General features: G+C 44.9%; 1 protein-coding gene across 16 annotated transcripts; it reads left to right on the forward strand.

The window, feature by feature from the left end:
- The first annotated feature begins 162,648 nt into the window (after nucleotides 1-162,648).
- Nucleotides 162,649-422,371, forward strand: COBL (cordon-bleu WH2 repeat protein). 16 transcript variants are annotated; one of them, XM_089917916.1, is made up of 15 exons: nucleotides 162,649-163,093; nucleotides 249,349-249,552; nucleotides 260,744-260,954; nucleotides 263,208-263,433; nucleotides 270,331-270,428; nucleotides 274,447-274,521; nucleotides 310,478-310,660; nucleotides 358,439-358,577; nucleotides 361,478-361,648; nucleotides 393,149-393,458; nucleotides 406,146-406,243; nucleotides 407,472-409,321; nucleotides 410,212-410,331; nucleotides 411,032-411,304; nucleotides 421,083-422,371. In XM_089917916.1, the coding sequence occupies exons 1-15, from the start codon at nucleotides 162,972-162,974 to the stop codon at nucleotides 421,098-421,100; spliced, it is 4,098 nt and encodes a 1,365-aa protein (XP_089774042.1). In that variant the 5' UTR covers nucleotides 162,649-162,971; the 3' UTR covers nucleotides 421,101-422,371. The 16 variants fall into 16 exon arrangements, with proteins under 16 accessions (XP_089774042.1, XP_089774046.1, XP_022448888.2 ...); XM_022593180.3 differs by having other exon boundaries at nucleotides 162,653-163,093; nucleotides 263,205-263,433; XM_022593179.3 differs by lacking the exon at nucleotides 162,649-163,093 and adding an exon at nucleotides 163,278-163,586 and having other exon boundaries at nucleotides 263,205-263,433.
- The last annotated feature ends 154,345 nt before the right edge of the window (nucleotides 422,372-576,716 follow it).

Raw genomic sequence — 576,716 nt, forward strand, 5'->3', positions numbered from 1 at the left:
GGAAAAGTCTACCCACCTGTGACTTTCTTTTTTTGTTTTTCCAACTGATACGGTTCATGATTGCTGAGGTTCTTTTCTAGAATCATGAATAACACACCAAGGATAACGGACTGCTCTCTATTTTTTATTTATGAATCTTGGATTTTTGGCAGGAAAAAGCAGCGCTCAGTTTTTCTGTAGAAGGAGTATCACTAACAGTATGCCTCCTCTGTACCCAGGCACACGTGCCGTTCACCAGGAATGCCAGATGCAGGGCCATAGCCTTTGTGCCCCATCCAGGAAGGGCCGAGTAGCACTGCATTCTGGGAAAATCCCCAGAGACTGGTCCTCACCAGAAAGGATCTTTGTGCAAATTTTGGACACAAAGAAAAATAGGTATTTCCACATTTCATCACCTTAATTTTTTAGAATAAACATGCTAGCCTTCTATTCGAATCCACCAGCATGACCATCACAAATGAAGTCAGGCTTTAAAAATAAAAATGAAGGGTTTCCCTGGTGGCACAGTGGTTGAGAGTCTGCCTGCTGATGCAGGGGACACAGGTTTGTGCCCTGGTCCGGGAAGATCCCACATGCTGTGGAGCGGCTGGGCCCGTGAGCCATGGCCGCTGGGCCTGCGCGTCCGGAGCCTGTGCTCCGCAACGGGAGAGGCCACAGCAGTGAAAGGCCCGCGTACCGCAAAAATAAATAAATAAATATAATAAAAAAATTAAAATGAAGCAAAACGCAAGCTGTAATGCTGCTCCATGCATAAAGATTTTCTGAGCTATGCTTCAGCCGTCCAACAATGTCTCAGAAAGGACTAGACAATCCATGATGAACCAAAAACCCAGTCCACACTTATTAGCTGAGATGATCATGTCCCAGATTTGGAAGCCAACCCAGGTAAATTGCATAAGTCTTTGTGCCTTAATTATTGTGATAAGCGGACAATCCTTGGTTTCCCTTCAACTGGCTCAAGGATACTGAGCTGGGGAGATTGATTCTTCTGGAAGTGTATAAACAAACTGAGAAGGGTCTGTCTCCCTGGGCTTCAGCTCTCTTTGTGAGTGGTTCCCTGGGACCAGAAAACAAGGTGCTATGCCAGGCTCTGAACCATAGCTATGTGTCACTCGGCTCACCAGCACTGACAAATGTTTACTCTGATTTTCAGAATTCATCATGATGGAAGTGGTCTTAGGCTAGAGGAGTGAAGGAGCTCGTGAAGACCCACTGATCATCTGGTCCAGACTTCCTCTGTAGATGGCCACTAGGTTATCCAGAAGAATATGAAATGCAGGGAAGTACTCATTTTAATTCCTCCTAATTCACCCACAATAGCCGATAGAATTCAACACGCACAACACCAGACTCTTAGAGCAGACATGCTTGGTTATGAAGTGGACGGATTTATGCGATAGTACAAACCACCAGTACTTGCCAGGGTCCCACTCCCTGCTCTGCACGTGGATCCTGGTGGCTCTTCTGATCAGGATTCCCCTGGAGTGATGACAACAGATGCTAGGCCACCAAGCTCGGGCTGCTTCGCAAGAGGAAAAGTCAAGAAAGTTAGCCAAGGGACTTCCCTGGCAGTCCAGTGGTTATGAGTCTGCACTTCCAATGCAGGGGGTGTGGGTTCGATCCCTGGTCAGGGAACTAAGATCTCACAGGCCCCACGGCATGGCCAAAAATAAAAAAGACAAAAAAATTTTTAAAAAAACAAAGTTAGCCAGGTATCAAAGCAAGATAGCTGCATGCCCAGTGTTGTCAAGACACAGGAAAGAGCCTTAGGAAGAAATGATAGGAAAGCAAAACTCTGAGAGATGTAAAAAAGATAATTTTTTCTTTAACAGTGTCTGTTTCACATCCTCCCTCCCTCCCTCACTGATTATACAACACCTTGTCTATCCCACCTCTAACCTTGACCCCAGGCTGCTCCTCCTACAAATTCAAAGCTGAGGTTTCCTCCCAATGGATATTTTCTCAACTAACACTAACTGGATAGAAGCAGGTTCCCGTTTCTTATTGATTTATCTGTTTTACCTGACACAGAGAAGCAATATTTAGTAACTCTAAAACCAAAGAAGGAGGCGTATCTCAACCGCACATAGACGAGACAGCACCTCCAAGTGGTCACAGAATCTCCCCTTCTCTTTTTCTCTTTGTTATGTTTTTGCAGATGAGGTTCTGTGAGCATCCTAGGAAATTCTTCCAAGACCAGATAATGCAGTCCTCACCAGAAAGGAGCTTGGTGACAATCTTGAAGAAAAAATTCATTTCCCCTTAGATATGACTTGTCTGAGGCTACTTGGCTACAAAGTGCCAGAGCCTGGCCTTCAACTCATAGCTCTAGCATCCAACTTCAATGTCATTCCCCACTATACCATATTGTCTCCTCAACTCTGATATTTCGGCAAGAGTTTATTGAGTGCGTACTATGTGCCAATCCCTGACATATGTGCTGGAATCCAAAGATAAGTGAGAGTTTCCTCCCTGTCCCGGGAGCTCACAGACGCTAATACAATGTGGTGAGGGGGCTACAGCAGCACTGGGAGTTAGGCACAAACATATGTAAGGTAATATGCAAAGCATCCACAAATGGAAAGTAGCCCATATATTTATCTGCATTAATATAGATAAATAAATTGTGCTATATTCATACAATGAAATAATAGAGAGCAATGACAATAAATAAACAACACACAATACCATGAATTAATCTAACAGAAGTAACTTCGAGAAGAAAAGAATCTACAAGACAATTCTGCTTCTGCAGTGTAAAATCACTGAGAACAGTGCATGGTTAGGGGCCTGCATGGGCCCCTATTTACAGCTGATGAGCTGTAAATAAAACCAGGTATTGATGAACATGAATGTTAAGATGGTGATGATCTCCAGCAAGGAGAAGGCTATTGTGATGAAGAAGTGTAGGCAAGGGCATCTGTACTGCATCCCCATCACCATCCTGTGGAGTTAGAAGGGCTCAGGGCTCTGCTTCCACCAACCATTCAGACAGAGCCGTAGAAGCTCGGCTCCTGGGGAGCTCAGCGCCCACTCCGGGGCTCCTTCTAGCAAACCAGCAGGGCTGCCTGCTTCCATTTCCAGGCCAAGGTCTTATGTCTCCCACTCTGGTTTGCACTTGGCCTTCATAGCATCATTTCCTAATTTCATTTTTAGTTCCTCTTCTTTGTGAAAACTGTCCTAAGTTCACCCTGGAACAAACTAGGGAGGAAGCACAAATAGATAACTAATTGACCAAATGGAAGTCATGAGGTGCCCCAGAGAAGAGAGAGATTGGAAATGTGCAGACTACTCTAGTTACCATTAACTAAGTTAGCTATTTGACCTTGGAAGTTTCAGGAAGAATGGCTCTGAGGAAGTAAGTCACTGAGCAGATAGCTGTCACAAAGAGTCAAAGAAGATCCCACTGTAGTAGGAGGCTCTAGGTGATGGAGGGATACTCACAAGGCCTTCTGCAGATGGGCTGCCCTGGGAAGATCCTGAAGGCAGCAGCAGAACTTAATCTAGCACCTCAGGCCACGGCCATGGCATCCCAGCCCAAAGGACATGGATGTGAGAGGCAGCCCGCGCAGACTTCTGAATTCACCACCAACCTTCCTAGCTTCCCATTAGTGGCTATGACCACATCGCCTTCACTTTCAAGGTTGGTCTCAGCTTGAGCTTAGGCCTCTGGAATTCACACTCGGCCAAGTCTCGAGGCAGAGTGGGGGTAGAGTCACCCTTACACCTGTTGGGTGGGCTACCCTGAATGGGACAGGGCTCCCTGACCTCCCCTTCGCACCTCCGCCGTGTGGGCTGTCCAGGAACACACACCTTCCACTTGGTTTGTTTGAGCATCCTCTGGGTGATCTTCCACAAGGCTGGTTCCCAGCATCTTAAAGTAGAAAAGTGTCAGGAAATTGCATATGCAGATCTCTGCCTCTTAAAAGCTCTCCCTTGCTAGGCTATAAACCCTTAGAGAGCTGCATTTCTTTTTACCTCAAACCTCTAGACCAGTGCCTGGGACATGGCAGCCCCTAATAAAGACAAACAGGGAAGGAGGAAGGTGGATCAGAGCACGGGTGCAAATGCAGCACTGGTGGCCACGCACGACACGCGTCCTTCAACCATCTGCTGGGTGATAGGAATCAACTAGCCACCCCTGAGTCCCTCCTATGCTGGACCTTGAGACCAAATGTTTCCCAGATCCACTTTTCTACAAACGCCGGTGAATACTTGAAGAGGGCAATGGTTCACACCTACATGCGGTCAAAGAAGTGAAAGAAGCAAAAAAATGTGTGTGTGTGTGTGTGTGTGTGTGTGGAAAAGTCTGCCCAGATGGAAGGGACTGGAACTCAGATGCTTGAAGCTGCGATCCTTTTAAGTTCCATGCGGAGGTGAGGTCACGTAAGGAGTGAAGCAGCGGGAGTTCTGCGTAGGAGGGAAACAAACTAAAACAGGGAACTCTGTTAGTTTGGCAGTTTATAAAATGTCTGCTTTAAAATCTTTTGTGACCCTAAAATCAATGTCTGAGGAATGAGGCTCCTTAGCGAGCTGAGGGCCAGAAGACCTTGCTCCCCAGCCCTTAAAGTGGACCTCCTAGGCTCTGAGGATAGGCCTGGGTTAAAAGGAGTAAATTATTTTTATTGGAATAGAGTTGATGTACCATGTTGTGTTAGTTTCAGGCGTGCAGCCCAGTGATTCAGTTATGCGTACATATGCACATGTAGCCGTTCTTGTTCAGATTCTTTTCCCATATAGGTTGTTACTGAGTACTGGGTACAGTTCCCTGTGCTTCACAGCAAGGCCTTTTGGTTACATCTATCTTACACATAGCAGTGTGTACATGTTAACCCCAAACTTAAAAGGAGTCATCTTGGGCTTCCCTGGTGGCGCAGTGGTTGAGACTCTGCCCGCTGATGCAGGGGACACGGGTTCGTGCCCCGGTCCGGGAAGATCCCACATGCCCTGGAGCGGCTGGGCCCGTGCGCCACGGCCGCTGAGCCTGCGCGTCCGGAGCCTGTGCTCCGCAACGGGAGAGGCCACGACAGGGAGAGGCCCGCGTACCGCAAAAAAGAAAAAAAAAAGGAGTCATCTTAATTGTAATAATATCACCAAAAATCAAATAGGAGGCACCAAATATCACAATGTGGCTCAGGGTTACATTCAGGATGTGCCAGACTGCAGTGTCTCCTGCCTTGACCACCTGCCGCTAAGGGCATCCAGCCAGGTAAGCGGGAGAGAGCCGCCTGTTTGCACACTCGGCTGCTCACCGATTTATGACTTGGGCGACTTCACCATGTCGCTTGAGTTTGGTCAACAGTAAAATGGAGATAAGGGTCCATTCCTTCCAGGGTTTTACAAGGATTGTGTCAACACTCATAAGATGCTTAAAATGGGGCATAGCATGCAGAAAGCCCTCAGCAGAGTTAGCCCTCTGCCAGCCGTGCATCTTAGGCCAAAGTTCACAAACTCTGACCCCCATGTCCCACATTTGTAAACTGAGGTCAGTTCCAGCTCGGGGTCCCAGCCAAGATCCACTCCCGCCTTCTAGCCCCACTCACCACCACCCGCCGGACACGGCTGCTCCACTATCCCATCCAAGGCAAACTCACCCACACAGGCAGCAGTCCCCACAGTGACTTAGCTCATTTCTTTTCCATTTTTGGTGGAATCTAAAAAGGAAACTCAGAAATGCAAACCAAAACTACAATGAGGTATCACCTCACATCAGTCTGAATGGCCATCAGTAAAAAATCTACAAATAACAAAAGCTGGCGAGGGTGTGGAGAAAAGGGCACCCTCCTACACTTCTGGTGGGAATGTAAATTGGTGCAGCCACTATGGAGAACAGCATGGAGGTTCCTTAAAAAAACTAAACATAGAGCTACTGTATGATCCAACAATTCCACTCCTGGGCGTATATCCAGAGGAAACCATACTTCAAAAAGATACATGCACCCTAATGTTCATAGCAGCATTATTCACAATAGCCAGAACATGGAAGCAACCTAAATGTCCGTCGACAGATGAATGGGTAAAGAAGATGTGGTACATATGGACAATGGAATATTACTCAGCCATAAAAAAGAATGAAATAATGCCATTTGTAGCAACATGGATGGAACTAGAGATTATCATACTAAGTGAAGTTAAGTCAGAAAGAGAAAGACAAATACCATATGATATCGCTTATATGTGGAATCTAAAATATGACACAAATGAAATTTTCTGCAAAACAGAAACAGACTCACAGACATAGAGAACAGACTTGTGGTTGCCAAGGGAGAGGAGAGGTGGGGGAGGGATGGATTGGGAGTGTGGGGTCAGCAGATGCAAACTATTATACATAGAATGGATAAACAACTAGGTCCTACTGTATAGCTCAGGGAAGTATATTCAATATCCTGGGATAAACTATAATGGAAAACAATATGAAAAAGACTATGTATATATATGTGTGTGTGTATAACTGAGTCAATTTGCTTTACAGCAGAAATTAACACAATATTGTAAATCAACTATACTTCAATAAAATTAATTTTTAATTAAAAAACATATTTTAAAAAAGGAAACTCGGAAGCCTATCCCCTCCAAAATTAAAAGAACAGATGTTAAGATTTTAAATCAAGTCCAAACTCTCAAGTCCATTTACTCAGGCTCAATTTCCTCATCTTGTATATGGGATCAGTCATCATATGTGCTGCTCAGGGGTGGTCGTAGAGATCGAGACTGGCGTGTCAGGGGCGCAGTGGCTGACACACGGCTCACGTTTGTTGGAATGTGTTTCTGTCATCATCGTGGTGCAGTGTGGTCATTGAATGACTCTCCTATCTCTTGCTACCACACTGTTAGCTTTTCAAGGACGAGGACTGTGTCTTCCTCATTTTGGTATCTATCATCCAACCTAGTTTAATGTAGTAATTGGTGAAAATGAGGCAATCATATAATTAAATCGAATAGTATATGTATATAATCTGTCTCATCAGTTCTCAGTTCCAACTGTACATCTGAATCACTCGAGCAGCTTATAAAAGTCCCTGTGACAGCTCTTCTCCCTGAGCCAATTAAAGCAGAACATCCAGGGGAAACTTGCAGGCATCAGTACGATATAACAGCTCCCCAGAGAAGTCTGGAGTGCAGCCAGAGCGGAGAAGCTCTGTTTCCTCTTTTACATCTACCTACTATGTGCCAGGCTCCGCTGAGACTGACAGTGACACAGACATCGGCAAGGGGAGTCTTGCCTCACCATCTACAGAGAACGATGCATAAATAAATCATTAATAAATCAGGGGACCACCCACGCGTAAGGAGATAGGAAGTTCATCCAGAGGAGGAGATGTTTTCAAATGAGGGAGGGAATTAGGAAAAATGACCTTCAACGAATTGAATTTCATTGTCATGCCTTCAGTGTTTATTCAGGACCATTGCTATGAGACAGGATTCTATTTATGAAATAAACATCTTCCCCAGTATGACTCAATAACCCTGCTAAAGGAGTCTTGTAAGAAACTTCTTTCAGTTTCCTCTTTGCTCGGCAGAACAAAAGTAGCATTTTTATCCTTCCTCTAACTCTGGTTTCTTAAGACATTTCTTAGGCATTTCCCTACTCACCTTGAACTCCAAAAATTTTATAGACCGGCTTCTGTGCATTGGTGAGTTTTGTGCCTACAGCTATGGATGAACTACTTATCTTTTTTTTTTCTTTTGGACCAAGACTCATATTTTAAATTACTTCAAATTCTTTTTAGAAAAGAGGGACAGAAATTATTAAATGTCAATGTCATGGATCTGTATTCCCTGCAAACAAAGCATCTATGATTTGTAATTCTCAGTTCAGCTGCGTTAGAACGGGGACAGGGAAACATATTTACTTAGCATTTAGCATGTGTCAATCTGTTATGTGCTTTGCACACATTATGTGAAGTATGTCTCCTGTTAATGTCTTAACTTTGGCACTAATCTCCCATTTTACAAATGCATGGGAAATGGGATTCAGTGCAGATGGGGCCAGAGGACCAGTAAGCAGCCCTTTGAGGGGTTGAAAGATTCTCTGTTAGTGTCAGGTCCTTTATATTTCTAATTAGTGCCTTTTCCTGTCCCAAACTTTACTGTTTGATTGTCACAGATCTCAGTAACTTTTCAAGGCAAATCCCAAGCCTCAGCCATTCCACATCATGTACCTGCTCTTGTTAATTTAATAAATTAAATCTGCTCACCGAGGACCATCCAGGGGATGAATCAGAAAGAGATGAAAAAAAAAAAAAAGAAAGAAAGAGATGAATCAGAAATGCACTCTGCTCTTAAGGGAATTTATAAATTATTAGAGGGAGTGAAACACACGCATCATAATTAAAACCAATACATCAGGGCATCCCTATCAGAGGAGGAGCTGCTGAGAAGTTCTCTGCCCATCATTGCTGGTGAAGGCCATTGTCCAATAATCCCCAGTGGGAGTCTGGGCGGGGGTGAGGCAGGGGGGCGGGAGTGGGGAGAGAATCAGGACCTGGAGCCAAGGAGAGAGGAACAGCCAGGGGCCCAGGCAGGTGGTCAGAGCTGCGATGTGCACAGACCCTCTGGGGAGGGATCTCCTTAAAGGCTGGTTATGGAGCCTGAGGGTCTGCATTTCTCAAACTCATAGGTCATGCCAAACCACATTTTAAGTAGCAAGGGTCTAGCAAGGATCAAACGTGTAAGGTACACAGTACGTGTGAGGTGCCTAGAACGGGAGGAAAGCCTAAAGGTCAGGGGGCAGGACACGCAATTGAACAAAGACGGCAACGAAGCAGGGAGGGTCAAGAGGGTGCCCTGTTCACGGCACGTGAACTGTGACGTCATTCCTCTCTGAGCTGAGAGGTGGGCAGGTCAGTCAGATTAAAGTATCGTTTAAGGATGGGGTGGACGGCCACTCAGTGCTCTCAGTTAAAACAATTAACCCACAAAAAACGGGGATGGAGCCACTACTGGAAAGTCAGTGATTCAAGCCTCATCAAGAAACCCAAACTATTAGGACCACATGAACACACTTCACTTCCAGTACAACTGGGAGTCGGTTTGTCCACTTCCGTAGCCTGTTGGCCATCTGTCTCCATGGCTGGTGCTGTTTAGGTTTGTGTAGGTTTACTGTCAACCACAGAGGGCTTTGGACATGTCAATTAGCACATTGTGGTTGATGTTGTTTAAGGGTTAATAGAAATCTATTTCAACTGAAAGAGTTGATACGAAAGTGCTGTGTAAATACAAGTCATTTGGATTTTTCAGAAGATAGAGAGTTTATGCTATCGGTCACATAGAAGAGAAAAATTACCCTCTAAAGTACAAACTTACCCAGCACCCAAAATGTCATTATTTATTTAGCATTTATGCAAATATGACTTATTTCTGGTGTACATCCTACTGAGGATTTGGAATTTTTAATTCCAGTTTGGAATTTTTTTCCCTTACTGTTTGACTTACATATGAGCAAATAGGTTGACTAATTTTCAAAAGGAATCTGACTTTTCTGTTTTGAATCTTAATAGGAAAATGACAGCCCGGATACTTTGACACAATAGGCCCTTGCCTACACTTCACAGCTGTCATCTGAAGTAGACGTCCAAAAGCTCAGGCATTTCCTCCAGAGAGCTCTAAAAGTAGATGGGCACTTAGATCAAAAAAGAGAAACCCCAGCTGTCCTGGACCAGCGGCGCCTCCTGGGTGAGTACTGGGCTTGTGAAAGAAAACAGTCATTCTGGGGAAGCAAGTTTGGTTATCAAGCCTAGCCCTTTGCTCTAAGTAAAATAAAAGAACAAGATGCTTGAGCGAACAAAGAAAAGTTGCCTTATTCCAGAAACATGGGCCATTGGAATCCGTGATAATAGAGATTGCCTGCAGAAAAGGTGCAAGAATTCATGGCAAAATGCAAGTGTTGAGCACTCTGTTGGTGGATGCCTTGGAGTCCTGGCAACTTGGTTAGTGAGAATACCATACTTGGAGTCACAAAGCATTTTCACTCCCCTCAAATAGACAATGTAACAGGGTGTGTGCATTGGAGGGGGACCCAAGTCGATGAGAACATCATTGTTTGGTTTTGCGATGCTGTGTGGGTGGGGATGATCCATGCTGACCATGGGTTGAGCTGGCCAAACAAACCAGCCTGGAATCTTACATAATCCCTTCTGCATCATGCACCAAGACAAGAGCAGGGCACGGAACAGGAGAACATGGATATTTTTAGTCCCATTTCTCAGTTCGACCAGGGGCTATCACTCCAGACCCAGCAGATGGCAGACCAGACAGTTTTGTCTGATGAGCTAATTAGTTTTCAGCACCTCATTATCACCTCACAATGGAATCTAGAATAAAAGCTTAGAGTGCAGAATGTTTAAGGGACTTATTTGAATGCAGTAAAGTACATTCTTTAAGTTAAATTCTTTCCTCAGAAATAGGCTTTATCTGTGCAGGAAATATTTGAAGAGAATGAAGATGGAGGAGAAAAAGTTTCATAAAGTAGCATGTCTCTAACATTGAAACGTTGTCAAAAATGTGATGTGCATTCCAGACAAAACACAGGTAAGCCACAGTTTGTAGTAAAAAAGAAACAAAGAACAAATTTATGGTAACCGGGGGGGAAGCATCAGGGGGAGAGATAGTTAGGGAGTTTGGGATGGACATGTACCCACTGCTATATTTTAAATGGATAACCAACAAGGACCTACTGTAGAGCACAGGGAGCTCTGCTCAATATTATGTAACAACCTAAACGGGAAAAGAATTTGAAAAAGAATAGATATATGTATACGTATAACTGAATCACTTTGCTGTACCTGAAACTAACAGAACATTGTTAATCAACTGTACTCCAGTATAAAATAAAAAGTTAAAAAATAAGTTATTGTTGGTTTGACAGGAAAAAAACCCTAGGAACCAGAGACTTGAATTTTAGTATCACCTCTGCCGCTAATTAACTGAGTGGCTGGAGGCAAGTCACTTTCTCTGAGCTCTGTTCTCTTATCTACAAAGTGAAATCTCTGGAGGAGGTGGATGAACTCTGCAGTCTCTTCCAGTTGGAAAATTCTCCTGTTTTACTAACACTAACTTAGGGTCAACTCTGCAGCCTTCTAAGGCACATTTATGAGATTTAATTTGGGGGGATAAAATAATTTTCAAAATTGCTAAGCATTAAGAAGTTTTTTTTTTTTCTTTTAATCATTGCTTTGGCAGATCCAACTGTTTCCAGCAACAGAGTCTGACATGCCATGAGCATCTAACCGCTGAGCATCTCACCCCTGAGCTTGATCGACAGAAAGCTGGGGGCTGTGGGGCTCAGATGGTAGCCAAGCTTAAACCCCTTTTTGCTGGAAACCACATTGAAGAGGGATTCCCAGGTCACGTGACATGCCTGCCAAACATGTGAGAACCCAGGGGCAGGTGCTGTGTCTTCCACCTTCACTGTCTAGCTCCCACTTGGTGCTGGATAATTGTTGCAAAGAGACATGATACAAAGTGTTATAGTGTTTAAAATGCACTGAGATGTACAATTTGTCTCTGCTGGAGTCAGTTCTTTTCTGACATAACATAGAAGCTATTAATTAACACAGCCGGTGTGTCTCACACATTCATACTGTCAACACTCTACATATGGCAGTGACCGATTTAGCCACTAGTCATGTGTGCTTATTTAAGTTTAAATGTGAATTGATTAATATTAGATGGAATTTTAAATTCATTTCCTCAGTAGCACCAGCCACATTTCAAGCATCCAATAGCCACGTGTGATCGGTGGATACCATAAGGAACAGTAGGGGTCTAGACCATTTCCATCATCATAAAAAGTTCCATTGGACAGCGCTGGTCCAGACTGACCATTCCTGACACCATGAAATTTCTTTTCAGTTTCAGCTTAGAGAGCAAAGCCAACATTGAAACGTTCTTTGTGTGTTAACAACGCTATCAGAATTCTATTGTAGGTCATGGAGGGCTGGGAAGATTATAACTCATGGCATACTTGAGCAATGCCTTATTGCCTTTGGAGGAGCACCAAGTACTCTCACCAAAAAAGCTCTAAGATCAACTAAAATTGGGAAAGGGTAGGTCAGAGTTAGACTCGGTAAAGCAAAAAATCCAGTGAAGAATTTGTACCCTTATCGATATTTCCTAACTTGAAGCATTAGGCTTATTTATGTGCTTACATTTACATCTTCTATAAGTAGGTTTGTAAACTGTGGAGGAAGAATCCCCATCACAGTTCATCCTCTATTTTCCTGGAATTCACTTTTATTTCTTATTTCAGTCTCTTACAGTCCCTTTTTTTAAATGTGATTCAATTGAAAATATTGTTTTTTGTAAGCCTTTTTAGCTTTCTCATTAAGGAGATTTTTTTTTCCTTTTGACCCCTCTTTCTAGAAAAGGTTAATTCACAAAGAAAAAGAATGACCAGATGATTATTTCTCCATGACCACCAGTACTATTTCTGCTTGGTTTTATTCCTTTGAAAGATGCCCTTCCTACTCCTTTAATTGAGGTTTTCTTTTTAGTTTTTTTTCACTGAAGTATAGTTGCTGTAAAATATTATATGTTACAGATGTACAATAGAGTGATTCACAAATTTAAACATTGTGCTCTATTTACAGTTATTGTAAAATATTCGCTATATTCCCTGCTGTACAGTATATCCTTGTAGCTTATTTTATACATAATAGTTTGTACCTCTTAGTCACCTACCCTATATTGCCCCTACCCCCTTCCCTCTCCTAACTGGTAACCACTAGTATGTTTTCTATATCTGTGAGTCTGTTTCTTCTTTGTTATATTCAGTACTTTGCTTTATTTTTTAGATTCCACATGTATTTCCACATATAAGTGATATCATACAGTACTTGTCTTTCTCTGTCTGACTTATTTCACTTAGCATAATAACCTCCAAGTCCATCTATGCTGTTGCAAATGGCAACATTTCATTATTTTTTATGGCTGAGTAGTATTCCACTGTATGTGTGTGTGTGTGTGTGTGTGTGTGTGTATATGTGTGTGTGTGTGTGTGTGTGTGTGTGTGTGTGTGTACACCACATCTCCTTTATCCATTCATCTGTGGATAGACATTTAGGGTACTTCCATACCTTGACAATTGTAAATGATGCTGCTATGAACATTGGGGTGCATGTAACTTTTCAAGTTGGTGTTTTTGTTTTTTTTCGGATATATACTCAGGAATGGAATTGCTGGTCATATGGTAGTTGAATTTTTTTGTTTCTAGAGAAAATATCATACCATTTTCCACAGTGACTGCACCAGACATTTGTTTTTGGGTTTTGGTTTTGGTTTTGTTTTTTTTTATAAATTTATTTATTTTTGGCTGCCTTGGGTCTTCATTGCTGCACGCAGGCTTTCTCTAGTTGTGGTGAACAGGGGTTACTCTTCAATGCGGTGTGCAGTTTTCTCATTGCGGTGGCTTCTCTTGTTGCGGAGCACAGGCTCTAGGTGCGTTGGATTCAGTAGTTGTGGCACACAAGCTCAGTAGTTGTGACGCATGGGCTTAGTTGCTCTGCGGCATGTGGGATCTTCCTGGGCCAGGGCTCGAACCCATGTCCCCTGCATTGGCAGGCGGATTCTTAACCACTGTGCCACCAGGGAAGCCCCACCTACATTTGTTATTTGTAGTGTTTTTGGATGATGGCCATTCTGACAGGCATGAGATGATACCTCATTGTGTTTTTAATTTGCATTTCTCCAATGATTAACAATGTTGCACATTTTTTCATGTACCTGTTGGCCACCTGTATGTCTTCTTTGGAAAAATGTCTATTCAGGTCTTCTGCCCATTTTTTAATTGGGTTGTTTATTTTTTTTCTATATTGAGTTGTTGAGCTGTTTATATATGTTGGATAGTAAACCCTTATCAGTCATATCACTTGCAGATATTTTCTCCCATTCAGTAGGTTGCCTTTTCATTTTACAGATGGTTTCCTTTCCTGTGCAAAAGCTTTTAAGTTTAATTAGGTCCCATATGTTTATTTGTGCTTTTATTTCCTTTGCTTTAAGAGACAGATCCAAAAACATATTGCTACGATTTACGTCAAAGAGTGTTCTGCCTATGTTTTCCTCTAGGAGTTTTACAGTATCCAGTCTTATATTTAGGCCTTTAATCATTTTAAGTTTATTTTTATATATGATGTTAGAGAATGTTGTAATTTCATTCTTTTACATGTAGCTGTCCAGTTTTCCCACCCCCACTTATTAAAGAGACTGTCTTTTATCCATTGTCTATTCTTGCCTCCTTTGTCATAGATTAATTGACCATAGGTGCATTGGTTTATTTCTGGGATTTCTATCCTGTTCCACTGATCTATGTGTCTGTTTTTGTGCCAGCATCATACTGTTTTAATTACTGTAGCTTTAGAGTATAGTCTGAAGTCAGAAAGCCTGATTCCCCCAGTTTCATTCTTCTTTCTCAAGACTGCTGTGGCTATTGAGGGTCTTTTGTACTTCCATAAAAAATTTTTAATTATTTTTTCTAGTTCTGTGAAAAATGCCATTGGTAATTTGATAGGAATTGCCTGAATCTGTAGATTGCCTTGGGTAGTATGTTCATTTGAGCAATATTGATTCTTCCAATCCAAGAACACAGTACATCTTTCCATCTGTGTTGTCTTCTATTTCTATCAACAGCGTCCTATAGTTTTCCAAGCACAGGTCTTTTGCCTCCTTAGGTAGGTTTATTCCTAGCTGTTTTAGTTGAGGTTTCTATTTGGAGCATAATATGGTACATCTTAGTAACCTAGGTTATATGTAGGAATTCTTAAAATTTCTACAAACACTTTCTTTTCCAAAACATGGAATTGGAGAATACTGGTTTTTATCAGAAATTATTTCAACTCTGTGACTGGTTGTCATCCTGCTCAGAATAAATAGTGGATATGTGTGGGTTTTGTCATCAGCTTCTATTCCCTTCTTCCGGTACCAATTTCCTGGTCTTCTCCTGGGGGGAAGACCTCCTGTCCTCTGGGAGGCCAATCAGAAGATCCCATTCAGCTGACACAGGGGTGCTTTCAAAGATGGCCCATCTGATGATCAGAACCAATTGAGGTCACTGACAACTTCAGTCTAACCCTTCAACTTGCCCTTGGAAGGACTCAGGCCGAGTCTGCAGCTGCATGCTGTGTCCATGAGGACAAATAAAGCCTGACGGAGAACAGGAGCATAAGAGAGAGAGATAGGAGATAGAAACTGAGAAACTGCAGGCTGAGGACATCTTCTGAGCCCTGAATTCAGTCAGCCTGGCAACTGGTCTCTTTACCCCAGCATCCTTTCCAATCCAGAAGCCAAACTATGTATAGTATTTCAATGGAGCTTACGTCCTATGGATTATACATTTCTTCATAGAGTGTAAATTGTGGAAATCTTTTGAAAAAATCTTAATTTGGTAATAATGCCAAGCAAGTTATTTCTGAAAACGGGCAAGCATTTTAGCAAAGGAAAACTTTCCTCAAACGATCCAATTTGTAGCAGCACAAAAAGATGATGGTGAGATTCTGCTATAATTAATAGGCACATTGTTAAGTGAATTACGCAATATTAAAATATCACCGAGGGGACAGAACTAGAGATAAATGTCTTCATCTGGGCTAGATGGAGCTCTTCTGGGGAACCACATTATAAAGTTCTTTAATTTAAAAAATTACATTTCCAGGGCCTAATATTGTCAGAAAGACAAATAATCTGGCTCAGTAAGAAATATAGATATAGAGGATTGTACTTAAGGGCCTCGCACAGTGGTTGTACATCATTGTCAAGTGGAAAGTAATTAGGACAAGGAAGCTGCATACCTGGTTCCATGGGCTGAGTGTTGAGAGAAACGCATCCTTGAGCATCTCTAAATCTGAGATGCCTGAGTCCAGCCTCCTGCTGATACATTGCCAGGCACGCTCGATGTTTTAATACAGGTTTTATGATTATTTAGGGTTGGTGGGGTCAGCAAATCAGGAAATGACATCTATTGGTAAGATCGTTTGTTACTCACAAATCCCAAGAGAAGGGGGCATGCCACACCACGGGGGGCCACCCAGGGAAGCACCAGGGTTGGTCAGGACACAGAGGAAGTGAGGACAACTGGGGGCAACTGTGGCTTCTCCAAGAAAGAATGGGGCAAGGCAGGGTGAGCAAGCTTAGGATTGTCTAGTTCAAATCATTTCAGCGGGTTCTAAGGCATGGGGCTTGTCCCTAGTTGTCTGGTACTTGGCCCTGGGGTGATTAAGGCAGGGGATGGTGGCCCAGAGGGTGAGATCCCAGGGGAAAAGTTGGTGGGGGTGTGGGTTCTGCAATGGTTGATTTGCATATGAAAGTCTTGTATCTCTAGGGCTCCCATATCCCTGGGGTGTGGGGATGGAGCAGTCCCTCCAGGGTCAGCAAGGCCCCAAATGCCAAAGCAACAGAATTTTGAAAATAAAAGACATGATTGATTCTCACAGGATGGCTGGCCCACATTTAACACCTGCAAGCGTGACTGGCGAGTGTCACCCGGGGCCCTTCTACCAGGTGAGGAGGGAGGACCGGTGCTGATGGTAGTGACCAAGCTCTGCAAAGAGCTGATGACCAAAGCAGGACCAGCCTGTTCATCTAAGGTACCCAGGGAAGAACCTGTGCTCCTCACCACCAACATGTTTCGTTTCCCATTCTTGGTACCTGAAATGCACCAAGGGTGTTCTCTTTAAAAACAATAATGTTGGGCTTCCCTGGTGGCACAGTGGTTGAGAGTCCGCCTGCCGATGCAGGGGACACAGGTTCGTGCCCCAGTCCGGGAAGATCCCACATGCCGCGGAGCGGCTGGGCCCGTGAGCCATGGCCGCTGAGCCTGCGCGTCCGGAGCCTGTGCTCCGCAACGGGAGAGGCCACAACAGTGAGAGGCCTGCGTACCGCAAAAAAAATAAAAGTAAAATAAAAAAAAATTTTTTTAATAAAAAAATAAAAATAATGTTGTGTGGATTCTGGAAGGTGTACCCACACATAGACCCTCGCTCTCTCTCCCAAACCCCTCCCGAGAGGACTCTCACAGTGTCATAAACTGGAGAGGTGGCTGGAGCCCTCCCCTTCAAGGATCTCCAGCATTTTGAAGCTTAAGGTTCTTGTGAAGACTTGTAGGGCAGGGAAGGAGGCTGCCTTCCCCGTTGTCACAGGGTCTGGAGAGACCAAGGGCTCAGCACCCAGGAGGAAGCTGCTCAGCAGAGCCGGTCTAGGATCAGCCCCAGGCTTCCTGAACATCCCAGTAAATGTCCTCTCTTATACTGCACAGACCAGGAGAAACTTGACGCCAACCACAGCCTCTGCCACTGCGCCACTGCAGGGTATTTCTGAAATAGGTCCTGCCCCTGCTCCTGCCACTGGGAAAGGACTCTCCCCTGCCATCAGTCACACCTGGAGGACCCCCAAACCTCTGAATCAGAAAGCAAAAATGAACCAAAAAGGCAGCCAATCAGCCCATAAGAGGCTTCCATTTTCCTTCCAACCTAGGAAGAAAACAAACAAAAATTATCTTTTCTTCCCCCTTGAACCCACCCCTGCCCCAAAGGTCCCAGTAGCCTGAGCAAAGATGCAGAAGGAAAGGAGAAAACCCACATCATATGAGGCTCACTAAACTGAAGGGAGGCAGACACCCAAGAGATTGAAGCAGGTCACAGGGAGGATGCTGCCACCAGAGATGCAGAGCCCCACCCACTCCCACCCCTGTCCCGTGAAGCATCTGAGAACACAGGATGCCAGGTCACACCCTCAAGGGTTCTGACTCAGTGGTATGACTGCAGCCTGAGTGTCCCCCCAGGACTCCAATGTTTAGACCAAGTCGAGAAGCAAATATATAGGAAGATATTGCAAAACATTATTTCTGATTTTTTAATGTAATAAAGGAACTGGAAAACGGAATCAACAGCAGTAAATCAGAAATTTGTAATCAGGAGGGCCAAAGGGGTTACTCCCTCACAACAGAACAAAGCATATTGAGAACAACAAATCATTTTCACTTATTTAGTAAACGCTTATCTAGCATTTAACGTGTAAGGCACTGTTATGAGTGCTTCACAAATATTCACTTGATCACACTCGAAATGAGCCTATGGAGGTTGGTCCTACTATTCCGCCTTTGATAGACTAGTGAACGGCTGTTGGTATTAGGTAAAGGACATCTAAATAGTTCAACCTAATTTAAACATCCAAGCAACGTGAAGGAAAAGCTGATACCGCGGAGAGCCGCACCTCAATCTTTAATGTGCACCCGGGGCCCTGGGGTCTTGTTATAAAGCAGATTCTGATTCAGGAGGTGGGGCTGGGGCCTGGGATTCATCGTCTCTCACAAGCTCCCTGGTGCTGCTCCAGAGGGAACAAAGAGAAGCATAATTTGTGAATAACACTGGTTCAGAGAACAGAACAGAAAAGAGACAAAGAATAGTAAAAGAAACAATAGAAGGAAATGTCCCCGAGCTGAAAAAAGACTTGAATTTTTAATTGAGAAGACTCATTTTCAATTAATCCAAGGATTAAGGAAAATGAGTGTCCCCCACCAGCATCCAGAGTGACTGGACTGCTTACAAAGTAAAAAGCAAGAGGCTGGCATGGAATGCTGACGGGCCACCAAAGCTGACACTGTCATCACAGAGCTGGTGGAACACACCTGGGAAGAAACCTTCATTATCCAAACATCCTCCTTCAAGAGAAATGCTGCAGCCTGGCAAGGATTCAGAAAGAAGGGGCTGCTCACTTTCTATGGAAACTTCCTTTGGAAGTACTCAGCCCAGGGAATAATATTCATTCAGTACAAGAACCTCAAAGCAAAAGAAACCAGAAAAAGCAACGAGCTTTAAAAAATAATGAATTTTAAACAGAAAGTCATAATGACCTGGCTTATTGTAGGCAGTCAATAGTTAAATGAAGAAAATTACCTTCGTATTTCAGCGAGAAGGTGAAACAAAGGGGGTAGGTGAAGATGGGAAGGGGTGTCAGGTTTTTATTTTATTTTATTTCATTTTTAATTAATTTTTATTGGAGTATAGTTGATCTACAATGTTGTGTTAGTTTCAGGAGTACAGCAAAGTGAATCAGTTATACATATACATATATCCACTCATTTTTAGATTCCTTTCCCATATAGGCCATTACAGAGTATTGAGTGGAGTTCCCTATTATCTATTATCTATTTTATATACAATAGTGTGTATATGTCAATCCCAATCTCCCAATTTATCCCTTCCCCCCTTTTCTCCCCTTGGTAACCATAAGTTTGTTTTCTACATCTGTGACTCTACTTCTGTTTTGTAGATAAGTTCATTTGTACCATTTTTTTTAGATTCTACATATAAGTGATAGGTTTTCAATTGGCACCTTGAGGAGAAGCAGTGTGGTTCACTCAGTGACAGAGGGAAGTCCGTGGTCAGGCCCAGAAAATCAGAGGGCTTGTCTCTTTAGGAGTTTGATGCTGACTCTTTCAGAGGCTCACCCCATGATGCAGCATGACCTTCCACCCTCTGCTTTATCATCTCAATAGACGCAGAAAAAGCTTTCAATAAAATTCAACATCCACTTATGATAAAAAAAAACTCTCCAGAAAATGGGCATAGATGGAACCTACCTCAATATAATAAAGCCCACATATGATCAACCCACAGCTAACATCATACTCAACAGTGAAAAGCTGAAAACATTCCCTCTAAGATCAGGAACAAGACAAGGATGTCCACTCTTGCCACGTTTATTCCACATAGTTTTGGAAGTCCTAGCCACAGCAATCAGAGAAGAAAAAGAAATAAAATGAATCCAAATTGAAAAACAAAGTAAAACTGTCACTGTTTGCAAAGGACATGATACTATACATAGAAAATCCTAAAGATGCTACCAGAAAACTACTAGAGCTCATCAAAGAATTTGGTAAAGTTGCAGGATACAAAATTAATACACAGAAGTATGTTGTATTTCTATACACTAATACCTTGTCTTCAGTTTAACTGAGTATGATGGTGAAGGACAGCTGAGGTCCCTTCACAACGTGGGTTCCCAGCAACCTTCACCTTGCTTTGGAGGAAAGCAATCTTAAGAAGCGTTCAGCTAATAATGGGCCTGACCCCAGTTTTCTGACTGATTCTGGGAATCTGATTTGGTGCTTTGGGAGCTGGGTCCATCCTCATGATACAAAGCATCTCTGTGGCTGGACAAATAGAGCCAGCAGGAAAGGAGTGGACAGACAGCCTAGGTCACAATATTGTGTCAGTGACACTAAACAAGAATGAACAGAACTCTATTACCCACAATAATTTTCTTTCTCATACTTTTTCTAATCATAATATTAGAAAATGAAATTTAGTTCACCTGTAGTTCCACTGCTTAGCACAAGAAATAATTTTTATACTTGCCTTTAAGTGTCTCCACATGTACACGTAGTTTCTCCTTAAGGCATACTCAATTACTTTTGTTTTATTTCACCCCTTTTCAGGTTCTGACCTAGTTATTACATTTAGCATTTTAATGACTATATAATGCGCTATAATTTACTTATCTAAACCCAGGTTACTGAATATTTATACTATTTTCGAAATGGAGTTTTGCTCAGTTGAGAAATGCAGTGACAGAATAAAATGCTTTAACTGGAGGATTTTGTTGGTCCTGGGAACAAAGCTAGCACATAGCTGGGAAGCCAGTGTAAGAACACTGAACATGAGGGAGCCAGGACCTGGCTGAGGCCCTGTTACAAGAGGTCACATCCAGATGTGGCCAGGTCCTGAGGCCATTGTCAGAGAAAAGCGTGGGTGAGGGAAGGTGTCAGGAACTGGCTTGGGAAAGTTAGAGCAGGGCCCTGAGAGAGTTGGCTGGGCTACGGGGTTGGGTACTTATGAAAATTGATGGTCAGGACGGTAAGCAGTTTAGGCTGGACCAAGTGCCCGGGCCCAGCTGGGCCTTCAACAACACTGTACTTCCTTTGCACCCTGGAGGGCAGGCTGCAAGCCAGACACACAGACACCTGCGCAGACAGCACCCATCAGCAGAGGCGCCCGTGTGTCCACCCTGCAGCAGACGTGAGCACGGCCAGCCCACCCCCCGTAGCCCTTACACCAGCCCTGAGGGAGCCCTTTAACTCGGGATTTACCACGATACAGGAGGATTTGTTGAAAATTGCTAAACACACACAATTGGATAAGAAAACCAGGCAGTTCAGGGTATGTTAACTTCTCTGTGACTATGATAATTCTTTGACATTCACAAAGGTTAGGTCCCAAGACTTATAGAAATCCCCAAGTTTATGAACCCATCAATGCTTGGACTGTCTTCTGGTTTCTCTGGAAACTGATTTCCGTGAAGAGCCATTTATTTCCTGGGAATTGTCTCACACTGCATGCTAGCCATCTGTCAACTCTTGTTAAGTTTTATCTCTCACTTAATGAGCACGGGGCAGAGTTGGCTGGAGATCTTCTTCGACAGTTTCACCAATCAGTTGGCTGTCACTCGTGGGCTGGTGGCCAGAGTGAGGCTGGGTCCTGAGTCCTCCCAGCCCCCAAGGCTGGGGCCATGGGGGTCCTGGCCATTCTGGCAAATGCTTGTGTTGTAGCCCCGATTAGATGAGAGATCCCCACCGCCCAGGCTGAACCCCAGAGAGCGGTCAGACAGGAAATACTGAGTCTGTGGGTGAACAGGAGCTCCCCTAGGACCACAGAGCAGAAAAACATAGTCTACAACGGGATGAAATCTAAGAAGCCGCTTCAGTTCCAGCCAGTACCAAACCCATTCACACAGTTGTTCTTCTTCCCAAATAAGCACAATTCGTGTGTTTTAAATCTGCCAACCCACTTTGAACTTTCTTTTCCTTTTTCACATTGCTTGGAGTGAGGAAGATGGGTAAATTTTGGGAAAATAGCTCCTTACCCATGACTGCTGAATTCTTTGCTGAAACACAGGGCTGCCCTCCAGCCAAGATGTGTTCACTGTGTGTATGTAACCACACCCACCAGCCAAGACACATCACCTGAGGGCGTTGGAGACATTGCAAGTGTTCTTGACATGAGACAAAAAGCTTCAAAAGAGAGGAACACCACTCTGCTAAAGGCAGAACGCCCACACACCAGGATGTGGTGTCATACTCTGGGAAACCAGCACCCACTTAGAGAGCCAGAGCTGACCCCAGGTAAGCAAAATACCCAATGTCTGGTCCATCCAAACAGGCCTCCTTGAGAAGGATTACACATCACTACCCTTGCCATTTCCTGGGAAGCCTTAGCCCTGCAACTCTGCAACGTGACCCTCACCCCATGACCCCTCAGACCCTGCAGTGGTCCCTCGGTTGGGTCTGTTGGCCCATTTTGTGCTTGACAGGGAAACACAAGCCGTGGGTGTTTCAGCAGAAGAGGCAGAGTGTGCAGTAACCCCATAACATCATGACACCCAAACTCTCTGCTTCTCAAGGCTTAGCGAGCCTCTGCTATATAATAGCAGATACAATGATAAAATAGTTACTGTTTATTAACTGCTACTTTGGTGTAGTTACTGTTCCTAATATTTTTCATACTTTCATTTATACCTTGAGTGTTTATTATGTGGCACATATATATACAATGGAATATTACTCAGCCATAAAAAGAAACGAAATTGAGTTATTTGTAGTGAGGTGGATGGACCTAGAGTCTGTCATACAGACTGAAGTAAGTCAGAAAGAGAAAAACAAATACCATATGCTAACACATGTATATGGAATCTAAAATATATATATATATTGTACTGATGAACCTAGTGGCAGGGCAGGAATAAAGACGTAGACATAGAGATGGACTTGAGGATACAGGGCAGGGGAAGGGGAAGCTGGGGCAAAATGAGAGAGGCATCGACATACATACACTACCAAATGTAAAATAGTGGGAAGGAGCCGCACCGCACAGGGAGATCAGCTCTGTGCTTTGTGATGACCTAGAGGGATGGGATAGGGAGGGCGGGAGGGATGCTCAAGAGGGAGGGGATATGGGGATATATGTATACTTATGGCTGATTCACTTTGTTGTACAACAGAAACTAACACAGTATTGTGAAGCAATTATACTCCAGTAAAGATCTATTAAAAATAAATAAATAAATAAACAAATAAATAAATAGGAAAAAAAACAGTAGGAATTAGATTAAGATTACTTAAACATAAAATTACTAAACGTTATTCCTGGGGAGATGGGGGAGGGGTAAATCTTAAAGGACCCTAAAGAGGATTCCTAAAGGTGGAAAAGATACTGATTCCAGGCCTAGGCTGGTGTGGTCAATAGTCCCAATTTTAGGAGGGCGGAGGGACATTGTATTAATTTCAAAACAATATTACGTTACTAAATATGTGTTTAAATAACAGCCACAATGCATATTCCAAGAGTTTCTAGGCCATTTAATCCAGAACATCTGTTAAAAACAAGAGTTTGGGACTTCCCTGGTGATACAGTGGTTAAGAATCCGCCTGCCAATGCAGGGGACACAGGTTCAGGCCCTGATCCGGGAAGATCCCACATACCGTGGAGCAACTATGTCCGTGCACCACAACTACCGAGCCTGCGCTCTAGAGCCCGTGAGCCACTGCTACTGAGCCTGTGTGCCACAACTACTGAAGCCCACTTGCCTAGAGACCATGCTCCATAACAAGAGAAGCCACCGCAACGAGAAGCCCGTACACTGCAACAAAAAGTAACCCCTGCTCGCCGCAACTAGAGGAAGCCCATGCACAGCAACAAAGACCCAACGCAGCCAAAAATAAATAAATAATAAACAAACAAACAAACAAATAAATAAGTGTTTTTAAAAAAGAGAAGAGTTTGATTCCAAACACTGCAGCAGCTGTCCTGGGATTTAATGAGCTCCTGTGGGCCCTCGTTGGACAGTGATGACCAGCACAACATTGTATTGTACTTGTCCTGTGCTGCACAGCCAGAGGGGAAAGCAGAGGTACCTCTACTGATTGTGATTTTGCAGGGTCCTTCTTGGGTTTCCTTCCTCTGCCTTGTTTCAAATACTGTTTTTCCACCAAAGCTATCTCCCAGACACACTTTATTCTCCATTTAGATGCTCTCCCTAGCTAATCTCATGTCTTCCATGACTTCATATACCAATACTTTGTATGAAAGTACATCCTAAATAAAGAGACACACTCCAGAGCTGTCTCTTGAGCTCCCAACCCTAACATGCAACAACTTAGCGGACATCTCTCTTTGGGTGCTCCATAGGCTTTGCAGTCTCATCACTTTCCCTTGAAAAGCCATGACCTGGTTTCTGTCGGGTCCACCTTATTGAATTGTACCCACTTTACTAAAGGTGGAAATCTGGAGTCATTGTTCTCTCCTCCTTTTCTCTACCTCCCACGGTTACCAAAATCTTGCAAATTATACATCTCTCAAAGCTCTGCACTTCTTTGGTCTACTTAAACTGCCCTAGGTCAACTTTTCATCATTTCTCCTTTGTTAACTCCAACAGACTTTTGACATTTCTGCTCTTTTACAACCTTGAGCTCTCCAAATTGCCAGAATGGTGCATTTACTATATTGCAGATCTACTAGTACACACTTATTTAAAATCCTCCTCTGGAGCCCCAGAGCCTTCAGGATAAAATCTGACATCCTTTGTCTGACATCTTAGAACCTTCAAGATCTTGTCCTGAGATTCTCTGTAGCCTCATCTTTATTGTAGCCCTCCTCCTAAGGGGTTAAGCTCTTTTCATCTTTCAAGACTCAGTTCCTCTCTCTTCCCCCACATCTGCACTGGCTTTTCCTCTAATAAGGTGTGGTTATGTCTACTGATGAGCAGTTGAAAGTAATTATGAGCTATGTGGAGCAGAGAAGGGCAGGAAGCAAGTATCCCTAGACCTGAATTACGTTTCCCTCTGACTGCCTGACCTGGGCTGCAGAGGATAACAGGGTCAATCCATCAGTTAGACATAAGGATTTTAAACATATATGCACCTAACTACATATCTTCAAAATACATGCAACAAAACTGACAGAAAAGAAGGGAGAAATAAACAATTCATCAATAATTGGAGATGCCAATACTCTGCTTTCAATAATATATACAACAACTAGGTAGAAGGTTAACAAGGCAATAAATATTTGAACAACACAAACTAGCCCAACAGATATCTATAGAACAACAGCAAAATACATGTTCCTCTCAAGTGTACATACAACATACTCCTGGATAGACCATATGTTAGGACATAAAACAACCCTCCATAGATTTAAAATGATTGAACCCATAAAATGCATATCCTCTGATGACAGTGGAATTAATTAAAAATTAACAACATAAGAAAACATGGGAAATTTAAAAACATATGAAAATCAATGAGTCAAAGAAGAAACCACAAGGAAAATTAGGAAATACTTTGAAATAAGTGAAAACAAAATAAAACATAGGAATATTTATGGGACTCAACTAAAGCTGTCCTTAAAGGGAAACTTATGGCTGTAAACACTAGTATTAAAAAAGAAGAAAGATCTCAAGTCAATCTCACCACCTATCTTAAGAAAACAGAAAATGAAAAACAAATTAAACTCAAAGCAAGCAGAGAAAGAAAATAATGAAGGTTAGAGAGGAAATAAATAAAACAGATAGTAGTAAACAAGGAGTTATTGAAACCAAAATTGTTTTTGAAATGATCAACAAAATTAAACAACTTTTAGCTAGACTAGAACTAAAGAGAAGACATGTATTTCTAATGTCATAAATGAAATACGAGCCATCACTACTGACCATACATGAATAAAAAGGATCATAAGAGAATACTGTGAGCAGTTGTATGCCAACAAATTAGATAATCTAGATGAAACAAATTCCTTAAAAGACACAAACTACTGAAACAGCCTGAAAAAGAAGATGTGGTTCATATAAAAAATGGAATATTACTCAGCCATATAAAAGAACATAATAATGCCATTTGCAGTGACATAGATGGACTTACAGATTCTCATACTGAGTCAAATAAGTCAGACGGAGAAAGACAAATATCATATGATATCACTTATATGTGGAATCTAAAAAAGGGTACAAATGAACTTATCTACAAAAGAGAAGTAGAGTTACAGATGTAGAAAACAAACTTATGGTTACCAGGGAGGTGGGGGGAAGGATAAAATTGGGAGATTGGGATTGACATATACACACACACACACACACACACACTCACACACATATATATATATATTTTTTATATATAAAACAGGTAAAATTGGGAGATTGAGATTGACATATACACATACATATATATATACACAGATATATACATTTTATACATAAAATAGGTAACTAATAAGGACCTGCTCTATAGCACAGGGAACACTGCTCAATACTCTGTAATGACCTATATGGGAAAATAATTTTAAAAAGAGTGGATATATGTATATGTATAACTGATTCACTTTGCTGTACACCTGAAACTAACACAATCTTGTAAATCAACTATACTCCAATAAAAATTAATTTAATTTTAAAAAAAAAAATAAAAAGGAAATTTGAAGAGATCTACAATAAGTAAAGCGATTAAATTAGTAATTGGAAAAACTAACCACAAAGGTCCAGAACAAAATGTCTTTACTGGTGAATTCTACTAGATGTTTAAAGAATTAACATCATTCTTTTCACAAATTCTTCCCCCAAAAATAGAAGAGGCAGAAGCAATTCTCCACTCATTTTATGAGGTCATTATTGTTGATACAAAAACCAGGCAAAGACATCACAAGAAAAGAAAACTGCAGAACAATATTCTTTATGAATATAAACACAAATATCTTCACCAAAATACTATCCACTTGCATCCAGCAATATACAAAAAGGATTTTACAACATAACTAACTGGGATCTATCCCAGAAATCCAAGAAAATTTAACATCCAAAAATCCAACATAGTAATTAATGTAAAAAAGAACAGAAGCATTATGTCAACAGACACAGAAACAGCCTTTGAAAAATTACGACACCGTTCCATAATAAAAGGTTTCAACAAGTTAGGAATAAAGGAATTTTTTCAACCCAATAAGTTCATCTATCTATTAAAAATTAATATCACAATTAGTGGTGAAAGGCTGAATGCTTTCCCCTAAGATTTCACCACTTCTATTCAAGACTGTACCAGACAGGAAAATTAGGCAAGAAAAAGAAATAAAAGGCATTCAGATTACAAAGGAAGTCAAACTCTCTCTATTCACAGTCGGCATAATCTTGTACTCAGAAAACCCTAAGAAATCCACATTTACAGAATTAAAAAAACTATATAACTAATAAATGTGTTCAGCGTGATTGTCAGATAGATCAGTATACAAAAATAGAATACAAGAATATGCAAAAGCCGATTCTATTTTTATGCACTATAAAAGAATAACCTGAAAAGAGTTAAGAAAATTGTACTTATAATAGCATAAAAAAGAATAAAATTAGAAATAAATATTTTTAAGTGCAAAACTTGTACCCTGAAAATTACAAACATTGTTGAAAAAATTAAAGATTTAAGTAAAAGGGAAGACTTCCAGTTAAATCAGTGAGTCTTGCTGTATCCTGGTTACCTTGGAGCTCACATCTGCCATCAGCCACTGCCAAGGTTTGCTCTGCGGAGCTGTCGCAGCACAGTCAGGTTTGTACCTGCACCTGCGTGTGGACAGCGGGGTTTGAACGTGGGACTGGAGTCAGAGCCTTGGCCTTGGCCGTCTCAGTACATGAGGGCTTTGAGTAGAAGTTTTAAGGAAGGTCATGTCACGGCTACTGAGTATTTATCATTCAAACAATGAGCAGGTATAATTTTTGAGCGTGGGAATGCCAATAGGTATAACACCACAGCCACTTTAGTGCTGTGAGCATGTGTGGATGAGAATATGCAGGAGGACCAGGCCGATTATGTGGTGTCAAATTAGACTTGGCAGGTCTTTCTAGCCTGACAAGGAGACCATTATATTACCTGAAAGGGTGTGTGTTTACTCAGCAGTTCAGATAATGCAGAATGAACCAGAAGCTGGCAGTTAGTAAACAACACAGTGCTTTCTGCAAGGAAGCTGGCATCATACTAGGATCTAAAAATAGAAATATAATATGCAAAACAAATGCCCTGGATCCCAACTCAGAAGCATCTCTGCCTCCCACTCTGCTTCCCTGGACCACTTACTGCCTCAGCCTGGCCCTCCGTCAGCCCTCACCCAGACTGTGGAAGCCTGGTAATTGATCCTCCGCCTGCATTTGTAACCCTGACGCTGGTCTTCTTGAGACAGGCTGGGACCTGGGACCCTTTGCTGCAGTGCTTGCACCTGGGAAAACCTTGAGCAACAAAATAAGGGACTAAAAATAACTGTGTGCATATGCAGTTGGGGCAAATTCTGGACAACAAGATACAAAGAGACCAAAAAGCCACTTCTGAAGAGCCAAGAGCAAAAACAGCACGTCGGGAGCAAAAGCAGGGCACTGCGCACGCCCCCTGCACACAGCACCACTAAAGAAGCGGGGCAAAACACATAAGCCACCCCTCTGGCCAGAACCCTGGGCACACCCCTACCCTCACCCCATGTAAGGAACCAGCTTGAGCCCCTCAGCAAGCAAGCAAGCAAGGGAACCTGTTATTTGTTCTCGCTCCCCGCTGCTGCAGCAGCGGCCCCAATAAAGCCTTGCCTGAATTTCTTGTCTGGCCTCTGATCAATTTCTATTGCTTAAGGAGGCCAAGAGTGCTGGCAGGTAACATTCTTACAACCTCTAGAGACATCTGCCTAAAAGGAATGGTGTCCATAATCCACAAGATTATGTCTACACCACAGGTGAAGCTCTTGCTCTTGGCATCCCCGTTGGGCCCCCTCGAGATGCTGTCTTGATGACGTCTCTTGCAGCTCTGCAGCTGGCCATTCATTCACTGACCACCGCCAGGCACCATGCGAAAGGGCTTTCATCTTCCCATACTGTCCCACATGACAGGCAGGTTCATGTATATAGAAGGAGTGGGGCTGTCCCATCCTGTAGCCACACCTGTGCCCTTGGCAGCCATCACACCATCCGTCACCTGTGCTCTCTGGGACCCGAGTGCCATTGAGCACCCTTGCTCCCCTCCAGATGCATCCAGGCTCCTTCTCTGCCCAGAAAACTCCTTTTGAGGCCCAGGTCAAACTTGAGCTTTCCTGTGACCCCTCCAAAGCTGCAGCTGACCTTCTCCCATGCTTGGCTCATGTCCCGCCACAATCGGGACCACCTCTGTCACCTTGGGTTACATGGGATCAGAACCTCTGGACCTAGGCCATTTCTTTTTCATCAAAGTATGACGTGTAGTGGAAATAGAGTAATATTTTTGGAAGAAGTGAATGAAGAGATCATTCCAACCTCTTATCACTGATGAGATCTTCTTGGAACAGTAGCATTACCTTGAAATTTATAATTTGGAATATGACTTATTCAGATGAAGGAATTCATGAGTCTTAAAATTGAAATGTACTGTACAGGCCCTATGTATAAATTCCTTTATAAAACCTCTCAATCTGTTTGAGGATTTCCAAGGATGGGCTACTCTCCATCCCACAGGGCAACTCATTCTATTTTTTAAGTAACTTTGGCTTTTTTCAGTTCTTAGAATGCCCTGCACACCTTCCTACTTTGCAGAGATGCCTCCTAGGCCCGAGACCTCCTTCTCCCCATGACTCCTCTCAAAGATGACTTGTTCAGGGAAGACCTTCCTGACCTTGTACGCAGGTCAGGAGTCTCCATCACAAACTCTCAGAGCTCTCTGTGCTCCCACTTCACAGATTTACCATAGAAGCAAACCAATAAAACATGTAAACTTGGTTGATCATTTTGGTTTCACTTAGACTGTAAGCAGGCCCAGGTCGATCTTAACCACCACTGTGTGCCCAGGTCTGAGCACAATGCTTTGCATCCTGTGTTCACTTAATATCAGTTGAATGAAATGAATGACTAGGTAATGTCATCTTTTGAAAGTTGATTCTTATATTGAGCTGGAAACTACTTCCTCTTCAATTCTTACTGTTATGGACTGCATGTCTGTGTCCCCCCAAATCCATGCGTTAAAGCCCCAACCCCCAAGGAGATGGTACTAGGAGGTGGGGCCTTTTGGAGGTGATTAGATTTAGACGAGGTCATGAGGGTGGAGCCCCCACGATGGGATTAGTGACCTCGGAAGGTGAGAGACAGATTGGAGCTCTCTCTCTCTCTTTCTCAGTCAAGTGAGGACACAGCCAGAAGCCCGCAGTCTGCAAACAAGCCCACAGTCTGCAAACAAGGAAGAGAGTCTCACCAGGAACTGAATTGACCTGCACCCTTGATCTTGGACTTGAAGCCTCCAGAGCTGTGAGAACTAAGTTCCTGTTCCTTAAGACACCCAGGTTATGGTATCTTGCTATACAGCCTGAACGGACAAGGACACTTACCATTGGTCCTATTTGTCAAATTATCCTCCAACAACAAAGACACCATTACTGGGGAGCTGGCCCTGTTGATTCAGTTTATGGTGGGGTCAAATCTGGGAGGGAAAATGTGTCTTGTTCTGATTGGAGGGTATGTCACATATTTGATATGATCTGAGTTCCCACTTGCTTTAATCTGCAGGAATCAGTGTTCCGCCAGGATGTGCTTAACTCAGGATGGCACCTCCAGGCCAAACAGCCCAGATGACCACACCTCAAACCACTGGCTTTGCCAAGGGAACCAGAGCCAGCTCCATTGTTCCTGGATACGTAGGCTCATGGAGAGAGGTTCTGAGTGCTGGATCTGTCTCTGATAAAATGGCCCTCATTTAAGGACTGGAGGAGTTTTTCTGGTCAGAAACCAGCAAGATGGAGTTTTCTAGAATGTGTGCAGGCTCTCATTTTTCTCCCAGGATTCTAAAGGCATTGTGGTCAGGTAATAAGTCCTGAAAGAATCCTTACACTAGCATTGCACAGAAACAATACAAGTTTATGCTCAACATCGCTGATTATTAGAGAAATCAAAACTAAAATGAGATACCACCTCACGTCAGTCAGAATGGCCATCATTAAAATGTCTGCAAATAGCAAACTCTGGAGAGGGTGTGGAGAAAAGGGAACCCCTTGCACAGCTGGTGAGAATGTAAGTTGGTGCAGCCACTATGGAAAACTGTATGGATGTTCCTCAGAAAACTAAAAAACTAAAAATAGAACTACCAAATGATCCAACAATCCCACTCCTAGGCATATATCCAGAAAAAACTATAATTCAAAAAGACACATGTGCCCCCAATGTATACTCACCAAGGGCTCTGCCCCCCTCTCCTCTCTCCCGAGATGCCCTTCTCTGATCATGCAGTGTGCAGCATTTTGGATTTCCTTAACAAGCTCACCACACTGTTACTTCTCAATGTACTACAAACCGTGGCTTTTTATACATTCTTCTGTGTTGCTCCATCTTCCAACTGTAAGTCACAGGCACCTCTCTCAAGCCAGCTTTTCCATGATTAGCTGTGTGATCTTGGGGGAATGTCTTGAAGTCTCTGACCTTAACTTTTCTCATCTGTAGAATGGGAATTAGGATACCTCCTTTTCAGGATCCCTGTAAAGATTATGTACATTGATGTTAAATCACTCAGTCCCATGTGTGGCACGTAGTAGACCCTCAATATCTCGACTGGACATGATATTCCTCAGTTCCTATTTCAAAACATAAGTTAACACCATGGTCACCCCTGTCCTGATGTCAGTTTTATACTCAGGAGCCTCTCAAAATGATTTAAGGTTTTAAATTCTTAAAAGAATCAAAAGATGAAAAATTCCTGTTTTTAAGATGTTAAAAACCCTAAGGACACACCTGGGAACTCATGTGACTGTCAGCTTCCCTGCAGGTTCCAAGGATCTGGTGGGAATCCAGGCCAGGCTGGCGACGCCAGATGGGGAGAGCTGGGTATCTCCAGGAGGATGGTTAGAAGGATCGTTCACACTTGCGATTTAAGTCCTATATTCAGCTTTTGTGTGTTCTGAGCAGATGTGGCTTTGTCATTAGGATCTTAGCCTTTTTGTGGTGTCTCATTCTGAAGGACCTTGGGCAGCAGCCATCCTGAAGCTCACATCTCTCTTTGCTGAGCTTTAGGCTGGAAGATGACCCAGCGCCAGGAGCATTCCTGGGGGAGGTAGGACAGCGCAGCATCCTGGTGGGTCTCAGAATCTGAGGTTGTGGGTGCCCCGTGACAGGGTGCAGGGTCGCAAGGAGGAGCAGGAAACTGGGTTTAGGGTTCAAAGCAGCACATCCACAAAGGGGGTTCTGGAGGTCTATGGAGGCTATCCGAATACCATTTCAAATTTGCATTTCTTAGGAGTATGAAAGTAACATACAACTTTTTAGTACCTGTGGAAAATACAGAAAAATGTTTTTAAAAATGCAAAGACCAGGGCTTCCCTGGTGGTGCAGTGGTTGAGAGTCCGCTTGCTGATGCATGGGACACGGGTTCGTGCCCCGGTCCGGGAAGATCCCACATGCCGCGGAGCGGCTGGGCCCGTGAGCCATGGCCGCTGGGCCTGCACGTCCAGAGCCTGTGCTCCGCAACAGGAGAGGCCACAGCAGTGAGAGGCCTGCGTACTGCAAAAAAATAAAAGATAAAAAATAAAAATGCAAAGACCAAATGAGACGCACCACCTGGAAACAACCACTGTTAAATTCTACATTTCTTCCCAGTGTGTTTCCTCCTCCCCCCCATCTCCCTCTCCCCACCCTGTTCCCCATCCCCTCCATCCTCCCCCTCCCTCTCCCCCTCCCTCTCTTTCTTCTTCTCTGTGAGGGAAAAGGTTTTCCACTGGACTGCTGCTTCTGCTAGGAAGTTTCTGGTGGCAGTTTTACCTGTCTTGGGGACACTTGTCATGGCTGGAGAGATTTGGGGATGTCAGGGTTGTTGCTGTCATTCACTGGGTAGAGGCCAGGGATGCAGCTGAACATCCTACAGAGCACACACGTGCACATACACACATGCGTGTGCATGCATACAGACCAAGGGTTTATCTGGGCCAAATATCAACGGTGCCAATGTTGAGACCCTCTGTCCTAGACTGTGCATTGGGTTCACCTGGCAGGACTATTAAAGCAAGGCTGCTGGACCCCATCCTAGAATTTCTGGTTCAGTAGGTCTGGCTGGGACAGTTTTGCATTTCTGACCAGCTCCCAAGGGATGCTGGCACTGCTGGTACACACTGACTAGTGAGGAAGAACCCAGGAGTGTAAGTTTAGGCTCGTCCTTCAGTTCCCTACTCACCCTCCCCAAAGACAGGAGGATAGAACTGCCCTGTGAACAAGTGCGGCATCCAAACATCCACCTTTCTCTACTGGGTGGGGCTGGTGGGTTAGAATCCGCCAGCTTCTGAGACCGGCCTCCCTCTGCTGCTTCCTGGTCTCCATGGTGTAAGGCATCAGCTCTCCTCTGGCCCAAGTGGAGGTGATGCCATGCTCTGCAGGTGCCACCCATCCAGAGGGTTTTTGTTCCCCCCACCTCTGTCAACCTGAGTGCAACAAGGAGAAACCCACCTGACCCACAGCCCAGCTCGGCTCCCGTCGGCCCAGTCCTCCCACCGTGAGCTCACGTCCCCACCTCTTCCAATGTCATCAGATCTCCCCTGAGTTTCTGAACTCAGGCAGGAACAGGGGCAAGAGGGGTAGGGTTCCCTGTAAGCTTCAACCCAGGGGTTTTTGACTGGAAACTGGTAAGTATCCATGCCCATTTCCCGAGTTGGATGAGGACATAGGTGGGGAGGTACAGGCCTGATTCTTCAGGGACCTGAAAGGACAGGCTTCACATGGAGCTCAGGGAGCTTTGCCCTCCTGCAGGGGCTCCAGCAGCCTGTGGGACAAGAAGCCCAGGTCCCTGGGTATGCCTGTAAGAGGCACCTGCCTCTTTTTAAAAGGTACAAACTTTTAAAACACTGGACAAGCAATTTCTACCGAGACTGAGCCTATGAGGTAAGACAAAAATTAGATTAAAGCTGGACTCAAAACAGACAACAGGCTTTTGAGCCATTGGCACGGGAACTATTTTTGCTCTCTTGAATGTGTTTTTCAGCCAGGGCTGCAGACTCAGACTTTAAACAGCAGTGGTGGTTCATTGTCAGAAGGTCTGCAGAGACCCAGCTCTGGCCTTCAAATCGCCACATCCCCAGTGCCAATTCCACAGGTGAGCCCCAAACGCCTTCATCACTTCTAAAATGTCTTTGTGTCTAGGGAGGATGCAGCCTCCCCTACACGCACCCATCCTTGGGTTTGTCCACAGACACTTAAAGTCATGCTGGCCTACAAGAGCTCAGCAGGATTGGATTGTTTTTTAAAGAAAAAAACAAATAAATAATATTCTTTGGACCAGTCTTTGGGTTTTAAGGACTCAGACAGCTCAGCCATCAAGGAGTGATAAATGTTGTCATGGGGCAGATAATGACACAAAGCCTGGATTGTACAGGAGTGTGATTTTTTTTTTTTTAATAAAGTGAAGTAATCACCAAAAGCTAAAGGAGCTCTGGGGAGAGAGAGTGTAACTCACACATCTTCTCCAGGAATCCTGCTTCCCCAGGAAACCATGAGAGGCTGGGTTGGGTTGAAACTTGATTTTGTCATTAGAGTCAGGAAAGAAGCATTCACGGATGAAAGGAAAGGGTCTAATTAAACTGTAGAAAAAAGAGGAGCCCCATGGAGAGAAGGGCTATGAATTCAGGGCAGGCTCCAGGCCCCCAGAGAAGGAGGAAGCAGGACCCCTCCAACCTGACGGCCATGCTGTTTAAGAACAAGAGATGGGCAGGATGTGGCTAACTGAGGGCCATCAACAGGAATCCAGCAGAAAAGAGAGATCAGGTCCCAAGGTGAATGAGAATTAAGCCCTCCATGGGACCCTAGGAGGTGGAGTGACTGCCAGTGAGTGTTTCTGTCTCAGGAAAGTCAGGGCAGAGGTGACGGGATTGGTTTGGATGGTGATTGTTTTTGGTAGACCCAGAAATTAATGACTTCATATTTTTTCATCTTGGGGTATCCATAACATAAAGCCTAGAAGGGAAACAAATATCTAGACCTGAAAGCAAAAGGAGGATTTAAGGGAAGAATAGCACTGCAAGAAACCCACCACCACCATAGCCCTGCAGGAGGGATGGAGTTGGCATGCAGGTGAGGTGGAGAGAGGGCAGGTGACCTCATGGTTTGGCTCCTATGACAGTTTTCCTCCTTAACAGCAGGCTTGAAGGACTGCCCCCACCCCCAGCAGAAGGGCTGCTCTCCAGGGAGGGACTCAGAGGCCCAGCAATCACCAGAGCTGGAGAGGGGTGTGGAGACAGGATGCCCTGGAGAAGACCACCACTGTTGGGTGATATGACCTCATCCAGGCCACTTCCTCTCCCCACACCGAGTCCCTTAGAACTCACCCAGTACTGCAAGGGAAGGAAATAATTCAGGATTATGTTGGATCTGCAATTCAAGTTTTTAAATGGGTAAGATTAGACTGAGGTGCCTGGAAAGCAGGAAGACCTGCCTGGATGAGCAGGGGAGGGTGGTGGCAACTCTAACAGCAAAGACAAAGGGTTTTCATATGTCACCCTGCCAGGTTCTGCTTGTTCAATATGCAGGTGATTCTGGATCAGGAACTACGAAGTGTCCTCACCACCTTTCTCACGACATCTTTGGCTGAATGCAGAAGGAAAAGAGGCTAAGACAACACATTAGAAAAGTGCCAGAAGCTTGGAATAGTACCTCAGGGAAAAGGAAAGGTAGTGCTTTGTGCTCCGAGAGAATTTGTGCTAACATCAATCAGCGTGGAGACCAAGGTCAACCTGGGCAGGAGTGGAGAGGACAGGGCAGCAGGAGGGAGCTTGGAAGAGCACTCATAACCCAGCCGGTTCTGTCTCAAAGAAGAGCTAGTTGAAAGGGCTCCTTGAGATTAAGTTTGTTGACCCGGAGCAATTCTAGACCATGATCTGGTCAAAGGTAACCATGGTCCTGCAGGCAGAAGTAAAACAGAGGTGAAAATTGCTGAGTTTAAGTAGGTAAAGAACATGCATTCCCATAGACATTAATGGTGCAGGGTGAGAAGAAAGGGGTCCTTTCAGACTCCTTAATAAATGTAGGCAAGTGACTTTAAGGGTGTTTGGTGGCAGGGAGGAGGGAGGGATGCCAGAGTCCCTGAAATGGGAAGAAAGGGTCTTTTCAGAGGCAGGAAGCACCCTAGAGATTGAAAGGGGAAGCTAGGAGGACACCATGATTCCTACCAGGCTGTGTGTAGATGGGGTGTAGAGAAATGGTCAGGCATCTCCAAAGGACCACCAAGGAAGTGGGGTCCTCAAAAGCAGTGCAGTTTCCATCAAGACAAGTACTGGGAGAAGCACGCAGGTGTAACCCAGCAGGACCCTGTGGGGGCCCTTCCAGAGATAGACTGCCCCCCCACACACCATGCCATCATCTTCCACCTGCAACTTGTTTGTAGAAAAACTTTAGCCTCCTAGACCTTCCCTGGGTCCAGAGAATAAATTTAATCAAAGTGAGAAAATGCAGAAACAAAGGAAAACAATCAAGCAAGACATAATAATAAGATTTTAGACATTAAACAAAGTCAAGGACTTTTAGTTCCTCCTCAAAGGCTATAGATAATATCCTGAGCCATATCCTTCGAGTTGTTTTTCAGCTACTGAAACCCCTACCGGGTGGGAAATGTTAACTGCATGCTGCCCACAAGCACATAGACCCCAGACCGGTTGGAACCAGAAGGTTGATGATGTTGACTCCTGATTACCTTACCACCAACCAATCAGAAGAATGTCCATGAGCTTATCATGCACCCACAACCCTCCTTGTCCATCCTATCTTTAAAAACCTTTCCCAGAAATCCAGCAGGGAGTTCAGGTCTTTTGAGCACCAGCCACCTGGACTCCTTACTTGGTACCTGCAATAAATGTTGCACTTTCCTTCACCACAACCCAGGGTCAGTAGATTGGCTTTACTGCTCAGCAGTGAGCTGACCCAAGTTTGGTTCAGTAATGCAGGGACCGAGATGAAGAGAGAAGAGCATTGTTGTCATGCACAGTAGCAAGGTCAGCTGTGACAGCGTGCATCACATGGAAGAAGTCTGGAAGTGTATGGAAATAAGGGGACAAAGAGGATTGTAGAGCAAAGGAAATTTCATGTGTGGAATCTTCCAAAGATCTGAGGGCTGAAGGGCTAACATGTTATCCACAGGCTCTGAGCTCCACCCCAGACAGGTAGGGCTGGGACACATCACAGGGAATTGTAACCACAGCACCCTGTCTACTGCCATGGGGTAGAAGGGCTCAGGGCCTATTTTAAGTTCACTCCAAGTTTAAATGGTGGAGGTCCTTTTGGCTGGAAGAGTCAGGACATGTTACTTCTCAGTCTGACAGCTCCTTTCTCCCTGGGCTTCTCCCCTTGCAGAGATGGCTGAGCAACATCTTACAGCAGAGTTGAGCAGTTGATGAGTGAAGGTTCATGTTATAAAGGAAACTTCCAGAGTTCAAACTTAGTATGGACAGCAATCATAATAATCACAACTTTTCCCTGCCTTTTACCATAGAGACATAGATACAACCACCTTATACACAGCCTATGAATACAAACACCTTTATGCTTTTTCCTAGGACAGTCTGCCTTTCAGAATTGCTAAAATTGGCAGTACCTTTATATCAATAGAACAGTGACAGCCCCCATTTACCGAACCTCACAATTATGTCTCAACACTTCACTGTTCAGATGACCCCACAATAACCCCATGAGGTGGGTCTGAGTCTCCCCATTTTACAGGTAAGAAAACTGTCTTATTTTCCACAATCATACAGCTGATGAGTGTCTCCTAACTCAAAACTCTATTACTCCTCTGTTATTTTTCCTCTATATTTCTAAAATGTATTGCCAAGGAACTCTTCCAACTGTAATTTGAAATAAGGAGAAAAAAGTCTTTTTCATTTGAAATATAGTCTAAGTCCTTGAATGGGTTATGAAAGACATTAACCTTAGGGACAAAGAAATTGATATTCCCCATCTGTTGAATCACCGTCTGGAGGCTGAGTGCACCTTGCCTCCACCTCTTTGTGCCAAGTGTGAGCACAGAATTATGCTTGCAGAGAAGAAGAGCCATTCTCCTCCCCTCCCATTAGAAGACATTCACATTCACATTCTCTGCCGATCTGCTCATTTGCAAAAAGTGTCTTTTCAAACCATTGCAGATAGAAGTATCTGTTTCTTTCACAGCCAAGCAATAAAGCCAGATGATATATCTGGGAAAGGCATTTCATTGAAAAGAGAAACAAAGACATTCAGATAGCCCTCAAGCAAGAGGCTCATTTCTAGAATATCTAAGGTTGTGTTTATCCTTCTGGGGTCTATGTGGAAATCACTGAGGCAGAAAAAGCGCTACAAAGAAACGCTCTTGGCTTTCTCCTCTGCTTTCCTCTGGCTGGATGACCACAATCGGGGCCTGGTTTCAACTGTGAAATTTGGTAAAGCCCATTTCACCCTCCTTCATCCTGATTTTCCTGGGATTCCATCCTAATTCTCCAACGTTGTAATTATATACAAGTGCGCTGGCCTGGTAAATTCACTCAATATTTCAGTTAGTGTCACCCTTAGCACAAATCCCTCAGGGACTAAGGTGCAGACCCCCAGCTGACACGCCTGCATGGACCAGGGAGCCAAAGCCGAGGGAAAGGAGTCAGCAGGCAGCTGTGGGGTGTGCATTACTGTGAGACCATCTATTCAACCTCCTGTTTCTACTGTGAATGATTTGATTTGGGGGCTCCATCTCCATGGCCCCTGGGGGAGCTCCTATGTGCTCCCCACATGGTTGGCTCTTAATAAATATGAATTAAGGATGAACAATGAACAAAAGAACAAAATGTCCACAGTTAATAAAAGGGAGAATTTTTTTCTCTAATGCGACCTTGTGTGGCACAGGCCAGGCCCGGGAGAGGATTGTCCTTCACCTCTGACCCCTGCACCACTGCCCTCCCAGATCTGCTCTGTGGGGCTCAGAGTCCTCCCCACCAAGCAGTCATCAGGCCCAGCCAATCGCTGGCGAATGTCCTGTCCCTGGCTTTCAGCCATCGATCTTCATTTCAGGAGAACTCGTGCATCTCTCAGTAAATGCACCAGTCATAGTCGCCTTGGCCAGACCATGGGCTGATCTAGGGAGTGGACCGGCCATTCACCTCTGTTTTTTTGAGACATAAAACACGATCTTTAGACTAAATCCTGGTGGTCCTTCTGGCTCTTAATTAAACTAATCCTGATAAAATGGAAATAATCCTGATAAAATGGAAATTTCCCAATACTCATGAGTATTTGTATTTAAAACAGTACAATATAAGGTCCCAGGTGCTGGGAAGTGGCAGTCTTTGGGTGTCTCATGGGCTGGTGACAGTCACACCTGAGTCACAGGTGGAGGTGGCACTTTTCCAGCATGAATCATCCTCTCCTCAATGTGGCCAGCAAATCCCTGGGACCCTCATCTCACCTCTTTCAACTGTGAAATACAAAGTGAACGAGAACAACCAATAGGGACTTCGTGCTTGCCCGCTCGGAAAGGACTCTGAGGCAGAGATGACAGAAGCTCTGAAGGAGCTACAGCTGGAAATGGGATTGCGGCTGCCAGGTCTGTCCCCTCCCCTCCCTCCCCTCCTCTCCCCACCTCTCTTCTCTGATTTTCTCTGCGTGGTGCCATTCCATAAAAAAAATTCTCTCTCCATGTGGTGGTCAAATGGTCCCTAGCAGCTTCTGCATCATTTTATTCCATATTAGCAGCCCCTTCTAATCATCCTTCAATATCTGTATCCATTTATTTAACAAACAGTCACTGAAAACCTCTGTTCCAGGTGCTTGGACTATGTCAGTAAAGAAAAAAAGGGCAAAAAATAAAACTAAATTTCATGGGATGAGACACATTGGCCTTGTTAGTTTTATTTTTAATTTTTATGTCCTTAGCTTTATTGAATCTTTTTAACAGCTCCAAGAATTAAAAACATTGCACCAAGAAGGACAAAAAAGAAAGTTAAAGCAAAGCCAGTGAAGGACCTTGGGGCCAAACACAGTATGTGTTAGATTAGGATTCTGGGGAGTGTTTCATATGCTCCCTGGCCAATGGACCAGTCCCTTGCTAAGGATGCTGTGATTGGCCAGTCCTGGGACTTATGTCCATCCTTGAGGTGTAAGAATAGAGAGAGTTACTAAGACTCAAAGCCCTACCAGGCACAAGGAATTTGAAAAAGGGAAGTAAAAAATCGAATGTGCCCAGGACATCACATTGTTTCCTAACCCCTCCCCTCCTCCGGGCACCGTGCATCCCTTCCTTGTGTAATTGCACTCACCTTTCCTAGGGCTTGAGCTCCTATCCCCCCTCCCTCCCCCCAACCCTGTGTAACTCCTGCACCCACACAGTTGACGGATGACGCTTGTCTTCAGGACTGCTGGACATCCTTAGACCTGGTCGCCCTTCAGCAGCACTGTACCCCCGTCACTGGACTTGGTTGCAATGCAGAATTGCCTGCTTCACAAGCAGAAAACTGGAAAGCCCAGCCTCTGGCTTCCATCTCCTATCATTTGCATACATCATTCCTATCAGCCTCGTTCTGGGAACTCCACAAAACTTTATCCTAGTTTCCTAATCTCGATAATAGGCCTGGGCTCAGTTGTCAGTGCTATCCAGGCTAAACCTGAGGCATCACTGCTGCTATGCCCAAGAGCATCCATTATGGGCCCAGGTCACCCACCTGTCCTCTGTGTCTCCCCAAGACTTCTTGGGCATCATGGAGAGATTCTGGGACACCCCCTACTTCTTCTCTGCTGTCTCCTGCTCCTTCCCTTCCCCTTCCTTTCCTTCTCCCTCCTCCCTCCCTGTCCCCCCTCCCCCCTCCTCTTCCTTTCCCCTCCCCCTCTTCCCCTCCTCCCTCCTTCCTCACTAGGCACTGTGGAAGCCTCACCACGGCCAGTTTTCCAGGCCTGGTGTCCCTCTATCCTCAGTGCCCGCCCTGGGACGGCACTGGACATGACACGCCCCTTAGATAGTTGTCTGCCTGGTGAACCGAGCGCAAAGGTAGTGCCCCTCGATTTGTTGTTGTTGTTGTTGTTGTTGCTTTTTCACAATAACTTGTATTTTATCAGGAAAAGCCACGTACAGTCACAGGTATTTCAGAGACTGAAGCAAAGTGTCAAGACAAACACAACAGACCCCCGGGATGCCAGCAGCTGACTTCGGCCTCCCAGACACTGGGGAGCCCCCCATAGCTGACTGGGTTTGCTTGGCATGGGGAAGTCAGGTCTGGGGCCACCTCTAGCACCCCTGTCATTTCAGTGGGCATTCACCTGATCTCTCTCTCCCTCTCTGGTCATCTCAGCAGAAGCAGCTGAGTCCTCAGCAAGATAATTCCTTTTTGCAAAAGTTCCACTTGTCATGAAAGCCTGATTTCAAAGGAAAGCCACATGCCAGTCCCTGATGAGACAATATTTACAGGCACAAACCTTCAATAAACACATGAGAGGGAAAAGTATACCTCTCTGGCATGACCAAATCAAGCTCACCTGGTTTATAAGTGGAGTCAAAGGAAAAGAGAAGCTGTTCTCATTCCTGTACTAGGTCTCAGATGCCAGGAAAAGACTGCATCTCATGAGTCCAAGAAGGGAGGTGGGCGGGAGGCGGAGAGGGCAGAGCCAGGACCACGGAGGAGCCATGTCCAAGGAGGCACTGGACAGCCACAGCTCCACTAAGCTCTGGCACAAAGATATAGGATGAGAGATAATTGGGACTCAAATTTCAGTATTTAATTATTTGCATTTTGCATCACAACATTATCAGTCTCCCAGGTGCCCTTGACTTCAAGTATGTTTCCATGGAAGAGTCCGTCAGAAGAGAAACAAGGCAATGAGCCTTCTTCCTCTCTTGATGCAGGATGACCAACCCAGTTAGACCTGGACGTAGACCAGCCCTGCTGCCTTGGCCACCAGCTGCCCCCAACCCTCGCCTCCATCTCCAATCATCCACATCCATGTTTGCTTTCTAAGGCATTTTTTTGGCAAATCTCATGTTCTCTAGACATTTTTAATTGGGTGTAGCAGTGTTGGGATTTCCATACATGCTGGATGAGTTTAAGAACATCACTTCCCCATCTTTAAATAACTTTACCTTCAACGTCTACATCAGCTGTTCTGAATCTGTGTTCCTAGGAATATTAGCGTCAGTAGATGCTTTAAGAGAAAGACAGGGAGGGAGGAAACAGGAGGAGGACTGTTTTATAAAAAGGGATTTTATTGTTAACTAAAGACCCTGTCTCTTAGAGACTAGAGATTCACACTTCTACGTTTGCAAGGTAGAGGCACTAAAAACCCTGTGCTAAAGAAACCTGTTAAGAGTTTACAAGCTGCATAGCACAGGGAGATCAGCTCGGTGCTTTGTGACCACCTAGAGGGGTGGGATAGGGAGGATGGGCGGGAGATGCAAGAGGGAGGAGATATGGGAACATATGTATACGTATAGCTGATTCACTTTGCTATACAGCAGAAACTAACACACCGTTGTAAAGCAATTATACTCCAACAAAGATGTTAAAAAAATTCTTTATTAAAAAAAAAAGATACCACTTTCTGCTCGCATAACACTTACAAACAGAGGAACAATCACAGACCAATTAAAACCAAGAGGTCACTGGCATTTGAGGGTAATATGCACTCACCTATCCTTACACAGAGGAGAGAACCATCAGAATTTTGCAGATACTGAGCTGAAAATACTAAAAAGAACAAAACTTCTGCTGGGTCTTTATAGCTCTATGTGGGTACCAAAGAGATTCTCTAATGAGTCTGTTGCTTCTGTACAGCTAGACCCAGGACACAGTCTGAAAATCAGATGAATGTAAGAGATCATCTCTTTTTTGAGTGTTGCAGTTAGGAAAATGATATAATGGTTCCACTCAAACCCTACATATAGTTGTCCCTGCGTGAGGGGTGTGTATATGTGTGTTTGGGGTAGGGGTGTTTGATTCAAAAGTTAGCCATCAGGTGATTTGGAAGGTTGGGGAGCCATATATGCACCTCCTAAAGTCAGGGAACCTCAAAAATGCCCACCTTGAACAAGGTACCAACACCCATGTAGTGCATTATTGTCAACTGGGGCTCAGCAAACTGTTTAAACAAAGAACCAATTAGTACACATGGCTTTGCAAGCCATGTGATTTCTGTTGCAACTACTCAACTTTGATGGTGTAGCACTAAAGAACATCATACACAAATGAATGGGCATGGTTTTGTTTCAATAAAACTTTATTTACAAAACAGATAATGGATCAGATTTGGTCTGCTGGCCATCGTTTGCCCCCCACCTGTGGTAGACCAGAGTGGTCCACTAAAATTTTCTGTAATGATGGAAATATTTTCTGTCTGCCCTGTCCAATGTGGTAGTCACTAGCGACCTTAACTATTGATCAGCTGAGGAGCTGAATTTTTAATTTTATTTACTTTTAATTAATTGAAATTCAAATAGTTACATGTAGCTACTGACTTCACTCTTCAATGGCCAGTGCAATTTGGGACTGAATAATGTGGTATAAATACTTCCTGTGATCTCTGGTCCCACCAAGGTCTGGACGTGAGAAGACTGGATACTTAGGTTAGAATATCCCCGATAATTACGAGGAAGGTTGTTCAGCACAGGCCTCTGAAGAAGGAAAGGATCTCTAGGAAGAACCTAGACCTTCAAATAGAGGAGCAAGAATTAAGGTGTTCAGTCAAGTTTCCTTTTAAGGGTTTAACTTGGAACCCATATGAAGAAACAATTCAACTGCTTGTTTTTTCTTTTACGCTATCATTCCTTTTACTCAAACTCTTCTCTCCCGGGAATCCATATACCCATCACGTCAAACCGTATGATGGTGCTGTGAAGGCCGTAGGGTAGGAAGGTAAAGTGGGGCAGGACCTGCCGCAGTTTACCCCTTCTGATGGTCACATAAGGGAACAACCTCTGAGAGGGGGAGATCAGAACCCAGGAGCTCTGGCCCGGGGGCCATGCCGTGTGGACTCTGGGCCAGTTGGGGCTGAAAGCAAGTGAAGACGTCACAGTGAGGAGTGACTGGGGAGGTAAGGAGGAGTTAGTTGACAAAGAGCCCAGAGCCTCATGGAGGCTGATGCTTGGTTTACATGTCAGGTAACATCCCAAGGTACTGGAGTTCCGAGGAAAATGCTTTGGGAAACACCTCACAGACTCACCTATTACACACTTAGAGTTAGCACCAGGGTCCTTAGGGAGGTGGGAGAGGATATAAAGATCATTTTCCTCTACTTAGTCTTAAAAACTCAAGGTCATTACAAGGACACAAGTGGCCCCACAATACTCCCTTCCACCCTTCTCAAACACTCTCTCTTTTTTCCCCTGGCTTCTCCCCTCTGGCAAAAAAAAAAAAAAAAAAAAATGGCAGTGATCACCTCATCTCTGCCAATTACAAAGCCAGTGGAATGTCCAGCGCCTGGAGATGACACATTTACATCGTAAGCCTGGCACTGCTGTCATCATGTTGGCCTCCCCACAGGGTTCTGGCTTGAAGCTACCCCCTGGGGCCTCTCCCTCTCAGCCCTGCAGAATCCTGAGATCAGTGTGATGCTTGTGGCCTCAGCCCTGGAGCATCCTGTCTTCAGTGAATACTCCTCATGTCCTGCTCTCCTTCCACCCTGGTCTCTCTTGCCCCTGGGTATCAGACTTTGACTCTGCCTCTCAACAGTAAAGACACGTCACCTCCACCCCTAGATGGCTCTGCCATGTAAGAAGAAACACACAAACACACAAACAAAATGCCTCCTTCTTCCCTCAAAAAGTGGAACACAGGTTCCCCGTGAACTGACCCCACGGGCACCCCACATGCATGGACCAAAGACACTACAGCACACAGTAGTAGTAGGAAGCCCATGTCTGGAGTGAGATTAGACCAAAACCCTCGTCCAATTTGGTAGGAAGACTTTCCCATGAGCTGGAATTTAATGTTATGCATTTTCACTGCTTTAGTTTTGTTTTTGTTGTTGTTGTTTGTTATTGTTTTTGTTGTTTGGCCAGGCCGCACAGCTTGCAGGATCTTAGTTCCCCAACAAGGTATTAAACCTGGGGCCCCCGCAGTGAAAGCACCAAGTCCTACCACTGAACTGCCAGGGAATTCCCTGCCTTAGCTTCTTAAAAGCTTTCTACTGGGCTGCATTTAAAGAGAAAAGTTGACTTCAAACCAAAGTTGACCCATTCAATTTATGCAGTGAATACTTATTCCGTGCCTACTGGCAGCAGACTCTGGGCACCCAGCAGTGAGAATGACTCCGAGCTGCCCCACAAGCAAATGGTAAGAGTGTGAAGTGTGTTCACGTCTTAGGCCACCAAAGCTAAACTCTATGGTGGTCCATCCGGTGATAACTTATTGAACAAAGAAGCCTAAAGCCAAAGGTAAAATAAAGTGTCACAGTTATAATTAATTACAAATAACCTCTGTAGAGTGAGAGGTATAGCTCATTTTGGTTAAAAGTCCTAAATTCAAAGGCTGGCTTCTCCACTAATGGCTATGACTACCATGTTATGTCTCAGAATGGACAATAATAACTCCTAATTCTCAAAGCTGCCATAAACAGTCAATAAGTCCTGACAATAGAATCTCAAGTTATGCAAAAGGAAAGAAAATCACCATATTTTTTTTTTGGCTGCACCATGCAGCATGCAGGATCTTAGTTCTCCTACCAGGGATCGAAGCTGTGCCCCCTGCAGTGGAAGTGCAGAGTCCCCACCAGGGAATTCCTGAAAATCACCATATTTTAATCATCATGGTAATAATTGATTTAGGCAAATACTGTGATTGAAAACTAAAATAAGATTAGTGGGTGCAAGTTCAATAAAGGAACAGGGAATTTATATAGCCTCAAAATATTTTTAACAAATTACTTAAACAAAAAACAATAAGTAGTACCTTTGAGTGGAGAAACAGGATCAAAATTAACATCACCAATGTTGGGACAAACCGACGTCATGAGCCCTGTGATATGATACACCGAGAAGGATACAACATCACTTGTGAGATAATCCCGCCCAAGCACACACTATCTAAATACCAGGCAAACACACACTGAGAGGGTATTCTAGAAATAACTGGCCTGTATCCAAAAATGTCAGTGACGTAAAAGACAAAGGCTGATGGCCTTTTCCAGGTTACAGGAGTCTAAAGAGACACGGCAACTCACGGCACTGCATGCATCTGGTGGGTCCTGGGCCAGCAGTTAAATTGCTGTAAAAGACATTTTGGAACAATTGCAAAACTGGAACATGGGTTATACTTTTGATAGTAACATTGTGTCAGTGTTAAAATCCCTAAATTTAATAACTGTACTGTGGTCATGTTAGAAAATGTCCTTGTTCTCGGGAAACACACTGAAGTATTAAAGGATAAATGATGTGATACATGCAACTTACGCTCAAATGGCTTAGGAAAATTAGATAGAGAGATAAACAGACAGATAGACAGACGATAGATAGGAAAATACATAGATAGATGATAGACAGGTAGATAGATAAATAGATAGATATAGATACATAGATAATAGATACATAGATAATAGATATATAGATAGATGATAGATACATAGAGGATATATAGATATAGATAGATAGATAGATAGATAGATAGAGATAGATGAAAGATAGATAATGCAAAATACTTACAATGGTGAATCTGTATAAAAGGCACACAGGTGTTCATTCTTCTACTATTGTCACTTGTCTATAGGTGAAATTCTTCTATAATTTAAAAGGGAAGGAAAGTGGGACTTCCCTGATGGCACAGTGGTTAAGAATCCACCTGCCAGTGCAGGGGACCCGGGTTTGAGCCCTGGTCCGGGAACATCCCACACGCCGAGGAGCAACTAAGTCTGTGCGCCACAACTACTGAGCCTGCGCACCTAAAGCCCATGCTCCACAACGAGAGAAACCACTGCAATGAGAAGCCCACACGCTGTAAAGAAGAGTACCCCCTGCTTGCCGCAACTAGAGAAAGTCAACGTGCAGCAACAAAGACCCAACACAGCCAAAAATAAATTAATTAATTAATAAAAAGTAAGAAAAGGGAAGGAATGAAAAACTACATGTCAAACATCATAGAACTTGTTCTTATGAAACTGAGTATTTTTTTCTCTCTCTGATTCTCCGTTGCTCCCATGAGCCCAGTGGGAAAATAATAGCACGCCTCTCCTGGGCTGGTGAGGGGCTTTAGCTGCAACGTGAGAACAAAAATTGCAGGGTCTCACACATAATAATGAGCGTTCAGCAGGTGCAAGTTGACTGTAAAATGTCGAGTAATTACCCCCACAACATAAATAAAGGAAAACTGGAGGATTACATGCAGCTCAACCTTTGTTACTAAAAAAAAAAAAGAGTACTGTACACTCTGACTGTGCTGGTCCAGGTGAGAGAGGTTGTCTTTGCTTTCCCTTGGCTAAGATGTTTCCTATCTTGGCTCAGTTTTATTCTATGTACAAATATGTGTTCGTGCCTAATGCTCACTTCAAGAAGTGTTCAACATGTGAGCAGACTCTAAATTAAAATAATAACAACAAAACACAGATGTGCCGAGCTTGACGTCGAATCACAGCTGTGTAGAAGACGCAACATCAATCCACACGCCCATGTCCTTGCCAGAAACAGTACCGATGTTTGGAGAATGCATTCTACCTGGGAGGTTTTAGACAATTAAATAGAGAACAAGATATATTTCTCAAATATGAAGGAGATAAAATGCAACAAGGACCAGCATTACTGGGAGCCAAGATAGGCAGGCAGAAAAGCAAAAGTGACAATTACATAGAGATTTCTGAGTCCAGCACTCGGAAAGGAAAGACCATTCTGAGCCTGATACCTGGGAGGTGCGTGGCACACCCACCATATGAGGTGATGCCACTTCCTCATTTTCTAGGTGAGGAAATTATATTCAGTGTTACATCTTTGCTCAAGCCACGATGTTCACTTAAGCAGAGGTCTCCTAACTTGCAGGGCAGATTTCTTTTTCTGATGTCAAGGTGAGGTCGCTGAAATCCATGTGCACTCTAGTTTGAGCTCTGAGCTCACTTCCCCCAGCATCCCTTACCCCTCCTCAGTACTGTATTGCTGATCTGTTTCTGCTCCCAAACAGAAGGTGGCGCTTGGGAACAATTAGGGACCTATCTCATCCAGGTTGCTTTATTTGCCTCCAACAAGTATTCCTGGAGGTAAGAACCAAATATAGAGAGAATAAGACTTCGATGGATTGGGGAGATTTGAGTTATTGGCTCCAGCTTATGTACCACTGCTGACTTTGTTATCCTACAATGTTGAAGAACTCTGTCATGTAGTCATTTAACACTTGTATCTCAGAACTGCTAAGGGGTGACGTCACTCCAAGTTTTCCCCAAATACCTGGCCCTGAGAAACCCTCTGAGAGCTAAGGAAAAGCAAAAACAAGGTAGTTCTGGACCACATGACCATGAGACAGACCAGAATTCTAGAGCCCAACGTCAAGCCACTGAAGGTTTCCCAGTCACCTGAGTGACACTTTCTCATGAGATGGTAGAGTTCTCAGCAGTGGAGAATGAGGGCTGGTGGGTAAAAGAGATGAAGAACCGGAAGTTATCCAATTGGAAATGTGACTTGGAAGAGTTTTACCGTTCTAATATGCAATGTTAATTCCTTTTGAGAGTCGCAAAAAAATCTTCCGAAACGTTCAGGAAGGCTAAGAACATAGTCAATGCACAGCTGTTTTTCAGGACAGAATTAATCCACACGGTGTTCTGCAGGATTCCAAGAGTTTGATTAAACATCAGCTCACTTGTTACTCCCACAGGTAGAAATGACTGCCTTTTATGAGAAAACTCGGGTTAGTAGATCAGGCTCAGAGGCGCTCAGCTGGCCAGCCAAAGCCAGTGTTCTGTGTCCATTTCTTTCTCCACTCTTCCTTACTTCCTGGTTCTCTTGAAAGAAACTTTGACTAAGTAAAACTTCAGCTTTGTTCCAAGATAATTTGCCCCAATTGCTGTCTTTATGTTAAATCAAAACATACCTTGGTTGCATTTTCGACACTCAGGGCAGGATGCTGTCACCCTGTGCCTCCCAGTCTGTCCCTTCTGGAAGAGGTTGGCCACTTCTGCTTGAGAAATCTTGTCGTACCTCGGCCCCATGACAGCCGCATGTAGAAAAATGGATTACTCCTGTTCCCCCCATTCATTTAAACCCTCTGTGGCATCAAATATTTTTTAACTGACAATAATTGGCCTTTTCAGAATAAAGTAGCCGCCAGTGATGGGCTAGGAGGGCAGCAGCTCCCATTCGCTCATTCATCTTGACTAATTAGCCACGAGCAGGAGAAAACAGCCCCATGCAAAAGACTGAGTTTAATGTGTTTCTCAAATTTGATTGAACGCAGAAGCGCAACTTTGAAGTATCCATCTTGTTGTCAAAATGGTAATCATGACACAGGGCTGTCTTATTACACAGAGGCAGTGCCAGGCGGTTACAGACATGCAAATGACGGACTCTACGGATCTTCTCTAAAAATAAGCAATCAACAATCCACCTGCTGGTGCCACTTAGGGTCTGTTTCTCAATGTTCCTGCAGTCTTCTCAAGATAAGCAAAATAAAGTTTCTGAAGCAGTTAGGTGACCCTGATTCCCAAATACAGGTTCAAAATTCCAGATCCAGTGGTAAATTAGACTGTCAGTTCTAAGGTCTGGGTGGATGTGTTGCAAGGCAATAGACAACCAGCCCCTGGGAAGGTGTGCTCACAGCTCTGCCCATGGAAATGTCCCCCTGAGGTTGGCAGGGGGTCAGGCAAGTAGATGCAGTGCATCTTAAAGGTGTTCCCTATGGGGCCGGAGGGGCCCATGTAAGGGGATGATGCCTCGTGGGTCAGCTCCCTGGGGCTGCAGTAACAAAGCAGAACGGAGTGGGCGGCTTAGACCACAGGGATGCACTGTCTCATGGTCTGGAGGCCAGAAGTTCAAGATTGAGGCCTGAGCAGGGTTGATCCCTCTGGAGACTGAAAGAAGAGCCTCTCTCCTTGGTATGTAGATGGCTTTCCTGTCCCCTGTCCTCATGCCGTCTTCCCTCTGTGCCACCTGTGTCCAAGTTTTCCTAGAAGTCATCTTAGATTAAGCCCCCCTAGTGACCTCATTTAATTTGATCTCCAAAGACAGTCACATCCTCAAGTTCTGGGGTGAGTGGGTCTTGGACACAGGAGTTTGAGGGGACACAATTCGACCCCTATCCTGTACCCCTGATGTGCCTGCCTCACTGGTGAGGGATGGGCGGCCCAGTGAGCAGGCAGCATATTGCGGGAGAGAACCCCCAGCCAGTGTCTTAACATCCAGCTACAAGTCCCCTCGGGGACAGGACTGCTCTCTGTGACTTTGCCCAGTGAGGGAGAGAGCCTAGGAAGGGACGACAGTCTCTCCATCCCTGTCCTTACAAGCTGGCTTTTGAAACTGATGCCGCCATCATACAGGGGTGACATTCACACCTGGAGTCAGAGCCGTGGGTGAGCTGTCTGTGGATGAAGCCCTTTTCCTGTGGTTGGTTGGGTTAAAATCTGCAATACCCTTTCTTCTGTCACCACTGCCCTTCTTGTGAACCCAGAGGCTGTCCTGTGATGACCACCTGCAAAATTTAGAACAAATGTGTGTCTGTGGCTATAGCAATTATTCAAGTGATTAAAAAAAATACACGCTTTGCTGAAAGATCAAACTTGGAGGGAGATCTTTTATTTTTCTTTTATTCACAATTTGCCTTTGAACAGATATAAAGGATTCCAGTCTTTCCCTAATGTCTAAGGGAAGTGAGGGCGCTTGAACATCCGACGTGATTAGATTGCCTTGCAGCTCGCCTGCAACTTGGGAGTGTGTGCTTTCCTGCTGGTGGTCAGGGGCCTGTTTCCACCAATACTTGAGATTTAAGATGCAGAGCTGGAGATGGTGTAAGAAAAGTGGGTCCTCTGTCCCTTGGCTGCCACCTTCTTCTCGATGGGACTGGAGGTGGAGGACAGCAAGACAGGTTCAAGCATCCACGAGGAGTACAAGAACTATTTCTTTATAAGAGAATATGATAATTCACATAAGCTCAGAGAAAATACTGCAGACCCTAGAAATAGTACAGGATTCGAATACAATTGTAGTCAAACTTTAGTCTAAATCACAAACAGGTACTCATAAGGAAAGTGACATAATGGAAATGTAGCTTATCCTGGTTGGGTTTCTAAAAACTGGACTGAAACTTGGGGAGAAGTGAGGACCGTGATTCCCGTCTAGTTCTGGTACCTACTAGAGGTGGGGGCCGGAGCCTCACCCAGCATCCCTGGGCCCCGACGTCCTCCCCAGTAGCACAGACGTGGCACTTTGTATGTGACAGGTGTGTGCCAGGAACCAAAAATGCCTTCAAGGAAATCAGTGATCAAAGAAGGGAAACAGTATTCAATCATACATGTAATCAATATCACTGAGTCAAATATTGCTGTAGGCATTGGAATACATGAGGGCACAAAATAAAGATCTTGGGAAGCTTTATAATGCAGTGGCAAAGGTGATGGACAGCAAAGCATGGGCCTGAAAAGGACACTGGGTGTTGGAGAGCTGGGGCCCTTCATTCATTCAACAGGCTTCAGCCGGAGCCTGGGAGCCCTCCAAGCCAACTCAGCCCCGTACCGGGGACACAGTGAACGGAGGAAAGACCCTGCTTCTGCCTTGTGGGCCTTAGACTCTAGTCGAGAAGGTAGACAATTAAATAAACAATAAAAACTAAGTATGAGGGAAGGGATAGTTAGGGAGTTTGGGACTGACATGTACACACTGCTATACGTAAAATGGATAACCAACAAGGACCTACTGTATAGCACAGGGAACTCTGCCCAATATTATGTAACAACCTAAATGGGAAAAGAGTTGAAAAAAGAATAGATACATGTATATGTATAACTGAATCACTTTGCTGTACACCTGAAACTATCACAACATTTTTAATCAACTATACTCCAATATAAAATAAAAAGTTAAAAAAATTAAAAAAACAAAGTATGAATCACAATTCAACTTAATTTTGATGTCAGAAATCATGATACTTAAATGACATGACAAAGCACCTAGCACAGAGGAGGCACTCAGAAAATGCTTGTTATTTTTAATAAACTAAACAGCTTCCCATGTGTGTGGAGAGAACTAATAAACAACAGCAAGTTGTAACGATTTCAGGAGCAAAGCAGGTTAATGCGGGAAGTCGTGATGGATCACGTAACCTTGAGTTAAGTACACGATACTTCATTCCCATCTCTGTGGACTCCTATTCGTCCAGCCCAGACTCACTTTTCTCTCCTAATTTCACTGTCTAGGAGAGCTCATTACGAGATTTACCAGATCAGACTAAATGTTTCTTTCCTGAATCCATCTCATTACGCTTCCAGCACCCCGGGTACTGGCCTAAACATTTGAATTTCATCACTTCCATTAATGCAAATAGAATCTCATCAAGGTCTAAAGAGTCGTAGGAGAGCTGAGATGGAATGTCTTCATGTGAATGCAGAAGACGGCAGCATCCCCTTGGATATTTCCCTGTTTACAATGTTTCCTTCTGTCAGAGATGAAATCATCAGTGCCGTGCAAAATGAATGAATCCCTTTCAGATTCTCTAAGCGCCTGAAGGAGCCCAGCTCCCTTAATTCAACTTCAGCCCCGTCCGATGAGATGTTCATGATGAGATGAGGAAGGCGTGGGTAGCAACCTACAGAATTTCTAACTTTCAAATGTAACTGATACTCAAGCCAAAATGAAAAATCATGAAAGAGAAAAGAGTAATAAACAGGGAGAGATCCCTGTCAAAAACACAGGATGAGTAAGAAGCCTCCGCTACTCCATAAAGGGGCTGCAGGGTCCAGATTAGAAAGAGTAAATGTGGGTTTGAATACTCGTCTCAGTTTTTACCAGCTGAGAGACCTTGATCAGCATCTCTTCATCTCTGTTCTCCATCTGAAGAACAGGGTTAGGAATCCTGTTAAGAGATGCAGGAGGAATAGATTAATGCTTTGCACAGGACGTGGAGAATGGATAAAGTATTATACAAAGAACCAGAGACACCACAGGGTTTACATTTGTATTAGAATACACGATGAAACCTTCTGCTAATGAATTCTAAAACTTAAGTGTGATGGACAATTTTTGTAGTAATGTAAGTCAGTACAACTTATCTGAGAAAAAGCAGACGGACAAAATAAGTTAATTATTAAAGAAATTGAAAAGATATTCACCAGCCTATATATACATTCATATACACTCATACAAACACATACAAGGATTCAGGGAAGTGTTGATTCGTTTCTTATACAAACTGAAATGAGAATTTTAAAAGGCTAAAAAACACCCAACTCAGCTATTATTATTATTCAGCTATTATCATTATTCAGCTATTATGAGCTTAATACAGAATTTAAAAAGATAGTGCAAGAGAACATAATTAGACGTCAATCTCATTAGGAGCAAATAGGCAAAAACCCTAAAATAAAATTCACAAATTAGTTTCAGCAATACAATTAATTATATTAAAAAAACATGCTGACCAAGTAGGGTCTCTCTCAAGAACACAAAGATGCTTCAACATCCAAAATCAATTTCAACAATACTCTCTAATTGCAGATCAGGGGAGAAAAATCTATGATTGTTTCAAATGATGCAAAAACTGGTGACATTTAATGTTTATTTATGATTCAAAATGCACTTTGCAAGCAAGCTGGAAATAAAAGAGATTTCCTTAGCCTGGTAAATGATAGCTAACAGAAACCCAGAGCAAATACTAATGGGAAAACATTAGATGTATTCTATTTAGAGACTAAACAAAAAAAGGATGCAAATTCTCACCACTTCTATTCAACATTGTAGTGGAGATCCTAGCCAATGCAATGACAATTTTTTTAAATAAAAGAAGAATTAGAGACAAATCAAACTGTCTTTATTTGCAAATAACGTATCCTTATTTGTAAATAATATGGCATCTCCAAGAGAGTCAACAAAGAATGTATTAAAACTAGTTAAAAATAAAATAGCAAGATACATGGATTTGACAAAGATTCTCTCCTTGACCAAACTCTTTGTAGTGTCCCTGAACTTTTTCAACTAGGTCTATTTCCAATTTCCTCTTCGTGTTGTCCAATTTTAACAAGAGTCCTGATAAGTCCCATTAACCACCATCCCTCATCCTCCACATCTGACCAACCTCCATGTCTGTTGAATCCCAACCTTCCACTTTACTCCAGGGGACGTCTGATCACCCTCGCCTGTCTTCAGCAAGAATTCTATTAGGTCGTTTTAACCAGAATCCCGCTTGCCCTGGTGTTTCCTTTTAGTAATTTTCTGTCCACTGACCCCCCACACTGTTCCTTGGCTATAAATTCCGGTTTGCCAATGCTGTATTCAGAGTGGAGTCCAATTTCTTTCTCCCACTTCAATACCCTATTTTGGTGGTCCCTACACCCATCGTGATAACTGCCCTTTGAATCAAATCTGCCTTGCCATGCATTAACAACAAGTGGCATCAAATATTTTTTTCTTTAGCCAATATAAGATCAACATACAAGCATTAGTAGTAGCCCAGTACACCAAACAAAAGTTAAAACACAATAAAATTCTAAAATACAACTTCATTCACAGGAGCAACAGGAAGTATAAGGCATTTGGAATAAATATTTTAAAGATATTTAGAAATTTAACTTAATAATTATAAATCTTTTCTGAACAAAAAAGAAAACTTGTAAAAATATACTTATATCTTTATAACTGTCAGTATAATTATAGAGGTAGACACAGAGGTGGATACAGACACAGAGCAGACACAGGACAGAGGCAGTACAGATGTGTAGAGAGATAGATACAGATGCAGATGTGGGTATAGATACAGATGTATATGTAGTTATACGTGTAGATAGATATAATTAAGGGAAACACTAAAAACAATAAAGATATCAATTCTTCCCCCAATTTATCTATACATTAATTACCATTGTGGCCAAAATCCAATAAGTTAATTTATGGAATTTGACAAACTAAAATATATAGTAAGTAAAGAGCCAGGATTAGCTAAGATGATTTGAAGAAGAAGCATAAGGCTGTAGGACTTTCCTTATAAACTATCATCTCATTATTACAGTAAAAAAAAAATGTAGAATAAATCGACAGAAAAACAACACCACCAGACACACCATAGATATAAACTATTGAGTCATGGTAAAGGTGACCTTACAAGTAAATTGGATAAGGATAATTCAAGAAATTATGCTGGGAAATTGATATTCAAATAAGAAAATATATAGAGTAACTCACAACATACAGAAAGAAAATTCCATAAAGTCCTACACATGACAAAAAAAACCTCCAAATTGTCAGGAGAAAACAATACCATTGTGACTTCAAGCAGAGAACAATTTCTTTAAAAAGATGCAAAAGGCACAAACCACAAAGAAAAGATGAGTAAATATGATTACACTAAATTTTAAAATCTCTGTTCAGCAAAAGACAAAGTAAGCAAAGTTTTAAAAATAAGTTGCAAACAAGGTTAAAAAGTTTAAAAATCATATATATTGAGAAGATCTAATGTACAAAATATGTAAATAACTACATGTTACATACAAATTATATCCAAAAGACAGACAACCCAATGAAAAATTGAACAAATGATATTAATCAACAAAAGAAGAAATCCAAATAGCTAATAAACATGAAAAGATGCAGGTAATATAAATAATAAGTAAAATAATAATGTACCATTTTACACCCACGAATTTGGCAAAAATTCAAAAAGCCTGGTAATATCTTGGAGAGGATGTGAAGAAAGGATGCTGGTGGGAAAGTAAATCAATGTATCATTTTGGAGCCAGTTTGGAGTGATATAACAAAGGTGAATATGCATATGACTTTTACTTTATAATTCCACTTCCAGTATTTATTCCCAAATAACTTTTACCTGTATGCCCAAGGCAGTATGAAGAATACTATTTTATTTTTTTAATCCAAGTATAGTTTATTTACAATCTTATATTAGTTTCAGGTATACAACATACTAGTCATTTTTTATAGAGTATGCTCCATTTAAAGTTATTACAATATAATGGCTATATTTCCCTGTGCTGCACAATATATCCTGGTTGTTTAATTATCTTATACATACTAGTTTGTATCTCTTAACCCCCTACTCCCATCTTGCCTCTCCCCACTTTCCTCTCCCCACTGGTAATCACCAGTTTGTTCTTTATATCTGAGACTCTGTTTTGTTTTATTCATTCATTTATTTTATTTTCTAGATTCCACATAGAAGTGATAACATAGAGTATTTGTCTTTCTCTGTTTGACTTACTTCACTTAGCCTAATATCTTCCAAGTCCATCCATGTTGCTGCAAATGGCAAAATTTCACTCTTTTTTATGGTTGAGTCATATTCCTTTGTATATATACGCACCACATCTTCTTTACCCGTTAATCTGTCAATGAACATTTAGGTTGCCTTCATATCTTGGGTATTATAAATAATGCTGCATTGAACATTGGGGTGGATGTATCTTTTTGAATTAGTGTTTTTATTTTCTTTGGATATATACCCAGGAGTGGAATTGCTGGGTCATATGGTAGTCCTATTTTTAGTTTTCTGAGAAACCTCTATATTGTTTTCCACAGTGACAGCAATAATTTACATTCCCACCAACAGTGTCCAAGTGTTCCCTTTCTCCACATCCTTGCCAGCATGTGTCATTTGTAGACATTTCGATGATGGACATTCTGTCTGGTGTGAGGTGATATCTCACTTGTCGTTTTGATTTGCATTTCTCTGATGATTAGTGATTTTTTGTTTGTTTTTTGATATTGAGTTGTATGAGCTCTTTGTATATTTTGGATATTAACACCTTATCAGTCATATCATTTGAAAATATTTTCTCCCATTCCATAGGTTGTCTTTTCATTTTGTCAGTGGTTTCCTTTGCTGTACAAAAGGTTTTTATTATTTATTTATTTATTTATTGTTGGCTGCATTGGGTCTTCACTGCTGCACGTGGGCTTTCTCTAGTTGCAGCGAGTGGGGGCTACTCTTTTTTGCGATGCACAGGCTTCTCATTGCAGTGGCTTCTCTTGTTGCAGAGCACGGGCTTTATGTGCAGACTTCAGTAGTTGTGGCACATGGGCTCAGTAGTTGTGGCTCATGGGCACTAGAGCACAGGCTCAGTAGCTGTGGCACATGGGTTTAGTTGCTCTGCAGCATGTGGGATCTTCCCGGACCAGGGCTCGAACCCATGTCCCCTGCATTGGTCAACGGATTCTTAACCACTGCACCACCAGGGAAGCCCCTGTGCAAAAGCTTTTAAGTTTAGTTAGGGCCCATTTGCTTATTTTTGCTTTTGTTTCTTTTTCCTTGGGGGACAGATCCAAAACATATTTGTATAGTTTATGTCAAGGAGTGTTCTGCCTATGTTCTCTTCTAGGAGCTTTATGGTTTCAGGTCTTAGATTTATAGCTTTAGTCAGCTTTGAGTTTATTTTTGTATATGGTGTGAGGAAATGTTCTAATCTTATTGTTTTACATGTAGCTGTCCAGTTTTCCCAGCACCAGTATTGAAGAGACTGTCTTTTCCCCATTGTACATTCTTGCCTCCTTTGTAGTAGATTAACTGACCATAGATGTCTGGGTTTATTTCTGGGCTCTCTATTCTTTTCTTATTGATCTATGTGTTTGTTTTTGTGCCAGTACCATGCTGGTTTGATTACTGTAGCTTTATGGTATAGTCTGAAGTCAGGGAGCATGATACTTCCAGCTCTGTTCTCTTTCTCAAGAAAGACAAATGCAAGACAGCAACAATGATCAAAGGGAGAATCTCCAGTGCAGCAGGAGGGAAATGCACCATGATTGTTAATAGAAGCAAAATAAGTTATTAGTAAATTAAGGAGAAAAAAAGCACATATCAGCCAGACCTGTATATGATGAGAGGAGGAAAAACAAATAAACAAGGAGATTGATGGATGAATAAAGAAATGGATTATGACAAAGCCAGTGGGGTAAAATGCTAATTGAGGAAAATAAGTACTGGACGTGTGAGTGTGCTGTACAATTATTTCATCTTTTCTGTATGTTTAAACTTCCTTATAATAAAATTTTGAAAATAAAACAAAAAGAGAAATAGGAACAACATCTAGAATATTTATACTTTCCTGGTAACAAAAATGAGGGCAGCAAAAACAAAATGCTTTTACAATGAGTTGAAGTTGTCAGGAGAGAATCCCAGGTCTCCCCTGCCACTGTTCTTACCTGGATAGAAGTGATCTATGCAGCTTCACTGCCTGTTTTCCCAGAGCATGATGTTCACCTGTGGCTCAGTTACGAGCAGAGACTCTTTTGCTGCCACTATTACCTCTTCATGTCTCTCACCCTTTGGTACCTTAGCCCAGTCAGAGGGCACCAACTGGAGCCCAAGAGGACCTGTCCCTGGAAGGTGCTGAGAATGAATGAGGACATAAGTCAGTGAGAGAGATGATGTCTGACTTTACCATATACCCTGGGAGCCAGGAGCCACAGAGTGGATCTCAGAACAGAGCTAAGCAGGGTATTCAAATCATGGAGATCTGCATGAAACCAGCTGCCTTGGGTGACGATAGATCTCAGACATGACAGATTCTGTAACAGGGAGAGTGGTTTCATGGATCTGGAAGCTACCATCACCTCGTTTAGACCTACCTTCCTAAGCTGAATTTTTTTCCTTCCTGGGTATTTTGTTTTTCCTTCCACGCCTCTCCTCCTGCTCCTCCCTGTTTCTCCTCCTCCCTCTTCTCCCTCCTGCTCCCTCATCCTCCTTGGGCATCATCTCCTCACTCTCTCCCTCCTCCTTTGTCCTCACCCCTCACAGTCAGCCCCCTAGCCTGCTCTGCTGCACAGCCCCTTCTTTTCACCGTGTTCATAAAATAATAATGAGAATCACAAACCGAGAAGAGGGAAGGTCTCAAAAGTATTCACAATTCACCGAGAACACAAACACACCAGCAGGTTTGAAGTACGGATGGCAAGACCTTGCATGTTAGTTTGATAGAAAACTCCTATTAACCAAATCCAAGGACAGGGCAGGAGCCCGGAAGGTAACTTTTAATTAAAGGAACTTTATCAAACCTCTCTTCCCAGATAACAGATCCTGAGCCAGAAGGAATTAAACGATCAGGGGAGGAAAAGCACAGTCCCATAGGAACCCTAGTTTCCTTTCAGAAAAAGGGGTCAGTGTGGTGCATTTGCAATAGGCTGACGCCCTCATAACCATCAGAGGTTGGCTGCCCCACCCCTGGGCCCCAAAGAAACAAAGACTCACACCCCTCTCCTGAAGGCAGCTCTGAGCCTGGTGGACAACATGACATCCACAGGGTACGTTTTATGTTGTACGTGGGGATCCTGAGGAGAAGGAGACTCACTACAAGCCTCCGTCACAGGCTTCCCCGATGTAAACACTGTGATTCTGGATGCACTTCTGGCATCTGCAAGAATTTCTGTTCCAGTAAATGTGAACTACCTGTTACTATTTGGGGAGGATAGTTATAAATTAAAGGGTGAATGAGTTTGAAGTTTGATACTAGCCCCCTCCCCTCCCTAGTCTGGTCCTTGTCATCACACAGGGTGGGGGTAACATAGAGGGCACTATCGGAAGGTCAAAGGCAATGACAAGGGGGCAGAGGGACGGCACCTGTAGTGAGAGACACTGGCCATTCCTTTTATGACTGTTCGTTCACCTATTTTTTTTTTTCTTTAACTGAAGTATAGTTGATTTAAAATATTTCAGGTGTACAGCAAAGTGATTCAGTTATACATATATATCTATATCTATCCTTTTTCAGATTCTTTTCCCTTATAGGTTATCACAGAATATTGAGCGCAGTTCCCTGTGCTATACAGTAGGTTCTTGTTGTTTATCTACTTTATACATAGTAGTGTATATATGTTAATCCCAAATTCCCAATATATCCCTCCCTCCCCCGTTCCCCTTTGGTAACCATAAGGTTTTTTTTGGTTTTTTTAATGTCTGTGAGTCTGTTTCTGTTTTGTAAATAAGTTCATTTGTATCATATTTTAAATTCCACATGTAACGATATCATATGATATTTGTCTTTCTCTGTCTAACTTACTTCACTTAGTATGGTAATCTCTAGGTCCATCCATGTCGCTGCAAATGGCATTATTTCATTCTTTTTTATGGCTGAGTAATTTTCCATTGTATGTATGTATATATCTTTATTCATTCAACTGTCAATGGATATTTATGTTGCTTCCTCATCTTGGCTATTGTAAATAGTGCTGCAATGAGCATTGGAGTTCATGTATCTTTTCAAATTAAAGTTTTCATCTTTTTCGGATCACTTACTTTTAACAAAGGAGTGTGTGGGTGTGTGTGTATGTATTTATATGTCAAACAGGCTCCTGCCCCTATTGTTGAAGTCCAAAGGCAATCACTTACATTTTTTGGTGTTGTTACAATTATAATTCAGAGTTCTTTAAATGTATTGGGTTGGCCAAATGTTTGTCCATAAGATGTTACAGAAAACCCTGAACGAACTTTTTGGCCAATATATACTGTTATTTTTGATGCTTCTGTTTTAAATATTATTCTACTGTGAAGAAGAGGATTTAAATCCCTATTTTTCTGCCCCAGAAACACTCACAGAGCTCTCCTTCCACTAGTCCCCCAATGTAGTTATAGCAAAAATTGTGGTTAGCCCAGTACCTGTTTACTTTTTAATGGATATGTCATTAGTCACAGCTGACATGGAGTAAGAGTATGATTATGTGCCTTTTCCAGTACAACTTGTGTCTCCCAAGAGTAATTCTCTCTCTTTCTTCTACTCTAATCCTCTGCTTCTTTCTCTCCTTTTCTCTCACTTGAGAAAAGGAAATTTCTTAGTCTTCTTTGTCCATCATTAAGGTATCCCCCAACTCCACACAGGAGGACTAGTCCCTTCTCAGTATCCAAGCATCCTTCTATGTGCATCATCCCTGGGAATCCCTCACAGTCACTTTGAGGATTCCCTTCACCTTCCCTGTGAGGGGTCCCCATGTGTTTCTTGGAGCCTCTTCTGCCCTCATTACTGCTTATGTCCTCGATAATGTGGTAGAACACATCTCCACCAGCTTCCTGAGAAGACATGAAAGCTAACATTTTTGAGATTTATATGCCTGGATATATCTTTAATCTCCTCCCACACCTGTCTGAACACCTGTATCTAAAATTTCTGATTTGGAAGACATTTCTTTCAGAATTTATATGTCATTTCTCACTGTTTCCAACGAATACTTCTGCTAGTTTCCAAGCATTGTTGGGAAGTCTGGTCCCACATTTACCTGAATCTGTGAACGTGAGCTGTATGTGGGCTAGTGAGGGTGTGGATGTGTGTGCCTGGGACTTTCCACAGTCACTTTTCTCCAGTGCTCTGAACTGTCACCACCCTGTGACTTGGTGCAGGTCTATCTTCACCCTTTTTGCTGGGCATTCAACCTGAAGACCTATGTCTTTCAGTCTGGAAAGTGCATTGAATCATTTCTTTAAAATGAGTTCTTTCCATTTTCTCTCCACTTTCTCTTTGGAACATCTATTGTTTGGATATTGGACCTCCAGAACTTAAGCTCCAGTTGTTCTTACCTTTTCTGTTTTAGTTCTACTTTTGGGGACAAAAGTCTACCTTTGACTCTATCTTCCAACTCTTCTACTTAATTTTTCATTACTGATACATTTTTTCATTTCCTGGAGATTCTTTTGTTGTTCTCTGAATTTTTTAATGACCTCCTGTTTGTATGTCAGAGATGTCATATTTTCTCCTCTCTGAGAATATTATAGATTTTTTTCAGGTTTTCAATTTCCTACATATTTTTTGTTTACTCCAAATTGTCTTTTGTTTGCTATTTGTCTTTTTTTTATGTCTTTCAAGTTAGAGGTTTTCTGCAAATATCTGTATCTTCTTGAATGGCTGTTCATATTTATTGGTGAGGGTAAATATCTCATCCAAACTGCCCTCTTTGTGGATGGCATTTATCTTTTGATGGGTTCACCAAAGAAGACCTGACTTGACCGTTTTGGTGGTTGACCTCCATGTGTCAGTGTCTGAAGGATTTTCTCATTGGTTGATCAGTTTTTCAGGAGAGGAGTTCTTTAATCTCTACAGGGAAATGGGAGTGGTAGAGAGTTCGGTTCTTTGTAACCCTAGGCACTGATGGTTTTCACATTCTGGGAATATCACATTGTTTCCTACAGATTTTCACTTCGCTCCTTCTCCTGCAGTTTCCAGAGCAGTACCTCTGCCTTCAGCAGAGCCTGGGGACCCTGTCCAGAGTCCCCATGATTTATTCTTTTTTTTTTTTGAATTTTATTTTATTTTTTATACAGCAGACCTCTGATTTATCCTTTACAGAGCAGCCAAGTCCCACATTCTATAAGGTTAGGGAGAGGTATTTGCCAGGCTCCTTGAGGTGGGAGAAGGGTTCTGGGAGTCTAAGTGCCTTTTATACACATTAAAAATTGTCATTTTACCCCCACCTCCAGTCCTCAGTTTTGCAAGTGCTTATATTCTGCAAATCCTGAACTCCTGGGATTGTAAAAATGAACTCACTTTTGCTGGGCTTCACCCACTGCTAACTCAGGGTCCAAAGTCTGCAGTCTTGCTAAACTTGTTTCCTCTCATCCTTTACATAAATGCTTTATGCTACTTCTAGTATCTTCTCATCCATTCTCTTTGACCTTGTGGGCATGTGCCTTTTAAAACTCAGTTTACCACTACTATGTATAAAATAAATAATTAATAAGGACCTACTTATAGCACAGAGAACTCCACTCAATACTCTGTAATGGCCTATATGGGAAAAGAATCTAAAAAAAAAGAGTGGATATATGTGTATATATAACAGATTCACTTTCCTGTACACCTGAAGCTAACAGAACATTGTAAATCAACTATACCCCAATAAAAGTTTTTAAAAATTAAAATTAAAAGAAAGAAAGAAAATAAAAATCAATTCACCATATTGATGGTATAATTTTAGGAGGAAACAGGTAAACCCATGTGTTCACTCACTGTTCAGGAACTACTTACTTGATCTGTGTACTTAGTAAATATTTTTAATCTTTCTGTAACTCAGTTTCCTTATTTCTAAAATGGAGATAATAATAGTATTAAACTCTATACAGTGGTTTTAAGGATTAGGTGAAGAATACTTATAAAGTACTTGAATAGGAAATTACATAATCTCAATCACTAGGGCAGAAATGTGGGTCAAACCTTCTGAGCCAATCCAGGTGGTTAAAAGACTTCTCAACGCATTTTCCTTCCAATACAAAGGAGGAGGAAGTTTCCAACATTTTTTTTTTTATTTATGGAAGTTCAGAAGCCTGTGCATGTAAATAGAGGAATAAATACAGAAAAGTATCTCACTTAATATGCACTCTATCTACAACCTGGAGACACATACAAATATTTTATTTTAAATGTGGATGGGAGTCCTAATGTTTCTAGTAACCAAGGGTTATCAAGTGAAATTTAATGGTGTCACACTCCAGACTTCTAATTGAGCATATATTTTATGTCACCACTGGTCTCTTTATTGGCAAGAGAATAACAAAAAGTTCCAGAGCATGGCTCACAACCTAGGTTCAAATCCTTGTTCAGCCATTTACTAGCTCTGTGAGTTTTGGTAAATTACTTCCCTATCTATGCCTCCACTTCACCACACATAAAACAGCAAGCACTGTATCCCCTGCCTGTAGCCCCTGTGGGGTTACATGAGACAGTCCTCAAAGTTCTCAGAACTCAGCACACAGGAAGCTCTCAAGAGCAATCAAGCTGCAGTGTCATTTCAGTTTAATGACCATAAGCAGAATTCTAAAAACATGTATAATTTTCACACAAAACTTTGATTTTCTTAAGTTTATCTGTTCTAGAATGTTCACAGTGTGTCACAAGCAGAAGTTCAGGACAATTTATCAATAGGTGGTTTGGAAGGAAATGTGGCATTTTCAGAGGACAGAAATGTGTTCTCTGGTCCTGCAGATGTGGCATGCAGCGGTCAAGGTGGTGATGGAGAAAGTGGATAAATGTGATAAACGTCCCACGGCAAACACCCGGCCAAGCGAGATGTCTGGGACTTGGGAATTGTTTCTAAGTTTGTCTTCGTCATAGGAGTAAGTTTATAAAGTTGGACAAGCAGGTGCAGAAGACTCCAAAAAAGCCTTTGGACTCAAAAACACCGAGAGGAATCCATGCTTCTAATTGAGAAAAATGAGACAGAGATTTAGGAAGGATAGATGGAGAACACATGGCACAACATCTTAAATGTTCAGAAAACAACCAATTATAAAAGTGGTTGTCAAACTCTACTCCCAGGGGCACAGGGTCTCTGAGCTGCTCTGAAGCATCCTGCCCCCAGAAGGCAGTAGTAACATTCTTGTCGCTGAGCACCATCACCAGGTTGACCAAATTGTCTTTAAGTTTTCTTCTACTAATATACTAAAACTTTCTGTGACTCTTCCTGTTTCTCAATTCCAGCCTTCCTGGATGTACCCCCAGAGCCAAAATTAAGCCAAAATTCCACTGAGCACCGGACACAGTCACTAAGCACCGGACACAGTCACTAAGCAGCCCTGTCTCAAGGCATAGCTTCCCCCTTCTGCCCACGGCTAGAATCTCATTTCCAGGGCATCTTCACTTTTGTTGCACCTGGGTGGGGAACCCTGCCTTGTTCAAACATCTCTTAATTGACTGACCAAATTTCAAGCTAAAGCTTTCATTTTAACATTTTTGCTTATTTCTTATTATAAAAGTAACACATTGTCATTTTTGAAAAACTGCCAAGTATAGAGAAACACAAAGAAGATTTTCAATCCCCTCCAGAGATAGCCACAGTTAATATTACCTAACTTTCCAGTAATTATTATCTATGTTTTAATTAACTTGGGGTCCTGCTGTGTGTACTTACCATATAATGAACATTTCCTGTGTTTTTTCTCCTACCACACAGCTTCTACTGACCATATAGATCCCATCTTCTGTATATGCCAAAACGTATTTAACGAATCCCTCTACATGGAAATTTATTATGTTTCAGATATTTCATCATGATGAATAAGGCTGAAATATTTCAATGTCTCCTTTCATGAAAGCAACATCTCCTAGGATTACCCAACACTCCACACCACAGCACACCAAAACACTGTCAATGTGCTCCACAGTGGGCGGCATGGAATTGGTTCTTTGGAAAGGGTTTATGAAAGAATTAGAATGGTTATGTTTTAAATGGCTAATACTTTTAAAGATTGAAGTAGGGTGAACTCTATTCATTTACTTGGAAATGTCATTTAGATGAACTTCCTCATTCACAAAAAATGTCAAGGAGTGTTAGGAACATTTTACTGCACAGTATCCAGTATAAATGAAATTAGTAACGACTAACAAATAAGTTTTTTTGTTTTTTGGGTTTTTTAAATTTATTTATTTATTTTGGGCTGTGTTGGGTCTTCGTTTCTGTGAGAGAGCTTTCTCTACTTGCGGCAAGCGGGAGCCACTCTTCATCGAGGTGCGTGGGCCTCTCACTTTTGCAGCCTCTCTTGTGGAGCACAGGCTCCAGACGTGCAGGCTCAGTGGTTGTGGTTCACGGGCCTAGTTGCTCCACGGCATGTGGGATCTTCCCAGACCAGGGCTCGAACCTGTGTACCCCTGCATTGGCAGGCAGATTCTCAACCACTATGCTATCAGGGAAGCCCCAACAAATAAGTTTTTTTCTTTCTATATTTGTTATTACTTTTACTCTCCAGAAAAAAAAAAAATTGGGAACAAAAGAAGGCCAACACAGGCATAAGTACATATGGACAGTTGGAGGGCAAAAGTAGTTTATTTCAACCTCTCTCATTAGTCATACAATGAAATTGAGGTTAAAAGAGCAAATGACTTACCCAGGGTCATAGGCAGAAGCACAGCCGAAGTTAGAGCTTCAGACTCCAGTATTTTGAACACAATTTTTATTCTCTATAATGCTGGCTTTGTCAAAACCATGTGCACAGCTGACTCCCCAAAAAGTCCACCAGAATTAGTACTCATTCATCAAGCAAAGGAAAGTTTATTAGCTCCGTTAAGGTGAGGGAGGATACCACTTTTCCAGAACTTAAAGGTATCTGAGAAGGAAGTGATCAGGAGAGGATACTTACAGGGTTTGGGGTAGGTCTTTCAAAGTGAGGAATTAACTGTAAAGGGATGTGGTTCATGCTTTAGGATTTTTTTTTTCACTTTTTTCCAAACTTTTATTTTGAACATTTCCAAACATACATAAAAGTAGAAAGAATAATACAATTAATATCCACATAGCCTTTATGTAAATACATGGGTTGTTATATGCTAGGATTGGTGAATACAGAGAGGGAGGATCTTCAGCCCATCTTGATAAGTAAACTATTAGGTGATAAGTAAACTGCTTGCTGAATAGTCTTGAGAGAATAGCTTTTTGCCCAGATGAGCAAGTTCTTTTCCCATAAGAATTGGTTTACAGGAAATTCTCAAGGCAATCTGAATTATTGATTGGCTTACAACCTTATCTTTCCAACATTCCCAAGAATTTCCTGGTGCAAATTGTTAAGTCCTGTGGTCACATGTGGTGGTCATGGTGCTCAGTCCTGAGAGTTAAATTATGTGAATGCAGGTGCTTCCAATTCTCAGTCACTTCAGGAAGGAGCATGTAGTGGAGACTCAGTCTGGTTACTTGGCCATCTTAGGAGAAGGGGTTGCGTCGAATGGAGGAATCTGTCCTAGACAAATATGTAAGTGTCAGAAGAAACTTGTACAGTTTCTGCTACCCCAGCAATTCCTACAGAATCAAAGACTTGGAAGAATACAAAACATGGGAAGGCCCTTTCCTGGAACTGACCTGCCCTTCAGCGATTGTTCGAATCTAGAGGGCAGGATCGAGGCAGCTAAAATGAGTCACAGTCAGTCATGTACATCTAACCCCTTTCCTCTTGTCTCCATTAGTTAAAAAAAAATTTTTTAAGTGTCCATTGAATTTCAAGCACTTAGGTAAGCATTAGGATGTGCCTTACGAGGCTGTGATGTAGTAAAGTGGACAGAAAGATACGTAAATAACTCCATCTCATGGAGGGAAGTCATTAGAAAATGTCTCACAAAGGAGATGACAGTGTTATGAACTGAGTGTCTGTGTCCACTCAAAATTCATAACTGAAGTCCTAACACTCAAGATGCTGGTATTTGGAGGTGGGCCTTTGAGAAGAGATTAGGGTTAGATGAGGTCATGAGGGTCAGACCTTCATGATGGGATTGGTGCCCTTATAAGAAGAGGAATATTCTCTCTTTCTCCTCCTTTCCCTTCCCCTCCCCTCCCTCCTTCTTCTCGTCTCTTCTCTTCTCTTCTCTTCTACCTCTCCTCTCCTCTCCTCTCTTCCCTTCCCTTCCTTTCCCTCCCCTCCCCTGTTCTCCTCTCCTCTCTCTTCCTCTTTCTCTTCTTTTTCCTCCTCCCCCTCCTTCTCCTTCTTCCTCTTCTTCTCCTTCTTATTTTTTTCCTTCTCCTTTTTCTTCTTCTTCTTCTTCTCCTTCTCCTTCTCCTTCTCCTTCTCCTTCTCCTTCTCCTTCTCCTTCTTCTTCTTCTTCTTCTTCTTCTTCTTCTTCTTCTTCTTCTCCTTCTTCTTCTTCTTCATCTCCTTCTTCTTCTCTCCCTGTCTCCCACCCTCCCTCCCCTCTCCCCATGGGCATACACTGAGGAAAGGCAGTGTGAATACACAGCAAGAAGGCCACCATCTACAAGCCAGGAAGTAGTCCCTCACCAGACCCTTAATCTGCTGATCCCTGATCTGGACTCCCCAGCCTTCAGACCTGTGAGAAATGAATTTCTGCCTTTTAAGCCACCCAGTCTATGGTACTCTGTTATAGCAGCTTGAGCTGACTAAGATAACATTCAAACTAGGTCATAAAGGATGATGGATTTTGCCTGGTGAAGATGGAAGGGAAGGTCATTTCACAAAAAGCATATGCAAGTGATCTCCACAAATGATGAATTCTGAGAACACTGTGGAGGATAAAACATGTGATGAGTAGCAGAGCAAGATGAGGTGGGAAAGGTAAGTCTGGACTGTGTCTTTGAGGGGCTTCTATGCCCTCCTAATGAATTTACTCCTTAAGCAGAAGTGAGATAGTGTCTTTATTGGCATATAATTGCTTTACAATGATGTGTTAGTTTATGCTTTATAACAAACAAAAAAGAGATAGTGAAGATTTTTAAATCAAGATTTGATCTGAGTTTTATTCTGATGTACCTGGCACCTTGGTGGAGGATTAAATAAAGCAGGGGACAGAAAAATTGCCATTGGCCAGGGGACAGAAAAACTGCCATTGACCAGAAAACCCAGATGCTTCACAAACGAGGGAATGGGCTGAAATCGACCTCTGATGGATAAAAGAAACAGAGGGGACACCTCAGTCCTCTGAACCTCAGTCGTTTGGCTGCATTTTGCTGGCACCACATGAAAAGTACGTTAAAACGTCAGTTTCTGACTCAGACATAGGGGGAAATTTGGTCTTTTAAAAATGCCCTTCAGCATGGTAAATGAGAAAATTAAGAATCAAAACAAATTCTTCTTATGCAACTTGCTTTGATCCTCAGTGACCTAATGAATTGTTTGTCATTCCTTGCGGAATCACTCATTACATTACTGTTTAGGTCAACCTGACCTTGGATAACAATGTTTCAAGAGTGGGTTCTCATCTTGACAATAAGCAATAGTCCTTTTTATTTAGAACAAGGCACCATTAGTAGTCACTGAGGTTTAGATCTGGAAATGGGTTAGACTTTTCTGAACCCCGGATTCAAGATTGGCATCTTCCAATAAGCCTGGGATCCACTCAGACTCCTGCCAGTGGAGTGCAGGGTAGTGAGAAACACCAGGAAATCCTGAAGTGAGAGACTCAAATGCAATCAAGAGAAGCTGTTCTAGGCAGTTGACTTAAAGGAGAGAGTCTTCAGTCATCCCTTGTTGAACTATATTCTTGCCTTTGGGTCTCCTGGCTCTTGTAATTTTGCTTCCCATATTCTGCTTGTGAAGACTCACTAATGAGTCTTCAGTGGATGCTTAAGATTGATGTCATCTTGAAGACATGTTGGATATTCACAAAGACTCGTTGTGGATGTGTCACCACAGAGATCTCCTCAAGTGAGTTTAACGTGTACTACTGATTAGAAATCTCACCTAATCAATAGCCTTCAAAGGAAGACTTATAGGAAACCCAGACACTGCAGACAGCCCCAGTGTTAACGGGCAGCTGCTATGTCTTACCTACTGTAAGATGTCAAGGACCCACAAGATAACCCACTGAGATTCCTGAGGACGTATAAATTTCCAGTGAATGCAGGGTCATATTTTAGTCATAGACTTCCCATTTCTCATAAAAGTGGCCGGCCACTCATGACAGGCTGAGTGCTATCAGAGTAATGGGAGACTCGCTGAACTGGAACTAGGATGTTAAATAATGGGATGGGGGATTCAGCTCTATAAACTGTTGTGCAATTTTAGCTCTTCTAGACTGGTCTTGAGAAGTTCATAGCTTCACTCTGCTGCTTCTGGGCATTATAAGGTCAAGAGTTGTCCAGCTGTCTATCTTCAGTACATTGCCTAAGACCTGGAACAGAGCAGGCTACTAAGCAGAGATGCTGAATGGTTCTGGGGCTGGTATACAACTTTGAGTTTGGACAGCCCTTGATTTGAACTCTTTCTGAAAGATGAACTAATTTTTTTTTTTTTTTTTTTGCGGTACGCAGGCCTCTCACTGTTGTGGCCTCTCCCGTTGCAACGCACAGGTTCCGCACGCGCAGGCTCAGCGGCCATGGCTCACGGGCCCAGCCGCTCCACAGCATGTGGGATCCTCCCGGACCTGGGCACGAACCCGTGTCCCCTGCATTGGCAGGCGGAATCTCAACCACTGCACCACCAGGGAAGCCCAAGATAAACTAATTTTAACTCTGGGTATTTGACCTAAGGCATGCCGGTCTCAGTTTACCCACCTATAAAATGGGAATGATATTTTCTACAGAAGTCTTACGAAAGTTACGTATAATGCATGTCAAGTACTTTGAAAATAGTTAGAATGATTATTTATTGTATTCATTCTAGGCCAGAGAATTTAGCTGAACAACCTGGAGAAACCAATTCATTAAAAGTGAGGTAGTTTCTGTTTTACAAAATGACTTTTTTTAAAAAAATTTTTTTTAAGTTATTCTTCATAACTCTCAATCAGGCACTCAAAAACAATGCAATTAATTTCAATATATGTAAGAGGTTTCTTTGCAGACGGCTCTGTGGTCATCACCCCACCAATATGACTCATATTTTTCTCTGGCAAGCATGTGGTCCAAAATAAAGTCAAATGGACACAAATGTGTCTGGCAACAGAGTGGCCACTGCAGTTTCCAGGATGCAAGGCACTGTAAATACGCTGAATGACCAAGCTAGAATTGCTATCAAGTGTCGTTCAGAATACATGAGCTTATGACTGTTACAAGTCAGAAACAAAAGAAATAAATGATAAATCAAAGCCCTTGGGGTAATTTTTTTGGACTTGCTGAGCCCTCAGCACTTGGGGAATGGTCAGCCATTGGGATAATGCATGGGTTTACCTAAAATTCCAAAGTAGGAGGTTTTACCTCATAGGAATAGATTCGCTCCAGTCTCCTGCATTTCCAAATAGCATGCTATTGGAAAGATGCAAATAAACTTTTAGAAATTAGGCCCTTGATGACTGAATTTAAATTGAGATAGAGTGACAAGATTCTTATCCATTAGCTTCAATTTATCTTGAGAAACCTGGCTTAGAAATGCATAGCTGCAGCCTCCTCTGGCATACAAATAATTCATCTTTTTCTCACCACTAGAGCTGTATATATTATCTGCCTATCATCAAGGAGAAGAGAGAGCTGCAGCTGAAGGGCAATTACTTCTAATGCTGGCACTGGACTTCAGAGGTCAGAACTTCCCACAGCTACTGTGGAGCCTGTGTTCTAAACTCCACCAAGCATGTGCATGTCTTAGTGTGTGAAGTAGGTGGAGCCTTCACCTCTATTGCACAGATGAGCAAAATGTGTCTCTAGGAAGTTAAACAGTTCATCCAAGGTTACTAGAAGCAGTGAACCAAGGAATGCAGACCTGGAGCAAGCTGAATCCTGTTGTTTGGAAGAAGAGCTGCTTGAGACTCAGTGATGAGATGAGAATAAAAGAGCCCAGATGTTGACAGAGCCCTTTGCAACTACAGCTGATGTCAGCATTCTCTCTCCACACATGGGATTGGCTGCTAGTAGGAAACCTCCCAGACGGATCTCAAGTCTAGGACTGGAAATGGATCCAACAGCAAGCCCACCCTTTCTATCTCCTGTGCCCCTAGGAGAACACGTCCTCCACCACACTCTCTCATTTTGGTGGAAGAACAGGATGGAAAATTGTACCCTCCTTTTAACAGTATCCATATTGAGCAGTGCTAGTAGCTGTTTTAGAAATGACTGTATTAATTGGGCTTAGTTAATCCCCCTCTGGGTTCTCTGCAGATGGCAGAAAAGAGCTTCCCTCTGAGGTCACAGAGTGTCAGACGTTTAGAGATTTTGCCAAGAAAAAAAAACACCAGAATATTTTTCCCCTAATTACCAAAATTACTGTAATTCACAAAATAATCTGAAACAGCTGGTCATCTCTTCAGAAGACAATGTCACATCATCACATAAAATCAATGTGTGCCAGGATCCCTGCATTTGCCTCTTCTTGCCTGCATTAACTCACAGTTGGAACAAATAATAGAAATAATGGATTGTCATCTATGTATGGACCACAGCCTTTATTTGTCATTTGGTATATTTTACAGCTGGAAATGTTCACAAACTTTTAGCTGGTAAAAGAGAAAAGGCATTTGAAGACTTTCTATATGAAAATATCCACTTCCTCCTGTAACTATGAGAAGACAATTGGTAATTTTTCTCAATTTCTTTAGATCAAGATGATTTGAAAATCTTGAATTGGAGGGATTGTGAGTTTGGGGGAAACGAATCCTGGATCCTGCCCCTTCTGAGGCTCTGGGATATTTCTCATACCTGGATAAAGGTAAGATGGGGGTGCAACGTAGGCAGCAAGAGAGAAGTGAAGTCCGTTGAACAGAGACCTTCATTCTGGTGTCCTGCAGTAGTTAGCTGAGGATTATAAGATGCTATCTGGACAGACATCTCCATTATAGTCAAAAGTTTTGTTCATGACACCGATAGAAAATGTCAAGAAATAGACTAGAAACTTCTGCCAGCATCACGGGTGCAGTTAGCACTAGCTCAGTCTAGGGAGGCAGAGCTGCAGGACTGCAATTGTAAATATCTCACCAGAAAGATGAAAATCAAACATGCCATGTGAAGCCTCTGCACACAAGTCTTGGGAGAGGGTACAGGTGAGGGCAAAGCAGGGAGGTGGAGCTGCAATAAACTAAGGGTTTGAAACTCAAGGGAGGTTGGAGGGCCCAGAGGTGAACATATGCTCAGTGTGGTCACACGCTGATGGGACAGGATCATCTGTTGTGGTCACCGGTACCACTGCCCTTGGGATGAAGCTCAGAACTGCCTGAGCACTCACCTTCCCCATCCAGGACAGTCACCCCCTCCTGGTCCTGGGCAGGTCACTTCTTACATGCTGCCTGCCCACTGAAGATCAAAGGATTGTTTAATCAAAACCTTTCTCTTGTATGGGTGTCTGAATGGCTATGTTGATCACTTTGGGTTTATACTTGGCCTCACTGAATAACAAAGAAATATATTTATACTGCAAACACACATTCATGGAAAGGCATACTTCTGCCTCTTGGTTGATCTGTCCACTGAGGTCACTGCCTGGCTGCTGCAGAAGGTGGCCCTTACTTAGTTGCCACAAATAGGGCAGCACCCAACAAAATTGTAGAGAGAATTCACAGGATCCATTATTCCTAGAAGTCTAAACTTTTAAGAATCACGGAAACAGCCTACAGGGTTCCCAGGGAATCAGAGTTAGGATGGTTCCAAGGTAAAGTTGTCAGATGTAGCAAATAAAAACACGGGATGTCCAGATAAAATTTTTTTGAGAATCTAAAATTATCCCTTATTTTATCTTCAATTGATTTTTATTGAAGTATAGTTGGTTTACAATATTGTGTTAGTTTTAGGTGTACAGTAAAGTGATTCAGTTCTATATTTATATGTATATATCTATATTCTCTTTTATATTCTTTTCCATTATAGTTTGTTACAAGGTATTGAATATAGTTCCCTGTGCTATACAGTAAATCCTTGTTGTTTGTTTTATATATGGTAATGTGCATCTGTTAATCCCATATTTATCCCTCCCCCACTTCCCCTTGGTAACTATGTTTGTTTTCTATGTATGTCTGTTTCTGTTTTGTATATAAATTCATTTGTACTCTTTTTTAGATTCCACATATAAATAATATCATATAACATCTGTCTTTCTCTGTCTGACTTACTTCACTTAGCATGATAATCTCTAGGTCCATCCATGTTGCTGCAAATGGCATTATTTAATTTTTTATAGCTGAGTAATATTCCATTGTATATATATATACCACATCTTCTCAAACAAATCATCTGTTGATGGGTGCTTGAGTTATTTCCATGTCTTTTCTATTGTAAATAGTGCTGCTATGAACATGGGGGTGCATGTATCTTTTCAAATTAGAGTTTTCTTCTTTTCCAGACATATGCCCAGGAGTGGGATTGCTGAATCATATGGTAACTCCATTTTTAGTTTTTTAAAGAACCGCCATACTGTTTTCCAGGTAAATGTTAATTTCTGTACACACAATTTGCCAGTATAAGTTTGCACTAAATATTCATGAAGCTAAGTGTAAACACACAGTGGTGGGCAGCAGCATTGCACACTGTTTTTCATGTGGGAAGCCTATTCCATGGTGACGATTTTGGACACAAAGAACACACACCTCCCCCACACACCTGGAGACCTAGTTCCCTCATCACTAACCTGGCCATGGCAGCTCTGCCATCTACCTGTCAGGAGCTACACCAGCGTATCTTCAAACGTGAGCCATGCATAGCTAGCCGTCATGGTGATGCATCTTCAGATGTGATCTTCACCAACTTTTTCAGATTTGACACCCAACTGGAGGGCCCCAAAACGTTCCTGTTGATGGCTGCCAGCCTCAGGTGCCTGATGCGCTGGGATGATGCCTGAAGGACTTGCAAATCGCAAGCACACCCCTATCTATCTTTTGTCCCCTTCATATTCAAGCCAAAGAGCTCCGTTTCAAACATCAAATCTTAAATTCTCTCTTAAAATAAAAAAAAAGAAAGCTTAGCAGAGACAACAGATTCTGAGGGAAAGGCTAAGCTAACCAACCATTCCATTCTGAAAATCCTCTGTGCTTTGTGTTTGAACCACTGAGGGCAACAGAAAGCTGCAAATTCTGTGTGAACTGGCTCCTGTTCCTTCCAGAGCAAACACACGCATGCACATGCGCACAAACACACACACACACACACACACAGGATTATCCTTGTAGTATCACGACGTAGACAGCATTGGGTCCTCAACTCCATTTTTTTTAATTAATGACCTTTCTATTTTAGAGAAGTTTCAGGTTCACAGCAAGACTGAGCAGGAAGTACGGAAAGTTCTTATACATGACCAGTCCCAGCAAAGCCTCCCTATACTACCAACATCCCCACTAGAATGGTACATTTGTTACAATGGATGAACCTACACTGACATGCCTTTGTCACCCAGAGTTTATAGTTTGCACCATCCCTTCCTCCTAACTCCTGGCAACCACTGATTTTTTTTTTTTTTTTTTTTACTGTCTCCATCATTTTCCTTTTACAGCATATTGTATACTTGAAACCATAGAGTATGTAGCCTTTTCACACTGGCTTCTTTCACTTAGAAATATGCATTTAAGGTTAAGTCTTTTCGTGACTTGACAGCTCATTTCTTTTGGATGCTGAATAATATTATTGTCTGGATCAACTACAGTTTATTTATCCATTCACCTACTGAAGGGCATCTTGGTGGCTTCCAAGTTTTAGCAACCACTGATAAAGCTGTTACAAAAATCCATGTGCAGGTTTTAGGGTGGACATAGTTTTCGATTCATTTGGGCAAATACAAAGGTGCATGATTGCTGGATTGTATGGTAAGAATATATTTCGTTTTGTAAGAATCTGTCAAATTTTCTTGCAAAGTGGCTGCACTATTTGGAACTCCTGCCAGCAATGAACGAGGGTTCCTGCTGTCCTGTATGCTTGTCAGCATCTGGTGTTGTCAGTGTTTTAGATTTTGGCCATTCTTTTAGTGGTATTTCATTTTTTATTGACGTATAGTTGCTGTACAATATTATATAAGTTACAGGTTACAGGTGTACAATATGGTGATTCATAATTTTACTCCATTTATAATTATTATATATAATAATTATGCTCCATTATACTTATACTCCATTTATAAAAATATTGGCTTTTTTCCTAGTGTTGTGTAATATATCCTTGTTGCTTATTTTATACTTAACAGTTTGTACCTCTTACTTGCCTACCCTATATTTCCCTTCCCCTCTTCCCCCTCCCCACTGGTAACCACCAGTTTGCTCTCTATATCTGTGAGTCTGCTTCTTTTTCATTATATTCACTAGTTTGTTGTATTTTTTAGATTCCACGTATAAGTGATATCACACAGTATTAGTCTCTCTGTGTCTGACTTATTTCACTTAGCATAATGCCCTCCAAGTCCATCCATGTTGCTGCAAATAGCAAAATGCCATTCTTTTTTATGGCTGAATAATATTCCATTGTATATTTGTACCATACCTTCTTTATCCATTCATCTGTTGATGGACACTTAGGTTGCTTCCATATCTTGGCTATTGTGAATAGTGCTGCTCTGAACATTGGGATGCATGTATCTTTTAGAATTAGTGTTTTTGGTTTTTTTGGATATATACCCAGGAGTGGAATTGCTGGGTCATATGGTGGTTCTATTTTTAGTTTTTTAAGAAACCTCTATACTGATTTCCACAGTGGCTGCACCAATTTACATTCCCACCAACAGTGAACGAGAGTTCCCTTTTCTCCGACATTTGTTATTTATATTCTTTTTGATGACAAACATTCTGACAGGTGTAAGGTGATGTCTCATTGTAGTTTTGATTTGCATTTCCCTGATGGTTAGCAATGTTGAGCATCTTTCCATTTGCTTATTGGCCATCTGTGTCTCCTCTTTGGAAAAATGTCTATTCAGTTCTTCTGCCCATTTTTTAACTGAGCTGTTTGCTTTTTGATGTTGAGTTGTAAATCTGTTGTATTTCTATACACTAACAACAAACTAGCAGAAAGAGAAATTAAGGAAACAATCCCATTGACCATCACATCAAAAAGAATAAAATACCTAGGAATAAACCTACCAAAGGAGGCAAGAGACCTGTACTCAGAAAACTATAAGACACTGATGAAAGAAATTGAAGAAGACACAAACAGATGGAAAGATATACCTTGTTCTTGGATTGGAAGAGTCAGTATTGTTCAAATGCCCATACTACCCAAGGCAATCTACAAATTCAATGCAATCCATATCAAAATACCATGGGCATTTTTCACAGAATTAAAGCAAATAATTAAAAAATTTGTATGGAAACACAAAAGACCCTAAATAGCTAAAACAATCTTGAGAAAGAAGAACTGAGCTGGAGGAATCATGCTCCCTGATTTCAGACTGTACTACAAAGCTACAGTAATCAAAACAATATGGCAATGGCACAAAAACTAATAGATCAATGGAACAGGCTAGAGAGCTCAGAAATAAACCTATGCACTTATGGTCAATTAATCTATGACAAAGGAGGCGAGATTATACAATGGAGAAAAGACAGTCTCTTCAGTAAGTGGTGCTGGAAAACTGGATAGCTACATGGAAGAGAATGAAATTAGAACATTCTCTAACCCTAGACACAAAAATGAACTCAAAATGGATTGAAGACCTAAATGTAAGATCAGATACTATTTAAGCGTCCTAGAGAAAAACATAGGCAGAACACTCTTTGACATAAATCAAAGCAATAGTTTTTGGATCTGTTTCCTAAAGTAAAGGAAATAAAAGCAAAAGTAAACAAACTGGACCTAATTAAACTTAAAAGCTTTGCACAGCAAAGGAAACCTTTGACAAAACAAGAAGACGACCTACTGAATGGGAGAAAACATTTGCAAATGATATGACTGATAAGGGATTAGTATCTAACATACATAAACAGCTCATTTTAAAATTTATTTGCAATTCCCTAATGACATCTGTTGTTGCACATCTTTTCATGTGCTTATTTGCCATTTCCATATCTTCTTCAATGAAGTGTCTTTTGCCCATTTTTAAAAATGGTTCTTCGTTTTCTTATTGTTGAATTTTTAAAAGTTCTTTGTATATTTTAGGTAACAGTCCTTTATCAGATTTGTCTTTTGCAAATTTTTTTAACATCTTTATTGGAGTATAATTGCTTTACAATGTTGTGTTAGTTTCTGCTGTATAACGAAATGAATCAGCAATATGTATACATATATCCCTATATCCCCTCCCTCTTGCATCTCCCTCCCACCCTTCCTATCCCACCCCTTTAGGTAGTCACAAAGCACCAAGATGATCTCCCTGTGCTATGCAGCTGCTTCCACTAGCTATCTATTTTACATTTGGTAGTGTATATATGTCAATGCTACTCTGTCATTTTCTCCCAGTCTGTGCCTTGTATTTTCATTCTCTTCACGTCATCTTTCACAGGGCAAAAGTTTTTAATTATAATGAAGTCCAACTTATCAATTCTTTCTTTCATTAATATTGCCTTCAGTGTTGTATCTGAAAAGTCATTGCCATATATAACCAAGTTCATCTAGGTTTTCTCCTGTGCTATCTTCTAAGAGTTTTATATTTTTGAGTTATATATTTAGGTCTATAAACAATTTTGAGTTAATTTTTGTAAAGGGTGTAAAGTCTGTGTCTGGATTCATGCTTTTGCATGTGGATGTTCAGTTGTTCCAGCACCATTTGCTGAAAAGATTATCTTTGTTCCTTTGTGAAAGATCAGTTGACTATAAATAAGTTCATTTGTATCATTTCTTTTTAGATTCCACATATAAGCGATATCATACGATATTTCTCTTTCTCTGTCTTCACTGAAACTATCACAACATTGTTAATCAACTCTACTCCAATATAAAATAAATTTTTTTAAATAAATAAAACACAATCACAAACATCAGTTGACTATATTTATGGGGCTCTATTTCTCAGCTCTCTCTTCTGTTCCATTCATCTGTTTATCTCTGCTTTCCCCAACATCACATTGTCTTAATTACTGTAACTTTATAGTAATTCTTGAAATCAGGTAGTGTCAGTCCTCCAACTTTGTTCTTCTCCTTCAATACTGTGTTCACTTTTCTGGGTCTTTTGCCTCTCCATATAAATTTAGAGTCAGTTTGTTAATATCCACAAAATAATTTGCTGGGATTTTAATAAGGATAGTGTTGAATCTATAGATCAAGTTGGGGAAAACTGACATCTTAATAATATCCAGTCTTCCTATCAATGAACATGGGATAGCTAGCTTTCCATTAATTTAGTTCTTGTGTAATATCTTTCATCGGAGTTCTATAATTTCCCTTATGTAGATCTGTAGATCTTGTATATGTTCTGTTAGGTTTATACAGAAGTATTTCCCTTCTTTTTTTTTTTTTTTTTTGCTTACTAATGTAAATGGTAGTGTGCTTTTTACAATTACAAATTCCACATGTTCATTCATGACATATAAAAAAGGCAATTGACTTTTGTGTATTAACCCTGTATCCTGCAACCTTCTATAACTGCTGATTACTTCCAAGAGTTTGTCTATTCTTACAGATTTTCTACATAGATGATTATGTCATCTGTGAACAAAGACAGTGTTATTTCTTCCTTCCCAACACATATACACTTTATTTACTTTTCTTGTCTTATTGCATTAATTAAAACTTTTAGTATGTTGTTCAAAATCAGTGGTGAGAGGACTCATTCTTGCCTTGTTCCTAGTATTTATAGGAAAGCTTTGAGTTTATCACCATTAAGTAAGATGTTAGATGTACATTTTTTGTAGATGTTCTTTAACAAATTGAGGAAGTTCCTCTTTATTCCTAGTCTGCTGAGAATTTTTATCATGAATAGGTGTTGGATTTAGCCAAATGCTTTTTCTATTGTGTTGGCCAAAAGCGCCTTCACTTTTTTGGTTATTTTTTTAAATTTATTTATTTTATTTATTTATTTTTGGCTGCATTGTGTCTTCATTGCTTTGCATAGGCTTTCTCTAGTTGTGACAAACGGGGGCTAGTCTTTGTTGCGGTGCATGGGCTTCTCATTGCAGTGACTTCTCTTGTCGTGGAGCACAGACTCTAGGCACAAGGGCTTCAGTAGTTGTGGCTCACTGGCTCTAGAGCACAGACTCAGTAGTTGTGGTGCACAGGCTTTGTTGCTCCACAGTATGTGGGATTTTCCCAGACCAGGGCTCGAACTAATGTCCCCTGCACTGGCAGGTTGATTCTTAACAACTATGCCACCAGGGAAGCCCTACCTTCAGTATTTAAGGAAAAATAAGAGACACATTTTTCATTTTCACCAAGAATTATATTGAACAATGAATTCACCCTTTTTTTCCACTACCTTCTGCCAGTTTTCAGGCAACTTCATAATTCCATCTTCCAAAACGTTTTATCTTTTTGAGCAAAGAACTGTTCCATGTACTTTTTACAGTCTTCCAGGGAATTGAAATTTTTTCCATTAAGAAAATTTTATAAAAACCTTTAGGTCTTTATAAAAAAAGACCTTCAGGTGGAAACCTGAAGGTACAATGTCTGGTGAATATAGCAGATGAATCAGAACTTCCCAGCCAAGCTGTAACAGTTTTTGCCTGGTCATCAAAAACATGTGGTCTTGCATTATCCTGATGGAAGAATATGCATTTTCTGTTGACTAACTCCGGACACTTTTGTCGAGTGCTGCTTTCAGCTGGTCTATTTGGGAGCAGTACTTGTTGGAATTAATTGTTTGGTTTTCTGAAAGGAGCTCGTAATAGAGGACTCCCTTCCAATCCCACCATATACACAACACCACCTTCTTTGGATGAAGACTGGCCTTTGGTGTTGGTGGTGGTGGTTCATTTCGCTTGCCCCAGAATCCCTTCTGTCCCACGTTACATACAGTATCCACTTTTCATCGCCTGTCACAATTTGTTTTAAAAACAAACATTTTCTTTACATTTAAGTAGAGAATCGCATGCAGAAATATGGTCAAGAAGGTTTTTTTTTGCTTAACTTATGTGGAACTCAAACATCAAAGCGATTCACATAAGCAAGCTGATGCAAAAGATTTTCAATACTTGATTTGGATATTTTGAGTATGTCAGCTATCTCTCACATAGTATAATGTTGATTGTTCTCAATTAATGTCTTGATTTGATTGCTATCAACTTCAACTGGTCTACCTGACTGTGGAGCATCATCCAGCAAATCTCCAGCATGAAACTTCCCAAACCACTTTTGACATGTTCAGTCAGTCACAGCACCTTCTCCATAAACTGCACAAATCTTTTTTGCATTTCAGTCGCTTTTTTATCTTTCTTGAAATAATAAAGCATAATACGCCAGAAATGTTGCTTTTTTTCTTCCATCTTCAGTATTAAAATGGCTACACAAAAACTCACCAATTTTGATGTCTTTTTTTTAAATGCACACTGATATGACAGCTGTCACATACAATCTAACAAAATTGTTTCGAATGACGTTAAAGACAGCTAAGTGCTACTAAAGCCATCTTATGGAAAAAAATGGACAAAACTTTTGGCCAACCCAATACATCTACTGATAGAATCATGTGATTTTTACTCTTTAGACTGTTGATATCATGGATTACATTAACTGATTTTCAAATGTTGAAACAACCTTGCATATTTGGGATAATTTCTACTTGGTCTTGGAGTATAATTCTATTTCTACATTTATTGGATTTGATTTCCTAATATTTTGTTGAAGATTTTTGCATCTGTGTTCATGAGAAATATTGGTCTGTAGTTTTCTTGTAATGTCTTTGTCTGATTCTAGTATTAAGGTAATGCTGGCCTCAGAATGAGTTAAAAGTAGTCTTTCTGTTTCTATTTTCTGGAAGATATTATAGAGAATTAACATTGTTTTTTCCTTAAATCTTTGGTAGAATTCACCAGTTAACTCACCTGTCTGGTGCTTTCTGATTTGGAAGGTTATTAATATTAATAAAGTGCCTATTCAGATTTTTTATTTCTTCTTGTGTGACTTTTTGCAGATTGTGTCTTTCAAAAAGTCCATTTCATCTAGCTTATCAAATTTGCGAGCATACAGTTGTTCAGTATAATTTTATTGTCCTTTTAATGTCTGTGAGATCCATAGTGATGTTCCCTCTTTCATTTTTGGCATTAGTAATTTGTATCATTTCCGTATTATTCATAGTTTTTCGTATGGCTAGAGGCTTATTTCATTGACTATTTCAAAGATCAGCTTTTGGTTTCATTGATTTTCTTTATTGTGCTCTGATTTTCAAATTCATTGTTTTCTGTTCTGATTTTTATTATTTCTTTTGTTCTGCTTATTTTGGTTTAATTTGCTCTTCTTTTTCTAGTTTCCTATGGTGGAAGCTTAGATTATTGATTTTAGATTATTCTTTCCTTCTAATACAGGCAGTCAATTCTGTAAATTTTCCTCTAAGCAGTGCTTCCTCTGCATCCCACAAATGATATGCTGTATTTTCATTTTTATTGATATTTTCGTTTTGTTCAAAATATTTTAAAATTTCTCTTGCAATTTCTTTTTTGACCCATTTAGAAATGTGCTGTTTAATCTCTAAGTATTTTGGAATTTTCCAGGTATTTTTCTGTTATTGATTTTCTAGTTTAATTACACTGTGGTCTGAGAGCAGACATTGTATGATTTCTATTCTTTTTAATTTGTTACGGTGTGTTTTTTGGCCCAGAATGCAATCTACCTTGGTGATTGTTCCACGTGACTTGACAAAAATGTGTAATCTTCTTTAGTTGGTTGAAGTAGTCAATAGGTGTAAATTATAACCAGTTGATTGATGGTGCTGTTGAGATCAACTATGTCCTTACTGATTTTCTGTCAGCTAGGTCTGTCCATTTCTGTTAAAGGAGTGTGGAACATTCCAACTGTAATAGTGGAGTCATCTTTTTCTCCTTGCAGTTCTATTAGTTTTTGCCTCACATGTTTTGACACTATGCTATTAAAAGCATACACATTAAGGGTTACTATGTCTTCTTCGAGTGCTGATCCCTTTATTATTATGTAATGCCTCTCCTTATCCTTGATAACTTTCCTTGCTCTGAAATCTGCTCTGTCTGATATTAATATTGCTACACTCACTTTCTTTTAGCTAGAGTTAGCATGGTATATCTTTCTGCATACCTTTACTTTTAATCTATCAATATAAGTATCTTAGTATTTATATTGGATTTCTTGTAGACAGCATATAGTTGGATCTTGTTTTTGATCCACTCTGACAATCTCTGTCTTTTAATTGGTGATTGAGACCACTGATGTTTAAAGTGATCATTGGTATTGTTGGGTTAATAGTCACCATGTTTGTTACTGTTTTCTATTGTAACCCTTGTTCTCTGTTCTTTTTTTTTCTTCCACCTTCTTCCTTTTATGGTTTTAATTGAATATTTTCTATAATTTTTATTTTCTCTCCTTTTTTAACATATCATTTATACTTCTTGTTTTTATTTTTTGTAGTAGTTGCCCTAGATTTTCCAGTATATATTTATGGTTAATACAAGTCCACTTTCAAATATTAATCATAAATATATACTTGTATTATATAAACCAAACTTGTATTAATACTGCTTCATTAGTAGTGCAAGTACCTTATAATAACAGAATATTCCTAGTTCCTCCCTCCTATGCCTTGTATAATTGCTGTCATTCATTTAACTTATATACACGCATACATAAGTAAATGTCTATATGCTTATGTGTATATATATGTATGTGTATATGAATGTATGTATCTATATGTGTGTGTATGCATATATATATATATACACATAGCCTACATAATTAAATACGTTGTTACTATAATTTTGATCTGTTAAAATAAGAAAAATAAAAGTGTTTATTTTACTTTCACTTGTTCATTCTCTGATGCTTTTCCTTTATTTAAGTAGATCCAAGTTTCTGACCTATTCATTTCCCTTCAGAGTTGAAGTTCCCTTCAGAACTGCTTTTAACATTTCTTGTAAGGAAATTCTACTACAAACAAATTTCCCCAGTTTTTGTTTTTCTTAGATAGTCTTCATTTCCCTCAATATTTGAAGCATAATTTCACAAGATACAGAATTCTACATTGTTGAGGTTATTTTCTCTCAACACATTAAATATTTCACACTGCTCTCTTCATGCTGCATCGTTTCTGGGGAGACATCAGATGTAATTCTTATCTTTCTCTTCTATAAGTAAGGTGTGTTTTTCCCTCTGGCTTCTGTCAAGATTTTTTCTTTATCATTGATTTTCTGAAGCTTAAATATGATATGCCTAGGTGCAGTTTTGGGGTTTTTGTTTTGTTTTGTTTTGTTTTGTTGTATGTATCCTGTTGGGTATTTTCTGAGTTTCCTGGGTCTGTGGTTTGATGTCTGATATTAACTGGGGGAAATTCTCAATCATTATGGCTTCTGTTTGCTTCTCTCTTCTCCCTCCAAGATATTCCTATTATGATTTTCTTACACTTTTTGTAATTGTCCCACAGTACTTAGACATTCTATTCTTGTTGTTGTTGTTGTCTTCCAGTCTTTTTTCTCCTTGCTTTTCAGTTTTGGATGTTTCTATTGTCATTACCCTCAAACTCAGAGATTCTTTCTTTAGCCATTTCCAGTTCACTAATGAGTCCACTAATTTCCAGTCCATGAAAGGCATTTTTCATTTCTATTCCAGTGTTTTTGGTCTCTACCTTTTCTTTTTTATTGTTTCTTAGAAGTCCTATCTCTCTGCTTACATTACCCATTTATTCCTGTATGCTGTCTTATTTTTCCATTAAATCCCTTAACATATTAATCATAGTGTTTTTAAATTGTGCTCTGATCATTCCAACACTCCTGCCATATCTGTCTCCGGTTCTGATGTTTGCTTTGTCTCTTCAAACTGTAGAGACTGTGTGTGTATCCTGCCTTTTAGTATGCTTTGTCATTTTCTGTTGAAAAGGGGATATGACATACCAGGTAAAAGCAACTGCAGTAAATAGGCCTTCAGTAATCTGATTAAGTCTCAGTCTCTTGGTGACCCTTAGTCCCTGGACTGTGAAATTCACCAGGGCTTCTCAGGTCTTTTGTTTTCCCCCTTAGGTGGGACAGATTGGGGACTGGAGTTGGGTGTTTCCCTTCTCCCAGGTAAGCTAAGCTCTAATAAAACCCCAGAACCTTAGGTTATGATAAAATAGTTTCTTTTGAGGGCAGACCTTGTTCAGGAAATCAGAATGCTCTGATGTATTTCAGAATGATTCCTTTCCCTCTTTCTCTGCTGGGAGCACAAGAGAATTTTTCTCCAGTAATTTACTATGAGGACGTGGTAGAGATCCTGGCAGTAACAATCATACGATCGTGGGAGCCCCCGTGACTGGGGCCTCCTGGAGCTTTGAACTCTCAGTTTGCCCCCACTGGTCCTCCAGCAATTCATCACTTACAGTTCACATGTTCCTGCCCCATCCCTGGTGTCCGTGGAGGTTTTAGCTTTGGTAAGTTGTGATTCTCTGTCCCCATGATAGGGACAGAGTAAAGGGATTAAATAGTGATTAAATAGTTAATCCCACTAGGGGATTGTAAGTAGAGAGGAAAGTATGGGAGACTCCTGTAGGTTAATGATCACTCAAGAAAGCAGGCTTGGGAACTTCCCTGGCAGTCCAGTGGTTAAGACTCCATGGTTCTACTGCATGGGGCATGGGTTCAATCCTTGATCAGGGAACTAAGATCTCACATGCTGCATGACACGGCCAAAAATACAGAAAAAATAAAAAAAGAAAGCAGGCTTGGTTGGCAATAAAACCAAGCAACAGAAGCATGAGACATGCCCCAAAACAATAAAACCATGATGGCATGAGACCTACATCCTGCCCAGTGAGGTCAGTAAGTTAATGATTCCTAGGACACACTCTTCTGCACGCACTAAAAACAAAAATATAGGGAATAGGTGACATGATACTGAAACCTGAGATGATTTACCATATTTTAGTATATGTTACTGCCTTTTGCTCATTTCCACAGCACCGTGAGAGTCCCAGCTGGGCCATATAAAGTCAAAAACTCCCCCGCCCAACGTGTAGGAGGAGTTAATGATGGAAGACCTGAAGAACGAGGAAGAAGGTAGTCTTCTCCCCCTCCCCACTTTTCCTTTGATTATAAAAATGTAGCCCACTAAGTTCTCGGGGCGGCACCCCCCTTGTATGCCCACTTATACCTCTCACAAACCTCCTATGCTAATAAACTCTTCCCTTACCTGTCACTCTGCCTCTTGCTGAATATTTTCTGTGCCAAGACAGAAGAACCCATGCTCTACTGAGTCCTGAAACATGTCCTGCGGTTTCACCCATCTGTAAGGTCTCTCCAGCTTTGGGGGCAGCCGTTTGCCCTGTGACCTCACTTCTCTGACAGATCTAAGAAGAGTTGTTACTTTTTCTATTTGCTCAGCTTTTTATTTGCTATTGAAATGGAGTGGTGACTTCTAAGCCGCTTACATGCCAGACCATAAAACAGAAGTCAATTCTTTTTAAGGTTTAAAGACTATGTGAAAAAAACTTGTATTAAAAAAAAATTCTCTTAAAATATTGATTACTCTGAGGCTCAGTGTGGCCTGTCTAAAGTCTTTAAGAGAGAAAAACTGCTTTGAGCTCAAGCAGGGAAAATTGACTCTTCTGACATCCTTTAGAGGTTCGTTTAATAAAACATGAGAGCTGCCCCATCCTTATGTCTCCATCTTTACATAAACTGCAGGAAACGTAGAGTTAAGTGTCCATTGCATCAAGTAGCTCTTCCTAGGGTGGAATTTCAGGCAGAGGTCTCTCTCCCAGGGTCTCCTTTCAAATGCACTCTTACTTCTTTTCTCCCTGAGGCAATGATTTCCTTCTTATAATTTGCCTCAAGAGTTTTGCTCAAATTGGTCTGGTATAAATACTCATAAGCTTTGAAAAAGCCAGTTCTCTTTTTAAGATATTCTCTGGATAAGCTAAGAGTTCTTCAAGAAGATACTTAAATAAACCAGTGGTGCTTCCGGAGACACCAACAGAGAGAGTTTTCTCTGCTAGTAAGAACCATCAGAAGGCAAGCGTTTCATCCCAGAAATTAAAGTCCACCTAGCTGAGGCTGGGCCACCAATGAGAATATACAGAAAGGAGGGCAAACTCCTTTAGTGCCAAAGCGCTAAGCTGAAAATTTGTATTAACTGACCTTTAAAGAAGAACCTAGCTAACTAAGAGCACTCTTCACTAAAAGCCTCGGTGCAGCACCACTAAATTCCATGATCTGGTTCAATCCTCGGCAGGCGCGCTGGGGCCTGAGTACTAATGGACCCTGACAGTGGTGTGAATGTCAATTCTGGTCTCTGGAGAAGCATTTCAGAAAGGGCCCCTCACGAGTCAGGGCTTAAAATAAGCACGGGGAAAGTCAGAGGGCCCCTGTTCTTCTGGGGGCTCCAGAAGGACACACACACAGATTCTAGGCCCCGTGGAGACCTCAACCTGGTTCTAGCTCCTGAGAGAGGCCAGCAGACATGTGGCCTCTGGCTGCCAGCACTGCCTGACACAAGCACCCTCAGCCAACCTCAAGCCGGGATTCTACCCAAGACGTGGCCTCTGGCCTGGCCGAAACACACACGGTCTTTGGAGTTTTAAAGTATAACAGGATAAATGAGAAAGACACCCCGTTACAGTCACCTTTACAGGAATATCCCTGGATTTTCATGAGTCGCTAAGTTAAATGTTAACACCATCTCTCTAACCTTTTGACCTCTTGAGTAGAAACTTTTTTCCTACTTTTCTCCTTGGGGCGTTGAGACCGTGTGTCTTCCCTGTTCTCCTGCTTCTCTCTGGGGGGATCGTTCTCCGTGTGCAGTTCCCAGACCACCACCTGTTAGAAACGCAAATTCTCCAGCCTCATCCCAGACCTACTGAATCAGGAACACTGGGGGCTGGCACGGAAACTGATGTTCTAACTGCCCTCCAGGCGGTTCAGAGCATCTGCCTGGGAAGCCCTGCTCCAGGAAAACCCGCTCTCACCCCTCCATCCTGGGTCTCCCCACCACACCCCGAACGCAGAATGCTCCCCCTCCAGAATTTAGCTGCTCCCCAGAGGGGCAGTTCACTGTGGAGACAACTTGTGAGTCTTCCCCCAGATGGCGGCTCCCCCACTTCCTGGTCAGGGACTTTGGGGTGAGTGTCTCCCCTCTCTGATAGCCAGTTCCTCTGCTGCAAAAGTCAATCCCTAGTGGGGTTACATGGACAGTCATCAAACTAATATAGGCAAAGCTCACTGCATGTAACAGAGGCTCACCTAATGGTCATTATTTCCTTGCATCTGAAAGAACTACACAGACCCTGTTCTATTCTGACTTACTATGCATCGTTCAACACCCATCACAAATGCGATTATTTTTTCCCCATGAAGATTTCCTAATGCTCCAACCAGAATTTATTGCTTCCCTTTGGGAGACCCCGCCCGCCAGAAGATTTTTTCACTTCTACTAGATCCTACTTGATCTATTGTCCTGAATGTGGCTCTCCACTTTTGCTCCTCAATGAAAGCACAGCAGAAATGGGAGCCCACCACCCACAGCCCTGTGGGACCCCGGGGCCTTGACCAGAGCACTCAGCCCAGAGCGCAGAGGTGTTCTCTAACACCTGCTAGTTTGCGATATTTGCAGTACAATGCAAAGCCCAGGGAGACACCCGGTTTCTGCTTCAGTCACCTTCCTTCTGGTTGGTAGTAAGGAAAACACGGAGTGTTTGCATACAACTCCTCAGGCACAAATATCTTCCACGTCCCTCTCTGGAATGGGGACTGTTGTCTAGCGAACATGAACCTCTCAACCGAGTACATCACTGCTGTGGGCCCGATGTGTCCCCAGATTCATAGGTTAAAGTCCTACCCCCTGTATCTCAAAATGCGGCTGTGGATTTAGGACCTTTAACGAGGTAATTCAGTTAGACTGAGCTTTTTACGTTGGGCCCTAGTCCAATCTGTCTGGTGATTCTATAAGAAGAGAAGCTGAGGACACAGACACACAGAGAGGGACAACCACGTGGAGACACCGGGAGGAGATGGCCATCTACACGTTGAGGAGAGAGGCCTAGGGAGAAACCAGCCCTGCCCACACCTGGATCTCAGGCTTCAGCCCCAGGACTGTGAGGAAGTGTGCCTCTGTTTTTCAAGCCGCCCCATCTGTGCTATTTTCTTATGGCAGCCTCAGGACACTAGTGCAGCTCTGTCTAGGGGCCCAGTGACACTCTGACCAACACAAAAAGCAGGGCCCAGGGACAAAGAGACAAGCCCAAGTCTCCCAGGAGGGAGGATGGAAGTGAAGGAGGTGGGTCTTCCTGATCTGATGAGAGGGAAGAGGGGACTCAGGGAAGAAACCACCTCTGGGAGGGGCTGCCAGCTGCCAGCAGGACGTGGGACCATATCACAAAGGAGCTGGGAAAGAGTGAAAGCTCTGGAGGCTGCTCCTGCCAGCCCCCGAATGGCCTCCCAACACTTCCCAAATTCTTATGGTGAAGCCCTAACCCCAGTGTGACAGCATTTGCAGGTGGGGTCTTTGGGAGGTGATCAGGTTTAGGTGAGGTCGTGAGGGTGGGCCCCACGTTGGGATATGTGCCCTTAGAAGGAGATGAAGAGACTGGAGCTCTTTCTCCCTGCCCCGTAAGGATACAGAGAACCAGGAGGCAGGGCTTCACCAGGCCGGATCTGTCAGCACCTTGATCTTGGACTTGCAGCCTCCAGAACCACAAGGATGTCTGAGGTTTAAGCCCCCATCTGTGGGGTTGTTATCACAGCCGAGCTGATGGATGGATTTCTCACCCAGGTCATCACACAGCCCTACCTGTCCTCTCCTGGAGGTTTTACCACACATCTTGTTCAGGGTTTCCTCGAGCTTCAGCGGCCTGCTCTGGATTCAGGCCTGTGCACTGGCACTGGGGAGAAGGACTGTCTATGCTCAGAGTCGCCCTATTCTCTGGTCTCCAAACCAGTGTCCACCCTGTGTCCCCCGAGCTCTGATCAGGAAGCCTCTTTGGTTCCTTGCTGGAGCCCATCCTCATCGCCTGCCTTTTGGACAAATCTTGACACATACAAGGACAGGATGAAAAAGCGGCGAGAAGTAAGAACACCCCACTGCATTCCTGTTAGATTCTGTATGCTTTTCTGTGGACTGGTGACAAGGTTACTTAGGACATGGTGGGGGAGGGGTGCATGGCGGGGGGTGGGATACATTTAACCAATGCTAAGGGAGAAGACAACTTCTTAGATAATCCCACCAGTGAGGCCCAGCATGGTCGCTCTGGATTACCCAAGAAGAGGGATGTTGGTACGAGGCTGAAGGGGACAATGAGGCCTTATCTCAGAATCAAAGACTGACCCAAATTTAGCAATATTTTAATCCCTATTATTTCTGTTATCAGAATGGGAGAAAAAGTTAAAACCAAGACTACACAGATGGACCTAGAGATTATCATACTAAGTGAAGTAAGTCAGACAGAGAAAGACAAATACCATATGATATCACTTATATGTGGAATTTAAAATACAGCACAAATGCACTTCTATGAAACAGAAACACACTGACAGACATAGTGAACAGGCTTGTGCTTGCCAAGGGGGAAGGGTGTGTAGTAGAGGGGTGGATTGGGAGTTTGGGGTTAGAAGATGCAAACTATTATATACAGGATGGATAAACAAGGTCCTACTGTATAGCACAGGGTACTATATTCAGTATCTTGTAATAACCTATAATGGAAAAGAATCTGAAAAAGAATGTATATATATATATATACACATACATATATGTATGTATATATATAATCACTTTGCTGTACACCTGAAACAAATACAACATTGTAAATGAACTATACTTCAATTTTAAAAAAAGATTTGATTGTCACGTTCTTGACCTTCCTCATTAAGAAAACAAGCGTCACAAGTGTTCAAACTGAGCCCAAGTGCCTGTCTAATTAGGGCACAATCACCAGGCTATATACAGGGAGATTTTATATATATATATATATATATATACACATACATACAGGTACGTATATGTTACATATAGGGTATGAATGCACATATCGTAAAAATGGAATATACACTTGCTTAAAAACAATGGAAAGATAAACTTACAGCCTAAGAAGCCTCCTGGGAAGAGCTCCCCAACAGAAGGAAGGAGACGCCGTGGGCTGGGCTGACGCATAGGTGACAGGCCCCACAGCAGCACAATGTCACAGGCATCCACCTTGGACCTGGCCACCCTCCGCTAGGGAGATTACCTCAGTCACATGGGAGCAGAGGGTGATGGGAGAGTGCACATGGCTCGGATGACAGCAGTCAGCATCAGGGGCCCGAGAGGATGGCCTGGGTCCGGCCCAAGGATGCGGCGCACCCACCAAAGGAAGAGTCCCTCTGGATGTGCAGTGTCTGCCCAGGATGGTCATCAAGTCAAAGAATCACACCCTTTTGTGTGAGAGAGGGGTGTGAACACCCACACATACATGTGTACACACACTAGGCATTGTACATTACAGGGACACAGCCACACGCATGCTGCACTTACTCAAAAGCAATGGAAGGGAAGCCAAACTCAGGTCCAGCACAGAGCATCATTAAGGGAAGGGGGAGCACAGAAGACAGATTCTGAGCACGTCTCCTTTGAGTTTTAACTTTGGAATCATGCAAATATTTTACAAAACCAAAAAACAAAACTAAATATAAAGAAAGCAATCTCTGAAAATTGGAAAACCACCCCAAACAAATGGAACCTAACTGTAATTGTGATTGGTGGCATAACTATACTGAGAAGAATTATTTCAAATGACTAGAAAACGCATTATTTTTGCAGCCTCGATGGGTTAGAGCATAAGAATAAGAACTACAAAAAACAGCTTAAACAACATTCACCAACTTTACTGTTAGTAGAAATGTTGATATTTTTATATTTTATATTCATAACTGTATATATTACGTAGTAGGAAAAAACTATTAAGAAATTGTATCAATATCATTAAAAACCAAAATTCAAGTGAAACAGATTCAATTATAATATCAAAGAAGTAAAATAAAATCCTTGTGATGTTGGGTTTGAGTTAGAAATATTAGGAAGAACTCCTGAGGTTTTCTTCTCCTTCTTCGTGTATTTCCTGGCTCTGTGTGAAAAGCCTGGAAGCAGTGACAACCCAGCATTCATGAGTCCCTCGGGTGCCCAGATGGTCATCTAGAAATACATTTCTCACTCACAGGAAACCCAGGGGCCTGGGAGAGAGAAATGGGTGGTGCAGGAAATGTATGAAAAAAGGCTGAATGATCTCACTGCATCAGAAAACAAAGATGTTATCAGATAAGTAGGGCCATGTCAAAGGACAGAGACATTTTCTTGGAGGGGCTCCACTAAGAGACAATGTGAACCATCAAAAGGGATAATAACTGCAATGAATTGGAACACATCAATTAGGTAAAACTCAACACACACACACACACACACACACACACACGCACACATGCTTATATATACACCTCGCTTGTTTCTGACCGGAGGCTGCTAGGGCAACAGTTCATCATTACAAAACTGGTAAAGAGAGTCAAGCAAGTATATTGTCTGTCCCAGGCAAATTGTAGTTCAGGGTAACCAGATAATTGTGGAGGAAAAGTCATTCTGTATGGAAGGATGCTACATGATCATCCAGGATGAAATTTAGAATTTGAAACCCCTAGTGGTGTAAACGACCTGGGGCCACTGTCATCCAGAGCTGCTCAAGTCTGATGGAGAGGATGGTCAGGACCCTCGTACTATAAATCAGAATGACACCTGAACCCACTGACCCTTCCCAACATCACCAAAGGGACAAGCAGAGCCTGTGCCTCCAGTGCAACGAGGACACAGCCCTGCCGATGACTCCGTCGCTAGAAGAATCAGCATCTACACACACCTGTAACCGTCACCACACCTTTATGGGAAACAAGGCTCCAAAGGGCATTTTGCCTAAGATGGGGGGGACCTGGGCTGGATCCTGGCCCAAGCAAACCAAATGCACAGAGACTGTTGTGACATGAGAGAAAACTGAACATGGTGTGAATGTAAAATTCTATTAAGAAATTGCCATGACGAGCATTAGGAGGTGCTGAGAATACACTGAAAGAAAGAAACTTTCTGTCTACTACAGATTTCCAGTAAGATATTGATTGATGAGATTGGTGAGATACCTCTGGGATTTTCTAGCCAAAAAAAAAAAAAAATTGAGGATATCTGAAACAGAAATGGTAATGGTTGCTGCTGGGTATCATTAAAACTCTGCCAAAAATTAAAAAATAAAAAAACAGAAAAGACAGCCTCAGAGGGAAATGTGTCTCTCACTAACATTGTCTTCTGGCCGAGACCCTGGACTTCTGGCCAAGGCCTTCAAGGCAGGGGCTTAAGATAAAGGGCAAAATCACACGTGGGCACTTTTCTTACCATCTCAGACACTGGGAGGTGCCCACATTGGTTAGGAGGGGCAGGTCACTGTGCCACTTGGACATTCCTTCTCTTGGGACACTGGATAAAAACAGTGTGTTCTCACCAGCACACTGGACAGGTGGACATCCGGGGCTACACAAAGTGGGCCAGAGGAGACCACACAAGACTTGGGCGGTAAGAGACCCTTGGCAGATGTCAGACACCCTCTGTGACAGCACGGAGTTCGTGGTGACCACGGTGCTGTGGCATTGAGCCTGTCTATGTTGCTGGGAAATCAGAGGAAGGTTTCTGAAAGGGTGACGTGTAATATAACACCTGAAAGATGAACAAGAGTTCAACAGGACAGGAATGAGGGAGGGGGATCTGGAGAGATGTGCCCGATGCAAAGCAGCTCGGGGTAGCTGGGTCATCTATTTTGAGGTGGAAAGTGACAAAAATCAAGGTTGAATATAAACTATAAAAGGTTTTCCATGTCATTCCTCCAAAATGTGAATTTTATAGAGACAACATTGCACAGGCAAGGAAGGTTTGTCATCAGGGGGATAGCAAAGAATCACACCTAAGAAAGATCATTTTTGCTGAAGTGTGGGCAACGGACAGCCTGGGGTGACGGCTGGGGCCAGGGGAGAGCACGGAAGCCGTGCAAGTGAGTGACCTTGGCAGGCGGTGACGGTGGCCAGGTCACAGGAGGAAGATGCAGCTAAGCGGACACACGGGAGCCACAGGAATGCTGTACAGCTCACAGGTGTTCATCCCTTGAATCAGCTCTACGATAACGGATGAATTAGAGAAGAGAATTAATGTTACACGGATAGCTGCCGGTTACAGCATCAATGAACAAGAGGAGGCAACTCTGTAAGAAACACAAGGTGACACTCTAAGAAAAAGCCTTCTGCACCAGCCCCATGCTGCTTTTTTGAGTGGCGTTGTTCTTCTTTCATCCTGATGAGCGTGAGTTAAGAAGTCTATGCTGACGATGATGCTGGTGGTGTCAGGAAAACAGAAGCCGTCCTCTTGCTCAAAACTAGATGTATAGTCATTTTCACAATGTGGATTCTTCCAATCCAAGAACATGGTATATCTCTCCATCTGTTTGTATCATCTTTAATTTCTTTCATCAGTGTCTTATAGTTTTCTGCCTACAGGTCTTTTGTCTCCTTAGGTAGGTTTATTCCTAGGCATTTTATTCTTTTTGTTGCAATGGTAAATGGGAGTGTTTCCTTAATTTCTCTTTCAGATTTTTCATCATTAGTGTATAGGAATGCAAGAGATTTCTGTGCAATAATTTTGCATCCTGCTACTTTACCAAATTCATTGATTAGCTCTAGTAGTTTTCTGGTAGTGTCTTTAGGATTCTCTATGTATAGTATCATGTCATCTGCAAACAGTGACAGCTTTACTTCTTCTTTTCTGATTTGGATTCCTTTTCTTTCTTTCTCTTCTCTGATTGCTGTGGCTAAAACTTCCAAAAGTTTACTGGGAAAGGTTAGTTAGTATGGCAGTAAAAAAGGGATTTCTCAGTCAAAAATTTGAGAAACGCCAGAGATGAAACCCCCATCGTGAAAATTCAAAAAGCACATTAGCCGATGACAGTGTCTAGGGAGCCAAAGCAGAGAAAGATATAAGCCTTTTGAACTTTGTTTGACACAGACTCTCCCAGGCTTCTTTGATGTTCAAAACCATTTTTCACAAACCATCTATTAGCAACCAGCAGACCCATTTTTTCACAGAACATCAAAAATGCTACCCTGAGATGGAGGAGATTAAGCCATCCATATGCCCATTTTACAGATGAGAAAACTAAGGCTCAGAGAAGCCACTTGACCAAACTCAATGTCACCTAAGAAATGCTGCTTGGATTCAAGGTTGGAACTCAGGATTTCTGCATCCAAAAATTCTCCCTTCTCTCTACCACAGTGTTTTCATGGCCCATGAGTCAATTTTGCAAATTTTTCATACATGAGAATTTGCCACAGAACCATGCAGTACCAGATCAGGCCTGGTTCCTGGGCCCTCAATCCTTCCACTCACAAAACCGGGACCTCTGGATAGCATCTTGGCCACCCCATAAATAACAGGCTCACTTTTGGCTCATTTGAACCCCCCCTAAGACATACCAGAGAACCAGGAAACACTAGAGTCACACAAGGGCTCATCACCAAGTTGGGGATGCTGGCCTGGCCTTGGACTTGCTTCCCAGTTGTGACAACTGGGCTTCTGTACTCAGGTACCAGGGACAAGGCTCTGGCCTCAGAGCCTGGAGTGGATCCTGTACTGATGGCTGGTCCAGAACCCCAAATTCTTATGGAGAGGGTGCTCAGTCTTGCCCTTTCCAGGAACCCTGCCCAGGCATCAGAGCTGAGACCCAGCTTGAGGACTTCACACCAGTGACCAGCCTGCAATCGCTCACCCCAGATTTCTTCAGCCATACTCTCCTATCAGCTGGACCAACCATCATGGACTCTAGGATGTCAGAGATCAAGAGCTTGTCCATGTAGTTAATCGCTACGCCCTCCAGTTATTGTGTTCTCCTGCCCAACTAAATATTCTTTCCACTTCCTCCAGGATAAATTGTTTCCCTATGTCCTGACTCAACTGCAAAAACAAACCTGGCTCCTGCCAATAAAAAATCCACTCATCTGTTCAGTGAACAAGGTACCCAGAGCGAGTCTCTCCTTTAACAAGGGCTGAGCAGAGTTCCTCTGTCTCAGCACCGATCATTAGAGTGGGGCGGGGGGGCAGAGGCCAGGACCAAGTGCCTGCTCTTATGAATTAACATATAACATGAGCTGGAAAGGAAAACCATGCAGGGTGAGGGCAGAGAGAGTGACCAGGATGGATGGGCTGCTTTACAGAGCCAGCGTTTTGAGCAGTGAAAAGATGTGATGTTTCTGAAAGGTCACTTTTTCTGGTATGGACAGAAGGCCTGAGTGACGAGAGGCCTTCGGATCCAGGAAAACCACGAGGGTCCTGGCGTCAGAACTTACGATGGGGAAGGATAAATGGCTGGGTGATGCTGCCACACCTCAACCCAGGAAAGTCCAGCCAGGAGGGGTTGGGGATCCAGGGTTCAGAGAGGACTAGACGTCCAGGAGAAAATGCGGGGCACACTCAAGCTGTTAAAAGATAACCTGAGGCATATTCAAAATTTTAAGAGTTTATTTGAGCAAAAGTGGATTCGAATCAGACAGCACCCAATCTAGCAGATAGGAGGGAGGTCCAAGCTGCTGTTGATTTTATAGACAGAAGGGGGCAGGGACAAGGAATTATACTTGGCAAAAAGCTGGGTGGGTTCTGGCAAGGGGATGGTTCTTCCTTTAGGGGATGGCAGGGGCCTGTAAAGCAGGTGACCTCACCTGTGCTGATGAGGTGATTCCTGATTGGCCGGTTTAAGCTTCCATTTCTGGATAAGTCTCAGTCTGGTGACTTGGGGCTTAGCATAAGTGACTCCATTTGGGGCCCGCTGTCTCGTTTTTAATAATCCCAGTTCAGAAGAGAAATTAAGTCAGGGCTAGAGACAGAATTTGGAGGTTCCATGGGAAAGGCATCCTGGGGACTGGCCACTGTGATTCAGGGAGAGATTGAGGATGAAGAAGAGAGCTGACAGGTGAGACGTAAACCTGAGAAGTGTGAGTTCTCAGCAATTACAGGCGATGGGAGAATAAGGAGCCACTCCAGGAGCCTGAGACGGAGCGGTCGAGATGCCAGGAGAGAGCTCGGGGGAATCCAGGGGCGGGGAATGAGCAGTGCTGAGCGGGTCCTCAGACCCCTCGTCCATAGTGACGGGACAAAGCAGGAGCCCAGTGGAGGCAAGAGAGAATGGGCGTTGAGGAGGAAAATAGAGAAAAAGTTTTCCTGGGAACTGCCGAAACTGAAGGGAAACAGAAAGGCAGGGAGTTCACAGCTGTCTGTGCGCCTTTTGGGGGTGGGGGGCGGGCATGTGTCCATGCAGGAGCCAGAGTGGGGTCATTAGCAGACTCATGCTCTCATAGGCCAGGAATTTGGTACCCAGAGCATCGGGGCAGTGGTGGGCTTTCCATAGGGAGGGGACCCACGTGGTCACTGTTGAGACAGGCTGGAGCCTGGGACCTGGGACCCTTTGCTGCAGTGCTTGCTCCTGAACAGACATCTCCTTGAGCAACAAAATACAAAGAAACTCTAAGGGATTAAAAATAACTGCATGCATGCACAGCTGGGGCAAATTATGGAGAAAAGATACAAAAAGACCAACAAAACTTAACTGCTGCTTCTGAAAAGCTGGGAGCAAAATCACGGTGTCGGGAGCAAAAGCAGGGTAATGCACGTGCCCCCTTCACACAACATCACCTAAGGGGTGAGCAAACAACCTAAGCCACCCCTCTGGCCCGACCCCTGGACACACCCCTACCCTCACCCCTATATAAGGAACAATTGGGAACCTGTTACTTGTTCTCACACCCCCCTGCGGCAGCAGGGGCCCCAATAAAGCCTTGCCTGAGTTTCTTGTCTGGCCTCTGATCAATTTCTATTGCTTAAGGAGGCCCAGAGCCCTGGTTGGTAACACTGTGACCAGAGGGAAAAGGGGCCAGAGGCAGAGGGACAGACTCCATGGTGAGCACATGAAGAGCCCTCTTCCAGCTGATTTTATTTTCTTGTTGAGTGAGGACTGGCTGGAGGTTGGACACAGAAGAGGCTTGAAGCCCTCCCCTCAAGGCTGAATGGGGAGTGGGTAACCCGCCTAGGGAGATGGAGGGGGTGACCGCAGGTGCTGAGCCCACCAACCCTTTTGGAACAAGGCACAGGTCTCTCCGTGACCTCAAGAGCATTTTTACCCTAAATGCAAAAAAATACACAAAAGCAACAAGGAAAGATCTTAAGGCCAAAACATTCGAATCTGTGACAGTGACGATAAACTCTCTCTGGGTACATTTCCAATAGATGCCAACTGAGCAAATAGAAAGGAAACAAAAACAGCAAACATTTGGCAAATCAAAAGACAACCTAGTCCTGTTTCAGTCTTAATAGCCACCCATTCCTTCTGCGTTCCTTTATCTTTTTCAAAGATTTTGAAATAGAAGACCCTATATCCGGCGTTTTGTTACGTTATGACCACAGCTATCCAAGGTGACATGCAAGATAGCAAGGCATTACAAACACTTAAAAATATGCATCTGTAGCAGATGAAAGGAAGTCATTTCATTCTTTTCCAGCCTCACAAGAAAGGAGGCACTTGGTTAAAAGGGTCATTCTATCACCAAGGAAACAATAACCTCAGACTTTCTAACGTGTACCTGCCTCTCTTCCCAGAGCTCGGAGCACTTGCCCACGTGATCTAATTTATCAGTGAAATAAGGCAGGAAGGGAAGTTTCAAGTCTGTTTTGCAGATGGAAAATGCATAATGCGAAAGGGCTGGTATCATTAAACGGCCTCTAACTCAGCAACACAGGACGTAAATGTCTGCAGAAGTGGGATTTTGAATCCAAAATAAACAAAATGAAACGGCCTTTAGTTGGAAACCAATCTTTCACTAGCCATTTAAAATACATATTTCTAAGACAGGAATAAAGACACAGACCTACTGGAGAACGGGCTTGAGGATATGGGGAGGGGGAAGGGTGAGCTGTGACAGGGCGAGAGAGAGGCATGGACATATACACACTAACAAACGTAAGGTAGATAGCTAGTGGGAAGCAGCTGCATGGCACAGGGATATCGGCTCGGTGCTTTGTGACCGCCTGGAGGGGTGGGATAGGGAGGGTGGGAGGGAGGGAGATGCAAGAGGGAAGAGATATGGGAACATGTGTATATGTATAACTGATTCAATTTGTTATGGGGCAGAAACTAACACACCATTGTAAAGCAATTGTACCCCAATAAAGATGTTAAAAAAATAAAATAAAATAAAATACATATTTCTGTTTTCTTCCTATCTAGATAAGTATTCATATTTTATATTAATCAGGTTTTATTTCCTTATTAATCACTGTTCTCTACATTCCAGAATTTCCTTGAAGTGACAGACCAACACCATAGAGAAACACTGATTGTGATATGCCTGAAAGAAGTAGGTCCCCAATTCAAAAAGCAATTATTCTCATTGACATCTTATTTGGCAGGAAGCCAGGAGATGGGCTCTTGTCTGCATTAAGAGTCCCTGGTAATGACAGGGCCGAGGGAGAGAGGATGGGCCCCCCCGGAGGCACCAGCAGCCTGGCCCGGGCAAGACAGCCGGCTGCGACTTCAGCCCAACCTTGGCTCTCAAGTCCCAGGCTCCAGACTATAAACTGAACGTGTGCCTCCAGATCCAGTGTGGTCAGATCTGCCCATTTTTTGAGAGAGAAAAAAGGGAGGAATTTAGGATGACTACATGAAATCTCTAAGTTTGTAAATACTGTCAACAATTTCAATTTCTTTTCAGTTCACTAAAAAGTTCAGTTCGGGCTAAATGGAACACGTCTGCAGGCGGAATCTCATGGGGCGCCCAGCTTGCAGACTCTGTGTTAGATCTATGTCCAGATCCAACACTGATGCTCGTCGAGGTGGTGGTTTTCTTCTAGAATCAGACTCTGGTAAAGGGGGCGATGGGGCCCCCTCATGTGGAGAGCTGGCTCCACGGCGAGGCCATGTCACCTGCCACACTGCCACCTGGATTTCAGTGGGCATCACCATCCCGGGTGGTCTCTGCCCTGAGTGCTGGGGTGGGAAAACGATGCAGAAAAGGAGCCTTGATGGCTCAGATGAATATACTTCCTTTACCTGGTGCTTTAGTTCAGTCCCCTGGCTCGGGCCAAGCTGGCTCCAGCTCAGTAGTTTACTACGAACATCTCATCAACTCTGCTCCACTATAGAAATGCAAGGGGCACGGGAGGCAAAAGTATCCGAAGCCAGATGGGACCCCTGCAGCCCCAGCCTACAAGAATGGTCCACCTCATATTGTCACACGGACGAAAACGTAGACTCAGAGCAGACCCACCCTCTTGGATTCAGTTTTGCTGACCACCTCCTGGGCGTGGCTCCACCCATGTCTGAGGGTCATTAATTCCTTCCTTCATTCATTTACACAGCCTGGGCCAGCCTCACGGCCGGCGCTCAGAAGGGCTCACGCTCTGTTTAATGTTCTGCTGGCACCACCTTGAAACTGAATAATTTTACCTTCGAACCTGTTTTTTGTAGGTGAAATCCGCTGGGGGATTAAACAAGCTCGTGAGCAGAGAAGATATGAGAAAGGAACAGGCTTCTATGTCTGACCGTTTCACTGCACTTAGCCCTTCCTTTTGAGCAGGACCCACATTTACATTCTGCACTGGCCCAAAAATTAGGGACCAGGTTCCGCCTGCAGAAACTGTCTTGTGACGTTGGTCTCTCTTTATAAACACCTACACAGCCTTTGGGCAGTGCCCACCATCAACTGTAATTTTATATCCTCCTCCTTGAAAGTGTACATCTCTCTAAAAGACCATTTTAAACCTGAGTTCCCTTACAGCTTTGCTCCGTTCAGGCTCAGAAGGTCTCCGTTCTCCCTCTCCCCCACCCACCACTGTGTTCTTCACCTGTCCCCGCCCTGGTCAGCAAGACGCATCAGGGAGTGAAATAGGAGGGGCGGGAGACACAGGGATCCTCGCCACCGGGCAGGATTCAGCCGTCTCTAAAGTTCCTTTTCTTTTCAGAGCTCAGTTCAGAGTGAGTCACAGCAAACTTTTATTCCACGGGCTTCTCAGGTTCCTCCTAGGGCACCTCCACGTGGGTGTGCGGACTTCACAGGGTACCCTTGTTTCCTCCAGACTCCCCTGTGCTGTGTTCTCTGTGTCCAGAGCGGCCTGCTCTATTTCTGTTTCCTTTGCATCTCTCAGGAGTCCTGTCCAGGAGCCTGAGCTGTGCGGACAGCCCTCCACATGGCCCAGTCCTCACTCTCGCCATCCATGGTTGAGACAGACACACTGATGGTGAAGAGCCCAATTCAACTCTTGTGTAAGCCAGTAAGTAGATAGATAGATAGATAGATAGATATAGAGAGATAGATTAGATAGATAGATCGATAAAGTTAAATGGGAGAAGAAATGTTTTTTTAAAAAGCCCTGGGCTTCCCTGGTGGGGGAAAAAAAAAAAGCCCTGAGGTGACCCCTGCCACCACAGGCCCAGCCATTTCAGTAAGGAGCACTGATCCTACAGCACGTGGACCCAGGAGGTGCTCTACCAAAGAACCTCGGGGAGCTTGGGACCCTGAAGGTGTGTACAACCTCTGGTATGTATGTGTGTGTGTGTGTGCACGCACATACACATTTTTCTAGAATCTGATATTACTGAATACCAGGAACGTTCCAGGCCCTGGGCTGTGCACTGTCCATATGCAGAAAATAAAGGGTGAGCACAAGCCTCAATAAACATGTGCTGACCCAGCCAAGAGGTAGAGAAATCTGGGGACAGAGCCCTGGTTTTATTGTGGTACGCAGGCCTCTCACCGCTGTGGCCTCTCCCGTTGCGGAGCACAGGCTCCGGATGCGCAGGCTCAGCGGCCGTGGCTCACGGACCCAGCCGCTCTGCGGCATGCTACGATCCTCCCAGACCGGGGCACGAGCCCGTGTCTTCTGCATCGGCAGGCGGACTCTCAACCACTGCGCCACCTGGGAAGCCCAGGGAAGCCCAGGGAAGCCCTCAAGAAGACTCTTATCAGCAGCTCCATTGTTGCGGAAAAGAAAGCTCCATAACTTCTCTCAGGCTGTTTCCCGTTGGTTAAACCAGATATTAACAAGCATCATAGCCCCTTTGCCTTCCTCCTAGTGAGCTAGCTTCACGCCTGTGATCTCCTGAGACCTGCAGTCTCCAGCCGTCCTAGTGGTGACCTTCCTAGGAAAGCGCTGAGGGATAAAATCCTCTAGCCAAGTCCAGCTGCATTTCAGCCAGGAGTGTAGGTGCCTTGTAAGCAGGGCTGCTTCCCCAGAGCCACGCACGGCTCCTCCCTCGGTCAGAATCCCTGGGTCCTACCTGCACCTCCGAGACCGCCTGGCATCACCTGGAAACTTGCCAGAAACACTAATTCCAGGGGCCCAGATCCAACCAACAGAAACAGAAGCCTGGGGGCTGGGCATAGAAGCCTTGATTTGAGCCAATTCTTTCTGCAGTGCTGACATTTGAGGCTCAAACCACAGTTCTGATAAATCTCCTCGCCTCACCCCTGCACATTCTTTGTCTTCCCTCGGGGCTCAGTCAGTACCGCCTTGTTGGAGGCGATCTAGGCCTCCCCAGCCCTGTCGACACTCAGGAAAATTAACCTCTCCCCAAAGCTGCCACTTGGCTCTGAGACCTGAGGACGAGAAAACACTCAGCGCTTCTGAACTGCTTTGTGCCGACCACACCCCTCGTTCTCAGGGATCCTGTTTCATTTATTCACCTCACCTTGGTTCAGGAAGGATCTGACACAGCTTACAACGATTTCCATAATAAACGAGAAAATACAGGGTAGCAATTAGGTGCAAAGAGTAGGATAGAAGGAAGAGTAAGACAGCAGGCTGGAGTTGAAGCAGTTTCACACCCAGCGGTATCTGTGGCTGTGGGCAGCCAAGTACCTGGCCCTCATCGTCCTGCAAGTGCCTGGCCTGGAGAGGGGTACCACAATAGGATTGCCAGGGCCTGTCACATGCTGACCTCAGACCCTGGAGAATCTCCTCTGTGGCTCTGGTGAGAGAACACCGTGCAAAATACTTCATCCCTCCTGCCTGTCCTGTGCCCTCACCGCCCAGTTACTGATTTATGCTCTTTCACACTCTTATCTGAAAGTATTAGAATGAGAATAATAAAGTGAGTGGATTTTCTTTTCTCTGCTCCCTGCATAATTCCATACTCTTTTGATAAATTTCCAGGTTTTAACCTGAAAGTAGATTTTTCAAAATGTACTTCCCGGGACATATCTTTTCAGGCTGAGCCTAGGTTCAGTCTAGACAACGAATGCATTGGGCTTTTAATGAGGAGGCTTTCAGGATTTACGCTTTGTAAGCAAGATGTTCTCTTATTTATAATGCATGTGGGCATTTTTCTCATACATTATTTCAGTGAAATACACTGTAAAGGAGAAATAATGGAATCCAAGAGATAAAATATGTCCTCTAAGAACCTGCAGGTTAAATGTGGATCTATACATGTTTGGGTCTTTATTTAAGTGGATTCTTTCAGGATAATGCATCTCCAAAGCTTCAGTGCTATTTTCTTCTCTCTAATTCCCTCATTCTTCCTTTGGGGTAACTCAACCCCCATGTTGTAATACATATACACAATCCACACCTGGAACGGGGTTACGGTACTCATGGGAGGTTTCCACAAACCAGATAATAAATAATTGAAGGAATTCATGAATTAAAGATTATTAGTAGGTATCACTTAGAATCATCTTCCTTTATTTTTTGCTTCTTATGTACATTAACTTTTTAGCCCCCAGAGTTAAGTAGTTCCAATAGGGCGTCTACTAAAGAGAATAAGCCTGAAAAATAGAGAAGCAGAAATCACTTTAATTCCCAATCTGTTTACCCACTCCAGAGAAGGAAAGAAAATAAAATACTAATCGTTTTTAAGGCTATGTCTGAATAACAGCCTCCGTGTGAAGACCTGCAGCCCCATGGAGCCTCACCCAGGGACGTACACAAATTTCACCAAACATCCTTCATACAATCAGACTTTCAATCCTTGTGGTTTAGGAAAAGATATTTTTGTTGAACAAGTGATTAAGTATTTCCAAGTGAAACGCTCCTTGAAAACATAATTGTGCTGTGCCCAGGTTTGGGGAAGCCTTTTCAGGATTTCTGTGGTTCAGCAGTGACACCCGGTGGCTAGAGGCACATGTAGGCTGCAGGAATCTCTCCTTTACCCCATATTAGTGAGAGGAATCACGAAGGGTGAGGATCGAAGACTCCATGGGAAAGAAGGTGACAACTGCAGGCTGGGTAGCAACGTGGGGGGCATAGGGACACTCTGGCCCGAGGACACCGGCACGGGCTTGGTCCATCCCATTGTCAACTTCCCCAGCAAGATCCGGAGAGCGTGGGGCCACAGGAATGATGCCTGCCAACTGGGTATAGATGGGACCGTGGCAGGTTGTCAGTCCTGGGCCAAACCGCAGCGGTCACCAAGGCAAAGTGAGGTCACGTGACACACACACTGAATCAATCAATGATTCCATGGAGCTGGCACAGAAACACAGGTCTCCTAGGCCAGCCGTGTCTCTCCGTGACATCAAACACATGACAATCAATTGGAGGGAAGATGAAGGAGTGTGTGGGAAGACGTCAGAGCATGCGCCGATCTTTCTGAGGTTTTTAAACTAATATTGAAATACTTCACACTGAGAACTAGCGCAATCCTCCCTGTAACTCGCAACAACTTGGAGATAAAATCAAGCGCAAGGAATGGTCTGTTCCTACACTAAAGTGAGGGTAGAGGCCTGACATTTGGGGCAAGTGCTCGGGGGGGCTCTGGAAGTTCTCAACAGTAGCTGCTATTTGAGGGTAAGCTGTTCTTCCTAAGGAAGATTGACCCCTGACTCAGAGTCAGGGGCGCGGAGTCTCGGCTCCAGCCCCAGGACATGTTCACCGCTCCACACCTCCTCTTAACTTTCAAAAGATGGCCTGGGGCTTCCCTGGTGGTGCAGTGGTTGAGAGTCCGCCTGCCGATGCAGGGGACACGGATTCGAGCCCCGGTCCGGGAAGATCCCATATGCCGTGGAGCGGCTGGGCCCGTGAGCCATGGACGCTGGACCCGCCCGTCTGGAGCCTGTGCTCCGCAACGGGAGAGGCCACAACAGTGAGAGGCCCGTGTACTGCAAAAAAAAAAAAAAGATGGCCTGATTTTTTAATCTGTAAAAGGCGAGGCATTGCAGGGGGTGTCGATGTGAGTTCTACTGCCTATTAATTGTGTAAGTTTAGTCAACTTCCTCAAACTTTCTGAAACCCAGTTTCCTAATATATATTTTAAGATAATAATAATACTTACCTCAAAAAGTGATGCTACACCTAATGATATAAGCAAATTTAAAGTGCCCAGCACTTAATACAGAATTATTTTTATTCAGACATTTTATTAAAAAACTTTTCAAACATACGGAAAAGCTGAAAGCGTTTCACAGTGAACACCCGTATTGATCGTCATCTAGAGTCTGCAGTTCACATTTCACTGTGCTTGCTTTATCACTTACCTCTCCATTGATCACTCCCCTACCCACACACCAATCCATCTTATTATTTTCTGATGCATTTAAAAGAAGCAGACTTCAGTCCATTTCCAAATGTCATTCATTAGAGTGCAATATTTATCTGTGGCCCCATTTTATTCTTTGGAGGTAAAGTTCACACACAATGAAATGCACAAATCCTAAGTATATCATTTAATGGGTTCTAATAAATGCTCACCCCCTACTAAGCCCAAGCCCCAATCATGACATGGAATATTACCATCACCCCAGAAGATTCCCTCATGACGCATTCCAGTAAACCCCTGACCTGCCTTCAAGATGCAGCCATTCATCTCATTTTCTTGGCCATACATTAGTCTTTCTCCCATCCAAAACTGACCCAAAGTGATCCAGAACCTGTGTCACATAACTAAAGATCTCGTTTCCAGGTGACTTTCATATAATAACAAAGAGTCAAGGGGTTTTATCCCCAAATCTATGCATTTTTCATTATTGTTTGCACCTTGGTTTCTGAGAAATGTCACATCAATAAAATGACAAGATACATTTGGAACGATCGACCCAAGAATCATTTTGCACCAGCAGTGAAAATTCTCACCACAAGATGGCAGCAGCAGCCCATCATGTTGCTCCACACCCGCCACTGTGACCCACCAGCTTCAGGATTATCAGGCTTGCACTCCGTACTCACAAAGCACACTTCTGTTAGGAGCAAGGGGCCAACAATGATGAATAGCACCTGTATTTAGGGACGGCATTTCTATACAGGTAAATTAAGGGGAACCAAGAAATCCACAAATGAGGCTGATTAACATATTAGACACCCCTGAGACCAGGCCTCTGGTTACCCCCGGGGTCTCTTTGGTCAGCTTCAGGTGGGGCGTAGATGTGTTGATCGAAGCTGCCGACGACACAAATCCAAGCGCTGATTATAGAGCCCCAGTTACAGAATCAGTTGCCAAAAGCTGTTGATGTTTAACGGGGATGAAAGAAAAGATCTTCACCGAAGCATCACAGCTAACTGCCGGCATCCGTACGAGGTGGTGGCCTGCAAACCACCTCTTCATCCTGGCTCTCAAATTCCAATTTGAACTGACAAAGGGATGCGAAGAGCTGAGAAACTGCTTCTGGACTAGAGAGCCAGGAATGGTAGGATCCACCTCCAAAAAACACTGAAGAATAATTTAGAGCAGGAAGGTCCTAGGGGCCAATGCAACACTCCCTAAATTTGTAATAAAGTTTGCAGTGTTTTGGAAACCAAGTAAAGGTCATGTCAGTAGCCGACGGCATGACTGCAGAGGAAAGAACTTGAAGAACTAGAGCAAAGGGAATCTACGGAGCGGCCAATTCTGGCTCGGATGTAGAAGGCCTGTCGATGGTTAGAGATAGTGACCAGTGTGAGGGGCATCTGTTCCCCTTTAGTCTGTTGCATCCCCTTTCCCTGATATGTTCACAGCAGAGACATCCACATGCGGGAGGCAATGTTAAGGAGGAGAATCCAGGCGACAGACGATGGTGAGAACTTTGCAAAGTGCAGGACTAGTCACACTCGAGGCTCGCACCACGACTGGGGTAATAAAAAGAGACGACCCAGCAATCCCACTACTGGACATATACCCTGAGAAAACCGTAATTCAAAAAGAGACACGCACCTCAATGTTCATCGCAGCTCTATTTACAATAGCCAGGTCATGGAAGCAACCTAAGTGTCCATCAACAGATGAATGGGTAAAGACGATGTGGCACATATATACAATGGAATATTACTCAGCCATAAAAAGAAACGAAATTGAGTTATTTGTAGTGAGGTGGATGGACCTAGAGTCTGTCATACAGAGTGAAGTAAGTCAGAAAGAGAAAGACAAATACCATATGCTAACACATATATATGGAATTTAAGAAAAAAAATGTCATGAAGAACCTAGGGGTAAGAGAGAAATAAAGGCACAGACCTACTAAGAATGGACTTGAGGATATGGGGAGGGGGAAGGGTAAGCTGTGACAAAGTGAGAGAGTGGCATGGACATATATACACTACCAAACGTAAAATAGATAGCTAGTGGGAAGCAGCCGCACAGCACAGGGAGATCAGCTCGGTGCTTTGTGACCACCTAGAGGGGTGGGCTAGGGAGGGTGGGAGGGAGGGAGACGCAAGAGGGAGGAGATATGGGGATATATGTATACGTATACCTGATTCACTTTGTTATAAAGCAGAAACTAACACACCATTGTAAAGCAATTATACTCCAATAAAGATGTAAAAAAAAAAAAAAGAGAGAGATGATTTCCCAAGGTGCTTAGACACGTAACAGTAACACACAGGAACGAGGTTCTTATATTCTTCTACTTTTAAAATCCATCAGACGAGGATGTAATTGCGTATTGGAATCGTCTTGCCCAAGCCTTCTTAGAGAGCAAGTCTGTTGAAACCGAAGTCCATTCAAGCTAGTTTGTTCATCCAAAGGCCTGGGGGAGACATATCTCAGCACAAGTCCCCTCTCACTGATGGATAAAAACCCTAACTGCTTGCAGCAAGCAATAGCCAACAATGTTAAAATTACTTTGATTCCTTGGGCTGACAAGATGCACATATTAAAGATCTCCGTAATTAAATATACAACGTCAAGTCAAATCATCATTTGAACGAACAGGGAGCAGTGAGGACCGCTGGCCCTCATCAAACCCTTCCAATTCCGACAGTTCATTAATGAAGACAAGAGACAAACAGATTCAGGGGGAGACAAATGGAATATGTCAGGTTTAGGGTAGAAATCTTTGTAAAGGTGAGGGTTTCCTTCTGCTTTTGTGGAAACCCTCTCTCACTGTGATTTTCACTGCAGCTCGTGATGGTGTGGATTCCTCTGGGAAGTTGGCCGGATTTCCTGGTCTCTCCTCAGCAAGGACCAGCACCGGGGTGGCGTCTCATGGTACCTGCAGCCCAGGAGGGGGGTCAGCGCCCACCTCACAGATGAGGAAACAGAGCCCCAGGAGGCTCCTCCTGCCAGGGGTCCTGAGGCCTCCTGATGCCTGACACCGGGCTGGGGACACATCTGCAGCCCCAACCCCCCGACAATAAGAAAGCCCAGGCTGAATGGGAACAGATCTCTCTAAACCACACAGCCCGCAGAAGGGCCCCAGGCATCTCTTAACATCAGCTCCCAACCGTGCTGTATTTTTCCCATGAGGTTTTACCATCCTTAAACATACTTTGTTCCACCTTTTCCTCTGTACATCGTATTTTTCACATGCAAAGTATTCTGCAACTATTATAATAAAATAACCTCCTTTGTTAGGGCTCCAAGTCCCTGCTTTCTCCCTGAAAGTGTCTTGATCATTTTATCCACTCTCCCTTTTCTTCAGCTCTAGGAGGGGTTCCTTGTGAGCCCGACCCCTGCCGGCCAGCACACTGCACCCCCCTCCTCCCCCCGGGTTCCCATCAGCTCCCTTCAGCACCACTCCACCCAGCACCCTGCCATCTCTCTGTCCTGCTTGCCCACCGCGCCCTAAGTTCTGCCCATCTCTGCCTCGGCAGGCTGGCCCCACGAATCTGCTTCCTCCCCCTGGACCTCACCTAGGCTACATTTGTCTCCCCCTTTGCATCTAGGGGGCGTGGGCCTGTCTTCAGCTGTCAAAGAGCGGGATGCCATAGGATTTGCTGTGAAGACGTGCGTGGCCTCCCCAGCCTCGACTTGCCCTCCTGGGGCGGGCGCAGGGTAAGACTTCAAGCATCTCCCGATGGCTCTAGGGGGATGAGGGATGCTTCCAACCCCTCCTGGAAGGGACACTGCACTTCCCTCTGTCTCCTCTTTCCCCTTCCGATTGGCTCTTCCTCGTGACACACAAACTTACCAACATCTTTGCATCCTAAGGAGAAAAAAACCTCCTCTGGATCCTTATTTTCCCTGAAGTTTCTGACTCGCTTTTCTTCATCGTCAGCATGAATAAGTTATGAGAAATACCCTCCGAGCAGCTACTTCTGTCTGTTCCCTCCTTAACCCTTTGCTGTCTGGCTTCCATCCAGCCCCTTGATGAAGACCCCATAACTGCTCTTTCAAGGGTCTTCCGTGGCCAGGAGGGCCTTGCAGTCCTGATCTTTCTGACCTGCCTGTCACGTCGCACAAGGTCCACCAACCCTTCCCTGAAACGCATGAGGTTCTTCACACCTCACCCGCTCTTGAAATCTATTCTCTGCGACAGCTTTCTTCTCATTTTTTTCTCCCTCCTCTAAGACTTGAAACTTTGAATTCAGATAGACACGGCTCAAGTCCTGGATCCTCCCGGATGTGTTTGACCTTCAGCAAGGTACTTAAATTCTCTGAGCCTCTGTTTCTTTGCCTGTGAACTGGGAAAGATAAGGGAACAGGTATAAAGCCTTCAAGGAGAAAACAAGGAAAATGTGTAGCGGAAGGTATGCGTAGTAAGAAGTTAATTTCCTGCCCATCCATTCCACCTCCATCTCTGTGCCCCACAGACACCCCGGGACAGTGACATTTAGTAAATATGTGTGAACCCACATAGAATCAGGGCTCCTGCATGATGATCAGCTTCTGGCTAAAAGTGGAGAGAACAAAGTACCACTATGGGAGCCAAGTTTCTCACCAGGCAAATTCCTTGCAGATTTCTCATCTCTAACCCTTCTTCCTTTGCACCACCCTGCCATACCCCCAGACAGTGTCTGCAATCCTATGTGTTAGCAGGCGATGGAATCCACAGACATGGGAGCTTAAATGAGCTTTTCAAAAACAGCAGACAGCTCAGATGCACCTGCCAGGGCTAAAGAGGGAAAATCTTGTTGGTCCTGCTTGCAAAAAACAAACAACAACAAGGAACAGTTTTAATGAACATTGTATTCTTGTATAAACGGTATAAAGTTGATAATGTTACCGTATTCAGAATTTATAAGTTGTTTCCCTTTGACACAGAATTTACATCCTTGTGTTTAAACCACTGAATTGCCTTCATATTTTGTTCTGGCTTGTAGTACAGTCTTAGCATTAAGACAGCATCGCAAATTCTTAGAAATCAGGACCACGAACGAGATTGTTCTTAAAAGCTAATTCTGGAAGGAGAAATGACTCACCTTTCATGTTTCTCAAAGTTCAAAACTTGTTTAGTAGCGCTTTTAACACAAGGAAAATTGTGTTCATTTCCAATAAATGTCAATACTCTCCATTGAAGAAGAACTTGTCCATCTTTTAAAGCCTTTTTGAGTTTTATTACACAACAGATGGAAAAGCACCCTGGAGCACTAATAAAAATAACTTTTAACAGCTTTATTGATATATAATTCACATGTAATAAACGTCCCCATTTAAAGTGTACAGTTCAGCTGTCACTGTTTGCAGATGACATGATACTATACATAGAGAATCCTAAAGACACTACCAGAAAACTACTAGAGCTAATCAATGAATTTGGTAAAGTAGCAGGATACAAAATTAATGCACAGAAATCTCTGGCATTCCTATATACTAATGATGAAAAATCTGAAAGTGAAATCAAGAAAACACTCTCATTTACCATTGCAACAAAAAGAATAAAATATCTAGGAATAAACCTACCTAAGGAGACAAAAGACCTATATGCAGAAAATTATAAGACACTGATGAAAGAAATTAAAGATGATACAAATAGATGGAGAGATATACCATGTTCTTGGATGGGAAGAATCAACATTGTGAAAATGACTCTACTACCCAAAGCAATCTACAGATTCAATGCAATCCCTATCAAACTACCACTGGCATTTTTCACAGAACTAGAACAAAAAATTTCGCAATTTGTATGGAAACACAAAAGACCCCGAATAGCCAAAGCAATCTTGAGAACGAAAAAAGGAGCTGGAGGAGTCAGGCTCCCTGACTTCAGACTATACTACAAAGCTACAGTAATCTAGACAGTATGGTACTGGCACAAAAACAGAAAGATAGATCAATGGAACAGGATAGAAAGCCCAGAGATAAACCCAGGCACATATGGACACCTTATCTTTGATAAAGGTGGCAGGAAAGTACAGTGGAGAAAGGACAGCCTCTTCAGTAAATGGTGCTGGGAAAACTGGACAGGTACATGTAAAAGTATGAGATTAGATCACTCCCTAACACCATACACAAAAATAAGCTCAAAATGGATTAAAGACCTAAATGTAAGGCCAGAAACTATCAAACTCTTAGAGGAAAACATAGGCAGAACACTCTATGACATAAATCACAGCAAGATCCTTTCTGACCCACCTCCTAGAGAAATGGAAATAAAAATAAAAATAAACAAATGGGACCTAATGAAACTTAAAAGTTTTTGCACAACAAAGGAAACCATAAACAAGGTGAAAAGACAACCCTCAGAATGGAAGAAAATATTTGCAAATGAAGCAACTGACAAAGGATTAATTTCCAAAATTTACAAACAGCTCATGCAGCTCAATAACAAAAAAACAAACAACCCAATCCAAAAATGGGCAGAAGACCTAAATAGACATTTCTCCAAAGAAGATATACAGAATGCCAACAAACACATGAAAGAATGCTCAACATCATTAATCATTAGAGAAATGCAGATCAAAACTACAATGAGATATCATCTCACACCAGTCAGAATGGCCATCATCAAAAAATCTAGAAACAATAAATGCTGGAGAGGGTGTGGAGAAAAGGGAACACTCTTGTACTGCTGGTGGGAATGTGAATTGGTTCAGCCACTATGGAGAACAGTATTGAGGTTCCTTAAAAAACTACAAATAGAATTACCATATGACCTAGCAATCCCAGTACTGGGCATATACCCTGAGAAAACCAAAATTCAAAAAGAGTCATGTACCAAAATGTTCATTGCAGCTCTATTTACAATAGCCTGGAGATGGAAACAACCTAAGTGTCCATTGACAAATGAATGGGTAAAGAAGATGTAGCACATATATACAATGGAATATTACTCAGCCTTAAAAAGAAACGAAATTGAGTTATTTGTAATGAGAGGGATAGACCTAGAGTCTGTCATACAGAGTGAAGTAAGTCAGAAAGAAAAAGACAAATACCGTATGCTAACACATATATATGGAATTTAAGAAAAAAAAATGTCATGAAGAACCTAGGGATAAGACAGGAATAAAGACGCAGACCTACTGGAGAACGGACTTGAGGATATGGGGAGGGGGAAGGGTGAGCTTTGACAGGGCGAGAGAGAGTCATGGACATCTACACACTAACAAACGTAGTAAGGTAGATAGCTAGTGGGAAGCAGCCGCATGGCACAGGGATATTAGCTCGGTGCTTTGTGACAGCCTGGAGGGGTGGGATAGGGAGAGTGGGAGGGAGGGAGACGTAAGAGGGAAGACATATGGGAACATATGTATATGTATAACTGATTCACTTTGTTATAAAGCAGAAACTGGCACACCATTGTAAAGCAATTATACCCCAATAAAGATGTTAAAAAAATAAAATAAAATAAAATAAAGTGTACAGTTCAATGGTCCTTAGTATATCCACAGTTGTGCAACCATCACCACAATCTGATTTTAGAACATTTCATTCACCTCAAAATGAGACCCATTAGCATTCACTCCCTGTTATAGGTTAAACTGTGTCCCCCCAAAATCATGTGTGGAAGCCCTAATCCCCAGTACTTCAGAACGTGACCTTATTCGGAAATAGGGTCTTTGCGGTGGTAATTAATTAAACTGAGATATTGTCGTATGTCTGAGCCCTAATCCAACATGACAGGTGGTCTTATACAAAGGGGATATTTGGACCCGGACACACACACACAGAATCATGTGAAGAGGAAGGTAGAGATGGCCGTGATGCTTCCACAGGCAAAGGGAAACCAAAGATGGCCAGCAAACCACCAGAGACCAGGTCAAGAGCATGAGACAGACGTTCCCGCACAGCCCTCAGAAGGCAGTGACTCTGCCAACAACTTGAAGTCGGACTTCTAGCCTCCAGAACCATGAGACAATAAATTTCTGTTTCTTTTAAGACACTCAGTTTCTGGTACTTTGTTATAGCAGCAAACTAATACCGTCCTCATTCTGCCTGTACCCCATCCCCACACCAACCCCCGGCAACCCCTAATCTACTTTCTGTCTGTAGATTTGCCTATTCTGGACATTTTGTATAAATGGAACTACATAATATGTCGCCTTTTGGGACTGGCCTCTTTAGCACAATGTTTTATATTGTTTAGCATAATGTTTTCAATCATCATGAACGCTGCAGCACTCCTGTCTTTCTCACTGCCAGATTACATTACATTGTATGGATAGGCTCACTTTGTTTATGCCTTTATCAGTTGATAGACATTAAGTTGTTTTCACATTTTGGCTATTATGAATCAGACTGCTATGATCATTCATGAACAAGTTTTTTGTGTGGACATGTGTGTTCATTTCCCTTGAGTATATATCTAGGAGTGGAATTTCTGGGCCATATGCTAACTCTTAATATTTTGATGAGCTGCCTAAGTATTTTCCAAAGTAGCTGCACAAAGTTTCCAATTTTTTTCACACCCTCGTCAACATTTCTTATTATCTGTCTTTTGTATTTTATCCATCCTAGTGCATGTGAAGTGGGATCATTGTAGGTTTTTTTGGTTTGTTTTTTGTTTTGCGGTACGCGGGCCTCTCATTGCTGTGGCCTCTCCTGTTGCAGAGCACAGGCTCTGGACGTGCAGGCTCAGTGGCCATGGCTCACGGGCCCAGCCGCTCCGTGGCATGTGGGATGTTCCCAGACCAGGGCACGAACCCACGTCCCCTGCATCGGCAGGCAGACTCTCAACCACTGCGCCACCAGGGAAGCCCTCATTGTAGTTTTGATTTGCATTTTCCAAATGACTAATGCTGTTGATCATCTTTTCATGTGATTATTGGCCGTCTGAATATCTATCTTCTTGGAGAAATGTCTATTCAAACTCTCTACACAATTTTTATCTGGGTAATTTTATTATTGAGTTTTAAGGTCTCTTTATATATTCTGGACATAGATACTTTATCATTTATGTTCTTCAAATATTTTCGCCTAGTCCTGGTGTTGTCTTTTCACTTTCTTGATGGTGTTTTTCGAAGCACAAAAGTTTTAAATTTTTATAAAGTGTAATTGCTCTATATTTTCTTTTGTTACTTGTTTTTCATATTGTATCCTAGAAACTTTTGTCTAGCCCAAAGTCATGAAGATTTGCTCCTGTGTTTCTTTTAGGAGTTTTATACTTCAAGGAGCTTTTAATGTAAGATGAAAGTTCTTACATTTTGCTCCATAAATCACCTACAGTTAATTTTTGTGTATGGTGTAGGGAAAGAGTTGAAATTCAGTCTTTTGCATATGGATAACCAGTTGTCTCAACACCATTTTTTGAAACAATTGTTCTTTCTCTGATGAGTTTCTTGACATCATGCTAGAATTCAATTGACCATGAATGGTTGTAAATGGTTTGTTTCTGGACTCTCAGTTCTATTCTATGCCAGCACTACACAGTCTTAGTTACTATAGCTCTATAGTAAGTTTTAAAATTGAGAGACCTCCCTGGTGGTCCAATGGGTAAGACTTCATGCCCCCAATGCAGGGAACCTGGGTTCGATCCCTGGTCGAGGAACTAGATTCCACACGCATGCCACAACTAAGGGTCTACATGCCATAACAAAGATCCCACATGCCGCAACTAAGACCCAGCATGGCCAAAATAAATAAATTGTTTTTTAAAAAAACTAGTAACTGTGAGACCTCTATCATTATTCTTCTTTTCAAGATTGTTTTGGTTATTGTGGGTCCCCTGCCTTTTTTTAAGAATTTTAGCATCATTTTCTCATTTTCTGCAGAAAAGCCAGCTGGAATTTTGATACAGATTGCATTGAATCAGCATATCAACTTAAGGATCATTGCCATCTTAAAAATATAAAGTCTTCTGATTCATGTTTTGTAGTTTTTGATGTACAAGTTTTACACGTTTTGTTAGATTTATATATAAGTAATTTTTGATGCTACTTTAAATGGAATTTTCTTAATTTCATTTTCAGATTGTTCTCTGCCAGTAAGTAGGAATATAATTGATTTTTTTTTTTAATTTATTTATTATTTATTTATTTTTGGCTGTGTTGGGTCTTCGTTGCTGCATGCGGGCTTCTCATTGCGGTGGCCTCTCTTGCTGCGGTGCACGGCCTCCAGGTGCGCGGGCTCAGTAGTTGTGGCGCATGGGCTTAGTTGCTCCGTGGCATGTGGGATCTTCCCGGGCCAGGGACCGAACCCATGTCCCCTGCATTGGCAGGTGGATTCCCAACCACTGCGCCACCAGGGAAGCCCTATAATTGATTTTTTATATTGATCTTGTATCCTGCTATTATGTGGAACTTGTTTATCGGTTCTAATTGTTTTATATTGGATTCCTTAGGATTTTCCATATACAAGACCATGTCATCTGATGTGTAAAAATATAGTTGTTTTTTTTTTCCTTTCCAATGTGAATACTTTTTATTTCTTTTTCTTGCCTAATTGGCTGGGCTAGAACCTCCAGTACAATGTTTTACAGAAGTGGTAAGACAACATTATTGTTATGTTCATGATCTTAGGCAAAAAGCCTTCAGTCTTTCACCATTAAGTATGATGTTAGCTGTGAATTTTTTATAGGTGCCTTTTATCCGGTTGAGGAAATATCTTTCTATTCCTAGTTTGTTGAGTATGTTTAGCAATCAGGAATAGGTGATAGATTTTTTCAGATGCTTTTTCTTCATCTGGTGAGGCGATCCTGTGTTTTTTCTCCTTTATTCTGTTAATATCGTGTGTGACACTGACTAATTTTCCATGTTAAACTAACTATGTGGACACATCAAATTAACCAGCATTGATAATATGCTCTACCTTGTGTGTATTTTACCATAATTAAAATTTTTTTAGAGTTAAAAAGTATCAGAGTCTCCAGAGGGGATAGAAAACAACTGAAAGATAAGTGAGGAAAAGTCTATTCCAAGAAGGGAGGAATCAAAGACAAAATGAAATTGTATTTAATGTTTTTCGCTGTAACCCAAGACCATACACACTATACTGTAGTTCCATTCCTCCATGATATACCCATGCCTTTCATTGCTTGTTTAATATTCTTTGAATGGGAAATACAAATTTATGCCACAAGGTTCAAAAGAGGCAGGTGAGTGCAAGGGAAAAACCAAGTCTCCTGCCGGCCTGCTCCCCCAGCCCAGCCACAGATACCTGTCCTCTCAGAGTTCACTTCCCCAGTTTAGAATCTCGTGGTCAATGCATTTCTCGGTGTGGTGGTCTTCATTCCACTCCCAGGACACTCCTTACCTTTCCTGGAAGATTTTAGTTCCTGGTCCATTGTCCCTCCTTCTGAAAAGATCCTTGGTGACTTTGATATCCACATAGATGCTCTTTCTGTAGGCTCATCTCTCAGCCCCTAGACCTCCTTCCCTCCAGGGGTCCTGTCTTGCACCCCACATAGCACTCACACCCAGGCTGCACTCCTCTGTTCCTGCTGTAGCTGCGGTCCCTCCATAAACTCCATCGTGGGTGCCGTCATCACCACCTCTTCCTGCTCAGTCCCTCTGTTTCCTCTCCTGCTGCCCTTGAATGGAGTCCAATGTTCGTTCCAAATCAGAAGCACATGTATACATGAGACACAAAGCACTTGATTCTAATATTGTCTTTCTCCCCACATTGGGTAAGACCATGCACCAGGGACCAGATACTCCCTTAGAAAGGGCGATTGTGGTTTTATTTCTGGAGCTAGCATGTGTGTGCATGTGTGTGTGTGTGTGTGATTTTCTGTGACTCTCTTCGGTGATGCAAGGTGCTGAATGAAGGCATCCATGTCGCCATCCCCTTTCCCCATGCCCATGCATCTGTATTTAAAGTCTTGGTTTCTCTTTCTGGAAGGTGTAGCGACTCTTTCAGAGGGAGGGCAGCCTTCCCGCATGCAAACTGAAGACTTAGCAGCAGTAGCAACAATAAAAACAAACAAGAAAATGAACAAAAGCACACAGTCATATAACAGACTGCCCTGCATTTTAGGAGTTACAGCAAATATGTGATGAACAGGCTCAGACCCACTTGAAGGACATCTGAGCTACCGCAAAGAACCACACAGCTTCATCACCCCTTCCACTAAGTCTAATTGGACCCCACCCTACACGGGCCAAAACACCCCATTTCCCCACCCCCGTTACCCAGAAGGACCAAGTTTCCCCAAATCCTTATTTTGTACCGTACACCTATATTACATATATCACCTTGTTCATTTGCATAATTAAAAAGTCTGTTTTCAGCCTGCCAGCACTGTCTGATCCCCTGCAATCCCAGAGCCGCCTAAACCTGTCAGTCCCTTGATTCAAACCAGCTGTATCTTCCTAGTATGCCTGGAATTGTGTGTATTGCTTCCGGGAGTTTGGATTTCATCTGAGAGCCTTACGTGGGTCTGTAAGGCCGGCATGACCCAAACTCCGAGACTCCCAAGAGGTCTCCCACCTCTCTACCTTCACTCACTCAATACCAGCCCAGCTGGCCCTTTTCCTGATCTCAAAAGCACCAGCCACATCCCATTTTGAGATGGACACCCATAGCAGAAAACTGCAGCCAGCTCTTCTGTCCCTTGGCTTTCTCTCCAGTCAAGTTCTCACTCTGATCTCAGACTAAATTAGCAGACACCCTCCAGCCACCTTCTATAGCAGTCTCTTGCTTGGTTTCCTTTGAGCACCTAGCAGTGTTTAAAGTTATCCTCTTTGCTTATTTATCTGCTAATTTCCATTCTCCCCTCTAGGAGTTCCATGAGATAAGAGATCTCAGCTATCTTTGATTCCCAAGCATAAAACAGTAGCTTGCATATAGTAATTGTTTAACAAACATTATAGGATGAATGAATGAATGAATGAATGAATCAGTGAATGAAAATGGTAATTTCCAAAGGGAATGAATTGGGAATTTAATTTTTCATGTGAAGAACTACATAAAACTTTGAAATTTACTTTGTTTTTCTGGTGTCTTTCTTCCTTATCAAGGAGTCAAAGATTCTAGAACTTTGCGTGATTCACTTATATTTTGCTCTAACAAAGTAGGACTTTGGTAACTACAGCTATAGAAACACAGGTAATAAAAACTTTGAATTTGGGATCTGAACTTCACCCATTGGTGAACTAAGTGACCAAGGATGACCTGCAAGTGATATAAAAATCCGGACATAAAGAGGTGTGGTGACCAGAGCTCTGAACTGGTCCCCAGTGATCACACCCCTCTGGAATTTCCTCCCTCGGATCATGGGCAGGACTTGGAACCGCTTTCTAATCATAGAATACAGCACACAGAGGTCACTCCTGGGATTACGTCTTGTGGCAAAGGTGAAGGTATTTTGCAGGTGTAATTAAGGTCCCTAATCAGATGGCTTTGAGTTAATCAAGAGGTCACCTTGGGGGTCAGAGACTGAGCAGTTGGACTCCCTCTCCTGGTGGACTTGAAGAAGCAAGCCCCCGGGAGTGTCACAGTGGCAAGGAAACGATTCTGTCAACCACCAGTGAGCTTGGAGGAGAAGCCCAGCCTCAGACGAGACCCCAGCCCTGCCAACACCTTGGTCATAGCTTCTGAGGTCCTGAGTGGAAGAGCAGCTAAGCCACCTCCACATCAGTAGCAACAATAAACAAAATATAAACAAAAGCATGGACACTTCCGATCCATGGACACTACCAGCTAGTCAACTTGTGTGGTTGAAGCTGTTACCCTGTGGTAATTTGTCAGCTAACAACAGAGAACTAATGCAAGAGTGGTGAGCGACTCTGTGCCATTACAGCGAGAACAACATTTTAACATCACAAACTCACGTGTGCATCAGTACACCATTCACAATTCAGCCCCTCCTTCAAGCACCCATCTTGCCCGATGAAGGGAAATGAATATCTGGACTTTCTTCATCATTTTCAAAGGAAAACTCGGGCACGCTAGATCCCCCAATTTCACCCCAGAGCACCCTGATATTTTCAGGGACTGAGGAAGCGTAATAGATGGAGGTGGACAATGGGGAGGGGGGGGGATGTCCTGTATGAGTCTGGTCCTGATATCCAATCACATGTGGACCTAGGTGTACCCACCTCCCCCTGATGGCATCCCCTGGGAGTGTCCTCTTTGTGCGACGTCTAGGCACACCGCCCACCCTGCCTCTCTGAAAGCACCCCTGCATCTCTGCGCCAAGGCTCACACATGGGAAGAGTGGACCTTCATCTGCGGCCACAGAGCACCGTCCAGGTCTGCTCTGCCTGCCACACCATCAACCACCCATGCCCCCTGCCCCCGGGCATTGCAGGCCCCTTAGGTCCCCTCCCCAGGCACACTGCACAGCTACCCATGCCTCCTTTGGGAATGAACATCCTGTGAATAGGAGATAAAGCCTTTCTTGACCTGCTAATCTTCTCTGTTCCTCTTCAGGTCTCTTGTCTTCCTCAGTCAAGAGAGTAATGTTGATCCCTTTATAAGTACAGAAGGGAAAAAATAACTTACTCAAAAAGTGTAGTTTTACACCAGACCATAACATTGGAACTTTAAGGACAAAGAATGTGATGTGGGGCTTCCCTGGTGGTGCGGTGGTTGAGAGTCTGCCTGCCAATGCAGGGGACGTGGGTTCGTGCCCTGGTCCGGGAAGATCCCACATGCCGCGGAGCGGCTGGGCCCGTGAGCCATGGCCGCTGAGCCTGCGCGTCCGGAGCCTGCGCTCCGCAACGGGAGAGGCCACAGCAGTGAGAGGCCCGCGTACCGCAGAAAAAAAAAAAATAATAAAGAATGTGATGTATATATTGTTTGGTCCACCAACTTCAACAGCAAACAAAATGCAGCGGCTCAGACACAGCGTGTCTCTCACTGATGTAACATCTGCTGTTAGACATTAATCCAATCGTCCTGGTTGTTCACTGTGCTGACTCAGCGTACAGGCAGCCCCACCATCCCCAGCGCCTCACAGGAGCTAGCTCGCACCAGCTTACAAAAGCCAACGATTAGCATCTCCTCCCAGCTCCATATTCAGAGACAACTCATGAGTAGCTTGAGACTGGCCTTGCTGCGAGTGTTGACATCATGAAATTAGCAAATGAACCCATCATTTTGATTGTGTTCCCCAGAGGGCAGGCTGTTCAACATTTACCAGCACACCACTGACCATCAATTTTCAACACATAGCCTCTGAAGTCACCAGCTCAGAGGAAGATGGATCCAGGGAGAAACACACCAGCCCTTAAAGGATTTGACCTGGAAAAGACACACCGTTCTGGTAACAGCCCACTGGCCACAACTAGTCACATGGCCCCGCCTGACTGCCCAGGATCTGGGGGGCATGGAGGAATATGTGGATATTCGGTGAGAAGCAGGAGTCTCCATCACCCTGTGGAAGAGCAGAGCACAGAGAAAGACCACCAGCTCCGAACAAGAAATTCCATTCCCTCACACCATGGGCAGGTCTGCAGGGACTTCTATGGAAGCACAGAGGAAGATGCAAATTATCAAGAGACTTAGAAGCTACATCAGCTATTTAAAAGTATAGACAAAAATGGAGGTTGTTTGTGACAGTTGTTTTAAGAGTTTTAAAGAAATCTCATCTGTATGAAGCATTCGACTTATTATAGAAGACTGATTACAGAGTGAACGAAGGGGGTGTTCAGAGTTGAATTAACTGTTGGATACAGCTCAGTGCTGGATGGAGAAAGAATAGAAGCAGGGCACAATAGTGGGCAGTGACCAGAGGAAACTAAGGTAGGTCAGCAGGTCAAAGAAGGCCTCACCATGCTAACCCTTTGTGGGGGAAGCTAGTAAAATAGTCTTGTTTAGACTTCAGAGGCAACAGTAGGCCTTTGACTAAACAAAGACCCTGAAAGAGCTACATGCCAAACCGCTAGGCTACATGCAGTTCAGCAGAAATGGTGCAAGCAAGTCTTGGGAACCAAAAGATAAAGAAGGGAGTAAGTCATGAAGCTTCCTGGGCCTTGGGAATCTGGCCAGTTCCCAGGGATCAGCCATTCTGAGACTTAGAACTAAAGTGTCAAAGTGTTTACGATAATAGCCAGAGCTGCATATTTGCACACAAGCTGATAATTATCAGTTTGCGGCTTGGCATTAAAAGCAGGACTCCTTTGGGCGGCACTCTGAAGTGTCACCCGTGGGGTGGACGCACCGCCCGGGACCTTGCCAGCTGGGGCTCCAGATTGCTGTTCCAGGGACTTCCCAGCTGCTGCTTGGATCTGGAAGTAGGTGTCGGCCCAACTTGGTGATGTATGCTCTGTTATATATTCTGTTAATATTCTTATTCCTTTCCCTCTAATAATTGTATATTGAAATTTATATACTCTATTAATATCCTTATTCCTTTCCTTTTAATGATTGTATGTTGAAATTAAGTTAAATCACCTTCTAGTAAAGATTTGATTAAAACTGTTTATTTGTGTGAGATGAGCGGTTATTTTGCCGGCGAATCCCACGAACCTTAAAACAGAAAGCAGGCTTTCGGAAAAACACCCTCGAGTGGTAGGAAAGAGCTAATAGAAAGAAGTTTCATAAACATGAGTGGATGGGTGTTCTACCACAAGTCATGTCTCTATAGAGTAAATAACGTTATAATAGTTAAAACCATGGGTCTAGCTGGGGGTGTCTCCTGTGGTGAGGTTGCAAAGGGGATTCATTGTTTTGTTCAGAGTAGGGACCTGCATCCACAGAGGAGTGGATAAGGAAGAGGTGGTACATATACCCGATGGCATATTACTCAGCCATAAAAAGGAATGAAATCATGCCATTTGCAGCAACGTGGACGGACCTAGAGATGATCATACTAAGTGAAGTAAGTCAGACAAAGACAAATACCGTACGATATCACTTACATGTGGAATCTAAAAAAAATGAACTTATCTACAAAACAGAAACAGACTCACAGACATAGGGAACAGACTTGTGGTTGCCCAGGGGGAGAGGAGGTGGGGGAGGGATGGAGTGGGAGTTTGGTATTAGCAGGTGCAAACTGTTAATATATAGAACTGTACAGCACAGGGAACTATAGTCAATATTCTGTGATAAAACCATAATGGAAAAGAATATGAAAAAGAATATATTTATATATATATGTATGTATAACTGACTCACTTTATGTATAACTGACTCACTTTGCTGTACAGTAGTAATTAACACAACATTGTAAATCAACTATACTTCAATAAAATAAATTAAAGAAAAGAAAGAGTAGGGACCCAGATATACGGGAGGCTCCAGGCTACCGTGGTCTGCAAAATGGCCATTGTAATTGGGGATAACTGGGGAGGGGGATAGATTTTGGAGACTGGAAAATGGGAAGTTCAGAAAAGAGAAGGGAAAGTGGAGAACGTATGGTCGTAGGAGAGATAAAGAGGCAAAAGAAAATCAAGTGTTCAGCCCACAGCCCTGCCCTGCAGTGCACGGAAGGGGATGGGGGCACCCTGAAGTATCGCTGAGTGTAGCTGAGGATGTCCCGGCAGCCTCATGAGGCCGGGCCGGGAAAGAGGGTGAGAAATAAACTGCTGGTGCTTGGGAATCTTCCCGTCATCAATACCAAGGTGGTAGAACGACTTCTACTCAAATACACAAACTACTGAAACCTCCTCCTGAAAGACTGAGGTTAAGACTGATCGTGTAATCAAATAGGTTTAGTTGTATTATTTATGACTCGCTTATTGCGTCATCCAAAATAGATTGAAAGTCTCTCACGGTCTATTTGTCCATTGTTTGCTATTGCTTATCCACCACTCCACTGGTGATTAATGTGTCTTCACGATCCTGGGAACATTAGGTGCTTCCTCTCTCCCAGGGCCCAGAACCACGCGCTTCTGTGACCGGGAGGGAACCCAGCGTCCACGTTGCCCTCCAGGGTTTTCATGCTCAGACGCTGGTGGCCACCCTCACCGGGCCCTTGATCTGGAAGACCGTTAACCCATGGGAGGACACGGGGAGATTTGCCCTAAGGACCAGGTCCTGGTCCCCCTTCGACAAGTGAGATATGACTCCTGGAGAATAAACAGCTAAAGAAAGCAAAGTTAAATAATCATGTAAGAGACAGGAACTCTCTCCATCTGCCAAAGAGATGAAAATCAAACAATCTGAAGATATTTGAACTTATCCCCCCTTGATGGAGTGTTTATTGTCATCTCAGCCAGCTCTAAGCACTGGGGATGCAGTGCTGATCTAAAGCAACTCGGTCTCTGCCATCTTCGAGCTTACATTTTACGAGGGAGAGAAAAACAATAAATAAGTGTATTAGTTTGCTAAGGGCTGGCATAGCAAAGTTTCACAGAGTGGGAGGCTTAAACAACCGAGATTGATTGTCTCAGAATTCTGGACAGCAAAAGTCAGAAATCAACGTATGGGCAGGGCTGGTTTCTCCTGAGGCCTCTCTCAGCTTACAGGGGACCATCCTCTCCCTGTGCCCTCTGCGTGTGTCAAATGTCATCTTCTTATAAGGACACCAGTCATATTGGATTAGGGCCCAGCCTTGAGACCTGATTTTTAACCTAATATCTCTGTAAAGACCCTATCTCCGTATACAATCACCTTCTGACTTCAACATATGAATTTGAGGGGAAGGTGGACACAGTCCATAAGGATGAGTAAATGTATTCATAATATATCAGATGACGATAAATATCAAGCAAAAAGTAAAACTGGGGAAGGAGATTAAAGTGCAATTTTAAATACGCTAGCAAGAGAAGATCTCTCCGATAAGGCAACTGGAAAAAAGAACAGGAACACACCATAGAATTGCAGAAGGACTAGCCATGCAAAGGCAGGAGGTGAGAGTCCCCCTGCTGCTTTCAGGGAAGAGAGAGGACCCCTGTGGCCGAGCTGAGTTCTTGGAGTAGGTGACAGTCACGGGCTGCAGTCTGCCTGCACCAGCCAGCGAGAGCCCACCAGTAAATGTTTTAGGAATTTTGTGTGCAACTTGACACGCCTTGGTAGCTGGGATCCCCACCCCCCTACCTGGGGAACCAGGTGTAAAACATTCACAGCACAACTGTGGATAAGGTGAGCCTGGTGAGAAGTGATGCCAGAGAAAGGGCTGGAAGGAGGTGCTGAGGGCTGAAAAGCATTGCAAGGATGTGGGCTTTTATTCTGCGTGAGATGAAGGATTTCTGGAAGGATTTGAGGGGAAAGGGGACAGGACTGGCTTTAGTCTGGAGCTACCAGCAGTAGCATATGGGAACCCTCTCTGGGGATGAGCAGGTTCCTGGGGGTAATGGGAGGTGTGAGATGGGCGTTTGGATAAATACTCCCGAATTTTAGAAGAGAGGTCCGGATACACTCTGTATCAATCACAAGATGCATTGCCTTTAAATGCAGAATAAAGCAATGGGACTTTTAATATAAATCAAGATCAGGACATGCTTTGGTGGTTGTGTTTGCGACCATCTATCACTAGAGGGCAGTAGAAAGCAATATTTTCCTATTTGAAGCAAATCTGATAAAATAATGAAGAATATTAGGCTACAGGGCTTCCATCAGTGGCCTGCCAGTGCAGGGGACACGGGTTTGAGCCCTGGTCCAGGAGGATCCCACATGCCGCAGAGCAACTAAGCCTGTGCACCACAACTACTGAGCCTGCACTCTAGAGCCTGCGAGCCACAACTACTGAAGCCCATGTGCCACAACTACTGAAGCCCGTGCACCTAGAGCCCGTGCTCCGCAACAAGAGAAGCCACCGCAGTGAGAAGCCCACGCACCGCAACGACGAGTAGCCCCCGCTCGCTGTAACTAGAGAGAGCCCGCACACAGCAACGAAGACCCAACACAGCCAAAAATAAATAAATAAAATAAAATTTAAAAAAAAAAGAATATTAGGCTACAGAGTCAGGTGTTCTAATGCAGACCGGCTTTTCCCATCAGAGCCTGTGTCAGGTGACCCCGGGACTCTCCATCATGGGGTCATTGATGTCCAGCCACCACAAGGAGGGAGATTTGAAAACCGACATGTTTAAGATAAGAGGAAAGGTCATTCTTTACTTGAGTTAGACCCACTGTTTACTCACTGTATTTGCCTAAATGGTAAGCAAAATAGTGCCTATTTCTCCGTGAGTTAATGTGCGTGTCTGTAAATGCTAAGGAGCTCAAGGCAAGTACTGTCCCTGTGTCCTTGACATGGGGCGGGGTGAGGTCCCGGCATTACTGAGGCCCTAACTCACCTTTGGAGCTCTTCCCGCCTGGTTACAGGTTTCTGGAAAGGACAGAAGGGGCGGAAGAGAGGTGACTTTTTTCCAGGAGAGCTGTCAGCTCAGAGGCCACATGGAGGGGGCGAATACCAGGTCACATCACCAAAGGGGAGAGGGATGGCGGGGGGGACAAGTTAGGGGTGTAGGATCAACAGATACAAGCTCCTAGGTATAAATAGATAAGCAACAAGGATTTATTGTACAGCACAGGGAATTACAGCCACTATCTTGCCATAACTTATAATGGAGTATAATCTGCAAAAATACTGAATCACTATGCTGTACACCTGAAATTATCGCAATATTGTAAATCAACTGTACTTCAATCAAAAAAAAGAATTTTCAGCATGAGTGAGGAAAGGAAGCAATGACGGGAGGAAGTCTTACAATTACAGCGTGATTATCATGTGTGGGAGAACTAAAGGATGAGATTGATTTGGCCAAGATCCGGGGTGAGGGCCAATGTCCTGGAAGAGAGAAACCCTGAAAGGCAGGCCCTGCCACCTCCCACTGCAAGCAGCAACCACAGGCATCACCACGCCCCCTGGTGCCCTGGGACCACCCTCGTGATGAAGGGGAAAGAGAATTGGTTCTCCCAGCCGTGCAGCCCAGACACTAGCACACCCCCTTGGTGACCTGGGAGGGATGTTTTCTCGGGGAACAAGGGAGAAAAACACACAGTGATGTCCTCCATCCAATCTGGGGGTCTCTGTGCCTGGGACCCAATGCCTGTGCTTACACAATGGTATTTAGTTATTCCTCATAGAAGATGCTAACAGCAAAAGATATATGCATTTTTATAGAAAGAAGATATGTATCTTCATTTTTCTCAAATCCTTGAAAGGTCCCAGCAATACTATTAGACAAACACAATGTTTGTTCGCTTTTTACAAACAATCAAAGACACTGACGCTTCTGTTGTGCTCTGGAAGAAACAAAACTTTGTATGGTTGAATATTTTTTCTTAAGATAGAAAAAGGTACAGATTGCTGTAAGTAAAACATTTAAAAGGTGGTGAATGTGGTATCTATGTGCAGGCATATACAGCAGATTGGAAGGAGCAGAAAAGCATAGTATTCATTGTTTTAGGGTTTACAGCTTGTGTAATAACAAACTAGTCTAATTGTTTAAAACCTTTTTCGTAGCAGAAAAATATATTCTCAAGTGAAATCTTGCCCGGAAGCCCCATGTATGAATTCATAAAAGGTGATGTTGCTTGGACAGGATCAGGGAGGGGCCCGAGTCTCTTGGGTTCAGCTGGTTGTCACCCATCCCCCATCCCACCTGGCTGTTGCTGAGGCTCCAGCTTGCAAACTTTTTTTTCCTTAGACACAACATGTATACTTTGGCTAAAAAACAAATTTTCTTAATGCCTGCATAATTTTTTTAAGTTTAATCTTGAAAAATATACAGATTATTTCATAGTCCAAACCATCAGAGCCTGGCAGTAAATGAGAAGTGTTTCTGTTCCCATAAACAGACAGGGATGTCAAGAATTCTACTTCATAGCTGTGGCTCAGCCAACAGTATTGCAAGCTAGCACCTAAAAGCCACACCCTACTAGAGAATGGACTTGAGGACACGGGGAGGGGGAAGGGTAAGCTGGGACAAAGTGAGAGAGTGGCATGGACATATATACACTACCAAACGTAAAATAGATAGCTAGTGGGAAGCAGCCACATAGCACAGGGAGATCAGCTCGGTGCTTTGTGACCACCTAGAGGGGTGGGCTAGGGAGGGTGGGAGGGAGATGCAAGAGGGAGGGGATATGGGGATATATGTATACATACACCTGATTCACTTTGTTATAAAGCAGAAACTAATGCACCATTGTAAAGCAGTTATACTCCAGTAGAGATGTTAAAAAAAATAAAAATAAAAGCCACACCCAGCATTCCACTGAGATTCCTCATTTCATTTCTGCATACCAGTCACTAAGGTTGTAAATGAACAACCCATTCTTCTTTCCCAAATCTGTTCACTTCCCGCCAGCATCAGCCTGCCTGCCCTTCTATAGCCCCTCACAATGGGGCTCAGCTGCCCCCTCGCTGGGTTCATCCTACCCACATCCCCAACAATCCTGAAACGTGATCCCTATCAAGATGCTCCCTTGCCCAGACGCCTTCAGAGTGCCTGCCTTCTCCAGGGTAGGGTCCAAACTCCTCTGTCCGTGGACCAGGCTGTCAATCATATTGCCCGGCCACTCTGAGGTCTCACTAAGGGTCCTCCTGTTTATTTAGACACATCAGCCCAGGTGGAAGGTCAGCAATGTTTCAAAGCCAGAGAAAAGGAGGAGGGGTGTCCCCAGGCTGGGCTGGACCAAGAGAAGTGTTACTCAGCCATATGGGAATGCAGGAAGGAACATGGGTCTCTGAAAGTCTTCTCAAGGGGCCAAGGTCACTGAGGGCAAAAAAGCACAGGGGACCAGCTCCAAGGGCAGACAATGGAAACTGAAGAAGGAGGCCAGAGAGGGGAAGGGAGGAGAGGGGCTTAGCACTGAGCCTGCACCTCAGAGCTGGTGTGGCAGGCTGGTACTAAGAATAGAAATGAGGAACCTAAGCAGAATTCAGCCACTATGGGAGGAAACGGGTCCAGAAAGAAGGTGATGGAGCACGGGAAAGTGTCCATACAATGCAGCGCATTGCTGGAGCCTGCCTGGAGGGATCTGTTGAGAGGGACCGGGGTGCCCTCAGGCCTCAGAAAAATGTGAGCTGCTCCCACCACCCGGGGGACGTGGCTCTCTAATTGTCGCTCGGCTTCAGATCTTCCCCTGGTACCAAATTTCCATCAGCTTCCTCAGTGTCTAGACCCAATTAGAACCCTCCAGCCTGCATGGAACCACACCAAAGCATCCCTTCTAAGGGCAGAAACTTCCAGCATTCCACAAGCCAGAGAGATACATGACATATGACATGCATCACATCAAAGAAGTTAAATTTTATCTCATCAGATGGGATGTTTGCAGAACCATCCTGGATCTAAGCTAAAGCACAGAGCTCAGGGTTTATCAACCCAAACACGAGCGCTCAGCTCCTGTGAGTATAGGTGTGGAGTAAACGGGGCCAAAGACTGAACCCTGGGGTCCACGGTCAGAGAACCAGCAGTGAATCAAAGGCCTGTGAGGAAACTAATGAAGAGGGGGCTGGAGAGCGGGGAGATGCGGGACCCAGTTCCATAGACGGTGGGAGCAGAGCACAGGGCAAGAAGCGTCCTCACTGTCCGATGGCCAGGGAGCTGAAGGACACTGAGAATTGGAAACAAAAGCCCAAGGGCCACATGGCTTTCCAGTTTTTGTTTCACGTGTGAATTTTCAGTAGAACAGAGAGGGCTACGTGGTAGGGAGGGCTCGGAGAAGGGAAGGATGCACAGAGATAACTAGTCAGTGTCTGGGGACCACATGTTAAAGATGTCAAGCAACAACAGGAAGGCGCTCGGAGGATGGATGTCCAATGGCCATGCATTGTCCGGGAAGAGAGAGTGTTACACTAGCACGGCAGTGCATGGCTGGCCACTTGTGAGCAGCCTCTCTGGGTTACCTTGCTATCAGAGTGTCTTCTCATTCTGGGTTTCAGCCTCAGCTTTTCAAGTAGAAGCTCAATGTTTTCTGGGAGCCCAGCACCGATTTGATCAAGGACAATTTCAAATTCACTAAATTCTCAAGAGCCAGATGTAGAAATCAAGATATCCACTCATGCAGTTATGATGAGCGTGAATCATCAGGAAAGGGCAACTAAACCCACAGTGAGATTCCTCTATAAACACATCGGGATGGTTGAAATTTAGAAGACTAACAGTACGGTGTACGGGCGAGAATGTGGATCTCTCAGATTCTGCGGGTGGGAAGGTAAATTGGTACTGCTTCTTGGAAAACTGTCAGCATCATAGCTGAACATACGCCTCCTCTGTGACCCAGCAGTTCTGTTCCCAGATGTAACACTGAGATAAATGCAAGCTCATGTCTCCCCAAACACATGCCCTGGACTGGGCACAGCAGCTTCATTCATAGTAGCCAAAAACTAAAGTCAAGTCAAATGTGAATCAAGGGACTTCCCTGGTGGCGCAGTGGTTGAGAGTCCGCCTGCCGATGCAGGGGACATGGGTTCGTGCCCCGGTCCGGGAAGATCCCACATGCCGCGGAGCAGCTGGGCCCGTGAGCCATGGCCGCTGAGCCTGCGCGTCCGGAGCCTGTGCTCCACAACGGGAGAGGCCACAACAGTGAGAGGCCCGCGTAAAGCAAAAAAAAAAAAAAAAAATGTGAATCAAGAATAGACTAGATAAGCAAACTGTGGTGTATTCACAGATCTGAATACTGCAGAGCAGTACAAAGAATAAATGACTGTTACTTACAACTCTGTGGATGAGACACGCGATTCCGTGGTTGAATCTCACAGCAGGAAGAAGCCACACACAAAGAATATATAGTGTTTCCTCTGGAATATTGATAGAGAAGGAACACGGAGAGATTTCCACAATTCTAGAAATGTATCTGTCCTATATCTTGGCCTAGAGTATGCTACCATAGGTACACACATTTACAAAAACTCACGAAGCTATATATTTAAGAATTGTGCACTTGACAACATGCATGCCGCATAATAAAAATTAAAAGAAAAAAGAAAAGCACTTAATCAGATGGTGAGTAGAATTTGTAGAGTGAAACAAAGATTTTATTAAATGAATGAGATGGATATTCTCTTTGGAAACAGAATAACAGAGCACTGAAGAGAGGAAGGTGAAAACTCTCTACCACATCAGAAGCTCCTTTTTGGAGAAGCTATTTCTGATCTAGTCTGATGTTCCCAGTGCCCAGAAGGGTTTCTGGAACACAGCAGGCACTCAGTAAATATGTCGGTAATTAATAAACAGAATTAATAAACCAAAGCTGATAGAAAGGAATAACTCAAAGCAGCAGCACTTCGAGATGAAGACGTTAGTTGAAACCAACAGTGGAAACAGCAGCAAAATAGTGCCTTGGTAGCGGTCTCTCACTCTCCCCTTCTCTCTTTATATATTTCTTTACATTTGTAATATTTTAATTTTATTGGAGTATGGTTGATTTACAATGCTGTGTTAGTTTCAGGTGTACAGCAAAGTGATTCAGTTATACACATACACATATTCATACTTTTTTTAGATTCTTTTCTCATATAGGTTATCACAGAATATTGGGTAGAGTTCCCTGTGCTATACAGTAGTAGGTCCTTCTTGGTTATCTATCTTATATATAGCAATATATGTATGTTCATACCAAGCTTCTGATTTATCCCTCCCCCCTATTTTTTAATGCCTCTACTCTTCGTGGTAGAATTGAAGCTCATACAATTTGTTTTAATTTTTATAAATCTGATACATTTGGGAAACCTTATAAACTAAGTTTTAATTCAATTAGGAAATCCTGGACTTTTGCCAAAATTGGCAATTCCACAATGAACACTGGTAAACTGAAACTACAGCAGCTGACGGATAAAGGCTGCTTTGTCAAACATCTCCACCTTAGTGAAACCTGCCTAACAGGTAAAGGGTGGAAACTTGGATGGCAAACACTTGCAAGTTGCCAGTTTCAGGCTGTTACAGAAAATGGTTATTGAAGCCAGTAGAGGTGGAACAGATTCCAAAATGAGTTTTCCCACATGCTGCTGCTTGGGGAAAAAACATCTCATCCAATCCAATAGGCTGTGAAGTGTTGCTTTATGAACTGAACTATTGCCCTGCCATATGCGAAAGCCATTTCTAAATTTTACCTTCATTTTTTATCTTATTTGGCTTCAGATTCCAATTGTAAAAACTTAGGGAGCACACCTCTCCAGTCCACTCAGGAATAACAGGGACACCATCACATAAGGCAGGGAACTAGGGTTACAATTGGGTCTTTTCTCACGGGACTAGCACAAGAGAAGCATGAGCATCCTTTAGTGGCTGCCTGAAGTGGACACACCGAGGCTCGGAGCAAATCTTTGCACAGTGGATGGGTGCTCGCCACAGGAGCAGCAGGGCTAAGGAAACCGTCGCTAGTGCAAAGAGGACCCGCCTAGACTCAGGTAGCATCATGGCTCAGATGAGGGAGATGGGTAGGCAGGTGTGTGGCCTCACCAGCTTCTTTCTCCACCCTAGACTCATCTCAGTTCAGGGTCATATGATCACCCTTTGAGCGGAAAGTTGTATGTGTGTGAACTCAGCACTGATTTGTTTCAGGAAATCGTTCCTTAAACGATGCAGTATTTCGCTCCTGTTAGAAAGCTTCCGTACAAAACAAACCACACCCAGAAAAATGGAGTCAGAGGCAGTCGATGGTTCTGTGAGCGAGGCCACCATTTCTCCTGGAATCTTGAGCCCACTGGTCAGGACCCTTGCCATCTCCACGTGGAGCTGGAGAAATCTGGCCAAATCTGCCCTGTGGCGTTCCTTTTCTAGACCCTATGAAGTGCACGCATGCTGCTTGTATTAACCCTTTCCACACAGGTGGGAGAGGCCCCAGAGTGTGGCGCATTCAGACGTGTCCAGTCCTACGGGCAGCTTCTGCAGACACTTGGGTTCACCGTTATGTGTTGGTTTTACTTGCTGAACCATCAAGATCTAATTTGCATGCTCTCAGGAGCGTCTTGCAGACAGCACCTTCTTTCCTACCCACTATTTCTGGTCTAGGCTGCCACTAACTTGCTAGGGGACCACGGACAAGTCGATTTACTTTTGGACCAAAGCTATGGAATCTATAAGATTTTAGCATATAGGCGAGATTTGGACACCATGCTTTCTGAGCTTACCTGCGATCAGTGATTTCAAGAAGAAAGGAGCCTAAACCTGGTGCATTCTGGTACACAGTGGAGCTGAGGTCTGCACGGAGACCCCTGGAATTGTGCCCGATCCTCTTCTTCAGACAATTCCCTGTGAGCGTTCCACTCAGACTCACCTCAGCTCAGGTGCACATGAGGACATATATGTCTTGCCCCACAAAGGTTCCTTAGAGTAGTTTGGCAATTCACAGTTCACAAAACTTACTACTTCATAACGGTTGTATATGGAATTCATTAGTATTGATTTCCATTTCATAGACTGGGAGAAAAAGGAACCTCAGAAGTTGGAGTGATGTGCCCTACTTTCTGTCTCTGATAATTACAATCTGTGTGTCAAACCAGGAGAATTCAGACTTCCAGCCAGTGCTTTTGCCTGGTAAACAGAGTGCCTGTCCTTAAGTTCTAGTTGCCTGGTCACAATTTACAGGCAACGAAGCCCAAGTCATTCAGGTACAAGTCTGCCTTAAATCGTATTAATGATATGTACAGCAAACACAATTTAAACACCAAAAGATACGAATTGCAGCTTAGTGTATATTCTGCATGTGTAACACACAAGTGGGGCTGCCCTGTCCTCGGGAGAGATTTGCTCCTGAACAAGGAATTCCTGCCCAGGTCTCCAAGCATCGCAAGTTTCCGGAAGGGAAAGATGCCAGGGCAAACCTAACACCAGGGATCCCATCCGTTCTTCCTCGTGAATTGAAACCCAACGCCTGTCTCACCACCCACACCCCATGATCCTTTTCCTTATTTGGGAGGCGCTATCACTGCTCAGGCTGAAACGTGAGCACGTGGCCACTGGACAGGCTGTATTGTGTGTCATGGGAACATCAGATCCAGAAAGCGACCCTCAGTGCTGTATGCCCGCTGTTCTGTGGGCTCAATGGGAAACTCTGACTGGAGGCTGCCGACCTGGTGGAGTTTCAGGGTCCACATTTGTGGTCGTGGGAACAGGGAACAGGTGGTGTTGTTGCAAAGCAGTTATAGCTGAATCATTCAAGAAGCACGAGACGATGTGTTTTTCTCTTTTTCCTTTTAACATCAATGTAAACCAACTGGTTAATTAATAACTACCTCCATCCAATCAAATCTATTCCTCTTTTCTTTGGAAACGTGCCTAAACGCACATGCGTAAGAGGAATGGAGTTTAATGACCATATCTTTGACCAGAGAAGCCAGAGATCCTATGTCCCCTTATCGTCTCCAGTTGCCTTCCACCAAAGGAAGAGGGAGACAACTTCTAAATGTGCCCATTCACAAATATGTGTCTAAAATAAAAACTGAATGTAAAGATTCGTGATGAAGCATCCTTTTAGTGAAATAACTGCAAGAAACACACATTTCCTTAAGACTATACTTTGAAAAGGATATGCAATCACAAGACCCCACTGGTATCAACCAAAAGATACAACTTCTTATTCTGTAATGGGAAGTGATTGCCCACGTCAGGAATTAGTGGGGTTGAAGTGGGAAAATCTTCCAACATCTATAAAGAGCTGAGGACAGAAGCTGGGAAACGAGGCAGACGTCAATGACTGTCACCTGTATGACTTTTTACCTTTTGCTTCCAAGTCAAGATATCTGCTAATATTTTCAGTTATTCATATTTCTTAGGAAAACATTATATTCACATAGTAATTCATGTATAGGTGTACAAAGAATACAAGTGTTCTAACCACGTCTCTATTATAACTTTATTTTTCAAATTATGCCGCCCACCAAGAGTCTTTGCATCTGATTGACCAGCTATGTGAAGGAAGCCAAAATGTCTGTCTCTGATATATTTAGCATAAAACAAGGAATTTTTTGTGTCTTTTACTGCAGGTTCCTTAATCTACCAACATAATCATCAGTATGAACAATACATGTAATCCAGGGTGAGTCCCTGAGAGCAATGGTTTTATTAGCCCATTTTACAGATGGGACCTGAAGCCACGTGAGTACCTTGCTCAGGCATCCAGGTGATGGGAGCCTTTTATTCACACTCACCACCTGCACACACGTGCCCCCGGCTGGGTACAGCCTCACCCTGGAAGTTACACTCAACTGTGCAATCGTTCTAAGATTAATATTTTAGAGGAAAACTATTAATTTGGGGATTCTGTGTCATTGACAAGTATCTCCAGCTACAGTCACCTTCTCTGCCGTGAAGCATGCACCCCATGTGAACGATGGAATGAATGAACTTCCAAATAATTGAAGCAGAGATGGGAAAGGAATCATGCTTGTTTCTTCAATGTGATCACTGGAAAATGTCTCTAAATTACACTCACCACCTTTGTTCCTTCACTGAGAAATGAAGAAGGTTGAATCTTCGTTGATATTTTCAAGTAATTTTTAAATAACTTTAATTTTGTAAAAAAAAAAAAAGATACCTAGGCATAATATAGATATCCAACAGTACAATAATTTTTAAAAGTTTAAAATCACCACAAATCTCGCTGTCAGAAGTAAGCACTCTCAACATTAACTCTTTTAAATCTCTCCGTGTGTGTGTGTGTGTGTGTGTGTATACACACGTAGGTAGGTAGGTAAATGTATATATAAAGTTACACACATAGGATCATGCTGTCAACTATAAAGTAGCACTTTCCATCTACCTCTATAAGGATTAAATCCTGTGTTGCTTCAGCTGCTGACTTCCAACACCCCCTGAAAGGAGTTCAGGGTGGAGAGCAGAACTGAGGCACTGTGCTCTGGGGAAAACTGGCAGAACACATCTTCAGATAGCTAGATTAGTTTCAGGAGAAGATTTTATGAACCTAATTCTTGCACCTCCTCATGTCTAGAAAAGCACTGAAATCCCTCATGGTGATGTGTACTCCTCACGACTAGCAGAAACCTTCTGCAGAAAGTATGTGCTTGATTGCAGGTACTCCCCCTTCACCAAAATCACATGTTTACTGACCTTCTCCCCTGCCTCCCTGGAGCAGTTTCTCAGAGCTATCTGAGCTGCTATCTCCCAGGCTATAGTCCTCATTTTGTCCCAAATAAAACTTAACTCACAACTCTCACCTTGTACATTTTTTTAAGGCGACAATGCTCTTCCAAGTTATTAGAGAGGCATAATAGATATAATATTATAGTATAATATCATTAAAATAATTCAATGAAAGAATTCTGTATGCAAAAAGCCTTATTAAATGGCCAGGTAGTGATCATATTTCAAAGCTAACAAATTATTTCACCTTGGATTCTAAGGCATGTGCAAATTCTCTAATGGAAATCTAGTGCTAAGGCCATAATAACATAATACAACCATTTCTATCTGCAGCGGCCTGTTTGAAGTCGGTTAGAAGTTATATGAGATATTAAAGGTTTATCAAAGTGCAGATGTTAAACTAAAAAGGAATAACCTAATATTCTTTAAAAACATCCAAATAGCATAACTGACTAGTGTTAATGAGCTTAAAATACCAGCCTTCTCTGTTTATGAAAGGTCTACATCAGGCTCCAAGTATGCCTTGTTTCATCCATACTGATATTTCATAGCAAGAAAGCTTTCTTTTAGAAGTAGAAGCAGCCTAAGTCCTACATGAAGCCTCCTGACTCCCTTTTCTAGTTTTTCTCTCCTTTTATTAAGAGTAGGAAAACCTTGTTTTTATTTTAATTAATTTCCACTCTTTTCAGTGGAGATTATATGGAGAGGGAAACTGGCACATTGTTTTTTTTGCATTCTTCCAACTCAGGAGGTCAGGAAGAGGGAGGGCTGGAGGTTGCAAACTATGGAATTATTGCAAACTATGGAATTATTGCAAACTATGAAAATGCAAATTATGGACAGCTCCTTTGTCAACCTAATGACAGTTGGCACCTTTTTTGTATTTGCATCTAAATAGATCGAAACTTGGGGAATGGGCTTTACATGTGAAACAGATACAAGAGGACCGTGGGTTCTGAGCACCTCAGGTGCACAGCACGGGGACCACTGCTTTAGCCCTGGGGTTGGAGCCCCGCCCCCTCACTTGAAGCTCTTTTCCCTTGAGACAGTACTGATCCCCATACCACCCGGTGAACGGCACCGAGGATAGTAACCAGCTTGCAGGTCTGGAGTCCCCTGGACCATCAACACCTGTCAGATGGCAGCGTACCTGGAAACAAGTAGCTTTTGTAGGTGGGCCCTGCCCCACAGCTGCCATCCACATTCTGTCATTTCCTCCAACAGAGAGCAGGAGAGAAGAGGGCTCTCAGATGTAATCATACAACCAGGCAAAGGGGTTCTATTCAAGGTGAGAAGGCAGCATCTCCATGGCCAGCAAGGGCAGGACACGGCACCAGATGGCGAGCCCAGGGCAGAGGCTTGGGGAGGAAGACCATCAGAGAGGTTTCTTTCTTTCACCTGGTTTACTGGAGCTGGACAGCCGCTCCCTCTGCCCCGTCAGTGGGAGCGGTGATGTTTAGCATCAGGCCCTTTTGTACCAACTGGTTTCCAGATGACGTCTGAGAGCTCTGACCTCAGACACTGCTGTTCAGTGAAGTACAGCGAAGTCAGCTGCTGATTTGACTATACCGTCAGACTCTGAGAAAACATTTACATTTTACACTGGCCCAGAAAGCTAAGGACGCTTTGTTTTCCTGCTTCTGGATTGTTCTTCTCTACGAGTTTACATGGGTCAGCGTTACACCTTCAGAGAACTGACAACAGAACCAAATCACACACACACGAGGCCTACAATCTTAGGGTATAATCTTAGGGCTATGTCAGACCACATTTCTGCCTTGCCAGAAAGATCAGAATTGATCTTCATTTCAAAAGGCTTTCTGGGGGAAACTTCATTCCCTGCGTTAGCAACTTTTTTTTTTTAATTTTATTTTATTTGTTGTTTTATACAGCAGGTTTTTATTAGTTATCTATTTTATACACATCAGTGTATACATGTCAGTCCCAATCTCCCAATTCATCACACCACCACCACCCACCACGGCTTTTCCCCCTTGGTGTCCATACGTTTGTTCTCTACATCTGTGTCTGTATTTCTGCCCTGAAAACCGGTTCATCTGTACCATTTTTCTAGGTTCCACATATATGCATTAATATATGATATTTGATTTTCTCTTTCTGACTTACTTCACTATGTATGACAGTCTCTAGATCCATCCACGTCTCTACAAATGACCCAATTTCGTTGCTTTTTATGGCTGAGTAATATTCCATTGTATATATGTACCACATCTTCTTTATCCATTCATCTGTCAATGGGCATTTAGGTTGCTTCCATCACCTAGCTATTGTAAATAGTGTTGCAATGAACTTTGGGGTGCATGTGTCTTTTGGAATTATGGTATCCTCAGGGTATATGCCCAGTAATGGGATTGCTGGGTCATATGGTAGTTCTATGTTTAGGTTTTTAAGGAACCTCCATACTGTTCTCCATAGTGGCTGTATCAATTTACATTCCCACCAACAGTGTAAGAGGGTTCCCTTTTCTCCACACCCTCTCCAGCATTTGTTGTTTGTAGATTTTCTGATGATGGTCATTCTAACTGGTGTGAGGTGATACCTCATTGTAGTTTTGATTTGCATTTCTCTAATAATTAGTGATGTTGAGCAGCTTTTCACGTGCTTCCTGGCCATCTGTCTGTCTTCTTTGGAGAAATGTCTCTTTAGCTCTTCTACCCATTTTTGGATTGGGTTGTTTGTTTTTTTAATATTGAGTTGCATGAGCTGTTTATATATTTTGGAGATTAATCCTTTGCCCATTGATTCGTTTGCAAATATTTTCTCCCATTCTGAGGGCCGTCTTTTCATCTTGTTTGTAGTTTCCTGTGCTTTGCAAAAGCTTTTAAGTTTCATTAGGTCCCATTTGTTTATTTTTGTTTTTATTTCCATTACTCTAGGAAGTAGGTCAAAAAAGATCTTGCTGCGATTTATGTCAAAGAGTGTTCTTCCTGTGTTTTCCTCTAAGAGTTTTATAGTCTCCGGTCTTACATTTAGGTCTCTAATCCATTTTGAGTTTGTTTTTGTGTATTGTGCTAGGGAGTGTTCTAATTTCATTCTTTTACATGTAGCTGTCCCATTTTCCCAGCAACATTTATTGAAGAGACTGTCTTTCCTCCATTGTATATCCTTGCCTCCTTTGTCATAGATTAGTTGACCATAGGTGCGTGGGTTTATCTCTGAGCTTTCTATCCTGTTCCATTGATCTATATTTCTGTTTTTGTGCCAGTACCATATTGTCTTGATTACTGTAGCTTTGTAGTATAGTCTGAAGTCAGGGAGTCTGAATCTTACAGCTCTGTTTTTTTTCCCTCAGGACTGCTTTGGCTATTCAGGGTCTTTTGTATCTCCATATAAATTTTAAGACTTTTTGTTCTAGTTCTGCAAAAAATGTCACTGGTAATTTGATAGGGATTGCATTGAATCTGTAGATTGCTTTGGGTGGTATAGATAGTTTCACAATATTGATTCTTCCTAGCAACTTTTACAGTTGGGAAATAAGTTGTTCCACAATGCAAATTCTCCACTGTGTTCTGAGTCAAAGCTTTTCTGGTCTCTAAGCTAACCAAATCCAGTTGGTTAATGATTTTGGTGGTTTTCTGCTACCTCATTCATAGGCTAAGAAGTGCTTTAGTCTAACCATTGGCTAAGAAGGATTTTTGAAAGGGTGAACTTTGTGCTCTGTGAATTAGAGCACAATAAAAAAGTACAGAAGAGGAATCCCCCCTGTACACACACCTAATTAATACATAGGAAAATATGTATTTATATAAATATGTAAATATATAAAATCTCCTCTATACACACACACTACTTATTTACTTCCCTGTTTTCTAGTTTATTTGGCTTTCAAAGGAAATATAATGAATATAATGAACATGGCCTCATAGCCATGACAAGACTTTTTGTTCTCTTACATGTCATAACTCCCATCTGTAGCTCTCTCTACTTACCCTGCCTGAGTTCTGCATGTTCTATATTTATAATTCACTTTTTATTTATATTGTCATTTACTTTCCATGACCCTAAAGAATTCACTGATTTATTTTGCTCACTTCTGGTATTTATCTTCCACGGTATTGTTATCCAAACACACTTGGGTCTGCTTGCCTGCATGCATTAAAGCCAAGATACTGACCCCGGGTTGTGGTGAAGGGAAGTGCAGGGTTCACTGCAGGCGCCCAGCAAAGAGTCCAGGGCGGCTAGTGCTTCAAAGGCCCGAACTCCCTGATTAGTTTCAGGGAGGCATTTTAAAGGCCAGGTGAGGGAGGGAAGTAAGTGATCAGCTTGGGCACAATTCTCTGACTGGTGGAAGGTGGGGTAACAGGGCAGGGTCACAGGAGTTAACGTTATCAGTCCTCAGTCTCTGGTAGGTCTAGGGCTACACCTTCATGGTCATCAAGTAGTTGGTTTCTTCCATTTGCTGGGGGTTCTAGTGTCTGTACAAGAACTCAAAGATATTGTCATGTATGTCCCTTGAGGAGGAACCAGGGCCCTGCTTTAATCACTGCATGATTGTTTCTCCTCTGTCTTTCCTTTGTTTCTACATCCCCTCCCTTCCCTGATTAGCAACTGTTTGAATCTGCCCTTTGGAATTCAGGGAAGGTCTAGGAGGCCAAAGCCTTTTTCCTGCAAACAAAAAACAGGGGACACAGAAAGTCTCTTGCACCCAGGAGGGCCTCACAGGATCCTGCTCTGTGTCAGTATTATTGATGCAAAATGGAGCCCTCGTGCTCAGTACCTCTTGGTTATGTAACCACTCACAAGAAGGGCAGCTCAGTCTGTACCCCTCCTGGACCAATCTTGAGAGGCATGCTGTCCTCTGTCAAGTCGCCACACCTTGCCCCATCCCCCTCCATTCAGCCCCATCACGTCCCAAAGTCCCGAGCACCTGGGCACAGCTGTGAAGAACCGTCACGTCTGGGATGCTGGGCACACAGCACCAGCTCTCCTGGGCTCCCATCTTTGCTCTGCTCTTGTCTTTGTCCCAGTCAGTTGACAAACTGCTGAAGAACAGGTTGTATTTTGTACATTCTTCGTATTTCTCTCTTTCTCTAAGACTCTCCTCAACCCATGGAATCTAATCAATGAACGTGGCCACAATTTGCCAAGGTCAGTTTAAATTATAACGCTCTCTTCTGGGGCCCCGTTTGTCCCCGCCAGCTCTGTATCAGCTACACAGGTACAAAGCATGTTTTTCCATTCCATCTCACCCGGTTCATTGATAAAGATGTTAAACAATACTGGACCCAGACCCAACCACGGAAGAACAGCCGTTCTGTGCTCCAGGCGTCACTGATCCATTGATAGCCACTCTGGGTACACTGCAACCAGTTGCACCATGATGCTTGCAATGCACTTTTCCCCCTTGCAACCCGACATGCCTATCTGGAAAGAACTGCTTGTTCAAGGGATTTCAGAAATAAGATACAAGCACGAGTGTGATATAGGTCAATATTTAACAGAACATTCAATAATTTTCCACGTGAAAGAAAAGAACCATAAGCTTTCATTCACGTGTCTTGCACATAAGAGAAAATATGGCCATTAATTGCCCAGCAAGGGTGGAGTGCCAAACAGCCCAGTCTTTCCTCTGCGCTATGAACAATCCCAGGCTTAGTCACCAGCTCCTTGCGACACGCACATTGTGACTTTGAAGGACAGGGCAGAACTGACAGCTTTCACTCACAGATCCTTCACCTTACAGCAGTTTTTGTAGTTGGTACTGCTCACCATCAAGCCGCTCATAATTCAAATTGCCTGGCTCAGTGGCATCTTTCCCATTTTAACTCCACCTTAAAATAAAACCAGATGCCGACAGGACACAAGGCTCGGTGGAGAGAGTTAGGTCCTGGAAGTAAGGATCTTCTGAACAATGTCAGCCAGAGTTTGACTTTTACTTTACGGTTGACTCTGAGTCGCACAGTGGGATGAGGTCTGCCAGTGGTCGATTCACCCTTTCTCGGAGACGTCCAGTCCCGAGAAGGCTCACACACTCCCCAGGAGCCCTCCCCATGGAAAAGCCCATCATCAGTGCCACCTCCTTCACCCAGAGCTGCCCAGTTGGCCAGGCGTGGGCTCGGGTCCCAACAGCATCCCTGCTGACTGTGTGAACTCTGACAATGATTCAACACCCCGATTTTCTCATCTGTAAAAAGCGAGTAAATCATTACTTCCTGGAAGGGAGTTGAGGATCTTGAGTAAAGTTAATATGATTTCAAAAATGCTTAGAATGTCATCTGTCACGTATTCATCAGTCAGCTTAAAAATTCCAGAAGTGTATGGTATTCTTGCGAAAAATGCCTTCATCTAGTTATGAGAAAACATCAGACAAACCTGAACGGAGAAACATTCTACCAAAAAAAAATTATAATGGTACTGAGGAGCTGTCCCATTGGAGGAGGCTACAGTGACAGATGCAGTGTGGGAAGCAGATTGGCTCCTGCGATAGGAAAAGGACATCAGGGCTTCCCTGGTGGCGCAGTGGTTGAGCGTCCGCCTGCCGATGCAGGGGACGCGGGTTCGTGCCCCAGTCCGGGAAGATCCCACATGCTGCGGAGCGGCTGGGCCCGTGAGCCATGGCCGCTGAGCCTGCGCGTCTGGAGCCTGTGCTCCACAATGGGAGAGGCCACAACAGTGAGAGGCCCGCGTACCACACACACACAAAAAAAACCCAAAACAAAACAGAAAAAGGACATCAGTGGAAGAATGGTGAATTTCAACTAAAGTCTGTAGTTGAGTTGATAGATTGCGCCAGTGTCAGTTTCCCGGTTTTGATAATGGTGCCATTTTTATATTACACGTTAACCACACGAAACTCTCTGTGCTGTTTTTGTTTTGTTCTTCTAAGTTTTAAATTATTTGAAAACATTTCAAAATGTTATTTTTCAATGTAAAATAATCTTAAAGTTCTAATCAGTTTTTGTAATCTGCATTTGTTCTTGAGACCTTCTTTTACATTTTCATCTTTTTTATTTATTTTTTTTTTTTGCGGTACGCGAGCCTCTCACTGTTGTGGCCTCTTCCGTTGCAGAGCACAGGCTCCGGACGCACAGTCTCAGCGGCCATGGCTCACGGGCCCAGCTGCTCCACGGCATGTGGGATCTTCCCGGACCGGGGCACGAACCCGTGTCCCCTGCATCGGCAGGAGGACTCTCAACCACTGCGCCACCAGGGAAGCCCCTACATTTTCATCATTTTAAACACAAACATTTTTAGAGAGGGCTGCATGGGAGAGGAGGCCTGAGTGCTGAGCTCGCTTTGCCCAGAGCAGGTCACTGTGCCCTGGGCGGGGGCAGCTGTCTTGGAGGCCGAGAGCTGCGTGGGGAAGAAGGGTGAGTGTCTGGGGCAGCCAGCGGCGACGACTCGTTCAAGGAGAGTGGCTCCAAGGGAGAGCCGAGCGAAAGGGCCGAAGCAGGATGGGTGCAGTGCTGCATGGACCACATCCTGGCCTGTAGGCCTACTGATTGGAATGGTACAGGACAAGAGAAAATGTGATGATAGAGGGAGAAAGCAGGCAGGAGCAGAGCCCTGGGCAGGAGAGAGGTAGGCCTTGGGAGCCCCAGTGTCCTCTTTAACAGGCTCGTAGATACAGAGGCAGCCCATTGAGAGACTGCAGGAGATGAGAAAATGCTTTTCTGATTTCGCATGTTTCCTCATGAAATGATGAGCAAGGTCATCAGCGAGGACAGGAGCGGGGGGGGGGGGTTGGGGGAGTCTCGGGAGATTCAAAAGGATGCGAAATGGTCCACAGAGGGTGAAATGGTCCACATCGGGTGGGCAGCACATCCATCAGGCAGACACAGCATCAGCACCAGGGCTCCCCTGCAGTGTGTGGCCCTAAATTCAAAGGAGTCCATTCTCCCTGGTGGAGGGTTTTCTCCAGCCACTCTCCATTTCTTGAGTGGAGGAGACACAGAGCCAGGGCCCCTGAGGTGGGCGGGCAAGGCCAGGGATAAAGCCCAGAGCAGGAATGACTCCGGCGCCTATGGAGTTAGCTGAGCGCAAAAGGGAGGCTGGCCAGGGTGTCCAGGGTTCAGAGGACACGCGGCCTGGAGCAGCGAGCCTGCTACTTTTTAACTGCAGACATGGGGCTTGCTTTCCCGTCCCACCCCCCACCCCCGACTTCTGATTGGCCATGTGAGTTACACCGAGCATCCTACACCTGCAAGTCTCAGAACAGGGAGACCAGGTAGATGGAGACGAGGCAGCACCGAGGCATCAGGTGGGTCATCGGGGGATGGGGGTGGGGCGGCCAGCCCACTTTTCTCCCATCTCTTCACTCACTCCCCGCCTCGGGCTTCGTTCCCCCTCTTCTACCTCATCCCTGGCTCTGGAGACGTGGCTTTTTAGCTCCATCATCTTGGGCACCTCTACCCTACTCCTCTGCCAGTTCCTTGGCCTCACAATTCCATTTCCCAGAGGTTTACACAACTTGGGCTTTTTCCTCTAGAAACCAGCTTCCAGAACCTACTTTTGGCTCCACTGGTGGGTCCGGGGGGGCTCTGATATGCTGGGTGACTCACCCACTGCCCCGGGCCCTGCCCCCCTCCCCGCCCCTGTCCACCTTGGGCAGCCCCGCCCCCTTCGCAGCCCTCGGAGCCCAGCTCTTCCAGAGCATCTTCCATTTCTTAGGGAGGCCAGACAGAAGCTTACTTTCTTCTGTCCTCTGTGGCAAAATTAAACAGGAACTTTTAGATTTGCCCTGCAAGGCAGCGTGGACCCCTAAGGTTGCACTGAGCTCCAGATCTAAAATCCGTGGTGAGCGTGTGCCTCAGTGTGAGACTAACCATTGGTCAAGAAACGATCCAGTCAAGATGCCCCAGGCTGGTTTGGGGCCTGTAGCCCTACATGACCATTAGAACTCCTAAAAAGGACTTTCTTTGTGTCAGGGCAGCAGGATGAGGATACTTTCCTTTGTCTCCCCTTGCTTTCCACAGTCCCTGACATGTAATGGTATTTGTGGTACATTTTTAACGAATAAGCAGAGAAGATGCCAAAAAAGAGCTCATGAATGTATTGTTTGAGCCCATGGCTGGTTCCTACAAAGGGCAGTGAACATGGGATGTCTCTGGCCGATTAAGTCAGGTATAAAGCCTGGGGCTTCTGCAAAGAAAATGTGAAGGAGTGCCAGAGCAGGACACAGATTTAAGGAATTCCAGAAGGAGGCCGTGGTAAAAGCCAAATGAGTCCCCTGAGTTGGAGTGGAAACATTTTCCCCCAAGTGTCCTCTTGCTTAGCTCCGTCCATCAGAGACGGCTGGGACAATCACAGGGCAGAGAGCGTGGCCACCGTTTCTATGTCCCTGCACCAGAATCACCCCCGGACCTCAAGCTCACAGGCCCCCTCCCTTGGCAGGTTGGAGTTAGGGTTAGGGTTGAACGCTTCCACTTCTGTCTCTCCAGCCTCCACGTTGCCACTAAGGTCCACTCAGAGCCACTAGAGTGGGTGTCACTGTCAGCCTGGGGCTCCCCACGGCTGTGTTACTCCATGCACAGATTCTGAGCCCCGACTTCTACAGCCACTTGGGATAAACTCTCTGCGGAACAAGGCCCGAGTTCTCAGAGGCAACAACAGGCATCCCGCAGAAAAGCAGGCACACCCCCTCAGTTTATGTCCGAAGCATTTCATGTCTCTCCTCCTTAAAGCACTTTCACTGTGTTCCCATGGAAACACAGAGGTCAGTGGCGATGCCTCCATCCTCTTAATTCAGAACCTTCATTCTGGTGTCTCCAGACCTGACTGCCTCCAAATGCCTTCCCTATCTCCCGGGGAAGACCAGGGATGCAGGGAATCTGAAGGCATGTGTAGGGTGGCCTCCTTCCCTCTGGGCCCCATGCTTGCACAGCCGCCCTCAGCTAGACTTCGATGGGACATAGGGAGTGTACCAACACCCCACTGGGCTGAGGGCTGAGGCACAAGGCACACCAAAGGGCCATGTGTCTGTAGTAAGGACACACCCAGGGGGAGACCTAAGACACTTCAGCCATGAGCATCACCCACAAATCATCCTCCTGAGACCAGGAGAAGGGCACGTCATGTAAGCCTCCTCAAAGAAACCTGCCAGGTGTTTCCTCGAGGGACGCATGGGTTGATGTCGCCTAGCTTGCTGCCATCCTTATGGAGACACAGATAGGCAGGTGATCCCCAGATATCACAGGGAGAGCAGCTGGGAGGGGGCAGCCCATGGAGCGAGCCGTCACGCTGTTGGGAACGGGCACACGCGGTCCTGAGTTGAGGTTGAGCCCCAGCTGCACAGGGCGACAGGAGCAGAGGGGTGGGAAGCTGTGGCAGGCTGGCTGAGACCCTCCAGGGAAGGAGGCGGGCCGCACGTGAGCTAAGCCAGACCACCAAGTTGCTGTCTTCCCTGGGCGCCAAGGCGCAGGAACTTGGTTCTCATTTTTCCTTAAATACGTGTGGAAACTGTGACCATGTCAGGATTCGAAAATGCCGGCAGGCACCTCACACCCACCCTGGGGCCCCTTGCCCACGTCGCATTTCGTGTGCAGTACGTGGACCCCATCCTCATTTATCCACCAGGAGGCTGAAGCTCTGGACCACTAAGACACTCACCTGGATAGAGCCCCAGGCCTGTCTGTTCTCAGTCCAGCAAACAACAAGAAAAGCAGAGCCTGAGAATATGTTAAGCAAAGTACACATGAAATATCAAAAGTGAGTATGAGATTTGGTGCCAACTCAGAGATAAAGGCAGGAAATCTTTGAGCTCTCAGGAGTTGTGAGGGCCCAGGAGGGCTCTCTGGACTTTGATAAGAATCTCCTTTTTCTTTCCTTGGTAACAGCAGATTTTCTTTTAGAAGTAGTTTAAACCTACATTTATAATTAGCTGGATATCAGCCCTTTAAAGGGAGTCGTTGCTCAAGTGAGTCTCAGAACTTGAAGGAAGGGGTGGATGGCGTGTTTGCTTAGTACCTGGCTTCCTGGGTGCTCTTTCACCGGGGCCACGTGATTTCCCTTGACTTAGGCATGGTCACAGGAACCTCTAAAGGGGAACACTTTTGTCTACAGCATTCTGCTGTCTCAGAGATGAAAACCGGCAGCTTGGGATATATTTCACCTTACAGGTGGGTTTGGTTCAGTCCATAGAATGTTTTCTTAAACAGCTTTACTGGAGGGTAATTGACACACAATAAACGCATGTGTCTCAAATGTACACTTTGACAAGTTTGATGTATATATATACCCATGAAACCGTCACTGTGATCAAGGTGAGGATCGAGCCCATCACCCCTAAAGGTTTCCTCCGGCCCCTTCCCCTTTACCTCTCCCACCTCACCTGCTATGTCCAGGCTACCACTCTTCTTTCTAACAGTACAGATTGATTTGCATTTTCTAGATTTCTATGTAAATGGGTTCATTCAACGTGTGCTGAGTTTTTTTTTTGCGGGGGGTGGTTCTGTCTTCCTTCGCCCAGCATAATTATGTGGAGAGCTTTTTCCATGCTGTTGCATATATAAACAGTAAGTTCCTTCTAACTGATAAGTAGCACTCCATTGTGTGAATATACTGTAATCTGTTTTTCCATTTATCTGTGGTGCACTTGGGTTGTTTCCAGGTTGGGGCTGTTACACATAAGGCAGTTTCTTTTTTTTTTAACATCTTTATCGGAATATAATTGCTTTACAACGGTGTGTTAGTTTCTGCTTTATAGCAAAGTGAATCAGTTATACATATACATATGTTCCCATATCTCTTCCCTCTTGCGTCTCCCTCCCTCCCACCCTCCGTATCCCACCCCTCTAGGTGGTCACAAAGCACCGAGCTGATCTCCCTGTGCTGTGCGGCTGCTTCCCACTAGCGATCTATTTTACGTTTGGTAGTGTATATATGTCCATGCCACTCTCTCACTTTGTCCCAGCTTACCCTTCCCACTCCCCGTGTCCTCAAGTCCATTCTCTACATCTGCATCTTTATTCCTGTCCTGCCCCTAGGTTTTTGAGAACCTTTTTTTTTTCTTTTTAGATTCCATATATATGTGTCAGCATATGGTATTTGTTTTTCTCTTTCTGACTTCACTCTGCATGACAGACTCTAGGTCCATCTACCTCACTACAAATAACTCAATTTCATTTCTTTTCATGGCTGAGTAATATTCCATTGTATATATGTGCCACATCTTCTTTATCCATTCATCTGTCAGTGGACACTTAGGTTGCTTCCATGTCCTGACTATTGTAAATAGAGCTGCAGTGAACATTGTGGCACATATGGTCACCTTATCTTTGATAAAGGAGGCAAGAATATACAATGGGGAAAAGACAGCCTCTTCAATAAGTGGTGCTGGGAAAACTGGACAGCTACATGTAAAAGAATGAAATTAGAACACTCCCTAACACCATACACAAAAATAAACTCAAAATGGATTAAAGACCTAAATGTAAGGCCAGACACTATAAAACTCTTAGAGGAAAACATAGGCAGAACACTCTGACATAAATCACAGCAAGATCCTTTTTGACCCACCTCCTAGAGAAATGGAAATAAAAACAAAAATAAACAAATAGGACCTAATGAAACTTAAAAGCTTTTGCACAGCAAAGGAAACCATAAACAAGACCAAAAGACAACCTCAGAATGGAGAAAATATTTGCAAGTGAAACAACTGACAAAGGATTAATCTCCAAAATTTACAAGCAGCTCATGCAGCTCAATAACAAAAAAACAAATAACCCAATCCAAAAATGGACAGAAGACCTAAATAGACATTTCTCCAGAGAAGATATACAGATTGCCAACAAACACATGAAAGGATGTTCAACATCACTAATCATTAGAGAAATGCAAATCAAACCTGCAATGAGGTATCATCTCACACCAGTGAGAATGGCCGTCATCAAAAAGTCTACAAACAATAAATGCTGGAGAGGGTATGGAGAACAGGGAACCCTCTTGCATAGTTGGTGGGAATGTGAATTGATACAGCCACTGTGGAGAACAGTATGGAGGTTCCTTAAAAACCTAAAAATAGAACTACCATATGACCCAGCAATCCCACTACTGGGCATATACCTTGAGAAAACTATAAGGCAGTTTTAAACACTGGTCTGTAAGTCTTTGTGTCGGCATATGCTTTTATTTCTCTTGGGTAAATACCTAGGTGTGGAAAGCCTGGATCATACAGACCTTTAACTTATAAGTAACTTCCAAACTGCCGTTCTGGTAACTGTATCATTTTACATTCCCACAGGAAGTGAATGAACCTTCTAGTTTCTCCACATCCTTCCCAATACTTGGTATGGTCAGTCTGTCTAAGCTTTGCTGTTCTAATAATAGGAGTGTAATGGCATTTCATGGTGATTTTAATTTGTATTGTGGTTCTAATGACTAACATGGATTTTGAGCATCTTTTCATTGCTTAATGTCAATCCATGTATCTTCTTTTGTGAAATGTCTTTTCGAATCTTTTGACTATATTTTAATGGGATTGTTTATTTTTCCTATTAATGTGTTTTGATATACATATATATAAAATATACTGCATATCAGCTTTTTTTTTTATCAGATATGTCCATTGCCAGTTTTTTGTCCCAGTCTGCGGTGTGCCATTTCATTCTCCAATGTCTTTGAATAAGCAGACGTTTCTTGAAAAGTCCAATTTATATATCTGTCTTCTATGGATTGTGCTTTTGGTGTCATATCTACAAAATCTTTGTCTAACTCAAGGTCGCAAAGATTTTTTTTCTATGTATTCTTTCAGAAGTTATGATTTTGGGCCTATGATCTCCTTTGAGTTAACTTTTATATATTGCACACGTTTGAATCAAAGTCAACCCTTTTGCATATGCATATCCACTTGCTCTAGCACATGTGTTGAAAAATCTATCCTTTCTGTACTGAATTGCCCAGTTGTTGAAAATCAGTCGTCCATATACGTGTGGGTATATTTCTGAGTTCTTTATTCTCATCTATTGGTTTGTTTGTCTAGCTTTATACTAATGCAAATGTTTGAGCAGTGTGTCAACTAGAATGTCTTGATGAAATCGGATAGCGTTAGTTCTTCAACTGTGTTCTTATTTTTCAAAGGTTTTTTGGGTATACTGGGCTCTGGACATTTCCATATGAATTTTAGAACCGGCTTGTCAAATTCTACAAGAAAGCCATTGGAATTTTCATTGGGATTTCACTGAACTTATAGATCAGTTTGGGGAAAACTGACATCTTAAAATCCTAGTCTTCTGATCTCTAACCATGGTATGTAGAGCTCTCCATTTATTTAGTTCTTCCTTAAATTCTCTAACTTTTTTTAGATTTCAGTGTTCGGATCTTGTACCTCTTTTGTCAGATTTCTCCCTAAATATTTCTTATTTTATGCTATTTTAAATGATATTGTTTTACTAATTTCAATTTTTTATATTGTTTGTTGCTAGAATATAGAAAGACATTTAACTTTTATATTAATCTTGTATCCTGCAACCTTGCTAAGACCACTTTACTAGTGGCTTTTCTTATATAGGGTCCATCAGATTTTTTTAACATAATCATGTCTATGAATAAAGACAGTTTTCTTTTTTCCTTTTCAATCTGGATAGCTCTTTTTTCCTTTTCTGCCTTATTAGAGTGTTATAGTCTCCAGTACGCCATTGCGTGGAGGAGGATAGAGCAAATGTTCTTGCTTCACTCATGATTTTAGGAGGAAAGTATTCATTCTTTCATGATTAAGTGTAATGTCACTGCATGTTTTTCACAGACGCCTTTTATCAGTTAAGTTCTCATCTATTGCTCATTTACTGAGTAGCTTTCTTTTTTTAATCTCTAAATGAATGGATGTTTGAATGTGACCACATGCTGTACTAAATGAGATGATCATATGGCTTTTATTTTTTATTTTATTAATTACAGTGAAATGCACTGATTGATTTTTTTTAAATTAAACCAACTTTTCATTCCTAGGACAAATCTCTTTGGTAGCTATGTTTTATCATATTACATAGTTTTTTACATATTATTGAATCCAACTTGCTAAAATTTGGCTATGACTTTTTTTTTTTTTTTTTTTTTCTGGTACGTGGGCCTCTCACTATTGTGGCCTCTCCCGTTGCGGAGCACAGGCTCCGGACGCGCAGGCTCAACGGCCATGGCTCACGGGCCCAGCTGCTCCGCAGCATGTGGGATCTTCCCGGACCGGGGCATGAACCCATGTCCCCTGCAACGGCAGGCAGATTCCCAACCACTGCGCCACCAGGGAAGCCCTGGCTATGACTTTTTACATCTGTGTTCATGAAGGGTAATGGTTGTAGTTTTCTTTCTTTCTTCTAAATTCCCTTGTAATATCTTTCTCTAGTTTTGTATTAGGCTCATGCTGGCCTCAGTGAATGAGTTGGGAAATATTTCCTCCTCTTCAATTTTCCAGAGGAGTTTCTGCAGAATTGATATTATTTCTTTCTTAAATGTTTTCTGAAACTCGCCAGTGAAACCATCTGGGCCTGGAATTTTCTTTGTGGTAAAATTTTTAGCTGCAAATTGAATGTCTTTCATAGAAGGAGTTTTAGGCTGTTTCTTTCTGAATGTGCTTTGGCAATTTGTATCTTTCGTGAAATTTGCCCACTTTATCTAAGTTGTCAATTCTATTAGGGTAAAGTTGTCCTTAGTGTTTATCTCTTAGTATCTGTAGAATCTGTATTGATGTGACCTCTCTCACTCCTGATATCAATAATTTGTATCTTTTCTGTTCTTTTCTTTTTTTTTTTTCCTGATTGGCCTGTCTAGAGGTTGCCAATTTTATTGACCTCAAAGAACCAGCATTTGATCTCATTGATTTTTCTCTAGTTTTGTCTGTGTTCTCTTTTGTTAATTTCTACTTTGATCATTATTATTTCAACTGCTGAGTTTACATTTGATTTGATTTCCTTTTCCTAGTTTCTCAAGGTGGAAACTGAGGTCACTATTTCGAGACTTTGTTTCTTATCTGACCCAGGTCTTTGCTGCTCTTGTCCTGAAGACTGAGTTAACAGCACCCCACAGAACCTATACAGTGTTTCCTTATTCTCATTCAATTCAAAACAGTTTCCCATTTCCCTTTTGGCTTATTTAGATGTGTGGCATTTCGTTTCCAAAATTTGGGGTTTCCCAGATACTGACTTTGTCATTGATTTCCAATTGACTTCTATGTACTCAGAGAACATACTTTGTATGACTGAAAGCTTTTATGTCTTTTGAGACTTCTTTTATGACCCAGACTATTTTTCATCTTGATAAATATCTCATGTCCACTTGGAAAGAATGTGATCCTACTGTTTTGGGGGAGAGTCCTGTCTTTGACTTGTGATGAGAAGAAAGATAAAGTAGCACATTTTTATCCCCTCCTGGGTGAAAACTGGCCATCTATCATCTGGCCTGCCAATGTGTTTGGTATAGTCCAGGCAGTGCTTTAAAATATCTAAATCATTTTAATATTTAAAAATTAGAGTGGATTCTCTGCCAAAATTCTAGCTCCTGGGATTCCAACCCTGAGACACCATGTTAGCAGAATCCCCTGTCTGGCATATCCAATCCCAATGAAAAGCAAAAGGGAAAAGTGGAGGCCAGGTTTATAATATAATGGGCCTTGCGTGTTACACACAATGTTTAGACTTGGCATTTTTTAGGCACTGAAGAGTAGTAAGGGAGAGTGATGTTGGTCGGTAACTTGAGGTAGGACATGTGTCTGGTCAGATCATTCGAAGGGAGGTAGAGAGGTTATTGGAGAAATTTTGAGTCCTAAAGCCTTGGTCTGAACATCACGAAATGCCTGGGTCATTTTCTGGCCTGGCTCATGGAAGGAGTGGGGGACACATCATGTCAGCTGCCTCTTAGGTGTTAGACAGATCTGGCAGGTTAAACTGGGCTGATTCCCAATGGCTTCTGGGTTTTTTATTTGCCTCTAAAAGCATCATTCCTCTGTTTATTCTTATCAACTAGAGTGCTAAGTGAACAAAGCGATGAAGAGAGAATAAAGATTAAATTCCAAATTTAGGGGCGGACTACACTGATGCTCTTCTCTCAACTTATAGGACCAAGAAACACAAGTGAACCACCTCCAGAAAGGTTCACAACTGATCACTCACTGCTGGGAGTTTAGGATTTTCCCAGTTATTGGTTCTCTTTTCTTTATATAGTAACCACCATGAAATATGCCAATGTATTTCCTAAACATATACTCTGAGATGACAAACATTTAAACATACATGTTGTGTGTATGCGTGTGTGTTGGTAGTGGTTCCAGACCAGTCATTTAGAGTCCCCACAGCCAGTGGCTTTGTTCTTAGCCACTTAGAGCCTAGATTACAGACAGAGAGGCCATTTCTCCATCTGAGAAATGTGCTTGCATTCCTCCTGGTTCTAGAACTCAAGACATTGCCTAGGGAGCTTTCCTTGCAATCCCTTAAAACTACAGAGCAGTTATATTTTGGAAAGGGGTAATTCATCTCTCATTCTTCTTTCAACTCAACTACATACACTCTTGTGCAATACACACACACACACACACACACACACACACACACTCCCTGCCAGAAACTGCACGGATCCAAAAGGTCCAACACTCCTTTGATGAGTAGAAGAGTCATGAGCTCTTTTCTGAAGCATTTGCTGATTTACACGTGCTGGTTAGCTATGTCCCAGCCAGCCACTTCCACTGAAAATTATGTCATAGAAGGAAATAGAAAAATAGGACAACCATAGTTTCTTTTCCATTGGGCCCTTCCTTACTCATCTATTGGTAGAAAGTGTGTGTGTCAGGAAGCAAAATAAAAACAGCAACATTAGTTTTGTTCAACATTTCCATGGCTCTCATATGAAAGAAATACATATGCCTGTACAGTTATGGAATACAGACTGTGCCACTGGACCTGCATATGAGCTAAGCTCTCTTATACTCCCGTTTAAAACTGGCATTGCACAATATAAAGATGAATGGTCAGATCCATGCTAATGCTTTAAAATTTATCGTTTTTCTTTATTTAGAATGACAGTAAATAACAAGTGAAAAACACCATGACAAGTTGAGAAAGAGATCCCAGAAAAGGAAAAAGCTTTCAATTTTAGTACCTTTAAGCACATTTTCCCCTGGACTTTATACAAAAGGCCTGGCACTCTGACTTTCCACTGGGCGGCGTGCTGCTGGCCCCTGGGGGCGGGGCGATGCTTTCTGGTGGAAGTCACCGTGTTCTCACCCGCACTGCCTCTCCGCTCAGGTTTTGGTGGCTTGTGGCCCAGCTTTCTCCCATCGCCCCGGTGAAGCTCATCAGACCAGGAGGCCCCCAAGCTGCTTGCACGCATCTCTACCAGTGTCAGGGCAGTAGGTCGCCCGGCTTGGTGTGGCCAAGCATGCTGGGCTGCCTCCACCCCGAGTGGGTGTGTGGTTTTCTCCTCTTTAGAGAAGAATGACTGTAGCAATGTTGGCGGTGGCACAGAGCACCTCAGAGCCAGATCCCCTCACTCCACGCAGAGCCACTCGGTGCTTTCATTCCTTATGCAAATGTGGGACAAGCTGGTCCCTTCGCGCCCAGAAGGGTGACCGCAGTGGAACGGCTGTTCTTCCTGTGTCTTCAATCCATTGTCCTGCCGTGGTTGGAATGGAGCTGAGGATGCGTGGAGCCCCTTTGCCCTAGAATCCAGGACTCCACGCAGCTCCCCCCATGCGCTGGGGTCTGGGACGTGCCTGAGAAGAGGCCCTGAAGGTTACTAGAAAGAGCTGCAACCTGGGAAGTACAAATGCCAACATTGTGATCACGCATCTTTCAGAGAATCCTTGCAGCCCAGCGGGAATCAGCCTGGATCAGAGGCCCGGTATCCATGTGCCGCAGAGCCCCCCAACGTGTACAGGTTGGCAGCAACCAATCACGGCACGGGTGGGCTCCAGCTTTCTTTGAGGTTGATGCTAAGGAGCACTGATCACCCACCCCTGTTTATCCCAAGGGATTCCTGGATGATTCAACAGAGGTGGCGGCCTGAAGATGGAGAAGGTTGACTTACTGCCACAGGGGCATGTGATGCTCAAGTGATGGATAGGAAAAAATGAAAGTAATGTGTACAGAGTAGGAAACATTCCAGAGGTGACCCGCAGGTGAGAGATTCGTTAAGTCAGACAAATTTCTATTTCTGCACAATTTCAGCCTGTTTTGTGTTGGCACCTGGCCTCTCTGAGAGCCCTCCCCCATCTTTGCTTTTCTTTCAAGGAGTGAAACAAAAGAAAAAATGGGGTTGTAAAATGGAACACAATAGCCCTGCAGCATTCACTGGTCTGATACTCCATTCTGCCTTTTCATTTTCAAAAAGCCCAGAGGTGTGATTGTGCTGTGCACAAGTGAGAAGCACACAAGAGAATCCCTTAGCAGACAAGGATGCCCCTAAGGCTGCTGCACCCCAAATGAGCTATGGTAATCTGACTCAGTAGGCAGTACGCAGCTGTTCTCGGGAGTGATGAAAGTTTGGTTCATATCTGTTTGTGTGTGAAAAATTGCCGGTTAAATAGTGAACTTCTGTTGTGAAGACAGGCACAGGAAGCAGAGGCCCCTTTCCTGAAATGTCATTCTGTAGAAAGCCAGAACCCCGTACCAACATCTTCATCATTATGAATCTCAAGATTTGTTATTTAATTGAGGTTTCTTTTTTTTTTTTTGATACAAATAATGGTAGCATACTTTATTGAGTGCTTATTTATGGGTGAGGTAATCTTTTATTTTTTTCTTTTTCTACTTTTTTTAAATTGAAGTATAGTTGATTTACAATGTCATGTTAGTTTCAGGGGTACAGCAGAGTGATTCATATATATATATATGGACAGATATAGATATATGTAGATATATTCCTTTTCAGATTCTTTTCCCTTATAGATAGGTTAGTATAAAATATTTAGTAGGGGCTTCCCTGGTGGCGCAGTGGTTGAGAGTCTGCCTACCGATGCAGGGGACACGGGTTCGTACCCAGGTCCGGGAAGATCCCACATGCCGCGGAGCAGCTGGGCCCGTGAGCCATGGCCACTGAGCCTGCGCGTCCGGAGCCTGTGCTCCGCAGCAGGAGAGGCCACAGCAGTGAGAGGCCCGCGTACCGCAAAAACAAACAAACAAACAAACAAAAAGAATACAGAATGCATTCCATTCTCTTTCTTCTCCTTGATAAATGTAGCCCATAGACACACGAAAAAGATGAAGCTATCCCTTTGGGAAGGAGGCTATGGGTTGGCCCAACAAACTGCTAATATTTGAAACCAAAAATCAGAAATTTAGAAATGTCATTATATTTCTTTGGCTGGATCCCTCCACTCTCGAACTATGTTAGGTAACAGAGTTTTTAATACGCAGAAAAGTATGAAAGAATATGGAATGCTGTTCATCCCAGCTTTGGTTTTTGGAATGACATCAGAATGAATGATACTGACCAAATGTGAAGGATATAGTCTTACTTGTAAACTAGTATGTTCTGAACCTTCAGCTGTGTTAAAACCAGGCAAGTTCTTGAAGGCAAAATCATGTTTAATGACAGAACAGACATCGGCCTAGGTCAGAAAATCCTCTTTAGTCAAAACTCCAAAGATGTGTGTCCCGAAGAGGCTCATATTTCTAGAAAACACTGCAAGGAATCCTAAACCCAAATGCATAATCCTTGTGTGGGTTGCGGGTGTAGGTGTGATGTTACATAAATTCAGGGGCTGAATATCTCATCCAAGAGACTCAGAGACGCTTCCTCTTGACAAGGCACGAGGGGAAAGCACAGCTCTTAGTATGATCTCACCAGGAGAAAAATTACGACAGCTGGCAGCTAAAATAAAAGCTTCGTGACAAAGTGGCAGGAGAGCCAGACCTACACATTCTCTCCATTTGCTGCTTGGCAGTGAGTTCTGAACACATTTGCTGACAAACATGAAGGGCGGCAACTGCTTCTGTGTTGAATGGGTCACAGGGCAATTGGGTGTTGGGCATAGATTAGAAGAATTGTCTTCGCATAACAGCAGAGGAAACAGGGTCTTTGGTAAAGTTTCCTGGGCTTGAATCCTTGCTCTGTGCGACCTTCGGCAACTTAGTTAACTCCCCCAATTCTTAGTTTTTTCATCCCTAAAATGGGGACAACAATAGTACCTATCTTTCGGGTCACTTTAAACATTATATAATTAGTGTTGTTAATGAATTGAACAGTGCTTTGCCCCTAGTAGCTGTCCTTAAATGTTAACTATGAATATGGTTCATAATTCAGTCAATACATACGTGTTGTCTAACTATTATTAGAAGAGAGAGAAGACAGAAAGATGTGTGTCTTCTGGTAGGTGCCGGAGTCTGGTCCAAGAGAAACAAACCAGGGATGAGTCAGCTCCCAGACTTGTGATTTTGGGGCTCAGTGTATATGAACCTCTCCCAGAGACCTCAACCAAGAACAGCCCAGGACCAACCTCCTTATGCCTAATCCAATCGTGGGCCCATCCCACCTCTCTCGGTTCCTATTCCGGCTCCTATTCCACCAAGGGACTCGCGGTTCAGAGGCAGTATGACCCCCAAATCCCGTCCATCCCTTGAGGGTGGTTTCAGGATTCCTGGGAATCAGAGCCCTGCCCTGCATGAACTCCTTAATTGCTAATACCTGACAGCACTTTGTGGATTCCATGCCTTAGATGAATGTCCGGTAGCTATTCAGATGGAATTAGCCCTGACAAGGAACAGCAGACTAGGCTCCAAAGAGCTATTATCAAGAGCTCCTAATTAAAGAACAGGCTGCAGAAGGAGAGGACCCAAGTCTCTGAAGACACACTAGAGCTACTTCCCAATCTTTCCTGTGCTTGGCCTTACCCATAAACTACTACTTTGGAAAAAATATACTGCCATTTTTTTTTTTTTTTTTTTTTTGCGGTACGCGGGCCTCTCACTGTCGTGGCCTCTCCCGTTGTGGAGCACAGGCTCCGGATGCGCAGGCTCAGCGGCCATGGCTCACGGGCCCAGCCGCTCCACGGCACGTGGGATCTTCCCGGACCAGGGCACGAACCCATGTCCCCTGCATCAGCAGGTGGACTCTCAACCACTGCGCCACCAGGGAAGCCCTATACTGCCATTTTTTTAAAGGAGGATTAATACTCTTCAAACAGAACTTAGATTAGGCAATGATTTCTTAGATATGGCACAAGCAACAAGAGAAAAAAGTAAATTAATTGAACTTCATCAAAAATAAAATATTCTGTGCTTCAAAAAACGCCATCAAGTGTGTGAAAGAACAGACATAGAAAACAAACTTACAGTTACCAAAGGGGAAAGCGGGTGGAAGAGAGATAAATTAGGAGTTTGAGATTAGCAGATACAAACTATTAGATATAAAATAAACAACAAGGTCCTTCCTACTGAACAGCACAGGGAACTATATTCAATATCCTGTGATAAACCATAATGGAAGAGAATATAAAAAAAGAATGTGTATATATGTATAACTGAGTCACTTTGCTGTACAGCAGTAGTTAACACAATGCTGTAAACCAAGTATACTTCAATTTAAAAAGAAAAGAGTGTGAAAGAATAACCCACAAAAGGATAAACTACTTGCAAATCATATATGATAGGGATTTGTATGTAGAATATAAAAAGAACTCTCACAACTTGAAAATATAAACAATCTAATTTTCAAAACGCACAAAGAACTTGAATCACATTTCTCCAAAGGAGACACACAAATAGCCACAAAGCACATGAAAAGTTGCTTAACATCATGTCATTAGGGAAACATAAATCAAAACCACAATGAGAGGGACTTCCCTGGTGGCACAGTGGTTAAGAATCTGCCTGCCAATGCAGGGGACACAGGTTCAAGCCCTGGTCTGGGAAAATCCCACATGCCGCGGAGCAACTAAGCCCGTGCACCACAACTACTGAGCCTGCACTCTAGAGCCCATGGGCCACAACCACTGAGCCTGTGTGCCACAACTACTGAAGCCCACGTGCCTAGAGCCCGTGCTCCGCAACAAGAGAAGCCTCCACTTGCCACAACTAGAGAAAGCCCATGCACAGCAATGAAGACCCAACACAGCCAAAAATAAATAAATAAATAAATAAATAAATTTATTTTAAAAACCCCAACACAATGAGATACCACTTCATACCCACTAGGATGGCTATGATCAAAGACAGACATTAACAAGTGTTTCCGAGGGCGTGGAGAAACTGGAACCCTCATTCATTGCTGGCGGGGCTGGAAAATGGTGCAGCCACTTGGTAAAAACAGTTTGGAAGTTTCTCATAGGGTTAAACACAGAGTTACCATATGACCCAACAATTCTACTCTTAGGAATATACAAAAGGGGAATGAAAACATGTTCACACAACAACTTGTACAGCTGACCTCTGAACAACACGAATTTGAACTCTTTGGGATTTTTTTCAATGGTAAATGCTACAGTACTACATGATCCACAGTTGGTTGAATCCACATATGCAGAGACTCAGATACAGAGCAACCTTGTGGAAGGTCAACTATAAATTTTACTCAGACTTTCCACCGTAGGAAGGGTTGGTGCCCCTAAGCCCCACATCATGTGTTGTTCAAGAGTCAACTCTATGTGAATGTTTTATTCATAACAGGTAAAATTTGAAAACCACTTAACATGTTCATCAGTTGATGAATCTGTAAACAAAATGTGGTCTATCCATGCAAGGGAATGTTATTTGGCCATAAGAAGGAATTAAGTCCTGTCATACGCTACAACATGGGTGAACCTTGAAAACATTGTCCGTCAAAGACTCCAGACACAAAAATCCACATTATTGTATGAGTGCATTTCTATGAAATGCCCTGAACAAGGTGGATCCATGGAGACCTAAAGGTGAATGATCCTGAGGGGGTGGGGAGATGGAGGAATAGGGAGAAAATGCTTACAGACGTAAGGTTTATTTTGGAGGTGATAACCACGCTCTGAATTTAGACAGTGGTGATGGCTGGCCACCTCTATGTATAATCAGACAACTGGATGGCCACTGGAGTGTACACTTGGAAGAGGGGACTCTTATGGCATGTGGATATCTCAATAAAAATCAAGGACTCTACATGAATTTTTTTTTGGTTACTATTGTCAATTAATAATCTCACATGAAATGCAGTCTAGTTTTAGTAATTTACCAACCTAAAAAAAGTTATTAAATCCTAGCCTAAAGCAAACTTGAAAACTTATGCGGAGAGAGTGAGCTCTGGTGTCTTGTCTTCTTATAAGGACCCTAGTCCTGTAGAGCTGGGACCCCACCCTTATGACCTCATGGAACCTAAATTACCCTCTGAAAGGTTCTATTTCCAAATACAGTCCCACTGGAGGTTAAGGCTTCAACTTAGGAATTTGGTGCGGTGGGGGGTGGGGACACACACAATTCAGTCCATAGTACATTCAAAATAAATATCCATTTTGGTATCTAAATTGATATTGATCATATGGTACACTTTTTATTTTTTTTTTAGTATTTATTACCCTAATTTTTAACGTAATTTACCTAATTGTAAGTTTATATAATTTAATTTTATATTGAAGTTTAGTTGATTTACAGTGTTTCGGGTGTACAGCAAAGTGATTCAGTTATACATGTTTTATATATATATATATATATATATATATATTTTTTTTGGCCATGCTGCATGGCTTGTGGGATCTTAGTTCCCTCGACCAGGGATTGAACCCGTGCCCTCAGCAGTGAAAGCACAGAGTCCTAACCACTGGACCGCCAGGGAATTCCCTATATATAGTCTTATATATTTTTATCAGATTCATTATAGGTTATTACAAGATATTGAATATAGCTCCCTGTGATGGTATTTTTTTTTTTTTTTAGGTAATTAAAATTGCATAATCAGGCCCTGGAAAAACCTGGATTTGCCTCTGATGATTCTTATATTTCAGAGGAGGAAACTAAATCTTAGAAAGGAGAAGAACTCCCTCTTAGTAATTCTGTTAGTGAGTGGAGAATCAGGCCTGAGGCTAGTGTGTTTGAGCCTAAACCCTAGCTTCCCTCCCTCACTGGGAGCTTGTTAGAAATGCAGGCTCTCAGGTCCCACAGCCCTGGAGCCACTGGACCAAGAGCTGCATTTTAACAAGATCCCCAGAGTGTCTTGTGTGTATTCAAGTTTGGGAAGCCCTGCTCTAAGCTGATCTGCCTGGGGGGGGTGGGTGCGTGTCATGTACATTCCTCCCCTCCTTTTCCCCGGATGCATGCTGGGTAGCTGGAGGGACTCTGGGCATTGCAGGGACCCCACCTGGAGGCGGGGGCTGAGTGCGCAGGCTGAGTGGGGTGCTGAGGGCCTTTGCTGCCCAGCAGAAAGGGGAGGTCTGGGCAGAGAGGGGGCAGCAAAGCAGGGCGTTGGGGTCAGGGCAAGGGAAGGGAGCCCCTGAGATGGCCTCACACTCTGCTTCTCAGCAGCAGTGACAGCACCCACTCCTTCGGTCAAGAGCTGCATCACGGCCGTCCAGAGCCGTAGCCAGGGCGGGCCAGTGACAGTCGGCACAGGGACACCAAGCATGGTGCCCATGCCTCAGAGCGGGTGCTGAAAAGGCGCAAAGCTTCAGCTTTCCTGCAACACTTAGGAAGGTGAGACAGGCAGCTGCCAGTGTGTGTGGGAGCCTGGCCCCCGCCCTGCCATCAGTGACCTCGAGATGGGTGATGGTCGCTTGAGACGGGCCAGGGTGGGAGCATTCACACAATAAAAGTTGACAAAGTCTGCAAACGGGGGCTTTTTTTTTTTTTTGAGCCATTTTAAAAGATGTATCAGCACATCCCTGGGTATTTACAACACCCCATATAGAGCATTTAATGATAGTTAATATCCACAGAGGTGCTAGTTTAGTCAGGGACACTTAAAAGAGTGTGCCGGTAAGGAGCAGCTGGGAACCCCTGTCCCCCAGGATTCAGGTCTCTGCATGCAGGTGTGCATTTGCTGTAGAAGGTCGGTAAGCAAACCCAGGAGAGCATCCCGCTCAGGACTCCACAAGGGGCAGAGCCCCCGCCCTCAGGCTCTCAGCTATCTATTGCGGGCTCCCTATTGCTGGTACCCTGTGGCTGGAAACGCTAAACCCCTGCCTGGTACTTCTGTTTCCCTGATGTGGCTCCATCTGGGAGGTGGTCAGCTGTTTCCAGCCTGCACACAATGGCTGGCACATAGCAGACACTGGAAAGTATCCATCTAACTGCACAGTTTTGGACCACACCTCTACACGGGTGGGTCTGCAGGGATCCTCACAGTAAGGGAAGTTTGGGTTGCAAACAGAGAAACTGGTTTCCTGCCTCCCAGGCTCTGTGCCCCTCCTTCACAGCTGACCCAGGAGACTGCCAGGCCTGCCACTGGAACTCTCCCCTGAGGGCCTTGGGAGCTCCACCCACCATTCCGGTGGCAGGTCTGATCCTACCCCCTGCCTCCTTGTGACCTTTTTTTCTGGTCCTTGCCCTCCACCCCACTCCTGGACAGAGGTGCCTGTTGGGTTTCGGGGTCTGAGGTGCCTGGTGGCCCTCCTGGAGTCAGAGGTGTCCAGGCTAAGGGTCCTTCCGGGCCTCTATCCCATGAGAGCAACTTGAACCTCAGCTTGGAGGTGGGAGACTGCCTCCACCTATTAATTTTTCTAGGACGTCGGCTGTCTGGCCAAGCAACAGCTACCTGCTCTGATCCCCTTCTCCACGGGGACACTGGGCTATTCCTCACCCCCACTCCTTCTGCCACAGTCCCAGGCCCTCCAGTCACCTGTGAACCATGAGTGGCACTTCCTCCTGTATCCTCAGCAGGCTCCAGGCCACAATCCTTGGTCCACTTCCCGGCTCTGGCCCCTCCCAGGCTGCGCTTTCCCATGTGGTGTCCAGAGCAAGGAGGGACTCCTGAGACCCTGGGGAGGAGCCCCTGACCCCCAAACCTAGAGGGGGAAGGAGTCGTGGAGACTCATTCAGTGCACTGGTTATTTTATGGAGCGCCCCCTCCACCTGCCAGGCACTGTCCTAGATGCTGGGGGTCCAGTGATGCATGAAACAGACAAAGGCGCAACACTCACTGAGATCAAATTCTAGGGGAGGAGACAGATGGCCAGAAACATGCTGAATATGAGATGTACTTATATATTTATATTGCATTGATTTATAATGTATGCACCCATAATTGTTTATATACTTATATAAATATGAACAAAATTTATAAATACATTAATATATAAGCAACATTCTGTTTATAATGCAAGCATAAACAGTTCTTTATAAATATAAACAAACATTTAAATACATGCAAACAACAAATATATACTAAAATATGTATACTATTGATATATATACAAACAGAATGATAAATGCGTGGAAGAAAAATAACTCAGGACAAGCAGAGCAATACTAAGTCTGTGCTTTCACACAGAGGGCTCCGGGAGGGCTTCCCTGGGGAGGTGGTATGGTATCTGAGCAGGCACCGCAGGGTGGGACGGTGCAGGGGGGCAATCCCGTGGCAGAGCATCCCATGCAGAGACCTGAGGTGGGCAGAGCCGCAGGGCGCTGGGCTCCGAGGCCGAGAGCCGAGGTAGGAAGAGGCCTCTGGGTGGGCGCCCCGGCCTCAGCACTTAAGGCCTTTCAGGTCCGAGCAAGGACTTCGCATTCTGTGTCTAGACCGCCCCCCGCCCCCGCTTCGTTAATGGGAAAGCTGGAGGGTAGCGGGAGGACGACTCAGGCTGCCTCGGGATTCTTCATCCAAGTTTAAGGTCCGAAGCAGCACCTCCTCCGACACCGATCCCTGCAGGCTCACTTACTCGCCTTTTAGTCTAGTCGTTGGAACCACAGCAAAGAGTCATTTCTGTTAGTCAGACTTTCGCACTAGCCCAGATCCCTTTTGTGGCCTTGGGGTGGGTTAGGAGGCGTGTGGGGTGAAGCTCGCCAGATCGGGGGCCTCTGGCTGGCTTGCTCTGGGCCCCCCGCGGGCTACCTCTGCTGGCATTTCGGCCCGCGGCCAGCACTCGGGCCCACCGCGGGGCAGCGCGACCGCGGCGCCTCGAGAACAACTAGGCAGAGTCGAGCGCGCGTCCACCCGAGCTCCGGGAGCACCTCCCGGCCGGCTCCAGCGCCCGCAGCTTCCGGCTCAGGACGCCGGGGCGGGGCCCGAATCTGCATTTCTAGCCGGCTCCCAGATGCTGCAGGTCAGGCACCCACTTTGAGACCCACCGCACCAGAGCTCCGTTGCCCGGATGGAGGTTCTGTTGGGTTCCAGGGCAGCGAGCCTGGCACCGCTCACTCACTCCTCGATCGCCAACCTCAGTCCTCCCGCCGGTCCGCCCACCTCGCCCTCGCCGGGCCCCGCCGCTGCCAGGTGCTTCCCCCTCCGCAGCTCCTCCCCGCCGCGGCGCTGCGCGCTCCCGGGGCCCAGAAGTCCGGGAGAAGCGGGCGGCAGCGCGGCGGCCGGCCGGGAATCGCCCCCGGGCGCCGGTGCCGCCGGGCCCCTGTCCCGGACGCGCGCCGCGGGCCGGGTCCGCCGCTCGGGAGGCGCGCGGCGGCGGCGGGGGCGGCGCTCCCGGGGGCGCGGCGCACCTTACTCCCGGCGCCCCCGCCCCGCGCCGGCCCCTCCCCGCGCGGCCCGCGCTCCCGCCCGCGCGGGTCGGTTCCAGCCCCTTCCGTCGTCCCGGCCCCGCCGCTGTCCTCCGCCGGCCCGCGAGGGAGGACGATGGGTCGGCGCGGAAAAAGTGAATGAGGGCGGCGGCGGCGGCTTCGAGCGCCTGACTCGCGGGGCCAGAGCGCCGCCCGCGCCCCCCGCCCGCCGGCTCCATGGACGCGCCGCGCGCCTCGGCGGCCAAGCCCCCGACCGGGTAAGCGGCTCCGGGCTCCGCTCGGCTCGGACGCCCGCGCCCGCACGGCGGGCACTCGGGACGGGGGCGCCTCTCTCCGGCCCGCGGGCCCGCGCCCCGCGAAGGAAGGGGTTTGTGTACTTTGTGCTCCCGGGTCGTTGCCCGGGTAACAGTGTCAGGCCGAGGCCCGGGCGCTTTTCGCGTGGGTGCGTTTGTGGGCGCGATCCCTTTGGGGGGTCCCCGCGGGCAGAGCCCCACCGAGCCCCGAGCCTTCCTCTGCCACCCGCGAGGGCTCTCCGGGGTGGGGGGGTGGGGTTGGAAGGCAGTGGAGACTCGGCCCCGGCCCCCAGCCCTGTCGCTGACTTGCCCGGTTCCCGCCCGCGTCCCAGTCTGGTCACCCCGCACCCGGCACGGCACCCCGCCCCACCGTCCACTCTACCTTCCCCCCAAAAGGAAGGGGAACAGGTTCCGGGCCCCCGGAGGCGCCTGGGTGCCGCGGTCTCAGGAGGGCTGTGTAGAGGGCACTGCCCTGGAGGTTCTCCTGACCGCTGCTCCCCCGCCCCGGCAGGCTTTTCGGGGCTCCCCTGCACAGGGCACAGGCGGGGCGGGCCGGGCCCGCGTCAGGGACCCTAGCATCGGAGTATAGTCGGGGCTCCCATCCCGGCTGGCGTGGTCTTGCCCCTGCCCAAACTTTCGCGGGGTCTGTTTTCCATCCCCACACCTCGCGTGTGTGGATTGCATGTCACGTTCACATTTTACTCGCAGAAAGAGTGACTTCCTTAATACAAGAAAAACAAGCCTGCTCTTTAACCGGATCCTGAGGCGGAATCTGAACCTTGCACGACCCCACGGGGCCTGGCGGCCGCTGCGCTGCAACGTTGCGCGCTCTGCTTGCGGCTGCCTTGCTTCTCCGCGGGGCGCACCCAGGACCTGCGAACTGTCTTACTGGGCCTGGAGCAAATGTGTGATGAGTCCTGCAAATGGAATGAGTGCCTGGGGTGGGCCCTGCACCTGCTTACCGAAAGGGCCCACGTTCCCCTCTAGCAACTGGTCTCCAGCGAGGCAGCTTTGGGGACAACTAATCTCATTTCTTTGCAGTGTATCCCACTGACTCATCCTGCCCGCGTGTGCCCATAGGCCGCGGTGCTGCCCAAGTGCGCAAAAGGTTTTCAAAAACTGGCTTTTTTTTTTTTTTTTTAACTCTCCCTTTAATGCCAGGAAAAAGTGAGCCAGGTTAGCAAATCAAATAATCCTGAGGCTGAGGAATGTTAAAAAGAACTTTTTTCTTTTGCAGGGCGCTTAGTGGTTATGTAATTACGTTTGAATAAATAAATCTCCCGCAAAGAAAATACACGTGGGAAATCCTTTTTCATGGCAGGGGTCATTGCAAAATGACTTAGAGAAATGTGAAACATAATTGCCTCTAAATCTGCCGTCTTTGGAGCTTATTTAATGAGCCTGTTTAAGGAGACGGAATCGTTTTTTGGCAAAACTACCTTAGAAATATATTTGAAGCAGAGAACATTTAAGAGGCCAGTGAAACGGTATCCAAAAACTATCTGTGAGATCCTTTAAAGGAATCTGATTGTAGAAGTGAAACGGGGAGCCCTCTTTCCAGGCTGGTACTGCGTAAGCAAGAGGGCAGTCACCCTGGGTCTGGTTCACAGTGCTTTGCAGAGCTCTGGTTGGCCTTCATGTCCAAGTCCCCCAGGGAGACTAAGGACTTTTGCTGTGGATATGGTAACAAAAGTGAGATTGTTATTATTGATGCATTTGGTTCTGTCCCCACACTCACATCCAGAACCTCTGATCTGCTTGTTTGAACATCTTTGTCCGAGAAATGTAGACATAGTGCTTTTAAGTCTATTATTCCCAATTACTGTATCATTTTTCATTTGTTTTAGTACATTTTAGTGAAGTCAAGCAATATCAACGTGCTTAAAATCAGAGGAAAGAAATGGTCTTGGGTTCTTTTGAATGTTTTATATGATTTAGGTGTATCGGTTGCCTACCAGAAAGGAAAGATACAGATGTGAAAATTTTGGCTTTGGTACATTATTGGTGGTAGTCAGCTTCTGTTGGTTCTTCACCGAAATTACAGTCTCGTCTCTCTGACTGGTTCCTATGTTGCCTAAGAATAAGGCAGTGCTTGCCACGTACTCCGGGGAATTTGTTTTTCTCTGATACTGCCATGATTGGTTATCCAATCCCACTTTCGGTAAGTTATCACTTCTCTGCACGATAGCAGATAACTGATGTAACGAATTTGTTGTCGTTCACTGAAACTGGCACTTTTCCTTGTAATGGGCTGGATGGGGGACAATGAATTAAGGAGATTTCACATTGTAAAATACGGTGTATGACAGCCCTTCTTGAGGATTACTGAAGGGCCAGAGGACTTAGTGAATGTAAACTCACCCATCGTATGTCTGCCTAAATTATTAATGCAGTTATTTGTTATCTTTGTTGAGAACACAAGTATACATTTTAGTTAGATTGAAGTTATAGGTTTTTACTAGTAATTTCATTAAAATCATAACTTAAGATGAACTTAAAACTGTCTGGGGAAAGTATTCTTTTAGGAAAGAAGACATGCAAAAACTAAGAGTCAGACTTGATGTGACGTTTTAGGAATTTCAGAGCTCAGTTGAGGTATAATAATGGATGGAATATTCTAGAATGCAAGTAAAGGTAAATTACCTTTGGATGAGGTTCTAAAATATCTTTAAGTCCATTTAAGACAAAGTTTATTGGCTTACTTTTAGTTTGAGTATGTGTAAGATCCATCCCAGTAGTTGGTGATGGACACGGGGTTAACTGTCCCACTGGACCCTATATGAATAAGAGACAGAACGTTGGTGAGTTTGGTAGGATACTGGTTAATTTTTTTTTTTCTATGGCGGAAACACGTATTTCTGTAGAATAAAATAGTCTCCAGTGACATGAAATGTCTAAACAGCTGGTGCCTTTGACCATTGACTGCATTCAGGCAGTGTGCTGATATAAAAATCAGTGGAAGTTTTCTAGTCAGTCTCATCAAAAAGTGTGCTTCCTGGAGACATAGATGGTAATCCTTTTTCTGCATAAATTCATCTTTATTTAATCAAGTTATTAGAACAAGAAATAATTTTTTTTTTGCCTTTTTTTTTTGTTTTTTTTTTGCTGTACACGGGGCTCTCACTGTTGTGGCCTCTCCCGTTGCGGAGCACAGACTCTGGATGTGCAGGCTCAGCAGCCATGGCTCACGGGCCCAGCCGCTCCGCGGCATGTGGGATCTTCCCGGACCGGGGCACGAACCCGTGTCCCCTGCATCGGCAGGCAGACTCTCAACCACTGCACCACCAGGGAAGCCCAAGAAATAAATTTTAAAATATTAATTCAAGTGGGTAACTTGAGCTACTTGAGTCCTTTCAACACCCAACCTAGCGTTCAGTATAGGAGGCCGCTACTCCCGACCGTAAACTTGGGTGGCCAACTCAGCATTTCCTACCTCACCTCTCACGAGCATACAGAGATAATAAAATATTAACAGGTGTGCCCCATAATAACAGGTTTAGGCTTCTAGGCCTTTTTTTTTTTTTTTTAAGGTTTCTAGGCTTTTGGCCAATGTGTTAGAAAATGTATTTACATCCTTAAAAATGACAGTGTGTCTAATTATTGGCTTCATTAAACTTTTCCCATTTAATTTGAGCTGCATTTTTTAAATGTTATGTTGGCAGTTCATTTAAGAATGTCAAAGTTATTGTTTGATATAAAGTGTAAAGGAAGCCTAGGAATTTTATCCTTTTGTAATTATAGTTTTTCTTAAAATTTTCTTGACACGTAAGAGGAGTTGGACATTTCCCTGTTACAATAGCAAATAACCTCAGAGCACTGTAAGTATTTCTCAGTGGTTGTATAATGAAGGTGAAGCTAATATACGATTAAATTTGCTGTAATGACGTTTGTACTGTGCTGGGTTCTCCTGACTCTGGGCACGGCGGCCTGCAGGCCCTCCTCTCTCCCTCCCTGCCTGACTTTTCTGGCACCAGCGGAGTGGATTATTATTGGGTAGGTGCAGGCAAGTGACACCCCCACGTGCATGCAGGTCTGGGTCCAGCGGCCGCTTTAATTTGGGACCTGGGAAGTGAAGTAATTTCTGAACACCCGAGAATGCTTCCATAATTATTAAGAAAAGAGTGATTATAGGCTGTCTGCACAGCAAGGAGCAGTTTAGGTTTCTAGGCCTTTTGTGCTTTGTTATTAAATTTATCATTAAATTTAAATTTTTAATTGACCATCAGTTTTAAAAAGTGAGCCGAGATATTTGACATCAAAGTAATGTTTAGACTGAGGATGTGCAAATTTAAAACATAGGAGCAGTTGGTTGTGATTTGGACTTGAACTAAATAAAAACATTTAGTGGAGAGGTCGTGTATTTATTATGTGTTTCCCGCACCCCTTTATTCTCTCCCCATCCTCATATAATTGTGGGGTCTGTGGATTGTACGTTTCGGGTAATTTTAGTTGTACATTTTTTTCAGTTGCTTTATACTATAACAGAATATAGATTTGATATTTCCTGATCCACTGAAGGCTTTTATATATCTTCATCTTTGCATTTTTTTCATGATTTAAGCCATTTAATTTTGATGTATGTTATTGACATAGTGATAATCTGCCTTTTTACTCTTTTATGGTTTTCTTTTAAGCGAATTTTAAATCTCTCCCCTACCCCCTACCACTTTATACCTTTGCTTCCACTTTCACCTTGTCCTGCAGTGTTCACTGTTCAGGACCACTTGCTGGCTTTCAGCCCCTGAGTTGATGGCAGCGTCTTTTATCACTTTTCCTTCATGTTCCCATAGTTCCTTATTTTTTACCTGTCTCTTCCAGTCGTAGTATTCAACTTTTTTTCTGACTTATATCAATACTTTATATGGTTTCATTTGCTTTTATACACAGCTAATGATGGTAATTGTTTTCAAGACCTAATGGTGTTTATTCTAAAGTAGATTTTGCTACGTACTCTGGTGGGTCTCCGGCAGCATCTGTGTTTCCTCCCGTCCATCTCCGGGATGGTCCCCCGCTTCAGAAATGAGGACGCTCACTTCCCCGGCTGGGGGCACACTGCAGCCTTGAGGGTTTTCACAGGCTTCCATTTGTCCCCTAATTAGGCGCTGAGCTGTTGCTTGCCAGGACCGTGTCTTCTACAGGTCAAGTTCAATGAGAATAAATTCCACAGCCAAAATCATTTCTATTTAAAAATTAAAGGAAAAGCTTTTCAAGCAACGGCTAAGATGTATTTTGTTGAGGTACATTTGATGAGACAGGTTCCCAGACCACAAACACTTTTCTCACAAACCCTGTTGTAGATCCAGTCCCCACCTCTGCCAAACCAAATGCTACCTTTTTAAGAGACACTGATTGCTTTAGAAAGATCATTGAAGTCCTTATCCTTTTTGAAAAAAACTGACACAAATTCCCAAAGTTGAGCCAGATAGACCAGGAGTCCTGGTTCATTGCTCTCCCCCTTCCTTCTCACTGTGTTGTCCAAGATCTCAGACGAGGAACCATTGTCTTAGGGACACTCTCCCCTCCCTCCAGACGAGGACAGCAGGCTGTCTTTCTCCCTGGACACACGTGGATACACGTGGACATGCTCACACCCCGACTGGGCGAGACGGGTATCTCCCTAATCTAGAATGCCTTGTGCTTGGTCATTAATCCTGTTTGACTTTCTCCTATCAAAGGCAGACAGGCAGGCTTGGTGGAAGGGAAACGGGCTCAGGAATAAGAAGACTTGGGTCCCAGTGTCAGTTGTGCAGGATTAAACTGACCTTCTGAGCCGAGCCTGCTGGCCTGTCCTGGGGTAGCTCCTGCCTGTTTCCCAGCCCGGTGCTGTCCCACGAAATTCTGTGAGGGTTAATGATGCTCTGTATCTGTGTCCAGTCCAGGAGCCACTGAGCACTTGAAATGTGGAGCTGAATTTTTCACTTTCTTCAATTTTCATTCATTTAAATGTCAACAGCCAGGTGTGGCCAGTGGCGCCCTAGAGGGCATGCAGTTCCAGTCTCTTCTATTTTCCCTGCCCCCTTATCCCTCCCGAACCAGACTGTGCCCTGCTTTCTCAGACTTTCTCTCTCCCCGAGGCCCGTGGGCTTTTCTTCTCCTTTCCTAGGTGGTTGCTGCCCCCTCACCCAGCTGCAGCTGGGGACTCCATCGAAGGCCCTCGAGACCCTCCCCTCCAGTCTCGGATGAGAGCCCTGACCTTCGCCTCTTGTGGCAGTGGTGATTCCCCTGTAGGAAACCCTCATGTGGGTTTCCATTTACTCGTCTCTGACCATCTGACTTACGAGCTCCTGGCGGGCAGGGATGCTACCTGGTGATAAATTGTGTCATAACTTTGTGGCACGGGACACGATGCACAGCTGCAATTCTGTAAATGAGCCCTGCTTCCCCGTGATTCGTGGAGGGTATTGGATAAGATGAGCTCAAGACTCACATGAGATCTAAAATCATAGGATCAGAAGGGTTCCCAGAAATTACAGACCCTTCTTTTGTCAAAACTGACTTTTTAAAAACTGGCTGCTTCATCTGGCTTTTGCCGGACTATAGGACAACAGAAAGGTCAGTTGTTACTACACCATTCAGCCCGATCCACTCCGACTGGGCTTGCCAGCTGTGCCATCCTGCCTCTGCAGACTTGAGATGTGTTGGACGTCTGATTTTGTGGAACTAGAGTGACAGTATCAGACGATGCAAAGTGATGGTGGCTGAGAGAGGAGATGAAAGTCTGTGGAAGTCCTGCTGTGGTCTGAATGTCTGTGTCCCTCCCAATTGAACATGTTGAATCCCTAACCTCCAAGGTGGTGATATTAGGAGGTGGGCTTCTGGGGTGGGGCCCTCATAATTGGGATTAGGATTAGTGCCCTTATAAAGGACACCCTGAGCGCTCCCTTGGCCCTTACACCGTGTGGAGGTACAGTGAGGAGTCTGCAACCCGGAATAGGGCCCCCCCCGGACCACGCCAGCACCCCGACTTCGGCCTTCCATCCTCCAGAACTGCGAGCAATACATACTGTTGCTTAGAAGCCACCCAGCCTGTGGGGTTTTGTCATAGCAGCCCGAACAGGCTAAGACAAGATGCCAAGTCACAGGGGACCTGCTTCTCCCTGTCTGGGGGCTCTGCCGGGGCCATCTGCCCCAACGCAGCCTGAGGTGGGGGAAGGAAGGGGACGTGCCCTTTCCTTTGAGGTGCCCTTTCCCTTCGCTCATGTCTGTTGACCCAGGCTTTGTTTTTATCGTTGTAAAATTTACATGATACAGCGTTTACCATTGGTACAGCTCAGTGGCATTAAGTCCGTTAACACTGTTGTGCAGGTGTCACCACCTCCAGCTCCACGATTTTTTTCTGCCCGAACCGAAACTCTGTATCCATTAAACACTCACTCCCCACCCACTTCCTCCAGCTCCTGGCGCCCACCATCCTACTTTCTGTCTCCGTGGATTTGACTCCTCTAGGGACCTCATATAGGTGGACTCATACAGTATGTCTCTTTCTGTAACTGGCCTATGTAACCTAGCAGAATGTCCTCAAGGTTCATCCATGTGGTAGCAGGTGTCGGAATTTCCTTCCTTTTTAAGGCTGAAAGTGTAATCACAGCACTTGTCAGTGGACACTTTGGCCTCCACCACTGGCTGCTGTGAAGTATGCTCCTCTGGACGTGAGACTGCAGATACCCGTCTCTGCTTTGACTCCCTCCCCCATATCCTCCCAGGAGTGGGATTGCTGGACTGTAGACAGTTCTGTGTTTAACTTTTCGGGAATCGCCGTCCTGCTTTACACAACAGCTGCGCCGTGTGGCATTCCCACCAGCAGCGCCCAGGAGCTCCTGTTTCCAGCATGCTGTCCGCTGGCTGTGTCCTCATCACCTGGTCCTTTACAGTCTTGGAGGGAGAGGGGACGGGACCAGGGAGCTTCCCGGCATCGTTGCTAGTGTGCTCGAGCCTCTGACTCTCTGTGGGGAGTGGGGGGAGCTGAGGTGAAAGTGGGCAGACCAGGCAGGTGTCCCTGCTTCTCCCCCTCCTCCAGGGTCCTGGGGGACCCCCAGTTTCTTCAGACTGGGGGCCCCTGGCGGCTCCTGGGCCTCTGCTGGAAACGTGGCCTTAGTTTGCTCTGAGCATCCCTCACGGCCATGGTGCAGGGTTTCCTCCACAGTGTGGCTGTGGGTCTGTGACAGCACCTGCTGGGCAGCTGGCATCTCTGGATAGCAGCGGCACCACCCCCAGGGCCTTCCAGGAGAGCCCCATGCACCAGCCTGGCCCTGACCCCATGGCTTCATTTGGAACAGATCAGGGCACCAACAGTTTGCTTTTTACGATGTCTCTGTTCCTGTTACGGGTGCCCTGCCCACTGTGTCTTGTTCAGAATGGGCACCAGCCTGAAAAGGGGGTGGGGTGGGGGAGGCAGGAGGATTTCCAAGCCTGGGCCCCCGGGGTGGCCGTAGCAGGAGAATCAGGGTTCCCGCCTGGGAAGTTGGGTGGGTTGGGAAGGGGATGGCAGACAGGACGAGGAACCCCTGCGAAGCATTTGTCTCAGCATCTGTGCTCCATTCGGCCTTCAGCTCAGGGAGTGGACCAGATGTGTTGACCCTTCGGTTACGTGGAAGCGGCTTGAATGATTCAATGCTTAGGTAGCAAACTAAGTTAGGAGACTTGGGAAAACGGGCTGTGGGCACGAGTGCGTGTGCACGCGCGTGTGTGTGTGCAGGTGGCGGGGACGTGATGTTTAAGCTCAGTCCCAGCCCTGGGCACAGTAGCAGGCTCCCAAATCAGATTCTGGCAGTTCTTGCAAACCTGATGTTTAGGGAGTTGAATTTAAAAATAGCTCAGGTGGGAGTGATAATACAGCAAAAGTGTAGACTTGTGTTCCCATGGCCAATTCCTGAGACTTCAAACAGTGATCGTTGTGTTGGCTGGAGCCCTATTAATTAAGAGCAAAATCCACTAATGTTCAATAAACAAGCCATTAGGTTGGAAAGAGACTGATTCACTGTGGCCAGAATCTAGACATTTGCCACTGAGAGTAGCTCCCTGCCAGAATTCCCCACCCGTCTGCCCGCCCGTCTGTCTTGCTGCCTATAATTATCACATGGAGTTGGCTTGAAAACTTTCTCCCTCTGATGCTGTGTCTAAACCCCTTCTTACATCTCAGTGGTTAACAGTGTCTGGACAGCGTCACACACAGGAGGAGTGGTCTGCAGACCTGTCAGTGGATTTAAAAAGTGGTGGTTGCCAAGGGGGAGGGGGGTGGGGGAGGGAAGGATTGGGAGGTTGAGGTTAGCAGATACAAACGATTATATATAGGTTGGATAAACAGCAAGGTCCTACTGTAGAGCACAGGGAACTATATTCAATACCCTGTGATAAACCATCATGGAAAAGAAGATGAAACAGAACGTGTATATATATGTGTATAACTGAGTCACTTTGCTGTACAGCAGAAACTAACACAACATTGAAAATCAACTATACTTCAATTAAAAAAAAAAAAAGCTTTTAAAGAGAGGTGTTCCTGGGGGTCATGAAGCCAAGTGTCTTTCGTGCCCTAGCCGCCCTACATCACTCCCCCTGCCCTCCCCCACCGCTTCTCAGGTGCCGATGCCTGGTTTCCATGCAGTGATCCACAGATGTAGAGTTGTCCCCAACGAGGTTAGGGGGGGAATTTTACCACATTCAGAAGAGTAATGAAAACTAGTTTGGGAACGAGATGAATTTAAATTGAAAAAGATTTCAGTGTAAAGTATTTCCTTGTTATTCGTCAATTCTTTTTTCACTGACCATCATGTTTCACGTTTTTGGAATGCTGCCTTTGGGGTTGGACATTTTTCTCAAAGGAGGAGACAAATGCTTTTCGCGAGGACCTGCCTCATTTCAGCCTTTTAGTCATCTGTGATACTAATGGTTTCCAGCTGACGGGACAGGCGTCACCAGCCCCGCCCCAGGAGGCTGGAACCCCATCGGTGCTCCAAAGTTGGTGGATGTAATTCTCTCTACAGCTTACGGGTGCGATTGTCACATGGCTGAAGACTCCAGGCTGGTGTCCTGCCCCTCACCCTGAGGTCACCCACCACACAGAATAGAGGCCTGGGACATAGCTTCCAAAGTCCCGTTGGCTAAAGCTACCATCTGGTTTCCGCAGGTGATGCCCCTGGACTGTTTCCGAACCACCTGCGTTTCTCAAGGGCATTTTTCTGAAGAAACAGTCCCCTTGTCAGCATCCGAGTGGCTTCTTGCTTGTGTGTGGGACCCATGATGTTACCCACCTGATGGTAGCGGTGTTGATAGGTCTCCAGATGTGCAACCCTGAGTCGCCCGGGTGGGGTGTTGTTTTGGGAGAGGTAAGTGGGGTGGGATCCCAGCTCTTGTGGAGCACAGACAACGTGTTTGTGAATTAACGTGACGCCTCGAATGCAGACTTCTCCCCCAGCAAGACATTCTGCCGATCCTGGCTTAGGAATTAATAGACGTTTCAGCACCTCCCTTGGCCCAGGGTGTTGACTCAGCTCACTGCGTCTTGTGCCCGTAGGTTTTGGGAAAGCGCAGGGCTCTGCCCTGCCCCACAGACGGGCTGCCCTCAAAGTAGAAGCTACGCAGACTCAGACTCACAGGGCTGGGGGTGTGATTTTTTTGTGGGCGGCCTTGGCCGGACCATGGGTCATGCTGTGAGTGTCACAGTAAGCCTGGCAGCTTTCACCGCCCACCTCCTGCAGGTGGGTGGGCGTCAGAGATGGGGGCTCCTGGGGTTAATGTCCCCCATCTCTGGCCTCCCAGCATGGAGGAGCTAGGAGGCAGGATATTCCGGGTGGTCCTCAGGGCAGCGCTGTTGCTGCTCTGTCCTGCAGCTGACGCCAAGTGGCCTCATAGGTGGAAAGGATCGCCATCATCACCAGGTGGAATTGACTGAGCGCCCACCTGGGGGCACCTTAGTGTCGTGAAGGTCCCTATACAGGTGCTCTTAGCCCCCCAGGGTCTGTGCCAGCCCATCATTCCTCGGTGTGTTTTCTTCTTCTTTTTAAGCTTGTTTTTAGTCACACTCACGAAAATAACTTATCATGCTTTATGAAGCTTTACTTAACCTGTGTGGAATCCTTTCCATCTGTCAGTTATAACTGATAAATGACACACCCGGAGTTGGAAGAATATGTCCTTTCTCTCTTTATTTTCACTGTCGGTCAGTGGAAAACATTGCTTTTTAGACAAGACATCTGAATGGCAACCCCAGGGGGAAATTATATGTTTGGAATGTTTTCTTGCTGTTTACTTCTCATTTTCTGAGTTGAAAATGATAGGTATTCGTATGTCAGCGTTTAGACTTTACCTGGCAAGGTTAATGGGAAGTAATGGATGACTTGTTTTTAAACTGGGCTGGTTTTAATAATACACTTGTGTGCGGGAGGGGTGCACACTTCATTCTCATAACATTGTTATATAGGTAGGGAGTGTTTTTTTTTTTTAATCGAAGTATAGTTGATTTACAATGTTGTGTTAGTTTCAGGTGTACAGCAAAGTGATTCAGTTATACATATACATATTTTTTTCAGATTCTTTTCCCTTATAGGTTATTATAAAATATTGAGTAGAGTTCCCTGTGCTATCCAGTGGGTCTTTGTTTTTTCCATATTTTATATATAATAGTGTGTGTATGTTAATCCCATACTCCTAATTTATCCCTCCCCACCACTTCCCCTAGGGTAACCCTAAGTTTGTTTTCTATGTCTGTGGGTCTCATTTTGTTTTGCAAATAAGTTCATTTGCATCTTGTTTTTTTGTTTTTTTTTTTTTTTAGGTTCCACATATAAACGATATCATGACATTTGTCTTTGTCTGACTTACTTCACTTAGCATGATCATCTCTAGGTCCATCCACATTGCTGCAAATGGCATCATTTCATTCTTTTTTATGGCTGAGTAATATTCCATTGTATGTATGTACCACATCTTCTTTATCCATTCCTCTGTTGATGGACATTTAAGTTGCTTCAATGTCCTGGCTATTGTAAATAGTGCTGCAATGAACACGGGGGTGCATGTATCTTTTCGAATTAGAGCTTTCTCCAAATACATGTCCAGGAGTGGGATTGCTGGATCATATGTTAGCTCTATTTTTAATTTTTTAAGGAATCTCCAGACTGTTTTCCATAGTGGCTGCACCAATTTACATTCCCACCAACAGTGCAGGAGGGTTCCCTTTTTCCCACGCCCTCTCCAGCATTTATTATAGGTAGACTAGGTAGGGAGTGTTTTTATAATGCTGAATAGGCATTGGCATTGAAACATGTTTTCATTTATTTTCTACGTGCAGAAGTGATATATCGTTGGGAGAAAAAGCTTTGCACCAGGTTTCACTTATGTCCCTTTTCTTTTGTCCACGTGTGGTAGTGACCACCTGTTGCTCTGCAGGAGGTCCTGATGTTGCAGGCTGGGGATTTTGAGGGAGGAGCCAGTGGCTTGCTGCTGTCTGGTCACCTCCATGATGAGGGTGTGGATGTAAAGAATGGCAGGTGGGACAAAAAGGTCTTCAAATGCACCCTCTTGGTGCCACTTGGACCTGGGCATCCCTTCATCCTTGGTCTTGTCTTGACTGATATGGAGATGGTGGAGCAGCCTGTGATTGGATTGGGGTCTCCCGACTGTTGGTCCAGTGAAGGATTTTGGAGGAGGTCTTTGCTCCAAACCTAAGCTGTGTCCAACATCATTGCATGACATCCTTTACCCATTAAAGAGAATATAAAATAAATAATCTAGGTTCAGCGTGGAACGCAGTCAGCGATGTCTCACATGTGTTTGATCAGCTGCTCTGTAGACTCCTCTCTGCGAGATAACACCATAGGATGATTTCCTGAAAAACATATGTTTGGAAGCGAGGTAAAATACTGAGCAAGTCTGTAGATCCACTGGGGAAAGTGTCGGGAAATGAAGACACTTGGCTGATCCAAACGGAAAAACCCAGAGGATTTACACATGCCCCGGTAGAGTCAGATTCCGTAGACAACCTAAATTCTGATACGTCTGTCTATGTTTGTCACAGGAAACATCTCAGAGCTTGGTCAACCGCCACTCCAAGCTCATTAGCTTGAGATAAATAGGTGTTCAACAATATTTGTTGTTTTGACAAACTTCCTCTTGACTCTCTGTTTTTGCTACAGTAAAGTAGTGGTAATTGGGAGGTCAAACCGGCCTCTGTGTCTGCTGCTTCTCCAGTCCGGGGTGAGGGGGCTGCCGCACCACCACCTCCCACGGCCCACGGGGCCCTCGCTGTGTACACAAAAGCAGATGTGCACCTTGACCTCCCTGTTGGGTTTGGATGATGGCCTTTCCAGCCCACGTTCAGCCGCATGTCCTGTCTCCAGATTCTATAAAAGGGCATAAAAGGTTTTTACATCTCTGCTCCCTGCAAGTGAACGTAAAAGCCTGAACCTGAAATTATGGTCCGTTGTGTTAACTGTGTAATGAGGCTTGGGAAAACATCCACCTATGACTGTAGTGTCAAACGCGCTCGTTTGTGAAGTACAGGGTTGTATCACAGCAGTGGAAACAGTAGCTTATTTCGAAGAACGCAGCCTCTGAGTGGTGTATTGTTGTCATAGGTTCGGCACTGCGTTGGGAGCATCGAGCCAATGCTTAGGCACATGCCAGAAAATGAGTCACCGTGATGGCCTCAGCTGTCTGTGACCCCCTCTGACAGCCGCGCTCTGGCTCCTGTGACAGGTCTTCACTTAAAATAGTAGTAAGAACAGTAGCAGCAGTTCATGACCAGTGAACTGGAGTGAAAATGAACTCAGTTAGGTTCCTAGTTTTGAAAGCACGGTGATCACCAGAATTGGGGCTCTTCAGGAAAAAAAAAGAATGGTCTTCTCATTTCACATTAGCAGTAGAACATCTTAGAGTAGCATTTCTCATCCCAGTTGACGGCTGGAAATCACGGCATCCTTGTTTTATTTATATAACCCCTCCTTGTTCATTATGCTGGCGGCGAGGCCAGATCTTGGCCCTTCTACGTAGCAAACTGCCCACAGTTATTTCATAAACATCTCTGAGCACAGGGAAGAGGACTCAGAGGGGACCAGGCCAAGCCAAGACATTGGAGGGCAGCTAAAACCAACATAAAGGAAGGTCTTGCAGCCCTGACTGTAGGAGGGCCCCTGTTTGAAGCCAGGAGGTGAGGAAAAGCCGGTCAGATTTGGAGCTGGGTGGAAAAGTGGATCAAGTGTGTCTGGGTGGTGGAAGATGAGGGCCGTGTGCCAGGGGAGGGGCTGCCAGGAGTGAGTGAGGGGCCCGTTCCCACCCCCATGGGGTTAACTGGCAGGCGGACACACCCCGGAGGACGGAAGGGAACAGAGGATGGCACGTTGAGATGCCTGAACCATGGGTTGGGACCACAGCGTGTGGTCTGCAGGGCCAGCCCGGGGGTCTGGACTTCATCTTGAAGAACTGGGGGATCGGTCAAAGGGATTTGAGAAGAAGAGCTCCATCCCCATGGACAGAGCTTCTTCTTAGAAGATTCCACCGAGGCCAGCGTGGCAGAGAAGCCAGAGAGGAAAGGGGAGTGTCTGGGAACTGGCTGAGTCAGCCAGAGGGACCATGGACCTGGCCGAGGGACCAGGTTGACCTCGCCTCCAGCCCTGTGAGTGGAAAGCAAGGCTCGACTCTGGGTGCCCCGGGCTCCGGGTGGCGAGGCTCTGAACCCCGAGACCTGGGGCGCCGGACCTGGGCGGAGGCGGCAGAGCTGGGCAGAAAGTCACTCCCCCCTCCCTCAGACGCTAGTATTGCCTGTGGGTGAGGCTAGTGGGTGGGGGCTGCATGGAGAGTGACAACAGCTCAGGGAGGGCACGGGCGGCGGGGCGCTCACCAGGCACCGTTTACAGTGCCGCTGTGTGCCACCCCACTTCACCCTTCCAACAGCCCGGAAGAGGGGCTGCTCTTTCCCCTGGTTTTCATGAGGAAGGTGAGACACAGAGAGGTTAAGGAGTGTGACCAGCTAGGTGACATGGGTAACCCAGATCTGAACCCAGGGACACAGGGCCTAGTGTAGTTCTTTACCCCGCAGTGCATGGTTCAGATATTTGTGGGAAGGTCGCTGTGGGCCCTGAAGAAAGTTCTAGGTCTCAGGGGAAGATGTGGGGCGGTGTGAGCAGCTGGGTGACGTCAGGCCCGCTGAGAAGACGCAGCTGCTTCAGGAGAAAGGGAGCCTTGGCCGAGGGTGGGCTGGAGCCGGGGCCTCTGGGGGTGCTATGCTGGCAGGTTGCACTTCACTTCATTTCCAGGGCCTCTGGGAGAAGGCGAGCACCCATTTCATCCTCGAGGCAGTGGCCCCAGCCTGCATCCCGCATCACACAGGGGGTGGTAACGGGATTCGGGGAGTCAGGCCCAGACCTGCCGAGCACGTGCTGCTCTGTCTGGCTTAGCATCAGGACCAGGCCAGCGTGTCGGCTGTCTGTGCCTCGGTATCCACGCCTTTAAGTCTCGAAGGCAAATATGAACACTTGTAATAACAAAGGAAGAAAGAAGCAAGGCCAGGGAACCGGGGTTTGAGGGCCAGAGATACATATCCTGTGTTTGCAGCAGGCCTGAGGCCACTGCTACTCAGAGCGTGGTCTGTGGAGCTGTCTGCAGTGAGAGAAGCATGCAGCCAGGATGGTGTCCAGAAGCTCTCACAGCAGTTTGACCTGCTGGGACATCAAAGAAGTGGCCTGGCCAAACCTGGCCACAGACTGGCAGCTCTGGTCTGTGGATGTGGTGTGAGGGTGCCTGCAGGCTTTCTGCTGTGCATTGTGTCATTTACTCCTCTCAATAGACACGTACGTAGGTACCATTATTGTCATCATTTCGGGGATGAGGACCCTGAATCCCAGAGAGGTTAACCCACCTGCTCAGGGTTACAGACCCCAGGCCTGTGGCCAGGAAGCAATGCAATGTCCCCTCCCTGGGCACTTGCAGCCGTGGACATGTCCTGTCATTCTCGGAGCAGTTCTGCCAGCCTCCTGCTGTCCCCACGCCATCACCCCACCATCAGCAGGGCCCAGGCCCATAGGCTGGTGTTCCTTGAGACCCTCCAGCTGGGTTGGAGAGGTACCAGGCATGCTGCTGGCCAGTGCCCCCTGGAACCTGGGCCCATGGGCAGGGGGGTTATTCCTCCTGCACCCAGTTGGAAACTTGTGACCTTAGGAAGAAAGAGAGGAGAAAATCAGCAAAATCTGAATTCCTGTAATTCTCACTGACTTACCTCTTTCCTGCCTCACTGCATTGTCAAGGCTAGGGATTTGCAAAAGTTCTCTGGAATATAGGACTTTCTTAACTGCCAACTCTGCCCCTGCCCCAGGCAGCCAGGCTCCTGGCTCAATCAGTAGGTTTTGAAGGAGCTCCCAGATGGCTGAGGTGTCCAATCCTGGGTAAAGATTATCCGTCCCTTCATCCATCGCATTGTTCATCCTCCCGTCCAGTGTGAAAGTGAATGGCCTGAATAAAGACACTGTTTCAAGCTCTCAAGGAGCTAAAGTTTTGTTTAGTCTGAAAGAACCACATACATTAGCACGATTAGCACAATTGTTCTAATTGTTGTTACATAATTTCCTCTTCAGAGGCCTTTCTGTCTACGTTTCAATACACTTCACATGGTTTAACCCAGTTGCCTTGGAAAACGCCACTCAGGCCCAGATTGCAGGCAAGCACTCCTGCTATACTTAGCCTCTAGCTGTGAGTCATCGGCAACATCGCAACATGGAAATGGTTATAAAGCCTTCGCAAGCATCCCCCATGAAACAGAAGGCTCTGTAAAACCCTTGCGGGGTCATTTGTCTAGTTGTTTTCCTGCAGAATTACTTGTCTTGAAACATAAATTGTTGATCAAAAAAGACATGAAATATTTAAATGGCGTAAAAAGATTCTTTGGTACAAAACCAAAAACGAAGTAAAGACAAGCTTCATTTAAAAAATGTTTTTCATCAAACATCTTTTTCATCAAACATCTTCCAGCATCTTAGGACAAACTCTTGTTTTTCTTGTCGACTGAAGAAAAACGTAAGACCTAAAAGTTGTGTGTTACGTTTTATTCGGGGATCTTACTGAGGACTATAGCCCAGGAGATAGCCTCTCAGTTCACTCTGAGGAACTGCTCCAGAGAAGCTGGGATATATTGGAGCTTTGGCTGGAAAGAAAACATGTAGTCAAACATCAACAGACTAATGGTAATCACAAAAACCAGATGTCTCAAGTTAATGATTTTAGTGTTTTTCCATGTATGGGAAGATGCAAGAGTTTGGGCTCATTGAAATTATTCCTTAGATTCACATCTTTACTATCTAGGAGCCAGTATCTTGTTTTTCTCCATCCAGAATCCCCTCAGGGTGGACCATGGGGGCTGCTTCAGTGGCCTGATCCCCGTGGAACTGGAATGGCAGACAGCATTCCCTGCCCACACACTGGGTGAAAATCATATATGTATGATCTACTCTGTTAAGTTTGTGTTCTGTTTCCCTCCTACAATGGGTGTTTAAAATGAAATGGTCCATTTTTACTGATATAGGACCTTTTTTTTTTTTTTTTTTTTTTTTTGCGGTATGCGGGCCTCTCCCGTTGCGGAGCACAGGCTCCGGACGCGCAGGCTCAGCGGCCATGGCTCACGGGCCCAGCCGCTCCGCGGCATGTGGGATCTTCCCGGACCGGGGCACGAACCCGTGTCCCCCACATCGGCAGGCGGACTCTCAACCACTGCGCCACCAGGGAAGCCCTATAGGACCCTTTTAAAGATTTATTCATTTAATCAGCTATGATTTTCTAAGAACAAGAATTCATGAAAATTCATTCATCCGTGGGCTGGCCTCTTGGGTGTGGACAGTTTGTCCCTGACCTGACAGAGCCCACAGAGTAGAAGGAAGGACAGGCCTCTAAATGAGTCATGATGACAAACGCTGTGACAGGGGTGTGTATGTACAGAGTGCTGCAGGAACACCCAGAAAAGAAGGAGCAATTAGTCCCGCTTGTAGGGCGGGGCAGAGATCAGGCAGGTTTATTTTTATGAAAGGCCTTCTCAGAAAATGGTTCTGCTGAAGCAGTTCTTAAATATAACACGCCTCTAGACGCCGCAGCAGCCAGGAGGGAGGAGCTGTAAATATCACACCGAGATTAGCTCACGTAAATAGACACCCAGAGGTTTATTCAATGGGGAGTTCTCTGTTCCTCATGATCAAAAAGGAGGATAAAGAGGGGTGGAGAAGTGCAGACATCTGGGAGGCTGTCAGGACCGGACACTATTCAGAAAAGTCAACACCAGAGTCGAGGATATCAGTTTGAACTGCAAATTACCTGGCTTTGGTGGCAGTTCTTGGACACGTCGTCCGAGCGGCCCTGCAGGAAGCACGTGGCACGTGGTAGCCGAGGAGGACCCCGACCTGAGGACCCCGGGAGCGTGCAGGCACCTTGCCACCAAGCTGTCATGTTTGTTTTTCTGGGTGGGCCCTGACCTTGCACAGAAGCCGCCGGGAGTCATGTGGTGACAGGGCAGACCTGCGTCAGCGCTGCCTGCGAGGGCGGGCGCTCATCAGAGTATTTCTCTGGTCCCATTTACTTGGGGCTGTTATTTTTTTTAAAAGGGACAATTTTGATAACTTTAATTGAATAAGTGATACAGGTGAAACTTAATTCTACAGAAATTGAGCACAGACCACGTGCAAGGACAGTGCTAGGTCTGCAGGGGATATAAGAGTATGCATATATCCTGGGCTAGTAAGATCAGATACAGAAAAGATAGCAAACCTTTGTTTAGACAAAGTTAGGACTAAGGTAGATCCTCACTGATGGCAAACGTAGGCAAATTGCTCCAGGTGGAGGAGGTGTATTTTATATGCTGAGAGCGCTGTCCTGACCTCAGGATCTGAACTCAGTAGGGAGTAACTAGTGCTGGAGCCAGTGGCCTCTGGACCTCAGTTATGCATTATCTCACTCACGCTATTCTTCTCAGTATTTTGAAGATGAGGTTCTTTTTCGGGAATTTATTTTTTCCTCTGTGCGGTTGAGAAGATGTACTGAATTTTATAACTACTGGTTGAGGTATATTTATGTACAGTCAACTGCACGTAATTAAAGCATATGGTTTGATGAATTTTGGTATATGTTTACACCCTGGAAAACCATCACCACAATCCAGATGCAGGGTTTTTCTTTCACTTTCAAAAGTTTCCTTCTGCCTCTTTGCAACCCATCTCTCCCTCTACCCGTACCTGGTCGGCTTTCTGTCACTATAGGTTAGTTTGCATTTTCTAGAATCTTCTTTACATGGCACTGCGTGGAACATACTCTTTTTTGTCTAGTTTTTTCACTCAGCATAATGGTTTTGATGTTCATTTATAATCTTGGTATTTCTGTGGTTTGTTCCTCTGTTGACAGGAGGGTTGTTTCCACTTATTAATTTACAACAATTTGCATGTCCGTTCTCCTGTTGATGGACATTTGGGTTGTTTCCAAGTTTTGGCCACTACAGATAAAGCTGCTCTGAGCACTCATTTATGGTCTTGGTGTGGACATAGGTCCCTTTTCTGTTGAGTAACAACCTAGGGGTGGAACGGCTGGGTCGAGTGGTAGGTGTGTGGTTACCATTTAAGAAGCCCCCAGCTGTTTTCCAAGCTGCTGAACTGTTTTGTGCTCCACCCGCAGTGGAGGAGAATTACAGTCGCTGGGTCCGTCTTCAGTTTTCACTGTTCTAGTGTGTGCGAAGTTCATTAAATTTTAAATGTAAATTTTTTCCTGGGAGCATCAAATGTGTTAGCAGCTATTTCTTCAGTAATTGTCCTAACTCAGCGGGAAATGGAATCCGTCCAGCCAGGATCACTAGCCTCACCTGCAGGGGTGCCCTGGGCCTGGGGTACGAGGCATCCCTGGGGTACGAGGCATCCCTGGGGTCCAGGCCCTCTTTACGGCGGTGCAGGTGGAGTGGCTTGCAGGGAGTGTGACTGGTTGGCCCTGAGCAAACCACAGGGTGCAGGGAAGTAGCTGAATAATGCTTTCCTAGCTTCTGATTCAGCAGTGTTTTCACATGATCGTCATTCCTTTTTAAATAGTATCCACCTTAAAAATAGAAAAAGAGAGGGCTTCCCTGGTGGCGCAGCGGTTGAGAGTCCGCCTGCCGATGCAGGGGACGCGGGTTCGTGCCCCGGTCCGGGAAGATCCCACATGCCGCGGAGCGGCTGGGCCTGTGAGCCATGGCCGCTGAGCCTGCGCGTCCGGAGCCTGTGCTCCGCAACGGGAGAAGCCACAACAGTGAGAGGCCCGCGTACCGCAAAAAAAAAAAAGAAAAAGAGAATTTTAGACTAGATCACTTTTCAGGGGACTGCCCTAAATTCAGTAATGAACAGCAATCGATTTGAAGATTCAGCTAACTCCATTCAGTGGATGACTTGGAATGACAAAAATGGAGTATTTCTCTTTTTAAAAAATTTGATGGCAGATTTCAAACATGCATAAAGGCAGAGAACAACATAACGGGTGGGTGCAGGGGGCGGGCCCTACTCAGGTGCCCATTTGTGCCCATTATCATGCGTTAAAAACTTTAAACTTCTGTATTATTTGGCTCGATTGTTTTATGGACAAAGCCCTCACGCTGCCCTTTCGTTTGCAAATCCTTCTGCGGGCATCACTGACTAATAGACTGGGTGACTTGTTCATGGCCATTATCTCATTATCATGTCTAACAAAACTAACAGTGATTCCCTACTAGCAGTGAATTTCCTGTCCTTACTTCAACTGCCCAGATTGTCTTCGAGGTAACTTGGAACAGTTACAAAAGTGATTCTTAAGCTAAACCTACTGGTTAGGACAACAGGTCAAACAAAGAGTTCGGCTGCAACTGTGTTCATTCTAGCTCATTTCCCCTGGTTCCTTCACGGCAGCATCTTCCTGTCCTTCCTGCCTCTTCTTGTCCCTCCAGCTCCCTCTGCGTGTGTCAGGGTCCCAGCCTCGCAGCTTTCATCAGGGGGTATGTGCTGTGTGCCCACCTGTGCAGGTGAGGGACCCCGGCCTGGCAGAGAGCAGCAAGGGGTGATGGAGCATGTGCTCCAGGGCGCATGGAAGGGAGGCCAGGTGTTCACGTGGACGGAGGGGTGCGGAACGGCTGAACGGGAGCTGCCAGGCAGCTTCGGGGAAGTGTGGTCTGGCATTTGGTGTTATCATTTGAATCATTAATCTGAGAGATGGGGGGAAGCTGAGGTTGCCAGGGAAGAAGTAGTAGGGACGGCTGCACACCCAGGGCTGTGACGTCTGACCCGTCACCTCGGAGTTTTAGAAAAGGTGACGCCCATGCTTCCAGGATTTGGGGTGCGCTGGCTGCTGGGCTGAGGCAGGCTGGGAGGACAGGCCCAGGTCACTCTGTGACCGACCCAGGCACGGTTTTCTCCAGATGACGGCCCGAGCTGGGCCCTCTCGGGTTTCAGGGAACCTCTGCCGGAAGGACTCTGGCCATCAATCTGTCTGCTTTTTTTTTTTTTTTTTTGCGGTACGCGGGCCTCTCACCGCCGTGGCCTCTCCCGTTGCGGAGCACAGGCTCCAGACGCGCAGGCCCAGCGGCCATGGCTCACAGGCCCAGCCGCTCCGCGGCATGTGAGATCTTTCCGGACCGGGGCACGAACCCAGGCCCCCTGCATCGGCAGGCGGGCTCTCAACCACTGCGCCACCAGGGAAGCCCAATCCGTCTGCCTTGCCTGTCGCTTCACAACCCACATTCCCCATCGACTAACAACCAAGAAAGGTCAGTGAGCCGTGCTGGTGGCCCTCGGTGTCCTGGCACGACTCGGAGTAGGGCACTGGCCAGTGCCACCACCGCTCCTGGATGCCGTTGTGCGATCCCGTCGTGTCTGCTCAGGTGCAGGAGTTGGCCTGGCACAAATGCTGCCCCTCTGGTTCGGCTTGAAAACGTGGTCCGTCCCGGTTCCAGCTGCTGCTCGCTGGGACGATCACTTCCCCGCACTTTCTACGGTTGCTCTGACCATCTTCCTGCCCTGCCATGTGCATTTCCTCTGTGTCTCATCAGTTTCCCTGCAGCCTTGGCCTAGGGCCTGTATGCAGGAAGGTTAATGAAAACCGAAAGAGAAAACCAGGCCAGGGAATGCAGAGGGGGGCAGGGGATGCCAGCCATGAAAGCAAGTCTACGTGCAGTGAGGGGGCACTGGCTTTGTCTTTGTGTTTCTGACAAGCTGGGCAGAAAGGGAAGCCCTGATTGCCATAGTTCTCATCACTGAAAGGAAGACAAGCTCTGTTCCTCAGAGGAGGCATCATTTTTCCTGGCACCGAGAGATCATTAATTACTCGCAGGGGTTAGTTGTGGTCACTGCTGCCCACCTACCTTCCGTGGCTTGCCGGAGATGCTCGCTTCTACCTGACACACGTTGTTAGCACACCTACTGTGTGTGGAGTGTGAGGTCAGTTGCTGGCAGAGTGGAGGAGCCTGTCATGGAGCCGGGTCACTGTGGGTGCCATGTCGTGGGTACCACGTTCCAGGCACGCGCTGACGGGGCTGTGTCTGTGCGCCTGGGAGGCCATGGGTAGGAAATGGACGATCGACCCTTCCGTGCCAGGGGACAGCAGATGGCAGGAGCGAGGCACGGAGGTGTCTGAGAACACGGCCTGTTTCTGGAAGGACGAGAGACCTGGTTCTCCAGGGAGGAAGGATGATGGGCTTCGTGCTGCCCATTAGAGCCCGTCCATCTGCTAGGCTGCTGAGGGGGGATGGAAGCTCATCAGCTCTGTCAGCAGACAGCCCTGGTGCCATGGGGAGGGAGAGGCTGGGGCAGGAGGCTGAGGTGGGACCTGCCGTGGAGGCCCAGGTAGAAGAAGAGGTTGTGATCGGAGCCCGTGGACAGGCTGTTGGTGCGGATGGAGACGCATGTCACAGATAGAATGGAGGGACTGGTGAGCAGGTGGGGTGACCTGTCAACAATGAGGAAGAGAGCAGTGGACATTTGAGGGGCCCTTTGCCGATCCCTCCGGCCGGCACCGAGTTTCCATTGTCCACGGAGGCCCGTGGGGAGGGCAGGACGGGTCCTACTGGCCTCGTTTACGTGTGGCTCAGGGAGACGCAGAGAGTCGTTCAGAGTCACACAGCCTCAGGCTGGGTGTCTGGCCGTGAGCCCGGGGTGGTGGGCAAAGCACGGTCTGGAGCCATCGCTTTGGAGCAGGACACAAAACAGCAGCTCTCCCTTGGGGTAGGGGTGAGATGAAGGGGCCGAGGAGGCCTGGGCTCCGCACCTGGCGGGGAGGCTGCCTGTAGAGCCCACCTCTGTGGCCTGATCCTGCTGAGGCCAAGCAAGGGGGGCGTCCCCACGGGCCAGCTGCTTCACTTCATACCCACCCGCCTGGGCGGTCCCAAGGATGCCACGGCCCGAGGGCACCGAGAACCTCTGCGACCTAGGGTTGCCAAATTAAATACGGGATGCCCGTGGTGTGATTTTTCAGATAAACAAGGGATGTATTTTAGTGTGAGTGAGTCCCACATCAGCACCGTTTATCTGACGCCCACCTGGAACAGGGAGCTGGCATTTTTCCCTCTTATCCTCCCAGCATCACAGAACCGGGATTACAGTCTGTAAAACCAAACCGATTGGTTTTCTGCTGTCACGTGGTACTGCTGTCACCAGGGCCCTGAGAGTGAGTGAGCGTGTGTGTGTGTGTGTGTGTGTGTGTGTGTGTGAAGTGAGGGCAGATGGGGCACCGACACCTGACGCTGGCCTGGAAGGTTCTGGGGGCAGGGTGGGGGAAGAAGGATTTTCCATGGACATCTATCGTGAAGACTGGCACCTGAATCCAGCTCTTATTTTCTCTTTGTGTTTTCTAAATTTTATTTTTTAAATTCATGCAGAGTCAGCTTGACTTCTTTGGTGTCCAGTTCCTTGAATTTTAACCACACGTATAGATCTGCTCAACCAGCCAGCCCTGCAACGAGGATACACAGAACAGTCCCATCACCCCCAAGACTCCCCCAGCCTCCCTCGTAGTCTCGCAACCACTGATCTGTTGTCCATCACTACCATTCTGTCTTTTGAGGATGCCGTCTAAATGTCCTCATGCAGTGAGTGTCCTTTCAAGAGTAACTTCTCTCAGCGACCGCCTCTGAGATTCGACTTCTTGCGTGACTCAGCGGCTCATTTAACTTTCATCGCTGAGTCGTGGCCCATTGTGTGGATCCAGCCCAGTTCGTTTACCCGTCCATCCATTGAAGGACATCAGGGTTGTTTCCACTGCCTTGTGATTGTGTATTGAGCTGCAATAAACGTTCCTGGACTGGGTCAGATGGGGTTGCCAAACTGTTTTCCAGGGTGGTTGTACCATTTTGCATTCCCACCAGCAAGATATGAGACATCCAGTTGCTTTGTATTCGTACCATCTCTTGGTATTTTCAAGACTTTTTTCCTGTAGCCACTCTCATAGGTGTGGAGTGGCACTACATCATGGTTTTAACTCCCATTTGCCGAATGGCTAATGACGTTGAGCACTTTTCATGTGTTTATTTGCCATCCATATATCTTCTTTGGTGAAATCTCTGTTCCGGTCTTTTGACTATTTTTAATTGGATTATTCATTTTCTTTTACCATGTTTTGAAGAGTCGTCATTTAAGGTGATACAAATCCTTGCTCAAATATGTGATTTGCAGGTATTTTTCTCCCAGTCTGTGGTTTGTTTTTCTGTTCTTTTAGCAGTGTTTTAGAAGATTAGATGTTTTAAATTGTGAGGAAAACCATTTTTTTGTTTTTTGGGTTTTTTTTTTACACTTCATGCTTTAGACATGCTTTGGGTGCCATGTCTGAGAACTGTTGCCTAACCCCAGGTCATGAAGATTTCCTCCCGTGTTTTTACTTTTCCATTTAGCTCTGTGATTCATTTTGAGTTAATTTTTATATAAGGCGTTAGATTTAGATGAGTTCTTCTTCCCCTCCTTGTCGTGCTCTCTTCTTTCTCTGGCATAGGGCATCCAGTTTTTCCAACAAAGTTCTTGAAAAGACTGTCATTTGCTCCTTCTTCAAAAATCAGTTGCCCTGGGCTTCCCTGGTGGTGCAGTGGCTGAGAGTCCGCCTGCCGATGCAGGGGACACGGGTTCGTGCCCCGGTCCGGGAAGATCCCACATGCCGCAGAGTGGCTGGGCCCGTGAGCCATGGCCGCTGAGCCTGCGCGTCTGGAGCCTGCGCGTCCAGAGCCTGTGCTCCGGAACGGGAGAGGCCACAACAGTGAGAGGCCCGCGTACCGCAAAAACAAAAAAAAAATGAAAACAAAAACAAAACAAAACAAAAATCAGTTGCCCATATTTGGGTGGATCCATTTCTTTTTTAAAATTTTTTATTGAAATATAGTTGATTTACAATGTTGTGTTAGTTTCAGGTATACAGCAAAGTGATTCAATTATACTATATATATATGTACATATATACATATATGTGTGTATATATATCGTTTTTCAGATTCTTTTCCATTATAGTTTATTTTAAGATACTGAGTATAGTGTCCTGTGCTATACAGTAGGTCCTTGTTGGTTATCTATTTTATATATAGTAGTGTGTATCTGTTAATCCCAAACTCCTAATTTATCCCTCTCCCCTCCTTTCCCCTTTGGTAACCATAAGTTTGTTTTCTAAGTCTGTGAGTCTGTTTCTGTTTTGTAAATAAGTTCATTTGTATCATTGTGGATCTATTTCTTGATTCTTTATCTTTTTTAATTGATTTATACCTGTTCCTTCACCAGTACCATTGAATATTGTAGCTTTATATTTAGCCTTAAAACAGGGTAATGTGATTCTTCCAACTTTCTTCTCTTTCAAAACTATTTGGGCTAGTCTCATTTCTTTGCCTTTCCATAAAAATTCTGGAATCAGTTTATCTATGTCTACAAAATAAATCCTGCCTGAAATGTTGTTAAATCCATAAGTCAATTTGAGTCTTCTGCTCCATGAACATGATATATCTCTAAATTTGTCTAGGTCTTTTTAAATTTCTTTGATGAGTTTCTTGTCATTTTCAGCATATATTGATAGATCTCATCTATGTTGGCTCAATTTATACCTACATATTTTCCATTTCTGGAGCCATCATAAGTGGAATTTGAAACTTCAGTTTCCAATTTTCATTGTTGTGTAGAAATAGAATTGATTTGTGTGTTGACCTTGTCTCCTGTGACCTTGCTGAACTCATTTATTAATTGTATGAGGTTTCTGTTTTGGTTTGATTTTTTGCAGATTCTTCAGGATTGACTATGTATGCCTAGAAAATACATATATTTTTATTCCTTTCTTTCCAGTCTTTATGGCTTTCGTTTGTTTATTTTTTCTCTTCTTATTGCACAGTGTAGACTTCTGGTTTGAGGTTGACTAGGAGGACTGAGAGTCTACATCCTTGCCTTGCTCCTGATCGTAGGGAGAAAGCATTCAGCCTTTAGTATTATTTAGTATGATACAACTGGAGGCTTTTTGTAGAGGAAGCTCCCTTTACTCCTAGTTCGCTGAGACTTGTTGATGTTGAGTTAGGCCAAATGCTTTTCTTTTTTTTAATTGATATGTTAATGTGGTTTCTCTTCTGTAGATGGTCAATATGGTGAGTTACATTTATTGATTTTAAAATAGTGAACCAGCCTTGTATTCCTGAGATAAAATCCACTTCGTTGTGCTGTATTCTTCTTCTTATATATCCCTGATTCTGTTTGCTAATACTTTTTGAGGATTTTTGCATCTGTGTTCATGAGGGGTATTGGTACTTAGTTTTCTTTTCTTGTGATGTATATGTCTGGTTTGGGCATTAGTGTAATATTGGCCTCATACAACGATTTGAGATGTGTTTCCTCCTTTTCCATTTTCTGGGAAAGATTTGGTAGAATTGGTATATTTTTTTTTTCTTTAAATGTTTAGTAGAATTTGCCAGTGAAGCAATACGGGCCTGAAGATTCCTTTTACATGTTCTTAACTACAAATTCAAATTTTTAAATAAGTATATTTGAATCATCTATTTTATCTTCCATGAGATTTTGGTACTTTGTGGTTTTGAGGAACTGGTCCATTTCACGTAAGTTGTTTAATTGTGTGCATGGATCTGTGAAGGGCATTCCCTTACTATTCTTTTTAATGTCTGTGGTTTCTATAGTGATATCTTCTTTATAATTCTTCATATTACTAAGTGGTATCTTCTCTCTTTTCTATCACTCTTGTGATATATTTATCAACTTTGTTTGCTTTACAAATTTATTTTATTTTATTTACAAAGAACCAACTTTGGTGGCATTTTCTCTATTGCTTTGGGTTTTCTCTGCTCTAATCTTTATTGTTATCTGACTTCTGCGTGATTCCGTTTATTTTCTCTTTTTTAAATTTAATTAGGTGGAACTCAGATTATTGATTTCAGACATTTCTTTTCTAAAATAAGCATTTTATACTATAATACATTTTCTTCTGAGCACTTCCTTGTTATCATCCCATCAATTTTAATTTATTTATTCATTTATGTTCAAGTCCTTGAAACTTCCTTTTTATCCCATGGATTATTTAGAAGTATATTATTTATAATACAAGCAGTTTCCAAGTGCTTAGAAATGTTATGGTTATCTTTCTGTTATTGATTTCTAGTCAGATTCCAGTATGGTTAGAGAACATATTTTACATGCCTTCAATTCTTTTTGCATCTGGTGAGGTTTGTTTTGTGACCCAGGAGATGTTTTATCTTGGTGAGTGTTCTATGTGCACTAGACAGCTGTTTTCTGCTACAGTTGAATGGAGTTGTAGAAATGTCAATTGGATCTGGTTGGTTGATAGTGTCATTCAGTTCTTCTGTATCCTGTTGACTGTGTATTAGTTATATTGATTACCAAGAGAGGACCGTTGTCTCAAAATTTAGTTGTGGATTTGTCTATCTCTCTGATGAGTTTTGTTAGTTTTTGTTTCATGTATTTCAAAGCATCTTTGTTTGGTGCGTTGAAGTTTAGGATTATTATGTCTTCTTGATGAATTGATCCCTTTATTATTATGTAATATCCCTTTTTATCCCTGGTAATTTTCTTGAATTTTCTGACATATTATCTCTATCTCATATTGACATAACCCTTCCAGCTTTTTTTTGGTTAACATTTGCATGGTATATTTTTTCCATAATACTACTTTAGCTACCTATTTCATTATATTTAAAGTAAGTTTCTTGAAGACAGTATATATTTGAATAATCCATCTTTCAGTTGAAGTGTTTAGACCATTCACATTAAATCATAATATCAAACCATTAAATTCCATTAAACTATTTATATGAATGAAAAACATTGATCTGTAGTTTTTATTGATTTTTTTAAATTTAGGTCAACAATTTAGTTATTTTTTTTCCTTTCTTGCCTGTTTTGCATTCCTGTTTCCCCTTTCCTGACTTCTTTTGAGTTACTTGAAAAAACTTAGTGTCTCATTCTAATTTTTCTACTGTGGTTTTTAAGTAACTTTTGTTTAATTGTAGGGGATTGAAATTGTATGGATTGAAATATGCAAACGTTTCACAGTCTCCCTAGAATCAGTCCTGTATCATTTCATGTGGAATATAGGCATTCTCCATGGTTATGTGTTACATCTGTATTGTAAAAAACTCAAGAAGAGAAGAACCACCTCTTAATGTTTGCCTACATGTTTATCATTTCTGTTGCCCCTCATGTTCCAAGTTTCCTCCTCGTTGTTTTCATTTAATCTGAAGAACTTACTTTAGCCATTTTTTTAGACCAGTTCTGCTGGCAGTGAATTCTCTTTGCCTTCATTTGAGAATGTCTTTATTTCACCTTCATGCGAGAAGCATATATTTGCTAGATATAGAAATCTGGGCTTATAATTCTTTTCTTTCAGTACTTTAAAGCGCTTTTCCCCACTTCTTTCTAGCTATTATAGTTTCTGTAGTTGTTCAGATCATTCTCATATAAGAAATGAGGATCTGTCTTGTTGCTCTCATGATTTTTTTCCTTATCCTTAAATAGTTTGGTTATAACATCCTCATGGGTAGCTTTGTTTATATTTCTCCTATATGGGGTTTACTGAACTTCTTGAATCTGTAGGCTGTGTCTTTTACCAAATTTGGGTAGTTTTCTGCCATTATTTCTTGAAATATTTTCTTCTGCAATGCATTATTCCCTCCTAGGAGTCTGTTGACACGCATATTAGACCTTTTGGTGTTGTCTAATCGGTTCCTGAGTCTGTGTATACTTTTTGTCAATCATTTCTCTTTATGTTATTCAGATTGGAGAATTTATATGGACAGATACTCAAAATCAGTGAATCTGCTCTTGAGCCCATCCAAGGTGTTTTTAATTTCAGTTATTGTATTTTCAAAGCTAAAATTTCCTTTTGGTTTTCTTTGTATCTTCTGTTCCTTTGCTGAGACGTCCTATGTTTCCATTGGTTTCAAGTGTATTTGCTCTTACTTCTTGGAGTGCTTTTGTAACGTTTGCTTTAAGGTCTCTGTGAAACAGCTCCACTCTATGGATCATCTTGCCGTGGCGTCTGATGGTTGTCTTTCCCCATGTGAACTGAGATGAGTAAATTGGGATAGACTTGTCGAATATTACGTTATGATATTCTGGCTTTTAGTTAAGTCTTATGAGAATGTTGATATTTTTGTTTTATCAGGCAGTTGACTCAATTGAGTTCAGTTTAAATTTCTGCCAAGCTTTCCGTGGTTATTGTTTCAGTGTCAGTTCTGCTTACAAAGCCTTTACGGTGCTTTCAGATTTTCCCCACGTTTGTGCCAACAGTGGCCAGTCTGGGACCCAGGGGATGGTCTGTCTTACAGTGCAGTTCTCAAAGGCTGTGATTGCTGCTAAGGGTCAGATCCACGTTGGTGCGGTTTGGAGATGCCACGGGGAGTTCATACAACTTCATGGAGTTTCTTGAGCTCCTCCTTTTCTGCAGTCTCTCCAGGGCTGTCTGCTTCTCTGGGCTTCCCCTTTTGGTGCTCCAGCCAGAAAACTGGGGCTTTATTTACCTGGATCCGAGGTGCAGTTCCTTGGACTGCCCACTTCTGGAGCAAAGCAGCACAAGAACAGAGAGTGGAAAAAGCAGTGGGGTTTACTCTACCCTCTTAGAAGCACAGCTACTCAGAGTTCCAGGGTCCTTTGGCCCCCACTGTGCCAGCAGCCCTGCCACCACGAGACTGCTTGGGACTGGGCTCGCGAGAGCAGGGGTGAGTGTACAGGGGCCTTCCGCATTCTCTCTGAGCACTAGGGCCCCCTCCCCTGCCCTGGGAGCAGGCACTCTGTCCATGCCTTTGTCCTCTGTACGGTTCATGCTGCATTGAGTCAGGACTGGAAAAAATGGTAAACTGAGCACCAGTTTGGTGGTATTGTGAATTCCAGCCTTCATCCCCAGTTCGCCTGTTACAGTTTATGTCTCAGAGTTCTCAAATCGCTGCTCCATGCCTTCCGGCCAGGTGTTACAGCTGCACTGAGTGGGAGAGACAGGGCACATAGAGTGTTTATTCCTTCGGAGCCATTTCCTTTTTCTTTGAAAATGTATGTGCCTGGTACATCCAGACAGTGTAATCCTGTTCAGCACTAAAAGGAAATGAGCTATGAGGCCATGAAAAGACATGGAAGAACCTTACATGCATTTCTAAGGGAAAGAAGTTAATTTGAAAAGGCTACACACTGTATGATGCTAAATATGTGACATTCTGGAAAAGACAAAACTATGGAGAAAATGAAAAGATCAGTGGTTGCCTAGTTAGGGAGTCGGGGAGGAGAGGAGGGATGAATAGGTGGAGCTCAAAGGATTTTTAGTGCAGAGTCACTCCTCTGTATGATACTACAACAGTGGATACTTCATTATACATTTGTCTAAACCCATAAAATCTATAACACCAAGAGTGAACCCTAGTGTAAACTAGGGTTTCTCGGTGATAATGATGCTAACGCAGGTTCATCAGTTATAGCAAAGGTACCACTCTGTTGTGGGCTGTTGATAGTGGGGGAGACTAGGCATGTGTGGGGACAGGGTTACTTGGGAAATCTCTGTACCTTCTGCCGAATTTTGCTGCGAAACTAAAAACAAAGTCTATTGAAAAAGTCATGTGTCAAAGCATCTCCTATCAAAATAATAATTGCAGGGCCTAGTAAATGTAGTTGAAATTTCAGGCAGTTTATTTGAAAACAGAGAGGAAATAAAATTATCAAAGAAAGTATAATGCACCCTCGGAAGTACACCCAGTAACGCCACACATTTCATTTCGTTTTTTGTAGTTAGGGCACGGCTGTTCATTCGTTTCTCCCGTACGGTTTCTGGGCTCTATCCCTTATTAGAATTACCTGGGTTTTAGTAAGTAATTTTTAAAACACTAAAACTTTATGATTTCACTAAGAATGTAAAACGCGTGCAGTGCCTTTCACATAAATTTGTTGTGCGGCCTCGCAGTAAATGACTGGGATTTTAAAAAGCTAAGCCCTGTGATCATTAGCCTCCGGGTGCTGGGCTGGTACGCAGGGTGGGGTGTGCTGGTAACTTGAGAGTGACAACAGCTGTACCGTTGCTCACAGGCCCGAGTGTCTGGGAAAGGAGTGTTCCCGCAAGCGGCATGCTGCGTGGGCGCAGGGCTTGGTGCAGGGAAGCATATGAAGAGTCAGCAGCCCAGCCGACGCTGAAATCGCCAATCATCCCCACGCTGAAATCGGCAAGGAAAACACATCCCCTGTGGAGGCATCCTCCCACCCCCAGTTCTACAGATTATAGCTGTCGTTTTATTATTTTCGTGGTCACTTGGCTTTTGGAAGAGGAGTGCTTGGAAGAGGCTGAGCCGTGCTCCCTGGCTTCGGTGTCTGGAATCACGGACCCGTCTAAATATAGCACCGTTGTCTCCTGTGGAGCTGAAGGAGGGGACGGGTGGCCATAAATGGGAGTGCTCTCCCTGGGGCTGGTTCTCAGGTTGGCTAAGCTCTGGATCAAGTTCACCCTGTTCAGTGTGTGTGTGTGCGCGCGCGCGTGTGTGTGTGAGAGTTTCTGTGAATGTGGAGCTTCTAAATTTATTTATCATTTGATATGGGTATTTACGTGCTAGTGTTTGCGGCCACTGTGTTTTTGGTCCAGAGATAGGATTGTCCTTTAGGCGTCCCCAGGGGCTGCGCTTCTTGTTTTGTACATGCCTAGCATGTAGGCGCAGGAAGGAGGTCAGTAAATAACATGAAACTGATCTGCTCTGGTGTGTGGCCAGGGGTTCAAAAAGCATGTCGGAGAAGGGAGATGGCCCATCCGCGATCCTCTCCTGATGGCTTCTTACATGGCAGCTCTGTGCTGTGTGTGTTCGCAGGACATGAGCACACTGAGTTCTTGTGGCCGCCTGGGAGGGTGGCCTTGTTGTCACCTGCGTTTGATGGCACTGGAACTGCAGTGCAGAAAGAATGATGCATCTTCTCTCTGTCCAGCAGTCCATCTGTCCATCCACCTGTCCATTGTCTGTCTGTCCATCTGTTATTTGTTATTAGTTATATCCACATAGGTCCCAGAGGCAAATTAGGATCACAGAAACTTTTTTTAAAATTAAGGATGACTGACCCATAGGGAGAACAAAAGACTATATAGAGAGTAAAAAAAATAATTACGTTTTTTTATCCAGAGAGAAAAATTTAAAAATACTCTTTACTCATTATACTTCTAAAATTTAGAAAGTGACCAAAACTGTTATTTAAGAAGAAAATAATAAATCATTATAAAGTTTCTCAAATTCTTTGTAAATGTTTATATCTTATACATCCTAAATTATAAAAGATACACTCTAACTCCTTTTGGAATTGAGTTCTCTATTGGGTAGGTGGGGAGGGAGCAGGAAGGAGAAGGAAAGAAAGAGGGTCAGTCTGTGGAAGGCAGGAAAAAGGAGCAGAGGAGTCTGGAGAAACACGGAGCAGCAGAGACAGAAAAACCAGGGGCCAAGAGACGGGGGGAGGGAGTGGGAGGTCGGGGTGTTGGAGAGACTGAGATAGGAGGGGCGGGTGCTGGCTCTTGTGCTGGCTGAAGAATCAGATGGAAATTACCCCCAGTATCCTTGTGCGGTTCGATAGTCCTTTCTCCATTTTCTACCAGTATATTTTTTAATCGGCTATTTTGGAAGGATGTCAAGTTTATAGGAAAGTTGCGCACTTACTACAAAGAATCCCCTTCAGCACTCATCCCAGTTCCCCGGTTATCGATGCTTGCATTTGCTCTGACGCGCTCCCTGTTACCCTCCTCCTACCCACGGGCACATCTTCATACACGCACACGCTGTACCTCCCAGGCTCCCACTCGCCACAGGACTGACTCCCAGCTCTGACACCAAGAGCCTGGTTTCCAGAACCATCCGTAGATGGACGTACTTACCCCTTTAATGCCCTGCATATGTCCCACTCCTTCCCCACACCAGCTGCCTCCTAGGCCATCTAAATCAATACCTTTTCAAGAAAATAAAAGCAAGGAAAGGAAGGGAACAGCACTTTTTTTTTTTTTTTTTTTTGCGGTACGTGGTCCTCTCACTGTTGTGGCCTCTCCTGTTGCGGAGCACAGGCTCTGGACATGCAGGCTCAGCGGCCATGGCTCACGGGCCCAGCCGCTCCGCGGGCATGCGGAATCTTCCCGGACCGGGGCACGAACCCGTGTCCCCTGCATCGGCAGGCGGACTCAACCACTGTGCCACCAGGGAAGCCCAGGAAGAACACCTTTTAAAAAGTCTTATTTTCCAGTGAAACGATGAAGGTTGGACACATCAACGAAGGTTCAGGAGATTTTAGAAATTTACTTTGGGACTTTAGAGTTTTAGTGGGTAGAGACTTTACGTTGAAATAAACATTCTGTTTCCATAATTTAAAAAATAACAGCTTTATTGAGGTATAATTTACATACCATACAGTTCACCCATTTATTTCTGTGAATTGTTGCCGTCCAAGAAGCCCCAGCGATTTCAGGCAGAGGCACGACTTTATGAGCTCAGTTACTGGCTCACTTCCTGCATCAGCGTCCTTGCGGGGGAGAGGGTTCAATATGCACTTCTTGTGGGGGTCTTATTAGGGACCTTGTCCTGGGAAACCAGTCCAGGTAAGCGTGCGTGGACCTGAACGCCGCCTACCTGCTGACAATGAACCTGGCCAGCGAGGCGCAGAGGCCCAGCTGCGGACTTCAGGTGCAGTCGCACCCTTCAGGCTGTGGGCAGGGGTCACGGCCTTTCTCAGGCTGAATGACTGGCCCAGACCTTCGCAAGCGCAGACCTGGCAGTTCTTGACTCAGCGCAACGTTTGCTTGGACCAGAGCATCCATGGTTGTCATGGCAGCAGGGAAGCCTCACCCAGGGATCCCCATCCTGCTGGGCCTGTGGTGCGGCCCCACTGCTGCCTTTGCAGAGGTTGGTGATGGGGCCCTGCTGGAGCCATCTGAGGGGCGGGGTCAGCGCTTCTAGACGTGTCCCTGACTCAGCACCAGCCATTCTCCCTCCGCAGCACCCTCTGCTCCACTTTACCGTTCTTATCTGGCCCATCTTCCTCTTTACTCCTGAGTCTCTGATGACCCCCTCTGCCCTGTGTGCTGGAGGCCACACTCTTTCTAGGGCTGGAGACCTCCACCCCTGCTTTGGCCCCGGGCACCTCAGGGAATGGTCCATACCGCGTCCAGCCCCTGCTTCCCTGCAGACTCACAGAAGGCAGGGGGGTGAGGCCTGAGGGGCAAGGGCAGGCCACTCCCACTGGGACCCCCTTCCCGCAGGTGCCCTTTCCCGTGGACACTACTGCGGGGGACACTCCAGCCTGCCTATCACAGTGACCCGAGTGAGTAAAGGACATCTTATCACAGGTTTGAATGTGCTGCTCCCGGCTGTTGGCTGTCCAGCCCAGATCCTGAGTTCTAATTCAGACGGATTCCTTAGAATTCCCGCTTTCTTGTCACCAAAACGAGGCGCTGTCCCAGAGTCTGAGTGCACGTCCTCCATTATGAGCTTCACCAGCTGAGCTGCTGGGCGTTTGCTTCTTCGCAGGACACTTCCTCCTGTGTTTATCCCAGTGTCTTATTTGTAGAAACAAAGAGCGTTTCCTAGGAAAAGGAAGGGAGCTTACTGCCGTTGAAGAGTACATAAGAAGGTGATAAGGGCTTCTTTGTTAAAACAGAGAAACCCACAAATCCCTCTGCCATGGGGCAGGGACAGATGAGAGGAAAAAGAAAATACAACTGGGGGGTGGGGGCATGTTGGGCTCCAGCAGGTCATCAGGGTCCATGAACATTCTCGGAAGACAAGGAGACAGTTGCTTTTATTTTCCACAGTGAGGTGACAGCTGGAATTTCTAACCGCTGGATGACTGTTTTTGAATAACTTTGTCCTGGCCTGGCGTTGGAGTAGTGGGGGAGATGCCTGCGGGGCTGGCGGGGAGGGATGCATGCAGAATTCAGGGAGCTCCCAGCTGACTAGGTGCGTCGCAGCTGGACAAGGGCCCCCTCCCAAAGGGACTTGGGTCCCGGCAGCCTGGGCCCCTGGAGTTTTGCAAGTTTCCCACGTGACTCCCATGGGCCCCTCTGCCTGTGCCCTTGCATCTCCCAGGTCTCTGCTTGCCAATCTACTCCCGGATGGTGGGGTACGGGTTTGTTTTTCTCTGACCTTTCCTCGAGAAGAGGCTCGACTCCTTTTCTCTGGTGGAGCCTCACTCCCCAGCCCTCCCTCCCCACAGATCTGCTCTGCAAAGTGGGGAGGCCGATGGACGTGGGAGCCACACGGGCCAGGACCCCGGGGGGCAGCCCAGTCCTGTTGGATGTGGCTCCGTCAGCTAGATCGGGAAGTGGGGGTAGGTCCCCCGACAGTCTAAACATTCTCGTTGTTCAAAGGGAGTCCTGTACCTAGATGTTGAGAATGTCCTTTAGCTTCACACAGTGTTACTGCAGAGGCAAATAAACAGAGTTGGTACAAATGCAGCCTTGTTCTGGCATCTCCCGGATGTGCCACCAGGCCTTTCCTGCAGCTGGGCATGTCCTGGGTCCTGGGGTGGACCTGCCTCCCTGGCCCCTCCCGTGGCCAAGGACTGGCAGTGCCCAGTTGCTGTTATCAATGAAAAAGACAACATTGCTGCCGTATCAGTACACAAAGTGTGTTGCAGCCATCAAGCCGTCACATTACAGCTTCCTCGTCACTGAAGAGGCTCAGGTTGGGAAGAGACGGGACACTGGCCCCAGGTAGCTGAGGTGCATGTCAAAGGGATGATTTCAGTGAGCCCAGACTCTTGCATCTTCCCATCGATGCATAGAAAAGCGCTAAATTCCTTAACCTGAGATGTCTGGTTTTCTTTAATTAACGGTAATCTTTTGATGTTCCTACTACCTGGTCTTTGTTGCAAAAACTCCTGTATATCCTGGCTCCCCCCTTGTCTCTTCAGAGCAGTCCCTCAGTGCTACCCGAGAGCCTGTGTGCCAGGCTTAAGTGCTCAGTGCTGTCCCCTGAATAAAAGATAACTCAGCTTTTAGGTTGTGCAGGTTCTTTCGGTCGATGCCGCCATGCACCTGGAGGGGAACACACACTTAGCCTCCACTCTCCCCCTGCCCTGGACCCCCTGCCCGCATCACTCCTCACTGTTCTGTCGCTCGGGAATCAAAGGTTCAGGCATTAAAGAGTTGAAGTGCGGCCAGATGATTTTTATTTAATTTGTTAGTATTGGTGTTTCCCATATCAGACAAAACCAGTGCATACAAAAATACAGACCTGAAAATCAAGTCCAGTTGTCTGCATCAGAGAAGAATTCTTTTCAATACAGTTATCTCAGAGGTCCCTTAAAAACCGGACTTTAGAGAGGCAGCAGTGACCATGGACAAGAAGGGGACCGCTGGACGTTCTTGTGAAGGTGTGCCCAGCAGGAGAGGGGGCCCTAAACAGGAGGGGCACAGGCTGGGGGTAACTGTGAAGGAGGCAGTGTTGAGGCCGGGACATGATGTGACACACAGAGTGGACAGGTGAGGGAGGAGAAGAGGATCCAGCCAGAATCACTGTCTGGTTAAGATGGCACTTCATGGTGATGGACGTCCAGTTGCTACAGGTGGAGCTGGTGTCCTAGAGACAAGAGGGCTGGGTCCACGAACTGGGGTGATTCAGTGACCCTTTAAATAGAAATACCTAAAATAGGTTTTGTGAGGTGTTGGAATTCCAGAACCACTGAAGTGTTTAAGTATTTTTGGATTTGGATTTGATTATTTTTTTAAACTTCACCTATTTATTTATTTATTTTTGGCTGCACTGTGCGGCTTGCAGGATCTCAGTTCCCTGACCAGGGATTGAACCCTGGCCGTGGCAGTGAAAGCCTGGAATCCTAACCACTAGACCACCAGGGAACTCCCTGTATTTGGTTATTGAATTAAGTGAGTGAACTATTTTCCAATAGGTAAAATTAGTTTGCCTCTCTGCTGAAACTTCTCATTTTGATGTTAGATGCCAGGTGAATCCATTCACTATAGCTATGCCCATTTGCTTCGGATGCAAGAGCTGCCTGTGGGTGGTAATTTCCCTTCTAAAAGCAGAAGTGAGTGTTGGAAGGTAAGTCGGCCTCAGTACCTGGTTAGGGCTGTCACTGCAGACATGGGCTTATCGTTTTGGTAAAGAGGGGATTTTAAATAGTGGTGCCTGCCAGTATTGCCCCAAACACTTTTGTGACAAGCTAGAATATACATTAAAAATTCACAACATAGGTTAGCTTTATGTTTTGAGGTTGCTTTACAGTTGCGTATGATTTGACTTTTGTCCCCAGAAAAGAGAATGCTGTTGTTGGTGGTGGCGTTTGCTGTGTGTCCCATAGATGCGTGCTCAGACGCAGAGGTACAGAGAGGGCGCTCCCCGACTGCCAGACCGAGTTGTGCGGTTTCTTCCTCTAACTGCAGGCAGTGGGGCCACTGAGACCCCTGTTAGCACCCTGCCCACCTGCTTGCCCTGTGGAGACTCCCAAAGTGCAGGCCCTGGGCTTGAGCGTTCAGATGTCTGAGCACACTTTCACTGACGTGTAGCATCTGGAATGGAACTCTGATAAATCCCTTTCCTGAGTGTGTTAATTGTCCCTAATCTGAATTTTCCTTTTCAAACTTCCAAATTTAAGTGAATCTTTTTTTTTTTCATAGCCCATGGTGGAGTGTTAGATAGCAAAAATATTTATAAATCTTATAATTTAGAATATATTTTAGCCCTGGCTTCTCTGGAGTCGGAATCACGGAGTGGTTGAGGATGCTATTTCCCAGAGTCGGGCTGTCTGGGGCTGGACATAAACGTGCCACGTCTCAGCTATGAGACCCGGGCAAGCGACCGAAAGCCAAGCACAGCTCCCTTAGCCGTAGGACGGGGACAGAATTGACCCTGTTGGGAGAAGTGGTCCATGAAACAGCGGGGAGTGTAGGGAACTGCCGGCCTGTGATAGTGGAAACCAGTGATCTGACCGGAGTGGGATTATGATGGATCTCTTAAATGAATGAGTGAGTTGAAACTATGAAATGTTCTAAAAATATGCATTTACATGTATTTTGCAATCTTTAGATAGAGGGTCACGCCCAGAACTCATTGCTTATGGTTTTCAGCTTCGGATTCTCTAAAATCAGCTAAGAACTTAAAAAGAATTTCGATCAAATCTGAGTGCAGTTTACAAAACAGACATAGATCTGCAGACATAGAAAACATACTTATGGTTACCAAAGAGGAAAGTGGGGAGGAGGGATAAATTAGGAATTTGGCATTAGTAGATACAAACTACTATATATAAAATAGGTAAGCAACAAGATCCTACTGTATAACACAGGGAATTATATTCAATATCCTGTGATAAACCATAATGGAAAAGAATATGAAAAAGAATATATATATATGTTTTGCTGTACACTGGAAACTAACAATATATTAGAAATCAACTTCAATTAAAAAATAAATCTGAGTGCAGAACCCTCCTGGGACTGACACATTTTTTTTTCCTCCTTAGTCCTTAGACTTTCCGTCACCTAAGTAAACCAGTCATTCATTCATTCACAGCAACTTAACTTTGTTTTCCTTAAACATCTATCTTAGGTTACACGAAAATAATCATATTTTGTCTCTTTACACTCATTATGTTCTGTAACGTATTCTTTAAACAACGTGATCAAAATAGTTAGGTCCTGCTGGGATAAGCAGTTTGGGGATAACAGAATCACCTCTTGGGTAGAGTATTCCCCAACTGGCAGAACCGCAGTGAGCTGCTCACCAGAGGGCAGCCCACCAGCTCCAAGGACAGTCGTGTGTTTCCGAGAAAGTGCTGAAGAAACTGGATGAAGAGGCACCGGGAGAGTGAGGTTATAAAGCTGGCACGTCCAGATCCCGAGGGCTGTGTGCCCTTGAAAGGCTTTTGGATTGTATCCTACAGGTTGGGAGTTGGCACACTTTTCTGTAAAAGGGCCAGATAGCACATGTTTTCAGACTGTGTGTCTCTGCGGAGCCCACTCAGCACTGAGCTTACATACATAAGCGTTTAGTATGTAAAAAAACAGGTGTGGCTGGGATCCACTAAAGACTTATTATCCGGTAAATAATGGACACTGAAATTTGAATTTCATGTAATTTCTCATGCCATGGAATATTATTCTTATCTTGCTTTTTTCCCTCAACCATTTAAAAATTGTAGAAAATATTCTTAGCTTGCTGACCACAGGAAAACACAGGGGACAGGAATTTGCCGACCCCTGAGATGGGCTGTCCCTGCCATCTGCGGCTGGACTTGAACCAGAGGAAGCCAGGTCAAGTCCACTGTTTACGCCCATTGTTAGTGTACCTGTTCCTGGACGTCTTCATCGTAGTCCATCCTTTTTAAGGACCTGGATATAAGTCTCACAGAAGGTAGGCTGAGGTTCACGAAGTTGATCGGGTCACAATACAGAGCTGTCTTTCCATCTTCTTGCCGCTTGCTTCGCCATTGTTGGCTCATGCAAGAGGTTCTCAAAGTCTGCTCAGCGCCAGCCAGGGTGCTTTTTAAATATTCAGGAATCAGACTCTACTAGGGAATCCACATTTATCAGATGCCCTCTAGGTGGTTCATAATTTATACACCAAAGCTTGTGGACCAATGCACTGAACTCCCTGCACGGCCATGAACCAGATCTGATGGGTCATCCCATGAGGATTTCTGGGACAAGGACGTCGCATGGACCATAAAGATAAATGGGATTTAGGTTGGTGCCAAGGAGGCCTGTCTATAGCTAATGAGCTCCCATAGTATCTCTACTGAAATAATTAAATTTTACCAAAAATTAATGACTTAAATTTTGGGATCACACATATACACACTTACAGATTTCTCAAATCTGCTAGTCTTCTGTTTTGGGTTTTTTTGTTTTTTTTTGTTTTTTTTTTGTTTTTTTTGTGGTACGCAGGCCTCTCACTGTTGTGGCCTCTCCCGTTGCGGAGCACAGGCTCCGGAAGCGCAGGCTCAGCGGCCATGGCTCACGGGCCCAGCCGCTCCGCAGCATGTGGGATCTTCCCGGACCTGGGCACGAACCCGCGCCCTCTGCATCGGCAGGCGGACTCTCAACCACTGCGCCACCAGGGAAGCCCCTGTTTTTTTTTTTTTAAGTTGAACAGTAAAATGCATGGTAGGCACGTAGTAAGTATTGAGTAAATTGCCATCAGTTAATACTGAGGAAGACCTTTGGGGCTCAGATCTCCGTTTGTGTATCTTTCTTTTCTCTTTATATTTTCCCCTTTCAGCACCCTACTTTCTCTAAAAATACTCTCCCAGTAAACTCCAGTCTCATGACAGGATCTGACAACCGTTATTAACTTTACATCAGTATGTAATATTTGTAATTCCCGGAATATTTGCATTTGCATTATCTCTATTTATCCAACGACAAACACTGTCTCTTTTAGAAGTAAGCCAAGTGCAAGCAAGCCACATGTTTCTGTCCGCTGCCAAAAATGCACCCTGCGTTCCCTGACCCCCTTTTCCCCACGAGACTCTGCAGAACAGTACTGGCACATAGTAGGCACATCATACATGTGTGAATGAATGAGCATATTGAGGAAATTCAGTACTCTAACCAAGAATGTGCGTCTTTGGAGGAGATCTTGTTTTGAAGTCTTTCTGGAACGGAACCACTGCTATTCACCACCTCAGGGCCAGTGCTGGCTCTGAGCTTTGCCACACTGGGGCTGTATAAAGAAGCCTTTCTAGAGAAAATGTTTTCTCTTCCTCTCTTCTTAAAAGGGTGCATTTTATTTTGCTCCAAGGGAGCCGCATGTGCTCAGACGGGTGTCCAGGGGCAGCTACCATCCACAGGTTATGCTTGGCAACAGTGTTTCTAAGACAACACAGGTGCTTCCAAAGCTAAGTCCATCTCGGAGGGCGTATAAATAGACTTCAGATGGAAGTGTGCGTGTTGGAGATATTTTGGTTCCTGTCTATTTTCCTGATTCGCTGACTTCATTAAATCCAGATGGGGGAAAAGAGAAGCTGCACACCAAGGGGGCTTCTGAGGAACTCCTTCTGTCCTGTGTGGGTACGTACAGCTGTCCACTAGCTTAGGGTTTTCTCTGGGGCTTTTTCCTACCACATCTTCATTCAGGGGCGACAGAGCATACCTTGTTTCTTGACCCAAGATTCTTTGATGGGATGGGCTGGTAGAGCTGTGAACATCTATTTTCTAACTGCATCTCGAAACAAACTAATAGACAGTGTCTATAAAGAAACTATAAAATACTCTCCCTTTTCTGACTCTGGCTTTCACAAAGTCAAGGATTATTATGGCGAACCAGAGTCACAATTGCATTTACTGTGGTTTAAGTGAAGTCTTATCTGTTCGCCTGGAGGAAACCATGAAACAGAGGCGCATGGAGCTCTGGGGAAGGTCTAGCCAGGTCTCCTGACACTGAACTCCCATCCTTCCCTGCACGGCGAGCTGCCTGGACAGGTCCTGACCCCCTCCAGATCTACATGCCTGCTCCCCTTCCTGACCCAACTGCTCAGACAAGGGACTCTGTGTGTGACAGCATCTTGTCCCCCATGTCACGAGCACATGACAAGCCCTGGCCTCCCTCCCATACTGAGCATCTCTCTCCTCCTTCCCTGGGGTCACTGATGTAGGACGTGACTTAGGATCCACTTGCTGTGAGGATAAAACTTCCTTCCTCCTGCCCCCTGGGTTGCTTGGAGACACAGGACCAGCCTGAAGTGACACTGAGCAATTAGCTTGTCACCAAGCCACGGGCAGCCAGGTACCCCCTGCTATCTCGTGTCTGTGCCCCTACCCCCAGCTCACTCCGATCCCCCCTCACTCTTGCTTCCTTGGGATATGCACCTAAAGTCAAGCTCTGTTTCAAGGGGAACCTAAGACACCGCGTGTTCTTACTTCCTCATCTGGAAAAAGGGGTTACGATACACCTGCTTCTAGAGTTGTGAAGAGCCCGTAAATTTTTTTTTTTTTTTTGAGAGTTATGTTTTATTCAGCAGGGACTTTTAGGACTTCAGGCCGGGGAGGCAGAATCTCAAGTAACCCTGAGAGAACTTCTCTGAGGAGGTGAGGGGGGAGCAAGGATATATAGGAGTTTTGCAACAAAGAAGAGCCCGTAATTTAAATGTATACAGCACCTCACACACAGTGAATGCTTAACTTGGAGCAATTATTATTAATATTATCACTTTGTGAAAGTGTGATAGGAAAGGCTATTTTTGAGGAAGACTGAAAGTTCTGTGTACCCTCTGCTATTATTGGTAAATTCAGAGGACACTGCTTGGGCAGAGATGCTGTTTCCTACAGGGAATGGTTACCATGCTGTAGGCTGTACTTGGTGAATCCTCCTTTTGGACAGACTGCTAGGGATGTTGGTGCTGCTTTCCTCCATTCCTGGCTCTGTACCCCCTGACTGGAGTAAAACCCCTGGTTGCATCCTGGGGGGATGAAGGAAAAGTTTCCTTATTGAGGATGGGCAGGAATGATGTCCCAGATGCCACACAGTAGACACCCTGCCCTCTGTGGAGGGAAGCGAGCTGTCCAGGTCATCGTGTCGCTACCACTGATATCACTTGCTCATTCTTAGAGGAGCAGTCTGCAGAGGGTGGGTGTATGTCCCAGTGGGCCTGCCTCATGATCCATTGGGTTTGGGGAAGGAAGTATTTAATTTTTGTCTTATCCTTTCCAAAGTTTTATTTCCGGGCAACTTCTGTAATGTTCACAGTACACGAGTAATGTGTCTCTGTTTATAATAAATACATATAGAAAAATGGAGCCCCTGCTCCCAGCCTGAGTGGCTTCACCCCTGTGGTTGTCTTGCGCCCACCTTGCATGTGCACATCAGGAGAGGCCGGATGGACACCCAGACAGGGGCCGGGAGAAGGTCTTTTATGCAGTGATTTACAGCAGGGGACTGGGAAAGTGTACCAGTGTTGGCATCGTTAAAGAGGTAGAAATAGGGGCTTCCCTGGTGGCGCAGTGGTTGAGAGTCCGCCTGCCGATGCAGAGGGTGCGGGTTCGTGCCCCGGTCCGGGAAGATCCCACATGCCGCGGAGCGGCTGGGCCCGTGAGCCATGGCCGCTGAGCCTGCGCATCTGGAGCCTATGCTATGCAACGGGAGAGGTCACAACAGTGAGAGGCCCATGTACCGCCAGAAAAAAAGTGAGAAACAGAAGGGGCCCTGATGTTGAGATGTGAGTTAATGGGGAAGATAAAAAAGGGGCTCATTATACAAATTTGCCTTGTGATACTCCTCCCGTGACAGCTAAGCTGTGGATCCAAGTAGAAAGGGTATGTCTTTTGGTCTAAGTGTCCGTAAAACTGCAAGTTAGAAAATACATGTATGCTGCCGCTGTCCTAAAACCTCGTCATTTTTTTCTTCCCTGGGGAGTAGGGACTGTCCTTACACATACTGCACTGTTTGTGCAGAGCGCTTGCAAGTTGCAGCCGAAAAGCCATTTCTCCCTTTGTCATTTAAAATAAGAGCCATTTGATCTTAAGGGAAAATGTCAAACATCCAGTTCACAAGAGCAGTTTTGCCCAGAATACACAGTTAAGTCTCAGTCTGCATTTTATCGTACATTTCGTTTCCACGCAGAGAATGAAATCGTCAATCACTTGCTAACTCATTTGCCCACATCTAAGTTGTTTCCCGCAAAAGGAAAACAGGCAACAGTATGCACCACTAGTTACATAACAAGTCAAGATTTATCTTTATGTGTAATGAATATTTGTTAAGTATCATTTTAAATGGTCCCCAAGGGAACTTGTCATATTGTATATGACTGTGAAAGAGGGTTGTGACTCAAATAAAATGCTGGGAAACGTGCATCCTTTGGGTCACATCTGGCCCTAAGTTTTGTTATGAGTTCAGAGCTGTGTCCTCACATGGAGAGGACATCACGGGGATGGCTGCTTCTTTGGGGTGTGTGGGTGTACATACACCTGCGAATCCACACTCCTGTGAATCCACGTGGACCGTCGACCCATGTGACTCTGAACTCCTGGTTGGAAGCAGGGAGCCTGGGCCATGGAGGGAGGGTCACAGGCAGGCTGCCCGGCATAGCCAGCTGTCAGGGAGCCCTGCACCCTCCTCCTTTCCGGGGCACTCCAAGGATGCCAGGGTTCTGCACGTGCATTTTTGGTCTTTGCACTGAGATGAGTCCTGTTCCCAGGGCTGGCAAGCAGGACGTCTCCCTTCCACCTGCAAGGAGCCCAGAGGCTCTGCCTGGACCTCGCTGTCCAGCCACCACCTGGGGTTCCTCCTGCCTTCACCTCTCGGCCGCCCTGCCTGCCCTTTCCCTGTTGGGCCGGCCCAGGGTTTGGGAGAGTGGCCCTGCTCTCCAAGCGCCAATCCCTTAGGTCTCCTCTGCCTTCACAGGGCTGCCTAATCTTTGACCCCTTGTGCCTTGTCTTTGAAGTGGGGGTGGGATTGCAGACGCTGCTGGCGTCGGAAGCTGGCACGGGAGCCTGTGACTGTCAGACCCAGGAAAGTAAAGGGAAGGGTAAGAGGCTCCTCTGAGGTATCCTGCTGTAGATGAACTGCACCTGGGTTTCCTGGGTGCTGCCCGCGGTTGTTAGGCACCTGACCAATGTCATGTGCCTTTCCAGGCAACTTCAAGTTAGACACAAAAGCTGGGATGACCAGCTAGTGACGGAGAGCCCTTCCGTGCACCCCGGGCTTGGAAGGAGATAGGAGAGGCCTCAGGCCATTCCAGCCCCACCGTTGGAAAACAACGTCTGTCTGCCTATCTATTTATCTATCTATAGATCTAATATATTTTTCTATCATCTATCTATGTCTGTCTATCCTTCTGTCTGTCTGTCTATCAGAGGGAACAGTTAATGGGCCCATCACTTCCCCTTCAACACAGCGTATTTTGTTTCATCCTATGCCCCATGCACCCCATCTGCAGTGTTTTGATGTTACCAACCCAATGTACAGTTAAAAAAAAGCATTTGGTTCATTTTGCTTCAAGTTTTAGGAACAGCTTTTTTAAACTGTATTTTCTTTCACAATTATGTGAAACAACAGCCTTCACAGAGAGTGCCCTTGGCCTTGGTCCGGCTGCAGAGTTCCTCCACTGTGAGACCCTATCATGGTTTGTTTAAACTGCCTCCTAGGGATGGACACTGAGTTGTTCCTGCTGTCACTGTGATGAGCAGGTCCCCACAGAGCTGCCTTGTGTGCACGTCCCCTCCTGCCCTGCACTTTGATTCTGAGAATCTGAGAACCTGGGGAAGCTGTCATTTAGACCCACAGAGCATCTTAGGGCGGTTGGGCTCAGACAGCCCCGCATGGGAACCCCAGCTCCATCCTTGACTAGTCACGTTGTCGCTGGACAGCAGTTCACCTCAGTCTCATCTTTTATAAAAATGGGAGTAATGCACCTCCCTGTGGGCTGCTGCGAGGGTGAAACGTGGAGCTGGGTTCCGGGGCCCATGTCACATGGCTCAGCATCCTCTAAACACGGCTTCTCCCCTGGTTCGGAACAGGACAGCGCTTGCTGTGTCAGAGGGCTTCTGCGTAGGGAATCCTTACAGAATGTCTGATGGTTGCCAAAAAGGCACTCAGTGACACTGGGACTGTGTCACCAGCCGCAGTGCGATCCGGCCAAACTGGTCTGCCCGGTCCTCTCCTGGCCCTTAAACCTTCAGGCAGGTCAGGAGCTGAGACCTGTTACCACACCTGGGGATGTCTTCATCCTCACCGTGCTGGGGTTTCACCTGAACACACAATTTACCGGGAAAGCGGGGACCTCCGTCTGCTGTGTGGAAAGACACTTAGACCAGTTTACCTTAAAAAAAAAAAAAAGTTTCTTCTTGCCATTATGAACAATTTTTCCCGACTCATTTCCAGCATCAAGCCCGTTACCCTTAATCCTTAAACCTCCAAGTAGTTGGAAAACATGCCGAAGTCTTGACTGCATGACTCGTTCAAGATGCTCTTGGGGTGGTGACGTGGGCCTGTCTCATGGGGACGGGTCCCCCGTGCAGTGTAGACCTGCAGCAGACAGGAATCTAAGCCGGGGTCTAGGGATGGGGGTGTGGAGATCAACTCTGCCCGCTTCTTCTGTGGCCCAGATATAGAGTGGTGTGTATATATTAATCCCAAACTACTAATTTATCCCTCCCAACCTTTCCCCATTGTTAACCATAAGTTTGTTTTCTCTGTCTGTGAGTCTGTTTCTGTTCTGTAAATGAGTTCATTTCTATGATTTTTTTTAGATTCCACATATAAGTGATATCATATGGTACATGTCTTTCTCTTTGTCTCACTTCACTTAGTATGATCATCTCTAGGTCCATCCATGTTGCTGCAGGTGGTATCATTTCATTCCTTTTAATGGCTGAGCAGTATTCCTTTGTCTATATGTACCACCTCTTCTTTATCCATTCATCTGTCTGTGGACACTTAGGTTGCTTTCATGTCTTCGCTATTGTGAATAGTGCTGCAATGAACATTGGGGTGCATGTATCTGTTCGAATTATAGTTTTGTCTGAATATATGCCCAGGAGTGGGATTGCTGGATCATATGTAGCTCTACTGTTAGTTTTTTGAGGAACCTCCAGACTGTTCTCCATAGTGGCTGCACCAAAGTTACATCTTGAGCTCCAAGGGCACTTGGTGTGACCCTTGGTCATGGCACAAGCCTGTTGTTCTAGTAAGCGTCTGTCTGTCTGTTTCCCGTTAGCAGGGAACTTGCACCAAGAAGGGACCACATCATCCTCGGTTGGCATTACCCAGATTCTACCCCAGAGACTGACCCATGGAAGAGAAGTAGTGAATGTCATTGGAGTAAAGGAATGAAGAAAAATCAGGCGCTCTCTCTCCCTTTTCATTTTTTTTTTTTTTTTTGCGGTACGCGGGCCTCTCACTATTGTGGCCTCTCACTGTTGTGGCCTCTCCCGTTGCGGAGCACAGGCTCCAGACGCGCAGGCTCAGCGGCCATGGCTCACAGACCCAGCCACTCCGCGGCATGTGGGATCCTCCCGGACCGGGGCACGAACCTGCGTCCCCTGCATCGGCAGGCGGACTCTCAACCACTGCGTCACCAGGGAAGCCCTTCATTTTTCATGCAAATTTTAGATGTTGCACAGTTCCATAAATAAGATATACAAGAGCCATTTCTTTTAGTTTCTTTTAGATGTTTGAAAATACTATATTGGTTTTTAACTGTTAAAGAATTATACTCTTTAAAATATAACATACTCTCTTCATTTATTTAGGATAATAAATTCTAACTATTTTTATTGAGTAAAAGCAGTGACTGAAAGTGTTGTTTCTAGTTATAAAAATACATTTCGAAGAGAGCAATCTTATTTCCAGGAAAAGGAGTTTCAAAATTAGCAAATAAGTACATTATATTACAGGTAAATAAATAATGCATTTCCTTTGTTATGTCAAATACACAGTGTCCTGAAGGATTAGTTTTAAAGTTTAATTTCATTAATCAACATGTTTCTCATTGATTATTGAGACGTAACTGAAAAGCTTTTCTTATAGGAATAGAGAGGGGGAGATTTGATCAGATATGAGTGGATTCTTAGTACTTTTGTTAATGTATGTATTTTTCTTTAGATCAAGTTATTTTGCTAAACACTAAAATGGCTTCCGTTCCTTTGCTTTCATATTTTGTATAATTAATGCCAAATATTAGCAACATTTTTAGAAAACATAATTTTAACTGAAATATGTGTTATCTATACGTTTTATACGTGTGTGTACATTATAGATTTATCTATAGTAATCCCAGAATAAATAATCGGTTGAAAGCATATTCAACCAAAATATCAAGTTTATAAGCCTGCCTTTCTTGTAAGGAATAAACCTTTGCATATTGCTTAGAAGTATTCTGGATTTACCAAATGAATTCCCCATTTCAGGAAACATTGGTGGTGCTTTAGATGTGCCATATTTTATCCTCGATCAAGCCAACCCAGGAGATAGGTGCATATGAGACTGCCTTGTTTGGACTCTGAATGGAATTGGACCTTGCTTGGTGTCAAGGTATATATGCTTTAGTGAGGGAAGGAACAGCTGTTGGAAAACTGTTAGGGTGTTTATTCAGCGTGTTGTTAGGGACACAGTTCACTTTCAGCACTGTATTCTCACCATGAGGTCCTGCAGACAAGTGGTCTTCCAGGTCCACCTGATTTGGGACATGGAACTTTCAATCTGGCTGTGCTTGCCATCTTTACTACGCCCACGGGGAAGCTCAGAGCCTTGGCTGGCTACTGTAGAGAGCTGAAAGGGACATGGCATCCTCAGCCTTGTTTAGGTTCTGTTTTTCTGGCCTTCCTCATCCCCTCTTAAAATCCTGTGTGTGTTATGTACAATATAGTGAGTGAACCAGGAGAGTCAGTGAAGGAAACCTTATCTCTGCTAAGGTCCTGTATGTGGAGTCCCAGGTTGATGGAAAGCAGTGATCCTTCACTTTACACAATAATGCAGGGAAGCAGGATGTCAGGAAGGAAATATTTCTGAGTTAAACAAGGCAGCGAAGTAATACAGCTGCTCATTAGAGCACCTGTTGTCTTTTTAGCAGTTGGGCACCTTCCTCCAGTCCCATGACGCCTCTGAGCTTTTCCTTTCCCTGCTAGTCTGTGGGGATGGTCCCCACTCCTCCTGGGATCGTCCTGAGCACAGAACACACTGGAAACCATCTGTGTGCTGGAGAAGGTGCACACAGAAGGGCTCCCTGGGGAGATGAAAGTGAGTCTGATCCAGGTGATGCTGCTGCTAGGGGGCCAGCTCCCCTGCTTCCTATTCCGTGGGATTCTATCTTCTCCAGAAACACGCAGAACCATGTTGGTGTGGTCACTGCCTTTCCATCATGCTCTAAAATTGGCTGCTGCCTGCGAGACATTGTGTGTGCTGAAAGGCCCAAAGAGTGGGCTTTTCTGACACACAAAGCCTTGCTTGTGGCACAGAGAGCTGGCTTTCAGAGGTCCTGAGGAAAGCATGGCTGGAGGGGGCTCCTGCAGGGAATTTCATGGCAAGACCTTTTGTGCCTCAGCGTCAGCCCTTTGGTTCCCTCCAGTAGATACAGATCGAGAATGCTCGTTTGTTCTGAGTCCTGGAAAGCCATACCCAGGGCGATCTGGAGAGGGAATCAGTTTGAATGGCTGGAGTCCTGGGTGCGCTGCCTGGGAACACTCCCGCCTTTGTGCTTGGACCCGCTGGACCGCTGCCATGAAATCCCGGGGTCTCAGCTAAGCCGTGCAGCCTTCCAGAGTGCATTTCAGAGATCCTTTTCGCTGCCGGTGTGTCAGAACAAGGAGTAAAGATAGCTGCCAGACCCTGGGGGCGGAGATGGCTACGCGCCGGCGCTGGGGTCCAGGCCACTGGCCGCCTTGATGCTGCAGTGTCTACACAGCATGGGCCGTCCTGCTCTGCAGGAGCTCAGGGGACTGGGCCGTGATCGGGGCTGGCCAGCTGAGTGACCCTGGCTGAGTGAGGAAACCTCCCAGGCCAACACTGTTCCCCAGTTGGTGTAGGGACAATCGTGCCCACCTTCACACGGGGTAAATTTCACCAGATGACATCCGCCGAGTGCCCGGCTCCCAGCTGCCAGGTGTGCTGTGAGCCCCTCCGGTCCACCCTGGAACCTGCGGGCCATTTGTCCTTGCAGCAGGGAGGAGGCCTCAGCGGGGGTGAGGTTCCCTGGTCCAGCCCCCACCATCGCCAGAACAGGCTCAGAATTCTTGTTTGTTCTCTTCCATGGCTGAGCCCGGGCCCCACCAAAGCTCTGGCATGTCACTCCATGGGTCAACCTCGCACGAGGGTGACAGGCAACTGGTCTACCCTCACATCAGTGCGTCCCTGGACAGTGCCACTTATTACTGTTTTCTGTTGTCTGTCTGGCCGGTAATCACTTGGTGAAGAGGAGATGCAGGAAAGGCCACAGCATGGCTGTGTGACTCTTTTCCCGGAGAATGATGTGTAGAACTCCACTCGAACTGGCTGAATGTTTGCTGTACACCCAGCGGTGTCCCGGGCGATCTTACAGACATGTTCTCCCCTAGCCCTGACTGCAGTACGAGGTAGCTACGATGGTTCCTCTTTTAATTACATCTTGCATCTTAAACATTTATTTTAAAGCAAAAGAATCTGGCATATGCTAAATAGCAGGGTCAGAAATAGAATAAAATATTCAGATTGATTCAGGCTTCACATGTAGGCAGCACTTTAGTTTCTTATTCATTTTAAGAAATATATGTTTAGCTAACAGCTAGAACTATCCACAGGTGCTTTTTAATTTGGGGCGGGGGGAGAGGTATGTAGAGAGATTGAAGTCAGTTACAAGTAGTAGCCTTTTAAATATGGTTAGAGGGCTTCCCTGGTGGCACAGTGGTTGAGAGTCCTCCTGCCGATGCAGGGGATACGGGTTCGTGCCCCGGTCCGGGAAGATCCCACATGCCGTGGAGCGGCTGGGCCCGTGAGCCATGGCCGCTGAACCTGCGTGTCCGGAGCCTGTGCTCCGCAGCGGGAGAGGCCACAACAGGGAGAGGCCCGCATACCGCAAAAAAAAAAAAAAAAAAAAAAAAATATGGTTAGAGCTTTTAAACATTACTCAAAGGCAGAGAAAGTATTAGACCAGCCACCTTTACCGAGGTCTGAGGACAGTCATTAGAAAGTGTAAAACAAATTGAGGTCAACCTCCCAAGGGCTGGTTGGTGTTTTCGCCTTACATACACCACCCACCCCCCCATGAGGTCAGATGGTGGCTTTGATGTTTGTGAATGGAACAGGGTCACAGAGATGACTCCGTCTGGCTGACAGACTCATGAGAAGTCGGTAGTACTTTCTGGAGAATTCTAGGCAATCGGAGTTTCTAGCATCTAATGTGGAAGAGTCATGGAGAGGATAATTTCCACTTGATTCCTCAAAGAAGGGAAAAGGGGGATGGAGGGAAAATGGAAGGAGACCCGGGGTTACACGTGGTATTATTAGCATTCTATTTGAAGCTTGGACAGTTAGTTTGTTTTGATTTGACTTAATTCAAGTTGCACATTAGATGTTGAAGTTATTGTTTTGTTTGTGTCTCCATTTACATAAATTAACAGTGTATTTTCTCTTATATACAAGTTTGCGTTTAGTTCCCAATTTAACACAAATGGTACTTAATTCCACAATGGAAGGATTACAGTTTAATCTCCAGAAATGATATGCCTCCCATCCTGCCCTTTTGTACAAAAAAGTTATTCACAGTCTCACATCATCTATTGAAATTACTTTGCCTCAGCACCCGCCCACCCCAAAGAAAAGGAAAGGGAAAAATCATTATGAACTGACATGGAGCAATTCCCAGTAATCATAGTGAAATGAAAAAAACCCATGGAAACCATTCATGGTGTCCTACCTTTTGTGTAAGAAATAAGGGGAAATGAGGGTACACATACATTTGCTTTCTTTGCAAAAAATTAAAATAGCAGGAAGGATGGAGGTATGTGGGGATGAAGTGGGTAACATAAAAGCAGGAGTGAGACTTTGTGAATGTTCCTTTTTATCTGGTTTTGATTATGAACCACAGAGTGTTTTATGTATTCAGAGAACAAACTAGTATCAAAGAGGAAAGAAGGACATCATAAAGTCAAATGCAAACAGAAACGAATGAGCCTAACTCCATAAATTTGATAACACAACCACCCAGAATAAAGACTTTATTCTGATAATTTTTGAACAGAGTTTTCTGACTATACGTCTTTAGTGAAATATATATTAAGAACAAAAGAAGTGGCAGAAAACTTGGGGCTTTAGCTAGTTCAGTTATAGTTGATAGTGGTGTTGCTTTTGCAATTCTGAAATGATTTTGTAGCTATTGCAGGACAGCGCAGAAAAATCAAATGTATTGATGTTATTGGGCACTGAGTTTGTAAGTGAAGGAGGAGAGGGCTACATGCGGTATGAATATTCTCTCTCTCTCTCTCTCTCTCTCTCTATATATATATATATATATAGAGAGAGAGAGAGAGAGAGAATATATATGTATATACATACATACATGTATACATCACTGTTTTTACAAATACATATGTATTTATATGCATAGGTATATGTAACAGTTACAATAACTATACTTTCCAACAGTTACACTGTACTTTCCTGCAGAGATCCGTGGAGCAACAAATTATTACCGTTGTTAAACAGGGTAATCTTGTGCCAGAAAGCAAGAAAGTAGTCAAAGACGTATGGAACTATGGCAAAAAAGACCCCAGAGTTGGCTTGATGGACCTTCTACTGACAAGAATAATTATAGTAATAGATTACAGGGTATGCAATTAAATTCCTAAGTTCACAGTGTTACTCGAGGAAGAGAGAAGGGAGAAATGTCAGCTGAATAAATTCAGAAGAAACAATGCATTTAAACCATCTCCGTTTTGCCACTTTGAAGCAGGTAAGGATCCCGAGGGGATGCTAAAATTGCTGGGTGAAAGTTTGTGGGACAGTTGGGTGTGCACACCTCCTCCGCCTGGCCCCGCAAATTGCCTGCTACTTACAAAGGGAAAAGCGTCACTTTGCAGTGGAGCAATCTGGGGACGAGGCCCTTAACCTGGTGCTCGTAACGCAACGGCTCCAGTACTGGGACAATCTGACATCCTGTGCCTCTCGTGTAATGCCATGGGAAATGATCAGTACTCCTCTGGAGCGTTTTTGCCAGGACAGTTTTTCATCTGAATCTCATGAGGAGGAAACAATAGGACATACTGAGAACATTCTTCAAACAACTGCAGCGAAGTCCTCCTCAGAATTCAATGTCATAATTCTAAAAGTCATGTGGAAATGCAAGGGACCCAGAATAGACAAAACAATCTTGAGAAAGAAGAACAAAGTTGGAGGACTCACACTTTCCAATTTCAAAACCTACCACAAAGCTCCAGTAATCAAGCCAGCATAGTCAGACACGCGGATAGACTTAGAGCAATGGAACAGAATTCAGAGTGCAGAAGTAAACCCTTACATTTATGGTCAGTTGATTTTTGAAAAGGGTACCAGGTCCATTCAATGAGGAAAGAATAGTTTTTCAACAAGTGGTATTGGAATAACTGGATAACATGCAAAAAGAACAAAGGGGGATCCCTTACTTACATGACACACAAAAATTAACTCTAAGTGGATCATACACCCAAAAGAAAGAGCTAAAACTATTAAACTCTTAGAAGAAAACATAGGAGTAAATCGTTATTGGTCTTGGGTTAGGTAAAGCCTTTTTAGAAATGACACCAAAAGCACAAGCAAAAAAAATAAAATTAGATAAATTAGGTTTCATAAAAATTTTAAAAATCTGTGCTTCAAAGACTACCATCAAGAAAGTGAGATGACAACCCACAGAATAGGGGAAAATATTTGCAGATCATATAGTTGAGAAGGACTTGAATCCAAAATATATGGAGAAATCTTACAACTCAACTATAAAAAGATGAATAACCCAGTTGAAAAATGGCCAGAGAATATCTGCAGACATTTCTCCAGAAAAGATGTCCAAATGGCCAATAGGCACATGAAAAGATGCTCAGTGTCATGAGCTATTAGGAAAATGCAAACCCAAACCACAATGAGATACCACTTCGCATTCCCTGGGATGGTTGTGATAAAGACAGACAACAGCAAGTGTTAAAGACATGGAGAAACTGGAACCTTCAGACATTGCTGATAGGGGTGTAAAATGTTGCAGCCACATCGAAAAATGTTTTGGCAGTTCTTCAAAATGTTAAACATGGATTGAGCATCTGACACAGCAATTCCAATCCTAGGTGGGAACATAGGAAACCATACGTCCACACGAAAAAATGTACGCAAATGTTCATGGCGGCATTCTTCATCGTAATCAAAAAGCAGCAGTGATAAATTTGTAGGCACAAGCTGCTTTGCTCCGGTCATCGTTAAAGCTACCTGGGGCGAGAAGTTCTCTGAGTGTGTATCCCCCTGTCACCTGCTGGCTGGATACAGGCTGGTGCTCTTTGGAAGGGGACAGCTTTGTGCATCAACCTGCCAGTCCGTGGAGGCTTATGAAGGGAGTGTCGACTCTGCATTTCATTTTATTTTAATTTAATTTTGTTTTGTTTTCCTCTATTCTATTCTATTTTACTTTATATTACTTTACTATTTTATTTTAATTAAAAATTTTAATGTAATGACTTACTTTGTGTTATTTTATTTGAGCTATGATTGACATGCAACATTGTATTAGTTTTAGGTGTACAACATAATGGTTTGATATATGTACACATATTGTGAAATGATCACAATAATGAGTCTAGTTAACGTCCGTCACTGCACGTCAGTTTTCATTTTTTTTCTTGTGATGAGAATGTTTACGATCTACTGTCTTAGCAGCAGTTCTGCATTTTACCTGATGGATGTGTTCCTCTCCTGGCTGGTGGAGGGCAAGGTGCAGGTCTGGTGACCGGGCAGTGATGCCTTGGAGCCCCATCGTTGGCTTTCTGATGAGTGGAGGAACCTCATCAGGGCAGCGACAAGGGGACAATAAATTAAAGTTCTTACTGAGGGCAAAAGTCAGAGCATAGAAAGGGAGAATCAGAGCAAATAAGGTGGTGAAGAAATGTGCTCTGCTTTCAGCAGGAAGTTACCAACTTTATTACTTTAGGAAAACAGTGTAAAAAGAGTGGCATTGGAATCCTGTATGATGTAATTCAGATGATCTGCCGTTGAAGAATTTAAGAAAAATTCATCTCAGGAGCCCTCACTCCACCCTCTGTTAAAGCATGATTCTTTGTGTAAAAATGCATTTGCATTGTTGCCCACACCTAAGTTGAGACTATTTCTGAAATAAAGATAATAACCTTTATCAAATTTGTCTGCAATATTTTACAGAGTTTGCATGGGAACATCAACTATTTTTGTTGTCAAACTTAAATTTCAGGAATTTACATAATATTTACACTGAATTCACATTCAGCTTTTTGGGCATCTGTCCTGCTGGAAGGGTGATGACGGAATTTCCAGGATGCCTTGTACGTTTCTTGTTTGCTGTTTTCACCTCACTCCCTTCCCGGTCAAAGGCTAGGGCTTCCCTGGCGGCGCAGTGGTTGAGAGTCCGCCTGCCGATTCAGGGGACGCGGGTTCGTGCCCCGGTCCGGGAAGATCCCACATGCCGCGGAGCGGCTGGGCCCGTGAGCCATGGCCGCTGAGCCTGCGCGTCTAGAGCCTGTGCCCCGCAACAGGAGAGGCCACAACAGTGAGAGGCCCGCGTACCACAAAAAACAAAACAAAACAAAAAACCCAAGCTCCTTTGGTTTTGGCCCAATATACTCAGCAAATGAATTCACACAGTTCAAGCTTCTTTGTCATCTGTATACATCTTATATAGAACATGGGTTGCAGCTCGCTCTGTTGGGAGGTGGTATTTTTGGCGTCGTCAATTAAAGACAGCATCCGGAACCATGCCATGGTGGTGTTTTTTGGTGGTGTTTCGCTTGGTGTTGAGGACCCTGTCTGGGAGGTGGATGGTGTTTGAAGAAAGCCCAGCTTCCCGTGACTTTGGAGGTGCGTGCATGTATCCTGGTCGCCCTCCTGGGCCGGGCAGGCCCAGCTCTCCGGACGGTTAGCTGTCCACTGGGGAAGAGGAACCAAGGAAGGTGCCCGGCCAGGAAGGGACCAGGCCTGCAGCAGCCTCGCCGGGTGCCGGGTGCAGGAGTGGGGAACACGAGGTCCCCTGGGCCAGTGAACTGGCGGTCGGAGGAGGGAGGGGAACGTTTCCTTTACCAGTGGGAGTGTCAGTGCTTGGTTGCTGTGCTGGGATTAAAATGATTCCCAAAGAAACTGGTGCGTCTGCCGGGAAATAAGCAAAAGCTGTGTGTGAAACGTGCGCTGAGCTTTGAACAAGCCCGTGAATCACTCACACAAATGATGGAGTGTCTTTAGGCCCGTGCTGTGGCCCTGCTTCCAACGTGTCAGCTCCCCCTAGAAGGGAGCCTGGGGGGCTGGGCGTCCAGCAGAGGCTGCCCTGTGCCCAGCCCTGGGAGAGTTTGGTTCAGCAGCCCTTTCCGGGGGTGTGTCCTGTCACACTGTGGAAACACACCCACGCGCGTGCACGCACACACTCACACGGGTAGAGTCCTAGGGAAAAGGCTAGAAGGAGGGCAAACGTCTGGTTATTTCTAAGGAAGTGGGTTGGGGACGGTGAGAGTGGGACAGTTTTGGTGTGTGTGCTGCGCTCTCTGTCATACTGTTTACATTTGTACGACGAGCACATAGTTAAACTTCCAAGAGATCCCGATGATTGCAGCCCCCACGCATTCTGGGTGGTTTGCAGCTCACGTGTGTAATGCTCCCGACCCTGGGAGAGGGGTGACTCCCGCCACCCCCGTCACCCCTACATAGCCTCTGTGAACCCGAGGCCCAGGGTGGTGGAGGTGGAGTGACTCCCAGGCCACCGAGCCAGTGGGCGGGGCAAAACCAGAGACGTTGGCTCCAGGGCCCCCATCACTCTGCTGCTTCTCAGGGTTTGTACCACAAAGGGTCAAAACCATTCACCTTGGGGACAGCTTCCCGCTGGCTCCTCTGCACTCTGCTGGCCTTGCGCCTACATCAGTTTCAGCCATGCTTTGCCCATCTGTCCTCAGTGGGACCAAGCGAACTGTCCGTGCATCCTGGCAGCATCTCCCCGGGCACAGCTGTCCGCACTTGACCTGGGCAGCCCTGGTCCCGTGCTTTCCTGTCGCTCACTCCTGGGGCCTGGTGAACTTGGGCTGCTTCCTGGGCTCTGGACTCCCCTTTGTAGCCGTCACCAGGGCATCCTCTGTGCTGGGCGTCCTGTTGGATGAATCGGTCCACGCAGAGGTGTTAATGTTGGCCTCAGACAAGGCCTTCTGGAGAGGAGGTGCCTCGGAAAGACCCCGGGTGCAGGGTCAGGGCCCAGGGTCGGGGCACAGCCCTCTCCCTGCCGTCAAGGGGGTCAACTGCGGGTGTCACCTCTGTGCACCTGTGCCATGAAGTCCAGTCATCAGTATCTACAAAACGCACTGGCTTAGGTCCTGGCAGGGTTTCAGCCATGTTCAAACCCCAAGTTGATGTTTTTGGTTTGTTTCTGGATCTCAGGAACCTTAAGATCATAAAATTAAAGAGCAGCAAGAGGGTGGCTCTGAAATGTCATTGTGTGATTTCACAGGAGGTGCAGAGGGGGCGTGGCCAGCCTGCACCAGCCTGCACGTGAACGCAGCTGCCCAGTTCACGGCCACTCTAGAACTTTCTGGCACCTTCTCTATACTGTTCATTGTGGAGGGGAATTCATCCAGGGCAGCCTGCGGTATCCCATGAGAGGGAGTCAGGCCCTGAAGGACTACAGGACATGACAGGGAAACCTCATGAGAACCAGCAAATGAGGGCAGTGAGGCTTCAGGGCCTCATTGTTATCTTTCCGAAATGTGTGGAATGAGGAAATATTTATTTTATACGTGACGGTGTGACTGCCAGACTATTGAACCTCTTTCTTTCTCTCCTTGTCATAATGTTACTTTGTCAGGTGTCCAGACTTCCATTTCAGAAGACGTCTAATTTCATACTTATTTTTATGCAACATTATTATTTTTTAAATAGGAAATTAGCTTATTTCTCTGCGTCCTTGAGCAGGAACCAATTACTTAAAATGCCAATCAGAAGTTATGGAAATAGAGCCAAGAAGCTGTGCACCTAAAGTCACTCGGTGATCACAGATGCTTTTGTTCTTTTGTTAATTTGTGGAACCCTTGAACCCACACGGGCACTCCGTGGTTGCGTTGATGGACAAGTGTAGTTCTGAGTGAATGTTGATGGACATTTTCATTTCCAACAAGAAAGACAAAGATGAAACAATGAATGCTGGAATTTCACACTTGCCTCAGTGGTGTGAGACTTCCTTGCTGAATTGGATGGAGTGTGTGAATTCTACCAGAAACTTCCCTTGAACTGTTATGCTATCCACAGTGTAAAGGCTACACACAGAACACCCTTTTGTCTAATAGGCATCATGAAGATTTTCTCCATCATTTTCTTAGTAAGTTTAGACTAGAGGTTGGCAAACTATGGCCAAGGGGCTGGATCCTCTTTTGGGACAGCCTGCAATCTAAGGATGTCTTTGAAATTTTTTAACGAGTTCTGAAAAAAACAAAAGGAGAGTGATATTTTGTGACCCACGAAAGTTATATGAAGTTCTGAGTTCAGTGTCCATAAAGGAAGTTTTATGGGAACACAAGTTATTCATTTCCATGTGGTTCTCAAGCCGGGAGAGCCGTGGAGTAAAGCAATTGCAGCAAAGACCAAACGGCCCGCAGAGACTCAAATATTTACTATCTGGCTGTTTCTGGAGAATGTTTGCTGACCCTGGGTCTGGACCGTCAACAGAGCAGCAAAGGGCACCCCTATCTGTAGCATTTGCCCATTTCCGTGGTGAAGACAAGATAGCATGGCTGTTTCTGAACGCACAGCTGGAGGAGAGGCAGCAGCCACCATCCGCAGTGGCTGCAATTCTGTAAACAACCTCAAGGGCAGAGATGACAGTAAAACAATTAGGGAGCCATAAGGGCTGAGTGTTTCTTGCCCTTGTTTCTAATATAGTTTATTTAATCATAAGCGATAAAATTTAATGTCTAATAGTGAGTGACTGCTGGAGGCAGCCCCCGGGCACCCCTGGGGAGGGGCGCCCCCAGGATGGAGGGAGGCCGGGTGGAGGTGTGGCTCCCTCTGCCTGGGATCCTTCATGGGAGAAGGATTTCCCGGACTGAGGTGGATCTTTAGGGACAAGGCAGAGATGCCCGGGGATGAGAGGGGAGAGTTCTCTGCAGAGGAAAGCGTGGTGGTAAGTGATGGTCCACGGATTCAGGGTCCTGGACTGGAGCCTGGCGGCTGGGGGGCTGGGGGCTGCTGGATGCTCCCCAAACTGGATCCTTGAGTAGGAAACACAGAAAAGACTGGCTGGTGTGTATTTAAAGCCGACATATTCTTTTCCTTTGCTTTAACTTAACAAGATAGCGCATTTCAGTTTGCAGAGAGATATGGCGTGAGTGTGACCCCAGATGGGTGCCCTGGTCCTCTCGCTCTGTCTCTGCAGCTGAGGGTCAGGGCTGATGGATTCTTATCCTCTGGCCGTGTCCGCCTGCCAGCCTCCAGCATTTGCTGGTGTCCTGCTCTTAGGAAAATTGGAAGAAACCGAGCGTTTTTCACCCACCCCCCCACCACCCCGCCCCCCGCAAGGATAAGAAAGCTCCTGGAAAGCTGAGTTGGATGCTGTGCTTTTTTCAGAGCTGGAGGGCAAAGAATGACCCCTGTGTAGGTTACAGCTGTCTGCCCTGGGATGCTGCTTTGAGACTGAAAAGGGACTTTGACATGGAAAGTGAGAAATCCGCCCCCTCTTGTTAGAGGGGCTTTCCCGGGAAGGTGCATGTGCTGAGGGCCTCTTAGAGAAACCCCAGCAAGGGCAGGGTCTTGCCCAGATGGGGACGGGCTTGGGAGGGTGCTGAAGGGAAAGGCCCACGGAGAGGTCCAGCTGTCCCTGCTCCAGAGGAAGGACCCTCACTGCCCGAAACTTGCCAAACGTGAACGTTAGTCACAGGGCTTTCATGTGAGTAAATGTTAGGTGACCTACCTGGGGAGCCAGGGAGGCTCTCAAAGCCGGCTAGTCATGGCTATGTGGACTCTGCCCTCACGGGGGAGGCTGACCCCCGACCTGGGCAGGGAACAGGGCCTGGAGTCCGTCCACTGTCAGCTTCGTGACCACCTGGGTGGGTGGAATTTCTTCCTCCTGCCTCACTCCCATGTGTCTGTGGTCCTGGAGGGGAGTCAGGCAGGAGTCCTGGCAGCCTGAGGTGTCAACAAAGGCACCTGTGACATCAGCCATCCTTTCCTGGGCTGCGCGTTGGGGTCTCAGCAGACTACCCACAGCTTTGAAACAGAAGATGACCCTCAAGCTTCTAGGACTTAAATCCTCCTTGGGGACCATTACCTAAAGCACCCTGTAAATATTGCCCTATTCTAATACATCTTTTGTTTTCTTTGCTAACATGTTAATGTTTCTGAAAGAACGGCAGCTCTTGAAAGTTAATTCTTTTTCCCTAGGTGTCCCGGAATGGGCAAAATACAATGATAATTCTATATGTTTTGGTAATACCACATTCAGATTTCAGAAGCTAGTGACAGAATTGAGGGGATGTACAGCATAATTTGTTACTACAGCCTTTTCTATTCTATAAGTGACAACAATGATAAAGGGACTTAATTGATCTCCATATAGTTTACATGTATTGACATCAGCAAAGCTTAACTGTGAATTCAGCTGAAACATCTTAGCTGAGTTCATTTTTCAGCATTATTGCTAGCTGCATTTTAAGTGGTTTTTGTAAATTTTCAGTGTAACTTTCTGTTGAACATAGTGGGGAACACTGTGGACAGATCGTTGTGAGGATGTAGAGGAGGGTGTAGCTTTGTTCGAAAGCTTTATTTTTCCTATTAACAGGTTAGAATCAAGCTGAAAAGCATATTAAGTTTTAACTTTTAAGAGTCATTAACGAGTGCCAAGCGGCTTCGCTGAGATCTGGGTAAACACTGACGAGGCTGTGGGGATTGGATGGGGGACTCTGGACCCCAGGGAAGGAGAGCTCCGCCGAGCTTTAGGTTACAAAAGACTTCAGGCTCCAGGCACCCAGCTGGACCTTTTGCTTCTTCATTTCGGTTTTGATTTGAAAGGAGCAAAGGGCAAGGAATAGCGGTTGTCGGAACTGGGGGAAGGGGCTCCTCCCTGGACCAGCTCGGAGGCCAGGTGGGCAGCCAGGTATAGCGTTGGTGCCGACCCAGCGTGCGGGACAGGATGAGGTGGTCCCCAGCCCAGCGCATCCCTGGCGGGCTCAGACTTCAAGAGGGAGCCGCTGCCACCCTGAGTCAGGAAGTGAGTCCAGGCTGGGAAGGGGCTTGGGGTTGGGGGGCGGGACTGGTTGCCATGGGGCTGGAGGACGAGACAGGTGCGAGGTGGGCTTGTATCCCCGAGTGCGTCCGTGTGCCAGATGCCTCCGTCACTTTATTTTACGTGCTGTGCCCCTCACTGCGGGGCGTGGGGGGAGGGGAGCTGCCCCTGGTCCTCTTCCCAGGAGAGGCATCTGAGCTGCAGGGGGACAGCTGGTGTGGATCCGACCGGGGACCCAAGCGGCACCCCGCCCCCCACCCCCAGTGCCCACACTGCTTTGTGTGGCGCTGTCTGAACTGAGGCTCGTCTGAGGGGCTGCGAGCTTGCATCTGCTACACGACACGGTGTCAGCTGTCAGTCCCGAGCTGCTTTGTTCGGAAGGGGACAGGTGTCTAGCTTCTTTCAAAGCTTGCTCGCCGGGAGGGCAGTCCCCACCCAGCACCACTGCTCCCCTCCCTGGGGGGGCCCCCTCCAGTCCTCCCCATAAGCCTGCCGACTGCAGCCACTGGCTGAGGTTCTCTGTGCTGCAAGAATTCATCGTCTCTTCCTCTGCACATCTCATAAGATCCTGCTTTCTCTGTCTGTAATCCCCCCACGTCTGAATCCCCCGTTGTATTTTGAGTCCTTTGCAAACAGGAACCGGGTTTTCTCATTTGTAGACCTTCCCACACTCCCTGTGAGGCCTCTGCACCCCACTGGGCAGGAGGGTGAGTCCTGACTGGTCTCTGTGGACGGCCTGGCAGGTTGGAAGTTTGGATTTCAGGAAGCACCCCTTTTCTTCTCTCGGAAGACAAACCGAGCAGACTAGGCCCCGCTTACTTGAAAGAGGTCCTCGCCTGCTGGAGAGGGCAGTTCCTAGTTTGGGGAGACACCCGAGTTTCTGCTAAGTTTCTCCTGTGATGCTTAGAAAGTCAAAGGCTTTTTGTTCAGCCAGACTGACGTGTTCTGGCTTTGGGGTGGGCCTGGGTGGGGAATGGTGGCCGGAAGAGCCCAGAGCAGGGGTAGCTGGGTTGGGGAGGCTGGCCGGCCCCCTACCCTGGCAGGCTCCAGGGGCTGGACCGTCAGGCCTGCCCGTGTTTGGCCGTGACCGACTTCTGTAGTGTGTTCTCCGGTCTCTCTCTTAAAGAGGGGCTCCCACACTGTGGCCCCTCCAACCAGGCTCTGCCCCAGGCCCGTGGTTTGGGAGGCTGGGAGCTGTCCTAGGTGGTGGGCAGAGGGACAGCTTTTCGAGGTCAGACATCAAAGACTCCCTTTCAGGTGCTTGGCTTTGAGTTGAGGGGATGTGATTGCTCCCTGGAAAACACGGACTTGCAGTAAAAATTCTGGTGTCCACCCCAGCTTTTCGATCTGGTGTTTGAGGTGGATGGAGGCTAAAGGTGGGACCAAGACAGATCCCCTCAGAGGTGGGAGGAGGGCGGTGGGCTAGTTCAGCGACGCAAAGGAGGACCTGCCTCCCCACTTCCTTTCCACAAGGGGACGAGACCCCAGAGGCCCCCGTCCAGCGCTGGGTGGATGGGCCATTAGCCCTGGGTTCCACAAGCATGGCGTTTCCCCACCGTCTCTGCTTTGGACCCTGGGTGTCAGGGGGCAGGCCTGGCCCCTCAGCTCTGCACCCGCCAGCGGGTGGTGCAGGCCTGAAGGTGCCAGTTGTGGGGCCTGGGAGGGGCTGATCCAGCAGAGCGTGGAGGCTCCCAGCTCAGCTTTCCCAGCGCAGGGATCGGCCGCGGGGCCCAGGCCCTATTTTGAGAAACAGTTCACAAGGAGGTTATCAAGTGTCACACTTTCAAAGGAGAATTAAAGGCACCCAGCGCTTAGCTCTGAACCCAGGAAAGGTCCCTGTAAGAAACAAACTGACCCCTGACCTCTATTTCTTTTTAAACTTTATCAAAAGTATTTTATTTTTTTACTGTAAGTTAACAGTTTTTGTGGTAATATCTACCCCCTAAATTTCCAAATTTAAGACCAGTCTTAATTGATATGAGCATGATGCCCTTATGTCACTGACATGGGTAATGCCCAGTGGACCTTCTTGGCTTTGTACTGCTCTCTTTCTCACAGTTAAAAATCAAGAAGCTGGCCTCCATTTCTGCCTGTGCTTTCCTGTCTTCATTCTCTGCTGTCTTTACTGAAGGTGTCTTTGAAAATAAAATAATGTCAGCCTAAAGAAAGTGCCATTTCCTTGTATTGTGGGCAGTGAAAATTCTATTTATAACAGCGGCAGACGTAAGATCGCGAGGTGATTACAGTTGAGGTAGCAGGTACACACTTTAGGCGTTTTTATAGCAAATCTGCAGTTTGTCTGCAGGAACCTCCCAATGATAATGAAGGGGTGAAGACTCAGGCCCAGAGATCAGAGCTTCTCTGGGAGACAGACATCAGGCGAGGGGCATCGGGGACCATGGTTGGGTGAGTTAGTGGACTCCAGTGAAGGGAGTCGGGTTCGTTTTCCCGAGAAATTCTCAGGGCTCTATTCCGTCCCAATCAGTTAGTAGCTGTGCTGAAAGCTGGCTCATCGGATTTCACTGCTTTTCAGTTATTTACAAAAGTAAGTAGAAACGGAGCAGTCGTATCAGCAAGCCAAGGGATGCATTTCAGAGCGTGTGGCGTCCCAGCTAGCTTCTTGCTCTGCCTTTTTTATCTCGGGATTCCTACTCAGTTTCGCTCTTTTTTTTTTTCACACTTTGCCGGGAGGAACTTAATACCGACCTGCTCCTTTTTTTTTCCCACTGAAGGGAAAAAACATAGCCGTATGGCTTGTTGAAAGCCAATCACTGTCTACTTGTGACAGGTGGCGTATTGGTATTTCTTGCCCCTTGCCAGCTCTGTCAGTGAATCGGGAGGAAAACTATAGGTTTTGCCATAGGTCTTTTGAGCTAAAATCAGTGCTAATTTGGCCAGCGTGTGCTTTTGGAGGCTGGTGTGAAACCAAGGGGTTTTCTGTCACGACAGATAATTAGATGTCTGTTGTAACCCCCAAATGTGCTTAAACCATAAAGAGTTTTTTTGTTTTTTGTGGTACGCGGGCCTCTCACTGTTGTGGCCCCTCCCGTTGGGGAGCACAGGCTCCGGACGCGCAGGCTCAGTGGCCATGGCTCACGGGCCCAGCCGCTCCGCGGCATGTGGGATCTTCCCAGACCGGGGCACGAACCCGTGTCCCCTGCATCGGCAGGCGGACTCTCAACCACTGCGCCACCAGGGAAGCCCAAGAGTTTTGTTTTAATTAATGTTTGTCATCGTTTATCCTGCATATCCAGTAACAGAATTGCTGTTTGTATTTATATTCTCAGATAGCTCTTGTGTCATAGACTATTTGCCGTTTCCATAGTGATGTGTTGTATAATTTATCCTGATCATCTCTGTAATTACCTGTTACGTATCACCTTGATCACTGAACTTGCACGCAGCCTACCTGGTAGTTTCACGGGATATGGCTTATAATGGCCAGACAGCCCAGGAAGAAATTTAATAAATATGTAGGAGAAAGTCATAAAAATCTCTGCTGGTTTTATCCTTTGGGAAATAAGAATAGCCGTGCTACCAGACCTCAGGGACACGCTGGGTGGTGCCGGGTTGCTGCTGGGCTCAGCTGTCCAGACCCTCAGTATGGCTCCTCTCCGATCCTTCCAGAACCACATTCAGGTGGGTGTTGGCAAATTCCAAATTCTGCTCTCCAGGAAGAAAATAGGTCTTCATGACGGTCCTTTACTTTCTTTCATTTTTTTTACTGCTCTCCTTCCTTCTCATTTTTGGCCCATTCCCATTTTTGTACGAAGAAAACGATGATGGGGCTTCCCTGGTGGCGCAGTGGTTGAGAGTCCGCCTGCCGATGCAGGAAACACGGGTGCCCCGGTCCGGGAGGATCCCACGTGCCGCAGAGCGGCTGGGCCCGTGAGCCATGGCCGCTGAGCCTGCACGTCCGGAGCCTGTGCTCCGCAACAGGAGAGGCCACAGCAGTGAGAGGCCCGCATACCGCAAAAAAAAAAAAAACGATGATGAGGATGAGGGTGTGCAGCCCGTTTGTGGAACAGGTCGGACCCATGGACATCGTTTGGAATCCATCAGTCAGTGCGTGTCAGGCCTCTGCCATCCTCTCCTCCTGGACTATGTCTCGGGCAGGTCCCATAGCCTCTAGTCTTGTCACCCACCAGAACGGTCTCATTTGTCAGATGTTAAGAAATGCAGTTCCGTAGCCCCTCACCCTGGCCTCCCCACTCACCATGGCACCACTGGGGAGGCCGCTGCCCCGTCCACTGTCAGGCTCCTCTTCGGGCCCCTGGGTGCTGCCCCATGGCCTGGGTGCGGGGCAGACAGTAGAGGAAGAAGCCGGCACTTGTCCCTCCTGGGTGCTCTGTGCTCTTCCCTTGCTGCCCGGTCAGTGCACCCTTGGGTGCAGCAGGCACCCTGCTGCCCTGTCCTCCTGTGGGGTTCATCTGTGAGTGTCCAGGAACTTTGGCCCTTCAGCTCCTGCTTCGTGGGCCCCGCAGCCTTTTCAGCCTCAGCCCTGGTGGGCAGCCTCCACGTCCAGGTTCCTCCCAGGCCTCTGGGGGGTCGAGCCCTGCAGCATCCACCTGCCTCAGGAACTGGGAGTCCAGTCCGTAGGCTCCGACCAGTGGGCCGGCAGATTGCCCATCATTGACCCTCTCTGTCACCTGCTGACCTGGCAGCTCCGGCCAGCCTCCCTCCCAATCTCGTGAGGCAGCAAACAGGCATCATTTTTGGTTCCTGAACTTCCCCAGCCCCAGGGACACGCATCCCAGCGCTCCCAGGCAGCCCCAGGTCTGCAATCCTGCAGCTCCACGCGTGTCGGCCCCCAGCCCAGCCCTGTGTGTGGCTCTGTGGTTTGAGGCGGGGTAGCCAAATGCCAGATGGTGGGGAGTGGGTAGGGCGCAGTGATGTCCCACTAGCCTGCCACGCTGGCGATAGAGACCCTTCGTTTCCTGGTGACATCTCTCTTCTCTGTGGAGGGGGGATGGGCAGCAGGTGGGATTTCCTCTGTGCCAGGACCTGCAGGGGGACCAGAGGATGGGATCCTCGTCCCGGTGTGAGGCATCGTGGTGGTGTGAGATCGGGAGGGTCCCATTCCACCCTGCACTATGATGGTTACCAGCTGGGGGCGCAGACAGCAGGCCCTGAGCTCGGGCCTGTAGAGAGTGAGTCACTGCATCTTTATATGAGCCCGTTATTGGAGGAGGAGATGGACGCTGCATACCCTGTGCAAGGTCACGTGGTGAGCGGTGATGCTGAGATGTGAGCCTGGGTGCTGTCACCCTCTCCCTGTCATTCCTTTGGGGTCCTCTCTCCCACTCACCCCTTCGGCTCCCACCCCCACCCTGGCCACGGGCATGGTTGAGTCCTGTGACTCTCCTTCTCAACCTCACTCGTGCACTCTCCAGTGAGGGACTCACGCATGGGACGGCCTGGGTGGGGAACCTCAGCCTGTGTGCAGAGCACCAAGGTTCAGGTAAGCCCAGTGAGGGTGACCTGGGGGCGTGGCAGAAACAGTGCTGAGATGGAGGCATCGCAGGTGGAGAAGTCTGGGGTTAACCCAGCAGGCAGTGGGGACCGCTGAGGGCTTTGCACCAGGAGGGTGGTTGGAAGGAGCTGTCCTTGAGGAAGGCTCCTCTCAGCCTGTGGGGATGGGACTCAAGGTGTGCAGGGCAGGTGAAGGAGGAGATTCCTTAGTGTCTACGGTAAGAGTCCCCGAGAGAGGACAGTGACCTGAGTAAGGATGCAGCAGGAGGAGACAGGCTGAGGCTGGCCAAGAGGGAGCTTGGCACAGCCTTTGGGGGAGTAGAAGGAGGAGAGGAGGGGGAGGGGAGGGGGAGAAGAGGAAGAAGGAGGGGAGGAGGGGGAGGAGAGGAGGGGGAGGAGAGGAAGAAGGAGGGGAGGAGGGGGAGGGGAGGAGGGGGAAGGAGGAGGGGAGGAGAGGAAGAAGGAGGAGAGGAGGGGGGAGAGGAAGAAGGAGGAGAGGAGAGGGGAGAGGAGGGGGGAGGAGGGGGAGGGGAGGAGGGGGAGGGAGGAGGGGAGGAGAGGAAGAAGGAGGAGAGGAGGGGGGAGAGGAAGAAGGAGGAGAGGAGGGGGCAGAGGAGAGGAGGGGGAGGAGAGAAGAAGGAGGAGAGGAGGGGGGAGGGGGAGGGGAGGAGGGGGCGGGGAGGAAGAAGGAGGAGAGGAGGGGGAGAGGAGGGGAGGAGAGAAGAAGGAGGAGAGGAGGGGGAGGGGGAGGAGAGGAGGGGGAGGAGAGGAGGGAGAGGGGAGGAAGAAGGAGGAGAGGAGGGGGAGGAGAGGAAGAAGGAGGGGAGGAGGGGAGGAGAGGAGAGGAGGGGGAGAGGAGGGGGAGGAGATGACAATGCAGTAGAAGATAATGAAGCACTAACCTAAAAGGAGAGGTGGCAGAGAAAGTGTTGCCTGGAGGGGCTCTTTGTCGGGCTTCTAATGTCTAGAAGCCAGCAGATTTGAACAGTCTCTGGAGGTGGTGGGTGTGAGATGGTGGCAGGTGTGGATGTGGCCTCACTGCAGTGCGGAAGCTCGGCGGACACTGGCGTCTCACTGGGGGGCTCCTGGGGGCGGCACACTCCTTGCTTCCTTGGGGCTGTGCTGCACTGGCTGTGCCTCCCCTTGCGGGGAAGGAAGTCGACCAGAACAATGGGGGCTGCTGGCTGGAGGCAGGAAGCTCAGGTGACTTTGCAGCTCAGGCAGAGCTGACTGTGGGGTCCCGAAGCGGGAGGGTGTTGTCCTGGCAGCCAGATCCCTCCATCCAAGCCCACTGCCCCCTCACTGGGACCCTTGGGCGCTGCGGCCTCGTGGCGCGTCTGCCACCTTATCTGTTTGGCAGCTCGTTTGTGATCCTGGGACAGTGATATTTGGTAGAAACTGAATATGGCCTTCAAGCCTGAGAAGCCTCACTACCACATGGAGTGTGGCTGCAGGAACACAGCGAGCTTCTGATGACATATCTTTTGGGGGGAAGAAAAGAAAAAGAAAGACTCTTCATCCAAAGAAGGTGCTGAATCGTGCCTGGGACATGGCAAGGCTTGCTTTAGGCAGAGTCAACAAATGCTTGGTTGCACAAGGTTGGTGAGCCACGGTGAAGGTCTGACTTGTGTCTCAAAGAATAATTACACTTCTCCCCGAAGTGGACACCTGCGATGTCCATGCCGGCAACTCCGAGAAGGTGGTGGGCGTGCTTTGTCAGAAAGAAGCGGGTAGCTGCCAGGCATCCTTGCTGAAGACACAGCTCTGCTCTTCCTCCCAGATCGTTCAGTCCTTTTCAGTTTGTTTTCTGGATTAGAAGGTTCAAGCCTTGGACCAGGTGAGCCAAGGCAAATTGATTTTGCTCCTGGCGGGGGACTCAGGAGCACCGTTTTAGCTGGCAGGCGTGGCACCGCGGGCTTACTTGGGAGGAAGCCCTGCATTGGGTGGCACCTTTATGAATAAGTCACAGGCTGGTTGGATCAGAGGCCTCTGCATGTCCTCACAGCTCTGCTTCTCCTCTGCGCTCCCATCCGGGGAAGCTCCAGGGACGGGCTCTTGCCTTGAGCTGTTGGGACCGCGCTGGCCGTGAGATAAGGTGCCCCCTGCTCCTTGTAAAGGGGCAAAGCAAAGCCTCCAGGAGGGGCCAGCACAGCTTGGGATGTGTGCACACATCGCCAGGTGGTTTGGGAACCAGTAAGTTTTCTCCTCGGATCTGTTTCCTTTCATTTGATAAGAATGTTCAAACCTCAGTAAACTGGTACAGACTATTTTTTGGAAGGAGAGATCCTTTTTCTATAACATTTAGCAATGCAGTAACTCTTGGTTTTATCTGATTCTTGGGGTGTGAGTTGCTCTGCGCAGCTTCATCGTGGAGTCCTGGCCGCCGGCTAAGTGATCCACACCCACGGGCTCTTTCTTAACTTACTGGGGGTTGGGTAACCGCTGTGGGATTCAGCTCTCAAATGCTGCTCTTTGAATATGTACTTGATGTGCACTGAGATAGCCATGTTCCCATGTACACGGGCCCGCGTGTCAAGTTTGCTGAGTGTTATGGATAGCTTTTGCTATTGTGTCTTTGAGAACCCCATCAAGAAAGCTAATCGTTTCATTTTGGGTTACTGAAAGCTTCTCCCAACCCCAGGTCACGACGGTGAAAGTCTCTTGTGAGTAGGGGTTCTTGGTTGGTTTTGAATGTGGTTGCTGCACAAATGAGCTTTCATTGGGCACCTAGAGAGTCAGCTTCTCCTCTGCCCTTGTTAGAGGCAAGAGGCTTGTTTTTCTGTCCCAAAGAGTAAACCTGCTAATAACAGTAAAAGCCGTTTTAACAGCGATAGTCACTGAGTGCCCTGCAAGAAACTTCCTGAGTCATCTTGTCTAATCCTCACGTGAACCCCATAATAAACCCTGAAATCATTCTCCGTTTGGCTCCTGGGGAAACTGAGGCTGACAAGTGGCAGTACTTGCCCAGACAGAGTCGTCTGCTGTAGGACACACCACTGGCAATATGTTCGCCAGATCCGCATACAGCAGAGTGTATCACGGGGCTGGCAGGTGCTTTGCAGCTATGAAAGGGTGTTCTGGGGCAGAATTCCAAAGGACGGTGTCTCTCCGTTGCCCTGAAAAGCAGTGTTTTTATGGGAAGCCCATTTCCCCCTGGTTTACTGGGACTCTGGTGTTCCTCTCTTGATGCAGTGTTTCTCCTTCAGGCTGCCGCTTGAAGATGGCCTCTTAATTTGAGAATTCCACGGGTACATGTATCTGGATCTGTCGTTGACTGTTTCCCTTGTCCTAAGTTTTGTTTTTAAAGGCAAACATGGTAGGGAAAGCATCAGAGGGACTGGCCTCATTCCTCCTTTATTAGAAGGGATTCTTGTCTAGGAAGGAATAGTACCCTGGTGATGCGAGGTACTTACTGAACCCTGAGAGAAGGCATCACCGGGGTTCGAGCCTGGGGTCCCCATGACTCACAGTGGTCTGCAGAAATCGCGTGCACATACGTGAAGGTGTCTTGGTGCCTCGTGCCCTCATCAGATCCTGATCCTAAAGGCTCGGAGAGCCCTGAGGACTGACCTGGAACCTTCCTGCCGTGAGCCAGTCTGCCCATCTCTCCGGGACTCTGCCTCGTCCTCTGTTCCATGAGGATGTTGAACACAGCCTGTGATTCGCGTGTCCTCAGCACTGAAGGACATCCTCGGGGGCTCTATTAGACAAGGCTGGTCCGGACCCCACATCACAGCAGACTGTGCCAGGAACCTTTCCCAGCGGGGGCCTCCCGACCCACCCCCTCAACTCAGTGGCCCCTGCAGGATGCCCACCCTCTAGCACATGGCACAGAGCCTGGACGGTTCGGCATTGGCTGCTGGATACCCTGGGGTTTTTTGTTTTCAGGAAATAACTAGGGAGAGGGCCGGGGGCGCGTAGTGGCTCAGGAGGACCCGTGGCAGTGTGAACCCGAGAGAGTCCCTTGCCTGTCGGATCCTCAGTCTTCCCGTCTGTACAGTGGGGAGAGTAACCCTGCATGTGCCCTTGTTGTGAGGACTGAACGTATGTATGCCAAGTGCTTGGGACTTGGCTGGCTTGTACGTCCAGAAACTGAGAGCTAAAAACCCCGGTTACTGCTGGGCTCAGAGGCGTGGGAGCTGTTACTGGAGGTTGGGGAGGGCTCACTACCCCCTCGCACCCATCCTGCCCACCCTCCGCAGTGCCGTGCTGTCCCCGGGTGTTGGCCTGTGTTTTGGGACGTCCACCTTCTCTTAGATGCTCGCATAACTGGGCAGTGACACGCAGCTGAATCACAGCAGAGGGGAGCTGACTCACGTGTACAGCAAGTAGTCTCTGAGTTGCCTTCTCTGCTGGGACCAAGAGAGTCGTGGGGTTAGAGTCTAGAGTCGTGGCTGGTCCTACATGGTCTGGTCCAAGTCCTGTGAGTGCCGACTGGGAGAAGCGCTGTGAGAGACACTGGCCGGACGCTCCGCTGGAGAACATTCTACGGGGTCGCAGTTGGGATGGGGGAGAGAACTTTCTGAGGAGCGCGCCTTCCAGGGTGAGTCAGGAGGAGAGGCGACAGCATTTCCGGCAGGGAACAGAGTGTGTGAAGCCCTCGACGAGGGAGAGCTTGCTGATTCAAGGTAGCAAAGGAGGAGGCGTGGGGGGACCAAGGAGACTGGGACAGACAAGGTTGGGTGTGCTTGCGCCGCAGCGCTGGGGGGATGTAAGCGAGGATGTGGTAGCTACTGCGATCTGTGATTTAAATGATGGCTTGAGTGTAGAATCTAGCAGAGGGAGAAAGGGTGAGGGGTGGGAAGGGGCCCATGGGAATCATGTGGAGGGGGATTTTGTCCAATTGGGATTCTATCCCAGACCACCCCAAACTTTCTGGAACTGCTCTCTTTGTGTCCCAGCCAGAAGGCGGGTCTTGTTAGCAGTGGTGTCTCTGTCCCTTGCCCCTGGCCGGGGTGGCAGGGGGGACACGCCCTTGCTCTGTGCCCTGTTGCTTCAGGTATTGAGGACCATTGTGAAGACCACTCTTTCCTGCCCTTGTTGCCTCCACGGTATGTTTTCCCCTCATTTCTAACAACCCTATTAGCCTATCTTTGGGGTCTGATGTCTTTGTTCCACTTTCTCCTGGAATCTCCTGACCCATGAAAGGATAAACAGAAGGATGTTGTCGGTAGCAGCGGAAGGCCCTTCTTCTTGCTGCTGCCCAGAGCTCACCTGGGCTCCGCCAACACAGGCACTTGATGTGTTTAAACTTTCACTGAATTTCCTGAGAAAACTGTAGAATATACCTTGCAGAAGGGAAACTCCACCTACTGGGTGAATAGGTTTACAAAAGAGAAGCAGTCCATCGCTTCCCTCATGCTGACCCCCTTCAAGGCTCTTTCCCGGGTGTGACCCAGGTCCCGCCCCTAAATCCGGTTCCTGAGTGGGTGAGGCTGACAGGGGTCACGCAGAGGAAGGAGCAGCGCCAGGGACACCCCCGGGACAGGGACAGGCGCTGCGGGACATGGGATGCTGAGGAGACAGGCTTGGAACCAGGCTTCTTGCCCTGTAGCCCTCGCTCTGAATCACGGCTCTCACTCCCATTCTGTGGCTGAAATCCAGCTGAAACCGCCAACATTCCATTTAAATGTGAAAAGTTAAACCTTTGTATTTCGGCTTCTTATCGTGCACATCAGTCTTCTGACTTTAAGAGGATGACCATCCTTTACATAGACACCATCTTCATGATTGCTTTCATTTATTTATTTATTTAAAATTTTCCTTGGAGTATGGTTGATTTACAATGCTGTGTTAGTTTCAGGTGTACAGCAAAGTGAATCAGTTACACATATGCATATATCCAGTCTTTTTTCAGATTCTTTTCCCATATAGGCCATTACGGAGTATTGAGTAGAGTTCCCTGGGCTGTACAGTAGGTCCTTGCTGTTTATCTACTTTATATATAGTGGTGTGTATATGTCAATCCCAGTCTCCCAATTTATCCCTCCCCCCTCCTGCACCCTGGTAACCATAAGTTTGTTTTCTACATCTGTAACTCTGTTTCTATTTTGTAGATAAGTTCATTTGTAGCCTTTTTTTAGATTCCACGTATAAGTGATATCACATGGTATTTGCCTTTGTCTGACTCATTGCTTTTATTTTTAATGCAAATAACTTAAACAGATGCCATTAATCTGATGGGTACATTTCATAATGCATCCAAACATGAAACTAAAAAGCGGTTACATGAAATCGTCCTCATTGCCTGTTGAACAGTGCACACAGCTAATTAAAAGGCCAGGGTCTTCATGTCGTTCTCAGACAACAAAGAAAAAGCTAGTTTGTACTTAAGCGATGCAGGGCTTGGTCCCTTACCCCTCATGGTACAGGGGACAGAAGTCCTTCATTCTCTGTTGCTGGCATGTCCCCGGCCCCACCCGGCCCTGGTGGGGAGCAGTGTGGCAGTGAGTAGAATGCAGATGACCTCATGTAGGCTACTACTAATTTTAAAAAAATTGAAATGATTGCACGTGTCAAAAAAAAATATTCTGCACTTTGGGCTGCCAATGAATCCCTTTGTAGATCTTCAGGGATTGGTATACTTTAGTTTTTTTAAAAAAGTGTTATAGAGACAAATTTTCTTGCACAAAAGTTTTACTTAAAAATTCAATAATTATCTCAAAAATCTGTGAAGGGTCTGTTTAAGAAGAAATAAACAGGCATCCTCAAGCACATTCTGCCCTCGTCTCGTTTCTGTGCAGCCGTTGTGTGCCTTCCGGCTAGAAATGAACTTAGCACAGTACTAAGTCCGTTGCAGATTTCTTCATCAGTCAGATACCCTCTTTGGGGCGTGAGAGCCTGTACGGACACGTGACCTCTTGGGGGCACCTGCCCCTCACCGGGTCCTGGGCCAGTCATCTTATGTATGTTACCTAGTTCAAGCCTCACAACAGCGAGACCACAAAACCCCGGCCTCCTGGGCAGATCCCGGAGTGTTTGCTAGGCCCGTCCCTTGTGAGTGTTTAGTGCCTTCATTGGAAAAGCCTTGGCTTATGCGTTCACACTTCCTAGGCTGCTGTGTACGCGAGCGGGCAGCTCTGAAACCAGCACTGTCAGTGCCACGAAATCAGGTTTCTTCTGCCAGAAAGCCGGGCAGAAGCACTTGACTCGGTTCCCTTTCATGCTGAGCATGTGCTGAGTCCTCGCTGCGTGGGTAGCTAGCTGCAGGTGTAGACCCTGAGGTCCTCGCGATCACGGATGCACAGGCTGCCCCTGCCCACACCTGCCTGCATGTCCTCACCTTCACCCCCCGCCGGCCCGGCTCACAGACATATGGTCTCAAAGGGAAATAAAGTGTCCACCCTCAGACCCCACCGGAGACCGCTGGGGACGGGACGGCCTTCCCTTTAGGGTGGGATGTAGGGGAGTGTGTGTCCCCTGGGGCTGTCTGCACACCTCACCCTTTAGGTGCGTTTCCACCAGGGAGGCCAGCACCCTAGTCTTCATCTCGGCCAGGGTGCTGACGCCAGGCACACGGAATCCTCGCCCAGGTGGAGCCGTTCTCAGAACGTCTCCGACCTTCCCGCAGTCCTGCTTGCGTAGATCTTTCTGCCCCTGATTCTGTCTAACCCCTGCCCCTCTCTTGTTTCTCATGAGGGTGGGATTTCTCCTTTGGGTCTGATGGTCAGCTGCCTTAAATTTGCACTTGTTTGTGAACTTGCCTTCCAGAGCTGTGTATGTGTGTGTGTACATGTGTGCACGTGTGGGTGCGTGTGCACGTGTGAATCATGTGCCTTGCGAGAAGAGCCTGTTTTGTTCTTCAGCGTTCATAGGAAATGCCCGAAGTCTCCCCCTCCGCACGCCCAGCGTCCCTCCCTAACCCAGTCTGTGCTCATCCCCCTGCCTCACCACATGCCAGCCTTCCTGAAATGTGCCCACATCCCAAGCCCCTTCCCACCTTGGTGCCGCCAGAATGACCATCCTTGCTGGGGACAGCCTCAGGCCCACGCTTGTCCTTACCACACCTCCATCTGATTGTTCATGTCACCACTCACACATCATCTCCTGCAACTTTGTGAACTCAGCCTAAATCAAGAGCCCTTACCAGTCCCTGCGGAGCACTCTTGCCTTCCGTGCCCTCGTGGCTGTACCATCCTTCTTCCTGTGTCACGTGAGCTGTTGCCCAGCCTTGGGGACCATGATCCTGTGGAGGGTGACTTACAGCTGTGATCATCAATCTTAGGATGGTCCTGGGATGTGATGGGGCCACCACATATTTGTTTAGTGGATGACTGTCTTCCTAGACACGCGTGGCATTGCTCATAGGAGAAGTTAAGTCTTTAGGTGTGAAAGATAATGTTTGTGATGGTATGATTAAAAGCCTGTCATTCCTGCCCGCCTTTCTCTGATGCTTCCTCCAAACCAGTGATTCCCAGATCACTGAATTCTTTGCTGCACCCACGACTCCCAAGGAGGTGACTCAATTCAGAGTCAGATTCGGGAGGCTGGCGGGCCGGCCGGGGCCATTTGCCCAGAACCCCAGGCCTCCTGCACTGCCTCTCAGCGGAAGTGCCTGGCAGCCTTGGGGCTGCTCCCTCCCTGGGGATGAGCAGAGACCTCGTGTCCAAGAGCTGGAGGAGAATCCAGGTGACCCTGGAAGTGACCTGACCCTGAGAACCAGGGCAGCTCGTGTCCAATTTTCTGACTCTTCGGAGAGGAAGCAAACTTCTGCTCGGGAAGACTCTTAGAAGAGAACGGTGACCCCTTCCGCTTGCAGCGCCAACAGACCCACCGAGCCAGAGCTTGCTTCACCGGCGGATCAGAACCACGAGTAGCCTGGTCTGGTTTTTCTTTGGAATTTGGGCGGGCTTCAAATTTCTTTGAACTTTGAAATTCCCTTTCAGGAGACGCTGTTCACCCCGCTTCCTGCCCGGGCTGCCAGCATGGTAAATGGGCGGGGATCCTGCAATCTTCTCATTCGGCGGAATGGGCACCAGCCTCGGCATCCATGGATAGTCACACTAGAGAGCAGAGCGCCCTTTGGACTGTGCTCAGGGAAGTAGAGAGCTGTGTGGACATTCTCTTCTCAGGCTGCAGCCTTGCCTGCCCGGGCCCCTCCAGCTTGGCTGGGTGCCAGCCATGGCCTGGAGGTCGGTTTTCATTCAGCCGCCTGGACTCGGCCCCGGGATTTGCACTCGCTGAGCCCAGACGGTGTCAGACGCACAGCCCACACCGTCTTGGATCGGCTGCCTTTCGTTGGGGCAGCGTCTCCGCCTCCTGATTCACACCGAAGGGCTCTGGGCGGAAAAAGCCGTCTGGCAGCGCCCCCGCTGATGTGGTAACTAGCAGACATGGCCCTGACATTTGGGTCAGAACTATGTGATGGTTTTAAGATAAAACCGTTTGGAGCTCTGACTGATGCTGTTTGAAATGCCAGAAATGTTTTTACGTGATGGTTTTAAGATGGATTACCTTTGAGATGCCAGGAATGTTTTTATTTTTATTGTTTTCATCTGCTAAGTCCTTCCTGCCCGGGCACTCCCAGCTGCTTTCCTGGAGGGAGCAGAGGGCAGGTGAGTGGCTTGCTCAGCAGCTCATGCCCTGAAGAGCCTCCCGGGGTGTGCCCAGGAGGGGCCAGGCCGTGGGTCCCTGCCCGGTGGGTCCTCAGACTGGGGCAGAAACCTGGTCCTTTGACAGCCACGCGCTCCCAGACTCAGGTGACCCCAAACGCCCAACACCCGCACAGACCTTCCAAGGTCAGCACCTCGGCTGCCCTGGACCGAGTGAAGGTGGTCCGAAGTGGTCCCTCCGGGCAAAGGAGGCCAGTGCCGCTGCGACCATGTCATGTGGAGATGCTGCTCATAAGCGGAGGGGCCTGGGGGGTCCGTGCACCTGGGCATCTTCTGCTCTTGAACTGGCCCACGGTTACACCCTTGAACACACAGCCTGAGGTGTTGTGATGCTCCTGGGGTGCAGGAGGATGGGGGGCGCAGCAGAGATGCCTCGCTGCCCTCGGGCCCTGCTCCCTTCAGGGCTCCCTGCCCTGGTCGGATGCAGCCTCACGCCTTCCTTCCCTTTCCTCTAAGGGGCCCATGAGCCTCCACCCCCGTCAGGTCCTGCATCTTCCGCCTTGCCCCCCAGCCAGAGAAGCTTCTCGTGGGTGGTGGGACAGAGGCTGAGGGGCCCCAAAGAAGGAGCGAGCCCTGGCAGGAAGACTCACAGTACCAGCTGATCCCATTACTAGGATGAAACGATTTCATTAGGATGAAGTCTAATTTTATTAGGATGAAAACTTAATTTTATTGGGAGGCAATGATTAAATAGTGATAAAATCACATGACGTAAAATGTACCATTTCTGAGCCATGTTGAAGCATACAATTCGGTGATGTTAAGCGCATTCACATTGTTGTGCCACCATCTCCAGAACTTTTCTTCATCTGGAACCATTCAGCGAACCGGAACTCTGTTAAACAAAAACTCTGTTAAACCCATCAAACGAAACTACCCGTCTCCCCCCTCCCCCAGCCGCCGGTAACCACCCTTCTATTTCCTGCCCCCGTATGAACTTGGCTGCCCTCCGAAACTCCTATAAGTGGAATCAGGCAATAGGGGTCCTCCTGTGACTGGCTTGTTCACTTGGCTTAATGTCCTCAAGGTTCATCCATCTTATGGCAGGTGTCTGAACTTGCTTCCTTTCTAAGGCTGAAAAATATTCCACAGTGTGTATGGGGCCATATTTTGTTTATCCTTTCATCTGTTGATAGACTCTGGTTGTTTCCACCTTTTGTCTATTGTGAATAATGCTGCTCTGGACGTGGGTGTACAAGTATCTTTTTGAGTCTTTACTTTCAATTCTTTGGGTATATACCCAGGAGTGGAATTGCTGGGTCGCATGGTGGTTCTATTTTTAATTTTTTGAGGCCCCTCCGTACTGTTTTCCGTAGTGGCCGCACCAATTCACATTCCCCCCAGCAGTGCGCAAGGGTGCTAATTTCTCCATGTCTTCGCCATCATTTGTCATTTTCTGATTTTTTTGATCGTGGCCACCCCAGTCCTGACTGCAGCTTAATTTAATCTGATATAATGGTGGTAGTTTGGGTTTATATTTTTCTGTGACTTAGTCTATTAGAACTGGAAGCCCCCAGTTTCACCGACCTGGAAACTGAGGTCCAGGAAGGAAACTCCCCTGAGACAACACAGGTGAACACACAGGACCACCTAAGAGATGCTCTTTTCTGCTGTGGCCAGGTGTGGCCTCAGAGCCAAGTCAGCCCCTTGTCCAGGTGTGAGGGCCAGTCACACTGGACTGAGGGGAAACGGAGGATGGGGATTGGCCTGTCCACCTGAGACCAGGAGGCACCCAGGTTCAGGCCACAACTGAGTTCTCAGTGCCCTTGTCCCTCCTGGGAGCCCCATCCTAAATCTACAGCCCTGTCACCCTGCAGATTGCACGTACTAACACTGCTTCCCGGGCTTTTCAGTGGCTGGGACCACGGAGGTGCCTGGTCTGAGCGTGAGGACCCCAGAGTGTTCTGAGAGAGGTCTTCAGTCGCTCCTTTCCCTCTGCCCGTACTCACCCCACTTACACCGGGGGCGTCACTGTCATCTTGAACCCCATCCATGGGAAGCCGATCGCTGGCCGACCCCCAGGATGCATCCTCTGTGGGGCTTTGTGGAGCCTCCTGCAGGAGTCTGGGTGACGTGCAGTGGCCTCCCCACGACCCCAGCCCATCCTCTCCCTCACGGCGTCTGTGTCCGGGCATCCTCTCTCCACCCCACCTGTCCTCCACTTCAGCCCTCATGCTGTGGACCTGGGGCTGTACCTGCTGCCTCTCCAGGCTTGCTTCTCCAACTATTTCCCCGGACGCTGCCTCCCTCACCTAACTCCTGACTTCCCCTCCCAAGGCCTCAGGGACCCCACTGGCTACAGGGTCAGCCAGGTCCTCAGCGGCGTCCCACCTGGGAACTTCTTCCCGCAGTAGCTGGGCCCCTCCTCCAGACAAAACAGACACAAAACCATCCCCTGGTCCCGACCTCTTTCTTGGTGACCTTGAAAAAAGTAATTTAGGCACTCCCCAAGTATCTGTGGGATACCTGTTTATTTAGAACCCACCTGTGCACAGTTCCCCCAACTGTAAAATGAGAGCTGGAGATCTTATCCTTTAGACTATGAGGGTCAGATGAGACAAAGTATTTATTTATTTATTTATTTATTGCTGTTGAAGTATAGTTGATATACAATATCATGTTAGTTTCCGGTGTACAGTATAGTGATTCAGTTTCATATATATATATACACACACAAACACACACATATATATATTCTTTTTCAGATTCTTTTCCCTTATAGATAGGTTATTACAAAATATTAAGTTTAGTTCTCTGTGCTATACAGTAGGTCCTTGTCGGTTATCTATTTTATATATAGCAGTGTGTGTACGTTAATCCCAAACTCCTAGTTTATCCCTCTCACCCTTTCTTCATTGGTAACCATAAGTTTGTTTTCTATGTCTGTGAGTCTCTTTCTGTTTTGGAAATAAGTTCATTTGTATCTTTTTTCTTTTTTCAGATTCCACATGTAAGTGATATGACGTTTGTCTTTCTCTGTCTGACTTACTTCACTTAGCATGATCATCTTTAGGTCCATCCATGTAGCTGCAAATGGCATGATTTCATTCTTTTTTAAGGTTGAGTAAGAGACAAAGCATATTTGGAAAAACCACAGCACTCTGGTACACTGTCTGGCAGTATAGTCAGCCCATCGATGCCGTTTGACATCTCCTTCTATGATATGCGTTACAGTATTTTTTCCTCCCCCGCCCATACACGTTTTTCGCTCCCTCATCTCCAAAGTCTGCACATCCTCAGGGTTGCTCACAGCCTCCTCTGTTGGTGGACACCCCACCACTGCGGTCCATGCAGAGTTCTTCAATTTCATTGTTGTCTCAAGATTTTATAAGTCTGCTGAGTTCCTTGTAGGCTGAAACTGATACAATGTCACTGTTGCCAACATCAATATCAATGAGCATTTTTAAGAACCTACAAATATGAAGAGCAGTGTGCTAAATATTGAGCGTACAGACAGCCCTAGTACAGCACCTGCTGCCTTCTGGAGATATTAACTAATAGTGGAAGAAATGAGGTTCTTGTTTGCCTCATAAAGAGATTAATCACAGTGGGGGTGGGACCTCTGCGTCCAGGATCTTAGGCTGGCAACAGGCAGCTTTCCCACCCTGGGGTCTGTACATTCGCGGACACACACGAAGCTTCTGAAGCAGGTCTGATGCTGAAAATTCAGCCTCTATGGACTGGTGCCGAATCAAATCTTAGAGACAGAGTTTTGGGTGAAGTAGAAAAGAATAGATTTATTGCTTTGCCAGGCACAGGGGGACACAGCAGGCTGGTACCCCTCAGAACTGTGTGTCCCAACCCGAGGGGATTTGGTGAGGAGTTTTATAGTGACAGTTCAAGGGCGGGGGTTGCTGATCAAGATCAGGGTGTGTGTGGGGCCTGCATTCCTTAAACTGGCCTCAGGCCGGCTCTTCCTAATGGGCTTCTCTGGTTACTTTAATCTGGTCTCAGGTGGTCTCTTGATGAGATCTTCTCTGGAATGAAGAATGCTAATATCTTCCATTTTGGGGGGGGGTTTAGTTCTATAAAGAGCTTAAAGATATTGTTCTGTGTATCCCTTGAGGGGGACCCAGGACCCTGCCCCAAGCCTACACTGTTGTTTCTTGACTGCTGTCCCTCGTCTCTGCATCCCCTCCCTTCCCTGATTAGCAACTGTTTGAACCTGCCCTTTGGAACTCAGGGAAGGGCATGGAGGCTGGAGCCTGTCCCCTAAAAACAAGGCTTCCGTGCCCAGGAGCCCCACAGGGTCCTGCTTGGTTTCAGGTCCACAAATCCATCTGCACCCCAGGCAGTCACTTTTGGTGTGAAATTTTCCACGTGCACTTCTGAAAATCTGCAAATGTTATTCTGTGAAATAAAAACAGATTCATGAAGTTATGAACATATATATTAACTGTATGTTTTTCTATCAGTTGCTTTTATCAAATGATACAAAATCACAGCTAAAACCATATGCCATTTCCATGTTAAGACAGGAGCCTCTGTTCTAAAGCGATGTGATCGTTAACATAAACCAGCTCTCAGAGACTCAGATTTGATTGGTTCGTGGTGGCAGGTAAACACTTTTTAAGTTTCCCAGGTGCTTCTGCATGCAGGTAGAGACCCCTGAGCTCAGCCGTGTGTATCTGGAGGCCAGAAGCACCTGGAGCATTCTCAGGAGACATGGTTTCGAGCTGTGTCTTCAAGGGATCAAAACCTCCAAGGCAGATGGTGAGGCAAAGGCAAGGGGGGACTTTCGTGCTTCCAGGATCAGGGACCAGTGTCCTGTTACCAGCCAAGTGGGGGAGATCCAAGAGGGGCCAGGACTGAGGGTCCGTGGAGAGCCCTGATTTTCAAGCACTGCTGTGGTTTGGATGTTGTGACAGATGCACAGGGGACAGGTGTGTGATGGCCCGGAGTCTACGGGTCCAGATGGCCACACACAGCTGGGTTTTGCTGTGAAGGTGTTCAGAGCCCAATTAGATCTTTGATTTTTAATTATTTCAAAAAAAGCCAGAAATTCATTGTGTTCTTGTGAAACATTCTAGTTTTTTCAGTGTTGGCCAACTGACACATGCACACATATGCACTCACACATGTGCACATGACACCGCACTGGACCCACAGAAGCCCTCCTGGGCATCCGTGCAGCCCGCAGGGAGCACCTTGGTTTCTGTGTGGCTGCAGGGAGGGTCTTGGTCTCAGACGTTAGTGATGAGGGCTTGGGGGTGCAGCAGTAGACATGCGGAGGAGGTGGGGATGGAAACAGTGTCCTAAAGCTGACTCTGGGTGGTGGGGACAGCATTTATTTGGAAAAATCTGGGGCAGTAGACATTTCTTCTGCTTCTTTTGCCCCCATCGCAGTGCTGGCTGAATGAACAAATGCCTCCTTTTCTATTCAGCGTGTTCTGAAGGAGTTCAAGCCTTCAAGCCAGCTTTTTTTCTTTTTTTATTGGGATATAGTTGATTTACAATCTTGTGTTAGTTTCAGGTGTACAGCAAAGTGATTCAGTTATATATATACATATATCTATTCTTTTTCAGATTCTTTTCTCATTTAGGTTATTGCAGAGTACTGAGTATAGTTCCCTGTGCTATACAGTAAATCCTTGTTGTTTATTTATATATATTAGTGTGTATATGTTAATCCCAACCTCCTAATTTACCCCTCCCCCTCACCTTTCCCCTTTGGTAACCACAAGACTGTTCTCTGTCTGTCAGTCTGTTTCTGTTTCATAGATAAGTTCATTTGCATCATATTTTAGATTCCACATAGAAGTGATATCATATGGTATTTGTCTCTGTCTGACTTACTTCACTCAGTATGATAATCTCTAGGTTCATCCATGTTGCTGCAAATGGCATTATTTCATTCTTTTTTATGGCTGAGTAATATTCCATTGTAAAGCCAGCTTTATTAGTACCCAGAAATCAAATGTAGTTTACTTGGGAAGTATATTTATTTCCTAAAAATGATTTTTTCCTGAAAGTGCTTCTGGGAGGTAATGCTAATGGCAGGTGGACTGCTCAGAGACTGGGCTTCTAGCCGAGACCTATGGTTGATTAATGAAGGAACACATAACCAATCTCTCTGCCTTGACTTTTCCATCTGTATAATGGGCCGATATCTGGTCTTCCTAATAGAGGTTGAAGGATGCACTGGTTAAAACTTCAGGCTCTGGAAACAAATTGTCTGTAATCTGAGAAAGGTGTGCCCAGACTCCTTATCTATAAAACAGGAATGGCAGTACCTCCTCACAGTGTTATTGTGAGGAATAAATGAATTAATACTACACAGTCCTTAGACCAGTGCAATATATGTTTCCTACTTCATCTTTATTTCTATAAGTTTAAAGGAAAAATATATAATGAATAATAATAAAGCATAAAAATTATAAAAAATATGATGTAGGTATAAGGTTTTTAATAAGAGAAAAAGAGAATTAATTTATGTCTACTTATCGGGGTAGAGGATGAAACCCAGGTGTCATTCCTAAGTCTTGTTTTGGCCAGTGAAGTGAACAGTGATGGTTTGAGGCCTCATCTTAACCCTATTTGCTGTTTTTCCCCACTTTAAATGACCTCTTTCATTTTACAACTAATGCATAGAGAGGTGATATTATAGAAAAAATTGGGAAGTGCATAGAATTGAAAATAGCAAAACAAATGTCATGGTACCCATCACCCAGAGATCGTTGTTACTAATTCTTTGCCTTGTCTTTCTAGACTATTTTGTGATCTATTGCTATAATGCATGCTTCTCTTATAAATGGTATTTCTCAAAACAAATAATATTTCAAAGTTTGTTTTCTTAAAATGTCTGTATTGAGCATTTTGGAACATCAACTTATATACATTTAAAATATATTTATTCTTTTACATGTAGCTGTCCAGTTTTGCCAGCACCATTTATTGAAGAGACTGTCTTTTCTCCATTGTATAGTCTTGCCTCCTTTGTTGTAGATTAATTGACCATAGGTGTGTGGGTTTATTTCTGGGCTTTCTATCCTGATCCATTGGTCTATATTTCTGTTTTTTTGTGCCAGTACCATACTGTTTTGATTACTGAGCTTTGTAGTATAGTCTGAGGTCAGAGAACCTGATTCCTCCAGCTCTGTTTTTCTTTCTCAAGATTGCTTTGGCTATTTGGGGTCTTTTGTGTCTCCATACAAATTTTAAAATTATTTGTTCTAGTTCTGTGAAAAATGCCATTAGTAATTTGTTAGGGATTGCATTGAATCTGTAGGTTGCCTTGGGTAGTATAATCATTCTGACAATATTGATTCTTCTTAATAACCTAAATGGGAAAAGAATTTGAAAAATAATATATATATATATATATATGTATAACTGAAACACTTTGCTGTATACCTGAAACCAATACAGCATTGTAAATCAACTATAGTCAAATATAAAATAAAAATTGCTTTTAAAAAGTATATTTAACCAGTACTGGTATAACATTGTTTTAGTACCATCATTTATTGAAATTCTCTCTTTTTGACCTGTGGTTAGAATATCTTACATACGTTTGCCATTATAAATTGCGTTGTACTGAGTATCTTTGAACCTCCCACAATGCATTCCTGTGGGATTGTTTCTTTAGGATAAATTCCTAGAAATGGAATTCTGATGTCTGATGCTTTGGGCCAGAGTGCCCCAGCACATTGCTCTGCAGGAGAAGTTCAACGTTGAGGGCTCACGTGGCCTCTCTGTGGCTCCTCGCTCTGGAAGAGGGCAGGCCGGAGCACAGCGAGGTGGGGAGGGGCAAGGCCCTGGGAGCCAGACACACCTGTTCCGCATCCCTGCTCCGGGCTTCGGGGGAGCTAGGATCTTACTGACACTCAGTGTTCTCAACTGCAAAATATGTTCAATGAAGTGAACTTCCTAAGCGTATTATTAGCATAGGTCCTGATGCTGAGTAAATGCCAGTTCTTGTTATATAATGCCCAGGGCCTCTGTCAAATAAGATTCTTATATATAAGTAAGAAACATATAAATAAACGTGTGCATGTATATACACACACATAAACATACACATCATATGCACACGCACATACATATACATATATATATACTTGTACATAAAACACCTATGTACCTAAATATAAAATAAAACACCTACACAAAGTAAGGTCCGTTGCCTCCCCTGAATAATGTGGAGGAGACAAGAATTTCTAAAAATGTTTGTCAGAGTGGGTGATTTATTGACAGGTGTTTAGAAATCTACAAGGTGAATTGAGAATTCAAAGCACAGTCAGAAATAAGGTGAAAACAGAGGGGGAGCAGGTGTCGTGTTAAAATACCATCACTTGTAGCCCCTGCCACTAAACTGCCACCTCCGTCCACAGCCCCCGTGTCTGTGGGTGTTGGTCTGGCGGATTTTCTGGCTAATTTAGTACCTCCTGATGTAGTCCTGTCACATCCTCAATACCGTGGACCCATGGATGCCAGATCCTCAGCTGGTTGTGGATCCAGCGCTTTCAGCTAGAGCAATGCAGACCCCTTAATTAGCTGGGATTTGTAACCCAGTCAATGGTTCAGAAAGGACTGGTCCAAGCAAACTCTGCTGCCCCAGCCCACTCCCAGGAGGGGAACACATTTTAGGCTGTTTCTTTCCAGGAACACTTACTTTCAAAAATGCGTCCTCCATAGGCCATAGACTGGCGGTTGCCGAGGGGGAGGGGGTGGGGGAGGGATGGAGTGGGAGTTTGGGATTAGCAGATGCAAGCTTTTATATATAGAATAGATCAACAGCAAGGTCCTACTGCATAGCACAGGGAACGATATTCAATATCTTGTGATAAACCATAATGGAAAGAATATAAAAAAGGAATGTATATATGCATATCACTGAATCACTTTGCTGTACAGCAGAAATTAACACAACATTGTAAATCAACTCTACTTCAATTTAAAAAAATGATGCATCCTCTACTTTTCTTAGTTGTCCATTTTCTCTATGTTGAAGAGTGCTAATATATTGATTTTTTAAATTGAAGTAGAGTTGATTTACAATGTTTCAGGTGTACAGCAAAGTGATTCAGTTATACACACACATACACGTATATGTGTATATATGTATATATATATATATATGTATATATATATATATATTCTTTTTCAGATTCTTTTCCATTTTAGGTTATTACAAGATACTGAATATAGTGCCCAGTGCTATGCAGTAGGTCCTTGTTGTAATATATTGATTTTTAAAAGTTTGTGCAACTCAGAAGGCCTTAAGCACTTATAAGACTGGACAATTAGGAGGAAAGGTCCTTAGGAGCTGCTGGCCATCGACAAGTGATTTGCTAACTTTGGGTTGGAAGCTGCCACCTCATTCAGTCCTTCCTGTTCTCACCTTTCAAGGAGGAAGATGAAGGCTCGTGCTCCGCCCCCTCCCGGGAGGCCCACCACCCCCAACGTGCACAGAGGACAGAGACCTTCCCGCGATGCGTCCCCCAGCCCCCCGCAGAACCTGCTCAGCAGGAAGGAGACGCTGGACGGCAGGGTGGTGGCCATGACCGTGGTGCTGCCTAGCGGGCTGGAGAAGAAGAGTGTGGTCAACGGGAGGTAAGGGCCTGGGTGCGGCGAGGAGGGCTCTGTCGTCCAGTTTGCAGATCCACCGAGACCTGAGGAGTGGGCGCATCCTCCCGCGTTGGGCTGCACCAGGGCCTCGGGGTGTAAATCTGGGCCTAGAGACAACCTGCAGTGTCGCAGGCGGCCCGGCTGCGTGCCAGCTGGGCCACCACGCGCACCCTCATCCTTAGGACTGCAGCTCACTCCTGTTAGAGGTGGGCTCAGAAGGAAGGGGGCTCTCAGGCCCATAAGCACCTCCGAGTAGGTGACCACCACCACAGGTGGGGCCGGCATCCTTGGCCCTGAAGTTGCACAGCCCGGGGGCAGCCCCCCGAGTGACCATCCTCGGGTCCACTTACGGACTGACTCTCGGAAGTATGAGTACCGTCAGTTATCCATCTTCCGAATGGAAACAATGCAGGTTTAGATTAAGGAATAAAATCCGACCCGTGGAGTTGACACTGATGGGAATCAATTTCCAGACCCTCGATTCCCACCCGCACCCTCATTTGGAGCTGATCTGCCTGCGAAGGTACCTGTGGCCGAGCTCACATGCTGGTTCTTCTTCCCGTCCCTTCCCAGCCGTAAGAGGCAGGACAGAAGCATTGGTAATACTCCACTAAAAGTATGAAGGGTGTTATTACCGGTAGAATTTCTAACTTGATGTTTGATACTTATCAAAATAGATCGTAATTATACTGTTTGAGCAATTCCGCACTACGGTTAGTAACTCAATCCATAATAAAAAGTTTTAACAACACCACAGAAAACAATTCCATTTACATGTTTAGACATTTTATTGTGCAGAATATGATACAGTGATCAATTATAAAAACATTCAAGCATAAAAATAGTTTTGTATAATTCTGAGGCAGGAGTGAATGGGAGTCGTATTTCTAGGAAGCCAAGGAAGGTAAGAAATGATATGAAATATTTAAATCTTAAAAAACCGTTTGCCCGAGTCTTTTAAAAATGGATAATGGTGGAAATCACATCACTCTGGGTGTTTTTATTCTTGTGGGTACATTGAAAATAGCGATACAACAGTTTTATGTTAAAATCTTAGTATTCTGATTCTACCTGATATTACATCCTTTGCAACTATTAAATTTTATAAGGAAAATTCCAGGTGACAATTTACTGGCAAAGGGCTACATAAGTTTTTAAAATTATTTTATGGGCTGTGTGTACAAAAAGTTAAGGAATGTTTCTCCAGGCATTGATATGTACCTAGGATACAACGTCTTCAACTCTAAAAGGGGTGCCAAGCAGCTTTCCAGAGTGTTACCAGCAGGGTGCACCAGGGTGTGCTCCTCTGTGGGGCTTCTCCCTGTGGCCACCACCCCACCAGCAGAAGGCTCTGGACCCCAAAGTTAGGACTTACCTTGATCCCTGTGGCCTAGCACCCACAGAAGGCAGTAGCTCCTGTGGGCAGGGTTCACGCAAGAGATATTCAGGTTTCTAAAGTGTCTGTGTTTCTTGTTTTACAGAGGGATCTTTGTTCTAAATACGCTTTTCGCACTTAACTTTAACTTGAGAAGCAGGCCATATTAGCATAGGTTTACAAACTACTTTAATAGACGAGTGTAATTTTATTAGTGACTGTATTACAGTTGACTCACCATTCTTATATTTTTGGCCCAATTTCTAGTTACATTTATAAAAAAACACTTTAGTGAAGTGTGATTAACATATAAAAACTGTCCATTTTTCATGTGTACAGCTTGAGTTTGTGGCTAAGTATACACCTGTGAAACCGTGGCTTCTTTGTCTAGTTACATATCTTTTAAGAAAATGGACTCATGGGTCATGTCTTAAATAGTACACAGGTCCGATCTTACAAGTGCATGAGGAGAGATAGAATGCCCACTTGTAAATTAAAAATATTATTTCGAAAAATGTTTTCAAACTGAACACATTCTTCCAATTTTATCTTTAATTTTCTTTTTCTTTCAGAGTAGAAGTTATCACTGTGCCATTTTGCAATGCGGCTGTGAGAATAGGTTCAGGTGTAGAGATTAAGTATTAAAATACTTTTCTCTTTTCTAAGTAGTAAATACTCATCCCTTCCCCAAGGGTTTCCTGCAGCAACCTGTGGGCTCCCTTAGCGGCTTGCAACTTGCTGACGCTGCAGCTTCTTGCTTTGGGAATTGGTTTTATGTGTCCTACTCTTTAATAATACAAGAGTGGGCCCAAGTCACATTCCTGACCCTTGCTGAAACCAGATCTACTAATCGTTTATCAGTGTGGTTTCTCTCTTCCATTTTATCAGAGAACATGTCCACCTTTCCGCAGGATAAGCAAGTCGTTTATAATTTACAGTCAGCACCGTAACTACCTTTCCAAACATGAAAGATTCCCACAAGGAAAACACATTAGTACTTGGAGTGTGATGATTCCATTCTGCATATGACAGTGATTTTTCTTTCTCTCTTTTTTTAAAGTTTCCTTTGGATTTAGAAACATAAGTAAAAGTCTCAGTATGTTCTTAGATGAGACATGGGAACGGGTGTTCTGGAACTTTCTTAAGGAAGATGCTCCGGTGCCCTTTTAGGAAGGGTGCTACCAGCACTGCTCAGGGCCACTGCAAGGAGGCCGCTGGTCCCATCACTTTAACTGGGGGACAAGTAAAGAGAAGGTCTTTGAAGAGAAAATGCCCTTTGCCAAAAGGGAGCTTCATAAATGGCGTCAAGCAATCGAGATTTGGGTCCGTGTCATTCTGATGTGGTAAATTAACTCACGTCCAGTTGGCATGCAAGCCCGAGCGGCCCAGGACAGGAGAAGGCAAGCATTTCCCTCACAGGATAGAGGAAATCTCTCTCAATGTTCAGTCCTGCCTCTGTGGGCTGTCAGACCCCATTTATAATAGCCAAGTTTACAACCGTGCATGGATTTGCAGGTTCCCGGCCTTGTAAAACAACACAGGACTCCCATGGCACAGGTATTGTCCTCCGAATCCCTTCTGGAGAGAGTTCACCTGTTCCGAGATGAAGGGGAGGGGAGGGGTGAGCGAGCCCAACCCTGGTCTGTCCTCCATCACCTGCCCATCAAGGTGCTGGCCACGCTCCCTACAGAGAAAGCAGGTGTGTGGTTGGCTTGCAGCTTCAGCAAGGCCCCGTGGTCTGAACCCTGCTCCCTGTGAGCTCGTGGCTCCAGGGCCTGAAGGAAGCTGGTTCTTCTCCAGCACCAGTGTGTGAAGGGGGTGAAGCTGGAAAGGGCGGTTTTGATGCTGGGGTTGCTGCCAGAAGAGGACCATTCTCCAAATAATAGGCTTGGTTTAACTTGATTTACATTTTCACTTAAAGGATACTGTTTTTTAAAAGACTTTATTTTTCAGAGCAGTTTTAAGTTCACAGCAAAATTGAGAGGAAAGCAGCAATATTTCCCATATATCCCCTGCCCCTATATACAGCCAACCTGCCCCGTTATCCACATCCCCCGCCAGAGTGGTACCTCTGTTCTAATTGATGAACCTACACTGACACGTCATCATCACCCAAAGTCCATGGCTTACATCAGGGTTCAGTCACGGTGTTTTACATTCTCTGGGTCTGAACAGATGTATCGTGACATGTATCCACCATTATAGTATCATGCAGAGTATTTTCACTGCCTTAAAAATCCCTTAATTTTCATCAACAGCCTCCAGTTACTAAGTTTCTTTATAAGAGTCTTTCCTGTGAGGAAATAGCCTGGTTAAGGGGCAGACCATAGATTATCAACTCCTTGCTTATCCTGTGAAAAGGTGCTGTTATGGTTTTGGATTTGGTGCTAAACCCATCCTCCCGAGAGGCAGTCTCCTTTTGTGGGATCCCGATAGACTAAAAAAATGAAAATGATCATTTATTCATTGAGCAAAATACATATTGAACACTTAGCTTTCATGAGACACTGGGAGGAGGACATCCCAGCAAATAGAAGGAAATAAATAGCATTTGCAAAAGGACCAGTTTGTGCGAGAAGGCGGAGGTGTACTGCTGCTGGAACCCGGATTGAGAAGGGGAGATGCGCGGCCTGGACACGAGGGCTGGCCAGGTCCCAGCGTGTATCCTGGAAGCCATCCTGCGGCTCCACTTGCCGCTAACAAGACTGCACGTGCCTCTGGGGATGCAAGGTTCCACCCCAGCGCTAGGCAAGTCAGGAGAAAGCTGGTGCATCTGAACGTTCATTTAACTTACACATAGTGAACAATAGTTCTACATTAAAGGTAGCATGCAAATTTCACGTGCGTTTTAAAAATAAGCACTGACAGGGAACTTTAAAGATATCCAGGCTGTGTTCCAGGTCCCCCAGGGGGCTGGTTGACTTACCTGCCAAGTGAGAAGCACACAGAAAAACCTGCTCCCGTATGACCTGGATGCAGGAGGCTCTAGATTCTCAAGTCAGATGACCTCCAAGATAGAGGTCAAAGATGCTGAGGTTGGAGTTAAGAAAAACACAAGTTTCTGTGGTCAGAACCTAACCAGAAGGCACCGCTTTTTGAGATGGCCCGTCCGCACCTGTCCAGATAGCCGCTCACGACATCCCATGCAGCGAGGATAACTGTCAAGCTGCAGCCTCTGAAATCCCTCTCTCCAGGTCAAGGTGTTCCAAGTAGCAGTGTGTTTTAAACAGTTTTCCAAGTTGGACGCCTTTGGAGAAGGCATGTCCCTCCAATCGGCATAGCTCCCTCTCTCCCCCGGTCACATACTCAGACCCCCTGCAGGCTGGGGCAGCTGCCTGGCCCCGGTGACATTTAGGTTTTGTGAGGACGTGACCAACTCTCTAATTTGGTGCCGTCGTCCCGATGACCGGGCTTCTGACATGTGCCTGAGACACAGGCACCCCTGGTCATTTTGCTGCGGCCTGTTCCCCTGTGCCTCGTTGATGGGCTCAGGACCTAAGCGGCCATGAGACTGGATTTTTGCCAGTGACCCTGGCCTCAAACCCAGAGCCCAGCCTCTGGGCAATAGACCCACTCTGGGCAGGCCCTGCTAGCCTCTTGCCATGTCCCGCTTCTGTGTTGCCAGGTGAAGCTGCCAGACTGGACTTGCTCTGACTCTGTAACACCAGAGTCTGCCTTACCCAGGGCTCGGGCCACCTGCTGGCCTCGATCCCGCACAAGAAACTAGGCCCACTCAACCAGTCTATGATTTGACAGTGCACGCAGATTGTTTTAACGTTATATCTGGAAGTAGCGACCTTAACGTGATTTGTACACTTGACACTGTGGCACCTTTTAATCCAGTCATTGCTAGGTACTCGATGCTCATTTCATGAGTACCGAGGATGCAGTAGTTTTTCAGTGTGGCCCCAGACCAAGAGCTGCTGCATCACCTGGGAACTTCTGAGAAATGCAAATTTCCTGCCCAGACCTAGTGAATCAGAAACCCCGGGGTGGGACCAGCGATCTGGGCTTTAACACGCTTGAACTTTTGGAACACATGTTAGACTTTGAGAACCCCTGCTGCCGTGCATGCCATGGCTCTGCCAGACGTCAGCGTATCTGGGTGAGCTCGGGATCCCCGAGAGCGAGCCCAGGGTCTCGCCGGCATGATGGCAGCAAGAGGGAGTTGTAGGTTAGTGTAAGCATCTCAGTGATCCCCAGCAGCCTGCCCAAGGCAAGCTTTGTGATTTAGATGGAAGCACCCTCCCTTGGAGAAGGAAGAGGTCCATCCATCAGCCCAGCCGGACGGAAATGGGACTTGGCCTCTCTGACTCCCACGTGGTTCCCAAACAGCCTGGTCCCCACGTGCCCTCTGCATTTAGGGAGCGCAGGATTGGCATGGGCTGTTCCTTGACCTGTCCAGCTCTCTGCCAGGATTTCAAAAAGAACCACACCTGAAAGAAGACCAGGTTCTTCTTATTGAAACCACCGACTCATGCAAACCATTTTTTGGAAATCTCAACATATTTGTAAAGTAATATTTTTTAAAGAAAGAACTAGAAAAATTTTACTCACTTTCTAAATTTAAAAATAAATTTAATAACTTAAAAATAACTTAATAGAGGAGGGAAATCCCTTTTTCTGCTGTAAGAATAGTGTTTTGTTTAGATTTAAACCCAAGTTATCTTTCTCTTTAAGTTTGAAGTATCATTATAACGTAATCGATAAATATCCAAAGTGAAGGATAAAATTTGAAATTATTCCCATCTGTTTTCTTTGTGCTATTGATGTCAAGTACTGCAGAAGTAATACCGAAGTTGCTCAGGATGGATAGAAATTACCTGTAGATATGTTCAGTATTGAATTTTTGAATGTGTAATGCTCAAGGAAGGCTGCAATCTGCATGTTCTTTTAATCACCCTTAAAAATGTGAAATCTTTCTGATAGACCAAATGAAAATTAGAGCTATATTTTATTTTCTTTGCATCCCCACAGCTGGGCACACAGTAGGACCTAATGTCTAAGCGAATGGGTGAATGAGTGAGCAAAAGAAGCTTAGATACTGTATAAAAGACTTTTTTGCGCCAAAAAAACAAACAAACAAATGCCGAAAAATAAATTTCATCCTTACATTGGGAGCACTTAAGATTCATTCGGGGAACAGAGATTAAAAAGTTGGAACGAGGGCTTCCCTGGTGGCACAGTGGTTGAGAGTCCACCTGCCGATGCAGGGGACGCAGGTTCGTGCCCCAGTCCAGGAAGATCCCACATGCCGCAGAGCGGCTGGTCCCGTGAGCCATGGCCGCTGAGCCTGCGCGTCCGGAGCCTGCGCTCGGCAACGGGAGAGGCCACAGCAGTGAGAGGCCCGCGTACTGCAGGAAAAAAAAAAAAAAAGTTGGAACGAAAAGGATATTTGAGGAGCAATGGAGAGAAACCCCAAAGATCAGTGTCATTACCCACCCACCACCCCTGTTACTGTGGTTTGGGGTAACCAGTCCTTTGTTACTACCTTTTGCTCTTCCCTTGAACTTGGGATTACAGAGAGGGAGGCAGAGACCCTGATAATGGTGTCTGTCTTTGTCTTAGTTCAGGCGGTCTTACAAGTGCCACAGGCGGGGCAGCCTGAACACAGACATTTACTCCCCACAATCTGGAGGCTGGAAGCCCAAGGTCAAGGTGACGGCAGGTGATTTCATGCTGAGACTTCTTCCTGGTCCTACGCGGCCACTGTCCTGCTCTGTGCTCACACGACCTCCCCTTGGTGGGGTTACAGGGAGAGCGAGCTCTCTGTGTCCCTTCTTCTGAGGACACAAATCTGATCAGATTAGCGCCCACCCTTATGACCTCATTTAACCCTAATTGTGTCCTTAGAGGCCCCATGTCCAGATACGGTCACACTGGGAGTTGGGGGATCAATGTGAATGTGGGGGGAGATGATTTTGTCTATAGCATCATTCATACAGGGGGACCACTGAGACCAGAGGGTGTGCCTGGGGTCCTTAGCGATGATGGTGTAGTCAGTTTCTTTAATTCACCTGAGTCTTTCTTGACACTCTGAGAGTGTCTGATTGCCTAGTGTTCTTCTTTGTAAGACTGCAGAAACTTTATGGGGCAATCCCCTGAGGGTACTGCTTTAAACGAGTATATCTTGCTACCTGCTGAGAGCCGGATGGAGTCCAGCCACATCCCAGCAGAGACGCTCTGCCCTGAGCCAGGGAAAACGTCTCACCACACACAACCACAAACAGCAAAGACAGGATCCAATTCACTCGTTTATTCAGCAAACACTTGTCACTCACCATGTGCCTGGCGCTGTGCTCAGTGACTTAGGAGTGACTTAAGACTCACTGGTGGATGGACAGTCCTTTTGCCCTCACCGAGGAGGAAACCGGGGCAGAGAGGCAGGTCTGAGCAGTGGTGAGGGTGGCCCTAGGATGCCTCTGGAGTCCCTTCATTAAACCAGCTTCCGGGGGAAAGATGCCCAAGCCCTCATCAAAGGGCCAGCAGATCAGAGGCGGTGCTGGTCCTTCTGTGGGCAGGTGGGAGTCACCTGGGGAGTCCGGCTCAGGAGGTAATGAGAGTGTGCAGGGATAACCAGGCAGCCACCTTCAGTCTCCGGAAAGTCCTCTCCTGTGTGGCCCCGGGACCTGCTGAGGCCCTGTGGAGGGCGTGCAGGGATGCCTGGCTAGAAATTCTTATCCTCTGCAGGCTGAGATCCGGTGAATCCAGACCCCCGGGGACCAGACAGCAGCTCGGTTCCTCCATGACTGCCATCGGGTGCTGCCACGGTGCTGTGGTTTCCTCTTCCTTCCGGGTGACTTTTTCCAGTAGCATCAAAGACAGAACTGGCTGGCTGTTTTGGAGTTTGGTGACTTAAAATGCCAGCCGATAGCCACTTCCATAGTGCGACGGAAGTGGCAGAGAAGCCGGCCAACTCTCACCCCATTTTCTGAGGACACCGTCCAGAAACGCTTGTGCTGGAAAGTAGTTCCTCAGATCATGCTTTAAATGGGCCCGGGGAGGAATCACTCGAGTGGGAGGCCCTGCAGGAAACGCGAGACGAGCTCATGCTTCTGGACCCAGGTCCTCACATTAGGCCTTGTGCTGTGTATCCAGCTTCTTAGATGCGGCCCAGGTCAGTCTGCATTAGGATACGGTGTCTGTCACTCTCTGTAGCCACAGAGAGAGGCCTGCAGAACAGACAGCTCTCAAAGCCTGAGTTCCCCTCATGTCCTAAACCTCCTTGCTCTCCTGCAGAAACCCTCTGTCCTGGCTTGGGTTCCAGCCCCGGGAAGAGATGCTGTCCCCTTGTCTGAAGCGGTAATGGCCTCTGTGCTCTTTGAACAATTTACGCACATACCATGACGGGTACGGTGTTGAGTTTTATTATCATGGTTTTACAGTGGTTTTGTTTTGTTTGTGCTTCCCCCTTCCCCAAATGGTAAATTTGAGGAAATAGGCCTCCAGCATCATAGAATTTTCTGCTTGGGAATTCCTTCCCTTCCCTACTTCCACCAGACATTTTGTTGAGAAACGCTTCCACCCTCAAGTGTTGAAAACGTCACTGCAGCTTCATCATTAAAGAGCTTTCGCTGGGCAGAGCCGAGTCCTATGTTAGGGTCACAGAAGAGTGAGGGCAGCAGGGTGGGTGCCGATCGGCCAGTTGTGGAGGAGATCCACTCGATACACAGGGTAGAGGTTTGGGCACCCAGTTCTTTATCCGGACGGGAACCAAGTACTACGTCACTCCTCGGCGAGTCCACGCGAGAATAAGTCCCAGCTTCTGTTAATGGCAAGGAGAGTTTATTCTCTGTGATGCAGGAAAACCCTTCCAGCCCCAGAGCTGGCCTGCTCCCTTGCAGAAGGTCAAATGTGATGTTTCAAACATGTTACCGAGGGCTTCCCTGGTGGCGCAGTGGTTGAGAGTCCGCCTGCTGATGCAGGGGACACGGGTTCGTGCCCCGGTCCGGGAAGATCCCACATGCCGCGGAGCGGCTCGGCCCGTGAGCCATGGCTGCTGAGCCTGCGCGTCCGGAGCCTGTGCTCCGCAGCGGGAGAGGCCATGACAGTGAGAGGCCCACATACCGCAAAAAACAACAATAACAAAAAAAAACATGTTACCAATTATTGAATTAGAAGAACGGAAGGTTACATCAGTAGCTTTGGTGTCCTTCGTGGTTTACATTCTAAGATTAATTCAAATCTTTGTTGGAGAATTTATCCTTTTTGGTTTACTTGGTGGCAGTAGACTGTGGGTGGAGATAAGAGAGGGGAAGTGACAGTCAACATCGTATGGGAGCAGGGTCCCAACCCCAGCTCCACCCCCTCATGGGAACTGGGGGATAGTGGTCCCCACCCCCTAGGCTTGGTGAGGGTAAGTGGGAACAGTGTGACCTGCACAGAATGGCTCTGGGCCATGGAGGAAACATAGTACGTGGTAACAAGTAATAGGTCGTTATTTTAGCATCGTTAGAAGTCTGTTTTCTGTGCTGAGGATTTTCCATGGTGTTTCATGTCTTGGAGCCTTTGGTGATGTTGCTGCCTGTTCTGACGCATTATGCTTGTCGTTGAGAGAAAGATGATTTTTATCCCGGAGCCGAGGGAATCAGAGTTGACAGCGTCATTAGCCAGCACGCCCGCCAGCGTGGCTCATGTGAGGGTTAGCGCTGCCCTGTCCCCACCGTGTGTCCTTTCAGAGTCCCCAGGAGCCAGGGGGGTGATGAGCCCCCTACACGTCCCGGGTGATTCCAGGGTCCCCTGGTTAAGACATAGGCTGTTACCTAATTACTTCCTGAATATCGGGTGGGAGGAAGTATTGTCATGGAGATGGCTGGGAAATGTTCTGTATCCATTAGAATATTATTGATATTTTTAACGAGTGAATGGGAAATAGGGTACTTTGCAGCTTTGCCTGTGGTTTCACTGTTCAGTGTCAGGGCCCCCGCAGCTCACAGCCCTCAAGGTGAGTCATGACCGAATGGTGGGCAGAAGCTGGCACCTGTGCCTTTACAGGTGCACCACGAGTCCCAGGTCTACACACCCCTGAGCGCCAGACACCTGGAAAGCATCACTATGACCTGAAATTATTGCCGTGCCAGTTCCTGATTAAGAAATAGATCACAGGAGAGGACCTACGCTTTCGTGAGGTGTTTATGCTGCACTGCTCAGGAAATGTGTAGGAAAAGAGAGGTCAGCTTGAAATATACAAACATTCTGCCAGGTGAATATAAATGATGGAAATGAGATTATTTCATTCTTTGGGACAAGCTGAGTTATTATTTGGCTCCCTTAGTAAATAATGATCTGTGATGGGAGACATTATAAAAATTATTAAAAATTTTAAAATTTAGAAATTATAAAAATTCAAATAAGGTAATTTTCTTCATTTTTGGTCTTTAAAGACCATACTTTTTAGGTAAAAAGAAAGCTATTGTCTTCAACTTAAAATTTCAGTGTTTAAGATACACTCTATTTGTGAATAACTGAAAATTTAATGCCTTATGCCCATATGTTAATATCATTTGTGCTGACCTTATAGGATTCAGGTCAACATATCCATGGGTTTGACTAGAAATGTAACTATTTTCCCAGCTATTCTGATTCTGATGGTGCTTTCAGTAGTGTTGTTTATTAGTATTGAAAGTGTTAAGATATCACTGTGCAGTCATGCTTGAGGAATTAACGAGAAGCTGTTTTCTTTCTTTCTACCGACGGCCAATTTGCTTATTCACCCACTGGTTCATTTGTCGTAACCCACTCAGCTAGCAGAAGGGAGAGTGCAAACATTCCCCATGACCGTGATTTGTTTCTCTCTTTCAGCCACGCGATGATGGACCTACTGGTTGAACTTTGCCTTCAGAACCACCTGAACCCGTCCAACCATGCCTTGGAGATCCTGTCTTCAGAAACTCAACAGCCTTTGAATTTTAAGCCAAATACTTTGGTTGGGACCCTGAATGCGCATACCGTATTTCTGAAAGAAAAAGTTCCTGAAGCGAAGGTTAAGGCTGGCCCCGCTAAGGTGCCTGAGGTCAGTAGCACGAGGGACCCTTTGTCATATGAGGCCATATGCAGTTCCCTGTGGCCCAGGGTGCTGGAGCTGCTGAGGAGAGGCCGGCGGAGCCCCTGCTGTATAAGTAACGCACGCTGTGGTTGAGGTTTCCACTTGCGTGTTGGGCTGTTAGACCCTAAACTGAGTTTACTTTAGGAGACCAAAGTTCACGCATTGAATGATGTTTGTTGTGTAGCATTTCTCCTTTCCATACCAGAGGAGAGGAGCCAGTCTAGAGCAGAGCTATCCACCAGAACTTTCTGCAAAGATGGAAATGGTCTATAATTCCGCCCCCGGCAAGGAGGCAGCCACTGACTGCATGCAGCTGCGGCGCATGCGAGATGCAGCTACTGTGATCGAAAAACAGCTTTTCATTTCTAATTTTCATTGATATAACCACAGGTAGCCAATGTCTACCCTCTTGGCCTAGTCCTAAAGGTTCTAGCTGAGCTCTGGAGGCCTTCCTGTCCACGGCAGAGGTTGGAATATGTAGAGGATGGAAACAGCTTCCTAGAGAGAGGAAACAGAAAGGGGTTCCCTTTTGAAATACTAATGTCAGAAATACTCATTGCAATTTGGATAATATTTTATGCATAGATTGCAGGCTTTTGAGTATTGATTAAAGGTAACTCCAGCTGCTTATTGTAATTTTTTTTTTTTTTTTTTTTTTTTTGCGGTACGCAGGCCTCTCACTGTTGTGGCCTCTCCCGTTGCGGAGCACAGGCTCCAGACGTGCAGGCTCAGTGGCCATGGCTCACGGGCCTAGCCGCTCTGCGGCATGTGGGATCTTCCCGGAGCGGGGCATGAACCCGTGTCCCCTGCATCGGCAGGCGGACTCTCAACCCCTGTGCCACCAGGGAAGTCCTATTGTACTTTTTAATAAGGCTTTGCTGTGGATCTTTCCTCTCCAGTTGAAAGCAATGCTATTTCATTCTTTTAGATTATTGTAATATCTACTAAATTTCCCTATTTTTTTTTCCCCCGTTGCGGAGCACCGGCTCCGGACGCGCAGGCCCAGCGGCCATGGCTTACGGGCCCAGCCGCTCCGCGGCATGCGGGATCCTCCCGGAACGGGGCACAAACCCGCGTCCCCTGCATCGGCAGGCAGACTCCCAACCACTGCGCCACCAGGGAAGCCCTAAATTTCCCTATTTTTAAACATGGTAATTTGGCCAACAGGTCATGTCCTCTAGGTTTGGGTGGTTAATAACTTTTAATTGGTGGTATCTATACTTTGAGTTTTCCCTAATTCTTCAATTAAAATCACTGTTTAAGGAAATAAACCCTTTTTATATTTATATTCTGTGGCTTTTCTTGCCGTCTTGAACCCCAGCTGCAAATCCCAGGGGCAGGTGAGCCCAAGTTTATATATGACTCCAGTTTAAGAAGCATGGAAAAGATCCATGATTCCATTTTTCCTCCTAAAATTCATCAAACCCTGGCACTCAAGACTGGAAAGGGGTGAGATAAATCTCAGTCCGTTTTTTTTTATTCAATACACATTTACTGTGTCCACTCCCCAGGATCTTAGAACAATGTGGGTGATCAGTAAAGACCAAACAGAAGTTGACTGCATGAAACTTCAGCCTATTACATTTTTGATGGGTCACTTTATCTGTAGACATGTATAATCAGCTTTAGTCAAATTGATTTTTTTTCTCATTATGATGTCTACTATTATATGCCTATTATATTTGTATGTCTAGTGTATGTTATATTTTTCTAGCTTAAAATACATACGTGTGTAGTGTATATGTGTCAATATTCATATAAATATATGATACTAGATATTAATATATTTATGCGGGTATTTTGTCTTCTTAAACAAAAATTTGATGTCTTGTTTTCTGAGGGGTTTTTTTTTTCCTTTAAATTGGAATGTTCACAAGAATTCCAAACTACTTCCCTTTAAAAAACGTACTAGTGCCTTGCATTCAGGTCTGTTTAGAATCCTTGAAAGACAGTGTGTATATTAGATTCCAAATTGAGACCCTCACTGCTGTCCATTTCCCCATGTTGGTAGCAGTTTCTTCATTAGCAAAAGAGATTGGAAGGTAAATTCATTTTTCCAGGCATTTGCTATTCCTATTCAGTGTGCCCTTTCCCCCACGACCCACTGAATTTTGGAAGAAAGACCCGGTCCACACAAAATCATGCCCTGCTCCATTCTAGTATAAACACAGCTGTGCAAAGATGCGCTCACGGAATTCTGCCTGCCGTGTTTTCCAGAAGACGGTGCGCCTGGTGGTGAACTACCTGCGCACACAGAAGGCGGTGGTGCGCGTGAGCCCCGAGGTTCCCCTGCAGAGCATCCTCCCAGTCATCTGCGCCAAGTGCGACGTCAGTCCGGAGCACGTGGTGCTCCTCAGGGACAACGTGGCCGGTGAGGAGCTGGAGCTCTCCAAGTCCCTGAACGAGCTGGGGATAAAGGAGCTCTACGCCTGGGACAACAAGAGAGGTGAGGCCACCCAGCGTCTCAGACGCGGCGCTGCTGGCTCTCCACGCATGCGTCGTAGCACAGAGCGATGGGGATGGGCGTTTGCAGGCCTCTCCAATTTTGTCCAAACCAGAACAGGAATGGGCGGGAAATACAATACATGGATTGTAGTTATACCTCTTTCCCCCAGTCGTGAGCATGCTCGTTACCCCTTGTCCCCCGTGAGCTTCCATGAGATACGTAAAAAGGGGAAAGGTGAGAATACTGGAGCTTCTGCTCTAAAAGAACTTCTCAGAAGCCACGTGTGAACCGTATTCTCCTGGATTTCCTTTTCAGTTGCCATTAAATACTCCCAGGTCTCGAACGTTGCTCCTAATCGAAACCAGTGGCAGAATGCAGTTAGCTGTTCCCTAAACCTGCCCAAATGCAGTTCAGTCCCTGGAGACAACACGTGATGCTTCCCCTCTATCCTTCTCCTCCCGTGAAGGTGGTACCAGCCTGAGATCACAGTTAGTAAGAGGCTCTGGCTTGAGTGACACCTTGAGGCCAATGTTGGTACAAAGACTGTTGTGTAAGCAGATTTCCCTGATTGACACAGGGGCTGACTGTATTTGAACAACTGTGAGACCAAAAAAAAATACATATATATATATATATATATAGTTAATATTCCTTGACTTTAGAATTATTAAAATGGACTTCACGAAAGTGTCTATTTTAATGAGCTCATTTGATATCCGTTGGCTTTTATTTCACAAATATTGACCCGGTTGGGCTTTTAAAATACACACATATTCAAGTTTTCATGTTTTTCTACAGTTTTAAAAAAATTTTTCCCAATTAAAAAAATCTATATTTTCTTATTACCAAACTGTAATGGTCATAGTGGAACCTCCCCTTCCCCCAGATCTCCTCCTGAAGGTTCTGGACCCTGGGTCTCATTTGACATTCGAGAAAGGGTTTTAGCTCAGTCATGTACAAGAACATAGACTATTTATTCCTTCAAAAAAAAGCGTTCTGGCATTTGAGAGTAATGCATCTTGTGTTTTATCCGGTGTGTTTTTAAAACACAGAGAAGATGGTTCTCAGCACCTGCTGCACGGGCCTGGCTGTTGCCGGTGTGTCCGTCTCATTATATCAGCCCTATTTAAATTTGGTTTCTGGGAATCTTTGGAAACAGAGCTTTCATTTGGAAAGACAGAAAAAGAGAAGGAAAGACAAGAAAAGAAAAATTGCCCCACATTTAAGCATGTGAAGGGAAAAGTCTTCTGCAAACGAGTATTTCTGTTATGTGCTAGTCAATCGGAATATCTTGAAAGGTAGCTGTAGAATCTAATACCTGGGAAAAGCGTATGAAACCAGTCTCTGCATTAAGGAGTGGGCCCAGCAAGCCCGTGGGTGGTCTTCTGGGCACACGGGTGAGGCAGAGAGAGCAGAAACTGCCCGAAGTCTGGACCTCCCTCTTCTGACCCCGGCGCAGGGCAGGGCACGCTGTTGCACGCGGAGAAATAGCTGTCCCCCAGCCCCTGAGTCCTCCTTTGCACTGCCTCGGGCACCCTCCTGGGGACCCTCGTCCTGGGACCCCGGCAGCCTCCCCAGACAAATAAAGGAGCATCACCTGGCATGGCGAGGATGTGCCCTGCCTGTGGCCAACATCCTTTTCGTCTGGACCGTAATGTGCCATGTGGGCTGTGAAATATTTGATTATCATCCTTGCCGAACGCCTCCACCCATCCTACTGACAGTCAGACATTTGAGTAGAGAAGAGAACATTTCTGTCCATGAGGAGCTCTCTTCTTTGCCCCTCTTGGGTTGCGCCCCCTCCCAGCTGGCAGCTGGGGAAGGGTAAAGGCCACGGGCAGGAGATGTGTTGTAGGCAGAGGCCCGCCCTGTTCTGGAATTCCTGGCGGCGGCAGCTTGAGAAAGCAGAAGGCTTTGCTGCCACCTGCTTCCAGGCTGGTGCTTAGCAGCCAGACAGCTGCGGGATTCTAGGGGATCCAGGCCAGGGCTGCAGGCCTGCTTTGCACTTGGCCTTCTCCTGCGGGGCACAGCAGCCTCAGTCCAGGCTGACACAGGGGCCAAGGCCTCGTCAGGTGCTGCCGTGGGTCAAGAAGCCTGTCTTCACTCTCTGTTGCCTGCCTTTTCCAGTTCTTCTGACCAAAACACAGTCGGAGCCTTCCCTGAGCCGCCGAGGTACAGTGAGCCCAGCGCTGCTCCGCCAGCTGCACCTTGCATGGCTCTGGGCTAGGACAATGCACGGGGTGACCTGAGGGGATGCAGGGCAGCACCTCTGGGGGCGTCTGGCCAGGCTGAACTGAGGCCGTGGCTTGGTTTCTTGACTCCCTGGTTGACTAAGAGAAGAACGTCCCTTGGGCAAGGGTTCGTTGTGTGGTTCTGATTGGTGAGCAGTGAGGGAGCTGTTTGTAGAAAACGGCCCTTTATGAACACAGAACTTCAGGGCAGAGCAGAAGTGGTCCATGCAGGAGAGGCCCCGTGCCCTTCTCACCTGTGCTTACCTGCCCTCAGGGTCCATCCTGCCTGCTGCAGAATCTGGGGCAGTGTGGATTGTGAAATCTGACCTTTTCTGTCATAGACAAGTATGTAAATGACTGGTCCAAATTTTGCGTTCATTTCTTATAAATTATTTTTTTATATATATGTATGTATTATGTATAATACATACATACATATGCATGCACATATGTACATAGGCATGTATGCACACACATTTGTATTGGGACTTATATAAATCTTTTGGACTACACACACACACATAACACACACACACACTCCAAGAGAGTCATTAAAATCCCAATGAGTGTTTGGATTTTATAGAAATTTCTGTCCATGTTTGGTAAAGTGTTTAACATTAGACTTTGTTTCCAAAAGAAAAATAATGCAGAAAATCTGGGCTTTGTTCTGGAGCCACAGACCAGGTGTCGTGTCTGACAGTGGTCTCCCTTCATATTCCTCACCTGTTACCTCCTCCGTCATACAGGGCAGATGGATGCTACAAAGAGAGGGACTCTCTTTTAAGAAGCACCACAGACACTTCTCCAAAGAAGACATACAGATGGCCAACAGGCACATGAAAAGATGCTCAGTATCACTAATTAGTAGAGAGAGGCCAATCAAAACTATGATGAGGTATCACCTCACACCAGTCAGAATGGTCATCATTAAAAAGTCTGCAAATAAAAACAAATGCTGGAGAGGATGTGGAGAAAAGGGAGCCCTCTTACACTATTGGTGGGATTGGTGCTACTATGGAGAACAGTATGGGGGGTCCTTTAAAAAGCTAAAAATAGAATTACCATATGATCCAGCAATCCCACTCCTAGGCATATATCTGGAGAAAACTCTAATTTGAGAAGATACATGCACCCCTATGTTCATAGCAGCACTATTTACAACATCTAAGACACAGAAGCAACCTAAGTGTCCATTGACAGACGAATGGGTAAAGATGAGGTACATATATACAAAGGAATATTACTCAGCCATAAAAGAGAATGAAATAGTGCCATTTGTAGGAACATGGATGGACCTAGAGATTGTCATACTAAGTGAAGTAAGTCAAAGACAAATACCATGTGATATATCACTTATATGTGGAATCTAAAAAAAAAATGATACAAATGAACTTATTTACAAAACAGAAACAGGCTCACAGACATAGAAGACAAACTCAAGGTTACCAAAGGGAAAGGCTGGAGGGCATAAATTAGGAGTTTGGGACTAACAGATACACGTACTACTATATATAAAATAGATGACCTGTTGTAGAGCACAGGGAATATAATGGAAAAGAATCTGAGAGAGAATATATCACTCTATCTATATATCTATATCTATCAATCTAGCTAGCTAACTGAAACTAACACAACGTTTTAAATCAGAAATACTTCAATTAAAAAAAGAAGCACCGTGAATAGATAGTTGGTTTGAGCAGAAAACTCATATATATGAAGGCTTGATCAGTTCTGAGTGGTCTGATCTGGGGATATTGTAAGGCTGAGGGCAGCGGGGAAGGTGAATCAGAGCTCTTTTGACTGTTCTTTTACAACCCCCATGATGGGGATGGTCACTTACAAACGTGCACATTTCCCTGCGATGCAGACCCAGTTTCCCCTCTTGCATTTACAAGCTTGGTGACCCTGATCTGGCCCCCGACGGCTTGCTCCATTTCTGCATCCGGAAAAGTGGACGTTTTCAATGAGCCAGTCCTCAAGGGCCCCTGCAGCATCCTCCATCCATCCACACCCCTCAGCTCATCCGTATCACCTTCCAGATCACTCTGAAACTTCCAAACGGATGAGACACAACCTCCCCTGTGTTTTTATTCATATCTAAGTCATAGTAAATGAGAGTAAATTGAAACAAAATAAACTCCACACTCAAATTGCCATCCACTTAGAACCACGGCTTCTAGGTCTTAACTGGCATATTTTCTCCAGGCCTGGCTGCGACCCAGACGGGGCACCTTGGGGGTCTTGGCTGATGGGAACACGGTCAGGAAAACCAAGTGATCTTGCCCTGCCCTGCAGCCCATCCTTCCGCAGTGCCTGCCAGTCTCAAACCTCACAGAAGGCCCCATCAGTCCAGAATCTCCGAGCCTCACCTTTGAGATTAGACCGTCTGGTTGGGGCCCAGCTCAGAGCCGGGCAGCTGTGGGCTGTGGCCTCTCGGTCCCCTTGGGGCGGCTCTGTGCCCCGAGCCCAAGCCTCAGTCCTGGGGCTGGTGACCAGCCACTCCCCCTGTCCAGGAAGAGAAATGAGAGGCTGAATTTCTGATCCAGTCTCACCGTTGTGTGGCTGGCACAACAACCTGTGTGCCAGTGATGTGTTCTCTCTCCCTCATCTCTCAGGCACTGTCATCTCCTGCACTTGCTACATCTGTGTCACATAGCAGTCAATTCTAGAAACATCAGAGGTACAAACATACACGTTGGTGCATACTTTCGTCCACATATAGCTTTACTCTGCGGTACAGAATATTTTGCTACAGGCTCTGGGCCTAACAGAGGGTTTTGGTGCGATTAACTGTGAACCCTACGTGCACGCGTGTTTCCGGGGGGATGCATGTCTCACCACTGAAGCCGGTCCCCTCGCTGGTTTGGATGTCATGTGATGTGGGGACGGCTGATTGGCCTGGCTGGAGCCACCTGCATGAAGCTGAGAGACCTGGTTCCTGGGACTAAAACCGGAGCCTTTGCCACTGACAGAACGCAGGGATTCAGGGGCTTGGTTTTTGCTTCATTGGGAGGACAGTATTATGTTAATGCATGTCACAAAGGCTCCGAATTCCGCGTCTGCCTTCTCGAGTTGGAATATGAAATTCTTGGTTAGCAGATGAGAAGTCCACCGATATTTACCTGGTTTGGGTTGGTATCTTGGTGGCAGAGTTTGTAAAATCCAGTCCACATTTTTCCACCAGTGGTTTGGTGGTCCAGCAATCGGCAGTGGTGTGGGGAAATTAATTTTTCAGTCCTTCAGCAACACCTCAACATCTTTTCTTCTGGCCGTATCTGTGTGCCTTGGAAGACAAGAACAGGATGAGCGGATGACAAAGGCCTGGAGTGGCCTTCGGAGTGTCATCGATCAATGAATAATGGTCACAATGGTTGTGGTGGCACTGAGGGTGCCAGGCTTGGTCATCTGAGTCATCTTCAATCTGCAGATGGGGAAACTGAGGCCCAGTACGCCCACACGACGGTGTCCTTAAGCTCTACTCTGCTGGCTCTCAAGTGTGGTCCCCACAGCTGAAGCATCCCAGGGTGGGGGGTGCTTGTTGAGTGGGGAGTGCTGGGCCCCATGCCCAGAGTCTCCCATATGGGCATCTGGTGTGGCCCGAGGTCCCAGGGATGCTGCTGCCACCGGTTCTGCCTTGCCCTGGAGACCATGGCCCTTGGCTGAGTCGTCACCATCCTGACTGGCCTGGGCTTTAGTGCCCCATCTGGAACTCCAGAGCATCCATTCTAGCTCGAAAATCCCGCTGAAGAAAACTCCAGGAAATGGAGAAGATTGAGGATTTGGAAGCCAAGAATAAAAAAAAAAAAACAATAGAAGAAAAAACAGGTCCCCTAGAGAATGTAATGAAAAAGGAAAACATCCTGTTTGAGGTAGAGGAAGAAAAATCTGGGGGAATGGGTCATGGAGGAGCTGACTTGGTTATTTCAGATGTCCCCTGGGTAAACCGTCACTGTTACTCCACGTTCTGGAAAGGAGTGGGCTCCTCAAGCCGGGAAGCTGTTGACGTAGTTTATTTAGTTTGCGTTTTTACCGCCACCCTCATAATTCTCAAAGCAGTTGTTTAGCACAGATGTCGCAGTCCCGAGAGCTGTGCTGTCCGCTCTGATGGTCACAAACCAGGCATGGCCGTCAGGCACGAGGCATGTGGCCAGTGCAAGCTGAGATGTGCCGTGATGTGCACAGTGCATTTTGAAGGCTTAGTACCAAAACGAATGTAAAACACCTCATTAATAATTTTATATGGATTATGTGATGGAATACTAATATTTTAGATCTATTGGGTTAAATAAATCATTATTAAAATCAATTTCACCTGGTTCTTTTTGATGCAGCTGTTGGAAAATGCAAAATTACGTATATAGTCCCTTTATTTTTTGTTGCACAATACTGCCCTAGAACTTCTGGATTTATTTGGGGTTTTTTTCTTTTGTTTTGTTTTGTTTTTACAATACTAAAGATTATAAGAACCTTTAGAGATTTCCTAAACCCAGCTGGAGGCTTTGGGTGGCTCAGAACGCTTTGAGAGAAATAGTTGATGGTTTTGCTCTCTTATAAGAACTAAAGTTTAAGACTAGAGTAAAAAAAAATCATTTGTTGATATTTTTAAAGTACTTAATCTAATGTTTCATATGCTGAAAAATAACTTAGTACTTTTTTTTTTCCCCAGAAACCTTTAGAAAATCATCACTTGGCAACGGTGAGACAGAAAAAGAGAAGAAAAAAATTCTGGGATTTTTCAAAGTTAATAAAAGAAGCGATAGTAAGGTAATTGATTCAGTATCAAATATCAATCAAATTGACATATGATTCTGCATTCTGTACAGACAGTTTCTTGAGATGTTTGTCCTCAGCCTCTCTTGGAATTTGTCTAAATACACGTAGGAGTCCTCACTCCTTCAGGGAGTAGGGTGCGTGTCGTGTCAGTATGCACAAATGCCTCTCATATCCCACACTTGGTTCCTAAAACAGTGGTCTTGGGTGATGGTGTTTAATTCACCAGCAGAACACAAAGCTATGCACCCTCTCTGCTGGTACCTGCACAGTCCTGGAAGGAGGTTGAAGCTCAGTAAACAACCTCCGGATAGATGGATAAGTGACTGCATGGTACGGTTAAGTTTATATAAATACCCAATATCCTGACAAATGAACCAAATCTTCAGAACTTGTACAACCTGGTGCAGCCTCAAGGAGATGCCCAGGGGCCGCTTTGTGGAGAAGAACATGAGTTGTTGAGCGGATCCATTTGCCAGTAAATTTTAGATGTTCCCTGCTCCTCCCCATATGATTTGGGAACATGCTGAATAAGTTAATTTTATTGATCTGGTTGGTCTTAGTTAATAAATCCTAAAACCATAATTTGGGTACAGTGTTATAAAGTCATAGTACAGAGAGTAAAAATGAACACATTTAAAATCATCTTTGAAACTCTCAAGCTATACAGGCCTTCTAACTACCAAGAAAGGAAAATGCTTGTGATCTCTATTGTGTTGGTTTAAAAAGGTTTATTTTGCTGGGTCAAGTATTTTCTCTTAACTAGTAGATGGCACTAAAAAAGACAGAACCATTGTGGGGAACGTTAGCCTTTAATCCGCCAGCTGGGTTTGGAAGCGTCCGCCGTCCACGGAGCGGTAGAAGAGGCGTGAGTAGGGTGGACGCACGTTGGTCCAGAGCCCTCTCTGCCCATCGCATGGCCCTTGCATCTGTGCACCAGCCTGCACGTGTCCTGACCTTCCGGAGCCCATGGGGTCAGAATTACCATCCACCCCTTGTTCCTGATGAGGACGCTGGGGCCCAAAGAAATAAACTTGCTCAGGGTCCTGGGGTTAGATCCCGGGTCAGCTTGCGGTTCGGAGGTGAGAGGTCAGTGAGCACGCTGGGTGGAAGCTGGCAGCCCAGAGAGAAGTCGCCACCTGAACTAGTGAGGGGTCCCTGTCCTCAGGAGTTTCTGCCAAACGCCAGTGCATTGCTCTTGACCGCCTGATGCTTTGATTGTGGATTCCTGATTCTCTGTCTTATTACTGATTGTGTGTGTTTCCCCCTGCTTCCATGTGTCCTTTGAAAACCTCTGCTCCGTGTGTGTCTCTACTTAAGATCTTCTGTGCCCTCACCCCACCATCCTGCCCCCCTCCTCTTCCCTCCTCCCCCATCCTTTCCTTTCCTGCCAGAATTACTTGAAATTACAGATTCAGTTTCACATTTGAATTTCCCTTCACTCTATTAATGTTGGGTTTCTGGTTCCTGTCATCTTTTTAAAAATATTTTATTGAAGTATAGTTGATTTACAGCGTTGTGCTAATTTCTGCTGTACAGCAAAGTGACTCAGTTATATATACATATATTCTGTTTCATATTCTTTTGCATTGTGGTTTATCACAGGGTATTGAATATAGTTCCCTGTGCTCTACAGTAGGACCTTGTTATTTATCCATCCTATATAATATAGTTTGCATCTGCTAATCCCAAACTCCCACTGCATCCTTCCCTCACCCCTTGGCAACCACAAGTCTGTTCTCTATGTCTGTGAGTCTGTTTCTGTTTCATAGATAGGTTGGTTTGTAACATACTTTAGATGCCATGTATAAGCGATATCATATGACATTTGTCTCTGTCTGACTTACTTCACTTAGCGTGATCATCTCTAGGTCCATCCATGTTGCTGCAAATGGCATGCTTTTATTCTCTTTGATGGCTGGGTAATATGCTTCCTGACATTTGAGGTCAGTTTGCTGGGACTGCAGGCACCGCTGGCCTCTTTGGTTCTCAGTATTCTAATTCACAGAAAACCTACCCTTTCCTCACACCAAGACCTCAAGAGCCCTTCTTCTTGTATCTTCCTGCTTTTGAGACATGAAACTGCCAGCGAAGTCAGTAGGAAATCTAGAAATGCCTTTGCTTCAAGCAGAATAAGAGCCGAGTGCATGTGATGGTTTGGCAGCATTCTCCGTGAGAGTCTGAAACACCTGTGAAAATGCCACAGATGGTGAGGAAGCCTGGTCTGTGGGTCCCAGGGGCTTTCCCTCCACCCTACCCCATCTTTCTTCGGTCTTAGACTGGCTAGAAGTGTTTTTCCTTTCTCATACACCTCATCTTTCCCTCTCTTTATTTTATTTTATTTTATTTTGCCCTCAGCTGCCCTTATACAGTCGTAACCTTACTGGATTATTTGTTGTTTCGGCATTAACCTTTTCCTTCCTTGTTTCTCTCTGTTTTTATTGTTTGAGGTGCTGTGCTAAATGCACCCTCCTTTAATCTTCTATAAACCTGGTGAGAGAGGCATTATCAACCCCATTTTACAGGTGAAGAAGCCCAGGCTGCACATTCTGAGCAAATCCCAGGGCTAATGGTGCCAGAATTCGGACCCGCCTGTCTTTCCAGAGCCGTGGCTCTCACCGTCCACACACTGTACACTGCCTGGCAAGCCTGGGTCTCAGGTTTTCTTCATTAATAGCAGGAGGGTTTGGAGTAAATTATTTCTTTTATTTTTAAAATTTTTATAAATTTATTTATTTGTATTTGGCTGCGTTGGGTCTTTGTTGCTGCGTGCAGGCTTTCTCCAGTTGCGGTGAACGGGGGCTACTCTTCGTTGTGGTGCGCGGGCTTCTCACTGTGGTGGCTTCTCTTGTTGCGGAGCACGGGCTCTAGGCGCGCGGGCTTCAGTAGTTGTGACACGCAGACTCAGTAGTTGTGGCTCGCGGGCTTAGTTGCTCCGTGGCATGTGGGATCATCCCAGACCAGGGCTCGAACCCATGTCCCCTGCATTGGCAGGTGGATTCCTTCCCTGGCAGGCCACCAGGGAAGTCCTGAGTCAATCATTTTTTAAATGATTTCTAAAGCCCTGTGATGCCAGATAGTCTACACATGTCTGAGAGCAAAATACTAAGAACGGAGACATTTAAAGTTAAAGTGAGTCTTTATTATCTACTTAAAGGAAAAAACATGCATATGTGTGTGTAAAATCTCCATAGAGAATACGCTTAAAAAGATATCATTTTGGCTGAAGTCAATGAGGGAAAGTATCCTTCCTTGTTTTAAAACTTTGGTATTTTAATGTTCTTTCAACGTGATAACTTTGTTTCATGTTGGCATTATTTATTCTCCTAACCAAGTAGTTCTGAAAATACCTTAGAATCACCTTAAGATCTAGTGTAACAATTGGATTCTTGGGTCACATCCCCAAAGATCCTCATTTGGGAGGGCAGGGTGTGGCCCAGAGCTGTATTTTCCAGGGCACCTGGTGGTTCTCTGTCTGGAGGTCACCACACCATCAAGGGAAACCTTCTTTTAAACCATGAAGTGAGATGTCATTATCGTTCACCTTTTATGGATAGGGAGTGAGGTACTTGGTGAGTTATTTTGATGTGTATCCAGTCGATCAGCAATGCAGTGGTAAACTGAATTTAAAACGTAGAAATCCTCAAAACCTACTGAATTAATTGGTTTTCGGAGCTAATTGATCAGCTCAGACCCACTGCTGTTTTCATATTGCATCTCTTCTAAGCAAAAGAGATGCTCTGGGGAAAAAGACAAAATGGAAACTCACACTCCATGAGTCATGAATTTCAAAACTGTGGTTGTCAGATCTGTGAGCACTGCTTAGGGACTATTTTAGAACAGCTTTCAGGTTCCTAAGAATCGTGGCCGTGGATTACAGCTGTTTACACAGATGCTGCTGCCCCGAGGGACGGCCAGGCTGGCGTGGTTTGCTTTAATAATTGCTAAGGACAACTGTTCTGTGTGATGCTGCTGTCACCTGCAGATGACGGGGGTCCTGCTTCTATTCCAGGCAGAGCAACTCAGGCAGCCGGGGGCAGACAGCGATGAGGATGCCTCCAAGTCCGCACTGGGAAGGGGCTCGAACGTGAGTACTAACAAACACCGCAGGGGCTTCGTGCTAACCTCGTGGGGCTTCTGGCAGCTTTGCACCACCTTCCGGGAAATGAAATTATAGATTAGTTTAGTTGTTTTTTGTTTTGTGGGTTTTTATAAACTAGATAGTTGCACAAAGCGTCATGTGGCTTCTTTTTTAGTTGCCCGTGGTACATTCAGAAGATGAGGAATGTGTTACTTTCCGAATGTGTTAGTTTCCAGTTCTCCAGCCCCAGCCGGCGTGATCGGGAGGGCCCTTCATTAGAGTAACTGAGTTACACCGTCTGAAACCGCTTCCCTGAATTCTCAGGAGCAGCTGATGGTTTGGGAGCCACACAGCCTCTTTCCTAAATTCTGCAGCCATACGTTGAAAGAATTTTTTAAAACTTTCTGTGCCCTCGCATTTCAAAGTTGGCATACGAAAAGCTTCTTCATAATTTTAAATACTTGAAGGAAAATATTTCATAGCATCTTATAAATATTGACATTTTAAATGTATCTAATAAAGTTTGATACGATCACTTTAAAAATCACATAGATACATAGACAAACCACAGAGACAAACTCTTCTATAACAATAAAACATTTTGCATTATTATTCTTTTTTCTTGATTTCACATTTCCGTACTGGTCCCATGTAAAATTGTATTCTATTCAATATATATTTTGCTTTTAAAAGTCTGTTTTAAATAGTTGAAATGAAATGTGATACAAAACAAGAATATCTATCTAAATTAGATTTTTAAATTTCATGTGATCATAAAACTGTGGGTAGGAAGATACTCTTCTAGATTGAGTTCTTATTACAATTGCAAATAAATATAAACAATATAAATATATTAACAACTGCTGATATATAATTGTTGAGCGTGAAAAGGAAATCTTTCTTGAAAAGATATCTTTTAATAAGATGAAAGGTAATTTTTAAATTTATTCCATATACCCATTAATGAACATAATTTATGGATAAAACCAGAAAAGCTTCAACATTAATTGTGTGACTCTTTCTGTTTTCATTGGTTTAAACCCTGAGGAAATATTTTACATAAATAAGTACAAGAGGATGAAAAAGTTTACTGCTACAACAGTGCCTTTCAATCCTTTGAAGTCCTTCTGGTCAATCACATAGTGATCTATTATCAATTATTATTTTGATTGATCTTTTATCTGTACCTGACTAGGTTCTCGTTTAATTGGTCAATAGCCAAGATTTGGAAGCCATTTGACTTGCCAGGGGGGTTGTTACTCAATCGCACGAAAGTTATTGACTTCTGGGAGGTATAAGAAAAACACTTTATCAAGATTTCTCAGATAATAATTACACTCATTACTCAGAGGCACGTTCTCTTTTTTGAAAATAATGTTTGAAGACATCTCTCCCAAAGGAACAAATACAGTAGAAATCAAATAATATATGTTGTGAAAAAAAATTTTTATTCATAAAGTATAATATACATATAAAGAAGTATTACCATTAAGTGTGATATAGTTTCTGAAATTGTATAAATTGTTTCTAGATACTTAAAGTAAATCAAAATGAGCAATTTGACATCATAACTCTTCATTCATGTTATATTTTTCAGAAGTCTCAAGTTAGAATTACATGTGTCCCAGCTACTGATTTTACTAACATGTTTATCTGAGCTAAGGGATAGCAAAGCTGACCGTTTTTAAAAATTGAGGTATAATCAACATACAACATTATATTAGTTTTAGACATACAACATAATGATTTGATGTATGTATATATTGCAAAAGGATTACCACAATTAAGTTTAGTTAACATCCATCCACCCAAAAAAAAAAAATTGTGACTGTGTGTGCTGATGGATGTCACAGGCACTTTCTAAACCTAATATATCATCAGTAAGTTTTGAGGAAAATGACATATTGTCAGTTTTCACTGAGGAAATTGACATATTGTCAGTTTTCACTCACTTTTGCCAAAATAGTGTTTTTTAGTGAATGTTAAAAATCTCATCCCAAACTTTAAGTCTATTTTTGTCAGGATCTTAGGTTTATAGATTTAGCCCATTCGATTTATGGAGAATGTCTGCCATATAAATTAATTAGCAAAATGGGCCCTTATTGTCCAATCAAAAAGCCAAATCACATTTACTTTTGGTTAAAAAAAAAAAGTCAAGTCATATTTTTAATTTGAGTAAGTGTGTTAATATGTATCCTCCTGACAATTATCAATCTCAGTTCTGAATCTAAAGGTAGCAACTATGGATTCTCAGTTTCTCATCCATCACTTTAAAGACATAGGCGTTTAATGCCCTGGACTTGATGCTGTTTTTCCCTTTTGATTCCCATATTTTAATGCTCTTTGAAAATCAGCTCTCAACTTTCCTGACAACCAAATCTTGCTGGTTCCCAATAAGAAGGATTTAACTCGTGGTGGGAACTCAGGCCGGGCTGGAGCCTGCGGTGACCGCAGCTCGTCCATAGAAACGCATGTGACCAGTATTCTCATCTGACCCCAAATTAACCTGAGTACAATTACATAATGAGAAGGTCTCTTCTTCAGCTGTATAATCTTCATCAAGTCTTTCCTTACCGTAACCACGTCAGCAATGGTGCTTCTTTGCTATAAAACAGACTTAAATCCACTGAGAATGGTTTAAAATGTCCGCCGACTCAATTAGTCTGTAAGGCTTATCTTTTGTCAGCCTCGATTTTGGCCACAGATTGTTGGAAAGTGTCTTCTAATATTTCACACACTCTGCCAGCAAACTTTGTGTCTGAGTAGAGGATCTGTTCAACTACCCTGAAGGGCTTGACCCCTCACGCCTCTTTGGTTATTACAACATGCCAGGAGTTATATCTTTTTCTACAGCAATGGATGGTAGCATAAGTTTTGCAGTGGGCATTGCTAATTTGTGTGAGATTTTTTTCTTACAAATGCAGCCTAAGAACACATTCATGACGTGATAGATAGATAGATAGATAGGTAAACCTAGGCCAAAAGTCCATAGGAAACATCCAAAGCATTTATGAGGAAAATCATAAAATTCTACAAACACACACAAAAGTAGAGTTGTGCAAATGGAAAGACGGGCCATATTCTTAGACATGAAGACTCCACATCATTATGTCATGAGGTTTGTTGTAGAGCTAAGTGAACTGATTTCACAGAGCAGTTTAAGGGAAGCAGGAAAATCATTGAATACAGATACGGAGTGGTCTCTAGGAGGTTTGTTTGTTTTTTTCATTTTTTAAAATCACGTGTGACTTTTACTAGAAATCAAAGCCAATCAAGGAATCTGCAGTGTGGTAGATCAACTGTTCACCTGGAAATAAGAGTTTACTGGGTTTGAAGGCCTAGGGCAGGATAGCACTTAATAAAATAATGCTGGCCAAAGAGGACGATGCCCACAGCTGCCACTACCTGCCTGCCTGTGCCAGGCCCGTGCTTAGTTAAATTATCTCATTTCATCCTCCCCACATCACTGTAAAGTAGGTGCAGCCTTCCTTACACAGATGCAGAAATTCCCAGCTTCCGGAGGCCAAGTGGCTGGTCAAATCCGTTGATGTCTGCTTGTGTTTCCCAGTGTTTTATGTTCATGTTTATACTTCTTCATGTCTGTGATGTCTGATCTATGTTTGAGATTATGCTTTCTTTTATCAAGCAAGTTGGTGATACAACATTGCTTAAGAGCGCTGCTCCTGTTTTTATAAATTTCCCCAAGCCCTTGACTCCTAGCTGAGTGCAGGCGTCTGCCCTTGGGGTGTAGAGCTGAGCTTTTATTCCCAGGCAGCAGAGGGGGCCTCTCTGTCTCCCCTTTCTTCATCTGTATGACGGGCATAACGCCATCCACCCTGCAGCACCCTTGTAAGGATTAGCAATTATAGAGCTCGGCTGATAACTTTAGGAAGCATTCTGAAATGGTGAGTAAACTGGGTCAGAGCTTCATTAGAAACTTTCCAGATAGTATTGTTATTTTTCCTTGAGAAAATGCAGCTAGTTTCTTATATTTGTAACCTGAAGGGTCGGAAGAGAATAGATCCGCATTTAAAAAAAAATTATCCTAAGGTATGTAGGTAGTCAGTTAGTAGTCACATCTTTCCTGGAAAGATTAATTTTATGTAAACTAACGTTTAGTCTATTCCAAGATACAGTTTCACTTTCTTAATCAAAGGACCCTTGAACCAAGAGTGAATATAATCACCTCACGAATAATTTCAAGCAGTTTTCCTGGAATTTGGCATTTTCCGGGAAACTGTCCCTTCTCTGAGCATGCGTGACATCCTACAGATCTGGACCCTGAGACACATGGAGGGAACGTGTTCAGGGTCCACAGGATGTGATTAGCGGCGAGGTGGGAATGGTCCTCAGGCCTCAGTCTCCATCCTCTGCTCTTTTCCTAAGTCACGTAGACAGCAGTATGAACTCTGCACCAGATGCACCAAGACACCTGAGCTCATTTGTAATCCAGCGCACAGAAATGCCACACGCGCAGAATACGGTAGCATCTGGTAAGGTGGTCAGTAATGCTCTGGTGTAGGAAGAGGAGGACCCGAGTTCTTAATCTGCTTCTGTTATTAACTCTGGGATTTTGGGCAAATTGTAAAACAAACTGTAGTGACTGACCTTTTACAGGCCCCTGGCCTTCATTTAAATGCTATAAATTTGACCAATCTAAAAATGTATCAATGTGAGCCATACCAGATACCATTGTGTTGCTTATTACCATTGTGCTAGAATCTTCTGGTGAATGATTTTTAAAAAGCATTGCCTCAATTTAAAACAATCATCTGGGGCCATGTTTCCCCTGTTCAGGCAGTTATGGAAGGTTTCCATCATCCTAGGAGTTGCTCACCACGTTCTGAAGTGATTCTCCACCCAAAGCCTGAATGAGCTTTTGGGGTCCAGGTTGAAATGTCCCCGCAGAGTCATCTGGCCAGGATGGAGGTGGCTGCTGTATTGAAGTCCTGCCCTTAGGAGCCCAAGAAGTTGAGAGGGATGCCCATCAGTAACATGACACTTTCAGAAAAAGTTATTAAAAACTAAGTTGTAAAGCAAGCTCCATAACTTGGTGCCCTGAGTCCCATGCTCCTCAGAGATCCTGTATTTCTCCCCAGCTTGCACGGGCCTGTGAAGAATCCCGTCCCAAGCGGATCATAAAGAGCTGGCCCCCCCAAATGCGTGTCGTCAGATCCGCCACAAGGGGGCAGTGTTTTTCCAGACACAGCGAGTCCTGCTGAAACCCCTGGCCTGACAAAGCTAAAATTTGCTGTTTTTTGAGCTTTCACAAAATCGAGGGATGAGCCGCGTTTGGGATATAGAACTAATTTTTGTTATACATCCATTTTGAAGAGATATTTTAAAAGTCTAACGTATACCTTTCAAAACTGGTTTATATTCAAGATTACAAAATAAGTACCATATGGAAGGTTTTAAATGGGGAGTGAGGGAGTCACGTGGAATGCCAACAGCCCAACACCATTTCTCGTCACTTTGTATGCTCTCTTGAGCCTTTCTGATGCCTAAGGCCAACTGTGATGTACACAGTGCTGTGCTTTTTTCCTTTAGCATCATGTCATTTACAATTCGCCCTGGTACACCAATGGTCTCTTAACTTTTTAAAGGTTGTATGATCATCCAGGAAGAGGGGAAAGTGTGGTTTTTGTTTCTGTTTGCTTGAATCTGGATTCTGACTTGAGCACGTACAACTCTGTGACCTTTACAGCCTCCCCTCCCCCGTGTGTGCAATGGGTTTGTCATCATCACACCCAGGGCTCCTGGCACTCGCTAAGCTTCACCACTCTGCCCTGTTACTTGTTGCTTTTTTTCTCTGGAACTATAAATAATGAGAGGGCCATCTTCGTCCCCAGAGCCCATATTCATTTGGGGACTTTTCCTTATAATAGAGACTTGCAAAGGTATTAGGGAATCAGAGGGTGAGACAGTTTTATGGCTTTCAAGACAACATATGTTTCCACGTTGCTTCCCCAAAGGGTGGTGCCACCAGTAACAAATAACAGCACTTATAGCCACTCAGTTTTTCATTTCAGATCCAGTGTCTTGGATATGAAACTTCTATCAAAGAGCGGAAAGGACGCAGACCCAAAAATGTAATTTAGAAAAATGATCCTAAACTTCTTTGCATACCTATTTGCCCATTCACAGTAGTTTTTAAAGTTTTCATGTCACATGCTCTCCAACGCAAATCTGGAAACTGTCAGAGGAAGGTTTTGTTTTTAAAGCCTCAAGGAATTTTTATCCAAAACACTGGATTCTTAGAATGGGAATAATATATTCTAACTAGAGCCTAAAAGGTTGATTGAAGGGCCTCATGCCAATACTTAGTTCTCAAAGTGAAAAGAAGAAATGTAGACGTTTAACCTCTTGGCTGAGGACTCAATGTTTGTAGGGAATGAGCGGTAAAAAACGTCCCTTTCAAAATACTGATTTTCCTTATTTCCCTTAAAGCATGAGTATCTACTTTTTCCTAACGTCTGCATTTCTTTTGTGACCTTCTCCTGTGCTTGGATGGACAAGCAGAGATCCGTAGAATTGCAGTTGCCTGCACACGGCTTGGTTGAGTGAATGGCATTCAAGTTGCTTCTCAAACTAGGTAGCGGAGAGAAGCAGACCCCTGGCCCCTCCATGCCCTCTCCACTTGGGGAAAGGCAGCTTGTCACCCCAGTGGCTTAGCCCCAAACCTTGGAGGCCCCCTTTGCTTCCTCCGTTCTCCACGCTCCATCTGCCATCCAGCTCAAAGGCCACCTGCTACCTTCAGAATACATCCCGAATCCCACTGCCTCCCTCTTCCCCGTGGTCACTTCTCCTGCTGGCCTCCCCATGGCCTCTCTCCCAGCCTCGTCCATGGCCTCCTTTCTGGCCTCACTGCTTTGGGTGCAGCCTTGTGCACTTAGCAGGCAGAGCGAGGCTTTGTGAAGGGGGATCCTGGCCAGACGCCTGATGACCACTGCGGTGATGGCCTCGCCTCACTCAGCCTGAGACCGTCCACCACAACCTGCCGCCCCCAGACACTCTCCCCACCTCCTCTCATCTGGGGAGCATCCCCCAGGATTCCAGACAGGGTATTCTGAGGTCTCAGTCCAGACTGACAAGTGGTGAGCCCGGAGCCTCTCCGGGTGTGTGCATTCAACTTCTCTCAAATCCTTGCCCACCTGCTTCATTGCATCCGCCCCAGCGCTGTGCTTTGTTTTCTTCCTGAGCATCTCTTGGCCCCTGAGCTCCATGCTTTTCTTTTCCAGCTTCTCGCAGTTCTTACAGGCCATGGCAGTGCAGTTGGGGCTGCCACCTGCCACGCCCCCTCTGTTCCAAACACAGCAGGCCGCTTGCCTCTCTCCATCTGTTCACCGAGCATCCTCCAACGACTGCACGTGTGTTCGAGGCCCTGCCCCAAGGTGACCTGTATCGGATGCCGCCTGGCCTGGTTTGCCCACCCTGGAGCCTGGGGTCCTCCTGAAGGCCCCACCCCTGGCCTCCTTCTCTCCTGGTGTGGTTTGGGCTGGATTTCTTCTCCCTTCACTGTGGCCTTTGCTGCCCCTTCCCATCTTGTCATATTTTCTTGATGTCTCCATCTGAAATGTGCCCCAGGTTGACCTCGATTCCTTCCTTTACTTCCTGTGGAGCTGATTACAGGTCTGCACTCCTAGTGGTGGTGGGGAGGCCCTAACTTCCCTCTGCTGGACAGGTCAAGGCTCCCCCCTTAGACACAGAGCCCGCTGTCAGGGCCTCTCCCCTTTGCAAAATGTTGGTGTAGTTCCAATTTATAAAAGTTGCAAAATAAAATAAATAGTCATGAGTCAACCACCCACGATTAACAGATGTTCACGTTTAGCCCAATTTGTCTCATGTCTTTTTGAGAATTTCTAAGAAATACGACAAATGGAGACGCAACTACCTCTAGAACCATAGCAGACCCCTTTCCCTTTTCCTTCCCCAGGGAAAACAGCCCTTTTGAAGCTTTTATATTTTAAAAATACAGTAAATGGTTATATGTTCATAGACAGTGCACAGTATGTCTGTCTGTTTTAGCGATGTATGTAATGATTTATTTTCCCAAGTCTGAATCTTTTTTAAAATTGTATTGAAGTATAGTTGATTCTCAATGTTGTCTTTAATTTCTGCGGTACAGCAAAGTGACTCAGTTACACATATTATCTATTCTGTTTCATCTTCTTTTCCATTGTGGTTTATCACAGGGTATTGAATATAGTCCCCTGTGCTCTACAGTGGGACCCTGTTGTTTATCCATCCTGTATATACTAGTTTGCATCTACTAACTAACCCCAAACTCCCAATCCTTCCCTCTCTCTCCCTCACTCCCCCTTTGGCACCAAAAGTCTGATCTCTGTGTCTGTGAGTCTGTTTCTCTTCTGTAAATAAGTTTATTTGTGTCATATTTAGGATTCCACATATAAGTGATGTCATATGCTATTTGTCTGTCTCTGTCTGACTTACTTCACTTAGTATAATCTCTAGGTCCATCCATGTTGCTGCAAATGGCATGCTTTCATTCTGTTTATGGATGAGTAGTATTCCATTGTCTATATGTACCACACCTTCCCAAAGTCTGAATCTTCACTCATAGAATAAGAAAGGTTAATGTTGAGAAAAAAACAGACAAGGAAGGACAGACGGGGGGGGGGGTGGGAAGCAAAGGAAGAAGATGCAGGGTGCCTCACACAGTAATCCCTCTCCCCTCTGCCCCTGCCCGAGCCCTTCTCTGGGCAGATCTCACCCAGGCTCTGCGGTAGGAGACCAGGGGGCCACCGGACACTTGGGCTACATCAAGGAGCCACGCTACGCCCTGCGTTCAGGAGAGACACACACAGGGGTGCCCCCCACCCCGCGCTACTCAGACTCCAAGCGCAAGGGCATCGCGGGGCCCTGGCTCCTGGGTGGAGAGGTGGAGTCGGGCTTAGAGAGAAGCACACAGAGCGGAGGGACAAGTAGGGTCTGCGCTGGGACCAAGTCTGTGAGCTGGTCCACAGGGGACGTGGGGAGGTTGTGCTGCCCGCAGAGGGGAGGGGCCGGGTGCTGCCGGGCGTGTGCGCGAGGGCAGTTTACAATGGCTCTAGATTGGAAACACACTGAATATATGACTTCCTGCTTCTCAGTGTCTGACCCTCAGTCTGGGGTGAGAAGGACCAGAGCTTTCTTCTCATCTTGAGGTCGGAATGATGCCCATATTTACCTGGTGAAGAACGTTTGCTGCCCCAGATGACACATTGTGCGTCTATAATTACATCGTAAGCATAACTCTTGAAGGACAGCCTCCAATGAAGCCTAAGGCTTGTTCGTGACGGTTCCTGCTGGGTGACCCTAGTGAGCTTGGCATCTCCTTTTGGAGGAGACGCTGAGATCAGCTTTCAGGAGGCACCGTTCAGGAATGTCGGCACCGAGCTTCAGACTGAGTTAATTTGATAAACTTGGACAGTACCTACTGATTGGATATGGGAGATAGAAAAGGGAGAAAAACTAAGAAAAATAAAAAGGTGAGAAAGGAATGTTTTGCCTCCCTGGCTCACATAAAATATATGACATAGATATTGATAGATATTTGATCAGAGTATTTGGTTAAAGTATAAAAATACATATTTAGTGATATTTCCTAAGTGGTTTGTCTTTGATATTTGTTTTCTTTAGCGTGATGGATTTCTGTCATATATTGTCTGGGTGATTTTCTAGCTTTTTATAACAAAGATACAAGCAGATCATAAATGCAGATGGTTGTGAAGGTTGTTTCTTTGAAAATACCATGATTTAAAGAAAAAAAATGTGATTTTCACCTGCATCTGAATCTCCTTGCCATCTCTGTCTTGATGTGAGGTGAATCCCATGTGGCTGAGTGGAGGTTGGCAGAGTGGACGCTAGCATCTTCATTACAGGTGACACAGGCCCTCCTCCATGTAAGTCACCATAATGGGACCTAGAACAGATTCTAAACAACTCGTGGAGTAAAACTTAAATAGCACCAAGCAGATGTAATGTTCCTCCATTCAGGCTCCCTAAGTCAGGCGTTTACTGGTCTTAGTTGCCAGTCTGTCCAACACACACTGCGTCTTTGGTATCTGGCTCTGAGTATTAATTTATGGGGAAAGAGGTTGAAATCTGTACAAATGAAGCTGAGAGTACATGAACCGTGCAGTCTTTTCATTACCAAGGAGAGCTGTCTTTAAGCTCTATGAGGGCAAGAGCCATTTATCATTATTATCATTATTATTATTATTATATTTTCATGACTCTATCCCTAGCAACTAGGGCGGTGCCTGGAACCAAGAGGAAGGACCTCATATGTGTCCACTGAGCGTGTGCATGACGTGTTCAGAGTACAGCCAAAGAAAACTGATTTCTGGTTCATTTTGTTACTAGAGACAAACATTTAGTATAAGCAGTCAGGTTACACACAGAAAAAAGCAAGTTATTAATGCTGAAGTTTTTTGTTGTTTTTTTTTTTCCCTTGTAAATAACTTTCAATAAGTTGGCCAATACAAGAACTTTTGTTTTTTTTAAAACCCCACATTTATTTATTTATTTTTGGCTGTGTTGGGTCTTCGTTTCTGTGTGAGGGCTTTCTCTAGTTGTGGCAAGCGGGGGCCACTCTTCATCGCGGTGCTCGGGCCTCTCACTATCGCGGTCTCTCTTGTAGCGGAGCACAGGCTCCAGACGCGCAGGTTCAGTAGTTGTGGCTCATGGGCCCAGCTGCTCCGCGGCATGTGGGATCCTCCCAGACCAGGGCTCGAACCCGTGTCCCCTGCATTAGCAGGCAGATTCTCAACCACTGTGCCACCAGGAAAGCCCAGTGCTGAAGTTTATATCCCAAGTTGCGCAGCACTGTAAGTTTTATGCAAAGATTTTGAATGATTCCCTCCCTGGAAAGAGGAGAGTAGAAAGAATTTCGGAGTAAGAGATGATGTTCCACACTTCTCTTGGCAGTTTTGGAGAATTGTTGCTGCCCCCTCCTCTCCTTGACCTGCACGTGTCGGTCAGGGATTGGGAGAACCTGGCAGGCATGCCCATGGCCACCTTTCCAAACACCTGCCAGACACCAGCGCTACCCCCGGCCCAGCCTGTTCTATGACACACTCTGTCGGAGAGGGGGGTGGGTGCTCCACGACCCATGTGAGTCCCTAAGGCAGAGGTGAGAGAGGAACTTCACTTTAATGTTGCAGCTGAGTCACAACAGTATGGATTGTTTGGTTAAACAACGTCGTGCTGAGGTTTTGCTTCCTCCTGTGGAGTAGCGCCTGCCCCACGGGAACTGTGAATGACGTCAGCTGTATGGTACCTGTCATCTGACGCTCTTAAAGCCGCTTCCTATCTTGGCCCCCGTGATGCTACCCTGGGAGCAGCAGTAGCCCCTGCAGGTCCCCAGAGGTGAGGAGAACTTTGCTCTGCTCTCAGGTGCTGTGCCGAGACCGGCGTCCCCTGCCGTCTTGAGGATGTCATGCTCTACCCAGGCTGACGTCTGAGGAGCGAGGTAGAAATAGTATTGGGGGGATTTACTTTACTCTTGAGAAACTGAGACTAGAAGTTAGGGTGCCGTGGTTACAGATGAGAAGATGCGGACCATGTGTGTATCGATTTGCTGTCATAACTCTTGGAAATCATCCTCTGGATGATGCAGAGTCAGCAGGACCCATGAGTCAGGTGAGCTGAGGGAGGTTGAGTCTATTGCCTTGTTCCAGAGTAGAATAAAGCTACAGAGCCATTTCTGAGCTGGATGCAGCCAGCTGTGGAAAACAGCATGAAGGTTTCTCAAAAAATTAAAAGTAGAACTACCATATGACCCAAAAATATCACTTCTTGGTATTTATCCAAAGAAAACAAAAATACTAACTTGAAAACACATATGTGCTTCCATGTTCATTGCAGTATTGCTTATAATAGCCAAAATATGGAAACAGCCTAAGTGTCCATCAGTGTATGAATGGATAAAGAAAATGTGGTACATATATTGAATGGAACATTATTCAGCCATGAAAAAGAATGAAACCTTGCCATTTGCAAGAACATGGATGATGGACTTTGAGGGCATTATGCTAAGTGACATAAGTCAGACAAAAAAGACAAATACCATATGATCTCACTTATATGTGGAATCTAAGTAAATAAGTAAACATACAAATGAACTCATAGATTCAGGGAATGGATTGATGGTTACCAGAGCATGGGGTGGGGAGTGGATGAAATGGGTAAAGAGAGTCAAAAGGTACAAACTAACAGTTATAAAAGTTATAAAATTAATGTCATGGGGATGTCACGTACAGCATGGGAACTATAGTTAATAATGCTGTAATGTATATTTGAAATTTGCTAAGAGAGCAGATCTTAAATGCTCTCATCACAAGGAAAACATTCTGTAACTGTGTGTGGCGACAGATGTTAATTAGATTTACTGTGATCATTTTACAATATATACAAATGTTGGATCACTTTTAAAAAAATAAATAAAACAGTAGCATATTTTCCCATCTGTCTGCATGAATTCAGGGATTTTACTATCTAGGATCAATGGCACGCAAATCTTTTGAGGACAGCCACCAAGTTATAAGGGTAGGCTGAGGTGCTGTAACAAGTGGGTCCCCAGATTCAGAGGCTTGGATCAGAAGTTCTCGATTCTGCCCATGGGCCTTCCAGGACTGGAGTTGTCCAGGGATGGAGACCCTAACCTTTCAAGGACACAAGAGTCCAGATGCCCACCATCATCTCCCTGTCCATCCATTTGAAGGAATGACGGTGAAAAGAGGTTTCCACTGGCCAGTCTGGAGTTTGCTTGGACGTCACGTCCACTCACGTTTTATTCGTGAAAATGTAATGACGAGGCCACGGACAGCGGCAAGGAGCCTGGGAAGTAGGTCTTGGCTGGCTACCATGTGACAGCACTTGGCTTGAAATCAAAGAAGGGAGACTGGGTTTTGCTGGAAGCTGGTTGTCCCTGATGTTACCCCTGAAGTGGGACCAAGAATTGGGCCTTCCTCCCAAGGCTGCCTCGCTCTCTGCTCTTTCCCTTGACAGGACGAAGGGGGAAGCTCTCAGCAAATGGTCTGAGTTCAGATTAACTTGCTGTTTGCAGCGCTTTACTCATTTACTTTGTAAGAGAATGTAAGCATCTATATGAGATTTTAGGTAATTGAAAATGCGTAAACCGAAAACAGAAGCAACAGCAGAACCTTTATCAATTTAAATTTGGTGACACATACTCAGTGTGTTCATTTTTAATTAATACAATTTCAGTAATGAAGTTACTGAAGTTAATTATATTTCAGTAATAAGATATTAATATTACTTAAAATATTAATTTTCAATTCAATTTCTGATTTTCATTAAGTGGAAATAATACTTAATATTAATTAAATAAAATTCATTCAGTGATGAAATAATACTATACAAGTAAGTTTGGGTGGGGGGATTATGTTTACATTTGTTTTAGCATAAGTTTATGGATGATTCCTTCTTTCTTGTTATTCTAGTTATTTGAAAATGATTTGCTACATTTCTTGTGACTGTATATATTTAAATATCAGCTGTAATAGTTGGCAGCAATAAAACAAAATTAACAGTGAAATGTTATCAAGGAGCGAGAATGGCAACATTTGAAAGCCTAATCCACTTACGTTTAGCCTAAGTGATGTGCTCATAAAAGGGCATCCTGCGTCTGTGGGCTTCTCACTGGAGACCACGTGTGTTTGAGAAGAACTTGACAGTCCCCCGTGGCAGCCAGGACCCACCCAAAAGGACAGAACTGGGACCTAGGGTCAACTGTAGCAATGTTGGAGTTTAATCTTTTTTTTTTTTTTTTTTTTTTTGTGGTACGCGGGCCTCTCACTGTTTTGGCCTCTCCCATTGTGGAGCACAGGCTCCGGATGTGCAGGCTCAGCGGCCATGGCTCACGGGCCCAGCCTCTCCGTGACACGTGGGATCTTCCCGGACCAGGGCACGAACCCGTGTCCCCTGCATCAGCAGGCGGACTCTCAACCACTGTGCCACCAGGGAAGCCCGGAGTTTAATCTTATAAAACAAAATAGCGGTAACTCCCTGGCAGGCGAGTAGTGGTCCTCAACCAATTGTGTGCCTAAGAGTCTTGGTACCTGAAAACAGGCCTACGGTTCTGATTTCATTCGGTCCATCACCGTGGATCCCTGAGCCTGGTCTGAGTTAGAGGATGCCCACACTGGAGCAGTCAGAGCATCCCCATCTCAGGCCTGAGAAATAGAAATGCCGCAGAGACCTTTACAAATCACCCGAAAAGGATGAGAGGAGATGCTGTTTCCAAGCAGACTTGTACTGCCGATGACTTTGTGTAGGAAACTGCTTTTGATTTTGGAATGATGTCTGCCTTTGCCAACTCAGAAAGTGTAGGTAGGGCCCTGTGAAAACACTCACGGTGATGGATTTCCAAAAAGGGAGGGGCTACCTGGGAACCTTAACCTTAGTATTAATTAGTAGTTTATTCCAAGCTCTTTCTCTTGCATTTGGTCTGATAAATGTGCTAACAAGAGATGCTGGGCCAAGATGGTGTCTATAAAAATGCAGACAGCCCTGCAAGCGTGAATGCTAGAGCGGCTGGTGTGCAGGCTTCCTGCGGCCCTGGAGGTGGGGAGAAGAGTGAGGTGTGGTCCCAGCTCCACAGGACGGGCGCTGGAGTGAGAGTCCATGCTTGGCAACAAGCTACAGGTACAGGACTTTGCCGGCAAGGCCAAGTGATTGCTCTTATTTGACTTACACGTAACTCGGTGCCGTGTTCTTCAATTCTTTCTCAAATCAACATTAAACAGGGATCACTTATGTCTGCTTGGCGTTTGTCTGGGGCTCTGACAGCCCTTCCTGGCATGTTTCTCTTGTAGCCTTTGAGAGCTGTGATATTTCAGCATCCCCTTTAATCCTACTCACATCTTTATGATGTAATATAGTGTGTGCATTAAAAATGACTTGAATTTTTTAAATTGAAGTACCGTTGATTTACAATATCGTGTACATTTCAGGTGTACAGCACAGTGATTCAATTATATATATATATTTTTTCAGATTCTTTTCCCTTATAGATTATTACATCATATTGAGTAGAGTTCCCAGTGCTGTTCAGTAGGTCCTTGTTGGTTATCTATTTTATATACAGTAGTATGTATACGTTAATCCCAATCTCCTAATTTATCCCGTCCCCCCACTTTCCCCTCTGGTAATTAGATTGTTTTCTATGTCTGTGAGTCTATTTCTGTTTTATAAATAAGTTCATTTCTATCATTTTTTTTTTAGATTCCTCATCGAAGTGACATCATATGTTTTGCTCTGTCTGACTTGCTTCACTTAGTATGACAATCTCTAGGTCCATCCATGTTGCTGCAAATGGCATTTTTTCATTCTTTTTTATGGCTGAGCAATATTCCACGGTATACATCTTTTAAATAAGAATGTATTTTGTCCTGAGATCACGCAATATATGAGTTACAGGTGGCTGTTAAATAGTCAGACCGTTAAGGCCCTTCCACACCTGAGGTAAGGAATGGCCACAGGCTGTTGGGGAGCAAGTGGTGAAGTTACGCTAGGGTGTCTGCTGGGGACCTCCCAGGGTGCTGCTAGGCTTAGCCCTTGGACCCCTTTCCACTCTTGAAGCCACATTTCAGAGCACTGTGCTGTGCTGACGAGTGAGCTGGGAAATTGCCCCACCATATTTTGTTGGTCTGATGGCCTTTCAGCTTGTTTCCAGGCTTGTGACCCCTCTTGGCTGAGAAATTACCCGTTGCTGCAATACAGTTATTGGCCTTTCTCTCCTGTATCATTTCATAAGCATATCCTAGCATGAACAAGATACTCTGAGTTCTTAAGGCTTAAGTCTCTGTTAAAAAATCAGCACATTTATTTCTCACTGCTTCTCCTTCCTCAGCCACATCAGTCATTGGTCAGCATCCTATGGAGACTCTGAGAAGGGCAGGCAAGGCCCAGTAGGTGACAGCTGTCCCCATTAGGCATTGGGTTTCTGACCTCTGGTGTCTGTAGGAGAGGCGTCCATGGCATCCCAGGCACAGGAACTTATGTACTTACCTGCCACTCAGAAGAAGACTTTTCAGACTGTAGGTAACACAGAACTGGGTGGCATGGCAGCTGACACGTGAAATTTGTACAGAGCTTGGTTGTCTGTCATGCAGGGCTGCAGAACTTAAACACAAATGAATGAATTTAGGTTGAAAAATTTTGCATGCGTATTGCAGCCTAGGTGAGACCAGATTCTACTGTAGTTCATGTGAGAAGGAGCTGAAAATTTTAGTTGGTTGCAAGGTTAACATTCTGAGAGATCTGCATTGTTTTTGTCTACTTCTCTGAGCACTGGTCCTTCCTAGACTCATTTGGTTTTGCTGTGATGTAATCAGGTCAATACTGGGAGGAGTTGTTGGTGGCCACGGTTCAGGGCTGGGGGTGGGTGACTCTCACCCCTAAGGTGGGGGCTTTGTTTCCCACCCAAAAGCTGACTGAGCATCTCTAAGTTTACAGATGGACTCATATCTGGGTGAGAGGTTGCCATCCCAACCCTAAGACCCTGTAATTTTGCATTGGAAAAAATAGAGCACTTTCTCCAAAAAGCCAGAAGGAGACACTTAACCCTTTGAGTTGTGGAGCTTGCTGTCTCTGTCCAGCCTTGAGTAGCCACAGGTGGCCTTCATCTGGATAATGACATCAACCAGAATCATCTTCTGCAAGTGGCCATGTGTTCCATCACCCTCATCTCATCATCCAGGCTGAAAGGAGGCCTGCTTTCTCCTGGAGGATTGGAGAATTACCTGCCCTCGCAGTTTCTCCAGGCAATGTGAACATTTACGCTGAAGACAATCAAAATACAAAAAGAAGGATGCGACCATTTAAAAATAATTTTAATAATCTGTGTCAGCTCTGTGTATTGGGGGTGTTCCCTGGAATGCTGACTCAAGGTTTCTGTGGTTGACCACTGAGGCTGGGCTTTGTGTGGGCTGAGCAGGAGAGACTCGCCATGTGCCTTGCCTGTTCCTGGTTGACCAGAAGTCCAGGTTTCACTGCTGTAGCATCACTGGGCACACGGGCCACTTGGCTGATGCCTGGGCCAAAGCATGACCCTTCTGCACTGTGGCAGGGCTTGGCTCCCCCTCTGTACTTCCAAGCCTGTGGCTTCTGTGGAAGCAATAAGTACTTTGTTCCATGGTTGTGTGTGTGTGTGTGTGTGTGTGTGTGTGTGTGTGTGTGTGTGCACAGCCGTGCATGGCATGCACACACATGCATAGAAGTGCCTCTCTAGAGAAATGCCAACTGCCGACTTTTTAAATGGAAAGAAAGGAATGTGAGAAGGTCTAAAGTAAATGATGACTTTTGTATCCGTATCCCAGACGTTCCAAGGAAAATAGTGAAACACATTTGTCAGAGACTCACATCTGTGAACCAGCAAATCCACCAAACACCCTAGAAACAAGAAAAATCAGTTGATTCACTCATTTCAGAAAATGGACCAGCCAGTTAAAAATTTACTCATAGGGGAGACCTTCAAGATGGCAGAGGAGTAAGACAAGGACATCACCTTCCTTCGCACAGATACATCAGAAATACATCTACATGCGGAACAACTCCTACAGAACACCTACTGAATGCTGGCAGAAGACCTCAGACCTCCCAAAAGCTGTGAGGCTGACAGGGCCTTGGTGCTCCGGCTGGGTAACAGGCCTGTGCCTCTGAGGTGGGAGAGGCGAGTTCAGTACATTGGTCCACCAGAGACCTCCCAGCTGCATGTAATATCAAACAGCGAAAGCTCTCCTAGAGATCTCCATATCAATGGTAAGATGCAGCTTGACTCAACGACCAGCAAGCTACAGTGCTGGACACCCTATGCCAAACAACTAGCAAGACAGGACCACAACCCCACCCATTAGCAGAGAGGCTGCCTAAAATCATAATAAGGTCACAGGCACCCCAAAACACACCACCAGACATGGTCCTGCCCACCAGAAAGACAAGATCCAGCCTCATCCACCAGAACACAAGCACCAGTCCCCTCCACGAGGAAGCCTACACAACCCACTGAACCAACCTTAGCCACTGGGGGCAGACACCAAAAAACAATGGGAACTACGAACCTGCAGTCTGTGAAAAGGAGACCCCAAACACAGTAAGTTAAGCAAAATGAGAAGATACAGAAACACACAGCAGATGAAAGAGCAAGGTAAAAACCCACCAGACCAAATAAATGAAGAGGAAATAGGCAGGCTACATGAAAAAGAATTCAGAGTAATGATAGTAAAGATGATCCAAAATCTTGGAAATAGAATGGAGAAAATACAAGACATGTTTAACAAGGACCTAGAAGAACTAAAGATGAAACAAACAATGATGAACAGCACGATAAATGAAATTAAAAATTCTCTAGAAGGAATCAATAGCAGAATAACTGAGGCAGAAGAACGGATAAGTGACCTGGAAGATAAAATAGTGGAAATAACTACCACAGAGCAGCATAAAGAAAAAAAGAATGAAAAGAAGTGAGGACAGTCTCAGAGACCTCTGGGACACCATTAAACACACCAACTTTCGAATTATAGGGGTCCCAGAAGAAGAAAAGAAAAGGAAAGGGACTGAGAAAATATTTGAAGAGATTATAGTTGAAAATTTCCCTAATATGGGAAAGGAAATAGTCAAGTCCAGGAAGCACAGACAGTCCCATACAGGATAAATCCAAGGAGAAACATGCCAAGATACATATTAATCAAACTATCAAAAATAAAATATGAAGAAAAAATATTAAAAGTAGCAGGGGAAAAACAACAAATAATATGGGAAAGGAAATAGTCAAGTCCAGGAAGCACAGACAGTCCCATACAGGATAAATCCAAGGAGAAACATGCCAAGATACATATTAATCAAACTATCAAAAATAAAATATGAAGAAAAAATATTAAAAGTAGCAGGGGAAAAACAACAAATAACACACAAGGGAATCCCCATAAGGTTAACAGCTGATCTTTCAGCAGAAACCCTGCAAGCCAGAAGGGAGTGGCAAGACATATTTAAAGTGATGAAACAGAAAAACCTACAAAGAAGATTACCCAGCAAGGGCCTCATTCAGATTTGACGGAGAAATTAAAACCTTTACAGACAAGCAAAAGCTAAGAGAATGCTTTTACATTTTACAACAAATGCTAAAGGAACTTCTCTCAGCAGGAAAAACAAGAGGAGGAAAAGACCTACAATAACAAACCCAAAACAATTAAGAAAATGGGAATAGGAACATACATATCAATAATTACCTTAAATGTCAATGGATTGAATGCTCCCACCAAAAGACATAGACTGGCTGAATGGATACAAAAACAAGACCCATATATAGGCTGTCTACAAGAGACCCACTTCTGACCTAGGGACACATACAGACTGAAAGTGAGGAGATGGAAAAAGATATTCCATGCAAATGGAAATCAAAAGAAAGCTGGAGTAGCAATTCTCATATCAGACAAAATAGACTTTAAAATAAAGGCTATTACAAGAGACAAAGAAGGACACTACATAATGATCAAGGGATCAACCCAAGAAGAAGGTATAACAATTGTAAATATTTATGTAACCAACATAAGAGCACCTCAATACATAAGGCAAATGCAAACAGCCATAAAAGGGGAAATCAACAGTAACACAATCACAGTAGGGAACTTTAACACCCCACTTTCACCAATGGACAGATCATCCAAAATGAAAATACATAAGGAAAGACAAGCTTTAAATGATACATTAAACAAGATGGACTTAATTGATATTTATAGGACATTCCATCCAAAAATAATAGAGTACACTTTCTTCTCAAGTGCCCATGGAACATTCTCCAGTATAGATCAAATCTGGGGTCACAAATCAAGCCTTGGTAAATTTAAGAAAATTGAAATTGTATCAAGTATCTTTTCCAACCACAATGCTATGAGACTAGATATCAATTACAGGAAAAAATCTGTAAAAATTACAGACACATGGAGGCTAAACAATACACTATTAAATAACCAAGAGATCACTGAAGAAATCAAAGAGGAAATAAAAAATATCTAGAAACAAATGACATTGAAATCACGATGACCCAAACCCTATGGGATTCAGCAAAAGCAGTTCTAAGAGGGAAGTTTATAGCAATACAATCCTACCTCAAGAAACAAGAAACATCTCAAAGAAACAACGTAACCTTACACCTAAAGCAATTAGAGAAAGAAGAACAAAAAAACCCAAAGTTAGCAGAAGGAAAGAAATCATAAAGTACAGATCAGAAATAAATGAAAAAGAAATGAAGGAAACAATAGCAAAGATCAGTAAAACTAAAAGCTGGTTCTTTGAAAAGATAAACAAAATTGATAAACCATTAGCCAGACTCATCAAGAAAAAAGGGAGAACACTCAATTCAATAGAATTAGAAATGAAAAAGGAGAAGTAACAATGGACACTGCAGTAATACAAAGGATCATGAGAGATTACTAAAAGCAACTCTATGCCAATAAAATGGACAACCTGGAAGAAATGGACAAATTCTTAGAAAAGCACAACCTTCTGAGACTGAACTGGGAAGAAATAGAAAATATAAACAAACCAATCACAAGCACTGAAATTGAGACTGTGATTAAAAATCTTCCAACAAACAAAAGCCCGGAACTAGATGGCTTCACAGACAAAGTCTATCAAATATTTAGAGAAAAGTTAAAACCTATCCTTCTCAAACTCTTCCAAAATATAGCAGAAGGAGGAATGCTCCCAAACTCATTCTACAAGGCCACCATCACACTGAGACCAAAACCAGACAAAGATGTCACAAAGAAAGGAAACTACAGGCCAATATCACTGAGGAACATAGATGCAAAAGTCCTTAACAAAATACTAGCAAACAGAATCCAACAGCACGTTAAAAGGTTATACACCATGATCAAGTGTGGTTTATCCCAGGAATGCAAGGATTCTTCAATATATGCAAATCAAACAATGTGATACACCATATTAACAAATTGAAGGAGAAAAAGCATATGACAATCTCAATAGATGCAGAAAAAGCTTTTGAAAAAATGCAATGCCGAGTTATGATAAAAACCCTCCAGAAAGTAGGCATAGAGGGAACTTACCTCAACATAATAAAGGCCATATATGACAGACCCACAGCCAACTTTGTTCTCAATGGTGAAAAACTGAAGCCATTTCCACAAAGATCAGGAACAAGACAAGGTTGCTCACTCTCACCACTATTATTCAACATAGTTTCGGAAGTTGTAGCCACAGCAGTCGGAGAAGAAAAAGAAATAAAAAGAATCCAAATCAAAAAAGAAGAAGTAAAGCTGTCACTGTTTGCAGATGACATGATACTATACATAGAGAATCCTAAAGACACTAACAGAAAACTGCTAGAGCTAATCAATGAATTTGGTAAAGTAGCAGGATACAAAATTAATGCACAGAAATCTCTTGCATTCCTATACACTAATGATGAAAAATCTGAAAGAGAAATTAAGGAAACGCTCCCATTTACCATTGCAGCAAAAAGAATAAAATACCTAGGAATCAACCTACCTAAGGACAGAAAAGACCTGTATGTGAAAAACTTTAAGACACTGATGAAAGAAATTAAAAGATGATACAAACAGATGGAGAGATATACCATATTCTTGGATTGGAAGAATCAACATTGTGAAAATGATAATACCACCCTATGTAATTTACAGATTCAATGCAAACCCTATCACACTACCAATGGCGTTTTTCACAGAACTATAAGAAAAATTTCACAATTTGTATGGAAACACAAAAGATCCCGTATAGCCAAAGCAATCTTGAGAAATAAAAATGGACCTGGAGGAATCAGGCTCCCTGACTTCAGACTATACTACAGAGCTACAGTAATCAAGACAGTATGGTACTGGCACAAAAACAGAAATACGGATCAATGAAACAGGATAGAAAGCCCAGAGATAAATCTATGCACATATGGTCACCTTATTTTTGATAAAGGAGGCAAGACTATACAATGGAGAAAAGACAGCTTCTTCAACAAGTGGTGCTGGGAAAACTGGACAGCTACATGTAAAAGAATGAAATAAGAACACTCCCTGACACCATACACAGAAATAAATTCAAAATGGATTAAAGACCTAAATGTAAGGCTAGACACTAGAAAACTCTTAGAGGAAAACATAGGCAGAACACTCTATGAAATAAATCACAGCAAGATCCTTTTTGACCCAGATCCTAGACAAATGGAAGTAAAAACAAAAATAAACAAATGGGACCTAATGAAACTTAAAAGCTTCTGCACAGCAAAGGAAACCATAACATAAACAAGACCAAAAGACAACCCTCAGAATGGGAGAAAATATTTTCAAATGAAGCAACTGACAAAGGATTAATCTCCAAAATTTACAAGCAGCTCATGCAGCTCAATATCAAAAAACACAAACAGCCCAATCCAAAAATGGGCAGAAGACCTAAATAGACATTTCTCCAAAGAAGATATACAGATTGCCAACAAACACATAAAAGGATGCTCAACATCACTTATCATTAGAGAAATGCAATCAAAACTACAGTGAGGTATCACCTCACACCAGTCAGAATGGCCATCATCAAAAAATCTACAAACAGTGCTTCCCTGGTGGCACAGTGGTTGAGAGTCTGCCTGCCTATGCAGGGGACACGGGTTCGTGCCCTGGTCCGGGAGGATCCCACATGCCGCAGAGTGGCTGGGCCCGTGAGCCATGGCCGCTGAGCCTGCGCGTCTGGAGCCTGTGCTCCTCAACAGGAGAGGCCACAACAGTGAGAGGCCCATGTACCGAAAAAAAAAAAAAAATCTACAAACAATAAATGCTGGAGAGGGTGTGGAGAAGAGGGAACCCTCTTGCACTGTTGGTGGGAATGTTAATTGGTACAGCCACTATGGAGAACAGTATAGAGGTTCCTTAAAAAACTAAAACTAGAGCTATCATATGACCCAGCAATCCCACTACCTGGCATATACCCAGAGAAAACTGTAAATCATAAATAGTCATGTACCACTATATTCACTGCAGCTCTATTTACAACATCCAAGACATGGAAGCAACCTAAGTGTCCATTGACAGATGAATGGATAAAGAAGACGCGGCACATATATACAATGGAATATTACTCAGCCATAAAAAGAAACAAAATTGAGTTATTTGTAGTGAGGTGGATGGACCTAGAGTCTGTCATACAGAGTGAAGTAAGTCAGAAACAGAAAAACAAATACCATATGCTAACATATATATGGAATCTAAAAAAGAAAAAATGGTTCTGAAAAACCTAGGGGCAGGACAGAAATAAAGACGCAGATGTAGAGAATGGACTTGAGGACACGGGGAGGGGGAAGGGTAAGCTGGGACGAAGTGAGAGAGTGGCATGGACATATATACACTACCAAATGTAAAATCGATAGCTAGTGGGAAGCAGTCGCATAGCACAGGGAGATCAGCTCGGTGCTTTGTGACCGCCTAGAGGGGTGGGATAAGGAGGGTGGGAGGGAGACGCAAGAGGGTGGAGATATGGGGATATATGGGGATATATATAGCTGATTCACCTCGTTATACAGCAGAAACTGACACACCATTGTAAAGCAATTATACTCCAATAATGATGTTAAAAATATATATATATTTACTCATAAAGTGAGAGCTAAAATGTAGCCAGAGTGTGTGAGGGGATTGCCTATGGGATGAGATCCTTACTGGAACATGGGACTTTTGAAGGAAGTGGGATTCGGGAAGGAGCACGCAGCCTGGACACACCAGCTTGTGACCCTGAAGAGTGGAAGGTACCAGGGGAGCTGCCTGTGACTGACATTAGTGGGGGGAATTGTCCCCCGCCCATGGTGGAGTTCAGAACCCGGGCACTTGCGATCTTGCCGACAATCTTCCAGAGAGGTGCAGACCGTGGCGTTTCACACTGACTCACAGAGGAGTAAGGAAACAGTGCGCCCCAGGCAGGGAGCCCTCTGGATGACGCCCAGCCCTCAGGCTTGGATACAGGGCATGGGATGCGGGGGCTTGTGGGTGCCTGTTCGATAAGGCGGGATGGCCAGCCGTGCACAGCCCCGGCCAGGGGACCTGGCACGGGGAAAGTAAGGCTTGTCTCAGGCAGTTGGAGAATAATCCAGAAACAGAGGCTGAGGTTTCTGTGTTAAAATCAGAAATGAGGGCTTGAGTATTTACGTGATAATAAATAGATTTTTAATTATATTATTATATAATATACATTATATAATACGTTATTATATATTAGTGTATTATATTAGTATATATTATGTTATATATGTTGATGTGTGTTATATATTATAGCATATTGTATAATATATAATATGCTACTATATATATTATAATATAATAATACATTATATATCATATATGTGTGTGAGTATGTGTACATACACACACACGCACTCACACCCTGAATGGGGGATGGGGTGCCGTCAGTTGGAGACCCACTGGAGCTATGGTTCCCTGCAGGACGGGGTGCCGCGGGCAGTCCTGGCGGGAGCTCCAGTCACCCAGGGCGTCCTCTGCTGGGTTCTGGAAAGCCCACTCTCCACACTCACCCCTTGGCCTCCTGTAGGCCTGCTCCTGAGGCATTGCTAGGGGAGCAGATCCCAGGCAGCTGTGGGCCACAACCAAAGAGGGCATCTGGGGAGGACGGCAGGGCTCCCGGGGAGGATGCTCTTTAGAGCCGGGGTGCTGGTGGGGGCCCGAGAGGAGAGAGGCTGAACACAGCCTCACAGGTGACAGTCTCCGGCCTCAGAAGCAGCTGCATCTGAGAGAGAAGATGAAAGGCAGTGGGGCTCCGGCAGGCAGGTCAGGAGGGTACGTCCACTTGGGAAGAGCACCCATACTTTTGCTTAAAGCTGGTGGAGTTGCCCCTTCGAATCCAGCTGGGGAGACTGATGCTAACAGGGGCCCAAGGCGGGGTCTGAGTCCTGAGAGAAGAAAAGAGAAGGGAAGGGGACTCTCTCCATTCCCTTCTGGGCCCCCCATCACTCCTGCTGCCCTCCCCTCTGCCCCGCCCCACACGGCCCAGGATAGAGAGAGGCAGCCGTGCCCACTGGCCTGTAAGCCCCTAGGTGAGGTGGCCCCAGAGGCAGGGCTGCCGCAGGCTGCGGTTGGGACTCAGCTCTGAGTGGGACGGCCTTTCTCCTCCCCTTCTGAGTACCTCCTGCTGTCAGGCCTGGACAGAAGGCCTACCCTGCTGGTTTATTGAATAGGCATCCCGCTAGCTCCCCACATGCCACCAGAAAGAGGAGAACATTGCACCTCTCCCAGGATTGCAAACATAGCAACAGGGAGATCGGCTTCCCAGTTTCCCGATGCGTTGTAGCAACTGTGTTCAGTAACTGTTGTGGTGGTCCGGTTTTCCTCCTTGCTTGTTCGCCTGGGACTGGAAAGATTGGACGGAATCCCTCGGATGTCCCTTGGTGTCCCCGCTCTGTTACCTGCTTTCGGGTGGGAAAACCTGCATCTCCCTCCCACGGCCCCTCTTCTAACCCTGCTCTTCGCTGGACCTCTGGGCTGGCTCCACCCCTGCAGTTCCCCTGCAGTCACCCTTTTCCTTCCCCTCGTTTTATTTCCAGCAAGTGTTAATGTCTTAAAGGGAGAATGCAGAGTGGGCACAGGCCAGAAGAACTGCAGAATCTTGTCCCTAAAAATCAGGCTCACAGGCAAGCGTGGGGCTCCATGAGCAGGTCACAGGAAAACCTGAAGAAACCTGCAAGGCTTTACATGTGAACATCACAGGTGACCTGGAGCGTGTGTGCCCTGAATTCCCCTCTCTGGGGCCAGGCTGGCATGCACTGGATCAGCTGTGTGTCTTGTGGGGCAGTAGAGCCTCAGAGAGGGGTCAGGGGTGGGGTGCTTTGTTAGTTAATAGTAAAGTTGCAAAATTTATGAATGATTTACTTAAAACAGAAGGAGGCTGTTCAAGGTTCCCCTGGAAAAACATTGTCCTTCACTTCCTAATACGCTTTTCTGAGGGAAAGTGTGAGGGGCAGAGATCTTGTACAGATGCTCCCTGTGGAGGTTTGTCATGCATGGGAACCCCTGCCACCATGGGGCTGGGGACCAGAAATAAATGTCGGAGGCTGATGCTCTAAGGTCTGTCCTGAGGGAGAAGGAAAAATGAGCCACCTCTGCCCCAGGCAGCGTGAGTGGTGTGATGCTTTCGGGGAGGAATCTGCAGCAGTGGCTCTTCACCTTGACTTTCAAAGCAGACGCCTAACAGCCAGCGAGCCCATGAAAGGACGCCCGGGTCATGATGAGCTAGAAATATGCAAACCCAAACCTCAGTGAGGTGCTGCTTCGCACCCGCTAAGATGGCTATCAATTTTATAAAAGGAAAATAACAAATAAGTGTTGGCAAGGACATGGAGAAATTGGAACCTTCCTTCATTGCTAGTGGAAAGGTAAAACGGTGGAGCTTCCGGGGAGAGTGAAGCGTAGACCCGGCAAGTCTGCTCCTAGGTGCCAACAAAACTTGAGGGCAGAGTTGCCAGCCAACACCTCTAGGCAGATGTTCACAGCAGCTCTAGTCACAAAAGCCAAAAGGCGAAAACAACCCGCATGTCCGTCCCCAGATGAATGGGCGAACAGAATGTGGACTCTCCAATGCGAGGAAGGATCATTCAGCCATGAGGAGAAAGGATGCTCTGACACAGGCTGAGTACGGGGGAACCTTGAAATCTTCACGCTGAGTGAAAGAAGCCAGGCTTGGAAACCATGTGTTGTTTGACTCCGTTCATGTGAAGGAACCAGGACAGTCCATCCAGAGTCAGAAAGCAGATGGGTGGTTGCCACGAGAGATGGGATGAGCAGTGGCTACTGAATGGACCGAGGGTTTCCTTTTAGGGGGATGAGAAGTTCCAGAACTAGATGGTGGTGGCTGGACAACACGGGGAAGGTACTTCATGCCTCTGAACTGTACATTTTAAAATGGTTAAAATGGTAAATCATATGTTACACGTATTTTGACACAATAATTTTTCTTTTAAAAGAAAAACAGCAGATGCCTGGTCCCATCCCAGAGTTTCTGCTGAAGTTGGTCTGGGGTGCGGCTGGCCTTTCCCATCTTTAAAAGCTCCGGGGTGCGGGGGAGTCCTGATGTGTGACTAAGTTCTAGAACCTCTGTTCCAGTGCCAGCCTGCCTGGCTCTTCCACTGTCTGGATGTGGCCCCAGGCACCCGCTCTCTCTGCCTCAGTTTCCTTCCCTGTGAAAGGGGGTCCTGCGGTTACCTACCTCAGAGAGCTGTCACATGATCAGATGGGTTGATGTGTGGAGGCTCAAGACCCCCTCACGTATCTGTCGTTCTGCCTGAGTCTGGGGATGAGACCCCCTTCTTCACCAGCAGTGCTGGTTCTCTGCTCTCAGCCAGTGTCCACTCAGACTCCCTTCTGGAAGGGGGGACCACCCTTCTCTGTTTGTCCAGGACAATCTTCAAAATGCTTTTGCCCTGGGCTTCCCTGGTTGTCCAGTGGTTAAAACTTCACCTTCCAATGCACGGGGTGCGGGTTCAATCCCTGGTCAGGGAGCTAATATCCCACATGCCTCGTGGTCAAAACACCAAAACTTACAAAACAGAAGCAGTATTGTAACAAATTCAATAAAGACTTTAAAACTGGTCCACATCAAAAACATCTTTGAAAAACAGAATGCTGTTGCCCCATGTTCTTTCCAGTTGGGCCTTTTTCCTGGGCCACGTGGATAAGGGTCCCACTTTGGATACTGAAATTTCTGATTGCTGTTCTACGGCACGATGCCTGTAGATAGCAAAGGGTGATGGATGTCTTTGCAGGTGAGAGGGGGGCGCTTGGACAGTGGAGGGCTGGACTCCTCAACTGAGAGACGATTGAGTCACACCTACGCTTCCTGCTTCTTAAAAAACCCTCCTCTTTTACTTGAAGATGAATTTGCCGGATTCCTCCACCTAACGACTCGGTTACCTAGAGTTAGGGAGAAGCCTTCCTGATCTGATCCAAGAGTTAGAAATCATCTGGTTTCTGGCCGAGAGATTCGTTCTCAGTTTAGTTTTGTTTCTATATGGGGATGAGGCGTCTTTTCCGTCAGCCCTGAAACCCAGCCAGTACCAACCGGCAGCCAGGCCCTCATTGCCTCCCCTCATCCAGCCCAGGTATCAGTGAAATGCACAGGAGCCGCTTGACATGCGAGGCCTGATGTCCTTTGGAGGAATCCATTGATCTCAACTGTGGCTATGTAGGAAATCCTACTCCTGATGAATTTTAGTAAACAACTAATAGATCAATATGCAAAACCTGCTACTGTACAAATTTTGGGAAATTTCACACATTTTAAAGGGAAACCTTTGTTATTAAGGTTTTATTGTTCGTGTGAATTAGCACCATCTCCCCCCGCCGCCGCCAAAATTGTGCTTAATTGAGTTTTTCTCCTTTGAAATCTCACCTAGAACCACAGCAAGCCAGCACACACACACAGACACACACACACACGTGTGTGGAGCCCTGACCCCCCTCATTCTTCTGCTCCCCATGCGTCACGCTCACCACCCCTGACTCACCATCACACCACCTCCCTCAGAGTTCTTCCTCTCCTCTCCCCCTCCACACGCCCCGTGGAGCCTGCACACTGACCCCTGGGGCCCCTGCGCCCTCCCCGGCAGGATCACGGCCTTCCTGGGGCTGGGCATCACGTGTTCTACATCTCTGAATTACACCAAGACTTGTTTCCTTTTCATTCACAAGCTTTTCAGAAATGTCTGGCTTTCTAAAATGGTCCTGGTGAAAGTGGCCAATTTTGAATAATCGGTATATCCCAAGCATTCCCATCTTCGCTAACAGGTTTTGGTTTTCAGGAGGTCCTACAGCAGAAGGTTCGGACTAATCCAGCTCACCTTCAGTTTCTCCCCTGAGTTTTGTTACAAGAAAGATACTACCAGTTGGATGCTCTGGCACACTTACATGTTCCTGTAAGTTCAGGAAAAATCCTGCCAGTGGAGAAATGATCTGAAATTGTTCTGATGCTTGTAACCGTCAGAGAGCTTCTATGACACAGTATTTTGTTGGCCAGATAGCTTCTGCAACTTATCTTCTATAGAAATGCGTTTCCTCAGGCATCCTCTCGAGGCACTTGGCACAGAGAATGGCCTTTTCCCACTCACGTCGCAGAGTAGAAACTAGATTCATAAGTTCCGTTTCTCTGCCCATCATGGGGATTTGTTCTCACGAAGCTGGTGGGCTTCAGCCTCTTGGTTTGCCCTTAACTCTGAATTGATGCCAGATTTCCAGGGTGTGGGAAGACTTGGTGTCCTCTGGCCGAGGGATGCAGCCATGGGTGTGTCCATCAGGAAGGCTGTTCTCCTAGGATAAGAAAAAGCAGGCAGAGCACACCCTTGAGGAAGGGAACTTTGCCTGGCCCAGTGTCCAGGATGGTGCCAGCAGCCACGGGATGGGAAGCAATGTTCTCTGGGCTGCTCTGCCCAGCGGATCCCTGTGAGTGCGGGCAGTCCATCCATGCCATCTGGTTTCTGTCGTGTGGTCCTGCCTTAGATCCCTGCCAAAACCTGTGTCCGAAGAAAAGGCGACGTGGGTAACAGGTCTGACTGCAACTTCTCTCCCACTTGATTCTTTGACCAAGAAGAAAGAAAGGAAGGAAGGAAGAAAGGGAAGGAAGGAAGGCAGGAAGGAAGGATGGAAGGAAGGAAAGAGAGAGGGAGGGAGGAAGGAAGGGAGAAAAGGAAGAAAGGGAGGGAGGAGGGAAGGGAGGGAGGGAGAGGGGGAAGAAGAAAGGAAGGAAGGAAAGAAAAAGAAATGAAAGAAAGAAAGGAAAAAGCAAAGCTGTATGAAATCCTTTGGGAGGGGGCCAGTGTGGTGGAAGGAGAGGGGGGATGCAGGTCAGCTTGGGAACTTACTAGTTGAATCCCATCCCCAGGGGCTCAGGCATCCTGAGGAGCTCAGTTCATTTCCTTGGGCCTCAGTTTTTCTCACTGTTAAAACTCTAAAACCATGCCATCCTAAAAGCATCTGGTCTAATTCAGAAGTATCTGATGCTGAAAGGATTGTTGATGGCTATTTTAGACTGTACTCACCGTTACCAAAATATTTCCCTCAATATTTAGACCAAAACCTCTACCTGAATTCCTCACCAACCATGTCAAAAGGTCCACTTGATCATGTGATTGGTTCTCACAAGATAGCCTCTTTTTTTGCCAGAATGAACAGTTTTGAGAAATGGGAACAAAATAACTCTTCGTCCTTACGTTTTTTGGGAATCAATGTAAACAGAAAGGTTTCAAGTACAGCATTGACCCATTTGTCTCCGGAAGCATATTCTAGCCAGAGTTCACAGCTGCCTTACTGTCTGTAGGGACAGACGGCTCCCCTTCGGCTGTGACGTGGACGCTGGTAGAGCCGCCTGGTGCAGACAACATCAGAACCTCCAGCAGAGGACACACACGGGGCAATTGGGCTCATGTGGAGAGAGTGATACCCACCTTGGGCACACTCGGCGTCCTGCCTGGTACTGATCTCTGATCGGTTACAAGCCAATGATAAAGGAGAGAAGCTGCTCTTTGCAGTGCCTGTGCACCCCAGAATAATTCTAGGGAGACCCAGGGCTCCCAGAGCTTTCCCTGGGGTTGTAAGGAGCTGTAACAGCTGTGCCCTCTGCCTGTAGTGCTGGCCCCGCAGAGACCACTGTGCCCGCAGTGACGTTCCCCATGGGTTAGAGTCAGAGCTAATTCCAAAGGCCAAGCCCACGGTCACCCACCCAGCCCACTTCCCAGCTCAGCTCCCTGGGAAGCCCCCGGGGTCTGTGCCTCTCCCCACAGAGAAGCTCAGATCGTTTGTGTCAATGAAAGTGGGAGGGAGGGAGACGTAAGAGGGGAGACATATGGGAACATATGTATATGTATAACTGATTCACTATGTTATAAAGCAGAAACTAACACACCATTGTAAAGCAATTATACCCCAATAAAGATGTTAAAAAAAAAAAAAGAAAACATTGTTGCTGCCATAACAAAGGGCTTGCAGCCATCAAGCCATCACATTACAGCTGCCCTGAAGGTGAGCCCTGAGGGAACTCAGGATGGAAACAGGATGCCTGCCATCACGCCATCAGCCACTGCAGCCACCAACCCCCCCCACCGCTGCACTGAAGGTGCACCCTGAGGGGATTCAGGATGAGAAAGCATAGGACACTGGCCCCAGATAGGTGAGGTGCACATCAAAGGGGTGGTTTCAGTGAGCCCAGACTCTTGCATCTTCCCATACATTGATAAGAGCTAAATTCCTTAACTTGAGATGTCTGGTTTTCTTTCATTAACAGTAATCTTTTGATGTTCTGACTACCTGGTCTTTTTTGCAAAAACTCCTATACATCCTGGTTCCCCCCTTGCCTCTTCGGAGCAGTCCCTCAGAGCAATCCGAGAGGCTGCGTCCTGGGTTTAAGTCCTCAGTTTTGTCCACTGAATATAACATAATTCTCAACTTTTAGGTTGTGCATATTTTTTCAGTCGACATTTGCAAAGTGGCTGCGGTGACAACCAGATAGAAGGAGATCGGGACTTGCTGAGAGAATGAGTGTATTTCAAATGGAAACAATCAATTATACATTTTTTCATTTAAAATTTGAGATCTCTGGCAAAATCAACCGTCGCAGGTGATGTTGGCTTCCTCTCAGGCTGACACCCAGATCCTAAAATTGTTTCCTAGTTCTCCACTCCCAGCTGTGTGTGTGAGATGGGATCAAGTTATCGTTTTATACTGAATGTAATAAATTCCAGGGCTGTCAGCAGTGATACAGTTACACCGAGTTTAGTACTGTTTCCCATCCCGCTAGCCCTCCAGGGACAGCAGGGGAGGTGTACACCCCGCAGTCTGAAGTCCCACGAGCTCTGGGTGAAAAAGGTTGGGTTTGCTTTTTCCCCTTTTCATTATCCATTGCTTTTTCTTAATGATTTATTGGGCTTCACTCGCAGGAGGAAAACTCCTGAGAAAATCTGGTGTGACTGTGAGAGCCAGAATCTGTGGATTTTGTTGCCAACCTTTGTAGAAAGGCATGACTCACTTCCCTACCAGAAAAGGACTTGATATTTAAAAAATGTTATTGACCAGTTTGGACAGGAGCAGGAAGTGAGATCCCTCCCGCAGGTAAGCCGTGGTCTGTCCCCCATGGAACTTGGCCACTCTGTAGCAGGAGAGAACCCTGAAACTGGAATAGGAGATCATGGACTGGGCTGTCTGGACACCAGGCTACATGGACCACACTCTTGGTTTACCATTTTGTTTCATGTTGGTGTGAATGAGCATCTTAAAGGACATCCGATACTTAACAGTGTTTTCATCCAAATTATTCTGTGGGTTTTTTTCTACATTCTGTGTACAAATTCCAGGAGCGGGAAACGAAGGAAACAGGAGTTAAACCACAAATATTCTCTGGGCAGCCGAAATGTTTTGGCTTCCCGTGGGTTGAAGGTTGAGAAACACTCTTGTGTTTCAGAATCGAGAGGGGCTGGTGAACCAAGATCCAGGGGACCCTGACATTGGAGGGGTAGGGGGTGGGGATGGGGGTGGGAAGAGATGTTTGTGTGTTCTCTAGAGCATATTTGGCTAAAAAACCTCTTGTGTCAAAATTCACTTCTGTTCGAGAGACACAGATAATGGATCGAGTGCAGCCCATCACCCGGATAACAGGTGTCAGGACTTGCAGGGGGACCTGGATGGGTGGCTCTGGGGTCCAGTTTTCTGCTGCCCAAGGCCATCTCACTGTGGCCCTGATGAGGTCATTCTTACCAAAAATACTTATCAGAGGAGAAGGAAACCACATAGGTGGGACATCTCTAATGTGACAGAAACATGCTAGGTGCTGACCACAACTTTGAAATAAATGGAATGCCCCCAATTTTAAAGATGGAGACATTCCTGCCTGTGTATGCATGGTGGGTTCTGGGTCAGCCCCTCACCTCAAGAAGGAGTTGACAATCTCAGATGTCACAGTGCTCTAAGGGCTACAGGATGACAGAGGTAGAACCTGAAATAGATACAAAATGGATGAGCTGTGAAGTGCTTTTAAGGGAATGTCCTCACAGAGCTGGGAAAATGCTCAGGGCACTTAAAGGACTGAGGTGAGTTCAGAGTGGTGCAGAGGGGTCCGCCAGGCTTGCATAATTGTGGTGAGGACTGAAGCAAGTGGGATTGGAAGTTCCCAGTCTAGACAGGGTGGAGGGAGGAAAATCAATTAGTACCAGAGGTGTAAAATGCATTGTCGCAAACAGCTTGTTTATGGGATGCCAAATGGGCCCAGGCACACTCCAGAGATGCAGGCAGTGGGTGGAGTTCTCCATTGTATTTCACAAGTTTTAACAAACCTCCATGGCATGAGTTTGTACCCCCTTGAATGTGGGGCGGCATTTGAGCGATCCAGCCACCCAGTGCAACACTTCCCCAGCTCCAGACTTGGACCAGTCAAATCCTTGCTCTGGTTTGCTTCATTTGCTTAATTTTATCATGTGGACCCTGCACCTCTGAGTGAATTTAAGTTCTTGTGTCTCCTTCCATGTTCATGGTTGCTATGGAGGTAGAAGTAAGGCAGAGAAAAGTATTTAAGAGTTCATTTTGCATTGGCCTATTTGCTTAGTAACGAGTCTAATGTCTGCAGAACTCAAGGATTGGGAGAAACATTGACATTTTTTCTTTACATTTTTTCTATGGGAGCCTCGGTAGGGGCTGATGGGTTTTCTGGGTGTTGGGCTATTTCCTGTGGATCCCTCACCTATTCCTTATGGGGATTCTGCATTTGATGAGCAGGGCATTTGATGGTCAGTGTCTCACAAGGAAGCATGAATTGGCATAAAAAGCAACCTTCAGGGATTGGGTTTTCCTTTGATATTTATATTTAAGTACAAGAAAATCTGAGTCTCATGGATAAAGAAGAAGTGACACATATATACAATGGAATATTACTCAGCCATAAAAAGAAACGAAATTGAGTTACTTGTAGTGAGGTGGATGGACCTAGAGTCTGTCATACAGAGTGAAGTAAGTCAGGAAGAGAAAAACAAATACCGTATGCTAACACATATATATGGAATCTAAAAAAAAAAAAAAATGGTTCTGAAGAACCTAGGGGCAGGACAGGTATGAAGATGCAGACCTACTAGAGAATGGACTTGAGGATATGGGGAGGGGGAAGGGTAAGCTGGGACAAAGTGAGAGAGTGACATGGACATATATACACTACGAAACGTAAAACTGATAGCTAGTGGGAAGCAGCCACATAGCACAGGGAGATCAACTCGGTGCTTTGTGACCACCTGGAGGGGTGGGATAGGGAAGGTGGGAGGGAGACGCAAGAGGGAGGAGATATGGGAACATATGTATATGTATAGCTGATTCACTTTGTTATAAAGCAGAAACTAACACACCATTGTAAAGCAATTATATTCCAATAATGATGTTAAAAAATAAATAAAAACCACCTAAAAAAAAAAAAAGAAGAAAATCTGAGTCTCAAAAATCTTCTCAGGAAACTGAATGATAGTATAATTGGCAGAACAGAATAGAATTTGAGGCTGAGGGCAGGTAATGCGGGGCTGTTGCTGAATGCGATGAGTTTCCTGTCTGTATTTGTTTCCAATGTGGTGAACCAATGGTTCAGATGAAAGCTCACCCACAAGTTCATTGTGTGAAACGTGAGGGCAGGGTTGCCCACCCACTCATTTCTGCAAATGTGGACTCAAGGGCCCTCCGGTAACCAGGAGATGCTAGGAGCCAGGGACACAGCCACGGGTGCAGACAGGGAATAATCGCTGTCTTCATGGGCTCACATTTACATGGTAACTATAAAAGCACATATCAGATGCTTCCTTTGTGCCTAGAACTCTCTAAGGTTCTTTCATCTGTCCTAACCCTTTCAGTTCTCACGATTTCTTTGTGATGGAGGTGCTGTTATTGACCTCAATTTTACAGGAGATAAACTGAGGCAGAGAGAAGCTAAGAAACCTGTCCAAGGTCACACAGCTTATCAGCGGCAAAGCCGGGAATTGAGTCCAGGCAGTGTGTCCCCCTCAACTGTGGGCTGACCACTACACTGCACTGGCATCGGTGTGGACTACACCGGGCTGGGACTCCAGTGCTGGGGAGGGATGGGGCAGGACAGAGGGCACAGCAGGGCAAGGGGTGGGCACCGTTTCAGTTTTAATTTGGAATTAGACGGCTATTCTCTAAATGCCCTTCCTGCAACTAGCACTCATGTGATTCTATTCAGCAGGACCTAGGAGGAAAAACTGGAAAAATATCTATGTGCCTTTAGTCTGCTCCCTGGATATAGACCTTGCTCCTTGGGAACAATTAATTAGTGTGTTAGGCTGAATTTATTTTCAGTTGATTAGGGATCAGTCATGAAGTACTGCATTCGGTGGTCACGTCAAGTCTTCACAGCAGGCTGTTTATACTACCCGGCCACTTGTTTGAAACTTCTCACAGTTAGAAGAAACCTAAGCCCCTCCCTGGCAGCGGGTGAAATACTTCTCGAAATGGCAAAGACGGGCTTCTTCTCCAGCAGAAATATACCTCTTGATCGGTTCCTTCCTCTTTTCAGCATCTAAGTGCTCACTCTGATGACAGGTTAAAAATTTAAGGAGGTTAATTCACCACTGCAGGTGGGTTGAGAACCTTGCATGATTCTAGCTGGTAAGAATTCCTCTTAGAGGTTTCAAAAGTCTGCTGTTTCCTTCATGATTAGGGAAATAAACCTCACACCAGGAGGTGTGTCCTGCCATGGGGTCTGTGATCATTTTCCCAGGAGAGTGAAAATAAGAGTTTTGCTCCAGCCATTCAAGCTGTCCGTGGAAATGAGGATGGGAGAAGTTCAGGTGGGTGGTGGGCGCTCGGCTTTGGTGTCTGAGCATTCGTATGCCGAGAAGCACCTCAGAGTGATGAGGTTTTATGTTTGCCTCTTCCCCCGACAGGGCTGCTTGACGACCCCAAACTCCCCGTCCGTGAATCCCCGTTCCACTACACTGGGTCCATCGCTCTCCCTTGGCAGCATCTCAGGGGTGTCGGTCAAGTCAGACCTGAAGAAGCGCCGAGCGCCTCCCCCTCCGTCCCTGCCCTGCGCGGGACCACCCGTGCAAGACAAGACGTCAGAAAAGGTAGGGAGAGGGCGCCGCTCAGGACCAGGGCCCCTGCTAAATGAACCCATGAATTCTCTGGAAGGTGTCTGTGCGCCCTGTCATCCTTCAAGCTTGTGGCTTTAGCAACGAGATGGCTCAGGGTGAAAAGTTATGCTTTATTCAGAAGTCAAGGTGAGATGCCGCATCGCTTCACTTAGGGAAGATCGGAAACTATTTTTGTGCCTTCAGCCCTTAAAGGCTTAGGCTTGTTGATTAACGTTTATTTTATCTTTAGCTTTGAAATGTGGGGCACCATTGCTTAATGAGAAAATTGCAGGCACTGTAAGAAATCTGGAGTGTGCATAAGATGGGGATGACACGTAATACAATATAGGTGCCCCAATAAACCGCGTTCACGGGACAGCTGAGAAGGTGTTTGCACGTGAAGTTGGTTTCTATGTGACATAACATCTATTTAGGGAGGCCTTGTATCTGGGGAGCCTTCAGAGCAGAGGAATGGCTTTGCACGTGACTGTCCCGTGGTGACCAGGCAGAGCCAGCGTCCCTAGCGGCTGGCCCCTTACTCTGGGCGTCTTCCTTCATCTGCCTGATGATTGGCCTTGAAACACTATTTGACATACCAGGCCCTCATTTTCCAGAGGCCAGGACACTCTTTGACATTTTTTCTGGCTTAAAATGTGACACTGAAAAAAATTATTTGGGTGGGATGTGACAGGGATGACACCCAAGGGTGGCCAGGACGGACGGTGTGCTCTGGGTGCTTTTAGAAGCCAGGCTCTCCTGGGCAGCAACAGGAGTGCTCCTCAGAGACCCTGAGATGCGGGTCAGCCTGCAGTGTAAGGAGAAGGACCCACTGTTCCTCACTGAGCTGAGATGGTTCCCGGCGACTTGCCTGGTAGCCTCCTGGGCAGATACCACCCCACAAATAGGAACATCTATGTGGAGCCCCTTTAAGCCCAGCTCTCCTCCGGTAGGAGCTGACTCTTCTGACACTTTTATCCTGCTGTGGTGTTGCTTGGCTGGCCCGTGTCTGCTTCATGGGGTCCATAGCATCACACCCTGCTGGGCTTGAGGCCCGGCCCTTTCGTGCTTATTCATAAACTGACTTTCCTTAAGATAACTTAGAAACCACGTCTGTACCTTTCAGACGGGAGACTTGGCCCCTGTATCGTGGTTAGCAGTCACGTTAGTGGCTCCGTGGCAGTGTCACGACACCTCACTTCCTTTCCTTTCCGGCCTGGTCATCTGTCTGGCCGTGTATCCGTCTGGCCGTGTATCTGTCTGTTCATCGGTCACCTTTCTCAGTCCCTCCAGGGCTGTTCTTTATCCCTGGTCTAGAGACACCCCTGTTCCCATCTAACGGTCTTTCCATACACAGTCATCGCAGTCCGTCTGAAAAGCCTGTAATGCAACGCAGTTTACAAGAAAACTTTTGATTTTTATGTTTCTTAAACAGTTTCTAAGAGTACTAATTTATTTTGAGTTTTCCATCATATTTTCACTGTCTTTTGATAAAAGAAATGTAGGCACAAACCAAACTGGCATTGTTTTGCTGTACACATGCCCAACTAAGCAGCGCAGACTCATGAACACAGAGCTGCTTCCCATGGGGGTCTGCAGTGCGTTTCACCCCTTATTTTGTGGGGAGTTAGATTTTGAACTTTCTCGTGACGCAGAGCACTCTTACAGCATTTAGCAATTTTCAACCACCTACCTCTGGGGGTGTCTTGTTGCTTTTGATGGGGAGGGGTACTTCTTTAGTGGTGAAAAGTGTGAGTTCCAATATCAGTATAATTTAAGCTTTATTTCAAAAGAATTACATTTGCCTAATGTTATAGAATGTAGATGCTACACTGCATCGGTATTTTTAAAAATTTTATTGGAGTATAGCTGATTTACAATGTGGTGTTTAATTTCTGCTGTATAGCAATGATTCCGTTTTATATATATATATATATATATATATATATATATATTCTTTTTCATATTCATTTCCATTATGGTTTATCACAGGATATTGACTATAGTTCTCTGTGCTCTACAGTAGGCCCTTGTCGTATATCCATTCTGTGTATAATAGTTTGCGTCGGCTCGTCCCAAACTCCCCATCGATCCCTTCCTGACCCCCCACCCCCTTGGCAGCCACAGGCCTGTTCTCTATGTCTGTAAATCTGGTTTTATTTTGTAGATAAGTTCATTTGTGTCCTATTTTAGATTCCACGTGTAAGTGATATCATATGGTACTTGTCTTTCTCTTTCTGACTTACTTTGCTTAGTATGACCATCTCTAGGTCCATCCATGTTGCTGCAAATGGCATTATTTCATTCTTTTTTATAGCTGAGTAGTATTCCATTGTATGTATGTACCACATCCTTATGTGTTCATCTGTCGATGGACATTTAGGTTGCTTCCATGTCTCGGCTATTCTAAACAGTGCTGCAATGAACATTGGGGTGCATGTATCCTTCCGAAGCTTGTTTTTCTCCGGACATATGTCCCAAAGTGGGATTGCCGGATCATATGGTAGCTGCACCAATTTACATTCCCACCAACAGTGCAGGAGGGTTCCCCGCCTTTTCTCTACACCTTCTCCAGCATTTATTGTTTGTAGACTTTTTAATGATGGCCATTCTGACCAGTGTGAGGTGATAGCTCATTGTAGTTTTGATTTGCATTTCTCTGATAATTAGAGATATTGAGCATCTTTTCATGTGCCTATTGGCCATCTGTATGTCTTCTTTGGAGAAATGTCTATTTAGGTCTTCTGCCCATTTTTCGATTGGGTTGTTTGTTTTTTGGTGTTGAATTGTAGGAGCTGTTTGTATATTTTAGAAATTAAGCCCTTGTCAGTCGCACCATTTGCAAATGTTTTCTCCCAGTTCATAGGTTGTCTTCTCATTTTGTTTATGGTGTCCTTTGCTGTGCTGCAGCAGTACTTTAAAAATTCCTTCTATCCAGAGAAGTTATGTTTCTCAGATTTTTATGTGCTTTTCCAGAGTGGATAAAGTCGGCTTGAGTGGGAAAATGTATATTAAGTAGAGAATTGGGAACTCTGAATGAAAAATAAATAGTACTGTATACACTGCAGAATGAATAGAGCTCCCTCTGAGGCAATAAAAGCTTCTTTACTGAAATCCGTTTTATTTGGCACAGAATGCGTGGAGAAATTGACTCGCAGCAGCCATCTCCTTTTTTAAGAATATGAATGGCATATGGATTAGATTTAAGCATTTGCTATGACCGTGGGTTTTTTTTTTTCCTTTCTAAATGAAAGGTATTTTGTTATTTACTAATTTCTGGGAAAGGAACCCAAAAATGTATTGTCGTCGTTGGGGAAGAACGTCAATTCCTTCTTCCTGAACTTCCTCCCATATAAAGATAAGATGTTTGTTTGGAAAGCCTTATTTATATGCAACTGTTACTAACACGAATATCCTGAATCAGGAGGAAAGGATTATTTTCAAGGCCATGACTAGTTTATAGGAAAATGGGAATGCTTAGATTTTCTTCTTTTAAAAGACTTTTTTCTTATCAACTGGTATTAAAAATTCAGTACAGTAGCCCCTTCCTATCTGTGGGTTTCCCCATCCTCAGATTCAACCAATCATGGATCAAAAAGAGTCAGAAAAAAAAAATTGCAGAAAATTTCAGAAAGCAAAACTTGAATTTGCTGTTTGCTGGCAACTATCTACATAGCATTTACATTGTATTAAGTATTATAAGTCACCTAGAGATGATTTAAAGTACACAGGAGAACATGGGTAGATTATGTGCAAGTACTGCCCCATTTTACAGATGGGCCTCAGCATCTGAGGATTTTGGTATCTGAGGGGGTCCTGGAAACATCTCCCACTGAGACTGAGGGGAGACTCTATTTACTTTTTCAGGTCTTAAAGGCAAAATAATTTCAGCCATCTTCCAGGTCATCTGAAACTTTTAAAAACTGTAACCTTTGTCTCAGAATTTGCAACCTGCTTATATACTCATGATTTGAGTATTTATTATTTCTAAAAGTACTTTTCAAGAAGATTTTTCCAGAGGCGTTTGAGCCAGTGGGAGAAACGGGTGGCATCCTTGTACCAGCCCTTCGACAGAGGGGTCAGTGAGACAAGGGAAGCCACGTGCCATTTTCAGAAAAAGGTGGAGCTGCTTTCTGCCTCAGACCTTCACCTCTCGTCCCAGCGCCTTGAATGAAGTTTTAATTACGTGGAACGTTCAGACAGGGATGATCTATACATTAGGGCACATGTGCTGAGTCAGTATTTTTCAAGCTTGAGTGAGCGTCAGAATCCCCCCAAAGGGCTTGTGAAAACACACTTACCTTGGTTCCACACTGAGGGTTTCTGATTCCGTAGGTCTGGGGCCAGGCCTGAGAACTCGGGGTTCGGCAAGTTCCCAGGCAAACCCCACTTTGAGAACCACCACCCCACAGACCTCTGCCTGCCCCATCTGCCCACCCAGAATTTGGACTAATCAGATGTGAGAGCAGCAGGTCTACTTCGTATGAATATTTTTAACAGATCTGGAGAGATTCTTTGGCAGAAAAGTTACCACCATCATGCACCGTTAGCTGAGGCCTAAAGCTATATATTACGATAAATGAGTAGGTCCCACTTCTTCTCACTGGGACCTGGGAAAAAGGACAGAGGAATTGCCTGTTCCAGACGGGATCTTTCTCCCTCTTTCATCTTGGAGGGGCCACACTGTCCTCTCCCCACCTTGCTCCATGCTGAGATGACCCCTTGCCTTGTCCTTAGCCCTGCACAAGGGCTTGCTGCATCTGTGTTTGTGTCAGAGCCCCCTTTATACAACAAGTCTTAGCAACGGACCCCAAGGAGACTTGCCTTCCTGTCATTTGCACACATCTCTCCCCCTGGGGCTGCTCTTGGATCAGCATGGGTCAGAATTCAGATCATGAATAGGGGCAGAGGACACAGGTGCCCGGGTGGACAGCCCTCCACTCACTTGGTGGTCCTCAGTTTCCTCCTCTACGAAATGGGAACGATCAAAGCAGCCTCCCCAGGTACACGGGGTAGAGGTCAGAGCAAGGCCCCTGGAGCCGCTTCCTGGATTCAGATGCCAGCAGCTCTGTCATTCCTGGGAACATGATCTTGGCAAGTTGCTCCACTTCTGAGACTTGTTTTCTTAGGTGTGCAGACTGTACTGTGGAATGGAGGTGAGAGCTGGCCCCAGGGCCCTTGGGAAGTGGAGGGGCCAGGGTGCAGGGGGTCCGGCCAGGGTCCTGCATTAACCAAGTGGAAGATTGTATTTAAAGATCAAACTCTTTATTGCTAGAAACACCAAATGTATAATGAAAAGTTGCCAAGCCCCTGGAGCAGGCTTATTCTCTTCAAGGATGCCTGCTTATCTTGGTGGCATTTTCCCCTCTGGGCACAAAGCTCAAAGAGCCTACTCACTAGTCCACACCTTCGGAGGATTGTGGAGGAGAAAGCAGTGGGTCATCCCTTTGGAACCCCTGTTTGAGACGAAGAGACTAGAATACCGTCAAGTCATCCTTCCTCAGGGGACTCAATTCACCCATTAAAGACGGAAAATCCCGTGAACCGCATCGGCCGACATCGCATTTGTACGACCCCTGTCAGGTTAACGAGCAGCTTACTTCACTCTTTATCTCTGTCCATTGATTAAAAGTAACTTGTGGAAGTCTGCTAGACAATGCTGTGTCTAATTTTAGCTGCCATCATCCACAGATATGGAATAAACAGCTAGCCATTCATCTGTTCAGTCAATATCCAGTTGTTATACACCTGCTTTAGTGGCAGTTACAGCTGTGCATCTTTTTTTATTGTAAGTAGAAGTAATTCAAAAAAGATATTAGTTATTGAGGCGTTCTTTTGTCCTATTTTATTTGAATTTTTGTGTTCGTTACGTTCAGCTCCAGATAATTCCAACATGACAGTGCGTTTGTACATTATCTCCAGTTTATTGCATTGAGACGAAAATAGCTCGTGATGTTGGCTATTATAATGAGAGATGACGGAGGCGTGTTATGATCCGTTATTAGTATAAGCCAAAATGGAACTTTCTATGAAATATATGCTTGTGTAGTCAACAGGTAGTTTTGAAGAGCTGCTATATGCAAGGCCCTGCATTTGGAAACACGAATTGATAGTCATTACTGTAATATCGCGGTACAATGTACACATAAGAACACGGTATCTCCTACTGTGTAAATAAGTAGGATAATTGGGGAATGTTGGGAATTTAGTGGAAAGCACTACTACTTGCAAGTTCCATTTTCTGGATCATCACGAGACCCGGGCCAGAGCGGAAGGAAGCCCTGGTGGCCCCGGTTCCAGGGAATCTGCAGGGAGCAGGACCGTGGACCGGGGGCGATCAGGCCACGCGGCCAGCGGGACCAGATCCTGTCTCCTCTCCCGTTAGGACTGATATTTTTTGCTTATTGGAACGAACGTCCAGAAGATGCTGGGGTCGAAGTGATTCTGACTTTGTAGTCATGGCTTGTCACCCCTGGGCCTCCTGGGGTGAGGTCCACTCCGTTTCCTATCACACACCTCTTGGTGGTGGTTCTTTTGTTTCTGGAAAGGTGGTTGATGCTTGGAGACTTTTTAGAATTTATTTTTCATAATAATGAAAGACTTTTGGCTACGGCTGGCATGTCGGCTTCCTGCAGTGCCGGGCTGAGCAGGGGGGAGCTGGGCTGGACGGGGCTCGGCAGAGAGGAGTGGTCCTGCAATTCGCCTTGTGCATCAGACGAGGCCCCCCCGGACCCCGCCCCATGTGAGGGATGAAGGGGACACGGTCTCGGATGCACAGGGCGCTCTCTCTCTCACACGTTACATCCCACCTGTCAGGGAATCTTGATGCACATCCAGGTCCTCCCACCGAGCCCTACCGCCCCCCAACCCACCCCGGGGCCCTGGTGCAGTCCCAGGACATAACTCCTCACTGGTCCCTGCATCTGCTCCTGTCCCTCCCCCTCGGCCTCCTCTTTATTCCATACTCGACACAACAGAAGGAGGATCCTGTCTTTTCTTGAAGCCTCGGGGGCTTCACCTCCCCCTGGGCCCCCGCGCTCTGGGCCAGCCGCTGCCTGTGCTCTCAGCCCTCTCCACAGGCCCTCCCGTGCTCCCTGCCCCGACCCTGCTTCGTGTCCCTTCCGAGACCCTCTGCCCTCTGTCAGTCTCTGCGTACCTTCCCCCGTTCCGTTTTTCTCATAGCTGCTAACCCATCCGCCGGGGGAAGGAGGTTTGGCTTCTTTATTCACTAACCTCTCCCCAGTGTCTCCCGCCAAGCCGTTCCATCAGTAAACGTTTATGTTCAATCCGTTCATATGTGCGTCATCCCTGTGTCAAGCACCTATTAATGGCTCCTGTCGAAGTGAAGACACCGGTTTCAGAATTTATGTGGAAATAGCTAAAGAATTGCTTTGCTCCAGAGCCAATGTAGAGGGCAGCTCCTCTGGACCCTGCCTGCAGGATTCGCTCATCCCTGAGGGACAGGAGCTAAGAGTAGTTGCAGAGCTGGAAATGACCCCGTGCTGTGGGCGGAAGCAGTTGCAGGGACCGTGGCGGGCGGGCGGCAGGTGGGCGGTGTGAGACCAGAGCAGCTGCTGCGAGGGGTCCTTGAGGAATGGGCGGCCCTCTGAGATGAGAAGGGTCCGTCGCTGCTTCCGCGTCCATCGGAGGAAGGGCAGAACGCGGCACGTGGCACGGACATCACTGCCCAAAGGAGCCTGGAGAGCAGCGGGCTGACGGGGAGGGGCGGGGCGGGGCCGGCAGGGGTGTGGCCGACGCTGGGCCCGCCCCCCGGTGCACCCCCTGCTCATCTGTTCTGTGGGTGCAGAGACACACCGAGAGGGTGCGGATGCATCGCCGGCACAGCAAAGCTCTCGGTTTCTTCTCTCCGTTACCCCCACCCTCCATCTCTTCCCCCTTCTCTCTCCTCTTCTTGTTCAGTCTTTTTCTGCAACTCAGGTTTTTCTCCCTTTTGATCCGTATATACTGTGAAATTCCCTTCAGTCCGTTTGGTCTTCCAAAGCCTCTCAACCTTGTTTCTTCAGAATGATAACGTATACGTGTGTGTGCCACTGTTTTCAATATTTGGAAAGTACACTTCCCCATAAATGGTCGGATTTCACCCTCACAGCGGTCCTGGCAGGTTTGCTGACTATGAAGGCCCTTCTTCAGGTGAATGGAGGAAACTTGGCGGCCACGCAGCCCAGAATGGTGGAGCTGACTCAGCCCCCCTCCGCCTCCTGTGGCACCGCTGGGCGTCCCCCCTGCGGGTTGCCCCCATAACCAGAGGAGGGCCTGGCCCTCCTTCACCTGCAGACGCTTTCCCTCTGCCGCTGAGTTTGTAAGAGATGAACCAGAGCTGGGAGAGGAAGAGGGTGTCAGCGTGAAGGAGGGGCCCTCTGTCTCCAGGGGCTGGTCCTGGAACTGGGATAGACCCCCCACCGCACACCGGGGCCAGCGGTGGGGACTTCCTCTGAGATGTGGCAGAAGTCCCCCCATCCCCCAGCGAACTTGACCGCACCCTTAAGCGGCCGTCCGCAGATCCCCGGGAGGGCTGTTTCCTTTCCGTTTTGCAGTGCCCATCCCTCTGGTGAAGGTCAAGGGCAGGGCAGGTAGTACGTTTTGTGTCCGGCTGGAGGTCAGCACCTAACAACACGGCTTCCGCAGAGGAGCTGAGCGGACCCGGGTCCCTCCCCTGGCACCCCAGGGCCCAGCCCGTAAGCCCCCTCGGTCCGCGTGCTCCAGCCCCCGCCCACCCTTGCCCCCTGCGTGGATGGGCAGGAAGGGAGGCCTCCATCCCAGCATCTCACGCCGGCAGACCTTTTGGCTTTTTCTGTGTGTTGTCTTGCTTTTGAAAAGCCTTACCCCAGCCAAGATGTGCCTGGCACTCTTCCCACAGCAGGGCCTCGCTCTGGATTTTTGGTCCCAGGCAGGATGCAACAAGTGACTTCCCACCAGAAGTAATCGCGCTTTTCCCCACTGCATCCACCCCATTAGCAGAGTGCAAAATCTCCCTGATTTGCTGGGTGCAATGCATTGCGCTCTGTGTGGCTCTCTCCCTGTCCGTTGGAGGAGGAGCTGGTCCAAGACATTGTGACACGGAATGCGTTTTGCAGCGTGCGTGATTTTCCGGTTCAGTGTCCTTGTAGGACAACCCTTGCTCTCAGCTCTTCCCCGAGAAATCCTCAGCAGAGGTCGGTTATGTGCCACTAGGTAGAGGGAGCACTGGTGACAGAGTTCAGACAGGCCCATAGCACGGTCTCAGTGCCACAGTCTCAGCATACAGCTTGGAATTGCTGTGCACTGGACCACTCCCCGGCCTGGGACAGTGCCGTGTTCCTCGTTAGGCCCCAGGCTCCACGCGCAGTACCTGGCAGGCAGCAGACGCCCTGCGAGCATTTTCAGGAGACTCGGGTGAGACTACATAACCTTGTCTCCCATCGGGGTGGATGAGTCATCTGTCTGGGCGGAGCTCTCGGGCCACAAGTCCAGGGAGGGTGGGCCTTGTTTTAATCATTGACTCAAATGAGTGATCCGGCTGGAGGTTCAGGTAGATGAAAGCAGGTGGACAGGAGGGTCTGTCAGGGCCCCGAGTGACCAGTAGGCTGAGCAGGTCTTCAGTGGGGGGGCATTCGGGCTGAGTTGGGGCTCTAGTGGCCCCAAGATGAGTCACTCCTGTGATCCCTGCGCTGTCGGTCCTGGACAAGAGGGTCCCCAGGTCCCATTCTGCCCCTCCTTTTTCCGCAATCCAAGGCTGACCCGGGGCCCCTAGGTTTCCAGGGCCAGAAAGCCCGAGGGAAGGGTGCTGGTGTTTGGGTGGCATGGGCACCCAGGTGAGGCTGTGCAGAGTTTCCAGCACCCTGAGCTCCACCAGCCCCAATGTGATAGAGGGAGGGGCTGGTGCCGATTAGGCCTGCGCCTGGGAGGCCGTGTGTCCGGGCCACATCGTAAGAGACGAAAACTAAAGGTGCCCCGAGGAGAACATTATGGGAATTGATGAGTCTGGAAATTGCCACCCCTTATTTTTAAAATAGCAGAAGTTAGAATAGTTTAAAATATTAGAATATTGAGAGAAGGAAAGGCTGACTGGGACATGACAGCCCCATTCAGATATGAGTCCCTATCCTGAGGCCCCAGAGGACAGGATGGGAAGCAGCAAGTGGACACTCTAGAAATGTTTCGTTTAGTGGAACAGAGGAAAGAATTTTTCTGTGGGGCAGAGTCAGGGGAGGGAGCAGTGAGTATGTGGGCAAAACACCTCGTGGCAGTTAGATTTAGTGTTGCTGATGTTATCTTGTGACGCGACGCTGCTGCGTGGTCTTCCATTGTCTCACCCGCTCATTGTGGGGACAGGGTCTCCTCTTACGGCTCCCGGGGCCCACGAAGCGCAAGTGACTTGCTCAAGGTCACGGCAGTGAGAGCAGTTAAAGAGTAAAGGCTGAAGCACTGTCTGAGCACAGCCTCGTGGCCTCCAAAGTCTGAATTTTTACCTCGAATAGTGCCTGCCGACCAGCTAAGTTAAAAGGCTGCCCTGACAAAACGCCACCATGGGGCTTAAACACAGACATCGGTTTCTCACAGTCCCAGAGGCTCAAGTCTGAGATCAAGGTGTCTGCAGGGTCGGTTCTCCTGAGGCCTCTCTCGTGGCCTGTAGATGGCCATCTTCCTGCTGTGTCCTCACGTGGCCTTCCCTCCGTGTGTGTGTGTGTGTGTGTGTGTGTGTGTGTGTGTGTGTGTGCTCACTGTCTCTTCCTCTTCTATAAGGACACCAGTCGTACTGGGTTAAGGGCCACCCCAATGGCCTCATTTTAACTTGATCTCCTCTTTAAAGGCTCCATCTCCAAATACAGTCACATTCCGAGGCCCTAAGGGTTAGGACTTCAACATACGGATTTTGTGGAGACAGAATTCAGTCCATAGCGAAGGGATACTGAGTTTCTGTTTATGTGCAAAGCAATTTTCTTGGCCATAAGGAGTTCAAGGACAAATAACACACAGTCTTTTCAAAGCTCTTAATATTTACTTGGTGCAGAAATTCTGTGCCTCCGAAATACCAGAGAATGGCCCTTGTCTGCGGAGATTGTGGCATGGGGTCCAATACAGCAACAGCAGCCGATCCCACAGGAAGCTCCCACGTGCACTGTTGCTTTTCACGATTCCACCTGATCCCCTTCCCCGGAAAATGATCAGCATTGATCCGATCGGGGGCCAGCGGCTAGACTGGGTGAAGGCGTCACTTCTGACTTCCTTCCTGGTGCGTGGTACGTTGGATCACGGGTCAAGTCCTAGTGGAGAAACATTGTCCAGCCCGGCTAGGAGCGTTGAATGTTAAACCAACTGAGGGTGAAAGGCCATGGCGCCATACCGACCACATGCAGCGGTCCGCTCACCGGCACAAAGCCTTTCTGTGGCTCCTGGGCAGAGAGGTCCCGTCCTCAGCCAACTGGTCCCAAGGTCACATGAAACAATTATAAAGACCAACACCAGTTCAGTGCTGCTTGTGTTTCAGCTGCAATGCTCACACCTTACGTAATCATCTCATTTAACTTCATCTTTACAACGTCTCGTGAAGTCGGCGCTGTTCTTATCTTCGTTGGACAAGCGAGGACACCAAGGTTCACCGAGGGGAAGTGGGGTCAGAGTGTATCCCAGGGCCCTCGGGCATCTCTCCTGCAGGGAGTTCTCCTGCATGGGCACCGAGTGGGGTCAGAGGGAACTGTGCGGCCGTCAGGGGGCACTGTGCTGGAGTGGAATGTGCAGACTGGAATCCCACTCTGCAGGCTCTGCGGTACAGAGTAGCGGGGGCGGGAGGGACAGCAGGTGCTGAGGTATCTTTCTCCTGTGCTACGTGGTCATCTCTGATGCAGAGATTCTCAAATGGATGGAGCATTTGAAACGCAAGAGCTCACTTATTTACTCATCATTGGCAGGGAAGTCACGTGTTTGCTGTTGGAGAACCAAACCTCAATGATGAAAACCATTCTAAAGATCTTCTTGAAGGGAGCATGTATCATGCTCCATTGCGTACTGCACTTTCCAAGTGCTCGGAGCTCCCGGGACCCTTTCTCAGTGGCCCGCTCTGCTTCTCATGGAAGTGACGCTACAGTTGAAATATCTGGCAGAATCAGGATAGAATCAGTTCACCTCCATACGTGCCCTTTGGCAAGGAAATTAAGCCAAACTGGCAAGTGACTGATGGGAAAGGCTGGGCTCCTGTCCTTGTGTAATCCTGTTCCCTGGGTAGATACTGCTGGATCAACGGGGTTAATTTCACCTGACCCACCAGGGCCAGAAGTATATAAACCTGACCTATATATAAGTCTGAAACCCATATTAAACTCATAGTAAAAGAGATGATGTGTGAAGCCTTTACTGAAACCATGGCCAAACCCTGAAAATAGATCAACCAATACTGCTCAAAGGTGGATATCTGCTGATTTTTTGAGATGCCTCCTCTATTTGCTGGTTCCCCGCAATTAACAAAAGTCTGTTTATCTGCTCATAAAATATGTTATGGGACTTCAAAGGTCTTGACAGGAATGAGGCATAAAACGAATGGTGCTGTGTAAAGTTCTTTTGGACCTAGCCAAACTGCCTTTGAGTTTATATTTTAAAAAATAATGTTCGCTTAGCCTTTAAATGTTCCGAATATAAAGTATATCTGCCTGTTCAGTGCGTGAACAGACTACGGCAAAACTAAATAATGGATTTACACTAATTGTTTTTGTAATAAACAGCCAAGTATAGGTTTTGTTTATATCCTAAAATATGGGAAAGCAAACACAAAATGTATGATGGTACAGAACGATCTTTTTAAAAATGTTGGGGGTAATATTCCATCACGTATGGGGACAGAGTTTCAGTTTAGGAAGGTGAAAAATTCAGGAGAGGGATGATGGTGAGAGTTGTACAACAGTGAATGTACTTAGTGCCACTGAACTGTACAGTTAAATAGGGTTAAAATAGTATGTTTTATATTCTGTGAATTTTACCACAATAAAAAACATTAAAAAGTGTTGGGGGAAGTGGAAAGGCTGAGGATGTCCCCTCTGGTGTCGGGATGTTTCCTTTTCCCCTGGAAGCAGCAAAGAAGATGAGGGCTGCAGTGTGTTTAGAGGACGTCCAGCTCCTTCGCCAAAACAAACATCCCTGTGAGACTGTGGGGTTCATCACAGAGGCTGTGAAAACAGTCGTGCGGCCAAGGAACTTCCTTGGGTGGAGATGGCAGGTCCTCCAATGACGAGAGTTTGCAGAGAAAGGAACCAGGAGCTATTTTTGCTGTTTCGTGCCTACCTTTTGTTCTGGATCGTTTCCTCCCTGACACTTCCAGCTAAAGAAGCCAGTGTTTGTTGGAAGAAGATTCGATTCTTGCGTATTTTTAGCTGTCGTTAGAGTGTGACGTTTTAGGGAGGCGTCTTTGATAAAAATCAAAATGAAAAGTGAGCTGGCTATTCTACACGTTGACATTTGAGTGACACAGGAAATTAAAAGCTGGGCTTTGTGTTACAGAGTCACACGGTTTAAATATCCCCTGTTTAAATATGCCGTTCTTACCTCATTCTTTGTCCTTTCGTCACTTTGTTTTTGCCTATCAATCATGTCAACAGTTCATATGTTTCTCATTATAAAGGGAATTTGCTAAAATTGTGACTTCATTATTTTTCCTACCTTTACATTTTGCTTCTTTCTATCCAAGCATTTTCATGATTCTTTCCAATCACTTTGGTAATCAACAATCAGAAAAGTGGGTTTTAGAATAGAAATCAATATTTCAAATTTAAAATGGAAAAGACCCTAATTCCTTTCTTTGAGGCATCATTCAGCCTTCAGAACCCTGGACCAGTTTAGACCTTCTACCCAAGCCCCATCTTGTCTTGAACCTCCATCCCCACCTCAGCCTCGCCTGATCTGGGTTCACTGTGGTTAATTGACCTTCATGTTTAGAAACATTTGATTTACTGCCCAGCCAAGTTCACAGTTTCAGTCTCCATGAAGCTTTTACTTCTGTGCCTCAAAAGACACAACCAACGGAGTAAAAGACAACATATAAAATGGGAGAAAATACTTGCAAATCATATATCTGATAAAGGGTTCATATCCGGTATATATAAAGAACTCCTATAACTCAACAGCAAAAAATAAACAACCTGATTAAAAAAGGGCAAAGGACTTGAATAGTGATTTCTCTAAAGAAAATACACAAAGAGCCAGTTAGCACATGAAAAGATGTTCAACATCACTTAACATTAGGGAAATGCAAATCAAAACCAAAATGAGACACCACCTCACACCCGTTAGGGTGAGTCCTTCTCAAAAGGACAACAACAATAACAAGAAAACCCAGAAAATAACAAACGTGGTCAAGGATGTGAGAAATTGGAAGTTCTGTGCACTGTTGGTGGGGATGTAAAATGGTACAGCCACTATGGAGAACAGTATGGCAGTTTTTCAAAAAGTTAAAAATAGAATTACCGCATGATCTAGCAGTTCCACTTCTGGGTGTATAACCAACAGAACTGACAGCAGAGTCTCGAGATATTTACATATCCATGTTAGTGGCAGTATTATTTACAAAGGCTGAAGCAGACCAAATGTCTGTCAGGGGATAAATGGACAACAAAATGTGGTCTCTACACATCCTGGAATATTAACAGCCTTAAAAAGGAAGGAAATTCTGACACATGCTATAACATGGATGAACCTTATGCTTGTAAGGGAAGGACATTATGCCCGTAACGAAAAGACAAACACTGTCTGATTCCACCTCCATGAGTACATTGGGTAGTCAGATTCACAGAGACAGAGAGCAGAATGGTGGTTGCAGAAGCCCTGTTGGTAACTTCGCCACAAACATCTTTGTACCAAGCGGTTTCGCTTGCACAATAAATCGGCCATAAGGCAGTTTTGCCATAAAAATTTAAACGCCTGTAATTCACAACAGTCTTCAAGAGCATTCATGATCGATCGATCCTTTGGCTAATTTAGGCACAACATCTTGTTCCCTCTTGCCATCTTTATCGGATTTATCACGCAATATTAGAAGTTGGAGGGGAAAGAAGAATCAAACTCGTCCTGTCCCCCCAAAAAGAAATGGTTACGTGATTCCTGATGAGTATAAAGTTCTTGAAAATGGTGAAAATTTTTTGCTATTTGTTAGTGGAGAACATGATGCAGACAGAATTTTGGTATTTGGCACAGAATCTGGCTTAGATTATTTGGTGAAATATAAGGACTGAGCTTGTGATGGAACATTTTAAATGTAGCCTGGATATGGGCTACCAGGTATGTACATTACATATATTGACGAGAAATAGCAGCATCCCTCGTCTGTTCACTTTATTTCCAGGGAAATAAGAAGAGATTTAGAGCACATTTTTTTATATTGTGAATAGCTTATGTCCAATATTAAATCCTGAATCCTTAATGATCAACTTTGAGAAAGGAGGTATCATTACTTTCTCGGAGACGTGCCTGAATATAACTATAACCATGAATCTACACATATTTTAAATGTATTCCAATATTTTTTTATTTTCATTTTCACAATAAAATCTTTTTAAAATTTTGCTATTCATGTTCATGTTGCATTATGTCTTTGTTAATTTTATTTTTTTAATCTAGATTCTTATTTTATTTTGTTATTTTATCTTTCATGGCAAAATTGTCTTATGGTCAATTCGTTGTGCAGCCAAACTGCTTGTGGCAAAGATTCCTGGGGCAAAAATACCTAGAACCGTCGGCAACTGGGGGGAGGGGGGAGGAGAGTTGTTGAAGGGGTGTAGAGGTTCAATTTTGCAAGATACACAGATTTCCAGAGATTGTAAAACTATCTGAATGCACTTACTACTGAAGTGTAGACTTAAAAATGGTGAAGATGGTAAGTTTTATGTTGTGTGTATTTTACTGCAAATAAAAATAATGATTCGCCACTTATTGATGAATAAGTGATTCACCATTTCCTTCAAAACATAAAATCTTAAGTGAAATATTTTTACTTAAATAAGGAAAATATACTTTCCCCAAATGCCTTACTTGTAGCATATTTTTGGGTCAAATATTTTTAATGACCCTAAGAAAGTTCACTGATGCCGTAAACATTTTTAGTGGGTAGATTTATTTGACAGCGAAATAACTTGGGTTTTAGTCTTTCCTTTTCCCCTCATGCACTTTCTCTCTCCTACATGTCACACCATTTTTTTTTTTTTTTTTTTTTTTTTTTTTTTTTTTTTTTGCGGTACGTGGGCCTCTCACTGTTGTGGCCTCTTCCATTGTGGAGCACAGGCTCGGGACGCGCAGGCTCAGCGGCCATGGCCCACGGGCCCAGCCGCTCCGCGGCACGTGGGATCTTCCCGGACCGGGGCACGAACCCACGCCCCCTGCATCGGCAGGCGGACTCCCAACCACTGCGCCACCAGGGAAGCCCCGTCACACCATTTTGACAACACTGTCTTGTCCCTCTGATCTGCTCAGGCTGGCGTTATAAAGGGCTCTGTGGTTTTCTCTTTCTTTTTTATATGACTGTACTTATTTACAGTGTTTACTTCCTCTCATATCTTAACGCCACCAAAACAGGACTCCAGCAGGAAATCTGAAAGCATGTAGCATGGCTTTGCAGAGACAGCAAGCAGTGAAACAGCAACAACTTGTACTTAAGTGAGATCCAGACATTTAGAGATCATGTGGCCTTTCTCATCCACTTGCTGTCTGTACAGCTTTGGACCAGGATCTCAGAAGGAGTTGCCAATCAACCTTTCTGATTTATGTTTCCTGAGAAATAAAATAAGAATAACTCCTGTGCCTGTCTGCGTAACCAAGGCTGTTTTGAAAGGCTAATATATTCATAGGACTTGTAAGAGTACTTACAAGATCAGCAAGGATTTTCAAGTATATAAAGCCCTATATGGATGAATATTCATTTCAAGTGAACAACCTTTGGGAAACATCTAAATAAAATCTGACTGTTGCCATTACCCCTGTTTATGTGGGGGTCACATGGGGTTTACTGCAAAGACTTTAGTTCAACAGACAGTTGACCTCTATTGGTGCTACAAAATCTTAATTTTTCCCTTAGAAAATTTTCTTAATTCCCAGTTTCCATATTAACATAGCGAGGCTTAAGGTGCAGTTTCTAATTTTAGAGGTGAAAGGACCTTTCAGATCAAGAACACAGCTTAGCTCTCTCCCCCTTTTACTTTATGAACAAAGGCCCACGGTTAATAGACTTGCCCATGCCAGCCAGCTGGTGAGTTTCAGTTTCTCCAAAAGACCTTGGTTCTCATGGTTCTCAGGTTGATGCTTTCACAACTGTTATTTATGAAACTAATATTTCCATTGGTATTGAGCTACTTCTTGATATAAACTATTAGAAATGTGTTACCATACATATCATTAGGATTACAACAGATCCAAGACTACAGAGCCTGAATACCATGGTAATTTAAGAGAGGTACTAAAATCACCAGAGACACTTAATGTATAACAAAACTAAGAGAATCAGTCTTTGCCAGATAATGTTCCTATAACTCTGATAGGTGTATTTTAACATTTTGGTTTCTCTGAATCAAATTGTGTCATCTGTTGGACATTCTGGTAATGTAATCTCTGGTGACTTTAATTATAGAAGAGGAAATAAAACACTTTCAGCAACTCTGGGACTTAGGAAACTAATTTTGTGTTTGAGAGTTCTGAGTCGCAGATATAGCTGAGATTTCACATGACTCCAGAAAGACTGGAGAGCATTGATTTGCAGGTGGCATATTTCTTTTATTGATGCCTCTCTGAGCTGAATCCAGACTGCTCCCACAATGTAGAGCATAGGTTTGCTTGTTTGATGTATGCAGCATGCCAGGAGCATGTAGGCTTTGCCTGGACTTGAATGTGAGGCTCTACCAGCACTGACCTTTGCAACTTTGAAGAAGTTATGTTACCTTCAAGGGCCCAGATTATAAGACTGTAAAATATACTTTTGGCCCTGGTGACCAACATATCCTAACATGTTTCCCAGAGATTCACATCCTTGGATGAACCCCTCTCCTTGGGTTCACTGGAACCTACAACATGCTTCTGACCTATAGAGTATATGGCAAAGGTGGTGGGCTATCACTTTCTTGACTAGGTTACATTATATGGTAAAGATGATGGAATGTCTCTCCCTTGGATACATTTTGTTATATAAGATTCCGTCTTAGCAGAATGGGGAGATTCCTCTGCTGACCTCAAAGAAGCAAACACACATGAACTGCCTTTGAAGGGAACCACATGACAGGGAAGTGTAGGTGGCCTCTAGGACCTAAAGATGGCCCCTAGTCCATAGTAAGTGGCCAGGTCCTCAGGCATACAGCTGCAAGGGAAGGAACTTGTCCAACAACCTCAATGAGCTTGAAAGTAGATATTCCAGGTGGGAATACAGCCTGATGACACCTTGTTAAACCCTGAACAGAGGACCCAACGAAGCTGTGCTTAGACTGCTGACCAAAAGAATCTGTGAGATAACAAACAAGTGTGTCTAAACTCCTAAGTCTAGGTTAATTTCTTATGCAGCAATAGAAAATTAGATGTAGACTCAAGAAAGTAATCCATGATCCCCAGTCTTCCTGGCCTGAAAAACCAGGACCAAAATTCAGGGCAACCGTCAGCCACTGGAAATTGAGGGAAGAACACCAGAAAGGAGAAAGCCAGAGAGCCATAAATTCTGTGCACAAATTCTGCTCAAGTCTCTGGCTGATGGAATCATGAATACAAGAGATAAGGACCAAGCAGCCTAGCTATGGGTAAAAGAACTTGAATGGCCAGTTTTCAGAATTTTCATTGTGAGTCCATTCAGCTTATTATCTCTTAAAACAAAAGAATTAACACTCTTTGTAGGAATATACGAAAATCCAACATCTTGTAAGCAAAACATTCACAATGTCCAGGAAACAAGCCAAAATTATTCAACATATGATGAACCAGGGAAATGTGACCTGTTTCCAAGAAAAAAAGGCAATCAACAGAAACCAACCAGGAGATGACCTGGATGTTGGAATTAGTGGACAAAAAACTTACTGCAGCTTTTTAATATGCTTAATGACAGAGTGGAAAAGGTGCTTATAGTGAATGAAAAAATGGAAAAAAATTTCAGAAGATTAATAAGAAATATAAAAAGAGAACCACATGGAAATTCTAAAATGGAAAAACACAATATCTTAAATAAAAATTTCACTGGATGGGCTTAACGACATAATGAAGGTAACAAAAGAAAAAGGCAGTGAAGTTGAAGACAGATCAATAGAAACTATCCAATTTCAAGAAAAGAGAGAAAAAACTTTGAAATAAAAATAGAACTTCAAAGATGGGTGGAATACTACCAAAATGTCAGTGTCAATAGAATCCCAAAAGAAAAGAGAAAAAAATTGTTTAAGTAACAAGGGCCAAATGTTTCCCAAATTTTGTAAAAGAAACACATTTTCAGATTTTAAAAGTTCAGTGAATCCAAACCAAAATAAATAAAAACAAAACTATGCCTAGGTACATTATAATGAAAATGCTTGAAAACAGACTTCATGAGAAAAATCTTATAAACAACTAGAGAAAAATAACATATGTTTTGAAACAGCATTTGGGTAACAGTGTTTTGAACAGCGTAACAGTGTTTTGAAAACTGCTCAGTTTATCATCAAAAGCAATGGAAGCCAGTTAAGAGTGTAGCAACATTTTAAAGTGCTGAGATACATAACCATGTCAATTCAGAATTCTATATCCTTTAAGAATGAAGGCAAAAGAAAGGTATTTTCAGATAAAAAATGTATTGTCATCAGACCTACACAGAGGAAACATTTCAGACTGAAGGGAAGTAATACCAGATGGAAGCCTGGAATATTGGAAGGGAAATGGTAAATATCTGAGTAAATATAAAAGGCTGGTTTTGCTCTTAATTTCTTCTAAATATATACGATTATTTAAAGCAACAATTATAATATTGTCTCTGAGATTTATAACATAGGTAAATCTTATACATATGACAAGTAAAGCATAAAATGGACCCGTTTGATTACAAGGTATCTACATTTTATGTAAAGTATTATATACCTAATCTAGGTGTACTGAAAAAGTTAGGGATATGTATTTTAATCCTCAGGACAGCCATTAAAAACAAATAATGCAAAGAGTACAGCTAAAAACCCAATGGATAAATTTCCCCCCCACCTGAGTTGTGCTGTTTTCCAGTAAGATTGTGGATTTGTCTGTTTCTCCCTCTAATTCTGTCAATTTTTGCTTTGTGCATTTTGAAACTCTGTTGTTAGGCATATACATAGACATATATGATTATTAGACTTTCCTGATCCATTGACTCCTTTTTCATTATGAAACATACATCTTTAACTCCAGAAATACTCTTTCTTAAAGTCTATTCTATCTGTTCTTCATGTAGCCATGCCAGCTTTCTTATGCTCACTGTTTACATGATATCTTTTTTATACATTCTCCTTTAATAAACCTATAGTTGGTTAAAAACATATTTTAAACAGGCAGCATTTTATCTATTCTGACAATCTAGAGATTGTCCTTTAACTTTAATGTTCAGTCTGTTAACATTTAATATAATTATTGATATGGCCAGGTTTCATTATACAATTTATTACTTATTTTATGGTTGTTCCTTCTATTTTTTGTTCCTACTTTACTTTGAATTTTAAAATGGGTTCACTCCAATAATAAATGGGGAGATTAAACCAGTAATCCAAAAAACCACCCAGGACCAGATGGTTCCATGGGTGAATTCTACCAAACATTCAAAGAAGAATACCAATACTTCTTAAACTCTTACAAAAAAGTAGAATAGAGAACGCTTTCAGACTTATTTTCTGAGGCTAGCATCATCCTGATACCAAAGCCAGACAAAGACACTACAGAAGAGAAAACTACAGGCCCATATCCTTGATGAATATAGATGCAAAATTCCTCAATAAAATACTAGCAAATAGAATTCAAAAGCACTTTAAAAAGTTTATAAATCATATCTAAGTGGAATTTATCCCTGGGGTACAAGGATAGTTCAACATATGGAAAACAATCAATATGATACATTACATTAACAAAATGAAAGGAAAAAAGCACATGATTCTCCCTATAGATGTAGAAAACACATTTGACAAGGTTCAACACCCATTCATGATTGAAACTCTCAGCAAAATAGGTGAAGAAGGAACTTAGGTCAACAATAATAAAGGCCATGTATGAAAAGCCCACAACTAACATCAGAGTCAGCATAGGAAATCTGAAAACTTTCCCTCTAAGATCCAGTTCAAGGCAAGGATGCTAGATTTTACGTAACTTCTATTCAACAAAGAAGTTCTAGCCAAAGAAATCAGACAAGAAAAAGAAATGAAAGGCATCCAGATCAAAAAGGAAGGAGCAAAATTTTCTTTTTGCAAATGATGTGATCATATATGTATGAAACTCAAGACTCAACAAAAAACTGTTAGAAATAATAAATGAATTTAGTAAAGCTGCAGGATACAAAATCAACATACAAAGTCAGTCATGTTTCTATACACAATGAACTATCCAAAATGGAAATTAAGGAAACAACCCCATTCATAATAGCACCAAGAATAATAACATACTTAGGGATAAACTTCATCAAAGAAATGAAAGACTTGCACACTGAAAATTATCATACTGATGAAAGAAAGAAGACACAGGAATATGGAAAGACACCCTGTGTTCATGGATTGGAAAAATTAATATTGTTAAATGTCCATACTACCCAAATGAGCTAGAGGTAAATGTATTGCAAACCCGATCAAAATCCCAGTGTCATTCTTTGTATAAATAGGAAAAAACGTACTAAAATTCGTATGGAATCACAAAAGACTGAAGAGCCAAAGCAATCTTGAGAAAAAAAGGAAAAATCTGGAGGTGTCACACTTCCTGATTTCAAGATATATTACAAAGCAACAGTAATCAAAACAGTATAGTAATGGCATAAAAACAGACATGTAGACCAGTGGAACAGAATGGAGAGCCCTGAAGTAAATCCAATATCTGCTGTCAACTGACCTTCGACAAAGGTGCCAAGAACACACAGTGGGGAAAAGATGGTCTCTTCAATAAATGGTGCTGGGAAAACAGGGTGTCCACATACAGAAGAATGAAATTTGACATTTATCTAATACCATACACAAGAATGAACTAAAAATGTATTAAAGACTTACGTTGATAAGACCTGGAACCATAAAACTACTAAAAGAAAACAGGCTCCTTGGCATTGGTCTGGGCAAAGGTTTTGTTCGTTATGACACCAAAAGCACAGGTGACAAAAGCAAACATAATTAAGTGGGATTTCATCGAACTAAAAAGCTTCCACACAGCAAAGGAAGCAATCAACAGAGTGAAAAGGCAACGTACAGAATGGGAGTAGATATTTGCAAATAATATATCTAATGGGGGTTAATATCTAAAATACATAAGGAATTCATACAGCTCAGTAGCAAAATAATAATAATCCAACTAAAAAATGGGCAAAGGACTTGCATAGACATTAATCCTAAGATATACGAATGGCCAACAGGTTTATTAAAAGTGCTCAACATCACTAATTATCAGTGAAGTAAAAATGAAAACAGCAATGAAATGCTACCTCATGTCTGCTAGAAAAAGCTATTATCAAAAAGACAAGAGATTAAAAGTGCTGGCAGGCATGTGAAGACAGAACCCTCCTACATTGTTGGTGGGAATGTAAACCGGTGCAGCTACTATGGAAAACAGTATGCAGTCTCTTCAAATAATTAAAAAGAGAACTACCATATGATCCAGCCATCCCACTTCTGGGTACATATCTGAAAAAAAATGAAATCAAGATTTCGAAAAAATATCTGCACCCCCATGATCATCGCAACACTAGTTACAATGACCAAGACATAGAAGCAAGCTAAGTGTCCATCGATGGAATGGATGAAGAAAATGTGGTATATGTATATACAATGAAATATTTTTCAGCCATAAAAAAAGAAGGAAATCCTGCCATTTGGGCCAACACGATGAAACTGGAGGACATTATGTTAGGTAAAATATCAGACAGAGAAAGACAGATACTGTAGGATCTCACTTACATGTGGAATCTAAAAATAAAAACCCACCAAACTCACTAAAACAGTAGGTTGGTGGTTGCCAGGGGTGAGGGTGTGAGAGTATGGGAAATGGGTGAAGTTGGACAAATGATAAAAAATTCCAGTTGTAAGATGAATAAGTTCCGGGTTCTAAAGTACAGCACGGTGACTATATACAATACTGTATAATATACTCGATATAATATACTGTATAATATACTCGAAAGTCGCTGAGAGTAGAACTTAAATGTTCTTTCCAAAAAAGAAAAAAAATGGAAACTATGTGAAGTGAAGGCTGAATTACCGAACCTTATTGTGGCAATCATTTCACAATATATATGCATATCCAATCATCATATTGTATACCTTAACTTATACAATGTTATATATCAATTATATCTCAATAATATAGAAAAAATAATGATCTAAGTCAACAAAGAAGCAACAAAGGAAATTTTGAACTGAATAAAATCAAAAATACAGCATATTAAAATTTGTGGCATGCAGCTAAGCAATCCTCATAGGGGACTTTATAACTTTGAATGTTTATATTAGAAAAGAAGAAAGGTTAAAAATCAAAGATCTAAGGTTCTCTCTTAAGCTGCTAGAAAAAGTAGAACAAAACAAATCCAAAGAAAAAAGAGAGATATAAAAAAAGAGCAGAAGTCAAAGAAACTAAAAGCAGAAAGATAATAGAAAAAAGTCAATGAAACCAAAGCTTTCCTTGAAATAATCTGTGGAATGATCAACTCATATCTAGATTGATCCAAGAAAAAAAGAAAACATAAATCACTGGTACCAAGAATGAAAGATGATGGCACTTTGCTGTACAGTAGAAACTAACACAACATTGTAAATCAACTATACTCCAATAAAAATTAATTTAAAAAATAATGAAAGATGTATCACTCTTACCAACATTAAAAAGATAGTAAGAAAATGGTGTCAACTTTATCCCAACAATTTCGAAAACTGAAATAGGCAAATTTGTTGAAAACTACAACTTACCAAAATTGACACATGGTAAAACAGCACAGAGTATTCTGGTAATGGCAACTCTAGTAAATATTGATCATTATAGGGTACGTCTTCTTCATCTAGCCTCATGTTTTGAGAGCCTGCTGTGTGCTTACAGAGAGAGCAAAATACTCCAATGGAGCTCGTGTTGGGAGATAAAAAAAGTTGGTAAACAAATACACAAAAAGCTATAAGTGAGTACAATGAGGACATTAGCGACATGATAAAGATGGATGTGACAGGGTGGCTAATCAGATTCAGAAGTTGGGGAACTGCTCTCTGTACCAAATGCTTAAAAGGAACCAGCCATCTGACCATCTAGGAGACGCAAATTCCAGGCACAGGGATGTCTACTGCCAAGGCTCTGAGTCAGCACACACTTTACTGACACTTTTTTTCTCCCCCATCTCTAATAAAAATGAACTTCACACACACTTAATGCTGTAGCAAGAGGAGGGCTACCTGGAAAGCTCATTCTGGTGATCTTTAGTGACTGTCGATGCCACTAATACAGACTTGGGTCCAGGAATTGTTCTTTAGGGAGATGGGACAAGTTAAGCCCTGGTCCATTGCACTCTTTTTTTTTTTTTTTTAAGATGCATTAGTAGTATTTTTTTATTGAAATATAGTTGATTTACAATGTTGTGTTAATTTCTGTCTTTTTAAAATATTCTCTTCTATTATGGTTTATCATAGGATACCGAATATAGTTCCCTGTGCTCTATAGTAGGACCTTGCTGTTTATCCATCCTATTAACAAAAGCTTACATCTGCTAACCCCAACCTCCCACTCCATACCTCCCCCAACTCCCTCCCTCTTGGCAACCACAAGTCTGTTCTCTATGTCTGTGAGTCTGTTTCTGTTTCATAGATAAGTTTACTAACACTGCAGAAATACAAAGGATCATGAGCGATTACTATAAGCAACAATGTGTCACATTTTAGATTCCACACGTAAGTGATACCATGTAGTATTTGTCTTTCCCTTTCTGACTTACTTCATTTAGTATGACAATCTCTAGTCCATCCATGTTGCTGCAAATGGCATTATTTTCTTCTTTTTTATGGCTGACTAATATTCCATTGTAGATGTGTACCACTTCTTTATCCATTCATCTATCGATGGACCTTTAGTTTGCTTGCATGTCTTGGCTGTTGTAAATAGTGCTGCTGTGGATATTGGAGTGCACGTATCCTTTTTTTTCATCAATTAATTAATTTATTTTTGGCTGCCTTGGGTCTTCATTGCTGCACACAGGCTTTCTCTAGTTGCAGCAAGCGGGGGCTGCCCTTTGTTGTGGTGCATGGGCTTCTCATTGTGGTGGCTTCTCTTTGTCGTGGAGCCCAGGCTCTAGGCGTGCAGGCTTCAGTAGTTGTGGCTCACGGGCTTAGTTGCTCCGCGGCATGTGGGATCTTCCCAGACCAGGGCTTGAACCCGTGTCCCCTGCGTTGGCAGGTGGATTCTTGAACCACTGCTCCACCAGGGAAGTCCCACGTATCTTTTTTAATTATAGTTTTGTCCAGATATATGCCCAGGAGTGGGATTGCTGGATCCCATGGCAACTTCGCTCATGACGATTTCCTTCAAGTAGGAAAATTTATTAAAACTAAACAGTCTTGCTGCGTGTGTGCTCAGGGTCCCTGCAGAAGAACTTCTGGGCAGGTGATGGTAGCACAGGGGTGCAGACAGCATACAGAGCCTCATGGTACTTCAGTGAATGCCTTGTGCATCATTTTCCACATTCACCAGCTTTGTAGAAGCTGTATTCTACGTATAAGTGATATCACTTCTCTCTCTGACTTACTTCGCTTAGCATGATCATCTCTAGGTCCATCCATGTTGGTGCAAATGGCATCGTTTCATTCTCTTTTACGTCTGAGTAATATTCCATTGTATATGTGTACCACATCTTCTTTATCCATTCGTCCGTTGATGGACACTTAGGTTGCTTCCATGTCTGGGCTATTGTGAGTAGTGATGCTATGATTTTTCCTTTTTTTTTATGTTGAATGCCCAATTCAAAACACGTCTTCTTTCTACATTTGGAACACACAGGAACAGCGGTTGGGCCTTAAGTCTATGTACCAGGACATAGAAGAGGACAGCTGTGTGGAGATGGGGACCAGCTGGCCCCATGGGGGTTACTGTGTTGTGACAGGGCACCCCCTGCGGCAGTGCTAGCTGAGCATGTCTCTTGAAACACGTGGTAAACCCAGACCCTCTATTCGCTTCTTGCCAACTAGCTCCCTGTGGATGGCGAGCTGGAGGTGTCCCCTGGGGACCCAGAGTCTCAGTCCGGACAACAGTTTCACAGCCGTTTGGAGTGTGGCCACACTCTGAATCCATCTGATTGGCGGGGGTGGGAGGATTGGACAGAATAACCCAGAAGATGTGCACGGTGGCCAGGAAGGCAAAGAGGGATGTGTGTGTGGGGATTTAGGTCGTGTGGAAGTCAACGGCCCTTGATTATTTTTAGGCAATATAAAAGAAGCAGTCTTAGGTTCTGTGAAGAGAGCCACACTTAATTTCCTCAAGTTCGAGTTTGTTTCATATTTTTCCCGCAAACTGATATGATTAAGTACTGAGAGCAGCAGATAACACATTTCTGGTGTGGGGGAGAAATGACTCTGAATAGTATTGAAAAAGGACTGATTTCTATATAAAGGACTCATTCAACCATAGCAAGTGGTTTGTTTGTGTTTTTTGTTTCCAAAACCTATTGTTTCGGTAGATAATTACCACAAAACAAGCACACTGTCCTTTGTGTTGTTCTTTGTGTGTTTCTGTTTAGCTTTCCATGTTTGCCAAGGGGGCGAACATTCAAGAAGCATGTTAGCCATTTTAGTCCCAGGAGGTGGTGACCGTCAAATCTTCCAGTCACTAAAGACCCTTTAACAAAGAGAGTTTTGTAAGGGGAGATACAGTTATTGGAGGGAGAAGAAACCAAAGTAGGACCGTGGTTTCTTAATGGAAACTTTAGACACAATAGCAGTGGTAGTTCGCAAAAGCCTGACTTTTCATTACGTAGTTCTAATAGCCGATAGAATAATAAAGCCTGATTAAGTCTTCATTATTTAGGTGCTTTATATTTTATTTTTGTTACATATTCTGAGTATTGGTTTACACTTGGTGCATTGGCTTGTAGCTTCGGAATACGGCTGGAATCCTAGCCCTAAAATCAACAAAACTAGTGATGAAGCGTAGACACGATGGTGTTGTGGTATCTCATTAATACCAAGTACTACGGTGTTGTGGTATCTCATTATTTTAATTTGCATTTCCCTAATGACATATGATACGGGGCACCTTTCCATATGCTTATTTGCCCCCTGGATATTTTCTCTGGGGAGGTGTCTGTTAAAGTCTGTGGCCCATTTTTAATCGGGTTGTTTTCTATTGTTGAGTTTTAAGAGCTTTTGTTATGTTTTGGATAACAGAATTTTATCAGATGTATCTTTTGCAGATAATTTCTCCCAGTCCATGGCTTGTGTTCTCATTTTTTGACAGCGTCTTTTGCAGAGCAGGTTTTTAACTTTAATGAAGTTCAACTTATCAATTATTTCTTTTATGGATCATGTCTTTGGTGTTGTATCTCAGAAGTCATCACCAAACCCAAGGTCATTTGGATTTTCTCCAGTATTATCTTCCAGGAGTTGTATAGCTTTACATTTAATGTTTTCGGTCTGTGATCCACTTTGAGTTACTCTTTGAAAAGGGTGTAGGGACTGTGTCTAGATTCATTTTTTTTTTGCATGTGGATGTCCTGTTGTTCCAGAGCCATTTGCTGAAAGACTATTTTCTCCATTGCTCCTTTGTCCTTTGCTCCTCTGTCAAAGATCTGTTGACTATATCTGTGGACTCTATTTCAGAATATACTTTTTAAACCCACCCTATAGCATTTCTGTCTTTCTCTCTAATGCTTTTGCAAGCTTTACTTAAGTTGTATCCAAGCCTATGCATGTGTATGTGTGTGTGTGAGAGAGAGAGTATTTGCCGGAAATGGCGATGGATGCCCACCTGAAAATCTCTGTGGGATGCTGGCTAATCCACCTGAGCCTGTTCGGAATGGTCCCAGTACAGGTGAACAGGATATGGCCATGACCTCACATCTTCCTGGGACGTGCTTGCTCTGTGTCCCTGTGGATAAGTGGGAAGAGAGTGGTACAAGTACACGGCGTTACGTAGGCAGGGTCTTTACCATTCAGAAATGCACCTGCTTAGTTTCCTACCTGCCAAAACGTGTTGGGGGCTGTTGCCTGTCCTGCCTGGAGCCAGACTCAGGTGCTGAACAACACAGGTGGACAAGCTTCACCCCTGGTTTTGAGGAGGTCGCAGTCCAGGGGGAAGTCAGGCATGCGTGATGGGGCAGCCACAGCAGGTACAAGTGTCCTGGGGTGTGCGAGAGGCAGATGTTTATGTTTGGTGGGGATGGGACATTGCACTGGGGTCTTGAAGGGTGGATAGGAGTCTGCTAGATGCAAGACAGGATGATGCAGGTGGAGGGGACCCCGTGGTGGTGTTGGAGGCTGAGGTGTGTGAGGCCCGCAGGGGGGGTGAGATGAGACAGGAAGAATTGCCCCCCCCACCCCCCGAGGAGCTGGGTGGCTGCTGCAGGCATCATTTGGGCTTGATCCTACATACAGCTTTAAGGAGGGAGTGACACCGAATAAAGCCAATCTTCTTTCTGAGGCCAGGAGCGCCATGCAGGGCCTCTGGCCGCAGTGGCCTCCCTGTCCTATTGTAGTGGCAATGAAGCCGAGCGGCTCCCACCCTCTCCTGTCCTCGCTTGTAATATTCTTCTGTTCATCATCATTCAAGGCAGATGTCCGCCTCCTCAGAGAGGGCTTTCTTGACCCTCATGTTTAATTGCTCAGGTGAGCCCCCCATCCTCAGCCCACAAAAGCACGTTTCTGTCTTAAATGAGATGGGTCACCACCTAAAATGATCCAGGTGTTTCTTCCTGTTGTCCCCTCACCAGGAGGTGAGCTTGGGAGTCGAGGGAAGGAATTTGTCTTCGTTGAGGCTCTCTCCACTCACGTGGGACAGTGTCTGGCTCTTAGTCGGTATTTAGGGAAGTTTTGAGTAAATAAGTGATCCCCGTGCGCCTGGCGCACTGTGGAAACGGACTCAGAGAAGGGGGAAAGGGAGGCCGGACCGTGAGGTGAGACACCTTTAAAGTAATCCAGACAGGGATGCTCTGGGCCTGAGACTCAGCAGCAGCAGAAGAGAGGGAGACACCGTTTTGAGAGACTCAGGAAAAGACCCGAAGCCCTTCATGAGCAATGCGGTGAAGGAAGTGTGCCAGCGGGAGGGGTCCCAGCACCTGGGACGCACCCAACATCCAAAGGTACGGGAAGGGGACAGGTCGGAGGGGACTGTAGGTTCAGGTGATGATTTGAGACCTGTGTCTTCAGGAGACGCGCAGGGGAAGCCACTTGGTGATTGTCCATGGAGCTCCGAGGTGGGGAGAAGGGGGTGGTCACACTGGGCAGTCTGAGAATTATCCGCGTGTAGGGGATGGCTGGGAATAGAGGAGTGGGTAAGACACGAAAGGGGAGGAGGCCAGAGGAGCCGGGGGAGCAGCTGAGGAAGGAGAACAGCTGGGGCAGAAAGCGGAGCGTCCTTCCAGGACCGCGGGGCTGTGGGAAGGTTGGTGAGGAGGCCGCTGCCACCTGGATTCAGGGGAAGCCAGGGAGGGAGCCGGGGTTTAGAGACTCAGAGAGGCCGCGGTCAAAGGAGGCTCTTAATTTTGCTCTGAAGACAAGATCTCGGTTTTGGCCGAGGGACCAGCTGGCCAAAGTGGGGTGGTGGACCATGGTACTAATGCTGGCAGGGGAAGAAGAAATGATGTGCTGTTTGCTGGTGGGGGTCCATCCCGAGGACAGGGGCGTCATCTGCTCGAGGGTTGAGGCTGTCACCTGCTTAACCTGCCTGTCGTCACCTCTGCTTGTCAGGGGAACCCCTGCTGGGCCTGCGTCCTGTATTACCCACCGGTGCTTCTTTCTAATTCTTACTCCCCCCATTGCCTGTCCTATCTGTGGGCCGTGGGTGGGATGGACCCCTGTTTTTTTCCTCTGCCAGAGTCCCGGGCTCTGCTGACAACATGGGAAGCATTGGCAGAGGTGAGGGGTTGCCCGTGGCGCGCCGATGCCAGTGAGTGGCAACTTTCTTGAATGCCTGAGTGTGAAATTTTAAAAGAAGAAATTTTTCTGCCAGTACTTTAAACATAAAAACGATTATATTTGAAAAGATACATGCGCTATTCACAACAGCCAAGACATGAAAGCAACCTAAGTGTCCACTGAAAGATGAATGGATAAAGAAGACGTGGTACATACATACGATGGATTATTACTCGGCCATGAAAAAAGAATGAAATAATGCCATTTGCAGCAACATGGATGCACCTAGAGATTGTCATGCTGAGTGAAGTAAACCAGACAGAGAAAGACAAACATCATATGATATCACTTATATGTGGAATCTAAGAAAAAGATAGGAATTAACTTTTTTACAAAACAGAATTAGACCCACAGACATAGAAAACAAACTTGTGGTTACCAGAGGGGAAAGGGGGAGAGAGATAAATTAGGAGTTTGGGACTAACAGATTCACATGGCTGTATACCTGGTCGGCCAAAAGGTTCATTTGGATTTTTACGAAAGATGTTACGGAAAACCCGAATGAACTTTTTGGCCAGCCCAATATAAAATAGATAATCAACAAGGACCTATTGCATAGCACAGAGAACTATACTCAATATTTTGTAATAACCTATAAGGGAAAAGAATGAAAAATAATATATATATATGTACATATGTATAACTGAATCACTGTGCTGTACAACTGAAACTAACACGACATTGTAAATCAAGTATACTCTAATAAAATTAAAAATTACGAAAAGAAAAGCAAGCCAGAAAAAATTAAAATAAAAACAAAAAGATTGTAAACCTACAGAGAACTATCACTGCACAGATTTCTGGCTGATGCAATTTTAGAAGAAAAATTAACCCTTCATAAATGTCTGTTGAAGTGGTGCAAGAGTCTTTGGTACACACTGGGAAATAGGAAGGAAAATCAGACTTGAGGATTCCATGTTAAAAATCTCTATTTAAAAACCAAAAGCTCATAATCAGTATTCTGTTTTAGGGCATTTTGTTCTAACTGAGGTAGAAAGAAAGTGCTGGAATAGCAACTTTTGTTTTTTCTCATAACTTTCCATGAAGCATGCCCAGTGTTTTTCTTTCTGGAATTACCAAAGATGGTGATGATAGAAATTGTTTTCCCTGGCAGCGTGCCTGCTCCCACCTGTGAAGAGGGCTTTAATTTTAGCTGATGGAATATAAACAACCAAAGGGAGTCATTTGGTTGACCTGAGGCATCAGAGTTTGGGTGGAGTCTTCTCAGCCTTTCTTTCTTTCTTTTCTTAAGGTTTTGTTTAAATTTATTTTTTGAACTGGTAATCCTGTTACATGTTTCAAAATTCCAAAAATATCAAAAGATATAGAGTGAAAATTATTCCTCATCCTTTTCCCCCTCACTTCTCCTCCCCAAGAACAAGTAGTATAGTAATATGTATGGTCACTCTGTACCCTTCAGATATAGTGTGTGTGTGTGTGTGTGTGTGTGTGTGTCTGTGCATAAGCAATGGCTTCCTCTTTACACAAATGGAAACATACCATGCAAACTGTTTTATACCTTTTCGCTTAACAATGTATCTTGGGGCTCTTTTCCACAGGAGTTCATAAATATAGTCCCCATTTTAAGGGCTGTGTAAAAGCCAGCCAGTCCACCATAAAGCACTTAGCCAGTTCTATGTGGTAGACACTGAGGCTGTTTCCAAATTTTTACTTTTAAGATCTCAGCCTTTCTTAGTAGCCTAAGAATAAAGCAGAATCCCAAAACATTGGATGGATACCGGAATTTCCATGGCCAAAACTATGGTGACCTTAGTCATCTAATGGTAGCAAATAACTGATAAAAATTCCCCACACCTTGGGCATAGGTCTATGATGTATGGCTTGTACAGTTCCTAGAAGGGCTCATTTTAGGGGTGAAATGGTTACATATCAGTTCAGTTAGAATTTGTGCCAACCATCTGCCCAGATAACACCCAGCCGGGATACTGCTTTCATCAAGTATGATGTTCACTCACACAGAATCAATGCTACTTTATTTACAGTGACCAAAATTAAATGGTGGGATATCCTCTGACAGCAAGATAAACTTTTGAAATTAAGACTGTACAGGGAAATCTAAGATTCAGGGTCCCCACATTTTATGTCATTGGTGATGGGGTGGATGTACTCTTTATCGTGGGATTTAGGGACCTCTGTAAAATCAGGATATGATGTCACCATCTCCTTGACCCCCCTCCCCAAATTCCCAGAAGGAAAGTCACACGTTAGTACTAATACCTAAGCCCTGGTTCCCCAAGGGCTCTCTCACCTGGGGAGGGGTCTAGAGGGCAGGTGTTTAGACACCCCTGGAGGACAGATCGGCTCAGCAGACTGGAGCTGAGGGCTGTGTCTCTGGGTGCATTGGAAGGGAAGCATCCTTGAGAGAAGCACGGCTAAATAAATGAGTAAACAAGAAGAAACAAGCAAATCCCAACGGAAACATGCCCGTGGGGTGTCGACTGAAAAATAGCGCACAACCTAAAATTTGAGAATTATGTTATATGTGGCAGACAAAACTAAGGACTGAAACCCAGGGCGCAGCCTCTTGGGTTGCTCTGAGGGACTGCTCCAAAGAGGTAAGCGGGGAGCCAGGATATATAGGAATTTTTGCAACAAAGACCAGGTAGTGGGAACATCAAAAGATTACTGTTAATGAAAGAAAACCAGGCATCTCAAGTTAAGGAATTTAGCGCTTTTCTATGTATGGGAAGATGCAAGAGTCTGGGCTCACTGAAAGCATCCCTTTGTTCTGCACCTCAGCCATCTGGGTCCAGTGTCCTGTGTTTTCTCATCCTGAGTCCCCTCAGGGTGCACCGCTGGGGTGGGCTGCAGTGGCTGACTGCTGGATTGAGGGCGTCCTGCTTCCATCCCGAGTTCCCTCAGGGCTCACCGTCAGGGCCGCTGTAACGTGATGGCTTGATGGGGCTTGCTCATTCCTCGAGTGACGCTCTTTGACCTAAAGCCCCAGACTTGGAACTCTGCTTCCTCCTTGGATGCTACCTCCCCTTCCTCCCCTTAAAGGCACTGGCCGTGGCCAGCATCATTGCTATCTGTCTGGGTTCTTGCACAATCTCTGTAGGTGTCCAAAACAGAGCTGGGCCAGCGCAGCTGTGGGTGCGCTCAGCTCCATCACCTGGCCAGCATGTTGGAGCCCCTCCAGGTGCCAGCCTGGTCCACACCGACCCGCAGGTCTGCTCTACGGCAGATCTCACAGCAGAGGTTGCCTCTCCCCAGAGCTCACTCTCCACTCCCATCCAGTTACCTCGGCTGCTTCTGCCAGAGGATTTTACTTTCATTTTCATCGAAATCTATTTGACATATAACATTGTGCACATTTAAGGTGCCCCAAGTGCAGATGTGATACATTTATATACTGTAATCTGATTGTAGCAACAGTCGGCACTTGCGTCCCATCACATAATTATCATTTCTCTTTTTCTTGTGGGAATAATCAAGATCTAGTGTCTCAGCAAGTTTGATGATTATCGTACAATATTGTTGTCTATGATCACTGCACTGGGTACTAGGTCTCCAGGGCTTATTCATCTACGCTCTGCAGGTTTGTTTCCTGAAACTACCTCTTTCCTGTCTCCTCACCTCTCAGCCCCTGGTAGCTACCATGTTACTGTTTTCACAAGTTTGGCTTTTTTAGATTCCTTATATTCTCTGTCTGATTTATCTCACCTAGCATAATGCCCTCAAGATCCAACCGTGTTGTTACAAGTGGCATCCAAACGGCCAACAGACACACGAAAAGATGCTCCACATCTGTCATCGTCAGGGAAATGCAAATCAAAACCACAACGAGTATCACCTCACACCCGTCAGAATGGCTTTTATCAAAAAGACAGGAAATAACAAATGTTGGCCAGGATGTGGGGAAAAGGGAACCCTCCTGCACTGTTGGTGGGAATGTAAATTGGTGCAGCCACTATGGAGAACAGTATGGAGATTACTCTAAATATTAAAAATAGAGCTACCATATGACCCAGCAGTTCCACTTCTCGGTATGTTCCCAAAGGAAATGACATCAGTATCTTGAGGAGATGTTTGCCCTCGCATGTTAATTGCAGGCAGGACATGGGACTGGAGGCATTTGCAGACTTTTGAGCAGAGCGTGGCCGGCTTTCCATGTGGAAGGGTCTGGGGTGGGCGCAGGGAGGCCAGGGAGGGACTGCCACACTTGTTCAGGTGAGAGGTGAGCATGGCTTCAAGCGAGTGGTGACAGGGACACGGAGAAAGACCCACCTGTTGAAGGGGTGTGGGCTCCTCCAGAACGCCTGGGGCATCCGGCCCTGAACTGCTAGAAACAGGGAGTGACCATTACCCTGGGGGCAGGAGCGGGTTTGGGGAGAGAAGCAAGGGGTTGGCTGGGGACATGCGGAGATGCCCATGTCCAGGTGTTGTCAGCAAGCATTTAGGTGTGTGGCCCTGGAGCTCAGGGGAGGAATTCAGGCCGAGCTGTGAATCTGGGAGTCTCTGCACAAAGGTGGCATTAAAGGCATTGAATCTGGAAGGAATCACCTTGAAAATTCTCTGGGGTAAAAGGAAATGGCCCAAGGACTGCCCCTGGGGCTGGCTCAGGTCCCAGGAGCCCGAGGAGGAATGTGCAGGCAAAAGGCCCCCGTGAGTGAGCCCCCAGCCCCTCGCCTGTCCCCCTGCTGCCCCATCTCATCCTTGTCACACCCCCTGCCGCTGCACACCACCCCGGGCTGCCCACCCAGCCCATCTGGCTCTTCCATGCTGCTCTGCTCTGGGTGCCCCGTTCCCCCCAGGGCCAGCTCCCCCTGCATGATGGCGTTCTACACCCGTACCCTGCCCGAGCTCGGCAGGCTCTGACCCTCCCGGTCACTTCCTGCGACACATTGCTGAGCCCCTCGGCTTGCTTCCAACTCTCCAGCGGCCTTCCAGAATCTTCCACCCTAAAGCAGCCCCATGAAAGTTAGACCGTCTTAGGGTTGTATTTTCCCTTCTTCCCCGACGTTCTTCTTGGGAAGTCCCATTCGTGCTTCGCTTCGGTGCCGCTGCCATGCGAGTGTCTCGGTGGGATACCTCCAGCCTGCCCACCAGAAAGCTCCACAGGCGTGGCCAAAACCAAAAGCCTTGTCTTCCCCCTAAACTGGTTCTCCAGGGGTGTCCCGTGTGGCAAGGACTGTCCACGAGACGTCTGGTCATCACCCACGTCCCTTCCAATAAAACCAGCCCCGAGGTCCTGTCTGTCTCACTCACCTCTTATTCTCAGTGCCAAGTCAGTATCTGACACGTAATAGGCACTTAGAAAGTCACCCAAGGAGTGTACCTGTCCTAAGGGAAAAACAGATTTCATCATACGGACGGATGCTTTTGGTAACAGCATTGACTCAGTTGATGGATATTTGGTGAGCACCCAAAATATGCCAAGGACATTCCCAGTGCTAGTGAGACAGCAGCAAATCAAGCAGACAGTCCACCTTCAAGGCAGAGCGATATGCGGGAGGCCGTGGGCCAACCCACTATGTGTCCCCCGCCTCCCCGCTTTTGTAAGCAGGTGGCACAGAGAAGCGTCAGACAGCAGTCAGCTCTGCGGCCTTCAGCAGGTGACTCAGCCCCTCCAAGCTCACTTCCCTTTTCTGGACAGTGAGAGGTGGTTTTGATAATTAAACAAGATAACGGGGCTGCATAGGAGAGCCTCGGCACGGCACCTTCCTCCCAGCACATAAGCTGGGAAGCATCATCGCTCTCTCTTTCATTAATCAAGGTGAGTCAGGTGGAGTCGGTCTTGAAAACATCATTCAACTTCTGGTCCTCTGCTTTCTCATGTGTAAAATAAGAGTTGGAATTCCAGCTCTAAGATTTTGTGTTCTTTGATGTTATTCAACTTGACTCCTGTTTCTTGAGCAAACAGATATATATCACTTTCTAGGAGCATTTCTAGCAGCTGGGGATATTTCTGGGCACACATTTAACGCTTACGTGACGCCTCGTGGTGCCCTGTGGGGTGGGCACTACTATTGTTCCATTTAAAAGCGGAAAGTGAGGCACAGAGACATTGGAATCCGAGCAAGCGTGTGCAGCTGGCTTAGATTTTGTGCTACTCGCAGCTCCCAGGGCGGCCACGCTGTTCTGCAGGGTGGTATTGTCAGCGCAGGTAACCTCCGGAGACCTAACTAGGAAGGCAGAGCTTGACTACGTTCTCCGAGGACCCCGCCATTCCCTGTAAGAGCTGAAACCAAGACTTGGGTCCAGCCAGGTCTGGTTCTGGGGGTGACCTCCAGCTGTCCAGGGACCCACTGCATTGTCTGCCATTGACTCGGAGGGTGATGGTGAGGATAAGAAGGTGCAAGATCTTGGTAGAAGCTGCCCGCCAGTGAGGACAGCATCCTCTGTACTTTTCATGATATGACTCACTTAATCTTCCCAGTCACCAAAAGAGACAGTAACTATTTTCATCCCTGTTTTACCAGTGGAGAAATTGAGGCACAGAGAGGTTAAGCAACTTATCCAATATTACACAGCTCATGGTGGAAGCAAAACTCTAACCTGGCTTTCTGCCTCCAGGGTCCAAGCACGACCACCGTGCTACGCTCTCATCTTGCTGATATATTTTTCTAGGCTGTTCTTGTTCATAATCCTTGTGCCCATTCTCTTAAAAGTACAAGTGTATTTAAAGGAAAATTAGATGGAATAATCACCATGTAAAAGGCATAGTTGAAAATGTAGGTTTAAATTTTAATCCGGAGCAACCTCATTATACTATAAAGTTGGCATCCTGGTGTCCCTGGAGAATGAGAACATGATAAAGAAATAACTGACTTAGATGACTAAGGATTTATCCCTTAAAGTGTAAGTCTCTTTTCTGTAGAAGTTATTTAAGCAGTACAGAGGGAAATCTTTCTAGACTGCATCACCAATTTTTCTGAATTCTCAGATCTGACACTGACTCCTCCCAGGAAACTCTGGGTTTATTGTTTTGTGGAGGTAAAATCAGATGACTCGACGGACAGAGCTTAGGCAGGAGCCTGGCAGGGGCGGCAGGGCAGGAGCCTCCTGCAGCTGACCCCGGACGTGAGCTGGCAGCCCAGTTCTGCATGGTTCTGGTCTGGGTTCTGAAGAGGTGAGATTTCCAGCAGGCCAGATTCTTGCTGCATGAGATGCTTCGGGGATGAAAGGAAACATCAGTCACAACACCAGTTTTTCACACCTTATTCTGTGTGTGATATTATTGAATTTTTGTTTTACGATAATGTAGGTGGGTGCAGATTTATAAACTAGTTGTCATTTATGCTGTAAGCTCGTTTAATCACTTTGGGGGAAATGAAGAGCATGTAAAAAATTAAGCCCAGGTTGATTTAAAATAAAAGTGTGGGGCTTCCCTGGTGGCGCAGTGGTTGAGAATCCGCCTGCTGATGCAGGGGACACGGGTTCGTGCCCCGGTCCGGGAAGATCCCACATGCCGTGGAGCGGCTGGGCCCGTGAGCCATGGCCGCTGAGCCTGCACGTCCCGAGCCTGTGCTCCGCAACGGGAGAGGCCGCAACAGTGAGAGGCCCGCGTACCGCAAAAAAATAAAATAAAAATAAATAAAATAAAAGTGTGAAAAAGTAAGCCAGGAAACTCCTTTAAAATAATAGGGACTTTTAGATTTTGAAATCAAGAAGCCCTTTCTTAGTATGGCACAGAGTTAGAAACAAAAAGAAAAAGAAGGGGGCACCTGACAGATTGAATTAGATAAACTTTCACATTCCAAATAAAGTAAAAAAAAAGCAGAACATTAAAAGGCCATAAGGAACTAGGGAAAATATTCACAACATATTTGTATTTCACGTACATATTGATATTATTAAGAAAAGGCTAACACCACAGTTGCCAGAAAAAGCTTAATGGATAGAACTACAAATTATTTCTCTCACGCAGACAAAAGTAAACATTAAAAAATCATTTAAATCATTAAAAAATGCTAATCCTCGCATTTAAAGAATCTCAATTTAAAAAGTTATTAGGCATTAGAGAAATGCAAATCAAAACTACAATGAGGTATCACCTCACACCAGTCAGAATGGGCATCATCAAAAAATCTACAAACAATAAATGCTGGAGAGGGTGTGGAGAAAAAGGAACCCTCTTGCACTGTTGGTGGGAATGTAAATTGACACAGCCACTATGGAGAACAGTATGGAGGTTCCTTAAAAAACTAAAAATAGAGCTACCGTATGACCCAGCAATCCCACTACTGGGCATATACCCCGAGAAAACCATAATTCAAAAAGAGTCATGTAGCAAAATGTTCATTGCAGCTCTATTTACAATAGCCAGGACATGGAAGCAACCTAAGTGTCCATTGACAAATGAATGGGTAAAGAAGATGTAGCACAGATATACAATGGAATATTACTCAGCCATAAGAAGAACCAAAATTGAGTTATTTGTAGTGAGGTAGATGGACCTAGAGTCTGTCATATAGAGTGAAGTAAATAAGAAAAAGAAAAACAAATACCGTATGCTAACACATATATATGGAATCTAAAAGAAAAAAAAAACGGTTCTGAAGAACCTAGGGGCAGGACAGGAATAAAGATGCAGACCTACTAGAGAATGGACTTGAGGACACCAGGAGTGGGAAGGGTAAGCTGAGACAAAGTGAGAGAGTGGCATGGTCATATATACACTACCAAATGTAAAATAGATAGCTAGTGGGAAGCAGCCGCATAGCACAGGGAGATCAGCTCGGTGCTTTGTGACCACCTAGAGGGGTGAGATAAGGAGGGTGGGAGGGAGACTTAAGAGGGAGAGGATATGGGGCTATATGTATACGTATAGCTGGTTCACTTTCTTATACAGCAGAAACTAAAACACCGTTGTAAAGCAATTATACTCCTATAAAGATGTTAAAAAATAATATAAATAAATAATAAAAAGTTAATAGGACACTTTTCATTGACTCTGATGAAAAACTGGAAAGGTTGTCTCTGCTCTGTTGTTGAATGCAGGGAGGAGGGTGTTGATGAAGGTTTAAACTAATACAGCCTCTCTGAAGGTCTGTTGGGCAACATGTCTCATGTTTTTTATTTAAATTTTATTTTATTGTCGTAAGAACACTTAGCATGAGACCCACTCTCTTAAATATTTAAGTGTACGATACATTGCTGTTGACCCTGGGTGCAAGGTTGTACAGCAGACCCCCGGAGCTCACCCACCTTGCTTGACTGAAATGCCTATTGGTTAGTGGCTCCCCAACCTCCTCCCCCAGCCCCTGGCAACCACCATTCTACTCTTTGTTTCGATAAATGCAAATCAAAACTACAATGAGGTATCACCCCACACCAGCCAGAATGGGCATCATCAAAAAATCTACAGGTTTGTAGATTTTTGTTTCGATAAATTCGCCTATCTTATTAGATCCCTATGTAAATGGAATCATACAGTGTTTGTCTTTCTGTGCCTGACTTATTTCACTTAGCAGCACGTCTTCAAGTTTCATCCGCCTTGTGGTATATTGAAGAATTTCCTTCTTTTTTCATGGCTGAATGGTCTTCCGTTGTGTGAATGTACCACACTTTCTTTACGTGTTCTTCTGTCGATGGACATTTAGGTTATTTCCACATGCTGGCTATTGTGAATAATGCTGCAGTGAACATGGGAGCACAGATATCACTTCGAGATCCTTATTTCAATTCGTTTAAAAATGCTTTGCTTGTGAGCCAGTGATTTTATGGAGCCGTATCAGAAGGGAACAAAGTGGAAACAGATAAATATGTAAGGATCCACTTTGCAAGTGTATTTGAAAGAGCAATGAAATGGAAATAACAGAAATGCCGAACCTTGAGGACAGGTAAATATGGGTGGTTCATGCAGGGGTGGGCCCTTCCCGTCCTCAGGACTTTGGAGAGATCCGCACCCAACAATGGACAGCATCACAGGAGAAAAGAGCAGTTGTCATCAAGAGAGCATGTCCTCATTTTTGTAAATATTCATATATATAGATACACAGAAAACACACTGAGGGGACACACATCAAGCTGAACAGAGGTTACCTTTTGGGGCTAGAGGTGAGGTAGGAGTTTCACTTAGTACTTTATATGCCCCTTTATTATTTGAACTGTTTTTAGTGCGCATATGTGACTTTCATTTGTCAGAGTAAAAACAATAGAGTATTTTCATTTTGCACAACACAGAAATGAGAATACAGGGCCAGGGCTGTGTTGTGCTTACAGGCGCTCATATTTGTCAATTCCTTCCATAACATGCTCCATTTATATAAAATGCCTGCTTCATTCTCTCTTGTGTTCAACAAACATTTGATTCCTAAAGCGCAAAAGCCCTAGGCTAGGAATTGTGGAAGTTCAGAGACTAATAAGTCATGCCCTTTACTGTGCACAGCTCAGAGGCTAACAGGGGAGCTGGGCATGGCAGCAGTGAGCTAAAACCAAGGGAGGGGCAGCTAAGGATGGTCCTCTGAGTAATGCTCCCCTCCTGCATCCGGGCAGGAAGAGGGGCTGACTAACTGCCACCCAGGGCACTTCTGGGGTCTTCTCTGAGAAGTAGCATTAAAGAGCGAGGGAGATTTCAGCAGGGGCAGAAGATTGATAGAAGCATTGGGAAAGGAAGGGCATTCCAGGCTGAAAGAACAGCTTGAGAAAAGGCAAGGAAGCAGGAACCCAGTAGAGCACAGTCAAGCCTACATGAGCCATCCGTTCAATGGGGCTGAAAGAAATGCCCCTGGTTTTCCTTCTTTCACTTCTGTGTGCCTGGTGCCTAGCATGGAGCTTGGTACCAAGTACCCATGTGCTTGGAAGGATGGATGGATGGATGGATGGGTGGATGGATGGTTGGATGGACAAATGGATGGATGGAGGAATGCATGGAGGAAAGAATGAACTAAAGAACAGATGAACACATAAGTCGATGCAAAGTGCTGAAAACCATACTTATTTTATTTCATAACATAGACAGACCCTCAGATCTAGTGATGTGTCTCCTGTAGCTAAACGCTTGAAACCTAGAGGAATATGTCCACTTCCTCCAAGAATAATGTGAAAATGTGTATGCATGTAGATGAGAACTATAAAGGAGCGTGGAAAATAAACACACACACATATACACAGACACCCCCCCCCCCACACACACACACTGTCATTCAGTCACTTTTGATTATGTTCCTACCAAGTCCTTCGCCCTGAGCAAGGTGCAGAAGCCAAGGTGGGGACAGTGGCCCTGGGCTTCATGGTAAGAGTCCTACTCAGTCTCTTTACATCAGCACTTCCCTTCCCTCTTAAACAATTTTCTGAGTCTAGTCACATTACACGTGACCGACACAACGAGATTCAGAGACCAAAGCAGCCACAGTGGAACGGATGCTTTCTAAAAAAACCAAGATATCCAGGGCTCTGATTCTGCCATTGGGGAACGCTTCCTGGCTACTGGTCACCAGAGGGGATGGAGGGTAAAAGTAGCCCTGCCTAACCAAAAGTGGCCACGGCATGTCCTGGTTCTAAGAAGGAAAACAGTGGTAGGTACAAGTTCTAGAAAGTCAGCAGGACTAGGTTTCAAGTGCTCCTCAAAGGATGTGCTAAAGATAGGCGTTGGGCCTTAAAGTAAAGCACAGGTTGGCTTCTGATGTATCCAGCAGGTGGATACTTTACCACGTGGAACAGTGAGGATTCCTTGGGCTTTAGTTGCTTATGGAATCCTAGGAATGGACATTTCTACTCAAAACTGAAGGAGTTATTTCTTCCACACCTGAGGAGAATGATTTAAACCAGTGTCGAATCTCCACTCTGCCCACTTGTTAGCTGTCTGACCTTGGGCAAGTTATCTTCTACAAGCTTTAATTTCTTCCTTTGTAAAACAGAGGTAGTGAAATTACCTCTCTGAGGTAGTCGAACGAGATACTGTTGGCACCCTTAGTAAATGGTTAATAAATCTCCGTTGCTGCCCATGTTAACAATATTTTCTAGAAGTCTGTAAATACATCTACCAGAACACTTTTGTTTAAACACCTTAAACTAACAAAAGCTGCAGAAAAAAACTTTTGCCCATTAGATCGTGTCTTGATTGGAGTCTCAGACTTTGCCAAAACACTTAGCAAAGACATTACCTTAATTGATCAGAAATAGCCTTAATTGATCAGAAATAGCCGTGTGCCGGGAAAACACAGCGTCTCCAGCCATTGTTTGTCGAGTGGCTGTGATTATCTCTGGGAAGGTGACAGCCAGGGGCAAAGCTGGGCCGTCTTGGCAAAGGCTTGAGGGTCTTGATGTTTCTCCAAATCTTGTAACAAGGAGTGAGCCAGAACTTTCTTTCAACGGGTAAAACTGCTTTTCCAAGCTGGTGAGCCAGAATTGCTTCCATGATCCATTTGTTTCTTCAATTCTCTCCTACTTGACGTTGGCACTCGGCAGAATCCGGAGCACGTCATTATTATACAGACGTCAGTGCAAGCTTAGCGGGCGCTGATCAACCAGCATGAACTCACAGAGGAAACCGCGTCCCCAAGTCAGCCCCAAATTACAGCTCTTGGCAGTGTCTCCAGCCAAAAGAAGATCATGTAATGTTATAGAATTCTCTCTCCTTCATTCGATGGTGGACATCAGTGTGAGGTCAGGAACTTTATCTGTCTTTGAATCCACTGTCATTCCTGTCACAGCATAAGGAATCAACAGTGGCTTGTTGGTTAATGGAAAGAGCAAGTGAACAAATGATGAAGTCTCTCACCATCTTTTAAGACGAGATTGAGAAACGTGTACAAGAAAATAATACAGGCAGGCAGATCCATAGCATTTGAGCATCATGATGAATGAATGGATGGATGTTACCCCTGAACGAAGAAACCCAGGTACCAGAGCCAAGGCTCTCTGCCTTTCAACATCATTATCCATAGCCGGACAAAAGGGGCAGACGGGATTATGACAGGTGGAGATAAGAGCAGGCGGCCCACCCCTGACCAGGGTCCCCCCCGAGCAGGGTATCCCAAGAGCACATCCACACACCCCCTGGGCACCCAGGCCCCAGTGAGAACGAAGGACCAGAGTAGTGCGCAGATACTGACAGAAAAGTGGAAAGCTTTGACAACCATTTATTTCAAAAAATCCTGGTGACTTTAATCCCGAGCTCAGTGCGAGGTAACCACGTGACAAAGATTTTTAACACTGGGAAACAGTTTTTGAATCTGATTTTCCTCCAGCCTTACATGTTCCTTACCTCAGAGGTTGCAGTCAAGAAATGTATTGGAAACTCAAGAAAGGAAAAGAAGAGAAAGAAAAAGACATATGGGAAAGATAGAGGAGGTCTACAAAGTTTAATCTGTCATAGCCAAAACCACAGTCTTAATATCCCACCAAAGAAAGAGGGGGTGAATTGAATGAACTGTGGCTGGAGGAATCCATGCAGTACTGGGCAGCCTTTAAAAGATATGGGTAAACGTGTCTGATGGAATGAGCTAGTCTAGCTCTCTCCTCTCAAAGCCCCATTAAAATGAATAAAAAGCATTAGTCCACGACGGCAAAGAGAAGAGGAGAAGGAACAAGGACGGTTGTCAGTAGACACTTGGAACTAGAATGAGTTGATGGTGCTAAATTCCTGGCAGAGCAGAAGAAGTTGAGAGGGGCAGGCCGGGTGGAGAGGCCATCAGAAGAGGCCCGGCCTCCACGAAGCTCAGGACAGTGGGTGCGAGTCCTCTGCACAGCAGTGGGCAGGAGAGCTGCTGACCAAGGACGGGCTGTCTGGCTGTGAAGCAGCAAGGCCTCCAGGCCCCACCCTGCCATGGGCAGCCGCAGGTCTGCCCATGAACTCCAGACAAGGAAGAAGGAGAGAGACTGACTCTAGGACGTCAGGGAGCCCTGAAGCCACACATGAGAGCCCAGGCCTTCCCACTGGACCCTACTCTGCAAGGCCAGCTGCCACCTGCAGGCAGGAGGTTGGAAGACAGGATCCTACCAATATGGATATTTGGGGATCCCCCAGTGAGCTCACCAGATCTCCTCCCAGGTGCCCACACGGAATCCCATGAGTGTCCACAGACCCTGTCCACAGAAACACACTTAATTAGGATCAGTTGGCCAAGCATCACCAGAAACTGAGGCAAGGTCAGGATGTGACAGGCAAGAGGCCAAGACAAAGAGAGAAAAAAGGAACTTGGAGAAAAAGTGTGTATAACAAAAGAAAATGAAAATAAAGACACTTTCTATTGAATTATAGTTGATTTACAATGTTGTGTTAGTTTCAGGTGTACGGCAAAGTGATTCAGTTATATATATTTTTTCCAGATTCTTTTCCCATATAAGTTATTACAAAAATATTGAGTATAGTTCCCTCGTTGTTTATCTATTTTACATATAGTGGTGTGTGTACGTTACTCCCAAATTCCTACTTTATCCCTCCCCACCACCTTTCCCCTTTGGTAACTGTAAGTTTCTTTTCTATGTCTGTGAGTCTATTTCTGTTTCGTAAATAAGTTCATTTGTATCATTTTCTTAGATTCCACATATAAGCAATATCATATGGTATTTGTCTTTCTCTAACTTACTTCACTTAGTATGACAATCTCTAGGTCCATCCATGTTGCTGCAAATGGCATTATTTCATTCTTTTTTACGGCTGAGTAGAAAGACATATTTTTAAAGATATAAATTAACAGCCTCAGAGAGAAAAGAGAAGAGAATGTATCCAGGAAACATACATGAAGCTATTTCAAAAAATATATAAGAAGAAAGAGCACTTGGAAATTAAAAATATAGTAACCGAAAATTTAAAAGCCAGAAGAGTTGGATAATGAAATAAAGAGCATTTCTAAGAAAGGAGGGAAAAATGTTAATTAGTCAAGAATATTCAAATATGACACAAATGAACCCATCTATGAAACAGAAACAGACGCAACGACATAGAGAACAGACTTGTGGTTGCCAAGGGGATGGGCAGGGAGAGGGATGGCCTGGGAGTTTGGGATTAGCAGATGCAAACTAGTATATATAGGATGGATAAACAACAAGGTCCTACTGTATAGCACGGGGAAATATATTCAATATCCTCTGATAAACCATAATGGAAAAAGAACATAAAAAAGAATGTATATATAACTGAATCACTTTGCTGTCCAGCAGAAATTAACACAACATTGTAAATCAACTGTATTTCAATTAAAACAAAGACTATTGAAGAAAAATTGATTTAGAACTTTCAGTGTTCAACTAATTGGAATCCAGAAAGAAAGGAGAAAAGAGAAGGAACAAAAAAAATCTTTGAGGAAGAGTACTAGAACATTCTGCAGAATCGCAGGAGGTACAGATGTCCGGGGTCCGTGGATGACCCAGCAGAGGGTGAAAGCAGCTTCACCCAGGGCATGCCAGGATGGTCCTGGGCTCAAGGAGTGAGAAGATGCTCAAGCCTGTGGAAGGAAGGAAGACAGCCAGCCAGCCTGGGGTTGGGATGGGGGCGGGTGTCCCCACTGCAGGGTTGCAGTCTGGAAGACAGTGGAGTGAGGGCTGAGCATCCTGAGAGAGCTTTCCGGTGTAGACCTCACAGGTACCATTCTGACTGCTCAGTGTACGAGAACACAAACATTTTTAGGTTTTCAAGATCTCAGAATTTTACCCCATACCCATCTTGTCTCAGAAAGCTGGTAGAAAGTGCCCCCCTAAAATGAAGAAGTGAATTTTAAAAAGGCATAGGATCCAGGAAGCAAAGGATAAAAAATCTGGGCAAAGGAATTTCCAGGAAACTCAGTGAGAAGAAAAAGTAAGAAGATAAATCAGTTATCAAGTTCACAGCAAACGAACGTTCACCTAGAAAGAAAATGTAGCCAACATACACATATGTCTCGGCCGCAGAAAGTTGCTCTTGAAGAAAATTTCTGTTTTCATAATTATAATATCTATTATAACTATATGGATAACTAAATAGTGAATGTTAATTTGAATATTGTGCTCTAACTTTTTTTCAGAGACTGGGGAGGAAAAGTATGTGTGGGGTCGTGTGTCTGTGTGTGCCTGTGTCTCAAAGAACTTCTGGAGTAGGAAGCCAAAATCTAACATGGGAAAAGTCAAGAAACAGCAGAATAAGCTCTTTATGTAGAAAAACGGAGTAAATGCTAGATGAAAAGTAGTTTGAAGTGGCTGCTGTTGGAGTGGGCTAGGAGCTGTGGGTTTGACTCTAAGCCTTGTGGAACTGTTTGCCTTTTCATGTCCATGTTTTTCATGAAACATGGAATTTTAAAGGTATAGGAGGTGGTTATAATGTATTGTGGTAGAAGGATAGAAAAAATATGACTTTTAAAAGGAAACAGAAAGACCAGAAAAAATGTATGCCAATTGTTAGTAGTTAACCGAGTGTCAATTAAGGGATTTTTTTTCTTCCTTTTATAATTAAAAAAAAATTGCAATAGATATGTATTACTGATGAAGTTGTAAAAGACCTTTTACACACACACACACACACACACACACACACACACACACACACACGCACAGCACCAGGTCCGGCCCAGCAGAGGAGGTTCCCCTCCTTGGGAGGAGGAGACACGCACTCCATCCACTGTGAACCTGAGCTGATAAACCAAGGAGCTCCAAGAGAAGGACTCGAGGCCCAGCAGGTGGTGTTGGCAGCACCCCTCCCAGGACGAGCGCTTGAAGGACCAGGGCCTCCTTGGACTTGGAGGTCCGAGGCTGTTGTAAGCCCCCCAGGGCAGGAACCAAGCACAGGCATCTTGCCGGCCCTTGCACATCCTCTGCAGGTAGCGCAGTGCTCTTTACATGCAGTTTCATCGGTGAGGGTGGAGGCAGGAAAGCTTCGTCTGTCGTGCAGAGGAGAGGAGCAGTTTGTGCTCTTTCGGGAACAGAGACCTGGAATCAGTGAATCCAGCCTTGCAGACAAAACGGACTTCCCCTTCAACAATGAGACCTGCTCGATCCTAACAAGCCGCCGTTAGAAGCTGTGCATCTGTCATTGTTGAGTCTCCCAGAGGAGCTGGGTTTCCGTGCTGGGTGGGAGCGTGGTGTCCCATATGCCCGTGTCCCATGGGCTGGCAAATCCATTGCGGTTCTGGGTGTGGGGCGGTCGGCCTGTGGACAGTTGCTACCCTGGCTGAAGGGGCAGGAGAGCGAGAGAAAGGCTAAGGGTAAGGCCAGAGATGCCCTCTGTCCTTCCTCTGCAGGAGCCCTTGGTAAAGCTTCCAGAAGGAATAGTTCTTCTTTGCATTTAAGTGAGAGCTCAGGATTCCCTTTCTCATAGTTATGCTGAGGAGAGATTTCCAAGTCTTCTGATTTGCCTGGAGCCCCTAGGAAATACGGGGCAGAGCCCCCGCCCCCTGCCACCTAGGGGTCTTGGGGGGCATCTCTGAGCATTCCCGGACCCCCTCAGGGCCACTCCCGGGCAACCAGCAAGCCCTCACACCCATATGCCTCCACCACCTGCCCAGGAGCCCCAGAAAGGGGACCGGCAACCTGCCAGTCCTCCTCGGGGTATCCGTCACGCCAGCCAGCTCCCTCACGTGCACAGCCACCCTCACGCTGACTGTTTGTCCTCCCTTGTGCTTCGCAGGTGTCTCTGGGGTCACAGATGGACTTACAGAAGAAGAAGAGGCGTGCACCAGCTCCCCCTGCACCCCAGCCCCCGCCATCCAGCCCGCTGGTGCCCCCCCGCACGGAGGGCAGGGAGGAGGACAGGAAGGGCAGGACGGGTGAGTGATGGCGTCCGCGCGCCTCTGGGTGCTTGGCCTGCATCACAGCGCTGCTTCTCACCCCTGCCCTGGCTTCCTCCATGATGGCATTAACTCGGAAAACATTTAGGCTAAAGAAAGAAAGTCTGGAAATGAACGGTTGTGAGTCAAGGACGGATCCTACAGGCATAGTTTCTGGGGGTGATGCGGGCGTTTAGAAGGTGGGAAAAGCGTGCTGGTCAAGGAGGCTCGGGAGAGTGCGAGTGATGGAGAGCTGGTGAGTGTGGCTGGGGGACGGCGCCTCCCTGACTGAAAGGGGTGAGTCCCAGGATGGCGCCTGTGGATGCTGGTGTGGAAGACATCTCGACCCCAGGGCGTTTATACAATAGGTCATGTGACAACAGTTCAGTCATTTTTTGAGCACCCTGTTTGAAATTGATCTCCACTTATAGAGCTTTCCTATATGGTATTCTTTGAGAAAAAGAGAAGCCAGAGTAAAGAGGGTGCAATCCTGGTGTCTGTGAGCAGAGACGTATTCGACCATGATACCTAGTCCCTCATGTTACAAGGGAGAGAAGAGATGGGGGTCTCTAGGTCCACCAGCCAGGGATGGCCAATTTTATTCTAAAATCATTCAGTGTTTGTTGTTTCATTTATGTAGGGACCGAGATAAGCCCCTGACACAAGTGCTTCAGTCATCACAGGAGTGCCATTCAGTCTCCCGGGCAGCCTCACTTTTGCCGTTGATCTCATGGCTGCAGCCCCCAAAGGGAAAAGACGCCCAAGGATAAGTGGTCGCTCTGTTGCTCCCTGAACCTTTCGTAAGAGCTCCTTGGCTGTTGGTCAGCATTTTCCCCCTGGCCGATACCTCGATTTTAATGTCTCAGCATTTCACAGACTGGGAATCGATTTTGCTAAGGAGACACAGCCAATATTTCACGTCAGTCCATCGTCTTTCCCAAAGGAGAAACTATCTGATTTGAAGGAAATGTGATCAGAAGCTCCTTCAAATAAACCTGGTTTTCTTTTTTTTTTTTTTTTTCATAATGAGACTCCCATTCCGCCTTCCAAGCTTTCTCCCCACTCTTTTCATAAATGGATGATGAACTCAGATTGAGAGTCCTTGTTGAAATTCTAAGAAGCATCCATGGTTAGGGTAGTGTAGATGTGGTGAATCCTGCCAACCTCCAGGCCAGACAGCCCATTTTAACCCCGGGAAGGACCTCCCGATTCAGCCTTGAAGGACCAAGGTCTGTGTGCAACGAGTTTGGAGAGCCTGGCCTGGGGGTGGGCAGCTGGTACTCACAGGGGTCTCAGAAAAAGGGAGATGGGCATTTTAAAGTGAAAATGGTAGAGACAGTTCCCTCTCTAAGGAACATGCACAAAGAGGAGGTATGCATGGTAGTAACTGCTGTGGGTCTCTCTCTGGTCCATAGACTTCTGTTTTGTGGATTAAGGAGGAGGCCAGAAGCTCCCTTCCTCCCGTCAATAACTTTGAATATTTTTTGAGGTCAGCGGTCTTGGTGGCCATTTCAAAGCAGACTTCCATCCCCATCAGAAATCCCCATGAGTTAAAAGTACAGTAATGAATGGCACTACAGCAGAACTTTTAACCAAAGTCTTGGCTTTAGGTTAAAAGATAATAATTTTGAAAAAGTAGCCCAAACCACAACAAAATACGCTGAGCTTCTTTGTGTATTCAGAACAGCTGCAGATAGAAATTGAAAATGTTTTTGGAACTTGCACTAAAGTAGTATTGCAGCCGGCTGGATTTGGGTCTCGACCGAAATTTCTTGGTAAACCAAAGGAAGCCTTCCAGTAGAGAGGGTATTCTTCTACCTGCCTCGCCCTTGGGGTTGCCTTGTCATGTCAGGTGCTTACCTGGGCCAAGCAAACCACACTCATTCAGACGCCTTGGCTTATGTGCACTTTGAGGGAGGAAATGATGTGTATATATGAGGAAATTAATATTTTTCCAAGTCTAAAGAACTATAAGCAAGAGAAGGAATAATGGATATATTTCTTGATGAGGAAATGATGTCTTAATATTTTTATTAATAGTCTGACGAAGGGCATGAAGTGTAGACTCTATAAGTTACTAGAAGATTCTAAACTTTAGAGCTTGAAGACAGTATTTTTTAAAGAAATAATCATGAGCACAGTTTATGATACTAGTAACTCCTATCATTCGTTATATTGTCATTAACCTTCAAAAACTTTATTAGCAGAAGATAACCATTTCTATAGAAAATGGTAAATAGGTCCCCAATGTGAACAGATCAAAGAGGGCTGCTCGGTTGGTCTGAGAGGTAGACTGGCCTGGGGGACATCCTCACCCTTTCTCCAGCCCAGGATCCTTTTCAAAACAAAGTTTAAAAACTGTTACCGCAAACAATGGAAGAGGTTGATAGTATAAATGGGCTTAAAGAGGTAAATCAAATTAGGGGTTATTGGATCTGTAATAGGTAATAATAGATGTAAGCAACAAGAATAAGCTAAAAAACCTGTGAACCTGAAAATGACTAACGTGAAGAAAAAGAGTTCCTTTGAAGTTGACAGAGCTGTTTAGGGACCTCTTAATAATAATTTCAGCCTTTAAAAATACTTGTGCCTTTCAGGAACAAATGGCAGTACATTCAAATTAACCCAAGGATGGGACCCCATGTATGTAAAATGTTAAAACTTTAGAGAGGTGGGATTTGCTGCTGGGTGTGTTTGGATTTGGTTCCAGGTGTGGCTGCACTTGGTGACGGATGAGGTTGGATTTGATGTCGGGTGAGGTTGGGCTTAGTGCAGGTGTGTCTGCATCTGGAGCTGTGAGGCGCTCTCGGTGTGGCTGAGTGATGGTGACGTACCTTCCGTTGGAGACAGAGGGCCTCTGGGCTTAACCTTCTGAAGTAATCCCTGTTGATTCCACGTAGGTGTCGGACGGCAGGTGCCACAGAAGCCTCCCAGAGGCACTGCTCGGGGCCCCCCCCAGTTAGTGCTTCCCCCACCCCCACCCTACCCTCCTCCTGACACAGACGTGGCAGAGCCTCTCGGCTTTCCTGGGGAAGGCGCTGTTTCCGAGGCCTCCGACCTGAGACCCACACGTACGTGCCTCTCGTTTCATCTGTGTCGACGCCTCACCTCTCTGGTCTCTGGTGTCGGCGCTGGGTTTCCAGACTTTCCATTCTTGCCTGGGGATGTGTGTGCCTCTTCCCTGCAGCTTTACTCTCTCAACGCTCAACGCAGTGTGTCCAGTTAACAGTGAATGCACTCCGAATGCCAGGCAGGTACCCGTGAAGAATGATTTAACCCATTAATCATTCATGTTGTGGTTAGACTTCAGCCAGAATTGCATCGTGTGGGTGGAGACAGCCGGCTAGGAGCAAATAAATGTCCCTCAAATTAGAACTGTCCTCGCAGTGCCCGCAGGTGACCCACTCAGCACAACACAGCACAGCAATGATGCGATCGTATAGGCTATATTGCTAAGCTCGCTCAGGCCAGCTGTGAATGCCAAGGCGGCTGTGCTCCAGAGCTGGGGGACTTAACGGACTAGAATCTTTGAACCCTACAGCCAGTGGCCAAGCTCCCGCAGAAGGGGAGACTGAGGCACCAGAAGGGAAAACAGCTTAATTTGAGTCTAGCAACAGCCACAATTAAAGGCTCATTTTGTTTCTGTTTCTTGTCACACCCTGTCTGAGATCAGGCTTTCTTTGTTGTTTCCTGGGATTTCTTTTGGACTTTAATAAGCACCATGTATAGCATTCCCACCTCCAGTTGGATATTAGCTCTATGTATTTCACTGTACACACACACACACACACGCACACACACACAGGACATCGAGCCTGGGTGCATCCCTCCATCAGGATGCCTGAGCTGTGCTGGGTTATTGCCTTATAAAGCAGGTACCATCCAGGGCTGCATTTTCCTGATGGTGAAACGTCTCTATGCATTCAGCCCGGGGAACAGCTGGCGCCCACATGAGATATGCAGCCCTCTGGTTAGGAAGTCCATCCTTTTCTACCATCGAACCACTCGATCTTTTTCTGTCTTCTTTGGAAATGACAGCTGGCTCCCTGCCAGCTTGTGGGGAAAGGAGATAATCGTTGGATTACTTACCAACTTTCTCTAGGCAAAATCATCCTGATTCATTTGATCTCTTTTCACAAAGACTTCTTTTCCATCCTCAAAATCTGTTTGATCATCTTGACGTTGGACATGCTTCCGAATGCAAATGAAATTTGTAGGGGATTCAGAAATGGAGGATTAGACAGATTAGTTGGGAGGATGACACCGAGGCTTAGACAGCTCTGGAGCTGTGTCATCTCTGAAGAGAGTGGGTTTGAAGCCCCACAGGCCAAGGCCGTGAGCTTTCAGTGGCCGCTCCCGTGGTCCTCACCGTGAATTGTCCGCCCTGGAGAGCCCGTGAGGGAGGAAGGGCTGAGGGGAGAGGGTGGCCCTTGGCAGGGAGGAGTGGCCACAGCCCAGGAGCTCAGGGGGCCTAACAGGATGGGACAGCCAGGCCCACGGACTGCCCTACACTTGACCAGACCCCAGCTTCCCCCGGGCCCCTGCCTGGGTTTGGGGAGACAGTGTCAGCGTGTGGCATCTGCTGGCGAGACCAAGGACAAGGACAAGGACAAGATTTAGCAGCTGCTTTTTTTTTTTTTTTTTTTTGGCCGCGCTGCGCGCCATGCGGGATCTTAGTTCCCCAACCAGGGATGGAACCCGCACCCCCTGCAGTGGAAGCTCAGAGTCCTAACCACTGGACCGCCAGGAAGGTCCTCAGCTTTTAAAGGCCTGCATCAGCCTGGAGAAGAGCTTCCCCCTGGGTCTCTCCAGCAATGAGGAAATACATCGCATCCCCGCCCTTGGGAGCCTTTCCAACAAAGGTCTGCGTAGAGAATGAACAAGCCTCAGACAGAACAGGAGGCTCCCTGCCTTCTTGCCTGGAGGCTCCCGTCTCCTTCTCCTGCCCCGGGACAATTCTCTCCATGTCTTCCTCTCCCCACGTGCATGTCCGAGGACCTTCTCCTGCCCTGGACATAACTCACCTGCCCACCTTCCCTTTTCATGCCCTCTCACACACCCACAGGAACGCCAGGAAGAGAGCACAGAAGCACAGGAGGAACAGACCGGGGCCCCGCAGAGCCTGGCCCGGGCATAGTGGGACCCCTCCCGTCCCCTAGCCCTGTCCTCCTGACCACGTGTGCACCAGGGGTTAACGCATCCAGCTCGGAGCTTTTATTTAGCAGGACCGTCCGGGCATTGTTTACAGCAGGAAAAACTAGGATCTCCTGCCCAGCCAGGCAGAAAGCAGTTCACCTGTTTTGATTCAGGTCTTTAAAAAGGTGAGGGAAAACGACTCCTTTGTTGTCATTTGTTTCCTTTCTTACTCCACGTTGAAATCTGGGCGCTGCTCTCCCTTGTCTCTGGGGAGCTATGGACGGTCGGCACGTGAAGTGCCGGGTGTGATTCCCGCCCCTTGTGGGCGTGTGCATCTCACCTGCATGCCCGTCGGACTTGCATCTGGTTGTGGCCGTGGGAGCTCAGCAGGCAAGTTCATCTGCCGGCCGTAAGCTCTGTGTGTCTCCTCGTGAGCTCAGCAGGAGTTAGACCTGTGTTCTCTGGCTAAGAAACGACGTGTTAGTGGTGGAACTCAGACCTGAGTACCTGGAGGCCGGGCGAGTTCTCACTCCACCCACTCTGGGGAGACGCCGAGCCAGAAGCAGCTACGTCACTGGCCCCTGGTCTCACTGCGGAATGCGTCCAGCAGGAATCGACATTATGGCGCCTTTGACCTTCAGCCTCTGCCTGCCCCCACCCCGAACGTTCCTCCCACTCTGCCAGAGACTGCCACTGGGCACCTTTGGCTGTGCACCTTCTTTGTGATTTGTACCACAGGTGGCATGTCCCACTTAGGTCATTACAAAGAGGTAAGATACATTTTCTTGAAAACCAGTCAGCACAGCCAAAGATAAGATGGAAAGACTTAGGTAGCAGTGAATTAATAGGAACTGGATTTGTACGCAGATGCGAGAAGGTGGCAAAGAAGACATGAAACAGGTCCTCATACCACACCTCCTATTTTGATCTCTCCCATTCCAGAACCTTCTGTTCCAGCCATCCCCCTGTCCCTGAGCCTTGCCTCAGCAGAATCTTGGTTCCCATCCTGGTGGCTCTGCTGGTGTTCCCGTTACGGCTTCCAACCCTCCTTTCTGTCCCCAGCCTTCTGCCAGCTGACCTGGGCACCAGGTGGGCCCCAGGCCCTGACCCAAGGACAAGTCCTCTTTCCTATTTTTATGCTTTAAGTGTTAGCAGCGCTTGACTCGTGGCCATTAAGACCATGTTGACCTGGAACAGAAGCAAACAGGAGGAGACTTGTGTTCCAGGTCAGTGCCACATCTATCTGCATCTCCTGAGCTCTTTTTGAACCAATGTACGGTTTGTAGTCGGAAGAGGTAGAATGACCATCCCCTCGTGCATCTGTTCAGCTCCAAGAGGCCACCTTCCACGGCCAGCCCTTGCGCCAGATCTGGGGGGACCCAGCCTGGATGTCAGATTGATGTGCGCTCCACATACTCTTGCACAGTCAGGGGCGGGGGTCTCTGTGCTCACCCTGCTCCAGCCCAGGAGCCCTTTGGTCTTTGGCATGGCCTCCCCTCCCTCCTGTTGTCCTCTAGGTGTTCATCCACTTCTCACCCTACTCATTACACAGGCCTGTGTGTGCTACCCCACTAGTTGAAGCTACTCGGAGGCTGTACCGGTCTTAAAGGGCATCCAGCGCCGGCACTGTGGTCTGTCTATAGGATGTTCCCATAGCGTCAGCACTGCATCGGAGACCTTGGCAGTCACACCTTCAGCATCCCAGCCCGGGCTTCCATTCCTCAGTTGTCTCCTGGTCGGGTCCGTCTGTCAAGACGGCCTGTGGTACCCTGGCTCCCGATGACCCCCACCTCCTGTGTTCACCCTCTTATGTAGCCCTCCCCTTGAACATGGACTCGTGTCTAATGAGTAGAATGTGGCAGCAGTAGTGGAAGTCACTTGTCACCTCTGAGACTAGGTGGAAACAGTCTGTGGGTTCCATCTGGAGCCTCTCACCTGCTCACCCCGAGGAAAGCCAGCTGCCGGGCTGAGATCTGCTCTAGGGAGAGTCCACGGGGCAAGGACCGAGGGAGTCTCCAGCCAGCAGCCCTCAGTCCACTGACCATGAGAGCTGAGTCCTGCCATGGCCACTGGGTGACACTGGAAGCAAAGCTTCCCCAGTAGAGCCTGCAGGTGAGATCACAGCTCTGGTCCACACCTTGATTGCACACAGCTGAGCCATCCCAGATTCCAGACCCACACAGACTATGAGATAAATCCTTATGCTTTGAAGTCTCTAAGTTTTGAGGTCATTTGATCTGTGGCAATAGATAATCAATACAGGTTGCAAAACTCCCTTCTCAAACCTACTCAGACAGTTAGGGAATCTCTTATCTCATTAGGAATCCCGGTGGGACAGACTTCAGTGCTGAATCTGAGGCCTCGAGTTGCCATCAAGGCTTTCCCTAGATCATCTTTGGGGTTGGCTTCCTCCTCCGGCTGGTACCCAGGGCGCCATGGCTGTTCCCTGCATCCCATCCAGACAGCGGAAGTCTCAGGGGAGGAAGAGAGACCACCTTTTCTAATAGTTTCATAGGAAAAGGGAACCTTTCCCAGAAACGCCCAGCTGCAGAGTTCCTCTCATGTCTCATGGACCAGGGTTGGGTCTGGGGCTGACCCAGCCCCTGGGTGAGGATGGAATCCCCGGAGGTGAGTCAGGTGCATCCTGACAGCTGGGGTGGGGTCAGCTTTCCCTGCGATTGTGGGAGTAGCTGGTCAGTACAGGAACTCTGCTCGCTGGGAAATGTGGAGTATGCACACTGCATCAGCAGCCAGCAGTGTTCACCACACACGGGTTGTAGCCTGAGGTTTCCTTCCTGTGTCTGGAGAACATAAGATGCGTTGTGAGCAAGTGCAGAGGGATGATTGTGTGCCGGCCGTGAAGGCCAGGCGCTTGACTCAGAGCAGCGTGACCACACACCTGAAAGTCAGAAATCACCAGGGCACCGTCCTCCTTCGGGGACAGTTTCAGTTCAGGCCTGGCCCCCACCTACATTTCCATTTCCTGCTTTGACAAACCAAAGGAACTACTAGAAATGCTCCTGACATTAGAAGTTGCCCACTTAGAGCCCAGAGACTAAAGGGTTTGGTTTCTTGATCATCTTAATAGCCAAGAGGATAACAGAATAGGGTTAGTGAAGTTGGGTGTTCAACCAATCAATCTTTGGAATCCTATATCTCATTTAAAATCACTTTCTGCTCTAAGAAGCATCATTTTCTCTCTTCCAAGGTGAGCTTAGCTTAGACAAAATGCAGCCTCTTCAAAGTTGGCTAGGGCAAGTGTGAAGCTGGGTGGACTGGGCCTCTGCATCGCCTGGTGCGGGACTGAGGTCCCTTGGCCTGGTCCAGGCTGTCACTCTCTCCCTGGCAGCCACGGCCAGCCCAGCCTGTGGAGTCTGAGGTGGTGAGTGCTTGGTGCGCACGTGGGAGAAGAACGATTAGGCTGGGTGATGTCTCAGCCTCATGGCACAAAGGTCACCGTGAATGGGGCTTTGGTGATGTGTTTGAGCTTTTGTTGCATAATTGTAACAACAGTAAATAGTAATTCCTTGGCCTATGCTCTTCAATCTTTTTGTTTCTTATTAATAAGCTTTCATATTAACTTTTAGATATCTAATCAAGTACACAGGTGCATGTCTAAACCAGTATAATTGTGCCTATGGATTTCCCCCCATAACTTTCTAACCAGCTCGCTCTGATTTCAGTTTTAGTTGAATCTTCGTTGTGAATCATGATGGTAGAGTCTATCCCATTAGTTGCACTGAATTGTTTGTTTACAAGATTTTCAGTACTAGTTATGATTAAGTTATTAACAAGTTATTAGCTACTTATTTTAATGACAAGACCCTGGGGATTTTAAAACTCAATGCACAGAGAGCTCAACTTACAGATCCTCAATTTGTCTTATATTTTTTAAATTAAACTGTCCAGTGACTGTCGTTTTCTTATACATTTTCCTACACCAGGCTTGAGGAAATCAGCCTTTCCTTGGTTATACGTTTCTAAGGTAATTGGCAAAGGATTTTAAAGGCAGAGAGGGAAAAAGGGCCATTGTCTCCTGTTCTAAATGACATGTAAGGTTAAAGCACCACTGTGACAACTATTGCGATGTTTCTAGCTGATTGGTTTTCAATTTGTGAACAAGTGTCCCATTCTAAAGAACTTTAAGGAAATTCTAAATTAGGGGAATAAAATTAGAGAAATAAACTATCCATTCTCAATTAGAAGATAGTAATTTGCTCAATATAAAATTAATAATAACAATAATTCGCATTTTAGGCAGTGTGACTCAGCAGGAGATCTGAACATCTAGAAATATTTTGGGCCCAGCTCTGTGGTTTACTGGCAAAATGGCTATAATCAGATCCCCACACTCCCAGACGACAGCCTCACTAATGGCTGTGCCACGTGGCATGCAGGATCTCAGTTCCCCGACTGTGAGCTGACCTGAGCGGAGAGCTTAGAGAGGACAGGACAGGAGCTTCACTGATGCTCCTTATATCGGGACCAATAGTCTTTCAAGTCACCTAACATCTTACTTTACAATTGGAACCAACACTTGGCCCCTTTCCAAGCAAAGTAGTTAATCCTGACGCTTGTGATACAAACACAGTTCTGGGAGTCTCGTTTGTCATGGAAGCACCCTTGCAACCCTACAGGTGTGTGGACCTCAGAGCAAGGCCAGGGAAGCACTCTTGCCTTGCCTTGGGTTTACTCGCCGCTTTCCTTCTGTGGCGAGAGAACCAGCCAGGCAGCTGCTCCTGCTGCCATGGGAAAGGGCACGGTATGCAGCAAAACAGGAACTGGGTGGTGAGCAAATGGCCCGTCTCATAAAAGGAAGGAAGTCGGTGACTATGGGAGCAGAGTCTGTTTCTGCTCAGAATACATTTTGAAAATGGACTGAATTGTTAGCCTGTTATTATGGTACCTTGAAAACCATTAAATCTACCCGATATCAACTAAAGAGTGAATACTACTTAGAAGCAAAGCAATGAGAATCATGATAGAGTTATGTACAGTATTTTTAAAAACGCTATGAACATATTCCCTTTTGCTAATGATCTTTTAGCCCTTTATTTACAAGCTACCATGTCCCTGACTTGAGAGAGAACTGAAGAACTTAGTGACAACTCAGGGAGCAGGTATGCACTGGACCTGGCTCACACCAGCTGGTGGTGAGAGCAGGTTGTTGAAATTTTAGGAATTTTGCAAGCCAATTGCTAAGTAGAACCATTATTAAAAAGTAAAGCATGTAAGCTTACAATTAAATAATGTTAAAAACAGAGGTAACAGATATTAAAAACTCACCACTTTCTAATTATTTTACTACATTTTACTATTTCTGTGTTCTTGAGGTTATGTACTTTGAATCAATATGATTCAATAATATGTAACAGTGAAAATGCTATATAACAGCACACCACTGCACACCTCTTCCCAGCACCACATTCACTGACTGATGAGATCTGGAAATCAACCAAGGAAGGAGCATTTACACCATGGACATTGGCAAAGGCTATACAAATCAGGGCTGGATTTATTGTGTGCTAATTGCCCAGGTGTAGGATGTAACATTGGGAAATGTTAATAATGCAGATTAATTATAAAAGCATATTATCAATAGCCAATGCATTGTGAAAAGCGCCACCCTACCCCATCCCGCCAAAGTTGAAGAATGGTTCTTCCATTTTCCAAAAACCACTCTTCAGTTCAACAAGGTCATTCACGTGGTTGACAAAGAAGCCAAATTCCAACATCTGTCTTCATGGTTTCATGTTCATCTAACTGCTTAACATAAAGCGATCAATCCACATTTGTGTCAAAAAGACACGTGTTTGTCAATGGTAATAATAGGCTGACTACAGATAAAATAATTTGACAAAAAATAATAAAAGGATTCTGTGAGAATCAATTGGTCATATAGAATTTACAACAAAGACTATTGTATATTTTATTATTACTTGTAAATTTTGTGCTACCCATCCTTTGTATCAGTAAAACTTTATCTGTCTGTTTATCCCTTTTACTTTTTCCAGAGAGCTGGTGACTAACCATTTACCAGCCTCCCACTGCAAAGGAATAACATATAAATAGGAATGCTGAAAGGGAGTAAAATTATTTAGTTAAGAAAACAGATGGCGATATTATTTTTTATTTTCCTAATTCACTGCTCAAGCTGTGAGTTGACACAAATAATCAAACAGGTTTCTGTGTCTCTCAGAGTTTTAATTTGCAGGCTAAGTTCAGGTCTGGCGTAAAAACCAACTTTTTAACATCAAGAGTTATAAGAACTTCTTTCTGGGTTCACATGTATTTAAGTTCTTCCTGGAAGTAAGGAATGGACAGCTTGATTTTTCAAGAATGGTTTGAGATTCTTAGTAAATATCATTATTTTATTTTATTAGTTAAAAAGTGAATAGGGATTATAAACCCATCATTTCTTTACTGACAATAGTCTTCTAACCTGTTGTCTTAAGGATTTTTATGAGATAAATAAATTTCTACGAATTTAGGCGTGGCTGTCCTTTGTTTTAATCCCTAACCCTCGAGGCCTTCAGGGCCTCAGGCTACTCCATGCAATCGATGGCCCTTCATCAGAGGGTCAGTCTCTCACTGCGGAAAAGAGCAAAACCCGGGAGAGGTTTGCTCCTTGAAAACAGTGGTCAACATGCATACGCAGTTGATGCCTGTCTCCAACTCAGTAAGTCAGTCAGTATTTTCTGAGCTTATGCTTGAGCCCTGCTTAGTATCCACATTGTCGAGGCTGGATTGATTGATCTGCCGCTGAGGGCACTGGGAAGCAATGTTACCTGTTTTTCCCTAGAGCTCTGAAAGCAACTTAGACTTCTTTCCAGGAGCTTTCCTACCAGCTGGCCACTGTCTCTGCCTGCAAGGACCTTAAGGTTTTGTATCAAATCCATATCATTTTATTAGAAAACTTCCAAGACAAGAGTGAGTGCCGTGATGCTGATGACATAACTCTCCCAAGGACAGAATTGTGTGTGTTGGATCAACAGGCCCTTTGAATAACTGACATAGTCAAAGACTGAAAGGAAGTGGAAGGTACAAATGAACTTATATACAAAACAGAAACAGACCCACAGACAGAGAAAACAAAGGGGAGGGCGGGGAGGGATAAATTAGGAGTTTGAGATTAACATATACACACTACTATATATAAAATAGGTAAACAACAGGAACCTACTGTATAGTACAGGGAACTCCACTCAGTATTTTGTAATAACCTATAAGAGAAAAGAATCTGAAAAAGAACATATATATATATATATATATATATATATATATACACACACACACGTATATATATCTCAACCACTTTGCTGTACACCTGAAACTGACACAGCATTGTAAATCGACTATACTTCAATTAAAAACAATAAATTAATTTTTTTTTTTTTTTTTGCGGTACGCGGGCCTCTCACTGTTGCGGCCCCTCCCCTTGCGGAGCACAGGCTCCGGACGCGCAGGCTCAGCGGCCGTGGCCCACGGGCCCAGCCGCTCCGCCGCACATGGGATCTTCCTGGACCGGGGCACGAACCCGCGTCGCCCGCATTGGCAGGCGGACTCCCAGCCACTGCGCCACCAGGGAAGCCCTAAATGAAATTTTTTAAAGAAGAAAGGAAGTGGAGGAAACATTAGGAATATGATGATTTGGCCGACACCTCACTCAGTGCAGTGCTGAATCCCCAGGGCCTTGATGATGACGAGAAGGGTGACATTTATTCTGCCAGAGTTTGCGTTCATATTTTACTGTTTATTTTCCCCCCCGCAGTTTATTGCTGTGCATCATTCCCTACCCATGCCAAGCGCTTCTGACGGACGGCCCCTTCCTGGAGCTCCGTACCTCTGACTTTTCCCTGTGCCTCTGCTGTCCTGACTCTGATTCTCCTGTTGATCTTCCATCTGTCAGCATAAAAGAGCTCATTTGTACACCCGCAACTTACTTTCTTTAGAATTTACATAAAAATGCATAAGCAACAGAGATTTGTCTGACCGAGGTTCACATTTCCTTGTAGGAGGTAAAGACTTCTATATGTAAATTCTAGGTTGATTTATATTGACCTGTCTGAAATTCCCCTTTCATTGATACGTGGATATGTTTTTATTAAGAACCTTGCTTTATTTGAATTCACTATTAATTCATATTTTTCTTGTTTGATAGCCGGCTACATAATTTCTTCTCCATTTTCCTTTCAACTAGATGGTGTCCATAAATTGACCAGCAAGGGCAATGTGGATAGAACTGAAATAGTCTATCTTTCTGGTAAAACTAAGTGCCTAAGCCCAGGAACTATGAATATAACCTGTAGGGACCCACCACTCATGATCTATAGGTATCCATTCGGGATATGTAGGATATAACATTTTTGTAGATGTTTTCCAGGTTTTCCTATTACTGTGTCCCCTGCCATTTAGAGAGTTTATGAGAAGAAAACAGAGGAAGAGGAACATGTGTCTCGCTTTGTTGATTCACCAAACACGGGGTACTTGCTTGATGCTTTGGGGGCTGTTAGAGTGAGTAGCACATGACCTCTGCCCATGGCTTCTACTTACCATGACTCGCTTGAGAAAAGAAGTAGCCATGGGTCCACTTGATAAATGCTAGTCCGGAGGTTTGTACGAGTGGAACATATGCCCGAGGGTGTAGCTACCACGTCCACGTAGGGGTGTTGCCTGCTCTTCCTAGAGACTAAGGTCCTTCTCCCATCTTGAGAAAACCGACGCAGTCACTGAGAACTGGTCACCGCAGCAGTCCTAAGACAGAGCAGGTGAAAATGCTCATGTGAAGATTCACGGCTTAGGGAAAAAAGACTTGCTTGCTTTGATAAATTTTTATTATTGTGCAAAGATACATTTGAATTGGAGAAGCTTATCATGTTTCTCTCCAAAAGGTTTTTTAAATGTTATTGCTCAAAGTGAGAAAAAAAAATGAGTGTTTTTTACTTGTATGACTGTTGCCTGCTGGATCACAACGAGAATGGTAGCAATAACTGATGTAGGAAATATCGCAGCTGACATGGGTATTACTAGTAAATATAAGCTAGGACTTCTAGAAATGTATAGCTAGAGCTGCGTATAACCAATCTAGTGCCATGTGTTGGTGAAAAAAACAGAAATTACTCAGGAGGAATCATAGAACAAGTTAGAAAGTGCTTTTCTTTTGCATTGAAATAAAGAACTTTTGTCTGATAAGTAGCAGTCATTTGACCTTAAATCATTAAGTGGGGAAAGTCTAAACAAGAAAAGGTAATGTTTACCTAAATGCTGGGGAAAGCATCAGGATTTATGGCCCAGACGTTAAAGATTGTAGAAGATTGTATATATTTACAGCAAGAAGCATTTGTGTAAGAAGTAGCTATTACGCTGAAGAAAGATGGCGGTAGGAAGTCTTAAGGCAAAAAGTTAGGAGAAGAACAGGAGAAAATGATATTGTTCATTGAATTATTGGTTGGGGGACAGAAAATGTAATACAAAAAATGTATCAAAATCTATGAAAAACAGAGGACACAGATGTTGGGGGTGGGAAGGATCAAACTCAGTGGAGATCGACCGAATTATGTGACAAATGGAATGTGACCAGGGCACCCCTGACATCCTGGATCACGAAGTTAGCCAAAGACACAGTTTTTTTTTTGTTTTTTGCGGTACGCGGGCCTCTCACTGTTGTGGCGTCTCCCGTTGCGGAGCACAGGCTCCGGACGCGCAGGCTCAGTGGCCATGGCTCACAGACCCAGCCGCTCCGCGGCACGTGGGATCCTCCCAGACCGGGGCACGAACCCGTGTCCCCTGCATCGGCAGGCGGACTCTCAACCACCGTGCCACCAGGGAAGCCCCAAAGACACAGATTTCTGACAGCACCTTAGGGTTCTCTATCACCAAGGTGGTCTCTCACACAGCTGGGTAAAATTCAGGGCAATTCGATGAACAAGTTTTAGAGATCCACGTGTGTCATGACACTGTGCTTACCCAGCATCAGAATCTTCAAGGAACCATACAAAATAATTTGCTTAAATATTTTTTTCTCGAGGCACTTGCATTTCTGAGAGGTTTCCATTTCTGGCTCAGCCCAGAATCCATCCCTCTTTGTGGGTCATCTCTTCTCCTTTTAAGCCAATAGGAGAACCGTCTGTTTCTTGTCTCCATAATGTTACACATACTGTTAAGAGTCGAACTAAAAGAAAAACAGATTTGTGAGGGTTCACATTTTCTAGCCAGAGAGACACAAATCAAGCAGCCCTAGTGACTGACGAGCCTTGACTAGCCATGCAGGTTCCCAGGGACGCCCTCAGGGGGCACCAGCCCTATAACAAGTGCCAAGGCACACAGAAATTATATTATTTTTCAACAGCAATTGGCTTAAACTCTTCCATTTTCACCATAGAGACAGTGTCCGCAGTGGGCAGTGGAACACGCTGTAATTTCTAAACTGCATTAGATGGGAATATTTGCCATCTCACTTCACTGGTACTTTTGACCTTTTCCTATGAAAATTTGGAGATTATTTTGTGGCAAATAAATACTCCTAGTACTACAGATGAAAGAATTTGGAGAATCTTACTCCAGTTTCCTCACTGGTATTGTATTTTCTCACCCATTATAACGAACCACGCATTACATCTGTGTTTGCAATGCTTATCACCTGCTAATTTTCAGTTTTCATGTTAATTTGGGTCCATCATATGACACTGTTTGTTCACAACTCTCATAATTCATGTAGTCTGATGCAAAACATGTCCATATGCAGACGGACATTTTCCACGGCAAAACAAACTTTTCTGTAACAGAGATAGGATTACATCTTCCAAATATTAGGCGGGGAGTAAGAGCCCCTCCACACAAGTATTGAAGGCACGACCGATTGTCTAGGAATTAATCGACTCACAGAGTACTTACTTCTCTCCCCTCTGAATTGTGCGTGTGCATGCGAGCACACGTGTGTGTTTTTAACTATTTCATCCTTCAAACGCAAGGAATGTAGAGCAGGAGAAAAACTCAAAATAGTTTTGCTGCTTATTAGTTGCCATGGTAAAGCAACAAGAAGCAAACTTCAAACACTGGTGAAAATGAAAGTCCAAGTGTGAAATGAAATGAGACTTGGAGTTATCTGCGGACTGAGTTCCCATGCTTTACTTGTCACCGATAGCAACACAGGACACTTCTGTCAAAAACTCTTCACAGGAAACTGTGAGATTAACTTTATCATCACTTTCTGTGTTTATTCTGCCCTTAAATGCTTTATATCATCCTTCTTTTTCCTTCTTCTTAAGAAAATAATAAACTTTTTATTACTATGAGCAGAGCTGTGTAAAACTCAGAAGGTTGTATCTGCCTCCAGCAAAGAAAAAATGTTCTTCAGTAAAGAAAAAAAAATACAATTAAAAAAAAAAAAAAAAAACCAAAGAGGTGAGAACTATTGAGATTATTTAGGCTGGCTACATTGTTTCCGGGGTGATAAATCTACTCTCTGGTTTTCAGGGAAGAAAATGAGGGGGAAAGTGACCAAACGTGTAACCTAAATCAGAACGCAACAGCCAGTGTATCTCATACGTTTTTCTTTGGTGTGTGAGGAACTAGGGTTAAAGAGAAAATAGATCCTCATATCTTTCGTATGAATAAGACGTGGTAATGAGGAATATAAAGACTTCCTAATAGCACAAATCCTAAGCCAGATGGCAGATGGCCATGTCTGGCCCACAGATGTGTCCTCGTTGCCAGGTAAAGTTGCCAATATTAAGTCATATTGGCCTTGAAATTCTGTCTCCTCTGGAATGTGTAAGAACGCTCATGCCTTCGGGGCCCGGAACTCAATGGGCACCATGCCCCCCCACCATCTCCACGGCCCAGCCGGGAATTCCTTTGCTATGGTTATTCTTGAGCTATGGTTTTTCCAGTCAGAGAGTGGAGGGGAAAGTGACGAAGTCTTGCCATCAGGCTCCTGACTGGAGTGGACAAAAGTGGGAAAATGAAGCCTAAACCTATAGGGCTGCAGTCTCAATGAAAGGGGGTTAAAGCTCAGTTCTGGTTGGAGGTAAGGAGTATTCGCACCTCTGGCTGGTTTCTCTCATGGACGTTTCTGCCTAATCCTTGGAACCTTTGATGTACGACCTCTCTCTCAATCTTTTCTTCCCACCCCGCAGTGGCAGGCACACCCCAAATCTGCACCCACAGAGGGGTTACTGACAGAGCCAGGAAGGGGATGCCCGGGGTAGGGGGGATCTGCCTTTCCACCCCCATCCCATCACAGCTGTCACACAAGTAAGGTAGAGTGTTACCCTGCTGAGGACAGCACGTGCCAAGCCTGAACAGCCGCTCCCTGGACAAATGGCCTGCATTAGGGCCCTGGGGCTCGAGCACAGAAATAGTGTACGTGAAGACGGAGTTCATGAAGTCCCATGAATATCAAATAATAGCGAATGGTTTTAAATTGAGATTTTTCTTATCTAGTAGTGGATTGTAAGTTTCCTTTTTTACTATTGCAAGTTGAAATATGGGAATCAAATTGATGGGAATTAGCAGTTTTTGTCTTTTAAGAGTATTACTGATGTATAATTGCCACACAAAAGCCCCACATGTGCGTAAATGCAGAAAGCTGAGTTTGCTGAGAAGTTCACTGAAAGGAGGTCAGCCACATCCTCCGCTCTCACCGACTCCAGACCCGCTGGTCCCGGCAGGACCCTGGCTGCCACCTGGAGGGCGGGGTCGGGGCGCCAGGGCAGCACACTGGGCTGCTCTGCAGGGGCAGTGCCCCCTCCCCGCCCCTCCCAGCTGCCCCATCTAGCAGCTGAAGAGGTGGCTTATTAACGGGGCTGGAGGTGCCTGGATAAACAGTGTCTCTCCCCACTCCCCACTCCTTTCAAACACCAGGAAACCCTGATTATCCCACTGATGGCCCATCTCAAGGAGAATTTTTCTGTACAAAACAGAAAATAAACATCAGGGCTTTGAGTTTATGCCAATATTATGTTGCAGGCGGTCACACAAACAGCTGGCTCGAGCGACTGCATTCCTAGGGTCGAGCCCCCTCTGTTTACAAAGAAGGGAAAGTGAGGCCAGAAAAGTAGAGTGCCTTTTGTCTAAGGCCACACAGCTAGAGAGGCCTGTGCTCAGATGGGCAGACTCTCCATCCACTGTTGCTGGTGTAACCAGAGGTCTAAAAAGGAAAGCAGGTGCAGTATGGAGGTGTGTGTGTGTGTGTGTGTGTGTGTGTGTGTGTGTGACTCTATCTATATATCAATGCATCTCCATATCAGTGTATCTGTATCTGTATCTCTGTCAATCTGTCTGGCATCTGTAGGTCTGAGGTCAGACAGTTTGCAGTGACAGGCACTACCTTGCAGGTCAGTCCACACTTCACACAACATGTTCCTGACCCTGGTGCCTGACCCCTCGGCACACTCTGGCAGGGCTGTGAACCTGACCATTAGCCCTCCCAGAAATGATTGTCAGGCCCTCTCTTCAGTGCCTAACTGAGCACACGGTTCAGGGCAACCTGCTCAATCTGTCATTAAAATGCGCAGTCATCCCATGTGGGTGACACAGCTCGAGTGAGGGGCAGCCCCTTGCCTCTCCTGCTCTCACATTGGTGCCCGTCTGGCTGCAGAGCAGGCTGGCTCCACCCAGGGGTGCTGATGCAGGAAGGGTCACCCATGCAGGGGGCTCAGTCTTCACTAATCCCCCACGAAGGAGGGGACAGGCTGAACAGCCCCCTGCACGGTCTGTGGATGAACGCTTTTGCCTTTACTGCCACTCGGTGAGGACAGTGCTGTTGCTACCATCCTCATTTGATGACGAGAAAACCAAGGCACAGAAAGGAGATGTTTTTCTGAGGCCAAAGGCAGGAGCGAGTTAACATTAAGGCAGGACTTGAAGCCTGGTGGTCAGGGCCGCACATCCACAAAGGCCAGCAGGACCTGCTGTTTGCCCTGGGGTGGGCTTCTCTCTTTCTAGAAGCCCACCCCAAAGGGCCAACGGCTATGAGCTGAGCCATTTGATAAAACCTCAGCTGTGAGCCTGAGCGAGGCTGCACAAAACCCAGGAGACTGGAGGGCAGAGTACATGGTAGCCTCGTGTTAATGGCTCTTGGGCCCAGAGACAGCCCTGGAGGTGCCATTGCTTCAGTGCTTTCTTCCCCGGGAAGGTGCTCTGGCCTATCATTCCACTCAGGCTGCATCACCAACCCCTGTAGTCCTCGGGGCCTAAATGCATACGAGGCATTTATTTCTCACAGTCCTGGAGGCTGGATGTCTCAGATCAAGGTGGCGGCAGGGCTGGCTCCCTGTGAGGCCTCGCTCCTCGGCTTGCAGAAGGCCGCCTGCCCACTCAGTCCTCACGTGGTCTCCTCTGTGTGCATCCATCCTGGTGTCTCTTCCTCTTCCTAGAGGGACACCCGACACATTGGATTGAGACCCATCCTGACGGCCTCATTTTAACTTAATCATTATTTAAAGACTTTATCCAAATTCAGTCACATTCTGAGGTATGGGGGGGTCAGGACTTCAACATATGAATTTGGGGGTCACCGCTCAGCCCACAACAGCTGGTGTTTATTACCCCCATTTTCTGATGGGAAGACAGGGGCATCAGAGCCCACGCTGGGCCCGCAGCTGGAGCTCGGGGAGCACCCAGGCTCCGACTCCAGGCTGGACCCTGCCGCCTCCCTGTCCAGCTGTGGTTAATTTTGCCCACAGCTGGCCATGGCCCACACTGTCCTGATGCTGCCTTTGCATGTGTGTCCTATCATTGCCCTGGCTTTGAATTGCATCCCTCCGCAGTTGACAGAGTGTCTGCAGCTCTGATCAGACTCCTGCACTTGACTCTGAGCATGTGCACAAAGGCAGGGCCAGGCCCAGAGTCCTGGTGAGACCTTCCACCACGTACGGGCTGGCCTGCAGCTTTCCCCGCAATCCCAGTGTCAAATGTCCCTGTTCCCTTTCCTCTTCCTCCTGCCCTGTACTCCCCTCAGCCTCCACCTAGCTCTTTAGAGCATTTGTCAAGTGCGCGCGCGCACACACGCTTACCCGTCTTGTCTCTTAGCCGCCTTGGCAACATCAGGGCTTTGCAGAGAATTCATAATAAACTCAACGCATCCCTCTTGTTTTCTGTGTGTGTGATAGCCTGCTGTGAAGACCTTGTCTGTGTGCCACCTTCTAAAGGTTGCTCCTGAAATGAGTGTTATTCATGTGGTGCTAATGTGGTGAATTCTGTCAATCCCAGAATTTACCATGTTGTCAGTGGCTTCTGTAGGGCCCACATGTTAACCAGGGAGGTTACAGACTGGGCTGCAGGCTTTCCTGGCAGAAGGACCAGGCTCTGCTCTAAGGCCTGGCAGCCTCTGTGCTTTGCTTTGACAGGTTTTGATCAGCCTATGCAAGGCTACTTCAACTGTTTGAATCAGCTGCTGAAGCAGTAAGTAGGCTTTTTCTTTTTCAACTGATTTAAAAAAAAAAAAAGCTACAACAGCATTTAACATGATCGTAACCATCTTTAATGGTTCTAACTGAACTGTACAGTTCAGTGACATTAAGTATATTTGTATCGCCGTGAAATAGATCTCCAGAACTTCATCGTCATGCGAATCCAAAACTATACCCATTCCACGTCAGCTCCCCCTGCCCCCTCCCCCAGCTCCTGGCACCCACCATTCTACTTTCTATCTCTATGAGTTTGACTACTCTAGGAATATATATAAGCAGAATCATACACTATTTGTCGTTTTGTGACTGACTTATTTCATTTAGCAAAATGTCCTCAAGGTTCATCCACTTTGTAGCACGCAACAGGATTCCCTTCCCCTTTTTTAAGGCTGAGTAATATTCCATTATACATATATACCATATTTTGTTTATCCATTCATCTGTCGATAGGCGTTTGTGTTGCTTCTACCTCTTGGCTACTATGAGTGCTGCTGCAGTGCACAGATCACTTTGAGGTCCTGCTTTCTGTTCTTTTGGATGTAATCCCAGAAGGGCGTTGTTGGTGACTCATTTAGTACGCTTTGCCTTGCAGACCAAGCAACTCAAACTGGTGTAATCCACAAGGAAATGTATAGGTTCCTGCAAGTCTAGAGGTTGGGCAGGCTCTTAACCCACACTCAGTCACGTGACAGTTCTGAACCAATCACTGTGGCCCGGGGAGAGCCACGCACCCATTGGCTGCAGCTAGAAGGCACAGACCAATGACCAGCAAGGAGGATTGGGTCACCAAGTTTGACTGGATGGTCAGGAGCCATCTCCCAGGAAACCTGGATGCAGAGGAAATCCGACCTTGTCCCCTAAAGTCAAGCACTGGGCTTAGGAGCACAGACCAGAGCCGGTGACCTCGGGCCACTTATCCATTTCTCTTTGCCTGAGTTTCTCTATTTTGATAGCAAAGTTGGTTTTGAGAATTATACACGTGAGTACCTATAAAGCATTTAGAACGATGGCCAGCTCTCCACAAATTTTAACTATTATGGAAGAAGTGGCCAGCATTTAAATGCGGGAGATTGCGCCTTAAAATCTTGATTTCTGCTTTTTCAGAAAAATTAGAGGCGGCAGCACCAGTGTTCATCGTGAAAGAAACTGTCAGACTCAGCAGTAGATGCCCATTTTAGAGGGACGTAGACTGTCCCCTGTGCCCTGCCCCCCACGCCTGGCCTCACTCCATCTCTCACAGATGTCCCTCGGCCCTTGTAGACATGTCAGTTTGTGTCAAACTGGAGAGATGAAGTAACTTAAGCCCTCGGTTTTAAAAATTAGAAAAATGTAAAGATTCTGTTGTCACATAAACCTCAAATTAGGTGTTTGATTTTCTTCTTCATATGCTCACACAAATGATGCAGGGATGTTTCTCTCTTCCTCCTTTGTCTTAGGCTATTAAATGACTATACAAACTGTCTTTGAAGAGACTTATTTTTTTCACTTTTTACTTTTTTATTTTTGCACAATTTTTAAAGGTTACTTTCCATTTACAGTTATTACAAAATATTGGCTATATTCCCCATGTTGTACCACACATCCTTGTAGCCTGTCTTACACCCAGTAGTCTGTACTTTCCACTCCCCACCCCCTCCCCTCTCCCCACTGGTAACCACTAGTTTGTTCTCTACATCTGTGAGTCTGCTTCACTTATGTTATATTCACTAGTTCGTTGTACTTTTTAGATTTCACTTATAAATGATATCATACAGTATTTGTCTTTCTCTGTCTGACTTATTTCACTAAGCATAATGCCCTCCAAATCCATCCATGTTGCTGCAAATGGCAAAAGTTCATTCTTTTTTATGGCTGTGTGGTATTCCATTGTATCTCTGTACCACATCTTTTTTTATCCATTCATCTGTTGATGGACACTTAGGTTGTTTCCATGTCTTGGCTATTGTGAATAGTGCTGCAATGAATATTGGGGTGCATGTATCTTTTCAAATTAGTGTTTCTGTTTCTTTCAGATATATACCCAGGAGTGAAATTGCTGGGTCATATGGTAGTTCTATTTTTAGTTTTTTGAGAAACCTCCATACTGTTTTCCACAGTGGCTGCACCAATTTACATTCCCACCAACAGTGTATGAGGGTTTCCTTTTCCCCACATCCTTGCCAGCGTTTGTTATTTGTGTTCTTTTTGATGATGGCCATCCTGACCGGTGTGAGGTGATGTCTCGTTGTGGTTTTAATTTGCATTTCTCTGATGATTTAGCGATGTTGAGCATCTTTTCATGTGCCTATTGGCCAGCTACATTTCCTCTTTGGAAAAATGTCTATTCGGTTTTTCTGCCCATTTTTTAATCAGGTTGTTTGGTTTTTCTGACATTGAGTTGTATGAGCTGTTTATACATGTTGGATATTAATCCCTCATTGGTCATATCATTCGCAAATACCTTCTCCCATTCAGTAGGTTGTCTTTTCATTTTGTCAGTGGTTTCCTTTGCTGTGCAAAAGCTTTGAAGTTTAATGAAGAGGCTTCTTACAGTGTGCCCTTTCACAGCTCGTGGGTGAAGTGCCCTGCCCGGTCAGGGGGCTCTGCAGGTGGGCACGTCCTCTCCACTTGTCTTTAAACAGCTGCTGGGTGACTCACAGCCTGGGCAGACGGGGGTGGGTGAGAACAGCATTGGGGTTACTTCCGCGTGTGCCCACAGCTCTCCCCTGGCATGCAGGGCTCCCTAGGAGGTAAGGCTGGGCCTGGGCCCCTCAGGATGGCCGAGCCATGACACCACAGCCCCACCTCCCCAGGACGGAGGCCCCGGTGCCGGCCAGGCTCAGGGCTGCCTCCCAGGACGTGCTGAGCTGTGCCTGAAGCTGACAGGAGAACGATCATGTTTCCATGTGGTGATGAAACCCAGAAGTAAACAGGCTGTGGTGTCATCTGGGTTCACTTGAGCCGGTCTCACACTGGCCTAGTTGAGTGGAGGCTCTTGGAATGGTGGCCCAAGTGCCACCAGCTGTGACGGTGCTGTAGTAACCACTGTGCTAACCGGAAGCCTCCCTCTGAGTCTCGGCAGGCAGCCCCGGGGCCTGGACACCAGGGCTCTGACTTAAGGCTTTGCCCCTCGGTTTCTCTGTGCCTCAGGATTCCAAAGCGAGGGCTCACGGAGGCATCAGAGAGGCAGCCTTCACACCAGTGTCCCTGCATTCATCTGCCCACCCCTTCTCACGGGCACAGGGGCACTCAAGCAGAAAGACAATCAGGGCGAGCTGCACCAGACATCTACACTGGCTGTGCTGGTGCAGTTGTATCCATCCAGCAGAGCTGCTCACTGGGAAAGCTACTTGTACAGACTTAAAGTAATGGATTAGGCAGTTGCTAAATGTGTGTTTTACTTTTCAGAACAATTTCAAAGCATGTGAAAAGTAATGAAGCTTTTTATAAAATCAGGACTATTTCAGTCCTCTTTTCTGTTTAGCCCTGATGGAACATAGATCCTTCAAGCTATAATGTAAACGTGTCTGTCTTAGCCTAGTGGAAAACAGCAGTTCAGAATGAAAACGCACGTACTGATCACCTAATATGTGCCCGGAACCAGCAGAACGGAGTCACCCGGTCTGGAGGGATTAAAAAGCTGGAAGAACTTGCGCCTTACAGGGAAAAGAATTAGGTCTCCACTTTTCACCAACCCCAGAGAGGGTCAGCCTGGAAAATGCACTGAGGAGGGTCCGTTTGACACCTTAGGGAATCCTGTCGTCCGGAAACCAGTGAACCAATGAGGAGGGAAACGGGCCAAAGGGGATGTTAGATTGTCAGCTCAGACATGCTGAAATTTCCTGCTAGAATCTCAGGAACGCCTTCACCTGTCAGCTGGAAGGGCCGGTGTCCTGCCCTCCACTTAGGGACCGAGACACCAAGGGTGGGCTGTCCCCATGGTCACATCACTCAGAGAAGAGAGAAGTTCCAAACGGGGACCCCAGACAGCTGGTGCCACTGAGCCTCATGCAGGGGCACCTGGGGACCATTTGGCTGGATCAGAGACCCCCCGCCCCAGTCCTCCCACCTCTCCACCCCCAGCAGCCTTTTTGATCAGCAAATAATTTCCACATCCTCTGCTTCCTGGGTGTCCCCTCTGGGAGCCCCCTTGTCAGGGACCCCCTCATTCCTCCTGCACATCTGGGCCTGGGGCTGGGAGACATGCCATCCTTGGGGAAAGTCTTCAGGCTGCACTTGCTGAAACCCCCATGCGATGGAGGCTGTTCTTAGACCTGCCAGCTTTGGAGAGACCACGCCCATGAATGATTACATCTGCCTGGAGACTGACGACGGGTCAAAATAACACAGCGTCATCATAAGAGCTACATCTGCTGAGGCTTGCGTGTGTGCCAGGCCTGTCCTCAGACTTGACCTGCATGCAGTCTCCTGGTGGCTCCTTGCATAAGGGACGATGGTGCTCAGCCCCGTTTCCATGTGAGAAAGTCAACGCCTGTAGGGACTAATCTTCTCAAGGCCACGGTTGAATCAGCCCCCAATTGTTTAAACTGGTACAAAGATATAGGAGAAAAATTGTGCTAGCACAAGCAGAACACGAACGTGATAGTGGAGTGTGCATCTGATTCTCTTCCCATATCTAAGAAGTTTTGTTATACATTTATCCTAAAAGCTTCTAAAAAATAAAGACGAGGAATCCTGGGGATGAGTGATTACTTCCTAACCATTGCCTGTGTTTTCCGGACTTGCTATACTAAAGAAAAAGAAAATAAACTTTATTTTAAAACTCAAAAGAATCCAATAGAAAAACTCAGATAAAGTGCAGCTGTTGGGGGGACGTCTCCAAGACCAAGTGGGGTGGGAGAGAAGGGTGTGGATGTGGGAGTGGAGATGAGGTGCTTTACTTCCCAGGGGGCAGCCCCCAGCTTGGACTCTGGGGCAGGTGAGGAAAACTGAGGCTGGAGCCCAGCATCTCCTAGAAGGTTATTCTGGGTACTGGCAGGTTTTGCTGAGGCCAATACTTTCTGGCCCATAAAGCCAAATTATTTGGGGGCCACTGTAATTGTGAGTTAGACAGGTGGTCTGCGTGTGAAAGGTTTCATTTACTGGCTGTGGTCTGTTGGCTGTGGACAAGGCTGGAAACAATTCTGTACAGGTTTCCTAAAATGACGGGCTCTGACACTGATCTCACTTTTGTTACAAGAAGATGCCATTTCCAAGGCAGGCGGGACTCTGGCGAGGAGGCTCGGGGGGAAGTCACGGTGTCACTTGTCATTATCTGTATGCTCACTGCTCTGTACTGTGTCTGAGTGGCTTTGAGGTGGCGATTTTGCTCCGTGTGTGCGTAAGTGTCCAGAGGAGCACGGCACACCAGCTTTGTTATTAGTCACTCAGCTTTTCCTTACTCACTTTTGCTGGCATATTAGCATTTTATGATTTCTAAAATTTGTATACAGAATGTATCTTGAAACCAGCACCTATTAGAGTCTCTTCAATATTTAAAAATGTTGGTACAGCCACTATGGAAAACAGTATGGAGGTTCCTTAGTAAACTAAAAATAGAGCTACCATATGATCCAGCAATCCCACTCCTGGGCATATATCTGCAGAAAACCACAATTCAAAAATATACGTGCGCCACAACGTTTATTGCAGCGCTATTGACAATAGCCAGGACATGGAAGCAACCTAAATGTCCATCGACAGATGAATGGGTAAAGAAGATGTGGTACTTACATACAATGGAATATTACTCAGCCATTAAAAAGAATGAAATAATACCATTTGCAGCAACATGGATGGACCTAGAGATTATCATGCTAAGTGAAGAAAGAGAAAAACAAATATCATATGGTATCACTTATAGGTGGAATCTGAAAAAAATGATACAAATGAACATATTTACAAAACAGAAACAGACTCGTCGGCATGGAAAACAAACTTATGGTTACCAAAAAGGAAGGGTGAGGGTAAGGGATAAGTTAGGCATATGGGATTAACGGATACACCCTACTGTATCTAAAACAGATAATCAAGAGGGGCCTGCTATACAGCACAGGGACCTGTACTCAGTGCCCTACATTAAGCCATAATGGGAAATAATATGAAAAAGAATATATATATACATATATATGTGTACACATATGTATAACTGAATGACTTCGCTGTACACCTGAAACTAACACAACACTGTAAATCAACTATACTTCAATAATAAATAAAACTAAAAATAATTAATAAATAAGTAAAAATACGTTTGCTACATTAGTCCAGACCCAGGTGACATTTTGAAGACACCATCTTCACATCTATGCTATTCAATCGGTCCCAAACATCAGGCAACTTATACAAATAATGAGGCAAAAATAACTGCATCGTCTGGCTAAGCTGGCAGGGCTGAGGCGTGGGGACGACGTGCAGATGCAGGGACCACAGCCCTGTAGACTCAGACTTTTGCTCCATCATTGCGAGGGCCTCTGCTCCCCAGGTGACTTTTGGAGGTGCCTCCCACTAGCTCTGTGACAGCCTTTGGACACAGCGACCTGTGGGTCTCGTTGCTGCCTTGCGTCTGTGTTCCCCAGCATCTCCAGACCCCATCTCGTGTGCTCTGCGTGTGAGATGCCTCCTGCCTCAAAGCAGGACACCGGGAGTCCTGCCTGCTCCCCCGCCCCCAGAGTTAGCCCTTTCCTTCTCGTCTTGGGCGTATTTGACAAGCATTTGGGATGTTTTGTGTCACTTCCTCACTCTGCCTTTCTGAAACTGTTCTAATACAGTTTCCACAAGTAGTTATGTTTGCTCTGCTGTCTTGAGGAAAATGTCACGTTTAACTCTGCTGAGGGTATCGTGTGGCGCCTTCCCACGAAGCTGGAGACACAGGAGGGGCATTGAGACAGAAAGTAGAGTCTAACAGTTTAGGAAGAGAAGGACACTCAGAATGCAGGGACTGAATGTCTGTTTTGAAAAGTCGTCTGTTCAGTAACTCCAGGGCCCTTGTTGGAGAAGCCGCTGTCTCTGGAGCAAAGCAATGAAGGCGTTTTGGTCTGAGGAGGGTGGGGTGATACACAGGCTTGAGTGCAGATTGCCCCCAGCTGGCCGGGCAGCCCTGGCGAGGTGTTCAGGGAAGGGCTTCCCCCAGGGTAGACCTATACCGGTGGCTTCAGCATCACCTGGGAACATGTGAGAAATGCTGCTCTCAGCCCCGAGCCCGAACCACTGAGTCAGAAACTCCTTGGGGAGAGGGGTCACTGGGCAAGCCATCTTAACCGAGCCAGACGTTCTGGTGGTTGTGTGGGTGCAGGACCCCTGGGCTGGGGAGCCCAGTGTGGGGCTCGGACCCCGCCATCTTTGAGCTGTGATATTCTTCCCATTTGTGAGTCGCCAGCCCAGGGGTGTGGGTTCTGACTTTACTACATCTCCACCCCTCCTGCCCATCTCACTGTGGTGCCTTCTTTGTATCTTTAGTTGTGGAAAATTTTTTCTGCTAGTCTGCAGGTTGTTCTCACAAATGCTTGCTCTGTAGGTAATTGCAATTTTGGTGTGCCTGTGGAGAGAGGTGAACTCAGGGTCTTTGTAGTCCAGCATCTTGGCCACCTCCCCAATACTTCTTATTTTAAATAACTCAAAATAATAAAAAGATATTGTCTATTTTATATTATATAATTATGTGTGTATAACATATATATACATATGTACGTGTGTGTGTGTGTGTGTGTGTGTGTGTGTGTGTATATGCTATTTTAAAAATCCTTATTTCCTAAAGTGGTTAAGAATAAACACCAAGAGAGCTTAGAGATATATGTGATGGGAAGAGCAGGATGTGTGGGGTAGAACCCATGCAAAGGTCCTAATAAAGACTATGTTTCTGACCTTCCTGGGCACCAAGGCAAAAAAGCGAGGTGGGCAGACACTCAGCCAAATAGCAGGCATTCATTTCATCAAAAGGGGGGGGGAAGGAAGATCTAAATTTTAGGACAAATTAAAGTGGATGCTTCTATAAAAGACATTGAGTACTATGATAGATAATATCTCCAACAGCCGTTCTACATAAGATACAAAAATGTTCTTCGTTTGGTCATTTTAAGTCAGTAGCAATGGCTGAACAGTGCATGACAGAAAACTAAGCAAAAGTGGGCCACATACTTTGTTCTCTAGAGTTCTAATGATAAAGGGATAGGACTTGAGAGAATCTAGCAGAGAAACAGACGATATTTTTCCTGGATTGCCTGTCTCAGAAGGCAGGTGGCTCACCTGTACTTCATGCCAGACCTGAATCATAGTTCATTCAGTTTCGTAACTTCGCAAGTCCCTAAATGTCACCTTTTCTGAGCTGTTGATTAAACACAGTTCCCATGCTTTAATATGCTAGACAACCTGGAGCCAGGGTTTCTATTTTGATGAAGTAAACTGAAGCATCAGCTTTGTTCCTGACAACGGAAACTATCCTGATCCCCAGAGTGAGGCCCCAGAAATACATATGTAAGAGAGGGCTGGCTCTTTTTCTCAAAAATAATTTAGAATATATTGAAATCTCTGGACAAATGGAACCAAGATTTGTTCCATAGGACATGGAAGAAAATCTTTTGGTGTAGAAAAATTTAAATGTAGGTATTCTCAGCTAGATTCATTTCACATTTTCTTGGTGCAAGAACCTCGATTTGACTTTTGCTTAGGACGTGTTTTTGTGTGATTCTGAATAGACTTGTCCTGTTTATGGCCCTGGCAAAGTATGTTTCTGTAACACATACTATCAGGGATAGATGAAATCATTTGTTGGCTGGGACTTCTTTTATAATTTGCAAAATAGGAATAATTATTTTCATACTGCAGAGGACACTGGATAAATAAGGAGTTATTTGGACATTGCAGAATATCAAAAACCCAACTACCATTATATGGTTTCAAATATTGATGTTGAACTGTATATCTGATCATTGTTAGCCAGTGGTCTAATATCTTAGGCTACTCTTAAAACCGTGACGTCAGCGTGGAGGAGGAATTCTTTTAGCTATTTGCTAAATAAAATAGGCACATGAAAATAATACGAAACTTCAGTTTCAATATGGCGGAACTGGGTCTAAGAACCGTCAACCAAAGTCAGCATTGTGGCTGCTGAGAGAAACTGGCCACCCCATCCAGGTGTAGTCTTCCCCAGAAAGCAGCTTTCCTCTCTGCAGATTCCCTGTGGGAATCTGCTCAGCCCAATCTGCCGTAAGGCTTTCTGCTCTCTCCTAAGGCAACAGTGATGGTCACGTGTACAAAAGAAATCTAGTTCCTGACATTACTGACACCATCATTTAGCACAGTCAAGAATCACTGAACAAATTTTTTTTTCAGTGTGTGGAGGAAGGACCACAAACTGATTAGAGGAACTAACTCCAAAGGAAGTAGGGCTAATTTAGGCAATAGAGCAGAACTTTAAATATTTGTTGTTATTGCTTCAGAAAATTTTAACAGATTATTACATACATAAAACAAGAGCAAGCTAGTATTGAAAAACACATGAAAAAAAGAACTTCCAAAAGTTCTTGGAAATTAATACATATCCTCAGAGACATACAAAATTAGACACATTTTGGTGAATTTTTTGATATCCATGGGTAAAGAGGAAAATCTTACTAGCTTCTAGAGATAAGGTTATTTATAGTTGGAAAGAATCATGCTAATGTTTGGGTTCTCATCTGTGAGGCCGGATGCCAGACAACAGTGGTGCTGAGAATTCAATCTTGAGGAAGAAGGGTTTTGATCTGAATCTGACTTCATTTTAGTCATACTGATAGTGAAGGATTAAATGCAGACAACCTTGTGAAGACACAAGAGGGCTTAGAGAGTAAACTAGATCCCAAACCAGATTATTCCGAAAATAGAATTACTCAAATGTGTAATCTGAATAATGGAAGATAAATCCAGGAAAGGGAAACATTATATGCAGCTGTCACATTTAATATATTTTTTAAAATAAAAGTTCCTGTCATGGAAACACCATAATATGAAACTCTGTGTGTGTGTGTACTTCATGCAGAAATCAGGGCAACTTAGACATTTGTTAGACAAGACTATCTAATTCCAAGAAACATGTATTGAACGAGTTACAAAAGAATGGGTTTTGTGAGATCTTTTTTTTTTTTTTGCTCACATACCTGGGAATTTTAAGAGACGAATCCTTATTACGGACATGGTGGGTTCCCCAAGCCCAAGCGCTGTCTTAGGTCTGTGCTCTTCTCTGTCTGTGGACAAGCCCTCTCCATGCGCTGGTCCAGAAGACTGTCATTTATCCAGGACCCCTCCTACTCCATGGATTTCAGCCCAAGGTGACCACCTGCCCAGTATCTCTGGCCAGAAGGCCCCAAGAAAGGCCTTGATTGGTCCAGCTTAGGACACGTGCCCATCTTTGGACCACGGTATCAACTGACCAGGTTTGGGCCACATCCATGACCCACATCTCACATCCGTGCCCTGTGGCCAGGAGTAGTGAGGGGGCAGTTAGACTGGCCCAGCTGTTGAGAACTAGGTTAGCTCCCGGAAGGAGGAACTCACGTAGCACAAACAGGGAGGGGGCAGTGCAGATGGATAGAAGCAGCCGCTGTTTTCTATATATGTTTTCAAAGAATGGCAAGCGGAGAGCAGGCTTGTCTCCACACGGGTGAAACTGGGATTTTCTCTGTGTCTCTAACAGGCACGTTAGGATGCTAGGATTAGGGTTATGGCTCAGGCTTTGGAGAAATATAGATTGATTGAGGCCAAGAGTACCTTACTAGGCTCTCTTTTTTTTTTTTTTTTTTTTTTTTTTTTTTTTTTTTGCGGTACGCGGGCCTCTCACTGTTGTGGCCTCTCCCGTTGCGGAGCACAGACTCCGGACGCGCAGGCCCAGTGGCCACGGCTCACGGGCGCAGCCACTCCGCGGCATGTGGGATCTTCCCGGACAGGGGCACGAACCCGTGTCCCCTGCATCGGCAGGCGGACTCTCAACCACTGCGCCACCAGGGAAGCCCCTCATGGCTTTTTTTTTTTTTTTTTTTTTTTTGAGGTTAGTCTTTCGATGAGACATTTTCTCTGGGCGTATAAGCCTGGGGAAACTGACTCTTGACAAATCTCCCTTCATAATGACCAGCAAATAAACAATATCATATCATACAAGATCTTTCATTTGCATTTAATAAACTAATAAAAATGAATCCATTACCAAAATACCCAGAAGATATTTACATTTGGTGTTAGAAATTTTCTTTGGTGACTTTGTAAAAGAAAAACTCAATGGAACTCATGTCAAACTGAAATGATTGTGTTCAACCTGAGGAATTAGTAGCCTTAAGTTAGCACTTTCTTCTGCTTTCTGCTTTACGCCTGAGCTCGAGAATTTTTGCTCTCATTTAGCTGTAATGGCGTTTGAGCCATGGGATTATGTAATTCAGGTGGAGAACAATGGAAGTGTTAATATTCTGGACTCGGGCTCTGTGGCTGTTTATCTGGAAGAGAATGTAATCGTGAATTTATATTTGGCATCTGCTAAAGACAAATTGTGTTTTTCCACATTTGCAAAAATCCTGCAATAATAACTCTTCAGTTCAAAAAGGTTGTTCACACCTTAAGAGAAGAGCAAACTTGCCAACGCATTAATCAACTCAAAAAGAGCGACTTACTCTTAGGGGTGATGGAAAATAGCAGAGAGGAAAAACGGCCATGCTTTTTTTCTTTTAAGATTCCTAATTAGTCACCAGTCAACTGTCAAAAATGTTTACATCCTCTCTTTGGATTTGGAATTTCAAAGAAGGATAGAATTCTAGAAGGGATGTCATGCTTATTTTACAGAAAGGGGAAAGGGTTGTTCAAAGTTCTGAGTAGAAATTGGACCGGGCTCTGGGATTCAGGCTGGGTCCCTGGACCACTGGCTTGGTGGAAACCCTCAGGGGCTGAGTGAGGCTAGAAAGTGGGCTGCACAGAAGGATCTGCAGGACAGGACCTGAGGCCAAGCAGCTCCAAGTTTTCCTTTTGTGGCTTAGGCTTCTGTTTAGAATCAATAAAGAAAAAGCAGTTTCCTGCTCCATCATCTTAAACAGAAATTGTCAAAACATGTTATAGTTCATGAGGTTAATGATAGGAACCAGTGGAAAAGAGAAAAGATAATAAGGGAGCAGATGGGGATGTCTGATTCCAAGCTAAAGAGTCTCAGGCTGACAGCACAGACTGCAGAGAGAATCAGAAACGGCCTGAAAACGAACAAACTAACACTGACCCAGGTACAGAGCCTCGTGGGGATGTCCATTCCCATCTTCAAATCCGTGCCGGATTTGACAGCACTCTCGGAAGTGGTTCGCAGGAGGCTTGAGCCTTAGCACGAGCTCATCTCTCTTACTAGCTGGCAGACCTGCCCGGTGCTCCGAGCATCCTTCCATCCTCCCTCCCTCCTGCCCTCTCTGGATGGCTGGAGCGTCCAGGAGTGACATCTCCGGCAGAGTCGCTGGCTGTGTGGACAGAGTAGCCAGCACACAACATCCGAGGTGTGACAGCTTCTCAACAGACCCACGGCAGAAAAGGCTTGGGTGGTATTAATCCATAGGCAGTGTTTCTTCTCCGGATTTGCCCTCTAATTAAGAGTCTTGCAACAAAAGCCAGGAAGAAAGCTAGAAGAAAGAGGTCATTGTTCAGAAGCATTCACTGCATTCAGACACATTGCCTTGTGCCTTTGCTTCTCTAAACAATTCCTCCCTTGTTTCTGATCTTTATTTGTGAGCTCTTTTGTGAAATGTCTGGTTCCTTTGTTTCTGTTTTTTTGATCTTGTCCTTTTATTTTACTGTTTGGGATCTCCAAGAAACCAGCAGCTCCGGGAATTTTCTCCTCGGTGCTCTTTTGGTTTTGTTAACTCTGTGTCTGTAGTCTGCTGTCCAGTTAAAATATTGACGGTGTTGAGTGTGTATTGACGGTGTTATGATGTCACTTGTCTATCAGGGCATGAGTCTGTGGAGTTTGCACTCGGCATGTGTGTAGCCTTTATTCACTTCAGGCATCCAGCAATTTACTTATTGGAGGAACGCTTTTCAAACAAAACACACTGAAACTACAGCACAACACAGTCCTTATTTCCTGGATGGCCATAAGCAGTGCTTAGATCCTATGCCTCGAGGTTTAAACTCTATATCTACATTCAATTTAAAAAAACACCTCTGGTCTGAGGCTGGTCCAGAGTTCTATATTCCTGTCCTACCACCTCAGCGTTAGGGGGATTCTTCTCCAAGCATGGAGCGTTCAACCTCAAAGCCCAGTAAGGGGGAAATTGGTGCCCACACTCTCCTAACACTTACTGTCCCTCGGAATAGCTGGACAGATGTGACGCGTGGCCGCAGTGCCCCATCGTCACGATTAGAGTCTGAGGGAATGAACTCGGGCCTCCGCAGTAAGTTACAACTCGGTGCATCTTATTCCGTCTGCTGCCCTGAACCGCATTCAGTGCTCAGGGCACAGTGACCTCATCCAAGAACACTTTTTTTGTTCTCATTCTTCTACATTTTACTTGCGGGTTCTGTTCTACGAGCATCTCTTATTTAAACCAGATCTTACTCTCACATGTAAAAATAAAGAGAAAGCCAGATGCTGACAATGACTGTCATTAATATTTAAGGCCAAATTGTACATGTCCCTGGGAAGTTAGAAGTTCCCGAACAAGATGAGTTTTTTCAAAGTTTGTTTCTATTTTGAAAACCCCTAGTTTCTCCAAAGAACTCATTTTCAAACAACTTCTGTTAAACCATGGGTCAGACTGGAAACAATTGCATTCACCATGTCGTTAGTTTGAATTTTTTAATGTTGTTTGCTTGTAGTCACATACAGTATAACAATTCCAAAGGTTAATTCAAAATATGCTGATTTTTTTAGGGAAAATGTTGCTCTCAGTCACATATGCACGTAACTCCTTCCAAGTTAAAGTGTGTCCAGAGGGAAGTGGTGTGTTTGAGGGGTCCTCACTCACACCCCAAATTCCAGATTTCAAATGAGTCAGGCAGTGGGGAACTCACTGGCGCGTTGCCTGACCTGCCCTTGTGTGTCTCGTCCAGTGAGCCTGCCCCTGGGGCCTGGTGGTCCCTGCGGTGTGGACGGGGTCCCACCACTGCCGTCGGAGGCCGAGGAGACTGTGTCTGTTGGCAGCTGCTTTGCCTCAGAGGACACAACAGAGGACTCGGGAGTGATGAGTTCCCCCTCGGACATCGTGTCCCTGGATTCCCAACACGACAGCACGAAATCCAAAGACAAGTGGGCCACAGACCAGGAAGACTGCAGTGACCAGGACCTGGCTGGGACCCCAGAGCTGGGCCCCCAGAAGAGCCCCTCGTGGGAGAGGAGTGGCCCTGGGAACTGGCATCTGAGGTGAGTCATGGACGGAGGGAGGTCTTTCGTCCTGGTGACCCAACCGATACTTGTGAGGTCACCGCACCCTGACTGGGGACTTGTTCTCCATAGTTCTGTCTTCATGCTCTTTCTAGATCTGCAGGTATTTACAAATAATACATAGTATTGGCTTGTTTGTTTGTACATTTTATATAGATGGTACCATACTCTGAGTGTAGTTTTCCACTCAATATCATGTGTTGAAGATTTATCCCTGATGACGTATGTGTTGTTAGTTCACTTATGTATCCATTTCTTAATGAATGGACACTTGGGTTGCTCTGGTTTTTCACCACTGGAATCAATAAGCACATCATACATAGGTCTCCATTTATACACAGAGCTTTTCGAGAAGAGAAATTATTAGACCTTCAGAGAAAACTCACCTGCAACTTTTTGGAATATTGGCAGATTGCTCTCCAAAATGGTGATCTGGTGTCCACGTCCTCCAGCCGTCCCGTCTATAGTGGCCTGCCACTCCACATCCACCGATAACGGGGGTTAATGGGCGTTGTAGTCATACAGGTGCCCAATGGCATTTCGTGTGGCTTTAAGATACAATACTCTGATCAGTAAGGATGAGCATCTTGTCATGTGTGTATTACCAGTTCAGTTTCCTCTTCTATGAATTGTCTTTTCATAGCCTTCTTTTTTTTTAAATTGGGACATTACTTTTTTTTTGATCGTTAATTTCTCTTTAGACAGTTATTTACACACAAAGAATCTCTAAGACAGTGGCTTGAATTCAACTGTTTTATTTTGTTGTATGAAAATTGCTTTTTGATTTGAATAGTGTTGAATTTGTCCTTTTTCTCCTGAACGTATATGATATTTGAATATTTGAGAGATCCTTCTCATGCCACAAAGGACTAAAGATTATCTGAATTTCTTGTAAAAGTTTTAGCGTTGCTTTCTGACATTTGGGCTTCTTGTCTACCTGGAGTTTATTTTTGGGCGTGGTGTCAAGAAGGGACCTATTTTTCCCACTGGTTCCTAGTTCCACGTTGGTCCTCTGTCCAGTTTCCGTATACACGTCGGTCTGTTGCTTGCACTCATTCCATAGACTGGTTAATCTGTCTCTGCACCAGAACCAGTCTGTCATAATTCCTTTCTTCATTCTTAGTTAGAAAGGCAGGTTAATTCTTGGCAGCTCATCCTTCTTTGTTTTTGTTACTGTTGATGTATAGTTGATTTACAATATCATGTTAGTTTCAGGTGTATAGCACGGTGATTCATTCATACATATATCTATTCTTTTTCAGATTCTTTTCACTTATAGGTTATTACAAAATATTGAGTAGAGTTCCCTGTACTATACAGTAAGTCCTTGTTGTTTATCTATTTTATACACAGTGGTCTGTACATGTTAATCCCAACATCCTAATTTATCCCTCCCCCCACCTCCCTTTCCCCTTTGGTAAACATAAGTTTGTCTTCTATGTCTGTGAGTCTCTTTCTGTTTTGGAAATAAGTTTATTTGTATCTTTTTTCTTCTTTTAGATTCCACATATAAGTGATATCATACGATGTTTGTCTTTTTCTGTCTGGCTTACTTCATTTAGTGTGATAATCTCCTTTTTCTTACCTTTTAGATAATTTTAAGAACCAGTCACACAATGTTTTAGAAACGTTAATAGAAATAAAGTAGATTTTTTTTCTAAAAAAAGCATAAGTTGATCACCAAAATGAATGAATGCCTTTGTATTTTTCATGTTTTTTTCAGCTTTGTCTAAATGAACACACAAGTCTCTGTCTGGTTAATGTAATTGTAGTGTCAATACTATTTTATTTTGGTTTATTTTTAGCTAACAGTTTACCACGAGCATTTCCCCAGGTGGTTGTATACACCCTCTAATAATGTTCAAGTACAGCTCTTCAATCTTAAGGACAATTCCAAGACCAAGTTCATATTTTATTAGACAGGAAATTAGAAGGTGACAATTGGTCCGTTTTGCCTCTGCCCCAAACAGGGTGCATTGAGCTGAGGTTGGCCTGTTTGCAGAGAAAAACTACGGCATTTCCTTCAGAGTCCACCTAAACATAAAGGAAAGGAGCTTCACGGTAATCCTCAGATCTGTTCAGTTGGTTTGCATTGGGGTTGCACACCCTGAGCTCTACATCTGAAACTAATCAGACGTGTTACCTCAGTGCCCCAGGGATGCTCCTACAAAAGTCCCAGTGGATTTTGCTGGTGTTGACCAGATGTAAACTCTTGCTGATTTCTGTTCAAGGATGGTAGGGGTCAGCCAGGATAGTCACGGGGTCTTGGAACCTGGCGCTTTACCCAAACAGGGAGCAGGTCACGTTCTTCTGCCCTCGCCTCTGGGGTGCCGCTGAATTTGAGAGTACTGTGGAGGGGAGGGAGGGGACTCTGGGCCCTGACCGACCCATGTGGGATCCCACCACCACTAACTCGTTGCCTGGCCTTCGAGGGCCCTCCTAACTTTGCTGAGCCTCGAGTTTTGCTTATATCTGTGCAGATAACGCCTCCTACCTGTCACAGGTGTGGGAGCCACTGGGTACCTGTGCACATGCTCAGTGCCTCTTGAATAGCCATTGGGTGGGACCCACTGACTAAATCACACAGTTAGTTTAGGGACCAGAGCACCATGAATTTTCATGGCACATCAACTTGCCTTTTTTGGGCTTTAGAGTCAAAGGAGGTTGAAGATGATCGCTGAACTCCTCAGTCCTGTCTGTGCTGTTCCATTATTTGCCTCAGAAATGGGATCAACTCTCTGCCCATGATTTTTCATGGAATATCTGTAGGTTTTTCTTTCTCAACAAGAGTTGTCTCCATTGACCAATTAAACTTACTCAGAGGCTTCAGCATGGTGTATCACATCTTTATGTCCAAATGCATGACTTTCAATAAATTTCAGGATTACTTAAAATCCGTGCCTACTGTGGAAAGCAGGGGTTACAAACTCAGAGGCCACAGAGCATGGGGCAAAACACAAGTTTTCTCTAAAGAGGGCAGCCCCACAGCTTCCTTACGGTTGTTGCCCTGAGGGATTTACAGACCCAGTGTGGCCGGTGTTGGAAGAGAAGACAGAAATCTAGATTTTTATGTGAGGTCTCCCCAGTTTTTTTTTTTTAAAGGCTATAAGTGTTAATTGCTTTAATTTCTTTTTCTCTGATTCCCATTGAAGCTGAGCTTTCCCCATATGTTTGTCAGCCAGGTACATTTCCAGTTTTGGAAAGACTCTGTTTATGGGAGGAATAGTCTTAAAGTTAGAATTTGAAAAATATTCAGATGCAAGAAACAAAGATGGGAACTAGAAAGCAGGTAGCAGACGCAGAGATTGTTCCCCGAAGCCTGATTTCAGTTCCCTCCTTGGATACAAACGGTACTGATGCACTGCGGTGGGCACTGGGTCTAGGACGGGACAGGAGCTGGAAAGACGAAAAGATGGACAAGGTCCCCACGTGGAGACGGCCCTTATGTTGCAGCCGGGAGGATGGGTGGTTCGTCAAGGGCTGTGACCCACCTGCCATCCAGAATCCAGTCCCCTCCCCATTTGAGAGATTTAGGCCTCCCAAATTTTAAATCTTGGCAACCAATTCAGACTTTCAGGGCCAAACAAAACACATCTACGTGCTGGGCAGGCCAGTCCCAGATGTGCACTCCACTGACGGCTGGATGCCTTGGTCCGTCCTCCTCTGCGCACTCATTTGCCAACTTTGGAATCGCTACAGTTACTCGGGTATCTCCTGGGATATATCTCTTGAAAAATATCACTTCACAATATATTTGGGAAGTTCCACATTCTTCTCTTGGAAGAGGAGAGTATAAAGTCGCTTACAGATTCTGCAGCAAAGCAACATGTGTAAATTTTCCCCTCTGCTTGCCTCTTAATATCCTTTAGAATGAGTGTTCCGCTGAGCACCATTTGGGAGATGCTGTCCTAGGTCATCCCCCTTCTGCACTGTCACACTTACGGCATTTACAAATACGCACCTCAGATACGTGGATAGAGAGAGAGAGAATACACTGCTTCTGGTGAACATGGTGCATTCCAGTGATGTGCTCTGAGGCCCTGTCTGAGAATAGGACATTGAGAGTTGGGACAGCAAAAAGCCTGAAGGGGAAGGGGAAGGTTGGGTCAGTCTTCAGGGGCCGACCGGTCCTGGCCCAGAGAGCAAGTCTGCAAAATTTGTGTGATCCACAATGGAGCAGATGACTGCAGGTGTCCAGACTGGCCCAGGGTCAAGTTCAATGAGATGATAACCCGTGCTTGGGGGTTGGTAGCCCAGAATCAAGCTGAAATGTCCTGAGAGCAGAACCCACCACTGTTCATGGAGGTGTGGTCTTGACCTCGGCCACCTGGAAAGGGCCCCGGAGCGGAACACTGCCCAGGGGCACACGAGCTCAGTGATTGAGAGAAACAGTAACAAAGAACGTGGTTTCTGATACCCTGCTGTCCCAGGAGAGGACAGGCCTGGTGACAAGGGCAGATGTGTACTCAGTCAGCCTGCCAGCTCTTCCCTTCCTGTGCCGTGAGATGGATGCCCCTGGACCACATTTAGAAAGGGAGGCCACTTGAAGGGGCTGGTACCTGGTCTTGGTGCCTACTACTGGGCCCTGAATCTACCTCCTGGCTCTGCCCAGCATTGATTCTGACACCTGGATTCTGCAGCTCATCCTAAGGTGGCATTTGTGTTCCCAGGAGGGGTGTTCTTCCTGTGATGATCCAGGACCTGGCTGTGACAGTGAGGCCTCTCCATCCTTGGAATGCCGGACACCAGAGACTCGGGAGCATAAGTTACCCTTTGCCATGATGGGCATGGCTAGGTCTCTCCAAATGGGACACGGGTTCTGACGGATGGTGAAGCTGTCCCCAAAAGTCTCAGACACCCTCAGCTTGCAGAATCTCCGCTGTGGCACCAGTTCCCAGGGGAAATAAGGAGTGTTTGTGGTTTTCAACTTTGCCAGGGTGCCCTGTACTATCGCCCCCCCTCTGATACTCGGAGATTCATTCAGTATTGGAGGGAAGAGTGGAAGAACCTTTGTGACCTGCAAAGACCCCAGTTTGTAAGGTCTGTAAAGTTCTAGTTTGCTGGGCTGTTTCTCCTCTCTCTGCCATCTGCTATTCTGCAGATAGCAAATTCATCCAGACTTCTTTGGCTGGGATTTCCTGGGGTCCCACTTTGACAAATTGGAGGCAAGGACTCTTTGCACCAGAGCTCCTGCAGCCTGTCCAAAGAGCGTCTGTGGGGTTGGCTTCAGCTGAAAGCGTTTTTCTTAAACTATTCGGTCTAGTGGCAAAGTGCACGTCTCCTGCTCATGCACTGAATTTGGAGGCTCTGCTCCTTGCTGCCACGGCTCCAACTTCCTCAAGGGCAGCGCTGGCTGGGCTCCATCGAATGCCCTGACAGCCAAGATTTTGAATTGAAAAGTCTCAAGGATAAATGCCAGTCTTCTAAAGAGAGCAAGGGTGAAGGCTTGGGAATGATTAGAGTGTGCTTTGTGTGCTGTGATCTGAAAATGGTATGTTTTCCATCAAGTCATTCGATTAGATCCAATTATAGTTTTCACTGCAAAATAAATCTATGCCCTCAATTCAAACTTGACCCTGTAAGTGGGACATCCAGTTCCAAGAGTCTTCCTCTCAATTTAGCACAGCCAGTAAATAATCTCCTTCAGGAAGAATTCGGCCCATGTGGGGATTGCCCCTCATGGTGGGGACACCTAGGAGTGGCTTCCACACAGTCCTGCCCTGGGTGGGAGCTGTGTCACCCATGAAAGTTCTCCTTCCAGCTGCATCTTTCCTTCGTGTATGACCCAGGCCAACTCTCCTAATACTTAAAGAGCAGCACGATGTGAAGACTGCCTGGCATCATATCTGCCCTGCCTATTGCTGGTGACGGTGCCCTGGGCCAATGACTTGACCTCTCACTTCTTTTTTTTAAATTGAAGTATAGTTGATTTACAATGTTGTGTTAGTTTCAGGTGCACAGCAAAGTGATTCATATATATATATATTCTTTTTTTAATTAATTTATTTTATTTTTGGCTGAGTTGGGTCTTCGTTCCTGCACATGGGCTTTCTCTAGTTGCGGTGAGCAGCGGCTACTCTTCGTTTCGGTGCACGTGCTTCTCTTTGTCGTGGCTTCTCTTGTTGCAGAGCACGGGCTCTAGACGCGTGGGCTTCAGTTGCTGTGGCACGTGGGCTCAGTAGTTGTGGTTCGTGGGCTCTAGAGCACAGGCTCAGTAGTTGTGGCACTCAGGCTTAGCTGCTCCACAGCATCTGGGATCTTTCCGGACCAGGGATCGAACCCATGTCCCCTGCATTGACAGGGGGATTCTTAACTGCTGCACCACAGGGGAAGTCCATATATATATATATATATATATATATATATATATATATATACACATACATATATATATATATATTCTTTTTCATAGTCTTTTCCCTTATAGGTTACTATTAAAATATTATTAAAATATTGAGTGTAGTTCTCTGTTCTATATAGTAGGTCCTTGTTGGTTATCTGTTTTAAATATAGTAGTGTATCTGTTAATCTCATTATCTGTTTTAAATATAGTAGTGTATCTGTTAATCTCAAACTCCTAATTTATCCCTCCCCCCTTTACCATCTTGGTAACCACAAGTTTGTTTTCTATATCTTTGGGTCTATTTCTGTTTTGCGTATAAGTTCATTTATATCATTTTTTTTCTTAGATTCCACTTATAAGTGATATCATGAGATCTTTGTCTGGCTAACTTCACTTAGCATGATAATCTCTAGGTCCATCCGTGTTGCTACAAATGGCATTATTTCATTTTCTTTTTGTGGCTGAGTAATATTCCATGGTCTATATGTACCACATCTTCTTTATCCATTCATCTATCAACAGACATTTAGGTTGCTTCCAAGTCTTAGCTATTACGAATGGTGCTGCTATGAACATTGGGGTGCATGTATCTTTTCAAATTATGTTTTTCTCCAGATACATGCCCAGGAGTGGGATTGCAGGATTATATGGTAATTCTATTTTTAGTTTTTTTAAGGAACCTCCATACTGTTTTCCACAATGGCTGCACCAATTTACATTGTCACTAACAGGGCAGGAAGGTTCCCTTTTCTCCACACCCTCTCCAGCACTTGTTATTTGTAGAATTTCTGGTGATGTCCATCCTGACTAGTGTGAGGTGTTACCTCATTGTAGTTTGGGGGATTGACCTCTCACTTCTACTTTCTTGTCAGTACAATCGAGATCTGCAGTACCACCCCCTAGAACAGTGCCTAACATATTGCCAGCCTTCAGAAATTGATGGCTGGTGTTATTATTGTTGTTGTTGATGTTGTTTATTTAAAACTGCCTGAGGAAGGATAGAAACTTGATTTGTTGGAAATCCTTATAACCTGTGTCTACCTCTGACCATCCGCCTCATTAAACTATTTATAACATCTTTGTTTGAAAAGAACCTATGATCATATTTGTGTACCGATAGATAGGCGGGGGAGAGGCTAGCACTATTTCTAAACTCTCGGATCCTGAAGGCAATCTTGCTGTAATCAGGCAACTTATCCATCTGTGTATCATACTGTGTGTGATCAGTACTGTGAAGCTTGCAGTCCTGGGATCCCTTTGGAGGACACTAGTTCCGCAGAAATTCTGTAAGGAGTCAATGAGACAGATTAGGTAAGTGGGTTGCAGGCTCTGTTTTTTTTTTTTAACAGTAGAACCACACTGAAATCATGTGTAGAGCCTCAAAAGACAGAAACTGTAGCTTCTCCAGGGGAAGGGCGTCTCCCTGTATTGTCCGCTGCCTGCCCACCTTCCGCCTGGCAATCCGTAAGCTCCTTCTCCACCCCCACCTGTCCGTGAGTGGTGGACGTGAGGGCTGTGGAAGCGAGAAGCTGTGCCTCTCTTATCTGCAGGGCTGAGGATTTCAAGACGCTTATGGAACTGAGAACGCGCAGGTCATGGGTGGAGGAGCTGGGCTCCGGTCCTGGCTTTTCAGCCCTGGAACTTTGTAACTAGAGGAGCTCTGTGAGCTAGGAGCTTTAGAGATGTTTTATACCTTCTAGACCTCTGCAGCTTTGTAGTTATAGGAAGGAACTTTGTGACTCTAGCATCATTTAGAAACATTTTATATATTCTAGATCCTGAAACTTTGTAACTATGAGAACTTTGTGACCACAGAAACATTTAGAAATAGTTTATGCCTTCTAGAACCCTGCAATTTTGTAACTACAGGAACTTTGTGCCCACAAGAGCATTTAGAAGCATTTAATACCTTTCAGAACCCTGAAACTTTGTAACTGCACTAACAGAGGAGTATTTACAGACATTAAGATCTTGGAGAACTATGCTGTAGGTACAGTAGCCACCAGCTAACTTTGGCTCCTGAGCCCACCGGATGGGTAGCCCAAATTGAGATGTGCTGTGAGAGTGCAATTGCACCAAACATATGAAAAAATGAACTTTTTAATATTAATTATATGGAAATGACGATAATAATTTGGGTTAAATGTTGAGTTAGAGTATACTAATTAAAGTTAAGGAAAATTAACATTATTTAATGAAAAAATAATCTTGCTTACTTTTTACCTTTTTAACGTGACTACAAAAAGATTTTAAATTACATGTGTAGCTCATATGACATTTCTGTTGGACCCTGTTGTTCTAGAACTCTGAAGCTTTATAAATACAGGACCATTTGTACACGGAATGGGGAAGTTAAGCACATATTACTGTCACCAGCCATCTCTTTTCCCAGGCTTCTTACCTTTAGTTTATCAAGTAACTGTTTTGAAATCGCATGAGTTGGTTTGGTTGTTGTCAGCCGTTGAACCTGAAAAGGACATCTTTTTCCTCTCAGACTTTGCTTGTTTTCTGCGACTGGGTAAATTACCTAAAGAAACTTTCCTAGCCACATCAAAAAGAAAAATGACTTGATGTGCTGGAATGGGGCAGAATCAGCCCGTGCTTTCTTCTTTCTCATATAAAAATTTTTTAAAAATGAAAAAGCACCTGTTTGCCCAGGTACTGATTCCTCGTGACTGCTGTTAGTCTCCCATGGGAGTGGGTGGGGCCGTCGCCAGACCCCGCCCCTGAGGCTGCTCCACTTCCGGGAAGACTCCCGCTTGAGGCCGGCTGAGCCTCAGACGTTAGGCAGCAGTGGCTTGTCCGCGGCTGTGGCCTTGGCAGAGTGACCCTCCGTGGGAGGGAAGGCTCCCGGTGAGGTTTCTCCAACACGTGCAGCTGGTATCGGAATGCCTGTGCTGCTTGTTTGCCCTTCATTTCCTTGGTCTTAAGCCAAAACAAACTGTCCATAAGAAACTGTCTGTCTTCGAGTGGGGTGTGTGTTGGGCGTAAGGAATGATGCCTGGGAAAGGAACATCTGTGCAGTTGACTTTCAGCTAAAAAGAGGTGCTAATGCTTCTGGCCAACTGTGATTCTTCAGGGGCACGCAGGAGGGCCCTCTTGCTGAGCCCACAGAAGCCGCCCTCCAAGCCCAGGGACCAGGTGCTTCCAGCTGGCTGTTACAGGGAGAGAGGAATAGCTGTAATCCATCGGCAGCCCTTTGCGGAGAAGTGGATGGGGTGGGTGAGGAAGGAAAAGCAAATTCTGCTAAGTCTCCCCCTCCTGAAGCTGTACATTGGAAAGCATAATACATACATCACACTGGTTGGGGCTTTTGCCAGATGACCCATTCACCCAGAATCCAGAGTGTGGCGGGTCCTATCCCGCATCAGGAGAGGCACCGGCTGCAGAAGCCAAGTGGTCCACAGGCCTGGCCTTGCCCTGCCCCGAAGGTGCTCGACAGCCTTGGGAAAAGCACCGGCCAAGGACCTGGGCTCCTCTCTCCACAGCGCTCCCAAGGCCGGTGGCTTCTGTCATGTGTCCACTCTCTCCTCCTGGACAGGCAAGGCCCCGGTGAACCAGATCCACCCTGGGGCGTCAAGAGCAAAGTCAGGTGAGAGGTGGGTGGGATGTATCAGCGGAGTGTGGAGCTGAGCATCTGGGACAAACCTGGGACATGTACAAGAGGCAGACGGAGGAAAGGGGCGGGCAGGCAGGCTGAGCCAGGTGGAAGGCAGAGGACGCGGTGTAGGGACCCCGGACTTCACAGGGGGCCTGACGGGAGGTGAGACGGGCAGGCGGAGAACAGGTCTGAAGCCCTGAGCTTGGGGCTTTGCCACTGATGGTTAGACCAGGCAGCTCAGGCCGGAGCGTGGGTGGGAGGAGCGTGGGGAAGGGCTGGCTCAGGCCTTGCTGCAGTGCCTCCTTGAGGAGTTAGGATTGTCACACACTGGTTTAGGAACATCTCAGGGATTGCTAGGTACTCAGGAACAAAATAAAATTATAAACGCAACATGCCACGTGTATTGGGCATGGTATCACACACATGTAAATGGCTTTTCATAAAAGAATTAGTACTCATTAGAGGACCAAAGGATCATCTTAGATGTTGCCCATTTCAGACATTGCCTTATCAATCAAGCTGCTTTGTACCAAAATGAGCATACTTCAAAAAAAAAAGTATGAAATATTTGCCGTAATCCATCCATTTCAACAAATCACACTGGTCGGCGATGGTGCCTAGGTTTCTGCCTCACCCTTGTCCACAGACACAGGTTACTTTTCGATCATCGTGACCATCCTGTGTGGAGCTGCATGTCTTGATATCTTCACGTGACATGCCGGCTTAAGCAGCGATCTGTGTTTCCATCTACATGGCATGGTCGTCGTAGGATGCAGTGACGGGAGGGACTCCCTGCTGCTGGAAGCTGTAGAGACCTCCCCATGAGTATGATGAACATGCTGGTGTTTATGTTTTTCCTTCCATAGCATTATTTTCCTAAGGCAAATTATCAAAAGCGAGGCTAATGAACCAACGTTCCTGCAGAGTTAAAGCTATGCTTTTGCTTCTTGATGTACACATTCCCGTTGCTTTCCAGTTAACACCAGGAGCAACAAGTTGAGAGTCTCAGATTCACGGAGTTGTCATCAGTCTGGGGTGATCTTCTTTCTCCAGTGTACGCTTTATGAAATAATATCATCAGTGGAACTTCTAAATTACTTTTTAATTCTTTTTCTTCAAAGGGTGCATTATTTTAGTTTAGTTTAGTTTAGTTTTTATTGAAGTATAGTTGATTTACCATGTTGTATTAATTTCAGGTATACAACTAAGTGAATATGTATATATATGCATACACATATATATATGTGTATATATATATTCTTTTTCAGGTTCTTTTCCCTTATTGGTTGTTACAAAATACTGAGTATAGTTCCCTGTGCTATAGTTTTTAATTCTTATTAATATCATTCTGTTCCCATGGAACAGTGTGATTTTGCATACTTTGAAGGAAAGGCAAATACTTTGAAGGAAAAGTATAGACATAATTTTGTTTGGCTGGACTTTAAACAACTTAAAGTAGGAGGCAGCATTTGAAAAGTGCTGTGTTTTCCATTTCAAACACTGTTTTATAGAGCCCTTTCCATTTTTTCTCTGCCGTACACTTTATTGAATATTTAAATGAGATTTATTTAAACCACCACATTCCATGAAAGAGAAAAACACAAGTTTAGTAAATGCATTCAATTAAGTCTTGGGGCAAAAGCAACAGGAAACGCAGCCTTGAGCCTCCCGTGGTCGTTGTTAGTTGGTCCACAGCCACACAGATCTCGGCCAACTCTCTTTGTTTGCTGTGTCAGAGGACATTAGCTGAGACGGGTCTGGAAGCCACTTCCTGGCTCCAAAGGGACACGATCACCAAGCAAGAAAGGCTCATTTATCAGAACACAAACTTTGCTGCATAAGTGAGGATGGTACAAAGCATATTTCAAGCATCATTATCTCGGCCTGATTAGTAATGATGGAAATCGGTCCTCGATTTTAACGGTCAGCGGGAAAGACCTTCAGCTTTCACTGAAGAGTGACAATCACCCCACATGTGTCTCTGTTCTTGGCACAGCAAGAAAACGGAGACAAGAGCCTTTGCAAAGGCTGCTTTCAAATTGCTTTGGCAGCCGTTGTCTTGTGGATGCCGCTGTCCAGGGACACAGATAAGGAAGGTCCAGTTCTCCTTGGGGGGATGGGGGGACATCTCCCTGGATGCCCGGGTGGCAGCACCACGCGGCACCTCTGGATACATATGTGGCCAGCCCTCCCCGGTTCTGGAACCCCTGTGAGCTTGGGCTGCACCATCCTGAGCTCACGCGGTTGCCTCTCTGTGAAGCTGCAATAAGGACCTCACCTGCTTTATATCTGCTTGTGAGGTTTATCATAGGATGATCTGGGCAAAAAAGCCCCAAGTAGGTCCCCGCGTGGGAAGGCTGCATGAGGCACTGGAGGGCACTGTGTGGCCCCCCGCTGTGGGCATTTTCCCCCATCCAGTTAAAACCCTGAGGGGCCTGGGGAGGGGGATGGGCTGGGGAGGCTGTCACCAGTGTCACTGCTGCCCTGAGGTTTGCTGTAGTCGTGGTGTTCACTGTGCACCACACACACACACACACACACACGCACACACACACACACCATCTGCGTCCCAGTAGGTCCAAGGGCAGCAGTGGTCCAATGCCTTTGGAACTGCAAGAATTTGACTATGAGTTGTACCTTCTTCAGATATTTCCAGAAAAGAGTGAATTACGTAAATAATGAGATAAACGAATGCTCTCCCTTTCTGCTTGGTCTTCCCTAGAAGTGGAAGAGTTGCTCCAGCCTTACATGAGGATGAAGACCTATTCATGACCGGCCAGTTCCAGAAAACCCTTGCAGAACTGGACGAAGAGCTGGAAGGTAAGCAGCGCCTGCTCCTGCTTGGACCTTTGCCCCATGTGGCCGGCGCTCTGAGGGTTATCTTCTCTGGCTGAACTTTATGGCATCACACGGGGAAGATGTCTGCAGAGGGGACGCAGCTCCGTGTGAGGAAGGCCGGGACTGGGGGCTGAGCACACAGGCGAGCACAGCTCCCTGGAGGGGACCTTGCGTCTGGGCTGCTGAACAGCCCCGAGGAAACGTCCGAGCAGCTGCTTAAAACCTCCTCTGAGTAATACTGATTTTGCACATTAAAAAGTCTTCCATACACATGAACAGAAAAAAAGTTCTCCAGTCCTCAAATGAGTTGGGGAAACACTGGGTGCCACACAGGCAAACAGGGCTGTTTATTAAACCTCCAACCCTGTTACTTGCTAATATGTGGGCTGACTTTCAAAGGGAAACGCAGAACACAGCGTGTTGACAGGGACCCCTCTTAGAGTGGGGCATCCCACAGCACTGCGATTCTGTGCATATATCGGAGAAATAATAGTGTAAGGCCGAAGCAGATGCAAATCAGCTCAGTAAAAACTGGAAATCTTTCAAACGATGGCACAGAGTGAAAATCAACTAGGAAGTAGATATTGGCTGTGCCCTCAAAGAAAACAAAACAAGAAGAAGGAGACAGACTCCAGAGCTGGCCCGGAGTTTTGTCTGGCTTGCTTTTCAGTGTTCCGTCCTCAGATGGGGCTGACAGGGCTGAGCAACCTTACTCAGCCTTCGTGTGTCCTCTGGCTCTGCCCGCAGGGCTCACTGCGTCCTTTAGGGCTAATTCTGATGGGCTCGGGGCTCAGTCATCTGCCTCTTAACAAGCAAAGCAAGATCAAGTTGTCCCATAGACCTTGTGGTGCTCCTGGTGAACAAGCACAAAAGATGAACGTCAAAACCCCCCAATCCACCTTCCCACCCTGCCCTGAGGTGGTGTATATGGAGGGCTTGGACTTAGAGATCAGTCTGTAAGTGAAGATACTGGCAAAATGTTGTATGATACCTTAAGGCGTCACAGATCGGCAGACAGGTCCTCTGTTGAGTCATGCAAGCTGAGACTGCTTCCAGGCATGTGTAGATGACAACCCAAAATGACACTTTAAATAACTTGCACCAGAGGCACCCCAGAGAAATCAAAGTCGGGGTGCAATTTCACTGAATAAGGGGCATAGGAGTTGTCCGAGCGGTGCCCACCCGTGACCTGTGTTGTGCTTCTTTGCAGAAATCGAAGAAAGCTATGAAACCGACTCGAGCTTCCTCACCAACTGCATACACAGCATGTCCGGTCGCTGCCCGCAAGGCACCAACATCCCCGACGGCGATACCGAGGCAATCCCGGTGACATTCATAGGGGAGGTTCTCGATGATCCCGTGGACTCGGTGGCATTTACCAACAGAAACAACAACGCTGGCTCTTTCGATGCTGGGAGCACAGCCAGCAAGAAGGCCCAGCTGCCGCCGTGCCAGGCCGAGCACAGCCAGCAGCACGGGCAGAGGAGGGCGGCGGGGCCTGGCTTACCGGCTCCTTCCCAGGACCCTGGGAGAGAAGTCATAGTGGCCTCGACCAACACCTGGAAGGATGTGACTCCCAGTAAAATGGCGCCCAAAGCAACTTCTGCTTCAGCGCTTCACACGCACGACCTGAATGCGAAGGAGGAACGCAAGGTGGTCGGCTCTGCTCATGGCGGGAGGACCCTGGCCACCAGGAGGGTGAGCGCGCAGCCAGGGAAGGAAAAGGAAGGAGATGATAAAAGTGACGTCTGGACACTACCGCCGTGGTATCGAGACCAACACCCAGGGGGGAGTTACGGGCTTAAATATGGCCTCACAACGTATAAAATCGTCCCTCCAAAGTCAGAGATGAAATGTTATGACCGGGGAGCATCCCTCTCCACGGGTGCCATCAAGATCGACGAGCTAGGGAACCTGGTGAGTCCCCACACGAATGCCGGCAGGACCATAGTCCCGACGTCGCCCACTCTGGAAGCAGAAGCCCCGCCCATTGGAAAAGTCAAAGAATTCTGGAGGTCCAACTCTATAGAAAAACACTCTGGCCGGCCCACAGAGGGGGCCAAGAGGACCTCTACCCCCACTACGCCCACGAATCTGCAACCTCAAGAAAGCAGACTCAGAGCAGAGCCCGCTTCCCCAGACCCCAAAGCGACATTGCCCCGGCCCCAGTCCCCCAACCCAGAAGATGGGAGACCTCTGGAGGAGGGCAGAAGCTGGCCACTCCGAGCAGCTGCTTGTGCCCTGGAAGCGCCAGCAGCGAACGCCGCAGACGCCCCGTTTCTCAGACCTCAGAGAAGGACATCCAGCCAGTACGTGGCCTCTGCCATTGCCAAGCGGATAGGGACCCCGAAAGTCCACACTGACGTAGGGAGGAAGCCTGATAATGCCCAGAAGACATGTGAAGAGCCAGACCCACCTGGACGACCTCCCACGGTGGAGGATGGTACCACCCCCAGCCTGTACCCAGAGACAGGCGTGCGTCACAGTGGGGACGCATCGGCAGCAGGAGCGCATCCCGGAGGGCAAATCAGCAGCCCTTATGGGAAGCTATCTACTCAAGACGGTCCCACTGGCATCCACAGAACTTCCCATGGACCACTAATCACAGCTGCCCAGAGGGGTCAGGCTTCCGTGGGACAGAGCTGTGGTCTCAGTGGAAAGCAAAGCCCAAGGAAACACAGGACCAGCTCGGCATCTGATCCCAAGTGCCAGCCAGCCGGCACGAGCCCCCCACCTGCTCGCTCGGGAGGTGATGAGACTCCAGGCAGTGCCCTGGTGAATGGCTCCAGGTGGGTCTCCGTCCACAAAGAGCCTCTCCACTCTCCGAGAGTGTCTGATACAAGTAGCCACGCTGAACAGGAGCCCCCAGAATGGGAGGAAAAGCCGAGTTTGTCAAGCACAGATGTACCTGAAGCCGATGGTACCCTGCCAGCCAGTATCTTTGGGCCAAAGAAGAAATTCAGACCCGTGGTCCAGAGGCCAGCCCCGAAAGACACATCCCTGCACAGCGCCCTGATGGAGGCCATCCACTCGGCGGGAGGGAAGGACAGGCTTCGCAAGGTGAAGTCATCAGCGGGCTCCTGCCTCAGGGATGGGCCCTTCCCCACACCCACCCAGACACAGACTTTAAGGTGGCATCGGAGGAAGGAGTGCCGGGCTAGGGATGCGGGTGAATGCACAGGTTTAATTTTACCTGGATTTCTGTCTCCTTGCCTACAGAGTTGTTTGAATAGAACCATTAAGGGGCCAAAACTGATGGGTTTGGGCTCGTCCACACTGCCTTTAAGGCTCTTGACTGCCCTGGGGAAAGATGTCGCCAATACATAGCCCTTGCCTGGTCGCAGGGGAGTGGAGAGGAGGGGGGTGGGGCAGGGGGGATCATCCATAACTGGTCCTTGAGCCTGGAGGGGTAGATGGAGGGTCAGGCTGGGATCCCCATCACCCTGCATTTTCAGCAGTGGTGGGCTGTCATTCTCCAGTAACCTTGGGGACGGTTTTACCACACCTGCCCCCATGTAGGCATTTATCATCCTGCAAATGTTATTTAATAGCTACACCAACACTGATGATTGGGACCTGTGTCCTCCATTGTGCCATTGAGAAAACTGGGGGTCACCCTGCCAGCTAGTGGGGGCCCAGGCCTCTCATCCAGGTCTGCAGGACTTAAAGGCACATATCTGCTCAGGAAAGCTAGGACCAGTAACAGGAGGGATAGGACATTCAGGGGCGATCATCCCGTACTACCCCAAATATATAACCTTTGATTTTTGTACAGTGTGAGGTCAATCCAGAATCTCAACCTGATAATTTTACCTTCTAACAGACAGAGACTGTGAAACTGACCCTGTAGGTCTGAACTGATAACTATGGGTTTTCTCTGCACTACCTTACCGTCAGCATTCCCCCGTCTCCTGAGTGACATGTGTTGACATAGTTAATAAATATTCTAGACTCCAGAACCCGGCTCAGAGGGAGGTCCGAAGAAACCGTCCTACACAGAGACAGACAGCGAGCGCTCAGCCCTGCTGGCAGCCATCCGTGGGCACAGCGGCACCTGCAGCCTGAGGAAGGTAAGAGGGGCCTCCACAGCTGCCCCCCCCACAGTGATCCCGGGGATGCTGCAACAGCCAGGGCAACCCCCGATTTTGTAAGCGATGCTAAGTCATCATCGGAGTAACCAGACCAACCGCAGGAGAGGCATTGAGGGGCCGCCCCTGCACAGAATCTCTCCCTCTCTCTCCCAAACGTGTAAGTCCTCCCTGCATATCTAGCTCTGTGCACTTCCCCAAATTCCGGGGACGCTGAGCCTGGCTTCAGGGCTTAGATCACCCAGCAGTGGGAGGCGGCAACGTCTCAACTCAGGGATGGAGTTGCTGGTCTGGCACAGCTGCAGGACCACCTGGACTGGAGCTCGGGGACAGAGGGTCATCCAGCTTCCAGAGCCAGAATCCAAGGAAAAGCGGAACGGACACCTTCCCTTCCGTGTTTGGAGGAGGGCTCATCCCCATTGGTTGGCCGTTGGTGTGTGGCCTTGGGGTCTGTCCAGACACGCCACGATGAGGCAGGAGGGCAGGGGTCTCAGTAGTGCCAGACTGACAGCCCTCCTCCCTGCCATCAGTCACTGCCACCACCACCACCACCCCCGGCCCCCAGGAAAGCCCAGGGATGGGAAGCAGACACGCCCCCTGCGCTGGCTGCACGGTCAGATACCCTGTACCGCCTCTTGGAAAGGACATTTAGGACACTGTCGTTTAACCGTCTCGTTGCTAGGTGACGTCCTCCGCCTCTGAGGAGCTCCAGAGCCTCCGCGATGCCGTGCTGTCTGCACATGGGGCAGAACCCCCGGGGCCAGAAGACTTTGGGATCCAGTCCCCACCCGCCCTGCCGCCGCCATCGCCCCCATCCCCTCCAGTCACCCAGGCTCCCACCGCATCCCAGACGGCGTCCAGGTCCAGCTCGGGCCCCCTCAGCAACCCGGTGGACGCCAGGCAGGCCTTGATGGATGCCATCCGCTCAGGCACAGGGGCCGCGCGGTTGAGAAAGGTGAGGATGCGTGACTGCGCGTGCGCGCTCCCGTGGGTGAGAGGACAGGAGAAGAATGCCCCTGGGCAGACGCGCCCTCAGCGTGGTGGGAGGTCATGCCAAACTCGCTCCTGGGATGCAGGGAGGGCTCCAGTGCACTCCTAACCCCTGAGCGCGTTTCCACCACCCACGGCTGCCTGTGATCCAGGACGGCCACCTGTGATGCGTCCTGAAGGGCCTGCACCACACTCATGGCCTTCGGCCAGGGTCCAGGCGACAGCATAATTGGTTAATTAGTTCATCTTTCTCTCTTTCCTTCTTTCTTTCGTAATTTATTTTTCTTTTGCCAGCATACATTTTGAAAATTATTGCATGTGACGTCTCTTGGGCAGAGCACACGTTTCTGGTTTTTCTAAAGCTTCTCCTCTATCTGGTCTTATGCTGGTCTGTACATTTATGCCCACCTAGTCCCTGAAAGCAGTGGAATTTGTGGCACCCAAAGTAGGATTCCCAAATTGAAAGGGCCTTTGGGCCAGATGGATTTTGAGATCTCCTTTAACTCCAAAATGACTCTGTGCCTGGACTGACCCTCTCTTCCTGCCTGTTTCTAGTGGGTGGAGGAGTTAGGCTAATAATAGGGAGGTGGTGACAGGTATTATTTTCTGAGAGATTATGTCCGGACCCTAAGCTTAAGTTCTCACATGTACCTGAAGAGGTCAGTACTAAGATTATCCTCATTTTACACAGAAAGTGAATGAGGCTCAGAAAACTGGAGTAACTTGCCCTTGTTCACATAGGGCTGGACCCAGACAGGGGTCAGTCTGGGCACAGAATGTCCACTCTGCACTGCTCTGCAAGAGAGCAGCTGGCCCACGAGACCGGTGGGCCACTTCCACAGAGGGCAGCAGGCTTTGCTGAAAAGGTTTCCCACCCAGGAGCCTAGGGCCTAGAAGGTAGTCCTCGCTGAAGCCGGGACGCCCAGCGGTGCCACCCTGGGCAGGAGCGGTCTGAACACCACTGACTGGGAGCGTTCCTGGGGCCACGGCCACGGCTCCCGGGTCAGCCCCAGAGCGTGTCCGTGTGATGGAGAGGCATCCATGCTGTGTGCTGTGGCCCCGTCAGGGACCCAAGACATCACATAGGGAGGATGCTGAGGGCAATTCATCTCACTGAAAGCACAGCCCAGCCTCAGGATACTGGAAAAAGAAAATGTGCTTAACCACATGGCACTGGATGGCAGCCAGTTTCACACTTTCTCCTCTGGATGGGGGGGGCGAGGGGAGGGCAGTTAAAAGTTATTGAGGGCTTTCGGGTTTTCTTTACTTGTTTTTTCATTTCTATAGAATTTATATATTTATGAACTTAGAACGTTTATTACATAGAATGAGGGAAAGGTGAAGAAATTGGGGTGCATGGCTAAATAAGTGTCCTAATAAATGGACCATGTGGATTCTGATGAAGGCAGCTCTGGAATTCAACCCTGAGACAACCTCTTTCCTCCAAGCACATTGCAATATCAATTGAAAGTAAGTGCCTGTCCTCCGGTCAGAATGGCCATCATCAAAAAGTCTACAAATAATAAAAGCTGGAGAAGGTGTGGAGAAAAGGGAAGCCTCCTACACTGTCGGTGGGAATGTAAATTGGTGCAGCCACTATGGGGAACAGTACCGTGTAATCCTGCAATCCCTCTCCTGGGCACATATCTGGAGAAAACTCTAATTTGAGAAGATACGTGCACCCCAGTGTTCATTGCAGCACTACTTACAATAGCCAGGACATGGAAGCAACCTAAGTGTCCATCGACAGAGGAACGGATAAAGAAGACGTGGTACATATATACAATGGAATATTACTCGGCCATAAAAAAGAACAAAGTAATGCCATTTGCAGCAACATGGATGGACCTAGAGATTACCATACTGAGTGAAGTAAGAAAGACAGAGAAAGACAAATATCTTATGATATCATCTATATGTGGAATCTGAAAAAATGATACAAATGAACTTATTTATGAAACAGAAACAGACTCTTGACATAGAAAACAAACTCATGGTACCAAAGCGGAAAGGTCGGGGGAGGATAAATTAGGAATTTGGTATTAACAGACGCACACTACTATATATCAAATAGACAATCAACAAGGACCTACTGTGCGGCCCAGGGAACTCTACCCAACATCTTGTAATAACCCATGGGGGAGAGTCTGAGACAGAACAGACGTGTATAGTATAGATATACATCCATCCATATTTAACTGAATCACTTGGCTGTACTCCTGAAACTAACACAGTGTTGTAAATCAACTATAGTTCAGTTAAAAAAAAAAGAAGAAAAAGAAAGAGAAAGGAAGTGCCGGTCGTTCTCAGAGAATCCAAAGCAGCACAGCTGGTTATCAACCTTGATGGTCTGGCTGGTCTGAGGGAACGATTTCGAGTCTCTAAAACACTGTTTCAAAGTGAGAACCACAGGACATCTACATGCTGAGTCAGATTTTCAGGGGTTTGAGCCTACTCATGTGCAATTTTCTAGTATTTATCAAGTCACTTTACTTTGAGGTTTGAGATAATTATCCATGTCCTTTGAGCTTTTGATACAGTTTGAGTAATGCTGACTGTAATTATATGAAGGCTGTACTCATTTCTCGTACACATCATCTCACTGGCTGGTTTTGGGTCATTTCAAATAGCTGTTACTCTGTCCACCTCGCAGGAGTCACATGGATCAGGGGCCCAGAGAGAAAAGCCTGCCTGGGCTTGCACAGCGGGGGAGAGGCCACCACTGCAACCTTGAACCTCAGGCTTTCTCTCTCTTAGAACGTGTGCCCATACCTTCCAGAAAATAATTTTAAAAAACAAGTTTGCGAACTGTCCAAAAGAGCAGAGGAAGCTGTTTGTGCCACGAGAAAGAAAGCGGGGAGAAACACAAGGACAGTGGTAGGAAGGGCCGGGACCTGCTGGCCAGGGGCTGGCGGGACACAGACGTGTGTGTGTGTGTGTGTGTGTGTGTGTGTGTGTATCCACACAGCGGGCAGCGCGGCCCTGGCAGTGCCCGCAGGAAAGGTCCAGGGGGGCTGAGGCCAGGCCGTTGCTCATCCGGATCTCAGCTTTGTGGCAACAGCTTCACATGGCAGTCAAAAGCCCACGTTTGGACTGTTTCTTCGATTAATCTAAGTGTTGGGACCTGCGTTACCCATCCTGGGAAGGGTGAGGCAGTGAGTCTGGCGCGTCTGAGGTTTTGATGCCCTTGGGCTGTAAGCTGGGCCTGAGTGAGCACGATGAGGGTGACCTGGGAGACCCTGTCCCTTTGTCTACCCAATGCACCACATCTTACCTAGAGGCCTAAGGGCTGAGCGACAGGACTGTGTCACTGCTCTACACAGCGACCCAGACCCCCTCCCCTCTCCCCTGCTTACACTCTGCGTCTCAGGGCCACGTAAAACCTGCCGAAGGACATGTGACTTCGGAGGCCAGGACCTGGACCTTCCACCCAGAAGCCTCAGCTCAGCCTCCATCAGGGACACCCAGGTGCGGCCAGGCCAGCGTCACCTGGAACCAATGTTTGTCCTCCTGGAGGTGTGCACCTGACCTCGTTTTCGACTGCCTCGCCCTCCCTATTGGTGTGGAACAGCAGACCTGTGACACCAGGGGACACACGTGCGATCCAGGTGACCAGGGCCAACTGCGCCTTCCCTGAGGAGCCTAGCTAGGCGGCACTTGTCTGCGGGGCGCTGGCCGTGAATGTCTCCGTGGCTTCGCAGCAGATGCAGTTTGGGGTGTGTTACGGCGTTTACACCTCGAGCCGCTTGAGCTTTGCCTCTTTAGCTTTCTTTCACCTTTTGGGCTTTTAAAGTTGCATCACCTCAAGGAAAGTGAGCTAAGTGTGGGACTCCTGGATCCAAGCAGTGTGGGCTGCGCTGTCTGTGGATTCTCAATACGAGCAGAGGCTCCTTCATCCTTGGTGTTCAGTGATGCTCCGGGATGCATGTAGCCAGGATAGCGTCCTGGACTGCGGGGTGTTCCCGGCTCTCCCGGGTGGCGTGGGGGGCTGCGGTGCGTGAGTCCTCCAGGCATCTGCCTCCAGGAGAAGCAGGGCATCCGGCTGTCCCGGGAGAGCTGGCAGAGGTGAGGGACTCTCACTGCTAAGGCGGGCACAGTTACTCACCCTTCCCTGAACACACGTTTTGCGTCGGGGACGATGCTGCTTATGATAAAAGACCAGAGGGTCGATTTGATGTAGGAGGAATCACCACCTTAAAAGTGAGCTGGCCACTTTTCAGGGCGATTGGAAGTCTGTTTGCCTCCCTCCACAGTGTGAATTGAACGCCCCGCCTCGGTGTTTGCGGTTGTCAGAGACGTTGCCCACTCTGTGTCTTCCCTCCAGCCCCAGATAACAGCATCCTCAGCTCTGCTCTGTCTGCTGCCCCTTCCGCAGTGGACACTGCCCTCCCTTGCTGGGGGCAGGGCTCAAATGGACCCCAGAATCCGCTTCCGCCTTCCACTCCATCCTGCATTCTTATTCATGGTGAAACTGTGTGCGTTGGACAGCCTTTGTCGGTCTGTTTTAAATGCGTTGTTTCAGAGGGCCTGGAATGGACACCAAGTGCCCTTTTAATCCGTGTTTATATTTAACACATTCACACGTCCAGCCATTCATTTCGCAAGCATTTCCTGAGAACCCACCAGGGTCCAGGGACTGTAGTAGCTGCTTGAGATGGAGAGATGAATGAAGCATTGTCTGTGCCCCCTGGGGACTCTCAGCCAGGAGAGAAAGAAGGGGTTGGGGGTTTGTCCTTGACCTTAGGGACATCTCACAAAGCTAGAGACCTGGTGAAAGCCCCAAGACCTTCTCCTCGTGTGTCCTAGCTTTGCTCCAAGGAGGGCAGAGAGCAAGCATCTCCTCTGTCCAGACCTTCCTGTACTGAAAGTCTGCAGCTTCCATTCCACAGATGGGAAAGTGGGCCACAGATGTCCTGAGGGCCTCGTCCTGGCCTTAACTAGGTCAGTGCCGCTGCCCAGCCAGACTCCGCGTCAGCCCGGCACGGGCGGACGCCTCTGGGAAATGCCTCATTAAGCCCCATGGTGGGCACGCCGCGGCTGGGCCCTCCCAGGTGTGTGTTTTCCCACCACAGGAATTAACTGATTCAGATCACACGTGTGTCCTGGCGCTTGGCCTTGGCAGGAGACCCTGTGAGAAGTGATTAGGCATGTGACACCATCGCCATCAAAGCCCAGGGAGCCCCTGAGCCAGGACAGAAAAGAGTTGCAGCAGCAACTCTAGGCCATGCTGGGCTCGGCAACGCGCAGTGTAGACCTTTGATGTGTTTCAGTGAAGTTCGGAGAGTTCAGAGGCACAGACAGGTTATTTCTGTCTTTGCTGCCCTGTGACCATCCTGCCTATACAGACCTTCCATGTGACCTGTTTTTCCTGCAGGTGGAACCCAGGGATGCCTGTCACCACTGCAGTGACCCCTCAGGGCCCTCATGGGTGCGGTTCCCTACTCCTGGAAGGAAAACGTTTCACCTCCTAGTGTTACCAGCTAATCCCCAGTCGTCCTGCATGTTCCTGGATTAACCTCAAGCCCCCAGAAAGTCTCCCCCAGCCCCCAGGCTGGAGGAGGTTCCCCAACAGAGCATCACCTCATTTCCCCCCATAACCACATCGCAGCCTAATTTCAGCAGTGATCTGTGTAACTCCTGTGTGAGCTTGCCCTCCTGCCACACCGTGAGCTCCAGCAGGTCCCAGCACCTTGCACAGCCCCAGGCACAGAGTGGGTGCTCAGTAACTATCTTTTGGGGGAAGGGAGAGAGGGCGCCCATTCTTTGCCACCATATTGCCTGGCTCTCCAGACCAGTGGCCGAGTGCAACTTGGGGTCCCCGTGCTCAGAACTCATCTATTTCATAGTCGTGATAAACTTGCCAAGAATCCACTTCACACTGTTAGAAACCACCTTCTTTTCCTTTGGAGAATAAGGTAAGTTCCGGACAACTCCAGTCTTCTGCCAACGGTCCCACTCCCGTTCTGCAAAGCTGGCTGACAGCTGCACGGCTGGGTCCCCTGGGAATCCGTTAGCCCCGCCCCCCCCCAGGAACTCATCTGTCTGGGTGGAAAGAAGGGACCTGAAACAGAGAATCCTGTCGCTCCCTGACAACTTCTTTCCTTCCCCTGGACACCAGCCCTCTGTCACCACTGTTCATTTTACCTTTTTCCGTATAAACATCATTTTCCTTGGCAGGTGAGGAAACAAAATTAAACTTGGATATTTTTACAGCTTTCTGACTTGGCCTCAAACTGCAAGCTTTGTCCCTTCATTGATTTTCTTCTTGTCCAACCAAAATAAGAAAGAATCTTTCAGGAAGCTTGAAACCTTTGGGATGCCAGGAACACTTCCAGTGTTTTTCTTCCAAGCTGCGCCTTGCAGCACGCCCTCCTCCCCCGGGGGGTGCCCTCTGTTCTCCTTGCCCACCTGAATTTGGTCACACCCATCCCGGGACAGGTCCACTGGTCATGTGAGTGGGCTCTGGGCAGCAGAACGCTCCCCTGCCCCACCTAAATAGCAATCCCTTACCAGTGTGGCTTTAAGCTTGGGTTGACACTAATGGCCATCAGTGTGGTTTATGCTACCTTGTGGCCAATTCCATCACCAAGCCGTCTTTGTTGAATTGTCCAAGTCAGAGCTTTTTAAGGCTGTCCTTCTTCAGTTTCCTTCTTGACACCAAAATTTAGGAGTTCTCCTTTTCCTTCCTAGATATTTTCTTAGTTTACTGAGAACTTTTACAATCTGCACGCAGCCATCATTGTTGCTATTAGTGGTGATGAGAGCCCCTTCTAGGTCTCAACCAGCCAGGGATTCAAATAGCCCCCAGCCCGGGTCTTCTGCACCAGCGACACTCAGGCTAGTGTGAAGCAGGCTCACTGCCAGGAGAGCAGGTGATGTCCAGCCCCTGCTTCCTTCACTCGCCTGCCCTGTAGCTCCCCTCACTGGGTCACAGTCCCACCTACTACCCCTCTGTGTCCTGGGAAGTTTACCTTAGCAACTTGGAACCGCCTTCTGAAAGTGGCTTCTCCCAGTCGGGCCAGGCTTTAGGTGACCGAGGCGTGCAGGATGTCTCCTGCCTCACCCCCAAACCTCCGTTCGGTTGTCATCTCATCCCGGCCACCAGGACGCTGGTGCTGGGATGAGACGAAGTGATGGTGGTGCTGGTGACAACGCGATGAGGTATACCTCGAGCCTCACCGGGCGGGTCTGTAGTGCAAATCCCATCATCCCCATTTACCAGGGAAGGAGGGGGCACCCCCTGCCTGAGACTCGCCCAGCCCAGATGCAAAGTCAGTATATCCATACAATGAATTACTACCCAGCAATAAAAGGAATGTACACGCAACAACATCGATGAATCGCAAAATAATTATGCTGAGTGAAAGAAGCCAGGCCAAAAATAAAGCCAGACCAAAAAATAAATAAATATATGTCAAAACATATCAAGTTTTACACTTTAAATGCGTGCAGTTTATCATATATCAATTAATTTGTTAAAACAATAACAGTAAAGATACCTTTTAAAAATCCCTCCCCCTCCCATGGACCCGACCCCACCACTGCCTAGCTCTGCTTCCCTTCACTGTAGCTTCCAGATGTGCTGCCCACTTGCGCTACTCCGTTTCCCCAGAATCCATCCCCCACCGGCCTCCTCCTGGCCGCTCTCAGAACCGCCCTCGTCAAGGTCACAATGCTGCTAGTACCCTTGGATGCAAGAATAGCGCCCTTTATTCTCCTGTGCCTTTTCAAAGGTCAGGAAATGGGATAAACGTACTGTTAACAGGATGCTGGCTGCATTTTCCAATAACAGGCTCAATCTGTTCTTCTCTGCCCAACACACACACTCTTTTCCCCGTGTCTTGGACATTCTGTAGCAAACTGATTTTGCTTTTCCAAACTGACAATTAAAATCTTTGTTTTGAAGTTAGAGGTGGCTCACTTCTAAAGGTGTCTAGGGTTTGAAGAAAAACCCATTGAAAACGTAACTAACATAATGTTTAAACATAAGCTCATCTGTGTTTCCCACCCTTGGGGGCCCCTGGTTCCCGTTGCACTGTTTGCTCTCACCACGTGCATCCTTGTGGACGCGCACTCCCCGCGGCTCGGCCAGTGCGCTGCACATTTCCCCTGCCCCTCTGGCCACGTTCTGAGTCTCCTCTGCCCAAGGCTGCATGCGGCCCTGGAGAGAGTCCCAAGACCTCTTGTCTTCCAAATCTCCTCACTCTCCCAGGCAGACCCTTCACCGTCCAGACCGCTGGCCCCCGATCCCACCTCCAGCCTAAGCTGCCCTGTGCATCGGACACAAATCTTCAGTGCCCTCCTTGACGTCCACCGTGTGTGTCCCATGGGCTCCATCCAAATCAGCAGGTCCAGTCTCCTCCCTCCACGCCCCCAAACTCCACATCTCATCCCGTTTCATTTCTCAGCCGGTGTGGACGCCGCTGCAGCCAAGGAGACACTGATGGGCCGGTGTGCTCGTAAGAAACGAGCGGGTGGAACCCTGCAGTCGTGGTCATGGCCTGGGGCCATGTTCTCTTCTCAGATGAGCCCGCTGGGGACTGCTATTTACTAGTATTTGGTCCAGGCCGAGACAGCACTCTACACCCCGGTTCTCCCATCTTTATATTGGAGGCAGTACCCACAGTGATAACAATGGCAATAATGCGTCAGTGATTGAGTTGAGCTGAAGTTCTGATGAGATGAGACTTACAGTGTGTAAGTGCACAGGAAATATTCCAGGTGGTGTGTGTTGTTGGCATTATAAGAAATCTGCTTGGGTCCTTGGATGTTCGCTCTGATAACGCACTGAAAAGTAGGACTAGATGCCCAGCTCCCAGCGCTGTTCCAGTTTGAATGTGCTGAGCTCGGTGGAACCACGGTGAGAAATCCAGTGTTCCTTTCACATGGTTTCACGTGAATCTGTCGCTTTTCTTAAAAATGCTGCTCACCTTGGCCTTCAGAGGCATGGAACTGTTTCCTTCAAGATTCTGCGCTTGGGCATCCCAGGAGCATGCAGGGCTGGACTCAGAGTGGCAGGGTGAGCTCATGCATCGAGTGGGCTGGGAACGTGTGGGTTTGCAGTCGCCCCTTGGAGCCGCCCCCACCCCCACTCACTGGCACCCAGCACGTCCTGCGCCCGGGGACGGGATGGGGATGGATGCCGTGGTTCCAGCCCCAGAGTCCCCACACCAGCAGTGACAGACACAGCTGCTGGGAGACCACGGCAGGCCAGGTAACCCGCAACACAAGGGGGCGATCGGATCTGCCCACCCAGGACTGGAAGCAGGAATGCCTTTGGCCAAGAGATGGTCTGAACGCTTCTTGAAGAAGGAGTCCTCGTTTTCCAGTAGGAAAGGGGCATCCCCGAAGGAGAAACCCCACATGCAGAGACCAGCCCAGAAGAGGGACCCCTAACAGACTCAGAGACCGGGAGGGAGCTCAGAGAAGGCCGGGGCTGGGGCCGGCTGACGGCTCTGGGAGAAGCTCAGGGACCTGCAGACACATCTTAGACCCTCCAGCAGTTCCCGATGTTTTTTCCTGAAGGCTGTAGCCAGTCACTGAAAGCATTCAGGCATGTTGTTTGTGTTTCTGAGAGTTTTCTCCTTGGGGCTAAAAGTTTGATGGGTACAGCGTAAACACTCATTGTGTTGGGAAAGGAATATTGCAAGGAGGGATTGGCACACAGGTCCTCAGCACCCGGATACCTGCACCCTGGGCTCCGCTTCACGCCCTGAGTAACTGTGGTTCTTTCTTCACTGCAGGTGCCCTTGCTCGTGTGAATCAGCAACAAGATGCGATCGTGGCAGAAACCCCCCTGCAGGATGCTCACCACTCACGAGCACCACCCGGCAAGGGATATAGGGGTCTGGTGGCTTCCTGGTCTCCAGGCCAAAACTCGCCTCGTTGACTTTCAGTCTTTATCACGGTTCAAAGGGACGGGGATGCCACTCTGCCACGCGGCTTGTGCCAAGGAAATGTATTTGCCTCTGAATATTTAAAGTTGCCAATAAACTGTTCTTGTTGGCAGGTTAATGGGACTATAAACGCTGGAGCCCAACACACTTAATTACATTGATAGACAAAGTGGAAAGAATCATGCCTTAGACCGATTTTGGACCTTGGAGACTTACCACATGTAGATGGTTAAAACCATTTAGTTGTTGAAAATCTTTCTGAATTCTAGGGAAAATATATAAATCAATTGAAACAATCTGAATGTCATATGCTACTTGATGTAAGAAAAAAGAGTTGGGAGGCTTTTTCAAAGGTGACATCACTGACTAATGAAAGTATTGGATCCTTATTCCTCAAACATTTGGGGTGAAAACCTCATGGAGGGTGGCAGACCATGATCTGTCCAACTAAAGCTATTAAAAATCAACCATGATCACCCAGAATAACAATCAAACGTGATGTATGAACTTGGCAGGTCTGAGTTCTCCTGAGGTGTTGGCTGAGATCAGAAGGACGTTGGAGTGGATGGCAGTGCCCACTTGGAATGCTGTCCCCCAGCGGGCTGTGATGTAGCGCAGCCCTCCCCAACCGAGGGCTGAGCACGGAGCCCGGAGGCTGCCCTAGGAGCCTTAGAAATCCTCTGCGGGGCAGAAGCGTGGATGCTGGGTCCGGATCAGATCAAAATTGTGCTGGTGTTTCACAGTGTGGGTTTGGTCTCCATGCTTTTGCCCGGCAGGTGAATGGCTGCTGTGGATCACGTGGCAGGCTTCTCATAGCACACAGCACCCAGTCTCTGGTATTTATCTTAGAGGTCAACTACGGCTGTAGGAAAAGCTCTTTAAGAGATGACTAGAAATCAAGAGGAATTCCTGAAATAAAATTTCTGTCTTAATGAAGAAACAGATATGGCGGGATCCTTCGAATGTTTCACGATTTCAGAGCCGGGCGTCACGTAGGACGGAAACTGCTCTGCGTCGTCTGATGAATGCCACTCACCTTCCCCAGGGCGGCCAGGGCATCCAGCCAATCGCTCTCACACCACACTGTCTCTACTGTTGGTCTTTTAGTGCCACAAATAAAAGAAAATGAAAGTGTAGCCTTCGTGTGGATTTCATGACTTCAGACCCCAGTTTGTTTGGATACCCTGTGCCCAAAATAGAAAGGAGACATTCGTTTATTCAATTGGTACTTAGGACTGCTTGCTACCCTCTCCCGGGCACTTGTTACAGCAGATGCCAAAACAGATGGGAATCCCTGCCTTCGTGGCATTTAAATCGTAGTGGAGGAGACAGACCATAAGCGAAATAAGTGAACAATATACCGAGTATACTTAGGTGCTGGTAAGTGATTAGGAGAAAAACATGAAAAGGGATGAAGTCTAAATAGGGAGATGAAGAAAGGCCTCTTGCTACAGAGGCATTTTAGTAAAAACCTGGAGGAAAGGAGAGGGCCAAGCATGGGCGGACACCTAGCTGGCAGGGAAGAGAGAAGGTACAAAGGTCCTGAGGCAGGATTTTGCCTGGAGTGTTGGAGGAATGAGAGGAGAATAGTGTAGACGTGTGTGTGGGTGAGTGGGGTCCGTACAGTTTCCCTGGCCTCTGGCCCCTGGTTCTCACACACGACTTGGTGCCCCATCGCCCAGAGCAGCCTTGTTCCCCAGCAGACCAGGAGAGCAGCAGATGTGAGGGGAGCAGGAGCGCGCCCTGAGGACGAGAAGGGTGGCCCTTTGAGTGCACAGCCACCTCATATTGCTCACGGGGTGGGGGGGGGGACCAACCCGATACTAAATATATACCTTGTTGCGTTATGTTATGTTCTGCACCCCGCACTGGGTTTGGGCTGCGCGTGAGGGATGGGGCAGCCTTCTGCATCGTGCTTTTGCCTTTTTGCAGAGTGTTTCCCAGTTGTGCTTGGCGGTTCTCAGGTTCAGTGGTGGTGAGGCACCATTTTCCAGACGAGGATACTGAGTCCAGGAAGACTAAGCACCTGATGGGGCAGCTTCATCGCGTTATCCTCGTTCTTAAATCAGTGCTTCTATGACCCCTGTTCCTACAGAATTAAATCTGAACTCCTAATCCTGTAAGCCCCCCTCACCAATCCGAGGCCTCAACCTCAGCTCTCACCCACATGGAACCACCACCAGGGCACTGATGCATCCCGAGGGCGCATGGCACGCCCCTCACCCCTCGCGCACTTCCCCTGCCAGAAGTGTGCCGCTCCCCTCACCGCGCACCCCACCAACTGGGAAACCCAGCCCTGTGCTCACGACGCTGCCACCCCCACCCCCCCGCCCGTGTGCTCCTGCGGCCAGGCCTCCTCGCTGCCCCTGGAAGCTCACTTCTGCCGTCCAAGCCACCCTTCCCCACACATCACTCCTCAAGCCAGCCCCTCACCTGCCCGTCTGCCCACAGTGCATCAGCCTCAGGGCAGGAAGCAGGTGGGAATGAGCTTTCCAGGCACAGAACACATGGCCCTGTGTGCCAGGAAAAGGCCTGGTTTACACAGCGTAACTACTAATTGTGTCTCTTCTTTGTCCCCGAAGGTCCCAGTGTAGACACTACACTCAATGGTCTCCCTCACTGTCAGGCCCAGATGAGGTGTTCAGTAAGTGCTCAGGGAGAGATGCGCATCCTGAGAAGTGAGATTGGAGCCCAGGTGTCCTGTGTCCAGTCCAGGGTTTTCCCCATTTTCGCTCTGCCTTCTGTCGGAAGGAACTCAGAGGAAGGACCGGAGAGACCAGGAGGACAACCCCCAGTGTTCCAGGCGGCTGAGAGGCTCTCAGAAGGAGCTGAGAGAAGGGCTTTCAGGGAAGCCTTCCTGCCCCTGGCTCTGGCCACAACCTCAGATCGGGCCCTGGAATCACCTGACATCTTCGGTGCTGAGAGCCCAGGACCACTTTCCCCGTCTTCCTGGACCACGTCATTTCCTCATTCCTGCAGCAGGCCTCGGGGCAGAGAAGTGGCAGTTCTGCCTCTTGTGTATCTTTAGAGCAGCAACCTACTTACTAAGAAGTCCATCCGTAAAAGGGGTTCGGGCCAGGCTGGGTGACCCTGTGGCTGCCCCACTGCCTCCAGGGGGACCCCATGATGGATGGTGAGCCCAGGACTGTGGGCTCGACCTAGTGACCGAATCTGGGTGGGCCCGCGTTTCTAGATCTGGTCTGCTGGTCATGGCCCTCCCTCTGCCCTGCTCAGCCTGGAGGCAGTGAAACAGGTCACCCCGGGGAGAAAATTCCAGAAGGACCTGCTTAGTCAATGGCTGATGGGCAAATGCCCAGCTGTGGGGTGGAAGGGAGATTTCCTAGGAGACAGATGGCTGTGAGCATCTGGAAAGCCTCTGAATTGCAGTGAAGGGGAGGGCAGGGAGGGAGAGTAGAATTATCCTCAGGGACAGGTCTGCAGCTGGAGGGCACGGCTGGCCGAGCCCAGGCCTGAGGGCAGGCGACAAGCAAGGTGGTGGCATTTGGGAGATCAGGAGTCTGAAAAGGGACTCAAAACGTGGTGTGATGAGCAGCTCAGAAGCGAGGCAGTGGGAGCTGAGAGCCACTGGCCGCCCTATAGAGAATACGCCTGGCTTTCACGTGCCAGTGGAACTTAAACACTGGCGATATTTTAGGACACACAGAAACATCTGCACAGGCCTGCGGCCGGCCTGTGTTTTGCGGCAGGTCTGAGCAGGGGAACCAGCCCCTGTCCTGTGACCTGGTGTCACACCAGCGTCTACCAAGGACAGCTCGGGGCCTGTGGGTGATGTCATCCTTCTTGCTTCTTTGGGCAGCCTGTGAGTCCTAAGCAGGACTCAGAGAACCAGGAATGACAGATGTAATTTCCTGGTGAGCAATCGCAGGACCCCATCCAAACATTTCCTGGCACCGAGGATTGGCCCACGAGGGCTCCCACGGAAATCGAGCCACAGAAAAACTCACGGGAAGTCACGGCGGGGACCTGGCTCCAAAAGGTAGCCCTCGGGGGTCCCCGGGTGCCACTGGTCCTGTCTGAGCTGGGGCTTCCCACGTGGGGTGGGGGGTGCTGTCTCTGCTGCCCTGGAGACTGTGGCTCTGAATCACCTGTCACCCGACCATTCTCTGATGAGACACTCTGCAGGGAGAAGATGGGTAGAGAGAGGAGGCCGGGTGCCTGGCTTGTGCCCGGGAGGAATCCAGCCGTAGTGAGACCGCGCACTGTGAAATGCTTAGACCCGTCGGGCAAATTTATTCTGCCCCTCGTCCAGAGGAGGAAACTGGAGCATAGGAAAAGAACAGTCATTTGCCGAGATGACGCAGCAGGCGAGGGTCTGAGCGAGAGCCAGTGTGTGTGCTGGAGGCCTGTGTCCTCTCCTGCTGCTCTCAGGGTGCCCAGTGGCCCACAGCCAGCAGGACCCAGTGTGGCCCCAAGGGGACGCAGCAGTGGACTCCGGGTGGGTCCCACCTGGAACATCTACCCTGACACAGGTTTCCCAGACCACAGGCTCCTGGGGCGAACGTGGCACCCAGCCCTGAGCTGAGAGGATTTATTTTCTCTTCTCCACTTGCTCGCTTTTACCAGATGGTTTTTTTTTACCACTTTATTGGAGTATAATTGCTTTGCAATTGTGCGCTAGTTTCTGCTGTATAACACAGTGAATCAGCTCTACATATACATATATCCCCATATCTCCTCCCTCTTGCGTCTCCCTCCCTCCCACCCTCCCTATCCCACCCCTCTAGGTGGTCACAAAGCACCGAGCTGATCTCCCTGTGCTATGCGGCTGTTTTCTTTCTTAAGCAAGTACTCATTTGATTGTTTCAAAATTAGGCATGGCCAGTCGCTGTATGTGACACTGAGGCTGCCTGGGAGACAGATAAGGCTGTTGGCTGAGCCATATCTAAACGCTCCTGGTTTCCCCGGTCCCTGGTTCCCATGATCTTCAAGTTCCCCAATTCTGACTCTGGACTCCAGCCTGGCTCCCAACCCTAGGGGCCACCCTCTGAGCATCTCCCAGTGACTTCCCCATAGCAGTTGTGGCTGTCAGCCCACAGCCCCTGTTTTCTGTGGGCTCCTGCCAGAGAAGGGCAACCTTTCTGGGATGATCTATCCCATCAGAACACTGTTTCAACTTTGGTGAATCACTGAATGGTGCTATCGGTGGGAACTGCACACCTGCCTGCAGAATGAGTGATTCACGCCCTTGCTGCCCTCACAGCAGCTCTCTGGATTAAACAGCCTTGGCATTTGGCCTGGCCATTTAGACATTGCTCTGGTTTCAGATCCAACCCACACGGGTACTGGTAAGCAGGTACTGGTAAGAGGCATGTCACAGGGTGGTTAGGATGTGACTCTGGAATCAGAAAGCCCCAGACGTGAATCTCAGCCCTGTCACACACCCGCCCAGGCCACATGATGGGGACAAGTGATTTAACCTCTGAGTTTCCTCAGCTACAGCATCAGCAAAAGTCATTTTGATAGCTAACAATGATAAATGTGTGTGCTGAGCACAGAGCCCGGCACACAGGAAGCCCCCAGGAAAAGCTGATTAATATGGTACTGGAGATACTGCTTATTAATAAACAAGTTCATTTATTAGTTCTAACAATTTTTTGATGGAGTCTTTAGGATTTTCTACATATAGTATCATGTCATCTGCAAACAGTGACAGTTTTACTTTTCTGTTCCAATTCGGATTCCTTTTATTTCTTTTTCTTGTCTGATTGCTGTGGCTAGGACTTTTTATAGAACTATGTCTAATGAAAGTGATGAGAGTGGACATCCTTGTCTTGTTCCTGATCTTAGAGAAAAAGCTTTCAGCTTTTCACTGCTGAGTATGATGTTAGCTGTGGGTTGGTCACATATGGGCTTTATTACGATGAGGTATGTTCCCTCTATACCCATTTTGTTGAGAATTTTTTTTATCATGAATGGATTTTTTAAATTTAATTTTATTTATTTTTTATACAGCAGGTTCTTATTAGTTATCCATTTTGTACATATTAGTGTATCAATGGATGTTGAAGTTTGTCAGAAGCTTTTTCTGCATCTATTGAGGTGATCATAATATTTTTACCCTTCCTTTGTTAACGTGATGCATCACATTTACTAATTTGCAGGTATTGAACCATCCTTGCACCCCTGGAATAAATCCCACTTGATCATGGTGTATGATCCTTTTAATATATTGCTGAATTAATTTTGCTAATATTTTGTTCAGGGCTTTTGCATCTATGTTCGTCAGGGGTGTTGGCCTATAATTTTTTTTCTGGAAGCATCCCTGTTTAATCCATGCTGAGGAGGTCTGAAGAGAGTATTGGTCTGAAAAGACAAGATCCGTGGATTCTAGTTTCAGGCTATGTCATGCATGGCTGTGTGGCATCAAGCAAGTCACCCTTTCTCTCTGATCTGCAGACTCTTGTAAAGCGAAGGACTTGGAGTAAATGATTTCTGGGCACCTGGTGTCCTGGAATTATGCTTCTCAGCCAAAACATTTCTGTTGCTCGTGTCAGCCAGTGTCTCAGGAAACAAAGTCTTACTCGAATGATTTAAGGAAATTTTAAAGCAAAGGTTATTAAGCAAAGTGAGGGCAGGGTTTAGGGAAAGTAATAAACCCAGGGCAAGCAACAGGGAGGGTCCTTACCATTCCTCAGTCTGTAAAGGCAAGGGAAGGGGCAGTTACTGCAAGCTGGCAGGAGTTCTAGGTGTAGCTGAAGGTGGCTGGACAGGAGATGTGACCTTAGAGAGAGAAACACAGCTACTGCCAAACCATGGCCGGGCAGAAATAATAAATACCCTGGACTCTCTTCTGCCCTCCTGCCTCTTCCAGTGCGTCCCACTGTCCAAATCCAACCAAAACTCACAGGCAAGAGAACTTGTTGATGTAATCCATGTCTGCTCAGCCTCCAGGAGTAGACAGTAAGGTGGGGAAGAATAGAAAGAAGTTCTGGAAAGGCAAATGGAATATCCATCCCAATTCCTAATGAGGAAAATTCAAAACAAAATCTCAGTACCTCATCAGAACAGTGATGTTTTAAAGAAAATGTAGAATATGGCTTTGAACTAACAACACCAATAAATATCTGAATTCAGTTGGAATTTGTACTTCTTCCAAGGGAAACAGGGTTTAATTTTTCTCTATACCAATTGGAAGTCTGCCACCTCCTTTTTCCTCTTACGTTATTATTAAAGAGGAAATGTGTCTTCATTTCTCTCATTTACCAAAAGTAACCATTCATTCATTTCCCTTCCTAAATAATGCAGGTGGCCAAAAAGTCCAAAGCTGCTCCAAGTTTACCTTGCAATTAATAAGCTTTTCTGAATGTGAAGATAAAAAGATAGGGTCTCCTATTTTGATTATTGTTTCAGCAAGCTACTTTATCCCTGTCTCTTCAGGGACTGAAATGAGCCAACTCCAAGGAAAAAAGAAATTCTTAAGAAATTAGACAGTACTGATGAATTACAGATTTATTTGAAAAGATAGTGATTCACTGGAAATGTGAAATGTCCAAGGACCCAAATGCAATAAGCTGGAAGGTGCCAGCAATATAAATTAGGCACCGGCAATTTCCAATTAGTAATTGCATGGCCATGTGACAAATACATCAGCTCTGGAACTCCCAGGAGATTTAGAGACTGAAGAGGGAAGAGAACAGGTCTTGAGCAAAATCAGACAGGAATGAGCATGAGTAGGGCTGGGACCTTCCTCCTTCTCAAGCTCAACAACCACCGAAGGCCATTATGTGCCGGGCGTAGGCTACAGGCTGGAGACCAGTAATGTCAGGACCACGGTTCCTCCCCAGAGGGGGCTCTGCCTTGTGGGAAGACAGGAAGGCGAGGCAAGGCATACATTACGAGGAGTGCAAGCACCACTGTAGACACCTGGAAGGTCGGTCCCAAACCACAGCCAGGATGCCAAAGAAGCTCCCCGGAGCAGGTGACATCTAGATGATGACCAAAGAGTGAGGAGTTAACTAGTCATTCTGGACAGAGGAAGTGTGCAGTAACGCCAGAGCCAAGCAGAGCAAGGTGGGAAGTTTCAGAAAGCAAGGCTTCAGAATGCTTTGGTGCTTTCTAAGCCACAAGTGTAGACTTTATCCTAAAGGCCATGGGGAGTCTTTGAAGGGCGTTTAAGGAGGGAGTAGCAAGACTGATTCACAAACGTCACTCTAACTACAGAATGGTTGATGGAGCAGAGAAGCCAGAGGGGAGGAAGTAAAACCAGTTAGGAAGTGGGCACTAGCAATCCACGCCAGCGCAGAGAGAGGGGGAGTTAAGGGGCTCTTCCTGGATACCCACAAGATCAAGCAGAGAGTTCCAGAAAGTGTCAGAAGCTGAAAACAAGCAAATGCTTGCCAAGACATCCCATACCTGACTCAGAAATTAAACATGTCAGTAACCGTAGATGTGGTGAATAAAATGTGATAAACTGAGGACCCACAAGATTTCCCATCATTCATATGCAATCAACACAGTTAGCACAATGATAGGCTACATTGTGCTTTCTGTTATTGCAGGTTTTTTTTAATGGTAATAATGATAAGAGAGCTTTTTCTGCATTCCCAGTATTCCATCGGTAACTAGTAATGAATGCTATGCACCATAACTACCTGTGTTACTTTGTGCCACCCACCCATCACACAAACCAGAAACCCAAGAGGCATCCTCTCCCCGATCCCCAGAGCCAACCCATCAGGACAGTGGTCCACTTTGCTACATTAAAACCAAGAATAACTTTGTTCTGTCCACCTTTTTCTCCTCTACTGCCAGCTCCCTAAATATCCATATGCGACTGGCTCTGTTTCTGAATTTCTTCTTCTGTTTTCTTGTCTGTCTACATGCATGAATAACACAGTTTTCATCATGGAGTCTTACTAACGATTATTATGTTTTAATGTATAAAACGGCTAGCCCTCCAAAATTGCTCTTCATTTAATGTCATTTATTTAGGTCTTCATTCTAGATCGTTTATTCTTCCAAATCAAATTTAAAATCAACTTGCTTAACCTCAGAAAAAAATATGGTATTTTTATTGAGATATCAATGAATTATAAATTAAATCTGAGAAAGTCAACATAATACACATACATGTATATATATATATACATGTGGATATTTATTTGTCCAGTTTTTGTTTTGTTTTGTTTTTTGCGTTACGCAGGCCTCTCACTGTTGCGGCCTCTCCCGTTGCGGAGCACAGGCTCCGGACGCGCAGGCTCAGCGGCCATGGCTCACGGGCCCAGCAGCTCCGCAGCATGTGGGATCCTCCCGGACTGGGGCACGAATCCGTGTCCCCTGCATCAGCAGGCGGACTCTCAACCACTGCGCCACCAGGGAAGCATCGGCAGGTGGACTCTCAACCACTGTGCCGCCAGGGAAGCCCTATTTGTCCAGTTTTGTTTTATGGTTTTCCTCATGTGGGTTTTGCACCTTTTGGATAGGTTTATTCCCAGCTATTTTATTAAAATTTTGATGTAATTACATATATTTGCTATTTCATCATATCTGCTAAAAGACTAGTTTGTATATATGAAGATTGTTGATCCTACCGTATAAATCGTTCTGTGGTTTGTAGTAGTATTTTCCAACAATTGCTTTTGTTTTGCAGACATACATGATGTCACTTGTAAACCCCTTTCCAATTTTTTGTGCTTCTAATTGCATTGTTTTAGTGCCTCCAATGCAATGTTAAACAGTAATGGAGATAGTAGGCATCCTTGGTGGAAATGCCTCTAAAGTTTCCCCATGAAATAAGAAGTGGCTTTTTTTTTTAATCGAAGTATAGTTGATTTACAACGTTGTGTTAATTTCTGCTGTACAGCAAAGTGACTCAGTTATACACATATATACATCCTTTTTTATATTCTTTTCCATTATGGTTTATCACAAGATACTGAATAGAGTTCCCCGTGCTCTACAGTAGAAGCTTGTTGTTTATCCATCCTATATATATTAGTTTGCGTCTGCTAATCCCAAACTCCCCGTCCCTCCCCCACTGACGCTTGGCAACCACAAGTCTGTTCTCTATGTCTGTGAGTCTGTTTCTGTTTTGTAGATAAGTTCATTTGTGCCATATTTTAGATTCCACTTATAGGCTATATCATGTGGTATTTGTCTTTGTCTGACTTATTCACTTAGCATGATAATCTCTAGGTACATTCATGTGGCTGCAAATGGCATTATTTCATTCTATTTTATGGCTGAGTAGTATTCCATTGTATATATGTACCACATCTTCTTTATCCATTCATCTGTTGGTGGACATTTAGGTTGTTTCCATGTCTTGGCTATTGTGAATGGTGCTGCTATGAACATAGGGGTGCATGTATCTTTTTGAATTATAGTTTTGTCTGGGTATATGCCCAGGAGTGGGATTGCTGGGTCAAATGGTAATTCTATTTTTAGTTTTCTGAGGGTTCCTGAGAAAACCTTCATACTGTTCTCCATAGTGGCTGCACCAATTTACATTTCACCAACAGTGTAGGAGGGTTCCCTTTTCTCCACACCCTCTCCAGCATTTGTTATTTGCAGACTTTTTGATGATGGCCATTCTGACTGGTGTGAGGTGGTACTCACTGTAGTTTTGATTTACATTTCTCTAATAATTAGTGATCTTGAGCATCTTTTCATGTGCCTACTGGCCATCTTTCTGTAAGAAGCTGCCTTTTGATATGGGTTATTAATCCATCTTAAGTCTTTTAAATCACAAATGGGTACTGAATTTTGTTAACACCTTTTTGGCATCTATCAAGAGAATAGAATTTTTCTGCTTAGATCTATTAACATACTGAGTTATATTAATAGATTCCCTAGTATTGAATCACTTTTGCATTTCTGAAATATGCACCATTCAGTCACAGCGAATTCATATTTACGTGAGCTATTGGATTCTATTTACCATTATTTTATTTAATATTTTTGCATTGAAATTCATGTGTGAGATTGGGCTGTAATTACCTTTTCAGATTGTATTTGTCCAGGTTTGGTATCCATATCATACCTGCTTCATGTCCTTCTGTTTTAAAGCTCTGGAATCTTTTAAGTAGCACTGCAATTATCTGATTTTTAATGATTTTGCGGGATTTTCCTAAGAAACCATCTAGTCATGGTGCTTATTTGTAAGGAAGAATTTTCACTACTTTTTCTGTTTCTTCTATGGGAATTGGTCTGATTATCCTTTCTATGCCTATGGGAGTCAGCTTTGGTAAATTATATTTCCTAAAAAGTTACCCATCTAAGTTGTCAAACTTATTTGCAGAACATTCTGCTCAATGTATAATTTCTTTTTATTTCCTCTTTTGATGACTGTTTTCCTGTAGTCATCTTTTATTTTGTGTACTTGTGCTTTCTCTCATTCTTCATTTATTTTATTAAGCTGGCTAATGGCTTGTCAATTTGGTTGCTATTCTTTTCAGAGAGCAAGCTTTATATTTTCTTATTAAATTCTGCTGTGGATTTTATTTCCAAATCTTTAATTTCTGCTTTACTGTTATCGACTGCTTCTTTCTTTCCACTTACTTTGTTGCCCTCTCCAGTTTTTTGACTGGTCAAATCATTTGTACAGATTCATTTTTTGTACAGTATTCACTGCTATGAATTTTAGACTCTGATGTATTGCGTTTCTATTATTGTGATTTTCTAGAAGTTCTGAAACTTAGTTTTGTATTTCCCCTTGGAGCCAAGAGTTGCTTAATAGCCAATGGCTGCTTAGTGAAATGGTCCCCGACAGAAAGAAAACAAGTACAGGAGTCCTGCAGCTGCCCTGGCTAACTGCCTTGAGCTGGTTTCCAAATTATTGGAGGGCCCTTTAAAATGTGTTGTTAATTTTTATATTATTGCACTACAGTCATAAATCCTGTTCATATTATTTTATTTTAAGGAGCTACTGAAGATGTTTTCACATACCTTAAAATATGGTCAGTTTTTAAGTTCCACTCACACGTGAAAAGCAGGTGTATTCTCTATAGCCGGGTTTTACAACCCTATGTGTCTCTGTAAAACTTAACCCACTGATTTTGCTGCCTAGGCATTTTGTGTTCTTATTAACTGTTTTGTCTGCTTGACCTGTCTTCAACTGAGAAGAACTTTCCTGTTATGTATGTGTCGTGGTCTCTTTCTCCTCTGGTTTCTGCTTCATAAAAGTTATTGCCCTGATGTTGAATGCATAGGCATCCATAATTCTTCCATTTTCTTTACAAATTTTTTATCGTTGCATTATTGATGTTTGGATTTGTTGTGTTTTAATTTTCTTGGAGGGCTTGGATTCTGCCTTTTCTGATCATCTCTTCATTTGGGTTGCCTTATGTAAATCCTGTGATGAGGGTTCAGATGCAAGTGGTTTATTTGAGAAGTGAAGAAAACACTGGTGAGGCTGGGAAGGGTGTCAGGGGTGGGTGAACAGCCCATAAGTGGTGGTTATAAAGCCATTTACTGCCCTGCCTCCAGAGCTTTATTCCCCTTGGCAATCCTAGCTGTCAGTGCCTCAGGGTTATGCTGTCCAAGGAGAGAGGGTGCTGGTAAATATACATGTATACCAACCTCCATCACTGATTCATTGAGGACCGATCCCAGAGGGTATTAATCCTCCAGCACTCAGGCCTGCCACAAAGGTAACAAAAACCCTGAATCCAGAGAAAGCCACCGTGCAAAGAAATGATGATGCACTGGAACTGTGGCTGGTGAGCAGTGAAGTAGAAAGAATGAGAGATGGGAACCGGACCCGCCATGTCCGTTCCCACCATCAAGACCTTAAATCCTGCTTTCTTGCTATTTGTATTGACCTGGCATATCTTTGTCTATAACCTCGACTTTGAATTTTCGGAATCTCTTTATTCCAGCTTATGTCTTATAAACAGCAGAGAGTTGGATTTTGCTCTGTTGGTCCACCCAATAATCTTTTTCTGTTACTGTGTGAGTTAAGCCAAGGTACCTTTATTAATTTAGCCAAAATGTCTGGCCCATGATATCGCTCATGCTATATTTCAATATGTAAGTGTCTTACATGTCGTCAAGATGAAGCTATAGGAAATAGATTTACCCTCATACCTGAAATAACCAAAAAAAAGAACATCTGGCAATTAGGTGACCCATCACAGAAAGAAAACAAAGACGTGAGCCCTACAACAGCTGGGCTTCTGGCTTTGGGAGAGTTTCCAGGGGGAGGTGCAGGAGTGGGAGCCCGGGCAGAGCCTGTGGTCTCCTTTGAGCAGAGCAGATGCAGCCGGGAGTCAAGGAGAAGAACATGGCAGAGAGAGTCAACAGAAAGTGAACTTGGGAAGAAGTGCTGCACAGGGAAGTGCCAGTCTGCAGAGGGTCCCCCTTGAATATTCAGCTGAGTGCTGATCAGTGAATGTACGTAGGAAATTAGCAGAGGCAGGAGCACACACCATCCCAAAGGACTGGAAGGAAGGAGCTATAGCTGACACTCATACAAGGCTGGGAACAGTACCCGTCCCATTGTAGACTGGACCTCCTGTCTCGTGGGGCATTGGGTCAAGGATGCAGAAGGGTCTTGCTTCAGCTGTGTGGAATCACTAGCCTAGGAATTTCAAACAAATTCACTTGAAATGGATCATCAACCTAAATGTAAGATCCTGATGGAAACTTTCATGCAGCAAACAACTTTGGTGCTGTTAAAAAACAAAATTCAACTGAGTAAATTTTAAAGGTCTTATTGGCTTTATTCAATGATTCATGAGTCAGGCAGCATCCCTTCAAGCAGATGGAAGGAGCTCCAAGGAGCTGTACAGAATGAAAGACTTTGATAGGCAGAAGGGGGCAGGACAAGGAAGTGACTAGCAAAGAGTGAATCCTTTGTGGCAAGGTCACCTTCCTCTAAGGGACCTCAGGGGTCTGGTGGATGACCTCACCAGTGCTGACCAGGTGATTCCAGATGGACTGGTTTAAGATTCTACTCCTGGGGGAGGCTGAAACTGTAATTAAATATAGGTATTAAGTCTCGGTTGTTGATGTGGGCTTAGCACAAATGACTCCATTTGGGGCCCGTGTCTCTTTTTTTTAACAATTCCCCCTTTTGATGAGACTCTCAGCTTAACTGAAAGATGTGATCAAAATTTAAGACCTTAGTGTCACTCCCAGATACTGTTCTGAAGTTCTCACAACTTTTGCTCATCCTTGTGTGGTAGTCACAGGTCATGATTTTTTTTGCTGAATCATTGTTGTTTTGATAAATGCCAACTACAGGTTTACTTTTTTTTTTTAATTGGTCATTCTGTTCATTCATTTTCTGATGTTCCAGACCTAGGAGATTATTTCTTTGGTGGCTAGTGGCTGCAAACAAGTTTTGAAGACTTTGAGAGAATACAGCACACCAGGGAGACTATTATGATTATTATAAGCAGGATAATTCCCAATGTCTGGAGTGCACTTTGGAACCATGGCCCCAGGACCCAAACCAATCAAAGCATATAAGTCAAAAAAAAGACCCATTGAAGGAGTCACTTTCTTAAGCCAAATGACCTGTTCATTGGTCTTACGTAGCTGAGTCTCAACTTCCCCAGAAATGTCACTCCAGGTGCAGCAGGTGGTAATGGCCACAGCACAGACACCTCCTTCTTCAGCTAAAATATAACAAGGGCTGTCCTAGTGTCAGAACAACCGTGCCCAGGGAGTCTAAGAATCTTCATTGGCAGATTCTGAAATATCTTCAAGAGTTAAGGAGAGGTTCCTGATCACAGCCTCATTTGCATTTACTTGCAGCCAGGGAACGGGGAACTGCCCGAGGAAGCAAATTCTGAGTCATGAAGGCCTCCAGGTAAGTCCTTTCTAACTGGACAGTGTAGATCCAAGGGAGTTGACCAATGAGGGGTCTCACGTTGATGATCGACAGTTAGGGGCATGGTTAGATCACCTAAGAGTCATGGCCTGATCATGTGCCAGCACTTAGGCATTCATAGGTCCGAGGGGAATGATAACCACACAGATAAGGATAAATCCTGTCTGGGCACAAATCACTCCCGCTAAGGTGGCTCTGGGTTCATTTGCAGGGATTGTTGCATTTGCCCGTTCAAGCCAGGGATCGGTTAGGTCTTCAGTGCATCCGGAAGGTAAACCTCCTAACCTGAATTAAAGAGCTATTCTAAGTTCCTTGAAAAGGTGGGAGCTGCTGGTGAGATCTTTTCATAACTGGGGGAATATTTGATTTAGAGAATCATGAGGACATGGGAGTGTAAATGTACTAAGATTACGTAGGTATATGTGTAGGTATTTACGTGGGTATTTGGGCAAGTGCTGTTAAAATAAAACAGAGGTAGAAACAAGGCACTAGATGTTCTGGCCATAAAAGCCAGACTCTGTGAGTGACTTTGAAGGGGTGGGTGTTGATTATAGTTTACAGCGACATTGGGAATAGAAGAGAAATTGATCACAGGAAGGACCAGGGAGTCCTTAGCATTATGGACAGATCAGACTCTTTGATGACAAATCCAGTGGTCTGAAAGGTTTCTGCCCTTAGTGATGGCCAGGGAGATATAGATGAGGGTGTTATTTTTCCAGGCTAATGACAGAGTAAAGGAAAGAAAGAGAAGAAGAAAGGGTTTCATGGTTAGTTAAGGTATGAAACCCTGATTTGACATTTGGGTCAAAGCAGTCTACCTCGATATTGGCTGCTTCTCTTCCAGTAAATATGACTCAGAAATCTCTAGCATCTGCACGGGTGTGAGGTGGAGCCTTATTTAGCTGTGAGATATGTACCAAGGCTCAATGCCCTCTAGTTTCACAGCAACATCAGGGGTCAGGACCACTTGGTCAGGTCCTTTCCAATGAGGTTTGAGGGCTGTCTTCCTCCGATGATGTTTCCAGGATACCTCGTCACCACGCTCCAGATTGTGACTAACAAGATACTTTGAATTGGGATCTGGAAAAGTGTCTTTAACTTGTTGATGATAAACTTTAGCATAAAACATTAAAGACTCACAGTGGCTGGTCATCCTAGCATGAGACAGCAAGAGATCAGCAGAAGGTTGTACACCAACAGACACGGTCTGCTGGTGACGACCTCGTGTGGAGTGAGTTTATGTTTCCTACAGAGGGTACTGTGAACAGTCAGCAAGACCACAGGCAGTACTTAGGCCAAGGGAGTCTGGTCGTTTGAGCAAGTTTAGAGATACTGTTTGAGGATCCCATTAGTTCTCGCGACCTTGCCTGATGACTGTGGGTGATAGGGACAGTGGTAGTTCCAAGAAGTGTGCAAAGAATTTGCTCAGACCTGTATGACTTGCCCAGTGAAGTGGGTGTCTTGATCACTGGAGACTGTGGAAGGGACACCCCAAGTGGAAAGCACGTTTTCTGACAATTTCTTTGCCACTATGAGAGCATCAGCCTTGCAGCAGGGGAAGGCTTCAACCCATCCAGGAGACTTACACACAATAACAAGAACATATTGATAACCCGTCCTGAGTGACATTCGAGTGAATCCAGCTGCAGATACTCTGAGGGTCCAGAGGGAGGAGATCTGAGGCCTCTGGGGACAAAAATAGGTTTTCCAGGATTATGGACCAGACAGATGAGATATTGGTCATAAATTACTTTTGCAATTTTATAGAAGTCTCCCCACCAATCTTTATTCATAATTTGAGTCATCTCAATTGCACCATGGTGGGTGAAGGAAGGCAAAAACAAAAACAAAAAAATATGGGGTTTGCCAGGGAGCCAGGAAGAATCAAGTGGCCCTGACTGTTCATTGAATTTACAACCATTGTTTGCCCATCTTGGCTTCCCCGATTTGGGAGACTGTTGCCATGTTACAAGGACATGAAGATGGCAAAAGCCTGGCAAAAAGGGGTCAATTTTTGCAGAAGCAGAATGGACTTCATCCACATGGGCCACCACATTTATAGATTATGTTGCTACTGCCTTTGCATGAAGGTCAGCCAGGGCGATGCCCTCATAGTCAAGTTCAAGTCTTCTTAATGTGAGCCTCGATTTTTATGATGGCAATTTCGGAAAACAAAAGAACAGTAGTAAGAAGGTTTTTTGCCTGCTGCCTATTTTTGATTGGGGTCCCAGAGGATGAAAGAAAAGCCCTTTATTTCCATCGCATCCCCAAATCATGGTTGATCCCAAAGGCATACAGGCTGTCAGTATAAACATTGACAGCGTGTCCTTCTGCTAACAGGTGGGCTCAGTGAAGGGTGTGCAGCTCTGCCCGTTGGGCTAATTGAGCTTGTGGGAGATTTCCCCTCTCATACAGTTCATGTTGGCTAACCAGCTTGGAAATTCCCTTGTTCATTTTTACAGAATGACCCATCAACAGACAAAATTAGATCAGGGTTAGTCTCGTAAATCAGGACACGGTGTCACGAGATGGGACATTATTGCTTCACAGTCCAGGGACCTGCCTTTGTCAGGAAGAGGTAGTAACATAGCAGGATTAAGAATGCTGCAACGTTTCAGATGCAGATTTTAGGTGGTGAAAACAGAAGGATCCCAGAGGAGTTTAATCTGCTGGCAGAGAAATGTTGATGAATTCAGTTCATTATTAAGAAGACTTTGGGCAGCGTGTGGAGTTTGTAAATCAATGTCATTTCCTAGGGTCCAATCCACTGAGGTTGCCACTAACTCTGCTCTGGCACCATAACGCAGTTGGACAGGCACAAGGAACTGAATCCAGTTGTGTGCTATAATAGGCAAAGGGTTTGTGTTTATTGCCACGTTCCTGTGTGAGCATCCCCAGGGCTTGGTTATCTCTTTTATGCCCTAAAAAGGTGAACAGTTGTGAATAGCTGGGTAGCCCTAGGGCAGGCAGTTCTTGTTGTGCCTCTTGGTCTTATAAAGACCAGCTCGTGTTTATCTTTCCAAGGAAAGTTCATAGGGAAAATTAGGAACCCACAGTCTCCAATAGCCAGACAGGCCTAAGAAGCCGTGAAGCTGTCACTGAGTTGTGGGCATACAGACTTCTTGGATTAGCTTAATTCTTTTTGGAGATGGCTGGATTCCTTCGGCACTTAGATGATGACCTAGCTAATGAACACTGTCTAGAGATCATTGTAATTTTTCCTTAGGGACTTTATGTCCTTTTTCAGCTGTCTCAGCAAATAAGTGAAATCCGTAAATGGGCATCTCTTCGGTAACTGAGCATAACAGAGAGCATCCACGTGCTGTAGGAGGGTTGATTTCCCAGGGTCTGGAGGGTGCTTACATCTTGGTGGAGCTCTTGGGAGAAATGAGAAGGGGCCTCGGTGAACCTTTGAGGCGTGATTGGCCACGTACATTGTTGATTGTTCCAAGTAAAGGCAAACAGATCTTGGCCATTGGGAACCACAGGGATGCTCAACAAGACTGAACAAAGGCCTAAAACTGGGAACCACTCTGATGCTGGTGGAAATGGTGACAAAGGGCTGTTTGGTTTGGAACAACTGGAAAATGGGGAACAACTATCTTGTTAATTGCTCTCAAATCCCCACCCGTTAGGTGTCCAGACTGGTAAGGTCAGCGTGTTACAGGGACTAATACAGGGAAAGATTAGCCCCTGGGTGACTAGGGCTTCTACTATTGGTGTGAGGCCATGGGTTTTAATGGATATTGAGGCAGTTTGGAAAAGGTTAAGTTATGTCTATCAGGATTTTAATAGGTTCTGCACTTTTTATTCTCTCAGTGTCTGTAGCCCACAAAGTTTCAGGCACTGTGGTTAAATTAGGGATCTTTTCCTGGAGTTCCTCCTCTCCTATGTCAAGAACAGATTGTAAGGAACATAAAAGATCAAGTTCAGGTTGGTCAGGATACTCTAAGGTGAGGTCTCCATTGGAGGTAAAGCATAGTCACCCTCTTGGTTTAGAAAGGACATCTCTGCTTCATAGATTGGCTGGTGCTGTGTTACACAGCAAGAGAGAATGCTTTTCAGTGAAAGGTCCCTGAGCCATTTGTACTGGTTGAGATAGAAACTCCCTCTGAATTTTATTACCCCACTATGGAAACTTCTTTTTCACTCCACGGGATTTGTTCTAAGAGAGTAAGTTTTAAAGTAAAGAGTGTAGCTCTGGTATCTACCAGAATTTGGCAAGATTTTCCATTGACTTTGATTTTAGTTTCCCCTTGACTGGTTAAGGGCATCTCTGGTAGCTGTTTACAGGACAAGCCCTCAGAGTCTCGACAGTTCTGAGAGTGACCCATATGGGACCTCTTTTGGGGACAGATATAGGGTATTAGAGTTGGTGTTGAGAGATCTGCATAAGACCTTTGAGGACAATCGTTTTTCCAGTGTCCCAGTGGATTACAAATGAGACATCAATCCCTGGACCAGCACTTTGACGACGGACCCCTTGGAGGGTATAATGCTCCCAAGTGTCATTTTAGGTTCCTGGCCTCCAAGCTGTTGCAACTGTGAAGTTAATAACTTGGCAGGCTTTTGTTTATGGTCTCATTCCAAAGTCCTTTCAAAGTGCTCAGTCAGACTGGTGGCTTCCCATCCTATTTTCTGCCTTTTTATCAATCCGTGAATCTCAGGTGATAATCCATTTACAAATAGGGTCACTGGAGTAAGTTAGGTGACATTATCTATTGTATGGAACCCAGAAAGCCATAGGAAGAGCCCTTCCAGGTGGACCTTTACCTCTAGCACAGATTCATCTTTATTTTGTTGGCATGTTGGAGTCATAGACCAATCATGGCAGGCAGGGAAAATGAAGAATGTCTTTGAAAAGATTGGTTGCTATTTTGTGAGCTTTTTCTGGTCCATAAAGGGGATTGTGTTGAAGATTGAGGTTCTCCAATATCATCCTCAGGATTATGCCATTCTGCTTCTTGCATTCATTTTTGGGTTTCCTCAGGGCTTAGCAGCTTTGGCACAAGCTGATAAAGGCAGCCCAGGATCATAGGCCCTGATAAGAAGTCTAAATCCTTCAGAAAACTTCTGTAGTCCTCCTTGGGCTTAGAAAATTCTTTGACCATGGCCTGTCTTTGACCAAGGAGTGAAAGATACTTGAGGATGAACTCCTGCAGCCTCAGGTGGTTTTATTAAAAGGTGTTTAATAGTCCCTTCAGAGTGGAAAGACAGTTCGGATAGAGAATTAGCAGGACGTGAGTACTCAGGTAGAGCAGGATAGTGGGGAGCAGTAGAAGTCATGTCAGTCTTACCATCTTTTTTTTTAGGTACATCTTGTGTCTTTCACTTTTCATTAACCTTTTGCAATGAATTTTTCAGTGAAGATATTTTGAAATCATGAAGACTTTTGCAGGCTTCTGCATACCAGTTAAAACCGATGTCCCATTCTGTGTGTTTGATTGCAGGACACTTGCTTTCAAGTGCACTTCTTCACTGACTGATCCTGTCTCATTAGAACATTCCCCATAATGGTCATTGTCATCCTTGGTTGATGTTAGTAAAACTTTGATATTTTTGTAGATATCTATGGCTTTGGGGACTAGAGTTCTTAGACATAAAATTAGCAGGTGAGCTGGAATGTGACATGCTCAGCTCTTTAGAACTTAAGGATTCCATTTCTTTAGCTAAGCCTGGGGTCCCTTGGAATCAAATTAATAATATCTAAGAAAGATGTGCTGTTGGCTTGGGGATTGTGTGGTGATTTACAATGTACCTCATTGCACTGAAATTTTCTTGAAGTTGGTGTGTGCCCTAGTGTCAACGTAACTCTTTCTGTAACTAACTTATGGTAACATGGGAGTCTTATAGTTAGGTGGAGAGTATGGTAATAGTTTTTATGTGCCCAACCTTGGCTCACCAACTTTGTGGCTTTTGGGGCTTCCAAGAGTCCCATTAGCAATTGCCTTACCTCATGTGCACATTAACAGAAACCAACAGTAACCAAAGAAACAGGGCTGTGGACACCCGCATAACCAAAGAGATGATACTGCAGCCCCCGCCCCCCAAAACGTGAGGTCTTGACATGGAACTATGGACTGAGCCAGCAGACACCAACAATTGGGAGCTGTGGATTAACCAAGGACTAAGGACTGGGGTTCCAGGTGGAACTGTCCACTGGGTCAAGCTGACCTGCCCTGGACTGGGAAGCCAATTAGGTCCAGAGCTCGGTGCAAAGAGAGTAGAGCCCAGAACCAAGAGGAACTTGCCCACAGTCCTTGTAAATGGCGAGAAAGACAGAGAATTCAAAGTGGTCACAGGTGCCACAGCTGTGTTTCTCATTGTCCCCAAAGTTGTCAGAAATCTCCTTCAGATCCTGCTGCTCTCACCAATACATTAAACAACAAAATTCAACTGAGCACATTTTAAAGATCTTATTGACTTTAATGATTCATGGATTGAGCAGCATCCCATCTAGCAAATAGAAAGGAGCTCCAAGGAGATGTACAAAATAAAGGACTTTTATAAGCAGAAAGGGACAGGACAAGGAAGCTATACTAGCAAAGAATGAAGTTTGTGGTCTTCCTTTAGGGGATGACAGGATTATATCAGGGAGGTTACCTCACTAGTGCCGACCATATGATTCTAAGTTGACTGGTTTAAGACTCCACTCCTGGAAGAGGTTGAAACATAATTCTTGGTTTCTGAATGTAGGGCTTAGCACAAGTGACTCCATTTTGAGCCTGTTGTCTCTTTTTAAACAATACTCATCTGTGATGTAGCATGTATAAATAGTTTGTTGGTTTTTATTGTTTTTCCTCTCAGCATCTAATTGAACATGCAAACCTTTCTTTCCCAGTTTATCACTATGCACCAATCAGCAATCATTCTACTTTTCATAAATTCTCTGCCCTTTTTGGCCCGTCTTTGTAGCTGTAATACATTCATTGAGTCAGAATACAAAATATATCTAAATACTATTCTGTCCTACTTTTCACTCTTATTTTATCTTATCCTGTAGTTAAATAAATGCTTGCCACCAGGACTTTGTTGATGTTTCAATGATTTCTTGATGATCTCAACCTCATTCTCAACTTAATTCTTCAGGATTCTGTGACACCAACTGGATGTCCTACCATTTAATTTTGACACTATAGGGTCAGATCCCACAGGACTGCCCCCCCTTCAGATGCCAGTCACAAATCCAGGTTGTCACCTGTGCTTCTGACCAAATGGCCATGAATCTGAGGTTCCCATGACCCCCTGCTCAGGTTCAATTAATTTGCTAGAGTAGATCACGGAACTCAAAGAAACATTTTATTTACTAGATCACCAGTTTATTATAAAAAAATATATAACTCAGGAACAGCCAGACGGAAGAGATGCACAGGCAAAGTATGGAGAAAGAGCACAGAGCTTCCGTGCCCTCCAGATGTGCCACTCTCCCAGCACTTCCACATGTTCACCAAACCCAGAAGCTGTTTGATCCCCATCCTTCTGGGGTTTTTATAAGTCTTCACTACACAGGCATGGTTGATTAAATTATTAGCCAATGGTGTCGGGACTCAATCTCCAGCTGCTCTCCCCTCCCTGGAGGTGGGGGTGGGGTTGAAAGTTCCAACCCTCTAATCACTTGGTTGGTTGCCTGGCAACAAGTCCCCCCATCCTTAGGCGCTTTCCCAAAGTTATCTCATTAACATAAACTGAGGTGTGGTTGAAAGGAACTTCTTCTGTCAAAGATAAAAGACACCCATTTCACCATTATCACTCTGAAGCTATCTCAGGAATTGGGAACAAAACTAAATATTCCAACAAAAGATCCCCCTCTGCTCCTGTAGAGGAAATTACAAGGGTTTTAGGAGCTCTGTGCAGGAACAGTGGATGAAGACCAACTATGTATTTCTCATTTTATCAATAAATTACAGCACCACATCTACAAAACTCTATAATTTGATTAGAAGAAGAAAAAATGAGAGCATATGTCTGAATTCTCATGGAAGAGTGTTCAGTATCATATTCTTTACCAAAATGAGGCCTTTCTTTTCGCTCACAAATGTCAGAAATGTACATTTTTACCCATAATCTTTCCCTCTGGATCTCCTGTGAGCAATTGTTATGTCGTGCAAAATATTTCTTTTGAAACCTCTAATTACATATGTGGATTCCAAATAAAGTAATATAAGAAAAAATCCTGTTTTTTTAATAGAGTTATGGATGTCTGACTCAGCTAAAAATAATTGAACAAAAAGGCTAACACTGGCAGACAATTTTTCCTGAATGTGAAAATTAAGGAAGTGATAATGGAAATCAATAAAGTGATTAGTTTTTTCATGTTGCTGTTATTCTGAGCACATACAGCAGGCTATATTTATTACCTAAATGTTACCTATATTTAAAATGTCATTTCAGTTGACTGCCACCAAGAATCCACTCATGGATGAAATATATTTTCAACCTGAGAAACTACATCAAGAAGAGGATTAAAATGGAAATTTAATTGTTTATTAAGTAAGATCTGCTTCAATTGTTACCATAGCATATTCCATTTTTGCCCTTAGAGGGAAAGGATTAGATTTTTTTCTTTTTTATTTCTTTTTGGCAAATTGTTTTCCTCTGTCATGCAGCATTTCAAAGTAAAGTAAAAACTATGGGATGTTGGCTATGGAAAACCAAGCAGAGGCTTTTAAATACATGAGACCAGTGCTCTGGGTTTAGTGATGAGCATGCCACCTTTGCTGTGCTGTAAGGTTGTAGCAAAGCTCATTCTCTGCCCAATGGTAATGATAAAAATACACAACACATCACATAATATTCAGATTAAAAAGGAACAAGTGTGCAAAAGGCCCCCCATCACAATGAAGGGCTGCCAAACCCAAACTATGGGCATTTTCCCCAGCTCATCTTTCACATTGTCCATTTAGTCAACAAACAGAGTGAGCAGGTGCTTTGCTTCACTGGAGCAAAGAAGCAAGGCCAGTCGCAGGCCCTGGAGTTCAGACACCAGGAGAAGCTCTGTTGCCCTCAGTGGGTTACCGGCGCTCTGATCCTCCACTGACCCAGAGCAAGCTGCCCCCGGAAGCACCTGACAGAGAGTCTGAAGGATAAAGTCATCATTTTACATCTTCCAGATGGGGCTCACTTCCCACCCCCAGTTAAATACCGGCTACACGAATAAACAACTGTAACCAAGGGGATGCCAGTGGTTCTGGGGGAAAAAGTGTCCTCAACTGATAAAAAGAGAAGCTGGACTCTGAGAAAGGATGTGAAAGGCAGTTATGGGCCCCACTGAAGGGAGGGAGGGGCTGCAGAAGGCCGGCTGGCAGAGGGGTCAGGTGGCAGAGGGCAGGTGGTCTTAGGAGGGCGGATATAGAGGAGCCTGCATGGGGGCAGTAGCAGATGGCAGGACAGAGATTGAAGTCTCTACTTCAGGATGTGTCTCTTCCCTTCCTCTCTTAGACCACAAACGTTTTGTGGACAGGATTGCCATTTCTGTGCCCCCAAGCATGCCAACGTGGTGAGCGACAGGTGTATTATAAAGGTGTGCTGATTTGGGTGTCCGTATCTATTCCCCAAATGGATTCTTTGCTCCTGGAGAGAATGAATTTGTAGAAATGGTTTGTTGAGAGAGACCCCAGAGCAAATAAAATTTTCATTCATTCATTCACTTGGGTGTTAATCTCACCCCAAAACACTCTCACAGAAACATCCAGAATAATGCTTGCCTACATATCTGAGAAAGATGGCCCAGCCAAGTTGACACAGAAAATTAACCATCTCAGTCTTTTATATTTTAGCCATTAAATAAGTATGCAGTGGTATTTCATTGTGGTTTTAATTTACATTTTCATAATAACTAATAATATTGAATAGTCTTAATATTTGCCACCTATACATCTTACTTGGTGAAATGTGTTTTTTCTTTTTGCCCAATTTTAACTGAATTTTCTTATTAGTGAGTTTGAGAATTATTTACATATTCTGGATATAAATCCTTTATCACATAGAGGATTTGCAGATATTTTTCCCAATCTGTGTCTTGTCTTTTCATTCTCGTCTCTTTGGAAGAGCAGAAGTTTTAAATTTTGATGAAATCCAATTTATCAATTTTTCATTTTTTAGATTATGCTTTGGTGTTATTATATCTAAGAGATCTTCGCCTGATCCAAATCACAAAAATTTTCTCCTTCTTTTCATCTAGAAGTTTTACAGCGTTAGGTTGTACATTTAAGTCTATGACCCATTTCATGTTAATTGCTGCATTTGAGTAAAGATATGGTTTGATGTTCTTTTTTCCTTTTTTCTTTTTTTTAACATAGTGATATCCAATTATTCCAGCACCACTTATTGAGAAGACTATTCTTTCTCCGCCACATTGCCTTTGCACCTTCATCAAAACTTAGTCTCCAAACATGTGTGCATCTATTTCTGGATACTCCATTCTGTTCCACTGATCTATTTGTCTATCATACTGTATTGATTATAGTAGGTTTATAATGAATCGAGTTCAGATAGTGTTATTACTGCAACTTTTTTCTCTTTCAAAAAACTTTTTTCCTTCGGTTATTTTAAGTCCTTTGATGTGCTGTATAAATTTTAGAGTGAGCTTGTCAATTTCTACAAAAATGTCTGCAGAGATTATTATTAGTATTATTTTGAAACTCTTGATCAATCTTTGCAATATCAAGTGCCCCAAACTATGAGCACAGTGTATTTCTCAGTTTGGGTAATCTTTATTTCTGTGAGTTTTAGCATTTTTTTTTGTGGGTTTCAACGTATGGGTCGTTAGATCTTTTGTTGGATTTTTCCCCAAATATTTCATATTTTTGTTACTATTATAAATAATATTTTAAAATTTCTATTTCTGATTATTCATTGCTAGTGTACAGAAATACAGTTGGTTGTTGTATATCACTCTTGTTTCCTGCAAGATTGCTGCTAACTCACTTATCAGGTCTGGTGGCTCTTTCTGTAGATTCTCCTATTTTTTACATAGGTGATCATGATATCCATAAATAAAGACAGTTTTATTTCTCTCATTCCAATCTGGGTGTTTTTTATTTCTATATCTTGCTTATTTTACTGACTATTCCTTCAGTTCAGAGTTGAATCAAAGGACTGTGAATGGATATACTTGTTTCTTATCTTAGGGACAAGCATTCAGTCTTAAAATAATAAGTGTGATGTTAGCAGTAGGTTTGTCATAGATGCCCTTCATCAAGTTGAGGGTATTCCCCTTTATTCCCACATTGATGATAGAATTTATCAGGTTGCATGTCTATATCTATTGCAATGACCACATGGTGTTTCTTTCTTAACTTGTTAATAGGATGCATTATATTGATTACTTTGCAAATGTTAAAGCAGTCTTACATTCCTGGGATAAAGCCTGCTTGGTTATGGTGTATTATCCTTTTTATATATTGCTGAATTTGATTTGTTAAAACTGGCTTTAGAATTGTTATGTCTGTGTTCTTGACTGATACTGGTCTGTCTTGTAATGTCTTTGGTTTTGGTATCAAGGAAACACTCATGGCGTGAGTTGGAAATTTTATCTCTTTTTGAATTTTCTGTAAGAGTTATGGCAGTATTGATATTATTTCTTCCTTAAATGATTGGAAGTGAAGTCATCTGTCTCCCTAGTTTTCTTCTGGGAAAGTGTTTTATCTGTAAATTTGATTTTTAGTACATATAGGGCTATTTAGATTAGATATTTTCTATAAACTTTGATAACTTTATATGTTTCAAAGATTGGTGAATTTTACTTACGTTGTCAAATTTATCAGCATAAAGCTTAGTATTCTTTTAATATCTATAGAATCTATAGTGATGACACTACACTCATATCTGAGATTTGTAATTTGTGTTCTCTCTTTCTGTATCTGTCTAAAAGCAGCCATTTTGGGGTTCATTAATTTCCTCTATTGCTTTTCTATTTCATTTTTTCACTCAAATGTTTATTATTTTTTGTTTTCTTTTTATGTTTGGTTTATTTTACTAGTTCCACCTTAGGTGGAAGCTGAGGTCACTGATTTTAATTTTTAATATAGTTCTTTAGTGCTATAAAATTTCCTCTAGAAGCATCTAAAATTTTTATGTTGTGTTTTTATTTTCATTTAGTTCAAAATACTTTTTAATTTCACTTTTGATTTATTTGTCCTAGGTTTTATTTAGAAGTATGTTACATCATTTTCAAATATTTGGTAATTTTCCTTTCATAAATTTCTAAGTTAATTTCATTATGGACAGAGAACATAAGTTGTATGAGTTGAATCCTTTTAAACTTATTGAGGTTTGTCTTCTGACCCAGAATATTGTCCATCTTGGTAAATGTTCCATGTGCCCTTGAAAAGAATGTGTATTTTGCTGTCGTTATGTGGAATGTTTTATAAACATCAATTAGGTCATTAAATATTCTAGGTCCTTTCTCATTTTTTTCCATTTGTTTTATCAATTTTTTGGAGAGAAACTCAATTGCAATTTCTTTCCTTGGAATTCCCTCTTTCTCTCTCTGAAGCTTTCTAATCTATTGCACCCAGCAATTAGTAAATCTAGATTCCTAAAAGGAAGTTCTTTAGGCTACTTCCATCTTTGCCCTCCCATCCTTTTTCTTATTCTTGTCATATAGTTCAGTCTTGCACATGCTATCAACCCCACACTGCATTGTTATTATTTTTTAAACAGTTAATTATCTTTTCAAGAGACTTGAATCGTAAGGGAAAAAATATTTTTTAGGTATAATTGACAAATAAAATAGTAAAATATTTAAAATGTACATCAAGGTGACTTAATATATACATACACAGAAAATTGTGTTTATTTAGTTGCCACTTCCAGAACTTTTCATTCAATTATATAGATCTGCTTTTCCTTCTGGTATTAACTTCCTTTTGCCTAATGAACTTCCTTTAAAATTTCTCATAATGCATGTCTTCTGGTGGTGAATTCTTTCAGTTTTATTATGTTTGAGAAAGATTTCCTTTTGCTTTAGTCTTTTTTTTTTGGCGGTACGCGGGCCTCTCACTGTTGTGGCCTCTCCCGTTGCGGAGCACAGGCTCCAGATGCGCAGGCTCAGCGGCCATGGCTCACGGACCCAGCCGCTCCGCGGCATGTGGGATCTTCCCAGGCTGGGGCACGAACCCGTGTCCCCTGCATCGGTAGGTGGACTCTCAACCACTGCGCCACCAGGGAAGCCCTGCTTTAGTCTTTGAAAGATATTTTCACTGGGAATAAAAGTTCATAGTTTTTTGTTGTTTTTTTTTCCTCTCAATACTCCCATACACTATCTTCTTGTTCCCATAGTTTCTGATGAGAAATCTGCTGTTATCTGTATATTTGTTTCTCTATACAAATGTCTTTTTCCCCTGGTTGCTTTTAGGCTTTCTTTTATCACTGGTTTTGATCTGCCTTGATATAATTTTCTTCATGGAAACTATTGTGAAGTTGGTGTTCCCAGAGCTTTTTGAATCTGTGGATTAACAGGTGGGTGGGTAGCAAAAGGCAACACAGGTAGTTGCATTGCCTAGTGTCCATTCCTAGTCACTCTTGGAATGTGGGAAATGCAGAAAAATCTCCCTTATCATAGTTACAATAAAAAAAAGCCTGCAATAATGGGGAAAATCCAGGCATTATTTCTTCAAAGATCTTTTCGGTCCTCACTCTCTCCTCTTTCTCAGGACACCAGTTGCACATATATTATGCTTCTTGAAGTTGTCTCGCAATTCACTATGTTCATTGTATTCAATCACTTTTCTCTGTCTATTTCTTTCTGTATTTCATTGTGGGTAGTTTCTATCACTCTGTCTTCAAGTTCACTAAAATTTCCTTCTGCAATGTCCAGTTTGTCACCCTACCCATAAAGTTCTCATCTTACACACTCTAATTTTTATCTCTAGAATTTTTATTTGAATATTTTCTCTATTTTCCATGTTTCTACTTAAATTTAAAACATATAAAGTACAGTTTTAGTTACTATTTAATATGCCTGTCTGCTCATTCTAGCATCTGTGCCAGTCTGGGTTAGTTTTGATCCATTGACTTATATCATTTTTGTGAGATAAAGTTTAGTTACTTGGACACTGTTGGATGGATCCTTTCAGGTCTTTCTTTTAAAATTGGTTAGATGGGACTGGAGCAGTACTCAGTATAGCATTAATGATTTCCTCCTACCCAGGCAAGACCCTTCTGCTTGTTTACCTAATTGTCCATGGATAATGGGGTTTCTAGTCTACAGGTGGGAACAGGTACTAGTCCCTGACCTGTGTGAGCTGCTCCCTTTAACCCTTTTGGGTGGTTCTTTCCCTAGCCTCAGATAATTTCCTCATACATGATACTCAGCTGAATACTCGAATTGAACCCTCTGCAGATCTTGGATCTCTCTCTCTCTCTTCAGCTTTCTAACCTATGGCACCCAGCAATTAGTAACTCTAGCTTCTGGGTCCACCCTCACTCTCTTCTCAACTTCCTCATGTCAGGGTGTCTTCTGAGATCTCTCTGAATTCCCCTCCATGCACTGGGGCTTGGAAATACTCTCAATGCAGTAAGTTGGGGACATTGTAAGTCTCACGTTGTTTGTTTCCAACTTTCAGGGGTTACTACCCTTCATTGCCAGGTTTCCAGTGTCTTGAAATCCAATGTTTCATCTATTTTGCCTTGTTTTGGTAGTTTCAGGGAAGAGGTCAAATCCAGTCTCTTTTTGTTTATCCTGGAAGGAAATGCAAGTCCCAGATACTATTTTAACAAACAGCAACAGGGTAACCAAGGATTTGAGAGGAAGAAATTGTAAAGGTTGAAACCTTTAAATAATCCAATAACCCAGGGGTAAGAGGGTCCCAAACTCGGTGATTCCCACCATCATAATGACCCCAAGGTTGTTCAGCCTAGGGAAGGAGAACCCAAAGTATCAGCAACAATGGAGGCAGCTGTCAGAGAATCATTAGATGTAGAGCCCGTGTTTCCGTCTTTCCTGTGCTTCCTTTCTGACCCCTTTCTGTACCACTTACCCCAGCACAAGCCTACAAACAGCACACACTCACACGTCAGAAGGCTCAGGGTCTTTCTCTCTCTTTCCAACTCTCATCGAAATGAACCAGCTCTGTCCCACTCTTTAAAAGGCTCACATGTGATTTATTTATTCAACAAAAAGATGAACTGAAATGTGCAAAGCAAGTAGTGGGACAGAAGAGCCTATGGTGTCCTGCCTCCCAGGAAACTCAGCAGGCTTCTCAAGGTCCACAGCACCCAGCTCACGACGGGATGATGGCCGTGGGATGGTGGAGTGGGGACTGGCTGGAGCTGGTAAGTCTGCAGAAATAACTAGTTATTTCACTTAAAGACCAGATGTCTGTATCTGTACATTTTTACAGCAGGACCCAAGGAACCCAGTTTTCTGCCCTTTTTCTGCCTTTCTTGACGAACCAGGCTTCAAAGACTAGGCTTAAGTGAATCTGAACACATATTTGAGATTAAAAGAGATTAAGGAGGAACAGATAGAGCCTCATTGGCTCTGCAGTCACAGTCAAAAGCTGGACTTCAGGCTTGACCCTATTCCACTGTCAGTTCAACTTTCCATAACACTGGCCTTACTCATGGGTTGGGGCATTTCCTACACACATAGCAGGCAGGCTAACTAGGTGTAGCAGTGTTAGAGGATAACCGTATGACTGAGTGACAGCTGCAGATGCCCAAGGACACCATCTCATGGACAAATTTCCTCTTTCACTCAGGAGTTTATCTGCTTACGATGTCACTGGAGGCTTGGAGGTCTGCAGAATCGTCAGCGTGACCCCATTCACCAACCAGATGGAACCACGGAGTTGGGGGGAGCTGTCCTCAAAGGCACCGCATTCTCACACTGAAGCCCCAGTTGGTTACACCAGGAGATGGCTACTGCATCATTTTCCATAAAAACCAAACTCTCTCATGATGCCATTTTGTTGTCAGTCAGTGTTTGCAGACGATTAAGACTGTTAATTCTTGCACAAAGTGTAACTCAGAGGCTTAATTATGTCTGCATGGAGTCAGGGGTCTCAGCAGGACCTGGGGCAGAGAATCACCTAGGGAGCTGGTTCAAAATGCAAATTCCCTGCTTCTTGTCCTAATCAGTGGGTCTGGGTGGGGTTCAAGAATCTGCATGTTTGTCTACAGGTAATTCTAGTGCGTTTGTCTGTGATGCCATGTTGAGAAACACTTGTCTAATAGGAACAGAATTTGAAGGCAGGAGACACCTGCACAGTAGAGACATCTCCACAGTTGCCCATTAGTGTGGCCTAGGCAAGCCTGCCAAGGGGGATGTAAAAGATTCCCTGTAGTAAATACCCAGGGAAGTGGTGCCTTTGAAAACACAGCGCTTTGTAAACCTACCAAAGCCTTGGTCTGTTGATCCTTAGCATAAGTCCAATGCCAAGTGCTAAGTGTTCCCTAACCCTTCCAACATTTTTACATATGAGGTCAATATTATGACCCCCATTGTACAGAAGAGGAAACCAAGGCTTAGGGAGGATAAATAATTCTGTCAGGATCACATAGATGTTCCATTACTACAGAGAGAAGTCACTGTAGTAGTCAAGGGGTCTGCAGAGAAACAGAATCAACATGGTATGTGTGTGTGTGTGTGTGTGTGTGTGTGTGCGTGTACTAATTTATTTTAAGAAACTGGGGACTTCCCTGGTGGTCCAGTGGATAAGACTCTGCACTTCCAAGGCAGGGTGCACAGGTTCGATCCCTGGTCAGGGAACTAAGATCCTGCATGCCACACGGTGTGGCCAAAAACTAAAAAAAGAAAAGAAACTGACTCACGTGATTATGGAGAAGTCCAGAACCAGCAGAGTAGAGTAGAGTGTAATTTCATGCCAAGTCCAAAGACCTGGGAAGCAGGAGAGCTGATGGCGTAAGTTCCAGTCCGAATCCGAGTCCAAAAGCAGGAGAAGACGGATGTCCCAGCTTTAAAGACACTGAGGCAGAGAGAAGGGATTCTCTCTTACTCGGTCTTCCATTCTAGTCGGGCTTTCAGTGGATTGGATGAGGCCTACTCACACTGGGGAGGGCCGTCAGCTTTACTCAATTCAAATGTTAATTGCATCCAGAAACACCCAAACAGACACACCCAGAGCAAAGTGTAACCAAATATCTGGGTGCCCCGTGACCCAGGCAAGTTGACACGTAAACTGTCACAGTCACCCAATGGGACATTTGTTATTCAGCATCACACTCTGGGGTATCACAATCATGTGTGGGCTCCTTCTTTTCTTGTCTCCCTATGTTTATGTATCCCCCACTGCTTGTGGATTTGGGGGTAGGGACAGAGGCAGAGGGAGCTGCAGTGGATGGGATTTGAGCCTATGAGTGGACACCCCCAGTCTCACCACAGTTGGCATCCTTTGAGCAGGGCCTGAGGGGCTCGCCCTTCTTGCCATCTCCTCAGGCCCCGTAAAGCAGATGTGTCCACACCTGCTGCTCTGGAAACTGCAGAGGCCATGAGCACTGGAGGGGTTCTGGTCCAGGTAAAGCTTTGGGGGAGGGGGAGGGGGAGGGGGAGGGGGGAGCAGGAACCATACATTCAGACCTTCAGTCCACACTCCTCACTCCTGGGGAAGGAAATGGACCCAGCCCTGTGCACAGTATAGTTTGCTCTAAGAACAGGAGAAAAAGAAGGCAGCAGATGGCCACCGTGATTCTTTGCTACTATTGTTGATAATATTATAACCGTATACAGGATGTCTTCATGCAGTTTCCACCTCTGATGCTCAGAAAAATCCAGAGCAGTAAGCACTAGTACCTGTCTTTTACAGATAAGGAAACTGGGGCACAGGGAAGCTAAGTGACACTGTGACACAGCCATTAAATAGTAAAGACAGAGCACAAGTTTGCATTGTCTACACACTCCAAATCTCATCCTTTCTTGTGGGAACCCGAGACTCACGAGAACAGAGGTGCAGGCCTTGTTCAGATGCCTGGAATGTCGTCTTTAGAATTCAACAAAGTTAGAATTCAATTGCATAGAAAATCTGCAGAATGATGGGAACCATTTGTTAGAACTTAAAGGAACACTGCTCAACGGTCAAAAGATGAGTCCCATTTCTGGCAAGTGCTGGAAATGAGGTGGATTCTGGGGATGACATAGCTGTGTTGACAGATGTGACGGTGGGGAGCTCGGTGGAGTGACAGCAGGCAGAGGTGCGTGGTGGGGGGCCTGGGGAGTCAGCTCAGGCGTGCATCCTTCACCCAGACGTGGAGCTCCACCAAGATGTCAACACTAAGTGGTAACAGCCATCAGGAGGGAAGCCAGGTCCCGGGACGTGTCAGGGATCTGGGATGACCAAAGTTGTGCAAGCATTACGGTACCACCCGGACAGGAAGCAGGACAGCTGAGAAGAGCGGGTGACAGCTGCTGGAACTCAAGAGCTGTTTGAGGGAATTCTAGGTGGCCGAAGACTGCAGGTTGTAACAATTGGTTCTCTGGAGCCTGAAGAAAATGCGAAGCAAAACAACAGTGAGTGTCATAGCAGCACTATTCACAGTAGCCAGTACAGGGACACAACCTAAATGTCCTTCGACAGATGAATGGATAAAGAAGATGTGGTACATATACCATGGAATACCACTAAGCCATAAAAAAGAATGAAATGATGCCATTTGCAGCAACATGGATGGACCTAGAGATTGTCATACTAAGTGAAGTAAGTCAGACAGAGAATGACAAATATCATACATCATTTATATGTGGAATCTAAACTATGACACAAATGAACTTATCTATGAAACAGAAACAGAATCACAGACATAGAAAACAAACTTGTGGTTGCCAAAGGGAAAGATGGGGGAGGGATAAATTGGAGTTTGGGATTAATAGGTACACACTACCATTTTAATAGATAAAATAGACAATCAACAAGGACCTACTGTAGAGCACAGGGAACTCTACTCAATATCTTGTGATAACCTATAATGGAAAAGAATCTGAGAGAGAATGAACACACGTATATGTATTACTGAATCAGTTTGCTGTACACGTGAAACTAACACAACATTCTAAATCAACTATACTTCAATAAAAATAAATTTAAAAAAATAACAGTGAGCAAATATTGTCATCTTTAAAATTATCAAAGGCAAAAATATATATCCAGGGGCTTCCCTGGTGGCGCAGTGGTTGAGAGTCCGCCTGCCGATGCAAGGGACGTGGGTTCGTGCCCCGGTCCGGGAAGATCCCACGTGTTGCAGAGCGGCTGGGCCTGTGAGCCATGGCCGCTGAGCCTGCACGTCCGGAGCCTGTGCTCCGCAACGGGAGAGGCCACAACAGTGAGAGGCCTGCGTACCGCAAAAAAACAAAACAAAACAAAACAAAACAACAACAACAACAACAACAAAAAAAAAAATATATATATATATATATATATATATATCCTGAAGAAGGTGTTGGACAAGGAGCGCTCTCATGCAGCTACTGGTGAAAATAAACATTACAGTGCTTTCAGAAATGATTTGGAGATACAGACATACATATATAGTCTTAATTAAGAAAACATTCATACCTGTTGAGTCAGTTTTTACTTCTGGAATCTATCTTAGGAATCAAGCATGTCATGCAGCTGGGTAATTCAGTGACTAAGGGTTCAGCATCTGGAGTTGTAAAGTCCTGGTGTAGCTTCCTGGCTGCACCACTTGTGGGCTGTGGAGAGTACAGAATTTAACCTCTCCAAACCTCTAGCTCTTCATCTGTAAGACGAGAACAATAACAGTACCTGACTCGGAGGGTGTTTGGAATTAAATAAGACATGAAATATAAATGAGCTAAACTACATGATAAGTACTCCATAAATTGTATTTCCTTTCCAAGACATCCCTCAAAGTATTACTTATAACCTCAAAATATCTGAATGATCTCAGGGTCATGCAACAAAAATCAGTTAACTAAAGCTGTGGGAAAGCCTAAATAGACAACTTTACACTCCTTAAAAGAAATGTTTTCACTGTGATGGGAAAGTAAATTAAGAAAAATAATTACAGGTGTAGAGAGATGGACACCGTCTCATGTAGCTACAGGTGACAATAGAAATTATTACAATGCTCCCATGGGATGATTTGAAGATCTACTGCAACCTTAACATGGGCATACTTTTAATTCAGAATTCCTTATTCTCAGAATTCAGTGTAAGTGAAGAGGTGGACAGGAAAAACTTCAATAACAGAGTTAGTAAAATAAATTATTGTTTCGCTCTACAAAAGAAAAATCTGTAGCCACTGAAAGTGGTGTTGTTTAAATATGTTATTTAAATGGATGCTGTTAAAAATAATAAGTGAAAAAGGAAATTAGAAAACGTTATATGTTATGTTATAATTATATCTATCTCAGCAAAATATTTCCCTCAGTAAATTTATTCAAACCAATTAACAATAGCTAAGTACGGCATTAATGTCTGCTGTAGACTGAGGTCTTCAACAGGATAGCAAAGATGGTGACAGCACTCAGGATCTTGCAGAATCCACAAGTGACACCACAAGGCCCTTCAGTGTCATCCGAAGGAAGATGACAGTGCTGACAGCTGTGCCTCTCCGGGTTCCAGGAGATGATTTAGGGTGTGGTCCTGCGCACAGATCCCCACACCCTCGTGTCTGTTCTGACCTTTACCTTTTCCTTTACTTTGTTTTCACTCTGCTTTCAGTTGACAATGAGTGGGTTGAACACGGGGCATTGCTGACACCGAGTCTATGCAGCCAATGCCCCACATTGGAACTCCCAGCCCACGGGGTCCCTTGTGAACGGGAAGTTCCAGTAATGCTGACCACGGCCTGTAACCCAGTGGAAGCGATCCGCTTCCAAAGAAATTCCACCTGCCTGGATTTTCTTTAAAACCTGGAGACAGCGTCAGCAAACTGAATGTCATATTTTATTACAACATTGGGCCACCTTAACAATACTGTAGGTAAAATCCCATAAATATTTGAACATGCACAGGCTGGGAAGAACAAATAGTTCATGCTGTCCCTGGGTGACATTGAAGTCCCCTCCTCCTAATTCTTACTTGGGTAACAAATGGCAACTGCTAAGTGCACAGTACTGGAGAAAATATGCACATAGTTGAGGAGGGCGTTCCCAACAGACTCCTTTTCAAAGTTCTATTTGTCTCCAAAAACCATAACTCTGTGGGACCCTGGAATAACGTATAGAGGGCCTAGATTATTAGGGCGTGCAAAGAGCAAGGGTGAGCACACATGGCAGTGTCACCAGCATGTCTGGGTTCCTTTGACAGTATCTCGATCTCAGCAGGGTTCTGAGGCCAAAGCTTCAGAAAGCCTCGTCGGCCTCAGAAAACACCAGGAGTGGTCATGGACTGGGAGAGTTGATATCTCTCCTACCGGAGGGGTGCAGAACACTTAGTCCAACCGTATTAACCAAGTACTTGTCAGTGTCACTGACTTTAAGACGAGGTGGAGATGGAGCTCAGATTTCTCATAATATCGTTTCTTTAAATTTTGGCCTCATCTGCTTGTTAAATTGCTAGGAAGAAGCAGAAAGACCCTCTGACGCTCCAGCAGCTCTCGGTAGACTCAGGAGTGCTGTGGGACCCTGGGGTTTCTCACAGATTCAACTATGATGTCCGAAAGAGCAGGCAGCCACGATCGAAAGCTGTGTGTTTGCCAGCATCTAGGCCAGGACCATCCTGCTTCCTCCTGATTCCATTTAAGGACTGGGTCAAGTTGATAATATACTTTCTGTTAAGAAAATATTTGTGCCCTATGCTTAAAGGCTTGTTTTTTGTTAATCAACTATACTTCAGTAAAAAAAAATTTAAAAAAGGACTTGTTTGACTATTCATTTATTTAGTTTTCCACTGTTGTTTTAAATACATACATGGCAATGACCCTATTTTGCTCTTCTTGGCCTGTATCCTTTCCTCTTTTTGCTAACAGCGCCCTTTTTCCTTTAAGAAACCACCAGCCTCCTACCTGAGGTGTGGGCTATGACACCCCATGCCCCCTCCCACAGAAGCCCACACATGCCCCAGCTGGTCAGTCTGAGAGCCCTGTCCATGGACAGGCTGTGGCCTGAGCACGGGAATTCCTCAGTCTCTCTGTCAGTTGAGCTAAACTTTAAAAGAAGTTTGGCAAACTTTTTCTCTAAAGGGCCAAATGGTAAATATTTTAGGCTTTGTGAGCAAAGTGGTCTCTGTTGTGATGACTCAGCGCTGCCATTGTACCAAGGAAGCCATAGACAATGTCAACCTCTAGGCATGGTTGTGTTCCAATAAAACTTTATTTACAAAAGTGGGCAGTGGGCCAAGTTTGGCTCATGGTCCATACTTTGCCAACCGTGGGTTTAGAGTATTCGTTTTCAACTTACACTCTGAAAAAATTCCTCAGGGAGGACAAAGAATGGGTGTGTGGGGGGGTGGTATCTCCCACCCTCCTCACTGCGCCTCCTAGGGAGTCAGGGCAGTCCCTGTTTCCTCTGTTTATACATTGAGGATCCATTTACAATATTATGTGAAAATGACATTCATCAATTCATAAAAGTTTTGAAAATCAGTGACAGGGTAATAAAGGATGTGAGTTATTAATTATTTAACTTTGTTTCCAGGCTCCGAGAGGGAGGCACCACGTCGGGTCATGTATAACATCTCAGGTCCCTCAGAGAATCCCGTATGGGAGTGAGCCAGACCCTCTGGCTTGTATACACATCACTTCATGACTTGTGTCTACCGTCAGCTTCGTTGAAACTTTTATCAACATGGTCTAACCGCATCATTTGAAATTTTTATTTAGTCTTCACTGAATATTGTAGGAAAACTGATATGCTAGGATGGCGAGGCAAAACAAATATTAATATATGTGCTTTTAATATGCCTATTGTTGAAAAAGAGAGAAGGAGAAAATTATCTTATGGATGTAGACATAATTTTGTATTTTAAAAAGTCTTTCATGTGGAGAATTTGGAATCTTTGTGCACTGCTGGTGGGAACGTGAAATGCTGTGGCCGCTACGGGATCGCAGAATAAATAGGTGGAGAGATGGGTGGTGGACTGAACTTCACACCTTCCTGTTAGAAAATCAGCTGGAGCATTTCCTGTTCAAAACCCTCCTGTGGGTTTGATGTAGAATCCCATGTTTGTGGTCAGTATGTGATGAAAAGATGTCACCTCTCAACTGAAATCAGGGCCACAAGTTGGAAAATAGGCTCGTTGGAGACAAATCAGGTTTATGAATATGTGCAAAGCAAGCTTTGTTCTATGCTATGACGGCTTATTTGACAAATCTGGGTGATTCTAGAGGAACTCTGATTGTGCTCTTATGACTGGACCTGACAACATTCTAGAATGTTTGATAGACTTGGGGTAGGCAGGTAATATCGGGCACACCGAGAGAACAGCAAACGTAAGGTCACCTCCCAACCCTGAGAACTGTGCACTGGTGGTTCCGGCAAGGAAACAGACCCGTGTGACAGCATCGATCTCAGTGGGAAACAGATCCAGCAGCCGTGCCCCACATGACTAATATTTCAGGACAAAGCCAGCAACAGTAGTTCATTCCGAGCACCAGGTTTTCTATTGGATAACAGAGTGCCTTCTCCACAAAGAACCTCTCTGTGGGTCTGTGACCGCCAGGGGGGCAGGCCCATCATCACACCACACCTGCACTTCCCTGTGGTTCTCCAACTTGGTTGCTTCAATTCTTTGCGAATTAGTATCAAACTAGTAATAATTTTGGAACAATGTTCATATTTCAGTTGTATCATATTTCTTTTTTATTTTAATTGTCCAAAGGAAAAGATAAGATTTATTGGGCATGAGGACATTAATAGAAAAATGCTCCTCTACCCTACCCCCGACAATTTGTTAATATTTTACATTAATTTCAAACTAAGGACATACACCATATTTTCTGCATCCTGAAAAAAACAACATAGTAATAAAATCTGATTTCAGCGGCCAGTGGCTATTGTGCTTTCCACTGCGTAATTCCATTCTATTCATTTTTTTAGCCTCTGCTCTCTAAGTTGTCACATTGATTTGAAACTCAATGAAAATCTCATTAAAAATATGATTGGAGGGCTTCCCTGGTGCCACAGTGGTTGAGAGTCTGCCTACCGATGCAGGGGACATGGGTTCGTGCCCCTGTCAGGGAGGATCCCACATGCCGTGGAGCGGCTGGGCCCCTGAGCCATGGCCACTGAGCCTGCGCATCCAGAGCCTGTGCTCCACGACAGGAGAGGCCGCAACAGTGAGAGGCCTGCGTACTGCAAAAAAAAAAAAAAAAAAAAAAATATATATATATATATATATATATATATATATATATATATATATGATTGGAGGCAACCAGAGAGGGAGAAGGAGAGAATGCCTGGTGGTCTAGGAGACACTGGATGTGATGCTGATGTGGACTCACTTTTCTGAACACAGCTGTCCCTGATCTGTAATTTATGCACCATAGTTCGTACTGTAACTATTTAATTTGTTGTTTAATTTCTCCCTGTCTATGTGGGGTGTGTAGCAGTGGCAGGGGGAGAATTGCAAAGGGATCCTGACTCTTGTTAGCTTTTGTTGTGCAGGTGAACCATCCTGAAATGATGTTTGATGTATAATAGGACTGAGCAAGTGGGTGACCGAGCATTGATAGAGCTATAGGGTCCCGTTGTGGAGGACAGGTCGCACACCTACGAAATGGGGACAGGGAGAGAGACTGTGGACTGGACTTGGAGGGCCTAGCTCTGTCCACAAGGAGATCAAGAAGAACCTGCCCCCACCGCCCCGACGCCCCAGCAGTATTGACACACTTAGGGTCCAATCTTGGTCTCTAAGGGAACTGGGGCTCCTGAAGAAATGGTGGATTCCAGGTTGGAGCAAAGTAGGATGAGCCCAGAACAGCTTATTTGGCTCCAGCAAAGGACAGGGAGTGTCACAAGGACATGGAACCCGCTCGAAGGGTGTCCACCCGCCAGGCCTGAGTCACTGATGGGAGCGCCACAGCAACCAGGGGCAGCAATGAATTACAAACCTGGGGGAAGATGGGACTCAGAGGAGTCCATACCAACAGTCAATACATTGATTAATCACTTCATCCATAGGGGAAGATGCCCAGGACCAGCAGTAAGTGCTGAGAGACGCCTAATGTGAGTGTCATCACAAGGAAACAACAGGTGGAACCCAAATGAGGGGTGTCCTAATAAAAGAGGAGACAGGGGTGGAGGTGGGGGGAGACTGGAAATGTTCCAGATGAAACCAGGCTAAAGAGACCAGACAAGAAAATGTGATGTCTGACCCCAGATGCTGTTGGAGGGGGAAATGCTGAAATAGATGTGCTGGGTGAGATGACGAAATGGACCACAAGCCACAGGTGTGTTGTATCCACTTACCTGTGCTGAGGTGGATCCTGGGCTGTGGTTTAGGATGGGAGCACCCCTGGTCCTGGGAAATGCACAGGTGGTGTGTGGGGCCGTGATATGCATGTGACCAACTCTCCACAGGCTCAGAAAGTAGAAGGAGGAGAACCAGGCCAGCAGTAGGTGACCGCGGGTGAAGCCACACACGTGTTCTTCATGCTGTTTGACTTTCCCAACTTTCCTTTAAGTTTGAAATTAATGATTCCCCCATTTCTCTTTCTAAGTCCTTCTGCTTCACCTACTGAATTGGCTTCGGGTACACGGGTGTTACACACACTGCGGAGGGCTGTCGTGGTGAGTGGAGAGGCCTTTGCTCACGCACGAGAAAGGCCTGTGCTCCCAGCTTGTTCAGAAGACCTGGATTCAGGATTCTTCAACCCCTGACAAATTTCACGTTGGTGGCATCTTATTCAAGGAAAAAAAACCTGATAGTTTCATGGACACTGAGACATCAATAACTGAAGAAAACTCATTGTATCCTCCATTCTTTGGGGACCCCTTGAAGCAAAAATGCTTTATACTGAAGGATGTCACCTCCAGTGGGGGATTTCCAAGTCCTGGGGACTCATGGGGGCCTGGGACCCTTCCTGGGCTGTTTGAATCCTACTGTGGAGGTGACAAGTGCCCTGCAGTTGTGTTTGCCCTTGTTTTAGGGGCTGCTTGCTCCAGCCGGGAACATTCCAGCAACTTCTCTTCAAAAGTTGTGTTTTTACTGCCAACAATGTTCCTTAACTCAATTCTGCTATTAGGAGACACAGCATCTCCAACTTCAGGGCCTTTGTACAGAATAACCTTGCTTTTAGTGTGATTGGAAACATTATACAGACTCACTGGGGGAAACTTGGGAAATACAAAGATGTGTAGGGAAAAATAATGACTCATCCATCCTGTGAACCTGATCTCAGGTGGCCTCAGCCTGCAGCGGTTTGAAGCAGGGTTTCGGTTCCTGGCCAGAGATTGAAGTCAGTCCAAGACAGTGAGAGCACTGAATCCAAGCCACTAAACCACCGGGGACAGAGACAAGGGATGAGGCCCTGGCCCTGTAGTAATGAATTCCCACAAAGACAGAAAGTAGTGAAATAAATAAGTATTTATTAGGAAGAAAAATAGTATGTGAGGATAGACACACAGGAGGGCTCAGAGAGTCACGCCCTCATGGTAGTTTGAATCACTTACATGGGGCATTGCTTCCAGGTTTCCTCTGGTCAATTATCTTGCTTTGCCTGGTTCTGAGTCCATATTTGGTTTATCTCAGGATCTTCCCCAGTGGGCATGCATCTCTTCGCCAAGATGGATTCCAGCGAAGAGGCCGGTGGGTAGATTGACATCACTCCCCTTTTGACCTCCAAGGATCCTCTCTGTGCGTGAGTAGTCGGGAAGGTCTCCTGACCTTGAGAATGAGGAATAGGTGGTCTCTTTATCTCTTACCTGGGCAGGCTCAGCCTCTCCTATTATCCTCCTGCTATTACCTTTGTCTTGGAGTATTTGTCCACAGGGGGACAAACTCCAGGGGCTCAGCCTGGGGCCCATCTGTCTCCTGCCTCAATCCGGGAATAATTGTAACAAGGACAGCTAAATCGGACTCCATATTCATCTGTTTCTTTGACTTTAACCTTTGCTTTTGTTATTGTAAACATACAGAATGGCCTGCCTCTGGGAACCCTGCCCCTCTGCCTGAAAGTTAAACTAAAGTGTCTCTGTTCAGCTCACAGGGAGACAATCTGACCCTGCCCACCTGTGGATGGCTGCAGAAAAGAAGAAATGAACACATCCCCTCCCTGAGGCTGGCCATTCCAGGGGATATTTGCAAAACGTATGGCCTTTTTACTTTACTTCCTCATCTCCTCCCCCTCTGCGCTATCAAAGAAACTGGCATCCAAACCCCGTAAGGTGGCTTTTCAGAGACACTAGTCCGCCATCTTCTCGGTCTGCCGGCTTCCCGAATAAAGTCGCATTCTGTGCCTCAACACCTCGTCTCCGACTCAATGGCCTGTCGTGCAGCGAGCAGAGCGGGCTTGGACTCGGTAATAGAATCTGTGATAAACCTGGTGCTTTTTCCTTTAAGCCTGCTATCCTATGTATGAAAGAGGAGGGGGAACAAGGCACCTTAAATTGAACCCCAGGTTTCCCTTCCGGGCCTGTGTGTGGCTCAGGGCCCAGTGCGGTCTTGGATTCCCAAGGACAGACCTGAGCCCGGTTTTCAGGAAGGTGATGGGAGCCAGGGGTTTTGCAGGAGCAGATGTGGGAATCTGCATTTCGCTGGGAGGGAGAAGGTTGAGGGGCAGGAGACGAGGGGTCTGCAGGTGTCAGCTGCTCTGTGGGGAGGGAGGGACGGAAACACACTCTTCCGGACAGACACTCTCAGAGATGGTGGGCGTGGGTGGTACAGGGGCCACACCCAGTTACGATTCCATCTGCTGCAGGGCCCCAGGCTCTGAGCCCCCCCTGACACCCCACCTGCAGCCTATCCAGGGAGCAGACCACCATGGGGACCCAGCCTCCTGGGGGAAGAAGCCCCTTCCCCCACCTGTCCCCAAACTTCCCTCACCTGTCCATGGTCTGGGAGGCACCTTCCCCAGGGGTGGCTAAGGCATCGTCGGGGGGAGAGGGACACCCCCAAGGGGGAGGCGAGAGTAAAGGAGGATATGGAAAGTGAGTTAAGGGCCCACGCAACACACATTTCCATATGTGACTGCAGGGACCTCTGAGCAGGCCCAGCGGCGCTGGGGCATCAGCACAGGTGCTCGGGGTGGGGGTGGGGGCAGCCCCTTCAGGAGGTGACGTTCAGGCAGGAAAGGGCTGGGAGGTGGGAAGAAATGTGATGTGTTCTAGAATTAACCCAAACCCAGCCTCGCTGGGGCCCGTGAGCCACGGGGCGGGCGGCTGACAATAAAAGACCACAGTCTGGGCAGCTGAAACGGTAGAAATTTCCCTCTCAGGGTTCTGGGGGCTGGAGCCCCAGATCAGAGTTGTTGCCAGCCTCTTCCCAGAGCCTTCATGCTGTGTCCCTGGGTGGTGGACAGACAGTGGTCTCTCTCCTCCTTTGTCTGATAAAGTCACGAACCCCATCCTGGGCCCTCGCCCTCTGACCTCACTGGACCCTCATCACCCCCCAAAGGTCCCACCACCTAGTACCGTCACCTCGGAGCTTAGGGCTTCAACCTATGACCTCCGGGGGGGGGGGACACAGTTCAGTCCACGGGAGGTTAAGTTTTGTTCCTCAATTGGTGGGTGTGAGTCCATAGCTCAGGTTCTGAGCAGAAAGGCTGGTTTGCCCTGGAATCTGCGGCAGGCTCCTCCCCTGACCTTTGCCCTCGGGGTTTTGGAACCTTCCCTCAGGCTGACGTCCACAGGGTAGGAAAGCCAGCGGCCAGTGTTGGTCAGACTCTGACACCAGGCGTTTTGCACCCTTCCTGCTCAGTCTGTCCGTGTGGAAACTCTGTAACTCTATTCCCACCTCACAGAGGTGGAGAGAGAGGCTTGGAGCTATGCCCAGACTCACAGTTTTTGCAACATAATAGCATAAACATTTTCAAATCTCCATTTGAAAAGGTTACTTTTTCTGCTAACAATGGGGGAATCTGGAGAAAGAAGGAGTGATCCTTGCAGAGTTCTTAGTTCCGAAACTTCTCTAGCTTGGGCATTATTTCCAAACAAAACTTGTTTCAAAAAGTGTGATCAGGTCAGCCTGTGCGCTCCAGGCTTCCCACCCATCACCCGCGGTCCTCCCATGCGCCTGGCCCAGGACTGGTCCCCTCCACGCGTGGACCCGAGCCCGGGGCTGTGACTCCCCTGCCCCCTTGAGCTGCCTCTGAGGCCTGTCCTCTAAGATCGGTCATGAGGTTTTAGGAGAGCATGCACAGTCTGGGTCTCAGCCCCCCTGGTCTGCAGAGACACAGCGCCTACCCCGACCCCGCTGGCATCTGCAGTGGGAAGGAGGCACCCGAGGGACTGTGGTGACAAAGAGGCAGCTGGGGGCGCCCTGCAGAGAGCAGAGCCCCGGAGGCAAAGAGTGGACACCGGCCAGAGGCAGCGAGACCCCAGAGCTGAGAAGCAATTAAAACTCAGCTGGACCTGGGCCCCGGGGGCGGGCATCTCGGTAGGTCCGGGAGATGACTCAGCACAGCCCAAGACGGGCACCTCTCCCTGCTGGCCCCCGCCGGGGAGGGTGAGGGGGGAGGGCATCGGGATGAGGGCAGACTGGAGGGGCTGCAGGGACGGGGAAACACCCATGTAACACGATTGAAAGCTCTCCTCCATAGAAGCCAGTTTTTAAATCTCCCCTTGGTGGATCATGTCTGCTTCTGCTAATAAATGCTGACACTCTACCAGCTTTGTGTTCTGCCCGCAGCCTTGCGTGGACGATGGGGACGTGATGTTCCCGTGTTGAAATGAGACTCAGGTCCTTTAATAATTTCCCAAGGCTGTGGAGCGAAGAGAAGATGAAGCTGGGGTTCGCACACGTCTACCTGATACCTGGCTCCGTGTCTTCAACTTCTGCCGGTCCTGCGGCTGGTGTCTGTCCCTCTGCCGGGTGCAGGCCAGGTGACCACGAAGCAGCCCTTCCCCTCCTGCTGGTGGCCTCTCAATCCTTTTCCAGCCCACTCTGGGGCTGTCTCAGTGACCTTGCCTGTCACTCGCAAACACTTCTCAAAGCAGGTACCCAGACCAGCAGTACCAGCATCACCTGGGGGGGGTGGGGGGGTGGGGTCTCTTATTGTGGGAGATCCCCACAATATGGTGGGACCCCGGAGGGCTACCTCCTGTGAGCCACAGTGAGCCGGGGGGGCAGAACCTGGGGGAACCAGAGTACAGGTTTGGGTCAGTTTGTGGACCTGGTTTCTTTAAAGATTTGGCCTTGGTGCAATGTGGTCTTAGGTTAGCAGGCTCCGCAAACACCCTTAAACACCAGTCCTTCCTAAGGGAGCTGCTTTATCCTTTCCTCCTATTAACTCAGCAAATAATTTTGCAAACAGAGTGAGCAGCACACAAAGCTGACCCTGCAGATGTGGAGACTGGACTCCATGAGGGAGAACAAACCAGAACAGGTAGAACAGAAACACGTGCAAGGATGGGTGGGATTGGATTATTGGACAGAGATTATAAAAGCTTCTGCTGACTGTGCTAAAGCTTTAAGACAGACTGAAGGATGTGAGCAGGGAAGAGGAAACAGTAAGGAAGTGTCAGGGCAGATTTGGCAAAAACAAGCCCAGAACTCTCAAAATGAAAAATACAATAGCCAAAATGGAGAACTCCATGGATAGCTTTCCCAGCAGATTAGACACAGCTAAAGATAGAATCGACAACCCGGTAAGAGGGAAATCATTCTGAGCAGCACAGGAGACAAAAGACGAACAACACAAGAGAGAGGAAGAGCCCCTGGGGTAGGTGAGAAGGACCAGGTGTAATTAGAGGCCCCGTAGGAAAGGGAGAGGCAGTGAGGCTGGATTCATTTTTAAGGAGATAACCACTGAACATTTTCCCGAATCACCAAGAGACACTGTATTTGTTTCCTGGGGCTGCACACAAAGCACCACAAACTTGGTGGCTTCAAACAACAGAAAAGTATCTTCTCACAGTCTGGAGGCTGGAAGCCTGAAATGCAGGTGTCGGCAGGGCTCACTCCCTCTGGAGCCTCGAGGGAGGGTCCCTCCTGCCTCTTCCAGCTCCTGGTGGCTCCTGGGGGTCCATGACATTCCGTTTACCTAACTTTCTTCCTCAGTTTGTCTCCTTCCTCTCCCATTTTACTCTAAAGATATGCCCACAACACATGGCTTGGAAATCTCCTCAGCTAAATATCCAAGTTGCTCACCAAGTTCTACTTTCCACGGAAGATATAGGCTCAACATAAGCTGAGCTGTTCCTAACTAATGATACTAGGGAAAACCCCCTATTTTCAAATAAGGTCATAATCTGAAGTTCCAGGAGAACATGAATTTGTTGCGGGGGTGGGGGGTACAATTGTACCCGGTATAAGCATTAATCCACCCACTCCAGAGTCCAGTGAATCCCCAGCAGGAAAATCAAGGAGGTGCACGTTTAGACAAATCATAGAGAAAGCCAAAGATAAAGTGTCTTAGAAGCACGAGAAATAGGTCAGAAATGATCAAATCAAGTGTAAAGTTTTTGCAGATGCATAAAGCATGATTGGAAACATACAGCTAAAATGTGTTCCAAGTTGTTCACTGCTCTGAGGTGAAAAAACTGCCTGGAATGTGGTGATGGGGGAGGGTGGTCCCCACCCTGTGATCCCGTACGCTTCTGGAGCCTGTCTCATCCGCAGAACACAGGGCTGGGCAAACTCACTATAACGTCACTTCTAACAAAATGGTTCCAACATCACTTCCAGACAAAGACCGCAGCACCCTCAGACCCGGCGGTGTGATGATGACGCAGTAGAAGCGTCCCACCTCCTGCTCCTTCTGTTTCCTCTCACTGCTCAGCTGTGAAAGCTCAAGTTTGGGGACTCAGGGTTTAAAAGTACTGAGAAAGGCAGAGCCACAGGTTGCACTGGGGACCTGGTGCAGCAGCAGTGACCTGTGGCTTGTACTCTTCCCTTGTTCTAGATTCACTGAATCAGTGATTCTGCGTTGATTTTTTCCTCTCTCTCTAGCTTCTCATCCCCTCTGATCTTCCTCTGTGGGGAAGTTTCCATGTCCTGCGGTGTTGGGCACACCCTGAAATCCAAGGCAGAGCTCTCCTTCCCTCCTCCTCCATTTCCTGCTTCGGGACAGATGCCTGACCCACGCTCAGGCCAAAGGACCCGTCCCACCCCACCCACACAGGCCTGCGGACTTGCAGCCTGAAGCCAGGAGAGGAGTGCCTTCCTGGACTGCTTCTGCCACTGCCACCAGCCAGGACCCCTGCAGCCACCACCCAGCACCCCTGCAACCACCACCCAGCACCCCTGCAGCCACCAGCCAGCACCCCTGCAGCCAGGAGCCATCTATCTTTCCCCACCCCCTGCTTTCTGCCCCTTGGTAGAAGACAGTGGTCTTCCTCTCAGGCCCCAAGACCATATCAGTTCCTACCCACACTGAGCCTCGTTCCCCCCCTGGTGTCCCCATGCCATGCACTGTCTGCCTTGTCACTGTGGCTTGCAACCAAGGCACCTCCCAGAGATAACATGCTCCCAGCACACTCGTGCCCGGTGCCCAGCGCTGAGGGACCATCGCAACATGAAGGAACCCTCCTGGGAGCAAACTCCCCTTAGTGACCTTTCCCTGAAATCCCATCCTGTCGTAGACACTCAGGTACTCACCTGTAGCTCTCCACCTAGAGGTGCGCGGTCACTCACACATGTGAGCAAAAGAGATCTGAATGGACATGAACCTCAGAATAAAAACCCAGGTGCATCCACACTCATGCTGGGATACCTGGTGAAAGTCTTACCGGACCGCAATACCCAGAACTCACACTATTCTTTACTAAGAAACATTTCCTTCTCTTGTTCCGCCTGGTTAATATTTACTATACCTTCATTTTGTTCGTCAGAATTTTGTTGCCTCTTCAGAGTCTCCCAAACTCATGGGGGATGGAAAGGCCCAGAATTTGTGCTAGGATTCTGAAAGAGCATGTGATTAAAAGCTCAACTTCATTTCTTTTTATGGCTGAGTAATATTCCATTGTATATATGTGCCATGCACACATATATATGGAATCTAAAAAAATGGTTCTGATGAACCTAGGGGCAGGACAGGAATAAAGACACAGACCTACTAGAGAACGGACTTGAGGACACGGGGAGGGGGAAGGGTAAGCTGGGACGAAGTGAGAGAGTGGCATGGACTTATATACACTACCAAACGTAAGGTAGATAGCTAGTGGGAAGCAGCCGCATAGCACAGGGAGATCAGCTCGGTGCTTTGTGACCGCCTAGAGGGGTGGGATAGGGAGGGTGGGAGGGAGGGAGATGCAAGACGGAAGAGATATGGGAACATATGTATATGTAGAGCTGATTCACTTTGTTATAAAGCAGAAACTAGCACACCATTGTAAAGCAATTATACTCCAATAAAGATCTATTTAAAAAAACATTAAAAATCCGTGTATAATCCAAACCACTTGGACATACGGAAAGAATAACTTTCAACAATGTGCTGAAAGAATTTTAAATTCTCATTTATTTTTCACAGAAAAAGAGTGCGCTTTGCCTGCCAAACTTCTAGTACATGTGAATTGAATCCCCTTCGTCACTCTGAGATCAGGGTGGGTTGTTTTTTGCCATTTCAGACTGTGCAGGGCTCAATCTTTCCTTTAGTCGTAAGTGTGAATCGTGACCCAGGTCCTCTACACCACACGTGTGCAACCACCGGCTTGATCTTCCTATCACCGCCTCCTTACTGAAAACTCTTCAGCTCACCCTGCACCAGCGCGAGCCCTGCCCTCCTGTTCGGGACACAGGCCACAGGCCGGAGTGGCCCATTCTTGGCTCACCCCAGACTCCTTTGGGGTTTGCGCATTGGTTGGATTTGCCTACCATCCTGGCCGTCTTGGTCGGTCTTACAGGCACACGTGGCATCAGTCGGAGAGCAGACTCAGAGAACTTCCTGCTGCCCTGGTGCTGGCGTGGACAAAACCGGGCATTTGGCCTTTCTGGTTACATCTCTGTCCTGCCCCTGGACCAGACCTGCATCCTCCTGTGGCCATTAGATGGATCCCCACACAAGGTTCCTGGCTGGCTTTCTTCGCAGAATTGGGGGTTTAGTGTTGTAGAATACCTCGGCAATGCAAATAAGATTACCAGCACTAATGAAAGAGCTGACGCTCGGCACTGGCTGAGGACCGAGAGCCACTGAACCTTGGAACGACTCACATCTTACAGACGAGACTTAGAGAGATCAGGCCCCATCCCCCAGTCTGCTCAGCGTGAGGGGAGCTGGCACGCAGACGCGGGGTGCATGGCCCCAAGGCTGGCACCTAAACGCCCCTGCCACTTGGTTGTCCTGCAGGCCGCCTGTGACACTCACCTAATGGGTGTGTGATGACCGCCAAGACTCCCCAAAGGAGTTCTGAGATGTTTAGGTTTAAGCGTTCTTTCCTTATCCACCTGTTTCTTTCCATGAAGAGAGTAAGAAATCATTTTCTACCTAATGTCAAAATAAAACTCATGGACTGAGGTCTTCTTCAGAGAAGGGTTGGCTCAAGTATGCTCCTTTAGCCCCAACACAAAATTTACCAGGAAAGGGTCAGGGAAGACCTTGCTTTCCCATCAGGACTTGCTGTCTACTCTGCAGGGACAGGAAAGCAGGTGAGGGTGAAGCAGCTGGCCTGAGGTTCACGGCCACAGCAGCCCTGTGGGTGCAAGGGCAAGGAGCCGGGGTCCAGCCCAACTTGGCCTCCATCACTCACCAAACGGGGCCTGGGACAAGCCACGGAAGCCACGGGACCAGTTTCCTGACCTGCAACAGCCACTCCTCGCTTGCTTAGTGTTAATTCGGTCTAACTGTGTGACCCACGGGGACCCAGAGGAACCCTCAGAGCGCCTCCTGTGAAGCACACCCTCCCACCACCTGTGCCATTGCTTAGGACCAAAGGGCAGGATTTTAAGTTTGTTCCTGAAGTTTACAAAACCATCTTTCCCAGTACCCAGCCGGCTCCTCCAGGCCTTAGAGGACCCACTGTCACCTGCCCATGGAGTAGCCTCTGCCACCCTACAGCCATCGTGTGATCATGACCAGCTTCCATCTTGTCACTGGGGGGCGTCACAGGCAGGACTGGGGTCCCCCCGACGGACCTCCGTGCAGGCTCACCACACCCCCGCCATCGTCGTCTGAGCGAGGCCACGCTTCCCTCTGTTAAACTGCCAACGTCACGGCCGCATATGTGGTCATCACATTCTTGCTGGTACCCTGCCCCCTGCTTCCCACTGATGCAACAGTGCACTGGAGCATCATGGGCTTAATGTTCCCAAAGAATTGCCCAAGTGCCTGCCACTTTGGACAACTTTTGATTTATGTTATCTGTGCAAGGCAAGCGGCAAGGCCTTCACACACTCTGGGGGTCCATACAGTCCTGGTGGTGCAAGGAGGCTGAGGCTGGACACTTGGGCTGGGCAGCGGGTGGAGAACAGGAGGGGACCACCCCTTCTGCCAGCCAGTGAGCGTGGTAGAGGGAATTGGTGGAAACCAGGGTCTCCTCAGGGGCTTCCTTCGTGGGTCTATCCCCAGATGACTCCCTCTCTGTAAAGGTTTCCTAATTGTGCCTGAGGAAACCCTGTGTCCTCACCAAACGCCCTGGGCACTGTGGGGAGTTTCCTGTCCTCTGTGCCCTACCATGCATCATGGGAAGCCTGCAGCACCCCCTTCCCGCTGGCATCACAGAGATGATTTTTACAAGAAAAATTAAACTACCAGTCTGCGTTCCAATTTGCAAGAATGTTCTTTTCCCTATGCTGCTAGGAAAGGATGCGTTGCCAAATGAGCTCGGCAGTAATTAACATAGGATGACACCTCTCACCAAGGACTCCTCACCGTGTTGTGAAGAGCTGCACAGAGTTTCCCAGCTGGGAGCAGGTGACAGCCTTGCCTCCACCAGAAAGGCCCCCGTGCCTGCCTCAGCACCCTGGATGCCAGCTCTCCAAAGAGCCCCTGACTGCTCACTACGTAAAGAGGCCCTTTTTAATAGTGAAAGTCTGCCCTGGGCTTTCAGGATTATCAGAGTACAAACAATAGGGAACAGAGAAGGGAGTAGTGAGACTTTATTCAGCTGGAAACTTCTCAGGCGGGCTTGGCTGTGGGCACATGGGGAGTCCTTGGCAGACAGGTTAAGGAGGAAGCAAAGAGGCAAACAACAACGCTGGCCTGAATTCCTGCCACACCAAAGGCTCCACCAGGTAGTTATGCCCAAGGCATCCCAGTTCAATCCCCTGCAGGACAGGCTTACTACCTGCACTGAAAATATCTTGGTGCGAGAGGCTTCCTTGCCCCTTGGTTCTCTACGACATAAGCAGCGGTAGATACTGTCCCCATTTCACAGATGCGGAAACACGGAGAAAGTAAATACTGCCCACAACTGCCCTCCAGGTTAGAGGCAAAGCTGGAGGCGACCCCCGCCCACCCAGCTCCAAAGCCTGTATTTTCTTTGCGAGGACGCTCTTCAGATGTCACACTGCTGCCCACGAGGCTGAGCTTTTTCTTCCAGAAAAGGACTGTTTGCCCTCAGAACTGATTTCCTAACTGGGGAAAATCATTTGCTGTCGTAGAGGTGCTATATAGTCACACCAAGGAATCCATTCATTATGGGGATGAGAATTTCACAGACTCTCTCTTTAGTAGATAGTTCTGGAAAATTAGACGAGAGCCTTTGAAGAGGTTCTTCTTCCGTCTCTTTACCTCTGTCTGCACTCACCAGGCGGAACTTGGGAAAAGGCAGAGAAGCTGCAGAAACAGCTCAGAGAATGTGGCAGGACGTGTGTTTCTTGTTAGCACAGACATCATAGCAAGGACCACATTTTGCACTTAGACAAGAGATCATACGAGTTCTTTTTTTGCCTATGTTGTTTTAAAAATTATTTCTACCTGGTTTGATGTATAGTTTGGATTCTTATGGCTATTATAGCTATATTTATAACTCTAAGCAAGAGCAACTCATTTTAACGTTTTTATCAGACTATTCTATTATTGTAATTCCCTCTACACTCATTTTACCTAGAAAAGCATGGGGATATGATGAACACAGAACAAAGATGATTGACGAAATAGATAATAACAGATCACATTTATTTGGATAGAAAGAAAAAAGAGGTAATGACTTTATTGTAGTATCGAGAAGATACGAAGACAAACTCAGATGGCCCAAGTGAAAAGGACAGGAAATACCACGATATCCTCACAAAGGAGCCGGGCCTTTTATAAGAGCAGCGTCAAAATCATCCTCCACGTGGTGACGGGGCACAGCACAGGAATGAAGTTCTGCGGAGTCCGTGACTGTCTTAGAGACCACAGGTTTCCACAGGTGAAAGCAAACAGAAAATGGATTTTGTAAAGTACACCATGGAGAGGTTCTTTTGCTGGTCTTGAATTGCTTAGCAGTCAAGTGCCGAGGCCACGAGGAGACACCAGGAGCCTCACAAGGTTGAGAACAGCCCCTGCCTGCAAGCCAGCAAGAAAACCTCAGCCCTATGACAGCAGGAGACTGGATTTGAAGTTTGCCAACCACCAAGTGAGCCAGGGAGAGGACCAGAAAGAAAGGTTCCAGAGAGTCAGGCAACCTTGCCGACACCTGGAGGGCTACCCAAAGAGACTCAGCAGAAGACCCAGCCACGCCGGGCTTGGCTTCGTGACCCACAGAAACTGGGAGGTAACGAAGATGCATTTTAAGCCAGTTTAAAAAACAAAAACAGAATTCACAATATTTTTGATCCACTTAAGATTCTCCTTCCATAACGATCATCATCAATACTGATGGACATCTCGCGCAGTACTCTGTAAAAACTTTTCGGTTTAACATATTCTAAAGTACCATTGATTTAGGAGACCTTCCTAATGTCCTTCGGGACATTCAAAGCGGGCCAGTTCTGCGTTGTGCGGGAGAGAACTGAGAGTGGCAGGAGGCCTAATATCTCTTCCCTCTCTGCAGAAAGGCCAGAATTCTCCCCAATCATAGTGGCAACTGAAAGAGCCCCATTTTCGCAGAAGGCCCACTGGGGTGTGGCAGTCTCTGAGAAGCAGCGGCGGTCTGCGTGCAGCTGATTTTTCATGCTCCTTTAAGGCGAAAGGAACTCCCTTCAGACCACCATCTGCTTGCTCCTGTCTGGTGGAGCAACCCTCAGTCCCCGCAGGAGCGGACGCCCCCAGCCAAGTTGGCCAGATCTTTGCAAACCCAGAGAGCAGTACCCGGCCCCTCAACCTCACTCCACTCTGCACTGCTTTGCGTCACTGGTTTTGTTCTCTTTTCTGGTTCGTGAAAATATTTATCCTGGTTTTGAATTTGGGTACCTTAATTCCCATTTCTTTTTTTTTTTTTTAATTAATTAATTTTTTATTTTTGACCACACCATGTGGCTTGCAGGATCTTAGCTCACTGACCAGGGATTGAACCCTGGGCCCCAGCAGTGAAAGTGCTGAGTCCTAACCACTGGACCGCCAGGGAATTCCTGGTTTCTTCTTTCTATATTTCATTTTACATGTTTGGAACATAATGGGTTGGGTCATGGGATGTACTTATTGGGTCAGCATGAATGAATGTCCTGCATCCCTCCCCCGTCCCTCCAAAAAAACCATCAGCAAAGTGTGGCCCATGCAAGAAATCCAGCAGATTGTTTTTTATAGATAAAGGTTTATTGGAGCTAAAACTCCCTTCTTACACCCAACACTTATCATTTGTGGTTCTCCCTCTCCCTCGCTCTCTCTCTCTCTCTCTCTCTCTCTCACTCTCTCTCCCCCCCCTCCCTCCTTCCCTCTGTCTTTCCCTCCTTTCTTCAGTTTTATTATCAAACTTGCCAGCGGTTTTCCTATTTTACTGATCTTTTCAAAGAATCCACTTACAACTTTCTTGATCAAATGTATATTTACTCTTTTCTTTCGTGACGTGTGTACTTGTGACTTTGTTTTATCTTTTTGTTCATTTCATTGCCCCTTGAGTCACTTGCTAACTTGCCTTCAGTCTTTTACAACTGTCAGATAAATAAGGCTCTATTACTCTCTCCCATCCCCCCTTGGCCCCATCTTTTTATGTACGACTTTTTCACTTACATGTAGTACTTCATTGTCACTTCCTTGCTTCTAAATGGTCTTGATACCACTTTATTCCCTCTTTATTCCAAGAAATTTTCAGAACTCTGCTCTCAAAAACTCTAAGTGGACAGATTTTGTTTATTTGTTTTCCTTTTGTTCCTTAATTTCCAGTTTCATTGCAATGTCGTCGGAGAATGTAACTTTTTTGATTTCTGCTTTCTGGAGTTTATTGAGCTTTTCTTGGTGACTTAAGTTTTTATAAATAGTCTAAGGGCGTATTCTTTCTCTGTATTGTGTTCTGGAAATATGTGTGATGTAAATATAATATTTTATATTCTGTATCCACTTATTTTTTGAACTCACAGTTTTGGAGTTATATAGACTTCAGTGCCATTGTATTAAGTGATTAAAGTTTTATTCATGTGGTGGAGCGTTGATTTCATCAATAGAAAAGATCTCTCATTGTCCCATGTAATGTTTTTGGCTGAATCCTACTTTTCATAGTCATATAACTCTTAAAGTTTTATTTGTTTGACATTCGCTCTTATCTCTTTGCCCGCCCCCATTTTCAACCCTTCTGTGTAACTTAATTTGGGTATTTATTTTATATGAGAACATCGTTAGAGTGTTTTCAAACCAAATTTGTGAGTTTTCTGTCTTGTTTTATGCTTACTTCCAACATTTTTAAGAAACCTATTTAAGACCATACTTTATGTTCAACATTGAGAATCAATCATAATCAATCACTTCCTTCACCCTCCAAGCAACATAAGAATCTCAGTGAGCTTTCCCTTTTCCTCCACCCTGGGTTCCACTGTCTTGTTGAAATTTTCTACAATTTCTGTGTTCACGTTTTTCGTGATACCTCTTTTTCCTTAAGAATACTTTCTAAATAATTTTCTATCATGTTGTGAGTTGCCAGAAGGAAAAAAAAACTCTGGCTAACCCAAACCAAAGCCACGGGGCAGCTTCCGTGGTGTCTAGAAGGATGGAGAGCTGGCTGGGGCTCCTGCCACTTTGAAACCCAGTTTCCTGACTGCTTCTGGGTCTTTGAATCCCTCTCTTGATGGTCAAATTCCCATCAGGAGTATAAAACCTCTGGTCAAAAGACCACACCCCAGCTGGCAGTCTAGAATCTTGGCATTTTGTCCTGGATTATGTCCTCAAAAATTTCTTCCAGGGCTTCCCTGGTGGTGCAGCGGTTGAGAGTCCGCCTGCCGATGCAGGGGACACGGGTTCGTGACCCGGTCCGGGAGGATCCCACATGCCGCGGAGCGGCTGGGTCCGTGAGCCATGGCCGCTGAGCCTGCGCGTCCGGAGCCTGTGCTCCGCAACGGGAGAGGCCACGACAGTGAGAGGCCCGCGTACCGCAAAAAAAAAAAAAATTTCTTCCAGCAGGCGATGATAGCAGGCAGCTCTCCTGAAATTCCTCTTGGCTGCCCTCACATCCTAGCTGGGCGCAGACTTCACCACGTGGACAGCCAGGGTGAGCGAACGCACATGTAGAGGAATAAGCAGGGGTGATAGAGGAGGTGAGGGAGATGAGTAGGTAGGTCCCCGAGGCCCCGGGAAGGGGCTGGAAGGTCCGCTGGGCTCAGCACTCTGCCCGAGGGAAGACCCTTCAGACCTTGTGCTCCCTCTGTGAGTCAGATGCGGGTGCGAATGGGACGCACCCCAGGGCCTCTCCCTGCCCCCAGGGATCACACACCCCAGCCCGGCGCTCTCCGTCTATCCACCTGCCTTGTGTACGACTCACTATCTGGAATGTCTCCCTGGCCTGTTTGTTCATTGTCTGCCCTCGTCCACAAGGGTCAGGGGTTTGTCTTGCTTGCTGCTGCACTCCTGGTGCCGGGCGCAGGACAAGCGCTCTATCTTTGCTGAATGAACAAGTGCATATGAGCTCACAGCCAGCTCACTCCTCCATTTGCCAGTCACTTGCCAAGAGTTTGCATCCCGCTATCTCATTTAACCCTCATACCATCCTGCCAGTCTCTAGGGGGGCTGCATCTTGCAAAGCCGGGGCTCAGCATCCCCACCACCGCGATCGCCTTTGCGTTTTGCTATGTCTGTCACTGCAGAGCAAAGGCCGCAGCATCCGTCTCTCTCCTTCACTGGCAAAGAAGCCTCTTGTTCTCCAATCTGGACCCCCACGGCTGAGAAAAGAGGGAGGAAAAGAGCCATGAGACAGAGGTCCCTCCCATGGTACCCAGTGCACTTTCCTGTGATCCGAGACCATCCTGGCCCCATGTTGGGTCCGGGAAGAGGGCTGGGGAGGGCTCATGACTAGAGTAGATATTTTTAAGAACTCAAGACTACACGCAACAGAGCTGGAAGGTTCAGGCCTGTGTCCATCCCCGCTGCAGCCCCTTATTGAAGACAGCGAGCTGGGGTTGCCCTGATCCAAGTCTCCTCCCCAGAAGCCTGTGCCGGGGTTCACAGCTGCCGAAGACGTGGCCACATTCTCGACTCTGAAGATAAAATAACAGGCGAGGCTTTTGTGTCTTTGCTATTTCGAAGGCTGCAAATGCCCTGAAGGCTTCTCTCTGTTAAGAGTGGGAGCAGGCATCCCCTGAAATCATTACTGATCTGAAGGTGTGATGGCCATAAAATAACAAGGATGAAAGGGACTAAAGGATCCGGAAATAAAGTGGCCTGGGGGGTCGTAAGAATCAGCAGGTTTTCTGAGAACAAGATCCCATAACATGCAGCCCAGAGGAAGCCACGGGAAGCGGAGGGCTCCATGCACCTTCCACCTCCTTCACCCCCTAAGAAAGGACCCTTCATCACCAGAGGTCCAGAGCTCCCTCATCCCCCATCTGCTCCCCCCACCCATCCGCCTCAGGGTCCTCTGTGCATCCCCCTGTCCCTGACCCAATTTACTCTCTAGGTGGGAAGAGAGAAAAGGGTCTCTGAGAGGCTGGAAAAGTGACCACTCCCTGTGCAAACAGCACCTGCAGAAACAGAAATCACACAGGAGAGTGGGGACAGGAGACTTTGAATTTCCACTCCCACTCAGCTGCCCTGTGCCCTGGGATCATATCCTGAAGCAGATTCGAATACACGGAGGGCGAATTCAGGGTGATTTTACAAAACGTTTTCTTTAAAAATGGCAAGTTCATCAAGAATTATTAGGCTTCTTTCCTCTGTAGCAGTGCGATTTACATGCAACTGTTTGGAAACATTTTGGATGAAACGAGCGCATTTATGGACCGGCTTTAAGTATCCCTGGGGACTCTCCTAGGCATCCGCCCCTCCTCTGCCTGACCCCCGCTCTCCAGGGGTCTCTACCTACAGCAGCAGTCCCTGTGGACACCGACCTCCAGGACAGGACCCCACCCCCCACCCCGCCCCACGCAAGCTCCCGGGCCAGACCATCTCCTCCAAGCCTTCTAAACAAGGCTCCCCTTGGCCTTCACCACCTCCAGGGTCAAGGCGCACCCATGATGCTCCACAGCTGTTACAACCGGCTGACACGCCTCCACGCAGAGTCAGATTTCACGTCTGCGGTCTGGAAAGCAGCTGGGCGGCGGGACTCAGGGTCAGGCAGCCGCAGAAACTTGAAAATAGTTGCACATGATCACTGATGCCTTAAAACACCAGATCTTGTCACATGCACGAAGGTCCCTTTCAAGCGATGAGATTCAACCTCCGCGCCTCCTGGGGAGAACCCAGCCAACCCCAACCCAGCGAGGCGCTTCCAAAGCCATGGGCCTCTGGCAGACCCAGGAAGAGTGGAGTTTCAAATCCTGGGGCCCTTGCTATACACGGCCTCATTTTTATAAATGTGGAGGCTCAATGGAGTGGTGTTTTCTTTCTAAATTAAATCTTACCTTATCCTCTAAAACAACAGTTTTGGGTTTTAAAAAATACAAGCTGAGGGTAAACTTTCTTTCTCCTTCTGGTTCCCAGTGATAGATACCACCTGTGGGAAGACAAACTCATTTCTCAGTCCCTCATACTCACTTCTTCCCTCGTATACCTTCTGAAATAGGGTAATCATTTCTTTAAAAATGAGAGGGAAAAACTCCAGGTAACGTGTCTTAGAAGGGGAAGTTCAATTTAATTCCAACATTTGGAACAAAACTGCTCCTGGAGACTCATTCCTTGATGCATGTTTTGCTTTTTGCTTTTTTGTTTTTTAATAAATTTATTTATTTATTTATTTATTTATGGATGCGTTGGGTCTTTGTTGCTGTATGTGGGCTTTCTCTAGTTGTGGCGAGCAGGGGCCACTCTTTCATTGCGGTGCGCAGGCTTCTCATTTGCGGTGGCTTCTCTTGTTGCGGAGCATGGGCTCTAGGTGCACGGGCTTCAGTAGTTGTGGCTCACGGGCTCTAGAGCACAGGCTCAGCAGTTGTGGCTCACAGGCTCAGTTGCTCTGCGGCATGTGGGTCTTCCCGGACCAGGGCTCAAACCCCTGTCCCCTGCATTGGCAGGCAGATTCTTAACCACTGCGCCACCAGGGAAGCCCTGTTTTGTTTTTAAATCGAGTTATTGGGAATTTCCTGGTGGTCCAGTGGTTAGGACTCTGAGCTTTCACTGCCAAGGGCCGGGGTTCAACCTCTGGTTGGGGAACTAAGATCCTGCAAGCCATGCCACGTGGCCAAAAAAAAAGATCAAGGTATCTCCCCATAAGAAAAAAACAGAAAGATGTTAGCGAAATTGTTGATGCTATCTGTAATCAATAATCACTTGCAATGTGTTGTTAGAAACAAAGAACAATGTAAAGCAAAGTGATAAAAGCGTAGAATAACAACTGTCTGAAACCAGGGCTTAGTCTGGGCCTCCTTCAGACAGGAGTGAACTGCACTCCCTCCCCAGGGATGAACTATCCCTCATCAGCTCTCAGGACCACAGGCTCTCCCTACATTTCAAATAGACCCCAACCTAGGGCCATAAACCTCACCCTCTTCAACCCACTAAACATCACTTTGATGCCAGTTGTTCTAGACTTGGGAGTTCATCAAATCAACTTCACTGCTTGCAGACCTCTGGAGTCCTCTGATATCTGTGCAGGAGACTTGGGGCCTTAGCACATTTATGCTCTCCTGGAGCCTCTTTCCCCTGTCCGGAAAGACTCTCCGAACCTTTGGTCCCGCACTCACGTAAGAAGACATGATTTTATCTGCCTTAAGGATTCTATGCACCTGTAAAAATACCCTAAGAAGAAATGATTCTTAACAGTCATTTACACATGAGTAAGAATTAGTTGGCTTGAGCTATTCCTAATACCTGGTCCTGAATAGGGGACCAGGAAAAGAGTAAGTGGATGTTTGCAGTGTGAAGAGAAAAAAGCAGAGTGACACCTAAGGGGGAAAGAGAATATTGAGGGCATTGCTGGAATCACAGAACAAAATTTATTTCTTTGCAAATTAGAGAGAGAGAGAGAGGCACTGAATGATGTTTAGTTTCCATTATCCTTGGTTTTATCTAAATCATATGAGCCCCAGAACGTCTGTTGCCAATCTGCAAATATTTTGAAGTCCTGGAATGATAGTGTGAGGGGGCAGTGTCCCAATGAAACCAAGCAGGACCCTGTGGGGCTCCTGGGCATGGAAGCCTTTCTGTGTTCCCTGTTTCTCGTTTGTAGGGAATCGACCACAGCCTCCATGACCTTCCCTGAGTTCCAACGGGCAGGTTCAAACAGTTGCTAATCAGGGAAGGGAGGGGATGCAGAGACAAGGGAGGAGCAGTCAGGAAACAATAGTGCAGCCTGGGGGCAGGGTCCTGGTTCCCCTTCAAGGGATACACACAGAACAATATATTTGAGCTCTTTTGCAGAGGATGAAACCCCCACCATGTGGGAGAAGTTAACTGTCTGCTGCCCACAAGCATGTAGATCCCAGACCGATTGGAACCAGAAGGTTGATGATGCCGACTCCCACTTACCTCACCACCAACCAATCAGAAGAATGTTCATGAGCTGATCCCACCCCCTTTGAACCATTCCTATAAAACTCCTCACTACCCCCTCCAGGTCGGGACACACAGTTTTGAGGGCATTAACCTGGTGGTTCCCTTTGCCCGGCAAAGCAATAAAGCTATTCTTTTCTACTTCACCCAGAACTCTGTCTCTGAGATTTAATTCAGTGTCGGGGTACAGAGGCTAGTTTTGGCATCAACATCTGGACATGCAGACTTGACCCTCCCCTGTGGCTCAGGTGAACCCTCAGAAAGCCTTCCTGACCCCCACCCCCTGCAGGGTTAGGTGCCCTATGCATTGTGACAGCCTCTTATCATATTTGATTCTGTCAATTCTCTCGTGGGTCTCTTCTCCCCAGCACCCAGGACTGTGTTTGATATCAGAGTTTAAGAGTTGAGGAATTGATTGCGAGGTGGGCAGGATGAAGGTGGTGGGAAGGAGGGCAGAAATAGGAAAGAGAGAAAACAGAATAAAGCACATCGTCTAAGTATTCCAGTCACCTCAAAATCTCAGCAGACAACAGGCAGATGCAGCTTTTAAAAACCAGAACCTTGGGAATTTTAATTATATCCAATCAAATATGTATCTTCAGCATCCTTCATTATTTATAACAGCTAAAAAAAATCCTTCAAAAACCAAATTGCACCCTGACATTCTGTAATTTGTACTTGGATCTCTCTCCAAAGTGGATTTATATTAACAATCACTCCCAAATCACAGCCCAAGCCATGCCGTGAATCTTAAGGCGAATGTAATTGAATGATTGTATTATCAAAATTCATCTTTGAGGCATGTGGTTGAATGTGAACTAGAAACTTTTGGCAGCTGTACAGACAAGATGCATAAAATCAGATATTCCTGTCAAATCATGATAATCCTCCCCAATAATTAGGAAGGAGATGAGAAAGCCTGAATCTTTCAGGTTACTGAGTGTGTGTGAAAGGACGAACGCACCATCAAATTAGAGAAGCCACATGTAGCTGGGAAATAACTAATTATACCCGTGCTATTTAACGCATTTGGAAAGGCTATACATTCAAATATTTTTAATATTTACAAAATGGTTTGAGAGGGCTCTTTGCCCAGGCGAAAGTGCAGTGGCTCCTGGGGCATGTCCCAGGTCTTCCTGAGGACACATGTTCACCTGCTCAGTTCAGGTACAAGTGGTAGAGAGGAAAAGGTCCACTTACCCATCTGGCTCCCACCTCACCCTGGAGGGTGAGACCATCCCATTCCAGGCTGTTGGCCCAGCTCAGGGATGAGCATCGGGGTAAGAGGAAAGTCAGAGGTCTGAGGTTCTAGACCCACTTGGGCCACCCCTGAACCTGTCACGGGTCATCATTAACATGCAGAGTCCCTGATTTATGAAATGTAAAGCTAGAGCCATGAGACACTAGAGACCCTCAGGGTTTTATCCAGCTGTCATTGTCCACGTTCAGTGACCCTTTTTAGTGGCCTGAACCACCTGACAACAGTTCACAGCAGACAGGCGTGTTCTCAGCCCCTAGACACTGACTTACCACCCACAGCAACACTATGGGCAGGTTCTCTTATTATACCAGATGAGGAAACAAAGGCACAGGGGAGCTAAGTAATTCATCCAAGTCACACAGCTATTAAATAGCAATGCTAAAATTTGAACCAGCTGTGCATACACTTTGTCACTGCTTCAGGAATCCATTCAGGAGTTAAATATCTATGGAACAACCAGCGTATACAATGCACTCTGCTAGGTCCTCGTTACACCGTGGTGAACAAAACACACAGATCCCTTCTGTCATGGAGATTAAGGTCTATCAAATGTGCCAACATTCAACCTGACAGCTACGGAAATTATTACATACAGTAGGAGTCCACTGTAGCTCCTTAAGAGAATCCCATAACCAGGACCGGCTTTCAGGGAAGAGTTCCTGAACAAATGACACTTTATCTGAAACCTGACCTTAGTGAAACAGGTAAAGAGGTAAAGGAAGGGTGTCTGGACATAGGGGCATATGCACAGGAACCTGGAGTGCAAGGCTGTTATGCCTCTTAGGGCCCCAAAGATGGACATGATGATTGGAAAGCAGTGACCAGGGAGAAAGTGGTCCTGTTTTGTTTTTTTTTTTAATGGTTGAGAGGGCTTTTGATAGAAGTAGGAAGGCCCAGCACAAGAGCTGCTGATGTGCCTTCATGACTGGCAGTGGATATTTTTTGTTTAGTTCCTTAGCACATATGCCCTGTGCTCTAGAAAAAGCTCTGAGTCCACACGAGGAGTGGAGCATGGAACCAACCCCAAGTCAAGCAAAGCATTGCAGTGCTGTAGCCACAGTGATCCTTTTAGAGATAAGTGCACCATCTAAGCCAACAGTCAGAGTGAACCTCAGAAATATTTCCTGAAAATCTTGGGTCAAAGATTCATTGCAACTCACAGCAAATTTTAACCTAGAAGGGTATGGCCCTTAAATTGTCAGTTGAGAATACATTGATGGTAGATTTTTTTAAAAAAACAGGTCTGAATCATGTTAACCAATAATATCCATTTATTAACACTGGCAAAAACATAGTATGGTTTCCACTTCATCACCTGAAGAAGTACCTGACTACTCTTTTATTATAAATAATTAGAAAACTGGACAAAATATATGAAGCAATTTTTTGGACATTGGGCAACAAGTGGCACAGAATTATGGTCCCTGAGAGAAGGGGAGAAATAAGACAGATCCTATGATTACCCTGTTTTTCTCTGTGGAGGGAATGATTAGATTGTAGCAAACAATCTATAGAACTTAAACAGTGCCTGGGAGTCTCACTGAGCAGATGAAACAAATTAAAGTTCAATGAGGCTAAAGCAGCTACAATCTGCAGGGCACAGTTCAAGAAAGAGGTGAGTTAAACAGAGAAAGAATCCAGTAATGTAGAGTTAAGGAGTTAAGTCTTTGTCATAACACAAATTCAGGTATGCATAAACTTCAGAAGACTGGCAAAGAACCACCACTGGGGAAAGAAGTGGGTAGCTATACACCAAACAACTCTCAGAATCCACACTGTGCTTAATTCCCATCAGCCAGAGCAGAGACCTTGATGAATACATGCAACATTCAGTAGTGACTCTGAAAGATTCATGACGTAGAAATAGAACAAAGTTTCACATGTCCAGAATCTAATAAAAACTGACTAGACACACAGAGAAGCACAAAGCTGTGAACTATAACCTGCCTATAGAAACAGAACCAGAAATGACCAAAAAGTCCTGAAATTAGCAGACAAGAACCCTAAAATAGCTATTGAAAAAATTTCAAATATGCTCAAAGATGTAAAGAAAAACATGAACACAATTAAGAAAAATAGATGACATACAAAAGAACTAAATGGAACATCTACAGAAAAAAATATAATAAAAAAATCACTAGCTGAGATTAAAAGCAAATTAAACACTGAAGAAATAAAGATCAATAAACTTGAAATAGCAACATAAACTACTGAAACTAAAACAAAGGAAAAAAGATGACAGAAAAGGATAAGAGAAAGAAAGAGAAAAAAGCTTATGTGACCTTTGGAACAACAGCAAATGGTGTAAAATATGTGTCACTGGCGTTCCAGAAAGAAAGAAGAGAAAGAAAGGAACAAAAAATATTTGAAAACTTTTCCAACTTTGATGAAAACTATATTCCATAGATCCAAGAAGCTCAATCAACCCCAAATTAGATAAACACACACACACACACACACACACACACACACACACACCAAGTACACCATAATTAAATTGATAAAATTATTGACATAAAAATCTTAACACATCCAGAAAAAAATATATGTAGAAAAAAAAAAGAATTATTACAAATTTCCTATCAGAATCTATTCAAGTCAGAAGATGATGTAATGGCATCTTTAAAATGCTTAAAAGAAAAACAATCCATCATTCTAGAATATCATACTCAGTGAAAATACATTTCTAAATTAAAAGTGAAATACTTTTGCAGGTAAATAAAATCTGAGAGAATTTAAAGGACATTCTTCAGACAAAATGAAAATGATACTAGATGGAAATATAGATCTACACAAAGAAAGAAACTGTTAGAAATTTTATTTTTTCATTTCAATTTTTCTCTTATTTAAAAATTTTTAAAAGTAAATTGACCATTTAAAGGAAAAATTATAGCAATATCTCTTGGGATTTATAACATATGTAGAATAAAATGTCTAATAATTTAGCATAAAAAACAGGAGGAGAGTAAAAGATTATACTGCTGTAAGACACTTACATTATATAATATTATTTAAAAGTTGACTGTGATAAGATATACATGTATATTGTTAAACCTAGAGATATGGTTCTCAATCTTTAGCATAAACCAGAATTATGTGAAGTTTTTAGTTTAGTAGGTCTAGGGTATACCCCAATAATTTCTGTTTCCAACAAATCAAGGATGTCAGACTGCATTAAAAAATCAATATCTAACTATGTTATTCACAAGAAACCAATTTTAAATACAAAGACACAGATACACTAAAAGTGAAAAGGATGTAAAATGATATGCCATGCATGCACTGATCATGAGGAAGCTGAAGTAACTAGATTTATATTCAACAAGGTAGATTTTAGAACTAGGAATAATATGAGAAGCCAAGCAATGACATTACAGAGTAATAAGGGATAAATTTATCAAGAAGGCATAGAAATCTTAAATATATATGCACCCGATAACAGAGTTTCAAAATATATAAAGCAAACTAAAGGTAAAAATAGACAAATCCACAATCACAGTTGGAGATTTCATCAATCTTCTCTCAAAAATTTGTAGAACAAGTAGCCATACATCATTAAAATATAGAAAACATGAAAGACACTATAAACTAAACATGCCTTTTACAAAAGGTAAAGAATCAAAATGACATTGACTCCTAAACAGCAACCTCAGAGACTAAAAGATCAAATTCTGTAAAGTTCACTAGAATGAACTTCTATCTGTGATGAAATAACTGGATTAGAACAAACTATCCTACCAAAATGAAAAAACCACCTTTTGAAAGTACTGGAGAATAACAGAAGGAGTCAGCATTTGAGAGCACGAGATCTTTACAAAAGGAAGAAAAGACTGAGGTGAGACCTTATTTGCCACAGTATTCCCTCACAGATGGGGAATAGCAGCAAAACGTTTAACCAAACACGATGTCCGAGAACTTACTGCAGACCATTGGGCAGGGAGACACAAAAACTGGGGTTCAAGGCTACCAAGGAGACAAGGTTTTAGTGAGGTGAGCTCCTAGACAAAAGGGAATCAAAAAGAAATGAGCTTGATATTCCACATGTGAGTTCCTCTAAAGGCATTTGCCAACTCCTAAGTTGTGCATTGTAGGACAAAGCAGGTAAAACCAGAACAGTGGCTTCAAAATCAAAGAATTTGGAGGTCTCATGGTGCTAGGGAGACAAAAATTGGATTTTAGGGCTTGCCAAGGAGAAAGAACACTGGTAAGCACTCTAGAGTTTCAAATAAGACTCAAGAAGAGTTGCACCCTAGCGGTTAGGGCAGTAGGGAAACAGACCAGTCTATTTCAAGGTGACGTGTTCATATATTAGGGGACTAATATGTGAACTTCTCTAAGTGGGAAAAACAAGAGAAAAAAGGACCTACAAAAGCAAACCCCAAACAATTAAGGAAATGGTAATAGGAACATACATAATGATAATTACCTTAAATGTTAATGGATTAAGTGTCCCAACCAAAAGACACAGGTTTGCTGAATGGATACAAAATCAAGACCCATATATATGCTGTCTTCAAGAGACACACTTCAGGGAATGCCCTGGTGGTGCAGTGGTTAAGAATCCACCTGCCAATGCAGGGGACATGTGTTTGAGCCCTGGTCCGGGAAGATCCCACATACTGAGGAGCAACTAAACCCGTGTGCCACAACTACTGCAGCCTGCGTGCCTAGAGCCTGTGCTCCATAACAAAGAGAAGACACCACAAAGAGAAGCCCACACACAGCAACAAAGAGTAGCCCTCCTTGCCACAACTAGAGAAAGCCTGCGCACAGCGGCAAAGACCAAACGCAGCCAAAAATAAATAAATAAATAAATAAATTAATTAACTGCTTTTTAAAAAGAGATACACACTTCAGACCTAGGGACACATACAGACTGAAAGTGAGGGGATGGAAAAAGATATTTCATGCAAACGGAAATCAAAAGAAAGTTGGAGTAGCAATACTCATATCAGATGAAATAAACTTTAAAATAAAGAATGTTACAAGAGACAAGGAAGGACCCTACATAATGATAAAGGATCAATCTAAGAAGATATAACAATTATAAATATATATGCACCCAACATTGGAGCACCTCAATACATAAGGCAAATGCTAACAGCTATAAAAGAGGAAATCAACAGTAACACAGTAATAGTGGGGGACTTGAACACCTCGCTTAAACCAATGGACAGATCATCCATACAGAAAATTAATAAGGAAACACAAGCTTTAAATGACACATTAGACCACATAGATTTAATTGACATTTATAGGACGTTCCATCCGAAAACAGCAGATTACACTTTCTTCTCAAGTGCACATGTAATATTCTCCAGGATAGATCACATTTTGGGTCACAAAACAAGCCTCGGTAAATTTAAGAAAAATTGAAATCATATCAAGCATCTTTTCCGACCACAATGCCATGAGATTAGAAATCAATTACAGAGAAAAAAACATAAAAAACTCAAACACATGGAGGCTAAACAATGTGTTACTAAATAACCAAGAGATCACTGAAGAAATCAAAGAGGAAATCAAAAAATACCGAGAGACAAATGACAATGAAAACACGACAATCCAAAATCTATGGAATGCAGCAAAAGAAGTTCTAAGAGGGAAGTTTATAGCAATAAAATCCTACCTCAAGAAACAAGAAAAATCTCAAATAAACAATCTAACCTTACACCTAAAGGAACTAGAGAAAGAAGAACTAACAAAACCCGAAATTAGTAGAAGGAAAGAAATCATAAAGATCAGAGCAGAAGTAAGTGAAATACAAACAAAGAAAACAATAGCAAAGATCAATAAAACTGAAAGCTGGTTCTTTGAGAAGATAAACAAAATTGATAAACCTTTAGCCAGACTCATCAAGAAAAAGAGGAAGAGGACTCAAATCAATAAAGTTAGAAATGAAAAAGGAGAAGTTACAACAGACATCACAGAAATACAAAGCATCATAAGAGACTACTACAAGCAACTCTATGCCAATAAAATGGACAATCTGGAAGAAATGGACAAATTCTTAGAAAGCTATAACCTTCCAATGCTGAACCATGAAGAAATAGAAAATATGAACAGACAAATCAAAAGTAATGAAATTGAAACTGCGATTAAAAATCTTCCAACAAACAAAAGTCCAGGACCAGATGGCTTCACAGGTGAATTCTATCAAGAATTTACAGAAGAGTTAACGACCATCCTTCTCAAACTCTTCCAAAAAATTGCAGAGGAATGAACACTTCCAAACTCATACTAGGAGGCCCCATAACCCTGACACCAAAACCAGACAAAGATACTACAAAAAAAGAAAACTACAGGCCAATATCACTGATGAATATAGATGCAAAAATCCTCAACAAAATACTAGCAAACAGAATCCAACAACACATTAAAAGGATCATACACCATGATCAAGTGTGATTTATCCCAGGTATACAAGGATTCTTCAATATCCACAAATCAATCAATGTGATACACCATATTAACAAATTGAAGAATAAAAACCATATGATCACCTCAACAGAATCAGAAAAAGCTTTTGACAGAATTCAACACCCATTTATGATAAAAAAAAAACTCTCCCGAAAGTGAGCATAGAGGGAACTTCCCTCAACATAATAAAGGCCATATACAAAAAACCCACAGCAAACATCATTCTCAAGGGTGAAAAACTGAAATCATTTCCTCTAAGATCAGGAACAAGACAAGGATGTCCACTCTCACCACTCTTATTCACATAGTTTGGAAGTCCTAGCCATGGCAATCAGAGAAGGAAAAGAAGTAAAAGGAATACAAATGGGGAAGGAAGAAGTAAAACTGTCACTGATTGCAGATGACATGATACTATACATAGAGAATCCTAAAGATGCCACCAGAAAACTACTAGAGCTATCAATGAATTTGGTAAAGCTGCAGGATACAAAATTAATGCCCAGAAATCTCTTGCATGCCTATACACTAACAATGAAAGAGAAGAAAGAGAAATTAAGGAAACATCCCAATAGCTTCAAGATGGCAAGGAGTAAGACGTGGAGATCACCTTCCTCCCCACAAATACATCAAAAATACATCTACACGTGGAACAGCTCTTACAGAGCACCTACTGAATGCTGGCAGAAAACCTCAGACTTCCCAAAAGGCAAGAAACTCCCCATGTACCTGCATAGGGCAAAAGAAAAGAGAAAAAACAGAGATAAAAAAATAGGGACGGGACCCGCACCTCTGAGAGGGAGTTATCAAGGAGGAAAAGTTTCCACAAACTAGGAGGCCCCTTCACTGGCAGAGATGGGGTGTGGACAGGGGAAAGCTTTGGAGCCATGGAGGACAGCGCAGCACCAGGGGTGCAGAGGGCAAAGTGGAGAGATTTCCGCACAGAGGATAGGTGCTGACCAGCACTCACCAGCCTGAGAGGCTTGTCTGCTCACCCGCCGGGATGGGCGGGGCTGGGAGCTGAGGTTTGAGCTTCAGAGTTCATATCCCAGGTAGAGGACTGGGGTTGGCTGTGTGAACACAGCCTGAAGGAGGCTAGTGTGCCACAGCTAGCTGGTAGGGAGTCCAGGAAAATGTCTGGAACTGCCTAAGAGGCAAGACACAATTGTTTCAGGGTGCACGAGAGGAGGGGATTCAGAGCACTGCCTAAACGATCTCCAGAGACAGGCGCAAGCCGTGACTATCAGTGCGGAAATAAGAGACTGGCATGATATGCTAGGGCTGCTGCTGCATCCATCAAGAAACCTGCGTGCAAGCGCAGGTCACTATCCACACCTCCCCTCCCAGGAGCCTGTGCAACCTGCCACTGCCAGGGTCCTGTGATCCAGGGAAAGCTTCCTGGGGAGAACACACGTTGTGCCTCAAGGTGTTGCAACGTCACTCCAGTGTCTGCCACCGCAGGCTCGCCCCGCATTCCATACCCCTCCCTCTCCCCGGCCTGAGTGAGTCAGAGCCCCCTAATCAGCGGCTCCTTTAACCCCGTCCTGTCTGAGTGAGGAACAGACACCCTCAGGAGACCTGCATGCAGAGGCGGGGCCAAATCCAAAGCTGAACCCCGGGAGCTGTGTGAACAAAGAAGAGAAAGGGAAATCTCTCCCAGCATCCTCAGGAGCAGCAGATTAAATCTCCACAATCAACTAGACGTACCTGCACCTGTGGAATACCTGAACAGACAACGAATCATCCCAAAATTGAGGTGGTGGACTTTGGGAGCAACTGTAAACTTGGGGTTTGCTTTCTGCATCTAATTTGTTTCTGGTTTTATGTTTATCTTAGTTTAGTACATAAAGCTTACTATCATTGGTAGATTTGTTTATTGGTTTGGTTGCTCTCTTGCTTTATTTTTTTTAATATATATATCTATTTTTTTCCTTGTTCTCCTTTTCTGAGTGTGTATGTGTATGTTTCTTTGTGTGATTTTGTCTGTAATGCTTTGTTTTTACCATTTGTCTTAGGGTTCTGTCTGTTTGTTTCTTTTTTTTTTTTTTTCCAGTACGCGGACGTCTCACCGCTGCAGCCTCTCCCGTTGCGGAGCACAGGCTCCGGATGCACAGGCTCAGCGACCACGGCTCACGGGCCCAGCTGCTCCGCGGCACGTGGGATCTTCCCGGACCAGGGCATGAACCCGCGTCCCCTGCATCAGCAGGCAGACTCTCAACCACTGCACCACCAGGGAAGCCCCTGTCCGTTTCTTTTTGTTTGTTTTTGTTAGTATAGTTTATAGCACTTGTTATCATTGGTGGATTTGCTTTTTGGTTTGGTTGCTCTCTTCTTTCTTTTTTTTTAATTACATTTTTATTTTTAATAATATTTTTTATTTTAATAGTTTTATTTTATTTTATTTGGTTTTTTTCATTCTTTCTTTTTCTCCCTTTTCTTCTGACCGTGTGGCTGACAGGGTCTTGTTGCTCCAGCCAGGTGTCAGGCCTGAGCCTCTGAGGTGGGAGAGCCAAGTTCAGGACATTGGTCCACCAGAGACCTCAGGGCCCCATGTAATATCAAACAGCGGAAGCTCTCTCAGAGATCTCTGACTCAATGCAAAGACCCAGGTCCACCCAACGACCAGCAAGCTACAGTGCTGGACACCCTATGCCAAACAACTAGCAAGACAGGAATACAAACCCACCCATTAGCAGACAGGGTGCCTAAAATCATAATAAATTCACAGACACCCCAAAACACACCACCAGACAGTATCCTGCCCACCAGAAAGACAAGAAACAGCCTCATCCACCAGAACACAGGCACCAGTCCCCTGCATCAGGAAGCCTACACAACCCACTGAACCAACCTTACCCACTGGGGGCAGACACCAAAAACAGCAGGAACCACAAACCTGCAGCCTGCGAAAAGGAGACCCCAAACACAGTAAGTTAAGCAAAATCAGAAGACAGAGAAATACACAGCAGGTGAAGAAGAAAGGTAAAAATCGACCAACCCTAACAAATGAAGAGGAAATAGGCAGTCTACCTGAAAAAGAATTCAGAGTAATGATAGTAAAGATGATCCAAAATCTTGGAAACAGCATGGAGAAAACAGAAGAAATGTTTAACAAGGACCTAGAAGAACTAAAGATCAAACAAACAATGATGAACAACACAATAAATGAAATTTAAAATTCTCTAGAAGGAATCAATAGAAGAATAACTAAGGCAGAAGAATGGATAAGTGACCTGGAAGATAAAATACTGGAAAAAATCACTACAAAGCATAATAAAGAAAAAAGAATGAAAGGAATTGAGCACAGTCTCAGAGACATCAGGGACATTAAATGTACCAACATTAGAATTACATGGGTCCCAGAAGAAGAAAAAAAAAAGGGGGGGACTGAGAAAATATTTGAAGAGATTATAGATGAAAAATTCCCTAAGAGGGAAAAGGAAATAGTCAGTCAAGTCCAGGAAGAGCATAGAGTTCCATACAGGATAAATCCAAGGAGAAAAATGCCAAGACACATATTAATAAAACTACCAAAAATTAAATACAAAGAAAACATATTAAAAGTAACAATGGAAAAGCAACAAATAACATACAAGGGAATCCCCATGAGGTTAAAAGCTGATCTTTCAGCAGAAACTCTGCATGCAAGAAGGGAGTGGCAGGACATATTTAAAGTGATGAAAGGGAAAAACCTACAACCAAGATTACTCTACCCAGCAAGAATCTCATTTAGATTTGACAGAGAAATTAAAACCTTTACAGACAAGCCAAATCTAAGAGAATTCAGCACCACCAAACCAGCTTTACAACAAATGCTAAAGGAACTTCTCTAGGCAGGAAACACAAGAGAAGGCAAAGACCTACAATAAAAAACCCAAAACAATTAAGAAAATGGTAATAGGAACACACATATTGATAACTACCTTAAATGTAAATGGATTAAATGCTCCAACTAAAAGACATAGACTGGCTGAATGGATACAAAAACAAGACCTGTATATATGCTGTCTACAAGAGACCCACTTCAGACCTAGGGACGCATACAGACTGAAAGTGAAGGGATGTAAAATGATATTCCATGCAAATAGAAATCAAAAGAAAGCTGGAGTAGCAATTCTCATATCAGACAAAATAGACTTTAAAACAAAGACTATTACAAGAGAAAAAGAAGGACACTACATAACAATCAAGGGATCAATCCAAGAAGAAGATATAACAGTTGTAAATATTTATGCACCCAACATAGGAGCACCTCAATACATAAGGCAAATGCTAACAGCCATAAAAGGGGAAATTGACAGTAACACAATCATAGTAGGGGACTTTAAAACCCCACTTTCACCGATGGACAGATTATCCAAAATGAAAATAATTAAGGAAACACAAGCTTTAAATGATACATTAAACAAGATGGGCTTAATTGATATTTATAGAACATTCCATCCAAAAGCAAAAGAATACACTTTCTTCTCAAGTGCTTATGGAACATTCTCCAGGATAGATCATATCTTGTGTCACAAATCAACCCTTGGTAAATTTAAGAAAATTGAAATCGTATCAAGTATCTTTTCCAGCCACACCTCTATTAGACTAGATATCAATTACTGGAAAAAAATCTGTAAGAAATACAAACACATGGAGGCTAAACAATACACTACTAAATAACCAAGAGATCGCTGAAGAACTCAAAGAAGAAATAAAAAAAAATACCTAGAAACAAATGAAAATGAAAAGATGACACTCCCAAACCTGTGGAATGCAGCAAAAGCATTTCTAAGAGGGAAGTTTATAGCAATACAATCCTACCTCAAGAAACAAGAAACATCTCAAATAAGCAACCTAACCTTGCACCTAAAGCAATTAGAGAAAGAAGAACCCAAAAACCCAAAAGTTAGCAGAAGTAAAGAAATCATAAAGATCAGATCAGAAATAAATGAAGGAAACAATAGCTAAGATCAATAAAACTAAAAGCTGGTTCTTTGAGAAGATAAACAAAATTGATAAACCACTAGCCAGACTCATCATGAGAAAAAGGGAGAAGACTCAAATCAATAAAATTAGAAATGAAAGAGGAGAAGTAACAACTGACAGTGCAGAAACACAAAGGATCATGAGAGATTACTACAAGCAACTATATGCAAATAAAATGGACAACCTGGAAGAAATGGATAAATTCTTAGAAAAGCACAACTTCCCGAGACTGAACCAGGAAGAAATAGAAAAATCTGAAAGAGAAGTTAAGGAAACACTCTCATTTACCATTGCAACAAAAAGAATAAAATACCTAAGAATAAACCTACCTGAGGAGACAAAAGACCTGTATGCAGAAAACTATAAGACATTGATGAAAGAAATTAAAGATGATACAGACAGATGCGAGGATATACCATGTTCTTGGATTGGAAGAATCAACATTGTGAAAATGACTATACTACCTAAAGCAATCTACAGATTCATTGCAATACTATCAAACTACCACTGGCATTTTTCACAGAACTGGAACAAAAAATTTCATAATTTGTATGGAAACACAAAAGACCCCGAATAGCCAAAGCAATCTTGAGAAAGAAAAACGGAGCTGGAGGAATCAGGCTCCCTGACTTCAGACTATACTACAAAGCTACAGTAATCAAGACAGTATGGTACTGGCACAAAAACAGAAATATAGATCAATGGAACAGGATAGAAAGCCCAGATTTAAACCCATGAACCTATGGTCACCTTATCTTTGATAAAGGAGGCAAGAATATGCAATGGAGAAAAGAAAGCCTCTTCAACACGTGGTGCTAGGAAACTGGACAGCTACATGTAAAAGAATGAAATTAGAACACTCCCTAACACCATACACAGCAATAAACTCAAAATGGATTAGAGACGTAAATGTAAGGCCAGACACTATAAAACTCTTAGAGGAAAACATAGGCAGAGCACTCTATGACATACATAACAGCAAGGTCCTTTTTGACCCACCTCCTAGGGAAATGGAAAAAAAAACAAACATAAACAAATGGCACCTAATGAAACTTAAATGCTTTTGCACAGCAAAGGAAACCATAAACAAGACGAAAAGACATCCCTCAGAATGGGAGAAAATATTTGCAAACAAAGAAACTGACAGAGGATTAATCTCCAAAATATACAGGCAGCTCATGCAGCTCAATATGAAACTAAGAAAACAACTCAATCCAAAAATGGGCAGAAGACCTAAATAGACATTTCCCCAAAGAAGATATACAGATTGCCAGCGAACACATGAAAGAATTCTCAACATCATTAATCATTAGAGAAATGCAAATCGAAACTACATTGAGATATCATCTCACACAGGTCAGAATGACCATCATCAAAAAATCTACAAACAATAAATGCTGGAGAAGGTGTGGAGAAAAGGGAACCCTCTTGCACTGTTAGTGGGAATGTAAATTGATACAGCCACTATGGAGAACAGTATGGAGGTTCCTTAAAAAACTAAACATAGGAACTACCATACGACCCAGCAATCCCACTACTGGGCATATACCTTGAGAAAACCATAATTCAAAGAGTCATGTACCACAATGTTCATTGCAGCTCTATTTACAATAGCCAGGATGTGGAAGCAAGCTAAGTGTCCATCGACAGATGAATGGATAAAGAAGATGTGGCACATATATACAATGGAATATTATTCAGCCATAAAAAGAAACAAAATTAAGTTATTTGTAGTGAGGTGGATGGACCTAGAGAGTGTCATACAGAGTGAAGTAAGTCAGAAAGAGAAAAACAAATACCATATGCTAACACGTATATATGGAATCTAAAACAACAAACAAAAAAAATGGTTCTAAAGAACCTAGGGGCAGGACGGGAATAAAGATGCTGATGTAGAGAATAGACCTGAGGACACAGGGAGGGGGAAGGGTAAGCTGGGACGAAGTGAGAGAGTAGCATGGTCATACATACACTACCAAGTGTAAAACTGATAGCTAATGTGAAGCAGCAGTGAGAAGAATAGAAGAGGTTGTACAGAAAAAACAGAAATGATTAATAAAATGTTATATTAAAACCCAAATATATTAGGAATTACATTAAATATAAGTGGAACAATTGCTACAAATAAAATAATAAGATTGTCAGACTGGATTTTTTAAAAACTATGATAGTATCAGAAGACACCCCTTAAATTATAAGAAAGGTTAAAAGTAAAAGAAAGAAAAAGATATGTTGTACAAATGCTAGGTAAAGCAAAATGGTATATCTATGCTAATTTCACACAATGCAGGCTTATATACCTAAGTATTAAAGAAATTTTTAAAAGCTTACAAATGTAGAACAATTCTAAATGTGTATGTACCTAATAGGATCAAAATATATAAATCAAAAAATAATAGTACTAAAAGAAGGAATCACAATCACCTTTAGAGATTTTAAACACATCTTCTCAGTAAATTTTAGAAAAAACAAACACAAAAATCAATATGGCATAGTAGCTCTTAATACTTGATCTATTTGACAATCTTGATCTATTTGACATACATGAAGCACTCTAGCCTCAAACTGCAAAATACACATTCTTTTCAAGTACACACAGAACATTAACTAATATAAACAATATACCAAGCCTTAGAAGACTACAGTATAGATTGACCACAGTAGAATTAAACTAGATATCAAAAATCAAAAAAAAAACTAGAAAAATTCCCAAGGATTTCACAATTAAGCAATACACTTCTTTATATCCCATGGATTAAAGAAAAAATCAAAACGAAAATTAGAAAATGTATTGAACTAGATAGTAATAAAAATATAATGTATCAAAACTTGTGGGATATTGCTAATGCAATTTTAAAGGGAAATCGATAATCTTAATAGGGTATAAAAAAAGGAGGGGGCTAAAAAGAAGTCAGACTGAAAATCAATGATCTAACATCTCTCTTCCCTCAAATTAAACTCAAAGTTCTTGCTTACCCCTTACACCAGGTGAGGGCACTGTGAAAAGACAGACGTATGAACAAGGAAACTACCAGACACCCACTCTGCTGGCACATTGATCTTGGACTCGCCAGCATCAAGAGCTGTGAGAAATAAGTTTCTCCTGTTTCTAAGCCACCCAGTCTGTGGTATTGTATTATAGCAGACTGAATGATCTAAGACAAGACTAATGTAATTGATATCCTTTAGCAAGACTTGTCAAGAAAAAATTAAATACAAGTTATCAACATTCCTATTTAAAAGAGACACTGAAATAAAGATTCCACAGGCATTAAAATAATAGGAAGTAATATGTACAACTATCTTCACAAACTCTTGCAGAGAATAGAAAAGGAGCGAATAATTAACAACTCATTTTCTGAGTCTATAATCTTGATGACAAATCCAGACAAGGACATTACAAAAAATGGCCAATCCTTTTCATGAACAGAGACCCAAAATATTAAAACTGCCAATACATTTAAAAGATCATGAATAAGTTTCCAGGACTTCAAACTTGGTTTCACATTTGAAAATCAGTATTGTAATTTACCACATTAACAGGACAGAGGAAAAACATCATACAGGCTTCACAACTGATAGTAAACAAAAGGTTTCGCTAATATTTAATACCTATTAATAATTTTTTAAAAATCAGTAAACTAGGAATAGAATGAACTTCCTAAATCTGATTAATGGCACCTACCAAAAAATTAATATTTTTGGTAGAAAGAGAGATGAATTTTAAGGAATTGGCCCACAAGATTGTGGGGTTGCAAGTCTGAAATCTGCAGAGCATCTCCCCAGGATGGAGACGCAGGGGAGAACTGATGTTACTCTGAAGGAAGGCTGCAGGCAGATCCCCGCTTCTTAGAGGACCTCATTGTTTTTCTCTTATGACCTTTACTTGTTAACTGATTGGATGAGGCTCACCCACATTGTGGAGGGTCATCTGCTTTACTCAGAGTCTGCTGATTTAAATGGTAATCACATCTAAAAACTACTTTCATGGTAACATCTAGACTGGTATTTGACCGAAAACTGGGTATCATGGCCCAGCCAAGTTGACATATAAAATTCACCACCACATCCACTGTCCCCACTTAGATTTGATACTTTATAGGCAGTCATAGCCAGAGTGATAAAGACCAGAAAAATTAAAAGATGAAAATTGAGGGGAAAAAAAGAGAAGTAAAACTGCAATTATCCACCAATGATATAATGGTATATGGGGAAAAATTGAAAATAATCTACAAACTATTAGAATTAATAAGCAAATTTATTAAGGTCACTGGATACAGTATCATTATACAAAAGTGAATTATTTTCTATATACTAGTAACAAACAAATAGAAAGTTATATTTCACATAGCATCCAAAAAACTCAAACATTAACAAAACATGTGCAAACCTCTACACAGAAACACACTCTAGTTTGCCAAGAAAAACTAAAGATCCAGATTTACAGGGGGAAATAATCCAGGACATGGAAGCAACATAAGTGTCCATCAACAGAGGAATGGATAACGAAGATGTGGTACATACATACAATGGAATATTACCCAGCTATAAAAAAGAAAGAAATTCTGCCGTTTTCAGCAACATGGATGGACCTATAGGGTATTATGCTTAGAAATAAGTCAGAGAAAGACAAATACTCTGTGATATCACTTACATGTGGAATCTAAAAAATAAAGCAAATGAATGTATATAACAAAACAGAGACAGACCCACAGATACATAGAACAAACCAGTGGTTAGCAGTAGGGACAGGAAAGGGAGGAGGGGAAAGATGAGGATAGAGGATGAAGAGATATAAACTACCATGTATAAAATAGGTAAGCAAAAATGATGTATTGCACAGCACGGGGAATTATACCCATTATTTTCTAATAACATTAAATGGAGTATAATCTGTAAAATTATTGAATCACTATGCTGTACACCTGAAACTAATATAGTATGGTAAATCGACTATACTTCAGTTTTTTTTTTTAAGTCAAAAAGTCAAATTTACAGTGGGAAATACAACCGATTCTTGTTGTTCGCAGTACTTATGTTCTATGATGTCTGCAAACACTGGATCAGTGAATACTAACCGTTGCTCCCCAGGGAAACCTGAGGTTAGATTCCTGCAAACCTCTGGTCACAACATTCTGACAAGCACCTTATTTAATGTATGCTATTGATTCATTAACATCGAACTCCCGACCAACACCCTTATAATCCATGACTAAACACAGCTTCTCTAACACGTGTATTTTATCCACAAGGCACATCATAACCTTCTTGTGCTGAGCATCCCTAGCCATCACCTCATTTTAAACAGAAAAATCACCAACAAAAGGCACAAAACTTCGAAAACTGTGGCACTAAATTAACCGCGAAAATGACGCTTGTTTACCACTAGTGTGAGAGCTGAAACAAGAAAGCGGGGCTCGCCTTGCTCTATCTCAGCTGCAAACGTGTCCACCAGGCAACCTGAAATCGTCACCACTCTAATCATACCCACAACGACCCCCAAATGCCACAGGTATCGATTTGGGGATACAAATTTTAACAAGCAGGCTACTTTGGAAATACAGATTTCACAAATCATAAGAATCTGCTGTTCCACCTTCAAGGACTGGGAGACGAAAACAGAAATCAATTCTCCTCGAAGTGATCTATATATTCAGTGAAGTCTCAGCTGGTATCGCAGTGGACTTTTGGTGGAAGCTGATAAGGCTCTTCTAAAATTCAAAGGAATGGAAATAACAAAGATGGTTCTGAAGAACATGACGTTGGAGCACTTACGCCACCAGCTAGAAAGACTTGTCTAAAGCTATACTGGTTAAAATATTGTGATACTGATGCAAAGATAGAAAACCAAACCAGTGGAACAGACCCACACATAAATACGGCCACCTAATTTCCAACATATATGTCATTTCAATGCATCACCCCAAATCAACAAAAAAAGATAAATAACTCAGTTAAAAATGGGCAAATGCTGTCTAGATCCTTCACAGAAAAGGATATCCAAATGATCAATAGCATATGCTAAGGAACTCAACATTACTGACCAGCAGAAAAATGCAAAACAAAACCAACAAGATACAAAACACACCCATCAGAATGAATAAAATCTTTTAAAGACCATACCTAGTGTTGGGAGGATGTAGATCAACTGGAAGGCTCATAAGTTGCTGATGGACATATGAATTTGAACTATCACTTTGGAAGACAATTTAGCAGCATCCACTAAGCTGTGTAAGTGTGACCCTGTCCCTCAGAAATTCCTGTTATGTACCTAATAAAAATGCCTGAAAATTCACTCAGTCACATCCAAGAATGCTTATAACAGCTCTGTTCATTATAGCCCCAAACTGGAAACAACCCAGATGTCCATCAAAACTAGAATGGAAAAATAAAGTCTGATTTATTCATACAATGAAATGCTGTACAGCATAGAGCAAGCACAGCACAACCACGAGGATGAATCTAACAAATGTTTTATTCAGAAAATGAAGACAGACACAAAATACTGTGTGATTCCATTAATACAAGTTTCTATAAGAGGCAAAACAACATTACAGTGACAAAGTCAGAATAAAGGTAACCTTTGAGGGGAGGGTAATGACATGGTGGGGACTGTAGGATGGCTGCTGGGCACTGGGAATATTCTAGATCTTGATTTGAATGATGGCTACATAAGTGTGAACGTTTTGTAAATATTTGTTATATTTTACTGTATAATTACTTCAATAAAATGTTTATTAAAGGTTCCTGAGATAAATTATTTTTTTTAACGGAGAATTCTCTATCCAGCCAACCCAGCAATTGTACAGTTGTCCCTTGAACACTGCAGGGGTTAGGGGTGCCCACCTACCCACAAACAGTCAAGGAATCTGGCAACTGCTATCTCTGCCTCTAAAACCGAGAAATTGATAAATGATTCATCTAAAGGCAGGAAGCTGATACAGTCTGGATGGAATCGGGACTCAAACCCTAGTTCTTTTGATTCCACGTATTGTGATCTCTCATGGAACACAAACTATTCCCCACGCTTAGTTCGTTTAAAGATATGTACAATGAAAATACAGGTACTATATATACTGAAAAAAAATCTGCATATAAGTTGGCCTGGGCAGCTCAAATCCATGTTGTTCAAGGGTCAACTGTCGTTGAAAATAGAAAACGAGATATTTCAGGCCTACAAAGTCTCAAACATCTTTATATTCTTCCCTGTAACCTTTTGGAAATAGATGAGGTACGTTGACACAAGGATAGAGTAAATGAAGGTCTGGCAAACTTTTTTGTTAAGGACCAGATAGTAAATATCTTAGGCTTTGAGGCTGTGTTGTCTGTCTCCACACTCGACTATCATTGTAGCCTGAAAGCAGCCATGGACAACACACAGGTAAATGGGCATGGTCGTGCCCCAGTCAAACTTGATTTACAAACAAACAAACAAAAAAACCTATGTCTGGGGGCCATAGTTTTCTGAGCTTTGGACTCAACCAAGAAAGAGGAGGGCGTGAGGGACAGGAGAGAAAAAAATGGGAATCCTCGGAATATGGGAAAGGGAAATCCCAAGAAGGAGTCTGTTTAATAAATGTAGCCATTGATCAATGCACATTGGAGCAGTCCAGGGGCAAACTAGACAAGAAAAGCAGTAACTCCAGGAAACAAGAATAAGGAAAGAAAAAGTGATTAGTGTGTGCTACACAGCTCAGCTGTCCATAACAGCTATAAAATCGTGATAGTGGGACCCCTAAATACTTATCCAGCTAAAGTGATGATGTAGATGTTGGGTGGATAGAGGCATAGGAACTTATACGTATGGGGCTCTAGGCTGAGGAGTAAGCTAAGTCCTCATCTTCCGTGGTGGGAAACTAGTAGATGACATCTAAGGCCGAAGTCAGCAAGCAGCAATGTGTGCCCTTACTTACAGACGTGAATGTATATATTTAAAAAATTGGTGGAGAATTTAAAGGTCATTTCCTGCAGGGAGGAAGAAACGATGGCAGCAGAGACAGTGAACATATTCATAATTTGCATAGGAAGTCTTGTAGAAGGATCATAGTGTTTAAACCATATGCATACACAGTCTTGATAAAAACAAAATACAAACTTAGAAAGCAGAAAATGAATGGGTACCCAAGACTCTGAACTAAACTGAAATCAAACCCCACATGGGCTGACATAGCTTGAAATGGTTTTGAACTTTCCTCTTAAAAATTCAATGCTATGTTGCATTCTACTTCATGATATTTGCCTTTTCATAGATTTAACATTTATGTCCCAGACCTCACACACCTGTCATTACAAAATATTATACCTTTCAGTTTTCCTTTTTGTTATTTTCCATGTATTTTTTTCCAAAATTTTTGTTGTGCTAAAAAACACACATGAAATATACCATCTTAATCATTTTTCAGTGTACAGTTCAGTGGTATTAAATATGTTCACGTTGCTGTGTCACCATCACCACCACTGAATCTCATCAGTTCCGACATATTTTAAAGTATGTGTCGTCGGACTCTGACACCGCCCTCCACAGACCACCATCTCCCAGCTCAGCTGCCATGGCATCGTTCAGTCGGTCGGAGTTTGATGTCATTTGTCAGTAAGACCTTTACGCTGCTGTTTACTTGCGATCGGAAGCTTTCAGGAACAGACCAGTTGTTTCAAAGCTTTGTTTTGACCCCTGAACACTCAGAGTTCTCTTTATAACACGAACAGCACCTGAATAAACCTGGCACCTTGTTATGTGAAGTGAACCCCACATCAAAGACTGGGTTGAGATTACTGTTTAAATCTCCAGGTGGGTTTCTCATGAATCAATCCACAATGGCTTTTCAGAGATTATTTTCAGGGCTTCCCACCTTTTTACCACAAAAATTGTCTTCTTATTCTCTCCTGGTTTTCACTTTTCTGTTTCACATGCTGTCTGATAGGGAAACTTCGGGATTTTTCAACTCCTTTCTCCTATGGAGTTAAAATCACCCTGCTTTGACAGAAATATGATCTCTAGTTTCCAATAGTCAGCCTCAGCCCACATCTTGCATTTTGTAACCAGTTAGAGGCTGCAAAGATGGATTTTCATACATCCTAATAATAGCACCTTGTCTAAAAGTCTGGACTCAGATCTATTTATCTATGCTCTGGGTAAACATATAGGGAAATCGTGAGATGAAATCACGGCAGAAGGTAATTTTCTTGTGATGCTAAAGCCTGGGCAGTGAACCTTTTATAATTCATATTACTGACATCACAAATAAACTGAAATGGGATTTAATGATCAAAAGTGAGATGATTAAAAACTCTTATGGCTCAGGTCTATTATACTGATATTAATATTTAATGGAAAATGAGACATGGTTTGTTTCATGAAACAGTACGCGAGTCTTGAATAGATAAACTCTGAAGGTAGAATGAAGGGCGAAGCACCAGTGAATTGGAGAAAAGATCAACAACCTTGGAAAAAATGGGAAGATGAAAGGACATTTCTGAAGAAAGCAGAAAAGCATTTGCAATGGATGTGAAAAATGATTTAGAAAGACAGTGATTGCCTTTCTTCCTGCCTGATGCTTGCAATTGCCTAGAAAAAACTCTTCTAACTGAAGAAAAATGCAGCCAAGGGTGCTGACCCTGCCCTGTGGCTTTGACACTGACTACTGTGAGAGCCAGCCCGGAAGGGGCCCAGGCACCAGGCAGACAGGGCTGCTCCAGGCTGCATGGCAGAGCTAGGGCACCTCCCGCCCAGGTCAAGGTTTGTGGAGCCAGAGGGGGACCAGGTGAAGGACTTACTCTCTTCGGGTGATCCGAGTGGGCAACCAGGGTTAAAGCTACGGAAGGGGACAGACTGGCTTTGCTGGTTTGACCATCTGTGGGAACTCGGGCCATTGGCTGACCTCCTGCAACCTCAACTTTCTCAACTGCAAAGTGGGGTAATAACAGCACTTATCTGATTGCGAGATGGTGACAAGAGCTTAGACACCGTGTCCAGCAGCTGTAAAAGCCAGGGAATCACCACCTGTGATTGTTACCATTGACACCACCCCTGGCTTTGGGAATCTGGAGGTAGGGAAGGTCACCACACCCCAGGCGGTGACAGCATCTCCTTAGTGACCAAAGCCACTGCCAGAGACCGCAGGCTCGTGCAGGTGTGGATAGCGGGGCAAGGCCCCAGCAGGGCCCATTCAGCCATGTGCAGGTTCTCTGTGGGTCCCCAAGTTCCCAGGACAGCAACCCAATGTCATCAGGGCCTCAGGGGACAGGCCTGGCTCCTCAGCCACACCTCAGTTTGCTTTCAACTCCAAATAAAGTCAGATGAAGAGACCGTTGGAAAACTCTAGGCCACACTTCACTAAGGACAAAAGGACACAGGTTTTCCCTCCCACGCTGACCGGTCAGACAGGCCTGGCTCCAGCCCTGCCATTCAAGTGTCACCCGTGTCCTACCTGGTCCCCATATCGATGTCTGAGACCCACCTGCTGCCCTCCCGTGTTGGTGCCGGGCTCAGCCAGCCTCTGCCCACCCCAGGCCCCACTGAACGCACAGCACCGGAGACCACGTAGGTCTCCTGTTACCCCCATCACCCTGGATGGTCTTTTCCACCCCACATGGTGCAAACATGCCTTGGATTTGTGACTTGGCCAAAGGGACCCCCTCTGTGAACACATCCTGCAAAAATGCTCTATGACCGGCTCTCCTCTGTGGGAAAGGGCCTGGGGCCCCTGCAGCCGCAGAGGAGGAGGGTCCTTTCTGCTCGATTGTCCTGCAAAGCTTCCCCTCATTGCTCAGCGACCTTGACCTTTCTCCCACTGTCATCATTCCCCCACAGACACAAACCAGGACGGAAATTGATGGGTTTGTTGCCAACAAAGTTTTCGGTGTTTTTTCCCCTCATTCTCACCTTCCACGTGAATTATACAAACTCGTACCAGATTTGTGAATTCTAAGGGTCTAATTAAGCAGGGATCAAGCCTTATGGGTTTGAGAGAAGTAAGTGTGGCCTAAATAAAAGGTAGCTCTCCTTTCACTGTTAGGAAGCGGGAGACCGAGATTCACAGAGAGCACATGGGGCTCCAGCACGGCAGCCCAGTGACCACAGACCCGACCTCAGCGTGGCCACTCTTGGGACAGAGGAGGAACCTGAGGCTCAGAGAGATGACGTGACTTGCCAGTTTCTCACGCAAGATGGGATTGCCCATCACATATGCCTGACTTCACCCTCCATGGTCCTTCCGCCCTACCCCTTCCTCCCACAGGGGAAAGGATGGAAATGCGTATGGTCACAGACAACGTTATATGATAAGTATTAAGGAAATCAGGCTCCTTGTCCTGGTGGGACTGTACTCCGAGGGGCCGCTGGTGCCCACAGCCCCTCCAAGGACAATCTTGGAGCCACATCTTCTGCTGTGGAGCTGCACGAGGGGACCGTGTTTCTTCCACCTCCCAACACCTAGCCTAGACTTAGGCGTCTGGGCCTCGGCACAGGAGTCATTCTGGGGCAGGGTTCAGGGAGTCCTGCAGTCCTTCCAGGCTGCTAGAACAGAGTACCCTGGACCAGGGCTTACAAACAACAGACATTTTCATCTCAGAGCTCTGGAGGCTGGAAGTCCAAGATCAAGACCCCAGCAGACCTGGTGTCTGGTGAGGCCCCCTTCCTGGTTCACAGATGGCCGTCTTCTCACTGTGCTGTCACATGGTGGGAGGGGGAAGGGCTTCTAGAGTTTCTTTTATGAGGACAGTAATGCCAGCAGGACGGCTCCACCCTCATGACTTAAGCTGCTCCCTAAAGCCCCACCTCCAAAGACCATTGCCTTGGGGGCCAGGTTTCACCTCACGAATTTGGGGGGAACGCGGCCATTCAGTCTGTATCTAGGAGTGAGGTCCTAAACCGGAGGCAGAGGGTCTCTCGTGTAGCTGTTTCCAGTTTGCACAAGGCCCCGAATTACGTTAATGTCTCAAAGGGACCAGTTGCTCAATCCCAAATATTAAACAGAAGTTCTGTCACGTGCCTTTTTTCCCTTGCTTCCCGTAAGACAGGATTTATGGGGCACTCAGTCTGTGCTTTGTGTTTTGCAGGGCACTTGTGATTTTACATCTGAATGGGACATGGATTATGACCTCATAAGGATCACCACTGAACCAGCAAGATAAACAATTGAATAATCCAAATACATAGCTCTAGATGGATAGACTGCGGTCCCAGGCGCCACATGTGGAAATAAAGCTCCCCAGCGGATGGAATCAGAGATGGCTTAAAAGCCCAGGAGGTCGTTTACCTGGGGAAGAGTGGCATTGTATCAAGGTCCTTTGATGAAGTTATTAAGTCCCTGAACTAGTCAACCCTGAGGCCCTCCGGCCCCCTCCTCTCTTGTCAGATAAAATAATAAATCCCCTTTGTTTAAGCAAGTTCAGTTGAGGTTTTCTGTTACACAGAGCTGAAAGAATCTTACCTTACTTAGGACAAAAAAATAAACATAAACATGAAATTCTCCAAGAAATACCAGTGCCCAGGGACCTATTTCTGTAACACTTTTTCATAAGCCCAAGAATTTCAGCCCCAATATACACAGTGTGGCTCACTGCTACCAGGAACAGTTAGGAAGGGGACTGGGGTTGGGAGGCAAAAGCAGCGGAGCCCCAGGCAAGAGGTGTTAGAAATGAGCTTAGAAGAGATCAATGAAAATGCAGGCAAGAAGGCGCAGCTCTTGGATTACACTTTTTTTTTCTAGCAGAGGAAAATAGCTGAATGATTACATGAGATGCTTTCCCACAGAACTGAGGCTACACCAGGCTGCTCATTATGGTTACTCATTACCAGAGCCTGGCTGGAGCCCTGGGAGCACACCATGCTCATCATCCAAAAGGAGCCTGTCATTTCCTCCACTTTACTGGTTAGAGAACTAAGGCTGACTTACCTCGCTTAGTGTGATCATCTCTAGGTCCATCCATGTTGCTGCAAGTGGCATTATTTCATGCATTTATATGGCTGAGTAATATTCCATTGTATATATGTACCACATCTTCTTTATCCATTCCTCTGTCAGTAGACATTTAGCTTCCATGTCTTGGCTATTGTGAATAATACTACTATGAACATAAGGGTGGGTGTACCGTTTCGAACTGTCGTTTTTTTCTAGATATATCCCCAGGAGTGGGATTGCTGGACCATATGGTAGCTCTAATTTTAGTTTTTTGAGGAACCTCCATACTGTTTTCCATAGCAATGGGAGTTTAGGATTAGCAGAGGCAAACTATTATACATAGGATGGAAAAACAACAAGGTCCTACTGTATAGCTCAGGGAACTACATTCAATATTCTGTAACAAACCATAATGGAAAAGAATATGAAAAAGAATATATATATATATATATATAATTGAGTCACTTTGCTGTACAGAAGACATTAATACAACATTGTAAAGCAACTATACTTCAATAAAATTAAAAAAAAAGTAAACTAAGGCTATTAAGCCCTTGGCTAAGGAAGTGCAGGGTGGGTGCAGCTGTCAGGACACCATGTTGTCACCTCTAGGACGTGGAGATTCAGAAGCACCCACAAAGCAAGGCTGAGAGCATTGGGAAACACTCAAGGCCATTCCCACATCAAATATGCAAACACCAGGCTTCCAGAAGGGCCCCAAGACCAGGATTCAATAATTCTGACTCACAACACCAGAAAGATATTGGACGTCTGGATGCTGGACCATACACATAAGCAAGAATGTCTCTAACCATGCATTATCACCTGCATCAGAGCAAAAATAGAGACAAACATCTTATTGAAATCCCTGGGACAGGGTTTGCAGCATTGCTGGCAAGTAAGGATTGGTGAGAAAGTAATTTTACTTAACTGCTTGTTACTCATTTAAAATGGGAACTACCGTTTGTCATCCTTTTCCGCATTCTGTTTTTTTAGTGAACATAGTTAATATTTATGGACTTTATTTTTTCTCTGGCTTTTAAGAATGTCAATTGCAAATTCTCTCCCCATCAAGTTTTCACTAACTTTCCTTTACCGTGAGGGACAGATTCTTGTACAACAAAAGAGAAGCAAAATAAACAGAAGCCATAACTTTAGAAATGGGATAGAGTGACACTTGCATAGGAATTATTAGATTAAGCCAGTAGGAGACTTGTGGAATTATTTCTATAAGGATGCCTGTTGCAGGTGAAATGGGGATAACAAACCAAAGGAGTTGTCTGAATCAGCTGAGAATTTAACTCACCACAGAATTAAGCACAGAAACATCGACATCATTGTGTAGATCTTGGTGCAGGTCAGGGGGTTGGGGATGCAGCCTCTCTTGTCTGGAAGTGCCCTCTTCCTGATGAGGAGGTGATGCTCGGCTCCTGTTTCTGGAGATGAAAAGACAGATGCTTTTAAATGTCATGGATATGGGACCTGTGATATTCTTCAGGATAGCGTTCTTTTAAAATAAATCACATGGGCTGAAAATGAACTTTATATTTACTAATATCTGACTCATTTGTCAAAGGGGCAAAAATGAAGTAAATAAAACTGGGGTGGATAGACCTAGAGTCTGTGATACAGAGTGAAGTCAGAAAGAGAGAGACAAATACCATATGCTAACACATATATATGGAATTTAAGAAAAAAAAATGTCATGAAGAACCTAGGGGTAAGACAGGAATAAAGACACAGACCTACTAGAGAATGGACTTGAGGATATGGGGAGGGGGAAGGGTGAGCTGTGACAAAGCGAGAGAGAGGCATGGACATATATACACTACCAAATGTAAGGTAGATAGCTAGTGGGAAGCAGCCGCATAGCATAGGGAGATCAGCTCAGTGCTTTGTGACCACCTAGAGGGGCGGGATATGGAGTGTGGGAGGGAGGGAGATGCAGGAGGGAGGAGATATGGAGATGTATGTATGTGTATAACTGATTCATTTTGTTGTAAAGCAGAAACTAACACACCATTGTAAAGCAATTATACTCCAATAAAGATGTTAAAAAGAAAAAAACAAAACTGGGGAAATGTCCTTGCCTATTTTTCCTAACATGGCATTTTCCAGGGCTTCACTTCGATTCCCGTGGTATTGTCGTCGAGATGGTCCCTGATGAAGCACCGTATAAACAAGCTCTCAAAGTCGAGCCAAGGATGCCAGTGGAGACACCTGCCTTCATGATTTTAAAGAGGAATCAAAATAGCAGAACGTTACCTTTTAATTAGATTCAAACTCATTTATTTACCAGACATGCTGCTATGAATGCCAGCTTTGAGTTATAAAACTTAAATGATGGTATTTTACTAAAACGACATGCAACAGTTTTGTACTTCTTTGTGGTTTTCAAAGGACGTTTTCACATTTGTTTTGACTCTCAAGCTGCCACCACCAGGTAGCCAGCATAATTATTACGATCCTCACGTTACAGAGGAGAAACCAGAGGGTCAAAAAGATGGATGAAATTTTCACATTCACACAACAGATAAATGGCATAGCCAAGAGTAGAATCCACATCTCTATTCTGGTGTGCTTTCTCTTCTAAAGGGCAGAGGCATGGGGAAAACGTGAATAGAGATTCTAAAGCCAAAGATGGACTGATGCTCACAAATATACTTAGGATAGTTGGGTGGGGTTGTTTTCAGTTAAATTTAAGACAAAGAAAATGAAAGGGATGGACAAGTTGATGGACTGAGCATAAAGCTGTTAATAAACGATAGAGAAAATTGTTCTACTTCTCTCTGCATCCAACTTCTCCGTCTAGGACTCAGATCTTCAGACAGGGTGGAAATAAAATGGGCAGGAGGAAATCCAGATCAAGTGAGGAGATGGTAAAGGGAGAGTGGGCAAGTCCTCTGGTCCAGGGCACTGAGAGGGCACGACCAAATATCCTTGAGCCCCTTGGTCTGGTCTACGCGATGTAAGGTGATGTGCTCTATGTGGACAGTTTGGGAACCGCAAATTTTCAACCACATACACACACAAAAACGAAAGTAGAAGAAAGTCCCAAACATTAGCTGGTGACATTAAAGTGCATCTTATCAAGATTACAGAATTAATCACATAAGTATAGTTTATGTGCTCAATACACACACTACAAACCCCTTGAAGGCAGGGATTATTTTGTCTTCCTGGCAATCACTGCAATGACCTACACATCAGAGACACTTAGTAAAAGTATGCTGACCAAAACTGAGCACAGAAAACGGAACAAGAATCATTAGGTTCAAAAATAGTGATGACTTTTTGGATACCGCCCCCTGGATGGTCAACGGGTCTGTGTACCAGGATTTCAGGAAGACCTTGGAACAAGTACATCATACCTCTATAGACACAACTGGAATGAATGGCTTGGAGATGGCCCTGTTATGTGGATTAGTAGCTGCTTGAAAATACAGACTCAGAGGGTGAAAACTGATGACTGTAAACATGTGTGAGGTCTCCAGAGACCTGTGTTCAGTCCCAGTTGGGTTTTTTTTTTGACATTTTATCCTTCACACTGATGAGAAAAAATGTAGATTATTTCTGCTCTAGATCATGCAGTAAATATGGTTTCAGGTTTACTAGCATTTTTAATAGGAATATATTTCCTTGCTTAATTAAACTCCATAATTTTTAAAATGTGTTCAGTTTTCAATACAACATTGTTAACCATTTTAGGGTCATGTCATAATTAAATTCAACTCTTTTCATTTTTTTATCGTGGTAAAATATGCATGACATGTCATTTACCATTTTAACCTTTTTTTTTTTTTTTTTGCGGTACGCGGGCCTCTCCCTGCTGTGGCCTCTCCCGTTGCGGGGCACAGGCTCCAGACGCGCAGGCTCAGCGGCCGTGGCTCATGGGCCCAGCCGCTCCGCCGTATGTGGGATCTTCCTGGACCGGGGCACGAACCCGTGTCCCCGGCATCGGCAGGCGGACTCGCAACCACTGCGCCACCAGGGAAGCCCCCATTTTAACCATTTTTAATTGTAGAGTTCTGTGGCGTAAAATACACTCGCGTTGTTGTGTGTCCATCACCGCCATCCATCTCCAGTACATTTTCCCCTTTCCCAACCTGAAGCTCCATCTCCATTAAACAATAAATTCCCATTCCCTCCCTCTACCAAACCCCTGGCAAGCACCATAATGCAAGAGATTTAAACAGTCAATGTACCACTCCTAAATGATGAATAGCATATAGAAAGAGACAATTTAAAAAAACATAGCTGGGCTCAAAAATGTGATAAACCTTCCTATGGAACAGAAATGAAACAGTAGTAATGCAGGAAAGAGTATGCAGCCCATTAGCCTGATGGGTTGTGAGCCTACAGACAGGCCATGCTGACCAAAAGTTTGGTGCCTGTTGGATAATAAAGAAGAAAATTCCTCCCTGAGGACAGAGACCAGAGTCAGGCTCAGTACTGGACCTCACTGCCCAGGACAGCACGCACACTGCACATCAGAACCCAAACACACTGGCTGGTGTGTGTTACCCACACATCATGGAGACACAGCTCCAAACATATATGTGACCTGGTCTCTTCTAGGGACATGTGGGTGACAGATAAAATCAACAGCAATATCTTTGAGAAGAAAGTAAGCATGAAAAAGGAAGGAATAAATATCTCCTACTCAAATGAGGCTCCAAACCAAAATAAAGAAATGTAATACTAAAAAAAAAAGAGGAAAATTTTTAAATTTTTAAATGGTTTAATAAAGAATATATTGTGAATATGCATATGATGCTCCAAGAGTTAAGTGAAGGAAGAGCAAACATCAAATACCAAGTGAACAGTAAATTGTGAAATAAAGACAGAGAGCACTTCCAAGACCTATTATAACTGAGGAAAATCCCAGGGACCGACTTTCTCCCAGAAGACAATTGTCTACTCTGGACCTGGAGGCCCTGGAGATGGAACAGAAACTGGTGGATTCCAGTGGGGAGCCCGCCCTCTTGTGTGTCTCCTGCATTCACAGGCAGGATGGCATAAGGTGGCAGAGGTGCAGGGGGAAAACCAGAGTCTGAGTAGCCCAGCGAACAAGAGAGCTGAGTGTGGACATCCATGGCTGATGGAAGAGGGAGGTAGACCATGGAAGCCTGGAAGGAAAATTGTCAGAAAGGAGATCTGTCATTTCTTCCTGCCCACATCTCTTTCTGACCCCTGACATACACAGGGAACAGAATGAAAATACCGCACAAGAAATAGAATGCGACCACGTTAATTTCTGGCTACAACAAAAGAAACTACACTTATCAGAGAAAAATAACATATTTCCAACTCTCCACAGCTTAACAGTCATGATATTTAAGATAAAAACCAAAATTACCCAACAAAGAATCAGGAATATAGGATGAATTATTTTTTTAAAAGGAAAAGAAGACAATCAACAGATATCAGATGAGTGAGATTCAACTAGGCTGGTCTTCCCACAGAGAACAATTCTATACTATGCATGTCATAAAAAAGGATATCCTGAATGCACTGCCCAAGGCTGTCAGCACTTTAGCCTTCCTAATGTTTGTAGAATACCACATCTAACAGCAAAATGCACATTTTTCAATGTGCATGGTTAAGTTCAACAGAGTGGGCCATAAAAGAAGTCTAAATAAATTCATAAAGACTGAAATCTTACAGGGTATATTCTCTTTCCACAACAGAATTAAAAACCAATAACTATAAGATATAGAAAATCCCAACTATTTGGAAGTTAAGCAACATACTTCTAAATAATCCATTGATCAAGATAGAAAACATAAAGGGAATTACACAATATTTTTAACTAAATAATAATGAAATATATCACACAAAGTTTATGTAATACATCTTTAAAAAAAAGCTTAGAAGAAAATTGTGCTTATATAGGAAGATCTAAAATCAATGATTTAAACTTCCATCTTAAGAAGTTGGAAAAAGAAGAGAAATTAAAGTCAAAGTAAGTAGAAATAAAGAAATTTTTAAAAAAATAAGAGCATGGATCAATTAATAACAAAAACAAGAGAAGATAATGAAAAATAGCAATAGAGGGAAAAAAGTTCATTCTTTAGGAAGATTTTAAAAGTCCTGAATAAATGGAGGGAGATACCATACTCATGAATTGGAAGACTTAATATGGTTGCAATATCAATTCTTTTCAAATTGACACATAGATTTAATGCAATCCCAGTCAAAAATTCTATCAAGTTTTTCTGAAGAAATTGACAAGTTGATTTAAAAATTTATATGGAAATTCAAAGTACCTAGAATAGCCAAAACATTTTTTTATATTTTTCCCTTTTTATTTATTCCTTAAAAAGAAGTTTTAAGTTCACACTAAAATTGAACAGAAAGTACAGAGTTCCTATACAGCCTCCCTGCCACACACATACACAGTCCCCCCACTATCAACATCCCCCACCAGAGGGTACATTTGTTACAATCAGTGAACCTACATTGACACTTCAATTTCACCCAAAGTCCATACTTTAAGTTTCACTCTTGGTGTTGTACTTTCTACAAGTTTAGATAAATGTATGATGACTTGTATTCATCCTTATATATAGTATTATACAGAATAGTTTCACTGCCTTAAAAATCCTCTCTGCTCTGCCTATTTATCCCTCCCCACCAACCCCTGATCCTTTTACTGCCTCCATAGTTTTGCCTCTTCCAGAATGTCATAGAGTTGGTATCACAGAGTATGCAGCCTTTTCTAATAGGCTTCTTTCACTTGGTAATCTCCACTTAAGATTCCTACTTGTCTGTTCATGAATGATAGCTCATTTCTTTTCAGCACTGAATAATATTCCATTTATTATCTATCTGTGGTCTGGATGGACCACAGTTTAATTATTTACCTATTAAAAGACATATTGGTGGCTTCCAAGTTTGGGTAATTATGAATAAATCTGCTGTAAACATCCATGTGTAGGTTTTTGTGTGGACATACGTTTTCAACTCCTTTGGGTAAATACCAAGGAGCACAATTGCTGGATCATGTGGTATGAATATGTTTAGTTTTGTAAGAAACTGCCAAGTTTTTTCCAAGGTGGCTGTCAGCAATGAATGAGAGTTCCTGTCACTCCACATCCTCACCAGCATTTTGTGTTGTCAGTGCTCCAGATTTTGGCCAATATAAATAGGTCTACAGTGGTATCTCATCGGTGTTTTAATTTGTAATCCCTTAATGACATATGATTTTAAGCCCTTTTCATATGATTATTAATTTTTAAAAAGAAGAAAAATGTGGAGGACTTGTACTATGTAATTTCAAAACTTAAGTACAGAATTCAAGGCAACGTGGAACTGATATATTGACATACATCTGGACCAATGGAACAAAATGGAAAATGTCTGGAAATAGAGCTTTGCTTATATGGCCAAGTGATTCATGACCAAAAAGGATAATCTTTACCCATATTGCTCCTGGTACAACTGGATATTTGTATGAAAATAAATGAACCTCAATCTTTACTTCATAAAACACCAAAAATAAACTTAATTTTATCATAGACCTAAATGTAACAGATAAATTATAAAACTTCCAGAAGAATACACTGGAGAAAATCATTGTGACTTTGTGTTAGGCAGTGATGATTACAGGATACAAAAAGTCAAACCACAGAGCAAAATATTGGTAAAATGAACTTCATCAAACTTAACATATTTTGCTCTTTAAAAGAACATTAAGAAAAATGAAAAGACAAGCCACAGAGCGGAGAAAAACATTTGAAAAGCATATACCTGACAAAAATTTATATCCAGAACATATATTACCAATAAATATGTTAATACATGTACAACATTGTTAGTTGTCAGGAAAATATATATTAGAACCACAATGAGATACACAGGCACTAGAGGGCTAAAATTTAAAAGACTGACAATATCAAATGTTGACAAGGATGTGGAGCAAATGGAAATCTCATATCCTGTTTAGAATGTAAAATGATACAGCAACTTTGGAAAACAGTTTAGCAGTGTTTTATAAGGTTAAACATATATTTACTGCATAATTCAACTATTCCATTCCTAGATATTCACCCAAGAGAAACGAAAACATGTCTGCACCAAATATAAGTGAATGTTCATAGCAGTACTACTACTTATAACAGCCAAAAGTTGGGAACATCCCATGATTCCATCAATGAATGAATGAATAAACAAATGATATCTATACCATAGAATACCACTCAGCAGCTAAAAGAAATAAACCATCAATACATGCAACAACATGGATAACTCATTAAAATGTTATACTAAGTGAAGGAAGTTAAAAGCAAAAGACTATATAATGTAGGATTCCTTCTATCTGAAGTTCTAGAAAAGACAAAAGCAGAAGAGCTATTGCCCAAGGTTAGGAGCCTAGGGAGGATTAACTGCAAAGGTACAGAAGGGAGCTTTTGGGGGTAATAGAAATGCTTGGTATCTTGCTTGTGAGGGTGGTTACAAGACTTTACAATCACCAAAAACTCAAAACAAAATGAGAAGTAAACTGGAAAAAAAAAAAACAGTCTTAGAAATAAAATATAGAAATATTCTTAGAATATTTTTTTCTTAGAAAAAAAATTTTCTTAGAAAATTTTTCTCTTAGAAATAAAAATATAGACTTTAAAATTAAAATTTGATAAATCAAAAGACTGAATGAATTCTAAAATAGATGCAAAAACTGAATTTGTGAGCTGAAACAGAATTTACTCAAAACTCAAACTAGAGAAACAAAGATTTTTTTAATGAAAGAACAGTTAAGATATATAAAGAATAAATTTAGAGGCCACATATATTTTTAAGGAATTTAATAAAAAGAGCAGAAAGGAAATAACAGAAAATAAATATTTCATGGGATAATCACTGAGAATTTTCTGGAAATGTAGAAAGACATGATCTTTCAGGCAATTCTCTCTGAGTTCTAACCAGAGCAAATAAAAATAAAATCTCACCCCCACACACAGCTGTGAAATGGCAGAACATCAAGAATAAAGAGAACATCTTCAAGCTAACACATAAGAAAGACAGATTACCACAAAGCTAGAACACGCTGCCAGGCGACTCCTAATCAACCATAATGAAGCATTATCTTCAAAGTAACAGGGAAAAACAATTGTCAACTCTGAACCTTGAACATGCTCATTCTTCTAATGAGAGTGAGAAATAAAGGCATTTTCTGATTTTCAGATACTAAAAGAATTTACCAACTACAGGTCACTAAAAATACAAATTAAGAATGTTCTCTGTAACAGAAAAGGAAACTCAGAGGAAAAGACTGGGATAAGGAAACATAAGCATAGAAATAGGTCATTCAATTTAATTAGACATTGACTGTGAAAAATGACTGTTCTATGTTTTAAAATAAAAGTTTTCACAATGAACAGGGGTGGGTGTCTCTCCTGGTCTGGAGGACAAACACAGAATGATGTTAGACTCTGGAAACATTTATACTGATGCATGTCACAAAAGGCAAAAATAACCCCTGCCCACCGCAAATTTCGATATGTGAGAAATCAAATATGGCCAAGCCTATGAATTCTATGAAATTTTGGCTCTCCTCCAGCTTTTTTCCATCTAGATGAGGGGTCTCTGTGTAATCCACCCACCCGAGTCAGAGGTCCTTATTAACGTGATACTTTTCTTTGATGCCTAAATTCTTTCCTACACTAATTGAAGGCTTTGGATATGAGATATAAAACTGGATGGTGGAATTCCTGTTTAGTATATAGTGGGAGTTTAGGTATTGTTGCTGTATTAGAAATATGAGTGTGACTGCCTTTTACCTACACAATCTGCACTCTCCCACCTCTGTGGCAGAATCACTTTTTAAAAATTATTTTTGCCGATTTTGTTGTTGTTGTGTCTTATTGGTTTCCCTGTTTCTTAATTTTTTACTGAATATCACGCATAAAAATGAGAAGTCAGAACATAAATATTTCAGCTCAACTAATTACCACGTAGTGAGCATAATCATGTAACCACCTCCCAGTTCTAGAAATAGACCACCCCCACCCAAGAAACCACTGTGTGGCTCCTCCATCCTCTCAAAGTGTTGCAAACCCTTACTTCCGTCACTGTAGTTTAAATTTGCCTCTGTTTGTATTTTCCATATGTGCAATCTTATACCATATGTTCCTCTACATCTGGCTTTTTTTTCCACTTAAAAATATGTTTGTGAGATTCATCCATATTGCTGTGTATTTGTTTATTTTTGTTTCTATATAGTACTATATTGTATGAATATCCCATAGGCTACCCAGTCTTCTGCTGGAGAATTGCACACATTTTTGGTGAAAGTCAATTGCACTTCTATAGGGTGTGTAACTAAAAGTAGAATTTCTTTGTCATCGGGTACACATATAATCAGATTTAGGAGATAATGTCAGTTTTCCAAAAGTGGTTTTTGCCAATACTTCCACCCACCAGCAATATCTGAGAGGTCCTTTCGCTCTACATTTACACCGAGATTGGTTACGCCCGCCAATTTAGAGGTTGTGCAGAGTTATCTAATGTTTTCATCTAATTTCTCTCATTACTAGTAAGGTTGAGTTCTTTTTCATATTTTTAATGGCCATTTGAATATCCTCTTCTTTGAAATGCCTCAAAGTTTCTTGCCCTTCTATTATGTTGTTTTTCTTTTTTTTTTTTAATTTGAAAGAGTTCTTTATACATTCTGGAAACAAGCTCTTTGTCAGTTATATGCACAGTAAATATCTTTTCCCTCTGTGTTGTTTTAAGACCTTTCAATAATTTCTGGTCATTTTTCAAAACTTTTAAATTCAAAATAATATCAGATTTACAGAAAAGGCGCAATGATGCAAAGAATTCTCTTATGCCCTTTACCGATTAAATATATGTTGATATATAACTATTTTTTTCTTTCATTCTTTTCTCTTTTTCCAAATCATTTGAGAGTATTTATTTTATCCCTAAATACTTCATGTGTATTTCCTAAAAATCAAAGGCATTCTCTTATGCAACCATAGTACAATTGAAGATCAGAAAGTTTACATGAATTCTGTACTGTTATCTACACATCTTATTCAAATGTCACCAGTTGTTGTAATAATGTTCTTTATAGCAAAAGAGAAAATACGTTTCTGGTCCTAGTTCTGATTCAGGATCATCATGCCTTATATTTAATTACCATGTCTTTAGTCTCCTTTAATCTTAATTCCTCATGCTTTATATTTCATGACAGTAAAAAATGTTTAAGCAATTAAAACTGGCTTTTTTGATAGACTGTCCCTTGAGTGGATATAACTGATGTTCCTTTATAATTTGATTCAAATCATCCTTTTGCAGCAGTAGTAACACAGAAGTGATAGTGTATTATTTTCATGGCATCATATCACGAGGCACATGATAAATTGTCCCCAAACTAGTGATGTTAACTTTGATCACACTGACTAAGGAGTGTACTGACAGTTTTCTCTACTGTAAAGTTGCAGTTTTTTTTGTAATTAGTAACTATTTGATGGGGAGATAGTTTGAAACTATGTAAATATCCTGTTTCTCAAAAACCTTTTACTCACTAGATTTAGCCACTGATGAATCTTGGCTAAATCAATTTAACTACAATTGTTGCCCAATGACAGTTTTCAAAAGAATAACAGAATTATTCCTTTGGAATGGAATTGTTCCTTCTACATTTATTGATTGGTATTCTGTTGTAAGAAATATTTTTCCATTCTCCCATTCATTTATTCATTTCTATTGGTATGAACTTATGGATTCTGATTTTCTTCAATAGGTTAAAATCCATTACTAGCACTGACTTTGAGTCTCAAATTGTTCTAGACCTTGCCAGTGGAGTCCCTTCACCTGGCTCTGTATCCTTTTGAAATATTTCCATCATTCTTTTAGCAGTTCCTTACTTTCTTAAATAGTAAGATGTTCTGGATTTGCCTTGTGTTTTTCCAGTACCAGATCTGGGATGAACTTACTTATCCAAGGAGTCTTCTTTCTTTTTAACAGAAAATATATTTAGAAATCAAGATCTTGGCAATATGTGTGTTCATAGCTGCTCAGTGTAATTGCTTTCGGCTCTTGGGCAGAGGTAGGAAAAATAGAGAAGATAGATAGATAGATAGATAGATAGATAGATAGATATCATGAGTTCTTACTGACCCCTCCAATTACATGCCAATACCCAATTATGCTCCAATAACACAAAGTTTATTCCAACTTTCCCTATACTCACACTTGCAATTACCTTCTCTAACAGTGAGTAAACGTGTTCCCATTTTCCATCATATATTTACTTATTACTTAATCTTATAATATACTAGAATGTAAAAAAGTACTTTCAGAATTGCTAAGTCACACCAAACATCCCACCTAAAATTTAATAAATTGTAAATAAATACAAGTTTTTGTGTTCAGCCTGAGTATACACAGTCAAAAAGTATTTAAAAATTACTTGAGTTTATTTTATTCCATTTGATGTGGTTCTATTATTCCTTTGAAATATAGATAAGTTCATTTGTTTTGTATACATTTGAAGGCTTTCTTTCAACATCTTTGTTGATTTTTTAAATGTATTGCATATGTGAAACATTAACATGGTTCCAGAAGTCCAAATTACAGGAAAAATAGCACTCAGAAAAGGGCCGCTACCCTATTACAGTTTCTAGTTTTTCTTTCCATGTTTCTTTATGAAAAATAAGTTGCTTTATGTATATCTCTTATTTGCCTTCATTTTTACAGAGCAGGAAACATACCATAGCTATTCTTTCTCTCTTTGTTTTTTAAATTTAACAAACTGTCTAGGAACTTACTCCAAATCATTCACAGACCTCTTCTGCATTCTTTTTTTTTAATGGCTGCATATTACTCCATTGTGTAAATGGCCATAGATTACTCAACAGCTCTCCTGTGTATGTGGTTTCATATATTTTGCCATTGCAAACATTGCTTCATAAATAACCTTGTGCATGTTTATTTTTTGCATTGTTGGAGATGTATCTTCCAGGTAAATTCTTACAGTTGGAATTGCTGGTTTAAAAGAGAAGCGTCATATAGTTTTTTTAGATATTGCCAGAGTTCCCTCCAGAATAATTGCACCAATTAAATCCCCACTAGCAATGAATGAAAGTACCCCACAGCTTCATGCACAGAAAGTGTTGCCCTCAATTTTAACTCCTCTCAACCTGATAAGTGAGAAATGATATATCCGTGTTGTTTTACTCTACAATTCTCTTATTCTGAGTAAGATGGTACATGGTCCCTATATTTGGTAGAACTCGGATGAAAAACATCTGCAAAAGCCTGCTGCTTTTTTATTGGGTAGTTCCTTTAAAACTGATGTGTGAATCTTTCTATTTCCAATGGGTACAATTTTGATAAACTAGTTTTTTCCTAGAGAATTATCAATATCATCCAGGTTTCAAACTTTCTTTTCATGGAGGTCTGTAAAATAATAGTTTGAGTTTTAAAAATTTCTCCTTTTTCAATGTTATTTTCCCTCCTGAAATTTCATATTTTGTACATTTATCCTCTCTCCCTCTTTCCTTGATTAAGCTAGCTAATGCTTTGTCTATTTGTTCATTTTTTACATAAAGATTTTGATGTTTTAATTGAATTTACTGTTTTTCTATTTTCTGCCTCATTAATTTATGCTTTCATCTTTATTTTTCCTTTCTTTTGTCCCCTCATTTAGTTGACTTTATTATTGTTTTTCTATCTTTTGGAGTTGAAAGTTTAGTCCATTTTCATTCTTTCCTTTTTATTTATGTGTTTTTAAGGAATTTTCCTTGGATAACTGTCTTAAATGTATCCTATAGATTCTAATACATAGTGTTTCCATTATCAATAACTTTTAGAAATTATATAGTTTCTGTTTGTATTTCCTCTTTTGGCCAATAATTGTTTAATAGGAGTTTTTATTTTTTAAATTTCAGGTGAATGGGAGAAGGGTCTTTATTTTGTGATATATTTCTAATTTTATTACCTTGTGATGAGAGAGAGTGTGGTAATAGTTCTACTTTATAGAAATCTATGATGTTTTCTAATATATTAATATGATCATTTTTGGTCAATATTGCATGTGTGGTTAATAAAAGATGTATTCTATATTATAAGGTTGTAAATGACATGTAAACCATAAGATCCACCTTACTGATTGTGTTATTCAGATCTTCTATTTTCTTACTTATTGTTTCTACTTGGGTCTGCCTTTTATTAAGAATGGGTATTAAATTTTGTCATTATTAGGGTTTTTCTATGTCTCCTTGCATTTCATGCAGTTTCTATTTTATAAAGGTGTTTGCTATGTTACTTGGTGCATAGAGTTTATAACTGCTATGTCTTCTTTGTGAGTGGTGGTGTCCTTTCTAGATAAGTGTCTTTAGTACTAAAAAGTGTCCTTCCTAGTCAAGTTTAATGCTTTTTGAAGTATACTTTGCTGATACCATGATTGCAACCTCTGCACATTTTTTAAATTGTGGTATAGTTGATTCACAATATTATATTAGTTTCAGATGTACAACTTAGTGATTCAAACTCTTTGTAGATTATACTTATTTAAAGTTACTATAAAATATTGACTATATTCCCTGTGCTGTACAATAGCAATCTCTGTACTCCTTTTTTCTGTTTTTTTCTGGTAGAAAAATCCCTTTATTTTTCTTGAAGAACTTTTGGTCCTTGAAATTTGGTCCACTCCAAAATGTCCATGAGTATATTTGATCCATGCCAAATGGCTTTGGACAGGACCTAATATCAAGGACCTTTTGGCATGGACCAAATGTCTCCATAGATGTTTGGACAAGACCAAATACGACCAAATATCAAAGACGTTTTGGCATGGACCAAATGTCTTATGGATGTTTTGGACAGGACCAAATGTCTGCTAACCCTTTATTTTTAGCCTTTCTGACTCACTCACTATTTTGGTGGTAAGGGAGGGGTTCTTGTAGACCAGAATTGTATCTTGTTTTGTGAGCCATGTTTAAAATATTTTTTAAAGAGTCAATTAAACCCACTCACATTTATTAATATGACAATTATGTTTGGTCACAACTCTGTCAAATTATTTTTGTTATAATTACACTGTGTTTTATATTTGCTGTTCCTTTACATGATATATTTTTCTTCATAGCTTTACTTTTAAATGATTTTATTTAAGAAGATTTGTACTTTTGTGCTTAAACTTTTATTAACTGCTTGATTCAGTTTTTAACCATCCCATTTGACTCCCATGAATTTAATAATTAAAGAGCCGATTGTACTTTCCTCTTTCACTCCCCCTTCTTCAGTGCCTTTGATTCAGGCTTAGGTCTACAGTTAAGAATGTATTAAATGCTCTCACCTGACAGTTTGGTAAAGTCTTTCTTGGTTGCTACCTTCTGGCTGGATGAAGCTTATCTTGTCATAAATTGGTCAAGAAGGCCTCATGGGTATAGTACTCCCTGATTCCTGCATGCAAAAAGCTTTTTCTACAACTTTTCTACTTGAGAAATAACTTGGTTTAATATAAAATACTTGGTTTGTATTTTCCTTCCTTGATTTCTTAAAAATGCTGCTCCATTATTGCTTTGCTTTAAATTTTTTTTTTTTGAGCAGCATGATACCACTGCAATTTTGTTGTCTTGAAGTTATTTAATCTTCTTGCCTGAAGGCTTTGGGATTCTTAATTTTTTTTTAAGTCTAATAATTTTATTAGAGTATGTCTCAGAGTTGATGGTTTTGGATCAACTTTCACAACCACCTGTTGGGTCTTTTCAGTATGTAGATCCAGCTCTAATTTCTAGAAACTTTTATTGGATTAGAGTTTAACTATTAATCCTTTTCCATTGTTTTGGGATTCAAATTGTGTATAAGTTGCATCTTCTTTGCTGTCTGCCATTTCAATGACTTTCTCTCTGACCTTTTTTTCTACTTTATCTCATTTTCATTATCTTTGGTTTTGTCCTGCTTTTCTTCTTTGTCCTTATTCAGTTTTTTGCTTGAATCTCTTCTTCCTTGGGAACTTTAATTGCATCTTCGTCTCTGATATGTTGTGTGTCATATTTTTCTTTTTCTGAAAATTTCATTTCTTCCAATTTTCTGTCCATTTGTGTTCTTAGCACTTAAGTTTTTGATTCAAGGTGGATTTTTTTTCACACCCCAAATACTTCTTTAGGGATATTTAATTCAGTTTGGAGTGTTAAAATACTTTCTTCTTCTTCAGGGTTAATGTAGGCAGAGGAGTATATTTTCATCAGCTTAAGTATTTAATTTTCCTGCTCCATCTTCTTCTTAGAGTGACATTGTAGAGATGAAGACTCTTACACCTCTACACTCAATGAACACTGATTGACAGTTTGGGGTGCTTGGAACATTCCTAGTTCAAGACATTTTCTTTTCTTGGTGTATCAATGTGTGATTTCTTTTCTGGGTGACTGATCTTAGGAAGCAATGATGGGAGTGGTTACGTGACCCTGGAATGTTTTTTGGTTTTGCTTTTTGTTTATTTTGTCCTGTAAGATCCAAACTTTCTGCTTATTGCTTATTCTGTCCTTCAAAACTCAGCTTCCAGAGTTTTCCAGAGTTTCTAGTCTCTCATCACTAGAAGTGTTGCCTTTCCAAGATGTCTCTTTAGATCTCCCAGGCCCCTCTGGTCCCTTCCCTGAGCACACTGCTCTGAAATACCAGTACTCCTTTCCAGGTTTGGGGTTTTTCTTTTTGTCTTTTTGGCAGCGGGGGGGGATTTTTTACTTATTATTGACTCTTTGGAGATGGCTTTAGGTCAGGCATGGTTTCCCTCTTCTTGCCTCTGTGCAGCCTTTTGATACCCTTGTTCTCTGCAAAGTCTTGGGATGAAAGCTCAAGAAAATAGTGCCACTGTCAATCAGTGCTTCTGTTTATGAATTTGTAGTAATTTCTGTTGATAAAAGTGTAGAAGGTGTGGAAGTTATGTGGTTTTGGTTCCTGTTGATCTGTATTGTTTAGGGAGGATTGTGGAGAGATTACAATTTAGGCAGGTGTTCTGGCCGTGTAATGGTCACATCCCTTCCCTGAGTGCTCTAGACAAGAGACGGGGTCTTTATCCCATTTTCTGTGATTTCCTGTGATAACAGGACCTACATTCTGAGGCCACCAGGGCACCAGTGGCTGTTCTTCAGACCAGACAAGGAAAGGAATAAACCCAATTTTTTAGGGACCTAGAGGACGTCTGAACTCTACAACCACTTTTATTTCTCCTCTATTGTTAGAGATACGTGTCCTTGGAAAGATGAGAGGAGGTCAGGTAACATCCTTACTTTTATTTCACCCATCCCTGCGATTCTGTGTTCTTTGTAAAAGCCATCACCCTCAGAAGTTCTACCTTTGGACAAATAAGTCAGTTTTTAACTAAACCAACACAACCACTGACCCTTTCTAGTTAAGAAAATGTCTTATTTCAATAACTGAAGCAAGCATTCCCTTGACTTTCAAAATGATAAGACTTTTGCCACCATGGGTTCCAGAATATAAGCAGGCGGTCCCCGAGGTTTTGCATACTCTATTCTTGCCTAATATCACACACTAAATCCATTCTTTCTTTAGAGAGAAATGTTGAAATTGGATGATTTTATGCAAATATTTTTATAATTTGGCAAAAGATTCACTCAGGTTCCTTCAACTCTACTCATCTTTATCTGCAGTTTGCAGTGTCAATATTCTGTGTTTGTGGCTTTGGATCAACAGGCAGAATATTTTTTTTGAAAGTTAGAATTCACATAACCAAATCCTTAGAGGGAGAAAAAATTGCTTAAAGTAAATTGTGCTCAATAGTGTCTCTTGTAATTTTGCTTTCACATGTGGGCCATTACAGACGCATTTGATATACAATTTTTTTTTTTTGGCCATGCCCCGAGGTATGTGGGATCTTAATTACCCGACCAGGGATCAAACCCATGCCCCCTGCATTGGAAGCTCAGAGTCTTAACCACTGAACCGTCAGGGAAGTCCTGATATACTTTAAAAGCCAGTGCCGGTGGATAGAATTCATGGGATGGTGAATATTCATCCTGGCAAAACAAACCAGGAATCTAGGTGGTAAGGATACAATTCTACAAGCACCACCTCTACATGGCCTAGCACATTGATTTGATTTTCTGTGTCTTTTCTTACGATCTATGTCTGTCTGTTTTTCTGTCTCTCTCTCTCTGTCTCAGTGTGTATATCTCTCTCTCTTTCTTTGTCTATCTAATCTCTCTCATTTTCTTACCCTCTGTGTATTTTAATATGTACCATTTTAACATCAGCTAAATGATATGATAAAATTGTTTAAAGTAGAGGATTTTTATAAGGATCGTAAAGTATTTTCAGACATTAGCTGGTGACTCTTAACTTCCTGATAAGCTTTCTCCACAATAAAAACAAAAATGCAAAGAGATGGGAGAAATACCTAGAACTTGACAAGTCACCTCGTATCAAATTAAATATGGATTCAAGCTCAGGGTACATATGACAGAAATCTTATTTTCTTAATCTAGTTAATTTGAGGCTCAAAAAAGTATAAAGATGAAACTATATTCTACATTAAATAAATTGTCTTTATCATAAAAAAATATTAATAGAATTACAAAGGAAATGCCGATGGTCAAAATAAATGTTTAGCAATATTAGTGATTAAAAAGTCATTTAAAAAGTAATAAACTTTGAATATAGGAAACATATTCAATCTCCTGTGATAAATCATAATGGAAAAGAATATGAAAAAGAATATATATATGTATAACTGAGTCACTTTGATGTACAGCAGAAATTAACACAACATTGTAAATCAACTATACTTCAATAAAATTATTTTTAAAGTAATAAGCTATTATTTGCTTAACACACTGACAAAATGCTAATACTGTTGTCAGCAGGTGGGAAAACAGGCCCCCCCACAAGTGGGTGGTGGGAGAGCTGATGGCCCAGGCCACTCTGGTGGACGGCTGACAATGCACAGCAAAGAGCTGTGCCATGTTTCATGTAGCTGCACCAAGTAATTCCATTCTAGGCTTTTGTCTTAAAGAAATAATCATGAACATGAACAAAGACTTAGCGAACAGCACGTTCATTACACATTGCGACTGTAGCAATAAGCAAGTAAGTAAGCAAGTAGTAAAAACAATCCCAAACCCCCTCCCTCCAAAAAGGGAAAATAATTCAATATCCAGGCACACTGTGCTTGTAGGTTTGGGGGTTTTTTGGGGGGGCACATTGCCAGCTGAGTTCCTCCAAGGACCTGGGTGGTACTCTTCTGTCCCTGCATCAACACCACAGCTTAGAGATGCCCACCTGCCAACTTGCCAGCAAGTCTACCCCTCACGTCCCCACATTCACGCTCACCATTTCAGGGGAGGCAACCTCTGTCCCAGTCCTGGGAAAGTGAACCCATGGGAACTGCCCTTCCTCCTGCTCCACTCACACCCCACCATGGACCTCTGCTAAACTCAGCTGTGTTGCATGAAATTGCCAATATTCAACTGTTTTTTATCCAGAAAAACAGCAATTTTGTGAAGTTGAACCTGACAGAAAATTTTCCATTATTCCTGCCCCAATTCCCATCAGACACTCCGTGTTGGGTTGTCAGTCAATCTGATTGACACTAACATTTGTCCTTTGCTGTGAAATGTTTGCTTTGCTGATAACTCCTCAGCGCACAGCACAGCACAGAAAAGAGTGCTGAACCAAGACCAGATCAGGGAGTCACAGGAAGCAGGTGCAAGAACGGCCAGGAGTGTAGACAGAGGGCTGAAAGCGAGGGTGCTGTGCCCACATAGGACAGAAGGATGTGCTGCCTGTGAGATGAGTCTGTGCTGGACCACAGGTGAGGAGTTGTCAGGTGAGGAATGACAGAGGAATTAAGATGCTGGGATGAGGAATTTAGATGTGACAGATTTTTCAACACAGAGGAGAAATAAGGGGGAGGGTGTTTCATTACATTTTGGTGCAAAGTTAATGAGACCAGAACAGACTCCAGTTAAGAGAACATGACAAAATTGGGGTATAAAGGTTTGAGGGTCTGTATGAGGCTGGAGAGTGTGGGATTGGAGAAAGCTCGAATGAGTGATAAATCTCAGGAAAATCCACAGGAATTGTTGACTACTTGAAAATTACAGTGGAGGAACCAGGAAGAGAAAAACTAATCCAAGAAAGTGGAATTCTGGTGGAGCCACTGATATAAACACTGGTATAGCCACTGACATAACATTCTTACCCCAGTAAGAATGTTATTTTACAGGAGCTGATAAGCATTCTTGCTAAACCAGACGTGATGTCTGTACGTCAACTTGGCTACGTGCTGATCCCAGTTGTTCCATCAAGCCTTCATCTAGGCATATCAGTGAAGGTATTTAGTAAATGTGATTAGTATCTATAATCAACTGACTCTGTCTAAAGGTTATCCTAGGTAACCTGGGGGGAGACAGGGGCTTATCTAATCAGTTGAAAGGCTTTAAGTGAAGAACTAAAGTTTCCTTATAGAAGAAGAAGAAATCCCACTTGTGGACTTTCCAGTCTGCCTTTCCTGAAGGTCCGTCATACAGACTTCAGACCTGCCTAGTCAGCGCCAGCCCTCAAGTAAGACTTCCAATATATCTATGTATCTATATCTGTCTCTCTATATCTATCTATCTATCATCTATATCTGTCTATCTATATCTATCATCTATCTATCTATCTATATGTCTATATCTGTATCTCTCTATCATCTATATCTGTCTCTCTATGTCTATCTCTGTCTCTCTATATCTATCTCTCAACCTATAATCTATCTGTATCCATCTATCTATCTGTCTAGCTAGCTAGCTAGCTAGCTAACTACCCTAGTTCTCTCTCTCTGATGGGACACTGACTGACATACCAGGTTCAATTATTTGGGACAAATTCAGGTCCTTTCCTCTTTCACAGAGAAAATACCACGTTGCTCCCCCTCCCGGCTTCCCTGGTGGTTCTCTGTGTGACTGTCCATGGAACCCCTTCCTATGCCCAAGGCTTCTGACAATGCCCACAGCTGTGAGCTCCTGATGGAATTCCCTCCGTTCTAACCCATGAAAATCACGCTGACGAGGTTGCTCTCGACCTTCATTTGTCGTATGTATCACCAGGCAATTGGGCTCTGATCTCAGGAAACTCGTGATCAGCTTCACATTGTGTGCTCCATTTTAGGCAAAGGCTGAATGACACTGCGTTTTGTCTCCATCCCCCATTAGAACCCGGGAAGATGGGAAGAGTAACATTTTAATGGCTTGGAAACCATTCCCAACAGAATGATCTGAGAGAAATTTTTTCGAGGGTTACATCACTAAATGACCAAACAAAGACAGAGTGTCTGGCTGCTGCCCACATGACTCCACCGTGAGCTGTACTTTCATACCCATGTGGCAGCATCAGACACACCTCTTTTCTAAGTGGTAGAAGGAATATTAGCACAGAAATGAAAACCTCAACCTCAGAGCTAGGAAGCCAGCAAAGAAGCTTAAAAATGGAGTAAACCCTATTTCTGTTGTTTGTTCTTAATAATAATAATAATAGCTGAAACAGTTTGGGCGTTATGCACATAACACGCGTTACCTCATATGACACTCCTAAGAGCCCAGCGGGACGAGTCTTATTATTATATGTCCTGGTTTTACACAGGGGGACACTGGAGGCTGAAAGAGACTTTGACCAGCTATGGAAGGGAGATGTGGGGATGTGTCCCAGGTGCATGTCACTCTAAATTCCCTTCTCTTAGCTGTCAATCCTGATTAAGCAAAACTGCATTAATTAAAGGCTGAAGTACAGAAAGTAGACCATCAGCCAAGTACTGTCACATTTCTCCACGAATGATATGTATATCTGGGATTTTTAAAGTGTCACCTTAAAGTTTTTAAAAAGCCCTTTTAGGTAAAGAGAAGTGATTTGAATGAAACATAATTTGGTTGTCTTTAAGGGTATTTACAAGGGTTTTGTTTCTTTAATGGGTTACATATTCTGCAGAGCTGTCTCCGGCTGACCCGCCTTAGCAAAGAAGTCCCCATTTCCACTGAAGGAACCAGAGCTGAATGAGAGAAAGCTCATCTTTGGAGCCAGATTTGAGATTTGTTCTCCTGTCTTCTCCTTGGCTACCTTGTGAATAAGCCCTGTCTTTTCTGTAAACCTCGGATACCTCAGCATTTTGGCTTGCTGTGTTTCTGACAAAGGGAGCCTGGCTCAGATAAATCACCCAGCAAAGAAAAATTCAACATAGCAGTCAGATTGTTAAAAAAGTTGTCTACGCTATGTGGCTGACAGGGTCTTGGTGCCCCGGCCGGGTGTCAGGTCTGAGCCTCTGAGGTGGGAGAGCCGAGTTCAGGACAGTGGACCACCAGAGAGCTCATGGCCCCACGTAATATCAATCAGCGAGAGCTCTCCATCTCAACGCTAAGACCCAGCTTCACTCAATGACCAGCAAGCACCAGTGCTGGACACCCCAGGCTAAACAACTAGCAAGACAGGAACACAACCCCACCCATTAGCAGAGAGGCTGCCTAAAATCATACTAAGTTCACACACACCCCAAAACACACCACCGGATGCAGTCCTCCCTACCAGAAACACAAGATCCAGTCTCATCCACCAGAACACAGGCAGCAGTCCTCTCCACCAGGAAGCCTACACAACCCACTGAACCAATCTCACCCACTGGGGGCAGACACCAAAAACAACGGGAACTATGTACCTGCAGCCTGCAAAAAGAAGACCCCAAACACAGTAAGTTAAGCAAAATCAGAAGACAGAGAAATATGCAGCAGATGAAGGACAAAAGTAAAAATCCACCAGACCAAACAAATGAAGAGGAAATAGGCAGCCTACCTGAAAAAGAATTCAGAGTAATGATAGTAAAGATGATCCAAAATCTTGGACATAAAATAGAGAAAACACAAGAAATGTTTAACAAGGACCTAGAAGAACTAAAGACCAAACAAACAATGATGAACAGCACAATAAATGAAATTAAAAATTATCTAGAAGGAATCAACAGCAGAATAACTGAGGCAGGAAAACAGATAAGTGACTTGGAAGATAAAAGAATGGAAATAACTACCACAGAGCAGAATAAAGAAAAAAGAATGAAAACAATTGAGGATAGTCTTAGAGACCTCTGGGACAACAGTAAATGCACCAACATTTGAATTATAGGGGTCCCAGAAGAAGAAGAGAAAAAAAAAAGGAGACTGAGAAAATATTTAAAGGGATTATTGTTGAAAACTTCCTTAACATGGAAAAGGAAATAGTCAGTCAAGTCCAGGAAGCACAGAGAGTCCCATGCAGGATAAATCCAAGGAGAAAAATGTCAAGAAACATGTTAATCAAACTACCAAAAATTAAATACAAAGAAAAGATATTAAAAGCAGCAAGGGAAAGACAACAAATAACATAGAAGGGAATCCCCATAAGGTTATCAGCTGATTTTTCAGCAGAAACTCTGCAAGACAGAAGGGAGTGGCAGGACATATTTAAAGTGATGAAAGGGAAAAACCTACAACCAAGATTACTCTACCCAGCAAGGATCTCATTCAGATTTGACAGAGAAATTAAAACCTTTACAGACAAGCCAAAGCTAAGAGAATTCAGCACCACCAAACCAGCTTTACAACAAATGCTAAAGAAACTTCTCTAGGCAGGAAACACAAGAGAAGGAAAAGACCTACAGTAACAAACCCAAAACAATTAAGAAAATGATAATAGGAACATATATATCAATAATTACCTTAAATGTAAATGGATTAAATGCTCCAACTAAAAGACATAGACTGGCTGAATGGACACAAAACAAGACCTATATATATGCTGTCTACAAGAGACCCACTTCTGACCTAGGGACACATACAGATGGAAAGTGAGGGGATGGAAAGAGATATTCCATGCAAATGTAAATCAAAAGAAAGCTGGAGTAGCAATTCTTATACCAGACAAAATAGGCTAAAATAAAGACTATTACAAGAGACAAAGAAGGACACTACATAATGATCAAGGGATCAATCCAAGAAGAAGATATAACAATTGTAAATATTTCGGAAACCAACATAGGAGCATCTCAATACACAAGGCAAATACTAACAGCCATAAAAGGGGAAATCGACAGTAACACAATCATAGTACGGGACTTTAACACCCCACTTTCAACAATGGACAGATCAACCAATATGAAAATAAGTAAGAAAACACAAGCATTAAATGATACATTAAACAAGATGGACTTAATTGATATTTTAGGACATTCCATCCAAAAAACAATAGAATACACTTTCTTCTCAAGTGCTCATGGAACATTCTCCAGGATAGACCAAATCTTGGGTCACAAATTAAGCCTTGGTAAATTTAAGAAAATTGAAATTGTATCAAGTATCTTATCTGACCACAATACTATGAGACTAGATATAAATTACAGAAAAAATCTGTAAAAAATACAAACATAAGAGATCACTGAAGAAATCAAAGAGGATATTAAAAATATCTAGAAACAAATGACAATGAAATCACAATGACCCAAAATCGACGGGATTCAGCAAAAGCAGTTCTAAGAGGAAAGTTTATAGCAATACAATCTTGCCTCAAGAAACAAGAAACATCTCAAATAAACAACCTAACCTTACACCTAAAGTAATTAGAGAAAGAAAAACAAAAAAATCCCAAAGTTAGCAGAAGGAAAGAAATCATAAACATCAGATCAGAAATAAATGAAAAAGAAATGAAGAGCAACGATAAATACAACTAAAAATCTGGTTCTTTGAGAAGATAAAAAAAATGATAAACCACTTGCCAGACTTATCAAGAAAAAAAGACAGAAGACTCAAATCAACAGAATTAGAAATGAAAGAGGAGAAGTAACAACTGACACTGCACAAATACAAAGGATCATGAGAGATTACTACAAGCAACTATATGTGAATAAAACGGACAACCTGGAAGAAATGAACAAATTCTTAGAAAGCACAACCTTCTGAGACTGAACCATGAAGAAACAGAAAATATAAACAGACAAATCATAAGCATTGTAATTGAAACTGTGATTAAAAATGTTCCAACAGGGGCTTCCCTGGTGGCGCAGTGGTTGGGAGTCTGCCCGCCGATGCAGGGGACACGGGTTCGTGCCCTGGTCTGGGAAGATCCCACATGCGGTGGAGCGGCTGGGTCCGTGAGCCATGACCGCTGAGCCTGTGCGTCAGGAGCCTGTGCTCCACAATGGGAGAGGCCACAACAGTGAGACGCCTGCGTACCGCAAAAAAAAAAAAATGTTCCAACAAACAAAAGCCCAGGACCAGATGGCTTCACAGGCGAATTCTATAAAACATTTAGAGAAGAGCTAACACCTACCCTTCTCAAACTCTTCCAAAATATACCAGAGGGAAGAACACTCCCAAACACTTTCTACGAGGCCACCATCACCCTGATACCAAAACCAGACATGTCACAAAGAAAGAAAACTACAGGCAAATATCACTGATGAACATAGATGCAAAAATCCTCAACAAAATACTAACAAACAGAATCCAGCAGCACATTAAAAGGATCATACACCATGATCAAGTGGGGTTTATCCCAGGAATGCAAGGATTCTTCAATATATGCAAATAAATCAATGTGATACACCATATTAACCAACTGAAGGAGAAAAACCATATGATCATCTCAGTAGATGCAGAAAAAGCTTTCAAAAAAATTCAACAACCATTTATGATAAAAACTTTCCACAAAGTAGGCATAGAGGGAACTTACCTCAACATAATAATGGCCGTATATGGCAAACTCACAGCCAACATCATTCTCAATGGTGAAAAACTGAAACCATTTCCACTAAGATCTAGAACAAGACAAGGTTGCCCGCTCTCACCACTATTATTTAACATAGTTTTGGAAGTTTTAGCCACAGCAATCAGAGAAGAAAAAGAAACAAAAGGAATCCACATCAGAAAGGATGTAAAACTGTCACTGTTTGCAGATGACCTGATACTATACATAGAGATACCTAAAGATGCTACCAGAAAACTACTAGAGCTAATCAGTGAATTTGGTAAAGCAGCAGGATATAAAATTAATGCACAGAAATCTCTTGCATTCCTATACATTAATGATGAAAGATCTGACAGAGAAATTAAGGAAACGCTCCCATGTACCACTGCAACAAAAAAAAATAAAATACCTAGGAATAAACCTAACTAAGGAGACAAAAGACCTGTATGCAGAAAACTATAATACACTGATGAAAGAAATTAAAGATGATACAAACAGATGGAGAGATATACTATGTTCTTAGATTGGAAGAATCAACATTGTGAAAATGACTATACTATCCAAAGCAATCTACAGATTCAATTCAATCCCTATTGAACTACCAATGACATTTTTCACAGACCTAAAACAAAAAATTGCACAATTTGTATGGAAACACAAAAGACCCCGAATAGCCAAAGCAATCTTGAAAAAGAAAAACGGAGCTGGAGGAATCAGGCTCCCTGACTTCAGACTATACTACAGAGCTACAGTAATCAAGACAGTATGGTACTGGCACAAAAACAGAAACATAGATCAATGGAATAGGATAGAAAGCCCAGAGTTAAACCCATGAACCTATGGTCACCTTATCTGTGATAAAGGAGGCAAGAATATGCAATGGAGAAAAGACAGTCTCTTCAATACATGGTGCTAGGAAACTGGACAGCTACATATAAAAGAATGAAATTAGAACACTCCCTAATACCATACAGAGCAATAAACTCAAAATGGATTAGAGACGTAAACGTAAGGCCAGACACTATAAAATTCTTAGAGGAAAACATGGGCAGAACACTCTATGAAATAAATCACAGCAAGATCCTTTTTGACCCACCTCCTAGAGAAATGGAAATAAAAACAAAAATAAACAAATGGGTCCTAATGAAACTTAAAAGCTTTTGCACAGCAAAGGAAACCATAAACAAGACCAAAAGACAACCCTCAGAACAGGAGAAAATATTTGCAAACAAAGCAACTGACAAAGGATTAATCTTCAAAATATGCAAGCAGCTCCTGCAGCTCAACATGAATAAAACAAACAACCCAATCCAAAAATGGGCAGAAGACCTAAATAGACATTTCTCCAAAGAAGATATATGGATGGCCAACAAACACATGAAAGGATGCTCTACATCACTAATCATTAGAGAAATGCAAATCAAAAGTACAATGAGGTATCACCTCACACCTGTCAGAATGGCCATCGTCAAAAAATCTACAAATAATAAGTCCTGGAGAGGGTGTGGAGAAAAGGAACCCTCTTGCACTGTTAGTGGGAAAGTAAATTGATACAGCCACTATGGAGAACAGTATGGAGGTTCCTTAAAAAGCTAAAAATAGAACTACCATACGACCCAGCAATCCCACTATTGGGCATATACCCTGAGAAAACCATAGTTCAAAAAGAGCCATGTATCACAATGTTCATTGCAGTACTTATTTACAATAGCCAGGACATGGAATCAACCTAAATGTCCATCGACAGATGAATGGATAAAGCAGATGTGGCACATGTATACAATGGAATATTACTCAGCCATAAAAAGAAACGAAATTCAGTTATTTCTAGTGAGGTGGTTGGACCTAGAGACTGTCATACAGAGTGAAGTAAGTCAGAAAGAGAAAAACAAATACTGAATGCTAACACATATATATGGAATCTAAAAAAAAAAATGGTTCTGAAGAACATAGGAGCAGGACAGGAATAAAGACACAGTCATAGATAATTGACTTGAGGACATGGGGAGAGGGAAGGCTAAGCTGAGATGAAGTGAGAGAGTGCCATGAACATATAGACACTACCAAATGTAGAATAGATCGCTAGTGGGAAGCAGCCGCATAGCACAGGGAGATCAGCTCGGTGCTTTGTGACCACCTAGAGGGGTGGGATAGGGAGGGTGGGAGGGAGGGAGATGCAAGAGGGAGGAGATATGGGGATGTATGTAAATGTATAGCTGATTCACTTTGTGATACATCAGCAACTAACACAACAATGTAAAGCAATTATACTTTAATAAAGATTTTTAAAAAAAGAAAGAAAGAAAGAAAGAAAGAAAGAAAGAAAGAAAGAAAGAAAGAAAGAAAGAAAGAAAGAAAGAAAAGAAAGCAAGCTTGTCTTTGGCCCCATCTGCTTCCACCCCTTCCTCCTGCCACCTGGAGTGTCCCTCCTGCCCATCCTCAGGGTGTGGGGAGGGTGAAACAATTAACAACAAGGTGGCTGATGGGGGCTCCAAATGGACTCCACCTTCTGGGTGCAGGAGCGCTGGACCACAGACACCTGGCAAATGTCCCTAACCCCCCAGGGACCTGGCAGTGAAGTCACTGTTTGAGACACACAAATGCACAAGCCCCTTCTGGAATAACCGGTGGCTTCAGCCAATTTCACATTTTTCACTCACGTCTTTTACGACACAATTTTGTCTCTCGTTCTGGATGGCTCCATTAGATTCACTTCTCGTCACATACTCTAAGCCCAGTTACACCAAATGTGTTGCTGTTCCCTGACACTGCAGTGCTGCTTCACGCCCACGTGCCTTTGCCGTCCCCTCTGCAGAGACTAGCCATCCCTCTTCACCTCTGGCTCCTCCCTCAGGGCCCTGGGAAATGGCCGACACAGTAGATTCTGGCAAGAACGTATTGTCCACTAGTAGGGAGTGGGAGAAAGGTTCAAAGTACCCACAGTGACTCCATAACATATTTATTATTAATTTCCAAATTATGTGGGTCCGACGGGCAATGTGGGATATTTTGTCCCACGTTGGAAGAGAAAGTGGATTTAGACCCATGCATCATGGAACCCAGGGTCTTCGAGGTCAGACACCAGCACTAGAGAGATGGAGGTCTGGCCCCATGGGGCCCGGGATGCATGAGCTTCTGCACTGCAAACTCAAGCTCACACAACCTGTCACCTGCACCTGCACCTGCCCCTCTGCCTCAGTCCCCATCGCATCTGGGGTACCTGGGAACCACTGCCATGCACACATGCTCAAATAGCATGGAGCCTCAGCCTCAATCACGCGTTTAGACACAGACAGTCATCCTAGAAACTCTTCATCCCAACAGCCACATCTTGCCAACGGGGTTGGAGAAGCCAGGCCAGCCGGGACTTGGAACCCACGTCACCACGCTCACTGTCACTGGTGCTGAACTCCGCGCTGGTCCATTTTAAATGAGGAAGCAAGAGGGGAAAGAGAAGAACCCACGGGTTGGAGTTTATAGCGTTTCTGAAACCATGGCAACCGAAGTGATATTTGTCTTTTCTTGTTATACGATGCAACTGATGGGGGCATATGTGATATAATTTAAAAGGGAACCCAAAAATTGGCGGTGGGGGAGGTTTAAGGCAGAATCTGTTCCCACCCTCATACCTGCTGAGTCTGAACACAACAAGGACAATGGCTGGACCGTAAATAAAAAGAGAACTCTGACCCACGACCTGCGGGATGAATATTCAAAGTGTTCGGAAACTTTCAGAGCAATGATGTTACATCGCTTCTAATTATAGCCGTTGAAACCTAACTTTATGTCTATTGAATCTAATAATAAAAATTGGGGATTTATTGTTTGTATGTCTTTTTTCTTTCTTTTTTCATAAATTCATTTCTATTGTATTTATGAAAATGTTGGCCTGCAATGGATCAAAAAAATAAAAAGAAAGTTAAAACTGATCTTCACTACAGAGAAATGGAGACTCACTGTTCTATTCCCTTTCAGCAGTGAATAAATAAACAAATGTTAATTGAATGTGAGAATAAATCATTATCTATTCAATCCACATGAGGTCAGTGTGATTTTGAGAGGTGAAGATTCCTATTCCAAGTTTCCCAAGGGAACCCAAGCCCTCTGTGCTATAGGTTTTTGAGCCATAAGAGCGATGCTCTTAAGAGCTAGAAAGTGCGTCACATTAAAACCTAAACCAAAAGCAAATTGGCCTGCACACGATAGCAGTAAATAGCAGTAAATTACTTACTGAACAAGTGAGATTTGAATGACATTTCTTTTTTTTTTTTTTGAGTATATCATTTTTTTTTTTAATGTTACCTTTTATTTGACAATGCTTCCTGTGTAATATAATATACCAAATATACCAAATACGCATCATTAAGTATCTCTCTTTGAGATGCTTCAGGACAATATCACTTCGTTTTCCCTTAATAAAATCCATTTCTTCATAACATTTTTGTTTTTTACATCTTTATTGGACTATAATTATTTTACAATGGTGTGTTAGTTTCTGTTTTATAACAAAGTGAATCAGTTATACATATACATACATACATTTCTGGGAATAAAATAGTAACAGAAATACAGAGAAATCAAAGGTACTAGTATTTTGTTAGGTATTAGACTATTTGTAATTCAAAACAACTGTTTTAAAGGACAGCATCTAGTTTTCATATACTAGAATCTACCGGGGCCACTCTCCATGGATGTGGGAAACATTTCCTCAGGATCCATCTTATTCAAAGGGCTGGTTTGGCAAGTAAATACATCTAGAAACAGCCTTGGAAAGTCCCATTCCTGCACCTGCCAAAGTACACACTTTTATCAATCTCAGGTCGAATTTCAGAAGTTGCTTCATTGTTATTCCCATAGCCAACAAAACATTGACAAAAATAGTCATGATAATTAGCATTATTGTGAGAAATGCTCTGCCCCAAACCAACACTGCCCAAGTATCCTACTGGATAAAAGTACAATAGACCCTTGTTCGTGTGCCCTGATCACCTGTTCAGTCACGAAGAAAACAACACTCGTGACCCTAAACCAATGGTTCTTGACCATTCATCCACTTTGGCACATGTGACTGATGGGGCTTCCTTATGGGACACAGTCCCTTGGGCAATATGACATCAACCACATTCCAGAGACGGCAGCCGTAACTCAAGAACATGTAACAGGATGCAGGTCCATGACGGGATGCTGTGAAAAGGCTAAATATTAGTACATCCCCTGCAGACTTTGTTACATCACCAGTAACAAACTTTGACACCCCTCACAGCCCACCAGCATGCCACAACTCTGGGGTGGAAACCTTATCTACAATCACGGTGACATATTTCATCAGGCCCTGGGGGTGACCAGAGCAATGGAGCCATACTCACCTGAGCATTCATTTCGTAAACACATCTTCCATTGAGAAAGCCGTTAGGACACAGAAGTTGGATAAACCTAGGAACTCTGTCCTCGAGCAGCTCATAGCCAGTGGGAAAATAAGGATGCCACTGATACCTGTGGGTGCAGAAGTGATGAAGGATGAAGACGCAGGATGCAGGGGTCTTTGGAGACAAGCATCTCAGCTGTGATGTTTGGCACTTGGAAGCACAATGTGATTGGAAAATCTGGCCATGCCACACGTGATCATTTTCTTAGTTTCATTTTAATTATATATGTACCCTTCAACCCCTAAAGCACAGAGGATCTAATTAAGGTATTTAAAGGGCATCTGGGATTTGTTTAATCAAGCATTGTAAGACACGCAGATATGGAAATCACTGCCACACGGGAAGAAGGTTGTACTCACAGTTCCCTAGAAGCAGGAGCGTCCAGAGAAGTGCCAGGATTAGGCAGGAGGTGGCGGGGGTGGGGGAGGAAGACGGGCGAGAGCCTTGATGGTGAAGGAGCAGACAAAACAGGGCCAGCAGGTTTAGAGCTAGCTAGTTGGAATCATTTCACTGTCGTGCCCTTGGGCCTGGGATGAATACGGCAGGTGTGTAGAGGCCCAGCCCAGCGTGTGAGAGCCCGGTAAAGAAGGTGTTCTGGATGGGTTGGCTGGCATGTGGGAAATGTGTTTGGAGACAAGTCCTTCACTACCTCTAGGAACTGGCCGCCCTAGGAGAGGCAGGGTCTCCAGGTTCAGCAAGGCCCCAGATGTCAAAGCATCAAAAATACAGGAAACAAAAAGACATCGTGAATATCAGAGGCAGGTGCCCCTCAGCACCGCATCACTGTTACTCCCCTGCCCGCCTGAATCACAGGAAACCTGCAAGTTGGAAAACTCACGAAAGCCTTTGGCCACCTTGGAGGACACACATGTACACAGTGGCCTCAATATCGGATCGCATCAGACACTGTGAGGCCCTAAATATGAGACCAGAGAATGCATTCTTTCAGCTAAGCTCGGTAGGAGCTAAAGCGTACACTTGGAAAGCTAACGCCCCCAAGCATCACCCCTGACAGTGTTGAGGGGATTTGGGAAGGAGCCTCGTTTCCCGGCAGTAGACTCACAAACCTCATTCCCCACTAACTCCCCCTCTTCGCTGACATGTCAGCACCACCCATCTGCCTTGTCGAAGGCCACGTGGGCCCTCCGCTCTGCTAGAAACGTTCTGTGTACTCTGGCATCTAAGCCTCACAGCCCCTCGGGAGGGAGGAATTACGCTTACTTCCAGAGGAGGCAAATGAGAGTAAAAGGCTTAAATAACACACCCGAAGTCACACAGCTGGGGGTTAGTGCAGCCAGCTCGTCGCGACTGTCTGACTCCCACCGTCCTCCCGCCCAGCCTCTCAACCACCATCCCAGGTGGACGCCTCTGAGAAAGCCGAGGCGATTCCCCCGGGCGTCTTCCCGGTCCCTTGTGGTCTCCAAAATGGAAAAGAAGCATTGAAATCTGCCCCACTGGGGGCTCAGCCAGCTCAGCCCACAGAGCTGCCCTGTTCTGTCTGAGCCTTTTTCCTGCAGGATCATTGAGAGAGCTCATCTCGGGCTGACAGTAAAGGAGCATTTACTTGGCATGTCCCAGGCAATGGACTCCAAGCGATTATAATCAGCTCATCTTTACAATAATGCTGGAAGATCTAACCTCTGAGAAGTCACCCTTCTTCTGCCCACACTCTCTACCTACAATCAAGGCTTGCTCCTTGACAGTTTCAGCCCCACTCCTATTTGAGGAAGGATGTTAATAGTTCTTTAAGTCATTTATGTGCGCCAGGAGCTTTACATACCCGTGGGGGAGGAAAAATAATTTCCCCTCTACCCTTCTAGGTTCTCGGCTGAGAGCCTCCTGTCATAAAAGGCAGAGTGACTGGAGAAAACGAACAGAAGTTTACCGATACGTATACCTCCTTTGTACACAGAAGATTCCTAGGAAAACTGAATAACTCCCAGAAATGTCCCACACCATCACCTTAAATGCCATTTGCAGCTAAAGACAAAAGAAGATATCGGGGGTGGGGTGTGGCCAGTTACAAGTGGCCAGGAGAACACAGTGAACGAGGGTGAGGAAGCCATGCAGCAGCTTTAAGACTTGCCTTCTCTACTGATGACAGTTTCTAGAGATTTTGTCGTCCTTTTCTTCCTGGTCCAGAGGGGAGATACCCTTACAGGAGGAGATTTCCTTTACAAAGGTAAAAGTCTCCTTTAGAAGGGTAACTTCTACTTGGTTTTCATAGACTGTCCTATGTCCACTGTTTCCTAAAAAAAATCTTCTCAAGATAATCCTTACACCAAAGAGGCGTAATATTTTGGGGTGCATGTTCGGCTCTCCTTCCCACACCGTCTCCTTAGTGCCCACCTCAGATCCATGAAGATGGTCCAGATGACAGTGGCTAAGATGCTTGCCTGAGGTCATGTGGCCCATAAGGGTTACATGCTGGATTCGCACCCAGAAGGATCGGGTTAGAAAAACCCAATCTCTCCGTGCACAATATCCTAGGCTTTGGCAGAAGGCAAACCCAGCTGCCTGGAGCCCCACCACTGGTCCTTCTCGACTTCTGCTGCCAGCTGCCCCATGGGTCCCAGACAGGCTGTGGAGAGACACCAGCCGGCTTTCTCACCCCCACTTCTGGAGCTAGACAATAGCCCTCCGCGGAGGCCCAGAGGTAGAGCCTCTTCCCTCAGCATTCCTGCCTCACACCTGCTTAAGGGAGGATTCTCTCAACTTCCAGACGAGGAAGGTACTGGTGTTACCAACGTTTCTGCTGGAAACAGTGTCCTGGAGGCCTGGGTGGGGACCAGGGAGAAGGAAGTGGCCGAGGTTGGTGGGGAGGGAGATGAACGAGCCAGTAACGTGATGCCCTCTCAGAATGTTCCTCCTGAAATAGCAGTTTAGTATGGAGGTGAAGAAAATGTGGCTTTATGTAAATAAAATTTCTGACTTACTCGCCCTGCAGAGCGTGGAGTCCCTCTCCTGTGCAGCCTCTCCCCCAGTGCTGGCGGGTGCCTCCCACCCTTTGATATGCTCCTGCCTAAGTCCCAGAGGAAGCAGATGCCTGTGGGTTTGAGACCGTGATTAGGGGAGGCCAGCGCCGGAGGACAGGCAGGAGGTGCGTTCCCACACTGGCCACGACCTGGCATCAAGGGCAATGGCTCTCTCGGTGTCCAGACGGTCCTCAGAGTGGCAGCGGGGAACACCGGGTGTCAGGAGCATCCATCTGGGGGGGGCGGGGTAGAACTGGCTGCCAGCTCCCGTCCCCAGTGGCTCAAACATTCTTCTGATGGGAGTCAGTATCCCAGTCACCTTCCTCCCCGGAGCTGGGGTTTGGCAGCCGCCCGAGTTTGTAACCGTCACCCTGGGGAGCGACTCCACACAGATGGTCAGTTCGTGTTTCCTGGTGAGTCCACTGAAGCCAAAAATGGCCCTTTTCCAATTGCCATGGGCTCCTTCCTGTGTCCTGTCCCCAGGCATGTCCAAACTCGAACCAGGATCTCCAACCGGGCAGGAAGCACAGACTCCCAGGGGTGCCTGGAAGATACCATGAAAGAGTTAATCCTGCCTCCCCCTCACTTCCTTCTCAGATGTGCACATTCTCACCCTATAGACCAGCCATCGATGAACACATCGATGCATCAGTGTTGCATGAAATAAGCCTCATGCCTCAGTCTTGTGTGAAAGCACCCCGTTCAGTCAGGGCCCTGTCCCTCAGCTGAACCTGTCACAGGCCATTCCACGGTCCCATCAGGCTGGACGCTTCTGGGTGGAGGGTCCAGGGTAAGATCATGGATCGTGGCTATTGCAAACTGTGGCCTTTCTTTTGCTGTGAAACGGGTGCCTTGGTGTACTCGTCCTGCAGAGATTCCCTAACAAAGTAAACGGGATGGTTTCAAACAACAGAATTTTATTCACTCTCCGATCTGGAGGTGAAAAGTCTGAAACACAGATACCAACAGGCTGATTCTTTCGGGAAGGTCTGGGGGAGAATCTGCTCCTAGCCGCTCTCCCAGCTCCTGGCGGCTGCCAGCCATCCTGCTGCTGCCAGGCGTGGCTACATATCCCCGCGGTCTCTGCCATTGTCCTCATGTGGCATCTCCCCACACTCCCCGACTGTGTCTGAGCCTCTTCTCTTCTTACAAAGACACTTGTCATACTGGATTAAGGCCCACCCTGCTCTAGGATGACCTTTTAGCTTGATTATGTCTGCAAAGATCCTTTTCCAAATAAGGTCACATTCAGATGCTGGGGTTAGGCCTTCAACGTATGTTTCAGGGGGACACAATTCCACCTGTGGCGCTGGGCACAGGATGTCCTGTCAAACTGTAGACAGAGATGCTCTGTAGGTCTTGTATCGGGGGTGCTGGTGGAGGCACGGGGACGGGGGTCAGACTCACGTTCACTGCAGCGACACATCGATCATCCCTCCCGGGTAGGAGGTGTCCATGTCTTTGACCCTTTATGCTTAATACCTCCTGATCAATATTTGAAATATATGTTGACTTGACCGACTGTGTACTAATAATCGTTATGAGGCTTATTTCTTCAAACCAGAGAAATTTTCTTTCTAAACATTTGTTTATCAAAAATGTTTACGTTTCAACTATAGACATTCCAAATGTTAAAGAAGAGCCTGCAATGTCTGTTGGCTTTTTCATAGATAATGGTCAGTACCAGATCATTTGTGTATTTATAGTCCATGGTTACATTTTTTAAAGTGATGGAACAATTTTCATCTAAAATGTCTATGATCGCGTATTGATATCAGCAACGTCCTGGGCAACTGTTGAAACTTTTATGAAAACCTGCTGACAGATGTCAACTTAGCAGTGCACGAGGAAGAGACACAGTTTTTCAAGTTCATCTTGGGGGTAGATAGGTGTGAGACCCCCTGTCCTAGGGGCACCCAGAGACGGCGGGGGAGGGGAGGCAGAGTCTAGCTGGCTTCCCCCTGCTCCTCCCGGGTCTCCCGGCGGGAATGGGGACTCAGAGGGGGTGGGGCAATGGGGTGACGGTGCCTGTCTCTCAGGCTGGGGGCAAAGGCGGATGAGAGGGGCAGATCTCCACCCTCTGATCCCCCAAAGGCGTATGGGCAGAGGAGAGAGTTCCTGAAAGCTGCAGGCAGACCAACAGGGAGCTGCCTCCTCCCAACAGGCACTTGCAACCTACCCCTCCCCATTGCACACCCTCCCACCATCCCCCCAGGCTCAGCTCATCCTTCGTCTCAGGTTCCCCAAGGGTTTCAGTGACCCGCACACCCGCAGGAGGAAGCCTACACCCCTTTATTGAAATTCAAGGTCACTGCAGGCAGGCTGCTCATCTCCCATCGGTCGCACTGTTGGCCGGCCAGCCTCCCCAGCCCCAGACCCCCGCATCTCCTGTCCCCCAACCCACCCCGCCTCATGCAGCGGGGAACACCCTCCCTGGGCCACATGCTCCCCACAGGGCTCAGTTCAAGCACCCTCTATTCCCGGAAGTTGTCTGGATCCCTGGAGAACAAGAGTTCAGAGTCAGAACACACACAGTCTTAAAAGTGCCGGCCCTGAAGGAGCGGGGAAGGTGGGGACTGTCACTCGAGGGGAGGCCAGGGGGAGGGGGCAGGTGCCTAAGAGGCACCTGGCACTCCGTGTGGGGAGGGGGGGGTTAGCCTACGTCTTCTCCTTTAAACCTTAAAAACCCCATTGCTCCAACCAGCAACAGCTTTCACATCTTCCGCGATGTCCGGCAAACTTCCTGAGAGCACATAGAGCTGCAGAACCGCAGAGATGGATACGGCGCAGCCTCTGTCCTAAAGAGCCCGTGCCAAATAAGGGAGATAGATCACCAGACACAGTCTCTCCTGTCTGCACCCACTGCTCTTGGGGCAAAGGTGAGTGACAGAGAACCCTGTGGCCACTTCTTCCCCTGCCAAAGTGACTTCTGGGCGGAGGTAGCAGAAGCCAGGCAGTGACTCTGCATTTGAACTTCAGTGCAGCCTGGATCCCCGTGTCCCCGGCCATCATCAGAACAGGAGCCGTGTCCTGTCCATCATTTTGATGTTTGTTGACAGCCGACTGGTGAAACACACCCAGGAAGGTACGTGAATGGGGTGAAGGAGCAGAGAGCGTGGCTGGGGGCTTCTCTGTAAGCAAAACACATAGAATATCCATCGGTTCCTTGGATGGGGAAACTGAGACCATCCTTCTTTTTTTTTTTTTTTTTTTTTTTTTTGTGGTATGTGGGCCTCTCACTGTTGCGGCCTCTCCCGTTGCGGAGCACAGGCGCCGGACACACAGGCTCAGCCGCCATGGCTCACGGGTCCAGCCGCTCCGCGGCATGTGGGATCTTCCCGGACCGGGGCATGAACCCATGTCCCCTGCATCGGCAGGCGGACTCTCAACCACTGCACCACCAGGGAAGCCCGAGACCATCCTTCTTAAGTGACCCAATATTAAGTTGAATGTGATGAAGCTTTGATTTAAAAAAAACTTGAGAGTAAATACACCAAATCAGTCAAGACCGTGGGATTATTTTATGGTTGCTTCCTTAATTTTCTTTCAAATTTAAACATAGTGTTTAATGGAATATTTTTTAAGAGAAATAATGGAGGCTACGTAGGAACAGGACTATTTCTACTACAAAGGAAGCGATGAAGGTGATCACTAGGTAACCCCCTCTCCGGCCCATCCCCACGCGCTGCGGCTCCTGACACCCCCAGCCCCTGCCCCTCCACCACCAGACGGGACCCCTGGAACTCTCCTGGGCGCTCAGCCCCCATCAGCCAGGGGGCACCCCAGAGGGCTTGTCCCTGTGCATGACTCAGAGTCTCTGCCAGGCCAGTCCAGCCCCTGGGGAAAGCTGCCTCTTCAAGAATGATTCTCCAGCACCCCACGAGGTGCTGGCGACTCACCTCCTCCCGCCCAGACCCTCCCGGTCCCCCTGCAGCCTGCAAGCTCTCTCCCTCCCTCCTTCCCACCTGAAGGCAGCATCCCCTTTCCCTTAACCTCTGGAGCTACCTGCACTCAGGCTGGGGGGCTCACCCTGCTCAGTGGAGAGTCACCCACCCAGCCACAGCTCTGTGTCCTTCTAGCCCACTTCCTGCCAGAACCTGGGTGCGCAGGTCACAGCTGTGCCATCCCCAAGACAAAGGTCCACAGAAGGAGCTGGGAGGCACCCCTGCTTTCTCCCAGCCTGCTGACAGGTCATAAAGGCAACGCCCCACCTGCTCCCTGTTAATAGTTCTCTGATTTATTAATTCCTGTAGGGAAAGAGGGAGGGGCTGGCTTCCCCGGAGCTTGGCCGCGTCCACCCACAGGGCTGCATCTCCGCCCGCTGAATAACACCCACCCGTCTCAGCCCTTGGACCCTGCTATGACCTCTGTTCCTCCACCTTGGAAACCCAGTCCCAAAGCTGCCCACCTCTCACTACTTCCTGCCCAGCTCAGAGGACCTCCCTTCACCCCCATCTCTCCCCCGTGTCTCCATCCTCCCGGGCTCCACTTCTCCCATCGTTTGCTGTCTTGACCTGCATCCTCTCCAGAACCTTGGACTCCCTCAAACACACACCCAAGCCCCACCCTTCCGGATGCGTGGACAAGGGTGCCACCCCTGCCCTCAGCCGCGTCCCCGCCCATGTGAGCACGTCCCCCTCACTGGACTCTGGTTGATTCTCAGCCCTCCCTGTGCTGGACCGCAGTCTCTTACTGTCGGGGTGGGGGTCAGCCCCCTCTCAGTTCCCACGACAGCATCTACCAGACTTGGCCACAGTTTTCAAAGGTGCCCTTCCTCCACCTTCTTCCCTCCCTGCCGAGGACTCCGCTCCAACTTAACAAGACAGTAGAGGCCGCGCCTGCAAAGCCCTGGACCCTCTCCCTCTCCCTCCACCCTCCCCTCCTTCTATTTCAAAGACACAGGATGTCCCCCCTGTTCGGTTGGGATCCACAACCCTGCTTCGCAGACCCTGGCTCCCTTCCCCTTTTCTTTGCTTTTCACCTTCATCCTTAACCTCCTCCTGCCTACTGTCTGTCCCATTCCCTTTAACAAACAACCCAAACAACCCTCTGGCTCCAATTTCCCCATCTGCCCTGTATGCCCTTCCCTTCCCACCAAGCATCCAGAAAACCGGATTTGGGACTGTCTTCACTGCCCCCCACCACATTCAGAAGCCCCCTGGGCTCAGGGTCATGGCCTCCTGCAGCTCTGAGACTGCTGTCAGAAATCACCTGGGCCACCACACCCAAACCCACCACGGCTCAGAACTTGTCCTTCTCAAACTCCCACACTGGGCTTTAATTGACAGTTTGCCCCTTCTACAACAGAGACAGTCTGCTTTATTCACCATCCTACTTGGGGGCCACTCACAGTGCCTGAAACATCTATCAAATGAATGCAGGAATCAACGGACATGTGCCACGGCCTTGTTCTTGAAACCCTTTCCTCCCTCAGTTTCTCTAATATTATTCCCTTCTGGATTTTCTCTGCTGTTTCTCCCCAGGTCCCTTCAGGGGATCCTCTCGTGTCTGTTCAGGGTTCTGTCCACAGCCTCCTTTCCCACCTCTCTGCCGGCAGATGTCGGCACAGTGGCCACGAACAGACCTTTCAGAGCCAGACAGAGCTGGGCTCAGATCTCCGCTCCCACATGGACTTGCAGGGATGACTCAGCCAGTTACTAAGCAATGCTGAGACTGTCTCTTTCTCAGAAAAATGGAGATAAGGCTGCCCATCACGTAAGACGGTGGTAAGAAAATGAAGTAATGATAAAAAGTACAATGCCAAGCTATTGTGGTGTCTAAATAAATGGTGATGAAGAAGATGACAAAGCAGTGTCCCCAGATGAGCTCAGGCCCTCCCAACACTTGGCCACTCCTGTGGTTTGATAGCTCCCAAATATTCGTGTTTAGCACAGACCTCACCTCTGAGCTCCAGACCTGTATCCAAAGTTTACACTACTATACATAAAAGAGATAAACAACAAGGACCTACTGTATAGCACAGGGAACTACATTCAATATCTTGTAATAACCTATAATGGAAAAGAATCTGAAAAAGAATATATATATATATGTATAACTGAATCACTTTGCTGTACATGTGAATCATTCTAAATCAACTATACTTCAATAAAAATTGTTTTCATTAAAAAAATAGAACTCCTCACTTTCCTCCTCAAAATTTGCTCTTCCTTGGGCTTCCCTGGTGGCGCAGTGGTTGAGAGTCCGCCTGCCGATGCAGGGGACACGGGTTCGTGCCCCGGTCCGGGAAGATCCCACATGCCGCGGAGCGGCTGGGCCCGTGAGCCATGGCCGCTGAGCCTGCGCGTCCGGAGCCTGTGCTCCGCAACGGGAGGGGCCACAACAGTGAGAGGCCCGCGTACCGCAAAAAAAAAAAAAAAAAAAAAAAAATTTGCTCTTCCTCCTATGTTGCCATTCTTAGTGAATTATGCTGTGGTCTACCAAGTTCATTGCCAGAGTGGATAGTAAGAAGAAAAAAAAAACAGAAAGCAGCTTTAGTTCACTTGTTGAAGAATGATCAAAATAGCTATGAAGGACATTTTAGAGACAGTTGGTGAAATTTCCCTATGAACTAGATGTTAAATTATATTGAAGAATTATTGTCAATTTTCTTGTGTGTGTCGGTAGCACAGTGGTCATATAGGAGATTGCCCTGGTTCTTAGCAGATGCGGGCTGAGGTGTGTAGGGATGAAATGCATTGATGTCTGCAAAATCTACTTTCAAGTCGTTTGGAAAAAATTTGTACACAATATACATACACACTCACACATATATATACATATATATAGTCTCACAGACACATACATGAATGGATAAAGCAAATGTGGCAAACGTTTAAAAATTGTTGAATATATGAGTCCATCATAGTAAGTACACTTTCAAATTCTCTGTTTGAAGATTTTCTAATAAAAAGTTGGAATGAAAAGCAGAATAAAAATGTTTGAAAGGAGTGGCTGGGTGATGGTTGCACTATGTCCCCAGTGGACTGGGACTTTTCCTCAGTCTAGATTTTACTAAAGAGCGGATTTGCATTCTTGGCAGCCGAGTCATTACTTCTTACTACTTGCTCTGATCTAAACCCTAGCGTTCTCCTTTCCCACGTACCGCTCCACTGCCCAGCTACCCCAGCCCACAGGGGACAGCGAGGTTAGGACTCCAGTCCCTGGAGGATTCCACTTTGAATGGCTTGACTCTCCACCCCAGCATTGTGTGTTATTAAAAATTTTTATCGAAGTATAGTTGATTTACAATGTTGTGTTAATTTCTGCTGTATAGCAAAGTGGTTCAGTTATACATACATATATTCTTTTTCATATTCTTTTCCATTATGGTTTATCACAGGAATTGAGTAGTTTCCTGTGCTATACAGTACGACCTTGATGCTCATCCATTTTATATATAATAGTTTGCATCTGCTAGTCCCAAACTCCCAGTCCTTCCCTCCCCCACCCCCTCACCCTTGGCAACCACAAGCCTGTTCTCTATGTCTGTGTGTGTTTCTGTTTCATAGATATGTTCATTTGTGTCATATTTTAGATTGCATATATAAGTGATATTATATGGTATTTGTCTTTCTCTTTCTGACTTAGTATGATCATCTCTAGGTCCATCCATGTTGCTGCAAATGGCAGTATTTCATTCTTTTTTATGGCTGAGTAGTATTCCATTGTATATGTGTACCACATCTTCTTTATCCATTCATCTGACAGTGGACGTTTAGGTTGTTTCCGTGACTTGGCTATTATAAATCATGCTGCTATGAACATAGGGGTGTTTTATGCATTTTTTGATCATTTTAACTTATTTATCTTTACCCAAATAATGGAGAAAAAAGGTAAGAAGAAGGTCAGGTTTGAGGATAACGTCCTTGCCATGGTCCTAGACACTATACTCTGGAATCATCCTTTGAAACTTGTTACAAACACTCATTGTATTACCTCCCAGTGCATCTCTCTAGCTTGTCCATAGAATTTCTCTCTCTTTTTTTCAGTATTGCAATAATACTGCTCATTTCCAGTCTCATAGCATCAATGTGGTGTTCTAGGATTCCCCCCAGCTCCCCCACAGAAGTTCAGTGTTGTCATTAGGAGGTCCTCAGCCCCTGGATCCAGGAGGCATGAGCTGAACTTGAGCCACTCTGTCAGGGGTCACAGAGTCAAGTGTCTGTAAGAGCCAGGTGGGGTGGAGAGAGCAAAGGTCAGAGGGATGGGGTACCCATCTGAGGTCAGCAGGCTGCTCAGAATTCACCATCTAGGAACAAGGGTCCACTGGCCAAATTTTCAAATGTTGCAATAGACACCAGAATTGCAAGGAGTTTTAAGGAGAAATATGCAGATTTAAAGATTTTTGATTCCCACTTTTAATAGGAGATTCCATGCAGGACAAAAAAAAAAACCATCAGTGGAACATCTGACGGCGGCTCCTGGGAGGCAGGCATCTGGACCCTCCCACACGCCCACGTGGCTTCATGCTGGTGCTAGTACCGGCTGCTGCTTGACACAGGAACAAAGAGCCAGTTTACTGTGATTGTTGCCATCATTTGGTTTCTGTCTGTCTGTCAGTGTCTGCCATCCATCATAATGCCACAAGCCGCAGGCCTGCTTCAGCCCGGTTCTTCGGTCTGAGCTCTTTTGTTGCTTTAGGGATTCCTGTGACCACCGCCCCACCCCAGCACACATTAAGCCCTTTCCTCCCTGATGCTATTCTTGTAAACGCAGGCTTCTCTCATAGCCCCTGTGGGATGTGATGCCATTTTTCTATCTTCTATTGCTGTGCTGTTTAAATCTGAGCTCACTAGAGTTCCTTAGGGGGCTTTGCCATTTTCTCTACTTGCGAGCCCTGCCCCTGATCGTCTAAGTGATTCTTTTTTTTTTCTTTTATTGAGCTGAGAACATTTAACATGAGATCTACCTTCCTAACACATCTTTAAGTGCACAACACAGTAGTGCTGACCACAGTCACACTGTTGTCCAGCCGGGCTCCAGGACTTCCCACCTTGAATAACTGATACTCAGAACAGCCCTGCCCCATTTTCCTGACCCCCAGCCTCTGGCAATCACCCCTCTGTCCCTGTGCATTTGATTGTTTTAGATTCCTCATATAACTGGGCTCTTGCAGGATTTGTCCTTCTGCGTCTGGCTTATGTGACTCAGCACAAGGTCCTCCAGGTTCATCCGTGTCTTTAAGTGATTCTGACTTGGGCTCAGGAGCCAGTAGGAGATGGCACTCCAGGGAAAAACTCAGGACCTGCTCCACGCCCCCCCCACCCCATCTCCTTTTTGTTCCTAAACTCTGTTTTCTTTATCGTTATTTCTACCTGACTCTGAGCTCCCTCATCCAGCCCTTACGTGTGTGTCTGGCCCCTTGGGATTTAGCATTAACCTGGTCCTGCCGGCCCGTTTTGAACTTGGCTCTCTCTGATGGTTTCTGTCTTGACTCATTGCTTTAGCGTCCAATCACTTTGGAAGGAACGTCATATCCTCTGCCCGCTTCCCGAGAAAGTCAAGCCCTGATTGACTCCCAACTTCCACCTGGCAAGACAAGTCCCGTGCCTTTCTTCCCTGTTTGGCTTGAAAGGAGGAGATGAAGGATTCATATTACATCCCCCTCCTTTACCCTCTTTAAAGGGCACAGTAAGAATAGATACCTCATTGAGAAAAGTCCATAGTTTACATTAGGGTTCACTCTTGGTGTTGTACATTCTACGGGTTTGGACAAATGTATAATGACACGTATCCATCATTTTCACAGCCCTAAAAATTCTCCGTATTTCCCCTATTCATCCCTTCTCCCAACACCCAACCTGTGGCAACATCTGATCTTTTTTTACTCTCTCCATAGTTTTGTCTTTTTCAGAATATAGATGGAATCATAGAGCCTTTTCAGATTGGTTTCTTTCACTTATTAATATGCAATTCAAGTTCCTCCAAGTCTTTTCAGGCCTTGGTAGCTTATTTTTTCAGAGCTGAATAATATTTCATTGTCTGGCTATACCAGACACTGTTTATCAATTTACCTACAAGAGGGCATCTTGGTCGCTTCCAAATTTTGGTAATTCTGAATAAAGCTGCTATACACATCGCTATACAGGTTTTTGTGTGGATGTAAGTTTTCACCTCATTTGGGTAAATACCAAGAAGCACAGTTGCTGGATCATATGGTAAGAATATGTTTAACTTTGTAAGAAACTGTCAAACTGTCTTCCAAAGTGGCTGCACCACTTTTTCATCCCCATCAGCAATGAATTCCTGTTGCTCCACAACCTCACCAGCGTTTGGTGTTGGTGTTGTCAGTGTTCCGGATTTTGACTTTCCCTAACGACATATGATATGGAACATCTTTTCATGTAGTTTCTTGCCACCTGTATATCTTCTTTGATAACATTATCTTTTTTGATAAGTTTAAGGTCTTTGGCCAATTTTTAATTGAGTTGTTTGTTTCCTTACTGTTGAGTTTTAAGAATTCTTTGTATATTTTGGATTAACAGTTCTTTATCAGATGACAGTGCCATTTGCAAATACTTTTTTCCCAGTGTGTGGGTTGTCTTCTCTTTCTCTTGACCTTATCTTTCACAGGACAGAAATTTTTTACCTTAATGAAGTCTAGTTTATCAATTATTTCTCTCGTGAATTGTGCCGCTGACATTTTGTCTAAACGTCCTTGCCATACCCAGGTTTTCTCCTATGTTAGCTTCTAGGAGTTTTACGGTTTTGCATTTTACATTTAGGTCTGTGATCCATTTTGAGTTAGTTTTTGTGGAAGGGTATCTAGATTTGGTTTTTTTCTTACATGGGGATGCCCAGTTGTTTCAGCATCATTTGTTGAAGAGACTATCTTTGCTCCATTGTGTGGTGTTTGCCCCCTTTCACAGATCAGTTGACCATATTTCTTTGGTTTTATTTCCAGGCTCTCTACTCTCTTCTATTGATCTCTTTGTCTGCTCTCTCACTGACACAACATTGTTGGATTACTGTAGCTTTATGATAAGTCTTGATGTCAGGGAGTGTGAGTCTTCAACTTTGTTCTTATTCAACATTGTGTTGGCAGTTCTGGGTCTTTTACTTCTCCACACAAGCCCTACTATATAAGGTACACCATATGGTACACCTCTCCGTATCAACTTTAGGATCAGTTTGTTGATATCCACAAAATAACTTTCTGGGATTTTGATTTGGGCTGCATTGTATCTATAGACCAAGTTGGGAAGAACTGACATCTTAACAATATTGAGTCTTCCTATCCTTGAACATGAATATCTCTTCCTTTATTCAGTTCTTTGACTTTGTTCATCAGAATTTTATTCTTTTCCTCATATAGATCTTATACAAAGTTTGTTAGATTTATACCTAAGTATTTCATTTTTAGGGTGCTAATCTAAATGGTATTACATTTTAAATTTCCAATTCCACTTGTTCATTGCTGATATATAGAAAAACAATTGACTTTTGCATATTAACTTTGTATCCTGCAACCTCACTATAACCACTATTAGTGGTTATAACCACTTATTAGTTCTAGGATTTTTTTTGTTGTTGTTGATTCTTTGAGATTTTTACATAGACTATCATGTCATCTGTGAACAAAGTTTTATATCTTCCTTCCCAATCCATATACGTTTTATTTCCTTTTCTTATCTTATTGCATTAGCTAGGGCTTCCAGTACAACACTGAAAAGGAGTGCTGAGAGGGAGAAACCTTTGTTTTGTACCTCATCTTAATGACAAAACTTCAAGTTTCTCATCATTAAGTATGAAGTTAACTTTAGGTTTTTTGTAGATATTCTTTACCAAGTTGAGGAGGTTCCTCTTTATTCCCAGTTTACTGAGAGTTTTTCAGCCAAATGGTAAAGTCTGATTTTTAACATGTACCTATAAATATTAATCATACATGACATGTCAGGATTTGTGCTCATAATGGGAACAGACCCAGGCTTCTTTCCCACGCACTGGTTAAGTCATTGTGAAATTTCCTTCATACACACTCACACACATGTGCTGCATGTGCTCCACTCAGAGGGACTGCCTGCTTCCATTCTGGTTCCAATGGATTCATACCAGGTAGTTTCATTTTCATGGTTCTTTTTAGTGATGTCCAAGAATTTCTTGTCCAACAGTAAAGTTATGGTTTTTCTTTTGGGGTCTTGCTTCTGTGACATCACCATTTTTAATTTTGCAAGTTTTCTTTTCCATAAATGTGTACTCAGGGATCTCTTGACAGATCTTGCACTCCTTTCATTTATTCCTAACCCTGGCCCATGAGTACACATTGAATTGTGAGTTTCCTGACACTTTATTAATATGATGATTACCACTATAGTTTCCCAATAAATAGCTCCAGTTACTTTTGCCTGGGGACAACTTCTTGCTATAATAGAGACAATTTAACATAAGTATGGGGCTCAGATAAACATCACAGGCTTGACTACAGTTGGACGGACTAGGGCAGGTTGGGACTGCCATCCTCTTCCCTCCCAAAACATTGATTTATTCGTTTCATTCTAATACCTTTGGTTGCTCTATGTGCCAGGAATACTGGGGATACAGCAACAAAGATGGATAAGAAAGTAAAACATCTCTACCTTTAAAGAGTTTATTTTCAAGGCAGAAGAAGTTACAAAAAACAAGGTGAAAAAGGTACAGAAATAAAATACCGGATATGTTAGCTGGTGATAAGTGCTGTGGTTGAATATAAATGAGGAAATGGGGACAGGGCTGGGGACTTACAGAGAAGGTGACATTTGAGTAAAGACCCAGAGGTAGTAAGGAAGTGAGTTTGTCATCATTTATGGGGGATAATCAGAAGACGAGGGAAGAGCAAGGGTAGAAGTAAGTGATGGAGCTTGCCCGGCACACCCCATGCATAGCAGTGGGGAGAGATATGGTCAGAGAGGTCAAGGGGATGAGATGGGGAGGGACTCACAGGCCACCATAAAGACTTTGGCATCAACTCAATATGAAGGGATGCCATCAGAGTTCTAATGGAGAGGAGACAGGCTGTAACTCACATTTCAGCAGGACCGCTCTGGGGCCATGTAGAGAGTGGATGAAGGGCGAGCAGGCGTGGAAGTAGGTGAGCACTCATTCTCCCTAACCCACTGGCTCCTCCTCCATGTTTTCTGCTACACACAACTTGGGAATGGAGCCCAGTCTGGGGTCCCACCACCAGGTGGTGTCTCCTGTCAAACACAGGTCACGGGATTTCAAAGTCAAGTCCCTTTTCTTCCTCTAAGTTTGCACCTCCAGATGCTAGGCAGACCTGTCCCAAAACAAAACTGTGGGCAGGGTCTGTAGAACACCAAAGAGAAATCCTCCTGGATAGACAGAGGGAAGGGGCTCACGGTGCAGCATCTACCATATGGCAGCTTAGGCAATTTCTAGGCACTTGACATATGTGATTTGATTAAACATCACAACAACCTGTAAGATTCAGAATTGCTGGGGGTTCAAGGTGGACTTTGGTGAGCAATTTCCACCCTTTACCTCTTTCTCCCTCCCGGAGTCTCACTGATCTGAAAAAAAGTGTGGCAAATAATTAACTTGATTATGAAAAGTAGGTAGCTCCCTGGAGAGGTAGATTAGAGGGAACAGTGGACTTCACAATTCAGTCTCCAGCTGAGGCCTCAGGAGCTCACAAACCCAAGATTACACATTTGGTCCCAGGCTAAATGAAGCCCTACCTCAGGGAGCTAACTGTAAGATAAAGGTGGAGCACGCATAAGCTGAAACTTGAAGCCATTAAAACTGTGCTCTGAAGGCTGTCACCATTCTCCCCCTACTGAGGAAGAATGAGTAAAGGTTAAGGAGGAAGAGCTAGACTTCCCCTTGCTGGATTACCTGGGGCAGGTGGGGGTGACAGAGGTGAATGAGTGAGGTTGCGTTGGAGGGACATACTTGCACTGCCTTAAATGCCCATCCGGTCTGGGAGACCCCACCCCTTGTCTTTGAGGTGCTCAAACTTTCATGTGAACGTGTGAGGAAGAAGAGGGGTTCTATCATTCCCACTGTCCCCCACAGGAAGCATTAACTGAAGGTCAGGACAAGATGTGCCTCAGCTGTTGACTGATCCCAGAGGCTGTGAGGGCCAATGACAGGCAGACACATTCTTCCAGCAACAGAGAGATGTGACCAGAGACCTAGGGTCCAGGGTCTGAACTCCCAGACAGGGGAGAATAACTCAGGACCGTGATGACTCACGCACCTTGAATGAGCTCTGGGAGATGGAACATCAGGCCACCCACAGGGGTGCTGAGGTCACTATTAGGATCTAAATGGTCTCCAAAATTCATTTGTTGAAATGCTAACCCTCAGTAACTCAGAGTGTGACTGTAATTGGAAATAGAGTCTTTAAAGAGGTAGTTAAATCAAAATGAGTTTATTAGGGTGGGTCCTAACTGAATAGGACAGGTGTCCTTATAAGAAGAGGACACTAGGACACGGACAGGCACAGAGGAAAGACCATGTGAGGACACGGGGAGAGGACAGCCATTCCAGCCAAGGAGGGAGGGCTCAGGAGGAACCAGCCCTGCAGACACCTTAATCTCGGACTTCCAGTCTCCAGAACTGTGAGAGAATAAATGATGCTTAAGCCACCCCGTCTGAGATATTTTTCTATGGCAGCCCTAGCAGACTAGTACAGCTGCCTTGACAATGATACTGGCTCCTCTGGGTCTCTAAGCAGCATTATGGCTCTAATGCCCCAAAAGAGATGGAGTCTTGCATCGACGTGACTCAGAAATAGAGCTGTGTTTGTGAACAGGATTGCGAACGCCCTTGCTGCAGTTCTGGTCCTGTGACCTCCACATCTGTTGCCTCCTTCCATCAGCTTCTTCACCCTCTGCCAGGCCACACCCGTCTCCTCCATCATCAGGACTCTAGTTGGGCTCCCCTCCACCCCCTCATCACTGCACATCAAACTCGCCATGGCATGTCTTCCCTGCAACATGCTGACCCAGCAACACGGCGAAAAGCCTGCCCTTATCCCAAGATTTTGGCAGAATCTCTTTCTCTGGGGCGTGTTCCTTCACTCTTCCCTGGCACTCACGTTTGGATCCTCTTCCATCTGTTAGAACCTGCACTCCCACGTTTTCTGTTTGTGTTCACACAGTCAGAATGGCACATGAGCAGAAGCTGTGCCACTCCTGTATTCTGTACCCACAGCAGACATTACTAGGTGATCGGTCACTCCCAGCCATTCAGTTCATTCAGGCATGAAAACTGTTCTCCATGCGTCTTTAGGTGGCGACGCCGATGGATAGAGCAGTGAAGAAGAGAGAAGATGATCAGCCTGGGAGAAGACAGTTGCTGCCCGTGGGTTTCATCTTCTCCTTTAGCAGGAACGCAGACTGCAGACATGTACACGCACACACACGAAGGTGAGCCTTGCCTCCAGCGGGAAGACGGACATATTTACTTGCTGGTCCCTGGACTTGTTGACTGACCTTACACACGTCTCCCTTACGTCTGGATTGCCAAGTGAAATTCTACCCTTCGATCGCTCCCTTTGGAAATTCCCTAATTGCCACAGTAAAAACCTCCCTTCCCTCCCCAGCTCTGCTGGCCCTCAGCCTTGAGATTTCCTAATGGAAACCGCTCACTTCTCCTGGACTCCCAGGGGGTAATTAGGAGTCTGGGACTGCAGCTCCCTTGCTCTCCAAAGTATGAAGGCAAAGCCACTGCCAAAACTGCTGTCGATGTCAACGCATCCCTTCCTTGAAGAGAGCATACGAAGGGGTTGTTTCATGTTGACTGTCTCTGTATATTTATTGACCGAAACATTTGCGCTGTTGATTTTCACATTGGTAATTTTAGACCACAGATGCCGAGCATGTTTAATCATAGAGCAAAGCTCACATTTAATGAGAAAAATGTCAAGTATATTGTTATCCACCATAAAAGCTGTGAAAAATATCTCTGCCATCTGCAATGTGCCTTCTGCTGCTGCATCTAAGAATTTTACTAGTAACAATGTGAAATTAACAGTAGGGCAAACATTTAAAAATGGAAACTTGCTGAAATTCCTCCTACGAAACCAGAAAGAAGTACAGACCATCCCTCACAGTCATGTCCATATCCCTTGCCCAGATTCCTGCAATAACCTGTGACCGGACCTCTTGGCATCCTGTTCCTCCAAATGCATCTTCAACATTGCTGCCAGAATGATTTTCTAAATTCTAGACCTGGCTGTCTACTCAAACACTTTATGTGGTATTTCCTTTCCCCAGCATTGCCAGCTCTGTGACCCAGCTCCTGGCTGTCCTTCCAGCCTCCATAACCACACCCTCCTGTTGCCCAGGCCAAGTCACTGATCACTGACTGAACTCACCATACCACGTTGTCTCTGATGGGACACGTTTGACCTCAAATGTCACCTCCTCTGTGACTCCTGCAGGCAGAATCAATTGGTTTTCTCTTTGTGTGCAGGGAGCAACATATGTCCACCTCTATAGGAGGACTTGTCATGTGAAATCCTAACCCTAAGATCAGCGTCTTCCCAGTTCAACTCTGAGCTCCTCTGTTGCAGGGACAGTCTTTCCTCCACGGTCACTGTCCAGCCCAGCCCAGCCCAGCCCCTGCCGCCATGATGCAAGCTTCTATGTTTTGAATTGACTTGGATGATAACAAAGTCACTGTAAAAGGGGCAGGAGAAGTGGATGAGGTTTCCTCCCCAGGAACTTGCTCTTTTGACTCGGGCAATACAAAACCTTGCCATTATGCCGCCCGTGTTTATTTCTAGGGTTTCTCTCTGTATTTTAGCTCTTTCTCATACTGAAAGAAATGACAGCCCTGTCAGTCAGAGAGCAACTGATCGTGATAAAAATTCTCCTTTTAGACAGTGAGTTCACTTGTTCTTAGGTCATTCTTCACCACAAACTGCAGGCTCATTATACGAGGGGACTGTGGTATCTCTGTGAAGCCACACGCTTAGAAGTTTATAATTTGCCTCGACAGATGACTCAGGTCTGGAGATTTCACTGCTTATTTGAGCGTGGCTTGGGTGGGGACGTGAGGGTAAACATGGCCTCATCTTGCGCACTGGCACGGATCTGTGGATTCCAGGGAGCAATACCTGTTCTCGGGAAAGATGCCTGCTTCTTGTTTGGGTGCTGGCGAGAAGGAGCAGTTCTCTCTGGGACAGACACCTGCCCGCTCAGCAGGTATCAGCCAGCTCTGTTCCTGACACCCCACCCTCCCTCCCTCTGAGTCCCACCAAGACTTCAGTTGCAAGAGATAAACTCACCTTACGTGATTTTCAGCAAGAAAAATGGAACTTTGGTAGGATATTGGGTTATCTCAGGAAACCCAGAGAAAGGACGCATTGGCAGGCTTAATGTGGAAGTGGAACCAGGAAATAGCAGGAAATGAACTCCAGGCAGGTTTTCCCCCTCCACCCTCACCCCAGGTCCCACTCTGGCCAAACAGGGCCTGCTCTGAGGTCATAGGTTCACAGACCTCCGTTCAGAGACCAGCCAGGTCCTCCCCATCTTCTGATCTCCCAGCATGAACCTAGTTTCTGCCAGGAATCACCTTTGGCCCAGGAGATAGATGCATGTGATATACAGAGAGCCTGTCCCTGCAGGGGAAAGGGTGTGGACCGCATGGACACCCAAGACGATGGTGGCAATCCATCCCCTCCTATCCTTGCCTTGTACCAAACCTTCTGGAGCAAATAATGGGCAGGTTGACAGGGGAGAACATCTATTCCCACCTGCTCTCCATATCAGTCATGTGGTCTGGCTTGGGGTGAACTGCATCCCCTCAAAAGATGTTGGAGTCCCAACTCCCAGTATCTCATTTGGAAATGAGGTCTTTCCAGATGAGGTCAAGTTAAGACAAGGCCTTCCAGTTGGGACTTAATATGACTGACGTCCTTATAAAAAGAGGGAATGTGCAAACCAAGCATGATTTATGCTTGGTTATGCTGTCAGACGTGTTCCACTAAAATTCTAAAAAGGAAAAAAGCCCTGGAAACAATTCCAGAATAAGCTATATATTATGAATGTCATTAATAATGGTGAGAATGCAAAACTAATTGAGTTGAGGAGACATGGTTCTTTTCTTTTATGGTCAATGTGCAAAACTTTATGGTGCCTCACCAGATAAACATTAAGCCCATTATTACACACACACACACACACACACACACACACACACACACACACAAAGAGGAAATGTGGGCACAGAGTGACATGCACTTGCAGAAACCATGTGAGCGTGAAGGCAGATGTCAGCAGAGGGATGCCAGAGATCACCAGCAAACAGCCAGCAGCTAAGGGACAGGCATGAGACAGGTCCTCATCACAGAAGGAAGGAAGCAACTCTGCCAGCACCTTGATCCCAGACTTAAGGCCTCCAGAACTGAGACAGCACATTTCTGTCGCTTAAGCCACTCAGTCTGTGGAGATTTGTTACGGCAGCCCTAGCAAACCAACACACGGTCCTTCACAAAAAAAGAGCCAGGCTGGGCGGGGTTAAGGTGATCTTTCTGATGCCCTCAACTTGGAAGGGGTGAGAATGACTTGGGCACTACCACTGAGGCCATAACTTATCCTCAACACGGATGGTCCCTGAATTGGAGATTTTCCCTACAGGCAGGTCAAGAGGGTTGAGTTTAAGTGTTCAATTACCACATATATATTATATATAATATATATGTAATATTATATATATATATATATATATATATATATATATATATATACACATAAAAGTATAGACTGAATGATTCCCCTTAAAATTCATACATACAAATTCTAACTCTAAGGTGATGGTATATGGAGATGGGGCCTTTGACAGTTGATTAGGTCATGAGGATGAAGCCCTCGTGATGGGGTTAATGCCATTATAAAAGAGACCCCAGAGAGCTAGACACAGTGAGAAGACGGACATCTAAGAACCAGGAAGCAGATTCTCACCAGACACTGAATCTGCAAGAGTCATGATCTTGGACTTCCGTCCTCCAGAACTGTGATAAATAAGTGGTGTATTTATATGTAATATATGTATGTATATTTACCAGAGAAGTCACATAGAAATAGAGAACTTCAAAATCAAAGAAAGCTTTTTGTTTTGAGGAAATACTTTTCTTTTGACCATTTGTATTATTCCTTTTGCCCACTGTCCTCTTAGGCTCAGTAGTGGATTTTTATTTGAGACATTTTTCTTTTTGGCAAAATTATTGGTTGGAACCGTTTGTGGAATTCTCTCTTTTTCTGGAAATCAACTAAAAACCCAGGTTGAGAACTGCTCATCTATTAAGCATAATTCAGGCTGAAAGAGGAATGGGCTGGGTCTGTCCACCATGCCTGGAACCGTGCTGTCCGAGGTGGCAGCCAATGGCCATGTGTGGCTATTTCAGTTACAATGAGTTAAAATTGAATGGACTTCCTCAGTCACACCAGTCAGGTGCTCATCAGCCACAGGTGGCTGCCTCATCACAGAGCTTAGCTGTAAAGTGTTTTTGTCCTTGAGGACAGCTCTGTCATGCAGTACTTACTGCTCAGGAGAAGCAAATGCTGGAGTACAAAGACATGACCCTCCAATTCCAGCTCTGCAATTTCCTGATCATTTGCCTCACCTGAGGCAAAATGTTCTCTGTTTTTGAGCTTTTTATTCCCTTCCTGCTAAAAGAGAAAGAAAAACAGCTTTTTCCCCAATGGACTTGACTTGGGATTGAAAGGAAATGGATGAAATCGGTTTAGTGCAACAGATATGAACCAGGCATTGTAGACAGAGACATAACACATCCTCCTAGCCTCATGGGGCTTGCAGCCACGTAGAGACAGACAAGGTTTTAAAAGAATTCTAATACAGGCAATAACAAATATGTGTGAGATATTAAGATAGGATGAAATGATGACACAAAGATGGAAGGATTCCTTGGAGGGCTGTGCAGGCATTTGCAGAAGACTCCATCTACGAAGTGTTTCTAAGAGAGACAGTGTTGAGGATTAATAGGAGTTTGACAGGCAGATAAGGTGCCCCCTAGTTTTCTGGTATGGAATATATACAGTAAAATCTAGATCTCTCCTTTCCTACACTATTCCTTTCCTGTGTTTATGGATCTAATTAAGGAAGCATCCAAACTTTGTTTTCCAGAACACACTATTCAAACAACATCTTAAATGAAAATGTGATATATAAAAAAAGTGTTAAAAAGATGCTGGGGATTCTACTTCTGGCCAACATGGGGTAACAGATGTCGTATTTATCCTCCTGACTGGAAAAAAAAATAACAAAATTTAAGAAATAACAGTTTTCAAGATACCTGACAACACTTAAGAAAAGACAGTGATCACCAAGAAACAGGAAACAGACTAGATGAGACCTGAAATTGTAGCAGCACACAGGGAGTGACCCAGGTGCCAGAAGACTCCATAATTTGAGGAGGCAGAGCTGAGAGGCCAGTTTGTTAGACAGTCAGAGTTCACATGACAGAGTGCAGGAGGGAGAGAGAGAGAGATCTGCAAAGCTTCCCCTAGGAGTATTCACAAGTACTGATCTCTGAATTAATGTGAAGACATTACCTGAGGCCAGGGTTATGAACCCGGTTATCCCAGTAATGATCATGGGGAACACTACTGGAGCTCACACACCAGCCAGATGGGAAACTTCAAATATCACAGGGGTAGAGTACTCAGAAGGATGTGCCAGGGTCCAGCACATGTGGGCTCTGCTCTGGTCCATGCCCTGGCTGGGAGGGGCCAGCCTGAGGTCACATGCACAGGCCCTGGTGGTCAGCAGCATGCCGTCCTTCCTTGGTCCTGCCTAAAAAAAGAAAAAAATAATAATTTTAGTTTTCAAGCAGCTCAACTTTTTCCTAGAAGAAAGTTGCAGAATATTTATGAGAATACAAAAATATCCAGTCCTCAACAAGGTAAAATTCACAATGTCTGCACTGTGAACAAGATTCCCAGGCATTCAGAGATGTCAGAAAATACCTAATAAGGAGGAAACCCCACCAGTGAGAATGGACCCAGAAAGGACACACATGTAAGAATTATCAGACAAAGATATTAAAAGCTATTATAATTGTGTTCTGTATGTTCAAAAACTTAGAGCAAAATATGACATGTATTTCCAAAGACACAAGCTGAATTACTGGAGATGGAAACTGTAACATCTGAGACTGATGATGCACCGCATGGAATTAATGGCATACTAGGCATTGTAGAAGAAAAGATGAGTGAACTTAAAGATGCAGAAATAGCAATTTTCCAAAATAAAACACATAGAGAAAAAAGAATAATAATAAAGAGATGAGGGGAGGCTCAGTGCACTGTGACACGAGTCCAAGCAGCCTGAGAGAGATGTCCTTGGATTCCTCAAATGAGAGAGGAGAAAGTAGCTGAAAGTTTTCCTAATTCGTTGTCTTTATAAAGTCATAGATCTAAGAAGCTCAATGAACTTCAAGTACCAAAAAACGTGAAAAATAATTAAGCCAAGGTACATCATACTCAAAATACTCAAAACCAATGATATAGAAAAAAAATCTTAAAAGCAGTCAGTGGGGGAGAAAAACTATTGCATAAAGAGCAACAAAGTTAAGGAAGACAGCAGAATTCTTGTTAGAAAAGAGTAAGCGACTAGAGAGTGGAGTAACATTTTTAAAGTATATATTTTTTAAAAAACCTGTCAATCTAGATTTCTATACCTAACAAAGATAATTACTGAAAAGCAAACAAAATAAATAACTTTTCAGTTATAAAGACCTGCAAAAGAAAAATGATACCAGATAGAAATCTATATCTACACATAATAATGAACCTCACCAGAAATCATAAATATGTGTGTAAATTAAAAATGACTTTTGGGCTTCCCTGGTGGCGCAGTGGTTAAGAGTCCACCTGCCAGTGCAGGGGACATGGATTCGACCCCTGGTTCGAGAAGATCCCACATGCCGCGGAGCAACTAAACCCATGTGCCACAACTACTGAGTCTGTGCTCTAGAGCCCGTGAGACACAACTACTGTGCCCGCACACCACAACTACTGAAGCCCTCGTGCCTACAGCTTGTGCTCCACAACAAGAAAAGCCACAGCAATGAGAAGCCCACGCACCGCAACAAAGAGTAGCCCCCACTCGCCGCAACTAGAGAAAGCCCGCACACAGCAACAAAGACCCAATGCAGCCAAAAACAAATAAATTAATTAATTTTAAAAAATGATTTAAAATATTTTTTTAAACATCTCTAAAAGATAATTGACCACTTAAGCTAAAATAATAACAATGTAGTGAGGGGTTTATAACATATGTAGAAGTAAAACATATGACAAGAATAGCATGAAGAGCTAATAACAATAATATTAGTATCAGAAAAATAGAATTTAAGACCAAAATTGCTACTAAACACAAAAGGGATATTTTATAATAACAAAAGGATCAATCCACCAAAAATATATAACAGATAAATATAAACACATATAAACCTAACCAAAGAACCCTATAATACATAAAGAAAAGACTGAAAGAATTGAAGGGAGAAATAGACAATTCAACAATAATAACTGGGGACTTCAGTACCCTACTTTCAATAATGGATTAAACAACTTGACAAGCTAAACAATGAAAAAGAAGATTAAACTACACTCTAAAGCAACCAGACCTCACAGACATCTCATGAATCCTCTACCCAACAACCACCACAGACATGTTCTTCTCAAGTGCCTGTGAACATTCTCCAGGGCAGACCACAAGTTAGGCTATAAAATAAATCTAAATAGAATTTAAAAGCTTGAAGTCATGCAAAGTATACTCTCTGACCAAAATAGAATGCAATTAGAAATGAGAAACAGATGGGAATTTGAGTTCACAAATATGTGGAAAAGTGTTTTAATTTTAGATTTACAGAAAAGTTGCCAAGATAATACAGGGACTTCCTATACACCCTTCACTGAGTTTCCCCAAGTTGTTAAACTCTTTCACAACTATGGGATGTTAGTCACAACCAGGAAGTTAGCATTGGGACAAACCTATTAATGACACTGCAGACATCATTCGGATTTCATCAATTTTTCCACCAGTGTCCTTTTTCTGTCCCAGAATCCCATCCAGGATTCCACCTGGCTTTCAGTCTCCTTAGTTCCTCCCATCTGTGAGAGTTTCTCAGCCTTTCCTTGTTTTTTAAGACCATCAATCATGCTTTTGAAGAGTGCTGGCCAGGAATTTTGGATGATGGCCATCAAGTTGAGTTTGTCTAATGTTTTTCATGATTAGGCCGGGGCTGTGTTTTTTGGAATGAATCCCACAGAAGTGAAGTGTCCTTCTCACTCGTCCTGTCAGGGGTCCCTGACATCAACATGACGTGTCACTGCTGAGGTTGACCTTGACCTGGGTTAGGGTGGGGCCTGCCAGGTTTGTCCACTGGAAAGTTACCATGTTTCCCTTTCCATACTCTCTCAGAGGAGGTGAGTCCCTAAGTCCACCCATACTTAAGGGGAGGGGAATTAGGCTCCACCTACATCTTAGAGCAGGCAGTATCTACATAGACACCCCCCTCTACTGTTTGTAGTTCTTCAGTAAGGAGGGCTCATCTCTTCTCCCTTATTTATTTACTTTTTCACTCATTTTTTGCACCAGCGCAGACTCATGGATTATTCTGGCTTTGGCCATGGGGCACTCTTTCAGGATGGTTCCTATGCCCTTTTGACATGTTCCCATCCTTCTTTTATTTTCCTTCTTTCATTTTCCAAATGTGTCTTTACCTTCAGAGGGCAGATATAATGGTTTCCACTTCTCTGCAGCTCCACCAATTTCTGCAGAGGGTTGAGTGTGTGCTGTAGTTACTGCTTACTCTGGTTCACACTCTACTATGTGCACATTCCCTAGTCAGTGACCGATGAAAGCTCACTGATGGATTGAAAACAAAAAGGCGGAAGAGGGAGCAGATCCCTTGCTGCTTCTCTGCCACATGCCACCAGGGCCCTGTGTTTGTTTGTTTTCCTTCAACTTTGATAGAATTTCTTCATTGCAAATACAAGAAGGTAACTATCTTTTGTCCCAATATAGAACAGTTGTCAGGAATATATCGGCTTCTTCTGCCACTTGTTTAGGGTGAGAAGATCTTGATTCTTCATGCTTAGAATCAGAAACAACAGAGGACACGTACCAGTCCTTTGGGCTTCGTTTCCAATGAACAAATCAGGGATCCCATCACAGTGAAATTGGGCTGCCTGGTGAGTTTCACGGTGGTGAACAGGATGTGTTCTTACTGAACCCCGATCTCCGTCTCTTGTCAGTAGTAATTTTTAAAAAGCTACTCTCGTGGTCATGACGGAGAGATTTACAGATGTTCCAGGAAAGCTCTTCGTCTGGAATTTATGCAGCAAAGCACATATTGACTTTGTGTCCCTCAGAGCACCAGGATTTATTATTCCTGAAGATGTAGTAGCCCTGACTTTGGCTTGGTCAATATTTATCTCATGAGTCGATAAATCTGCCATAAATTTCAACAAAAGCCAACAGCTTCTGATCCTGGACTGTGCTCTGCAGAGACCCACACACACATTCTGGCTCTTTTTCGTAGCGAACCACGGGTGAAACCTGTGAAGTATTCTCAGGGATGCTTTATTTTTAGTGAATTCGGTCTGGTTATGACAGCAGAGTCTTATCCAAGTAACTCAATGTGGGTGGAAATTATAGACTCTGAATCTTTTTGTCTTTTTTTCAGTCGTTTTGACCAAAGGATCTTCTGCTTAGCGCAGTTTTTTCAAAAGCTGATCTAAATGCCAACCTCAGCCCAGCCAGGGAAGGTGACATCTGACCTCTCATTCCTGTGCCCATCACTCAAGGCTTAATCTTAGTTGCCCTTTTGTAATTTTACCAGGGCGTGATCTCCTACTAGCCTTCCATGAGCTGAAAATCCTCGTTTGGTGTTTGTTGGTTGAATAGTTTGTCACCGTTTAAAACTACAGAGTGCCCCAGGGGCAGCCAAAGAGCCTGTCTCCTCTACCTGGAAGTGACCTGGTGGTCGTGTCGCCAGATGACTCCTCCTCTAGAGCTTGAAAGGACCTCTCCCCACGATGAGGCCCCGGGCAGCTCCCCTCGGGTGGAATACATAGTACAGTGTGTAAGTTTGTAGACACCAGCACTCCTGGTTGTGTGCCGTGTTCTGCCTACCCTTCACAGACCACCGACATGGGGATGCCCGCTTGCCACACAATTGCTGGACTTTACCATGCGGTTTTACTGGGGCCCAAAGGAGCCTGACTCACAGAGAAAACAATTTAAATTTAAAAAAAATTGTAACTATTTCTTTGAATTTTAAAATTGCTTTCCAGGTTTACTGAGATAAAATTAACATATGACATTGTGTAACTTAAGGTGTACAACGGGATGACTTGATATACATACATATTGTGAAACGAAGACCACGATAAGGTTAGTTGACAGCCATCTGCTCACATAGTTGCCATTGATGTGTGGGTATCTTTTGCTGTTGTTTTTGCTTGTTTTATTAGCCTAGATTTCTGGAAACGTTAAGGTGGCATTCCGTGTTCTGTCTGTCACAGTAAGTCATCAAAACATGAAACAGTCCCTAATGAAGGCAATCTCTCACCTTCACGTGTCAGAGTAATTAAGCATGCAACAGAAAGCCTCTCAATCTAGGGCAGCGCGACTGTGACCGCTAGTTGCAAAAGGCAGGTGTTTCCAATCTTTCTTTGAAAACAAAGTATTGGATTTCGAGAAGAGAAAGCTCTGCTTTGCCTCACAGAGAAGATGCTTTAAAGTCCACTCGGTGTTATCCTGCCCTGAAGAGAGCTGTTTTGATGTGTCAACAGGTGAATCTCTACAGAAGGTTTGCTTTCCACATTCCACCATAAATCTCCACCTCATGGAGATTTTAGGAAAAGATTTTTCAGCTGCCCAGGGTCACGTTTTCATTCATCAAGAAGACCTTGTTGTGGTGGTGGCAATGGTGGTGGTGGTCGTCTTTTGGAGGGGTTTTTGGAAGGGAGGGGTGGGTTTATTTATATCATCTTGCTTTGTTGCCTGAACTGCTAGAGAAGTTAGGTTGTTGATGGAATACTGTACTCTATAAAACCTAAGACATAGGCTTGTCAAAATGACCTCAAACAATTACTCAAGCATTCAGTGTAGCAAAAATTCTTCCCAGATAGTAGGGTATGTCTTTTCTAATATTTATGTTGGGAGGCCGTAGTAGATGAAAGCAAGGATTCTGGAGCCAGGCCACCTGGATTTGGATCCAGTTTCTCCCACTTACCTGCTGGCTGATTTTGGGGAAAGTAATTTTCTCTTTGTGCCTGTTTCCTCATAAGTAAAACTGAGATTGTTGTAGTACTCTGACTAGCATTGTTATGAGAATTAATTGAGTTCATATTTGAAAAGCACTTACAATAGTGTAGGGCATACTGTAAATACTACATTGTGTTTTATAAATACGCTGGAATCTTAAAACGATAATGACTTTTGTTTAATAAACACCTGCAGTCAGCCAGTGTCTTCATGCACTTTGTCACATTTAACCCTCACAACAAGGGTTGTTTTACTTTACAGATGTAGAACCAGACCCAAAAGAGAGCAGGTGCTTTGCATCAGGTGCCTGGGCAAGTGGAAAGATGTAGGATTTGAATTCAGGTCTTTTGAGTCAAAAACCCTGATAGTACTTTCATTATAACATTGCCTTTCATAAGACTCAAAAGCTACATTAGCTGAGCAATTATTATGTACCTGCCACCTTCACATATGTTATCTCAATGACTGCAACAAACCCGCTGAGTTTCTTCCTCCCATTTCAAGGCAGGACGTGGGGATCATAGAAATGAAGTTGTGTGTGTAGTAGACCCAGGGTTCAAATCCAGGTCTTCTGTGACAGGGCACCAGCCACCACACCCCCAAAACCACAAGGACTCACCTGTGTTGAACAGGCATTCTGAGCAGCTCTCACAATGCTATCCTCCCATACCCTGGCTTTTTGATTTGAAATTTTTCAGGCCTACAGAGATGTTGAAAGAATTAGACAGTGAATATCTGATTATCCTTCAACTAGGTTCAAAAATTATTGTTATTGGAAGAGTTTTGCAACATATAGAAAAGTTGCAAAGAAATATTAAGTGGGCCAAGGAAGGCCACTTTTCAATAAATAATAAGTATATAAAGGGTAAAATACACAAGATATACCTGTGTTGAATATGTATGCACCAGATAACATACCATCAAAATTCATAAAGCAACTACCATAGATGCTACTATGAGAACAAACAGAAACACACCCAGAGGATGACTTTAATCCATTTCTCTCCACCCATAAAACATTAAATAAGGACACCAAACATACATAAACCCTAAATAATAAGTGGTGCTCAAAGAAGCAGTGGGATCCCAGAGGGAGAGACCTGCTCCAGGATGGCAGGACGGCCAGCCAGGGCAGGAGGAGGGCACACCAGTCAGAGATATCTCTTTGTGACCATACCTACAGCTGCGGGGAGGCCTCAAACCCCAAACTGCTAAGTGGCAAGATAAAAACCACAGCCCTTGAAGAAAAATGGGGACAGGAGTCCTTCCTCCCTCTGCCTAACTACAAAAACAAACGGACTCCCTTTGCGTGAAGCTCTTCCTTTGGGCCTCTGCTTAGGTGGCCGGGGTCAGAGGTCCTCAGAAGCCAGGTGGTAGCTGTGTAGAAAGCAAGGGAGCAGTCGAGTTGCCTGCATCGAAAGTGCAAGCTCTTCCGGGGCATTCTTTTGAGCACTGTGCAGACCACACAGCATCCCTCTCCAAGGGCACCAGTTTTTCTCTCTTGATTTGTACCTAAGGCGATCTTACTTCCCATCACTGGCCCAAAGTCTGAGACTGGGATTTTTTGAGATGGTTTACTGCATCTGTCAAGAAGGAGCTGTTTAAGGATGCATCTTGTGTAAGGGCGGGGGTGCCAAGGCCTGAATTGGCTGCCGGTCTGTTGGCAAAAACTCTAGGCATCTCTAGCTCCTCCTAATTCTCACCCAGAGTTTTCTTCATATTCAAGTGATAAATAAATATTTTATTTGTATTAAACATTGTATTAAAGTGTAACAAGGATATTAGACACACCCAAATCAGACATAAGTACCAAATAGTATCTTCCGTTTTGGTGGGTTTTATGATTTTCACATGCTTTGGTGTAGATTGCTCTCTCTAAGAGTCTCACATTCATGCCTCATGGGACCTTCAGCCAACCGTGTCCAGGTGACACAGGTGGGATGAGGGTATGGGGGAGACCAAATCCTCGGTATTTCAGAAACAGGCTGGAACCGTGAAAGAAGGGGAATCATGACAGGTAAGCCACTATTACATTTGTTTTGTGACCGTGTACAAATCATAACAATTTCCACCAATAGTGGAGTAAGATAAGTCTTGAAATATTAATCTCTGTGCTTTTCTCTTCCCACTTCCCTGCAGGCGACCTCCTTCCAGTCGGTTGGGAACATCCAAAGGGCTTCCAGGAGGAACAGAACTGTTCCAGAGAAGAAGGAAGGGAGGGAGGGATGGAGGGGGGAGAGAGGAAGGGAAGCAGGAAGGGTGAAAAGAGAGAGCGAGCTAATATTCATTTATCTGCCTGTGTGTCTTGACTATTAACAGGGGTCTGAGACGCAAAGGGAAGGCTTCAGGGAAGTAAGGAGGAAGGTGTAAACAACCAGCAGAGGCCACTCTGGCCGGCTTGGGCGTTAGGCAGCTCACGGCTTCTCTGGGAAGCAGAAGAGCCAGGTCTGGAACGGCCACAGGAGCATCAGCCATACCTGCTCCTCTGTGGGCACGGCCCCCTCCTGCCACACCAGCCTCAAAAGGCAGTACCCCTGCTTGCCGCTCTGGGAAGCAACCCGATCATGGGGTCTGCAGAGGACTTGACACTGTTCCTCCTTCACATTACGGTCTCCTGCAAGTGTATGGGATAGGCAGAGCCCAGGTCTGCCTGAACCTGCAGGTCTACACCCCGGCTGTAGGTTGGGGAAGTGAGTCCTGGCTTCTGTCCTGGGGGCGGGACTCATAACATGGAAAGTTACCCCCACACGGGACAGGTGTTCCGGGGGTTGTCCACCACCCCAAAGAGGAAAAGTGGAACCAGGATGGAGAGAGAATTCAACAGCCTCCCCTGCTCAGGCACAGCCTCTACCCCGGGGAAAAGGTAAGAAGGAGGAGAGTGGGGGCAGGGAAGGAGAGCCACCGGTCCTGTAGGACTGCGGAGGGGGACTCGGGTCCTCAAAAGGAAATGGCCACGCGTCGATTGTGCCTGGCACTTGGTGCCCACGTGGCAGAGGGACGTGGACAAGTCACTCACAGCAGGTCAAGAGAGCATCCAGGGCCGCCTCCATGCAGCGGCAGGGCTGCAGGGCCTGGGCTCTGCTCTGAGACCCCTCGGTGACACACACTCCCAGTCTTCCAGTGAGGGATGCCTGCCTGGGCCTTTGGGCGTGTCCAGCGCCATCCCGACAACCTCACGTGGACCCTCTCTCCTTGAGTAGCCCAGGGGCAAACAGAGCACAGGGGCCTCGGCATCCCGAGGGGTGGGCGTGTGGTGGGAAAAGAAGCTGTCCCAGAACTAGGGGGGAACTCACATGTGATGAAGCCCACCCCCACTGCATCCTAAGGAGATAAACTGTTTTTGCAAATAGGTTATCCTTTGGAAGCCAGGCTCTGCTGAGACAAGGAAAACACAAGAGCTCAGGAGAGAGCACAGGCACGAGCAAGCAAGAAAGTATCAATAGAATATTTATATATCCTCCAAGGTTCCTGCCACAGGACACTTGTTGATTACAGAGGGAAAATGATAACTTTACAGTGGGAAACATGGTTGAGGTCATCTTAATCAAGTGGTCCGACATCACGGTCCTCCTGACAGGATGCTCTGAGAAGAATAAACATTTCTGGGGTATTCCTGCCAAAAATGCACAACCTAACCCTAGTCGGGAGGAGACATCAGACAAACCCTAAATGAAGGACATTCTAGGAAATAACTGACCAGCACTCTGCAAAAGGATCAAGGTCGTGAGAGACAAAGCAAGACTCAGGCACTGACAAAACACAGCAAATAACTGCAACGTGCGACCGTGGGTTGTTTCCTGGACCAGAAAAAAGATATTAGTGGGAGGGGTTTTGAAATGTAAATAAGGCTGTAGATTATTAGTCGTGTTGCATCAGTGTTAATTTCATGATTTTGATAAGTGGTCTGTGGTTATATAAGGTTTAGGGAAGCTCAGTGAAAAGCGTATAGGAATTCTTGGTATGATTTTTGGCAACTTTATTGTAAGTCTGGGTTTATTTCAAAATGCGAAGTTGAAATTAATGAAATTGTATGAATTGGTATAGAGAAGGAGGAGGGGAAGGAGGAGTAAGAAAGAACAGTTTGCAAATGTCTTTACAGAGCAGCAACCAGGTCTGGATGACTCTGTTCATGGTTCTTGATGGTGGGTGGAGAAGACCGCCCTCTGCCTACGACAACTTACCCACTGAGGAGAGAAGGACGGGACTGAGAAACAGGTATATCAGAAGTACTTAGTCTGGGGCTTCCCTGGTGACGCAGTGGTTGAGAGTCCACCTGCCGATGCAGGGGACACGGGTTCGTGCCCTGTTCCGGGAAGATCCCACGTGCCATGGAGTGGCTGGGCCCGTGAGCCATGGCCACTGAGCCTGCGCATCCAGAGCCTGTGCTCTGCAACGGGAGAGGCCACAACAGTGAGAGGCCCACGTACCACACACACACACAAAAGTACTTAGTCTAGTACAGGACTGTAAGTTCTCTGGTTAAGTCAGCACCAAGTCTTCTTCCTTATTTCTCTCTAGACTGAACCTCCAGGGTGACATGGTGGGTGTGACAGTCACCCAAATAGGCATGTTCGAACCCCAAACACTGGTGCTATTGGCAGGCTTGAGCAACTGCACTAGTTGGGGAGTTTGTCCAGGGAAGGCTATACATTCCTGCCTGGAGGAAAGCCTGCCTGTGGGCACCACAACCACAACAGCAGCAGGTATGTGGACAGGTGAGCTCGTGGCACTTCTCCCAGCTGCCTGTGGCTTATTTGGTGCACACAGTGTCCGAGTACCCAAGTGAGAGAGGGAAATGCTGAAAGTATCAATAACTTGGCAGGGGCATGGGGTCATGTAAAAGGTCACTGCTGATGGACATTTGAAATTGAGGAAAGGATTTCAGCTTCAGGCTAAGATGGAAGAGCAGGGGCCAGATTTGCCCTCCCACCTGAAACAAGTAAGAAAATGAACAAGGCACATGAAACAGTGGTTTTCCAACAGTGGACAACAGGCAGCACAAGACAGGAATCCCAAAGTGAGGAAGGAAGGAGGTGAGCTCCATGGTGGCTGCAGGACCCTCCTTGGAGAGCTTCCAGGGGTCAGCACAGGGAGGGAATCCTCAGGCCAAGCCCAACAGTCCCCCTGAGAGGAGGGGCAGGGACACCATGGCGGTTACAGTGCACAGAATGCAGAACCAGAGAGGAGACTCTGCAGAGAGGGAGGGCAGCTCTGAAAATCAGTTCCTATACACCAATCAGAACACATGGATAGAAACTGAACCAAAGCTGGAACCACCCAAAGCTGCAGAGGAAACAGCACCTCCTGTTGACACAGAAGCAAGGATAGTTCCTGCTCCCACAAGTCAGAGGGGGACACTTCTTGGGTAGAGTACCCAGAAGAGGTCTCAAAAATAAAGCAGCATGAGCTCTAGACAAAAGGTTGCTTTGGATCTAACCAAGCTTTCAAGCAAGTCTCAAAAGTATCAAACTGGCTCCAAGTAATTTAACGGCATCACAAAACACAGACCGAAAACATTTACAGGAATAAAAAAACATGGAGAACACAAAACCAATATGTAACTCATAATATCTGCATCCAGTCAAAAATTATTACTCACACAAAGAATCCTAAAGATACGTCCCAAGATGAGGATAAAAGTCAATTAGTAGAAGCAGACCTGTAATGACACAGACAACGTAATTAGTATACAAAACCATTAAAAGAGTTAACAGTTACTAAAACCCGTTCTATGTGTTCAAGAAAGTAGAACAAGATTGAGCATGTTAAGGAGAGACATAGAAGATATTCTAAAGAATCAAATCAAATTCCGGAGATGAGAAAACTCTGGAGAGGATTAGACACTGCAGAAGAGAAGGCTCGTGAATCTGAAAACACAGCAAGAGGACCTATCCAAAATGAAACACAGAGATGCAGAAAACAGGGAAAGAGCACCCATGAGCTGTAGAACAACTCCACAAGTCTAATGTGTGCATAACTGAAGTCAGTGAAAGGGTGGAGAGGGGGCCGAGGGGAGAAAAAATATTTGAAGAACAAAGGGCTGAACATTTTTCCAAATCTGGTGGAAACTATTGATATAAAACCATAGACCCAAGAGCCTCAAAGAACCCCAAACAAGAAATATGAAGAAAATTATGCTAAGGCACATGTACAAATTAATAAACAGAAACATTAATTGAAATGGAGTCGGGGGGTGAGAAGGGAAAGCTCTCATGCTCCATGATGACAGCAGAGCCCAGCAGGAAGAAGAGAGACTCCTCTTATTGCCTGGCAAGAGCATGGCCAACAAGAGACGGTCACAACCCAGCCAATGAGAAGCCTCTCTACTTGGAACTCTCACTTCCTCCAGTGGACTCTATTGACCACAGCCCTCCCACCTCCCTCTTCCCCTCTTTAAAAGATCTCTCCTCTCCTTGCTATGGGGGGACTTGAATGTGTCTCATGATGGTTGTAGATTTCAAATTGCAATTCTTTGTTGATCCCCCCAAAAATCATTTTTCTGGAGAAATAACTGGCAGTCTATCAGTTGTAGATCGACATTTTGTGGCTCCTACAGGGATCCAGAGAAGACTGCTGACCTTTCCGAGGCTGGTGAGGGAACAGGTGCATTACCCACATTGAGCCCATTGGTGCTCCCTGCTTTTCTCACCAACCCGGGGGTTTAAAGGTAAGTGTTTCTCCTGAATCTGAGCTTCTGCCCTGTTTGCATTTTGAAGCTCTCCACGTTTTATTTGGAATCTATTTTTAAAGGTTTTTCCTTTCTAGATCAAGGCCTTGTTCCGTATAAGTGTACTCGTTGGCACTTGGCCCTGACTCCTCTGAAAACGGGCTGTTCCAAGTGGAACTGGCAAGCCTCACACCATTCCTTTGGGAAGAGGGTCTGATTCATTGGAACTGCACAGATAAGCCTTTGGCCTGACTCCTTCAGGACTGGGCTACCTCATTAGAGCTGAGCTGAGCATCCTTCAGCCTGGCTCTTTTGGGAGCAGACTCTTCCCTTAGAACTCACTGGTATTAGGTCTAGGGTTGTCTGAGCTGTTTAAGCTGTTTCAGCTGGTTAGACTGTTTTGGAAATTGTTCTTTTATTCTAGAGAAAACCCCTGAGAAATGGGGCCCCAGTTATCTAAATATTTTAAGGGCACACACAAACACACAGGAACCCCAGCTGATTTTACGTTTAAAAACTGTGGTCCTTCCTCATATGCATTTGTAACTAAACGTATTGACTTAGCCAAACACAATTCAGAGCATCAACAGCCATTATGGGGAACTTTTGAAATCCCTAAACATTTCTTAAAACTGGATAATCGTAGCTCTAAAATTTCCAAAATTGAATGGAATATCTATTTTGATTGGTATTTTGAGGTTTCCAAATGTTATCAGGAGCCTAATTGCCTCTCTGCAAAATAAGATTTAAAGATTAACTGAGGCATTTAGGTTGCTTCCATGCCTTAGCTACTGTAAATAGTACTGCTATGAACATTGGGGTGCACGTGTCTTTTAGAATTAGAGTTTTCTCTGGATATATGCCCAGGAGAGGGATTGCTGGATCATATGGTAACTCTATGTTTAGTTTTCTGAGGAACCTCCATACTGTTCTCCATAGTGGCTGCACCAATTTACACTCCCGCCAACAGTGTAGGGTTCTCTTTTCTCCACACCCTCTCCAGCATTTATTGTTTGCAGACCTTTTAATGATGGCCATTCTGACTGGTGTGAGGTGATACCTCATTATAGTTTCAATTTGCATTTCTCTAATAATTAGTGATATAGAGCATCTTCTCATGACCTATTGACCATCTATAATTCTTCTTTGGAGAAATGTCTATTTAGGTCTTCTGCCTATTTTTTTGACTGGGTTGTTTGGTTTTTTTTTGATATTAAGCTGTATGAGCTGTTTGTACATTTTGGAAATTAATCCCTTGTCAGTAGCATTATTTGCAAATATTTTCTCCCAGTCCATAGTTTGTCTTTTCATTTTGTTTATGGTTTCTTTTGCTGTGCAAAAGCTTTTAAGACATGGAAGCAACCTAAATGTCCATCAACAGGTGAAAGGATGAAGAAGATGTGGTGTGTACACACACACACACACACACACACAATGGAATACTACTCAGCCACACAAAAAGATGAAATAATGCTATTTGAAGCAACAAGGATGGACCTAGAGATTATCATACTAAGTGAAGTAAGTCAGTTAGAGAAAGACAAATACATATGATATCACTTATATGTGAAATCTAAAATAATGTTACAAATGAACTTATTTACAAAACAGAAATAGACTCACAGACATAAAAACAAATTTATGGCTACCAAAGGGGACAGGGGGTAAGGAATAAATTAGGGATTTGGGATTAACAGATACACACTACCATATATAAAATAAACAACAAGGACCTACTGTATAGCACAGGGAACTATATTCAATGTAATAACCTGTAATGAAAAAGAATCTGAAAATGTATATATATATATATATATATATATATGGATTAACTGAGGCAAGTAAATGATTAAAGAAAGATAAGGTGGCATCTGAAGTCTCAGGTTCCTCTTGCCTGTCTCCTCTGTCTCAGACTCCATCTCCAGTACCATTTTCCTCCTTCCCTTCTATACCGCCTATACCTACACTATACTCTCAATTGCCTGACACTAATTCTTTTGCCGAACTTCCTTTCTTCTCTGGAACTCTCCTCACCCCCTTTTCTTCTGAACTTGTCAGAACCTGTCCCTTTAAAATTAAGCCTTCTGAGGACCCAGAGGCTAAACCCTTAATTTCTTACATTCCCTGGACTAAAACAGAACTGTGAGCCATAGTCAAAGTTTTTCCCAAAGTAACTAGAAATCCTCACTGATTTGCTGAAGAATTTAATATAGTCATTCAAACTTACCAACTTGATTTCTATATCAGCTGGTTTACATGCTTGTCAGTGAAGGCCAGGCCCAGCATTGGATAAAAACCACTAACTGGTAAAGTCCTGAAAGGTCTCTAGGATTACAACTGGGAGACCAACCCACTAACTTATTATACGATCAGGCTCAGGCAATTGCTCGCTGACTTCACTCAGCAATCCCTGGGGCTTTTCTAAAACCTCTTGATTGGAACAAAATTCAGTCTTGTGTACAAAAATCTGATCAACCTGTTCATGACTATTATAATCAACTTCAGGTTGTTTTTAAAGAAAATTCTAGGGACTTCCCTGGGGGTCCAGCGGTTAAGATTCTGCACTTCCACTGCAGGGGGCATGGGTTCGATCCCTGGTCAGGGAACTAAGATCCCGCGTGCAGTGTGGCCAAAAAAAAAAAAAAAAAAAGAAAGAAAAAGAAAATTCTGGTCTTCCTTTAGATGTTGATCTCACCTGCGTAGCTTTTAACTCTGTGTTTATTAATGGGTTGAACCAAGACCTTTTCACTCTAATAAAAATGACCAGGATGGAAAGGGAACCCATGTCCTCTCCAGCTCTGGTTAATCTGGCAAACCAGCTCTCTCACTCCAGATGAGTCATCTCGAAGGAAGACCACCAAAGTTCTTAATCTTCAACTCCCTCAAATGAAGGTTCCTAAACAAAACTAAAACCCTCCTAGTTTCTGCTATTATTGTAAAGAGCCAGGACATTGGAAAAGAGATTGTTACAAATCTAAACTCTTCAGGTGCCTTCAGCCCTCTAACCAGCCTTTCCAAGTCCTCCCAGTTTTCAAAGATGGGGCTCTGAAGAGCTATGGGAGCTCTTTCTAATCCTGCCTTTTTTTTGAGAAACACTTCTCCAGATGAGAGATGAATCTCTTCCAGTCCTAACTGACCCCAGAGCCACACTCT

Source organism: Delphinapterus leucas, chromosome 9 (assembly GCF_059928025.1).
Source record: "Delphinapterus leucas isolate spDelLeu-1000000601 "Yukka" chromosome 9, BTC_Dleu_Yukka2, whole genome shotgun sequence".
Classification (NCBI taxonomy): domain Eukaryota; kingdom Metazoa; phylum Chordata; class Mammalia; order Artiodactyla; family Monodontidae; genus Delphinapterus; species Delphinapterus leucas.

What these genes read in the sequence shown, in the direction of transcription:
- COBL (XM_022593180.3), top strand. Translation starts at nt 162,972, where the DNA reads ATGGAGGTTCTGTTGGGTTCCAGGGCAGCGAGCCTGGCACCGCTCACT. An exon ending in CGCCTGGGACAACAAGAGAG is followed by an intron (nt 263,434 to 270,330) that starts GTGAGGCCACCC and finishes TTTTTTCCCCAG; the next exon opens with AAACCTTTAGAAAATCATCA. An exon ending in ACTGGACGAAGAGCTGGAAG is followed by an intron (nt 406,244 to 407,471) that starts GTAAGCAGCGCC and finishes GCTTCTTTGCAG; the next exon opens with AAATCGAAGAAAGCTATGAA.